Source organism: Manacus vitellinus, unplaced genomic scaffold (genome assembly GCF_001715985.3).
Source record: "Manacus vitellinus isolate BGI_N305 unplaced genomic scaffold, ASM171598v3 scaffold_30_pilon, whole genome shotgun sequence".
Lineage (NCBI taxonomy): Eukaryota > Metazoa > Chordata > Aves > Passeriformes > Pipridae > Manacus > Manacus vitellinus.
Window position 1 is genome coordinate 6,858,555 of NW_021940291.1, and position 564,435 is coordinate 7,422,989.

Sequence of the window (564,435 nt, forward strand, 5' to 3'; positions counted from 1 at the left end):
TAAGACAGCTTTCCCTGATTTGGAAGATTTTTATTCTTCATAAAATGAAAACTGATAAATTGAAGACCTTGCATGAAACCCAGTACACTGCTTAATTCTATAGCAGTGCAATTCTAGTTGCAGACAACACAGGAGACCATTGCTACCTTTATTCTTCTGAGTCAGTTCTGTTAAATACTGCAGCAGTGAATACAGAGAAATGTGATAGTTCTGTAATAATGGTGGAACTGAAGAAGGTTGTGTAATTCAAACACTTGTGAAATTAGCAGAATTATGGATTTCTTGCCAAGTCTTGCCTTCTGAGGCTGTGATTGTTTACAGGAATTCTAGCCCAGAAGCCCGTGAGGAAAGATGATATGAGGAGGCTGATGCTGCAGCCTTTTATTGAGATGAAGCAGGACTTGCTCCGAGCAATGAATATATTCATTTTCCCGAGGCAGCCTAATAATGAATTGCTAAAGCAGGAGGGAATCGAACTCTACACCTTAGTGTTCAAACTCTGTTTAAAAATCTGTATGCACAATGCTTTATTGCACTTGTGTTTGGTGTGGTTCTCAGTGGAAACCAGTCACACAGTATATACCACCCAGGGAAAAACACTAAGACAGGGGCCCTGGTACTTTTTACACAGACTTTGCTTAAAACAGGTAATGGATCAAGTGAGCAGAGGTAATGAGCCATGTAGAAATTTGTTGCCAAATCCTTTACAACCCTTAGCGTGATAGCTACAGCATTTATGTAGCTTTAAATATCAGTATTGTTTGCTTTATGTAAATACATAACTGAAAAGCTGTATTTTAAAAAATAACCCATAAAATGAGCATTCTTTTAACTCAAACTTTCTCTCCCTTTTTGTGAACCACTAGATATTGGTGTTCCCCATGTCCTACTTCCTTCAGCACTACATCAGCACGTCTGGTGGTCAGTGGGAGTTTTGCCAGAGTACACTCTAAAGCAGGTTTTGGCAACCCATGATTGCAGATTATAAAAGGCTGGCAGCAGAGTTAGCATGAGGTTAGGAGCCATAACACTGAGAGAGTTGGCTAGGAGAACCAATATCTCCTTCAGAACTCAGCAGAAGCCCTGGAGCTGGGCACTGCTGTCATAATGCTGCTGATTTTAAGATCACATGGTGAGCAGCATTTCATTTGTCAGAGTTGGAGGCATTTTTAAATTCTGATAAGTGTCAACACTGTCAGCTTCTTATTGGGAAGAAAAGAGTAGAGTGTAGCATAACACATTTGAAACATCTCTGCCCCCTGACCATTTGAGGTATCTTACTGTGAACATCTTACTGTGAACATCTACTTTTTAATCATATTTTGGGCATGAGTAATTCTAACCATTGCTTGATTAGTAAGTGCTACTTGGTACCTCAAGGTATGGCCTTTATTTGTTCATTTTTTTTTAAAGGCTACAGCATATGTAAGAATTAATTAATTCCCTGCAGGTTTTTGAATTCTGTTTAACTCTCAGTCTGATTTTCTGGACCTTTCTGCATGTTCATATGTATTCAGCAGCTAAGCAACTATGGTTAAAAAAAAAAAAAATCACTGAAAAATACCAAATTTCTATTTCCCTCCTCCAACCTTTCATAGGATACCCGCAACAGAGAGAGTTAGGAATTTTACTACCTGCTGATTTGAGACCCAGAAGAACAAATAGCTACGAAGCATTTTTGCCTGTGTAATCTTTGGTCATTTTTATTGATTGCAATGAAACTTAAAAGTATGTTTCTTCTGAAATCTTTTGAAAAATGGTGTCTGTCAATACGCATTTAAGGCTGAAACATCTAAAAGCAGCACTGTAAGGATGGTGAATTAGTTCTGTTGAAGTACCTGTGACACCTCTGAATGCTCCTCAGTGTGTCCAATGGTGAATCAGGGGCTACTTTCAAATTTTGGATACAGATGAAGGACAAGAATAACAAGTTCTGTGTGATGAGTCAATTTATGAGCAATGACTAAGCTCAAATGTGCAGGTTAAAAGCACCTTTTCTGAGAAAGCAGCAAAGAAAGAAGTATAACATTATGTACTAAATCTGACCCCAAAATACTCACCTTTACAAAAATTATTCACTGAGAAGATCTGTAGAACTCAGAGAGAGCTTTCCTGGGGAAAAATTATTAGTGTTCAAGTATAACTTCACTAGTTCCATAAGGTTGTGATCTGACTATTTTGTTCCTTGAAAGTTATTTAACTTCAAATACAATTGGCATTATATAATTGGATAATTACAAGTAATAGCAGAATCATCATGAAAGGTATATGATAAGCAAAAGAAAACGTATTAGGTCTGCAAACTATAGCATTTAAAAATAGGAAATGCCTCAGAATTTAAATTACCTGAGAGGAATTGTTTGATCTGAAAAGCAGGCAATATCAATAAGTGAGATCCAGAAAAAAAGGTTTCAACCCAATAATCAGAAGATTTCTGTTTATTGAAATTGGGTGAGTGCAATTGAAGAGATGACTCTGAGATACCCTCAGGACAGGTTACACACCTGCCAGACCATCCCTTGGGTCATGTGCAGGTGCTGCTCAAAGGCACATCACTGGCTGTACCCTGGACAAAGGAACTCTTGTGACAAATGGATAAAAGTAAAGGCAAAGTAATTTTCTTGCAAACCAGGACACATTTTCTAATTGCTCTTCTGTGTGTATTTGGAAGTGGTTACTAATTGGGAGGGGGGTCTAATACTGATGTCATTGCAGTTTTCAGAAGTAGTCAAGTTTTCAGAAACAGTCAAGATCATGGAAAGTTGAGGATTTTGAGTAGTTAAGGAAATTATCTCGATATTTTTGGAAATCAGCTCCTGCATATGAGCCTACTACACTTTAAAACCCAAATTTCACTCACCTCTGAAAGTTTTTGCCCTAATCTTAACAGATTGACCATAGCCTATAATGTCAAAAGAATATATTCTGATGATTGAAGAACTCATGTAGACAATGCTTTTTTTTTTGGTCAGTAGACATTGTGTTGTCAAAAGCAAATCTATTTTGTGCTTCCTTTATTTTATTTTCCTTTAAGGTGATATTTGACATCTGTCAAGTTGAAGGTCCTGCACAAGACCGAAAGATATTTTACCAAAAATAATTGATTTCCAAGTGTGTGGTCATGTTTATGAAGTCTTGACAAGAACATTTTCATTAATTTCTATTCTAGAAGCCAGCAGTGCATATTTAAATAAATTAAAATAAAACAAAAAACCCCATGTGTGAAGAATAAAGAAAGGTATGTCCTGATAATTCATACGGATTATTCTTACCAATTTGCTTATTATATTATGTACAGATAATTTGTGAAATCCCTTGAAGCAGAACAAAAGCTTTAAAGATACTCTTAAGATCTAATTGATTATATTCATAAACGTTATCATTGAGGAAGTAGAAAGCAATTTTACCTGAACTTTACCTCCGTGAATAGTTGTTGACAAAGGGCTCTTCAGAATGAAATGTCACATCTTCTTCCTGTGGCTTGTGATAAGCCATTCAATCAAAATGCGAGGGTGACTAATTTTTTGTTAGGAAAGAGTTTATTGTGTCTACATGTCCAAAGGTTTTTCAGCTCTCTGTGACTCTGATGGCACAATATGTAGTGGAAATAAAGGAAATCGAGGTAATATTTGTGCCTGCTAATACAAACACAGCTGTACCACCTCTTACTAGTTGGGTAAATGCTCCGTCTGCAAAGTTCAGATCTGGAAGTAAATAGCAAAGATGACCAATGTTAAATCAGTTGTTTAGATTAGGCCCAGTGTTTAGTTTGGTTCCTACCATAGTTCTCTGTGCTGACATAGACAATCCCCACTCACATAAAACCAACTTAAACAGATAGTTCTTTTGCCCCTACACCTCAATAAAATAAACTCAAAAAGCAATTTTCTTTTCTCAAATACGGTTATAACTTTATGGAGGGAATTGCTGCATAAAACTACTAAGTAGGGTAGTGATTTTCTTTTTGTCATCACTTTAGCCAGCCTTTCTAGGAGCCTTTACTTGTAGATCAGGCCCTATTTAGGATTTTTCAAAGATTGGATTAATTTATTACAGTACGTAAAATAAATGTAATTTTGACTCATCCTGTGTATAAATAGCTCCTCTAAGGTGGTAAGAGATTTTTCTCAATTACTCAGATTACTTATATGTTTCTTAGGTTATCAACACATTTTTTATATAAAGGAGAAGGAGGATTGATTCTGACATTTTCTCAGTTGAGTGCAATGACACTTTTGAAATTGTAACAGTCTCCTGCCAACTGCCTTATTGACTCAGGCATGAGATTTTCAGAAGACATGCTTACTTTAGAGACTGGTTTATCATGTTTCCATCTGTTGGATAAATATTTTTTTGACTAAGTGTAAAACCCCAGATACATGTCATCCCAGATGCTCAAGAAATTTTTCATCTGACTGCTGAAAGGCAACAAGATGAGATGCAAAATCCTTTCAAAACACCTGCCAAGCCAGACTGTACAATCCTGTCTCAGGCAACCAGAATAGTCACCTGGGATTTGGAACTTCAACTGTCCTGAGATTGAAAACAGCAATGTGTGAGATGGGGAGGACAAATCTCACTGCTGGAGAGCGTGTGATTCCCCAGCAGGTGGGAGATGTAAATCAGCAGCCTGGCCAGAATCAGGAGACAGGAGGATGGCAGAGGGTTGGATACTCAAGTGTGTGCCCTCTGCAGCCCAGTGCCAGGAAATCTGACCTCAGGTTATTTTGGATACTGGCAGATAAAAGCCAGTAAAGACATAAAGACAGTTTCCTTGCTGTCTGAGCACTGTGGCTGAAGAGATTTGCTTTCATACTTTTTGCATTTTATCCTACTGGCTTTACCAGAGAGGATTGGTGAGGGCAGGTGAGACTGAAATTCCATTTTGCAAGCTCTCTTGCTGGCATGCAGGGATTTCAGTCCCTCATATTTGTTGGATAGACCTTGGGAAGTGTTCCTTCAGGGTTCTAAAACAGTATGTTCATTTGTAAATACTCTTCTTTTTCCTTTACCCCATTCACTGAGATAAAATAATGCTCTGGTGGCGCATTCTTTGTAATCTTTTTGTGGCTTCACTGGAATAGATGTAGAGGGATCTGTTGCTCAAATAGAAGCCTCCTCTGCAATACCAATGTGCTTTCATTGATGCTGATTTTTATATCTGCAACACTGATGTACTTTCTTTGATGCTGATTTTTTGCTTTTCTAAAAATATTGTATCTATTGATGTATTTGCCTAGGAAAAAGCAAAAGCAGTTAAAGTAGAGAGTGAATATGACAGAAGAATCACTTTACGTTTTTAACTACTAAACAGTAGGTTTTATGAGAGCAGGTAAAGACAATTTTTTTTTAAATTGAGTTATGAGTTTTTACTTAATGTAGCCAATGGAAGACTTGGTGGCCCTGTGACCCATTTTATATGGTGTGATTTTAGCCATGCAGTTTTCCCTTTTTCTCTGTCAGGGTAACCTGAAAGGAAGTTTTCTTTTGTTTTGTATTTAAGTTTGATTCTGATTAAGGCAGTGAACAGCTGTGGTCTTGCTGTAGGTTGCTGCTGTTACTTTCCCAATAACTTTCCCAGTCTCTGCCTGCAGAGTAGCAATATGAGACTGGAAGTGACTCACTGGATCACAGAATCCACCTCTCTGCTGCAGCAGGCACCACATCTCATAAATCCCATTTAAAAACAACCAAACTCAGTCTTGAAACTACTTCATCACCCGCCTCACCTGCCCTGGGATTATCCTACACTGTTTAAAAAATGCTGTTTGTGAACTTGAAAGGCCCCAGCTCTGCTCACTGCTGCTGGAGAAACACTTGGAAATTTGATGTGGAGGTGTTTGTTTCTTCCCAGCTGCTCGTGCCAGATGCTGCTCTGGGACCCCACTGCTTAGAAACCTGAGTTCTGTGTTCAACCTTCCTGCCTAATTGGCCTGGCCTTGGAAGGTATTACCCAGCTTATGCTTGATTGTGTGGTTTCTTGGGTTGCCAGAACTCTTCTGGGGAGGTTTGTGTCAGATATGTCTAAGATTGCTCACTGAGGTGAGTTATGGGAATGCACAAATGGATTTTGTCGGTGTATATTCTGTAAAGAATGTAGGAAGAGGGTGGAAGAGCCAGGGTTGCTAAATGTTACTGTAGGAGGGGAAGAAATGCTTGGCTTTTCTGAATATGACAGCCTGAAACTGATTACAAAAGCTTTGTAAATAAAATATTTCAGGACATGCTTAAAGTCAGCATTGTAGAATTCTTCTCATCCATAGGGAGGATGGATATTAGAATGTATTGAAAAGTAGTGTCTCTATGATAGCTTTTCTAATTCAGTGAAAAAAAGTACTTCAAGAGTGAATTTATGATTTTGTGAAAGGAAATAACATGACCCAGGCCAGAAACAGGAAAGAGAAAAATCTCCTAAGAATTTCTCTTTTTCAGATTTTTTTTTCTGATTCAGAACTTCCATTGTATTCTGTAAGGAAATTCTAACTGTGTACATCCTCAGCCATGCCATTAAATTGTTCTTTGTTCCTCCAGTTCTGTATTATTTCTTGGACTGATACCATAACATCTGAATCGATTCCATAATTTATGACTGGTGTTATAACTAAAACTGGTAGCTTTATTTTTAATTTTTAAAATTAAAGTATAAGTAGATTCCACCTTCATCTGATATTCTAAGGATTTATTATCAGCCTCTGACAAGGGAAATCATATGGATATTTTTAGAAAAATGGAACATAAACCACATAGTTCCAGAAATGCCACTCTGGGAATATATTTTTTTTTTCATTCATGTGCTAGTAATCACAAAGTTGTTCAGGGAAGATTTTACTGATGAAGTAAGATGGGGCGCTTTTGTATATACCTTGGAGTTCTTTATTGATGCTTTCAGGTCATAGGTGCACAATTTCCTGCTTTTGGTAGGATTCTGGCAAAGACAGTTTGATCTGAGTGCATAGAAGGATGAAATTCAATCCTCTAAATGGGACCATGTACTTCCAAAATTTTAAAATGGCTGCTTAGGGCTTGGTAACTGAGGAAACCTCTTCTGTGTCAATCGTTCACCCACACCTTTATAACAGAAATGCAGATCATCTCAATAATCCTCTCTTGTTTCTTATATCCAGCACTGGACATTGTTTCTGTGTTCACAGAGCCTGTCGACAGTATTGAATATTTTTGGCTGCAAGGGCTGCTCCCCTGTAGAAGGAGGGGTTTTGTGTGGGAAAGTTACGAGCTCTGTTCATATATTATTCTACCACATGGTGTCCTCCTAAGCCAGGTTAGAATCATGGTATGCAGGCATCCCACCTTAAAACCATATAATTCTGTAGCATTTAGACATGTATTTATATAAAAGGTATCAATCTTGTTATAAACTAGTACTCAAATCAGAAATATCTCTCTAATTTGTTTCAGTTGCTGTGTATGAGTTGTGAACATTTCTGAGTCTGAGCATTATAAATACAGCCTCATAATCACCTGCATTGAAATCCAAAGCTTAAGAAACTTAAGCATTTTCAATTTATTCTGCTGTAATGAACATAGTCCAGCTTAGTGTTACTGGTACTGCTCACTTCTTTGTACAAATATTTTGTGCTAATTGTGTGGTTTTTGCACACAACAGAGCTACAAGTGAAACTTCACCTCTTCCTGCTCCTCTGAGCTTTTACTGTGGTAGATTTACATAGGGCATAAACTATTTACAGTAACACATGTTTTACAAGATGCCTGGATGGTAGCAAAAGGAAAATCTTCCAACACATATATCTCAGTTTTTGAAAGCTTGCTTACAAATATGGCTCTGTGTCCACTAAATTAGACACTGACACTTATGTCACACTGCAGGGCTTTCTTCTCATATGGAACTTAGGTTTGACCTAAACTTCAGCTTAGGATTTTTAAATGAACCTGTTCTTCAGTTAGAAAAGGAAGAAATTGATTACATAGAATATTATTAGGGAAATGAAAGGAACTGTCAGTGATTGGTCCATCCCTCTCCCCTACATACATCCAGTACTATTTAAAGTAATTATACTAATCATCACAGTGTTTAGGCACAGATAACATTCATGAAGAAAAACGAAAGTGCTGTTCTAGCACGCCAGTGAAATCTGCTTTGACAAGTTAATCCAGTATTTATTTAATTAAACAATGGTAATAAAATATTTAATTGCGCTTTAAGATTTCTATTTCTGTCATCCAACCAGGCAGAAAATTCAGAACTCAATGTATGTCAAGCAATGAAAATGGCTCAAGCACATCAAATATCACCCTGTTTTATAGATTAATGAAAGAAGCTGAGCTGCAGCGTGCACAGGTATGAACAGTTAAATATTTAACTCCCTTTCTGCTCCTTGAGTCTGAAGCAAAAGGAAACTAAACCTCTCCTCCCCCAACCCAGTCCTGGTTGTTTCTGAGGAATGTTAATCAGCTTCCTAGTGCCAGCAGGCTACAATCACCAACTACTAATTAGTTTTAGATAATGATATTGGTAATGAGCCTTTAGTTTCTCAGAGGCACCAGACTGAGCTTGACTCAGATTTATTCAGTTATTTATCAGGAATGTTATTGTGACAAGCAGTGCGAGAAGTTTGAGCATGTTTAATGCCACATATTTTTCTTTCATTTGATAGTATCAACACACCATTTTTAAACAGATTTTGCTGATTTTAAATTAACTTTCCATTAAACAATGATAGTATTTGTTTCCTTGTAATTCCAATTGTTTGATTACTCTCTTGGATATCTTTACTACTCAGGCAGTTATCTAATCACCTGAGGTTAGAACACTTAATTGGGGAAACTTTTTAAATGAACTTCCTGTCACATTGCCTCTCCAGGAGATCTGTGTCTGGTCTAATGCCAAAGGCTGTTATTTTTGTAAGGCATAAAATTCTCTGATAGATATTCCATGAGCCAAGTTGTAATTTGTTGGAGCTCCCAGCTGTGAGGGGGAAAGAGAACAGCTCAGTCTCCCCTCCATGGAGAGCTGTTGCTACGATTGTCAGGTGAGTGGTTAATTCGTACATTCCAAAAAGTTATCCTCAAAATACTTCTCAGCATTAAGGCAGAGAAAAAAATACCATTATCCAGCAGATGATAACAAATACTGTGGAATGATTTCATGCCCGGAGCTGTAGTAGGAAGGCATAAATGAGACATTTCAGCACCCACCTGAGGATCTCAGTTTGGTACCACCTTTCGACCTGGTAAGTTTACATGGGAGGAGAATTGTGTTTAGTGGGTGGACATGTGGGAAAGTGGCACACCTGCTTCCTTATGGCATTGTGTATTGGAAGTGAAACTACAGAAGGCAGAAATGTAACTTACTTACATGTTTCCTGACATCCTGTCTCTGCTTCTGCTAAACATTGTAGGACTTACTTGACCATTAATTCCTTAAAAACACCAACCTCCTGTCAGGAGATTAACAGTGGAAGACTGTGGCATATTGAAACATACTGGATTTTGTGCTCTTTTTGTCTTTCCATGGCTATATTCTGTTTATATATGTTTAGTATGTTAGAGCCTGAATATTATTCCTGCTCCCAAAAGCTTGCACATTTAAAGGCATAACTTCTGGCAAATCTACTTAAGTTGCAGTTCTGAAAATGGTTGCATGTGTAGTCAATTTTTTTTTTCTCTTGTCATTGAAAGTTCCCCAGTATGACCAAAAAGTTCTCAATTTTGACAAACTGAGCATTAGAAACCAATGGATTTGTTATTCTTCTGTGTAAGTATGTGGTGAGCAGGCTTCAAGGCATATATAATTGTATTTATGCCATCAAGAAAATATGTGATATTTTTATAGTCTAATCAATAGAGCATCTGTCTGAGAAGAGGAATATCTTGAGTTTTTGTTTTGGCTTCCAGTAAAGTTTCTATCACTAATAACAAATGTAAAAATCAGTAATGAGGTGCTGAGCTGCACTCTCATATGTGATCCTTCTACCTGTCCCAGGAAATCTCGAATTATTTTCCTCACAGCAGTGCAGCTTCAGCTGAATGTTTTAGAATAGTTTTCCTCTTGCTTGTTAATACATTCTCTGGGAAAATGGAAGACATGAATTTGAGCTCCCTCATTCTGAGGAGAAACCAAAGTTGAACTTTATGTGTCATAGATGATTGCTAGGCTCTTCCATGAACAGCAGCAACTGCCTTCCCTCGAATTGTGTTTTGCAGCTCTATTTCAAATAAAAAAATACATTCTGAATGTTTCAGCATCATAATCAGGCCTGCTGAAGACTAAGGATATCAGGATATATCAGTTGTAATGAAAATACAGCTTATGTAAGTGAGAACCGAGGTTCTGATAGGATTCAGGTTAGCTGTGTCCTCCTCTGCTCACCAGCTGTATTCCATGTGAAATTTGTTTTAAAATATGCTTTCCATGTATCAGGATCGTAGGGAGTATTAATTTTTTTCATTTAATGTAATGGGGGGAAAAACCTATTCAAATGATTATATTTTATAAACCCCAAAATTGTCTACAGTAGGAAAAATTGTATTTGAGGTTAATGGTGTTGGAGTGTGATAATTCCTGGGTGACTGTGCATAGCTGTGAACTTTGACAATTAGGAAGAAACCTTGAATCAGGAGCAGGTTACTTTGTACAATCAGGAATGGTTTCAAACTGAAAGAGGGAAGGTTTAGATTAGGTATTAGGAAGAAATTTTATACTGCAAGTGTGGTGAGACACTGGAACAGGTTTGCAGAGAAGCTGTGGATGCCCCATCCCTGGCAGTGTTGAAGGCCAGGTTGGATGGAGTCTGAACAACCTGGTCTAGTGAAAGGTGTCCCTGCCCATAGCAGGGGGTTGGAACTAGGAGATCTTTAAGGTCCATTCCAAACCAGGCCATTCTGTAATTCTATGTATCTTTTTATTTTGCATTTTCCCAAAGCTTACTTATCAAACATGGGATACATCCCAACTGTGAGATGTTGGAATCTGACTAGTGAGATCCTGAGATCACCAGATAACTTTCTCCCTAATTTTACCAGGCTCTGAAGTGAGACTGACAGGCCTGTAATTGCCAGGGTCTTCCTTACCCTTCCCAAGCACTAGGACAACATTTAACATTTGCCATTTTCAAATGAGCTGGAACTTCTCTGGACTCCCAAGAACTTCTGAAAAATAATGGAGAGGGGTACTGCAATATCATCAGCCAGCTCTTTCAGTAGCCTGGGGTGAATCCCATTGGGCCCCATAGGAGATGAGGATGAAAGAGAACAGTTTGGTTCTACTCCCAAGGGTCAGCTAACTTTCCCTTGTCTGCTTGGAAGCATATAATGCACATGGACATTTTTTCTATTTACGCCACACCAATTTTCTGCTTCCTTTTATCATGGAAATGTGGAATGATTGCAGCTTACCGAGGTGACAATAACTGTGAACTCGTTGAGTGCAAAGCTGCTGGTTTCTCATTTAGGCATGCCATGTTGTTGTGTGTCACACAACATCACCCACAAGAGGATTATGATGTGTTTAAATGACAAATCCATCACTGTGCCAAGCTCCTCATGACTTGAATTTCTACACTTGTTTGTCAGAAAAACCTTAATGATGGTGATTTAAATTTCAAGTCCTCTGTGGGCTTCTGTTCTCTTCAGCCTGTCTGCTGTGTGAGAAGTGCACATCGTCAGTTTGTCAAGCAGGCAAAGGCAATATTGTTTTACAGCCTTTTAACTCTTTGGAAAAAAACCCCTAAAACCAAACCAAAATTCTGTACAGACATATGGCCAGTGAACTTCTGAGGGTAAAGTTATCTTTGAAGTTGGAAGTATGACAGAGCAATGTAATAGCAAGTACTGCTACTTGGAGGAATTCTGCTGGCATTTATTCTAGAGAACCTATTTCAGTTGACTCGTAAACTTGCTTTAGTAGGAAATTAAAAAAAAAAAAAAATAGTGGAACCAGGAACGTATTTTATAAATATGAAAAGACAAAGGAATTAATAGATTGTTAGTCACATGAATTTTGATATCCAAAGAAATATTGTGTGACGTACAGAAAAGTAAGGTTTCCATTAGAATATTTGCTAATGATAAAAAGTGAAACTATTAAAGAGATTTTGAAACTGTTCATCTGAACCTTGCAAAAAACACAAATCAAAAAAAGGGGAAAGAATTTGAATTCCTTTAACGGAAAGTTACGAGTTAGTCTAGCAATGGGGTAAAGTTTGCACTAATACTCAAATTGCTGAAATGTCTTTGGTTACTTTAGCAATCTAAAATGGAGGGAGCACTTCAGTTTTGCAGACTGAAGATTTGAATTTTAATAACAGTTTTCTTCTACAGAGAATCTTGAGGCAGATGTCATACAACATGAGATGCTATACTTTTTTTAAAATGAGAAGTGCAAAATAAAAATGAATGCATTAATCCAAATTAAGACCAAGGGAATAGAACTCAGTGATTATCTGTGATTTGTTTTGGAATTATATCCTGAAGTTCTGTTATAGCCAGGTGACATGCTCGCAGTTAAAGGCAGTTTTGTGCAACCTCATATAAAACATTCTGAAATGTAATTTTAGAGTGGTTGAAATGGAGATGGATGAAGTTGATTTGCCAGTGCAGTCTGGAAGATATATAAATGTTCAAGCACCAGCTCAAGTGTAGCAGTAGTTGTGTCCAAGTTTATGCCATGTTCACAAACCAGTGTTGGTTTTATGGACCTGTGAAGGAAGCCAGTTTTTCAAAACATCCACTGTTCAACTCCTTCTGAGGCTTGTAAGGCAACTTTTAATGCTGCCTCTTCTCTTTCCCCTCTCTGTCCTTTGTAAATCTTATTAGTGTTCTCTTCCCTCAGTCATCATACCCTGGGAGTTGCAGATATTGGAACTGAGAGTTGTAAAGGAACGTTGTTTGACTACCCCTTAAATAAAACAAAACCACATCAAAAGCAAAGCAAAAAAAAAAAAAAAGTGTCTTCATCAGTTGACTAAGAGGCTAAATAAATTAGGACTTTGGCAAGTGTGGCTTCCTTCCTCCAGAAGATAAAATGTTTTGGGTTTTCTCTTTTTGCAGTAAAGCACTGTGCAAGCGCAGTGCAAATCTAAATCAAAGTGTAGTGCAGATATACACTTTCTACACCTGTTTTTCAGGAACTCCTGATGATTCAAGTTGTTTTCCTCTTTTATGTCATAGTAATATGAAATGTTTTGACCATTCTCCTGAAATTGGGTGGTCTAAGTCAGAATTTCAGCTTTTGATTAGACAATGGTGTGTGTATATATATATATGTATCTCCTATGGTATAGCTCTGTGCAAAGAATGCAGCTTAAAATAACAGTTATGCAGTTATGCTAAAACTCCATTCAATAAAAAAATACTCTGTACGTGTCTGTGTATAAATAGCAAATAATTAGTTATACTCAGAATAACTCATTAAATTTCCATTTAAAGCCATTAAGGTTAATCTGGGCATTTAAAAGGTCGTTATCAAGCAATTAGCTTACTTTCTGTTGAGTATTGGATTTTTTTTAATTGCATCTGAAAGGGGAAATTGCAGTGGAAGAAACTTGCAGACAAAGCAACAAAAATAAATAAAATTACTCACTGTCTGATGAAAGAACCCTCCAGAAATGAAGATATGAATTTCCAAAAGTAGGGCTTGCTTTCTGATAGCCTGTTCTTTCCCCTCCCCCCTTAACTCTGAAGAAAAATTATGTTTCTGTCCCTTTTCATTTCCACTGTGGTTATGTCACAGAAGACCAAATTATTTCCGGAGTGACGAGATGGGGGAAAAAGAATTTACTTGAAAGACAAAGTCCTTATTCAAGCACTAATTACCAAGTTTCAGCATTCTGTACTGGAATGAAAGATAATGTCTTAAGCTCCCTGTTACTCAGCATCATCAGGGAGGTGTCCCTGCCCTTTGCAGGGGGGGTTTGGGACGAGATGGTCTTTAAGGTCCTTCCCAACCCTTAACATTCTGTGATGTCTGTCCTGTAGAGTAATTTGTGTTCTGCAATGGCTGAACAGTAAAAGCATCCCAAGCAGTGACTGCTTTACCCAGCTTGACTTTTTGTGTAAAATAACCAGCAGAAGATCAATGATACCGATATTTTAGTTGTATAAACCTTCTGAATTATCATGGTAGTGAAATAACTGGGAGTGTACAAAGTCAAAGGGACAGACCTTTTGGGGTCATTGGAGGTTCAGTCCATGTATCACTTTTCAGCATACTGAACATGCTTGGGAATAATAAAAAACCCCCCCAAACTCAATGCTTTAATTCATGAGTACAATTTGATGGTAATTTGCATAACAATAAGATGTTATTAAGCAAATGTTATGAAGTGGTTTAGGTACTGAATGAAGTAAGACTGTTAAATACTGATAGGGCTTTAATCTCACCTTCCTATTTTGAAGATGGTTTTAATCCCGTACTGAGTTATTTTTTCTCTTTTTCCTCCAAATTTTGTTTATTGAAACACTTCAATTCTGTAAATGTTACTGCTTTGTACTCTAGAGTTACATACGAATGGGTCTGTAAAATAAAGCCTTTTCACTGGTCTGTTCACAGAATAGCATAGCAATATATTCTTTTAACATTTTTAGGAGTTTCAGTCTGAAGGAAATACTGGAAGTCCTTGTTGAGAGATAAAGAACATTCTACCTGACACTTGGACCAAATTCAACTAATAATTTGGGTTTTCAGTCTTATCACTTGTCATGAAATCATTGAGGCATCAGTTTCTGTTCCAGATATTTTACTCTTCTTTAATTAGTGCTGTTGTGCTGCCATGACTGATGTGAGAGAAGGCCCTTTTGATGATTCCTCATCATTTCTGGAGTCGGCAGAAGTGCAGCAGGACTTTGAGGACTGGCTGCCTGGCTCAGTGTTCTCTCTGGCAGGCTTTGGTCACTGACTGCATCTTTTGCTTTTATTCCAATTATTTTGCTGTCTTTAGTGTTTTTTTGTGGGGGATGAGATGAACTGGCAAGTTAGTTGGAATGGAATGGCAGACTTATATTTTTAATTCTAGGGAAAGGGAATTGCTGTAGCTGTGAAAGATGAAATCCTGTTCATAGCTTTTAATTGACATCTTGGCCACTGAGATCGAATAGATGGGTAGTACTTCCCCTGCTCTACCCTTCCCAAGGAGATAAGTTATGTCTCGGAGAACCTGTGTCTGGCAGCAGGGTGGTGTGGGCTGTTCCATGAGGGAGGAAGAGCAGGGAGCCACGAGTGGCACAGGCAGGACAGTGCCCTTGTTGCCCACAGTGCAGTCCTTGCAAGGTCCCTGGGCCCTCAGGCAGTGCTGGTGTGGCTGCAGCTCCCAGCTCAGACTGCTCAGGGCATTTAAGGACTGTTGGGGCACTCCAGGCCCTGATGGAAGGTTTGTAAAGAATAGGTGTCACTGGTGAGCTGGCAATTTTACACAAGTTTTTGTGCAGCTGGCCTCTGGCACAAATTGAAATAATTTTAAATGGCTTGAATTCTTCCTAAGATAAGGGAATTATTCTCACGTACAGATTAATGGAATGCACTATTGCCATTTCCTGATACAACATAATGTATATTCTCACTGGTGGATAGTGGCTGAGTTAATAGACTGAATATGAAGAATCTCTTTAACAATATTCTTCAGTATTACATGGTTTTGTTCTATTATGCACAGCACTGTGTTAATACAGTCAGAAGATTGAATTATGCATATTGTTTAGTCTTTGGAGCTTTTGGCATCAGATTCTTATGAATCACAAAAGTTTTGATTTTATCATGGACCTTCTTTTTAAAAATTTAGAACACTTTATGTACTAATTTCAGTGGTCAAATACCATACAGAATATTTTAGTTCCTTACCATGTAGGTTTCTCAAAATCTTGTAAGAAAAGAGTAATTAACATTTAGACTTTCAGCTGCTTTCCCTATGGTCTTCATTTCTGAATAGTTTTGGATCTAGATCTGATGTTCAGCCTTTGTTGTGCTCATGTATTTAATCCTGTTGTACAAATCCAAATTATTAGTATATGTGGTTAGTTAGCTTGATCTAAGAGGAACTGGATTTTGGCTTGGAAATAACTGGTCTTGGAGATACTGTAAACTGGCAGTTTAAGGGAAACCTAGACTGCAACAAGGCAAATATTAAAATACAGATGCCTCAAAAGATTAAGTACCAACTTAATTGGTACTTTCAATAGTTATGCTAGCAATTTTTGTCTACCTTACAGTGTTTTGTCCCATTCTCTTATTAGATCTCATGTTAATTGAGATTGTGTTTTGAGTAGTGATTAAGCATAGAACTTAAAAAATATTGTTTTCAGCATAATTAGGATGTTTTGCTGAAGAAGTCTGTTCTGTCATGTGTCTAGGCCAAAAAGTGAAACCTGTAACTTTTAAATGAAGTTCTGAAATCTTTTATGCTTTTGTGACATTTTTCACGAGTTACTTCCCACCCTATCAACCCCTCTTTGAATCAACTCTGCAGGGAACTGTTTCTGTTAGAATGTTTTGCTCTGCTTGTCTAATGGAGCTCTAAATTCTAATGATGCTTTTAGATGCTGCTGCAGTGCATATATAAAAGAACCCCAACAAAATACAATAAAACAACCCCCCCAAAAAAAATCAACAAAAAAGCCAAACAAAACCCAACCAACAACAAAAACCCCACAAACTAAACTAAAAACCTCCAGCCCAGTGTGCCAAAACTTCTTGACAGCCTTATGATCCTCACAGAATCCATTAACCTGGACTGCTAAAAGTAAGGCAAACACAGTGGCTCAAGGTTGTTACAGTGATTTGAATTCCTGTGCCTGTGCAATCTGCAGTGACTATTCCTGTGATGGTATTTTCCAGAGAGCCTCAGAGACACTCACTTTGACTGGCAGTGCTGTAGGACTGGGCACTTCTGGAGAATTTATGCCTGTTATAGCAACCACTCAATGTTGTTACTTAATGTGCAATGTTCTACCAGGGCTATAATTTACAGCAAATGGAACATATTTCCCAGTCCACTTAAAGACTGTCCCATTGTTAAAAGACTTGTGTCCATCTTTAGATTTGGTTGTTATTTTTGTGATGTTTTTTGAGTTTTGCCTGGTACCAGTGGCAGATTTATCTTGCTTCTTCTGTATTTAATTTTAGTTCCAGTGGAATTCTTGCTGTGAAAAAGCAAGTTTGACTTTCATTCCCTCTGAAGCTGTTTTGACAAGTAAAACACAATGACTTTCTGCTTAATGCTGTTCACAGTATTTCAGGACACATTCCTGACACAGAGAAAATAATTGAGAGAAATGATGGATACTTTTAGAAGTTCTCCTTCTTCCTGTTTTTGTGGTCGGTAGTTATAGTGTCCCTGTTCTAATGGAGCTCTAAATTCTAATGATGCTTTTAGATGCTGCTGCGTGAGGTACTGTGTCTGCATGAGGTACTGTGAAAACCTGGAGATACCTGAAAACCTTAGTGACTGCTTGACCCTCAAAGCTTCAGAAGTATGAGTAAGGATACCCAGAATTTCTTTTAGCAACAACATAAACCTGCCTTGAGAGTTACATCATATTTTGTGACTGTTTTTCTGTTTGGGGAATGAATCTTTGTACCCATTTTTCCTTTTTATATTGTCAGTGCGTGCTGGTAACTTCATGGAAATGCCTTCAGGGAGCCTCATTTGCTCTTTTTTACCAACTTTCCAGTACAGTTGTCTTATTTAATATAGAGTTCCTTCTTTTTGTTTGTCCCTGGGTGATGTACGTTTCTCTGTGAAATTAAATTCCCATCATCTTTTAATATCGAGTTCTTTAAACCTGGTTACACAACCCTTTCTTTTCTTCTAACTTGCTGCCCTCTATCCCATATAGTTACTCTTTGAATTCTTTGTCAGCTTTTACTGACAAATCACTGGGTGTATAAAAGCTCAGCCCAGGCTGATGAGATTTGGTGCAGACACAGTGATCTTTCCTCTTCTGCTCATTGCGGATTTTGGACCTGAGGGAACCTTTTAATTCTTCTATTAAGAGAGATTTTGGGACCAGAAACATCCCTTAGCCTTTCTGATCTGTTTATTCTGTTTTACTCAGGAGACTCTAGTCCCTGGGTTGTGCTGCCTGTGTAAGTCATTCCCAATGTCTTCACAGATTTCACAGAATATTCTGAGCTGGAAGGGTCTCACAAGGATCACCGAGACCCACACAGGGTCTTGTTGCTCTGTTCCTCTGTTTCATTCACAGAGTGACACATTCACTCTACTGACTTCTTAGGAATGGCTCTTGATTGAGTGTCCTGGGTTCAAGAGCTGGTTATCATTGTTTGTATCATTGTTTAATCTGATGTGACTCTTGGCTACTCAGGTGACATCAGCACCCTGTTTATGTAACTTTGTCAGTGTAGTTAAGGTGACACGGGAACAGCAGTTTTGTAATCAACTGCCTTTCTGTTGAAATGTGCCAAATTTGCATTTCAACTGATGCAGCTTTCACAGCTTTGTTGATTTAAATAGAATTATGTTGCTTTAAAGCAATGGAAGAACTGCCCTCTGTTTTTAATAAGTTTTTATGATTCTTAAACTGTACTTGCCATGTTGTAGCTACTTAAGTAGCCACACAGAAATGACTGGGACTATTTGTAGTGCCTGCAGTTTAGCATGTAGTCGATGTTTTCAGTACTAGGTTAATAATCTCATTTTACTTTTCTGTGACTATGTCTGGCTTTGAGAAGTAGGCCTGTTTTTTCACTTTCCAGGCTGCTTTTAATTATAGTGAGACAACTGTAGGCTTTTGACAAATTCTATCAAAAAGCAGACTATGCTTCTATCCTTAGAAAGAGTATTTCTTGAGCTGTTGCATAAATGTGCTAGATATTAAGGTTGATATATTTGCCACTGAAGTGAAGTCTCTCACTAAAATAAAAGTGTAACACAAAAAGAATAAATGCCTCTTCATGCAGCTCCAGCTGCAGGACTGAGTTATAAATGGATGGGAAAAAAAGAGACAATTTGCTTTCAAAGGATTCAGTAATCAAGGACTGTTTTTTTCCTCTACTGAGAAAAATTCCACTCATAATTATAGTGTATCCAGTACATCAGGGCATGCCTTTCTATTTTTATCTAAGTTGTCTCCCATGTTTCCTATCAAAATGTTCTAAGACTTATAATCATTCTCAATTATTATGGCCACTATTTCTGTCTCTAAAGAAAGATCTTTCTGATATTCACACTTCCAGTCATGTTCCTGGTTTAACCAGCTCCATCTACAATGCAATAATTAGAAGATCTATATGCTTTCTATTTGTTACAGAGGAATATTTCAGTATTCTGTTTCATGTTATTTCGTGTATATTTTAAAATACACTGTTATGCAATATTGCTTAGTTATGACAAGTGTTCCCACAGCTGGTTGCCCATTTAGTAATTAATATTATTACACAAAGTGTGTGTACTGATTAGACATGAGATTCTGTTTATGCAGATGTGCACCTCATCTGTTGTGGCTTTGAGAGGTTGGTCCTTTATGGCTGTAGAAAGCAGTTTTGTGGAGTGAAATTCTGCTTTTGGGTAGTGCTATTGATCATCTGGTTAGGCTTGCTTCACCACCCTACTGAGCTCCTACTCTAAGGATACTTTGAGTGAAAATAATTTTAGTATTTACTTATGGAAAGAGTATTGTATGGGGTGATGTATTCTGAATAATGAACACTCCCACAGACACACTTATGCTACAGTAGCTGGTACTATGCATAGTTATTGTTATAAAAAAAGAATTTCATTCAATAAAGGTATTATCAGTACACTAAGTCCCAGTTAGAATCTGTGAATGGAAAGCTAAGCACTGGAAAGGTGCCTTCACTAAAATAAGGCAGGTACTTGTTCTTGCTTTGATGTCTTTCCTATTTTGTCTAAGAATTTGAAATAATACTCAACACTAATTCTGTATCTTTTGATACATGACATTGGCTGTGGAATGCTAGAAATATAAATGTTATCTTTTCTTTATTACTGCTTATTTGGTTTGGAAGCCAGGAAGCATATTAGGAAAATTACTTGAAGATGTATCCAGGAAAAAGGTAATGCTTTTGAATATTGTAAAGATGACTACACCAAAAGAAGACTATTTCTGCCATACCTTATAAGTAACTATTATTAAACTTAAGAGTTAAATACTGTAATTTTTCTTGGAGAGGCAATATTGTATGTAGGGCAGTCCTGGTGAGCAAGTGGATAAGAGCTCCTGCCTGTGGATTTGAATTTGCCTGGTTATAACACCAGGTCTAACTATAGTGAGTATGGATTTACTTTGAAGCTGGGATTAGAACATACTTGGAAATTCTTTCAGGAGCTTGCAAGAAGCTTCATCCAATCACCATGTGATTAATTTGCCTATTTTGTCTTCTATCAGTGCCTATTGACAAGTGAGAGCCTTTATTTACAGGGCCAGAGAGACTTTCCAATGCCTACCAGACTTCTGCAGCACAGGCTGTCTGTTTAACAAAGAGATTTTGACTGATTTAAATGAGAGTTTGCAGAAGTAAGACCTGATATGGGAACAGCCATTAGCTGCAGGCATATGATGGAAAGCAAAAGCACTATTTTCACCCAATCCTTTCTCAAGCTGTGTTGAATCTAAGATCAAGCAAGGTGGGAGACAGACATAGTGAAAAGGGAGACAGAGTATTGGGAAGTTTTCTTCCAAGTCTGGTCAGGGAATAATGGAATGAGAACCAGTGTGTTGGAAACATTGGGGACACCTGAGAGAAGGGGGAGCATCCTGGATCTCCCTTCTTATGTGTATAGGAAAGAAAATAAGGTAAAGCATGCTGGTGACATGGAGCACATCTCCCTTTGTTTAAGTATTTGTATCTCTCACAGCTCACAAGTGCAGAGAAATGTACCTGGGACTCCAGAATGTATCTCCTTGTTTGTTTGTTTGTTTGTTTTTCTGATCAAGGAGAGTGTATATCCAAAGTGATGAATTGAGGAAACAGTCTTGTTCACATACAAGGAATTTGCTTCCATTTTGTACAAAAAAAATTCAGTTTGTCAGCCTTTACCTAGCTTGTTCACTGTTCAGCTCCATTTGATCAAAACATAGCAGCTTCCATTAGTATCTCTCTTAACTTGTAATATTAATTGCCATTAGGAAGTTGGATAGAGTATTACTAAAAATAGCTTACTTAGTTATTGATGACAATTGACCTGTGCAAATGTATTATCAGAAGCATGTTACTTTTTAAATGCAAAGTCTTCACTTGCTCACTGGTTTAACAGTGAAATCTACGGCAGAGAATTTGTTTTGGTGAAGCATTGATAAGAATTTTGTGTCTTAGGCCAGATGAATCAAGGTGTGACACTGTGGAAATCCAGTGCTATTTCTCACTCTTGCACATCTTTGCCTTCCCAGTGACATGTATAATACAAGTCAGACATGTCTTTCTGAATATTCATAACATAAATGGGTTATTGCAGGCTTTATCTGAGCTAAAGCTGTCTCCACAGTAGCATGAATGGAGACAATATAGACTATTTCCACTGGATGTCACTCTTAGCTTAGATCTGTGGTAGCTTAATACTAAGGCCTTGACTACATAAACTTGATACCTGGTCTGCTGGGATTTTTTTTCTTAATGTGAAGTTTTAAAGAGGTTTATTTAACCTCATGGCTTTAAGATTTTTTTTTTTAAAGGAGAAAAAGTGCTGAAAATGTTAATGATCTGTAGGGTTAGTTTTTGCTTGTGTGGTTCTAGGCTGTTTCTGAAGAGGGGATGAATTTGTAAAACTTAATAATGTAAGGAAGCATTGGGATAAGATTCTCAGGTATTAAGGAAGAATATATTAGTGAGTCTGTCACAAGCAATTCCCCTGTGCTTGGTAGACCTGATTCTCCACAGAAAATATCCTTTTTTTTTCCTTTGATATCTAACCTTTCCTTATATAGTCTCTGTGCTTAAAATGTTGGGGTTTGTTTGTTTGCTTGCTTTGTTTGGGTTTTAGCTTTTGTTCATTTGAAAATGTAGCTTTTCTACAGTCCCAAGATAGAAGTGACTTGCATGGAGAGGATAAAACTGCATGCCTTTCCATCACTTGCTGCCCATTTCATACACTCAGTATACAAGAAGGATTTGATGCCAGTAAAGACACTCCCAAAAGTCATTTTAGGTTATGCCAATGAGCTAAACTGCTCGTTAATTGATGTTCTGTAATGCTCCATTAGAACCAGCAATTTAAAATATATCACACAGGTTTTGTTTGCCTGTGTTCCATTAAGTTGTCACAGGATGCTTCTGGTTCTGTGGTGTTTTATTTTGTACTGCTCCTCAGGGTCACACAGAACAGCACAAAGCTGCCCCTCTGTAATTACATTTCAATGACACAACTCAGAAGTTTAGCTCTTTGTTTTGATGCTTACAATGTCAGCATATATTGGTCACAAATGAGATTTGAAATTAATGTTCCTCTAAGGTGATTTGTGAGGTTCAAGTCTTTGATACTGAAATGTCACATTACTTTGATTCAAAGTCAGAGCAGAAGGGACAAAATGGATGCAGAAATCCTCTCCCTTCCCTGTGACCACATATTATAGTAAACACTTCCGTGGGCTGAAAGTGAAGCACCAAGACTGAGTTTGGAAGTTCTGTACTTTGATGACTTTGTTCCCACAGAGGAAGTTTAAGCAGCTAATGCAAGTCTGAACAGCCAGAAACAATACAGAGATGAAGTATTTCAATCTGTTTTAACTTAGTTTTTCGGTTGTCAGTAGCATTTACTCCGTGTATATCTCCTAAATGCCAAATCGATGTGTTTGTATTCCAGTCCCATCTGTGAGTTATTGAACAAACATAAGGAGGCCTAAATTATTGCAGCTTATCCGTGGCCCTTGGCAGCCTTCCTTGCCTTGGCCTTTGACACACTGACAAGAAATCAGCCTTGCCAGTGCCTGAGAGGGAGGGATGGCAGTTTGTGCATGGTCACCTCACCCCACATACAGCCTCTGGAGTGGGGAACAGGTGAAAGGATAATCGAAGAGAAAATGGAGTGTAGAACCTGTGCCAGTAGAAGAAACATCTCACCCAGAGGGTAGCAACTTGAGTTATTTGTTGTGGTATCTGCTCTGCTAAATGCAGTGAGGAATCTGGCATCTTGTTCATGCCAAGTGAAGTGATTTGATGTTATTGTGCTTTGCTTTTGTGTTATTGCTATGCAGAGTTTTTGTTCCTGTTTGAAAGAATATACTTTTAATATTTATATTCAGTTTTCTTTGACATTTCTGTTGAAAATGTTGGCTGTGGTAATCATTAATGTATTTGATGATATCTGAGTGTTCAGGACCCAAAATCACACCTCTTGTCCTACAATCTGATTCATTTTTGGGAGGCTATTGGTAAATGTTGTGTCAGTGTTTTCATGCCCAGCCTCTTGCTAAAAGTTTTCCAGTTTAGAGGTAAAAGACAGTACAAGGTAGTTTAAACCAACCATTTTCATTTCCTCTCTTGTATCCATTGATTTTTTTAAAAAAAGTTATATTATCCTTTGCAAAAAACATTCATTTTGTAAAGATCGCATTCCCTAGAAGTTACAGGATGAGAGACTTCCCAATTCTAGTTCTGCTCTTAGTTTTTATTTTCTTGGAGGAACTTCTAGCAAAACAGTGGCTACCAGGAGTTGAGTCTTGAACTGGTTTGAATTCTGGGCACAGCATAGGATCTAAGTACAGATTATTTGTAAGAGAAGTTTAAGTTCTGCTCTATTTTCAAGAACTAAATAAACTTTTTATCTTGAAATAATTATATTCTGAGCAGCTTAAGCCTTCAGAGTTATGCTTTGACAGCATTTGGATCATTCAGTACAAATGAGAAGCTGGCATAGTCTGATCAAACAGGCATTTACTGGTGAGAAGAGACATTTTGAATATTTAAACCTTTATTTGCAGTTGGGAAAATTACCCCCCTCAGGTTTTTTTATCAAATATTTTATGTGTATAATAGTAAACCTAAACCCCTTTTCTCTGTGTCTGTCCATAATTGCCTAATTTTTAATAACATGTGGTTATTCCATCTTATCCTGAACATATGTTTGCATCAGGCATTGAAATGCAAATTGTTAATGGGTTTGCTTGTATGATTATCTCCTAATATCAGTCATCACAATTTTCCAGTTGAAAAGCAGAAGTTGGTAAGCATGATCTTCCCTCCTTTTCTCACCTTCCCTCTGGCAAAATAGAGAGACATGAATGCCATGGCACATTATAGCTGTACAGAGCAGTTCTGGTACCAGTTTTTATTAAAGAAAGCTCTCAAGGGTCTGTTTCCATTGTATTCACAATACTTGCTACACTCATTTCTGTGCTCATTAAGACTTTTTAAAAAGACCATTTCTTTACATTTCTGATACTGGAGACAAAATTGTGTACGACTGATGATAAAGAAATAATGGTGTGATTTGAGGATAATATCACAGACTGTGATTGGTATTTGCTTCTGTGCTGGAGTAGCAACCCTTAATGTGTGAATATTGTCTGAACCTTGCCTAGGGGAAGCCTGAGGACCTGCTGGAGTCATGCAGGCTTGGAGCTCAGCTGGAGATACCGTGATGCTTTCCAGTGTGATCGTGTAGATCAGTAGTTCCATTAAACACTACTCATTTGTTAAGTTCCATTATGCTTCAGTAACAAGGTATTCAGTATTTTGTTGAGACTGTAACTGATTTGCTACTGTTTTAAACTGGAGGAAGTGGCACTCTGTTTTCTGACATTTGGGAATATGTCTTGCAGTGGTTTTGAGTGTGAATTCAGATGTAATAGTAGCAACTAAAGTAGTGTCTAGATATTGAAAAAAAATTTAATATTTATCTGATAGAGCTTCTGAAGAGTAGCTGCTTCATCTAAAATAACCTGATAAGCAAAGGCCTGGAAGGGAGGGAGGGCTTAAATACAGGCTTAAAAATATTCACAAATACACTCTTTAAGGAAGGAAAGCCAATACATACAAAGGACTATGTCTTATCTCTCACCCTGGAAATTAATGGCAAGAATCTCCCTGAACAGCAATGGATATTATAATTCCCCCCCCCCCCTTGAATCATGCAACAATTAATAAAGAAATTCTGAAGTGGCATTTAGATGTTTTTTAGGGACTGGGAATGCATGAATTTTCCTCCCACAGGTAGGGATCCAAACATATGGATTGGTAGATCAGTGAATCTCTTGGCTAGGACAGGAATTTGTTGCTAAGAGTCACACTGGAAGGTATTGACCCAGAATACTGTCTCAGTTCCCTGTGGGAATCATTTTAAGCATGAAACATAACAGTCTATGAGAAATGATTTGGTTGATCTCAGAAGATGTTCATATGAGGAAGTGCAGCACAGTGTTGCTCACACATCTGTGCTTTTTACATCATATAAAGAAGAAAGGCTGCTGCAGTAGTAACTGAAGTTTCAGGTAATTACCTGAATTGTAGGTGGGAAGACATAGTTAAGCTGTGTTCATAGTACTGTCTATGGGGGCTCTAGGAAATGTGGAACAGCAGGGAGCAAGGAGTGTGTGTGTTTGACACCATATTTAGGGTATTTAGGCAGTGAATTTATTTGCAGACACATGTAATCCTGTTCTGACTAGCATTTTAAATGAATTCACAGATTAAACTATTAAAATTAAACTAGGTATAGATGTCAACTTAGAAATTCTCTCCAAGGGCCAGGATTAAGATACATGGGTTAAAGTAAATTGCTGCCATCGGGCAGGTGGCAATGGTATGATGAGATGGAGAAACTCCCTCTCCATGTTTGGCAAATCTAGTATAATTCACAGGAATTAATTTTGTATTTTCTTGAATTGAAATGGGAAATATAGCAATACAAATCAATATATTTCTGGTTTCATTGGAAATGTCTGTAGTATTAAATATAGGTAAGAGTCCAGGTACATGTTGCTGCTAAACAATGTGAGCCTTTAGGCAATTAAAGGCGGGCAAAAGTAAAGAAAAAAGAGTGACTCAGGCTCCAAGTTCTGCTTGGAGGTTCCTGAAGAAATGAAAGGATAGGACATTTTGCATAAAAAATGGTATCTAAAGCACCATTATGTGTTTTCCTTCTATATTTTAGTGTATGAGGTGCATTGGTCAGAGTCCATTTCATGTTAAGTACCTTAGAACCAGTCTGTCACTACTCTAATTTACCTTGATTCTCCTTTGGCTGTCTTGGCATTTAGGGCTTGTTACTGATCAGAGATACCATCTTTTCATTTGTTCATGTATTTAAACTTTACATTTTTATTCTTTTTTTTTTATTATTTCCTTTGCATGCATTCATTTAGAAACAATCTTGTTTGTTTTGTTCCAATAGGAACAGGGTTTTTTGGGGATTTTTTTGTTGTCCTTTTTATTTAACCATGACTTATTTGCTACAATTTTAGGTTATGATTTCTCTTAGAAATGTTCTAAATATAGAACTGGCTTATTTTTATATTTTTACATCATTATTTCACCTCTTAAGGTACATTCATTATCTTATTGGGAGTCTTGAAGGTTTTCTTCTGTAAGTTGTCATCATGAAAATAGCTGACAGGTTACTAATCACTTCATGCCACGGGGAAGTTGGCAGTGGAAAGAAGAGAAGAGGAAACAACTTCACTGTTTGGAAGTGGAAGACAGAACAAAAACCAACAACCCTTCTCTACCAACATTATTATTTTTTTCTGAAGATAAGGTCCCCCCCTTTAGGCCTTCAATAAGTGTGGAATTAAATGAACAGTGCAGTAAGAAAGGTGTGAAGGAGTGCTACTAAATCAAGCTTTGTAAAATCAATTTGCTCAGTTTTCTGTCTATGTTGCATTTCTATTGTTTTCTTCAAAAGGAACAGTAAACACTTTAGTCCTTGCTTTAATATGTCATTTTTCTTGTTGCTTTGTATCAAATGTTCTGCAGAAAGTACCTCAGCTCTTCTCTGGCTTTAGTCATTAAACACTGATAATCAAAGCAGTGTTGCAGAATTAGGATGTAATTTCAGAGCCTTTTGTGTTTGGTCTTTTAGAAATGCAGAAACACCAACTGACAAATTCAGAAGTTTGATTCCCTTTTGGCAAAGCTATCAACTTCTGAAATTTCTAGTCACTCTTTTTTTACAGCACAAAAAGAGATTGATCTCTTCTTCTTGCAACTCTCCTGTTGATTGTTCTTACAATGTTATTCTCAGAGAATTCCAGGGAAGGATAATCTTTGTCTGGCTCTACATTTTTTTCTTTTTCTAGTTGACTCAGTGCATAAAAAGAAATGGTCACTGTTCTGAGGCAAATGAGTCCAAAGTCTGTACCATCCATCCTGTCTTCATGGTAGAAGGATCTGTCAATTATCCAAACAACTTAGATATGACTTATCATTTTTTTTTTTTCTAGTTAGACACAGGTGAAAATCTTCATTACTGTCTTGTAACCTTTAAAAAAATATTTATATCCGTCTTCATATGTTTCTCAGACAGCTATTTTTCCATGGTGCACCATCCCCCCCCGAGTTTATCTACAGTTTTTAACAAAACCCTACCAAACTGGAGATTCCCTGGGGAAAAAAAATAATCACTGTTTGATATATGATGCACAGTGGAGGAGAATGTTTGGAAGTAAATAGTTTGGCATTTCTTTTACATTCTGGGGAGATGATTTACCACTGAGCTCTTCCTTTGTCCACCTTCAGCTCAAGTATTTCAGTTGTTTGGTTTGTAAAGTGACTTCCCACACATTTCCATCAGCACGGTGGAGGCAGGAGTGAGTGTGGTCAAAGTTGCTGCAGAGGGATGGGGAGACATTTTTAAGTGATGGAGAAGCCACAATCTACATCCTCACATATATACAGGCACAAAATTTCTTTTCATACACCAGGAAGCCCTTTTTTGACAGAAACTGTATTAGATGTGTGGAAAAATCTGTGGGGTTTTTCTGTGTTTCACCCCCCCCCAACATAATATTTTCTGCTGAAATTATTTTCTTGTTGAAAGTTTTCTAAGCGTTTCTAGTACCAGCCTTTCAAAAGAAAATGCATGTAGTGAAATTTAGGCTGCATTAATTGCTCATGGGCAGCAGGAACACTTTGAAGTTCCTACAGTGCTGCAGTCCTAATCTGTAACTTTGGTTATAGAGAGGAGCATTTGTCATGCTGTGGGGTAAATCCTTTGTCATTGCATGGGCCATGTTACTGGTTTTAGGGTTGACTTTTTCTCCAGTGATCACTTTACTTGGATTATGAGCCTGGCTGTCTGCAACAGGATGTCTGTGGAATGGACAGAACCTAATAGGATGTATAGAGGTCCCTATGTACAGGGAGGAGGATGTGTAATAACCTCCCTCTAGTGAAATAGCCTCCAGTCACTAGGCAAACTTCACACATGTTCTAGTGAACCTGTAAAACTGGGGTTGTTAAGAATAACAATCAAACCCTTAAAAAATTGGATCTTGTCTCTGAAGTGTGTTGGTTTTTGCGTCAATCAGAATGTTAAATAACCTAGAAGGTTTGCAGTAGCTACAAGGGAAACTTGCTGTCATGAAGGTTTTGTGGATATTCTTGTGCACAGTGATGCATGTCTGGATTATTGCTAATGCTGTAGGAAGTACAATTGAGTCAACTTAAATTTTCCTAGTTTGCTGAACCAGGGGACATAAGCCAAGCTGCTGACAATAGCATTATAAGCTCATTTTTCTAGTTAAGATTTAACAGTATTTGTGCTTTTCCTTGTTACTGTATTAATTAAACAACTGTGATGCTGCTCAAGCTGCAGATCAAGTCCAGCAAAGAGGAAAGGAAATGAATTATAACTAGGCTATTAACCCAAATGAGAGTCATAAGGCATTTTAAGCTTATATCCTATTTGAGTTCTGGACTTTGAAATACATGTTGAATCAGAACAAGACTGCACTGTAATCTATGGCCCATTTCAAGTAATTCTGATTCCAGTGTAGAAGGTCCTAAATCAATTAATGCCAACACAGGTAGCTAGAACAGCTAGCTTGGGTCATATTCTTACATTCTGGGACGTGACAAAAGCTGGAAAGTGAAGAACTGCTTGGGCCATAATGACTTGGAAATTGCTGGTGCTCAAGAAACTACTTGTGACATGAATGACCTCCTTTATCCCAAATGATCCCAGAAGGGGTTACAGGCAAATGTAGAACTCTGCACTGAGCTAATTAGCTTCCATGTCAGTGAAGTTTAATCAGGTTGAAAGAGTGAAAGCACAGCCAGGCCATTGTGGAAAGCTTCCTTAAATTGTGAGATTCATTAACTTCAATGCTAATGCTCCTAGTGGTACCACTGACAGGAATGACACTGCTGAGATCACTTAATTTACCTTTATAAGTGAACCCTTTATTGTGCAATTGCAGAGATATTAAAAGATCCCTGTCTCTTACTGGTTTGTAGTGTGCATAAGTGGGGGAAAAAAGCTAACCTCTTTTTTATATTGACTCATATGGGTGACCCTCATACTGCTCTAATGGTTGTGTATGTGAACAGAAATCCCAGAATTATCAGATTCCACATAGTTTCACCTGAAATACTTTTTCAAAAAATATTTGCAGGTGGTATCATCTCAGATACTAGGTATATTTGACAGAATGAGCTCCAAATTAAGATATTTTCTGATACTTTTATCCACAAGAATTTGTCTTTTTTTTTTTTTTTTTGTTCTGCTATCAGAGTTCTTCTCAGTCCTGTTTTCTCCATGCTGGCTTTGAAACCTGAATGGTCACTGTGTAGTAGCTCATTTTTCATTCAATCATGTGGTCTTGGTGTGATCAAGAAGTTAAAGAAATATTATGGAATGGGAGAATAGGTTCAACCACATTCAAATATACATGTTTTTAAGATAAGGGTTTGTTTTTTTTTAATGTGACAATTAAAACTAATTAACCTTTAGACTATATTTGAATCCAGTGTGATTTGATTTTGAAGATTCTTTAAAGAAACTGCTTTAACTTAAAGATGTGTTTTGTTAATTTAATGGTTTAATACATTTAAATTAACTAAGTAACTTGAAAGAAAATTACTTTGCAATCACTTTGAAACTTTCTTCCATTGACTTCTAATGGGACTTGAATTCCTTTCCAGATAAAATCTGTTTCAAGAGGGTGGCTTCATGTTGCAATAATCCTTCTCATTACATTTCAAGGACTTAACTCCTTTTTTCCTTAACTTTCTTGGCAACTAGTACATAGCACTTTCCTGTTTCAGTAGTATGCTGCTTTTCAAAAATAACACTGAAGCTCTATGAAGTTTGCTTAAGGGCACTTCTTGATGACTAAAGTGAGGATTGTCAAATACCTACAATGTTCCCAACATAGAAAAGGGATTTCAAAAAAATCCGGGTCTGTTTGCATTTCCTGGACCTAGAAAAAATGTCTAGGGGGATTGGAGGTCAAGGATGAGAAAATAACTTTGGATTTGTTTTCTTAGGGGCAGGTTTTGCACAAAGCCTTTACAAAAAGGTTGAGTGGGGCTGCAGCACAGCTCGCTTCTGTCAAGAAGTCTGTATTTAGTATTTCCAGACTGATGACTCAAAACCCTGCAGTACACCCTGGGAGAAGTCCTGATGGTTTCTTGCCATGTAAGAAGATTGTTTCCAGTGCCTGATGCTGGTCCATAAATGTCTGGTTTACAGTGTTTAAAATGGCTCCTACTCCTCAAACACAGTGGAGATGGTAGGCCTTAGTGCTTTTTATCTCTGAAGATAGTTACCATTTTTAGATTAACTTAGAGAGACATTTTCCAGTATACAAATTTTTATAAGTTGTTCTGTATTTTCCTCTATTAATTTAGGAGTTTGTTTTAACTTGTTCTTTCAGTTTTCCCTGGATTTCCTACTTTCCCACCCTCCTGCCCCTCAGTGTGGTTGAGGCCTTGAAGACCTCAATTTTTTTTAACTTCTTGCTGTTTAGCTCAGGTCCAGCTGATCAGTGAGTTATGACTAGGGGATCCTTGGGGGAGGCTGTGATGGCCTTGATAGCTTTGTGCTCTGATTAGAGGAGAAACAGATGCCTTTTGTGTCCTTTATTCTGGTGGTTCTTTAAAGATTGACCCTGTGTCAGAGCTTATTTGCGTGTCCTTGCTTAGGTAGCCTAAAATAGTTGGGTGCACACAAGATCCTGGCATATTCATTGGTTTGTATTCTCCTTTATTTTAAAAAAACCAAAACAAAACTCTACTGCTGATGTTGCTGCATTGCATGTGGTTTGAAAAGAGGCTGTAGGCCAATAGTAGTTGGAGTGATGGCAAGTGATGCTTTCTGAGCAAAGTGTGAAAATAACCTCTTTCAGATCCAAAGATATTTGCCCTATTAGTATCTAACAGTTCTACCAGCCTGTGGTGCAGAGGCTCACCCATGTATTTATGCAAGCTCCCTAAAACAAGATGCTCAGAAATGTAGAGGAAAATGTGAAAAAACTATGAATATGCACAGACAGCCACTGGCAGTTCTTTCTGCTTCAGAGAGTGAGAGGCAAAAGATGTTCTTACTAAAATCCTAGTCGGAACATGTTAAAATTGGCATTTATATACAGCCAAGAACCATATGTCAGGTATAACTGGGTGGTAGAACTCTAAATTGAGCCAATAGTTAAATTCAGTGCTGTGATGAATGTAACATATTGAATTAGTCATGTGCTGTTTCCATTGAGGCAAAATGTTAATCTTTAATCTGGATTAGTTCCGAGTATCTCAAATGCAGTTTTATACTACTTTGCAAATCATGCTGTGAAGACCTGGACTAGTCCTCATCCTGGCTCCAAGTGTGTTAGCTTCAGGATCTTTTTATAGATGGCATGCTCTTGGCAGCAAGTGATGGTATAACTCTCCTCTACTTGCAGTGCAAGAAATTCCAAACTTCTGATCACACGTATAATAAAATGTTTACTATATGGCACAAAGACTTGGTGTTGTTTTTTTTCTTTTTCATATGGGTATAGCTATAAGTCTAAGCTTTCATTTCAGACATGTAATGGTTCAAAACCACTGAAATCAAAAACCCAACATGAGTTGTTCTGAAGGGAGTTTTGAATTCTAAATCCATGTGAATGCATTTTGCTGTCCTTAGTGGTTTTGCTGTTGTTTTATTTTGGGTAATAATCTTTTTAAGACCCCTGTTCATCTGGTAACTCAGGCACCAGGTAAAAGCAGCATATTTTAGCTAGTTTCTGTATTTGTAGCTGGATTCAGTGATGTTGGAATAATTGCCACAAAAGTGTTTAGCTCACTGAGAGCATCAGGATTCGTAAGACAGTACTCTCTTAAAGTGATACTGTTATGAGGCAGTGGGTAACACCCTTGCTGTCACAGCAGTACTGACATGCTTGACCTGTCTAGTGGGGTGTTCCCTTGCTTGTCAGGGAAAGTACTCCTTTCCTCTTGTGCATCCTAACTAATGGGAGTTGGTTTGGGCTGTGTGGCATGGCCAGAACAATTGGGCTTTGGTTTATTGTCCTGATTTAGACTGAGATGTTTGAAGCAATGCTTCCTAGCAAGCACCCCAAGGCAACATTGTTTTCATACCTTATTATCCCCTTCCCCATTTCCTGGCCCTCCTTTTTTCCTGCTGTTGTACTTGCCTTTCTCCACCCCAGTCTTTCCCCTTCCCTGCCTCCCCTTGCTTTTTCCCTGTTGGTCCCAGTTTTGCTGCATCTATACCCAGATTTGACATCTCTGATACCATTACTTAGCTAATCCCAGTCTTGAGTGGTGCTACTGGTGCAGTCACCTAAGTGCTGCTGGCCTCTGTTCTCCAGAAGATCCCCAGCACTCTCCTTCAGCTATCTATGGAATTCATCTGTTTTTCATATAACTTCCACATTACCACCTGTGAAGTCCAGTTGTTCTTGATGATACTCTCTGTACCTCTTGTCAGCTTCTCATGTGTGGCATTTTTTCCCATGCCGTGTTCAGCAGCTCTCCACGTCCTTTGCAGCTGCCTTAAGCTCATGCCTGGGCCTACTCAGTGTCCTGGTCCCTTCTGTGCAGCCCTAACAGGCATATAGGACAAACTCTGTCCTTCTGCTGTGCCTTTTCCCAAGTGACAGGGCTTCTCTGGGCAAGAGCAGATTTTTTTGATTGTTCTAAATATCTACAAAAGGTTTTCTGCTTGCCCAGCAACCCAGAGAAGTGAAACAAAACTGCCGTGGAGTGTCACTGAGCACTGAAACTCTGTGCAAACATCCAATTTGATCTGTTCTACTGGAACTCAGTAGGAGTAGTGTATCAGTCCATTCTTTTGAACCTGCTGGGCATTTTTATGGGAAAATCTGCATGAGTATTTGTGTCATACTGTTTCACGCTGCTTTTCTTACTTCTCCTTAGAAAAAAAAAGAAGCAGGATCTCTGAGCACCTTTTCTTTTAGGAATACATAGGGTTGACATTACCAAACCTGAGCAGCCCACATTTGAAAAAGTTATAATAACTTATATGCATTTTCTTAATGTCATTTTCTTAATATCAGCAGTGACCTGTAACTGAGACGACTAAGTACAAAATCTGACTCTTTATTTATAAATGTTCCACAGATGGCTAAAACAGGCTGAAAGATACTCTAGTGTTTTTTCACTGCAGTTTATTTATTTCAAGGTAAATCTAAAAGATTTTGTAGCTCATGGGCCTGCTGTTGTTTCAAAAGTCATGCTGTCATTTCTACAGAGACAGTGATTCCTGTTGAAAGGTAGCATCAATGTTCCAAAGGTTTCACAGGTTAACACAGCAATTCTGTTTGGTATCCATCAAGATCAGAAGAGGACTTTCACAAAAGTAGGCAAGAGAAGGATCAGTCAAATTACTGATCAGATGATCTGGTAGAATAAAGATACATTATTATTCACAAGAGTAGAAAATTGGTATTTAAAATAATAGTAATAATTTTACTCAGATGGTACATTTTCCAGCAACTTCAAAGGGAGCAAGATGAGTTTTCTTTAAATTATCTCACTTTTACAATTTTTCTCCTTGGGGACAGCCTATCAGGGAATAATGCATAGGGGATGTAATATTAGCCTGCTAAAACATAAAATGGAATTTGAAAGTAGTTTGTATATTGAAATTTTGCAACTGCTTGACTGCAGCATTGGGAGACGTTATAATAGTAACATCAATTTCAATAGACAGATTATTATATATTTTTTGGGGAAAAAAAATTGTAGCTAACTAATGCTACTAAAAAGAAAGACATTCATTCTCACATCTCTCAAGGCATAGTCAATACAAAAATTAATGTATTTGTGTTTCTCACAATTATCACCCAACACTTACATTAATGATGAATTATCCAGGTCTTTATTATGCAGACTGATGTTCCTCTTGATCCCTGTATGAATTATAGAACCATAGAGTCACGTAGTTTGAGACCTTTAAGATCAAGTTCAACCATAAATCCAGCACTGCCAAGTCCTTCACTAAACCATGTCCCAAAGTACCACTTCTATGTGGCTTTTAAATACCTCCAGGGATGGTGACTCAGTCACTGCCCTGGGCAGCCTGTTCCAGTGACAACCCTTTTGGTGAAGACATTTTTCCTAATATCCAATCTAAAGTTCCTCTGGCCACAACTTCAGGCTGTCTACCCTACATTACTGTTGTGTTTGTCAGCACTGTCTGACTACAGGATTGCACATTGAATAGCCTCAAATCTTTCCTTGATGCTTGCAGACAGGTGTCTTACTGCTGCAATCTCTCCAACTAGAGTTGAAGTTTCTGGTGTAAGTTTGTGATCAAATTTTCCCAAAGAAAATTTAGGAAGCTGGTAAATGAGGAAAAGTACTAAACAGCGAAGAAACCAAAAAGCAGCCACACTGTCTCTGGAAGCTACTATTTTTCCTGTTTAATCTGTTTAATAGACCTAAGAAATTGCTTAAAGACTCATTGAGAGGAATGATGGAGTGTGGAACAGATAACTAATAGAAGCACTAACATGAAAACTCCCCTTACCTGGCTTTGGCAGGCTCTGGGAAACGCTGCTCCTAGTTCCTTCCAGTGTTAGACTCCAAGGACAGGGGTAGAGGGTGACTCATATCTTCTTAGGTTGATGGAAAATATCCATTTACAAGAACTTTACAGAAATATTTCTGGTTACTCCTTATCTTTCAAATAGCTCCATTGTTTTTCCTGCTTCCTAAAATGATTTTCCTATGAGTTGACATGTAAAATAAGAGATTAATTTATGATTTTGATTAAGGCCTGTTAGTTCTAGGAAAAGTACTGGGGTTTTTCCTCTGGAATGTCACATTTTCTGTCTTGGGAATATTGCCAGGCTCTTATTTGAATGGCAGAGAGGTGACTTTTCAACCTGTTGGAATGTACATCTGGATATATATTTCCTAATTAGCTTTTAGTTATTTTTGGGGGAGCTCTGGAAGTTTGCTGCCTAGATAGATAAAGAAAACATGACTTCCAATGTATTCTGTTAGCATGCAGAGCCAGGATCTTCTCTGTGTGGCATTATGCATCTGGACTAATTATGAGACCATCTCTGAAGTGTAACAGAACAGTTGAATACAACAGATTCTTTTTGCACAGATGGAGAGAGCAGGGTCATGGGGGAACTCGGGGGCAAAACTAGTTATTGTACTCATATTTTTACTTCTTTTTCCATCAGAAGACTCTTCTACTTTAATTCATTTTAGACAAATGTATGTTTTAATTGAGTGCAGAAGTCAGAGTTCTGTGACTATCATTCTGGGTTTTATTTTAATCTCATGGGATTTCTTTTTTTCTCTCAGAATTTACTACAGTAAAAGTATTTCCTTTGGTTTTTTTTAATGGTCTCTGAACCCAATTTCTAAGAAGAGCTACATAAAATAACTCAAATTATGAATGGTTTCACAGTCATTAATAATGGATTTGTGCACTGCTAGATCACTTAACCACAAATTTGATCTGGATCAGGTGTGAGTAGAGAGCATCACATTTATGTTTAATTATTCAGAGCAGAAGACAGCCTATCTATGCCCACAGAAGTCTTTGGCATCTTATTTTACCTCCTGAAATGCATATGTCCTTTTCCCTTTTCTCTCCAGTGTGTGTTATGGTATGCTTTTCCTGTTTTCCCAGGAGGATATTTTTGAGGTTATTCTTGGGAGAAAGGTCCTGGTGACCTTAACACCATTAACATGAATGGTTTCATGCTGGAGCTAAAACTCAGAAATTCGAATTGGTTAGGCAAAAATTGTGAAAAACATTAAAATTGTGTAGCAGATTAGAAGATGAAAGAGAACTATGTCAGGAAACAGAAGCAGAATTGATAGATACTGGAGCAGGAGTGGAAAGGACTGGAATATGTCTATTCCATTGATCCTGAAAGAGTACAGAAAAACCCTTATCTTCACTCCTGCCATGACCTTATGTATGTATGAAACTGGATTAAATAAGTTTTTTTTTACTTCAAGCATTAATGAATTTTGGATATGTCTCTCAAAAAACACACTCCACAGAATTCTCATTACCAGGTAGTATGCTCCTCTTGGGTGAGATTGGTATTCAGAGGTGTGGTGAGGTAAGACTTGTTAATCCTGTTAAAGCTGTCTCTCTGTGCAGTAAAAAGGGCAGGATTGCATGGGCTAAAGAGGGAAGGATGCCTGAACCCATATCCCAGTGATGAAAGCATTTACCTGGAAGAGAGCAGGCCTGGTTTCTAGTCCTTTCTCCAAAACTTTCTCATGTATTTTACACTAAATAGTCACTGGGTAAAATGCTTAGATATGGTCATCAGTTTGTGTTTCTGATGGTTAGGAGAGATCAAACAGACTTCAGAGGAAAGGTTCAGAGCCTGAGGAGGAAGAGGAGGTTGCTCTTAGTTGACACATGTCTAGAATATTGGACAGTTTGGGTACTTCACTGAAAAGGTCTGTAAAAAAAAAAAAGACATTTTCAGTAGACATAAAGGGTTTAAAAAGCTTGTAATTCTGCTTCCAGTGAGAATTATTAGGGATATTTTACTTTAGATAGATTCTCAGGTTGTAATAAGGATTTATATTTTGAAATGGGAACAATTAGCTACCTATGTATAATGACTTTGAGATAGCTTTTCAAAGGCATATAAATGCCTTTCTTGTAATAGCTAATATCGTATTAAGCCAATGTCATATTAAGGACACAACGTTAACATCCATTACAATAAACAGAATCTTTCAACTGCAGAGCTCAAGGCTGCTTGAAGTGCGAAGCAGCTGCTGTAGTAGATGTGATGTGCAACCCTGCTGGGCACTGCTGAGCCCCAGTGAGAACTGGATTTCATTTGTGAGGGTATTCCTAGGAAAGCACTTCTTTTTCTCTCAGGCTGCTGAGTTTATACACACGTTTTCACACAGTAAGTAATTTTTGAAATAAAATCTGAGAGACATGTGGGAGAGCACTCAAATCTCTCCCTCATGATGCTGCATAACTTCCAAGCACATCCTAAATGCTAGAAAGATTGGCTCCTAGGTCTGCAGTTGATGGCTTGGATTACTGCACGTCATAGTGTGCAGTGTGCCTGCCTCTGTGTAATCAAATTGGGACAGAAACAGACCCAAAGTTCAGTACACTTGTGGGTGAGGAGAATCTTCCTGAAGAAGGACCTTTTATGATATATTTCTTAAAATACTCTAACTTCAGACCTTCAGTCAGTTTAACACTAATGCAAAAGGCATGCTTGAGGTAATCATACCTCTTTTTCAGGGTGATGAAAGTTTGCTTGTGTTCAAGTCTGTCATGAAACTGGATTTATTATTGAAGAGTTTTTCGGTAGGGGATTGTAGAATCAAATACAAAATCAATGGACCCGTTCATACAACAGTTAGCACAGAGAAAGCTTGTGCTCTGTAAGCTTTTGGGGGTTGGGGGAGGACTTAAGAACATGGTTATTTTCTGGAAATTGGTTTGGCAAACAACTTAGAGTGTGTTCCTGTGCAATTCTTTTCACTCGGCCTATTGCCACGCTTTAGTTTGGTTTTTATAACCTGTGTGTAAACATTGACTTGGCAGAAGTCCTGCCTGCAAGCTCTCAGACTGCCAAAAATGCTCCTTGTGCTTAAAAACTGCAGTTCTATCAACTGGCTTGTTTCCAAGAGTTCTTGTATTGAAATGGAATACTTGCAGGTTTAGGATTCCACTTGGAATCATCTTTATGCCTGTTATACTCTTCTTACAGAAGAAGAAAGATAACAGGGCATAAAAGACTCAAACCTTCTCCCTGACCTCCTTGAGAACTGTCAGAAAAGATAATGCCTCTGTCCAGGTTTTTCCTGCACTCACTGATGTTTTGTGCCATTGAAGGCATTGGGTCATGGAGAAAAAATTGCACAACAGGTCTGTACCTACATTCCTTCCCTAAAGCCTTCATGGTGGTTTTCTTAGGGACAGATTTCATAAACGGCCCCATTGTCTTGACCTTAGGAGTCTTGGTGCAGGCAGATGACTTGGAATGTTCCTGTGTATTCCTGGAGGTGATCCAGGCACCCTGTCCTCAGATTCACTCACTCTCTTTCAGTTATTATATGCTACCAGGAAAAGTGAAGTGGACTGTGCTCCTGTGTCCTTGCATGCCATAATTCTGTTATTTCAAGTACATCCTAATTGCTAAAAACTGTGGTGTAGGCAGGGCTTCCACCTCTCTCTGATGGACTGATCTGGCTGCTCCATCACCACAGACTACTGGGACAGTTATCCCTGATAGTGCTGGGAAATGTCAAGTGACAGTGTTAGGAACTTTTCTGTGTGTTGGCATCTGCCTGAAAAATGAAACAAACATTTTACATGGATTAAACCTGGCTTCAAGCTGAGTACCATCAATGACTTGTGACTACCTGGCCGAGAGAAAACATACTTGATTTGATTTAGAATTCTCAAATAATTTTTCTAGGAACTGTGTTTTGCTTTACCAAAAGTTGCATTGTATAGATGGGCAGTACTTTTAAAGCTAAAGGTTCAGAAGCTTGAATTTCAGAGGTGTATTGGGAAGAATGTGTTTATGCTGTGAAAAGGGAGACTTAAGCCAGCCAGTTTTCTAGAAAAGTGATGCAGAGAGGCTTAGTCACTTTGTGCTGTTGAGATATTCATCTAATTGAAGCCTTACTCTCTTTTGGCTTCCTATGTTCTCCCTTGTGTTCACGTGACATTTTAATTTTGTAGTGATGGTTAGATATTGGGCTTTTGTCCTTGTTTGCTTTTTTGGTGTAAACTGAAACCATGATAAGAGCAAAGTGCTGCAGCAGCCCAAACACTAATTAGAGAAATGGGGTGAGAAAAGTCATATTGTGTTGAGATCTAGCATTGTTTGACTGTGACTGACTTGTGGATTCATTTTCAAGTAAAAACTACCTGATAGTAAGGTATGTTAACATCTGTGTCTCAAAGATACATGATTGCTGTATTGTCTTCACCTTCCATCCCTGGCTACTGAAAAATGCATTTAACTACTCCTCCAAATTTAAAGTTATGTTGTATAACATCCCAGGTGGCTGTTGTGGATACCTGTATGCTTTGGGATATACAAACTAATATTGGGACTTCAATTTTTTGGTCTTTGTAATAACTTGAGAAGTCCTTGATGTTGGATTTTTGGATTGCTGCCCTATGAGGCACTAGCAGTAAAGCTGTAAGCCACATCTTGATTTGGATGCTCTTATTACCCAGGAGTGTATTTCTTGAAAGGTGTTGTTGCTGCCAGTCGCAAACATTCACGTGATGATAGTTTACAGCAGAACTTTGCACTGAAGTAATGCAAAAAACCAACTCTGGCTGAAGGATTTTAGCAGTTCAAGATCCATAGTGAAAGTAGTCTTGTGAAAGAGAACATCCCTGTTCTGTCAGGTGCCCGTGGGAGAAATCCCAAATACAACAGTAAATTTCCTGTAGGTGTTATGACCCAATAAAACACAGCTGAGCAATGTAGAGCTGTGTGACATGGTGTGATTGCTTACAGATAGTAGTGAGGTGAGGGCAGAGGGGCTGCTGTGACTGACAGAAAAGGTGGCCTGGAGATTCAGACCCCAGTCAAGGAAACAGAGCAAAATCCCCCCCCCTCAAAGTTCATTCAACAGCTGTCCTTCCTTAGACTTGTGCTGGCTGATTTTTGAGAGAGCAGATGGGATGAAGTGTCTCCTCTTGTGTCTTTTTTGGGAAGATTGTCACTACAGCTCTGGACTTTTTTCTATTCTAATGGTTAGAAAGGATGAAACTAGGAGTAATACTCCCTGTGTCTTGGTACAGATTTGGTCTGAAATTGTGCCTTTTTCTAGGAATCTAAGCATCAGAATCTATGTATGCTTTGTGGTGTAGCAACTTGATCTGTGTTCAGATATATGTAAATAGTAAATAGCATTACTCCTTTGTGTGCTGTAACATTAGATCTACTGTCTTGTTTGTCATCAGTAGAATCCAACTGCTTGAACAAAATAATTGAGAGGAGCTGCCCTGAAGAATGAAAATGTTTGCATACAGCCTATTCCAAAATAATAAACAGGTTTGAATTTCTTCTTTTAAGACATTACTTCATCTTTTATTGGATTTTTAATCTTGCTCTACTTTCTTCTTACATATACGACATGTAAGGGAAAGAATAAGTGAATTTATCTCTTGGGAGTAGGAGCACAATGTGTGATACAGTGTCACTCATCACAATTGCTTTCATACATTGATGTGTAGCTGGGCACAAGTAAAACATTTTTCTTCAGTTGATAAGCAAGTGAAATTGCGAATTACATGTGTTTATTATCCTCACCTAGAAAAAAAAGAAGTTATCTTCATATATTCAAGTAATTTAATTTCTTTTTTTCCTTTTTTTACGTATTCTGGGAATTGCTTTTTGTTCTTTGTATTTCCTATTTATTTTGAGCCAAAATATCATAATGGGGAAATTTGTCTCTTTATTTCTGTCTTGAAAGACCAATATAACTCTGTACACACTTTTAAAACTACCTAATCTAGTAGGAAGCCATTTCTTTGTGACTGTCAAGGTAGAGAAAGACAACACAGGAGTCTGTAGCAGACTGTACAATGAGCTATAAAATTAAACAAAGAGTGGATTTGCTTCTAGAACAACATGTTTCTGAGGACATTGCCATTAGTAGGCATAAAATTTTCCTGCTACACTATGTGTCCCTCAGTGGTTATTGCAGCAGTTGCCATCTTATTCCCTAAGTCTAAACTAGTATAGAAAAACAATTTAAAAACCCTGATTGATAATACAGCAAATTGAAGGGGAGCATGTCTGCTCTCCTAATATTTCTGTCTTCTGATTTGATTTCTGTAAGAACTTTCTCCACTAGTGACAGGTAAATCCCCAAACTAATTTACTTACTTTGTCTTCAGCTACATCATTGAAAACTAATCTTGTTTGGGTTTCATTTTTGTTTGGTTGGGGGTTTTTTTTGCCTTTTTTTTTTTTCCCTAAAGCAACCTGTGCTCAAGTAAATATTACACCGGTGGCTTCAGTCTTGACCCATTGTAATATTATGCAAGAGAATGATTTCTTAACAACAACCAAAAAAAATTACTTAGGGGATTTCAACAAGCAAAATATATTCATTTTACACATTGACAATTCAGATCTTAAGGAAGTATGTGTTTTAATTGTGCTTTGGCTTTTTAACTAAACCAGTTTATAGTCTCCACCTGCATCCTACTGCTGAAAGGAAAAGAAATATGCAAAAGCTTATATGAAAGGCTCTAATTTCTGATTTTATTCAAACTCCAGAGAAGGATATAGAAATGAAGTCTTGAGTATTTTAGGAAGTTTGCTTAACTGATGGGTGTGTTCTAAAGTTAAGATGGCTCTTTCCCTTTTATTTCTGGGCAACTGTTCTTCCATAAAGGAAGAAGTTACCTAATGTTCAGTAGGCTTTTATGGTAAGTGTTTGTTTGACTTCTCTGGACAAGGAGGCACTGGATAGAATTTGGCTCAGCATCTGAACTTATAGCTGCTTTATTTGGACATGGCTTAAGACTTGTGAAAATCACATACTCATTCACAAATGCTTCTCTCTGAAGTCCCAGCTGTCAGTCCAATCCATATCCTTATCTTTATTTATGCACTAGAACTATTTGTGCACAAAGAATCCATGGGCATGAGATGTCTATAATCATGTAATTACACTGAGATATAATGTTATGTACATGTTTCAAGTTAAATACTGAGAGCTAGCAAAAGAACAGAAAATTTCCTTCACATCAAATCTCTATGTATAGACCCACTTAATATTCTAAAAGCTTTTCTGAGGAAATTTAGACATTTCTCGAGTAGATTTTTAGATTGCCTTTTCTTCTACAGATGCATAAATAAAAGGATGTGCAGAGGCAAAGTACTGCTGGCATTTTAGGACTGTAATCAATTTAGAACAACTATTAGTTCTGTGCTCTCTTCTAAAGTTATTCCATGCATGTGTATAGATCTTCTATGTATTTGTCCATTAATCTCCATCTCTGGACTTGATAACACTTAGCTAAACCACAGAATTTTAATTACTTGTGGGAAAAGAAACAAACACTTGTGTACCAGTTATCACAGTTTCAGCAGTGGAATCTTACCGGGATGCAAAATTTGCATCAGGGTCATCTGTGTCAGAATTCAGAAAGGATGGCAATATATCACAATGCTATGCACAGAGAAACAGGATAAGGGAGTAAAAACTATCCATGTGTCTAGGAACATCAATAAATTAGTTACTTCTCCATGAAGCAGTTTTTGAATGGAAAATATCTCCCCCTGCTCTTGTTTCTATTAACCTGAAGGTTACTGAGTGACTTAACTTGCCTTTGGAGCACTTTGCATGTGACTCTAGCTCAGCTCTTGGCATTAGCATTTCCAGCTGGTTCTTGAGAAAATAGGTGACTTAAGCAGCAACTAGACTGGAAGTCTGATAGCAGTTCAGTCTCAGCTGAGCTGCAAGACCTGGGAGCAGTATTAGATATTAAGGGGGAAATTATTCTGTACTGAAGGCATATGTGTCAGTGCACAGGTTTGTACACTGTGTGAAGCATTGTATTTTAAAATGCAAATGTAAACTTTGGACAAGAGATGAATTGTTTAAAACAACATGTTTAAGATGGGAGGTTGGGAGGACATGACTGAACAGACATAAACAGAAATAGGAGCAGTTCTGACTGCCTATAAAGTTCACCACAAGGAAAGCCAAGCTTTGAAACAGGCTGCCTACAGAGGCAGTGCCATCTCCATCACTGGAGTGGCTCAGTGCCTGAGTGGATAAAGCCCTGAGCAAGCTGGTGTGATCCTACAGCTGACCCTGCTGGAGGCTGGGCTATGAGGCCTACTGAGGTCCCTGGCACTCCAAATTGTTCTGTGGTTCTGTCAGTGCCCCACAGAGCACACACAGCCCGACTCACTGCATCAACATGCAGTTCTTCACTTGGAAATTCTGCAGTGTTTTTGGCATGTGTCTAATTCTACTTGGGAGATACTCTTGCCTTTAATGCCTCATTACCATGACTGTGTGTGCATAAACTTCAGGGAAATCAGCCCAGTCTCTGGGGAAACGGAGAGTTCCAAGCTGAGGGTGTGAATTTTAGACGGTCGATAGGTGAGTCTTTCTGGCCTTCAGCCTGGCTATGAATTTCACATCAAAGGCTGCACAAACACTGGAACAGACCTGTCTCTGAGTTTCTCAGTCCCCCCCACTGATTTGACAAAACCTGTAGATGGATTGCTGGAAGTCTTTAAGTGCTTGTTGGACTCCAGGTGGAGCTTTGCCAGAGACTTGCTTTGTCTGTCTTCCAACCTATACTCTAAATTTTGAATTTAAACCATTAAAGAATGTAAATTTGAATTAAGTTAGTTTTTTGCCCCTGATGTTAGTAAAATTTTTACCTTTGAGAAGTTCCTCAGTCTTTTGCAGGGGGTATATGCTTGTCTGTGATGATTTTACAATTTCCCTCTTCAATTCTCTTTTCATTACATGGTATGACTTTAATTTTGTCAGTATTATTTTATCAGTACTAAGTGTCTGTGCCAGTGTATTTCAGATAAATATATCACAACCCATAATCGTACCTCTGAGAGTTTCCAGAATATGTCAAGGATTGATATGAGCAAGCTTTCAAATTCCACAGTCACTTAGAGCTTGATCTCTCAAAGTACTCCTGAGCATATTTATATTTCTGCATGCAGGTGTATTTGAAAAAAAGAAGCATGGAAATGCAATGAAAAGCCTGTGGGAATGACATGATTAAGTGAAAATACTTAACAGGTGGTAACTTTTACTTAAGATTATTCCCAAGTTGTAGATCTAGAGAACTAAAACATCTCAGGAATTTGGAAATGCAACTTCCATTTCTGTACTCCCAATCCTTCCCAGAACATCCTGTTTAAGAATATTATGTGAAGAAAGGGCTTCTGTGTTAGAAACTAATATCTAAGTTACTACATATGGAGGAACTTTACATTAAAATGGACCTTATGTCATGTTAGATACCTTTCTTAGTCATTATAGGCAGCCATGTAATGTACACACGTTCATGTGTGTATTTTTGAAAGTGCTTCATATAAAGTCAATGTGTCTCCCTGGAACAAAGGCTGGGCAGTCATCTTTTGCTTGATTTTTTATTATTTTTTAATAGTATCCTTTTTCATCTACTCCTGTATAAGAAAGATCATACTGCTGCTTAGTGCTATCACACTATCACACACTTAAAAACCAGCCCCTCTCTTTGGTACTTGTGGGTAGTGGAATTACTTTGTTTGCCTCTTTTAATTTGGAAACCTCAGGTGCTCAGGTGTAACCCTTGAAAGAACCCCCGATTAGATCATAATTCTGTGTGTCAGAGGAAGTCACTGCTGGTAGGCTCTGTGTTAATCTTTTGTAGAAAAAGGATAAAAGCAATGGAAAGATCAGACAACAGATTAATTTGAAAGTTTCAGTTCTTCATTTTGTCAGTTTTAATTTTTTTTTTTTCTTTTTTTTTTTTTTTTGTGAAGTGAAATTCTGGCTTCCAAGAAAAATTAATTTAAAAGTTTGGTAGGTCATCCATTCACTCCAAATCAGGTATCAGTCTTCCTCTGACTCCATAATGATTCAGAAAATTTACAGTAATTTCTTTTGAATTTTTTGTGATCTTGCTGGTAGTGCTGCCAAAATTTAAAAGGCTATGCTTTGGATACAGGAAACCTTTTCATAGAGCTCATCACACTAGTTTGATTATGGGAAAGAGGTACTAATTGGAAATAGATTCCATTAGGGAAAGTGGGATCAATGCTTACACCCTTTATGCAAGTTCTGATACTCTTCTGCCTAATGCGAGGAATCCATTGTGTGCTGCTTTGTTGTGCTTCTCTTAATTCTCTTATTTTGTGGAGTTCTTATCCTGTCTCAGGAAAATGTCATGATGTCTGCTGCTGGCTGCTGCATTTCTGCTTGTGTACGTACCCTTGGGACCTTTGTAGCTCAAAACTAGATTCCTTTTGCTCCCACTTGTATGCAATGGATTTCCACTTGTATATTTTTCTGTTGTAGCCTATAATATTTTCAACGTGCAGTGTGGGAAAGCTAAACAGTAAAGACCACCCAAACCAAGTAGTTACATTCTGTTCCTCTAGGTATGTCTTATAGTTTCCAAGGTAACTTAAAAATGCTGCCTAATAGGAGAACTGTACTTAAATGTCACATACTTTCTTATCAAGGCTCGGAGAGGGCATCAGTGCTTTCAGCTTAAGGGTGTTCAAAAGACTCCATATACCAAAGCTGTTATTTAGTTGCATGGCCATAGAAATTACATAAGATAATCTCAGATCATCCTTTCCTTCCTAGATGCTCCATGGACAGCAATACAATGATTTTTACTTTGGATCAGGTTATGCACAGGCTATTTAGCCCTCACTAACTGTTGTGAATTTATCTGATGGGTTTGTAGTTTTGTAATTAAATGCTGCATTTACTGTAGCTTTTTTTTGTGCAGCCCTTGGTGCACTGAAGTGCCTCCAAATCCCCTTTAAGGTGTGCAGGTAGCAAACAAGCAGAGCAGAAGTGTGCAGGTTCTGCCTGTGGCACATCAGGAGCTTATACGACAGTTACATGTTAAAGAGCCTTTAGTGTCTGTTTTCCACGGGCATTTAAACAATGGAGCAGGATATCCTAGAGCCTGCCTGCTGCTTTAAAGATGGCATTTTGGGTACATTATATGGTGGAATAAGTTCTTATCTATATATATAATAATATTTAATTAGTAAATGATATGTAATAACTATATCTCCATATCAAAGGTCATTGTAACTCTCCTTTTATCTTCTGATCTCTTTGTACTTGCCATCTGGAGAGAGCAATACCGTTTTCTTGTCCATCAGATGTGAAAAATAGAATTCTTGCTATACAACGTGCAGCACAATATGGAAAGATTCTGCAGTTAGGGAGCTGGAAGCCTCAGCTATTGCTATGCAGGAGATCTCCTCCTAACCTCTTTCACCTTTGCTTCATTGAAATAATTATTTTATTATTATGATTGGATACCGTTGTCAAATTAATCTGTGTTATAGAATAAGTGATGTATCAGATTTCCTTTGGGGGACAAAACAGGATACTCCATTTTGATGTGAGAAATAGACACTAACTTTGCCTCTGCAGTTATGGATCAGCAAAGGTCTCTAGTGGTTGAGTTTCCTTGGGATTGATGAAGGGCTGTGAAGAAATGTCTTGACTGTGATCATATTTCTATAGCCTTTCCCAGCCATGGCTATAGAAAAAGACCTGGTAATTTCCTTTATCACTCAAGTTCCTTGAGAGAGGAAAGTGGCTGTAAGTCTGGCTGTGTGGCTTTGGGGGGTGGCAGTTTAGAAATAAGTCAGGACAGGCTTGGAGTGGCATAACATGTTTTTCTCAGAATATGGATGACAGTGTCCAAAACTTAAACAAGATTTCAGAAAAAAGTGTCTACTTATTTTCAAACTCTGTTAGAAGGTGACAGATTGAGTGTAATGGGATGAAGCTGAGGAGGAGAGATTATATTAAATGTCAGAAATAAACCTCTGTACTATTTTGGAGTAGTTTCCCAAGGGATGTGTGGGATGCTTCATATCTTTGAAGTTGTGTTTAAAATGAGGCAGGGCTAGAAAACATGGTACAGTACAGTAAATGAGTAATGCATCCTGCCCTAGGCAAGAGAATGGGCCTGCTTGGTGCTTTCCAGACCTGATTTCTCACACTTCATAAAATGAATTAAACAGTTTTTCAGGAATGAAAATGCTTTATGTGAAAACGTATTCTGTGTCTGTTCACAGAGTGTATTTTGAAGTTCTCTTCTTGGCGCTTGTAATTAGTCTAATCAGCCATTCCGTAAAATCCAAATGTCATTAAATGTTGCTGTAATGTCACCTGGGAGATTATCCAGCAAACAAGATTGTACCTGTGACAAATCTGTTTTTTAGTTTTCAGAAGATATGGAAAAAATTTTCCTCAGACATTCCTCTTCTTCATAGTCCCAGCTGAGGGAATAAGTGTTGGCAGTTGCTGCCAGTGGGATGTTGGCTCACATGGTAAATCGTCTTTGCCTGTTTGAGAGCCCTGGGCCCTGACTTTGCTCTTGTCTTTGTGGTTGTGTTTTTGCACTTACAGAAACCCTTGACTACTTTAGTGTAGCTTTGTGACTGCCCACCCACCTCTTACAGCTTTGGGTAGGATTGGAGTTTCTGGAATTGCTGCATTGCTTAAAAAACTTAAAATTCCAGTTTAAATATGAGGAGTATATCTTCTTCAGTGGTGTAAACTTAGCTTGCTGCATCAGGCAGAGCAGGTTAGACTTGACTCACTGGAGTCCTTTCTGTTTTGTCCAGACTTTGAACACACCATGCTACTTCACAGCACTTGATAGAGTCTTCCTTTTTTATGCCTTGAGATGTCTACTGACTTCCTGTTTACTTTTTTTGTCCTTCACCACAAGGGCAGTTGTATTTCAAAGCATATTGAACTTGTAAAGATCTACATGCAAATGCAAAATGTTAGTTGTGCTTCATTCTCACTCTTATTAGACTCCCTAATTACATGAGGCAATCAAAAGCAGTGCAGGCAGAGGCTTTAATCGATACCCAGCTTGGTAATAAAAATGTATTGCATCAGACCTATTAAAAATAAATAGTAAAGGTTAGCTGGCTGAATTCAGCATCAATAAAATTAACTTAATCTAACCCAAGAATGCAATCAGTAGATAAATAGCACTTCACAAAAAATGTGAATTGGGCAGCAGAATTAAAACCAAGCATAATTTGGCACCTGATTAAGATGGACTTCCTATTATGTTCCTGGCTTTTACTTTAGCCTTATTTTCATTGTCTGTATCCAGAACTTTTGGTGTTTGTTTTGCTAGGTGAATGCAGTTTTGGCTCTGTGTGTTTTCTCAAAGATTCAATGAAATAAACTTTTTCCTCAGTTGTTATCTGCTTTTCAAATGTCCAGAATAGAACAGCTGTATGACTATGCCATGCTTTTGTGGTGATGTGTGTTGGAAGCTTTTTTCTGACACCTCCTGCTGACATAGAACAACAGATGCTTTCAAGGTTCTTAGAACTTAGGTGGCAAACACTCCAGCACAGTGTGTTTCTGGACTAACAGAAAGGCCAGTTCCTCTGGGAGAAAATGATGGTGGATGTTCCGTCCTATATTTGACTAAAAAATCCCAAACAACACCTTTTTCTGATGTGTGGCCTCTTCATCTGCCACCCTCTCTTTTGGAGAGTCTGACTCTCACAGCCTCACATTTCACACCCCGACATGTCACACCCCACTCTTCACAACACATCAGGACACCTGACCCTGATGATGGTGCAGAGAACAGCTGCAGAAAATGAATTGAGAGCTGAGGTGCCAGCCTGGCAAATGTGCATCTTGCTGTAATATTACCTTGCTTATAGCTGTGGTAGCCTGTGATACAAACGGCAGTAAAAAAAAATCTGTTTGCAAGGTAGTATCTTTTGTCAGATTAAATGACACACATTGAGATGTTCATCTTTCACTCAGAAAAACAGTAGTCATTCTTAGTGTGAAGGACTGAGGGTTTTATAAATGTATTGGCCTTTGTTATATGATATACATATACTTTGTGGTGTGCTAATGATATCTGGTTTTGTATCACTGAAGAGAAAAAGGATGTCTTAATATAATAAATGTGCAAAATACCATTTCAAACCATTGCACGTATTATGGCTCATGCTCAGTAGGTAAACTTATATACACTGTACAAAACATCAGCAAGCATATTTAAAACTTCTAATCAGAATTAATTCAAGATCTTGAATGTTGTGTTCAGTTTTGGGCCCCTCACTACAAGAAAGATATTGAGGGGCTGGAGCGAGTCCAGAGAAGGGCAGTGGAGCTGGTGAAGGGTCTGGAGCACAAGTCCTGTGAGGAATGGCTGAGGGAGCTGGGGTTGTTCAGCCTGGAGAAAAGGAGGAATCCCTACAACTCTCCACAACTACCTGAAAGGAGTTACAGCCAGGTGGGAGTCATGCTCTTCTCACAGGTAAAAAGTGATGGGATGAGAGTAAACAGCTTCACGTTGTGCCAGGGGAGGTTTATATTGGATATTAGGAAATGTTTCTTCACTGAAAAGCTTGCCAAGCACTGGAACAGGCTGCCCAGGGCAGTGGTTGGGTCACCATCCCTGGAGGTGTTTGAAACAGGTGTAGATGTGGCATTTGGGGGTATGGTTTAGTGGTGGACATGGCAGTGGTCTGTTCACAGCTGAACTCAATGATCTTAAAGGTCTTTTCCAAACCTTTAGTTTTGTATCTTTGCCTTGGGTCATAGAGGTTTGGAACATACTATTTTGTAAATAAAAAACATTCAGTATCTGCTTTAATACATATGAAAATTACCATGCATATCTGAAAATACGATTAAATGTCTTCAAAAGAGGAATTTAATCTTCTGAGCCCCTGACATTTTAAATTCTTGATGTTCTTTGAGTGAGCAGATGCAGATATTTTTCTTGGATTGTCAACTAAAGATTTTTTTTTTCCTCCAACAGTTCTTTTCTTTGTATGAGGACCATACTGTCAGACATTATTCAGGCAAAAGATGAGCTAGACAAAGTCCTCTGAACTTAATAGTATTAGAATTAGATACGTCTCTGGGATATTGTCTTTCATGCTATCTTTTTGAAGGCTCAGACATTCTAATCTATTTTTCTGAAGTCTGTCCTGTTTCTTTATGAACCCATGCTGTGATAATTGATGGAAGACTCGTTAATTTGTTTCAGTAAAGAAAATAATTAAAGAAATTAGAACTAAACTAAGTGAAAGAAATTGAAATTGAAGAAATTAATGAAATTTTTTAAGGTATATTTCATTACAGAACACACTGCATAAAATCCTTCTTTTTATAGATAGAATGGAAGCAGTGGGGGTTAATTCTGCAAACCCATAGCTTAATGTAGAATTTTCTATTAAATTTTATTTGATGTTCTGTTTCAATATGGTTTTCTGTGACCTTCCAGGAAAAAATTTCCTGGCAGGAATATTTGGACCAAGCTGGAGCTGGCCAAATAATAACATGCTTGTCCAACACTGGTTTCTTGTTCAGAAACTAATTAATGACCTCTTTTGGCAAGGTTTTGGTGAGCTAAACAGGAGATTATGTGGGGCTGGTACAAGGGCTTGCTATGAGCTACAGGCATCTTTACTTCTAGTCCAGGACGGGGGTGTGGGACAGTTTGTCACGAATTCTGAGTAGCATTTGTTAAATTAATTATTTCCTCAGTGCAAGTTCTACTGAGCCAATAATGATGCTATTTGCAATATAATTAACTGTGATGAGAAATGGAAATCTTTTTAGCTGTGAATTATGATGGAAATGCCCTTAGAAATACAGCTGATAATAATCTAGGGAAGACCTTTGGTAAGTTTTTGATAAATTTGAGAATATCTTGAATCTCTTATTTGCTTACCTATCAAGTGTCAGAAATGGGTTCTATATCCTGCTTCAATTCTGTCACTAAATTTGCACTTTCAGAAACTGGTCTGAATGAAGTTGCCCTCTTTTGTATCACTGTGGCTCTGTATGGAACATGGACCATTAAATTTGATGGGAACATTAGTGACACGTAAGGGTTAAAGATAAATATCCGTTGTTACTGGAGGTCTTTTGAGAGAAAAAATGTTGCATAAATGCTGAACACTCTGCTGTCAAACTGAAGATGCTTACCAATTGTGCTAAAATTGATTCTTAACCATCATGGTTATCTGTCATGTTTTCAAGTGGAAAGCTATTATGGAACACGGAACTTGGGCAGAATTACAAAAAAAATGGATTACAGAGTAAGCACTGATGTGTTCACTCTGCTGTTTTATATTAAGGATAATCATTGTCAGAATAAACCATAGAATAGCCCCAGAGCTGTTACAAAATAAGGGCTGGGGCTATACAGACATAATCAAAACTGGGGAAAAAAATCATAGGAACTAAATAAAGACTAAAGTTGCTATTTTTTTTTAATTAAAATTGAATATTACATTGAGTATTTTGTGAGAATGAAGTGAGATAAAATATCTCACTTCTGAAGGTACTTTGGCAGAAAAAAAAATGTTATGTCCAAGTTGTCTTTACACAAAAAGGAACAATTTGGGGTAACATTTTCTGACATTTTTTGCTAACATAGTGACCGATCCTGAGATAAAGACTTTATCCCTGTAGTTGAGGTCAGTTTGAACTGTGGGAGCTCATAAGGTATTATAAGCCAGCCTGGGCTGCATGTTTGAAAAGCAGTGCCAATATTAGGCCTTAATGGGCTAATTAGTAGGCTGTTTGTATGGTAGGTATGTCAGAAGGGAACAGAATTTTATTAAATTTATGTACTAGCAAGTCATTCCCTGTGAGAGTCACATAATTTGATTACAGAGCACATAAACATTAAGAAAATTTCTTAAAATTATTTGAAGGCAAAAAGCAACCTCCTGTTGCTTTAGCACAGCTGTACCCACAGGTTTCATCTACTATAGTTCATATTTACTGCTTATTATTGAACTTGATCATTGAGCAACTGATGGAAATTGTAGGGGAAATTTTCTGAAGCAATGAACCGGTCATTGTGAACACTTCTGACAACATTAAGGCCGTGAATAAATGATCTATATCCAGTGTACCTGTCAGCTGGTTCTCATGTCTTTATATGGCTGAACCATTTTTCAAATGGTTTCTGCTCGTGGGGGCAGGGTGGAGTAGTTAAAAAAAATCATTTGAGTGTTATCATTTACTTTGGTTACTGCCCTGATGGTCCAGGCAGAGCTCAGACTTCAGGGAGCTCAATCTGCTTGTGTGAATTTGTGTCTCAAATCTTTTAAATGATCGGCCTTGGTTCTATAAACAGTTCCACAGGGAAAGAGCTTGAGATCTGTGCTGCTGATGTGCTGCAGCCAGTGGATATCAGCACACATGGAAGGAGGTGAGTAGTGCAGAGCTGGCTGTGGGGTGGCTACTGCTACTGTAAACCAAACCACAGTCAACACAACTAGTGAGTGGGTAGAGCAAAGGCAAAACAGATGGGCCTTTAGGAGTGACAGGATTATTCAGTTACTAGGTAGCTTGATGATGGATTTAAGGGATGAGAAGATATTTGTACATTTGCATAAATAGAAGCATTAGATGGCAGTGGAAATGAAAAACCACTGTAATGAAGTCAGCAAGTGGCAAGCTGATTTGGTTACAAAAATGATTTAGTTCTTGGGAGGGGTAAGGGGATTACACCAACCCATTTTGGATCAATCTGAGAAGGACCATGAAGTCTTGTTACACTCATGCAAACTAGCACGCTGTTTTAGAAACAATTGTTTGTGGCAGTTGTGACACAAAATAACAGGAGCTCAGCGTTTGTTATATTATCAGAAGGTGTGTCAGAGAAACAACAGCTTCTGCTGACTTTTAAACTGGGAATAATCTTCATGCTCTTGTGCAGTTTTCTGTAATGGTTACATCTGTGTCTTTAAACATGCACAGGATGGGGGACACTTGCATTATAATTCATCTTCTTGTCCTGCTATCTTTACCTCATGGTCTTTGAAATAAAGCTTTCACTAGACCTTGTGATCAGGATGTCTATCTCTTTTGGTGGTCTCATTTGTGTCTGAATTCCCTAAGTCTTTCAAGTTTAAGGAAGTAATGACTTTGGGTTTACTTTCCATTTAACTTGAACAAATGCAGTCTCTTGATCCAAGAAGAAATATTTATTCGATAGAGTAATATTTTGCTCTCATGTTTTATTGACTCTTGCAGAGTTGGTTATGTCAAGTGATGGTTACTAATGCTGTGAGAATAGCCAAAAACACTGCATGATTTCTCTGTAGGCTAATAATTATGTTAAAAAATGCATAATAAACTTCACAACCACATAGTTTGCTGAATCTGAGTAGGCTTCAAGCACAGAAAGAGGAAGCATTTGTGGTTTGCTTGTAAAGTAAATCTCAGGTAAATAGCACTGACAAAATAATGATTTCCCTTCCCTCACAATAGGACATAGTACTATGTGCTGGAGTTTAATAAATATATTGATTAAATCCAGCCTGCACATTTCAATCCTAGTCCTTCTACGTAACTATCCTTGCATTTTTTCATACTCACAGCTTTAATAGTGGAGTTCAAAATGTAGTACAGTTTTTTGAAGGAAAGGAGTACTTATGTCTTGCCCTTGCAAGAAATTAATTTGGGAAATTATTTCCCAGTAGGGCTCATATAATGTTATCCGACCTGAAAAAATGGATATTTGTGGATATACAAATAGGTAAAGTACAAATGGACAACTGTTTTAAGTTAGAGTATCTCAAGTGAAGGGAAAGGTGATTGAGAAGAGGGGAATAAATGTTTAAGACCTGACTGTCTGTTCAGTGGTGAGATGGGAGTTTATGTATAGCACTGACCAAAGCTGGGTCTGAAGCAGGCAATATGACATCTCCTGGAGACACTTACAGACTGAATTTCCTACTCCCTTCCCTACTGTGTGACTGAAAGATGTCCCACAGGTGACCACGTGGAGGATGACTGCCCTGTGGATGGGTGACCTTGCTGACCTGGTCAGAGACCAAGGGGGCCTCAAGGAAAAAAGCCCAAAGGAGGCTGACTAAGAGATTTAGCATTCCAAGAGGCTGCAACTGGCCCCTAGTGCGTAGTTGTGATGCCTTTTGTACAAAGTAAATGCAATCTTGAAAGCTATGGGTTCCACTGTATAAATGAGAGATTCCTCTGCCAGGAATTAGATGACAAATAGGGGGAATTATACAGCCCTACATTAGCAAAATAATAATTGTATTGAAAAGTTAAAGATAGATTTCTGTAAAGCATACCATTGTTTAGCTCAGAGATGCAAAAGTAAAAGTTAGGTGTGTGGTTTGTCATGAGAATAAAGACTAGTTAACCAACAAGTCTGACATCTTATTTCTAAGAGAAGGTATTGTCAGTAGGAGGCATGAAACCACAGTAACAGTGAATTATGTAATCCTGGACCATGAAAGACTTCTGTCTGTTTGGAATCTATTCCCTGCTGCCTGGCAGTTTTCTAATCCTGTATTGAAAAAAGACTGTGGAACTCAATGATAGCTAGAGTGTTGCAGACTCCTTTTAACTCGATGAAAAATCTGAAATCTAAAGTCTGGGTAATATATCTAGATAAATGGGCTGTTCTAGTCAGGTAGAAGGCAATACTTCTTAGAATTTGTAAGAATAGACTGTCTCAAGGATAATGAAATTAGAAATTAAGAAGAATTTATAGATCCAGTGCAATACACTGTTACAATCTTAAGAATTATAATTCTGATAGCTGCATTAAGCCTGATGAACTTTAATGGTCTGCCAGAATAGACAAGATAGAGCATATGTAAAGGAATAAAATATGGTTGTTGGGCTTTTTTTATTAAGCAGTGATCAATCTACTACTATCTGGTTGATTAACCTGCTTGTCTGCTTCATTTTAAGAGAAACAATTGAGCTTCTACTGCTTCAGAGATTTCCCCCCCCCCCCAGATCTTTATACCCAGTCAGATCCTGAATATATTCCACAGAAAAAGTTGGTTTTGTTTTTGTTGTTTGTGGTTTTTTTTAAAATATATTTAATTAAAGGGTACTCATTAGAAAGTGAAAAACTCAGAATTTGGGCTATTGCATATTGGCCTGTATACTAATCAGGGGAAACAGAGGGAGCACTAAATAATTCAATTAAAAGTAATGTAAAGCATACAATAGGTACCTATTGTATGCTTAAAATTTGCTGTGATGACTGATTATTTGTTTTCTCTTGATACTTTGAGATGTTTACATTTGAAGAAGAAATTAAATTATTGATTATGGAAACAGAATAGTGAAACTGAGTGCACATAAAGTGTACAAAAAGTACAAGGATGTATATTCTAGGGAAAGAGTCAAAGCAGGGAGCATATATTTTATTGATTTTAGTGGTGATATTGCTAAGACATACCAGTTGTTCATGTTATAGTATTTTGTAATGCAGATGACCATTGCAAACACCCTTGATAATGCTACATTTAGCTCTCAATTTTTTGTCTGCTCCTCACAAACTCATAAAAACACATTGGCACCTCAGGTATTTCTAGTGGGTTATCTGATAATCAGCCTCAGCTGCCCTCCATTCCAAGTGCAGGTAACTCTTCTAGCACCCATCTCAGTTTGACACTTTATGCAGTCTGTAACAAGTTAATCTGTTTGTGTAGAATTTTAATGCAATGTTGTCTTTTGTCTAGTGTGAATAATGTTTTCAGAGAGGCAGATAAGTCTTGAGCAGAAGGAGCTCTCAAAGGAGGAAGGTGAAGATAAGGTGAGGAAATCCAACAGACATTGATATGTAAGGAGGAGTAGAGATAGTGGAGACAAAAGAAAGAACACCCAAACTTAAGGGTAATATTGAAAATCCTTTAGAATATGCACATTTATCTTCTTAACTCGTATGAATATTCAATAGATCTTCCCCAAGAGAGGAAGACAGCTCCATTTCCTACTAGCATTCAGAATAGCTAGTAGTTAAACCCTTAAAAACCAAGTTCAGCATGGAATGATATTCATTCCAGGGCATTGCTGTCTCCTGCTCATCGTGCTGAAGGTGGACTTAAACTACTTTAAGCTGCTGAAGTCTAAGCCAAGGGCAAGTCACAGGTTCACCATTGGATTCTGTCACATTAGATCATCAGGGCTTTATTGACTTGGCAACATTTAAACCACTCTAAAACTTGCCTACAGAAGAGTAGCAGTCAGAACTGCAGCAGTTACAGAGAAATGAAAGACTGAGCAAACAGAATTCTTTAGCTGAAGTTAATAAGTAGCTGGTGGAGTGCAGTGCATGTCTCTCACTGGGCATCTGCTCTGGCGTGACCAATTACTATAGAACACGACCCATTATTATAAAATAGTTAGAAATGTTAGTTTAATTCCAGTAGCATCTCATCTCTGAAATAATCTCATCATAATTAAACACACTCCTTTCCAGCTTTTGGGCTGGGGGGCTCACAATAAAAAATAATGCATGACCTTGTTTTAGAAATTCTGGAAAAAATGGATTCAGGATTTTGCATATATTGTGGGAAAGCTTAGTGACAGGTATACTGAAAGATATCATATTGTACCAGGTTTAGAGTTCGAGGTAAGTAATAGAAGAGAAATGCTCTTTCATAACAGAAATCACAGTGATTAAACAGGGCCAGGTTTTCTCATAATTAAATGGACTTGACGTCTCCTGGTGATCATAAGTCATTTACATCTTTTCCATATAGTGATGTAAATTGGGAAGTTGGTGATCAGAGGAGCTAAAATACTGCAGTATTACCAAACTATTTGCAGATGCATTTTAGCCTTGCAAATTCAGAAAAATAAGTGTGTTGGAATATCTGTTGGGTAAGATATTGACACAGTTACCTGTAAGAGCTACTGCCACCTTTTTCCTAGTCAGATTGGTTGCTTTATAGTAGAGTTAGGAAAACATTAATTACATGTTCCTACATTCAATAGTGAAACTCCAGTTCTCAATCACTAGCAGATAGGTTGAATCCCCCAGACTTTTTGTATGGCTTTTACTTTGTTAAACCAAATTTCGCTTTGTAATTCATAATATCTAAAGGTCAGAGTTGGAGACTGAAGTTGGGAGCATTTGATTAATCTATAGCTGTCCTGTGCTAGATGCTGTGTAACTTTTACTATAGTATAATGGTAATGCTTGAACCATTTCTATGCTATTTTCTATTTTAGCTATGTAAGCAATTTTAATACTATATAGATCTGTCTTTCAATACATATAAAAATGTTTCCTCTTTGTTTATTGGTGGATAGTAGATAATTTGTAATACATTCTGAAGTTCTAAGGTAAATTTTTCCTACTCTGAGATATTTTTTTTATATGAGCAATTTTAAGTTTTCACTTCAAGATTCTTGATAATGAAGAGTGAATTGGTCCCTGTTTGCATATGGGAGAAGAAAGGATAAAGGAATACACAGAGAACACTCTATGATTTCACTATTTCCATGTGAAGGGTTCGTCTGTCAAGTAAAATACTCTGGATAAGGACTTTGTAGCTGCTGGGACTATATACCAAATACCATAGGAACAAGAACAAATAAAAGGAATATATTGTATCAAGTCATCTATTGCTTTCTGGACAAGTAATTTTATCTGGAAATTGGAGTAGTGGTTACTAATATCTATGGAGAATACCAGGAAGCTGTAATATGGGTACAATGACACAACTGTCCCCCCCACTTTTGCTGTGCTATGCCACTGTGGTGAACAGTGCAGGCTGAGGCTGCTCTGCATTTGTTCAGCAAGTTGTTACTCTAAGTTTCAACTTCTCCTTCACTTTTCTAGCACAAACAGCACGTGTGAACCTGTTAAGTCACTCATGCCTAGATTTAATTTTGTTGAGCTAAGGATCTGAGTGTTTAGGAGACTCTTACAAGACTCTTATTTTCATTTTAGGTATCAGAATAGTTTAAAAATACCATCCTTTGTGCTACTGCTTTCCCATTTACCATTTCTGCGTGTCACAAAGCTAGTGAGGGTATATTAATTTCAGGCTTGTGAGGCACTTGGATACTATGACTAAACAAACAAACAAAACCAACTGAAAAACACCCACAAAAAATCACAAAACCCCACAACCCACCAACTAAAAAAGAAAAACAACAAACAAAAAAACAGAGCTTGGTGCCATCCTCTTGATGACCTCTTCGTGTGCGTGTCTGACGTTGAGATGATTTGAACTGTTTGATTTAATCAGCAAGGTTATTTTGTTGAGCACAGTGCTTGTGGCAGCAGGAAAAGGAAATAGTTCAAGTACCTGAATTTGAACATTTTTGCCACGCTCTGTGTGATCCTAGTGGAAGGATAAAGGTCACACGTGGAAAGAAATCAGTATGAGCTGGGAGAATGCTGATCTTTCTATACTACTTAAAATGAAAACACAAATGAGAGAGCAGGTTTGGTGGTGGGAAACAGTTTTCCCCCTGAAGTTATAAAATGGTAAAACCCCAGGAGGTGGTGACCCTTGAAGTTTTGAGGTTTTACCCAATGAGTGCTTCTGCAAAATATAAACATATCACAAACAGAATGGAAGAGAAGGTAGTTGTGGTAGTTGTTGTTGAAGAGGTAGCCATGTTGTGAAAGCCATGAGGAAGGGGCTCGGAGCCCCTTGGGGCCTCTGGCCCCCCAGCCCCGGCTGGGGGTGCTGCAGGGACTTGGAACAGTGTTAGACTGGGCTAAGTGCCTGTAGCTAGAGAGCTGAAAGAGTTTCCTCCACCATGAGTGAGCAGAGACAGAGCAGCAGCAGTGTCCAGAGACTGTGGCTAAGAGCCAAGAGATAACTGAAGAAGCAGCAACAAACATGCAGCCAAGGAAGACACAGAGCTGTCTGAGAGAAAGAGAGCCAGCAGCAGAGAGAGCAGACCTAAGCTCTACAGACAGAGTTTTTGGGGTAAGAACTGAAACCAAAAACCCCCCAAAATCCTTTTGAGACCCCTCCTAGGAGGAGGGAGATGGACTCCGGCTTGAGAGGAGTCGTAGAGTGCAGCTTGCACCAAAGAGAGGAGCTGAGAAGCTCAGGAGTCCTGGAAAACTGAACCAGGACAACCAGATGGAATGTGGAGGGGGTGACCTTGGCCCCTCCCCTTGCTGCTGCCAGGCTGGCAGTTTTGAGACAGAGCACAGGAGCTCTGGTAGAACTCTTGAGGCAAAGGCCTTCAACTGAAAGCTGCCCGAGATCTTCTGACTCAGGGGTGAATCCCCTGAGGAAGGGACCTTCATGGGGTCTTACACCCCATGATATGACCGTGGTGAAGCGAGTTTTGTCCCTGCTATGCAGTCCACGGAAGAGGAGAAGACTCTTGCTTGAAGACGACGGGCCAAGGGGCTTGGATACCCCTTGTGTGTACTGGCAGAGATCCAGATCCAGATGCTGCATGAAAGGAAGAGAACCTGCTGCCTTAGAGTCTGCTGCTCTGAAAGTGGAAAAGATAATTTCCTTCTTCCCTCCTAAACTTTTATTTGGAGGGGAGAAGAGATTTGATCCATTGTAAATACTATTCTGTCATGGTAGAAATAGGTGAGATTGTATATAATGTATTGTAGTATTTATTTGTACAGTCATTGTAATATATTCCCTTTCCCCCATTTTGAGTCTCATGTGGTGTCTGGAAAACCCATCTCACATTGGGTTGAGATGTGGGAGGAGGCTTGGACTAGGGAATTAGATTTTGGAGCTCTCAAACCATGACAGCAGCCAACACCAGTGTTGATCCAAATAGTTTTTCAGAAATGGCTTGAAACTGTGACAAACACATCAGGTGAGCATTAGAGAGCTTGCAAATAAGCTGTTCTAGTGCCATTTTTTGTTTGTTGTTTCTAAAGTTCATATTGCAGTGATGATTTGCTGACTGAACGTTGCTCCCGAGTGTGCTGCCCACCTCTCTGGCCATGGTTTGTGTTCCTCTGAATAGGCTATGAGAAATAAAACTCTCTGCTATAAAGGTGTAAGATGGGTCCTTTAGCACTGATTTACTTAAACTCTGACAAGTTAATAGGGTACAAATAATTGTAAACCATTAGGTAAATGCGTGTATGTGTACTAATCCAGTGTTCAGTAGACTTCTGGGTGTAGTTGGTGAGGTCTCAACCTTTTTTCTGGGGAAAAACCATGTTCAAATCCTAATTTGAAACTGGATCAAATAGATGAGACTTGAGTGTTTATGTTTAAAATATCTAAGTACTGGGCTATTTTGTCTACAGACTTCTGTGCTTGGTATCTTCAGATTTCTGACTTTCAGGACCACAGAGTATGTTTAAAGAACATTGCGGTCTGTAGAAATATTAAGGATCCTTTGGGAAGAAGATGTAGATGATCCTGGAAATGCAGGATTTTTTCCATCTTCTTTACCTTTGATTTCAAGTTTAAAATATCATAGCCTAGCCTCAGCTGAAAATGGCAAGGAGGAGCATGTTTTCAAATCTGTTGAAGATGTCATAAATAATCTGTAGGCTGAAGCACTGGCACCATTACTGCTCAGTTTCTGTAAAAACTGAACATTTGTCACACATTTTTCAGTGTGCCTAGTTGGTGTGTGGATAGACTTGTTCCATTTGTGCCCAGTGACATTACAAGGGGTGATGGGCACAAACTGAAACACAGGAGGCTCTATCAGAACATGAGGAAAAAATTCCTTACTGTGAAGGGTGCAGATGACTTCCAGAGGTCCCTTCCAACCTCAGTCATTCTGTGATCAGCTGTTTTATACTTTCTAATTCATTCAAATGTAATTGCACTTTCACTATTTCTGTGTTTGGTTGAAATCAACTTTAGTGAAATATGTCTTCTGAGAGAAACATTTTTTTTTTTATACCTCTGCAGAACTGCAGGAACAAAATAATATTTTATTCTCTCTAGTGTAACAACTCAGAATATCAAAGTTTAGCCATGTACACATAAATTTTTTTTAAAGACTTTCTTACTGTTATTCAATAATGAAACCTCTCCCTGGAGCATGACATATCTTGAGATAATAAAGGGAAGGGGTAGGGACTTATGTAGGCAAAGCTTTTTTGGTTATTTAAAACCTTTCTGAACTTGAATGCAATATAAGATGGTGAGGTAGTGGCTAAAGGAAAAACGTCTGAAGAGATCTGACACACTGATCTGCCACAGGATTTTAAATTCTTAAAATATATAAACACTTTTATTAACTAAAAGCATCAAATAGAAGTGATGACAACGTGTCATCTCGAAAGAAGTGCAAGGATAAGTCTGATTAAACTGGAGCAATGGAATCATTAAAGCAAAAATAAGGCAGCTTGAGCATGAAGGAAACTATTGAAATACTATTTTGCTATGAGACAAAGGCAGAAAATACACTATTAGTTCAAGCTGAGGCTCAAAACAGGGTCAGTCTTTTTGGTCTTTCTTTTTTTCCCTTTCTGAGAAGACTAAACAGAGAGGGGAGAGCTGTGGGGGTAAATGTAGCATGCAAATACTTCTCAGTTGAGGAATGTCAGTTTTTAGTGGAGGAACATCTACCATTTTATCCAGGAATTTAAACAGATGTATTCTTGCCTCAGACACATTATTTGCCAGAATCAAAATGTCCCTCTCACACTCAGGAACAGCAGGAAAGTCCCTTGGATAACATCCAAATACCTGAGTACCTTTCCATTTTGGGGTGGTGACAGGTTGCTTTTGACAGGTACTTAAATGAAGGATGAGTAAGCTGTCCAGCTTCAATAAAGTTCGATTAAATACCACAGGTAGAGATGGGGTTTGATTTGTGATTTAAAGTATGTGGATTCTTTTTATACTGTGCACCAAAAATCATTATTAACCGATGTCAGTGCCCTACAGCACTTAACACATACTATATTTCTATAATCCTCACCTTTGTGGGGTAGAGCACTGAAAAATATTAAAAATGGGTGTTACTACTAGTTGAAATAAGAGTGGATTTTGAAAGTTGGAGCATTTTCCATGTATCAGTTGAAGGAGAACTCATGGAACTGCAGCTTAGTACCACTCTGGAATGTTGCTTTAGTACTCACAGGCTTTGAACTGCAACCAGTCCTTTTGCAATACTTTGGCTGTTCTGTGCTTTTGCTTGTTTGGGTGGTAAGGGAAGGCAGCTGTTTCTCTGTGGTGAGATTTGAGATCAGGTTAGCCTTTTGTGTGTTGCCTGACAGGTGAACAAAAAGCTTTTAGTCAGTGATGAAAGCATTTTTCAGTGATCTGTTAATAGCCTTTTTTCTCCAAAGACAAAGCTTGAGTTTTATTTATGGTCCATGATCTTTTCTACCGCTGCACTTTGTTACCTAGTAAACGAAATCGGAAAGCCATCATTGACAGCAGCACAAAAATAATCTACTGGTCATTCACTAAAAATATTTGTATGTTTTTATGACTGCAAATTACAGATTGTTTTTAAAGTCCTCAATACTCTTCAAAAACCATAGGTTTTGTTGAGAAACCCATTTTCTCTAACAAATAATGCTTGTTTCTAATGGCTGAACTGACCATATTGTGAGTACACCATTAGAGGTTGGGAAAACAACAGCATAAGGACAGCAGTAATCTTACAAGGCAAGTTCATCAGTATGAAATCTGATGTATGAAGATGCAAGTATTGGGGGCATAGGAGAGGCTAAGGAACTAATTTAAAGAAATACATTAGAAGAAAGTAAATTTTTTTTAAAGTCCTTCCACTCTGGTTATAGAAATGTGGTATAGATGGTTTCCCCTTTGATCAATAACATTTGCCAGATTGGAAATGGAGTGGACTGATAGTGGTCTAGAGATGCAATAATAATAATTAATTAGTTAGAAATCATCAAAGTTTTTAAAATGGTATGAAGACTGATAGAAATTTAATGGATTTTTAAGGGATGTAGTAAGCAACAGAAGTCAATTGTCAATTGAAGGCTATTGACACACTGACCAAAAGTATATTTTAAGTTCTATTTATTTATTTTTAATTTTTTTGTTTGTTTTTTTGTCTGAAAGCTAAAAAAAAATAATCAGAATGGTGACAAGCTGGCAAGACAGTACCCTGTGATGTACTAGAGACATAGAATTTGACACTGGCTAATCTGGGTATCACACTAAATGCAAAAAAATCTCCCTCAAACCCCCAAATATCATGTGTGCCCCATCCCCTCAGCCCTGTCCCTCTTCTCCTAAATCACTTTATGGTTTGTATGGTGAGACTACAGAGTCTTGAGTAACAATATCTGTAATAATCAATTACATTTGAAATTATTAGTATCCATGGTAGGACTATAAGCATGTGGAATTTTGAATCTTTTCAGACAGTGGCCTCAATAGGTCCTAGAGGTAAGTAGATATTTTGATCTGCAGGAAAACTTAGTTGTTCAGTGGGTAGACTTTCTTGACCTGTACTCAAAGTATGACTGTTTAGATTTAACAAGTATAAGTGACAACATAGATTCATCTTATTCAGAACCTTCCTAAAATCCGATTGCTGCATTTACTAAAGGTAGTTTCATATGTCATAAATACATGTTAAACCTTGAAAAGACTATGTAATAAAAATGGTGTTTCTTTCATATTTTGAAGACAAGTATATAAAGTGATCTTGATTTAATGTTGATAGAAAAGTATTGCAAAACATGAACTACATTGAACTAATGAAATAGCAGCAATGCCTTGGAAGACAAGTCTGGGCTTCAACTGGACATTTTATCCCATGAATAATTCCTTGTTGTGTGCCAGGAATGGATACAAATGGATGCAAAATCATATGAATTATAATTTGCATGATTGGGTCATTGTTTCATGTTCTGAAGAGAAAATTAACAATTATGGAAGAAGCTACTTTGGCAAACAGCCCACGCTGAAGTACATTTCTATGTATCCTATAAATATTTTCTGTCCTGTTTTACATATTTATTTTTTGTCACCGAGGCACAGCCAAGATAATTAACTCCTGCTGTTGAGAGAGCAGAAGTTGATCTTTGGTACTTGAAATTCTTGCTGAGTAAGCCTGTTCAGTGGGCTGCCTCAGATGGCTGATTGTAAAACATTTGTTGCAAAGGCAAACAGTAACAAATCAGAGGGAATCTTTCCTATCAGCAGCCAGGGATTACTAGCTCATCTTTGGAGAAGAAAACATTGGAAAAGGGTTTCTGATTTGAAAGATACACAATTCATTGTGGTATTTTCTGGTTCACAAAGCAAGACTTGTTGTAATTTACAGAATCAGTGTATTTCTCTGCAGTTTCCTAGACTGCTATGCTTGCTACTTCATAAAAAGTGTGTTCATGAGATGAATAGTTTTACACTTTCTGCACCTAGAAAGAAATCAGATGAATAAGCATTGATTTTCATCCTCAGTGACTGAGGAAAAAGGCAGCCTGAGTGTCACTCCCAGCTTCATTTGCATGCTCAGTCACATTTTTTCTTTCTTTCTTTTTTTTTTTCCTTCAAAGTTCTTCATGGCTATGTTGAAGGGCCTAGATACATGTGTGTATCTGTTTGTACTGGTGTACCATTTAATATTTTGAGTGCAAAAAGACTAAATCCTGTGCAAACATGTTTGGTCTTTACACACCAAATCATGCGACATGCAACTCCCTGTGGGAATTCCAGGGTGGATTCTAGATTGACTTATTTCTGTGTGTTTGCTGTAACTACACTGTTATATCTTTCCTTCAAACAGATCCTCCATACACGGTGGGAGTTTTTGTTTATTTTCATATAGAAAGGATTTTAAAATGCTTAATGAAATCCTTGAAGTATTCCAGACCTGAATAAATTGGGCTTGAAAATGTTCTCTATGTGTTCTTATTAGGAATGAGCTGCCTGAAAGAATTATAAGATTTTTTTTTTAACACAATGAAATAAAAAAAACTTCAAAAATAATCATTGACTCTGATCACTAGTACTTTGTTGAATACAAATAAACAATCTACTGGGAACTTTTTGACATATAGAAACAGTGTAATCATTTGTTTCACAGAAGGTATGTGTGCTCATTTTGGCTGGGGTAGAGTTAATTTTCTTCCCAGTGGCTGTTCTGGGGCTATATTTTGGATTTGTGCTGAACACAGAGCTGATAATGTAGAGATGTTTTTGTTGTTGATGAGCTGTGCTTGCACAGAGCCAAGGCCTCTTCTGCTTTTTGTGCTGCCCTGCTGGTGAGGAGGCTGTGGAGGTGCAGGGGAGGTTGGGAGGAGACACATCCAGGACAGGTGACCCAAACTGACCAAAGGATATCCCAGACCATATGACATCATGCTCAGCATATAAAGTAGGGGGAAGAAAGGAGGAAGAGGGGGATGTTTGCAGTGACACTTTGTCTTCCCAAGTCACTGTTAGATGTGATGTGTCCCTACTCTCCTGGGGAGGGCTGAACACCTGCCTGCCCATGGGAAGTGGTGAATTCATTCCTTGTTTGGCTTTGCTTTGCTTGTGAGCACAGCTTTTGCTTCCCCTATTAAACTGTCTTTGTCTCATCCCACGAGTTCTGTAGCTTTTACCCTTCCCATTCTCTCCCCACTCCTGCTGGTGGGGGAGTGAGGGAGGGGCTGTGTGGGGCACTGTTGCCAGCTGGTGTGAAACCACAACAGTAGGAGAAACTTTGATAACTACATGGCCAGTGCTATTTGCTTTAATGTAAAAGCACTTAAATGTTTATAACTTACCACAAAGTTCCAGCACAATGGTTGGAAGCAGTTAGGCTGACTCCCAAATCCGTTAGTTGAGTTAGTTACTAAATAAATTACAATGGGGTGAAATCAAGATACAGACTAAAATAAACATTTGCTGTGAGAATTGATAACTTAGGTGCAGCTAATTGAAATTATTTGTTTGGTTAAAAAAAAAAATTCCCTGCTCTGAGGAGCCAAATCTTGAAATGTTTGTCAAAGATGAAATATTATGTGCCAATCAGTTTGTGCTGATGGTGCAGTTTGAGACGATGACAAATTCCTGAAATTGTTGTAAATGTTAATTTGAACAGTCTTAACCCATTGTATGCTTTTATTATGGAAGGACTTGTAAATATAGTGGTATGAATAGGTCTTAATTTTCCGTGCCTCAGAGTGATTGCTGTGCTGGTGTTCTAGTGGAAGGAGTTTTGGAGACTTGCATTCTCTGGCAAAGATAAACTGTTGTTTTGCCAGCCTTGATGATGATCAATACTGTCAGTGTGGTTCCTGAGCTGGTGGTTGTATGTTTATTGAGATAGCAGTGCTGCTGTCAGTCAGACTGGTCACTTTTCTCATGACAGTCTGTTTTAAGCCAACCTTTTAAACATATTCACCAGTGGACAGAATAGGATATAATTAATTTTCTGGGTAAACTTAGCTTAGTTCCCCAACCACATCATGTGTTTCATCCTCAAAAATGCATGGCAAATTCTATCAGAAAGATTTACTTCCTTTGAGCCATTACTCTGTTTACAGACATTCCTAATATAATTAATTCAGATTCATAATGCCTGTCACAAATGACAAAAGTAATTAATTCTGAAATTTGGATTATGGGGCTTTATGTGGAGTACTTACCTTCAGGGGATTAAGTCTCAAAAACATTTTGGGTCTTCATTTATCGTGTCTGAGTCTAATAGCATGCCAGGTTTTCTAAGGTTTCAATTATGGTGCTTGAATAATGTAGGAAAGAAAGAAAAAGTAATGGTTCCCTGTTTATGGTATTAATTTCAGTCAACAGAGAAGGAACACTTTGCACTGGGGGCTACAAACATTCTAACTGCAATATTCCCTGAAGCATGCACACAAAAATAGGTTTTGTTTTCAAAACTGGGCAAAAGTTGCCCATGCAAATAGGCAATTAAAGAAACCAATATGACTTGCATGCTGAAATACAATAAGTGCACAACAACAAGTTGGGTTTTTTTTCCCCCCTCTAATTTTGTCAGAATGTTTCTAAGAGCTTTTTACATATGCAGCATGTGTGCTTTTCAGGTACTAAGTTTACAGTAATGCTTGAAAATGTGACCAAAAAGATGAAGTCTTTCATAAGCAAAAATATGAAGCTATAATTTAAACTACTTGCTTCAGACACCTTCAATCTGCTGCCATTCACATGTCAGACCAAAACAAAAAGCTATGCTGGTGTTCAGTAATTTTCCCTCTCACACTTAAGTTTCCCAGTCTTGGAAGCAGAGCTGGTGTTTTCTCCCTGTTTGTGCTTTTATCTGGTGTTCAATTCACCTTGTTTGGTGATAGTGCATCCACTCCAAGGGTGATAACATCACATGGACTGGCTTAGCACACTTCATTCTTTTAATTGGGAACTCCAACTGTTGTTCAGGTGTGCTGCAAAATGACTGCAGCCTTCATCTGCTGTGCAAAGAGTGGCAGATGCTCCATCTCCTTCCTCAAGTCTAGCTTCAGAAGCAGCCCCATACTTTAATCTTTTCTAAGCAAATTTTCTTAGAGGCAACTCTAAGGTGTATATTTTCAAGCACCAAAGTGGTAAACTATGTGTGTGTGTTGGTTTGGTGTGGTTTTTTTTTCTTTTTTCTTCTAGAAGGTTTTTTAATAAAGGCTGTCTGTATTTGCTGTCTATATAATATGTGATATTTGAGATCTGGATCCACAAACTCTTAAGAGATTGTAAGATTCTTGTAGCTCTAAGAACTATGCTACTAGAATGGCAGAAAACGTCTCAAAAACCCAGAGACAGTATCTCTGGATTTAAGGCAAAGATTTTTATCTTGTAAGCTAGGAAAGCTTAGTGTTATATGATGAACTCACAGTCTAACTGTAGGTTTGAATAATTCAGTGCCATTTGTTTTTCTTATGCTTTTCCTTTCCTTTTTACTCTAGAGCTTCTGCACGTTACCAATTTATGTGTTTTTTATTTATTAATAAGAGTTGGTTTCAAATTCTGATGGATTGTAAAACTTGATTTATGTGTTTATGCAACAACCATTTAATATATGGACATTCAAAAGTTACATTGAATCAAAGATGGTTGCATAAGGGTGGAAACTTTGTGTTCTACTGCCTGAATAGGCAACATTAACCTGCTAATGACACTTTTTTTATTTTTACCATTTCTTGTACTATTATTATTAATAGTTGTCATCACTATACTGGATTAATTGCTGACTGTAGGTGAATAAGAAACTGTAGTTTTCAGTTTATGAACCAGTGATCACTTGTGAAGTAAATTGTCAGTGTGCAGCTTCTAAATCTTTCAAAGAAGCCAAATTTGAAAATGCCTGGCTTTGGGTACTGCCTTTAGAGTTTTAAATCTTGCATGTCTGGAACGTTTGGTGTTTAGGGAAACATTTTTTAATGAAGATGACAGGAAAACTCCAAACTAATATTTTGGAAATGGTTATGTGAATTTATTCAGTGATACACTTGAGTAAGTCTGTGATTGCTCATCCTTCTGAACAGAATGTGCCAAAGTCTCATTTGTTGTATCAAACTGCAGCACAGTTTATGCACTCCAGATCACAAATACTCTCATGTGACAAACAGAGTATTGAAGTCAGAATGTACTTTACAACCAGAAAAGAAAGGAACTTTATTTACATTATTTTAAAGATAACATAGTAAATGAAGGGAAAGTTTGCAGACACAAGGGAATGGTTTTCAGGTCTGCAGTAAATTAAGTGGACAAAGGGGAATTTATCATGAGTGGATATGATGAGATACTGTCTCTCTGGAGTATTGAAAAAGAGAAAAAAATCAATGAAAGCACATTAGAGACCATGAGCAACCATCCTACTGTCCAGGGATATGAGGTATATGGCCCAGAAGGCCCTTTCTTTTCCTGAAATGTATGATTCTGTCCTTCAGTAAATAAACTCCTTTTTCTTATGTTTCTCTAACTTTGCTCTTGTGTTTCCTTTTCTGGCGCAGGAGTTTCACAACTGTTTTGGTTAAAAGGAAGCGGAGTTAGTGCGAGAAAAATTAACGCTTTATTTATTTATTTTTAAATGGTCAGATGAGACTTTTTGTGTGAGTTCTGCAGTAAATGCTCAGTCTAAAAGCCAAAAAAGTTGTGAACAATGAAACCTCACTCTGGAGTTTACTTTAGAGTTAAACCCAGATGGCTTCATGTGCAGGAACCCACAGAATAATTATATGCTGCTGATCACTAAGAGAATTTGCGTTGGTTAAATGCTTTCCTTCAGGCAAAAACTTGCTCCAGGCAGACCTACCTTTTTCTGAAGAACAGTTATGCCCAGGGTACATATGTCAAGATGAGTAACTTTGGTCTGGGCAATTCCAAGATGAGAAATTTAGGGTCTAAAACAGAAATCTGACAAAGCGAGGACAAACACCAAAGCTGAGGCTTTTGCAAGGGATTGCCCACGTGCTGCTTCTAAGTCTTTCTGTACAGGGGAAATAAAAACACAGTGCTAGAAAATATTCTGACTCTGTATCACTGTTTTCTTTCCAGTGAACGAGTGGACTGATGCAAGGCCCTGCACCACAGTGAAGGTGCATCACCAGCCATCACCATCCTCAGCAGTTAGGAGCTGATACAAAAGGCACAAGAGGATTGTGAATCTATGCCTAAAGGCAAGTATCAAGTCACTTATACTTTGGAGTATGTGAGAACATACCTGAGTATTAATTAGGTATTTTATCTTTCTTGGGGGTGTATAAATTGATTGTGGCCTTGTAAGTTGGATTTTCTCTTTTGCTTTGGCCCAGCCAATGTGCCTATAGCAACTGATTCTCTTCTTTTAGGAATTCTAATGCTGTTCTAACAGGCTGCCATTTGAATGGAGGGTTGCTTTCTAATGGAGTGAGGGTAAAAGCAAAAATTGCAATGCCATTCCCTTTCCTACTGTATATATACTTGCCTGTGCTGAGCAAAGCACAGCCTATCCCATGGAGTCATGGGGTAAAGTGAAAAATGACAGGCAGAAATCACTACTTTGACAGCCCCGCAGTGAGTGTAGGGAACATGTGACTCACTGCAGCTCTTTGAGTTCAGTCAGTCAAATCCAGGAGCAGATGGCCTTTTTGTTTAGCTCTACGGGTGAAATGGAGGAACAGTCCATTTATGCTCTGGAGACTGCCTGGTGTGTTGATAGGAAAAAATATCTGGCATGTGTGCCTCTATAGGACTTCTTCTTCTTTTAAACAATGTAGAAGGAAAAGCAATAGAAACAAGTGAATGGAATTTATATTTTTTATCTCCCTCCACCCCCACTTTGTGTTTTAGGGTATCTAGAACTCTTTCTTTCTGTTAATGTGCCAATAATTTTTGGTTGCCCTACTTTATCTATAGCTCAAGTGATGGAGGCTATTAGCGTTTGACAGCGAGCAGCAGAGGATACACAAGGGGGCAGCTGCAGGCAGTTTACAACAGAAAGCTTTTGGAATCTTTCCTGGGCAGCCACCATTTCTTCATTATCTACAGTGGTGGTATTTCTAAGCAGTCTGTGATGCAGGTAAAATCCTGACTGTGAAATGGGTTGTGTACTTGTCTGCCTTTTCCTGCCTGGAGAAGCTGCCACTTGATCCGTGTGTGCTGGAGTCCTCTGTCATTCCTGCCTGCAACACTTTTGGGGGGGAGATTAAGGGGATGAGAGCCCTTAATCTTCATTTGTTAAAGTATTCTTTGACCTTCTTTCAAGTGCCAAAACAGATTTTCTGCTGTTTGGTTTTAAACAAAAAATAGAAACCTTGTAAGTGCTGTTGATTGTTGTTGGAACTTGCTGTTTACCTGAGTTAGGCCATTGCAGCCAATTAGCAACAAGCAAAATACTCTGAGATACTACCTGTGAATTTGCATTCCAGGATAGAATGGCTTAGTTCTGAATAAGGAAGCCCATTTTAGGTTTTACTCATTCTGAACTGGAAACTTGCTAAGACATGTTGGTGGGATACTCCACCATATGTTATTTTTGTCCTAAAATGCAGATGACAACCTTTATGTCAAGGAATTCTCTAGTTAAGAAACTATTTCATGTGTTTGACTTTTTATGTTCATGTGAGTACAGATATTTGCAAACCAGATTAAAATCATGGCTGTGGAAACTTGAATTTTGTCCAAAATCCAGATATTTTTAAATGTTGTAGAGAAAAAATTAAACTGTAGTGACTGCAAGGAAAGGAAGTAAGAATATGAATGAATTAATGTCTCTCTATTCCTGTGCTGCTAAAATGTATGTATCTTGGATCCTGCATGCATCCCAATGCTGCAGCAACACGTATGAGATTGTCACCAGTAGGATGCTCAGAAAAGTTGAGCTTTTGGAGTTTCTGACCCTGATTCAGACTGTTTGCAAACAAGACCATACTCCTGAATACACTTAGAACTAACACAAGTGACAAGACTCATCCATTTGGAAGCAAGACTAGTTTTGTAGGGTGGAAGTAAGGGTTATTGGACATGACTAGAGTCAGCTTGAATTGTAGACAAATCTCCATTGGGACTGAGAGAATGATGTGACCTTAAAGGGTTTCCGTGGTCAGATCAGGGTTAACTCTCCCCTAAGGGCACTTGGTGTGCTGCAGCCTCTCACACTGACAGATGCATCCACCCTTTGCATGGAGGTTTAGGAGTTAAGGCATCATAAGACGTCTGTTCTTAATGTAAAATCCTGCAGAGATGTGAACTGAAGAATTCCTCAGCAAAAATACTGTATCCTAACTGGGCAGGCTTCTGCACTTGCCTCTGATGGAGCTGGCCAGATCTGCTGTCAGAGACAGGATGTAGAGCAGATCATGTGCACACCTGTTTCAGTGTGGTGGTTGCTGCAAAAGGACACCAGGATGTAGTGGCAAGTTCTCTGCTGCTTTCCTTCCTGTATGTTGTAAAACTTCTTCAGGACAAATATAAAACGAAGATGATGATGCATCATGTGCCATGTCGTTCCATTTTACTTTTGGTAGCTGTTTGAAAAGGAGTAAATGACTTAATAGAATTAGGTTCAGGGACAAAAGCATCAGAGATCTTGTCACTCTATTCCTTTCCTTTCACTGGAGTTACAAAAAGTGGTATTCAAATGTGATCTAATTATCCTCATCTATTGTTTGATAAGTTCTGCTGTCTAATTTTTGACAATCTTGTCTCTGCAAGAATGCTTACTTAATAAAAAAGCAAATCAGAGATGGAGAAGGCTGTTAACAGTGCTGTTCACACCTTCAGGGTAAGGGGCTGAGATGTTTATGCCAGTTAATTCTTCACTGTGTGTTCAACAGGATGTGAAATAGGCATAAAGTGCAGTCATCTAAAAGGAAATTATTTTCTCCATTTACTATTCTGAAAGGAAATGAGTTGGTTTTTCAGTGAATGAGGGATTCATCTGAATTTACATGCAGGACCCTTTTTACATAAAGCAAGTAGAATCTTGAATTATTCATGGTTTTCTCTTTTTTTTATTTTTTCCAGTGGTTGGTTAACCTGGAAGGAAGGAAACTGGAATTTATTCTACAGGCACTCTCTCTTTATTGCTGTAATGGGAACATTGAGCTGATAATTATAGTTTTACTAATTATACTTACTCATTTGCTTAATCCTCATAAGAAGAACATTATTTAAGTCTGATTTGCTATTTGACACTGTAGCTAAGTTATGAATTGTAAGCAGTAAAGAGGTCAATTCTGTTTGTGTGATCTTGTCCCTGATTTTCTATCAGGTTCCTGGGAGGTTCCTACTGAAAGGAGGCTCAGTCAATTTTGAATAACTCAGACTACAGACCTTGTGCTTGTACAGTGCAGATATGCACCTTACAGGAAAAAAATGTAGAAACATTTTTAGGCCTACTACTGCTTGAATATTGCTAATCTACAGTTGTCTTGTTTTATTGCTTTGTTAGGAAAATCATTAATGTCTTTCTGTCAAGTTAATTCTCAGTGGTAAATGTAGAGGACTGCTCCATTTTGTTCTGCTTTTTTAATGCATGTAGGAAAATCTGACATAATATTATTGCAAGTCCACTCAAATATTCCATACTATCTCCCATACAATCCAAAACTTGTCATTAACAGACCTAGGCACATTCCCACACAAGGACATAACATGTCATGTTCTAGGAATAATACCGCTAACCGAACTAAAACCTAAAACCGCCAGTTTTCGCATAAAATCCCCCTCAATACGAGGAACGTCACAGAACCTAGAATCCATGGTCCATGGACCACTCACCACTTAACCTTGCTCTATGTACCAACCAAGAAGTGCTGGGTTATTTATTAGTCGTACTCCTCACGAGAAACCAGCAACCCGGCGTTAGTAATGTTTATCATGTCCAGCTTCAGGTGTATTCTTTCCCTCTCCACCAATAACCCACTCTCATAACTTGCTCTTTGTCGCCTCTGGTTCCTCGGTCAGGGCCATAACTTGCTTAATTTTCCTAAACTTGCGCTCCGTTACTAATGGTTGGGGATGCTCGGCCAATTTGGACCTCGTGATCGCGGCATTTTCCCTCTTCTAAACTTTTGGTTTTTTTTTTTTGGGTAGATCTCAATAAGCCCTTCAGAGTGCTCCGCCAGGGGGCTCCCATATATGGTTGACATGTACCCCTTATGGTCGGCGAGCGGTTTTCTCACTTTCGCGTGAAAATTAATGATATGGTTTCCAAGTGTGCTATTCGGTCTCATAATTGATGTACTGATGCACCGTCACGTGCTGTTGGCTTGGTTTTTCCATTACGTCTCTCATCAAGTTGCAGTTTAATTAGCAGCATTTTCTTTTTTAAATTAAGATATGGGCTTTTTCATTCTACACAGAGAATATAGAGCCAGACCTAAAATGCTTCTAAAGGAAGAAGACAATCTCTTATTGGTTTAAACAGACCTTGATCATGCTGTTTGCTCTCAAACCTCAGAATCTGAATACATTAGCAAAGTACTAATCCCAGTTCTAGGTTGTCATTGGATTCCTGTTCTTGTGCTAGTTGAGTTAACTAGTTTTACTCACAAAGGACTGAAAGTTGAACAAAAAAAGGACTGAAAGTTGAACAAAATCCCTTTAATTGCTTGAAGTTTATGCATACACTTGTGGTTTATTTGAATGTTTTAATGTGTGCAAGATCAGAATGTCTGTCAGGGGGTAAGGCAAAGGGCAACTAATTGTACAATGTCATGACTAATTGTGTAAAGTTCAGTGAATATTAATGATTCTTAAACATGCAAAACTAAAATGCCCAACAAAGAATTTATGTTCCATAAAAATCACCATTTAGTAGATATTTAAAGACAGGAAGGGTTCCATTCATTTGACACCATCCATAGAAATCAGGCAGCTGTTATTATGTACTGCCAATGTTATAGTATGAAGTCTTTCATTAGTTGTGACCAGAATTGATGGTGAGTGTGCAATCAATTAACTCCTGAATGTCCTTTAAGCATAAGAAGTTTCAAAGATGGTAACCACACATCAATTTCTGTGATAAATTTTTAACTCTAAAAGCTTCATTTTGCCTTTGAAAGCAGCCAAAACTTTTTAAAGGCCAGTTCTTTTAACTGGAGTTCACCTGACCTCCTGACATCACAGGCTGGATCATTTAGAGCAGTGAACTGGCAGGATTGTTGAAATTCGTACGAGTGTGCTGAAACTTTTCCTCTGGGACTGCAAGGCCTGAGCTTCTTCAGAATGAGCTTCCTGTGACACTGTCATTACTCTGTTTACTCCCTGTGGAAAAAGTGCTTTATTAGTAAAGGCAATTCTGAAAATAAATATAGTAATCCATGTCTCTGGATTGCTCTGGGTGGACAGTATTAGTTGATGAACATCAGTCTGCTCATCTGATGAAAGAAGACAAGTGCATGCTTCATTATTTAATAAAGCATGTGGTATTTGTCAGTAACTTTGAGGCTATTTCTCAAGAATCTTGAATTCATCTATTGATTTGTATCATACTAGGTAGGCAGACTTCTATTTTCTCACCGAGAAATTTCCCTCCTAAGAAAACTAGCTGAATAACCACTGAGTTGCTTGCTTTCTACCAGTCATAATTCACATCTTCCCACTTCCTTGGGTATGGCAGTTGTCTAATTGTCTGTTTTAAAATGGATTGTATTTATTATGCTTCACATATTAATTGAAACACTTCTTGCATTCACACTTGGGAACATTATCGCTTCACTTTTTTCATAAATGATTTATCAACTCTGTTCATACTTGCATATTCTTTATCATGTTTCCCAAAAGATTTTTTCCAGAATCCTCTTTTGAGAAGAACCACAGGAAGAAAATGAATGAAGCTTAATATTTGACCAGGAATTTACTCTAAGTCTTTTAAGAAATATTTTGTAGCCACTGGCACATCCTTAGTAGTTCCAGAGGGAAAACAAAGAAGGTAGCTATCTAAGTCAGTATCTTGTAATATGCACTGAAAAGTAGAGACTCAGGAAACCAGCCCAATTCTTTTCCTGGGGAATCTTCAGAATATGTGACAGCAGTGCTTAGACTTGACAGGACTTTTCTCAACTTTGAGACTTGCATGACCCTCAGAAGCTTTTACCTCTTCCTGGCTTATGTGTCTTTGGGTCCTGATTTGTTACAACTGCTAGTGTAATCCTCCTGGAAGTTTATCCTGCTTTATCCTCTACATGGTTGTTGTAAAGTTTTTGCTGCTACAAGAAAATAGTCCAGTGATGTCCATGGGTCCTTCTGCATACAGAAAGACTTCTGAAGTGTGTGACATAATACAGAACTAAGAAGAAAGTTGTCATTTTCTGAAGATGTATCTTCGGAATTAATGTCATTACTCTAGCATGTACTTTCTACTGGCTTGTATTCCTTCTTGTGGAATAATTTCTCACTTTTTACCAGGAGAAAGCCAAAGCAGACATTTGTTAAACCTCATAGAAGGGATTGGTGTCAGAGCAATACTCAAAATTTTGGATGACTTGTCACTCAGACTGACATGTGCCACCTCTCTTCACAGAAATCAGGCTGAGAGTTGTGCTGGGCATGCTGTCAAAATGGCACAGCCTCTGCCTTTTTGATGGCACTGTCCATGGGAGTGGACAGTGGGAGAAGAACTGCAGGTCACTGGGGGAGTGATGTGAGCTCAAAGAGTTCTTTTGGGTATGAATTTGCATTGTGCCTGCACAAGACTTGCTGTATGCACTGAAGTGTAGTGTGTTTTCCTTCCTGCTGGAGGTGTGAGCCTGGGATGGGCAAGTGGCATGAACTTCATTGTGGGCAAAGGTACAGAGTGGACATGGGGTCCTGGAACCATAATGGAGTGAAGGACATCAACCCCCCAGCCCTCCTTTGCATCTCACTGCTTGATAGTGTAAATACACCCAATGTCCTGGAATTTCTAAAGGGTGGTGATTTCAGAATATAGAATCACATTAAGGTTGGAAAAGACCTCCAAAATCAAGTCCGAGTCCAACCTGTGTGAACAAAAGCATCTTCTTAAAATGAATTGTAATGGAAACTTTGCTGCATTTAAATTATATGAATACTTCATTTCTGTTTTTCATATTGCAACTGAATTACTTTAGGACTTGGAATGCTGCAAGTGTACATATTTTCTTCCAAGAGCCCGAAGTGGAAGAAACTGGGACTGAGTTTTGAAATAGCTTTGATCCAACAGCACAGTAATATTCTGTGGGACAAATTAGAACAAAAAAAATCCCTTAGCTTTTCAACACTGTGGTGACAGTACTAATCAATAGGAAAGGGTATTGAGACACCCCATAGGACAAGCTTTGCTTTTCTATGTTAATGCGTATAGAGCTTTATTCCTTAGGTAGGTCAGTGCATGTACATCAAGTCCCAGACCACAGGACACAGATATGCATCTTTCCTCCATTAATTTTGATTAAAATACCCTTACAACAAATAGCCAATGCAAGGAAATATTTTTTAGTTTTGTCCTGTGTTTTTATATTCCAGTTTCTCCCTGTTTTGTTTTGGGGTTTGTTTTTTTCTTTCCCCAGTTGTCTTCAGTATTTTCCACAATCCTGCTGCCTTATGTTCCATTTTGTTGTTCTCACCACCTGTTCTCAGCTCATCTCCTTTCAAGTCATCATTTATTATTGCATGCTCCCTCCTCCCCTGTACTCTTCTCATTTCTTCTGTGGTTTTTCTTTTTCTGTCTCTACTTCTAGTTTAAGTAGAGAGAAATTCATACTTCCTGGATGTGGCTCAGTATGAATTTTAAGTTGATAGGATCCTTTTGAACACCATTCCAGATCTAGATGTGCCAGCTTTTTCTCTTGCAGTAGGGATTGTCAGTGCTGCAGAAGCTTTAACAGAAAGTTCACACTCGAGCATTATTAAAATAACTCACCTGATGGATCACCTCTCAGGAGAGATGATACTAAAAGTAATGCAGGCAACTAATCTGTGCAAGAAAGGTAAAAGATCCAAGAGAATTAAATTAATAGCGTCATTAAAAAAATAAAATTCTGCTTCAGTGCCTTTAATTTGTAAAGAAAGCAGGTTAATGATAATGTAGGCAAAGGGTTAGATATAATTGGTTTCTCTTTTAATTAAAACCCTTGCAATGAGTACAAAGCCACAGAAGTATACCAGATCAGAAAAGCTCAAAATATTCATGCTTTGCTTATCCACAGAACAGGAACATCAAGACAGAGAATCTGTTTCTTATTACCTTGGTGCTCCTTGACACAAGGCTTCTTTCCTCAGTTTGCCCATGAACAAATTCTACCTTTGAAAGGAGAAGCATAATTTCTGAGATACTCTTTAGAGGCCTAATTCTTACACAACTCTGGATTGCTGCCTTTTCATGGCATCCTATTCCGTGGCTTCACTTCTGGTGAATTCACTTTATATCTTACCACCAATCAGAGCTGGTTAGCAAAAGTAAACATAGGAAAACCTGATGATGGTTCATCTTTAAGCCTCTCTTTATGAATATGCATGATTTGGGAATTGCTGTGTTAATGTATGGTTTATTTTATATTTTCAGGTTTTAAACTCTGCCTTGAATTTTTATAGCACCCTTGAATAACAGCGCATACTTTGATGTGTCAGATTTGGGATCTTCTCAGAGCAACCATTTCATAAGATGTGGGCTTAAACTCTTAAAATAATTAAAAAAAGGTATTTGTGTACAAGGGACAGAACTTGTGTTTTTCTTGTTACCCTATTCTAGCATTTTAGAGAGCTCCTGTAGCTTTGCTCGTCTCCTGAGCTACACCCAGGAAAGAGAAACAAACAGGTAGCCTGGGATTATATGAACAAATATCAGAAGAAGGAAAGATTAAGTCTGCTTCTAATCTTTTATGTTGATTATGCTTTCTCTCAAAGCTGTTGTAAGAGGAAGCTCCTGATGATATTGGTTTGGTTATCAGGTTGTTTATGGTTCTCTGAGAGGCATCTGTAGCTACAGCAAGCTTGATGGACAAAGAGGCCTTTAAAAAAACATAAATGTTTGGGTCTGTGTGCAGGCACACGGATGTATGTATGGGAAAAATTATCTAGTAATACTGGATTACCAAATAAGTTTTTTATCCACAAGACAGAAACCAAAACTTGTGAATAACTCTCCTGTAAATCTCTCCTTTTAGAAATGGACATTGAGACACAGAGAATAAGGTTAAATGCATAAAGTGGTACCCTGTTAAATCAAAGCATCTGCTGTATGTGAAAAACAAGTTACTCTAAAATTGAATAACATTCTAAAAAAAAAAAATCTGTCAAATATTTATACTCTAGTACATGTAACAATCCCTGCAGGAAGGTTCCTATTATTGTTTTCAGTATTTCAAAGGGGCTTTTAGGCATCTAGATGTGTATCTTCTGCTTTTAGTCGTATTTAGGAATTGGTGGAAAGAAATGTGTGTTTGTACTGTTTGGTGGCACCAAGGAACTGGGATTTCACATATGAGTGCTTGACTGAATCAAATCTTTTAAAGTAGTTTATGCTTTCTAAAATGTTAGCAAATGCTAGCTTTGTGCTGATGGAAGCTAGATCTTTAATTAACAACTTCTTAAGAACATAAACTATTAATGCTTTTCTTAAGGTATAAAGTCAGTATTAACATGTTATAACTGCAGCACAAGAGCAGAGATTAAATTTTTTATTGACACATTTTTTTTTTAGGTATTTGGAAGATGATCTGTCTCCATTCAATAAAACTGGCTACTACTGTGGAGGAAAAATAAACATCCCCAAGTATTTAGACAGGTATGAGTAAGATTGCTTACAGGTTGTAAGTGTGGAGCAGCTGGTCCAAGTGTCCTCTTGCACTTCACCTGCCCTGAAAACAGCTTTTCCCATTCTCACAGTGCATCAGCAGCTCCAATATCCAGTTCATGCTCTCCATATTTTCTGCTTCTTTTTCTGAGCATTTGAGTACATTAAGTATGAGTAGCTTAACTTCACATTTTTTTCTGACTGCTAGGAGGCAGACCTGGGAGTTGGAACTTCTATACAAACATCTATTCATAAACTCTTGGGAAATTAGTCTATTATAAAAGCTTTTGTTACTGATGTGACATGGTTTAATGTTGCTTTTGAATATTTTAAGAAGTATTTCTGCATTAGAGATGCATTGGAGTAACACTGGCAATGTAGTCAATCAATTGACAACATATGTAGTCAATCAGCTATAGAATATGTTCTAATTCTTATCAAATACTCAGATTTTATTGCAGAATAAAAATGTCTTAATGATGTAGTTTGTCTATACCTACTGTGTCTGTGACAAAATTTACAAATCTTTAGAAGTTGTTTAGATGAGAATATTCTTCTGAGATGTAAGGGAACTGCCTATACTGAAAGCTAAGCAGATTCCTATTGTTTGAAATATCTTTTTTTCTACTGTGCAGAAGTTCAAAGGTGTTTGTACTGACAGAGCAGTTATTTGGAATGAGCCTGTCTCCTGAAAGTTTTGGTATCTTTCCCTTTCCTGCAGAAATGGAAGTTTTCTTCCCTTTCACATTACCCCTACCAGCCTGCAGGCATGTGGTCTCTACGTGACTTGTTTCTCAAGCAGTGTAGTCAATGTTGTCTGTCCCAAAGGGTGTGTGAGGAGAGGGCAGTGAGGGCAATCTAAAACTTGTGCAGTCAGGAAAAACAGTGTAACAATTCCTATAGATCCCTTCCCCTCCATTTTCCCTTCCCCTGCCTCTCCAATGCACACTGGGACACTTCACCACTAAGAAATGTTGGCTGTTCACAGCTGTGTTTCCTGGTACACCGGGGCTGTTTTCTTTTTCCAAAACCACACAGTTTTAGGAACTTGCTCTGCTTTTCAGGCAGGCAGAGAGGACTCAATGGATGGTGGCATTCAGGCTTTTTAGTGCCCTGCCCTATAAAGGTACCAGGTTAGCTCAGAGCTGTCCTTTATGCTTGTAGCAGTCATGGTCTCAGTATTTGAACAAACAACTCTTAAGAGAAGCTTCCTTTGGCTGTCATGGTTGTTGGCTCTTCTGCTTCCAAAATCTGGACTAGTATTTTGGAGAGATACCAGAGAATTTGGGGACTTTGACAGCTGGGTTTGAGTGATTTAGTAGGAGCAATTAGGAGTTCTGCTGTCACCCTTATGTATTCCAGTCCTTGCCAGAAGTTCCTGCCCCACAGAGGGGCTGTGTGCCAGCACTTCTGCTGCTCTCATTCCCAGAGTAGCATTGCAGCTCAAGTTAAGTTGGTGTGAATGTGCAGGGAACTGTTGTGGTCTTGTGGGTCAATAAGGAATAAGAGAGAGAAAGTGAAGTGAAAGAAAAAAGGATGGAGCAGGACAGAAAATGGAATGCTGATAAGCACAAATGTTGATGTTGGCAAAGAGGTGATGTAATTGCATTTTAATAAGTGACATTTATGGGTTATGAAATAGCTGCAGAAAATCTCAGAGAAATAATTGAAGCAGACATTTTTCAGTTCTGGTGATCTATAAACATAAGATCCAATACTCCATGGTTTATGCAAAAATAAATTAGTGCTTCTTTGTATAATACAGATCTAATGATGAGCTGACTTTCATAGTATACAACATGTACTTTTGATACATAGTTGTACAGACTGAGAGATTTTTATTCTCAATTTAAAACTCTTGGTAGCTTTAGATTTCTTCCCGTGCTTGTCCCTGTCTAATTCATGTTGTTTCTTTGCCCCGTAGAGACCAATTCCTCATTAAAGATGATACAACTCTGCAAATATTCACGTATGACTAGCTCCTCAGAGATGATGAAATAAGAAGAAGGTAAATGAAAAAAAATTCTTTATCCAGCTAAGTAACAGCCAGACTTAACTTAAGAATTGGAAATGATTTTTTGGGAACTTGCTGCTCTGAGCTGTTGACAGTCTGGATGCACCAGCTCCTTGCTCACTGCCAGTAATGGCAGCAGAAATTTAAGAATAATTGACATGAAATGAAGAAAGTTCCCAACCATTCGCAAGAAAAAAAAAGCAAAATCACATATACCTTTTCCATCTGAATTATTTCAGACTCATTTATTTTCCATTTTATTTCATGGTAACATGAATTCTCCTTGCTTCCTCTCCTTACAATTTATAGTGTATCCTAAATTGTATCCTTTTTTCAATGCCTCTGGACAGATCTTATAGATTTGGATGAGAAACAAATACAATGATTGTTGAATCAGTCTGTGGGAGCAGATGATATTTTATAATACATGCTTAATTGATGACACAAACTTGACTTTTTTTCAGTGCTAATTCAGCTGACCACAGCTAGATGGTCAGAATGAGCATTGTCTCTCACCATTTTCAAGAACTGGGATCTATTCCTTATTTTCTAAGCGATGAAGACTGTAACAGAGCAATAGATCTGGAATTCTGTCCTATGTGCATTAAATTTGTTCAAGGGAAATATAGAGCTATGGCAAAGCTTTTATGTAAACCCTGAATTTAGTTTGTGTTCAGCCATTCCAAGTTTCTGGGATACACTTAAAACCAGTATATGTCTTCACCTTTCTGTTGTTTTAAGAAATACTTCTGTCCAATTGTCTATACATAACAAGGAAAGAATGCATTTCCCTCACAGTCACAGCAGCAGGGAGTCATTTAATGGCTCTTCCTGCTAGGGTGTGCAGTATTATTTTGGAAATGTAAAAGAGTCATTTGATTTTGTGCTATTTTGTTGATACTGAAGGAAAATGCTCTTTCTGAGACAGATTATACCTTCTTTGTGTACCCCTGTTAATGTCCCCTCAGTCTTCCTTTGGTGTACTTTCACTGTATTACTCTAATCTGGAATTTTTCATCTTGCTCCTGGCACTGCTGAGAAATGAAAATATTCAAAATTCATGTGGCAGCTTAGTTACCTGCATGTTGTTTGGATATCAGGATATATCCCATAGGCCTGTCTGAACACTGAGGATAATATAGGAAAGAAAATGTAGGTGTGTGGAGTGCACATCTGGGGAATTCTGGAGTAGTAAGTAATGCTATTTGCCACTGCTTGCTGTAACTCATCACAGTAATACCATTCAAAGAGACGTTATTTATGTTTAAACCTTGCTAATAATATAAATTTTACCCAAGAAAAAAATGCAGTTTATTCATAACTGTTCTGAAGCTTTTCTTCTTTGCAAACTGAAATTCTTAATAATTCTAAAATATTTTTTTATGCTTTTCCCTAAGCTCTTTAAAATTCATCCATTCCTACTCTATGGTCAGATTCATAGAATGGTGTGTAACTGAAACTGTAGCTGGGTGTTCAGAACCAAACCAGTTTACACCTTTTGAAAAAATATAGATATTTACCATCTTTTGTTGGCTTGTGAATCATTGCTCCTGGTACACTTCTGAGAAACTTAACATGAGCTTCTTATTTCATACATATATCACTGTAAATCAGTCTGTGTTTATCTGTAGACAAAACCATAGGTTTAGTTATGTTTTCAGATTTTTTCAGTTAATATGTTAAAGGTATGTAGGGCTGAGCAAATAGGCTCTGTTTTCACATACATTAAGAGTTTACCAATGTGAGGAAAAATGAAGTACAAAGGCAGTACAAAAATTTTGTGAAATGAAATGTAACAATGGAAAAGATAATTTATCTGAATGTCACCAGAGAGCAAGATAAAAAACAAAGTGAAAGCAAGGACTTGTATTTCATTATCTAATGATTTCACCAAGGTCAGAATGGTAGAGGAACAATAAAGATTTAGGTAAATCATATAATTTATTTATTTATGTTCTTGGCACATATTGCAAAATATACCTCCTGTCCTGTCCAATTGATGTGGCAGATCTGCACTGGAAACTTGTGCTCCTGTTGAGCAGAAAGTGAGCTCATGCAGAGGTTGCAGGGCAGAGGTACAGCAAAATAGCTTAGATGCTGTTCCTGCTGATAATTTACTTAAAAAATGATGTAGAAGAAAGCAACTGTCTTATCAAAGCCAGTGGAGAACTATGTGGTTTTAAAGAACTCTAAACAGAAATTTAAAAAAATTAGTATTCTGTAGTTTGAGTGGCTGTTCTGTGGTTCTTTGGCTCACATGCCCTTATGCTGCTTACTGAAACTGTAAATGAGAAGAACAGGGAATGACCAGCAGCTGAAGTTAAGAACTAACAAAAGGTCACAGTAATAACATTTACTGCCATCTCTAAGAGATTCTGGTTCCCCTTTCTTGTGGCAGAGAGAGAAACTAATGTAGGGTGTGCCTTTTCTTGCTCTCATTTGTTTGACATGAGCATCACAAGTTTATTTTGTGCTCACCATCTTAACATGTACTATTGACAGCTCTTTTCTTTAAAAGAAAAAATTCATCTGTCTGTCCTTCAAACTACTAAACTGCTAAGTAAAGGCAAGTCAGACATGGGAAACTGCTTAGATTTAAATATATTCCTGAAGGAAAAGCTGAAGAAATCCAGGACTAGGAAGCTGACTAAAGGAGAATAGCACTTAGTTGAGTACTCATATGGTTCCCACAGATGATTAAAAAGCAGATGGCTTTGTGAGCTAACAGCCTGGGTCCTCTGGGTGTGTGCTATTAAGCAAAAGTGTCCTGGGAAAGGAAAAGGAAACTGCAGGCTCTTTTCCCTGGACTGCAAGTGCCTGCCACTGAGCCAAGTTTGATTTTATTCAATCTGAGTATTGGCTTGAATTTCTGAAAAGAAGTTTTGGAAGCCTGCCTCGTTCATCAAAAATAATGTATGGTGCCACCACAGAGGCAAGAGGGATTCTCATTATTGTTTCTTGCATTTTATGATGTTGGCACTCTTCCTGAAATAATTTAAGAATTGCAGACAATAATATTTTGGATTTTATAAAAATAGATCTCATCAATGAAATCTATATTTTATCTAGGTTTTGGTAATGTGCTTCTTCTTCAGTAAATACATCTTTTTCTGGAAACTAAATCCTTTCTCTGGACAAGCATCACTATGTCAAGCAATTCTGTACAAAACTGAAGTATAGCAATTAGGAAGAAATTAATAAAATAATGTGAATGCTCTTATAAACTTCTGTGGATTACTGCAGATAAGGTCCTCCCTCAGCCTCCCTTTCTCCAGGCTAAACACTCCCAGCTCCCTCAGCTGCTCCTCATCAAACCCTTCACCAACTGCACTGCCCTTCTCTGGACTCGCTCCAGCACCTCAGCGTCTTTCTCAGAGTGAGGGACCCAAAACTGGACACAGGATTTGAGGTGTGGCCTCACCAGTGCCTGGTACAGAGGGACAATCACTGCCCTGGTCCTGTGGCCACACTATTGCTGATCCAAGCCAGGATGTCACTGGCCTTCTTGGCCACCTGGGCACACACTGGCTCATGTTCAGCTGCTGGCGACCCGCACCCCCAGGGCCTTTTCCAGCATGTAGCTTCATCCTTAGATACATGGCTGCTTAGAGGAGAGGGAGCCTGACAAATGCAGCTTTACAAGTGTTTCCATTTCTGGTTCTACAAATATGTCTCATACTAAGAGATTGAGAAAGAAGAAAACCCTCTACATACTTTGAACCTGCAAATAGTCTGAGAGTAAAACTATTTAGCCTAATCACAACAGGCGTATGCTAGTTACAAATGGTCACCAGCTGAAAACAAACCATGGAAAACAGCAATAAGGCAAGCTTTAAATGCTTTAAACTTAAGTAGTAAAATTCTTTAGAATCTCTTATACCCTCACTGAGAGTGTCAGATTTTTAAAAATTGAACTGAAGCTGGAATTTTGGGAGATCAGGGAGTAGACTGCTGAAGATTACTGAATCAGGGATTCAGTGATGGTTCCTGAGGTGATGAAAGGGAGAAATGTTTTCATTCTGTGTCATTTAAGAAAATATGAATGTTGTGCCAGACTGCAAGTTCATGGACATGTGCATCTGTGACCAAAATTGAAGGCTGTAAGAATAAGCAGAGACTGTAGTAAAACCTTCTCTGATTCCTCTCCCAGCCTTCAGTGATTTGCATGATTTATATAATTTCAGTAATTTTCAGTGGCTTTCCATTTAATGATTGTGTTCAATCTCATGTAAACCTTGTTCTGGACCTTTAATATGCAACATGATTGCTAAAATTAACAGCCTGCTAAGTAGCAACTTGTTAATGGCTCAGGCATTGTCTGAGGCTGGTGGTGTAAGTGAAAGATTACACTGACATTTGGTACTGTGCCCACTTATTTCAACAGAGAACTTTCTTTGTTCTTAAAAAGATTCAGTAGAAACAAGGATCACTCAAAATACTTATTTTGAGATGAGGAGACCACTTCTGGCATGAAAATTATATGATCTCTCCATAAATCAGACAATACAGACCTTGTATGTTGAAAAGTCTGATGGATTTGCTTTCATGATTAACAGTAGAGAATGTAAAACCAAATAAACTTAATAAATTCCTCGAAGAGAAATTAAAAAAAGTAATGGAATTGCTGCAAACATTTTTTTTGGTTTTTTTTTTTTTTAGACCCATGGAGTTGTAGTCTATTTTTAAGTACTGCTTTTATTGAGAATGCCAATATGTTTTAAGTAACTCCCTGGAAGTCCTCAGTTCATCTATCACTAACAGTGGTCCTGGTTTCCTTTCTGAGTGAGGCAGTTTGCCATTCTGACATCTGTAATAGTGCCAGAGACAAGGTGGTGCTCTGAAAGTATTTGTCTCTCTTGAACTAAATAATGGTAAGGACAATTTGGAATTTCTCAACAGCAGTATTATTTAGTGTATAATGTTACCAAGAAGGAAGCCTGGGCAGGCATTTGTGGGTTCCTTCAGTTCAGGGATTTATCATTCAGCCTCTGCCTCACCCTGTGTGTGTTATGAGCACAACACTCCACTGCCTTTTCCTTGTTATTGTTAATGTTAGAGAACAGACTCCTGGAAAGAGAAGCTAGAAACAACTAAGTCTTGTTAAAAAATAGCTCTTTGGGCAATCAGACCACAAAATTAAAGGAAAGAAGAAAGGAGGGAAAAAGTAGCAAAGACACATTCAGGGCCAATAATGTGATCAGTGTGTGAAATGGAAATGAAAGCTGGAATTGTAACTGAAGTTCTATTTTTGTTTTCTGTTTTCCTGCCTACAGTTTTCATCTTTGTCATCAAAACATCAAACATACTCCACTTCAGTCACTCTGTAACTGTGGTAGCCAAGGAAGGATGTGTTTTTAACAAAAAATAGCAAACATTGTTTTTGATATGTTACTGGAGCTGGAATAATTCATTAAAGAGTGGACCTGTTGGCCTCAAACTGTAAGTACTATGTGTGATTTGGTGACCCTTTTATTCTGTACCCCATGAAGGTCAACAGTAATGAATCATTTATCTCTGAAAACATATAAAGGACACAGACTTCAGAATATAGGTGATAGTACAAGCAGAGTGCATAATCATAGCATAGAAAACCCCATAATAAACAGGTTCTAACAGATTGTAACATAGCTGATGAAATATCAATAGTTACTTGCAAGAAAACTTTTAGTACCTAGGTTTACTCAGTATTCAGAACCTTATTGATTGTAGAAGTTAGGTCAGTTGTAGTAGCTGCAAATTCTTGTGAATTTTAGATTTTGGATTAGATTTTATCGTAAATGGACTAGGAGTAATTATTTTCTACTGCAGTTGAGTAAATTCATGTCTTCTCCAGTCCAGTAATTCAAAATGGCATGATCTCTCCACCATCATTCCCGAGTTAGTTTTGCAAGCTGAATTATTCTAATGTAGTAGAAGATAACTCCCCTGGACTGATGAAATACACTGGAGTGTGAGAATGTCCCTATCAATTTATGAATTTACTGTGCAGGGTTATAATCTGTATTTTGGATTTTCAGGATTTTTCTGTTCTCTGTAGTGCTTTCTCCCGGGAGTTCCCTTCATCAGGAATTCCATTTTTTTCATGTTCAGAGCAATAATAAATGTTTCAGTAGGACTAGAAAAGCTGGAGGGATTTGTCTGGAGCCAGATTTGATGGCAAAACTCTAGATAACACAGTTTTCATCATTTTTTTTCTTTGCTAAGACATTTAAGTAAATAGATTAAAACAGATTTTCTGGACTTCTTCATAAGAAAAGCTAGATAAAATCAAGAAGTTGGAATTCTGAGGATGCTTTGTATTTTCTTCTCTACCACTTTCAAGATGTTGATGTCAAATTTTCTTAACTGTCTACAGCAAAATTCTGTGTTAATTTTAAAATTTTTTTAGGAGTGTATGCAAATACATTATGAACACTGTGGCTGTCAGATGTTACGTAAAAACATGGAAGTAACTTAGTTTAAATCTCATTTTCTGAAATGACCTTGGCAATGACCTTACAAAGCCGTCTGTGATAGCGTCTCACTTTCATAAAGTCCAGAACAGTCAACACTGTGGTGTGGAGCTCTGTTAAATCCCCTTCTCGGTGTCTCTGCCAGTGGAGTGGGTCAAGGAGTGACAGAAGGAAGTATTCTGCATATATTCAGGATGTAAAAGTCTTGGTGTGCAGTTGTCTCTGGTATTCACCTCACAGTGCACTGCAGGGAAAAATCCTATTCTACATATGGTTCAGCAGTTGGAGTAGGGAGCAGAGGACACTTGCCCATGGTGCTGGGATTTAGATGAAATTCTGCCATGTGGAAACAAATCTTCACAGGAAACACCTGATGCTCCTGAAACATATTTAGAACAACGTTTGTGCCAACTAAAGTCAGCTGCCATTTTGAGTTCACACTGGGCAAGATTGTTTATCCTAACAGAAACCATTGGACTGATTGATCTCACAAATCCTTTTACTGTTTCTTTGCATTTAATTTTGTTTCTTTGCCACTCCTGAACAGTTATAGGTTTCCCTGCCTATGAAATTCCAATATTAATTTTAATGAAATGAGCATAAAGCATAATATTACTTTTAATAGGGGGATCCCAAAAATTACCTACCTAGCTATTTTTAACTGACATTTGTGCTTTTCAAATTAACTTATTTAGATTTCTAAGTAAGATGGCAAATTCTAATCAGTAGTCAGTTTTATTCTGTTTGACTCCTGAGGAAGGGACTTCGCTGTGTAAAAACTTCTATGAGCTGTTATACAAACAAGCTGCATGACATGGTTACAACATGCCATTATTGCCCAGTAACTTCTTGTATTTCATATTTGTCAAGATTCCTACCTTCATATTCGCTTGGCAGTCTGTGTTACCATTGCAATGCTTAAAGAAAACTCTTCCTTTTCTACCCAAGAGCCTTAATTATATTTAGGTCTTGAGCCAGAGATAAGCCTGTGCTAGCAAAGTGTTTGTGTGTATCTTGGAAACATAATCAGAATGGTGTTAACTTGGTTCATGTATTACATGTGATGCAGGCAAACCCAGCAACTTTCTTCCCCAGAGCAAGTGATTATCTTTATCTCCAAAGAATAGCCAGATCCAAGAGCTATTTGATAACCAGTGAAAGGGATTTTTAAGTTACAAATCCAAGTTTCCAATCCAACAGAAGATGTTTAATGTGTATAACTAAAATCAATGGGACAATTCCATCATTGCAAACAGGTGTTTGCTGGACTGAGGCTCAAAACCTTAACATAAGTATTTTGGAAGGTGTGGATTTTCTCCTGACTTGTATGAATTACATGGGAAAAAAGAATAATATCTAAATTTTAGCAGCCATATTACCTTGGTCATCATGTGCAGATATACTTGCATATTTTGATTGTTCTTGATGGCAGCATAGCAATGTATTAGTACGTAATTTGTAAAAAAAGGGAAATTTCATTGCTTAAGCTTTCACTTTGTTGGGAAAAAATACTTCAGTGTCTGTGGAGGTTGTAGGGAATTACACTATGGTTACAAATGTCACTTACAGAGAGCTTCTTCTCGAGCACCTATAGCAAGGGCGAGACTGTATATGGACAATTCTTGCCAAATGGTGCTTTTCCATCTAGGCTGGAATAAGACTGATGGATGGGCATAATAAAGTGAAGAGAATGCTCTTTTCTCCTGTGCACTCACCAAGTTTTCTGTCCATCAGATCAGACAGAGCAAAAAGGTTCAGATTAATGTTGTCTCACCATCACTGAATGTAAGGTGGCACGTGAGGGAAAAAGATGGACTGCAATCATAAAACCTGGTCTTGTTTTTGGATGTTAAATGGTGGGGAGATGGGAGAGGGAGAAGAATGGAAGACAGAGGAATTTTGGTTTCATTTTACCAAAAATAGAAAAACTGTAGGCTTCTTGGTCTGAACCATTTTCCATCAATGTAGATGGAAGGCACAGGGCTGGATGTGTGTCACAGCCTTCAGCCAGGAATGATGTGAAGTATCTGTTTGCATATTAACTAAATCTTGTAGAGTAAGAGAAGCCTGGTGATCTAACTTAACTACACATGTAAGTGTTTGGAAATTATGTGGGTTTTCCCTTTTTCTGTTTCCTAACTAATGTGATGATTGTGATGTGTTCTTAAAATTTTCAAATAAATTTTTTTGTTTGCTTTTAGCTTGCCCAGATGGGTGTTAAGAGTGATTTCAGAACAACCAGTTGGCCCTGAAGTGTTCCATTCTGTGGAGCAGTGATGTCAAATGTGGTATGACTGCATTTTCTTGAGATGACTGGCCTTCATTTTTCTCTTCCTTGGGACAACCAGAAGGTAAGAAAAGCTGTCTCCACACAGCTGCCCAACTGACACATGAAACTGAGAGTTGAGGGGTTGATAAAGAGGAAAATATCTTTCACTGTGTGCCAGGAAAGCTTTTTGTGCCTCTGAAGATATATGTGGAAGTACCAGGTGAGACTCAGGGTTGTAAAATAATGTTTAATATAGGGTGTTCACTGAACCCAGAGAACATTCCTCCAATGTGCCTTACAAGATGGTTTTTGTATTTCCTCCTCCCTCTGAAGGGCTTTTCAAGGAAAAGAAGTAATTTGACACAAAGGAAAGCTGTGATGAGAGAATTACTAGAGGAAAAAGGATGGATTCAGTAATGTTTTGATTAAAATCATAAAATTAATTCCTAATGTATTTTCCAGTACTTAATTTTAAACCCAGTTCCGATTTTTCTGGCAGAACAGCAGTTCCTTGGAAAAAAATGTTGATTTTACAGACAGGCATTTTATGTCACTCCATCAATATTTGAATGGAGACTGGACAGGTGAGCCAGCTGGCATGAAACAAGGACATCAAGCTGGTTTGCTGGGAGGCTCCATGGTTATCCAGAAGTCATTCCCTAGCTAGCAGCTGTGCAGGCTGTCCAGGGCTGCAAGTTGTCTTGTGTGATGGCTGCCTGGCTGGCAGGGGCTCTGTGGCTGCCCAGGTGCACAGCAATGAGACTTACCAAGGGGTAATTTTTGTACCTCAGATTTCCTTTTGTCTGAAGGATTGTTTTGATTGTGAAACCAGCACAGGTGCATGCTTAAAATGCAGTAAAATTAAATGTTTTTTTAAAAGCTGATAGGTTAAAGCCAAGTAAAGGTATACGAATAGCATAAAAAAATAACTAGTTGCTTAATTTAGAAATAACTTCAGTGGGTATGGTGAATTTTGCTTATTCTGACAGTGTGCTTTTCTGGTGTCATTAGACTTTTTGTGGCGAAGACCACAATATATTTCAAGGAACTGGAGTTACTAAAAAAGACATTACACAAATTATATGACTAGCACCACTGAAACCAATAAGCTGAGTCATAATCCTACAACAGCTGTATATATATGTGTATATATATATATATACACATATATATACACTAATGCTTCCTTGTGTTAGATTCATGGAGTTCAAATTATATGACAGGTGTAAGTGACACAGGAAAAAAGAATATCCTAAGCCTTTTAATCATATAGGATGCACAGGCAATTCTTTGACAAAGAAACACAATATTTATGCTGCTCTTTTGATTGTTTCATTTCATTTCATCTAACTAAAGAAATTCACATGGTTTGTAGTGAACATTTTTAAAAGATAAAAGTAGAATTCTTTCAATACTGGCTAAAATTTCCTAATGTTGCAGAAAAAATATGTGTTAAAATTGATTCTGCTTTTCTCTGCTTTGTTAAGTCTTTGAAATTGAATATATATGCATGTCTCCATCTTCAAGTGGAGATATATGTGTAGATGTATATATGCTTTGTCTGCTGGAATAGCTTTCAAAAAAAATTGTGCCTGTTCTTGTTTAAATATACAAATTGAATTCTCTTTCCTTTTAATTTGAAGGAATTAGTGCTGCTCCAGTAGTCATAGAAACTGCAAATAAGAACTGTGTGTTCTACCATCGGTAGAAATTTTGAATATTGAATACAGTTTTCTTGAGTTTCTGCCTACAGAGGAAGCTAAAAAACCTTTCAGAAGGAACTTAGCAAGCAATCTATCAAATACAGCAGCAGCAATTTGATTGCTACTTAAGGCTTAATGGGAGCAATTGTTAGGACTTAAGTAAAAGGCTACTCTGCATTTGTTGTCCACCCTCTCTCAAACAAAGGCTGAAATATTCTGTCTGACCTTAATAAAAATCCCTCTGATGTGTAACACTACCATTTATGCCTTACACACCACAGGAAGATAAAAGTTGCAGGTATTCTACAGTTAGATGAAAACTTTTGTTATGAACATATGGCCTTATCTTAATATCTGAAGTATAAAAAGCTCCACATTAAGTATCTGCACAGACTCCAAAAATGTACTAGCTGTCTGTAAAATATGTAAACAGGAATATTATCAGATCTGTACTTCTCAATAATGCAGCTACCAACACTGATGAAGTAATTGGATATGAAATTAGTAATCAGATGATTGTGTGGAATTATCTGATCTGATTTGCATGCTTGACTGAGAAGAATTATGCATGTGAATCAAGCTTGGTAAATAATTCATACCTTACCCTATAGCTCACTAATTTAACATCATTTTTCTTTGCCTGCACTTGGTAGGAGTGCAGTATTCTCCTGAAATCAGCAGTCTTTCAATAATAATTACCAATATTTAGGATTAAATTCTGGTTTGCAAACTTTTTGGTGTATAGTAACTATTACTCATTCAATATCTGAAAAGCATTGGTTAATTCTAATTGGTCAAACAAACCTCCTTCTTTGCCTGTTTTTCTCACCTGGTTAAACTAATGCTTGATTGGGGAGTACTGGTGCTTTAAATCCAGGTTTTATGCATATATTTAATATGCTCCCCTTGTCTCTAAATCACAGCCTTTGATGTCCTGGAGTCAAAATAATTGTTAGTGAGGAGGGGAACTAAAGATCAGCAGCTTGGTTATTTGCCATAACAAATACCTACAGTGAAAATTAGCACTGGAAAAAGGTTTTCATGGGTTTAACAGTAGAATTTGGCTTCAGGTAAATAATTAGATACCAGTGGGGTTCACAGTATTTTAGGGCACCTATGGCTGTAGATTGGGCAATTACTGGCATCTAATGATATTGCAGAAACCACAGTGAATTTATTAATAGGGTACAGGTTTGACTACTGGGGCTTACCAATGAAAGAGAGATCTGAATGAGACAGTTCACTTGCAAAGTGAAGGAAAGTTTGTGAAAGACCCTTCCGTGTTTATTTGCTATTCCCTTCAGAATCTTGGGGCAGAACTAAAACAATGCTAAATATTGTGAAGGATTATATTTCTGTTCCTCAAGGCTTGAAATGTAAAACTCAGACAGCCTTTTGAGAGCCTCTGTGCAGTATGGAGTCCTTAAACTTTTGAAAGCAGTTACAGGAATTTGGATTACTATCAGGAACACTGGCAACACTTAATAACCAGAAAGTGTCAGAAGAGAATTTGGTGGTAGGTGAGTAGCATGACTTTAGTTTCTCCCTTATTTTGATAGTCCATGAAAGGAACACTGTATAATCTTTCCATCTTGTAATTCTGTATTTATTTATTTCAGAGGCTGTTTAACTAGAGGAAATGTGTTCCTGACAGTATTTCTAAACAGTAATTTTTTTAATGGACTCAACTCTCCTCATGGATTAAATCTCTTACTATCACAAACCAGGCTAATTCTGTACCAACAAGGTACTGTGTCAAACATACTTGAATTTCCCAGTGTAAATGCAGCCAGGAGTCAGCTGCTTCTCATGGCCTGCAATTTGTCAACATGGTTAAATTGGGGGTTGACTCCTGTTTATGCTGGTCTGGGGGTAGAGTTCAGTCTGTGTAGCTGGAAGTATGAAAAATGCCAAACTTTTTTTGACAAAAGCCATCTCTAGTACTGAGGTATCTGCATTCCTGCCTGCCTGGCAGCACAGAGCTCGGTGTCCTTAAGAGGGCTCAAATGGGATGAATATTTAGTACTTTGAGTCCAGAATAGGTTGGGGTATGCCAGAAAGGATATGTATCTCCACAAGCTATAGGATTTTTAAGGAGAGCTGATATAGTGGAAATAATTTTCCTAATTCACAATGGAAAAGAAAAACGTTAAATGTTATTAACATAGAATTTCTCTGGCAAGAGGGGGCTGCTGTCTCCAGTGGGAGAGATATTTCGAGGGAAATCAACGTTCAAACAAAATCAACATTCTCTTAGTAAAATGCTTTATAGAGGAATAAGCAAAAATTCTTAAAAAAATGAGAATAAAATATTAGCAAGTTTTGAAATAACTTTCTGATCTCAAAGAAGAGGGGAAGAAATTATCCCATTAAAATCTTCAGTTTTGCTGTTGCAGTTCAAAGAGTGAAGAGACCAAAGAGCTCTTTACTGTGTATCAAAGGATTGACAGCCTAGTGTTCAAACAGAGCTTTAAGTTCTGATCTAAGATTAATAAACATGCAAATACTCAGTCTTAAAAGGAAAACTTGTAAGAATCCAATCTTTATCTTATGTAATTGAATTACTTATTTGAAGTGACTGATGTATTTCAACTCAGGAAGTTGTCACATTGTAAAAGTTGTCAAATTTGGACAAATACAGGCTGTTGTAACTGGAAGATATTTCAGCAAACTCCAAGTCACAAACACATGCTCTTTTTGAGACAGCGAACCATGCTGACTACCAGGTGAAAAAAAGTGGGTCATAAAGATGCAAAGTGCCAGTTATAATTATTTATGGTATACAAAATTTTTGAAACAGTGGGTGCCCACAGCTGTGGCCTCACATATTTCTCTTCTCAAGTTCTGCAGGTCACTAGTTCATGTTCTGTACGAGGAAAAAAATGGGACTTAGCATTTGCTGGTGCTCTAGAACTGCAAATGGCTTTCCATATGCTGCACTAAGTCACACCAGTTCTTTGTGATGTGAAATATGTGTTCATTATGATCTCATTTTTTTGCAGGTAGGAAGGTTCAGTCACTTTCCAGAGAGAAAAAGGGAGAATGACTTGGCCAAAATCACAGTGAGGGCTAGATTAGTGGGCAGTAGCACAGAGAACCACTTTTCAACACACTCTCTCTAGGATGATGCTCAGAGCTATGTGAAATTGGGATGTCTTTTACACTATGAAAATCTTATGTGTAATAACATAGGAATTTAATTTGCATTTTACATTTACTTCAGAATAAAGTATCTGGTGCAAGTCATCCAGAACTAAATGTTTTTTTTTTCTTTCACTTTTGAGTACAAATAGTTCTATTTGTGAAGAATATGTCATGTATATTGAAAATATCTCCAAGCATTTTGTTGTCATAGCTGTTTAGCTTAAAAATAGGCATTTCCATAACAGATTTTATCAACTCTCCAGGCTGCAGTCAGGAGGTTCAGCAGAATGCAACTGACAGTTACAGGTATTTTTTTCTTGAGGGAATGTATTTGACCTGTGGGCTTCATTTCAAGGTGCCATTCCAGAAATTTCTTTCGACTGTTTGAGTCCTGATTTTCTCTGAGATTGCACTCTTTCCTATAGCATAGGGGCAGGATGAAGTGTTTAGAGTATGGAGCATTCATTGAGCAAGAAGATTTGTAAAAATATTACAGTGTTAACAATATAGCAGCAAAATGTTTGGTTGTTTGGGATTCCCGGAGAACAACAGATCTAACTCCTTCTGTTATTTTATGAGGGAGGAAATACTTTCAATCTTCTCAGGTTTTCCAGTATAGCAGAGTGGGATCTTTTTCAAGATTCAGAGAGTTTTTATTTGAAATTTTATGGAACCCCCCAGTGCTTCTGTGAGTTCTTAATGTAAATTTTATCATTAATACACATTTATGGGGATTTTTTATGTTTTTTGTTTATGTTGCCTTTTTGTAAAGCCACTTGAGGAACAATATATACACAAGCCAGACCTTCACTGATAGTATGTATATTTGAATTTGTATCTTGGGAGGGCAAAGGCTGAAAAATCAATTTGTGGACCTTTTCACTAAAGAAATACTGCAGAGAAATTATTCCACTGCAGTCTACTGCTCATAAAGGGAAGCAGCTTAGAGAAATCTCTAAGCAAGGGAATCTTAAACCCAGTGAAGCAGGAGGCTATGAAACCATCCCTAGGTTAGAAAGAGAGCTTTCTAAAATTGGAATTTTAGTTAAACAAGTTTTCTGTAAGTTAGCAGTTGAATAATTTTTCCAGGTTTATGCATTTTGGATGAAGAATATAAAAATTCTGCCTTCCCACTGACAAAAATGCTGATATTGTAGACTCAGGTTTTTTCCTGTGTTCCCATTTTTCATTTATATAATCCCACTGAGACCTGCTGCTCTTGCTCATCAACACCCAAAACATCTGGGTAATATCAGTTCTGCTGTAAGAGATTTGCAGAACTCTAGCATGTTTTATGCCTAAAATGTGTGACATTACCTAAAGCCAGAGGTATGAAAATGGCATTAATATCCAAAGAATACTAGAAGTGGGGTGGGCTGGAGCTGGATCAATGCTTGCTGTGGAGATGTGTTGTAGTTGTGTCAGGCCAGATCAGGCCTTTCAGAACAGAGAAGTGATGATCAGCTGAATTAGTTCTTCTCCCTCTGTTTTGCAGAAAGGCACAGTGCTGGAAGGGAACTGTAACAGAAATGGGAGATGCAGAAATATTCTGGCTCTGAATTGTCCAGTTCAAATTTACACAGGTAACACTTCCAGATAAAGCTTGAAGTTCCCTCTCCTACTTTTTCTTCCCCTTCCACTACCATTACAGCTACAAAGCCCTTCCAGACCTTTTCCAAGCACAAACCAGGTCATGTTTAATCTGGGCCATTTCAATCATCTGATTCACAGTGTGGCTGCGGAACAGTGGCCTCGCTGCAGCAAAGAGAAGGGATCTGAAGTACAGTGGGAGGAAGGAGAGCACTGGCAAAGGGACAGCAGGAGCTTCTTAACCTGAGCTCTAGACATCAGCCTCAGTGTCTCAGGACAGCACAGCTGCCATGGTTTGTAAGTCTCTTGATGTGGCAGTAAATCTGTACTGCTTAACACATGGAGGTGAGGTGGGGTGGGGATCATGACCCATATCCTGCAGACAGTAATCTCCTTAGAGAAGGGCTTGCTTGCACTGTGTGCTTAGAACAAATGGGGAACTTGGTCTTCCCTGGACCCTGTGTGAGAACATTTATCTAGGATGATAAATATTTGGAAAACTTTAAGCATAATTTTAATGAACCTGCTTATATGAATATGATGTGGTAGCTTTGCAATGCTGGTCTGTTTCTTTTTCTTTTTTTTTTTTTTTCCACATGAAGGAAACCTTTCTCTAAACTTCAGTTTTGTGGGAAAATCTCTCGTAGCTGTCTAATCACACTTCCCAGCTGATTTCTAAACCATTTTCAACTTCTGTTGTTGTCACACCTATTCTTCGAAAATAACACGATTAAATATAAGCTTGTTTCAAGAAATACTGTTTTTGTTGACATCTTTATGCCTTTTTTGGTTTTGCAAAAACACACGCAGATGTTTTAGGAAATATTAAGTTCCTTGTTATAAAATATTCGCTCCAGAAATGTATATAAGAAAATCAACACAGTGCTCCATAGAGAGATCATTTGAGTTTTGATAGTTTGGGCATAATTTGTTAGAAACAAGGCTGCCTTTCTGCTTGTCTTTCCTTGATCTCTGAGGAGAAAATGATGTATGCAGAGAAGCATTTCCAATTATAAATTATTTCAGGTTTTCAACAGACTGGTTTTTGGCTTGATATTCTGTCATGATTCAAAGATGAGAGGATTAGGTTAAACAACCCTTTCTTTTAACATCAGGTAAGCAGATAAGCAGTACAGTAAAGTAAGATTATTGCAACTTAAGTGTGATTTTGGATGTGGTGAAATAATTTTTAACAGTTACTCTGAACTTGAGGTGCAGATCAGAGAAAGAGGGGAAAAATATTAAGATTTTTCTGTTTACTCTATTGTCAGTGGAGAAACTAACCATTCTTTGCCAAAGTTATAAAAAAATTTTTTCCTCCACAAACTTGAGCATTTGAAATTGAACACAAATTTTGAATGAATAAACGTGCAAATACCTTATCTTAAACAGAAAACTTATGAAAATACAATCCTTAGCTTATGTAATTGGAAATTTGTTTGAAATGATTAGTGTATTCCAACCTGCAAGAGGAGTTTTGCTGCGTTAAATTAAACAAGGGATGAAATAATGCAGGACCACTGGCAAATGAAAGCAGAGTGAAATAGCAGTGTGACCAGTATGGTTATTTTTCAGTATTTGCTTATAGTCCCATGGCTTTCCATAGATAGAGCTGATTACAAGTTTGTCACTTACTATTTTGGACTATGATGAATGTAAGCATTCAGTGTGCTGACCTAAATGACAACATAAGAACTGAAATATTCTCTATAGCTGTGGGGATAAGAGACCCCCTCACAGTCTTCTGTTAGTTTGCAGAATTTCTAGAGGCTGTAGGATAAAGCCAGACCTCCATGGATGAGGAGTCTCTTCATGGAGACTGTCTGTTAAGAGACTAAACCTATCAGATGAGACTGTTTCCAATATGGTAAAGGAAATGAGAGATTAAGGAGGACTCAAGTGGTGGAAATGACTCCATAACCATGAAAAAATAAGGAAGCAAAATCTGATTGAATCAATGGCAACTCTCACCCCTTGAAAGGTTCTTGCTGTAGAACATTAGTGTACTGCCTGGAGAAGAGATGCCTCTCAGGCTGAAAATGAACTTGGACCTGAGTTGTAAAGACAGTGATTCCTTGGCTTGCTCTAGAAGGGATCAGAATGTTTCCTGTGACCTTTTTGCTTGTTTTGCCTGTGGCCTTTTAATGAAAAATGTTAATATTTAACATTTAAACCACTTTCTTTTTCTAATGTAATATTAATTGAAGTTTCATATTCATATTACCCTAACAGTCAGGGACATGCTATGATTCAATGACAACCAAATCTTTCTTTAATGCAATTTCTGACTTTAAAGTAATAATGGAGGACAAAATTATGATATCTATTTTTCTATAAAAACAAAATAATTTGATTACAGGTGGAAATGATTTGGAACATGTGTTTTTCTGAAAATTGTTTCTTTTGAAAAGAAACCTTTCTTGCTCATTCACACAAAGCAATGTCAACAATGCTGCCATTAAGAAAGATTCCACTGCATTAAGGAAGACTCTTTCATTTTAATTTGAAAAGACAGGGGGTGACTGAGAACTGGCACAGGTTTGCCAGAGAGGTTGTGGAGTCTTTGGAGATACTAAAAGGCTGTGTGGACGTGGTGCTGGACAACCTCTTCTAGGTCACCCTTCTTGGTGAAGCAGGTGACAACATGACTTCTAGAGGTCACTTCTCTACCTCAGCCAGTCTGTGATTGTGTGAAAAGACATTATTAGCATTATTTCAGAGCACTCAAAGCACCAATGCTTAAGTACATGCTGAGAGTATAGTACAGTTCTCTCTGCTTTTCACAGACCTCTTAGAGGTTTTGTTTATTCCCCTTCTTCCATTTGTCTCTTTTTGTCTCTATTTTTTCTAGGTACCCATCATTTTCATTTCCTTTCTTTACAATTCTTCTCTTTTAATTTTTTCTTTCCTACTTTTTCATTTGTTTGGTTTTTATTGAAATATATTTGCTATCTTGTTCTGAATTAAGTCAGCCTTGTGGCTCTCCTCTGATAAAGAATTTAAAAACTTCCTGCTGAGAGAAAATAGTCCCATCCCTGAAAATTTCATTATTGACTGTGAAGAGCTTCAGGGTTTGTTGCTTTGGGAATTAAGGTTCAGTCCTAAGCTCATTGAAAATTAGTGACAAAGTTTAATGACTTTAAACATAGGATCAATCCATCTCAACAGACAGAAAGAGAGTGATACAGCATAGCTATACCACTCCAAGAACCAAAATATATTTAGTGTAAATTCCTTTATTATTTCTTCCATGATTTTTTTTTTTTTTTTAATTCCAGGACATCCTTAAAATTAGAAAAAAGAAAGACACAGTGGTTAGCCTTCCAGAAAGCCTAATGAAGCTTGCTATTGAATAATTAATGAAAATTACTGGTATCAAAGCTTGTCAAAATTACAGTCTCCATTCTAGGCTTGGTATACCTTCAAATAATTGAAAATGATCTCTGAATTCCCACCTATAGTTTAATTATGCTATTTATATTACCATAACTTTATTGCTTTATCTGGATAGACTCGCTGGTCTTAGAAGAAAAAATAATTTGTTTATATTTTCTGTCCGAATCTATTTGATTCGATAAATTGAAAAATGTGAGCTTAATCAGCCATCAGGCATTCAGCTCAACTGCATTTAATTTCTTCAGCAGAGCAAGCACCCTTTGATATCTGATGGACCAAAATAGACATTTTATTAGTTTACATTCTGAATGCACACAGGATAAATGATTATAAATTCATTACAGTGTGAAATGTCTAATAAAAAGTGTAGTTTCCCAAAAGATATTGGAAGAGGCAGTATAATATCTTTGCAAATTTATTCCAAGAACTGGATTTTGTTTTGTGTACTGTAAAAGGATGATGTAAGAAGGGAAAGCTGTTAGAATTGCTCCGTATTTACTTCCCTTTTCTTCTACATGACTAATGAAAACAGAACATGTTCAGTTTGAAAGAATACGTCTTGACAATTATATAAATGCAACCAAGATAAAGCAAAATGTATCTTTAAGAAACAAGCTTCTGTTTGTTTTCCTCAAACTGCTTGGCATACTGGCACAACACAATGTTAAAGATTATTTGTTCTAGAAAAGTTATATAAGAGTTTCTGCAATGAAATCTATGCAAAACATATTATTTTAAGATAAATATATCAGATAATTTAGTCTACTGGTCTTTATAGCTTTTAACCATTTTATAACCATCTGCCTATTCTAACTCCTAGAAATTTACTGTGGACTGTTATGAAATTTAGGTATCTGATGATCACAATATCATCCTGTGCTGTTTTTAATAAAGAATTCTTTCAGTATTCCAATTTCCTTATTTTATGCTATTTTAAATTCTTTACTGACTCATTGTAAACCTGAATCAACTTTATGCTGTCCAGCAGTAGACCCACTTAGGTCACTAAGCAGCCAGTAGATCTGTCAGTGAGTACTTATGAAAGCAAAACTTTGCAAATGAGGGCCCGGATTCTGCTGTAACTCTTTGTTCTTGTGCCTTGCAACTCTAAGAAGTTTTAAACAGCAGCAACCCTTTAGCAATCTGCAGTCTGCAAGTTGGGCAAAGAAAAACAGGAGAGGTTGAAGTTTGTTTCATTCAGTTTTGCTGTGGCAGGACTGGATTCTTGAGAGTATTTTGCTGATCCTGTGTTACCTTTGAAGAGAAGTCAACTTCCCTTTCCTTGTGAGCCACTCCTTTTCTACACAGCTACCATCTCTACATATGGGCAGTGCTGGATAAAGAGTAGATACTCTGGCTTTGAGACTGGTAGGAAATGGGTTGATATGAGCTTTCTTTAGGTTTGTCCATCTGGATTAAAGCCCTGTGTACATGAGTGCACCTGACTTTTCAGTACAATAGCTACATATGTGCTGTGCCAATTAGCCCATGGTAACTCTGGGTAGCTGTGTGTACTCTGACCTCTGGGTGAATGCAGTGGCACTGTGATTGATCTGCCTCGTGTTTTCTATGGAGCTGGAATACAGACTGCTCCTGTCAGGTGATTGATGTGCTGTCAGTTGACATCCTAGCTTTTCCTAGGGGCTCAAGGGCAATGCCTGTTTGGAACCCGTGTCTCTGCTGATACTGGGTTAAAAGCTCTTGAGAGCTACTTTAACTTGGACTGAGGCTGGACTATGTACCATCAGTGACCTACTGTCAAAGATTTTCTGGTCTCAGCTGGTGCTGGGTAGCACTTGGCTACAGGAGAGAGTCTCTCTGATCTCAACTTCAAGTCTTTATAATGCTTTTACTGCATCTAGAGGCCTGTGCATTTATATTCATGTTATATTTGCTTAACTCCTTGATGTGAAGTGCGACTGGATCCTGGGTTTCTTGTAAATCAAACTGTTGATATATTGCTAGTGAGATCCTGGATGAATGTCCTCTGTGGCATCTGTGTAGACTTCTGTGCTAATGACACCCTTATAGTTGGATAATGAGAACTTATGATTGACTGTTGGAGTCACATTTTGCTGCTGAGGATGACAAAGCTCTGGAAAATGTCTGTCTTATCATTACTGCTTTGTAGATGCTGGAAGGCCATAGCTGGGTGAGCACAGCTGCATCTCACATCTATTTTGTTGTACTTTGCACCAGAATTCTGTGGTTCTTGGCTGTCATTCTGGTTGAAGAAGATGGGACATAAAATGATAACTTCATATTAAGCATAGCTCTGAGATTGCAGGTAAGGAAAAAAGCTGTACACTCTTCTGAGATATTCACCAAACATATACCAAACAGATGGAGGAATGGCATGCATGGATATGAAGACATCTCTTTACTTTTCTGCTTTTTGCTTCAAAAACTGTGTGCATTCTACTTTAGAAGGATGAAGACCTTTAAACTTAAAACCTGGTTTGGGGGAGAAAATGCTATTATAAGGAAGAGTAAATAAAACTTCCCACAGGATTTCTTGATGTAAATGGTGTGAAATAAGATCTTGAAATATTCTTGAAATATTCTGTCCGAAGGAGAGCGATGACACTAACGTAGCACAAAAGTAATGATAATACTCCTTGGCTAAGATCAGTGCTTTACTTAACTCTGGTTTGCAAATACTTGCTTCGTGACTGTTTTTTTTAGCTTGCTGTTTCTCTTAGCTACCCATACCATTTGGCACTCCTGGCTAAGTACTATAAGTATCCAGTGGGAAAACAATTTTTAGTCTTATGAAGTCAAACCCATTTTTTTCTGAATGTTTGAAGGCACTCTTCTTCTGAAACAGTAGTCTTCAGACCCAATTTCTGCTTTCCAATTCTCTGTCATTTTACATTCACAGTAATCTGAAGTCATAGCCATTATTGATTTGTTAAAAAAATACCCTTTTTAGTCCTAAATGCTCAAATTTACTAAATAAATTCACTGATGAAAGTATACATTTCTTAATTCAGTGCTTCTAAGAAATATACTGAATAATTTTTAAGCAATATGTGACAAAGGCTCAAGATAAAAAGTACTAGTACATACCCAAGCTTTCAATCTTACCATAAAAGCTGCTGCATTCTGTGCATACTAGCTGAAGGATATGTAATCCTGCAAGTCATTATGCACATATACAACTTTATACATTTAAGTAATTGTATTTACTGCAGTAGGACTATTACACGAGTCAGACTATTTGGCTTCTGTAAAAGGACCTCTGTCCAGGATTTTGATCAGACCTCAATGAAGTCTTTATAATGTTGTTCTTATTGAAATTAGTGGGCACTTTACTTTCAGCATAGATGAAAAAAATGTTGGGATGAAATACCTTACCCTGGAGTCTGCACTGGAGCAGAAATGATATTTTATTTGCTCTGACATAGAGTTCTGAACAGTGAGGAGACTGCAAAAACCTAAATTGCATCTAGAGTGTTGAAGGAGGTAGAAGTCCTCTATTGGGTAGTACTGATTCCAATCAATACACTTGGTGCTGTCTTTAGTACTTAAGCCCTGGGGCTACACTGAACTCCTAAACTCACTTGGTAAAGAAACCCCTTTTCAAAATGAAGATGATGAAGAATAGCTAGAAGTGTTTCTAATTTTTGAGGATCTAAGCAGAGACTAGATTTTGGTCTGGGTAGTTTTCTTGTTTTACAGTTGCTTAAATCAAAAGAGAATAATGTTTACTGCATGGGGACATTGCCTTGACAGCACATGCTGTATTTCCCATGTTAAGAATGCTGTAGCTTATGTCTCAGAGGTTAAAGGGAGTGATCATGTCCATTAAAGGGGGACTCAAAGTGGAGAGTTAAGTAATTTATTCAATACTTTGGATAGTTTATTATAACATAAGTGCCAGTCCTGTCCCAGGCCCTACATTGGCAGAATCTGTCAGACCCTGGCCGATGAAAATTCTGCAGAAGGGTAGTAAAAGATGGTAGGATTCCCTGTGTGGTCTTAGGTGAAATATGTCTGGAAAAGACATCAAGAAAACACATAACTTATTCCTTTTCTCTAGGACAAGATGAGCTACTCTTACAGATTTTTTGACAGAAATCTATCTTGCCTGCTCTGCAGAAACCTCTGGCTGTAGAAAGCCCAGTGCATTATAGGCTTTCCATGTGTCATTCACTGCCTCCTCTTAGGATTTCAGTGCTCACATCCATTTGTATTTTTTGAAGTCTGGCTTTCCAAATGAGACACTTTACTGTGAGCAGCTGGGTGGATTTAGCTGGCTTTGTTTAGTGTTATAATAAAGACCAGCTTAAAATTATCTGTAGTGGGGTGTATATTCCATAACTGGGGCAATGATTAGTTAAGGAAATTTGACTGAAGTGGCTGTATCCTTTAGTGGATTCTCTTCCACATTTTACAGTATATTATTGCTTCTACTGTTTTGAATTTTTCATTTAAAAATAAATAAAATGTGAATATTTTATTTTAGATACTTTGTTCAAATGCTGAGTTTTTAACTCAACATATTGCTTTTATTTATGTGTAAAAGTGCCTATTGATGTGATACTCTGAACGTTATAAACTCCTTGTTCTTTGTCTTAAAAAGCAAATCCCTTTTTGGTTCGTTTTAATCTCTTGTAATCTCACATCTTTCTTCCCAAATAGATGGAAGCATTTTTACTGTGTGATGTCTCCCTAGCCAGAGTATTTGATATTAAAGATTGATTTGATAGGTCTTCCCAATGTGTCAGAGGCAGTGTGCCTCCATTTAGCTTGCACACTTGTTTCATTAGTTCTTGTCGGAATGTATTTGCTTTTCCCCAGGTTTAAGCTTAGCAAGCAAGTATGTGAGATTACCTGGGGAAACAAAATGCAAATGTGCTGAAGTTTTTAACAAATAACCATACATCAAAGCAGGTAAAGCCCCTCCTTCCCCTCTAAATCTTTATGAAAGCTTGCAGATTGATATCTCTGAAAAAATTAGGACAGCTCTAAAGTGAGCACTTCTGTATAGTTCTCACAACATGCATAAACAATGAAACTGAGTGTTCAGGTGTCTGGGAACTTCAGGAGATTGTCACAGAATGTGAAACCATTTTCTGCAGTGTGATAATTTAGAGTATATCTGTACATTCAGTCATGATGGCACTGCTGTAATAGAGACATTTTTATTATTTTTTTACTTGGACAAAATTACTAATAGAATCTATAAACCACACTGTGCCATAACAGGAGCCAAGAGCACTGTGTCAGAAATGAGCTCAGCCTGTTGTGTCCGTGTGTCTGTTGGCACTGCACTCTGAAGGATGTTCAGAGAGGTTTTCCCAGGACCTAACTACAATACAGGTCTTTACTCTTAAAACAAACCAGTGGGAAAGAAATAAAATGCCCTCCACGTTCAGCACCCAGCAGGTCAGTGTGTTTTGTTTTGGTGTTGTTTTTAACTGTTTCAAAATAAGCCAGGCAGTTGGTCTAATGCTTTCACCTCTGAACACTTTGCTACTTCCAAAGGAAACTTCTTTTCAAGTCAGACTATGAAAAACAACCTTCACATGGAGGGGACAGTTGTTTTTGTGATGCACAGCATTGCCAAAATTGCAGGTTTTTGGATGGCAGAAATTACATTTTCTTCTCTCTTTGATTTTTAATCTTTGTTTCAGTAACCCTGGAATTAATGGAAAATTGGAAATATTAACATGTTGGAACAAGCTGGATGAGAGCAGTATATGTTTCACTCCTTGCCTGTGTTATTCTTCAGTTTCCTTTGATTCTTCAGCAAATACTGATGGGGGTGTCAAATGGTTCTAAAATTTATGTGGATCACAGAACTAACACAAGGGGTATCCACTAGATAATGCAGATAAATGGTCTTATTTATCTTGATTGATTACACATTGTGCTCTAGTGTCAAAGAAAAACTATTCTAAAGAGGTATTTAATATTACTAAACTACATTTTATATCATAAACTTTAACTTGTGATTTCAATCAAAAAATAAATTCAGTTAAAGCAGTAATTAATCACTGTATAATTAGACACATAAACTGTTATGACTGATTTTTGACCTATTTGGTTTTGGATTTGTGGGTTTGGTTTTTCTTAAAATAGCTAATCCCACAAAATAGAGTTACTTATGGATATTTCTGCTTATACAGTTGTTTATCCCTTCTGTTAATTTTCAAGAGTCAAGACCTTACTGATCCACAGAAAGAATAGACTTAAAAGAATAGTAAATTTTTTCCAGCAGAGACTTAATTTTTTTGTTAATCCACATCTCTAGGTAGCTAAAAGCACCTTCCATTTAGAAGCATAGATACATTCAGAGAGAAAAGCAGCAGCCCAGTTTTACTAAGGTAACATGTAGTTTCTGGCCTACTTCAGAAATGGATAATATGAGGCAACTCCTGCTGAGATCTCTCAGATGAGGGACGCTGTAGAAGCAGAGCCTATTGGATCTAATGGAGTGAAATTTATCTGTTGGATTTGGTAGCACTGATAGAAGCAGTAATTTCTAAATATAAAACCTTCATGAGTGCTTAAAAAACCCCAGATGGCTATACATTTTGTTTTGCATGTCTGTGTTGACCTCTGTTAACCTCTTAAATTTCAATGGCCATTGTGGTAAATGCCCCATGCGGTGCTGCAGGTCGGGGGCAGAGTGGCTGGAAAGCTGTCCTGTGGAAAAGGACCTGGGGGTGCTGTTTGATGGTAGCAGAACATGAGCCAGCAGTGTGCCCAGGTGGCCAGGAAGGCCAGTGGTATCCTGGCTTGTATAAAAAATAGTGTGGCCAGCAGGACCTGGGCAGTGATTGTCCCCCTGTACTTGGCACTGGTGAGGCCACACCTCGAGTCCTGTGTTCAGTTCTGGGCCCCTCACTGCAAGAAAGACACTGAGGTTCTGGAGCGAGTCCAGAGAAGAGCGACAGAGCTGGGGAAGGCCCTAGAGGGTAAGTCCAATGAGGAGCAGCTGAGGGAACTTGGGGGGCTCAGCCTGGAGGAGAGGAGGCTCTCTACAATTACCTGAAAGGAGGTTGTAGCCAGATGGGGGTCGGCCTCTTCTCCCAAGTAGCAAGCAATAGTGCAAGAGGAATTGGCCTCAAGCTGTGCCAAAGGATGTTCAGGTTGGACATCAGGAAGAATTTCTTCACTGAAAAAGTGGTTAAGCATTGGAATGGGCCACCCAGGGAAGTGGTGGGTCACTGTCCCTGGAGGTGTTCAAGAAACAATTGGACGTGGCACTTCATGCTGTGGTTAGTTGACATGATGGTGTTTGGTCAAAGGTTGGACCTGATGATCTTGGAGGTCTTTTCCAACCTAAATGATTCTATGATTCTATTCTCTGATTCTAAGTATCATATTGAGTTTTCCTGACAAATGCTTTCTGGTATTTTAATTTTAACTGGATGTCTCAGAACTCAGGTAGGCCAGGGGTCTGCATGGGTATGCACTAGGCAAGTATAAGGCAGAGTTTTTGGTCTTCCATAGATGAGAGTCTAAAGAACTAGACAGAGCAGATAAATAAAACCAACAGATGGAAGGAAGTGTAGGAAGAGAACAAGTAGCAGAAATAGCTGCATATTTTGACATAATCAGATTGCATTCACTGTTCTTGACATATCACTATCTATGACTACAACAGTACTAGATGTTCAGTGTAGGTAGTTCACATCTCTTCAGCCACTAAAACAAAGCTCACATGACATCTTTTGCTGGGTAATATCCTCCAGTTTTATATTTTAAAATGTTACTTTGTCCTTTGTGCTGACACAAATTGCTGACTTTTGAAAAAGTAATGATTGTAGAATTTTTTATCACTAGCTTTTGATTTACTTGAAGAATGTCAGCTTGTGTTCAAGGAAGGGAGACTGAGTGACTGTTTTCAGCTGAATTTGCAGTTCTGCTTTCAGGATAGTCTGATACTCTCACAGGATACTGGATTGATGCCAAAGTTAAAGGTTTCTGAAATAAAAATCAGAAAAATAAAAAGACCTGAACCACAGACAGTAATTTGTTATTGAATGCATTATTTTTTAAGATGACCAAAGATCTGTACATTTTGTCTGACAAGTAGAAACCCAATGGAATGGTAGCTATTTCATTGTGGAGCCAATGCATTGTAACAACATGCAATAAACCAACTTAGGAGGTGATTGCATCCAAGAAATTCTTCTGGAATATAGATTGCTGTTCTAATGGAAGAAAGTCTGTGTTATAAGCAAGCCATGCATATATATAGAAGTTAGGTTTTATGTATATATAGTCTTATATTATGAATATTTAATTAGGCACAATAATAGCAAAGAAAACTGGCATTAGACTTGCTCTGGAAGCATCTTTCTTTTCTCAGTCTTGACTGAAGAGTGAGATCTCTTTCCCTAAGGCTAGATGTCTACATTGTAGGTGTCAGAAGATGGGTAGAAAGAACCACTCACTTAAACTTTATAGTTAAAATGTAAGGACATCGGGAATTATCTTCAACTGAACTCATAAATTAAGTTTAAGTTTAGTGAAGCAAAAGGTGCCAAATCTTTAGGTATACTGTGACTGCTTTATCTATATACTTGATCTAAAGCAAAATCTGAGTAAGTAGTCCAAGGAGTTCTGGTCTATTAGGCTTGTCTTTGAAACTGTGAACCGTATAAACCTACCTAGGAAGGAGATATTCCTAAGTTCTTACTTTCAAGAGCAGTTTTTGTTGGGTTGGTTGGGTTTGCAGCTTTTGAACTGGCAGATAGGATTCCAAGGATATTGGTCTTCTGTTATCCTGGTTACAAGTCTTGCCTGTTGAGTCAATAGGATTGTATACATTTTCTAAGCTTAGTTCTTAATATATTTTTGTTCCATGTCCCTTTGGAACTTGTCTATAACCTATCACCCTTGTACCCTGTTTATAAAAATCCTTACATTTCTTCCTGTAAGTTTTCATAAGTGTCCATCTCACATATATAAAGGAAAATAATTGGGTTTCTTGGTCTGAACCTTTGCCTTAGTTTCCTTTCCAAGTTGTTATGAATAATTGTTCTTTCTTGGTGTTTAAACTAATCTGCTGGTTGATGATGATATTTTTGGTTGTTGATTGATTAGTAACCTGTTTAATATCTCTTCATCCTGCCAACAACTGCACACTTTGTCTGAAGTCATACATTGCTCCTTACTTTCCTGGAGCCTGCAGAGTATTCTCAGACTGCTAAAGCAGGCAGCTCATCAGCAAGAATTGCTCAATCTGCTTGATTCACCCTGTTCTGGAAATAAAATAATGAAGGCATTACTTTTTCCACAGTCATGTTAAAGAGTATCAAGGATAGAGAATTTCTCCTCATTATTTTCATTTTGGTATTAAATGAGACAAATTTTTACTTTCTCACACAACAATTTTTATAAACAAACAGTTGTGCTGTCTTAATAGATAATAATGATTCTTTAATATTCTGCCATGATATAGGGACTATTTCAGAAGTTATTAGTTTTGTTGGTTGGTTGGTTTGTTTGGGTTTTTTGTTTTGTTTGGTTTTGTTTTGTGTTTTTTTCCTCTCTGGAAAAACTGTACATTCTGACATTTTCCTTTCCTTCTTTGATCATGAATTTAAAACATTTTTTTTCAACACTGGACTAATATTTTTCTCTGTTTTTACTGCATTCTCTATTTATTCAGTTAGAATTTTAAAAGCTGCTGTAAGGAGAGGGTGCCTCTGTAGATTTATATTAATTGGGCCTGATTTCTGAAGTGTAGGGTGCCAGAAATAATTTGTAGGGTTTTTTACCTATTACTACTCATTATTACTATGTATTATTTCTCCTTATTATTGCTTTTAATAATTCAGTGGAAACACTGTCAACAGTGGATGCTTTTATTATTTCTAATCATTCTAGCATCTCATTGGAGCTGCATTTCCTGTAGATAATTAATTGAAAAACAGCTATTTGTTCTTGCCCTGTAGAAATTTCAGCACTGAAGAACTCATTAAAGTACTAGATTGAGCATGTAGGGGTGTGTTTTTTGAAACTAAATTCCCCCCCCATCTCTATCAGTCTTCCATTCAGTCATTTCCTTCACATATTTGTACCTTATATAATTATTTACAGTATTTTCCTTCTGTTACACTTAATTTTTTCCAACAAATCATGAAAATTCTGGATTACTATGGGATTTTTTGGATACCAGTTTATGCTTGTGAATTTTTTGATCAGAGATTATATTCTACACAAGTCTGACTTAAGCTATAGTAAAACTAATCGACCGTGTTTTCTTTAAGTACTTCATGAAAGACCATATACCCTAAAGCTCATTTCCACAAACAAACATTTATTATTTTCAGTGTAGTCACTTGGAGTAATTCTAATGATGTACCCTGGGCACATTCACTACATTGATTCAAGTTTTCTAGAACAGATTATATTGTATGGAGAATATGTCATCTCTTGTTTCTTCCCTGTAAACATACTGATGTCATCCCACACAATAGCACAATATTCTTTGCTATAGAGCTTATCCCTCTAGTCATTCCTCCCTGATGTAAATATCCCAGTTGCCATATCTTCTCTTTTCTGAGGCCTGCTTGAACATTTTTAAGGTTTGCTTTTCATAATGTAGAATCGCAGAATGGTCTGGGTTGGAAGGGACCTTAAACACCATCTAGCTCCAACTCCAATGCCATGGGCAGGGACACCTTCCACTAGACCAGATTCCTCAGCGTTGCCCAGGACTGGGACATCCACAACTTCTCTGGGCAACCTGTTCCAGTGCCTCACCACCCTCACAGTAATTTTTTCCTAATATCTGGTCTAAACCTACTCTCTTTCAGTTTGAAGCCATTTCCCCTTGTCCTGTCACTACATGCCCTTGCAAAAAGTCCCTCTTCCATCTGTCTTGTAGGCTCCCTTCAGCTACTGGAAGGTCACAGCTAGGTCATCCCAAAGCCTTCTCTTTTCCAGGCTGAACAATCCCTATTCTCACAACCTTTCCTCATAAAAGAGTTGCTCCAACCCTCTAATCATAACCAGTCTCAATTCCTAGAGTAGTAGAGAGAGTAGATTTCTCTGTACTCTTTCCTGTGTTGTTTCATCTGTGAAAGAGGAAAATATATATACCTCTTTTAAGGTAGGAGAGAAAAACCCCACCATGTCCCATGTGTCAAGTTCATGCAGTTTCTTGAGAGTTCTTTTGTAAAACACTGAGTGTATGCCAGTTTTCATGCTTACAACATCAGGATTATACTCAAGAACTGAGATGAAATGTAATTTCAGGGCTTCCAGAAGCTCATATACTTTTAATTAGGACCCAGACAAAAATGTAGAAATATTGCCAGAGAAGTTAAATTCAGGACAGGGTAGTAAAGCCTCATTTTCTGCAGTTATTTCTTCACACAGAGATCCTTGTGCCTGTGCTGAGATTCATGGAGGTCATTGATATTCAATGTGTATTGAACAGCAGCAGTCTCAAGCTCTAGAGACTTCTTTGATTCAGATGTTCACAGTAAAATTATGTATGTGTGCATTTCATGTTCGTTTGTTAGAAGACTAAACACAAAGCCAATTCTTGCTAATTCAGATTCAAATCAAGCAATGCAAACTCAGTTGAATGAATTTTCCGTATAATTAGCTTTATCTATGAGACTATAGTGTAACACAACTTTTTGTTATACTTAATACTAAAATGTGTCTACTTTATACCCAGGAGTAGTTATGTGGTTTCAAAATGAATAGAGATAACCTAATTTTCCAGAAATCATGCTGTATTAGTTCTGTTTTATGCAAGATGGCAAATGGTAATGTTAATTAAAATGCATCAATGTCAAATCATATTTCTGTTAAATTTAATGGGAATAATTTCCTTAAATGTATTTGTAACTGAGATGTATGCGAGTGAACAACTATGGTTTCCAAACTCTTTTTTCTTCTGAAAGGAAGGTAAACCTCACCAGGAGGTTCTAAGTTTTGTTCAAGTCATTGGTGCTAAGCCAGAGAATAACATCCAGCTCAGGCATCTTTGAGAGGTGCAGGCTTGTAACATTACTTGTATGTAAAAAACACAGTGACTGACTGGAAGTGCCACTTTCTGACTGGTTAGAACTGGTTACACACACTGAGTAATGATTGTTGACTTCAGTGGCACAGTCTGCATGCTTCAAATGGGACACAAACCTGCTGTACCACAGGAAGACTGATTTAACAGCTAAACATGCACAGCCCTGGGTTGCTCTTTTCTAGGTAAGATAAATATATATATATATGAGATACATTGTTCCTCTTAAACCTTACCAGTGACTTTTTACCATAAGTACATTATTTGAGGCTCACCTTTTTTACCTTTGCCTGTGGAAAGGGGGTTGGAACGAGATGATCTTTAAGATCCTTTCCAACTCAAACCATTTGATGGTTCTATGATTTGCTTTAGTCCCGATTTGCTACATAAAAAACCTGTCTTGTCTATCTGTATCCTTTCTTGCTGCAGGAGTATTGAGACTGATGGACCCACTCCCTGCATGTGTTTGGCTTTGCTGGAAGCTTCCTGCTTTTTCAGACACATTTTTTCCCCCTAAATGTTGTCTCTTTTTATTGTTGTTTTTACTTTACTGTAATATATTTTCTATGGCAACTTCTCATATGGATTTCTACAGCAGGACACTTGGTTTGAGTCAAATTATACATAAGCATGCAGTAGGCTTCTGATTTTCTTGAACAGCTCAAAGATGATTATGCTAAACAATAAAATCATGAAGTTGTGAATAATTTCAATTTTCTGCAGTTGTTAGAGACAGTGATTATTTTAATCAGTGAAGTGTAAAAACCATTTGACTGAATTGACCTAGAAACACATTAAATGTCTTCTAGAAGGATGTAGGGACATGTCTCAAGATTTCCTTTTGGTAGCTTTTTTTTTAAGATGCCAGTAAGAAGTGGTCATATTTTTCATCAACATTTCAGTTATTTTTCTAGACAAGAAAATAAAAAAAATGTCGATTATTAAAGTGTTCAGCATCCAAAATGGCAAAAAAAATATAATAGATGGACACTTTAAAAAGTATGTACACTAGATAAGGGGAGTGGGTTGCTTAAAGTGAGTGAACTATTTACCATGAGGGCACTGAACACTTGCTTTTATGTAGTGGTAAATGCAGTTACAATACTGTTTGTGTAACAATGAAAGAATTTAACCTCAGGAGTCATACACGTATTCTAAACTAAGAATATCAACTGTGTTACCAAGCCCTCAGAATTCTACTGCAAAAAGGGCAAGAGTCAAAATATGCAAAACCAAATACCAGTCCTGATGCACTTTGGCACTAGATCCTGAGCAGAAGAATGGTATGGTGAGTAGAGCACAAGCTTAGGACTCAAGATGTTTGAGGTTAAACTGTTTCTGATGATAGCCAGGAGTCAACAATGCTTTTCTAAGTGGCCTGGTGAAAGGACAGATAGTGAAAAGGCAAATCTGAGAAAGGATGTGTCTGAAAATCTGATTTCTTTTTCCCAGCAGTTATCAATTAGTATAAGAAAAGATGCTGTCTCTTGCCTAACTATGTAGGTATCCTAAACAGCAAAAAAATTGAACACCACCTTTATTGGTGAACTTGTTATGAAAAAAGAAATATTGCTTGCCCAAGGATAGTTTGCAATGCCAGCAACATGAATCATGTTGAAAAAAGAGTGATAAGTCAGCATATTATCTCTTTCCATAGTGGTGATTTCATGCTGATGCATTGGCAATATTGTAACAATAGACTCATCAGTTATTGGAGCACATTATGAGGTGGATCAGAAATAAACACCTATGACCGTGTTTCTCTTCTGTGATGGGAAAGAAAAGCCTGGCTCTTCAGCATTATCAGAATTGATCATAAAATGAGGCTGCTCATAGGCTCAGGTTGGAAAGATCTCAGGATGCCTCTGCCTCCAAACTGCTTAATAGTTTGAACGTGGAGTTCCCATTGTGTTGCTTAGGACTTTCTTCAGTCAAGCCTTGAAGACCTCCAAGAATAGAGGGTGGGCCCCTCTTCCAGGGCATGACTGTCCTCTTGTCTTAGCTAATCCCTTCTGCCTGGAGTCTCTGCTCTAGGTAGATTTCACATCTTTTGGATTTCACAGATCCCTCCAGCTCTACAAAATCACAGAATGGTTTAGGTTGGAAGGAACCTTTAAAGATCATCTAGTCCACCCCTCCCCACCCCAATAAGCAGGTTCACCTAGAGCAGGCTGTACAGGGTTGTGCACATGAAGACTTTTTAGTATCTCCAGAAAAGGAGAGTCCGCAGCCTCTCTGGGCAGCCTGTTCCAGTTCTCTGTCACCTTCAAAGGAATGAAGTTTTCCCTCATAGTCAGATGTTTCAGACTGTGTTTTGGTCTATGTTAATTGGCCTTTGAAGAAAAGAAACTGACCCCATCCTCTTGAGATCTGCCCTTAAGATATTTATATATACTGATAAGATCTCCTCTCTGTTGTCCCTTTTCCAGGCTAAATGAGCCCAGCTTTCTCAGCCTTTTCTTTATGAGAGAGATGATCCAGACCTCTACTCATCCTTATAGCCCATCACTGGACCCTCTCCAGGAGTTCCTTGTCTTTCTTGAACTGGGAAGCCCAGATAGGGCCTCACCAGGGCGGAGTAGACGGGCAGGATCACCTTCCTCAACCTGCTGGCAGTGCTTTTCCTAAGGCACTCCAGGACACCATTCACCTTCTTGGCCACAAGGGCACAGTTCTGGCTCATGGACAGCTTGTCCAGCTGGTAGGAGTGGGATGAATTGAAGTTCCCTTCCCCCCAGAAGCTTTAGTTTAAAGCCTGGTTCACCAACTTGGCAAGTCTATGGTGAAAGATGCTCTGCCCAGGCTTCTCAAAGTGAGTCTGATGGTCTAAGTAGCCCAATCCCTGGCTGTGGCACCAGTCCTGTAACCATCTGTCAGTTCTCCAGGTTTGACTGGCCCTTTTAAATCCCTTTCCTTTGGGTGGAGTATTGATGAAAAAACTACCTGGGCTCCTGAGTCCCTTGATGTAGCTTCCAGGGCTCTGTAATCCTTCTGGATGCTGGTCAGGCTATTCCTGGATGGATCACTGGTTGCCACATGAAGACAGCAGCAGACAATAGCAGTGAACTGGACGAGGCTGGGCAGCCTCTTGGTGACACCCCATATGAGCCCCGAGTAAGCAGCACTCCTCTCTCAGAAGAGAGCAGGTTACTGCTATCACCCATTGCCTTCTCTTAGTTGCCCTGGTTGTTATCCTGGGAGCAGATTAGGCTGCCTTACTCAACTCCAGCATCACTCCTGATGTAATGGGTCTTTCCTCTCAATCTGAAGAGCGGTGAAGTGGTTCTGCAAGGGCATCTCAGGCTTTGGGGGAAGTGTCTTCTTCCTGTCATTGTGAGCTTTTGTTCCTTTGCGTTATTGCAGATTCCCTTCTGTGTGTTCTGGCGGGGTGGTGGGGGGGGATTGACTGTTTGGCTGCAGACTGTGGGTCCATCACAGGCTGCAGTTGGAACCAGCTCTCTAAACCCTTCTTGGCCTCCCTGAAGGCAGCCTTGTCACAGTCCCTGCAGCTCAACCACCAGCTGCTGTAGGTCCTTCATCTGGACACACCTTTTGTAGGCAAATCTGCTGCCTGTCCCTGCTCCAGGAGAAAGGTCCAGGAACTTCCTGCACTCTGACATCTGCACTCCAGCCTCTTCCCTCAGCAGCTCTGCCTGGGTGGAGGCATCAGCCACTGCTGGGGTAGATGGTGCAGGGCCCCAGCCAGAACTGCAGCCTTTGCTCTCAGAGAAGGGCCCACATTCTTCCTTGAGGGTCAGGTAAGATGAATGCTCTTCATTTGTACAGATGGTCATAAAACAGTGCCTGGTTGCTGGGTTATGTGAACTTCAAACCTCTTCCCCTTTGCAACTTCATTCCATTTCCTTCTGTCACAGATGACCAGGGAGAGGAGATCAGCACATCCTCCACTGTCCACCTTGAGGAGGGGGCAGACTGCAATAAGGTCCCCCTCAACCTTCTCTTCTCTGAGCTGAACAAACCAAGTGACCTCAACTGTTCCTTGTTATTTTTGAAGTTTTACCCTTGAGGTCTTTCACCATTTTGGTCACCCTCCTTTGGACACTCTCTAATAGCTCTACACCCTTCTTACATTGAGGCACCCGAAACTGCACACGGGACTTGAGGTGAGGCTGCCCCAGTGCAGAGCAGAGCAGGACAATCCCCTCCCTCGACTGGCTGCCAATGCTTTGCCTGATACCCCCCCCGGACATGACTGGCCCTCTGGCTACCAAGGCGCTGCTGACTCATCTTCAACTTGCTGTCAACTCAACGCCCCAGGTCTCTTTTTACAGGGCTGCTCTCCAGCCTCTTGCCTCCCAGTTTTTGTGTATAACCAGGATTACAACCTCCCCGGTGCAGAATCTGGCACTTGCTCTTGTTAAATTTCATGTGGTTGGCTCTTCCAGTGTGTGTTTGGCTGCCCTTATGTGCAGTCTCCAGCTGAGCTTGGAAAGGTGTGCTCAGTCCCTCTGGTACATCCAATTAAGTTAATAAGAGAAATAAGTATTAGAAATGGGCCCAAGTTGCAATGATTCAAATTCTAGTGTGAGTTGGTGGGTTTAGATGTTGAGTACATGAGGACTTGAGAGGTTGGTACAAACCTGTTGTGGAGAAAGCATGCAGAAGGCATGTTATACTGGGTTTAGAGATGTGAATGTTGGCTAAACCCAGACTCTGGAAATCTAGTTCATAGTTTGTTACTATGAGGTATTATTCCAACACAAGAACCATCCTGCAGGGATAAGAAAACACAAGGATTTTTCAGGCCTTATGAAAGCAGGGGACACTCCAGTTTGCCTAGCAGCTTCTGTCAGCTTTACAGAAGCAATTGGGCAATTTCTGCTTTTGAAACCTGTCCCTGCTGTTCCATGTGTCTCCAGAGATATACCCAGAAGAAACAATTCCAATTACTCTGGTATTTCTACTCTGGTATTTTGTTTTGTTTCCTTTGTTTTCCTTTTTTTTTTTTAATTCCAGAGGAAAGTTAATTACACCCCAGTGTATTGTCATATAAAATGACCCAGACTGAGTGCAACTACTATTGGGGAAAAAATAATCCAGCCATAACTCTGCTCTTGAGCAAAACAAGGGGGATTTTTCTCACCTGCATGTTGAAATTTAAAGTGTCCCCAGAACCCACCTTATCCTGAAGCAGAGAGTACTAGCTGAGAAATGGATAGTGAAATGGGGTGATCCTCCCTGGGAGTGTCAAAGCTAGAGAAATGAGCTTACAATCGTCAGAGAAGGAGTACAGATAGTGCTATGTCTTCTGGTGTTCCATAAGAGAGGCTTGATATTAAGATGTTAATGCTTCTGCAAACAGAACATAAAGGCAGAGTAAAATTACAGCTTATATAGCTGTGAGGAGCTGGCCTTCAGTCAAGCTCTGTCTTGTCGAGGTTTTGCTCTACCCTGGTGTTACCTTTATGCACTTCAGCCTCCTGGGTGCAGCCTTCACCTTCCTTCTCAACCTTGGATCAGAGAGGTCAGCATGAAGATCAGCAGACTTGTCTTTGCCCCCTGGGAAATGGGAGCTGGGATGCACGTAAATAGAAAGTGTCCTGAAGAGCAAGGTGACCACAGTTGCGTGGGAGGTGCATGTGCTGAAGGCTTTCAGCCAGCCAGCAGCAGAGCTGATCCTCAGGGCAGCAGTGAGGATGTAGGTTTAGGAGATGAGGACAACGCTGCTGCTCGGGGTGCTGAGCACGAAGGGTGGGGTGAAAAGCACAGCTTGCTGCTGCCTGTGCCTAAACAGGCACGGAATGTCACTGCAGGGATACCACAGAAGTGATGGATCAAGGTGGTGGAGTGCCCCCCAGCACCTCATTCCCCTGAACGCAGGACTTCTCTGGAGCACAGAACGTGGGAGTCCCGTGCCCTGGGTGTGATCAGCAATCCCTGTGGTGGCAGAGTGCAAGCCAGAGTTTGAGTTCACATGGAAGGGCATCCAGTACACCCGGGAACACATTCTTACAAAGCAAACAAGCCTCACGAGGTTACAAAGTAATTACTGGGGATCTCAGTCAGACTGTTTTAATATAAAGGTCTCAATTGCAAATGAAGAAGAACAACCAGAGCAGTTCTTAAAGCAAAGAGATATGGTAAATTAGAGCAAAGAGGCTCGGTAAGTGGAAAACACTCCAACAGCAGAAGGAAGATGTATCCACGAGCTGCTCTGCCATACTCATGCCAGCAGAGAGCAGTGGCAGAATGGCAAAGCATCCTGCCTGGATGCATGGATGTGCCAGCACATCTCGTTCAACGTGCTGACTGATTCAACACTGCTGTTTCCACGTCTCATATTGTGCATGGAGGTCTGTGGAAAGGTCCTGGCTTTTCAGCTCCTTTCATTGTATTGTTCCTCTGTAGGTCAAAGTCTCATGAGGTTGGTGTTTAGCCACTTGGAAAATGACAGAAAAAGTATTCTCAGGTACATTTCTTGAACCAAATCTGAAGCATCACTTTAACAATGTAGGAGCTTTTTTGTGACAGATGACACTTTTTTATGATGTAGTTCCTATTCAGGTGATCGTATTTCATGGTGTTACAATTTTGAAGCCAGATTTTGATTTTATATCTTGTTGCTTTACCCAGAATGTTTAATTTGAAAGGATATGGACTTTTAAAAGGCACCAGCTGTTCCTCAACAGATAAACCTGCCCAAAAGTATAAAACTTTCAGAATGGCAGCATAACAATATACCATATGCTTTGAAACCCAATCGATGACACTGGCACTGTGTGCTTGTTACTGTCAGCTCTGAGGAGCTGGACACCCCGAGTAATTTCTGAATCATCACTGTTGTTGAAAAAGAATGTTCCAACAGAGAACTTACTGTTCCCCTTGATACATACAGCAAGAATTTAATCTAAATTTGGTCAAGTACTTTTCATTCCTTCATTTTGCATATGTGTTAGTTATTCCATTCTCTCGATATGCAATCTTCATCTCTACTTATCTCCATTATCACAAACATGGAGAATGTCTGTTGAAAGAGTTGCTGTTTCTTGCTTTGTGAGTTTTACTGTTCATTCCTACCTGTGAGCACATAGCATCCTCACATAATCTGTAACTAATTGTGCTTCGCTTTCTTTTATTCTTGTTTGTCAATTAGTATGCACAAATTGCATTGTTCATAGGAATAAAAGACTTTTCTAGTGAGGCAAAGGTATTTATTACTCCTGCAAGAAAAATGGTCTTACTAAAAATCAATATGCATATATGGAAATAACAAATATTATTTGTTATTTTGTGGAGCAGCGTAACATGTAAGGTACGTTTTTACTTCTGTCCCTTTTAATATAGAAAAGTTGTTTTTTGTGCTAAGATTTGTCTTGTATCACACGTGTATCTCTATATGGCAGTGAAAGGCCACTAGTTTGTAAGTGTAACAGGTTTGCTTCTGGCACAGAAAGCTGTTCCATGGAAGGGGTTTAGTAATCACTGGCTGCTCATGTAAATTCAGGTTGTCAGTCTAGCGGTGAGAGACAGCTGTGCAGAGCAGAGGCTGCTACCAAGGCTGGCAGGCAGCATCTGGCCCTTTGCTTGAGAACCTGTCATTCAGGCATATTAAATAGAAAAAACAGAAATGTTATTACTTGCACTATGCTTAAGCTAAAACCTTGGGTATTCAGAACAGTCGCACTCATAACTTGTGGTCACCGAATTATCCCTTAAAAAAAAAGGTGGATATTACTTCGAAATGTGCTCACAGAATTAATATTATAATTATACAATTTCATATTTACCATTACATTTAGGGTTCAGTGACAATGACAAAATTATAGCAGAAGTTTATAAGGTGAGAACCAAACAAATCCATGTGCTTTGAGTTATTCTGATTTTTGCAGAGATCAAATGATGGTTTTTTTCCTGACCCATAAAAAATAAAAAGCCTCAGACAAAATTAAACTCCAGGTACAACAAACTTAAACAATGTCATGTATCTTATTAGAACAGTTATTTACTGTAATACTTTTATACTTTTCTTATGCAGCTGTAACAGCTTACAGAATAGAACAGAGGTTGTTGCAAATGGTTTTTCCATGTTTTTTGTTTGACAGGCTGGTGTGCAGAGCGAGAACATGTTGGGAAACCCACACTGTACACTACATGTACTAGTGTAGTGTACAGTATGCCATTGCCATTGCATTTTTAAGTGGGTATATAACCCAAACTGGGGTTATATATATATGATATTCAGTAATCAACACGTATCCAGAACAAGTCTACTGGAGTTAATTTTGACTAAAATCACTATTTGGCCCATAAACCTGGCATGACAGTTGAGTAGGGGTATTTGATTTCACTTTCAGTAATTTTTTATTTTGAACCTAAGAGGCAGTTTTGGTACATATGTAAAATTTAAGTGCTATATCCTTGACAGCTGTTGATGGTTAAAATTATAAGAGTGATCTGTTGTCAGCTCAAGTGTTTAAACCAGTAGCATTCAATACTGGTATTACAGTATGCCAGAAATGGCCTCTGCATGGCTGCCCTTGCCTTCAGGCAGAGAGGTGGTCTAGATGTCTTCTGGACATCAATTCCAGATCATTTATTCATGTTCCACTGCCTTCTTGTCCTCCTTGCAATGGCAGAAATGTGTATTTGCTGCTACTTCTTAACAGGAATACAGGTGTTTTTCAAGAAGTTCTGATCTGGTGTTCTGTGCAATGGAAAGAGTAGAACTAGAGATACCTGTAACAGGAGTGATAATGTCCCTGACTATTCTGTCTTTGCTTACAGATGTGGGATGGCCTCAAGTAATATAAACTTCCCATCACTGCATTCCAAAACTGGTACTTTAAGTATTGAGTAATGTGATCTCAGTATTAATCCCTGGATGTGAAAACCATGCCCTTTTCAGGTACCACAGGCTGGACACCCAGAAAATTACTGAATAATTTTGTGTCACAGGTAAATTGATGTGTTTTGAAATGCATGCTATTTTTTAAAACTGATTTAGAACTAAAGTGAGGAAAAAGTGAGTTAATGTTTTGATGAACTCCAAAGCAGTTTTTGCCCTAATATGTACTGTGGCTGAGGATGATGATACATGGATTGACTGTGATATGTCTGAAATTTTTGGTTTGCCTTAGGCAGAAGACTAGTGTATGTAAGAGTTCTGTTGGGCATGGTACAATTTAAAATCCAGTGTGTTCTCAGTTGTTGACCAGTGAACCTTGTAAGACTATTTCATCAGGGTTTCTGCACGTGATGTGCTCTAATGTAAGCTCCTCGCTGTTGTGGCTGAGAAGAGTGATGAGCAGGTGGAAGAAGTGGTACATGAGCCTTAGAGCCACTCTCTTTTGAGATCTTGGTTTTCAGCTTTGCCCGAGCTCCTGGGCAGTTTCAGGGGAAAGCAGTAGGGGTGTTGAGGCAGGCTTTGGATACTGAGGCAGGGTATAATTTTGGTGTGGCTCATGTACAGTTAGCATTATGTATGGAACACTTTGGGAAGCTCTCCGCTGCAGCAACCAGTGTCAGATTTTCAAAGGCTGTGTTAACCAGTCCATCTTTCACAATCTGTTCTTACAATGTGCTCAGAGTCTTGACAGTGAATTTGTGTGGTGATCTGCCTGCTTTCACTTTGTTAGTTCAAGAGGACCTGAGCTTTACTGAAATTCCAGGTCCTGGATATAAACATCTTTCCGAAGGTCCTCATTTGAGCTCTAAGTGTAATACCAAGGATATCTCTTATTATTCTGGGGTTTAAAAAACTTAAAGTGAACAGGCAGAGGAAATAACTGGAGACAACAGTGAATTAATATACGTATCCAAATATAAAGATAAAGGTTACTTAAAGAAATAACTAGTGGTAGACTAACATTTGTAGCACAAATGTTAATAACACAAAACCTGATTTTTTCTTTTTTAAAATTTTCTGGTAGAAGGTAAAGAATATCTGATAGGTACTTGTGTGTTCATACAAATATATACATATATATATATGCAAAATGCACCCTCTCTATTTTTTGCAAGTGATTTAGAATGTCAACTAAGTCAGCAAAGACAGAAAGAATATGATTAATATACCACAGCAATATGTACCCTGTAGATAAGATAATCTTCCTAATGCACTAAACTCTTACAGAATTCCTTACAAAATCCCAAATTCATACGTGTTGGCCCAAAAACTAGTTAGAAGGAAGGACAAAGTGTCCCCCCTCCCCTCCTCAATGAACCTGTGGTAATTTATTTATATTTTGTTCCCATAACTGAGGCATGTTTGTGTTCACTTTTGAAGAAACCAGACATCCTGCAGAATTTTTGAGAGAATTTGTGAGTAATCCGACTTAGTACCTCTGTTTTCAATGTGGAGCCAGCAGATACTGTAATGATTCTATGTATTCCAGAGGGGTTTTTTTTGGAAGGAGAGTTTACATGAAGTCTACACCTGTCCAGCAACCAGTGCTCAGACATGGTGTGCACTCGGGGGTGTAGCAGCCAACCTGCATCTTTGATAGTTAAGATGCAACATGGACACTTTGTCCTGAAGTTGTGATAGATTGCAGCAAAATAAACTCTGATCCTTCTTGAATACCTCACTCAGTTATGTGGATGCACCCTGTGTGATATTTGAGTCCCTTGATGGCCATTACTGGTTGCTCTAAAACACTCCATGGCTGATAAAAGAGGCATTAATGCAGCAGAGTCCAAGATTAGGGGAGGATAAGCAGCATAAACAAGTAGTTGTTTTCTAAATATTATCCCAATAAGCTTTTGAATTTAGTCCAAGAAGCCTGCTAATGAAGACAGTGGCTTGCAGCACTTTAGAATTAAGCAATATTAAAAATCAAATTGAATCAATTAAAAGCCTTCAGTAAACACAATAACCTACTGTAGAGTTAATATATTTTTTAGGAAAGTGACTGCATTCAACATACCTAAAATGTAATGCTGAAGAAAGTTTCAGTTCTTTTCAAAGTTTCAGGTATGGTCAGAGCTAGTTGTTTAGGTATTTAGCAGGAGATAGAAGAGGTCTCTCCTCTGTTATTTTGAGTGATGCTTTGTGTAATGGATTTGTCAAAGATGAAATGGTAATTACAGGATGAGGCAAAGACAAAAGGAGCAGGAGAACCAATCTGTGCCAATACCACAAGGAAACACATAAAAACCTGGTAACTGTACAACATGGCTGTTGTGACTGTATGCTCTGCTAAAATATGGTAGTAATTAGTCTTCTTGTTCCTAGAAGACTGTATCAGGGTTATTTTTAGTACCATTTACTTGTTTAAAAGAAGAAATTCTGATGACGGTAACTGAAAATGCACAATAAAAGCTCACATTTACTGCAAAATGTTTCTACTGATTCCTTTTCACTATCCCTCTGAGGGAAGTAAGATTCCTTAGCTCTAATAGTTTGAGATAAATGACATGCAAAGTCTTGTACACCCTCAAAAACTTTACTCCCATCACACTCACCACAGATACTATAAAGGCTCTTTTCCCCAGCGGTGTTACTTCCACTCAGGGAAGAGAACAAACCCTTTAAAAAAAAAAAAAAGAAGAAAATAAAAGTCAGTGGATCTAGGCAAACATTAGGGAGTTTGCCACTCCAGACCTGCTGATAATAACTGTCTGTGTATGGCTGCACAACCACTCTTTCCTGTAACACTCGATATTCACAGCAGCACTTAAACCTCTGCGTCCTTCTCCAGTGATCTGTTATAACCCCCTTCTTTCTTTTTTTCTGTTTTTGGCTTTTTATTTTCCATGTAATGTGTTCTTAGGATTTCAGTAGCATTCAAAGCAGAACTTTTTGGCAGAACTTTTGGCATCTCTGCGTTGTGGTATCCTGGGACAGGTCTGCGAACCTCACTGTGTGTTTGTCCATTAATTATGTTGCGATCTGTCACTCTTATCAAAAGGAACAGGATGAGAGCATGCCTGTTAACCAAACAAAAGAACACTATCAAACAAAACAGTTCTCTGAGAAGAAATGCATTTGGCAATCCAAAGGAAAACATGGAATTCATAGTAAACAGAGCACACGTTTCTCAGCAATAAATTAGCCTAAACGTATGTAGGCTATTCGCATTCCACTTTGTGTTATTATAGCTGTGCAAACTATTATGCAGAAAAAGACAACAGAATCTTGCTGCAGACTGAACCAAATAAATCATTTACTTTGGCTGCTTGTGGATAAACGTTGCTAGTTTTTTCCAATGCATTTTCAGAGTTTATATCTAAAAGGTAGACTTTTGTTGTTTTTTTTCTTCATTTGTTATTACTGGAGTTGGAATTGGTAGTTTATTGTCACAGAAAAATACCTTAGGCACCTCGTAGTCCAGGGGCCACAGTGATGAATGAGAATCTAGGAGTCTTAGGATCTTTTTGATCATACATCTGCTGTTTGGCTTCAGTAAGTCTCTTCTATTTTCTGCACTGTGCCTGGTTTTGCTAATTAAGGAGAGTGAGGCTGTCTTCTGTGAGGTGTTAATGTACTACATGGCTTCTGCAGGGCAATGCTCATCTTGGTTGTGACCTTAGTGCAGTAAAAAACCCCACTACTCAATTAAACAGTCCATTTACTAGTTCAGTAAAGTAGAGGATGACCAGCTAATGCTGTTTTTTCTAGTCATTATCGTACTGTAAAACTTGGCAGACCATTGTTCTGATTAGTTAGATGCTTAAGGTAAGGCTTATAAGACTGAAGTCTAAGTTGTAATTTTGACTTGCAGATTCTTGGACCATCCTGACTTCTGTTGTTTAGAAGTTTATCATTCTAGTGACTTATGACATATATAAGGTAAATATTTGAATGTATCTCCACCTTAAAAAAAAGCATGCAGGGAAGGAAAATGGGGAATCAGACAGGAGAACATCATTTTACAATTTGTGACTTGAGACAGAAAGCCCACAGACCCTAGCTAGTGTAATAATTGCGTAAAAATGTTGAGAAAATAGTCTTATATTGTGTCTTTTCATGCTGCGTCTCTGTAAACATATCATCATTATTACAGTAATCATAAAAATAAATGCAGTGTTGCCACTGTTTAGTAAACTTCACTATCTGCAAGACCTAGGCAATACCACAAATTTCATCTGAGGTAGCATTTTTTGCACAGTGAATACAAGCAATTCCATTAAGGCTGAAGATGAGCTACTGTGAACTCCATTTTAAAGTATAGATTACAGTTTATGCTAAATCCTTCTGGTTTTGCACTTTATTGTTTTCCATTTGTCAGAATCTGATGGACGCAGAAAACCCTATGAAACTTCCTGCTTCAAGAATTCCTGATGGAATTGTTCCAGTTCTGCCTGTGCAGTTCAAATACATTTATTTTCTAGCTGATTATAAGACCAGACCACAAAGAGCTGAGCCAAGCTTAGCAGAAAGCAAACTTAGGGCTTTGTCCTACCTGGCCAGTGACTGGGTATCAAATTGTGCAAAAGGAAGAGAGACATACTTTCTTACAGACTTAGGTCAGAGTTCTAATGTATTTGTTAGTGTGTGATTTCTGCATTGGGTAGACTCTGCAAAGATACATTAGGATCTAGGGGTGTCCTTGGAACATGCACAGCAGCTTGCCAGGGGAGCTGATTGGTATAAGTGACCCCAGTTTGAATCCATCGAGGACTAGCTCCATGAAGAGATTTAAATGACTGACGTGGAGTTCAAGGTACACATATCCCAAACTATGGAAGGCATTGAGAGCACACTGGCAGTAAAACTGCCATTTTTTCCCCTTCATAGAATGGTAGAGGCTGGAAATAAGGACATTTAATAACAAAGCAATTTTTAGATGCCAGAGATCTACTCGATGCCTGAGTTTTAACTATTGATGCTGCGTGTCCTGTGCAGCCAGTGCTGGTTGGTGTGTGATGTGAAGCTCTTTAGGAAGCTACTGCCTCCCACCATTTTCAGCTTAGGAAACTTTCTGGATCCTTTCCAGGATACAACTCAGCTATATGTTCAAGTAAGTGTTGGAGCTTCCATCTGTTTTCTGATTCCATTATAGTACCATACTCTTAATTTTTCAGTGATCTAGGAAATTGCTTGTGATACCTGGATCTGCAATACATTCTGAATTCATTTGGATGTTAAAATACAGCAGATAAAATTGTGGTGACAAAGCAAACAAGTTAAAAGTTTATTTTGGCATGAAGTGGTATCTTTGATGGACTAGGTGAAAGCAAGCCTAGACCTAAGCTTCATGATCATGAAGGATCTCACCTTCTTCTGTGGAAAAGTGGTAATTCTAGTTTAGACAACTAGAACAACTATTTCTAGTTGAAGAGAAGTGAATGCAATGAAAAAATGATCCCCCTGCTGTCTGTTTGGGGCAATATGATAAAGCACAGTTGGTCTGATATGCCCTCCAACACTCTCAGGTGCCTTTTCACAACCTCCTTTGGAGGGGTTTATGCCTGACTGAACATCTGTAAAACAGATGAAGGTGAGTCTCGGCTCTTACTCTTTTTTTCCTGCTGTGAGGCAAAATTTGTAGTTTTCATGCAGCCAAAATTGACTTCCACTTTCAAATTTTTTTTTCCATATGTGCAAAGACTGTGATTCTGGATAGAACAGTGAAAAATTATTCCCTTCTCCCTGTTCCCCTCCTTCCCTTATAAATGGCAAGTGATATTTCACATGTGTCTATTAACCACTGTCTCTTTCTGAACCGCAGGTTGGCATGAGAGACCAGAGATTATTGGAACTGTGAATTGCACACAGTTATCATCTTTTTTTATCTTTCAAAATATCACAACCAGGAAACTTTAAGGATTCTCATGTACTTCCTCAGTACTGATGCACTTTGAATTGTTACAACCCATTTTGAATCATCTCCGTGGAAGGTGAGAAGGAGGCAGATAAAGCCCTTTACTGCAGAAGGCAGTTTGCTGGAGCATCTTTATGGATATAATTTTCAGAGGTGAGCATGCTCCATTTCTTCCTTTATTCTTTGTTCTTGAACTGCAATGGATTCACCACGTTTCTAGAGAAGACTCAGCTGAGTTTCTCTTTGATGTTCAGCCAGACAACCTTTATCTGTGAGTTTTAAAAACTGGCAAAACAGAGCTGATGCTCCAGATGCTGCTCAGGGCCTTTTGTTTTATCTCCTTACCTTTTTATTATCTTCCTGTACTGGAGAGCCAGGAAGAGCAAGAACCCCATCTTGATACCAATTATGCTGACTCTTAGCAAAGCAAAGGAAAAAACCACAGAACTTCAAATGAAGCAAAATGTTCTCTAGCTGAAGAATGAGTGGGCAGTCTTAGTCGCTCAGAACATGTGAGCTATGCTCTTACAGCTTCTCTGTGCCTCTGTTTCTGTGATGGTTTTAATTGGCAGGTACTAATACTTTCCTGCCCACAGGAGGAATATGAAGATTATTCAGTGTTTCTGAAAAGCTTTGAAGATGAGCAAAGATGCCCCTGCAGAGCTGTCTGTGATTTCATCAGGGCTGAAAAACCTACTGGTTTATTTTGCTGGCAGTTATTGTTGTTTCTCACTGGAGAAAAAAGTTGTTTTTCCTCACTATTGGATGGGCTGGATTGTCCTGTGAGGCTGGTATGTGATGCAGGTGGTGTGTGATGCACAAGTTGGGCTACACAACGAGTCTGCCAGAAAAAGTGTGTTCTCTGAAGAACTGTTCCAGGCATGACCCATTCATTCCTGGCCTGTAGCATCAGCAGCTTAGGACATTTCTGTACAAATTTCTGTGATGGGAAGACTGAGGGCAAATTTCTGGTGAACATTTTGTGCTCATAGCTACCAATAGGCAACAGCGAAGTGCTGGTGTTAGAGACAGCATGAGAAACCTTTTTCAATGTCAGTGGCTTGGTTTGTCCAAGAGAGAGGGTTTGGTGAAAAATGAAGCCACAGACCTGTTCAGGAGGTGGATGTCACTATGCATCTGGCAAAAGTGTTATGCCAATTGTACCTGTATGGACAATTTTGTGTTTCTTGGTTAGGCCCAGCTGCCTCCACTGTGGACTAATGTACTTGGTGCTAAAGGATCTACAGTGACAGTGGTGATCATTCCATCTATTTTGAGCCTTTTTGTGTGATAGAAAAACTAAATTCTTGTTGCACGTTCTTATGTTTCTACATCAATTACAGCATACATCTTAATTTAGAAACTCAATATTGAACAGACATTGGCTTTTAACACAACTCCCTGCAGAACTGCAATGCTGCAATGAAACAGTGGGTAGCATTTATTGTACACTACAGTGTTTCTACTCAGCAAAGTGTCAGAATATCCTTGTTAAGGGTAATGTCATGTTTAGGAGTTTGAGTAATGTTCCCACATAAAAACATGCATTAATAATCAGTTGTCTTACAAGTGGAGAATAAAGTAGATATCCATTAGTATATTAACTCCTTGGCGGTAATAACAAATAATTATTCATTATTGAAGTGTCTTCTTGACATTTCTGCTGCTGGAATTTTTAGGACTACAAAATGTTCTCAGATGTATTAGAAATCTATTGATGGATGTTTGGTTAGTATCAAGCTTTTAGAGCAAGCTGCTCTTCTGGATTGCTGCCTAGTTAATCGGTGATTAATGAATGCTTCCATTTTGTATATGAATTTGGAAGCCTGTGTTCTTGGCATTGTTGAAGTATGTAAATGTCTTTCTGAGATAAAACATGACAGACAACACCTAAAATACAAGTGCTTTGTTCTGCTACCTGTCAGATCAAGGGAAAGGTCTGGATTCTCAAAGCTGTGAATTTAACTGGGAGAGGAGATGAGCTGGCGAATGCTCTGTACTCAGTTCTTTTTGTGACATCCTCTCAAGTCATTTTGCATACTGAAGGGCAAAACCAGCAGATGAAATATATGGATGTCCTTAAATATAATGTATTTGTAAATAAAGGCCTGCAATCTATTTAAACTAAACAATTTTAAAGAGCAAATGCAACTTTTTTTTTTTTAAAAAAAAAGGCAAATGACCTTATCAGGTGTCTGGCAGCAGGTTTGGCTGGATGTCTGAAACTTCAGAAGAAAGTATTGGTTTAAAAAATCCAATTACCATGACTGGGTGAAATCCTGAGTGGTGATAAATCCTGGAAAGGTCCTTTGAAATTAATGGGAATTGTGGGAACTTAACAATTCCTAGAATTTGACCAAGCATCCATAGGAATGGCCTCTTTTAACTGTTGGTAATTAAAAGGTTATTCTTGTAATGGAACAGCAAGCTGTGCTATCTGTACTGCTGCAATCATTACCTTGCAATTAATTCTTCTTTAGGGCTTTCAGAAGTAGCTCTGGAAGCTGACAGCTGCAGCCTACAACATATCAAGTGCTTTAGGTAGCTGCTTTAATGAAAACTCAGATGAGTGTAAGGTCAGCCTCTCCACAGTCCGTTCTGATTAGATTTCCACTTTCCTTTAGAAACAGATCACATCTGGCCCAAAGACAGAAGCCCATTGTGCCAGCCGTGTAATAGAATAGGTGTTGTTTTGTACTTCTCATCTCTGAAAGATAATGACAGGGAAAATTCATTCTCTACTGCTCTTTAGTAATCTCCCATCTGTTATTGTGTTTGTGTGTGCAACTGGATGCAAAAACTAATCACAGACCTCTGCTTTTAAAAGACTTTTTTTGTTAGCTCCTGTGTCAACATTAGCTGACGCAGACAAGGTTGTTGAAGCAGAAACGTTGCAAAGCGGTGTGGAACGTCGCTCAGCTGTATGTGCCAGACTGGGTTATTAACATCACAACTTCCGTGGAAAGCAGTGGCTACAAACTTCCAGGACAGTTTCATAGTTTTTTGTCCACTTTATTATGCTCTAGGTGAGGCCTCTAGTTTCTTGGAAGGCTGTCTTTACACCTGGAGCAGAGTGACAATGTTTCTGTCATGCAGAGTTTAATCTGAGCTCAAGGAAGAATTTGGCCCGGTGGATTTCTAATATTCCTTTCTGAGATGAGCAATTTAGAAACAGCATTTTTGTTGCTTGTGGACTAGCGCGTGTTCTAACCCACAAAAGAACAAAACCTACTTTCCTAATTTTGAAGCAGAGGGTAGAAGCGTGGAAGTATTTTTGGAGGTAGTAGCACTGCTGGTGGATCCTGGCAAACCAGGGCAAAAATCAAGTGTGCACCAGACTTTTCACTTAGTAACATACTCATGGCCAGACATCAATATTTGAGGCGAAGGGAACAAACCTGTGTAAAGTCTTGACTCCTTTAAAGTGCCCAGAATTTCAGAAGGACAGAATTTCACTGTAATATTTTCAAAGAGATGGTAATTGCTGCAAGGGGAAATGACAGCTGTGAGGAAACAGCCAATGCTTGTGTTCTGTTTTGTGAAAAATGTACCTGATGCTGTTACTCATTTACTTTTGCGTTGTATCTCAACAGGACCTCTTGAGCTGTTGGTCAGAAAGGCAAATCTAAGTGAACTTCCAAGAATCATCTTAAAATGAGCAGTGTCACCATGAAGGTACAACAGCCACACCATGAGGGGATATTTGCTGGTACGCAGTGAAGAACGTAAGAAATCTCTACAAGAGCAGCCTGAAGTGCAGCGCTGAGTTGATGGACAAGCACATGGAGAGAATAAATCACAAACTGTTCTTCAGGAGAAGAAAAGTTAATGTAACTCTTTGCTTGTCTCTTCTGACCTAGGGACCTTAAGGTACTGTATGCTGAGCAGTTAATAAATGTTGTCTTTTCTGTCCTATGTTGCTGTAAAATGTCTCCTGTTGGATGTGAATCATGAGAAGGCTAATGCTCAGTGGAGATCCACCCCCCAAGGGAAAAAAACCAAAGTGAGAAACAGGATGTATGGAAGGAATCCAGTCAGAATGGACAAAAAAACTTTTGCAAAAAATAAAAGGAGTGATGGTAGGTTGCTTTAAGCTGAGGGGGGTCAGATTGCTGCGTTGTAGTGCTCTTTGAGGCAGCCAGTTATGGAAGCTGTAACAACAAAATACTAGTTTAAAGAGTTTTGTGAACAACTGATGCTTTGGAAGGCAGCGATTCTTTTCTTTTTTCTCCCTTTTATTTTGGGTAAACGTACTCCAGGAAGCCTAATTGAAGCATGTGAATATTTCCATTGAAAGTAATAAGATTAATCATGCTGAGACCCAACAACTTTGTTAAGTATCTTCCTAAACAATGACTCCAGAATCTCAAACATTTTCTTGGGCTTCCTTAGGGCCCTTTTGTTTTGCTGTAGTACCTCCAATGGAAAAATTATGCACAGTAAATTACTGAGCTGATAAATCCTGTTTCTTTCCATGAATGCTGTCCATAAGTCCCCTAAACATCAAAACTTTGTTAGCCTTTTCAATTTTATTCTTCAGTACAACCATCTCCTCTATTATTTCATCCATATTTTTAAATAGATTTCAAAGCTTATAAGAGTGTTTTATAGCTAAATCAGTAGACATTTATAGGTAACAGTAAAAAACAGTGTAAAATATAAATGCATATCGGAATACAGAAGATATAAGTAAATTAAATATGCTCCTATCTGATAGGTGGGAAGGTGAGTAAAACCTTTACTCATGTGATACAAAGTTTTATTTTGTGTCTCTTTCATCCTAGAATATATGGGAATGTAATTTAAGGTATCAGCATGGATAGTTTGTATCCTTTGGTGGAAGACACTTCCTACCTTTTTTCATCCATGACCTATGTGCATAATTGAGAAGATTGTTCATTCTGCAAAGAATCTTTGGAGAAATGGCACAAAATCAGTTGTGTTGATGTGAAACACATGTATTCCAGATGCAGGTAACAGAAAAAGCCATCAGGCTTTGTGGGAGCTGGTTAGTTTGCTTGTAGCCATCCTATTTCAAATCTCAGTTTTGTTTTTGTGAGCATATTCAGGGCATCTTTATTCTAACTTTGTCCCATGTGCTTTGATATGTTTCCTGATCTTAAATTCATGTTCTTTTCATTTGTGCTGTACTGGCCATTTAATCAAGGGAACACTGTATGTGCACATAAAGAATTCAGAGTTCAGGGCCTTGGTTTTTAAACACTGAAGTCCTTGGAGTGTGTGGTCTCCTTTGTATGGACACCTTCCTATTAGCCATAATGGCAATGGTGTCCATGAATACTGTATCTCCATTAGATTTTAGGTAGACATAAAGCACAGCTTTTGGTCCTTGCATATCTGCTGGATTATCAAAAGCAAATATACACATGCTAAAATGAAAGTCCCAGGTTTTAGAGGACCAGTGAAGTGCATCAGCTTAACCCTGTCTTCATAGTGACACGGTGAGGTGTGAACATTTCTAGGCAGCATTCCTGACCTGGTGACTTGTGGGTCCAAAATGGGGGTAAGAAAAGGGCATAAGGTGCCACATGTGAAAAGATGTCCCTCTGTTTCTGCCAACTTTTATACACAGATATTAAAGAGATAGACTTTTAAACAGATAGTTGACCTGAAAACCGTGCAAACTGTGCCTGGGATGTACAGTGTATATGCTTTTTAGATTAAATTTGGTTTTAAGTGAAAGAAAAGCCAGTAGCCAGTTTGGAATTTGCATTTTTGGCAGCTTTACACAAGAGTTCCAGTTTGTGGTCTGGGCTGAGCTCTCCAGAGGAGACAGCTGAAGACAGAGTCACAGTCTGTGATTCATTTCATTTCATGACATTCTTTTAGACACATGAAAAATTTTCTGATGGCTGTTGTGCTTCGGTGTTTATGAATCTCACAGTGAGCAGCATAAATAAGGAAGCAACTGCCCATATTAAGCACAGGATCTAAGTGGCTCACAAGCAATGGATGAGCAATTAATTTTGAGTCAGAAATGGTTATGGTATAGGAGAGAAAGAATGCAATTTGCAGCAAAGGTTTTAATGCAATCCTGAGAATATTAAATAGAAGTTTTGTTTTATTTGGCACTTTCAGAGGTCTCCCAGTGGAAGACTAATGTTCATAATTCAGCAAGGTTGTTGATCACAAGTGAGAACAGCCAGTGGAATAATTAAAGCGTAGGAAAAATGTTATTAAAGAGGAAGAGTTCCAGGAGCTCAATCTACTTAATCTATCGAATTTAAGGTGAAAGGATGGTTTCGGCAGTCGTTATATGAGAAATATAATTTATATGTTCTCATAATATATGACAAATATAATTTTCCTATGGAGGGCTTTCTGAAATCTGTTAGATGAAAATAAAGTGAGTTCTGATGTTTGAAATTGATAAATTAAGAGCCAGAGGATTCAATACTTTTGTTAACAATTGGACCTCCATTTGCCAGGGAAGCCATGGATTATGTCTCACTGGACACAAATCAAGAATAGATATTGCTTCATAAAATGTGAATTTCTGGAATGAGTTGTGCCTTTAACTCTCTCTCTCCTTACTCTTTCAGTTTTGTGTTACTCTTGACAAGCAAGTATGTGTTACAGGTTGGTTACAATGGTTTTACATGTGGACTAATGACCTTTAATGCATGCTTGTTTTTCCCTTATGACCTACTAAGATAGGTCCTACTAAAAGTGTATGTATGGAAAAAAAAATCTAAAACGTTCCCTTTCCCTGCTTAGGAGCCAAAACACAATTGCACCCAGTTATCTGTATTCATGGAAGGTTATGTGCCAGGTCTGACAATGTTAATTTAAAGTGGGTTAAACTTTTGCACGTTGTTTACAAATTGGGTTCTATAAAACATCCTGACTACCTGGAAATGACAGTGATTGATGGGAAGTAACACACGCACAATTAATACTGACTGAATTGCTAATTACAGGATTGACATCTCATTTGCAGTGAGATGCTGCAGGTCTTTTGCAAAAAGAACTGACAGTGTTGTCATGTTACTTCTCCATTTCCTTCAGCTTGTAGTCTGATGCCCTGTAGTTAAAGTTCAACTAAAGATTCATTCTTGTCTTGTAAAATTCTCCTGCAATGTGAGAAAGGCCTTAGGAGGAAAAGTGAAGTGGCCACCACTCCCCAAGAATTAACTCTCTCCTGAGACTTTTTCCTATCAAAGAAGATAAATTGTGCTACACTTTTCCTACTTGTTTTATTAGTTACACCAGCTTTCTTACCCTTTCTGCTTTGTTTCCCTGGCATGCAGAAAAAAGTAAATAGTGCTGATGCAGAGGAAGACTGTGCAAGACTCCGGCTTGAAAAGAAGGTACACTTGAAATGGTACATATTATTAAGGAAACCCTTGTATCTGCAAAAAGTAATTTCAGAAGCTATGTTATGGAGTTGCCCTTAAAACAGTAGTTACATGTACTGAATGCTGAGGTTTGTGGAAATGGGCTGGCCAGGTGCAATTGCACAGATTTAGCACAGCCCAGCATCTGCTGTCTTGGCCTGGCCACGTGGATACAAAGATCAGTGCAGATACTTGATGACCACAGCAAGATTATCTGTTACAAGGTAAGATTTGAAAGGATTTTAAAATAAATGCTGTGATCTGGCATGTGCTGATGGGTGGTGGAGGTTGAGAAAAGGGAACCCTAAGGAAGCAGAGGCAGAGAGTGGCAGCACCAACACTGACAATGGAACCAGAAGCTGCAGGGTATAAAAGAGTTGGCTCTATGGGGTGTTCCCAATGCTGCAGAATTGCCACTACTTCTTCACCACCTTAAAGAATAGGGAAGCCAGTGGGATGTATCCTCAGCAGTCCTGTGGGTTTTGCCTCAGGCTTTCTCAGAAACAGAGACCCTATTTTGTGTAAGAAAAGAGTCTTGTGGCTCAGGTGATTTCAGAGGGACAGTGCACACTCTTTGATATGATTCCACCCTTCATCTGTTAGCATAATTAATTTACAGGAGTGATGTATGAAATGTGCTCCCTATGGCCTATGGAGAGGATTAAAAAGGGGCTCAGTCAAATCCAGCAGAGTCCAGAAATATCCACAAGTCTGAAATATGAGGAGACTCAAGTAGTAGTGCAGAGGAGGCTGAGCTATGCATGGACATCCTGGGGCAGAAATATTTCTTTACCTCTGGGAAGAACACATGTGCAGAGAAAACCTCTGCATTCCCCCAAGCATTCTGCACATCTGCCTTGCTTGCAAGGAAGAAGATTCAAGGATGGCTTTTGACCACAAGACCTGCAAAATGAAAACAGTAATTTTTTTTTCTAGAGACAAAAAGAAGCAGCTGCGTTATTTGCATGGCTTATCTGAGACATTTAGTTTCAATGAGAGCTGCACATACACACAACCCAGTGGAAGAGACTTAAAGATATGCTTTCTTTTGGCATTTTTTGGGGGGTGGTTGTAGCATTGCAGATAATCCCGCAGGAAGATAGTCTTGGCTTGGGCTGCATCCTCCACATGGCTCATTAGTGAGGTGGGATGAATGAGTGGGCTCACAAGTAGGTAAAAAACTCCAGCTCTTTAATCTTGAGGTTTTATAATTGCAGGAATAGAGTCAGAAGTTGTTTGCAAGTTTTCTTCTGCCTTACTGAGGACTGGTGAGAACAGTGGGGGACAGAAATGTTGTCTTGTAAGTAATTATTCAAACAGTGGGTGATGTGCTTACAGCTTATCACCCTATCTGCACTATTTGCTTACAAAATCAATCCCAAATGGAACTGTGTTTTATACAGGAAGCACATATGGTGTCAGACTCCCACAGCATATAACCTCTTCCCTTTCAAGTTCAGTGGTGACAGGAATGGAAAAGAAGAATTTTGGTTTCTTAGAAGCTGTTTCATGACTTCCTCTGAAAGAATTTTAGGAACTCCAAAGTCTTTAGAGATAGAAAAGTAACTGATGATATTTTTAAGTTTTGAAATAAGAACAGTGTCTAACAGTTGTTATTCTTTACTGGTCTTCCTAACAAAATATGATATGACAGGAATGCTAAGTGCCTTCACCTTAGCAAAAGGACTTCTAATTCATTCTTCAAAAGTCTCTGTTTTACTCATTTTGACACCTAAAATGTGAAAATAGCTAGTAGGATACATATCCATATCATTAAAAGAATTACTGTCCTTAATATCCAGGATCTACCAGAAGGAGAATATGCCCTGTATCCATCAGTTTTTTTACTGTTCTTATTTATAGCATAAGGAATAGAAATACCATGGTGTTCAGTCAATTTTCTAGATTAAAATTTGCTTACATATCTGACACAAATAATAGGGATTTACTAATGATAGAGGAAGAAATACAACACACAGAGACTCAGAAGGGGTTTTGATTAATTTTATGCTTACTCAACCTCCTGTCCAGTCTTTCCCCAGATGAAGTCCAATGGAATATGGTTTTAAGATCAGAGACAGGAGGATAAGGTACTTATGTTTGCTGACTAAGGCCATAGATAATTTTAATGGGATAGACTGACATGTTCTAGCCACAGCAGAGCACAGAACCTCTACTTTCCAGGCATTAATGTGGCTGAACTCACAAAAGCCACCCAGGCCTGTCAGAGATATCAGCACTTTTCTAGTTCACACTTACACAACCAGCAGCATGTCATTCTTTTAATCCCTTTAGGGGGATGAATATTTTATGGCAGATTAGCTAACATGACATACCTAATAAGTTACTAGAAAATGAAGTGTGTGGTTAACATTATTTATGCTAAGCATAGTATGGGTTTATGATAACAAAAGTGCCTGATGGGGTTGTTCCACTGCAAGGAAAGTTACTGTAAGGCCAGAATTGGTGGATGGAGGTGCAAGAGTTGATGTGTAACTGACTGTTTGACCTGAAAACAAGCACATTTCCATCCTGTAGAAGTGAAATGTTTTTCTACTATGGCCAGCAAACACAGAATGATAAAGTTTTCCTGGCACAGGCAGTTTATTATGGTGATAAAAGGAACATGAGACTAACAGTAATAACAAAAAACCCAAATTTCTCATGGAAAATTGTAGGTGACTTGCAAGTAGCAAATGTGTGAGTGATCTTTCTTCTGGTTATTTTTGCAAAGTACTTATGTGCATTACATGTATGCATTAGATTATTAATCTATGCATTACACATTGTCTTTATAGGCTTGATTTTCCCAAGAGTCATGTGAAAACACCTGTGATTTTTAATTGATTTAATTAATGGGTAAACTGGATGAAGCTGAATGTAAGTTTGTGTTTGGAAGAGGAGAAGAAGTGCTGAAGCAAGAGAACCAGTAGTTTTCTCTACTGGGAGAAGGGAAGAGCCTGTTTCCTGCTACAAAGCTCATGTTTGAGGAGAACAGAGGACACAAGTAGTTTTTACCCGAAAATGTGCTGATATGTGAGTATATGCAGGTGGACAGAAACCTCATATTTTCATTCAGGTGAGCTTAATAAACCACTATGCCACTGATGTCAGTTGAGTAGTGGTAGTAACGAGCTTGTCTTGAAATTAGATTGATAACTCCAGAGAACTTGGTGATTATTTTGTACACTAATATTTGAAATATGCAGTATATTGAATTTATATTCAGTATAGAGTACAATTGTAATGTGCTGATGTGTAGAGATTGTATCCCAACAAAAGGTGGACTTGAGTCTTCATTTATTAATTATTAATTAATAAATCAACTCACTCTTCAATCCTGACTCACTTTTCTGGTGAAGCAGGCATTCCAAGTCATCCAATTTAAATGGGATTAATACTGGAATTAGAGTTCAGATCTTTCAGTGCTATCCTGTCTCTAAGTTGCCTCCTTGTAATTTTTCTTGTGAGTATAGAAGATCTAATTTAGGTCTGTGTACCTAATTACTGGCACTGTGCACTTTGGGATGCAGAGCCATAAAAGGTGACAAGGCACCTCGTGCACACATCTCATGGAACATGTCATATGTGCTCACAGAAAGACAGGACATGTAAAGCAGGGGTGATGTACAGGGAACCAGGATGTGATAGAACTTTGCTGTTTGGCATTGTGTTGGATCACAAAGCTGCTTGAAATACATGCTGTTCTTCACTTTTTTTATTAGGAAGAATTGCCTCTGAGAATCACACTCCTTCTTTCTTTGCTCATTCAATTTAAGACCTAATTGTGAAGAAAGGCTATGAGCTGGGTTATCAAATCAAATCTGTTCACATCCATGAAGGAACCTACATATTTTATGGAAATTAAAAATATTTTATGAAATGTAAATTATTACATTATTCAAAATTAGTGAATAGAGCACATAATTACTTATTACTAATATTGAAATATAGTTACAATATTAATGATTTGGTCACATACAGCTTCTAAAATGATACTTCTGATTAGATTCAGGAAAAAGCAGACTTTCCTGTACCTCAGAGAACATACAGAAGTTTCCAAATCTTTAGAAGTTACTGAACAAATAACTGGTAGGATGACAAAGGGGGCTGCTGTGTACCATCTCCAGTACATTCCTCTCTGGAATCAGGATTAGGGGCCAGGATACAAGAATGATAGGGAAACAGTTCCTATGACTTGCAGGTAAATAAAGCCTTAGGTTCCAGCTTCAAAATTCTGTGCATAAAACTAACTTTCTTCACATCAGAAGGATGGAGTGTTGAGATCAATATGCCAAAGAAAAATGAACACACTGGTGAACAGATTCATTCCTGAAAATAATTTCTTTATTCGTACCATGTAGTAGAAGAAAAATGAGAGACACCACACTTTGTCAAGCAGTATTAAAATATGTATTCATCTAGCTGAGAGTTTTAGGGATGCAATTTTTAAATAGTTATTTCAGTATTTTATCATTTTACCACTGGCTGCTTTGATTTGCCTAACAGGTTTGTGCTTTATATGGTTCTCTTTTAACAGGTTTTCACTGTATAGCTTTGATCTGAAATAACTGGGACAGAGGAGAGTTTTTAGCAGTTCCTTTCTTACATGGTAAATGGCATTTCTTTACAGATATCACATTCATAGATATATTAAGAAACCACTTTTATTTGGTCTAGTCACATAACAGATGTGGAAGTTCAAGTATTCAAACTCTATAAATTATGTAGATACGAGGACCAAAGGTTTTTTTCTGTTTCCTGAGAATGTCTGTTTTGGATAAGAATGGCAAATGAGCCAAGGCAGCTTACAGGAAAATGTACTTAGCTGTGTGCTGTGCGTGGTTAAGTATATCCAGCCCTATAGTACTTCAGGCCTCTGCTTGATTCCCATTGTCCTCAGTGAGCCAAAAATACATTATTCAGTGTTTTGCTGAACTGGGCCCAGCTTCAATGAAGTGCTTTGACTCCAAGTGTCTGTGTAGTTTATAACTTAGTGTTGATCCCCCAAGAAGTAGGAGGCTAGATATGTTTTGAATCTAAGCTGTAATACATTTGATTATGAAAGCGTTTCAGAGACCTCTTTCTAGTAAAGTCAAAAGGAACATGAGATATTCCCAGTAAAATGAAAGTAGGTCTTAAAGAACCCAGTACCATTTCTTGTTTATAAACAGAAGACTGAGAACATTTCAAAGTTTGAAAACTAATTCTAAGGGCAGAAAGTAAGTATTTCCATTTTCTCTTTCCTAAAGCGGTCGTTCATCTATAGAGCAAAATTGCTGTGGGAGCAGAAAGAAACACTGGTTGTGTATAAAAGCAAATACCTTTGCAACCCTGTAAACAGATTTTTTAGAAATGGAGAAGCAGGCAGAGCATACTTTCTCTAACAATTCCCAGTTTGATGCTTAGCTAGGCCATTTCACTCTATTTAAAGAGTCATGATTAAAATAATATCTAGAAAGGACTGAAGAGTAGAATCTTTCCTGAGGGAAATGCAATTTCAACATTGCTTTCAGCCCAAACTAATGAAAAAGTCCAAATATCAAAATGTTTTGCTGAATTGAAAGGCTCAGAAACATCTCAAATTCACAGTAAAGGAATAAAAACCTCTAATTTGAAATTTTTTTACTCTCTAAGTTGGTATCTGCATAGGCCTGAATGGGAACTTCAGTTTTGAGTGTTAAGACTCTTTACTTCTAGAGTTTCACCTCGCCTGGGGGGTTACTTTGAGGGAGCCAGGTCAGGGAGCCAACATGCCCAGAGCAGAATGGATGACCTGGGACACAGTGAGAACGGATAGGGAATGGGATTAGCACAGGCACGTCCTCAGCTGGTGCTGAGAGTGGGCACACAGGTCCACATGGAGAGCAGGTACAAAGGATTTCCTGTTAACAAACCTTTAAAACCCCCATAGTCTGTCACCTCTGCTTTGTGCTGCCTCCTGCCTGCCCTCAATTACTGGGAGCTGGAGGTAGGCTGTGGTTCCAAATACATTTGCTGCAAAAAGCCATAATCCTAAAATCTTCTTTGGTGTGACAGGAAGAGATGTCTGTGAGAGTCCCCAGAGGGGGTGGCAGCATTCCCTCCCTGGGCCCTGGGGCCAGCAGCCCACTCTGCTGTGAGCTGTGCCTTCTGCAGCCAGCCTGGGTCGGAAGAGTTACACTCTGTACCCTCCAGCCCCACCTCATGTTTTGTTTCAAAAAGGCCAATTCCTTTGATAATCACCACCCTTTTTTAAAGACATCTTTATATAGCAAAGGCTACTAATCAGCCTGCATTCCTCTTTTGCAGCATACCTTGTGGCTGTAATTGCATGTATGTGGTAGATTGGTTACTCATCGATTTATTGTGATTAATGCTATTGGAACTACATATACGAAATACAGAAATTCTGCTTGGTTCTGTATGTGGAGCTATGGTAATGTCTTTGTGGAGTGACATACTGGTGTCCTGGATGTAACCTGCTGCCGTGCTGGGGCTCAGGCTCAAGGTGTGAGCATTCAGAATGGTCTGCACTTGAATAGTCTCTGAAGAGAAGGGGCAGATTGAAGCCAAGATGTCTCTAGAAATGTCTGTGACAGTGAGAAAAGAGAGGACTTTTTTTTATTATTATTAGCAAAGAACTAGAGCAGTAACTCATTTTTCTGTAACTATTGCAGGATTGTCCTCTACAGAGTTGCTGAAAATACGATTTCTATTCTGGAATAAATATATGATTTTAACCTCAAGTTTGAAATGTTGTTTGAAGCTGTATCAGTTTTGTCTGCAGTGTTAAAGCAGAATAAAGATAGCAGAATTGTGTTTTGCCAAAGCTGTGCACGGTGACAGTCTCCCTGCAGAGAGAAATCTTCCTCTCTAACAATGGTAGTTCCTTTTGACCTGCTTACCAAAGGATGATGAAAAGCTGCAGAAACAATTGTGTTTACAGCTTCTTGGTTGCATAATGATTTATTGCTTGCTAGGGATTTTATGGACATCGGGAAAAAGGTTGATGATGAAAACAGGAGATGCTGGAGGGTTGTGCTTTTCACTCCTTTGCAAAGAAAAATGTGTATTTTGTAGCATTTCATGTTGTATTGCTTGTTTCTCTAGTCAGTTTGTTTTTGTAGCAATGCAAAGTGTTCAGTTGTTACCTGCCTAGCTGTAAAATGTGTTGTTTCACATGGTTCTGTAAAGGAAATTGTAAGGTTTATAGGTACAACCTCTAACAATTCACTGTCCACTGTAATGGAAATAAACCTATAGTTTAGTGTATTTATGTACCTCCACCCTTCTCCCAGCCTGTAAACTGAGGTTGAGTTAGTGCTGGCATTCTGCAGCACTTTGTTTTTTCACTACATCAGAAACGGGGAAGAGGCTTCTTACAGAGAGGTTGGAAGCTGGAAGCTCTTACGCCGACAGCGTGGCTTCAGGAAGTAGGCAGGAGTTCACTGCAGTAAGGCATTCTGATCACAAGTCAGGCTACTGCTTTTGCTGTTGCTTTGGCATTCAAATGCTTTCAAGTGGTAGCCCAGAGAGATGCCCAGTGATGCAGACTTGAGGCAAAGGCACAAGTGAAGCTGGAGCCCTGTTGAACTCAGCAGGGATTTCTGTCATGGGTTTTGTAGAAGGCTCTCACAGCGAGCCTGAGCCCTGCTGTACTGTCTTGGGGTTATTTCTTCTTCAGCAGTGACACCAGTTTTGGAGGAAAATAACTATTTTTATTGGGATTTTTATTAAAAGGCAAATAGTTGCTTTCTGTATATTTATGTTTCTAGGCCTTGGGTTGACCTTTCTTTAGCCTGCATCAAACAACACTTTGATGCAATCACATACAAGCATTCCTGCACAGAGTCACTCTGCTGTTTTTTTCTCTGGTTCTCAAGTTACCTTAATGCTGGTTGCTGACAAGTGACTTTTCTAGCTTGATTTAAAGGTCTATTCATATGTCTTCAAAGGTGCTGTGGGTCTCTGATGATGTCAGCCTCAATCCACATATGCAGATCAGCTATCTATCTCCTTTTATGTGAACTAGTATATGTCTATATTGAGGCACAGTTTAGTCACTAGAATTTAGTCTGCATTTCTCCTCTTTATGGTGCTGTACAATCAGTTCTAAAATGTTTGATCTGCTCCCTTAAGCAGGTCACTGCAGAAATAAATAGGGGTCACTGTGGTGTTTACACAGTTTGCTAACACAGTGTGTGCAAGAACACGTGTGCTTTTTGACTGACTCAACTCTGACTGTTGAATCTGTTGTTCATACACCCCTTCCCTCAGAGCAGATAGAGGTTCATTACAGTAATGTGCTCATGCATCCAGAGCTACAGTGGCTTTTGAGAAGTTTGTTTTAATTAAGAGCTTTTGTTTCCGAAATATGTGGTAAGTTATTAGCATATAAACTAGACCTCATGAATAAAATGCAGTATGGATTTTCTAGGTGTTCCCTGGTAATTTCCTACATGCCTGGCTTCACCTCATAGTTAATGTGATGTTTCTTACCATGAAACAGCAGCTTATCTGTAAATAACCAGCTGAGGTGCTGTACATTCAGATACTTGCTCAGCTGGTGATAACTTTTTCCAGGTGATTGTATCCTTACTGAATTATGCAATTGTGGCCATACTGAATCTAATCTAATCCATTCATTTATTTGAATTATTTAATTTTTATTCTAGTTCTTCTTGGTATGTGCTTTGTAGTAATGAGTGCATTTAAGAAAACAAGCACTTTTTTTGAAAAATTTGGAGCTGAAATATTCTCTTTCAAGACCATTCTATAATGCCCCAAGACCAGCTGTGCTACTTCTGGGTAATCTGTTTAGTTCTGTAGAAGGTTCTTTCTGTATTACAGTAGGTTCTGCAGATTCTACTCAAACATTGTTTTCATATAATTGGATTCAACAAAAATGTTTGTGATGGACAGTGTATATTTTTCAGCACAAATAACTACTGAAAAGAAGCCATTTATAAAAAGCAAAACCCAAACAAACCCCCCCAAGCCTATCAGATCTTAGCATTGAGTAGTTAATACTTAGAATGTGTAAGAAAATGTCACATCAGTGTTACAAATTTGAGACTCATATCTCAGTTGAATTTGTCTTAGTTTCAGTTATTGATTGATATATTTTTCTTTGATTTTTTTTTTTTTAATTAAGAGCCAAAACATCTCCTCCTCAAGGCACTGTAACGAATGAATTCAGAGCAGGTTGCTCAGGGCTTTTTTCAGTCTGGATCTGAAAACCTCAAAGGGAAGATATTCCACAGGCTCTCTGGGCAATGTGTTCCAGTGTTTGACTCTCTGCTAGCTAAATGTTTTTCCATGTGTCAGGTCATGACCATTTTCTCTCACCTTCCTGCCAGGAACCTCAGTAAAACCTGCTTCTGTCTTCTTGATCACCTACTCTTAGGTATTGGAATAGGGCAAACTACTTGAGTAGGGAATACAGTCATCAGTAACAAGCTCAGTAGTGATGAAATCCCATTTTGTTTTGCTGCAGCAGGAATGACTCGAACGAAAATATGTTAAAGAACCCCAGGATACAGATTTGGAACGCTGGTGGGTCAAAAATGCTAGCATTTACCTGGTGTTGTGTCAACAGGGAACTGTCCTAGAGACCCAGACAAGAATCTCAGGAGCAGCTGCTGTATGCTGACTGTGCAGGAGTCCCCCAGAGACATGTAACACAGCTTAGTTCAGTTCAGCTGGGTCAGTTCCCATTAATGATCACTCTGGAGCAATCTGCCTGTGTTGTTCTGCTCAGAGCTCTACTCTGCTGTAGTTAATTGTGCCTTTTTTGGGATTCTGTCCACCCAGCTGGATATTTTTGTGTAGATCTGAGTGGTAAAGAGCCCTCAAACATTCTATCTATATGGGGCTTGAGTATTACAAGATGCCAGTGATTTCTGACTCATGATGTTAACCAGTCTGCTGTAGTGCAACAGGAATAGACAAAATCTGCTGTGAAAAATATGAAAGAGCTCAGCTGAAGGATAATATTGTCAAGTGCAATTTTCCCAACACTACTTCTTCCACAATGGCAAAAGACTAAAAAAAGGATTAAAAAGGAAGCCTTTTTAAAGGAAGGTTTTAATTTTGTAATCAATATGTTATAAATTGGTCTGTTTATTATATTGATGCTACTCACAGTTTCTTCCACATTCTTGCATAGATATTTTACATGATTATTTGAAGTCTCATACAAAATTCAGCACATATAAAGATATAATGTAACTGATAAATTTCTAAGAGAAATTCCTGTCAATCTGAATGGAACTCTTTCTGGAAAAACATGAATCATTAAAGTATCACTGGTATTTTGAAAAAGTGTGTTGTAAACATAAGAAAATAAGCATTATAATATAAATGAATCTTTATCATGCAATTCATAAAGAAATTATGATGTCTAAGACAAGAGCCAGTAATAAGAAGACTTTATATATAGACCACCATATGGGTTTTCTTAGTATTTAATAAAAGCTGCTTATGATAATATCATAAAGCTTTGATAATTCAAGGACTGCAGTGCTTTTGAATGGAACAAACAGGGTTCTGAGAGCACTTTATAAAGGGACAAATGCATTTTTTAAAAATAGGAAGACAAGAAAATTCTCACTCCCAAATTATCTTTGGCAAGGTCTGGTCAAATGTTCTTACAGAGATACTTGAGTACTGCTCTGCTGAAGTGGGGGCTCCATCACGGACAACACTCAGCCTTTCATCTGAAAGGGGCACTCCAAAATTCTGGCTCTTAAGCAGAAGAACATAGCAGCCCATATAGGTTTTAAGAGGATGGGCAGCTGCTTCTGTTGACGCAGGGAAAAAGTTCCTCAAGCCACTCCATTTGCTCTTGGCAGATCTCCAGTTAGTGCTGTGTGACAGGACTATAAGGCCATACTAGGGATGTTTATTTTTAAAATTCCAGGTTGCTGCCAGGTAGAATAATGAATGAGTCTGCAGTAAAGTAAGCACATGACTTTCATCTGATGATGTATGATGGGGAGAGTGCTGTATCTGTGATGTTAAAGAATTTCTGTGCTACTTTGTCTCATTTTATCTCAGCTATGCAGCAAATGGAAAAATTAATAAAATGAAAGATGTGGTTCCATGTTTAGACACCCATCAGTCTTAGCTTCAGCTTGTGAATATCACACATTCTGGATTTTTTTTTCTCCCTCTTTTATGGAATGGTTTTGTTTCCAAAAAAAAAAAAAAGCATTACTCTTTTGCAGAGTAGGCATATTGGTGTTTCACTTGAAATAGTAGTACTTCCTGACCATGATTCTGTGACTCCAGATGATAATATAAGCAGTGAAAATTGAACTGTTTTGGTCTGACTCCTTTGGTTTTAGTTTAATTGCCTTCCCTGTGTACTGTGAAGAGAGCAGGAGCTGAAGGGAGCTGGTGCTGATTCATCAAACGTGTTTGCTCCTTTCCCAAGGGAACTCAACAGCTGATGCTGTACAGTTCCATCTCAGCAGTGCATTTCAGAACCTGGCAGGAGAGGTAGGGCAGAGTAGGGACTGATATTGTTCAGTACAAATACACAAGTGTCAGGCACCTTGCTGTTGTCCCTTTGTCAGAGCCCCAAAAGCTGATTCATGGATGGTTAAAGTGCTGTCACAGTTACTGAGTTGAAAGAAAGTGGTCCTGGAGTGGGGAAATCATGTTATTGGAAGAAGTTCATCATGCAGTATGTCAGGGTTAGTGTATACCTGTGCTACTGACTTGTTTAGCAGTTAGTTAACAAACATAAATTTTTGAAATTACATCAAAAAATACACCTGGAAATTTAGTTTTATTATAACTTCTGTTCACCAGAAGATGGTACTAATGTAACTGGAGTTACAGTAATACTAACCTCCCCACTTTCGTTCCCTCCAACCAAGCAGATACATTTGTGCAAGGATACCCATCCATGCTGCAAGTTAGTGCTAGTGCTCTACAGCAGTCAGAATTTCTTGGCCTGGGGAGTGAAATGTTTGGTATAAAGCATATTTTATACCTGCATAATTGTGGCTATTCCTGGATTTTGGAGTAATGTATTAGTGAAACAGCAGTTTCAGGACTGGAGAATTCATACCAGTCCCAGTTTGTACCTGCAGACTGATATGCTTACAAAAGAACTGCCCCTACTGCTTCTGTTACAATTTCCATTTAATGTTGCTCAGATAGAAAGTGTGTAATGTAAGGATCTCACTTTCCTTATATCTGATGCATGTCTTATTTATGTGTTGAAAATATGAGATTACAGTTTGTCTTCTGAGAATTACTGATCATTCCTTTAGCTGAGGAAATGAGTTGTACTGCTCTGCTCCCTTGCATTATGTATTTATGTGTTGCTTCAGGTAGGTTTGTCTGTATCACTCTATTATTGTAATAACTTTTAACACTTTTTAAAAAATCTTTTTGGTTCAATATTTCATTATTCAGAAAAATTTTGAAATATCAGAATATATTCCTCTTTAGATGAAGAGCCCAGGCAGATATAAAACATGACAATTGCATTTTGTAGTGTTGTGATATTAATGCTCTGAATGCCTTAATATGTGGATCGTTGGTAGGGTGCTAGCTTTACTACTTCTGTCATCCATTACCTAAAATTGAGAATCATTCTTTTATTTTTATGGCAAAGCTATTATGAGCTTATATAATACTGCATTTTTAACCAGCAATGCTTCAGGTAGTACTCCAGCTCGGAGGTAAAGGGCTTGTTTTGGCTTAACTGATATTTTCCCAAAGCTTTTATTAATGCATCTACTTAAAGTTATGGTCACACTAAGAGGCATAATTACAGACAGCATGGAGACTCTTGATAGGAAAAAAAGGAAAGAAAATACATCAGGAAGATCAAAGAAGCATCTGAAGTTAATTATAAATTAGCACTGAAGTGTAGCCATCAAACAACATTATTATTACTGGAGGTTTAAAAACCCCAGTATGACCTTGCACATTGGTTAACTTTACACCAGAGTCCTTTCATTGTGTCCACTTATACCTAAGATAACTGAGGGATGAGTGACTTCTAGTCTAAAACACAGACACTAGAGATGTCATTTCCACAGGAAAAGTTCCACATTTTTAGATATTCTTCACATCACAGCACCATCTGCAATGAGAGCAATTAGAGAAACCCCATTAAAATAAGCTGTATGATTGACAAGTAAAACTGAATTTCACTGTTAAGATATTTTTTTCCGTGCTGAGATCAGGCAGAAACCTAAAACCTTATCACTGATTTTGTTTCAAAGCTGAAACCTATCAGAACACAAGTCATAGTGATACCTAGTGATAGTCAGGCTCTGGTGAAGGTCAGAGACCTAAATCATAAGAGAGGCCTTACTCAAGAGCTGGCATTTGCTAGTGATGCCACAGTACCTTCACTAAAGGAATTTGGACAGCTCACAGGCTAATAAGAACTGAAAGCTGTTACTTTGAGTTTTGATTTTTAAAGAGACTCATTCTTTATCCATAAGTGATCCTGTTATCCACAAAGACCCAGTAGAAAGTTGACTGAATCCAAGAATTCTGCTTTAGAATCCATCTGGTCAAGAAATAAGTATTTATTTGATAACTTTTAATCATCTACCTACATTTTCTAAAATATGTTTTCTGTCTATTTAAAAAGTGGAGTTTTATAGTCATACTAAATGAATTATTCACAGGGAATAATTTATCTGATTCATATGGGCTTATTCTCTTGCTTATGAATCAGCAGGGAGGTTTTAATTAGAACCAGCTGAAAAATTTTAAAGGTATCAAAAGGTCATTTACTCTACCACTGGTGGTCCATAAGATTTCAGTGTAACTATTACAGTATAAAGAGGTACAATCTTGCACATTCATTACACATTAAAAAGAAAATAAATAGGGAAGAAAGGGTGCATAATAAATGATTGTATAACAAACATCTGAAATCTGAACTTAATTTCGACAAAAGATATTTTGTCCATTTTCCGAAAAACAGTTTGTCAAATACCTTACAGTCACATTGATTTAGAAAAAAACTCAACAACATTGACTTTATCCAGCTGAATTGGTGTCATTCCACACAGAAGTTTATCACCTAGACAGAGTTTGCAGGAACTATAGAGCAGTGCTTCTTTAGTCTTGCCATTTTCTGCAGGAAATATAGAGCAGTGCTTCTTCAGCCTTACCATTACAGATTTTTTCTCAGGATCCCCATATCAATCTCTGTAGGACTGTAGAAATTTTAGCACTTTTGTTTTTGTCATATCACTGTGTAGATGGAAAACAATTTATTTTTTTGCAGCAGTTTGTTATATATTTGAAGATTGTTATCACAAATTCTCTAAATGTGTTTTCTGTAGGCCAAATGATGCTAGAGCTTTCAGGTTTTCTTCACAGAATGTGGTCTGTAAAAGTCCATTCTTCATGCCACTGTCTGTTTTACCCCCTATGGATCTACCTGAAAAATATTATTAACAAAGAAAAAATTATGGACTTAGATGCTTGAAAAATGAAAGGAATTTGAAAGCTAGACAATTTTCACATCTTTATGCCTCACAACAATTATTTCCTGTGTTTTTTTGGAAAAGCTTAATAAAGGGTATGTCCCTTATAAAGAAATTTTCATGTGAAAGGGGAAATAGACTCCCAAATTATATGTTTGCAGCAAAGTTGGGGCCCATCTTTTTTAGTATGGAATCAAGCTTTATAATGTGTAATAATAGAGGAGAACTGTAAATAAATGTAGAGTATGCAATGGAAATCAGAAACACGAATATATATATATATATATATATATAAATGGTTGTACCAGAACGTGCTTACTTTTGTGTAATCCTTGATCTCTTTGGCAACTTTTTTATCAGCCCTATACTATCTAAAGATCCTGTTTACTACCATGGAAAAACCAGTGGTGGAAGCACCAGGATGCCACTTGGTATATCCTGATGAAAGGGACAAGCTTGGCCAGCGTGACAGCTCATTGATCTTCAGCTGCAAGATGCGAGTTACTGCTGGAGGGTTTGTAGGAGGTTTGTAAGTGTCTCTATAAACAACACACTGAAATAGGTCGTATAATAAACAATGTTCCCATGTATCATTGTTAGGAAGCTACTTCCAAATGTATGTATGCAAAGTAAAGCTGGTAACACAGCATGTTTTAGGAGGTGACTAGATAGTCTAAAATGTGTTATTTTGGGGGCTAATACTTCTGAGCTTCTGACTCCCCACTGTCTCTTCAAGTCCTGATCTCATATTTACAACTCAAGCAGCTCCAATAGTATTGAACAATGTCATTACATTGTCCCATAATACTCAGAGCATCCAACTGAGTCTGATGCCTGGAGTCAGGCATCAGATTGAGCCATATTGTAATAAACATTCAACAATAGATGATGATATTACTGCTGTTATTATTATTGTTGTTATTGTTATTAACTTATTATAATTAAATTCTAATAGCCAAGCCCAACACTGGTCCTACATGCACGCAATCCTTTGACCAATATTGCTCATAGAAGAAAATATATTTTCATTTATTTCTGTGGAACTAGTTATATGCATTTTTAAAAGTGTGATAACTTTGTTTCTTGCCCCTTGCTTTGATTTTTTTTTTCTGGCTGTTGCTTGCAACAGCAGTGAATATAAATCTGCCAAGTGCCCACCTACTGGCTTTGTGGATAATTTTCAAAGTTGTCACTAGCAGGTATCACACTGGTCAACTGCAAAAGTGCTGATAGGAAAAGGCTGGCTACTGCAAAAGAAACTGGGTTTGATTACAGTAGATGTGAAAACTGATAGTTCCTAAAGTGTATGAAACTGAGTTATCTCTCATTTACACCACTTTAAAATAGAGTAACTCCATCAAAGTCAGTGGTGGTAGCCCAGAGTCACATCGAAATGAATGCCATGAGAATCCCTCAGTGATGCATTCTCCCCTTCTTAAATCCATGGTGGCCATCCTGAACAAAACTTACAATGGAAGCGAAGTTCATTAATATTTCAAGTAGAAAATGTACTGGCATCTGCCAGACTTTGCATCCCAGACTAAGGTTCATTTGGCTGCAAGTCAATCGCTTCACAATAAATGCTCCAGTTTGTGCATTCTTGCATTTGAAAGCTAAGGAAAAAAGTATCTGGAGGAATGTTTTTTAATCTTCTCAATGTGCCTCTGAATTTCTCACCGTATTTGATATCCTCAGGCAATACTTGTGTCAGTGCTTTCTTTCTGAGGTTTTAGTCTGCATGACTAAGTGCCTTATGATTATCTTGGCAATACAGGTGTGGCCATCAAATTTTACTGTAAAGATTTTAAAATAAGAGGTTTCTGAGGCACAAGATTAGCTGCTTATAGCATAAAAAAGACTACTGTATCAAGCTCTTGCTGGCTACTCTTTCTGTTCTCTCTATTCCTAAGTCCTGTAAATTTTCCAATTCTAAGTAGTGTTTATTGGAGAGATTATTTAGTCAGATCCTTATGCATATTTCTCTGCCCAGTGGCAAGCTTTGTGTGCCAGATGCATTGGCTTAGTTCTCAATATGTTCCAAGTCTTTTTGTCTGCTTTTCAGGATGATTTGGCAGATGAATTTTTTGTGCTTCTGTGATTAATACTGGAATTTGTTAGTGTTTTTTTTTTCTTCTTATATTATTATATTTAATTATTTCTATGGTCATTTTTTTCTTCGGCTTTTTGAAACCTATCTATAAACATATTAGGGGGAGCAAATTTTAATTCACCTGCATTAAGAACCCTGGACATGGCTTCAAGTACATCCCATTTGAAATAATAAATCCACTTTTTAATTTCCTTCCCAATATTAATGATGGATGCATAGAGAAAGTAATTGTTTAGAATTTAAATTACTCTCTCATTAATTTTTTTTTCAGTTTGGACAGATTTTTTTCATTTAAGAAAGAATTTACTGTTTTATAAAAAAAAACCCCGAAAAACCAACAAATCTTTAATCTTAGTATTCCAGGCTTGAACTAAATACGATTCAGTTTTAAAGTTTTAAGTAGCATGGCATAGTTAGTTATGCTTCTCTTAGGCAGTTTTCAGCTTTTAGCAGTAGCATGTTATTTGTTATTTGTATGCTATGTTAGCAATGTAGCATACATGGTATGACATAAAAAGCATGTTGCAACTGTTGGAAGAACTTGAAAGACCCTTACTGACAGACAGTTTGAACTTAAACTGCCAAATGCCATGTATCTGCAATATCTGCTCCCAAAATGAGCTGCTGCCTGGTTTTCTGGTAATTCCATGCACCCCTCATAATTAGACAGCTAAATTTAATTCTTCTTTTGCTGTACTGTTCATGTGCTGAAAGCTGATGAGCAAAAATCAATAGCACTTCCTTTAGCATAAATGCTTTTAAGGTAATTGCTCGGGAATCTTAAGCAGGTTCGGGGTATGTTTTTTTTCTTTTTTGAAGCATGATCTTTCATAGGAAGATGATTTAAAAGAAGCTGTAGAGTGTGTAAGTGACGTTTTAATAGGAGGTTTGGTGGTGTTTGAGGCATGCTCAGGATGTAATGAGTTCTCAGAAAGAATTGACTTGTGTGAATCATAAGGACAAATGCATTTCTTCAAAATAGGCAACTTTTCTTTTACTATCCCAGCCCTGTTACTTCAGGGACCAGAGCATCCAGTCGTGTAATGGATGCCATTTACAAAGAGAAATAGTTTCAGTGAGTCAGAGAAAATCCAGGATCTAGGAGAAACTGAGAAACCCCAAGATGATACTTTTGCAGGCTACTTATGCATTTACAAGTACACAGTGTCTTGTAAAAAAAGAGAATGCCATTATATTTGGCTGCATTATTTTTTTACCAGACACTAAACCACTGTCAGAGTTATGTTATCAGAACACTTGCTTGTCACACAGTTTCACAGATGACATTTGGTCCTTGTGGTCCTTTGAGAGGGTGCCCTTCCGTGGTGACCCTGGTACCCACAGTTCGTAGTGATTTCCAAAGTGATTATGACATGGATGAAGTCCAGGCCTAGGGTATAACTGCAGAGCTGAACAGTATTCATTCCTTACACATGGCTTTACCATTGCACCTGGAGACTCTCAGGTCAATCTTTCTGCTGGACTTCATCATGCATCCTGGCCCAGGTTCAGATTGCTTTTTTGACTGCCTTAAGGTGGTGTGAGTTTCTGAGGGATGGTGACAGTGGGGGTAAATCCTGGTTGAAGAAGGCTGAAATCTGAAAATAGATCATTAGTTTTTAGAGCAATAAGAGTCACACAGTTAAAATGACTTTTGTGCAGCTGACTAGCAGATAAGCAGTAAGGCAAAAGATGGAATCGCAGTCTCTTGGCACCGTGACTTGCATAAACTCCTTGATCAGATTGTTTCAAAGCAGATTAATCAAATAGGTATGAACCACATTTGTATGCAGGCCATTGTATAAATGGTACGTGAGAAACTGCCAGCAGGACTCCAGACTGGACCCTTCTGTTTGCAGGAATTGAGTCAGGCAACTTTTGATTTGAAAGCAGAGAGCAGGCTGAGGTGGCTTCCTCCACTTCCATAGTAATTTAACAGACTATCTCCTTTCTATTTCTCCTTCCACTTCTCCATTTCTCCAGCCTGACACCCTGTCAGAGTTTGGTTAAGTGGACAGATGAAATGGCACCGTGGTGTTGATCCACTTTGCACCACTCGACTGAAGGGTGGTGCATGTGCTGTCCTCTATTTCAGAGTGCTACCCACATTGTACTGCACCTGGGCCTCTTGCTACTAAATTAATGAGATTTTAATTCTAAATATGTTTCTTTTGTACAAAAGCCTACTAGATATTAATTATAAAAACGTCTAATTTTTTTTTTTTGCCTGAAAATGGATGACATTGGCTTTTGCTTTCCTATAAAATATAGAGTATATCATGGTTTCCAGGGTTGTATTTTGCCATTTATTTTTTAAGCAGAGGTTTACCTTAGAAATGAAGTTCAAACACAGCCCATTTCTGATTTTTTTTGTTTGTTTCTTTCTTTTCAGCATGTTTTCTACCTCATATTCAGTTATGCTAAGGCCTGTTCAAAGTGACAGTCAATTATTAGACTGTACTGGAAACCAATTTGCTATTTGTCCAGGACTCTTGCACCACTCTCCAGGGATAAGAATTATCAGTTTATAAACACTGTGCCCTTTGAGGTTCATTTCAGAGTACATTTAGGCTTCTACAGCACTCCATGCTCTCTCTCACTGAACAATAAAGTAGGTGATGCTGAGTTTTGCAGTGAGGTGAATGACTGACTGTAATGTGCTGGACAGATGAGATCACAGCTCCTCCTCTGATGAGGAGGAACTAATCCAGAGACTTTACAAACTCCTAAAGTAAGTAACAGAGTGTGTTGTTAGAAGTGAAAATTTAGGAAATGGAGAAAGCCTGCGATAATGCCTGGTCTCTGTCTGCCCTTGTCTTGTAAAGTTGTGTGTCAGATGTAGGGTGCATTACTAGAGTGAGTGTTTTACATGAGTTTTGCATCCCCTGGAGAGGATTTCAAGTCATAATTGGAGGCAGCCTGAATAACTATGAATCAGTAATGAGAAACATCAGACCAGAATCCATTTAGATTAATCCACTTCCCAAAAGAAAGTGTGTGAGAAGCACTGTGCAGAACACCAGTAGGGGCACTTGCTCCTCCCTTTGTGACTGCTGGTGCTTGTTTCATCCACAAAACCTGTGGTTAGCAGTGTGGGCAATGAGAATACAGTTGGAGCTCAAGCTCCAACTCTGTTATTGATGTCAGAACTGAATTATTTTGTTCATGGTTCTAACATTTAATTTATCTCACCCCAGACAAAATTTTACCCAGTGAAACAAAGATTTAAGCTTTTCCTACTGTTCTCTCATAATCAAAATTCTAGTCTAAATGATCTTTTAAGCATTAGAGTGGTGCTCATTTTTTTAATAGAGGCATGAGAATCCCAGCATGTCTGTTAGGTTTCAGTTGTTCTGCAGCTGCAGTGAAGTGCATGAGTAACAATTCTTTATTGGAATCATAGTCCATGATTTTAAGAACACCGGTCCTACATGCACACAATTCATCCACTTCCCTTTAATCCCATTTAAAACAGTAAAGAACTTTTTTTTTTTTTATCCCAAAACCCCTTTCCGGGTTTGGGGGAAAAGATTTACTATGAGGTTGATTCCTTAAATACTTGAAAAATCATGTTCAGTTTTCACCTGTAGACTTGGCTCTAAGAAAGGTGCCCGTAGAGATTTTCATACTGGGGCCTAATGGTTTTAAAATATTTTTAAGTCCCTGTTTTCTATGTTTTGTTAAGTTACTTTACATTTTCCTATAGAAATCATAGGTAGTGATGTCCAGGTCAGTAGAATCCCAAAGATTTTGCTATGACTTTACTCAAATTGGTTTATAACATTGTACCTACTGGACTGCTACCTGTGAAATTCTTGTCAGGTTCATTCCAAACTGTATAAACAAACATCACTGCTGAAATAATTTTAAAATTTATATGCTTTGTCTGCTTCTTTCTTGGATACAGAAAACTGCTAGCTTTCCATAGTCTGATTAGTTCCTAAAGCATAAATAATAGGACGGATTAACCTTGCCTGGTTTATAGTGGTTCAGTCAGACCTTAATGCTCAGCACAGTGCCATAGAAATTAGCCTTTGAAGAATAATGTTTACAGCTGCTACTGGGATAGATAAAGAATTTCCAAGTTTACCTGAGATTATTTGAATTTCCCTATAGCTGGTGTAAATGAGATTCAGTGAGCATATAAAACGAGATTTTTTTTTTGATTTTGGATTTAAGTCAGGTCGAGGTTGGTTCGTGGGCTGTGGCTCAGCACATCCTACCTGATCCAATTATAAGATCAAATAGACAGAGATAGGCTCTACTTCTGCTCTGAATACACAAATGTTGCTGCCATTGAGGAGAACAAATCCCTGAATTGCTTTTAAGTACTTCAGAAAGCAAAAGCTGCTTACTTCAGTTGACTACTTTGCACAATTAGTGGATCCTCATCTTAAGCTAATGGCACTTACCTGCCAGTGCAAAGCCAATTAACCAGCTCTCAAGATGTCACAAGATAGCAGTAATTTCTGTCACCACAGGAATATTAGTATACTTCAGAATTGGAAGGGACCTGAATGAATGTGGTTGTAAGTAAGTGCTTACATTTTTATGCATTCAAAATCAGTTTTATGTGCATTGATGTCACTGTAATACTCTAGATATACATTAATAATGAGTAGGATGTGCCATTTTTTGAAGGCAGTGCACACCCAGGAAGATTACACTAAGGCAATGAAAGAACCCACCAATGACTGAGGTTTATGGGGACTTGATTTTGAAGCATTTAAATGAAGAGGTGGTACTTGATTCACAGCCTCTAGGCAGCTGGAAGATATATTAATGTCACCATAGTGGGATTACCAAACAAAGACAGTGAGAGAGCAGGGTAATTGTGATGCAGGGAGCTGGAGAAAGGACTCAGCTTCTTCATTTCCCCATAGATGAAGAATTTAGTAACTTGTTATAGGAGGGCCAAAGAAAATGATTTAGAAGAGAGAATCTTGGAGGACAGTGTCAAGGTCAGTAAAGACATTGCTGATAATAGTGATGTCTAGTTTGGGAGAGGGAAGTGGCACCTGAACTGAAGTAAGGGCTAAACACTCTGTAATCTGGGTAAAAACTGTGAAAGTTCAAAGTCCTGCACCTGGGCCTGCTTTCAGCTAAGTGACAGAGCTCACAGGCCAGCCCCTGTCTCCTCTTCTGAGCAAGGAACTTGCTTGAGGCAGAAATAGTTGCTTCAAAACAGATGTGCAGAAGTGAGGGACAAGAGTGGAAATTTCTTTAGGAACTACTGTGAAATCTTAATCCCCTTGCACGAGAATTTTAGCTCTCCCATGAGATAGCTGCAAGCAACAGGACACAAAACAGAAAAAAAGAATAGTTTTCAATGTCATGGGGATCAATGGCCTGGTAATTTGTTTCCTCTTTTTTCCTTCTGGATGTATGAAGTGTCCTTTCCGGCACTGTGAAAAAGTAACAATGTGTTCTGGTGCTTTCTGAATCACATTAGGAGGTTTCTGACTAAGATGCAGCTGGTTGCATATATGTGGTCTGAGTCTGAAACAGCTTATTGTATATGCATGTGTGGGAACAGAAAGAAGAGTAGGATATAACAAGGTTTTGCTGGCTTCAAAGGGCATGCATGTTTACATTAATAAAAAAAAAACCAACCACCTACCCTTTTATTTTTCTCAGGTGCCATCTTTGCTTTGACACAACAAATCAATCCTAATTAGGAGCCTGATTGAACAGTCCAAGGAGTAATCCGTATTAAGCCAAATGTTCTTAAAGGTGATCTGTCAGTTTTCTTTTGAGGAAGCTGCCAAAGTCATATCTTTGATTGCTTCCTTTAAATTGATTTCTACAAAGATCCATCAGCTGGATTTCAAATCAACACCTAATGGAGTATCTGTGTCCTCCAGGAATTAGTAGCCTTATTAGTAATTCAAAACCCAAAATGACTAGGGTGACATCTAGTAAATAAATGAAAACTGCTAGGTAGAAAACTATTATTTAAATATTTTAAAAAAACCCAAGCCTCTCAGATAAATCACAGACTCTCTCTGGGACACATTTCAGCAGGTCTGTATCAGCTGATTTATTACAGCTAAGGATCTCATGCTTAGAAGTAGGAGTCAAATTATCAGTTTTCCTTTTCTGTTGTAAATAATTTACATCAGCATGTGAATAAAAGATAGTATGACAAATACTGTAGCCATCAAGAATTGAAAGAATGATAATGGAAAACTCAACAGCAGTGTCAGCAAATAATCAATATAAAACCCCAGTGCATTGCCAAGAGAAACCTTTTATTTTTAAGGAAATTAAAAGGAAAATTCCATAAGAATTTTTAGTTTTTCCTATGATAATTTAAATTTAAAAGTTGTTTTGTAGGATTGTGGTTTTTTTTTTAATGAGCGTTCAGCTTAATGTTTTTGTCTTAATTTCTTTGAAGCCAAATGTTTGGCAGATCCTGATATTTCTGTTATAGAGGGAAATAATGAACTGATTTGTTGTGAAGCAAAGAAACAGCAGCAACACTCTCTTTTGCCTTAACTCTAAAAGCAAGTTCTAAACTTTGGAAACATTTGTATTTGGAACCAGTAACAGAATTGCAGTCAATACCTGCATGCTACGTTTGCTACAGCACTTCTAATTAAGTATTTTTGGCATTAAAAATATGTCTTTAAACCTAAAAACCTCTTTATTCAATGGGCAATCATAATATTTAAATGATAAAATTTTAAAAAGTTACAATGATTTGTTACTTTCTCACATCGAATATTATAGGAAGTGGTTGAGTGACAAATGGGATTGAAATACAACAATCATCATGTAGTGTCCTTTCATGGAACTGGAGCACCATGCTCTTCCAAAGCTGCCATTTTCAACTTGCTGTTAGATCTGTGAGCCTTGCCTTGCTGCAGGCACAGTTCAAGTATATCAGAGGGGTTCTAGTTACTCACCTCTGTGTCTGTTTGAATCATAAGCCTTTGCAGTTTTCAATGTTGTAAGAGAAGATTTTTTTTCTTATACTGCCAAGATCTTGTCCCTGTCTCTTACATGAATTCCCATAAATCAAGTAAATATTTAATCAAGTAAATCAAAGTAATATTTGAAAGAACAGGTGTCATTCAAAAAAAAAGGCAATGAAGTATTAATTAAATGCAATTAAGCTTTTAATTATGTAGGACCCTGCCGTTAGTAACTGTAGCTTACAGACTAAATCCTTCTGCCAATTTTAAATCTACAACTTAAACCAGTTCCCTTCATTCACTAAGATTCTTTTGAGGTGAGGAGAGAGCATGTTCATAACAGCTGTTATTCCCAAAATGTCCTAAAGGTGATCTTGAGATGACCCAGAAGATGCTGCTCTTGTCCAAAGCAGGCTTGAGATAACAATGATCTTTCACTGAGCTTTCTTTGCTACAGTGAGGGATTTTATTAAGGTGATATTTCTGTTCCGTTAAAACCATGAAAGAAACCTGTTTCTTACTGGATTTGTTTGTAGTGTGAGTTTACCTAAAGGATTATATGTGAGGAGTCACACAGGTATGTTCTTTGGGACCTTAGCTAATAAAATTTTTAAACTTTGCAAAAATACAGTGAGTTTTATGGAATGAATTATTAAATATGAAGTCTAAGAACACATCCAAAACCAAACAGGATTTTTTAAAAATAAAGTCCTTCCTCAAGGGACAGGGAGGATGACAGTCTGCAAAAGCTTTCCTTATGTTTAGAGAAAATGGAAAAAAAAGATTATTTAATTCACATATGGTGAAAGTAATGGAGATACGCTTGACATCTGGAAAGAAAGAATGGCAAGTGCTCAGAATTCTGCTGCTACATCAAGCAAAACCTCTGTGCAGGGAAAATAGAAGATGAATTGGTCTCCAATGGAAAAATGTAGGTTTTATAGTAGAAGTAATTTGGAAAATACCTTTAAATTAATTTAATAGCCCTGTAGCTTATGTGCATAAACTGTGTACAGCAGTAATATTTGGGAAAACTATAACTATTCACCTATATACTGTAAGATTTGCTCAGTTTTGGTTTGTTTCTAAATACTTGTACAGTGCCCTGGACACTCTAGGTAAGTATTCTGATATAAACATGTTTGGAAATGTGTGTTAGATTTATGGTCAGCTGGGACAGAATAGATGAAGGACCTGGAGCTTTGCATCTTGTCAGAATGAGAAATAAGCAGCAGCAGAGGTCATGCATTTTGACTGCATGGTGGATATTGATGAATTTGTTTGGGTAATTTTCTCAAAAACAGGTAAAAATAGAGGATTTAGATTTTCAAGGAAACTACATATTTCATACCACTTCACAGCTCATATCATGCAGGTGACCTTGTCAGGTGGCCAAATAGTGGATTGCAACATCTGCCTACCTTCCTGTGCTTGTGAATATTGAATTCTGAAGTTCCTGACTTCATAAAGATTCCCACTGTCAGGCCCAGAAGACCAACATCTTAAGACACTCTAAATATAGGTTATGGGGGATGGAAACTTGCATGAAAAGGTACAAATTTTGTTATAAAAAAAGAGTGTAGAAAGGATTTTTTTCTTTATAAAATCTTGATCCTGTGTTTCAGGGTTTGAGAATTGGGGTGAATTTATATGTCATTTGCCCTGACTGAAGTAGAACAAATGCATTATGAATCAGGGTTTTGACCAGGTACATTTGTAATTTGTCAGACTGTGACCACAAAGCATGAGCAGCAGAAGCTACAGGTGCCAGTCTTTTTGTCATCTTTCTCCCCTTTTCACTTTTTAAGAGTAACATGTCTCATACTATCAGAATCTGACCCTGTTTTCCACCTTTGAAACTTGATGAGTGTCAGATTTTTTTTTTTTCAAGTGAAGAAGAAGGCAAGACAAGGATACTCATCTGAGAAATAAGTGATGGGTTTTTTTCCTAGGTTTAACACACTGTATACATTTCTGAATGTGGAAAAGAATTTTAGAGCCCCAGAGTGCTAACTCAGCTGCTCAGTGTCAGTAAAGGTAAAAGTTATGTACAGATAAAAAACTTTGCTCTACTTTATTTTTCTTGTCTCTTTGAAGGACAGGTGGCTCATGGGGACAGTAACTGGTGGTATCTCAACACTGGCTTTCAAGGTTTTGGGCAGCTAATTCAGCAGGAGAGTGGTACTAAGCATTGTGTCCAAAGGTAACAAGCTTTGTATACTGCTGAAATCTTGCCTGCAGAAGTAATTTATTTTCTGAGAGGCACACACGTTCAATAAAATACGCCTCCAGTTATGCCTTACAGCTGGAAACCTTTAAAGCATTTGGTATCAGGTAACCACTCACTTTCAGTCTTACCCCACATATGCCTCATATTCCTGTGATTTGTTTATTGCTTATTCTAATGTGTTACCCTAACTGCAAGTATACATCTTGATTTGTCAAGTGTCTTGGCAGCTAATATGCTGCTATGCCTATGAGAGACATTTTCATAAACAAATATTTACAGAAAATCTTATATTCTCCTATATCATGATGTAAAAATTCTTACTTTATTAGTTTAAATTCTGTTCAGAATACATCCACTGAGACAGCAGTTGAGATTAAAGAAATGCATCTGGGGAAATAAAGACCTAAAACATACAAAGCTGAAAATGGTAAACACCTAATAGCTATTGCAGTCTTGACAGCAGACAGTAAAGTCACTAAGCAAGAGAAATTGTGAGCCTTTCACTGTTCATTTGTCTTACTACAGTGTGTGCAGCTATGAACCTATGGTTCTCTGCTTTCACTTTGGCTTTTTAGAGCCCTTCTGATGTGTGAAAGCAAACTCATTTTGTGGTAACAGTTCTTGTAGCCTGGTATAATCCAGAACTCTTATGGAGTAGTCTTTCTTCATGATTTTCTTCGTGAAACTCATTGTTTTAGCATGTGTTTGTTCTTCACATGTGGAAAAAGAGAAATGTTTAGAATCAGGGACCAGTGTCAGTTAATGCCTGATCACCAAAAAGACATACTGGACTTGCCCTTTTTCCAAGATGCAGATCCAAGCTTATCCACAGTATTTCAGAACTTTTACAGGCCGCACACCCACCCATTGATGCTTGTTAAATTTCTCCTCACCTTTTTCTGTCTTCTGACCCAAGAGATATCCCACCATCACAGCGGGAAAAACCACAGTTTTCTTGGTGTGAATTGATTTCCCTTCAAACTATCTCAGTTAATTTTGTGACTAAATTATATCTATCTTAGGCAATATTCCTCGGTCATTTCTACTGTAAACTCTGAGACACGCACAGCATATATCTACTCTTGCCACAGTGGCCTTCAAAGGGATGAATTTTGTGCTAAAGGACCATCTTGGGAACAGGTTCCTAGAGGAGATCTTCTCACTGTAGAAACTCAGGCTGCAAAAAGGTATGAGGGTGAGGCACTAGCTGTAAAGAGCAGCTGACTGAATATCCCAAGGGGGAAATAGAGCTGGCCTTTCATCTCCAGCCAGTAGGAGAGGGGCCAGAGGAACTGCAGTGCTGACTTTTTCTCCATGTCATGGATGCTCTGGAGACCTTTTATTTTAAGGTATTTTTTGCATTTATTTCTTCTCTGCATTAACAGAGCGAAGCAAGTGGTTGTCTGTCATCTCCCTTTTTAATATGTTTCTTATGCACACCTATGCTAGCTTCAGTGAGATAATTTTGAAAAAGCTTTGTCTTACAAAGCAAGCCTTTTCAAGCATAAATTGAAATTGGATAAACTCAGGTAACAGTCACAGATATTCAAGAGATGGCACTTTTTCAAAGGGATCAAGGCAGCTTTTAACCATCAGTGAAGGGGAGGGAGTTTTTTAATGAATCCTGAGTAGTGAAAGCTGATGTATCTTTTGAAAACTAAGTGACGGAAATAAATTGTGCTTCTGTGAAGTGATCTATGAGTTTTCAGTACTTTTATATTAACAACAAAACCAAAAAACCACAAACAGCAAAAAAAACCCCAACCCCCCTCAAAGATTATCCCAAAGGATATCCCATCCCCAACTCCCCACTTTTTCTCTATCACTTGGTATTTCACTAAAGAAACATTGCTTGAATGAAATTTGAATGACAGCTCACCAGCAAATAAATATATTAGGTATGTCAATTATTGATCTTCAACAACCTGTGATTTACAGTTCTTTTATTTACTTATGATGAAATTGAGTATTTATTTAATGTGAAGGATTTGTGTGTCTGAAATCTTTTTTCCGTCTGTATTAGCTGGCTTAATGAAAGACACTGTTTTTCCACATCCATCACTCCTTTCTCAAGTTGTTTGTTTAATTCATTTAACTGAGAGGTTTCTAGAGAGAATACTCAGTCCTAGCCTCAGAAAAGTCTGAGTCCATGGGGTGGATTACCCTCTCAACTTACCTGTCACTTCTCACTGACTGTAGAGGAGGTGGTTATGGGTGACTGTGACCCCTGAAGGTGGGGGATAGGAATCCCCCCAGAAGTGCTTTGTAAGTGAATCCTCTCTACAGAGTGGTCATTTGCTAGGGAGAACAGAAACAAATTTTAAACAGTATGTTTTTAAGAAATTTTTTTTTCAGAAATGACTGATATTTCTAGGGTGTGATTGTTTGTACTAAAAAGCACGTCAGAGCTGTGATTCCTATTAGAAAGCGTTAAGCACCTACCTTTGGAAATCAAACCCTCTTAAAGGTATTTCAAATTACTCATCCAGTCATTAACTGTTGCTGACAAGGACACACTACATTACCATGTTTCATTTCAGCTATGCTGCACGCATGCATTTAAATCCCAGATATCCCAACATGTACCCAGGGGCTGCTCTTAGTAGTGTCTATTTCCACATGGGAGAAAGAGGGGGGAGAAGTTCTTTTTAACTAGAAATACCCAGAACTCGTATAAATAAAAGAAATGTGAATATTAGATTGGAGTATTTCATGAACTCTAGATTTTCAGAGCGGGCATTCAGTTACTTGCTACATAGTTCTAAGAGCTTCTGAATTATCAGCAATTTAACTTTTGGCACATTTCTTTTGGTGTCACTACACTGTCTTCATGTGCTCCAGCATTTTTAGACTTTGACTTACTGATCCTAAGTATAGAATTGTATTAAACTGCAATGTGTTTGAAGTACAGCTGACATAGAATTAATTGAGAATCCTCCCTGCCACTTGTTATCAAATTTCAATGATTGAGTTTAACTTTAATTAGTTAAATAGGTTAAATGATCCAGGCCCTAAATAAAATTAAAATATTGATTAATTCCTAATATTTTCCAATGTAAATCAATATGACTCTTGAAGGAGCCATATTTATTATCTGAGAAGTATCTTAGCAATTGCTCATAGGTTTATACCACTGCAGAAACAAGGTTACTTTTCATAATTCAGAGGAACGTTAGTGGAATATGATGTCAAATAGAATCTCATTCCTTATTTAAAGTATCTAAACTTTTAAATACATCCATATGCAGAGCTGAAGGCAACATATATTGCATGAAAGACTTCTGCAGACAGTTCTGTGTCAGCATTATACAAAGCTTTCTAACTGAGGTCTGAACACCACAGCATTCATACCTTATGTTACTGGATTAATAACAGTATTCACTTTAAAAGTTAATTTTCTCTAACACTTTTTTATTATTAAATAGAGTTTGTTTAAAATCAGCCTGTGGGAATGATACTGTGTGTGTATTTCTCTCATACCTTATTTGCATAGTAATAAAAGATGAGACAGAATTAACCACTTGTTGCATATCTTCAGTATGGTGGTTGGTGCTACAGCTGAAGAGAGGAAATTGCCAGTCTGTTGTATTGCTACGTGCTTTATGCTTTCTAAACGTTGATTTTCATTCTTGAAATCTATCCAAATAAATAGGAAAAGGAGCTAGATGGGCAAAATCCTGAAAGTAGTTACACAGATAATCAGGAAAGGATATACAGCTTGTTATTAGGGGAACATTTTTCACAGATATCAGAGCTCAGCCCTCCTATTTCTTAAATCTAACCCTTAGTTTTCAGGGGAGGTCTACAAAGGGCTTTTAAAGTCTAGGAAGTAAAATCTGTAAGTGTTGCTTATTAGAAATCCAGAACAGCAATAGGAGCATTTGTGCTATAGCCCACTATAATCCACCGATCCCTCTCTGTTGCAAAGGTGCTGTTAATTCAGATCTTTTGTTTCATGGGCCTGTCACATCTTCCCTTTCTGACACAAAGTACTGATTTGAGTGCTACCTGTGCTCTTGCTTGCCTGGTCTTTTTGATTAACCCTAAGCTGTCAGCACAAATCTGCCTATTAATAATACCAGTTCAACTAACAGCTCATTCGTATGAAGAGGGAAGGGTTTTTTCATTCTTGGTGTATTTCCCCCCCCCCTTTTTCCCTATTTACACTTCATGCACTATTTACCTTCTGTTGGCTCTGGAGTTCAGGGACCCATTTTGGATAGGTATAACTCACAACTGCTGATGTGGCTTTATTCATGACATAGAGAGAAAAGTAGTAGAGAGTTAAAAAAAAATAACAGTTTCCTGCCACTTTAGTGAATTTAGTTCATGCATTGTTAAGGATTCTGGAAGCACAAGAGACAGGTTAGTGAGGGGAAGTGGCCCATCAGTGAGGCAGAGGAGTTGAAATGTGGGAGGAGATGGAGGAATAAGTGGAAACCTTGCTCATTTTATTACATCTATTTATGAAATCAAACTACCTCAAACTATAATTTTAGTGTAGTTGCAAATCTGATTGGATAACAATTCATTGGAGTTTAACTTATTTTTGTCAGCTCTGACAAAGGGGTTCTGTTGTATGTGCTGGACATGCTTTTAAAAAAGAAACTGGATGTTTCTTTTAGAAATGTCTTTTGATATTTGCATTGCCTGATGTTTTATGTTATGTAGGATGGTATTTCTTCATACAGATTACTTTGGCTATATGAGGTTTATTGCTTTATAGGAAAACATTGACTTTGGTTAAAGAAAAGTCTAATGTTTAACAGTTTCTAATGTTTTCTATTAAGTATCTATTTATAAACAAAGTTTATATTTATTCAGCAAAAGATTGGAAAGATGATGTCCTGTCAGTTCTTCCCATCGAACATGATTTAGCTGGTTTTGTGTTTTAACATTCAGAGGTCCATTTCATTTTCAAAAGAGGTTAGACCTTGATTGTTAATGCACACTTATGAAATTGAAATAATACAGTCATATTTCTGCCAGTCTGAACAGTAAGAGTGAAAGCAAACAATAAAAATCCATCATATATACTTTTGTTATGTGTGCATAAGTACAACCAATTTCATGTTGGGTCTTGCATATCACACACCTTTATGGAATCCACCCACTATCCAGCTCAGAAACTTGGTCAACATCTAGGGAAGAACTTATTACAATTTGTCTTGCGCATCTTCCATTGTTGTTTATCTCTTGGATATTTCATTACCTTTTCATGACCCTAATTTTTTTTTCTTCTTTTTACACAAGAAATCTAGCTGGGTTGTCTTTTATTCTATATAAGAAAGGAACTGTGCACAATGAAATTCTAGTTCTGTCAGTCGTCTTAGGGCTACCAAAATGACAATTATTTGTTACTAAAGAGAATGAAGAATTTTCCCCAGGAATATCTTCAATATAGAACTTTCAAAGTTTCCTTTGGAAGTATACATCTTGTAAGCCCTGATTGTGTATGACAAAAACCTAATTCTGCTTATCTTTTAGAGTGTTGCATGCTGAGGAATATGTTATTAAATAACTGTTCTCTATTTTTCCTGTGACAATGGGCTAAAATACAGCACACTTTTCCAAGTCGTTTTAGTCAGTTATGGCTGGATCCCGAGGTATAGATAACATGTGTCAGCTTTCTGTTGTCAAAGACACAACCCACCAAAACAAAGGGGAATTGTGGGCTGTATTCAAAGTTAGAAAGACTCATTGTCAGTCTATTGCTGCACTGGAATTAGAACAAATATTTGGTATTCCATTTATTAGTGAGTTTAGCAGGTGAAAACTGTTGAAAGTTCCTCAAGAGATAATAACTTCAAAAAGGGAAAAAACTGCATGGGCAGTGGGGAGTTGAGGAGTTGTCCAAGCTTTTACAAGTATTTTTCAGTTGAAATGCTATTTTAGCAATTCTTTCCTAATTTTCTTATTAAAAAAAAATAATTAAAACAATGGTTGAGCTAGTGATCTTTTCCTTCGGATATGTCACACAAACTTTCCTTCATTTAATTTTTATGTTCCTTGTCACAGACCAAGGTAGCTTATCACAGTTTGTAATTTATGTAGTGGAATTGGTAAGAATGTACATTGTGTTCTAATGCTGGGTGCTGCTCAGCAGCGTGCTCTGGGTATTATGTTAAGCAGGACAACAAAAGTGCTGAGAAGATCTCCTGTATCCACTTGGATCTTGAGATGTACTTTAGGTATTTTGTTAGTTTATAGGGGAAATTTGAAATACAACATTCTGATTGCATCCCATTTTCTGGAGCAGTTGCATATTCTGAGTCAAAACAGAAAAGGCTTGGAATGAAGGTACAGGACTTGGAACATGCAGAGGAACTCCCAAGATTGAGCACCATAGTCATAATACAGCCAAATACAAAGGTTGCTAAAGGAATGTGCATTTAAGGTGAGATCACATTAAAATTTGAGAAAAAACACCTTTCAAAATACTTAGTAATGCTGGACCCTCAGTTCTTTTCCTGCAAAATCAGTATTCTTCCTTTCTGGGAGATGAACCTAATAGAATCAGGAAACAGGGAGTTGTATATTCTCAGAAAAATAGACCTCAAGCAAATTATTAAAATAAAGCACTTTGTTTTGCTGTTAGAGAGTACTCCTTGCTGAGGAAACATCACACTTCTTTCACCCATGTTCACCATTTCCTTTGAAAGGCTTCCAACATTTCTGTGTCTGTTTTTCAATATTTTTTATTACCTTTTGAAAGGCAAACAAATTCCATTTCTTTGTGTGCAAGTAACCTGCAGTGTGATGATCTGGACACTGGGTGAACCCCTGAGTTTCCCTAATGCATGTCCTCTTTATCATGGCATATTATTTCTACAGAACTTTGATCTTTTTAGCTGCTTAACAGACTGTGCAGGAACACATTTTTTTTACCATTGAGAAACATGAACCTGCCTAAGATATTACACCATTGTCTGTAACGTCAGTTCCAGGGAAATTGAAATCCCATATAATCAATGATACAGGCTCTTTAAAAGCCTCTGTTAGCTGTGTGAACAGCTGTATAAACATTGGCAGATGCTTTTTTTTCATTGTGCCCCAGAGGTCTACAGCCACTTCCATTATCTTTTTTTTTTTTCACCATTCCATCTGTAACCTTAATCCAAATTCTGTGAAGTTGCTAATTTTCATGTGTCCTTTTTTTTCTTAATTAATGTATTTTTTTTCCCTTCACTTATACAGCCACTTTCCATTCCTCAACAAGCCTGAGTTTTAGCTAACGTGTTGAAACTGCAGTATCCTACTCAGCTTTCCTGCTATGTATTTGACTACATAATCGATTCTCAAAGAATACTTTTATTTTCACTGCAGCTAGTGTCATAATGAGCCACTCACCACCATTGAATCCCTATATCTATATCTAAGATAAATGATTTTATTCTTCTTTTTTGTTCTACAAATATTTAGTCTCAGGTATTGTAAATATATTAATGTAGTTAATTTGTTTTCTGAGTGTTACTGCATTGTCTTTGCTGGCAACCCTGCAATGTTCTTACTGTACTATACTTTGAGAAAACAAAACTCAACTCTTTTGGGGAACAAAATAACTTTTAATAACTTGGGAGGAGGGAAGGCAACACAGAATGAGGTGACAATTCTTGGAGCTATTTGTATTTCCATTCTTAGTTTGTATAACTGTTGGGCTTGGATTTGTGGACTTTGTTCTTAGAGAATGAGCCCAGAACCAGGTTTTGTGGAAAAAATGGTAAGTCATAAGTGCTAGTCGGTGAAGCATCCTGATGGCAACTGAAGGGCTTTCTCCAGTGGAAACCAGTTTCTGCAAAGTAGCTCCAGGTTTCAAGGAGGATTTTTCCAATTCTGGAGTCTGCTCTTGTTTATACAAGGAAAGAGGTGAGAAGGGCTGTGCTGTAGCTGCAAGCTGACGAGAAAGATGTGACGTGCTAATGAACTACCACACTGAAGAGGATGGGCTACCTCACATATAAACTGTCAAGGTAAATTTTTTGAATACAAGATCATTTTGGAGTTAAAATTATTTCCCAGAGTTAATTGTTAAGCACTCATTAATTTCTGAGATATTACCCAAAATAATCATCTGATTTATAGCAGTCTTTCACTTTGAAATCAGCTATGCCTGAACAGACTGCAGAGAATACCAGAAAAGAGGTGGAAAGATTCCAGAGGAATAAGAAAAGTTCATTCCAGATATAGGAAAACAGGGAAAAATACAACTAAAACATTTTCTGTTCCACTCTATGATTTTATGACTGTTTTTATGTCTTTTCTATTCACATGTCTATTTTTAAAGTGTATTAATGTTTAGGGAAAAAAGGCAGTACTTCACCAAAACTGGTGATATATTTGGACACTTCTGATTACTACTGCTTTTATCTCCCCATAAAACAAACAAAAAAACCCCATAGCAAATAAATAGTCATTTCAAGTGCTAGTAAAATGTCAAAACTACAAGAAAAACTATGGAAATTGGTGATCAGTGAAGCTGCAGTCACATTTTGTTTCTGATTCCTATCCACATCTCAAAAAAAGAAAACACCAGAAAAAAACCCAAATCAAAACAACAAACCCAAACAACACCTACATGAAAAAGCCTTCTTTCTATGTTCTTTTCTAATACAGGGGAATGTTCTCTCCCAGAGTAATCTTTTGAGTGTATTCAGTGGATTTGCAATGCATAAAATGCTTGCATTTCTTAAAATGCTTTTAATGATGCCAAAGAGAATAATGAAATAAGTTGAGTCAATCTATTCACCTTGCTGAATAAGGAAAAAGCTGATAAGGAAAAGCAGGAGTACTGAAATACTCTCAGTACACCAGGGGCTGAACTTGGGCTCTGGACTCACAGTTTCATCTCGAGATGCCATTCTGTGCCACACTCCACCTGGAATCAGTGTTGCATTCTTTACATGGTTTTAACATGCAGGAAGGATGTTGCTCAAACCGATGAATTTAAGGCTGAGTTTGTTTCTGTGCAGAGATGCCGTGCAAGCAGCAAAAAGATATCTATGCTGTCTTCCATGGGCACAAGAGAACAGTCTTTTAGAAAAACAGACTTTCAGCTCTGCACAGTTGTCCCCCAGCTGTGAGCCAAATGTTTTATTATTTTCTACCCATCCTAAATCTGTGGCTCGAAGAAGACAGGATACTACTGTCTTCTGTTTAGTTCATAAGAATGAGGTTGGCATTGTCCTTTGACAGATTCTTGTTTTGTTGTCATTAATTCTTATATTGCTGTTAACCTTAACTGCTGGGCTGAGGTGGAAGTCTTACAGCTAAGATTTTTGGGGAACTGTTGAAGTGAATAAAGTACCCAGGGGAATGTGGTGTTAGGGGTCAAAGGTGGACAAGAGAGAAGGAGCACCAAGGACACAAGAACAGAGAAAATTGGGACAGGAATAGAGCAGAACCTCATGGAAGAGTGCAACTCTATGCACTTGCTGCCCTTAAAGTCTCAACATTTAAACCTTTAAAAAAGAACTGAGCTCAAACCATGGCTGCAGACCCTCAAATCAAATTCTTGTCAAGTTCAGTTCCACATTTGAGTTTGTATCTGTCAGATGTGTTTATCTCTATAAAAAGATCAAAATGAAGCCTAGAATCGAATGTCCAGAATGTCTGTAAGGCCTCATCCATATCAAATTCTGAGGTTTTTTTTTATTCTCTTATAAATCATAAGAGATTCCTTCACCATTTATTTTACCTAGAATTTCCCAAGAGAAGGAGAAATTTTTATTTCTAATAGGCAGATCATTTTTTCCTTTAAAAGATTTATTCAGTAGAATGTAAGCAAAATTCAAAAATTAAGTGCATTCTTAAGCCCCTGAAATGAAGCCTGTATTTACATACTATACTGAGAAAAAATGCTTTTCTAATAAAGAAATAAATTCATAATTAAGGCACAAGTAGTGATCTGGGATTGGACTTTGTTGACTGAAGAACATTGCTACTACTGTTAATAGTAGCAATAACACCAGTAATTATTGAATAATATAGTGTTTTGGATGGTATGAATACTCTAATTCCACTATTTAGATTTTTCTATGCAAATGTAGTTAGTCTTTTTTTTGTTATTTTTTTTCCTTTCTTCCTCTCCTTTCCACTCCTCCACAGCCCAGTCCCCTGGTATATTGATGTTTATATCATTTTCTGTGACAGAATGCTATTCCTTTTCTGAGAATTACATAATTTTATCTAATAAATGACTGTGGGAAATATGTGGTTTCTATTATAGGTTTTATTTTTCTAGCATTTTGGTAAGATACAGATTACAGAGCACAGTGTCAGCTACTCATACAGACTTGAAGAAGCTTTCCAATGCTGTTTCAATTGGTTTAGGATTTTAAATAGTTAGTATTTTAGAGTACTTTTATTCTGAATATGAAAGCTATTACCAAAATTTAATAGAAAATCCAGATTCACAGAGAAGGGCAATATGCTTTAAAAGGTTATTATGAAGCAGGAATACAAGGTTCCATTTTAGATTCTGTGGGGTTTGGTTTGATATGACCTGATCATTTACTGCATCAAATGAAATCTTCTGTGTGGATCTTCCTTGCTCTATGTTGAAGGAGAAGTCAGCCACTGACAAGATATTTGGTCTGTATTTGTGCTTTTTTGTACGGTTTTGCTGCTGCTGAGAATCCTTTTGGGTTTTGTGTAGTTTGTAAGTACACTGTAGCTGTTGAGACCAATTTGCTTATTATATCAAGTGATGATTATTACAATACAGAGACAGGCGAATGGGGGTAGTTATGTAAATGATACTATTACCTCTTTGTAAGCTAGCTAGTGGCAGTTTTAAATTGTACATAATTTTTATGTGATAGGACAGTGAAATATCGTGCTATGAGAAGTGTACAAGTAAGGCAGACTTATGGCTCTGAATGCAGTTTCCCAATAATAGTGTCTTTTAATTTGAGAGTTCAGTCATGTGACTTAAATGTTCTCTGAAGATATTTTTGTATGGTATATATGCTTTTGTATTATATACAATAGGTAGAGTAGGACCTTCCACCGTGTTCCAGGTTTGCTTTTGATAACTCATTATCTGTGATTATATTTGATTCAATAAGGCTGTGAAAATCTTTGTATTTTTTTACTTTATTGTATTTTATTATATTACATAAAATGCTATTTTATACTTTTCACGTTAGGTTTTCTAGTTTCTTCCATTTCGTCACGTAAAAAGGAGTTCTTGTGTTATAAACTGATAAATTTTCCTGAAAGGGATACAGGAAGCATACAAACTAAAAAAATAAATAAAAAAAAAAAGGTTGGAAACCATTCTCTATTTGTCAGAAGTTAGTTATGGATGGAGAAGCAGACTGGAAGAAAACTAAGTAAGTAAATGAGGTAAGGGCAGGTTGCTAAGATTAAAAGTAAATTTAGGATTGACACCCAAACTACTAAAATATTAATTTAAAATTCTTTTCATTTGTGATTAACATGAGAATAATCCTCTCTACTGAGTTGTAATGTAGTGCACTGTGCATGTGAATTGCTAAAATTAATGACATTTGCAGTCTCAAGGACCTATCAGAAGTCATGAGATGTTTACTTTTTAATAACCAAGAACACTTTTTTTCAGATTATTTCACCTGAAAGGTAAGAAAAACCAAAAGCCTACAAATTTCTTCCAGTTACTTTTGAACCACTCCCAAAGTGGTTTTTTAATCACAGTTTTCAGTATAAAGGGTAGCCGGACGGAAATATCCTTGGAAATGGAATGCTTTGTAAATCTGGGAGGTCATGATTCTGTTTGTCACTAACCAGGACAGCAGGTTATTTAACCTTACTACCATTACCAACCACTGGCATGACAGTGAGTTTCAATAAATACTCATCTGTTTTGTTTGCTGAGTGACCAGTACACCGTGGTCTGTGTGGCTGCAGAAGCCCATTTAGAACTTTTTGGCACAAATAATTGTGGCTTCCTCAGTTGTATGTCAGGACAGAGCATTTTGACCATGTTTGGTAACTATCTTGCCAACAGTTTAACAGTAAATCTCCAGTCATTTTTAAGTTGGAAAAAACAATAAAAAGCAATGTATTTTTCAGTAACTAACCAGTTGAGGTCCGTATTCCCTTAGGTGGTTCCAAATGTCTCAGTGGTTCCATACAGAAGTTGGCAGCTCTTTGATCTGATTTTCTTGGACTGACAGCCCTTACTTCTGTTGGAGTAGTTGGCAGTTGCAGTATTGACTTATTTACTTCAAGTGGAGTAAACAAGTAGAGAGATAAACAGGATGAGCATGAGGATTAGTTTAGACCCTGAAGAACACACACAAAATCCTTAAAGGTTGAAAAGTCATGATATTTAACCAATTAACAGCCTTATAAATTAAACACTTTACTGTTAAATCTACAGCAAGTCTCTTCATTGAAAGCACTGAATAGCAGGCATTTAATTTAACTGAAACTATCTTTCTGCAAGATCTGGGAACAGATGTCTGGAGTGTTTAAAGTGGTTTTATCTTTTTGTGAAAAAACTGGCAGTGACCTTTTTATTACGTATTTGCTTTACTCACACTTGAAAACAGTAGGATCAAAATCAATCTATATCAGTGACTGCACAGAAATTTGATACACAGACAGTCTTTACCCAGAAGAGGTTGTTGTGTAAATATACAAGACAAACTGAAATTGAGAAAGAGGAAGAATCGGTATTTCTATTTTAGAAAAGAAACACAAGTGGGAAAATAATCAGCACTTTACTTAGGCTATTAGGGCTCAGTAGTGTCAGTAAAACTTGGTAGGTGAGTTGCTTGTGATGAGTGTTAAGAGTGAATTGTCTTGTTCAGTAGACTTTTCAGAGTTACTCTGGACACCTGGACAGCCTGGAGTGTTACTGGGATCTGTTATGTACTGCAGTGCTTCTCTGAATGGTGAAATCCCCCAGGTGTCCATAAGGCAGTGCACATCATGGAGTTGTTCAGGGCCCCAGTTCCATGAAAAGCCAGTAAGGAATTGCTGTGACGAAGAGGGTAGCTGATCAGCTTCAGTAGGAAATGTCCAGCTTCTGTGACTTTACAATAAAATGCTCACAGAAAGGTGAAAAGGAAGTCAAGGTCTGTTGTTTCAGAAAGGGAAAAGAAACCTCTGACTATGTGATTTCTTTCCCCAGAAGTGTGTTCAAATTTGGGGTTTAAATTGGAGCAAATTAAAGGAAGAATGTAATGACGGATGTAGTTTTGTACTTAAGTGCTTTTTTGAGAAATTTTTGCATTTGATGTTTTTAATCAGCTGTACAAGGAACAATAAACTGAACTAAATTAAAAGATACATGGAACAAATTTTTAATTTGATTAACCAAGATAACTGTGTGATTAACTATTGTTCCTTTTTCTCATACTCACCATCGATCTCCCTTAGGTACTTTCTGTGTTGCATAGTACACCCTCTACTATAGCAAAATGTATTGGTTGGTTCAAAAGTGCCTTAATATGTGGGGCACATTATTTTGAACTGGTTGCTAATGCAGTAGGAATACTAATATTTTCTGTGATCTGTCATTTGAGCTTCTCATTTATTACTCCACATATAAGTTATAAGCTGACATGTGAATGCTAAAAAAGTATTCAGAGCTTTTTCGCCACTAAATAAGTAAAATATCAACACTAAATCACAAATATTTGCAAATGTTTCAAGGAATTGATACATCAAAAAAACTGAAGTTCAGCTTACAAGATCCAGTGCTGATAAACAGCTGGTTCTTCAAAGCTGGTACTTGCATAATGAACATTTGCAGTCTGCATTGCAGGCTTTTGAGGAGGTGATTGGAACCTGACAGTGATAGTCACATACTGCAATTTGCATTTCAATATATGAATAATTGATTTTAAATATCTGCAAAAAATCTTCTCTCCTAAAAATTTGAACAGTGCCTTTTCTGGTGGTGGACAACAGCAGCATTTTAACTAGGTTGGTCTCACTAGCTCTGAGACCTGTTAATTTCTGTGGAGTTCCATGATGGTGGATTTGTCTTACTACCTTCTTGAGTAGCCATGTGTTGCTATATCCAAATGACAAGCTACTTAAGTAAATTCTTCTGGTCAATTAAAAACATGGACAAACTAATTTTAAAATTGCTTATGTTCAGCAAATGAAGTAATATGCTAACATCTATGCAGTAAAATGGCACAGTTTTCTTAGTAGAAGACAAAGTCTTGAACCAATACCTCTGAAAATTACAGACATTCTGAAAAGATTTAAATTGAAAATTGTGCTGCTTCTTAGCACATCTTGGACATCTCCCTGAAAGTCTTGCAAGAGCATTGAGCAGAGTGGTCATATGAGGAATAACAATGTGAAAAAAACCTCCAGACCTGCAAACTGCAGACTTATTTATTTTCCACTGAACCACCTAGTGCCCTCCAATGAATCTCTCACTGACACACTGCATTTCCACTTGAGAAGGAGCAATGAATGGCACTATGGTCAGTTTATATCTGTTGTTCAAAACAGTGTAATTTTTACTCCTAATTCACTTACCCATAGTTGTAATTTTAAATATATGTTTAAATGTCTGTAAAAGCTTTAAAGAGAACTTGGAGTCCTGTTTATTTTGCAATCCCATCAAAGGCAATATGGTTCCTAATGACTCTGAGACTCATTTATTTCCTAGGACTCATAGTGTCTCACTATTCCAGACTGCTTAAAGGAAGAAAGGAGATATTTAACAATGGCAGAAAGGGGTCCTGCTCTCCAGTCTGATATGCTGTGGGAGCTTCTATTTTGTAGATTTGAGTTCTATGTTTATTTTTTTGTCTCAGTGTGATGGTTTTAACCCAGCCAGCAGCTAAGCACGACACTTCCCCACACAGTGAAGAAACTTGTGTGTTGAGATAAACAGTTTAATAAGCAGAGAGGGAGAAAAACCCCCACAAACTGATGATGTGAAGCCCATCACTAACCACCTTCCACAAGCAGACTAGTAGGCCTCACTAGAGTCCAAGCAATGTCTTCCTCAAAATCCCTTTGATGCAGATCATGATGTTGTTGTAGAGCATGGAATATCCCTTTGTTCAGTCTGGGACAGCTGCCTAGGTTGTGTCCCTGCTCAAATTCTTGCTCGCCTCCAGGGGCAAGGAAAAGAGAAAGCCCAAACACTGCAAGTACTGCTCAGCAGTACAGCAATCCCAGCCAGACCCAGTGCATTCAGCTTCAAATAATGTTCAAATTCATACATATTCAGAAAACATGCACAGCCAGTCATCAGCAATGGAGTGGTAGGTGATGGAATGAAGCATGTGTTCTGCAAGTCAAGGCATTTTTGGGACTTGCCCCACATCTGTTCTTCCTGGCATTCTCGTCAAGTGGATAATGTAGTATCGATATTTTCACTATTAAGCTGGTTGTTTTCTAGTAGAAAACAAAGAGAAAGAAAACTTCTGTGTCCCTTGTTAGTAATTTCATTCTATTGAACAAGAGTGTTTAAGGGAAAAAAGTCATGAGCTGTGGCTCATTGTATGAAATCACCGATGCCAGCAGTTTCCAAACCATTGCTCTGGTTGTTGTTTATTTAAATATGTATGTTATTCATCTGCATGTGGAAGGAAGCATTGTAGGGCAAGATAGCAACCTAAGTAATTACAATTATTATCTCCAGAGCCTTTTTGTATTTTGTTGCTATAATTAAATCACTAGAGCATATTACTGGGAATATATTGCTAATAGACCAGTAGTGTATGCATCCTTTATTATTTAAAGGAGATATATATATACATAGTTTTTGGAAATCATATTGGACACATTCATGGGAGATCACACCACTCTCACCCCTATCAGACTTCAACATAGATGGAACATATTCATGAAGCTGTAAGAGGAAAGTGTACAGAGATACAAGAGTCTGTATGCAGGTACAGTGTGAACAGATGAAGGTGTGGTAGAATTAGTAAAGTTTCACATTTGCTGTAACTAAGTATATCTGCTCTGCAAAGGTCATAGTTTGTGTTTCTTAAGTACCTGAGTTGTGGCATTCACAGGTGATAAAACCTTTCAGATAGGTAATTCAGTCAAATGGATCTTGGCATTCTCTGATATTAGCTCTTTTCTTGTTTGGGGGTTGCTTCAAGAAGTGGTTTCTCTTGAATCTGTGCTTAGTTGGTTGTTGCTTGAGTCAGGATGTGTGTCTAAGATTTGCTGCAAAGCTCCTTTGGCTCTCTGCAAGATACTGCAGTTTAATTCCATGAACACTGAGTTAGGCCCATTTAGTGTCTGAGACAAAAATGTAAGTACAGATAATGTTGACTCACCTTTGACCTGCTGGAACAACTCTCACTGCCTTGAAACTAGCTCTTACCACTATATCTGTTTCTGTTGCTGCAAATGTGAATGGTACCTGTCTTGTAAAGCATTCCTAGATCTACTGTTGTATTACTGTTTTTTATTATTATCTCTGAATTGTCCCCAGTAAATTTTCATGAAGTCTTCCACAAACTTTGGTCCCCACAGAGTGCCAGTGGGAATGTTCTGGAGGATCTTCCTTCTGTTCACACAGTCCTGACATCAGTCAGTCCAACACTCTCGGTGCAATCAAATATCCATTGCCTTTCCTCAGGAATGGACTGAGGGATCTTGGATCAGAAATGGACAAAGGTATTGTTGATGCAGTCAGTTGCTGTTACAGAGCAGTAAGTTCACTGAACTATTATTTGTGTTGTATTCATATAGCAATGATTAAAGTCTTACACTTGGCTGAGACATCAAATCTGGCATAGGTTAATTTTAAAAGTTTCTGTTGCAAAGATCCACAGATGTTCATTTGTTTACCTGTTCCAAATAATAGGAAGCTTTTATTATTCTAGCCTGGGAATAAAACAAAAGGGTTCAGAATAAAACAATAGATCTTCAAATATAGTTAGCGAATGTGTTTTTAATTTGTACTATTTAGGCTCAGGTTATCCTCCAAAAAGGGTTTAAGCTGAATTAACCTTCTCTAACAACAGTAACTCAAGCAATTTGAGTAATTACATAGATAATTTTCACAATCATCTATTACAAGATGAAAAGGTTCACTCCTCTATGTATGATTTCTGTATCAGCCATCTGATGCAGAAATGAGCCTCTCTGAGTCACACAGTATCACTCTGAGTTTGCTGCCCTTGAAGGAAATGGGAGTTTTTCAATCAGAGCAGACATCTCTACAAAATTGAGAAAAACCCCATAAACTCTGTGTGTGTTGGAACTGCTGAGTAGAGAAGGTGAGTGTTCAGTGGAAGGTACTGCTGAGGCAAAGGTTCTTCTCTTCGTTGCTACTACTGACCTCTTGTATGGGACCTTCTCCCTGTGAATTACATCAATTAGCCAGTTTGAAAATCTGAATGGCAGCCTTTGAACTCCAGTTCTGTCTCTGTTTAGATAATCCTGCCAGGCAGAAGAGCAGAAATCTATGTTTGTTCTTACTTCCCTTTCTAATTTTGTCTCCTAAAATGCCTTTTGTATGGTGTTAATTAGGACATTACAGACTATCCTGCAAACTGTAACGTGCAGAGAGAATGGAAGTTACTAATTTCAAAATAAAATCCTTTCTCTCTTTCTTTTAAAAAAGCCAGCATGGTGGAAAGAAGTAGATTTCATGGCTGACTGTAGTGGATTGAAATTATGATGAGTATTGAATGAGCTGCCAAACTCTGTATATCCCTGAAGATTTGTCTTCGGTAGCCAGTTGGCTGGCAAACCAACCCTGTTATGTTATTATCCTGAAAGGTATATGACTTGTTGCTTCACTAAACTGTGATATTGTAAAAGGTTCAGGGATATCGTTGGAATAGGCTTGAATGCTCTATTTAAATGCATGTAAAATGTACATGGATTTGGTTTGGAATTCAAAGCCATAGTTTCTGGCTAACCTGTTTGTAAAGGGTTGGTCACAGAGAATTTTGAGAAAAATGAAACTGTGGACTTGTTTTGCACTTGCTCTGAAGATCTCTTGTTTTTGCTTCCTTACACTGGCAGTGTTTTTGTGTTCTATTTGGATGCTTGCAGAGGCAGCACAGCCCTCTCTGTATTTTGTTTTGCAAGCTGTTCTTACTGAAGACTTCTTTTTTTCATTTTCTAAATCATCTAAGTCATTAGGCTTATCTTTATGTGTCAATGGATGTGCATAGTGATGATGAGGCAGAGTAATCTAGTACTTGTACTTGACATTTGTCGTGTCAGGCACTTCTCAGCATTTCACATGTAAATACAATGAGATTTTGCAAAAGCAGTCTCCATTTGCCTGAGTTTGTACTCTTTTAAAGCAATTAAATGTAAAATTCTCCCCACACTATATAGGCCTCTATATTGTATATATTTCTTCATAAAATTTTGTATCTTAAAATTATATCCAAGAAACTTGGCATGTTTTTGTATACAAAAGAGTATACCTGTAAAAGATTATGAAGAAATAAAATATGTTTCTTTGCCATACTCTACAATTTTTTTTTTGTTAAATGGTAAGCTTTTTTTAAAAGAAAACCCTATTTCCTGAATATTTTTTTGGTTTCTTTTTGCCATGCTTATCCCACTGAAATCTCATGCTGTGAAAGATACCCTTTAATTATCTTGCTGTGTGGAAGTTGTTTCTTGGAAATGGATGGTGCAATATGTTGTAATATTTAATTTCTTATGATCTGAGTTGAGATCTTGACTTGGGTAAAAACTAATGGGAAGTTTGTAGAGAAGGGAGAACCATCTCTTTGAAGAGGCTACTAAAGTGATAATAGATAGGTGATAATTTAGCAAAACGGGTGTATTCACTTTTTCTGATTGAAGTAAGCAGAGACTTGCTCACAACTGCTTTTCCACTTTTCTATTATTTTATTTACCATAAATTCAAACTTCACTTCTACAGCAAACCACATTTGCCAGCAAGGAAACATAGTGATGTTGTTTAAGGTTTACAGGTTGTTCATGGGTTACACGGCTACATTTGCTACCTGTTAAAGACTTCCTGTAAGAAAAAGGCAACTGCTTTGTTCCTTCTCTCAGATTATTCCACTTGTAAAGGAGGATAACAACACACCATTTGTTGATGTGGCAAACTTTGAATAAAAAGGGAGTCATTTACAGTAAATTTCTACACTTTTTTTCCTAAGGCAGATCTTCCACCAATTGGAAGAAGATATGATAGAATGGTGGATGCATCTATTTAAACAGCAATCTGCATTCAGAGAGAAGAACTCTACCTGTGAGTTACTAAAATAACTAAAGAGAAAAAGGACACGGTGCGCTTGAAGTTAACTGACTCAGAATCAGAATGTTCTCTGTAAAAAATGGGATTTTAACAAACCAAACCAAATTTTTTTTTCCCTACTGGTAAATTTGAATACTACATTTCGTAAAAATAGTCTGAAATGTTTCATTTCAAATCCACTAAATAACAGATGAAACAGAATTTCCACGTTGGTGAATGTCCCTGTTAGGCTTATTATCAACCAGGAAATGGCCAGATTCTCAGAACTTCTACTTATGAAGAATTATTATGGAAGAATTAAGCTAAGACCACATCAGAATTGAGAAGAGACAAGTAATTGACTGAAAACATCCAGATAATTCATGAAGTAGAGAGCATTCTCAGGAACCTGATGTCTCAGCATCATCCCTAAGTCAAAAATGAGCGCCGAAATCTGGGGTTTCCTAGGATTCAGTGACTCTAGGAGTTGAGGATTCCATGGCTTTATGACCCTAGGACTCGAGGACTGTATCCAAGGCAACAAGAGGAGGTTGGTGTTCAAGGGAGCTGCCGCACTGCTGAGAGGCACCTGCTGGGAGGTGACCTTCCACCGTCCCCTCAGGTTCGGTCAAGGTCTCTCCAACTTCTGTCTGCATGGAGTAGAGGAAGAGTTTGACTTAAACTCTCTCTTTTGAGATTGAAAACATATTGGAATAAGCCAGAGTGTGTAAGGGCCGTATCAGCAGTTTCTGCACAGCACTTTGTAGCTCCTTTCCTGTGAGCAGAAGGGCCTGCTGTCCCCACATGGTCCGGTCAGAGCAGGTCCTTGGGAAGGAGGGAGGGCTGATGCACTCCCTGGCCAATGAGGCCAAGGGAAGGGCTTTGGGAGAGCCAGGAGGCCTTGATGGAACCTTGAGAACCTTGATGGAACCCTTCAATGACCCAGCTGCCAGGCTGGGCTCAGCCCACACCAAGCAGGATTTCGTCAGGCTTTGTCTCAAGACTGTTGGAAGTTTCAAAGTGGTGAGAGCGGCTGGAAACCTGGGCGGTGCTTTCCTGCTCCCCAGCCCATTTGTGCTCAGCTGGACAACATCTCCCTTGTTTGCCTGCAACCAGATTGTCGGGCCCCTCCTTTCCTCCTCCTTTTTGGGGGACTCCGCTTTGTTTCCCCTGTCATCTAACAAGCTGAGCTTCTCCTCAAACAGGGTTGTTTATCTTTTGCTGCTCTGGGTTTCACATCTTCCTCACCTGCATCCTCACCATCTGCTGATCGAGTCTCTTTGGGCAGCAGGGTTTTGAGCTTGCAGCAACAGGGGTGCACTTAGGAGCACTTATGGACTTCAGCATTTTTGTCAGGGCTAGAAAGAATGCCAAAACTTGTCTTGCAGTGGGGAGCTTTTTCCTTTCCCCTCCATGAGGGAATATAATCTGCGTCTTGGGTCATTGCACCTTTCTTTGTCTTTCAAGGAGGGATATGCCATGGCTGCTCTAATCCTCCAGATGTATGTCATGCTAATGGCAGTTGTCAGCGTCAACGAGCCTTTTCTCTCTGATAAGAATGGAGTTGTTGCTGAGAACGGGGAAGAAATCCTCCAGAGAATGAAGGAACGGGAAACGAGCCTTCGGCTGCACCAGTTGCACATAGAGCAGGAAATTGCAGACCTGGAAGCTGAACAGAAGGCTCTAGAAATGCGTGAATTGGAACTGGGGAGAAAAATCCAGCAGCATATGTTCAGTGTCCTTTCCTTGGTCATCTTGACACTGATCAGCCTCTGGCAGCAGAATTAGCAGGAAGTAACATCAACTCAGTGGAGAAGAAGAGACTGACATGATGGTCCTGGGGAAAACATGGGAAAAAGTGGCCTTCCCTGACAAGGTCTTTTGTGCTATTCAGGGACATTTACAACCTCTGAGGGGGATTTAAACAGCTGCGGGGAGTGTGAGCAACCAGGAGTGTGGCAAACGGGGCGGGCAACAGGACATGGCACATCAGAAGTTTGTGGTGCTTTAGTTTGGGGGGCATTTCACGCAGGCAGGGCAAGTGGGAATGGCTCTGAGTCACTGCAGCATAGCCAGTGAGCTAATTTGCTGGTCTTTACACTCACCGAGAGAGCTCAGATATGGTGTCTGCTCAGCACAGAGCCAAGTTGTCTAAGCTCACCAAAAACTACGCAGCAACCCAGACAGAGCTCTCAAAACCCCATGCAAAACATGGAGAAAAACATACATCTGTCCAGCCTTCAGGCTATAGGGAATGTGTGACCCTCTCAAGGGATTGTAGCAGTGATGGCAGTTGCATCAGATGTTTCCAAGTGGACGACCTGCTCAGCCTGGTTATGAGTTATGAGATGAAGTAGAAAGGCTGAGAAACATTAAAGAATCTGAGTGGGAGATAAACTGGTAGGACCATGCTCTGGCCTCCCTAAGACAGGAGCATTCACCAGAAATATTTTAAGATCAAGGGGATCCTCTATCCATCCCCCAGCAAGGAACAGGTACCAGTTTTGAAGAAAGAAGCAAATGGAGGGCAGTCCATACTTGGACATGCAAGTGAAATCTTTCTTCACCCACAGCACTCCCCCAGGTACCTCTGCAGAATAGGTAGGAGGCTTTGTATGTGGAAGACTGTAAGCTTTGTGCTTTATTTCCTATGAGAAAGAGAAAAGCAAGATTTTTCTCTGTTTTGGCCCATCTTATCTATGCAGATGTGAAGGGAGGCCATGCCTCCATTTTGAAGGTGTTGAACATAAGAAAGCCAGTCTGTAATATCAGCTGAAGATTTAAACACAAATAAACCAGGTTCAGTAATTACAACCAACAAGAAAAGTCTACAGCATATCTGCATTTCAAACCTCCTTTCAAAACAAAGACTACACTATCCCTTTCTCCATCAGGCTTTGCTCATGATGACAGTGTGTTTTGTGATAAAACATTTCAGGCAAAATCATTTTCATAAAACAGTCCAGCATTTCTCATCTGAAAATGGGAATTCTGAGCCACCTCACTCTAAAACATATTTCTCTGGAATAACTGCAATGGAATAGCCATAGGGTTCAGGGTGATAACCATGGATACCTGAGGATTGTAACAGAAGCAATAAATGTGAACCATCCATTTAAAATGTGATAAGGAAATGTAGTATGTTCCATTAGTCCTTAAATAGAAAGTCAATTCCACCTCTGGCTTCAGTGGGCTGTGTGGCACTCATGGTTCTTTAGAGGAGGCTTAGAATATATTTGGCCAAGGGAAAGAATCGAGGATCAAGAATTTGAAGGACTGAATAAGAACAGTCCACATCAGAATTGAGAAGAGACAAGCAATTGACTGAAACACTCAAGACAATTCATGGAGTGGAGAACAGTCTCAGGAAGCTGATGTCATCTCAAAGTCAAAAATCAGCACCAGACTCTGTGGTTTCCTAGGATTCCAGGATTCCATGACTCTAGGATTCCGTGGCTGTAGGAGTCGAGGATTCCATGGCTTTATGACCCGAGGACTCGAGGACTGTATCCAAGGCAACAAGAGGAGGTTGGTGTTCGAGGGAGCTGCCGCAGTGCAGGTGTATCCACCGCTGAGAGGCACCTGCTGGGAAGTGACCTTCCACCGTCCCCTCAGGTTCAGTCGAGGTCTCTCCGACATCTGTCTGCATGGAGTAGAGGGAGAGTTTGACTTAAACTCTCTCTTTTGAGATTGAAAACGTATTGGAATAAGCCAGAGTGTGTAAGGGCCGTAGCAGCAGTTCCCACACAGCACTTTGTAGCTCCTTTCCTGTGAGCAGAAGGGCCGGCCTACTGTCCCTAAGCAGGCCTGAGCCACCCTGGGGCCAGGCAGTGCGGGTCCTGAGGGCCAACATACAAACCCTCACATCCAAGAGTGCAGATCCAGCCCTTTGGGCTTTGGGATGTCTTGCTCCTGTGCTGGGCACCCTGTGCTGCTGCTGCTGGCAGTGTGGTGGCACTGGCCAAGCAGAGGCACCAGCAGCCCTGCAGGCTGTGAGGCACTGGGAGGTCAAGGCAGAGCCTATGTGCCATAATGAAATAAGACAGACTAATCCAATGTAATCAACTTTTCTGATTTGTGACAGGAACAACTTTGCAGACACCGAAGTCAGTGCAGAAGGAGGAGGGGAGGTGCTCCATGCTCAGGGCAGAGATTCTCCTACAGCCCACGGTGCAGGCCATGGTGAGGCAGCTGTCCCCCTGCAGGTCATACAGGAGACCCAAGTTAAGTTTGTTTTGCCTGTGATGATAATTGGTGAGGAATCCCTGTCCTTATCTCAACCCATGAGACTTCCATTGTATTTTCTCTCCCCTGTCCAGTTGCAGAAGGGTGGGATAGAGTATCTTTGATGGGTGCCTTGCATCCAGCCAGGGCCAACCTACTGCAGAAAACTACTTGACTCTAAAGATCCATTTCATGTTCAAGGCCATGCATAACTTAAGAAGTGAATTAACATATAGATTAAGGTTTAGATCAGTAAGGATTCATCATTCTCTGGCATTTAAGGGTTTTGAGGCAGAATTGCTACTGAACATAAAATGATAGCTTTTCTTGAAACATCTTAGGTGGGATGACCTAGAGGAGTTACAGTCCAGTGTCTCAGTATTTCACACCCCTAGTTGTTTAGTTATGTTTTGGTTCTTGTGCTGCTTAAGGAGCCAACAACCATTACATTGTCTGAAATATTTTTAACTTGCATTCTAAATGCTGGTATTGTATGAAGAGAATACAGCTGGGCTTTTCAGGGCTTTACTTGTAGGAAAGGAAAACCAGCTATCACTGTAGCTCTGCAGCCCCAAATGCAACTCCCTAAACATGCAATTCACAGTGCCTGTTCTTATTTACCCTGGTGAAAAATGTAAATATGAATTCCTTTCTACTGTTTTCTCTGTCAGTGTTCCTACACAGAAGGCAAACTTGGCAGCTGTATGACCCAGATACCAAGTTCTGGAATATTTTCCACTTGTAGAATCTGCATGTTGGTTGCTCATTTAAACAATAACATTTTCTGTTACCTAAATTTTAATTGAGCTGTTCTGTTCAGGTTTATAATTATGATCATCTAGTGTTTTTCTTTAGCAGTAGGTGCAGCCATAAATTATTATACTAAGTGTAGAATTTCCTAATGCCTCAAGGAACTTCTCAGTAAACAGGTTGTATTACAGACAGATGCTATGCAAGAAGTTCTGCAGGATGCTCCTTTAGTTTCAGTCAAAATGCATAAAGGAATATGATGTTGCCATGCTACCTAATTTAAATGGCACCTTGAACAGTTTCTGGCATCACTAATGAAGGTTGTACTGAGCAATGCACTGGAACTGAGTCAAGTCATCAGATGATCTGCAGTACTCATAAACCAGATCTGATGGCACTCTTGAATTCCTAAATTTTAAACTATGTGTGGATAGTGAACTGAGTCTTGTTTCTTGTTTAAATCTATACCTTTAAATCTATATGGAGCACATTTCTTGCTGCCTACCTTCATACCAGGAAGGATTTCCCCCTCAGTACATATATGAACAAGTAATGGGAAGGTCAGTGTTTTCACAAATTATTTGCTGTGGCAAGCAAAGTGATTTAAAGCTGTGTGATGTTTTTACTGGCAGGGTTCTTGCATTATTAAGGAGAAAAGAAAAGGGAGGAAAAAGAGTGCCTGAATAAGTATAGATTGATGCCTAGCAGATACATGCTGCTGGCACTGCTGATGTTAAAAGGCAGTAAGCATGTAACATTTCATGTAGATAAAGCAGGTTATTACATAGTGAAATGTTTATGCATTTAGTTAATATACTTAATTGAAGAGATAGTGTTTAATTTTAGATAAAGTGCCCATCTTTTTTCTAAAAATTTTCATATGTTACCTAATTGTTGCTGGTGGGGAGTGGGAGATCTAGCTGTTCATAAACTCAGGGCACTTCTCATTCAGCCCAAATTACTATCTGTGTTTAAACAAACAAAACATGGGACCATGTCATTAAGATCATAACTGTCTTGTACCTCTACAGCATTACTGAGATGCTTTGTGTTTACTTTGATGTAAAAGATCCCTTATTTGTTAGTAATTCTGTTGATGTAACAGTTCTTGTGGTTCAGGTGAATCCCCTGAGATGACACAGGAAAGTGCAGTTTATGAGAAGCAGAGTAAATCTTGCTGAGAAGTAGGTCAGGTAAGAGCAAGGTGGAATTGGTGCAGAGTAAAAGGAAATTGGAGAACAATGTCTATCTCAAAATAAAGCAGGGCTTCATATCAGAGGCCTACTTGACGTGCTTAGACCTAGAGGTTAATTTAGATTTAAATATAGTAATAAAAGAAAATGTTGGTTGTGGATACATTGTGGTCAATGCTTTGTCTTTTTTTCAGTACTTTTTTAGTTAAAATACTTCTTTATTCTTAGAATAAAAGTGAGAGATGTTCTAGGTCTGGTCTGTAATTTAAAACAGGCAGGGAAAGCAAACATTATTTATGTGGACTTCATTAATAAATGACAACAGTAGTATCTGATCTGTAACAAACAGTGAAATAAATCAGTGCATCAAGTCTGTAGCTCTAGAACTGAGCATTCAAAAATTAAAGTGTAGGTATCTGTGAGAACTGTTAGCTTGGTAATTGATAGTGGCGGACAGAGAAATGTTGATAGAATCCCTTCTGGCAAGAAACCTCTACATTTTCTGAAATTAAAACAGGTGAGAGTAAGGATGAATGTGTGTGACTCAGGTCCACCTTTAACAGAAAATCTCTAATCTTGATAATGAACTGAAAACTGTTTTAAGAATGCCGAGACAGGACAAAATTGTTGCACTAGTTCTGAGTGCAGAAAATGCCAAAGCTAACCACGTTAAAAATATTGTGTGGGCTGTTACATATCAAGACTCAATGGCTCTTAAACCTGTAAATTCATTACCTTTGTCCCTGCAATTTGGATCCAGACATTTTAGAAATGTGTGCTCTGTGCAGTGACAGAAATACTCAAAGTAGACTTAGAGCAGTTCTGTTCTGCTCTTTCTGTAACTGGTGAGAGAGATTAATAGACAAATTAGAGGTGAAAAACACCCTGCTAGGTCATACATTCAGCTCTCTCAAGACAAAAAATACAAGAAAATTTATTACCCATGTAAAACTGTTTTGACTTTGTAGCAGAACTTGTCATCACAGCAGCTGTAAACAGTTAACATTGTTTCTGGGGCTCCCATTTGCAACAGGTGACTGCAATTTAAAACACATACTAGTAGGAGGAGAGCATGGTAGAGCATCATATGTGAGTTTGGTGGCAGAATGGAGACTCTGTAGGAACAGTTTCAACATACTTTTTTTGCATTGTCCTGTTTTTCCAAGTGGCGCCTTCCAGGGGGAGAGCTTCATCACACAGTATGGTTACGTGGCACCTGAGGCATAATAAAGCCATTGATCCTTATTCCTTTGGAAATGTATACAAATGATACATTTCAGGCTGGGTGGCTTGCAAAGAGTAACTTGATTTCAATTTTCTGCCTGCAATTTACTGACTATTGCTAATTTGTTACTAGATTTATGTATGTCAACACACAGCTAGCTCTTGAAGAATACCAGTCGTCGGTGCTATTTGGAAATGCAGTTCTTTCCTTAATAAATTGCAAGCAGAGAGAAATAAATCGATTTGTCTGTCTGAAAATGGTACTGAATTGGTCCTTGTGAGACCCCACCTGGAGTACCGTGTCTAGGGCAGTCAGCACAAGCAAGATGCAAACGTGGAGTGTGTCCAGAGGAGGGTTATGAAGATGCTCAGAGAGTTGGAGCACCTCTCCTATGGAGACTGTTTGAGAGAGCTGAAGTTATTCAGCCTAGAGAAGAGAAGGCACTAGGGAGACCTTCTAGCACCTTCTAGTACCTAAAGGGGCTACAAGAGAGCTGGGGAGGGATTTTTTACAAAGGCATGTGGTGATAGCACAAGAGGGAGTGACTGAAAGAGGACAGGTTTAGATTACATGTTAGGAGGAAATTCTGGGGGTGGTGAGCCACTGGAACACCTTGCCCAGAGGAATAGTGGGTGCCCCATCCCTGGAAGTGTTCAAGGGCACATTGGAAGGGGCTTTGAGCAACCTGGTCAAGGAAGATGTCTCTGCCCATGGCAGAGGGGATGAAAAGGTCCCTTTTGACCCTAACCATTCTATGATTTTATGATAATCTGTATTTTTGGCTGTTTAGCATTAAATGGCATATTAATTTCTTTTAATTAAGTGGAGAGACTGCTCAAATGTTTTTCTAATGTTTGCAATGTAATTTCAAAGTGGTAACACAGTTTGTTTAAATGTTCAGTGAGGCAAAACCAGCCCTGAACCATCCTTTCTCTAGAGATAGTTGTCTTCTGTAGCTTGGCATCTTCTCTAGGACCAAAGACTCAATTAAATATGCTTTATCACCAGTGTACCCTTCTCTGGCAAAAACAAAATTTGAAGGAAATACCAAAAGATCTCAGTTTCTAGGGTGGATTGTACTAAAGGGTTTTGATTTGGTTTTTTTTCAGAATAAAGCTGGGTTTTCACTCTACCTTTCTAATCCCTCCTTCTGTTTCATTCTACCTCTCTTCCCCTCACCAGGAAGGAAAGGAAATAATACAACAGTGTTACCAAGCAAACTATTTTCCAACCATCTTAGTACCACCCTGTGCTACACTCTAATAGTCACATATCATTATAAACTGGCTGCACTGATGAAAGGGTAATTTTACTTTGCTAAGTCTGTCATTTATCATGCTCCTTCAAGTGTTAATTTTTATAGCACTGAGAAATGTGCTAGATACTTTACAGATATGTATAGAATTAAATGGTAATGTAGATAGGCTGAAACATTTAGGTATAAACAATTATGCTATATATGCACAAAGTTCACAAGAACAGTTTCTATGATTAGGAGAAAATGAGAAAAATAAAATGTTTTATTTTGCAGTTTTTAATTTTGGGCAATTTGTAAAGTTCAGATTATTTTTTCTGGGGAAAGTAGCTGAAATTGATGATTTCTTTTTGCTAAAAACCTGGGATATTTCATATTTTCTGCTTATTACTCATTGCAGTAACAAATTGACTTGAATTTAACAAAAAATAATGAGTCTATGCTATTAAATACAGAAGTGTAAAAATGCAGTAAAATAAAAGCTGTTGTTTTTCAGAGGCAACATAATAGACTAGATAGGATGTTGGGGGATGAGTCTTTTATACCCTTTAAAAATGTAAGGTTTGGGTCAAGTCTCTGAGAATCATGGACTAATGTAAGGATGAGAAGTGCAGCATGATCTTTATAGCAGGATTCATGATTTTCTTGCTTATAGATCATATATTACTCATGGAGATGTGGTGCTTACTGATACGCATCTCTAAGCCTGAAAGTCAAGATGGGACATCAGAAAAAGATTCTTGCATTAATTGTGCTGAGACCTCTACTTGAAAGACAGAAAAACAAGACCCAGGCTCCTTTTATTTTTGTTTAGGCGGTATGTAAAAGCTATTCTTGGAAAAATATAGACTTTATAATAAAAAATGGTTGCTTTATACAGAACTAATTCCATTAAGAATTATGAGACCATCCTTATACTTCCTTTTTTCCCCTCTCCTAAGTGGGTCAATAGCCATTTAATTCCTTTGCTGGAAAAAACAATGTGATTTTAAATACCCCTCAGGCAGAGTTAGACACCAAGACCAGATTTCCTCTTTGTCTGTACATTTTTTAGCCACTGAAATAATGAATAAAAAGGGACATACCATCAAAACTTTCCAAAATAAAGTTTGTCCTAGAATATTAGGAAGAGCATGATTTATTGCACCAAAATCTCTTCTCAGCTTTTCTTCAACCTGGTAGCTTTAGTGACCTAGTAGATGACACTCTATTCTGTTCTCTGATATGCATGAAAATCAGGAGTACCTCTGGAATGTTACAATTCCTACCACTAGCAAGAACCACACCAAAGAACAAGGTCCTGTGATGCCTCTTATCTCCCTTGAAGACACCTGTCTAACTTAAATTCTGACTTCCATAGACAGAAATTTTAAAAGCACCTGTGAAATTGTGTCTGGATACCTTGAGAAAGAGATTGTTCATTAGTTCTGATAAACAGAGGTTTGCTAAGCAGAATTAAGGATTTAAATGCACTTGGTTTTCCCTGTGTTTCTTTATTCCACACAGGAACAAAGCTATGGCTGCTCATTTCTGATTGAGCTGATGCCACTGTGGTTCAACCAGTATATATTTTGTTTCTTTTGTTAGAAGTTAAGTACTAGGCAGGATTTGTCTCTGTTATGCTGCGTAAGTTCAGAGTTGCTTAAACCTGACAAGATAATTTTGTCCTCAATTCAGTGCACTCTTGCTTTGTTTCCATATTAAAGATATCTAATTTTGTTTTCTAGGGACAGTAGTGTGCCTTTTGCTATTAAAAAGGTTATAGTGCTTGGCATCATTAATTGAGCTGCATCACTGCTAGTAACAGGGTATCATTCAAATATCTGAGCTAATATATTATTAGTAGGACCCATTAATTAAGTGTGCCAAATTGTCTATAAATAACAGAAGAAAGTTATGAGATTATAAAAACCATTACAGTAGCTGATATAAACACTTTTGGCAATGATAGCAATACCAAGTGTAAGCACTTCCAAGAAGTATTACTGATATTTACACAATAATGATCACTATTCATGTTTGACAACACTATGTAGATGTGGCAATTATTAGTTTTATGCTCTTTTAAGTCTACTTTAAATATCAACGTGCAAGCAGAAAACCATTCTGAGGCTCTAAAACTTAGTGTCACAAAATATGCATGTTGCATAATAAAGAAAACCTGAAATCTCACCACACTCAAATTGAAGAAAAACACTTGGATTTATTGTGCCTGTGCACTTTCTGACACCATTGTGCACTTAAAGTGGGGGATTGTGCTTGTGAAATGAATGCTGAGAACAAGAAAAATATATCTTGGTTCAAAAAGCATGAAAAATGGTTCTTGCATTTGAAGGTTGTATAGGTTGGGGCTTTTTATAAATTGCTCATTAGCATTAGAATTTCTGTTTTATCTCTAAGCTGGCAAGACAGGGATCTTTCATTATGCACCTGCAAAAAAGCAGTCATTTCAGAAAAGAGAATTACTGCTGCTTTGTCTATGTCTTAGCTATGCTAGAAATACGATTTCCCCTCCTTAATCACAAATTACTAATAACTTAGGCTTGTTACATCACCTCAAGAATTTTAAGCTACTCCTTGCCTTGTCACGATTAGTACTTTTATTGTCTTTTGCAAATACCACTATCTAGTTGATGATTTAAACTTTAGCTCACAATTATGATAACTGTTCAATATTAATGTAAAATAATTATTAAAGAGAATAATGATTGATAACTAAATTGTCCCGAATGCTAGAAATACTGTAACTGAGAGGAAAAATAACTGGGATATAAAGTAGCAAGATGTCTCTTCTTTTGGTCTTCACAGATGGGAAACATCATGATGTAGCAATACAAAGATGAATGTGGATTTACTGCAGTCTTGAATTACATTTGGTTACTGGTACCTAGTTTGCAGACAGGTCACAGGGTTTTTGTTTCCATACCCATAAATTTGTCCTGAATTTCTCAAGTATGTAAATGATGGTAATCCTACTGATTTTGAAGGAATCGTTTAATAATCAGCAGTTTTGAATGTCAAGTTTTTTGAACCTGGAAAGAAGCACAGGAAAGACTGAAGTTTTTGGTGGGCACTGTGGGTTTTTCATTGTTGCAAACCAAAACAGGCAGTGTTGGACATAGTTTTTACACAAAATCTTTTGGGGAAAAAAAATCCTCCAGTGAATCAGCACTAAATAGAGAGCATATGTCTGAGTTTTGAGAACGTGTTTTTATTTCTATAATTGCGTGGATAAGACAAATTATGCTTGTTATACAGAGACAAATATGCTGTCTATCCAAATGCAACTTCAGTGCTTCAGCTTCTAGTTTGGAATTCTGCTCACAAAAAATGAGAAAAGTAAATTCAAAGGCTTGCCCAAAAATATGTCAACAATTAAACCTGCTCCTCTCAAGGTTAGGTAATACCTCTTTCTCTCTCTGCTACATGTAGAGGCAGTGAGGAAAAAGGGTATATTCTCAGTGTTTCTAATACAGACTAATTTGGCTGTGACATTTTTTTCTGGATTATAAAATGAAACCCGTGTGGTGTTCACTGCCTGGAAAAGGAGAAGTGGTTCTTCGATGCACAGTAGTGACTGTGCTTAAAAGCAAAAAAAAAAAAGTCATTGCACATTTTCCCATTACCTAACAGTAATAATATCAATTTCTTAAGGGGATTCCTTGAAGAGCACAGCAAGGCAGGAAAATGGTGAAAGGAAAAAAGTGTGTATGCATGAGAGAAACTCAAGTACAAATGCATTGAGCTGTTGTGAATTGGATAAACAAACTATGTAAATGACCAACTTAGATTTAAATGATTTTTATTTCCTCATTTATTCCATAGTTAGAGGAGATTATTACCAGTTGTCCAGTTGACAAAGTCAGAATCAGTGTTTTAGATGACCTCAGAAAGAAGTATTTGCTTTGCTTTTGGCCATTGTTCAGGCTGTCTTCTTTTGCTGCAGGAAAAGAAAGCTCTCAAAGACAAAATAAAGGAAAATTCTCATGTCAGAAGACACTTCTCATCTGCTTTGCCAGAGTGACTGTGCAATCTTAACCTAGGATGTAGGGACTCAGTTGAAGAATCAGAGTTCACTTCACTGAAAAAGAAGTGTTTGATTAAACTACAGTGGATCACAGAGGTGAGGTGTCTCTGTTCCCAGACCTGGGAATACCTGGACTGTAAAGCTTCACAGACACGTGGCAAGAAATCTGGAACAGAACTGTCCTGCACCTCACTTAGACCAAGGAACTCTTTGATGCAGATGTTTATATGCTTAATATCCCCATAGATATCAGTTTTCTTACTCAGAACTCTGTTAAGGAATGTGGCTGCTGTTGGATGTCCCCAGCTGAAGTTTTAGTCTATCAAGGCATTCAGAAGCTGACTACACTCAGTTTTTCTTGGAACCCAGTCACACACTTTGTAGGCATGTGCTCCTGATGGAGCAGAGGACAGGTTTTTTCCATCTGTCTTCAGCACTTTCCTTTACCTGAGAGGATTTTCTGATATAATTTTCCAGCCTTTTTTGCAGTGATTCAGCAGTTCACAACCTGAAATCTAAGGATGTAACACACATCATCTTCCAGGCTTGTCCCTTAAATAACAACTTGAGGGTACACTGCCTTTATGATCAGAACATCCTGTTGTGACAGTATGTGACAGCTTTGTCCCTGTTTAGATCTTTGCTGTGTAGAAAAGGCAACAGGCAGAAAGAGAAAGTGATTTTATTCTCTGGAGTGCAATTAGTGAATAGACTGAGATCAAAGACCTTCCACAGCTGCACAAAAGGCTTAAAAAGAAATTTCATTGTGCATCCTCAATCCAATAACCTGTACAGAGGACATTTTCAATATTATGCTTTCAACAAGTGTCACACCATCCTGCAGTGTCCCTCAATATTCTCAGACTAAATCTGTTAGAAGCAAAATTCTGTGCCCTTTCTTCTTCTGAATGTCAGTTAAAAGGAAAGGAGATTTATTACCATTAAGGTGCATTCTGGAACCACTGTGCATCTGTGTGAAAAACAATGTGAGGTCTCACACTGCCTCTTCTCCAGATGTCTGATAGTTAGATTTTGTTTGCTTCTGTTTCTGAAGTAAGAAATTTCACCACATGCTTAGAATTTCTGCTCTCTTTCTCTGGTATCCTATTGCTATTCCAGGGATTGCGTGTTGATGTGACAAACTGTCCTCTAGTTCTTAAGCAAAAAGGTCAATCAATCTACAACTAAAAACACACATAGCATCATGATAGACAATGGCAAGGATTTAATTTAGTTCAGTATATAAATTCTGAGATATTATAAAATTTAGTATTCATCTACAAGTAATGCACAGCATCACATATAGAGATAAGTGGCTAAGCAGGTTATTTCAAGGTCTGAAAGCTCAAGTCACTTCTCATCTTTGGAGCTGATTGTCATTGCTGCTATCTTTAAGCAAAGCCTAATGTCTGACATCATTTATCATTATAAATAAACAAATCATGATGCAAATTCAAGGGGGAACATTAATATTAGAGTCATAGAGAAGCTGAATATATACTGAAGCAGTAATGGTTGATTCTTATTTACATCACACTGCCAGTGGGGATAAGCAACCTGTGAATATAACTGTATGTGCATAACAGGTACAGATATTTTATTGCTGCAGTCACAGGGTATTGATATACAAGCACTGAAAAAGCTTCTGTCAGTGAAAATCAAATGACTCAACTAGTTGGCACCGACTTCACGTTGACAAACTGGTACTGAATTAACTTCATAGTGAAGTTTTGTAAGTAGGGTTATAGAATCTTAGAACCACAGAATCATTTCGATTGAAAAAGACCTCTAAGATCAGCGAGTCCAATCATCAACCCAGCTCTGACAAGCTAACCGCTAAACCCTGTCCCTAAGTGCCACATCTGTATGACTTTTAAATACCTTCAGGGATGCTGACAAACACTTCCTTGGACAGCCCATTCCAGTGCTTGACAACCCTTTAGTGAATAATTTTTTTGTAAAAGCCAGTCTAAACCTCCCCTGGTGTAACTTGTGACCATTTCCTCCCATCCTATCAGTTGTTACTTGGGAGACCAACCCCACCTGGCTACAATCTTCTCTTGGGTAGTTGTAGAGAGCCATTAAACACCTAAGTCTGCTTTGCTTCCTCAGCCAAGTTCTTCTAACTTAGAATCCTAAACCCACAGTCTTGGAAACATATCCTTGACACCAATTGCTTTAGAAAACCTCCGTGCCTGTTAGTGGGATAACCTTGTAATAAATAAATCAACTTTATAACTAGCCCTTTACCACCCAGACTTAAAATTGCATGCTATAGAGATAGAAGGTTAAAGTTGGGTTAAATGACTTGTAAAGAGACATTCCTTTCAATCTCTGCATCTCTCTAAGTAGTCTGTGACCAAACTCTGCGATGTACAAGGTGTATTTTACATAATCTTTTTAAGAAATGGTATGAGGGAAGACAAATTCAGTTGCAATGTGAACATGGGTTAGTTGAGAAGGTTTTTTGTGCATAGGATGGTGAACAAAATCCCATAGAAGTTTGGTTTCGTAGGTCAAGGTGACTACTTAGCTAGCTATTAACAAATTATGAATACATTGTTTCCTGAGTATGTTTCATATAGAAGTAAAATAATTTTCTTTTAAAGATGCAGTCAGAGAAGCATTAACTAGCATTAAAATTTCAGTTACACAGTTACAAATGTGCAAAACTAGACACCTAGATATTGGAGAAAAACACCCTGATTTTGAAACAGGATAAAATACTTAAAAAATGTACCATCAACAAAAACAAAATTATGCCTGTGGTTATTATTCTACAAATAACAGAATGCTGAGGAGTCCAATTAATTTGAGAGTAAAATTAACTACACAGGGTATCAGGCAGCTACCATTAACATTCAGGTTTGAAATAGTAATGCTTTTAGTACTGTGCCATAAATTGCTTATACAAATGCTATTTTTCTTAACATAGCACAGTCTTAACTTCAGTTTCATAGATTTGTAATGGCATAATAGCCACTTCCCAAATTTACTGAAAGGGGAATGAAATTAAAGCACTAATACACTGTCATCTCTATATTGTTCACATAATGAAATATTTTTAAAAAACCCAACCAAACCTAATTATGAAAGTCAAGGGACTGACACCACAGTATTTGCAACACATCCAGTTAAGTTATGTTTCCAGTTCTGTATCAGATTTTAACAAACCAAACCAGTAGCAGGTCCTGTGTATACCTGAATGTAAACCAGCAACTGTGCTTAAGTTTCTTTTGCTTCAGTCCCCTGAAATTCTCAGACTAGAACCCAGCATCAGGCTCTTCACAGGCTGTTGTGTTTTTTGCTTTTTTCTGTTTTAAAAGAATTTTCCAGATGGGACCAATGCCCAACTTGTTAGAATCTTTGCCTAACATGTATAACATCTTGTGCTTGGTCCCAGTGAATGTTCTTCCTTACCTATTGTTAATGTTGACTGTGCTTGTTGTGAGCAAACCAAAAGGGGAAAAAAATCACTCCAAATTAAAGTTGTTCCACACTTGAGAAAAAGTAGTGCTCTTAGTGTAAATGAATTAAAAAACAGAAAAACATTCCAACTAAAATATATCTAGACTCTAAGCATTTAAGCAAGCCACTCTACTGCTTTGTATGACATCTTGGAAACCCATATAAACACTGAAAGGGATTTAACTTGTCAGAACATACAAGAAAAACATTACATCATGGAAACAAAATGTCAAAACACCATGAAGTGTTAAGATTTTCTGAATCTTTATCATAGCCGGAAAATGCTAGTGATACTGAATTTATTGCCAAAATTGTCATCGTATTCCCCACCCCTAGTTCTTCCTGCTTCCATCATTCCTGATGGTGCACTCAGTCTTGAAAGGAAATATTATGAAACAGCAGAGGCTTGATAATTTTCTATCAGAACAAAACTTGTCTGAACTAGAATTTACTACAGTCAAAATGGAGATAAGCAAGCTGTGGGATGTTTTTTTGCTTGTGGACAACTTTATTTCATGGAAAATGACCTGAGGAAGAAAATAGTTCATTGTAAACATCTTGTTACAAGAGGAAAGAAACAACACATACATAAAGATCTAAATACACTATCTAAACATCTTCCCTAAAGCCAGCAACAGTGTCTAACAAGTCTGTGTAACAGCTCATGTGATCATTCTGAGATATTTAAAAAGCAGGATAAACTAAAAAAAGTGAAAAGGACGTGCAGTCAGCATTCTTAGAAAGCAAGTACTGCCAACTTGCAACTTTCTGCCAACAAACATGATAAAGAACTATTAGGTAGCAAACTTAGTGCTTGGATAATTTCACTAGTATCAACAGAATTTTATTTGCTTGTAACTGAGTTGTTTTGGGCCCTCTAGTATGTAATATACACAGATTAACTGCAAATGGAGAATTTGCTGCTGCATTCCACAAAAAAGATAAAGTGATTCAGGAGCTTATATTCAGCAAAAGAATCCATAGTGAGTAGTGAGTCTCTTCAGCTTCTACAATGAAGTTGTGCTATATCAACATGTTCAGCATCCTCTTAATTTCTTCTGAACAGGTTAGTCACAAAAAAAGTATTGAATGGGCTGTTGTGGTTTTTTTGCATTTACAAAAAAATGTTACGTCAATTAGAAGCAACCTGGCAGGGGGACTGACACGTCTTTCACACAGATGTAACGAACACTTCTTACAAAGGACAGAAACATTTCCCCGCAATATTGGAAGACCACAAATACAGAATAGTAAAAAAAAAAATAAACTGAGCTATAGGTTTTGCTTTTCAGTACTATCTATCACTCTTACTCGGGGAGTCTTACAGTTTAACAGTGGTGGTTGACACACTCTTGTACCCTCTCAATGAACATTTATATTCTACTAACATTGGTTTTCAAGGTAATGTTTTGTGCACTCTAGAATGCACATTCCCTCTTGGACTTGATCTCAGAAATATATGCACATAAACTTAGTGCAAGCACAACTGAAGAGGTTATATAGAGCTTTCATCCCCCACATTAATTTATTGTCATTTCATCAAAATGAATAATGAGAAAACTTTTCATTCATGAAGGTATGTCATTAGTGCTGAGCATATCTCCTCAGAATTATGGTGTGAATAGTTTTAGCAGTTAATCTCTGTATTCCCTTATTTTTACTTATTTCTCAAAGTTTCGCTTCAACTGAGATTAAAATATACATGTTCATCTTATGAACTCCTTGAGATTCTGATAAAAGCAGATGACAGATACAGAATGTTTTCATCTTGAGAATCATTGCTCAGACTTATGGTGACAAACAGCACGTGTCCATCTAAATGCTGTTACACATTAATCTTGCCTTAACCTTACATCCCACGGAATCTTTGTGGACCTGCACGCTGAATTCACACCAATAGATCATGATTTGGTCATTTTGTCAGCCAAAAAGGGCTTTGTCTCTTACTCCCTTGTCAGCCTGAGAGTTAATCACACAATTGCAGTGTGCTGACACATTTTTTTGTACTTGAGTCTTTTAAAAGTTTAGAGGCAAAAGCAAAGGCAGCGGTTTCCATTCCAAAAAAAAAGGAGAGACTTCATGCATTTAACAAGACTTAAGTCAACTTAAGTTGTGTGGGAGTCCTGACATGGGTGACACTGGTAACCAATGCAGGTACTTGAACAAATACCTGCAGTGGAATGGGCTGACCCTGGCTGGACACAAGAGCTGCTCTATCACTCCCCTCATCAGCTGGACAGGGGAGAGAAAATACAATGAAAGGCTTGTGGGTTGAGAGAAGGACAGGGGGAGATCACTCACCAACTACCATCATGGGCAAAACAGACTCAACTTGAGAGTTATTTTAATGTATTACCAATCAAATCAGAGTAGAATAATGAGAAGTTAACCCAAATCTTAAAAACACTTTCCTCCCACCGCTCCCTTTTTCTGGACTCAGCTTCACTCCCCGTTTCTCTCCCTGCTGCCCCCAGCAGGGCAGAGGGATAGGGAATGGGGTTTGTGTTCAGTTCATCACAGGTTGTCTCTGCTGCTCCTTTCTCCTCACACTCTTCCCCTGCTGTAGCATGGGGTCCCTCCCCTGGGAGGTAGTTCTTCACGAGCTGCTCCAATGTGAGCCCCTTCCATGGGGTGCAGTCCTTCAAGAACAGGCTGCTCCAGCGAGGGTCCCCCATGGGGTCACAGGTCCTGTCAGGAGCCTGCTCCAGTGTGGGCTTCCCATGGGGTTACAGCTTCCTTCAGGCATCCTGCTGCTCCAGAGTGAGTAATTTCCCAGGAAAATCATCATATATAGATAGACAAACAAAAAATGCTCTGTTTAGTAGTATTTCATAGTCAGTTTTGCCATCATCTTTGGACTGCAGACCTAAATTAAAATTATTTTCAAATAAACCTAGAGATTTCAGTGTTACGTGATTTTTAAAAGGGTTTCAGGGAAAGCAATAGTAATTCACTTGAAGAGCCCATATAATTCCATCCACATACAATACATTCTTACTTTACATCCCCTTGCAGCTTTAGACTCTAATGAGTCTGTCCTTCATACTTATAGTTTTTCCTTTCAGTAAAGTCTAGCAAAAGTGAACATAAATCACCGATGTGTTTCTTTACTGACCTACTCATTTAAATTCAGAAATTGTGAGACTTAAATGCAGTGAGCTCTTTGTTAGAGCAAATATTAAAAAAAAAAATAAAATTCAGTCCTCTGTCTCTCCAAAGAAAGAGCTTTGTAAGGTACCTCACACTGCTGTGTCTGGAAAAAGGAAACTTTGCCCTATGTGCCACTACTGTTAGAGTGAAACAATTCAGGTCAACAACACAAATTGCAAACTGCAGAGGCCTCCAAAAGCAAGTTATGAAGACGAGGTGGGGCAGGGGAGGGTGGAGGAGGAGAGCTGAGAGCGTGCCAGGTGTAGGGAGTTGGATGGGATGGCACTCTGCTGTGACTGCAGGCTTGGCTGCAGGAGCCAGGGCACTGCCCGGGGGCTGGAGAGCAGAGCTGGTGTGGTGCTCAGTTCTGCTCCTAGACTGAGGTGTTGGTTATGGCTGTGTGTACTCTTCTGCTACTTCTTATAGGAATTTTGTTTCTTGCTCTCCTTGGTCTGGGGTTTCCATTAAGTACTAAGTGATGACCCTTTTGTTTTTAGGTGCTGTTGGTTGCACTGGGGTTTTTTTCCCATTCTTGCAAGTTGAGACCCTGCAAAGTTACTGGAAGGCATCACTTTGTGAGGATATTGGAGAGTGATAATAAGGTTAGTGACTTTGATCAATATGTTTTTTGCCTACGTTTGAGTGTGTTTTTCAGGCATTGCCTTTATAATTCTGGGAGTTTCAGAGCACACAATGACTGGGGTTTGTTTCTTAAGTAATGTCACAACTGATATTATTTAAAAATATAATGAGGTAGTTTAGAAAACTTGTGAGTAGTGGATAAGGTAGCCATTATATCAAACTTTAAAAAGCTTTTCTATTATGTGCACAAAAAGGAAAAAATATTACCACAAGTTTCCACTTTTTATTTTTTTTTAGATTCTCATTCATTTACACCAGGTAAACTTCTAAAACCCTAATATACTGAATTACTACCCCAACACCAAGCTGTACAGAGCTGTGCTGATGATCTTAATAGGGCTATGACCCCTCTATTTGTGCTTCTAGTTGTCTCATCCTAGGAAAGAAAAAGAGATGCTGGCCCACAGCCATTTGGACTTTTTTCGAGTTTCTGATGAGTACAGAAGTGCAAGATGAATTTAAGTCTTTAAGTACTTGAAGATAAGTACACACATCCAATTTGCTACCCTATTGTGAGAGAGAACCTTATCTTTTCCAGCTTTTTTTTTTTTCCCAGAAGGCTTTCTTTCTCTTTTTCTTTTTTAAGCTCTCTGAAGTCATTGTATTTGTCTTCAAGGTCTGTGATTATGACTGCTTCCAAGGAAAAGTCTCAAGGAGGGTTGAGATTCTTTAATCCTTGCAGATATTCAGCTTCTTGTCAGTAGTGGGTTTGTGGTGTTGATATTGTTATTTTGTACTTGTCATGAAAGCTTAGTTTAGTATCTATGACTTCCTGGTTGGACAATTAATTTAGAAGTAATGATATATGGCTGCAGTAGAAGATAGTTTTATACATATATTAAAAGTTTATACAGCTTAAAACTATGTCAGAATTCTTTACTGGTGCTTCTGCATTGGTGCTTTTATGATATAATAAATTGTGAAATCAGAGCCATTATTCCAGTGAAATAAAAAAGTTAGGAACCTATTTTGGAGATAGTGACTTAATACTGCTACTGCATGTTAGATTAATCATTTATTAACTTGCCCAAGGGTATCTGCTTCAGCTTTTCAAGTGCCAAAAAGGGTGGAGACTATCTCAACCTGTGGGGTGTTTTTTATGGCCACGTACATACCTTAATCTGCTGAATCAAAGTGTAGAAGAGAGAAGTTAAACATGTCATTGTTTAAACCCCTGTTTTGGGGTTTTTAACCTAATTCACATAACATCCAGTAGTGATGTACTCTAACTCCTTTATTCTACATCATATTTTGGCTAAATAACAGTTGTGTACATGGCCATGACAGCATGTGCGAAGGAACATTTTTAGGCTGCTCTGGAGATGGATTAAGAAATCACAGTAACAGATTTCCCTGAAACAGATTAAACCCCCCCACACTTACTAACCTGACTTTTAGCCCAATGACAGAAGCCTAAAACATTAGTCTTTTTTCAGTTCATGGTAATTAGGATATGGGAACTACGCTCAGTTACTTGTTTGAAATTTACATTTTTGTGAAAGCCAAGATGTATTAGAAAGAGAATGTCCCTTTGAAATAATCCACACCAGCATCTGGACAAAAAAAGTGTAGAAAATTTCTGAAACTCCTGGTCACAGTAAATCTGTTGGTGTTCCAGTGTGGTGGAATGGGTCTGATGCAGAGATACCAGTGAAATGCTTTGGTCTCAGTTGTTCATGAAGCTATTCCTTGGCTTGTCATTGACTCTGATCATAGATAAAGGTTCAGGTTTCAGTAGTTTTTATTTTTTTCTGATCAGACAGTCAGTGTTTTCTGGAGACAGAGGCTATGAACTCAGCAGCCTCTCTATGTAGTTTTTAGCAGGTGTGTGATTCACTGTTTATTGGTGCTTTTAGCATGTGCCTTCTTTCTACTTATTTCTCTCCTTTCATAGGCTTCTCTTGTCTTTTCTACACTAAACTATATATGCTTTTCTATATTTTCTGGGTAATATAAAGTATTTAGGTGATGAAATGAATAATACTGAATTGTATGAGACTTTTAATATCATTCTTGAGTACCTGTTTCGCATGAACCTGTTTTGCATGAAACTAAAAGGTTACTTGCTGAAATTATTAGAAGATGAAGTTACAGTAAAACATCCTGGATGCTGAGTTAGTCTTTTAATTTTTTGTGTATCAGAGTTAAATAATGTAAAAACGTTTTTCTTGGCACCTAGGTTTCCTCAAAACAGAGTTAAGGTATCGAATAATAAATTGTAGTAACAAATTCACGCACCAGTCAACAATTCAGGGATAATTTGAGGAATACTGTGAGGTTCATAAAGGCTAAGTCCCCTAATAGCTTCTTATGTTCTGCAGTTCTCATATGAGAGCTGCTTATATTTGACAGATGCCAGCTAAGGGAGAAGGTGATAAAGAACCTGGAGAACTGGCCTGCACAGCCATGGCCACATGTATGGTCTGACCTGTGAAACTAAGGAGTTTGGGGTCCTGTGAGAGCAAATCTAATACATGCATACAGCAGTATTGTTGTACAGGGCGTGATATCTTTCTGATTTCTGACCCTTGAATGTTTTGCATCCTAAACTGTCATTTTATGTAACTTTGGCAGAGGAAAATGTCTTTTTTCACATAGAAAAGTTAAGACACATGAATTGTGTGAGGTGAAATGGCTCATGAAAGGACAGCAGTATTCCACGCTGAGTAGTACAGAAATTCTGTGAGAGATGTCCTGATGTTATTTAAGGCACAAATCCATTTTTTTTTGATAATTTCTTATAATGCTGAACAGCTGTGAGACACAGTCACTTGTCTACCAGTTTCTGGGGAGACATTTTGCCTGACCAACTAATGCAGGACTTGGCCTAGAATTGCTGCCCAATTAGTGTGTAGAAAGAATAGATGTAAAATTCCACACTCGATGGTTTTACACTATCTTCTCAGATTTTGTAAACCTCAAGGACAAAATTAATTAATATAAAATATTGCATTTTTCTATCGCCTCTTGTTTTGGGTTTTTGCATGTAAACTTGTTAAATGTACTCATTGTCATTCTAGAAGCTGGGCAACAAGGAAAACTAGTGTGGAAAACTACTTAGTCACTCCATGTGTTTTTCCATTTTTCTCAACCAGAAACTATATTATGTTGTGACAGAGAATGTGTTTGGTCTTTTAAAAAAAAGAAAACTTCATGTGGAATGGTAACACTTTAAAACAAACTCTGAGAATTAAATGATTAAATGAATCAACATAAGAACCATGAGCACTCTTCCAGATTCACAAATCTTTTAGGTTTATTTAAAACAACCGCACTCTTCCAATGTCAGATGATACTGGTGTCCTTTTTAATTCATCATTATCTCAGTAAAGTCTTCTTGAGATGGGCACCATATGGATCTTGCTTCAAGTCTGAAAGAATGGGATTAATTTCTGGGCTGAAAACTTTGTAATTTTCCTTGTGAACTCAAAACATTTCTACTAAACCTGGAATGCATTTTCTAAAACAAAAAATGTGGCTAATCACTGGGGCAGCTCTTGCTGCTGGAAGTGTTATTGCTCATGCAGTACTTAAAAGATATTGCAAAACTCACTTTATTGAATATAAGTTATAGTTACACATGTAATTGTTAGAAAACTTCAATAATTAGATCTTATGTGACTTCAGTTCTCCTTCCCTGGATAATGATATCTGGGGCATTCACCAGGGACTTCCTTTAGGGAATTTCTCACTATCCCTGTGTGTGCAAGGAAGTAGTTATATCATTTGCAGACCAGAGTTCAAGCAGAGTGCTGGGAAATATATGCTGACTCAGTTTCTTTTAAATTCTTGATTTGTCTTTTATGTGCCTGGAAAAATAATTTGGATGCAATGTCTGCTTCCCTTGTGGGATGTGTTTTTTGCTGGGTTTTCAAGTGAAGTGGGTAAATGCAGTAGAAAAATGCTGTTTTCTGGAAGACATGTTTTTATTTGCCCAAAATGTATGGATTGGATATGAGAGTCATTTGAAGAAACTCTACATCCTGTTTGGGAGAACAGCTACTTAAACACTTTCTGGCATTAAAGTCTGAATTTTTTTTGCTGTGAAGAGGATTAAATCTTTTAATGGGGAACAAAATCTCAGAAGTAATATTGATATGTCAATTTAAAATACCTTCTAGATATTTCTTTAGAAGTTCTATATAGCAGAGCATAAAGAACATCATTAGCAGTGGCATGTAACTGCAAATGGAAATAATTTTGCAGTAGCACAGTAATAGAGAAGTAAGAGGAATTAATGTGGATGAGGAAATGATTTTAGTCCTCCTAGAAAAATAAGGAAAAGCATATGGATCCATTCAAAGCTATGAAGGGACTATGGGAAAAGTACTTTGTTTCACCTGTTATTGTATTCCTGGAGAAAAGGTTTCTCCAAAGAAGTGTATTTTTGACATGACTTGTTAGACCTCTGACTCATGGATTTGAGGCACCTCCATTCTCGTGTAGCTCTGCAAATCTCTTTGTATATGCAAGTTCAAAGCCATGAAATAGCTGCATAAAATGTGCCTCTTAATATCAGCAAGTGGTAATGAAAGAGCAACCCAAGAAGAAAGTATATCTTTTAGCTGATTTAAGCTCTGGATTTAAATTTGGAGAATGGCCTGCTTGTTTCAGTGGACAAATGAACATCCAGAGCCAAAATTGCTTGAACTTCAGGGAAGTTCAGATATTTCTCTCCTTTAAGTCATGCAGTTGTAAAATTCTATGAGTAATAACATAGGTGAATAGTATAAGAGTATGGAGTCTACAAGAATGATATATTATTCTTGCCTCTTAGAGTCTGCAATCCAAATTAAACTGACACAATTCGTGGATAATAATTCCAGTCTAGATTTGGACACAGAAGTGGTTGGTGGAGATGCGTGTGTTTGTTGGTTTGGGGCTTTATTTGATTTGGATTTGTTTGTGGGTTTTATTGTGGTTTTTTTGCTTGCTTGGTTGGTCTTGTTGTTTTGTTTTGGGGGTTTTTTTTTGTTTTGGTTTTTGTTGTTGTTTTGCTTTTTTTTGTTTGCTTGTTTGGTTTTTGTTTGGGGTTTTTTTGTTTTTGGTTTTTTTTTTGTTTTGTTGGGTTTTTTTTTAGTGATTTTTATTTGTGCATGTGAGTTTTGCTTTTACAGAGCTGAGGGAGAAGTGAAGGTAAAAAGGATGGTGGGAAAAACACTGTAGACTAATCAATTTAACAAGTGGTTCAGATAATAAGCCCAGCTCTTCCATGACTTCCATGTACTTCCCCTTCTATCTAATGCTCGTGTTGCAAAGATGCTGCATTTCAATGATGTAGATGCCACCATACACCTAAACCCCCCCACCTGTCAGTGCTAGTGACTTGTTAGCTTTGAGTGGAAAGACTGGAATATCTTTAGCAGCTATTCCTTCAGCTACTCCTCCTTCCAGTCTGATACATTTCTAAGCTGAAGTTCTGTATTGGTGAACAAATTTGATGCCTGTTGTCCTGCTGAAATCACAGAGCTCTCTATAACATCTGTAAGGAACAAACCTAATCTCACACTTTCATATAAACTCTATGGTGCATTTGAAAGAAGAAATACAACTGTGCATCCTTGTAATGGTCCTCCAGTGGTTGTAGAAGGCACAGCCAATTGTCACCTTACTTTCCTGGGTTTTAGTAAGGCAGAGCCTGCACCTTCCATGAATTTTGTTCCCTGTGTTCCAGCTAGCAAGTAAAAAACTCCAATGGCCTGTATTTCTGGGTTGTGGAGGACACAAATTCTTCTTTTGGGGACCTTTGAACTAAGAACTCAATATTTCCTCTCTCCCTTGTTTATTTTTTGATGGGAGGGGCAGAGGGTGGGGGTGACAATCTGTGATCTTTCGAGGAATGAAAAAAGTAAGGAGCAGAACTATTAGAAAAAAGAAGGTGGATGGATTACCACAGGGTACAAGATAACTGCTCTGGAAACAGTTAAACTGAAGTACAGATGTTATAGTTTCATTAGAAAAATGGACTTCTTTATAAAAAGGGAGTGAAAACAAGTGAATCTGACTTCTATGCATCTTTTTTGTTCAGCTCTGTCTAGCATTCATTTTGATTTAGAATACTTGTACTCTTTGGAGGGGTGCTGTAAGATGGACTTGGAGTTTAAATCTTAGGTGGACTATTTTCAGTGCCAAAATCAATAAATGACTGTTAGCAGTCCTCTTGTTCTGTTCAGAACTGCAGCAGGTTACTTAGGAAATTTTCTATTTAGGAAATACATAAAATGTCTGAGAATAATCTTAATTGTTACTATGCAATGAAGACAGATAGACCAACAAAGCTGGAGTCAGTAAGAAGAGACTGGTTGCTCTCTTAGATTTTTTTTTTCCCCTATTTTGAGATAGTGCTGACTTTAAATCAAATATGTCTACAAAGTGGCATGCATTTGCCTAGAATGCTTAAAAGCTCAATTGAGTATCAAAAGTGACATGGCTACAGTAATGATGAAAAGAATTATAGCTCTGAACAGCCAGCCAAATAAATGAAACCTAGTGAAAAGTATAAGAAAAAGTGGTTGATCTATGGTTAAAAACTAGAGTTGTCTAGTAGAAATGTTTGGAAAGCACTCTATTTCTATACATTTTCTGCTTACAAAATTTGACATCTATATAACTCTTTTCTCATGTATGCCCTTGTGTTTTTTATTGCTAGGGAATCTGTGTAAAAGGAAGACCTGCACTTCTGAATCAATACTTTCCCTTTTCCTTCGAAATCTTTGTTCTTTTGCTAGAGAGTATCTTGAAGTGATTAAAAATTCTTTTAGATAGTAATGTAACTACTCAGTGACTAAGCTACTATGACTCAATGGTATCCCTTTCTTTGAATTCAGTGAGTCACACTCTTCAACCTGCAGAACAGCATCTCAGGTGATTTGTGAAAGAACACTTGTAGGCCACTGTTCAGAGAGTAGCTTAAAATGTTTTAGTTCTTGTGTGCAGATACCACACAAAGCCTTATACAGACAAGACATACTGCTTTAATTTTGTGCTCATATTCTTGTTTTAAAGACTACTGAGGAGCTTGTATTTTCCTTTTAATTTAATTTTATATTAGAAGCTTTTAGAGCTGAAATGGTGGCAGGAGTCTAAATTTCTCTTTGCTGCTTTGTAAACACTAACTTTCATGATTTAAATGTGTTTAGTAATGGTCAAATAGATCTTTCTCAGGTAATTTAGTTGTCAAAATGAGTCTTAACTATTGAAGAGTGTTGATAGTCTGATAGACTCTTCAATAGTCAACAGTAATGCTTGTGTTTAGTTGCATAGTGAAGCTAAAATAATCCTGGAAGCAATCACATTATATTTCTTTATGCAACTATTTCATTGCTTAGGTGCTTTAGATTCATTGGTTTCAGTTTTGTTTGTCACTGCTTTTAGTAACAGTAGTACCTCATATCTGAGTTTTCTTCAGCATCAGACTGGACAACTATTTTGTGATGAGTTCTACAGTCAGCAGGAAAGTGTGTTGGTTTTGTTTGTTTGTTTTTTTTCCCCCACATGAATGATTCAACAGAGAGGAGTCAGATGAGAGAAATCAGATAACTGCATTTTTCCATCTGATAGGTATCAAGTAGTACCACTGACTTGTTTTATCAGTCTGTCTTATTAATGTCTAGAGAACACTGTGCTTTGTACTTTTCATTCACAGAAAATAAGCAATGTATTTTTAGTCTGAAAAACTTTGTTTGGAATAAGGAGTACAAATATGAAATGAAATAAGAAATAATATATTTGGGTCCTATGAGAGAAGTTGGTGACTCTGGCAGGAAATTTGAAATCAACTCTTCAACTGGTGAACCCTATTGCTGGTAAAAGGATGGACTTATAATCCTAAAATTACAGCTCAGACTACATACTTAGAATTCTATATATCACAAATCAGATCAAAATTCTTAAATGTGCTGCATTTTAGGGTGTTTTTTGATGCTCCCGTCTAAAGGTTTGTTTTGCACAAGACGTTATGAAAACACCCCTCTCCTGTTGTTCTTAGAGGCTTAATTAAACAAGAAGATGCATTCAATCCCTTCATCTTTCCAATGCCATCTTTCACTGAGGACTGGGATTTAAGGAGCACAGCATGTTCTTCAGACTTCTTTTTAAAAAAAGAACACTCTGCTTTTCTGAGCTTTACTAGTCCTGTGTTTCAGCTTCTGTGTCGCAGATCTGAGGATTGTGAGGCCTTTAGTGTAAGCCAGCCAAGTTTAACCCCTTGTGAGAATGTGCAAGGAGTAATTAAACATAAGGAGGAAGAGATGTTAAGGGAATCATCTTTCTTTTCAGTTTGACTGACAGTGTAGGTGCTGGGACCTGACTTTGCTCAGTTTCCCATTGAGAGATCATCAGAAAACTCTGAAAGAGCAACAAGAGCAGAATTTTTGCTCCAAGCAGTTAGGAGATGGTTTCGTCTGATGTGAGAATATAAAAAGGAATGGGGAGGGGGAAAAAGTAGCTTCATCTCTCCCCAGTCTCTTTTTCACAAGTTTCTAAGAAGTGCTAAGTAGTCTTTTAGTTACTTAAAGGTGCAGCCTGAATTATGCTGCAGGTGAATGGGTCCAGAGCTCCAGCTAAAGACTGACTTAGTCTTTAGATTTTAGTGCTGCCACGGGAGTTTTATTTTTATGTTGGCTACAGCCAGTTCTACTGGTTTGTTGCTGTTCTGAATTGGACAGTATTTTCAGTGGAGCAAATGATGGTCCCGCTGTCACCAGCTACAGTGTTGTTTTTTTTTAAGTGAGTAAAACCAAAATCTGCTCAAGACAATGTTAGACTTGAGGCTCCTTGTCGCCTGTTTCAGCAATGCTCTGAACCTACCTAACAAATCTAAATTGCTAAGGAAGGCTCAGAAGAGGTAGGTTTTTTCTTTTAGTGAGAGCTTCTAGAAACATTAAGCTTCTTCTTGAAGTAATTTTGTTTGAGTGGGAGGCTAGAAAAAATGTTCTTGAATGCCTTTGAGCAGCTGTAGATAGACCCTTGTAAACTACTTATCCCTGAATCCTAAAGCCCTGACTAGAAAGAGCTGATCTGTTGAATCTGCAGCTCTCCTGACAAACAGAAAAAAAAAAGAAAATAAATATTTTACAGCAATTACTGTTATTTTACTGTTGTCAAGAAGATAACGGGAAAATAGTAATTGCAAATACCCTATAACACCTCTTAAACTACACATCTTTGAGAATGTGGGTATCAGTTTTCTTGGCTACTTTTTGAGTTCAGTTAAGTGTATTTGCAAAGACAGCATAAATTCTTCTCACTTCATGTCTTTGCAGTGTCATGCACTTATATAAAATCCAGTTAAGTCATGATCTTTCAGGGATGCCGGCAAGAGATGTGAAGGCATCAAACGCTGCTGTTTACACGGCTGGTGCTTTGGATCCAATTTGAAGGGTTAGAAGAAAGGGGAAGGAAGTGGATTCTCAAGGACAAGAACTCTGACTCCAGTTTTTCTTGTAAAAATGAAACCTACACTTGCCTTTTACCTCAGAGTTTTCTGTTTACTATTTAACTTGAAGGAGTTAAATTTTCTTGCACTTGTAAACTCTGCATGCAGTCCGACTCACTTGCTGACACATTTGTTGTAGCTAGGAATGAAAAAGCTAAAAGAGATGAATCTGCAGCAGACTAAAGCTTTTTAATAACATAAGGCCTGCCCTGATAAGGGGAAAAGTATTTTGTAATTTCTTTACACACAAACAGTCTGAATTAGCATTTTATGGCTGGAGCATTCCTAAATTTTTTATTCTTGATTTGGAATATTATTCTTGCTTTAACAGTGTTGTCAGTGTTTTTTTGCTGGTTGTGTTAATTATTAGGTAGGATGTTTTTGGTCCAATTCAGTGTATGTAGTCAAAGACAGTAGAACCTAATGTGGAATGAGCTCTGACAAAAAGAGATGCTCAGCCTGCAGGTTAAAAAAAAAAAAAAAAGGCTTGTTTTGTGAGTTGTTTTGTTTCTTGGGGGTTTTTTTAGGTTTTTTTTAAATGCAAGAGATTCAGAATGTGTGAGAAGCGCAACTAAGACCAAAAGCCTTTACATTTTCTCTCCCTCTTAATGCTCATTTAAAAGAATGACAAGATTATATCATGCAGTTGTATTGTGCTTAATAAAAGTAGCACCTGTTATCAACATAGCAGGATAGCAGGCCAGACCAAGGAAAGGAAATATATAAAGAGGTGGGGCAAAACCAGCTGGATCAATTAGCTTGTTAAAGTCCTTTCCCTCCCTCCCAGACATGACACGAAGGTTTTTCTGATCCATTTCTATTTTAGGATCAGCAGTGGCATGTAACTGGGTGTAAATTATTGATAGCTATAAAGAGAGAGATTGTTGCTTGGTGCATTTAAAAAGCACAGATGCGATCTATCTCCTCTCTTAATTTCATACTTTGTAAGTCTAGCAAGAAAACTTAATTAAATATGCATTATGATGCCAACCAGAGGTAAGAAAAAGGAATTGTAAATACTATGATAAGAGTGTGGGGTCTTTTTAAAAAAAAGAAAATTGAATCACAGAATTGATGTGGTCCAATAAGATGTAAAAGTCAGAATGAGAAGACAGTAGTTCTAGGGAAGGAACAATTTGGACAGTGTGACAGGAGCTAAGAGTTAATATACTCCATATGTCAGATGTGTTCAGGTCCTTGGTGTAAAACTAAGGAGAATATGCAAAGATGTGCAGTCTAAGGAGCTGTGCTGTTTTCTCTACTACGTGTTACACCATCAGTGTGATGGCTCTCTCAGTCCCTGGCACAAGCATAGTTGTTACCTCTGTGAAATGTTTTTAGATGTCTTTTGGAAAGTCTTAAAATAAGTGCTAAATATTATTAATATTTTAGTTTTCTTATGGTAGTACCCTAGGCTGGTATTTCCCAAGCCGATCGGTATCTTTTCTCTGACTACTCTGCACAGCATTTCTGAGCACATTACTATTCTGCATATTTAAAAGCAACCAAAAAATACTGCAATGACTTTACTGTACTTAAATAAATGGAAATAAGCCACTGCTATATAGCACTTGGAATATTCTGCTGGAGCATTTGATACCCATAGTGAGAAGCTTCATTGGAAGTAATATGCACTTAAAATCAAACGTAGTGGGAATTGAAATGAATAAAGGCAACAGTTGAAAATTATATGTAGCTCAATGTGAGCATATTCTTTAACTTGGAAGAGTTTTAAAAGAAATAATAGGAGAGGAAAACCCTCTGTTGGATGTGGCATATGTTTCTATTAAGATTGTCAGGACTGTGAAACAGTGTAGTTCACTACATACGTGTAATAGTGCGTGTAAATATAATGTAAGTTCAGTTCGTGATTGGCTTGGTGGAAATCTTCACCCTCTGTACAGTACAGAGAAGAACATACCCACGTGCAGTGGGAACATCTTTTTGTTGATGAGACCTTTATCTCCAGTGGGAAGTAGCTGACTGGACAGAGGGAATAGAGGGGTAAGGGTTTGCATTTAGGTCAGAGTGCTCTGGGGTACAGAACTGCAGTTCACTGAAGGGAAGCAGGGTCAGCTGGACACAAGCCCAGAGGGGGCAAAGAAAATGCTGTTGCTGTGTAGACAGCTGTTTAAAGTGTCCTGAGTTTGGAGGATCTCAGCATTTTTGTACTTAACAAATAGATGAAAATGAACAAACCAACCAACCAACCAACCAAAACAAAATCCCAACAAAACACCCCAGCAAAAACACTCCTAAAATGTTACGTTATTTCAAATACATTTTTGAGTTGTGGCAGCCAACTTCAGGCTAGTTCTACTGATATCTGCATTGAGGATTGAGTTATCCTTTCTTTAGGTTGGCACAAGACTTCTTTTTCTTTTCCAATGGTGTCTTTTGCCCCAGAACGCCTTACCTAGAACTGCAAAGTTGTTAGATCCAGCTGTCAGAGTGATGGATCAGTATGTGGAACTGATTTCTCAGAACCCTTGTCTGTTCAGTTTATATGGGAAATTGGTTTAATTAGTGATACATCAGCACTGAAGAACTGAGGGCTTGTATAAGGCACTGACAAGAGACATCTGTGCATGTGCTCAGCATGTCCTGGGAACCAACTTAATTTGTGAAGTCTCAGTTTACGTAGGGGAGATTACTCTTATGGTTTTGGGGTGATGGTACTTATTTGGGACATGTCAACTTATGCTGATCTGAATAGCTCTCTTGAGTGTGATTGAGACTAATTTTGTTTTGGTTTATGTTTCCAAAAGGATGGCGAGTATCCTTGCAAAGTCAAAAACCTGCCCCAGACGTGATTTAGGAGGTTTATTAAATTATAATTTCCTCATACTGAAAGAGAGAAAAATGAAACTGTCAATGAAACAGATCTATTACTTGTTTATGTTTTAGAGTGAAACCCCTGACAGATCATACTGTTGTCTTTTATATCTGGCCTTGTGCTATGTGGAGTTAATAAAGGAAAATCTATTTTTTAGGTATGAGCTACTGCCATGGTAGCAAGGAATGGTGTTCACTGGTTCACCTATAGTCACATAACTAGTTTACTTGACTCTCCTTCTGTATCTGCTTCTCTCTATTGACTGGAAAGGGTAATTCAGTTCACTCTGAGGTGTACTTATAAAATATAGCAGATGAGTTCCCCTCTGGAAGTGCAAGCAGAAAGCTAAATGCAATGATTAATGTCCTGTTTATAAATTGTTAAAATGCACAGTTTTCACCCTGGCCAGTGAACATTTCTTCTTGTTAAACTGTCAATTGCCATGTTTTGTTCTTCACTGGAAGCTTTATCAGCTCAATGAAAGTAAGTGTCCAGATCTCAGCTGCTTTTAGTGGATTTTGGTTCAAATCCTATCTGAGATGAGTAGCAAATCATTTAGATTCCCTAAAGATATGCAGGAATATCCACTGAGAGTATTTGATCTTGGCATGTTCACACTGTTATTCCTGCATCTAATCCTCTGCTGTGATTGAGTTTGGTGCTTAATGTATTACTAAGGAAGTGATCAACAGTGGACAAATTGGAAGTAACATTCTTCCTGAAGTCATCAATGGCCTATTTTGGCAATGAATCTGTGAAATTCAGGCGCTTCTAGGGATTTCATTTATGGATGTTTTTCTTATTCATGTTCAAATAAATAACAAATTTTAGCACTCTCATGGGCAGATATTTTTAGCATGGCAGCATGCAGAGATGCAGCAGTTTGATTTATTAAGCTAATTAGTTAGCAAGTTGGGGGCCTGCTTTATTTGACTCTTGCAATAAGCCTGTAGGTAACAATTCCTGAAGCACTAAAAAGCCCCCAACCCACCCAATCAACCAAAACAACACGCTTTTGTTGGAAGATATCAGTATTCCAAGCTACCTCAGAAGGACATTGCAGGTTTCCTTCTGTGATCTTGATGGTATGAGGCACATCCAGCGGCCGAAGCACCGTAGGCGTCTCCTGAAATCCCCAGCTGTGTGATGCTGAGTTCTGCTGGGGATGGCAAAGATTAAACAAGTTGTGTGAGTTGTCATGTTCCAGTAGAACACAGCTTCCTGCCAAGCTGGCTTTCAATTACAGTTTGGGAAAACAGCTTGGTGCCCGTTCTATTTTTACAGCCTTGAAACTCTGCCTTGGTTTGCATGGCAGTTTACACTCAGTGGGTTTTAGTTTTTTAATTTTATTTAAAAAAAAAAAGTCACGATGAGGCATTAGAAAATATTCTGGATATACTTTTGACTCCCTATATTAATGTAAACTATAGTTTTAATATGACAAATCACTGTTTAGATATCCTGTGACAATATGTGTAGAACAGTGTCATTGCCTAAATACTTCAAAAAGGAAGACAGAAAAAAGCTCTGGTGGGAACTATCAGAGGAGAATTGTAGCTTGAATATATGGCAAAGGGCTGGGTTTTTTCTGAAGCATAGGATCAATTTCAGTAAATGCACTAAAACAGGGTTTACACCTTGATGTGGAAAAAGTGATATCCTATCTCTTGATAACTTAACAGAATACAGGAAATTGGTTTTATAAACCATGAACCTTGTATCTTGGGTTTCTTGAACCAGATATTCCTCTACATTCCCACATCCATACCGATGGTGACTATCTAGACATTTTGGAAAAAACTGTATTTTATGAGTACTGGTGAGTTTTCTGAGCAGGTTGCTTTTAAGCAACCCTAGAGTTTGAGTCCAGAGATTTCCAATCAAGTGAACAGTTTGGTTTATATTAAAATATTTTTATTTATTACTTTTAACAGAGTAATAGATTTCATATGCAACAAAGCTAAAAATGAGGTCAAAGAACAAAAAATATTGAGCTAGGTACAAACTTGGCACAGATATTTTCAGATTACAGTTTGTGGATTCTGCAGTCTGACTTCAGATGGTATATATACCTTGGCATTGCAAATTTCCTTTATTTCTCTTTTATCACTACACACTTTAAGCCAAAATTCATGCCTTGATCTATGTACTGGGTCTAATGTGCTCTTTCAACATTCTAATATTAACTTATTTCTCTTGGGAAAGTGTCCCACTTCATTGCAGTAAGAAATGGCTTTTACTTCTTTTCTCTGGATCAACTGCTCAGTTTTGTATTGCTCTGCTTTTTCAACTATTTAGGCTCGTGAGTTACCTTATTTCTCTTTTCTCAGACATCTGAGTTGTGCTTTCTCAAGAGGCTTAGGTAGTTTAATGGATGGAAGCCATACAACTACAACTCCTCGTTTTAATGCACAACTCAAAGAAAACACCTAACCAAATTGGGAGAATATTGTGTCAATATTTCTTTTTACTGATTTAAAACTATTTAGAATTAGCTGCTAGCATGAAGCTTCAGTGAAGCAAGTAACATTTGCAAGAAGTTTGGGTAGATGTGTGGTAATTCCATTGTGGATCCTTTTCTTAAGGTCATATTTGCAGACAATGTTAACGACCGAGCATTAGTACATCAGGTCAGCCTAAAGGCCACGTTCTAGTGCAATGTGTATCCTTCCAGTCCAATGTAGTGTATACTTCTTTGGGTGTGAGAAAGAAATCTCACTTTCTGTGGAGCATCTCTATGAAGGAAATGAGATACTGAAGTGGATGATGTATTGACTTACTCTCCTGTAGCACACCAGTAATGAATTTCAATTTTTTCTAACTGGAACAACTCCAAGCAGTTAAGACTAGTAGCATTGTAACGACTGAACCTTGACTGAAGATTTTGACAAGCCTATCATCTGTAAGAGGAAAATGGACACTTACTGGTTTCAGCTGGGATAGTTACTTCTCTTCACAGTAGCTGGCACAGGGCTGCGTTTTTGGATGTGACAAAAACGGCGTTGATAACACAGGGATGTTCCCTTTACTGCTGAGCAGGGCTCACACATCATCAGGGCTTTTTTCTGCCTCTCGCCCCACCCCAGGACACTGGAGGTGCACAAGTGGCTGGGAGGAGGCACAGCTAGAAGAGCTGAACACAACTGACCCAAGGGACATCCCATACCATGTGGCGTTGTGCTCTGTAAAGCTGGGGGAAGAAGAAGGAAGCGGGGCGTGTTCAGAATGATGGTGTCTGTCTTACCAAATCACTGCTATGTGTGATGGAGTCCTGCTTTCCTGGAGATGGCTGCCCAGGGGAAGTAGGGAATTAATTCCTTGTTTTGCTTTGCTTGAATGCACTGTTTTTCTTCCCCTATTAAACTGTCTTTCTTGTTTTTAATTCTCTCTCCCATCCTGCTGTGGGGGAGTGAGGGAACAGCTGTGTGGCGCTTGATTGCCAGCTGGGGTTAAACCAGGAAAACACACTTTAAATTCTGACAGTGTAATAAAACTGCCAACTTAGGTAATGAGGAGGATCATGCCTTGCCATTATTGTAATATTGCTCATACTCTGGCAGTCAGATCAATGGCTATGGTAGTTTAGGTACTGTTTTCTTATGGAGCTATGGATTTTTTCTTTTAATTTTATGACACTTAAACAGAAAATGAGGCAGGTAAGAAGGCCTTTCTGTATGAAAGAAGTGGAGATGGACTTATCTTGATTTTTCTTGGGCCAGTGCCTACTCTTCCAAAAGCTGCACTGAGGTAAAGAGCACAAAACATCTGTAACCTACTTATCCCCTTGTACATATAGATGGGAAAGAAATGGTCTTCCCATTTCAGGAGAGAAAAATGAATTTTTTATTTTTTTTTTTTTAACATGTGCACACAGACCCCACCCCTCCCCTCTTTAGAGTGACAAAATGCTGGAAGCTTGAAAATTCACAGCTCAGATCCACAGTATTCCTCCTCAGAATTGAAAGGCTTTTTTGTTAATACTTTGTTGGACACTAAAAACTGTAACAGAGCTCAGCAGCAACAGACAGAAGCAACTACAGTTCACGTCTGTTTTGTACTTCCTTATCTCTGAATGCATGTAGAATAACTAAGCAGTTTCTTGTTAAAACTGGGCTTTTTGTACTACTGTTGTTCGGCAAAGGGCAACCACAAAAGGCTGTCCATTTTTGGTCTTTGAGACAAGGGTATCCAGAGTTGAGGCCTCTAATTGGGGAAAGTTTTAGAAAAAGAGAAATCTCCCTCAGCCTCTTGCCTCTGAAATGTATTTAATTCTATAGTTTCTCGTTTTCTTCAATTAAGGAACATTCAGTATTATAAAACAATAAAAAAAAAAATCCCTGGAGGCTTACAGAGTGCCCAGTTTCCATCATGTGCAATGCAGAGGGTCATGCTGTGAGGTCATAATGGCTGCATTTGTCTGTACACTTTGTACTCCTTCTGTGTTCTATATATTCTGGTTTTGACTGCAGCATTGACTGCCATCTGATCAAAGCCTCAGTCACACTGTTAGTCAACCCAATGACCACTGAAACAGTAAATTAAATAGAAAATCTGCCAACTGCTTACAAAAGCCCTTTACTACTCTTCTTAAGAAGTGCACCAAAATGTGCAGGTGAATTTCTCTATTTATTAGTGTGTATTGAATTTTCTTATACCACTTTGCTACATACTCTCAGTCTATTGAAAGATGAGGAATATTTTCCCCAACTGGGTGTGAGGATGTGTTTTAGTTTAGTCTTTGCGGAGTGTGATTATGTCTTTTTGCAAGAAGCCTGTCACGAAAATTTCGGTGATGGGATGTATTTGATTTTTATCTGTTTCTGAGATTAACATAGAATAATCTTCAGTGAATTGCCCTGAGTATAACGTTGCTCTCTACACTTGTCTGAAGGGTCTGATGAAAGACGAAAATGGGAAGGAGGAAAGAGTACCTGGCATGGCTGATCAAAGTGTATCAATTCATAAATAAGGAATGCAGCAGGTTCTAAAGATCTGAGCTTGTAGCTCAAGCCCCTGGGAAGATTGTGCTGCGATGACTGGCACATCTCAGATAATAACCTGACATGGTAAAGGCCCTGTTTTACAACAAATTAAATACTCTATACTACTTTGCAGCAGAATTAAGTTCTCTATCTTGGGAACTTAATTTCAAAAGATATATTAGCTGTCATTTGCCTCTGCCTATCAACCTTCTGCCATACATTCAAGTTCTCGGTGTTTTCTCCTCTTCTAATACGGAAAGGCAGATTTGGAAGAAAACTCTGTACTGCTAATCACTGTCAGTGATTAGCTGTGGGCTTGTGTGTGTAGGTATTTTTTGTTTTGTTAATACAAGAGCAGAGATATTATGTCAAGCTGTTAAGTCTTTTGGGCAGCTACTAATACTCTCCCTGAAAGCTCCTGACTGTTGGAAAAATTTGCTTTCCTATCTTTCAGTGTGTGCACATGTCATTTAAATCTCCTGCCTCATTATGGGAGCAAGGACACTGCATTAAAAAGCAGTAGTTATGAAATTGTCTGTTCTGATGTCCCTGTGTTGTTTTTAAAGACCTGTCACCCCAGCTTGTTTTTATTTGCTGTGTTTAGAAGTTCTTTTTTTCAAAGTGGTCTGATGGGATTAAAGAGAGAAAGCTTGCAACAAGAGCATTATAAATTATCTCAGTAAGTGTGGATTTTTAAAAACCCTATTCTCAGCATTTATCCAGAAGAGTCTATTATTTGCTTAAAGATACACAGCAACAGAAAAGGAAATAGTGGTGAACAGTTATGCAAGTAAGGCTCTTAAACATTCTTTACATGTAATGCCTTCTTTGAGCTTTAGAGTATTGCAGTAATTTATTTCATTTATACAAAGCATTTCAGTGCTGCCATGAGACATAGAAACAGAGCAACATGCCACAGCTTCAAAAATAAGCCAAACTTGGTTTGTTATGTCCTTATAGAGCTAAACTTGCGTGGCTGTGCTGTACACTGTTCCTTTTAATGCAGCTCGCAATAAGTCATTTTACCCTTTATCCTACTTCTTACTTAAGCCATATTTTGTGTTAAAATTCTATCCTTGTCACCAGAATATGTTCATAGTTTTCCATGAGTCATTTGGCTTGGAGATTCAGAAGTAGGGTGGTTTGGTTTGGGTTGAGTTGTTGAGGTTTTCTGGGTGGGCGGTTGTTTGTTTGTTTTTATTTTCTTGGTATTAATGACTGGGGTTTTGTTCTTTAAAATAAAATACGAGCAGTGTTATTACTTTTAGGGGTTTTATGCCTGAGAACAAAGTGGTTGCTCTTCTCTGAATACTGCAAGAGTCCTAAATTACAAAGATGCTGAATAGGGAAAGTGAGAGATTTGATATAATAGTGGTTCAACTAGCGTATTTCCAGGAGTTCAGGAGGTGAGAGGGAAGGGTGAAGAGAAGGGTTGCATCTATTAACATTACAGGAAATTGTAATTGAGTGCCCTAAATGGGTCACTTATTTATTTAAAAGCTATGGCTAAAATTTTCAGTAGTCACTAATGACTTCAGATTTTCTCTTGAAAATGGGTCGCTTTGATTTCCGGGTTTGGGGTAGGTCAAAAATGCTGGAATTTTAGGGAGAGGACTACTACTTGATTGAGAGTGATGGAAGCTTGAAAAGGTAGTCTATGACTGCCTTCATTTTTCTCAAAACCAGGATAGTTGTTGGTGGTTTAGACTTACTAATATTTCTCTTATTTTTGTAGTTCTTAAAAAGAAGCAGTTTCAGAGCCTTGACTTCACTTACACCAAGAGAGAGGTACTGAAGAGAAGGTTTCCTCAACTTGTGGTTTCTTTGTGTGAATTTTGGAGCTATTTAAAATGGTGATAACCCCACCCAGCAGCACTCTGTAAATATCAATTAGTGCTTGCTGAAGTGGCACAGATTTCTCCAGGGCTCTTCAAAAGTCAGTATTAATTTAGAGCATAGAATCATCCTCAATAGTAACTTTCCATTAAGATGAGTTTTCTTCTAATTTCTATATAAAGTTCCAAAGTTCAAACTATTCTTTTCTCATTTCTTAAAGACTATGCATGACTGACTTCAGCTACAGGATTTTGCAGTTCATCAGAAAGAACAGCTGAATTCCTTTCAGCTGAAGATCAAACAAAAAAATCTGCTTGAAAGATTATGAGGATTTTTCCTTTATACTTTAGTATTCTGTACCAAGTTCTTTTCTTCTATATTCAGCACTGGTGATATTTGAGTGCCCTGGTACTGATCTCATCTGTGTGTGCTTTTCAGAATCTTTATTATTTTCTGTATAAATTATTTTTACAAGTTTTTATGTAGAAGTATGACTGTTCATACACTGGCAAATGTAAACATTAATAAGACAGGCTGGCCTGTAGCATATAGAGTATCTTGATTATTATATAACAAGGAAAACTGTTAATCAACAGATTTCCTTGAATACTATTATGAAGCTTTGCTTAGGGATTATGCAGACACTGGTATGAAATCAGTCTGAGGATAACAGACTCTCTTAAGGTGCTAAGAATAAAAGATATTTTAACATAAATTGTATATTTTAATATATTCATATTAATTCAGGTGATGAATTGCATAGGAAATCCATCACAAAAAATTAGTTTTATGTGGCAGTAACAAAAATATTCCTGTAAGACACAGGTTTTCTAAAACATGTTTCTGTATTGTATTTATGTATAAAACATGTATTCTGTATACAGTAACTTTGTATTCTTTACACTTAATAGGCTGATGCATAGTACAAACTGCAATTATCAACCAAAAGTCTTAAAACTCCAAATACTTTCTAGAATCTGTGTTTAGTAGATGGGTGGGACAAAAAAGATTTCTGATTTTTTTTTTTTTTTTTTTTACTTCCTGTATTTGTTTATTCAGAGCTGGAAGAGTTTGGCTGCTGTGCTATGCATCTGTATCGCCACTTAGACAGATATAGAATTGATTAGGAGCTCACAAAAAGGTGTTGAATGTTTTAATTTGCTATCCAAGCAATCTGCAGCACTGAAGAGAGAAAAATTACTTGTTGCATTCCAAAACAGATGGGGAAAGCAAAAGGTTTTCCTTTGTATTCAAAGGTATTTCTAAATCTGAACTCTAAAATTTGTGCCTTGAGTGATTTTCATTGACTATATTGAACAACCTGGAATTGTTCAGTTCAGTCATTCATGGCACCCATCTGTGCCATGGTGCCAACAGCAGCAGTAGCCTAACAGGCAGATTGTGTATCTTCTGAACTAACCAACATTCAGGAGGAAAGGAAGTTTTGTGTCTGTCTGGAGTTTAGCCTGAGTCTGATGCTACTATTATCTCTGACAGACTTGGTGAGTGACCTTCGACAAGTTATTTCCCCAATCTGTGGGTTTTTTGGTGGTTTCTTTTGTTTGTTTGTTTGTTTGTTTGTGGCATTTTTGTGGGGGTTGATTTCTAGGTTGGTTCATAATTTTCAGCCTGACATGTATATTGGAGATTAGGCCATTGTAGAGGAAAGGGAAATCTTCCATGGAAAGGCCCCACAGGAGCACAGAACTAGGTTCTCAAATTAAATGCTGCAGAACAGGGGTCCTGGGTTATCATGCTCATTACCTGAGGGTGTTTTGCTGAGGGCCTGGTACTCAGAGCAGTACACAGAGTACAATAAGTAATTTTTTCCAAAGGGGGAGTTGTGAGCTGTTATCTTCTCAGCTTCCTCGAAGGTGCTTCTCACTCCTGTCTTTCATAAGCTGTCAAAAAGAAAATTAAACTACTAGCCTGAAGAAACAGAAATGCTAAAGAAAAGCAATGTGTGTACTCTGCATATCAAACTGTTTCTTATCACAGGTAGGCTCAGTGCTGTCTGTGCAACCCTCTGTACCCACCAGAAGTCAAGTTCTTTTGCAGCAAACGCTGGCAGATATCAAATTGCCAAAGGCTCCGTAGCTGAAAGAGGAAGGAGGAACTGGTGCTTTGCAGCTGTTCAAGGGGGCATGAGATTCTCAAGACCTGTAATTTAGAAGTCATGGTCGTTGTACAGTTCTCATTATTGCTATTAAATTGTCTCTTGAGTATAATATAATGCATTTCCCTTGATGACTTTCCAGTGCATTTATTTGTTTAGCTTTTGTGCTCCTTGGATGAAGAAAACTTTTCCCACAGAGTTGTTTTTTTTCTTCTTTCCTTTTTTTTCTTCCTTTTATACATGTACAGTCCACTCATGTGGCTTATAATTAATTTATAGAAAAGAACTTTTAAATTCTTTTGTGGCAACTGTACATTTCTTAAATACTTTAAGAACACTTTTTGAAATAAATTGTGAATATACATATCAGGAACACAAGGGAAGAAAGCTGATGCCTTCATAACTTAGTGTTGTACAGAGGGTGTCTGTCTTCTAGGACATTTTTTCTTCCTTTTTGTATTTCTGTCAGCCTCCCTTCTGAATGTTTCTGACGATAGTAAAGTTGTATTTACATCTTGCTTTAATACCAAAGTAATTAAAAGCCTACATTTCTAGCCTGCCTTGTTCAGATCCTATTAATTTAAAGAATGAGTTGAATAGGAAATCCATCACAAACTTTCAGGTATGAGCACAGTGGTTAAAAAAAGGAGGTGGGGACACTAGTTATTAAAAGAGTAAATTGGAGGGGAACGGGTTATTTGTTTTGTTCCATGTCTCAGGTGAAAATAATTGGCTCATTAATCACAATATCAGCGTGGTCATTTTAGGAAGGTCAGGCTGAAGAATGAATAGAAACAAGGCACATAATAATTTAAATAATTTAAAAAGCAAACATTAAGAATGTTAGTGAAAGAAACTTCAGTAAAAAGCCCTTGACATCTTGTTACTTTATATAAGCAAACTTTTAGGATTGAATGTATTTCGTATGTGTTCCCTTCTCCCTGTTCATTATACAGTGAAAAACATATAAGTGTACGTATATGTACACATATTCATTCATACAATAGCATGAAAATGAATATTGATTGAGTTCCTTCAGATTTGTCTGTATGCATGTTTTTTTGGCTTTACTACTTTTACATGTATCCACTTCTTTCCCAAGCCGTCTTCTATTGCCTTTGAATGCAAGCAGCTATTGCTAAGGCATGAAGGCAGAACAGAAATCCAGACATCTTTCCACTCTGTAGGTTCCCTTCATGTTTCAGATGTCATAATTTCCTCTGGTAAGAAAGGTTTTGCTTTAATCTCACCTCTCAAATAGCAAACTTTTATAAGGTTATTCCCTTATTTGTTAATTTTTTATTCAATTATAAATATAAAATATCAAGTATTTTGGAAAATCTCATCTGAATATATGGAAGCCAGAGAAGCTGTACCAGTGAATAGCTTTTCAGATCACATTTAAAGAATATGCTGTGCTGTAGATGGCTTTTGGATGGGGATGGCATTATCATCTGTCTGTCTCTTCTTTACTGGGTATAGTCTTTTTGTTCTTTCTGCCATGAATATACACCACGGTATTTTTCTCTGATGTGATCTCCAGAGCAATATAAACCCCAGAAATGCAGCACCACAGATTTCTAACTACAACATATTTCCTGATTGCTTGTTTTTGCTCACTGTTTTTTTGGGTAAGCTCAGTACCTTTCTACTCAGTAGCATTTATTTTCAAAGGATGACCGTAGACATGCACAGTATGCTAATGTGCACTAAAGCCAGTACAGGGGAGGTCAGAATGATATCCTAGTTCTGCAGGAGCCAGTAGGCTTTTTGGTGGACAGAATTTTCCAGTATGCAGTGGAAGAGGTTTTTGTCTTCTCTGTTAACCTAGATAGTCTGGAGACACTTGTGCCACAACCAAATATTGTCTTGAAGTATAGACAGAAAAGGGTGTTTTTTCTTAAATTACTACATGTGTGCAATCATCTGCCATGAGAATAGATACATACAATTAAAACCCTACAATTCTGACATTCATTGGGTTGTGACTATTTCTGAAATCTTCTGGAACCAGCTCAGTTAAATCATCACTTGTTTCTTCTTAAGCTGTGTGTAACTTCATGCCTGAAGTCCTAACCCTGACTGATATTGGCATAAAAGTTTGTTAACTAAGGTTTTACTGGTAGGTGATGCTTGGACCCACATGGATGCTTAAATACACCATGTAACTTCCAGTGAGGTGCACCAGAGTATAAGCTTAAGTCCTATGCATACTATATATTCATGACTTTTCACTTGGTTGGGAATGAGCACTGCCTAAACTGGTTATTTTTTGACAGAGATTCACAGAAAGAAAGAGATTTCAAAGATGAAGAGATGACTTGTATTCTGTCTATGGAGCAGCAGTTCCTATACGCTGCTGTGAAAACACTGTTCCTTTAGATTCCCCTAGAAAAATCTAAGTGGAATCTGAGGCTGTCCTATTTGATATATTCCTTTTGAATTTATAAGGGGGGAAAAAAACTACATAAAAAGCTATTTATGCCCTATATGAAATAGTGTTGTTATTGATGAATTCTGTCAGACTAATTTATTACAGTATACAGGCTATTCTTTATCTGAAAAACTAAAGAGAAAACAATTGATAACCTGATTTTATTACATATCTGTACAGAATAATTGTTTAATCTGTATTTAAAATTAGTAAGTCTGGCCATGGATGAAAGTGGCTGAGTGATGCCACATTTATGCTCACTGACCTTCCTGCCTTCCTGTGATTATTCCATTGATTTTTTTTTTTTAATTTTTTTTTTTTACTCTCATTAGTCCAGCTGCAGGGTTTTGAGCCCTGACCATGATGCTGATGTGCGAAAGGTCCACTTCTGTATTAAGGGCACAGAACGTCAGGGTGTGAATCAGAGTCCTTGTATTCTTAGGCCTCAAAGAGCTTTACAGGTGAGCCATGTTTTGCAAAGTATAAAAGGCAGGTTTTGTATCTGATTTATAGGTGAATCAAGAGAGAATTGTGGAGGTAGATGAAAAGAAGAGGTGTGGGAACTTTGGGAACAATAGTGAGGATGATGTTAGAATTCCTGAGTAACATGGAAGATAACTTACAGAGCCCTTGATGAAAAGCTCTGCTAAATGGCAAGTGAAATATGTTCACACTTGATACTCTCTTTCTCTTGGGGAAGATGGGAAATGCCTAAAGTAGGACACATGACAGGAATTACCCTCTGCACGTGTACGTACTGAGTTCCTTTTTTTGGAAAAGGACAAGAAATGGGCTAATCCAGTGTCAGCAGCAGCAAGCAGCTCTGGCAATGAGCTGACTTCTCTGCTGGGTCTGTTTCTGATGTGAGAATTGCTCTTCACTGGTTGGAATGTCTGACTTCAGTTCTTCTCTCTGAACGAACCAAGCTTAATGTGTGATAGGGCAAATCAGCTGCTAATGGGTTTTTCTATGCCTGCAAGGGCTATAAGTTGTTTTATTTACTCCTCTTTTGACTTTCTTATTGTCTCTCCTTTAAAATACATCTCAAACATACCGGATTAGGGACTTGGATGCCTGAAAGTTCATCCATTCTTGCCTGTGGTATCTTTTAGTCAAGAAAACCTTACCTGTTCCTTAATAACCTTGCTTGAAATAAGACTCACAGACAAAAAACTTTATCTAATGCAACCTTTACCCGGAAAAACAAACCAAAAAGCAGGCAGGAGATGAGAGCCAAAAAGTCAGGGCAATTTACCTTTCACTTGAGAAAGGAATGTTAGAAGCCTGATTTTGAAATTACTGAGTACCTAATTGCCTGTCACCTGCCAATGACTAGGGCTTTAAAAGCTGCCTGGACTTTCTGCTATGAAGGAAGATTTTTTTTTTTCAATGTAAGTGTGAATTTCACCTCTAATGAAATCTTCCAGGCTTGATGATTGCTCTGGAAGTCATTGCAGTGGCTTTCCAACCTTGTGGAAAAGAGGAATATGTGGCCCCCTCAAGTAAAACAGATGTGAAATCAACATCAATTCTCTTAAGCTGAGCTTGTAAGAGGATTTTCCAGCTCAGTTATGACAAGGCTGGTAATATTTGGGTCAGATCAAAGCTTATATGATGTTCTTAATTCTTAGTGGGTTGGCTTGTTTGTTTGTTTTTAACACTCCTCTCTCTTACCCTGTAACTTACGACAATTCTAGTTCTGGTCTTTAATTTAGAACCTACATAAAGACAAAACCTTGCATGATAGAAAAGCTACTGGTTTTGTTTTCCTCTTCTCTTTTTAAAAACAACTTGTATGTCTGGAAATTTGAGATATTCAGAGCACATGAGTGAATGCCAGGGAGTTTTGACAACTCGCTTTGCAGGTCCCCTATCAACAAATTATGTTTGACAAATGACTCCAAAATGCAAGGATGTGCTTTTTATTTCATCTTCAGGTTCACCACTGTACTGTAAATCTAAACTGAAGAATTCTTTTTGAGAATTAGATCTTAGACATGTAAATAATAAATTGCTGCAATTTACTTTGAAACCTTCCCTATCACATTCCTGTTGTCTGGATGGAATACAAGCCAATTGAAAATACTGAAAAATATCTATGTCTTGAATAAGCTCAGTATAGTAAAGACTCAATTCTTTATCAATAATGACTGTTACTTCTGGTGAAGGAAATCCTGTCTAATGACAGGAAACCTCATATTAACCAGCTGGTTCCTCCTTTCTGATTTTCATTCAAGAAGACTGTAGAGGACAGGGCTGTATTTAGCGTGAGATGTTTATGTACATAAATCATTCAAACAAACATCTGGAAATTTTAAGATCAAAGTGTTCCAGCAACTGTTTAGCCAGTTTCCATGAAAACATTATAGTAGTGCATTTTGCTGTGGGTTCTTATGATGAAATGAAGAGGAAAGTATTAGAAAAATACTTAATTGTTTTACATTAACTCTGAATTGTTTGGTTTTTTTACTGATTGACTGAGCATTCTAAATTGGGTCCTCAAGACCAATTTCCAAGTTGCTTTTCTGAGCCTCTAATTTGACAAACTTAATCTAACCATTTCTTTGGTGACAGTCATGAGAATACACAGCTGATTCTGATTGTGCACCTAATTTCTCAGGCACAAAAGCTTAAGCATTTAGAAAACTTAATGCCAAGAGGACTTACATCAAGTTCTTTGGCAACTTGGCAATTTCTCAGTAACATGGCTGACAATATATGGGTTCTCCTTGAAACCACAAAGTTAGTGTTGTTTGACTGAGATTTTGAAAAGCTTTTGATTTTGTCAGATATTCAGACAGCAGCCCCGGCTTTTGCATTACCTGGCCGTGCTCAGACTGCCTTTTTTGTATTTAAAAATTTGATGACAAGTAGTAGCTCATCTGCAGCAGAGTGTGTCCTGTTGCCAACAATTTCCTTAACACAGGCAGCTAAGGTAATCTAGAATATTTTCTCCCCAGACCAAGTTGCTATTGGTTTATAATGAGGTTTGTTTCTCATTTAGGCATTTCCATTGATTAGGTTTGTATTGTCCCACTTTTTATGAATTTTCTTGTTAGCAAAATTACCCAAATAGTACATATTAACATGAAAGCTATTTCTGAAGTGGAATTAGGAAGTTCTTTCTTTCATGTTACAGAGCTGTATTACCATCAGCGCATCTCAAAGGGAAAAGAAATGTGCTTATTTTCCTCAATAAATGTAATAGCCTTCAAAGAACTGTTAATGTTGATGAGTTCATCAAGCATTTATTATGCCCAAATCATCAAATAATTCCTCTCTAAAACTTTGCTTAAAGAAAAAAAAAACAGTCACTGGTATCTGTCTTAAAAAAAACAGATAAAATTGCTGCTGGAGATTATACTCCAAGTGCACAGCTATAAATGGAGAAACTGTCTTTGAAGAATGATGCTCTGTACTTCAAGTAGTGTTTTATGAGCTGCTTACAGTGAGAAGCCCAGAACTGGCACTTTCATCCCATCCCTCAGTTTCCTCCGCTCTAGAATATTCAAATGACTGCTTGTGAACTCTGAAATCGCATATGGAGTTCTACAGCATTTCTATCCCCAGCATTTATGAAGAGAGAGGCTTTCTCCAGAGGGAGAAAATAAGATGAATCCTAGGGAAAAGAGTAATGAAAACCTGCATTTTCAAAGATCTGTCCCTAGCTGGTAATGTAAGCAAGGCTGGCAAGGGAGCCAATACAGATCCAGCATGTGCATCCCAAGCTTTTGTGCGGAGACAAATAATCCTGTAGCCATCAGTCAGGTGAATCCAGCTCCCCTTCTCTCTTGATTACATCTGAGATTCCAGAGATGTTCCTTGGCTATAGTGTGCCAGATTTCCCTGTATATAGTAAATAAATAAATTCTCAGAGGAAATATCTTGCTAGAACCCTTAGCAGGCTCAGGCACCATAAAACTGACAGCCTTCCAAATGTTTTATATTGCAAGTACACATTTCACTGAAGTGAAATGAAACACAAAGTTCATTAATGTGCCATTTTTTGTAGTTCGTTGTCTAAAGCAGAGTATTTCCATGGATTTCAGTAGGTTTCATTCATATACAGAAGCAGAGTGAATTTTTTGAATCAACCCTCACTCCTCAACATGTATAAATCTCTCTGTAGCATGGCATAGATGATGTACCGAACAGGTATTTTAAGACTAGTAATTTTCTGGGGTTTAAGTGCTCCATTTCTCAACCTTTTTTTTTTTAAATGGAACATTAAATCAGGTGACCTTGGTTTATATCCTCAAAAGATCTGACCGCAAATATGAAAGTCCTGCTAAGATGACAATAGATGACCTTCACTTTTAAGATTTTGGTTTGTATGTGTGTTCTGGGGTTTTATTTTGGAAAAAAATTGTAATTTGTCAGGTCCAGGCAAGCTTTGTTATCCGGAGTCATATGCATTGCCCATATAATACACTGTATTTCAGAGATGTTTGTCTTTGATCCCTTTTAGTGAGGGAGTTTGATGGCTAGTGTACTTTCCAACTAGTAGATATACAAGAGACAATATTTAAGTAAAACTTACGTTCCACTTTCAAGTGTGTGTTTGTCTAAATACACTGGGTTTATTTTATTTAGAGCTATAGTTCTACTATGTTACTGTAGATTCCGTTCTGTCTCTTCATCCCTTACCTTTCCTAAGCAAAATAACAGCTGTCTAATGCAAATTTATTCATTATACAAAAGTTGAGAGGGGAAGCTTTCTCTCCCACCTTGGTTTGCTTAATCTGGAACTCCTTTTGGCCAAACTGTGTTAGAGCAACAATTCTGTTAAGTAGCATGATCCAACTTGCTGAGTGAGCTTCTGTTCTGGCATCACTGTGGATTCCTGATAAAGAACTCCAGGGAGATGTTTATGAACAGTTTTACATTAAAACAAGACAATTCCCACATCTGTAAGTCATGCACAGTGTTTTCTTGGAGGTTTGTAATGCTTTACAGGTTTGTGTTAAGTCTGTGTTGATAATGCTTGTCCTAGTTAGGACTGCATTGAGTGACAAAACTAGAATTCTTCAGGGGAGGAAAAAACATTTGACTTATCTGCTTAGTCCAGGGAGCTGTGAAAAACTGCAGTTCAGAGATCAATAGCTCTAATTATGAATGAGAGTCCCATTTCCCTCCACAGTGGAGGGCAGCAAGAGTAAATAATTTCTTTGCAAAAAGTTCCTTGTAAATCCAGACAGGCCAAGCCAGGTTTGAATAGACTGAGTTGGACTGACAAGTGCTGATAAAAATGATTCTTTGAAGGCTTCAGATTTTACAGATAGAGGGGAATGTGTATTTCTACCCATAAAAAGAACACTTGAAGAAGCCAGTAGTGGTGCTAACTGGAAGATCACACTACTTAGGAGATGGCACACACAGCAGAAAAAAGAATTAATTCCACAGGGAGATTGTCATCATCCCATAACAATGAATTAAAAAAAATCAGTGTACATTCACTGTCAGTTTTTCTGTCCCTGCCTTATAGGTGTTCCTCTGCAGTTACTATTTGGAATAGAGCATAAGAACTTCAGTTTGTACTGATATATGGAATTTGGTCATGGACTGTGGATCTGTTAAAGATTCTAGTAATAGAAAATATTCCTGAGTTCAGTCTGAATGTAAAGTTACATTCTGTTCTGAAAGTCCCCTGTTTAATCCCTGTAGATGTTCAAAATGTGGTGGTCAGTCATCCACTAACCCTATGCAAATTGTAACAAACTATTTTTCAAACACCATGAGAGAAGTCTTTTAAATCTCCCTTTTTTGAAATGTGGGAACTGGGGGTAAGATAAACTGTGGACCATTATTGAGGTCACATATAGTCTTTGGCAGAAATTTTGGTGAGGTATTTTCTCCTGCTCCTGGCAGAAGATAGCATTTGTACCACTACTGTAGCAATAAGGCACACTCTAGGGTTTAGTTATGGTTGGGCATAAACAATAAAATATTTTGGCAAAAGTCTGTTAGTGTTCTTGCCTATATTAAACCAGGCTAGGAAATGACTGAATTTTCTGTTTACTGCTCCATGCTCTCCCATCCCTCTTCTAATGGTACCCATTTCTGATCCAGAGGGCTTGGCAGACCTTTCCAAAAGGAAAGGCAAAGGCCATTTTCTGACAGTACGATTTTAACGTGGAATTCCTATCTTGTAGCTATTTTGTGACTGTGCAGAACAGCATAACAAATGAGAGAGTGTGATACTTGTAAACTCTGCTTCTCTGGCTTCCTGGGGTAGGCAACAACAGAAAACATGAGAAAGAATATTGAAACCCATTTAAGCTTTGTATTTTCTAATTATTAGTGCTGGGATTTAACATTTAGCTTATGGGAATTAAACTGCATGAAACTGGTTTTTATTACAGAGTTCAGATTATGCACCCCACTCAGTGTTATTTGTAACACCTTAGGGAAACAAAATCCATCAGAAAAAAAAAGTCACTGTGTTTTTACTAATTCTCATTGGACTCCTATTTATATCGTATGATTTAAGGAAAACTGTAGTAGTATGTTTTTGTGTCAGCAGACATTGTATTATGCCATGCTATATTTATGTGTCAGAACATACTGTTTCTTAGTTGTACCTGCATGTTTTATTATTCAGGATAATAACAAGCAATTGCTTTCATGGCACAGTAAAGTAGAACACTTAAAATTGTAGACCAGTGGGCTTTCAAGGTCTGTATGTTTGTTTTTTTTAATAGTGACTTATTAAGAAACTATATATGGGAAAATAAGGGATGGGTGGACCATGGCACTCTAGTTATGCTTTTGATTTATGTTTTGTGGTTTTCTTTTCCCTTCAGTCCTATCATATCTTTTGCTTGGGAAACACAAAGTTATATATGCTAACTCTTAGAACTGTATAAAGTAGATTTTAAACTACTTTTTTTTGTTAATTATTTTCTTATGAACATTGTTTAGAATGCTCCCTGTAGCCAGGACAGCCATTTTCTCCCTCAGAACCTTGTTCTTTTCTCACAGGTCAACACCCTTAGCTTTTCTTTCACAGGTTTCTGCATCCAATCCCTCACCTTGTCCTTTTGTCTATCTTGTTCTTTGGGACAAGCAACACGTGTTCCTGTAGCTGCTTCAAGCTTTACTTTCCCTTTACTCACATCCAGCTCCTCTCCATTTGCTTTGTATTTTTCCCATTAATGTTGTGCATTCTTGGCCAGCATTCTTCACATCAGGTGTTTTATTTGTCAGCTGATTTGTGAGGCAAGTACATGAATTGAGGCCAGAAACACAGAATTGGGATAGTCTTGGAGCATGTTTGGAGTTTTTAAACATAAAGGAACTTGAAGGCATGATTTAACAAAAGGGAATTCAGAATATTTTTAGAACCAGAGACATCTTGTCAGTTATTAATCTTTTAAACAAAACTAACCCCACAAAACCACTAATCAACAAAAAAAGCAGTCTGGAACTAAGGAGTTTTCTCTCTCTGCCTTTCAGCTTTTTATTCTCCTTTCTCCTGTGCCCCTAGAAACCAGAGAACTTTAATCTAAGTTCCCTTTCACTTCATCCTGTGGCCTGTCATCCTATTTCAGCAGATACAAATAACCTTTTCTTCAAAAGGCCTTCTCTGAGAAATATAATTTTCTCTTGATCATGCTGGTGCCTGAATTGCTCATCCTGGTAGTGTCTTTGTATTTCAGCCTAAGTTTCTCAGAATAAAGACCTTGTGCATTACAAATGCTTCTAGACTGTGCCAGGCCTGTACTGTCAGCTTTATCTCTGCTGGTCATGTTTGCATTCAGTAGAACCACTACTGTTTCCTTTTTTGGTGCAGATCTTGGCAGGCTACTACAGTTATAATTTGCTTTCTTTTGAAACTGTAACGTCTTCCCAAAGGTTCATTTTTTGCTACCATCTTGGCTGGCTATACTCTTCTGTTTTTATTTCATTTCCCAAGTGATAAAATTTATTTAGAAATGTAAGTGCAGGGATGATTTGTGCCTGTGTGTGTGTGTGTGTGTACGCCTGCCTGCATGCAAAGAGCACCTGAGACCAGCCAGAGCCCTTCCTTCTTTGTGCATGTGTTATTCTTTCCCTCTGCTTTTACTTGTCTTTCAAATTGAGAATTCCTCAGAGCAAGGATGATGACTCCTCATGTATTTGTAGAGCAGTGGGCGTTCCGTAAGTGCTATTGCAATAATGTTTATTAGAAGCATTTCTCCTCAGGCTGAATGCCCTGAGAGGGCACAATTCAATGAGTAATGCACTGCTGTCATCCCTGGAAGGTACCAGAACTCTCCAGTTGTGGATTTCTTACGTAAATACCACTTTCCCAACAGGGCTTTGCAGTCAGTTGCCTCTTGACAAACCAGCACTGGCTTTACAGTGCCCTGAGTGCACTAAGTAAGAGCTTCCCAGAACTTGAGCTGCCTGCAGTGCAAATCCAGTACAAGCTTTCATGCACTTCTTATGTCATTGTAAATCTTTAATCTATGGTGAGAAAAAATGAAAGGGTTATATATAAAAAACCCCACTATATAACGATGTAACTTCATATCTTTCTTTTTTTCTGCCCACAAGCCCCCCCCCCAAAAAAAAAAAAAAAGTAAAATTGCAACTCCTCCTTGTGGGACAGGGGTGAGAAACCATTTGGTTTTTTCCCTTGGGTTAATTTTCAAGGACACTTACAGGCTTAGGGTGTATATGACTATGTTCTCAAGGAGAAACTTGCCAAATTTTAGTGCTATATTCCTGTCTGATTCTAATTCCCATTAGTAGTGAAGTATGAAATCATTCTGTACTGCCTCACTTTTTCCCAACAAAATGTATTTGGATAAGCTTCTCTGTCTCCTATCCTAGCAAGGTGTAATTTTACTTATGTTTCTATCAGCATCCCATAGTATGCATGTATTTTGGGAGTCAGAGAGGTTGTGTGACAAATTTTTTCTTAAAATTCTAGTTTACTGCTTGTAGATGAAACTCAACACCAGTTGTCTGAAGGGAATATTAAAATACTAGGGTAGGGCCTTTATGGTGATGTAAAGTGAACATACACTTCAAAAATCATGGTCTATTCATTTCTTACTCTGGATTAGTTCATAGATTTCTGAATCACCTGGACAAAGTACTTATCTACTTCATGCTTCATTTTAACTTGTTGTACAGTAGAGATAAATTAGTTACCTATTTCATGGGGATGTTATAAAGACTAATAAATTATTTAGGCAGCAATTTAAAGCACTGGTATAAGTAGGTGATGAGTATTAATGATGAAGATACTCATTTGCACAAATGGCATTTAGACACTTAACTGTCTCTGAAAATTTTTCCCTGGCTGTTGGTGGCAGTGATTTGTTTTAGCATGTGACCTGGGGGAAGCTACTTAACTTCTCTGCCAAATGGGAAGAGTAAGGATGTACCTAAAGGCATTTAATCTGCAAAGAGCTTTGAAGTCCTTCCACAAGAGGGGCACTATCAGTGAGCTTATTCCAGTTGTTGTAAGTCATCTGACAGTTTTTGAAAATCTTTCCACCTCTTGTTGCATGATAAAGTTGCAGAATGCTTTAATTCAAATACCAATTGTATTAATTTATTAAGATATCCTTTCTTATACTCTGAAGTTAGTTGGCAGAGAACTGGACATGTGTTTAAGATATGATCCACACTTGCCTTAAAAGTGACATTGATTTATTCTTCACAGTTTTTTTCTAGTGTGACAGCTACCCTCTGAATGGTAAAAAACCAGCAAAGTCAACCATTTTGGTACTATTGTTTCAAGATGTTCAGATAGAAAACCAAACCAAATGTCTTATTGGAATGGGAGACAAAAAGAACTTGATAAACACTCATTTTTCAGGCATCCTACAGCATAGTAGCCACTCCAATACTGACTGGCTGCCAATGATGAGTAAAGTTAAACACAAGGACTGACAAACACTGTGAGGTCAGTTGTTTAAAATGCCTTAGAAGATGTCCAGGCAATCACAAATGAAAACAGTCAGTCAGTAGAAAGGTTCCAAATTAGCCACAGTGTAACTAAGAGCAGAATTTACCTAAGCAAGGATTTTTGTTTTTCTAGGCAAAATCTGACTTTGTAAAAAGACCATCAAAGAACTTTCCACACCTCCAGCACAGCACTCCACCTGCCAGCTCCACAGGATTCATTATCTAGCCGTGTTGTTCACAGAATATCAGTAATGTTGATGAACAGATATTTGGGCATGGTAACAACGGGAACATGCTTCTGGTGTGCTTGAAGTAGGTCCCCTGAAACCTTTGACTCATGATAAAGTGCTGCACCAAGCTTCTGTGGGTTAGCAGAGATGGTGGCAACAGTAGCTGCAGTTTTTCTTCCTGAAGTATGTATGGTTCCACTGCAATAACTGAGAAACACTGTGATAAAATGCACTGAAGAGAGGAAATCCCTTGCCCGACTACTTTAAAAAGGCATTGTTAGGAAAGTCACTCCTCTGAAAGTTGGGGGAAATGGGCTTTTATTGCTCTGGAAAGAAGGCTATTTAATGCAACTACCACTTCAGTGTGAATCCTGTTAACTGCTGACAGAAAGGAAAACAAGTACACCTTCTCCTCCAGCTGTTTTTGAGTAGAGACTATACCTATATGAGGGTTCAGAGAAGATAACCAGTCACATCTTTAGAAATTGCATCCCACAGTTCTGTACCTAACAATTTTTTGGTGAAGCTGAAGCTTGAAAAAGGAGCCAGGTGCAGTGGAGACATTTTTCTTTCTGCAAAGATGAGCATGTGTTAAGTGAAACCTGGGTCATGGCAGCATTCAGTGTTCAATCAACTAATCCCTGAAATTAAGCACTTAATTTCTTCAGAACCAGTCCAAAATTTTCTTTTCCTAATGTATAACCATAATTTTTACTGCCTTTTTCCTTATAAATTTCTTTGGAAGTCCTCGTAGACTGAGTTTCCATATACTAACATCTGCAAATGTTACTAAGTTTGTTTTCACAGAAAGCCTTCAAAGCAATGTTGGCCAATAGACAGCAGTGTTTAAAAACTCGAAGAGAAAATATTTCACTTAGGCTTGAGCACCTGTCAAGGTCTGAGAAGGAATTCAAACAATGAAGCTCAATATTCTGATATATCTTTATTTACTTATTTCCTTTAAACTGTGAGACCTAATTAGTATTTCTCCAGAAATACTTTAAACCATATAATGTCATACAATACTGCTGTTTTATAAACAGTCTGACATTTGGAAAAGAAAGATAAAAAGCTTTTCTTCTTCCTTTTTCTTCCCCTCCTCTCTCAACTAATTATATCTAATCCCTTGCTTCCAGGGTTGAAACATTGACATGTGTCCTTTTTGTTGTTTAATCTATGGTAAATGTAAATAGTTCATTATAATAATATAAAATTAACTTCAGTATTTCTGTAAAATTGCTGCTGTACCAAAATGGTCAGCAATTACAAGGTATCAGTTCTGAAAAGGTAAATGACTGCCACGTTCAAATAGCTATAATGCTTCATCTTATAATTATATAACATCATTAGAGACATAATGATGTAATTTTGTTAGATATTGAACCCTCATGCCCATCCTGGGTTTTTGCCCAGTCTGTCTTTAGGAAAACTCTGAACGAATGTTTGTGTGTCGCTCATTTGTGAAAACGTGGCGTTCTGATTCAAGAGCAAAGAGCTGGAAATAGGTGTATTGACTTCACTGCTCTGAATGCATCACTACAGAGGAGTACTTAGAAGCAGATAATTTTGGATGATCAGTAGATACAGCTCACAGAAGTGCATTTATGAAGTGCTCTTGATGTAGAAGGCAGTAGCACAAGCAATCTGGACTGTGAGTGCACCTTGGACGGCATCCAGGCTAAATGCAGACAAGCTGAGGAACCTTTTGTTGGATATCACTGTCTGTTATGTTGGCTGCTGGGAACAGGGGTTTGCAGAAAACAATAGCTCAAGCATGTTGTATTGCTGTCTCTTCAAACACGTTTGCAAATGCTTCCCTGAATACAGCAGTTGCTTTATGTAAATATGTATAGGGATAAGAAATAATATATCCCGTGCAACAATTCCTCGGGGTGAATTGTTGGGGAATTTTTCCCAGAGGAAGTCATACTTAAATGTATAGGCTGTGTTAAATTACCAGTTTCAGAATCCATTGAAAAACTAAAATGGTGTTTGCTTCTGTTGCGTGAGAATAGACAGCACTGCTGCAAAGCTGTCCGAGCACCTGCGGGACTGGGGGGAACAGGACTGGCCCGTAATTCCCAAGCTGTCAGAATGGATATTTGCAGAACTGTGACATTATCTACTTCCAGTAACAGCTGTAACAACCAACTGGATCCCCACTGTGCATAGCCAGTGGCTACGGTGCTTGCAGTTTCCAGGGGACATGGAATTACTCATTTTCTAAGGTGCTACGAGTAGACAAGAGTGCAGCACTAAAAATATCTGCAAGATAATTACAGATATTTGTATTTGGGACTTTAAACAAAATAATTAATAACTAGAAGGCTGTGTTAGTTTGTTTTCTCATTGACCACCTATTAAACATGTTTTGTTCTTTCAAGACTGCAAAAATCTGTGTGCAGTCCCTCTCTCCACCACACAAACCCACATACTGGAAATTTTTCAGTCACCTTGGACTTCATATCTTATGCTCTTTGTATGCACTGCTTACACCAAACACCCTCAGCACCCTGTCTTGTGTGGCACAGCTCTCCTAGGCAAGAGGTAAGGCTGAACAATTGGAGAGAGTCCCTCCTACCATTAAGAACTGTGAATTGTTTGCTGATCTATGAATCTGTCACTTCATGTTTCTCCTGCAAGACACTGCACTTCGAAGGACAGATTTGTTACCCTTTGCCAACAAACCTTCTTCTCTTCTCTGCTCTCTGATCCTTTCCAAGTAGGAGGAGCAAGAACCTGCAGCCATAATTGCACATGGCTCTCCCTTCCTGCTCTGTAGCAGCTGTTTCAGGCAAACCAGATGCTGTGGCAGCATTCCATGTTTGTGTAAGACTGGATGGGGAACAACTGAATCTCTGAAAAGTGCAGTCTTCAAAAATGACAAGCATGAAGCAAAATTCAGCCCCTGCCCCCTTTTTTTTGTGTGGTGAGCAAAGAGATAAAGGAAAATATTTTGATCTCCGTAGTCAGCCTTGTGCTGTTACTGATCACTGGAACTTATGTAGAAGACAAACATGGACTCACACTACCTCTGAAGTACAAGTGATGTTTTCCTGCTAACAAGCTGATAGATGTTATCTCTATTTCAGTAATTTTGTTGAAAAATTGAGTTTTGTGTGTATATGTGGGCTGGAAGTTGGAGAAGCATATACCAGGACCTAAGGTATTAATTAGAATTGTTATTTTTCTGAACAGTAAAAGGGACTCCCTTTTATTCTTGCAGATCTAAAGTACACGCTCAAGGGCAACAGCTTTAAAAGAATTCAGCTCTTTACATAGGTCTACTTAGCAATAATGAACATATTGTTAGTCTGTTGACAAAAAAGAAATTGTATTCCTTACTACTATTCCAGTTAAAAGCAGTTGTTATGGCAACTACTGCAGTATCTTTATTGGTATTTCTACTGTACTGTTTGAGAGAGGCAAAAATCTCTTTTGCTCTGCTGCATGTGACTGACAGAATGGGAGACAGAGATGCCCTGTTGCCAAGTAGCAAGATGAGGATTCTAGTAATGTTTTAAGTTAACCTCACCCTTCCCTAGGGGATAGGGAAGCAAGGGCTGCCCACAAATGCAGACAGATTGCCCAGACAGACAGATGATCAGAACTCTCTTTCCAAAGCTCTCAGTACCCGAAGGCCTGGCTGCAAGTACAGCCAGCTGCTTTCACATGTCAGTCTTGGTAGTCAAATCTCCATGTGCTGCTCCCAGGGAAGTGTGATGTGTGTGGCTTATTGAGTGTCTAGGCATCCCATCCAAATACCTGACAAGAGTCAGACAGAAACTATTGCCTGTGTGCTTAATGGATAGTACAAGAATACTCTGCAGCAAAGTTTGCATTACCTCTGTGGGTAGTTCCTCAAGTACAATACCTTCCAGTTGTGAAACAAGGTTTATACGCAGTTTGCCTGCAGACTTGTGTGGGCTTGTTTGGCTTCAAGCCAAACCTAGGCAGATTTTTTTCCCCAATGTTTTTGTTTCAGATGGTTGTTTCCTTTTATCGTTTTCAGCTTTTTTTTGTTTCTTTTTTCTGTTTGTTTGGTTTTTTTTGTTTTGTTTTTTGTTTTACCCTGTTTTTGCGGTGTTTATTACTGTAACAGTAAAGCACCTGAAGAGGTCAGAAAGATGTTGTATAAACCATTGTTGTTTCACAGGCAATTGTTGGCACGTATCACACCAGAGGGGTTTCTGCTCATTTTTTAAAAGCAAGGGTAATACAGGTGTTATTTCTGAGTTAAACAGCGGACATCTGTAAGGTGCAATGTAGAAGAACAACTAGGGTCAGCATCTGCATTGTGAAGGATTTCTTGGTTTAGAATCAGGAGTTCAGCATTTGGAGAATGGAGGAAGGATTGAAGATGCATAAAATGCAAAATATCAGCAGCTTTATGAATATCAGCACATGCCATGAAATCAGATTGCCTACCTTTAGGGTACTCTAAGCTGTCTGATCCATCTTTCATATTGTTTTTCTGCACCTTCATTTTCTTTGGATGACTGCCTCCCTACTAGGGTAAATATTAAGTCATCAGTGTCTACAGTTGTGCTTTGTTTCTTCAGCCTTGAGCAACAAGGGACATTTGTGACAGCAGAAAAGAGTTCTGGTTTGCTCTCTGACTTCCAAGTCTTATATTCTGTCTTTACTTGGACAAAAAGTTCTAGATCACTTCAAAGAGACATCCATCATGTAGTACTACTTTTATAAAGATGATAGAACATTGACTATGTGTTTTATCATATCCTAATCAAACTTTTGTGTACTAATCAAACTTTTCTGGTGAATCCAAGAAAGTGGTCTCTGATTATCCACATGACTTTAGGAGCCAAATGCAAAGTTTCACACAAATTGACCCTCATTAAATCCATTTTCTTGAATGTTGTAGAAGGCAAAAGTAAGCTCTGGGTTGCAAGTAAACCTCCTTGTTCATTTCATGGTAAGAACATCTCTTGAATGAATAAGTGAGAAGCTATTTCCAGTTATACAGAACTCAAAAATTATGTCATGAACAAACCACAGAACTTAAAACACTCATTCATGTACACGATGACTTCTTGACCATAGTGGGGAAGAAAGTAAAGTGCATTCTGAGCTCTAAAATTTGGCTTTCAGTGGGCTATAATTTTGAACAGACTTTAATCTTCTTGTTCTTCAGTGTTTTAATAAAAGTAACTGTTAAGCACAAACTGATGTTCTTTTAGCACAAGAGGTGGGACACAATTAATTAATTAAGGCTGATGTGCTTCTACTTTGATCTGGGACGATCAATTGATAAAGAAAATTGGTGAGCAAAATGTGCAGCATTATGTAATCACTTAAGGAGGAAACTGTAGTTGTATCCAAGAATTCCCAGTAGTTGCACTGTGGACCAGTCTGAGTCTGTGTCCCCACACCCTGTCCTATTCCCTCTTCATGCAGTCAAAGCCATGCCTGGATACAGAGGGAATTGCTGGCAGATTAAACTCCTGCAGCTTCCTTACAGGAGCTTCACTATCAAAAGGGCAAATTAGCAGCCATGACTTTAAGAAACTACTGAACTCTGACCCAGCTGATAATTTTTAAAATCTTCAGTGAGGGATACATATCAGGGAGTGCACAGAGGGGAAGAGTGAGGTGTGACTTCTCAGAAAAATCTGCTGGAAAACTCAATTTTACTGTACCTCTGACTCATGTAGTAATCTTTAATAGTCTGTTGATTCTACAGGGCCCTTATCAGTGCCAGGCATTATATTGAGTGACAATAGAACGGGATGGATCAATAGGCCATAATTCAATTAATAATCAAGAGTCAGGTTTTAATAACCGTGTTCCTCCTGGAAAGTGTGTCACTCTTCGAGTGGTTCCACAGAAATTGATATACAAGAGAAGATGATGGCTCTCAAGCTAATTTGATTATCAGCTAATATTCATCTTTCAGGAAAGGGCATGGAAGTGTTTAACATAAAGTAAGTGATCACTTCTACAGACAACCTAAAGATTAAGTGAATAGACAGACTTCTGAAACTACACCAGTAAAACTTGATTTGTCTGAGTTTAAATATGATATAAAATGTTCTTTTCAGATCTTTTCAGTTGATGAAATCTTCATGTGATTCAGTATCTCCCAGGAAACCTCAGTCAAGGATTTGATACCTGAAAGCATCTCTTTTTAAGAGGAAGAGTTGTTTAAATTGACCCTCCTTGACAGGAGTTATTGATTGTAAGACCAATAGATGAAGTCACGCTGTAGAACAACAAAGTGGTTTAAATATGAACTGGTTTAAGTCTGAAGTGACATTTTGAATATTTTTCTCTGTCTGCTATCAAATTTGGGGGTAAGAGAGGCTTTAACTTTTTTGACTGCTGAATACACAGAAATCTAACATTAAGATGCTTAGGCACAATATACACAGGTTGGAAAAATGTAGGTGGCATGCATTGCATTCAGCTGCAGGCAGAAGAATTAGGTATCTAATACATAGTCAGCCAATGTGGCTTCAAAGCAATTCAGTTGAAATTTGGACTATACTTTTTAAGAATAGGAAAGTAAGACAGATTAGAAAAGTGATACCTGTGAGAAATTTAAAGTGGCTATTGATACTGGTTTTGTGGTTTGGTGCTGATTTATTTTTTCTTGTGTGATATGTACCCAGACAGACTGTGCTTGATAAAAAAGCATGTGAGGAACCTTGATAAAAATACATTGCAGTGTTTTCATGCTAGTGTTTGGCTCTGGATTTGAGTAAGAACTGCTCAGTGACCTTCAGACTGTGGGAAGTGGCAGGATTTCAGTTTGTGATTTGTCACTGATTATTCAAGATGGTCTGTAGACGTGTTTGGGATGTATTTTTGGTATCTCCTCTTTAACTGTGAGCATGTCCAGAGCATTTGGAACTATATATAATAGCAATAAAATATGTACTTTTTGCTACGTAGCTGAACAAAATCTAGGAGAATATAGAAAATTATAAAATAATGGTAAAAAAAAAATATGCACAGAAACACCTTATTAACAGAGGCTGAAGATAAGAGTTTAGCCTTTGGTGGGTTGTTTTGAATTTTCTGACCTAGCTGAGAGGTGGCAAACCTCTGCAGCCAGGTTGCTCTGTGCTGTACTTGAGGTTTGGGGACTAGATTCACTCTGCTACAGATTTACCAAGTTGTTGTCTTTGGCCAGAGAGATAAATTTTTATGGCCCCCAAACTGATGCATGAATAGCTCCTGGATTTAACTGGACAATGTGACTCCCCTTTTGTGGATAAGGAGTGAGCAAGAGATTGCTGGATGGCTGTGGATTATGGTTATTGCATGCTTAAATTTAGCTGTCAGAAGAGGAATAATTTTTGCAGTTTTCTAGGAGTAAGAAAGAGTCAGTATTTTAACTGTGCATTATTGGTTATAAAAAACTCCGACCACCTACACAGACTACTGACCAAGGATGTCAGCAGTGTTTAAAGGATCGACTTAACCTTCTAATACTTTCTTTTAGATCTGAGCAGTCATCACCTTCTGTGCTGTGATTCAGTTTCCTTAGAATATTCAGTTTCTTTCTTTTTAAAAGCTTAATGAAAATTGCATTTCCCTCTGGCCTTTTGCAACTTATATATATTTGTTGCTTTCATATTGTAAGATAAAAATATATTCTTGTAATTGGAAAATTCTGTCCTATCATATGAGGCTACTTCACTGGATATAATATATTATGGTGAAAAGTATATTTCTGAGGTGTTTTCAAGTGGTTTGTCATGAAGATCCCATTCTGAAACTATGCTTAACAGGACAATTCAAGTAAAATAGTTGCTTCTGCCTGACAATGCAAAGCTCATGCTAGTCAGTAAACAAAAATATATGGCTTTGCTGTTTTAGGATACAGCTGTGAATGACAGTCCTGAGAATCATGTTCTGCACTTTTAAACATTTTCAAAGCAAGGTGTGTAGCAGGGGAGAAATTTAAGCAATACTACTGCAAATCAGTAGAGAACACATTTAGATAAAAGCCTTACTAATTGCCTCCTGAGCCTCTGTATTAGCACAGCTATTTTGTGTTCTGGTTTTGAGAAGTTATTGTGGAAAACTTTTAACATTTACTTGAACAAATGTTGCACTAGGATGGTGTTATGTTCTGCTTTTTTTTTGTCAGTGTTAAAAACAGATGTGGTGCTGAAGGTGTTCTGGGTAGCACAGTGATATAACTGTGATACAAACCTTTCATTTTGGTGTCTTGCCTGCGTGTCTTTAAGACCATGGTTGGATGAAGTGCACTTTAAAGTGATTTTCCTTTTTTTGTTGTCGTTGGCCAGTAAACAGTTTGAGTGTGTACATGCATACTTACGTTTCTTGTATAAGTTCATATATATTTGGAGGTGTAAAGGTATATATACACACAAATATACATAATTTAGGTCTGTAAGCAAAACTGTGGTACATTCTATTGATGTATGATCTTGAAACCTCAGTGTTTCCCTTTGTCTATATCTCCAGCTGAGTATTCAGTGCTACCCAGTATAGAATGACATGTGACAGCTAATGGCTTAATTATCACTTTTGCAACTGCCTCTTGATCAACATACACAAAAAGACTCAGTGGTGGGTGTTAACTGATTAACTTCTTTTTAGAAAAGGCCCAGAATGTAGTACAACTGAGGCCTGATGTTGGAGGATTAAATTTTGGTCTTTCAGAAAGATGAAACCAAAAAAAGCCGCCTCTTCCACAGCAAAAGAATGCTAAGCCCTATTCTGCACAGCCACTTCCAACAGATATTAGCAAGCCTGGAAAGTCCAGGCAGGTCAGGGCAGTCCTGAATTCTCCTGTCAGAGTTCTAGCTGGGAATAAATGGGTATGGTCTTGGTACTTTTGTTGAGTTGCCAGGATACAATTATCAGCTAGTAGATACACGATTGTTACTTGTCAAGAAAATCTGATCAAAAGATACTGGGAGTAGTTCTCAGGTAGTAGGAGGGAAGCAAGAGCTGACTGGATCTTTCTGGTCATCTTCATCTCTGACCATACTCACCTGAGGATGTATATGACTTCTGGAATGGTGTTCTTTTTTTGCCCTTAAGCGCTAGCTTTTCTTTAAAAACAACTAAAAAAATACAGAAAGTGAAGATGAGTTTTATTTTTCACTTTATATTTTTGATTATTTGTGTTTTTACAGTGCGAGGCAGTGCTCCTAGACCTACGTCATTGCTGTGTAGCTGAAAAGGAAAGTGGTGATAAGGCAGTTCATGACTAAGATTGTCTAGTGAAATGTGGCCATGTCCTTCAGTTCTGCTTGTGCTGTTCTGTTTTTGCCTCTCTAACAGGCATGTCAAAGGAAGTCTGTTCAGAGACCTTAGGTCTCAGAAAGGGCACAAGGATGGTGCTGTTAGGTACACTCATAATTTCTACTGTACCATTTTAGTAGGCTTACCCACAGGTTTAAACCCCTTTACCTTCTTCTATGAGTGATCACATAAAGCTGTTTGCTCCATGATACCAAACAAAGGGAAAAGCATATTATAATGCATGTATTTTACATATAGCTGAATTGCTGTAGTATAATGTAATGTTTCAAGTCCAGATTTATGACTTCTCCCCTTCCCTCCAGCCCCCACTATCCCCCACATGTTTATTTTGGTAATTCTTCTGTAGTTACTAGAATTGCAGTGTGATCGAATTTAAACCCATAGTTACCACTGAGGGATTCCCTGTAATATTGTTGAAAAAAAGTGTTCCTCAGTGCAGGCCCCTTGGGAATCAAGGGGAGCAGCAGCCTTGGAGCTGCGTGTATAGTGGGGACCTATGGCTGGATAGCACCAAACATGGGTGCTAGGGCAAAGAACAATGGATAAAATTGGGAAAGAAGGGAAATTTAGGTTAGATATATGGAAGAGATTCTTTACTGTGAGGGTGGTGAGGCACTGGAACAGGATACCCAGAGAAGTTGAGGATGCCCCATCCCTGGCAATGTTCAAGACCAGGTTGGATGAGGATTGAGAAGCCTGGTCTGGTGGAAGAGGGTTGGAACCAGATGATCTTTAAGGTCCCTTCCAACCCAAACCATTCTAAGATTCCCTAGTTTGGAGAGGTGACATGGCTCACTTAAATGGGGTTTTCTTTTTCACTTAGCACTGAACATCAGCATGCTGCTGCAGTGTGATCAGGAATAACAACAATCTTCTCTGGGCAAATGCTAGACACAGGATAGTCATTTAGGTTATGAAATAAAGCAGTTCAGAGTTCAGCACCTTCCTTTTACTTTTGTTAAGTCTTTGCCAGGTATCTCCCTCTAGTGCTCACAAACAAAATCATCAAACTAGAAAGTGAGGGCTCAGTGCAGTAGGCCTGTAGGACTCTGGAGGAGACTGGTTTGATCCATGCTACTTGTTTTTTATCTTTTGGCTGCATGTCTGTGCACTGAAGCCTTGGTATCTCTGCTGAAAAGAAGGTTAGCTTATCTCACGCTGCTCTGTATGGGTTCTGCACTTTTTCTCTGTCTGAACATGTATTTCCCTCCTCACTCATCTGGAATGGCTATGAAAAATAAGCCAAATTGGCCAGTGGTGGAATTTGGGACTGCTCAAAATGGCTCTGCATCCACGTGGACTGAGCACTCTCCGATGAGAACAGTTCACACGCACCCGCAGGCAGGAAGCTTGGCTCACTTGTGTAGCGCTCTCTTCTTTTCTCTACAGAGTGAAATTAAAGCTGCTTTACCTTTTCATGCTACCCTACCCTGACAGGCAGGTTATTGATGCCCTTTCAGGGTTCTAATTTTAATGAGAGGTTTTTCACTCAAACAGGCCTGAGGGGCCTCCGAAGCCGGTCAAAGTGCAGGTGTTCAGCCCATCGCTGTCGGCTGTGACTCCTCTGTTGTTGGCTCAGTGTTTTCTTCTCTGAGAAGCAGATGAATGCTATATACAGCACAAGCTTGAACACCTAAAATTAACGGGCCACATGCCTTATTAAGCAGTCATAAGAAACAATATTGCTCATCCTGAACGTGAAGCCAGTTTGTAAAAGACAGTTTGGAGCATAACCAACTCCAGAAGAGGTTAGGACTCTTTCTTAAGGTAACAAAAAAAACAGAATAAAAAGAACAAAGAGAGTACTAAAAGAGAAGGAATTTACATACAAATAAAAGCAGCTGGAAATAGATGCCAGTAATCCCACTGTTCTGGTTTACCCCATCAAACTGTTTCTTTTTCTCCTCACCCCAGTCTTAGAGAGAGATGAAGTGATAGGGCATTGCATTCACACCTCCTTCAAGGCAGGGAGAGGGGCAGAGTGAATTCATACCTTTTGCACTTGTATGGAGCCATTTTTATCCAAGTCTGCAGTAGTCAGGGAACAAAAAAAAGGAGTTGTAAGAACAATGAAGAATTGGAAAGAAAGTGCAGTCATTGAAATGGAGGCCAATCCACTGAGACATGTCAGGGTTTATTTTTTATTTTTCTTCTAGTAACTGCTGCTTTTCTAGCATAGCTTTTCCCCCTTCTTTTTAATGAATTCTCTTCTCTGTGTCACTTGAGCCCTGGGGTTCTCTCTGGGGTTTTATTTAGTGGTACAGGAGAGAAAATGTACATGGGTGCATTATACACTTCCACGCACCACACCTCCCTCCCTATATTTGCACACTAGTAGATACAGTGGCCTAGACAAATCTCCAGGGAGGGAAAATGGAGAAAATCCTCCCTCCTTGTAGCTACTAGTGTGCAGGTAGGACTTTTTATCACAAGTCTGTAGAATACTGTTGCTCTGCAACAACTTGTGGAAATCAGGCTTGGGTTAATGAAAACAATGAAACCAGCACTTAACTTCCAAATGATTTCCATGGAGACAGCTAGACAGCAGTAGTGTTTGGACTTTTTTATTCAATAAAAGTTTGAGTTATAAATATTCTCCATTTGTTTCCTATTTACAGTTGTAAAATATTTTAGGATAGCCTACCCGTCACCTGTCATTCAACGTCTCTATAAATGCCGTGAAAACATCATTGTGAAATAAAAACGTCTTATTTTCAACCCACAAACCCAATTCCCACACACTCACCAAATAAAATCAAAGAGACAAAAAAGAGGAGAGGAGGAACTGGGGGGATGGGGAGCAAGAGGAATACAGTACAGCAGGTGACAATGCAATATTTGCTACACAGTAGCAAAAGAAATGGGTACAAAATTTAGTCTGCTATGATGACAAGCTTCTCAGGACATTTGTTATAGACCAGCGCTGTCCAGTGCATTTCTGAAGGACCAGTTGAAATCCAAATTCATTTTCATTGTTTTCCTGCAATTCCAGGCAGCGCTTGGATTTTCGGTTCTGGATAGGGCCTCCCTTTAAGGATGGGGGGAAAAAAAAAAGAAGTGTTTGGATTAAACATTGTGAACTTATTGCATTGCTACTCCATGTGGTAATATAAATTATAGAACATCCCAGTGTCCATCTACGAAAGTCCACTGCTACTGTGAAAAATGCTTCAGTCAGAAACAAGGTAACCACTAGGTCAGATTTGGAATGAAGGTTCTTTTGTCACAGGCTGGTTCAATCTCTGATGCAGTTTGGAATAGCCTCAATTGCCTGGTTTCCATTTCAGCAAATGGGATTTCTGGAATTGAGCTGTGTTTCTAGCCATGCATTTTAACCACGAGCCAAAGCTTTTCTCTTTGCTTCAGTTCCCTGACTTTGTGGCTCTGCTGCACTTCTGAACACCAAAAAAAGGCAAACGATGCCAGGGGCGTCCTGTATAAAGGACAAAATGCAAAAAACTGTTTACTGTTTGAATACTGAAATGTCTTTTATAATCTTATGTTGCTAATCCTCAGTATTGAGTCTGTTCAATTCTCAGCTTAATACTGCAATATTAAAGCCCAGCCTTCACTGCTGAGTTGGATGAAGTCTTAAATCACTGGGGCTATCAGCAGTTAACTACAGACCTCAATTACAATTAAATTGCCATGCAGGTGACATAAATTACATTTTCCCTCCCTTTAAATCCGTTTTTAGTTGGTTCTCTCATCCTCTCCCCTGTCTAATAAAGGTAATAGATAACTTGTAAGCATTATTATCTTGGAAGTTTCTTCCAAGATACACAGAGTAGAGTAATTGTACAGAAGTCTGAAAGTGGCTTTCCCTAGAGTGTCTTGAACCTGTGTAGTCAAGAATTACTGGCTTAATCTGCAAATCAAAGAATGGAGCGTTTGTCAGTACAGATTAGTGCATTTGAAAAGTGCACATGGAAAGAGAAGCTGCATTTAAATTACTTATTTGTACGACGGAAAAAAAATAGTTGCTATAAAAAACCCCGGCCCCATACAAAAAAACACCACCTCATAGTTTTCTCCAAGTCTGCATTATAGCTTGCATTATAAATTCGTAACTGGGAAAGATTTCTGTTATAATCACAAGTCTGTTGGCATAAATATATCGGCTGTGTGCTGTTTTAGAGCTGCTGCTTCCTCAAACAAGGGCTGCTTGTGCCATTCAGTACAGGTTCTGCTTCATTCAGAAAGGAGACTGAGGGTCTCCTCGTATCCTACCAGTAATGCTTAGTAAGTGCTTTCTCCAACAAGTGGCTTCTAAAATAATTTTTTGGGCCTGGCTAATGCAATACAGAATCAGTTTTGAAAGCTCCACATATAGCTTTGGGAAAGTGAGGCCATTTCTAGAATAATCCACAAAAATTCAAAACATGAGGCTCCTGTAAATCCTCACGGTAGGCCTATGTGCAGTCTTGATACAATTTTCACTGATTACTTTACTAGACAGACAGGCATACAGAGGTATTTTAATATACCTCCATAACAAAATGCTGAGTGAACTGTATTTTCCTACCGCTGTATAACCATTATTGACATCCGTATTAATAAGAGTAGTTAAGTTTGGGTGCCTGGTGGGAGCATAAACTCTAAGCTATCCAAAAGCAATAAAACTGCAAGACATGCAAGAAATTTCAAGAAACTAGGATGAAAAATTAGTCAAAGCTTTATTATGTGCTATTTGTTCTCTTATCCTAGACATGCACCCTACACCCCCCTCCTCAGCCCCCCAGCCTCCCTGGTTAATTTGGCCTTCTAAAATTCATTGTACTGAGATTGATTTTTCCCCCCATCCAGCCCCCCCATTAATGAGATCTGAACTAGATTCTTCACATATAACACTCTAAGGTAATAGATATTTTTCTCATTGCAAAAATCAACAGTTGTTCTGTTTTCTTCTAGCAAAACATAATGTTTCTGTCATTAGTGAAAGCTGTTGAGTATAGTTTTTTCACCGCACAGACTCAGTGTTGCATGGCACCCAGGGTCAGCTATCTGAGTTTAAAGTGGGAATTGGGAATTACAGTTTACAAGTGTTTCTGCCAAAACCCAAACCCAAGATTAACTTCCTCGTGGTTTCAGCTGATGCTGGAGGTGCTTGTGTTGCTGTTGGTTATGTTAACTAGTTTCGAGTCTTTCATTTATGACTTGTCCCTCATCCTGGTTTCAGTTCTGAGACATCCTCAGCTCAGATCTTGCACTGGAAGCTGAAGAAAGTTGTCCCACTTTTTGTCCTGTCAGAAGACTAACCCATTATGGGACACTAGTTCAGGTCTATTACTTGCCTGACTTTTGAACTTGGGATGTGACTTTTGAACTTGGGATGTGAATCTGTGTATGGTACTTTTAGGCTTTGCCTGTCATTTCTAAATGTCATTTCTCTGTGGTGTCCACTTTGAGAACAGTTTTTATGCTTATGAACAGGAACGAGCTGGGATGCTCAAGTCTAACTTCAGCAGCTGGGCTGGAGCAAACACCTCATTTCTTGGCTGCACTTTGTGAATCCCATTCTGTGGTGCCTATTTTTTCTCCCCAAGGACAGTACGTGGGGTCTAGGTCACTTACAACTCTGTTAGGTAGAGGAAGGTGCAGCACTAAGGCATAAATACTGCCATGCTGAGTGGGAATTTTCCTGCCTAATTCCCATTTGTTTCAGTGGTGAAGGGTTCTTTCACTTGAATGGGCCCAAATGCCTTGCGGATTTGGGGTTAGAGGAAGGAGGAGGTCACAGAAGAGACAGTGTTTTTCCTTTTTTCTAAGTCTTGTAGAGCAGACTGAGGTGTTTACACTAAATGTATTCATGTGAAACACTTTAATACAGGCAGCTACATAAACAAAGTGTAAACCCCTCCTAAGGAAAACCAAAACAAGCAAGCAACCGAAAAACCACACAAAAAGCTCCTCTCACACCTCTTCACTTTTTCTGATGCGTCCTCCTGTGAAATCTGCCTTCTATTTAACAGAAACAAGTGACTCAGAAGATAAAAAACCAAGGAAGCTCTTTTTGATGTGGAAAGCACTCTGCAGTGGCTACTGAAAATCACCCTGCTGAGTACCTTGGAGCTGCAGAATGGAATGTAAAACAGACACCAAAGTTAAGTAGCAGCTAATATGTGGGAATTGAGTGTTGTACAGAGCACGGATGCTTTTAGCAGAGCGTGTTTTTTTTTTTTCCCACTAAAGACAAATGTAGAGACTCAAGCCCTTTTAGAAACAGAACAACTTAGCTCCTAAGAGATGTGAGGCCTGTGCAGAGCCATGGCTTCGTCCCTCGGAGAGGATGCAGTCTACACAGCTTTGATTCCTTTCAGTAGGCATATAAATGAAAGAATTGCTCTGAGGTACAGGGAGTAAAGTTTGTATAGCATTTACTTAAAATTTCCTGTCATTAGTCCACTGTGTTCAGGTCCCCTTCATATGCCTCATGCAAGCCTGGGACAGTGGTATTGGTCTGTTACCTCTGGATTGATGACAGCACACCTAGCACATGTCACAAGGCCTGACTTACTGAGCTGTGCAAGGATTAAAGTGCATGAACTGAATAATTCCACTGAGAAAAGAGAGCAGGCAGGACCAATGCACCAAAAAACTGATGGTGCATTTGCTACTCTGACCAGCTTGGCCTCCAAATTACAGTATTCCTGAACAGTTTCTGCAGTCTGTCAGCATCCTTAGCATTTGGAACCCTAAAGGCAAATGCAGGCAAAGTTCAAAGTTGTCCTTTAAGTTTGGGTTTGTTTTGGTTTGGTTTGGTTTTTTTTAAATAATCATTTAGCAAAACTTACATAAAACTCTCATAGTCAGGTTTACCGTGTTTGGTAAAATGGTTTATTGTATTATTACAATCCAGGCCAAGTGAAAGGTGAGCTGCCTAACTGGTTTCTTTTCCCCATTCTAGGTAAGACTTCTACTTTCCAATTTAAAGGCAAAAAATTGATAGCCTGGGGTAATGCCTTTAATCATGAGACATAAAATGTAATTCTGTAAACTGAAAAAAGTTCAAGAGGAATTCTGCCCAGTTGAACAGAGTTAGGATTAAGATTATTGATGATGAGAGGTAGCTCAATGGCAGTAGATGTCTCAAGAGGATAAATAAATATCCAGGTCAACTGTTTTCTAAAAAATAGACTGAATGTGTCAGCACTAACAAGTTTGACTGAAAACTTGCTTCGATTTGCTTTGCAAAGATCATCAGTTTCTATGAGAAGCACAAATGCTCTCAACTCTTGCTGGTGGCCTCAGACACATAGAAAACTGCAGTGTAAACTGCTGGGTTTTTTCTGGTTGTATTTAATAGAAATTTCCCATTACATTTACTCTCTAATTTTCTTCAGTAAGAATTCTCTTCAGGAAGAACCAAGTAGTTTGCTGTTTTCTGTTACTCTGAAGTTAGATTGCCAAGTTTGTGTTTTGATGTATGAACTAAAAAGCACTTTCAAGAAAATAACAGAGATGCTACTTAACATAGTTTAGGTATTTTAGAGGAAGGATTTGAATGTGGCTATGTGGCACCACTAAAGCTGAAAAATAATTCTCAAAATAGACCTGACTTGGTCAATTTAGTCATTGTTTTACTTGGCACATCTGCTAGATGTAATCTGTGATATTCCAGTCATTTAGGTAGGTGTGATGGGGCCTGTGAGCTGCATGTTGTTGTGCTGGGATTCCAAATTTCCCAGAAAAAGCAACACAGGAAGGGAAAACAGGGAGTTAGGCTTGTTGCTTTAGACTGAACCAGAGCCTCATAAGCATGAAAGTTAAGACAGGATTTGTTCACTTGTAAAACTGAGGGATGTTGAATGAATGTATCACTGAAAATCAGACTGATAGCTATTTTTCACAAGTTACTTTAAAGCATGTGCTTTTCCTAACAGAGTTTAAACCTATTTTTTGCTCATCACATTAAAGCTCGTGTTATTCTACCTAAAAGAGGAAAAAAAAGTGCTTTTACCAGCTTGCCTAACCATGGATGATATTTCAGGAAAAGGTCTTAAAAGGTTAATGAGTGTATCCAGTCTCATATCACATATACTATATAGATCATTGCATTCACTAGTCTATTAATTTTGTATTTGGACCTCAATCAGTGACCTCAAATATTTACATGTTCGCTCTGCCTTTGAGGCAGAAAGTCTAATCTTCACTGTTGCTCTGATACATTTGAATAGAAGAATTATGGTGAGGTATATGAGACATAGATAATCTCCACTCTAAAGAGAACACTTGATCTTCCCATGCATTTCCCTGGAATATTGGGGTAAATTTTCAGTGACTGTTACTGCACCAAACTTAATCCTAAAGAAAATTGCTTGAATTTTACAAGGCATTTTTTCCTCTGTGTGATCAATTCTGTACAGATGTTGATGCAGTGAGGAAGTGTTCATAGGAAAAAGGGAATAATTCATCCCATACAGTAATTAATGTCTCTTCAGTATTGCCAATTGCTTGGAAATACTGGATGATGTTATTGGGTTTAGAATTTCTACTTTAAAGTTGTAAAAAGGATATAGGTATATATAATATAGAGGTAACTTCTCAAATCTAAAGCAGTATGATAAACTTCACAACTCTGTCAAACGGGTTTGCTGTAAGTAAAACAGACTCTATAGCATACCCCTTGTTGTTCAAACCCTTCATCAATTTATTTTAACTATTTAAATTGAAATATTTCTCAGTGAAGTACATTGTTAACTGTTGCTCTTCTTCAAAGGCACTTACTTCCTAATATATTTGAGGACTGCTGTGAAAATAAGGTGCATTTAACTGCTATCATGTGTATGAAGTATTATATAGAGCAGGGTGATATATTTAAAAGGTGTTGTCTGTCAGCTATTTAGATACCTATTTACAGGTAGATAGGCCTACCAGACACACTTAAAATGTGAATTTCTTTCTTCAGTACCAACCAAAACTAATTGCTATGTATAATGTAAACTTAAGTGGTGTGATAATTGGGATCAACCAAACAATTTTTTAAGGAAAAAGTTATTTTTTTTCCCTCTTCCTACACTCGGAATCTGTTGTCAAGCCACTCAAGCCTTGGTCTTAGAGCCACTTGCTTGTAACCAATGCATAAATACTATGAAACATCCTCTGACAGTGGAATTAGACACATCATTCAACAGTTAAACCCTGATGTAGACATTAAACTGTTGTATCTCATTCCATTACCAACATGTCTGAGTGAGTGTTCAGGTTTTAGATAATCATAAATGCTGGATTTTTATATTGCTGCAACAAATTTTTTTATTCTGCAGCTGTGACAAATCAAATGATGCAGCCTCAACTGTATGTCCAGACTGGGTTTTAGAAGCTAGTGGTTTGTGCAATCATTTTCTGTTTTGTTTAATCTAGATTGGCTACATGGATGTAGAAGAGCCCAGGTTCTGAGCACAGCCCTTTAAAGGTGTAATAGTTAAATTTTCAGGATGTAAAGAATACTTCAATTTTCAGAATTAAAGTATTAAAACAAAGGCAACTAAAGCTGGCAAAAGGAAATGCAGTTTCATACAGAGAATGTAACTGCAATAGAAAAAACTTACAGACATACAGCATTAAAATCAGAAATGGAATGTATGGATTTATAACTATCACTATCATCTCTCCACATATATATAAAATTTTATCACAGATTTATAACAGACTGTGAATAACAAGATTAAGAAAATAATACCTTGAAAAGAAATAAATTTAAGCCTTAACTGAAATACCAAGAAACTCTTCAGGATATGATAGCTGAAAATGCATTTTTCCTTTATAAAATGGGGATAAAACTAAGAAAATGGAAGGAAGTTTTATAGTAGAATACATTAGCCAGACTACAAAGATCGTTAGACATTTTTCAGAAACTAAACATGAATTTTTACTTTATCAGCAGTGGCCAGGAAATTTTCCTGACATACTAGAAAAACATCTGCAGAAACAAATATTTTAGCTATACAATATGATTTTTAAAATTAATTGTTGAACCCTATTCCCAGGGATGTGTGTGTGGGTGTGGTACAGTGGGAAGCAGATTAAAAAGAGAATCCTTTCTCCATACATAGCCCTGATAATTATGGCTAAATGCAGGATTTACAGCTGAACATATTGTTTGGTTTTGTTTTGGCAGCAAATCCAGATGATGGTGTATTATGTTGATCTTCTGATAGCTAGGATTACCTAGTAAGTCCTTTGCAGAAATGCAAAAACTGGCTTTATGTTGTGCAGTTGATAATGACGGGGCTTTTCTGACCACAGCTGCTGTCCTGAGTAACCAGCAAACTGGACAAGCCACTTAGAAAACAATTACACGCCTTTTTGAGAACTAACACTCATAAAAGAGTGAGCTCCAGCAATGCATGTTGGTGAGAGATGATTCACAGATTGATATTTCTGTTTTGTTTTTTTTTTCCTCGCTACTAGATGGGATGCTGTTCCCAAGTGTCTCTCCTGCATCCTCCTTTGCCTGCTGTCCTGCCTGGTAGCATTCAGAGAACTGTAAATGCAGAAACCTCTATACTAAGTAGTCACTGACTACTTAGTGCTCGAACTTTGAAGCTCTAAAGTTCTAAATTTAAATTTAAGATATGTTTCTAAACTATATAAGGTCACTACAATAAGAACTGCTACATTTTGTACCTCTGGTACCAGCAGGAGTGTTGGATATCAGTAAATCCTGTGTTCCTAAACGTTTCTGGAGTCTTGAGTGAGACCTGGCCTATAGAAAAGTATCCAAAGTTATTGCTTTTTTTCTGCAGAATAATTTTGCTCTAACTAAAAATACAATTTTTTTTTTCTTATATAGTTTATTTTCACAGATTGTGCCATGCAGTAGCTGCCTGCATAATGAAACAATATTTTGATACAACTAGGAAAAAGATGGGAGTGCTGGAGACATTGGCTTTATTTGCATATTTTAAAAATACCTTTTGTGAAAAGCTCAGAAAAGTTACCTTTTTCTCTTTCATTCTGAGATTACATATAAATGACTTCTGCAAACAACTCAGGCTTGGTTTATCTGCCTTGATTTAGGCTTGCTTCAAGATGTCTAAAGTGGAAGATGGAGAAAGGCAACAAAGATACTTTGAAGTGTGATGGAATATTCAGATGGTGGGGAGTTACAAAATATACAAACACGAAATAGAAACAGGACTTGGCTTAGGATGTGAATGAAAATTACTGGGACCTGACTTTAGTGATCAAAAGTATGAATACCAGTGAGAAACTGTCAAACAAACTTTCTCAGGAAAAAAGGATTGTTAGTTTAGAAATTTGCAAAATTGCTGTGATTTATTAGGATATAGGAAACCTGTTGAATTCATTGTCACAGGCATCAGTGTTCAGTGACTGACTAGACGTTTTTGATGGGCTGAGTTAATTTTAAGAGTGCTGATAAAACAACACTTTGTAGGCATGCTGAGATGATCATTCAGACAAATCAATTCTCAATCTTCTCAAAAAGAGCACATCAGGGGTCAAAAAAGTAATCCTCCTTCTGGTCCTACAGTGAACTGCTGGCTCAGACGAGAGCTCATTTCTGTGAAACAGCAAGCACTGACCACTGCCTGAGGCAGTCTTCTAGATGAGGTAATTAATCCAGTTAATTAATTTTCTGATCTGTAATGCAGCAAATTGTGTATTCCTAGTTTTTGCCTCTTTGTTTGGTTTTGAAGTAATCATCATTTTGGTATATAGGATCACAAAATTGTTTAGGGTGAAAAAGACCTTTTAGATTATCGAGTCCAACTGTTAATTCAGCACTGCCAAGTCCACAACCAAACCATGTCCCCAGATGGCACATCTACACATCTTTTAAATACCTCCAGGGACACTGACTCTACCACTTCTGTGGGTAGCCTGTTTCAGTGCTTGATAACCCTTTTAGTGAAGAAATTTTTCCTGATAGTCTCTTTTCTCAGTGACAGGATGAGAGGAAACGGCCTCAAGTTGTGCCAGAGAAGGTTTAGATTGGCTAATATCCACCTTGCTACAACCTCCTTTCAGGTAGAGTGATAAGGTGCCCCCTCAGCCTCCTTTCCTCCAGACTAAACCCCCCCAGCTCCCTCAGCTGTCCCTCAACAGACTTGTGCTCCAGACCCTTCACCAGCCCCGTTGTCCTTCTCTGGAGATGCTGCAGCACCTCAAAGTCTTGCTGGTAGTGAGGGGCATAAAACTATACATATTGACATCATGCACCTGAAGCTCATGCCTAAGAGCACCTTACTGCTTTATTCTCTTTTTCTCCTTATGGAGGAAAATATTTTTCTAACGTAGCATATAGAGAAAACTGATGTAAAGACAGCTTCCCATTGTTATTTACCAGTCTAGCATAGGTGATGCCTAGTTATTCATCTTCAGCCAGACAAAGAAGAAACTCCTTTCAGCACAATCAGGAAATGTAAGATTTTTATATTTTCCCACAGATATAATAACAGATTCCCAAAGATTTTTGAGTTTTAGATGAGAGCAATGCCTATTTGTTTGTGAGACATAACTCCTTTGGAAAACAAAAATACTGAATGACAATTTTATTTCTTTTGTGTGTGTGTGTTGTATTCAATTAATCCAGGTTTTCTAATATGAATGCTCAATATGAAGGAGGTTTAGCTCATTTTAACCCAGAAACCAAACTACTTCCATTGTCATTATATGCTTATGATTAAACCAGTCTCTAGAGAGCAAGAAATAAATTGAGTGCCAAGTCAAGAAAATTAGGAAACGAATCTGCACTAGTATTTCAATTGATCTGCATATTCTAACATGGGAATTTAGGTTGGGCTCTTTGGGACTCTGATCACAGTGTCTAGATAATGAAAATGGCTTTTCCCTAGTAACCACAAAAAGCTGATTATCATTGATATTGGAAAAGGAATGTCCTTGCTGCTGCAGCACAAACCTCTCACAGTTTACTCAGACAATAATGGAAATCATGTATTTTTCTGTCTGTTATACCAAGAGTCATTGCTGTTGGGTTCAAGATACCAGACTTAGTGGCCTGGTCATTTCACTGAATAACAAACCCTCTTTTCTTGCCAGAGACATCATTGTTTCATCCTTATTTATTTGACTTTCAAGGGAACATTTTTCTCATCTTTGCATCTTGGACTGCAGGGGGTTATTTAGTAGCCAAACCTTACATACATAGATACTGGTTTTGTCTCCATTGGAATTAAAGATGCAATTTTTATTGACTTGATCAGGACAGAGTTTTGTTTTCATCTGGGAAGTTACAAATAATAAAAGATGTATGCTGAAGGCAAAAATCCTTCCATCCATCTCACAGCTGAGGAATGCAGAACCCAAGAAGTGATTGGTGCAGTAATGCAAAGAGGGGACTGGGAACAGAGCTCAGATCTCCCAAAACTCAGCTGCTTCATTTGGTAAGTGCTGGTTATCAGAAAACTTGTAGGAAATAATCTGGATTTGGCCATTCTTTTACATGCCTGATGTTAGAATGCCATGCAGTACCTCTTCAGCAGCAGCTGTAATTGTGATTTTCAGATGGAGCCTATCTGGACATCTGAAATTAGGAAAAATCATGCAGAACTAGAACAAATAATTTCTTTGTAAAATAAATGTGGCGTTTAAAAATTATATGCTAAAATATGCAAATAGGGTATCTGTTTTGAAGGAAAAACATGGGTATGTGTTAACTTCCTTCTAAATTAATTCAGCACAAGTGTCTTAGGATTTTAAATGTAGTCCTCAGGAGAGTAAATACTGCATAATGTGATATGCTAGAAAAGACTTGAAATGCACCCACTAAAAGCTCATTTTATTGCTGTATTCACACACAAACTTTCTAGCTGGCAAGTTCTTCACCTAATTTTCAAAGATTAAAACTTGCTACTAGAAAATTACTCCAAATAGAAGACTAAACTGCTACAATGGAATTTTGATCACCAATAGCTACAGCAATAATTGCCAAGCAAATTTAACATTAGTTGTTAAAACACAATACTATATAGTAATATTTGTATTCCTTATTTTTTGTACATGGTTTTTGCTTATACATTTTCATATTTAAGTGGAAGTCAAGTATTTGAAATGGAGAAAGACAGAATGCTTTCAGATTTTTGTACTTCTCAACAATTCCATTCTGCTTAAATGGGACTAAAGAGTTTGCAGGCTTATAGTAAGACAAGGTTCAAGGAGAATAAAAAAGAAATTCTTTAACATACCTGTTTCTTTAAATTCATATTGTCATATTAAAATACAACAAGAATATTAAGTTGCACATGAATTAGGGACAAATTTAGAGCAAAATGAAAATTAAAACATTAACTATTACTTTCTCATGTCTAAGCAGAACAATGGTTCAAATTCCTTTTCCTTCAGCTGTAACACATTGTGTGGTTATCCAGTTAGTTAAAATATAAGGTACAGGCAAGTTAGGGTAACGTTTGATCGAAAATGGGCAAAGAATATCTAAATATAGAAGAAAGTGCTGCTGTACCCATACACCACCATTTCACTGGGGCTCCTGGGGCTTGTGGATATGCTCTTTTGGGTCTGAAGTTCAAAACTTCACACTTGGCAACACTGATTATTTAAAAATCAGATAGCCTCACTAAAAGTACAGGGTTTAACCTAGTCTGTTGGTTCATTTAATTGAATAATTAGGTTCTATTTTTCCTTTGTATTTCTCCTGCAGGATCAAAGTCTGTATTTCTTTTAACAGGATCACAACCTCTTTCTGTTCTGAGCTGCCAGGCAAACAGCACTGCCTAATTATATAGCTGTATAGCAGTACAGCATGTCTTATACCACAAATACATACTGAGAGTATTTGCACCCTTTGGGATTAGAAATACAGCATAAATCCAAATTCTTGATAAATTAATGATGCTGTTTTTCTATCCTGTGGCTCTCATAATGGAAGAATCTGATGAAGTTGATGGAGACCACTGTTCCCTTAGACACACACAGCTCTTCTGAAATGAATCCCATACACTGATGTCCTTGGCTAATGTATGGGCTGAAAACTAGAGTGGACATTAGAAGGAATTGGGCTCTGCATCTGCACTGTGTGCTCAGCAAGGGGGCATATGAAATTGGTAAATTGGTACACAGACTCTTTCCTTGCTTCATAGGCCACCAGTTTAATCCTGCTATGCAGCCTGCATTCCTGTGCTTTTCTGGGATGTGGTTGTGGGTAATGGTGCTAGCTAGCAGTAGTATTGCATTATCTATTATCTAATATCTATTTAAATGAGATCTAAATCATCATACTGATCTGTGGAATACTGTAACAACTCAGTAGTTAATTTGCTTGTCTGTCTTCCCTTTTCTTTCCAAAGCAATTCCTACTATGATATTTAGGAAATGATACCACAGCTGTCAGCAACAAATTTTGTTTGCAGTGTCTCAGGATAGCACAAACCGCCCCCTCCAAACATTTCTGAACTGGAAGATCTCCTGTGGAAACCTGCAGCACTGACTATAATCACAATTCTCCACAACATGCAAAGCTATGTTATCAGTGGGTATGGGAAGAGGACAGAGCTGAGATGTAGGCCCTGCACATCCTCTCCCTCCCATGAAGGCTGTGCTGAGTGTCTGTCCCCACAGATGCATTTTTCCCACCTTTCTATGGCAACCACCCTGGAAGGTGAATTACTTTATGCCGTAGCAAAAGGAATTCAACATGGAGCAGCCTTAAAAGGATTAGTCTCAGGGTTTTAGGTCAGCCTTGTGTTCTCTCTTATACCTCTTTTTATACAGAGCCCTCACCTATCAAGTTTCTCAGGACAGCAAATAGTGACAGCATAGGTAGTCTGATTAGCATAAGGGAGTCACAACCCTATCCAACTAAGTAGAAACATGAAGATACTTCAAGATAAAGAGTAGTTACAGAAAAACCCTCCTTTTGTCTTTCTTATGCCTCTGGAGGACTCCTGACATGATGTAAGTGTACTTTCTCGCTGACCTGCTGCCACCCAGGTGAGGTATGTAGAGACGAATTTCACTTGTAAGGCAAACGTCTGACCTGCCATCAGCAATAAACCTGAGAAATCAGACTGGAGACTTCTTAAAACCCCAAGCCAATCCACTCCCTCCAGAAAAACTGATTGCAGCGTTTAGAACGTGCTATTTCTTTAGCACATGAACAAACTTAATCATCAGAGAGTCAGTTCAGAAGAGCATGGTTCTGGCCATCAGCAGCTTCTACTGAAAGATGTCCTGCGGTGTGCTGGCCCACATCCTCCATCTTGTGGCCCCTTCTCTGTCACCACTCAGACCATGTCACACAGTCACTGCAGCAGTGCCAGCAGCTTTGCTGAGCAGTGACTGTCATACCCGAGTGCTGCTGACCTGACGCTCGGTTCCAGCCCTCAGTTCCTCAGGGAGCACGGTGCTGCTGCCAGCACGCTGTGTCTGCACCTGCTCCTTGACGAAAAGAACTCACAGGGTGTGAGCAGGATTAATTGTTTACTACTAAATAATGCACAGCTGAGGTTAGTTTTTGCTTTCCTTGTGGTTCATAATGCCAGAGACGCTTCCTTGCTTAAAGTAATATTTTGGTAAAATGCTGGTTGTTTTACTACTACATAATTCTTGTCTCTATCCTCTCTGCCTTGGCTTATTTCTGATCACTTACCATTTTTTTGATATAAGGTCTAATTTTGTTCTGATTAAATGAAAAAGCGGTGAGACAGACTGAACTAAGTGAACTGTCAAACACCTAGGAGACTTACCAGCACAGAAGTATTTCCAAAATAAACATTTCCCTAAGAGAAGACTTGACAAACAGCCTGAACAATAGGATTCTTGAACCCTACCCAGTTGATGTAAATCTTTTCAGGGCTAATTTACATAATTTGACATAATTACAGTTATAAGGACTTGAAGAAGCTTTGGAAGAAAGAATGTCACTGAAGCCTACATTTTATTGGGTCTTATTGCATTTGGCAGCCATACAAAACTGTGGAGCATGGAAATGTGCTCAGATAGATCCTGATTATACAAACACATAATACGAGCTTTGAATGCTCAATGCAGGTTTGCCCTGTGCAGAAAGATGCCAGTGGTATTTTCCCTCCATTTGACTGTCCACCAAACCACCATTTTGTCCCCAAGGTAGCAGTGGACATCTGGCTGCCTGACTCCAGCTGCCTGCAACTGAAGGTAGCTGGGGAATTTCAAACTTTAAAACCAATGTAAAAGATAAATTTTTAAAAAATAAATCAATTTATATATATATATATATATATTTAATATATATATTATATATATATACATACACATATTTATATGTATGTGTATACACATATGCTTCTAATCATTCAAAGATGCAAATTAATAATTAAATAATACTGGACTAGATCTATGGAGGCAAGGAGTCTCCTAGCTCAGGACGACTCCATATTCTACTTTTGTCATACAGAACTCACTCATCATTACACTTCAACAGGGCAAAGGAGGAGGAAAATGTTATCTGAAGAATAATTTTTTCAAAAATCTGTGCAGTCTTCTACCAACCACATCCATGTCCTACCACAGACTATTGTGCTGTCTCTCAGGTTATAGTGTGATACAGTGAGACTGTTTCTTCCTTCAAATTAATTCAACATAAATGGAATGCAGGAAAAAATACTGATTTTTGTGCTGGTCAGGGAAGTCTAGGTCAATGGGTTTATCCTCCTTTAGGTGGTCAGTTTGTTTTCCCATTCCCTTTCTGTGACAATTCACCACTTGCACTGCTGTATTTTTAATTATCTGTAGCATCAGACAGTCTTGTTGAATGGCTCAAGAAAAGTCCAAGCACACTCGCAGCCAAAGGAAGGTGCTATAGAAAGCTACAACCAAAATCTACATTTTAACTAATAATTCACAAATTTCAAGACTACATAAGCATCCTGCTTACTTGCAGGAGTTCTGCTCACTGCACAGTATGGAAAAGAACCACCAGAGCTTTAAAAAAGTAATAAAAAAAGACTCTTTTCAGAGAGACAGCTTCCAGCATATTCACATAAACACATCTTTTCACCAGACTAAATGGGAGCATTTCAAAGGGAGCTGATCAGTTGATCTTGGCAAGCCTTGATTACATTCATTAGCTTTCTTGTAGCTTACAGAACATACCCAGGGCTGTGTATCCGGCTGTATGTTGAGCAATAATGACATTTCAATTGCATTGGGTATTAACGAAATCCTTTTTGAACAGAAAGCTTTTAATTATTTCATTTGTCTCTTAATTTATCCTAAAGAAACAACTAATTAGCTTTCACTTCTCCTGGGCAGAAGTTCCTTTGTAGAAGGAACATAGAGTCCATAGAGTCTAGTTTAACAGCACTGCAACTTCATTGAGAGACTGTGTTTGGAATGTGGAATCAAAACAAACCTAATGCAGTTAAATACCATTTTTGAAGCTTTTAATGGCTAAATTATCAAGGCATTCTACTGCTGCCCCTCAAATGAGACCTAAGATAATCAGATCTAAGATAGTAGCAGTATCCTGGAGTAGAAACCATTAAATATCACCAAAGGGTTGGGGTGATACAGAGCAATCACTGAATAGGTGAACAATACTAAAATGTTAGTGAAATGCTCTTTAAAGAAATATGTTAATTATACTTTTTAGAAATTATAAAAAAATCAAGTGCAGAGATGGATACAGTGAGGTCCTCCTCATGGCAAGACTAGTGTTAAAATTTGTTAGAAGGCATAATTAAAACTTTGCCCTTGAGGGGGACTGAAAGCGAAAGCTGGGATGTCTCTCCAGTTTAGGGATTTAAGGTCTACTGCTTGAGAGTTACTGTTGAAAGACAAATATCTGGATTACTTTCAAGTAAAAAGACAAATTATGTTAATAGTATACTTTGGTGATTAGTGTCCAGATGCTCTCTGCACCAAGACTGACGTTAAACTGTATTAACAAGGTCCTAAAATATGCAGATAATGGCTGTTATAGAAAAATAAACTAATGAGTTGACAGAAAAGATATCTGCAAACTCACATGGATGTTACAGAAAAAAATAAATGCAGGAATAAAATTACTTCAGTGATAAGCTTCAGCCTGTGGGCTGGAGTACACAAATAGATTTGTAGACTCAAAACTGCAGAGGAGTAACTGTGAGATCAGGCAAGCTCACACTTGGGATGACATTTTCCCCAGAAGCTAAGTCATGCACTTGTTTTAGAAAGTAATGTAATTTCATTTTATTGATCCAAAACAACCAACCTGTCAGTACCTGACATGGTAATCTTCCATGGTCTTAAACTTACCTTAGGAAAATCTCATCTTCCTTTGAAAGACCAAATTTGACTATCTTTAGCTTTCAGCCACCGGAACCTGTTTTGCCCTCAGGATAACCTGTGTCCCTCTGTGGAAACACTGATATGCTGTGAGTGACCTTGCCACTTCCTCTTAGCTAAACCAAACAGTGATTTCCATAAGCATTACATTGCAGAGCATGGTTTTCAGCCCCTGACTTTTTATGGCTTCCTTATAGTTCTTCTGCATGTTTCTAAATAAGTTAAGAGGTGTGGACACCAGGCTTGGGCTAGGTATCCTATCAGGATTCTCATCACTGCAAACTCACTTCTCAGCCTTTACTTGCACCTCTTTCTTTATCTGTCTCACACTCCCACACACACATACACAAAAACATTAGCCTTTTTAAGAAAGGAACTGCAAAAGTAGCTCATTATGAGGCTGTTATCACTAATGATCCGCTACTGCCTTTTCTGAGTTGCTACTTCTAAACAAGCAAAAAGATTTCTGTTTCTTGTTCCTGGTTTTTTGGGATTTTTTTTGGATTGAGATAATTCCAAAACAGTAAACAAATTATTTATGGTGAACTTAGAAAATATAATACAAGTTTTGTACCCTCCTTTGGTAGCTGACATTGGGAGCAAATCTAAACAGCTTCCTGGCTCTGTGCAAAGAAAGCAAGGATAAATCTCTTTCTGTTCTGTTAGTGAACAGATTACTCACACTTCAGATAAAGAAACAGCTTTTAAACTTTCCGAAATGTCTGCCGAGTAAGAATTACCTGAGTAAATTGCCAGTAAAGCTTCATTCTCTTGGCTTTGGCATAATTGCATTCGATGAGCCTAGGCCTGCTGTTCACATCCACCAGGCATCTGTTGTCATCATCGTCGATAGTGGGACTCAGAACACCCACGTGGAGCTGCTGACTGCTTGTGTAATAAACATTCTGCAACAGGAAGCACAAACAAGATTTGTGGCCTCTACACAGAAGCAGCACTTTTACCCAAAAGCCAATGGCAAAGATAAATATGCTGAATAGCAGTAGGCTGACCCCATAGTGGCTTTTTAATGATTTTCTTTCATGCAGGAAGCGTTTTAAAAGTTGTTCTAAATTAGCAATTAACTGTTCATTGTTATCAACGAGTAAATGCTGGTTAAGTATTTAAGAGGAAATATGCAAACACAACTGATTGTTATCTCATTCTGTCCCTTTTTATTGCTGTTTCCTGCGTTTGTGAACCTGGGTCTTCAAAGAGCAAGAGATATACCCTCATATGAGTGACCTCATAGGCTTCAGTGATTACACTTAGGACCAAAGGCATGAAATTATTATATTATACAAATTCTTTCTACTCTGTTTGACTACAAAGATATATGGGAGGTTTCTCTAGAAGAAAGAAAAAAAAGGGGAAGGAAGGTGAGCTTGTTAGATGGAGATAGTATGTCCTCTTGAAGATTAACAGGTTACATACAAGCCCAGGAACATAACACAGGACTATTCCATGATTCCCTGTTTGCTATTCACAAATAGAATTAATTTTGCTAAAATCAGACCTTTTTCTTGGAAGAACAATGAGAAAGATGAAATGGAAACATCATGCTTTAGGTGTCTTTGATAACTCAGTGGTATCAACAGATGAGAGTAGACAGAAGCACCAAATTAATGCCTCTGTCATAACATTAATGCCTTTGTTTATAACAAAAGGGAAGCTGGAAATTATGCTGTGTGTATTTGGGAATCTTTTTTGTTCCCAGAAGCTGCTGATACTATCTGCTGCTATCTGTTCATTGTTGATGTTGCAACTTGTTTTATATGTGTGTGTTCCTATGTGTGTGAAAACTCTGACAAAATAGGAGCGAAAGAAGAAAAACAGAACAAACCAGGACTGAGGAGATATGCAGGAGCTTCATGTAAAAAAAAAAAATATTTGAATGCTGAAAGCAGTCAATGCAGGGGTTGAATATAATGAAAACAAATGGTGGTGTTTCTGGGCAAGACTAAATCCCCTATTTACCCTCCTGTAACACTGCCAGGGCAGATCTGCAGCAGATGTAAACTGACAGAGTTGTATAAAAGTTAATGAAGTTGCCATTAATGGTTTAGACCAATCCAAGGTTTTGCCCCCCTTAATGAAGTTTTGTTTTTTTCACCCCACAGAAATGATAACAAGTCTGAGCTGGCTGAAGTGAGGTGAGTCTAGGTTTTAAGAGGCTGAACAGAGAAAAGTTGAATAGTTCAGTCATGCCTTACAGGAGAAGAGCAGGGTAATAAAAGGACCTAGCAGAGCACATTTCCAGATTGTTGGTTGTGAGGGATTGAAGTAAACTGTAAGAACTATGGAAAGACTAACAAGGTCACACCCCAACAAACTCCATGCACAGGTCAGGGTATTAACATTCCTGCAAACAAAACTGATGCCTTAGAAGAGCAATAAACATTTAGAAAACACCTTCTAGACAGACAAACAGCAACTACTTTAGACACATTTACGATCCATTCAGATGTGCTTTTATTTTTAGAAAGACTGAGGTAGTCATATAGCAAGATGATCTTTAAAGGGGATTGCTAGGAAACACTAACTCTACAGATGAACATGTTGTTGCAGCTCGTTTATCTCTTACCTGGAATTACTACTAGAAAACAGAGAGGGAAATAGTCATTTATTTTCATTTTTAACTGATAGGAAGGAATTTGTTATTTTAGCACATTGTCACCACAGAAAACACAGTAGAAGAAAATAAAGGAAGTTTTCATTTTTTTTTCTGAATGATAAGCATCTGTCACTGGAAACAAATGAGCAGGCTTGGCTGTAACTCTAAGAAGTGCATGCTATAGCTCAAGGTTGCTCGTGCAAAAGGAGTGTGCCTGCAAACCCTCGGGGCTGAGCTGTTTTTATTAGCTCAGTCCCCTCACCCTTTTCTCAGAAGCCTGAGGGCTGCAGGTAATCACAGTAAACCTCCACCAGCTTTTTTTTTTTTTTTTGTCAAAGCAGTGATGGTTCAGTCTGAGCATCTTTCTGGGCAGAAGCAGAATGATGGCTCTGGCTGGGGGAATTACTCAATTCAGTTTGTTGGCAAAACTGTACAGAAGTAGAAGAATCAAATGCAATTATACCTAATAGATTTAATTAGCAGGTTCCTCCTTATTTTCAGAGAACTCAGCCTATCTGCTAATATCACTTCATTTTTCATTGTGGACCAGTTAAAAAAAGAGGTGTGAAATCTTGAATGCTCACCTAGTATTGAGAAAGGCACTTTGCAGCTCATAGGTGGTATGTAAAAATAGGGTCACACTGGAACAGACTGTGGTAGGGTGGCAGTCTGTCCAATAAGACTCGATTTTAAGATGTTGCTTTGCTTATCCAGTAATATAGATAATATTGAATTATTCTCTATATTATTATAAACATTTTAGTATTTTATATAATAATATCTTATTTCATTTCAGAATTCAAAACACTGGACAACCTTGCAATGTTGGTAACTTGACTGCTGTGTTTTTCTAATGGATGAATCACATCAAAAGCACATACACTCTACAAATTCAACTGGAGCAGCATAACAGCAAGCAGCAAGGTACTGTTTTGTGTTGCACTTGGCCAGAAAACTTTTCTTGAAAGCTACAGACAATCCATGGCTCGTTTCACCCACCCTGAGAATGAAACAGACCCTGCACTGAGAGTACATAATACTATGTTAGGATGAAGAAGGACACCCATTTGGTAAAACAGAATTAACTACTGACACTACTGAGTAACATTCTTCTGGTCTGAAACCTAAAGCTATTAAACATGAAACCATGGTAAAGTGTCCCTGTAAATAATTTCATATATTAAAAATATTTTAATTGCTTTCATGCTATATCTTCCTGTTTCTTTCTTTATTTTTTTTGTGGCTTGTTTGTTTGTTTAAAGATGGTACACAAATTACTTGTTTGGAGTGGGCTGTAGGAGATTTAACCACCTGAGTTACGTGAACTGAATTACCATCTCATAACTTACGTGCCAGGTATGCACATTATGACTTTTTATTGAGCATATTTTAAATTGACCTTTAGGTAAAATATGATCGTGCTTTAACATCTCACGTGTAGCCCTGTAAAGACCAGTTTGCACTCGTGATTTAAATAAGTTGTTTAATAGATTAATGGTCACAGCAGTACTTCTCCAAGAGTATGCTTTTAACAAGCATCAACAAGCACACTAGCTGTTTTGCAGTCCACTTCAGCACAAAATGGACAGCTGAGGCACTTTTGTTTAAAACACTTCAAAAGATACTGGCAAAATGCATTTTACCAGCACATTTGTTTCTACTGAATTAGAATATCACCATCAACTAACACAACAGGATAGAAATTCTGCAGTAATTCCGGAAAGTGTTTTTTAACAACCAGTCCAGTTCTGCCTTGGAAGTCCAAATGACTGAATACTGAATATGAACTAGTAAGAGCGCTAGGGTAACTCTGAAAATTTTACTCAGAACTTGGACCTTTAGCTTCTGCTACAGCAGCAAATGTCACAGCAGTTCTTGTTCAAGGGACTAGAGATTCGACAGACAAAAATTTGTTTAGTTCTACTGCAGTCAAGGCACTTGCTAGATGCTGACTTACAGCATTCTTTCAAAGTTCCTTTGCACTTTGAGGATGCTGCCTTAGCAAAACAAGCACACGTTTTCACATCACCATCATATACATGCTCCCCGAGGAGCTACTGAATTTCCACAGAAAGAATCTTGCTTGGATATTGGTACCAAAGCACACGGTGACAACTCCCTTATTCTGTAACAAAATAAGCCTCCTTACATTTCATTAGTCTGTCCTAGCCCACAGCACTTTACCATCTGTTTTTTCCACCGTAACAGCATTGATGTACAACTATGTCTCCTGGGCATGTGGAAGGGAGCACCTTTGTTCAGGAAATCAGTTAGGTTTGACAAAAGGCACTTACCTTCTCAAAAAGTGAAGCTACAAGGATTCAGCAATAATGTCAGTGAGAAACTGTTAAAACACGGGCAGAATTTGTGATCCGCAAAGTGTCAGAGTCAACGTGGGCCCTGAGCCTTCAGTGCTGCCACATCTCCTTCATCTGCACTCCCACCAGGTGATTTTCAAGGGTGGGGGAGTGCCATCCTTGCACTGACCCACTGGCTCAGGAGGCTGCCACGTGCTGCCCGCTTTCCCTGCCCTCCCTGCAGGTCCAGCCACATTCAGTGACCTCAGGAAGCTTCCTCTGGAAGCCTGGGGCTCACAGCACATTAAAGTGATGGAAAAGAAATCGTTCAAAACCAAACAGGGTGTTATTAATCAAAAGATCTGCAGCAAGCAAATGATCAAATGAACAAAAGCTTCCTCCCTGGCTCAGAAGAGAAGCATTTTGGTTGTCTTCAAAGCATGACATGGGTCTCTGCCACAAGGCTTCTGTTTCAGTCTCTCTTCTGTTCTCAAAGACCAGCCTCATAATGAATCTCTTTATAACTAATCTTCCTCCAGACTGTGGGGATTTTTGTAAATTGCTTCATAGTTGGTTTTTTTTTATATATCTGCTGAGAAACTTGGACTGCAAATTGCTTTATGCCTGTAAACCAGCATCTTCCAACTAAAGGACCAATTATTCTGTACCTTTCTGGAATTTATTTTCATAGATGTGTCCTGTCTAAGGCCATTGCTTCACTTCTGTTTGCTCCACCTAATTATCTCTCTAACAATTCACATTAAGGCAAAATACAAGACAAGCAAACTGAGATTAGTATCACACAATTATGACTAATAAAATGAGTCTCAAAATCTTCATAAAGTGAAAGCATGAGGTCAAGTCAAGGCATACTTTTAATTTTTTTAAAACATTTTTTTTCTTTTTTTTAAGAACAACATTTATTTGTCCTAAAAAGACAGCTAAAACATGAAAACACAAATGAGTGCTAGGGAGCCTCATAATGACTAGGAACCATCAGAGAAAATGTGGTGTTTGAAATGTTCTCCTCAGCTACATTTCAGGTGAACTACTCGGGTGAATGTTACTTTTTTTTTTCTATTTAGTATTCTAAGCTTAACTTTTTCTGAAAATTTGCTTGAATATCAGGAAAACTTTAAATATTGCAATGAAAAAAAAAGCTGTGTGTCAGTACTGCTACTCAGACCAACTCTGGAATAAAGGAGAAGCAGCTTCACCCTTTATTTGCCATTGGACCATGCCATAATGTCTTAGTTTTGATTTGGCTTCCCACCAAGTCCCCAAGACCCAGCAAAAAACCTCCGGCAAAGAGCGAGAGAGAAAAAAACTATGAAAACTTAATATAGCAGAACTATATTAAAATATATATATATTTATGTATAGTACAGTTATATACAGTTAAAATACTATGTATATATTAAAAAAAAGAAGCCCAAACAACACCAAAGGGGAAAGGGAAAGGGGAAAAAGGGACAAAAAAGAAAACTAAAACAAATATGCACAATCGAAACGCGGGAACAATCAATTAAAAAAAAAAAAAAACTAGTAAAATGAGATCTCAATACTTCCCTTGAGAAAGCAGGATCTCATCAGATACCACCAGCACCCTCCACCTCCCACATGGCAAACAACGAGCCTGACCAGGCCTCAACTCCCAGATGAGCGAGACCAACCGCAGGGATCTGCTGTCTCCCGACCTCGCCAGAAGAGAGAAGAGGCAGAGCCTTCTCTCTCTTTCTTATTTATACCTCTGGTTACGTAAAGGGATAGAGTGGAATACTTTATGGGTTACCAGGAAGAAAGGCCTAAGACTCAAAACCATTACACACACCCTTGCTCATTTTTTGGGACTGCTGGGTCTCCCCCTTCCTCCTGATGCAGTGTCATGTAGCAAACCAGCATGGAATAGAAAAAGGAGAGTTTATGCCTGGAGTCATAGTCTCCTCTAAATCTCAGTTGTTACACTCAGAACAAAGGGTCCTTTTGCCCTTCTATTCCACCTATCTTCTCTGAGACAAATTCTGCTTTCAGCTGTAATCTTGAAATATCACTTGCACAGCCATCTCACTGCCAAAGAGTTCATCCTCTGCTCAGTTTATGCTCCCTGGGAAAAACACTGCACAGCACACACACATGCCAGAGGCATGGAGTGAATGTAACACTGAGCAGAGCTGTGCAGGAATGCTCAGAATGGGAAAATAGAAGCTTGTGGTTTATAAAAGGTTAGAGCTGAGATAATGTATATGGATTCTAGCATATGCATGTAGCAAAGACTTCTTTGCTTATGTTAGAGATCATCTGACAAGCTTTGGCTGCCTTTGTTTTACACAGGGGGGATGATGCCACGCACAATTCACAAAATCCCCTTTAGAAACTCAGCTCGTCCATGCCGACAGTGAGGCCCAGCTTAGCCAGATGGAGCAGACCAAAAAACTGAGACAGACCTCACTGGTATAGATCATCCAATCAGTCAGGGCCTGGAAAACTGCTGTCCTTTCTAAAAATTACCAACTTGACTGCCATGGCAGGTTTCCTGGAGGGCGGGAATGATAAAAATTTTGGTGCATTACTCACATCTTATGTGCTGTGTTGTAGTGGTTGATCAGTACAGAACACACCCTAAATCTGCCATGAGAGCAATGAAAGCCCAGGTAATTCAGCCAACTTTTTTGGTCAGTGAAAATATAAAACCTGCACAAACCCCCACCATGCTGTAGAATACACAGGAAGGTAGATGAGCTCTGCTAACACGGACACAAATGCACAGCTTTGGCCTCTCAGTGATTTGATGTAGCATTTCTATTCAAGACAAGTTTGCCCCAAAAGGTCAAATTGTGATTCCTGTTGCAATTAACACTGAAATTCCACTGACTTTAAGTGCAATGAGATTTTTGGCTCCAAGTTTATTATTAAACTTTGAAAAGCCACCAGACTTGATAAAGACTTCAGAGCTGAAGCGGGTTGCCAGTTGCAGTAAATTATTCATAGGAGCTGGTTTATCATGTAGCAAAAAGTTACACTAAGATGTTCAACTTAACACAAGATGATTATCTGAAGGATAAATTGCCAACTCCCCACTGGAAGTTTAAAGCAATACATACCAATTTTCAGGCTGAAAGCCATTTGTAATCCTTATGGCAATGTTCCCAGATGAAATCATGCTAGAGACTGGTACATGACTCTGCATTTATAATGAGCAAACGTAATGCTCACCACCAGCAGTATTTATTTGCTACCCTGCTTTCGGCATAATAACTACAAGGGATAAGAAGCTTGATTCACCACTACTTTATTCCATCTTTGAACCATATTTTTCTCCAAATGAATCCATGAAGTCATTTATTTTCAGGAGTAGTGTATTAACACGTTAGGTCCAAAGTCTCACAGCAGATTCATACTGACTACAGCTCCAGCTAGAGAGCAGTCTAGTGGATTCCAGTAAATACAGAATTAGCTAACACTGCCATTTATGTTGTCCCTGACTTTTATTCTGGCATTTCTTGTTACATAAACACATCTGAAAGAAAGAACTTTCCAACCCTGATAAGAATCCAAGTTCATTTGAACAGCACAAACACATACATCACCAAGATAAAAATCAGGTGTTTTCCCATTTACTATTCATGTAGGAAGTGACAGAAGAGGGATGCTGTCCTGTAGCCACAGCAACAGCATCTCTATGTCTGGTGCTGCCCTAAAACACCTACTGCTGAGGAAGTAAATGTGTAAGAACACAGGCTGAGAATTACAGAAAGTTACCCCTAAACCATAGGTCAACCCTTAGAAGATTCCTGTTATTAATCTGAGGCAGGTTTTCAGCCTGATGATACAACCTTAAAATCATTATAATCATATTTTATCCGTGTTGAGAATCTATTCACTATGAAACTTGTCTGACAAACAGCTAGTATACCAAGTGTAGCACCATAATTTAGACTTTAATTGTAAAGTGTGTAAAAAAGACTCAATATTTCGCTTCAGTGTTCAGATTTGTATCTCCTGAATTAAGGCAGCAGCATACTGATTATCTGACCTACTTGCTCTTCTTCATGCCCATGCACTAATTAAGACCTGAACTCTGAGCAACAATATTTGATAGTAGTAAAACCAAGGTGCTCAAAACTTTAAATAATACAGTGTGGTACTATAAACACAGGCTTAAAGACACAAAAACGTTAACATTTTAATAGAAAATAGACAGGTACTAAATGCCAGACCTTTTCCTTTTAATATAAATTCTTGAACCTATATTGCAGTGGAATACCTAATTCTGGTGCTGCCTACTTTGGTATTCTGCTTTGGTTTTATTTAAAACAAGCAAACAAAAATCCTATTACTTAAGCTCCACTTTTTAAATTGAATAGAACTGTCAATCATTGGTTTTATATATGCTTTCAGTATTTACTGCCATAGTTCTCCTTATGCTGGTAACTACAGAAATAAGAAGAGCTGGATAAATCAAAATTTTACTTGATTTACTTCCTAAAGCTTGTCTTGCTTTTGCTCTTATCTCTGCACAAGATCCCTACAACTCTTCCACAGGAAAAAAAATAAAAGGCAGTAAAAAATCAGAACCATTCTGGCATAGACAACTGTGTCCTGTTTCTTTAAAAGCATGTTGTCTTACGGCTCCTGTGACTTGGTCTTATGTGCATGTTCCTTGATCCACCCCCACCAATCCCTCTTTACCTACTGTTCACAGTTTTCCTTGTGGATTCCTACAGAATCCCATGTCTTTCTTATCCTGTTTTCTTCTTCAACACACACTCACCAGGAAGCAAACAGCCTTTGTTCCCATATGCTGATGCACTGGTCCATCCTTTACACCAGAGTTGATTCCTTCTGGCCAAATTAAAATCTGAACTATTTCACTGCCATCTGTGTATAGCTCAGCATCAATAACTTTAAAAGCAGATCTTTTTACCATTTCATAGCTAGACTCAAGTGCTTCAGATAACTGTGGGCACAGACACATTCAGGTAATCATGCTTTTATATAATACACATCTTCACCTTGAACCTCCTCCAAAGTTATCAAATCTTGCTATACAGCCTTTTTTCCCTGCAATAAAATACAGCTTTTCTACTGAAGTTGACCCTTGCTGGCTTCTTCACTGATGTCAACACTCATGCCCTTTTCAAATCTTGAATGCCTCTGAAAACCTTGTTTTCAGGTTGCCATTCAGGAAGGCAATATCATATCATTCCTGTGCTGTTTTCCATGCTGCATAAACTGCTCATCTTCATTTTCATAGCCCTTCTCAACCCCTTCTCTTGCTATTTATCAGCCTGGCAAGGATCAGTAGGTTATCCTCCAGCTCATAATTGCTGGTCTTCATTGGTCACATTTTTCAAGCAATTACTCCTGGAAGCTAAGAGACGTAAAGCTGGAATCTTCCAAGGAACTTATCTTCCTCTGCCTGTTCCACAGAATTTTTCTTTTACCCAGATGTCAAAAAAAATATAAAAATATATCTAATAAATAAAAATAAATTTGGGAAAAAAATCAATAATGTGTGTATCCAAAACATTACCCAAATGCTATCTCCTAGCATTCCCTTCTCCTCTCTCCCACATTCTCCTGTTTCTAATATTCTGTTTGTAGACTTTAGCTCTTCAAGTCAAGGGCATACATTTTAATCTCAGATTGTAGAGCACTTCATACAATAGACACTTGGGTCACTATTGGAATGCCTAGAACCACAATAATAAGCATAACAATAAAAAAGATGTAGTGCCAGGGATGAGTCAGGTAGCTCACCACTTCTCAGAAAGTGGTTCTTCTAGTGGTATAACCTTCTGAATGTTTGCTAAAATAAATTGTGTTATTCTACCATTACTACCTTTTCTAAACTGAATTTGATAAAATTTGTTGTCTACAAGTCAGGCAAATTACAAGCAAGTGCCACACCTTCTTAAGATGCTTTACGGTAAAACCCTTGATCTCAAGGGTTTTGTGGTTCTTTTTTTCATCTCTTTTGGAGTTTTTTGTTCGTTCATTTTGTTTTACTTTTTAATCCAATCCTTGTCATCTTCAATGCTGTATGGTAGTGACTATGGATACAGAGGTTCCTTTAACTCCTCCTGTGTTCCACAAGTGCTGTAATTTTTTATCATTTTGTGAGGGTAACAAAGTAAGGTAGTTACATGTACAACTTTGGGAAGAATTCCTGGCTCCCTACAGACATTACTTACAGATATCCCCTGTGCCCACTGGCTCTCCTGCCTTCACTGAAAGCAATCATGAATCTGCTTCTAATTTCAGATGAGCCAGATCTCACCCACTCTTCTTTGAATCACGCATGCATTTGATTTAAGGTTTCCAGAGGTACCAAATTCAAGAAAAAAATTGTTTAAAATGTAGCCATTTTGGTGCTGACTGAATAAAATACAGACACAGAAACATCTATGTGGAAGTGAGGCATTATGTACAGAAAAGGAAAACAAAAAGACAGGCAACAAATTTCAACCTAAGGTGGTTAGTGACAGTCTGATTGTCTTTTGTTTGGTTGGTTGTTTAGACTACTAGCAAGGACATATTTATTTTCCCCCACAAAATAAAAGAAAAAAAAAACAAAACCCCACTCAAAAGAGTTCATCAGCCAAAGTTTAGTTTATAAAGTGACCTTCTTTCAAGCACCTTTGAGAGAAGGACAAATTGAAATGCCAAACCAACTACAACTAAAGAACTTGTTTAGAGACTTAAGTTAAAATGGATTGAAATATGCCAAAATTAATGTGCAAATTAAAGTTGAAGTAATAGCTTAGGTCATCCCTGAGTGTCACGGCACTTTGATGAAAGGGAAGCTCTGAAGGTTTCTCCTAGTCCTATTTAGCAATGTTTCCTTCAGCAGCAGTTTTAACCTCCCACTTGACCTCCTAACCTCTCTGTGCTTGGTGTTAAATAATTATAGTCTGTAAGTCTTATTATGAGCATTATTAAACTCATGAATTAGTTAGGAACACAATACATGCAGCAACCCACGAGATGAGAAGCACCAGCTGCCTGGAGCACTACCAGTGTTCTCAGTGACTGGGGACAAAACCCTCTGCAGTGCAGCAGAGGGCCTCAAACACCAAAACAAGGAAAAGAATTTCACTGTGTTTAAACACAGAAGCGGGAGAGAAACTCAGCACAGATGCAGAGCACTCACATCGACAATTTCCTTCATTGTTTTGTCTCTCACATGGCTTTAGGAACTGTCTTACAGCTGAGATATTGCCATCTGGGAACACCATCTTAAAGGCTTATTACTTGCAGGTACATTGTGCATTTCCATATATAGAACATTCAGTGCTGCAATTTCAGTGATAAGCAGCAGTTCTCTCACCAAGCTCTGCCACTTGAGCTGCTCAGTGGATACTTCTGCAGTCTTTTCCCAGGTTAGAGTTAAGTCACTCTTCAGAGTAAAACCCTGACACTGTTTGCCTCAGGTTTTCATGTCATACACAGTCTATAATTAGACAAGACAAACGCTATATATAGCCTAGTTTCATGCTCAGTGGGATTATTTTTAATAAACCATAACGAATGAAATCTCTGCCAGGTTTAGCAGCCTGATTTGGTGCTTTGTCATAATATGAGTAAAATTTCAGACATCTGATGTCTATGCTGTGATGCCTTTTTCTTTAAATGACTTATGTGACTTAACAGCTCAACTCCAGAACAGTGCATGGATGGAGGATGGGTTCATTAGAACACTAATGATGCAGACAAGACTGATAACCACCAAAATAAGGGAAGAGCACCTTTACTGTTTTTTGTTGGTTATCTCTGTCATCAACAGTTAAATTTTTCTTTTTTTTACAGAAGATCAAAGGTCATTTACATTTCAATTTGAGTTTGGACTAATTGCTTCAACGGATGAGGACCTGTGGTGTGGTTATTTGGTGGGCAGGGGTGAGAGGTGCAGCTTGGTACAGCTCTCTGTCCTGTGGAGAACAAAGGACAGTTCCTCAGTGCTCCCACCCAGGCACACAAAGTAGTACTTTACCTCTTAAACCAAGTCCATTAAGCTGAAGAAAAGAATTCCTGATATTTTAAATGGACAGCAACAAAATCAAAGCAAATCCTTAATTACAGTAGCTTACAAAAAGTAATTCCTTAGCTATAGAGGATGTATTTCAAGTGACAAAGTCTATTACTTTAACTGATTTGTTTCAATCTTTATTGTTGCTCTCTCTCTGTAGAGACTGACAGAAGCTTATGAAGTTTTATCGAACTGTATCCTAATAGAAAATTTCTTCCCTGAAGCATTTTTAAGCCTTGCAAGGCAAGTGGAAAAATATATGTACCTTAATATAATAGGCCTGCCCACCAAACATCTTGAAGTGGTGGCTCCACTGTTTGCAGGGTGACTGCAAATGGCACTCAGAGAAAGAACTCAGCATCTAGAATGCAAATGAAGAGCCTGTATCCTATGACCTGATGTAGAAACTGGAGCTTCGATCCTGCCTGTGTTCATGAATAAATTGCAAAGTTCACAAGGCTCTGCAAGTAAAATCGAAATGTGTCTCAGGCTGGAATACTGTGCTCACATCTCAGAGATTCCTCTTTTCTTCTGCTTTTCTGGGTCCCAAGAGAAGGGCAAAGAAATCATCACCTGGTGCATTTCCATCACTGAATGTACTTTTAGTACTAATGACATTTTCAAAAGGAAAGATGGAAATGACAGATGACAATAAATGCAACTATACACCACGATTTCTTACCATGAGTACTCAAGTCTTAAAAGACTTTCTAGGTTAGGAACAAATAAATAAATAAAGCTGTTTAAAAAGCAGAAAATTACTTTGATATCAAGCAGGACATTAATGCCAATTCAACTGCCCTAGCTGTGAGGGAAGCCTTACTGTGCTTGGCTGAGTGAGCATCACTTCTCTTATGACTAAGAACACCACCAACTTCGTGTTGTGCCCCTCACACAGATCAGGCCGTAAACCTTAGCAAGAAATGAAACTGTAAATACCATGATATGCTTAATTGTGCAAATACTGCAATACCTCCCCCGTCACTGCCCCATTTTCGTTCATTTAATTTATATCATTTCTAGGCCATTCAGTCATTGTGAAGGCTCACATATGAGGCCTTACAGGCCTCACATGTCAGGCCTTACAGGTACTGACAGGCCAAGCAGAAGAGGCTCAGATTTCTGAGTAACAGCTTGTCAGATGGATGAGGCAGCAAAGTAAAATCAACACCTCTAAACCCAGGTTGTTTAAATGACCTTCAGGTGCAACAGTGAATAGCTAAAACAGCTCCACTAAGCTCCAGGCTGCCGAGGTACCGCTGGGCTGTGACGCTAAGCTGCCTTCATCACCAAAGGCAGATTATGTCACAGATTTCCCCCCGCATTTTCTGCCTGTCTTAGCAGCCTTTATTTTAATATCTGAAGCAGATTATCCTGTAATGGTATCTGCAGGACACAGACCCAAAGCAAAGAGAAAGCTCGCTGTCTTGCTGCTCAGAATTAATACAAAAACCAGGCACATCAGTCACTCATATTTAAAAGTGACTGAATATTTGCAACATAAATAATGGTTCTTTCAGGACTCTTTTAAGTAAATTAATTTTTCAATATCCTTTTGATTGTTCTAAACCAACAACAATTACTACTGTTAGCAGCTTCTTAATTTGCATATGAATAAAAACACTAATAAGGATTATTACAATTGTCTATTGTACAATAAACTATTTAGTGATTTGTACTATTTTGTGCAACTGATTGTCCCTAAAGCACAAATCTGTGTTCCTACGCGGGCCCTCTAGGCCCAGATCCTCCCTAGGAGGGCAGGGGTGGGCACCAGAGAAATAGTGGCTTGGGAATTAACTGCTGCCTTCCTGCTCCTTCCCTCCTTCCCAGGGGACATTGACCTGTGCCCATAACAGAGGGAATTCTATGCTAGGACACTGCCAAGAGGAGACACCACTGCAGTCCTGACCCATGTATCCACAGCAAAATGTAAGGAGGGAGGGGAGTGACCCTCTCAATTCCTAGAGACTCAGCTCCCAGGCCCAGACAGCCTGTGCAGAAGCTCAGGACAGGAAAGAGATAATTCATACCCTCATACCCTGTCCTTGCCACAACTTGGCTGTTGTGACCACAAAGCCAGTGCAATCCACTGAACCACAGCTACATCCTGGATTTTGTGGGTACCCCGATGGAGCAGGTGACTGCACACCATGGGGTCCACAGTGTCCTGCTGTGGGTTTTGGGAACCCTACCATTCTGTGGTAGATATGTGCTGTCCTCACACTGCCTCAAAGCTCTGGAATTTCTCAGCCAAAGGGAGATTTCCCCTGCAATGAATGTCTGCTTACATAAGATTACTTCATGGGAATATCAATTTCCCTGAGTGGGTTTCTCTCTATTTGTGTTGGTCTGTGACATGAATTAAGTGTGGGAAAACCACGAAAGAGCAGAGCTAAGTTTAACTCACAGACACATTAATTGCACTTAGCTGTTCCCCCAGAACAAAACCAGTCAGGAAAAAAGCATCAGACTTTCAGTCAACAAACTGCTGGTCCAGATCCCTCCTTTGTACACATCTGGAGGACAGAACCACAGCCAACTACAGGTTACTTCCTTTGGCATGCTCCTTCAAAAAACTCTTTTATTATCCTCATAAGCAGAATCACGGGGGAGCAATTTGTCAGAGTCTCCAGCACAACTCACTCTTACAAATGACATCTGATTTAAACTTGTCAGATTCCCAGCAGGAAGAAACTTGTAATTAAAAATCACGCTATCCACAGTCTGGATAATTCCAGAGGAAATCTCATGCTCTGCTTCAAGCCAACAAAGTCCTGTGAACTAAATTGCATCAGCCCTAAAAGCAGGTACCTGAAAATTTTGTTCTTGCAACATTCAAAGAACAATTTGGGAGATGAATGGGAAGCTGAGGTGACAGGCTACATCAACATCCAAGATGCTGAATCACACTACTGTACCAGATCCTGATATAGTGTTGAGCACTCTCTTAATAAAAACAACTTTACATTCTCTGCAGCACATAGGGTATCAGATTTATTCTCCTGTTGCACAAAGAATCTCTCTGACTTGTTTGAAGTTGCTCTGCATTTAAAGCCTGATTCACATTTCATGGGTGTTAGCCAGGGAGCATTTTATCAGGCATTGACTGAAATCCTTGGGCCAGCCTTACTGAAATTAGAGCTTTAGTCACTGTCCTGTTAGCCTGAAGTAACCAAAGTTTATCCTTCACTATCAGCTGGGAAACTCCATCCCAACTGTTATATACACTATTGAATCACAGCTGCTACTGAAGATGAAACAATTTCATGGGTTACTCTATTTGGTTATAGTCACTTTATATCCTTAATGCTTGGCTTGCTCGCTTTAAAGAAGAGGTGTCAGAAATATTAGAGTTTCTTTTATATCTATCTCGAATCTTGGAGAACTTTTAGCCTTTTGGGACAGTGATGGTTACCTGAGGTCACTTTTTTTTCCTCACAGGAACTTTTCTTCCCCCCTGTCCAGACACAATATTTGGCTTGGAATCACCAAATCAGGAAAGAGAGAGAATTATTTCGATGTCACTAATTTGCCCATACAGGGGACTCTTGCTCAAGATAAACTGGGTCTCATCTCCTTTGTATGCACAGAATAGGAAAATAAAGTACCATGAGATATTTTCCTTGGCAACTTGGTCTAGCTGATCCTGCTTGAGCAGGGGTTCTGGACTAGATGATCTCCAGTGGGCTCTTCCCACCTCAACCATTCTGTGACTGAGAGAAAAAGTCCCCCATAAGCACGAGTCTGAAAACAGTTGGGGAGTAACAAAGTTGGAGGGACAAGAAGAATCCTAAGAGGTAATGTTTGTCTGATTAACAAAAAAGTTAATCAGCGTTGATTTTTAGAAGTTTGAACAGTTCCAAGGAAGTTGAAGAGAAATAAATATCAAATCTGCCACAGTTCTTTTTTGCGTCTTCTTAGTGATTTAACTACAGTATTATCTCAGAGAGCAATTATCAAATTACAGTATTCCTTCAAGTTATTTATGTGCAGCGAATAGAGTCTACACTGGGCAGTTTAACTGATTTGAAAACACACCACGTAGGGTATTAAAAATACATTGGGAAGTCAGAAATAGGCATTCCGCAGCAAATAGTTAATTCAGAATTATTCAGCATGGCTTCTTTTGAAAGTGGGAAATTAGGTTCTTCAAAGTATTAACCATGTATGTCACACATCTGGCAGAATGACATGCAGCTCACTTGACAGCTCATATTTCAATGTGCCTTGAGTGCTCAAGAAGGTCCCAATTCTCCCAGTCTTATCATTATGCAAACACTCACAATTACTCCTGTTACTTAAGTTGAATTAAAAAATGCAACATGGGGAAAAAGCAACCTGATAGCTCCAGAAATTCTTTAAACCCCCAAATTCATAGTTGCTAACAAGAAAGAGGTTAAACTTGATGAGATGTTTAAATCAATCAATCCAACAGGTAAAGGACTTAGTGTCATGACTGCATTGGACACAAAAAATAAAAGCATGATTAGTCAGTCCATGTCATAATTTGATCCAGCAACACTAAATGATTATCTGATGCTTATATAATGCTGACATCACACCCAGTTTCGAAGTCAATTGGTACTCATTATTTGCCCCATATGGTGAAAACACTGTGCAGGCACATTATAACAAAGGAAACCTTTTTATTATGTTGTATTACACTAATGCAGTGGTATTTGAACCAGTATATTTGAATGCAGTATAATTTGAACAATGGAAGATTTCCTCATATGAACATATTTGAGAACAAATAAAAAATTTAAGGATTTGGTTCCGTGTTAATACGAAATCGAAGATCAAATTAAAACTCAAACCCAACCTGAAATTCACAGCTCTGATTTACCTTGATCTACTTCTTACATACTGAGTCCTGTCCCTGCCCTTTGGTCACAGACCTCCACATCAAATGCAAATCAGCAAAATTTATAAAAGCTCCAGGTTTAATGTGGTAACCTATCTCAGTTTTCTCCAGGTTTATTTTATTTTATTTTATTTAAGCTTCATCTTATTTTAATAAAACATGTGAGTTCATAAACTGTGTAGCTATTTTTAACTTCCCAAACTGATGCCATTAGCGAGTCAGTCAATGCAGACCTCACAGCTTTAAGGCTAATTTCAGAGTTTGAAAGCACTAAAAATAAATGCTGAGATGGAATAGGCGTGCTGCATAAATCACTACATCTTTAACACAGCAAGAGCAACAAAGTTCCAATGTTCCCAATCAGGGCAGTTCCCTGCTAAACAAATACAAATTTAATACTGTTGTAACATCAGAACGACTTAAATGCATTCCTCAGCTTTTCCACTTGATTGCTCTAAGCCTTTATGGACAGCCAACTGAGTGGAAAGGCTTGGCATAACAGAGCTATCCCTGTGTAATTTGTGTAATCACACTTTAAGAGAAAAGAAAAGAGGGAAAATTATTCAAGAAATTTAACAACTATTTTTAAAGTTATGCAGAAATACATTAACTCCCTCCCCCCCCCCACACACAATTTCTTTAAAGGCACAGCATTATTCATCTGCTGTAACAGTGTTATTTCTGAACACTCTAAATTGAATCCAAATTCAAAGAAGTCCTAGCTGTGATTGCCACTTAGTTGACATGTGGGTAGATTCAAGAGCCAAAGAGGACCAGCAGTTTTTTGTCTCTGCTTTTCCATATGCCACGGGCTCTATACTTCCACCTGCTCACCTCTAATGACTTGCATCACATTAATTTATAGTTTCCAGAATTGTGTCAGCTTAGATGACTTCAACAGTTACTGTCATTGTTTTCTATGATGGTCTCTCATTTGCTCTGATAGGAATTTGCACCTTATTACTAATGGGTGTCCAACTGGCTTTAATTTCTAACCATTGGCTCTTGAAATCATGCTAAATTAAAGTCTCTAGTATCCCATATTTTCCTTTGGGGAAAATACCACTACTCTGTAAATATATTCAGGTTTAGATTGAACTCAACTCTGGCTAAGAGCTAGTTTGATTGCTGATTTCAAATAAATTATCTGACAAACATAGCTCTTTCCTTGGCGTACAAATCAATGCAGGGTTTTTTTTCAGTTACTCATAAATATTCAATCAACATTTTATGTGAACAAATAATTTCTGACATTCTCTCTGCTTCCTGATTGGACAAATGATAGTTAATGAGCAGGAGAAAAAAAAAAATTCCCTGTTCACAGAATCACACTGTGGATACAATCATTCCATAAACATTTCTGCAAATAACTGTACTCTGCAAGTGGTGAACAATACCAGGGAGAAACTAAGCTGAAGCTGAATTGCTGATCAGAATTTGAATGAATACTCTGGAAGTAGTATGGCTCATGTAATTACAGAGGGAGTTAAATATGCTTTCATGGGGACTGAACTTGGTCCATGAATTCTAAATGAGCCAGTGGATGACTTCAATTAATGGAATGACATAGTAAAATTATCAATAAAACTAAAGAAACTATAAAGTGAATCTTCCATCTACTGTATTAACTACCTTCTCTAACAGTTAATCACATACTCTTAAGAATTTGAGAAAAAAAAATCTGACCTTCAGAACTTCAACTCTGATGAAGTAACAAAAGAGACAGTACAATATCCATCAAAAGAATGTTTAAATTGGCAACCCTCTAACAATTACTACATCATCAATCTCCAAGTGCTATACATGTGCTCCAATAACTAGGTTGGTTTTATGCTGAATTTATATTGTAAGCGACAATTGGTTTTAAAAACTGCTGATTGAACTGCCAATTTGCAATGAGAACAGACATCTTTAAAATATGGATAACTCTAGTAATAGCTACATAATATGCAACTCTGATCTATTTCAAATTAATGCACTTACAAAATGTGAGTCGCTCAAATAGTATTAGATTATGAGACACTGCAGGTATCCAGCACAGCTGCTCTGTTTCTCCAAACGCATTAAATAAAATCATTTTCAACTTAGCAAAGGAAAGCCCTGCCCTTCTCTTTTGATTGTCCTATATCACCCCGTGCAAGTAGTGCTCATTTGCAAAGTGCAAATGCTCCAAGATCAGGGCGTTAGCCAAGCCCTGCACAAAGAAAGCAGCAGCAGCTTCAAAACCACGACAGCCTGTGTGTTTTGGGGGTGCTGGCTCCAAGGCCCTTCGGCAGCAGCTCGCTGGGTGGATGTAAGAGCCCACTGTAAGCCTGGGCTCCTGAACCAAACCAAAGATGAAAGGCAGCATCACCTTTAATCGGCTTAAGTGTTCAACAGGAAACACACGGAACCCAAATCCAAAATCTATGTGCCAGGCTCATCATCTAGAAGCCCAGCAATATTTCACCTTCCTGTTTTCAAATGTTTTGACATTTTAACCTGCTGAAATCTTTTTGTCCAAAGCTATCCATACAAAAAAAAAAATCACTTACTATAACGCAAGAAAAAAAATTGCCTGGACATGTTATGTGGCATTTTTATTTGCTAAATGAGAACAGTTCTGACCTATTGTATAATATTCAGTCTGACAGCTCTAATCTCTTCTAAATTAAAACAGTACATGAGAGCTTGAAATGCTCTGATAATTCTAAATTCTTAAGCACTGCGGTTGCTCCCAACAGTTTGTTTCAATTATATTTTCAGTGTGGGTTTTTTTACTACAGATATTCTGGGCAAATTGTCCTGAAAATGTAAACTGGGGTAGAAAGTTCTAACAGTGACAATGAGAAGCTCAGAAACCACGATTTGAATCTTATAAAATTCAAAAAACAATCAAAAGAAGACATTAAATAGCCTGAAAATCAATTCCTTTGATATTCCATTTTCCCCTCTTCCTGCATCAGTCTCATCTATTTAACAAAGTGCACAACAGATTGCTTCTAGTCAAACCACAGAGACAGCAGATATATGTTCCTCTCCACCCATATCAATAGAAGGCATATCAACAGTGGACAAGATAACCAGAAAAGATGATAATGATGCTAACGTAGGATTTAGTCATATAGAAAGGCCACAGAATTCTAGACGAAGAGGATAACCCAAAGACTGAGAGGCAAAAAATCCAACATCTAAAGCAATACAAAAAACATGCAAGGTAATGATAACATGATGCACAAAACATGAAGTGAAAATACTTCACAAATTATTTTTAAAAAATCTGTGAAGAACCTTCTGTAATATACAGCAATATGAGTTAACAAGTTATTCTTAAAAACAACAAAGAAAATTCCACCCCGAAAAAATCACAAACTGAGAAAGCCCCCAGCCTGTCAACCTTGGGGTCCAACAGAGGAGAGCAGAGGTGTTAATGGATTAATCCCACTGTCTCTACACAGGAGCATCCTCTGTGGCCCCAGTGTGCTGCTCTGAGCACTCCACAAGCTCACTTACTATTACTTTTTGCTGACATGATGCATTATTCTTTTCTGCAGTAATGTGATAAAAGCTGAGTTTATCAAGTCTAGGTAAATTACATCAGATTTTTTTGCCCATTGAAGTTTCTATTATCTCTGTGGAAATCCTGCTTTACTAGGCAAAAGCTGAGAAACTGAATATCTTTGATAGCACTTTCTCAGTACCTTTCTGACATTACTTCTGATCAGCATTTGCAATCTTTCCTTCCATTAAAGGTTAACTTACGCTTCTCTATCTTTTCAGCACATCTTCTAATAGATGTAAAATTGCATCAGCACCTCTACTATAAAATATTAAATAGTACTGCTATCATGAAAGAGCTCTTATCCATTCTCTGAGATGAGCATTTCCCTTTTATTTGGAAGAATGGATGACTGAACAGATATGGCATGTTACAGACAACTGCTTTTATTCCTGTTATATTTTGTGGTTAGGGGTTTTATTTACTTTTTCAAACATGTGTCTTCTCTGGCACTGGCCAAGTTACCTTTGACTCTTCTGCTGCACCTACCTGCATAAATGAGCAGTCATTTCTTAGTTAGAAAGTGCTTAGCAATCAGCCAGTATTAATTAAAAAGACCTTTTTCTTAGAGCCTTCTTGGCTCTAAGTTTTCAAGTAATTCAAGTTCTTAATGTTCTTCCTCATAGCACTCAAAAGAACTGACTGACTTTTTGAATTCCTTCTTTTGAACTCCAACTCAGGTTCTGGAACCTGCATGTCAAGACTAGTAATTTAGCCAGATCATTAGTTTCAGCTTATAGTAGTATTTTCCTTTTTCATTATTCATGCTCACCTTCAGCAGTGATCCTGTGCACTAGGGAAGAATATAGATCTCAGAAGCATCTAAGGTATTTTTAAGTTTTTTCATTCTAGACCATCCTATTTAAACAAAGAAAAAATTTCTTCCAAACAAAACCATTTCTCCAAGACTACAAAAATTCTATATGCTTCCAAATGAGAAAATCAATGTTACTCTTAGGAATAAAAGGATTATTTTTCAACTCTTTCATTTCACCATGGTTGGAATTTCAATTCCAAGTGATCAGTTCTCTCAATTCTCACAGGCATACACAACATTTTTACACTACATGATTTTAAACACAAAAATAAATAAGCAGAAATATCCATTCCATTATTTCCAAATTGAGAGATGTAAAAGATATTTCCTCTGATTTAGAAGAAGGCAGTTCTACAGTTTTTCCTCTGTCTATAGCCAGTGAAGCATAACATACAAAAGACCTATCCTAGGTCTGAAACCTGAAGAAGGACCTCTTGTGCTTATTCTTTTGAATTCAAATTCCTCTTACTCTCTGAACAGAGAATGACATTCAGTGTGTCTGATCCTTTCATAAAATGAAGAGAAAGCTTAGACTCTGTCCTACTATTTAAAGACCTGTGGTCATTTGCAAAACACAGTATAAAAATCGTTCACCAGTTGGCCTAGTGATCAGATCCACACTCACAAGCTGAAAATTCACCACTACTGACCTTCACTTGCCAAAGAACATCTCTCTTTAGTTAAGGGAATTTGTCCCACCAGGCAATGGATGTTGGATTTGAATGAGGTAGCCAACACAGAAGACTGGGTAACAGTCTTGTTATCTGTGTCAACAGAAAGGCTCTTAGAATCACAGAATTGTTCAGGTTGGAAAAGACTTTTAAGATCATTGAGTCCAACAGCAAACCTTAACACTGCCACAGCAAGTACAGAAATAATTCACTCATGGCAAACGGCTCAGTAAAAACCCCACTCCAGAAATCAGATTAAAAGGTTCTCTGAAACTTTGTACTGCAGTAAATAATGAGAATTTGGCCAGAATCAAATTTAAGGAAAAAATATTAAAATAATAAAACAATATGCAGGGTGAAATGTCTTCAATCACAACACATCTCCAAGAAGAAAGTGGTGTACTTCCTGTGTTAAGCCAAGAAGGACTGGTTGGTTTTAGAAGCCTTTGAAACATCTCTGTAGCTTCCTGATGCACCTGTTATATATTCTGAAGAGACTGCAGCTTTGAAAAAGTGTTGCTGGATTTAGCTTCTCAGCCATACATAGAAAAACTCAACTTTGAAAAGGACTGCAAAAAACTAACTCCAGATTTTGCTTCCCTTGCAAACAAGGTCACAATTTCTATTAACTTTACTGTGATCAAAATCAGGATTTATGCACTGCAAGAAATTAGCAGAAATATAAATAGCCTTAATAAACTACCCAGCAGGAATGTCCTATATAAGACATTAATTGCCACAGCAATTTACAGAATATGTTTAAAATAAAAATTATAATTTATTAATGCTTATAAACCATCCTTGCTAGGCAGTTTCACTGGCTCTCTAAATTATCTTCTATTGCTTGGGCCTCTACAGAACTGAGCAACCTAGATTAAAAAAAAAAAAATTATTCTGGTTCTAGTTCTAGAAAGAAATGGTACTGCACAGAGCAGATCTCAGATCAGGCTGCCTCGTACACAGGCACTGAACGTGTCTAACATTTACCTTGAAGAGAAATGTGAACACCAACCCTGAGTTTTCAAATAACTGAGAGCTGTTAAACACCTGCTCTGCTGCCTTTCATTGCTTAAAAAAAAGACTGCCTGAAAATGTTTACTGTAGACATCTCATCTTCAGGGCAGTGATTTTTCGACTCTGAAGGGTCAATCACTGATCCATCAGCAGGTTTTGTTCTGTCCCTCCTTATTCCCTGATAACCATGGGAAAGTGCTAGAATCAGCAACTGCTACATGTGGGCCCTTCTGTTATACTGTCTTCTTGCACAGAGTCCTCAGTTTGCAATGCTTATGTGTTTTACACACACACTTCAGAACAATACTTGTAAATAACAGAAGACCTTTTCTGAAACGTATATATCTCACTATAGTGTCTTAGAACACTGGTCTAGATTACAATATTACTATAAGTTTAATTTTCAGGTGTAGGAGAAAGAGAACACATATTCATCCATAAGGCAGCTCAGAATTTGAGTCATCACAGCTAAATGCTATTGTTAAGCTTCAGGAGCTCCTTTATCCAAAACTTTTCAGGACAGCAGTATCGTGGGACTCTGTCAGTGTTAAAACTGTCAAGGAAAAGCAGCTGCACTATTCACTGACTTCTTTTTTTTAAAGCAAACGAAAAGGTATTATGGAAAGTCTACCTGTAGTAAATTGTATACATCACATTTTGTCTACTAATTTCTCTTCATAAAATGGTATGCAATGCTTGTTGGTCATCATACTTCACAGACACAGAAAGCCAGTCTCAAGAGGGGTACTGTTTCTGCTTCCTAATTCCCTCAACACTCGTTCTGACAAAGCGTGGGGTGGTTCTCCCAGCTTTTCTGACATGGATGATTGTCCAATACAATGTGAATTTCATTAGGCACAGGAATCTAAAGAAAAAAATTCTACATAGCAACAGACTTACTAAAATTAAGGCTCTATTAAAACTCAATTTTGAAATGTTTATCTTTGTAATGTCTCAATAACTTGAAGATCATACTAACTTTAGAGATGTCTAAATTATTCATGTAAAATAAGCTGACAAATTTATTCTTCTCTCCCCCAAATAATTTCCAAAGCAATTTTAATTATTTTGATAATTATTTGTGGAACATCTATGAATCTTCCCTCTCCTGGGTTTTACAGATTGGACTAATAACTATACAGTGTTTGTGACTGACTCTGTAATTTTTTAGTGGAATATAAATGCCCTCAATGATAGCCATTTTTAGTCATACATATGTTCTAATGTTACAAATTAACAAATTTCTGTGTATGAACAAACACCATGCTAAGAGGTTTGATTGAAGAAAATATAGCATTTATAAAAATATATCTGAAAAACGTTTTAAAAGGAACAGTCATGAATCACACAAATAGTTTTTAGAAGGTTAGAAGTTACTGGGAGTTTTTGTAACAGATGTTTCAAGTACTTCCCACACTGTGCTTAGAATACAACATCATTTTTTCAGGTCAGAGTCTTGTACAGTGTGAACTGGCACAACTCTATGTGTTGGCATGACTTCCTTTCACTGCCTTCAGTGGAGATGCAATAATTTGTACCAGACAGGGCTGGAGTCACAGGTGTCCAAGTGTCAGTTCTTAAATCTCTTGTGAAATGATATCATACAAATTATATAAATGGCTGTCCCTTCTCACCTGCATTTCTTTCCTAGTGATTCTCCCAGTCTAGTCTTCTGACTCTGGTCCTCAACTTGAATTCCCAAAAATCTGACTGGTTTGTATTGACTTTCATATCACTAAATGAGCTTTGGGGTTTAACTGCTTATAAATTGAGAATTATATGAGCCAGAAACTATGGAACAGGAGAACAAAACTGCCCATTATCCCCTCAATCACATGCACTTTTCAAAGTAAGTTTGTACTTAAAATATCACTTCATTGATTGATGGTATTCGTTTATTATACAATAAAGTCTCTAATAATGTGGTGTTTCATTCTCACCAAAAAATCTAAATTATCACTCCGGAGTAGTTTTAATGCAAGTGACACTGTCTACAGTGTGCCTTCACAATTACAGGCCTGGTTAAACAGCAGTCTTAACAACAAACATCCAGGCTCAGGAGGTTCTCAGAATTAGGAAGAGAATGCAGTCAGGCCTGAGGCATGTGCTTGCTGCAAGTACAAGCAAACCCTCTCCTCCATGCAAAATAGGGGCGCTGCTGGAAACAGATCTTCTAAGGCCTAAACGTATGACTGAGTTGTTGCTTTACTTCAACATGGTGAAGAATTAAAACAGTACCTTTATCCTTTTCTGCATGAACCACTTTGAAGAAACAAACAGCAAAACCCCCACAACCTCACACAAACTTTATGTTTTACGTACTGTTTGCCACTGCTGCTCTTCTGCCTTCCCTTCTTTCCTTTACATTTATCTCCTCTCACTCTCTCCCTTAATGCCAAGTCCACCTCGTCTCCCAGTTTTTCTAATTCCCTCTCTCATCACACTGATGGGGGGCAGCTGTGCTTTGCCTCTGAGCTGTCCTCATGTAATTAAAGCAACGTGATTTCTACCACCACTAAACAGTGTAGCAGGAACCTGTTTGACCTACTTTTGTTAACTATTTTACTGTGTTGCATTTACTGCATTAGCTGTTTTAATAGTTGCAGAAGCCAGTTTTGCTCAGCTGTGCTAAGCAGAAGCAGCACTGCACAGCAGGAGAGGCTTGTTATGACAGGCTGAGACAGACACTAAAAGCCCCTTACAAATGGTTGACCATCAACACACTAAAGGTACAAAACCCACTTTATGGCCTTGGTTCATGCACATCTAAAAGCTGCCCAGCACTTGGTGGCTGCAAGAAGCCATAGCAGATGCTCAGCTGTGATGGCTGTGTTCTTGCTAATGAGTATGGGGAGTTATGCCATATGCCACACCACTGTATCTTGCTGTACAGATGGGAGTAGTAATGACAGTTCTGTTTTGGGTAGAGAGTGACCAAAGGCAGAAATGGAAGGACGTGATGCTTAGGGAGCAAACCCCTGTGGCAGCAGAATCAAGGGAGGGTGAGCAACTTAAACAGTTATGCTGTTCAGATGCTACCACCAAGACGAGGAAGCTCTCAGCAGAATCTATAATCATCTGGGCAGCATGTTGTAATGAAATAATTCTTACTAAAGATAAAGGAATAGCAAATCTTCCCTTAAATACACATGAATGCATTGCAGCATCATCACTCATTTTGTTTTTTCCACTGGTTGAACACGCACAGGGCTCTACAGTGGATGCTATCGTAACTCCTGAAGTGTTCAGGCTCCTGGGGCCCAGGACAAAATACAGCTACCCTGGAAAGCACTCTCTGAAGATGGAAGGAGGGTAGAAAACATACCTAATCACAGATTCTGGTTTTTCAAGTGCTCTCTGTCTTTTCAGGCCAAGCCAAATACCCTGCTGGGAGAAATTCTTTCTCATTAGTAGTATCAGAGGGCTAAGGAAATGGACAGATTATGTTCTGATTTTCCATTCCATCCTGCTATTTATCCTTACAGAAGATTTGCATCGGTTTCTATACTTGCAGAAGGGAAGTACAAAACAAACACAGTTATAAAGCATTCCAAGATAAAGGATTGAAGGAATGAACTATGAATATGCTACTCTTAGTTACATAGACATATGGAGTGGACTGCTGAAAGGTTGGGAAATCTAAGTCACAGAATTCTTACCATCTCTAACTCTGATTCTATTTAAAATGGAACTGAAACACCACAGGGAAAATTATTTCTGATAATTTCATTGCCATATTTGAGGATATTTCCTTGCCATTTTCTACTGCTTTTAATTATGAAGCTACGCATGATGTTTTTGATACTGCTGGCAAAAACGGAGCACAGAATTTTAATGTCAGGTACTCAGTTCCCTTTCTGTTTACTTCAATGATTTCTTCCCTCTGTAATACATATTAAAAGGAAACAGTAGCTATGCCTACAATTCTAAAACTATTCCTTGATGTCACCTCATCTAAGCCATTTCCTATGCAAAAATCTGAAAATCCAAAAACATTTGAAAGAGGTTATTGGGGAAAAATAAAAGGAAGCTATCCAGTTTGGAAGAGGGGCTATAGCAGTAACTAAGAACAGCAACTTAAGCTGCATATGTGGGAATGGTTCCTGACAGTCAGATATATTATTGCACATCTAGATGCAACTGTGCAAAGTTCTCCATGGTGGCAGCAATGAAATTGTAAATGGAACAGCAACAGCAGCAAAACTTTGCACCAGAGCTAAGAAGGCCATCACCCAAACACTCATACAGGCAGTCCTGAATCAGGGCACTGATCTATTTTGAGAAGGACTGCCAGCTGGGCAAAATATCCCCTTTCATATAGCATTTCACCACGACTAGAATAAAATTAGAATCTCACCCATATCTTTTGTGGTTACTGGCAAGTTCACTAAGATTAAAAAGAATATTTATAGAAATATTTCCAACATGCTAGAGAAAAAGTAAATGGCTGCAGCTCTGCTTAAGCAAGAGGTGCAACATGTGCAATGGAAATCTTGCAGAAGTATGCTGAAACCATGTTGATACCATAATCCCTAACACAGAGAAAGTCTAATTCCCTCTTAAAAAAGTTCTCCCTCATCACTGGGACCTTACCCATATATGGGCCTTTTTGGATGTTGTTTTTAACATTAGTTACAAAATTAAATACATAGTAATGGGGAGGAGACATAACACTGTGATTATGAAGGAGTAGGATCTCATCAAGAAAAGTTTCCCTTGCCTCCTTTCCCTCTGTCATTTATTTGCTGCTATCTCATTTGTACAGAACTTGAGAAGACATTCAAAGGTAGTTCTTTATCTGGTGAGTACTAAACTGTGCTAATTGAAGACACTTTTTTTTGTTGTTGTTTGTCTCTCAACTCTAATTAAAATTTCTAATTGGAATTTACAACCATGCCTGCAGTGTGTTGTTCTCACGGATGATATGCCACGAGAGTCACGGCGTCCTCCCAGAGGATGAAGAATAATGTCTCTGGCTCATGGGTGATTTGCACAGTTCTTTCACAAACACTGTCTTCAAAACCTCCTGGAGGCAAACAGTGGTTCCCACATAATTATGTGACAAATAAGCCACAGCCCACGCAGTGAACGAGTCTGATGGATGGGATTCTCAGGTATTTCTGCCTTCATCATTCATAATTTACTAGAGCATGATGCCACTAGTAATCAATATTAAAGGCCCTCAGCCAAGAAAGCCAGCACAGAACACAGTTGCAGTGTGTGTAACCTGGCAAGGAAGCACTGAATCATACCTGCACCTCACCAAGCTCATGTTTCCAGCTCACTGTGAGATCCAGGTACAGGGGACAAGACTACCCTGTTGCTCTGTGTTTATTTCTGAGATGTTACAAGGATTCATTTGCTGTACAGTCAAATCAGGTAACTGACAATTCCAGTGCAAAACCACATTCCATAACCTCATAAGGTGGGGCATAATAGGGTCCTTTTGAGAAAGTCAATATAAAAGGTAGTCAGATAAAAAAAACTATTGAAACTGGAGGGAATTTTCAGTTTCTCCAACCACTCCCACAAGTATGTCCATTTCCTTTATGTAATTTTTGCATATGTTACTTTTAAAGTTAAATAATCTGCACATCTGTCTTTGACAAGCATGTTCTAGGCCATGTAATGTTACTTTTCCTGTCAAGATTTGTCTAGAAACACTTTCACTTATTTGGGGAGACACATGTCTTAACCTTCTTGTTTGCCAAGTTAATAAATCCAGCTGTTGTGTAAGAAAATGGAAAGGTTTTGGTAATTTGAGTCTTTGGCACATACTAGAGTAACAGGACAACAGCAGAGAAAGAAAAAAAAGTAGCTTTAGAAGAGGAGTTTCCACAAGGACATAGTTTGGAATTTGACACAGCTGTATGGTGTGAAGAGGGTGTCTGTACATTTCAGATTTGTGGAAATAAGACAGTAAATATATAAAGTAAAAAAAAAAAGATGTTGCTTCAGATAATGTATAAATAAACTGTGAGTATACCTATACATATGTATGTAAAATATCTTAAAATGCATTGTTTAATTCATATGACATGCACAGTTAAAGATCAGAAATGAAAGCTTTTATCAACAAATCTGGGAAAGTTCTGACTCTCATATTCCTTAAATTCTTTCAAAATTAATAAATAAACTTCCTTGTCAAAGCATTAATGTACAAGGGATTCTCAATTTACAGCAGAAATAATGTTCTATCTTTCTAAAAAAGAGCTACCAAACAGCTTACCGAGGTACTGTTGCAGGAAAACAATGACAGGTACAAGATGGTTCCTCCTACACAATCTGCAAAGAGCAGCAGCAATATCAGAGATCATCAGACAAACTAACCTGTGGTGTCATTCCATGGCAGATATACATGATTGGGATATTCTCTGTGTCTGGCCCTTGATCAAGGCACAAATCACTTTTCAGGGAATTCTGCAGCTAAAATAAACAGAAAGAAAAAGAAATCAAGCAAATTTTACATGAGAAAAAGGGGATGTGATTACTCTTCTTAAAAAAAAAATAAATCACATGTAGTTGAGCAAGAGAATATACAAAATTAAAAATATGTTGCAGTGAAGATTTTGAAGAGAAAGCACCTGGACTACATTCTTCTTTGCTGATCATCTAACACTACTGATTTCCATAATGTTGCACAAAGTTTCAGGCAGGGGACATTTCAGAAAGCCCTCAGAGATAGCGATAATTTTTTTTATGTACATTTAAAAACATTAAGTCTGATGAGCCTCTGGTACACACTATATACAGAACCTGAATGTTTTAGCAGTGTGACTGGCTGAGCAGTATAGATGAGGTACTAAACAGCTTTTCAGAATCCCTCAAGAGAGTCTTCTGATTTCTGGAAATAATTCAAAAAACTCCTTTCTGCTGACACCTGGAGACTTCTGGCCAATTGTTATGCATTAGCTCCCCTTTGCATTATTCCAGGCTAACCCCCACACAGCAATGAACAGACTGCAAAGTACTTGGCCCTGGTCATCACAAAGCCCTGTCTATTATTACCTGTGCAATGCTGAGGCAGAGTTTTCTGAAAGTGAAGTGCTAAATTAATGAGCACAGATAGCTGGAAGGCCTTTTTAAGTGTGGGGCCAAAGATGTGGATTGCATACCCATGGACATGTATAAGGGTGTTCAGTGGAATAAGGTCAGTTCAGGGAAGAGGAGAGGGCTGTGTGATGGAGGGAGTGAAGAGGTGATGTGGTTTGCAGCCACCTGTGATTAACTGAGCAGTCCTGTCAGCTGTGCACAGGAGCCTCCTTTGAGGAAAACAAATCCATATGCTTAGAAAGGAAGTCCAGAACTGCACTATCATGTAAGAAGTGTGGACAAGCCAGAGACCAGAGCCAGACAGTGAATAAAATCAAAACCACCAACTCATCTCTGCAAGACTTCCAACTCCAAACCGAACTCTAAATTCAGTAACAGACAAGACAGATCTCAATGTTAAAGAGAAAATATGCATTAGGTATCAATACTGGTATTATTCTCAAGAATTAAAGCACTGAGAATAAAACAAAGTCTCCTCTTTCTAGGCTTCCTAGCTCTCATCCATAAATGTTACCATAACCACAACTCTAATCATGGTCAGATGTCGAGGCACCACTCTCTATCCAAAGCAATGATAAATATCAGATTTATTAATTCGTGCCTGGATCCATCCCTACCTTTGTGTTTTCAAAACCTCTTCCATAAACTCCAGTTCTAATGCTTGTCTTAGACCTAAGGCTATAATCTTTTCCACAATAATCCCCACAATAAAGGAAGCAAAAAAATCTGCCTTGACCAACATCAGCATGTGACTTAGCTGAGAGGGCTGACCCAGCAGTAAAACAGACACAGAGACTTCAGAGTCCCAAGCTTCGAAAAGAAACATGACCTTAACCTAACAGCAGCTGCCTGGTGATCAGGTACTACAGAAAAAGAGACAGGACACCATATTCCTTTGGACACCAATCCTCTTATGAACCTTGAAAATAAAAAAAGAAAATGAGCTCTTCAGATTTAATATATCAATCTCTTATCCCAGCTGCAACTCTACAATTTACTTAGAATATCTAAAGAGATATTCACCTCTACTCAGATATCTTGTTAAATTAACTCAGTATTTTTTTAAATTGATGATAATGCTATTGAAGCAATATCTATATTTTATACAAAAAATGAAGGCAGTTGATGAATGGAGGCATTTAAAGAATAAGAAAGCAGCTGACATGCTTTGAAACATCACACCTTTCTCCACTGTAAAACAAGCAAGTAAACAGGAAAGCAGACATGAAAGAAGATTAGGTATCCAAGCAATTCTTGTACTAAAAAGATTGGGGCACTTTGTCTTTTAGTGTTATACAACAGTATTTCATAAATCAGTAAGTTCTGTAAGCTTAAAACACTCCCCCTTTGCCTGTTGTCATAGTTGTCCACTACTTCCTTTGTGATAGAATAAATAAGGCCTGTTTCTCACATCTCTCTTAGCTGATGAGGCTACTCACATACTGCAGACTACAGACTGCATCATGTGCATTACTGTGCAGTCCCTAAATCACAGAATCATAGAATAGTTTGGGTTGGAAGGGATGTTAAAGATTGTCTACTTCCAACACCCCTGCCATGGGTAGGGACATCTTCCACTAGACCGATTACTCAAAGCCCATGAAGCCTGGACCTGAACACCTCCAGGGATGAGAAGTCCACAGTTTCTCTGGGCAACCTGTTCCAGTGCCTCACCATCCCTATAGGAAAGAATTTCTTCCTGGCATCTAATCTAAACCTGCCCTCCCTCAGCTTAAGGCCATTCCCCCTTTTCCTATCACTACATGTCCTTGTGAAAAGTCCCTCTCCAGCTTTCTTGTAGCCCCTGTAGGTACAGGAAGATGCCCCAAGGTCTCCTTGCAGGCTTCTCTTCTCCAGACTGACCACTGAGTTCAGCATTTCTGTAAAAAACTCTTCTTATTCTTTTTGGTTTGTGTGTTGCCCAAAGGCTGATGAAAAACTCTCAGCAGAATATAAAATCATAGGGTGTCTGCTGCTGATTTTCATTTTGACTTGCACAATGTGGAGTTAACCCTGAGACAAATACCTTTGCTCTCCACTGGACTTCCTTTCTTTATATTGTATCATTTCCACCTGCAATCAGAGATTTTTTAGCCAGAGCTACCTACAAGAGAACTATGCACTTGTTAGCTGCTATGCCTCCTTCTCCTCAGGGAACTCCACACCTGATTAGATCGTGGAATTGCTGAGGGCAATTCTACAGTCTATGGAAGAGGCTCCTTGCACACAGGTGCGATTTTGGTATTGTTCTGAACTCCTTTGGAAGGTAACCATTATCTCATGCATTTAGCAACAACCCAAACCTTTGTTGGAAGTGCTTTTCTTCTCTTGTTTGATTGTACGAAAAGCCAGCGTTATTATTTTAGTTGATCATCAAAGGGGTCATGGAATATTGTAGGATGTGCAATCCTTTCATTTGTCAAAAACAGAGCTGCTGCTCTATGGCACCCTCGAGGCTCTTGCAGAGCCATACTGGTAAACCACACAGGTCAGACTTCTTCTTGAGAAATGTCTCAAGCCAAACCTTTCACTTGTAAGGTCTGCTCTTATTAGTCACGTTTCCCAAATGGGACTTGCATGCAAAAAGGCAAATTTAATTCATAGGAATCAATTTTTTTTAATATACCACCGGATGAGAATGTGAAAAAGATGTCCAAGGCCTACTACCTTATTAGGGGCTCATATTAACTTACTATGCTCATCTTCCATGTCGTGCATACCTGCCCTCTCTGTTTGTATTCCCAGGTTTTCAGGGTCAAGAATTGCCTTTGCTTTAATTAGCACAGTACAACTCAAGTGTGATTTCAACACAGACAAGGGCACTACTGTCACACAAGTGATGATGATCCCAAAATGCATGGATGTAGCTGCAGTTTCTGTTGAATGCAACATAATCCTAGAACCTCTTTAGTGGTACTTTACACACAGGTTAGCTATGTGAGATTTGCTTAGTTTGGAATGTCAGTCTTTGATAACTTCTTCTAGCAAATGTCTTCTGTGATATCTGTTCTAGGGTGGATCAGGATTGCTGTTAAATGGCTGAAAGTTTAATAGGGGAAGGCATCAACCTTTAACAGTTGAATTTGATTATCTTAAATGTCTTTCCTATTCTAAATGACTCTGCAATTTTAAATTAAGATCTGGCTACAATCTTAAGAAGGTTGCAGTTGAAATAGAGTTTATTTTGTGAAATTACCTGTTGCCACAAACATTCCAACTGTCAGCGACAATGTATCTAAAAAATCACACCTTGAGTATTTCTGTGTGGAACGCAATCCACGAAGCAAACAAACAAAAAATCAGGGAAGAAGATAACGTCCAGAATACCTCAACATGAATGACAGCAGAGCAGCTGTCTCAGTCAAGTAACCAGTAACAAATTATTTAACTGGTGACTTGAAGTTTATCTGATTCTTCTACTTAGAGCCAGGCATTTCCTTCATGAATTACTTCCACTATTACACCTTTTTAGAATGGGAAATGTAAACAAGATCCTTACCACCCCATAGGCGACTGTATCTGAATACATTCTCATTTCTGGATACACGCTGACGAGATACCACCTAAAGGTCTTGCACTGGAGCTTTTTCCTTAGGGCCTTCCTCTCAGAAATATCACCAATATCAATTCCAGAGTCCTGCACATGAAACAAAGGACAGAAAAAGCAGAAAAGACATCAGCAAATACACTTCCGTATAAACTAAACATCCAGAGTCCGCCCCATTGCTCCCAGCTCTTGGCTGTGAAGTGAATCTGCTGCCCACACACACTCCATAAGTGTCTCAGCTGAATTATGACACAGGTCACCACGGTGGGGTCTCTGTCACAGGCTGCTTTGCTGAATGGAACCACTGCTGTTGACTTCAGTGGGGTTTCGATACAGCTTCCAATAAGTATTACTGCTCTCTAATTTCCTGGCACTGTCCAAATCCAAAAGGAATTGGCAGGAAGCAGAAAGTTCCCCTAGAAACAACCTTATTGCTGCTGTTCCACTGTGGCCTAATCATTAGTAGATGACACTTTCTGGCCATTTCTGAAGTCTGGGTCACTGTTCCACTGCAAAGAGCGGAAGCTCTGCTCACCTCTCTGAAATAGCACTTATTAAATTTCTCCTATAATGTAAAAAGAGAAGTTGCTATTTTTGTTAAAAGCATTTGCAGAATATTCTCTCCCCCAGTTTTTATTCGCCTTTACATTTCTGGTTAACCTACTTCTCACTTATCATTAGAGCAGATCACAAAGCACGAGTTTCATAAAGTCCCTGTATATAAAAATAAATAATTTATCACATTAAAATCATGCAGTAGAAATTTTTAGAGAGGGATCTAAGTGCAAATCCATGGCTGCTCTTTGACAGGAAGTAAAATGAGACATTTTACTCCACACTGCGTTCTACCACTCCTGCCTCAGAGCAAAACACAGGATAAATAAATTTTCATGGGGAAATCTTATAATCTATCTACTTATACAACAGCTTTTACTGAGCCATAAACACCCCAAAGACTTTGTCAGGCACAAGACAGGATTAAAAAATAACATTGAAAGCATTGAATTTTCTTAGTTACACATCAAAAAGTTATCTGTATAAGTAGGCTTCTGAACTGCTAAAGCAACAAATGCATCCCAAAGCGCTGAATTAATGCTAATCTAGAACAAGTATATTTTATTATGGAAGCATTTCCTAACTGAAGTAAAACTGACTTCCACATCAGCAAAGCATACTAATAAGTAGGAAACTGAGATCTGGCATACACAGGCATAACTCATCCTTAAAAATGGTGACTCTCCTCCCCTCAAACCCTACATCATTCATAAAACTTCATGTGGAGCTACTCCTCAAGTGGCCATTTTTTCCTGACTTTTGTGGCAAATGACTAGACAGAGGAAGAGGCTGTAGGGTGCTGTAAGAAAACCAACTGATCTCATGAACAAATCCTGCTCATGCACTTGCTGGACTATCTGTTACTTGTGTGAGGAAAAGGAGGATGCCAGCTCACAGACATTTGACTTCCATCACTAACAAGACTTCCTGGGATAAGGTTCTAAATTGTTCCAGTGCACCCCAACTCCTTTTTCTTGCAACCCTGCAGGCACCAACGCTTTTTTCCTCACAGTTTATTGTGTAAGGTAAGAAAGAGCATCAAGGGCCTCAGTAATCATATCCTCCCATGCAGTTGGAGAAGAAAAATAGCTCACATATAGCACATGGGCTTTATCATCAGCAATAAGTCAGTGTGTTCCCAAAGCTGAGAATATGATGGGAGAAAAAAACCCAACAAACAAAACCAGAAGCAGAGGCAGAACGCATAGAAAGCACAGTTCTTGCTTCTGGGACTTGATGAATTTTTCCTTTGGGTTTTAAGTGCTTTTCTGAATCTATTTATCTAAGTGATTGTGATGCAGAAATCACCATGGCATCTGAGATCCCTATTTGAAGCACTCAGTACGTCAGAGAGAAGCCCCCAGAGATCCCAGGAGGGTGGTCACAACACACTGCCAAATGAGTCTGACTCCTTTTTAGTATTCCTGTTATTAGCTCTCAAAGACTAAAACCTTTGGAAACATCTGACTTCTCAGAGATCCGTGAATTTTTCCATGGAAAAATCAGGTCCTGTGGTTAACATTTTGGAATAACATATTTCATGGAAAGTCCTGACTATTATAACTGAATGCACTTTTATTACCTACAGAGTCCATTACCAGTGCACTGTTTCATCAGCTTCCAGACAGAGAATTACTCCTGTAGTTACCCACTTGTGTAACAGTATTTGGCAACGCTATCTCTCTGTCCTCTCTGCATGTCTCTCAAAATTAGGTCTTGACATCTTTTTCCTTTATCTGAAGCTAGGTTTGGCTTGAAAATTGCCCCTTTTTGGTATTTCACCATCCCTAGTTTTTCTCATCCACTGTCTCTTTGTCTCATGACTACTGGAAGTCTGTATTACAAGTGTCCCACAAGCTTTAAGTTATTTTTTAGTTTGCTTCTTTACACTGAATTCTCCCCCTTTCTCCTGATGTTTCTGTACCAACCAGAGCCTGAGTTGCTCCTGACCTTTAGATGTCTCAAAGAGGACTCCCACTAATGATGTATATGATTTTCTTTATGTTGACTGATTCAGTTACAGCGCTTGGGAGTGTAATTTTGTACTGGACTCTCCTGCTTTCCTTAAACATGTACTTGCTTCCTACTGTTCCAGATTCAGCTCAGTACTCACAAGGTTTAGCATGGGAAAGTAAGAGGAATTCCCTGGTCTCCAGAACTTTTCCCCTGATTCTTGGCACCAGGCCTTGCACAATGAACACAAAAATGCTATAGAACACCTTCAAAATTCTACAACTGATCTGGGATACTCGAGCACATGTCGTGCTGTCAGAACCAAACAGAACCCCAACACTCTTCATAGAATCATAGAATGGCTTAGGCTGGAAGGGACCTTAAAGATCACCTAGTTCCAAACCCCCCATCGTGGGCAGGGTAATCCTCCACTAGACCAGGTTGCTCAGAACTCCATTCAACCTGGCCTTGAACACTTCCTGGGATGGGGCACCCACAACTTCTCTGGGCAACCTGTTCCAGTGCCTCACCATCCTCACAGTAAAGAACATCTTCCTAATATCTAATCTAAACTTACTCTCTTTCAGGTTAAATCCATCCCCCCTTCTCCTGTCAGTACATGCCCTTATCAAAAGTCCCTCTCCATCTCCCTTGTAGGCTCTCTTCAGGTACTGGAAGACCACAATTAGGTCACCCAAAAGCCTTCCCTTTTCCAGACTGAACAATTCCAGTTCTCTCAGTCTTTCCTCATAGGAGAGGTGCTCCATCCCTCTAATCATCTTGGTGGCCTCCTCTGGACTCACTCCAACAGGTCCATGTCCTTCCTGTGCTGAGGACCTCAGAGCTGGACACAGCACTCATGGTGGGGCCTCATGAAAGTGGAGCAGAGGGACTCTTCCAAGTCCTTCCCTCTTTTCCACACAGTAAAATATGAAAGGTAGGTGAACACTTGAATGCACCCAGCTGTAAGTCACAGTCTTTCTGCCAGGAAAATTTTCTGATGGCCACCAAGGTTCCACACTGTCTTAGAACATCCTGCAGCAACTACCAGACAATGAGCAGATTCAGGCTTTATAGGCCTGCTAGAACCGTGAAAACTAAGCTGTTCCCCAGGGCATTTTTAATAAGTACATGGACATGTTTGTGTTTATTTGGTTTTCTACAGTGGTGAGAAAAACTAAGGAAGGTTCTTTGTGCTGCAGGTTCTGCACATGCACATAGTAACAGATTTCTCCCTGTAACAGAGGCATCTCAGCACATTACAGAAGAGACTACCACTGTTAAAAGCTGATTCAGAATTTGCCATTTCCAGTTTTTAAGTCTCCTCTACGGCTTGACAGCAGTGGCCTTTGTGGAAATATAAGAGAATGTAAGTTCAGTGCAATGATGATTGCTACATGTGTGGTGGGAAAATGACTGGAGATTCAAGTAGTTAAAAAACTTGTTATTCCTCTTTAAAAATATAAACAAAATCAGTGTTGGCAGTACAAGACCTACTATGAAAACATCTTGATGAATTTTGTGATGTGAAGAAATCAGTTAAGTTCACACACTGCATCTACTTTTCCTTTGGTTAATAATTTTTGCTTTAGTTAATAAATTAATTTTAAAATGTATTATAGCAGACTTATTTTTTTCTGCTCTATCAGCCCAGTTAAGACTTATTATTACTTGTTAAATGGGAATTTAATAACATTAACAACAATTTATCTTTGCCTTCTTTATGAATTTGATTTCAAATTGCATTCAAATCTCAAATTTGCACAAGCTTAAGCACCACCACAATCATATCTGGATGAATATTATGCAACTATGTGTATAATACAGTATAACCTGGTTATCAAAAGGAATTTCTAAATTTTGTGCTGTTTTTGCAAGTCAAAAAATTAAAACTTAATCAATTTGAATCAATTAATCAATTGAAGATCAACCAATCTTCAAGAAAATAACTAACAATAAAAAGTAGAATCTGAAATTTAAATCTATCAGGTTAATCACAAATAAATTTCATTTGAAATTGTTTTGACAAAAAAATAAGTAACCCTATCCAGTCCAGAAATATCTTATTATTGTATGAACTGCTGTGGGACTACACAAAATAGGGACACTTAAAGGGCAACTTGGATACCATGAACATGGGACTAACTTTTAACAAAGTCCTTTACCTATACCAGATTGCAGCGGACCTTTTTTTCCTGGTACTTTCATGGCAAATTTTGTGGCTAAGGTTGCAACCTGAAAATAGGACAGTGACTTCCCCATACTGCCAAAATTATCTAGTTTTAATCACGAGAGATGAAAGATGCCATTGAAAGCAGCTGAATCAACATTAGCATTCATATATCTAGCTGGTTTTTTTGATTCTAATCTCTTTTACTTATTAATCTACAGGAGAGGTACAGCATTTTATCTCTTGAAACAGAAATTGCAGCAAAACCAGTTTCTCAGAACAGTTGTGAAATCACTCAGAGAGATTTTACAGAAATTTTATTAAAGTAAAATGAAATTGTCCTTTAATTTATTAAGCCTAGACTATTTGCTTTTGCAGTAATGTCATACACCCCACATTTGCATCAACAGATGTCAGCATCCCTTCTTCCTTGGCAGAACTCTCTTCCCAAATCTGGAGGAATTATAGCTCTCAGTGATGGTAAATAGGAGAGTCAAATTCAAAATAAGATGTGTAATGTAGATTTGATGCTTTTTTTCCCCCCATGTTTCTCCAGCTACTACATTAAAATGTCCATGAAGAGTCATCAGTGAGGATGATGAACTTGAAAAGAAATTAATTTTTAAGGGACTTAAAGAAGACAAAGAAATTATTCTACAATAAGACACAATTACATACATATATATGTTTATATGTAAGTGTGTATGTATAGGTCCATCTTACGTGACACATAAATAGATACATACATGTATACAAATAGAATCCCACCAGGAAAATCAAAATTCAGGGTAGGAACCAAACTCAAAAGGATCTAAAGCCAAAGCTTGCAAACCCTGGTCTTTGTGACTCACCTCCTGGGGTATGTTCCACGCCATGTAGACATGGCTCTTAAATTCATCCATCCAGACTTCGGCCACCCTCAGTGCGTTCCTCCGGACGTGAGCAGTCAGATCTTCTGTGTATGGTTTATGTGCTCTTTCAATGTGGGCAATCCTGGAGCAAGGCAGAACCTCAACACTTCCTCCACACTGCCATACCTAGGAGGGAAAAAAAGACACACTGCTGACTGAGAGCTCCCTGCACCACTGTGGGCATCTAGCAAAGACATTGAAATTGTTTTATTTCTACGCTTGTCGTTGTTGCAAAGGAGAATAAGTTCTCAAGACTTGTTTGAGAGGATTTTTTTTGACAGTTGTGAGAGGAGAGAGTTATTACCTTGCCCTACCATGAGTTTCTACTACTACTTAATCTTAGTGCAGAACTTCTGCATTACTAGTGGCCTCTCATCACAATCTTCCTGGATCAATTTATCTGTTCTCAAGATTATAAAAAATTATTTACAGGGCATTCAAAACAATAACAAAAACAACTGGTTCAAGGAGTGCCCTACAGGCATTTCTCTAAGGTTTTGCACAGTCCACCTCAACACATACCCACACTCCTCACAACCTAGAACTAGGCAGCCTGTCATAACAGGGAAATTAAGCCAATCAACACTAAAGTTTCAGGTTTTAGGAAGATGAAGAATATAAATGCACCTTATGCTTTGCTTTAAACATAGTTCAGAAAGGAGTGACAAAGACCAAGACTGCCTAATGACAGTGTTGTGTGAACAATTTCATCAGTCACTACTCTTACAATACATTTACAATGCAGGTTACTGTACCTGACTGTTTCAGTTTTGCCCACTCCCACAACTCAGGTAATGTCCATAACATTAATCATACATATTGCATTAATTTCTGGTTTTCTCTTCCTGCTTTCAACAAAAGAGAAAAACACTTTGGCAGAGTTAAGAGTCAGTGAAGTACATGTATTATTTTACATGGAAGCACTTTTTCTGTGTATCTTGTATTATGTAAAGTTCCTAACAAGATCAAGGCAGCCCATTCATAATGGTTGAGTGGATGCTGCTCAGGTGAAACCGCAGATGTACTCCAACTGTTTGATCCTGCTGAACAAGTACCTCAGCATCCCAGAGGCAGCTGTACTCACTGAGAAGTGACAGAGTTTGCCTTATGATACTGCCAGCAGAGATTCCTGAGACTTGGTACCTCATCCTGAGAGAGCAAAAATGAGAACAAGGGTGCTTCTTCCTCATACAGCTTATCCAGGAGAGTATATTCTGGTCTCCCTCCTAGTGGCCAGGGATGTGGGTTGGCAGAACATCCTGTTCTGGAGCTGATCTCAGACCCCTCAGGTCTGTCCATCCTATAGGCATATGCTCAACTAAGGAGGCACTTTGTTTCAGTCATTCATTTTATATATTTAGACATCTGGCTTGAATACAGCATTTAGGCATTTGGCAGCTCCCGAGACCAGAAAATGGGGCATGAATTCAGAATGTTTACAAAGCTTTTTCTGAACTGGTGCCTAATTGCATTCAGCATATGTTGGGAGAAGAGACAGAGCCTTGGTTTTCAGAGCTCTATGGAAAACGAGCTATCCCATGAACCTGCTGTACAGTCAGGAAGGAAGCTGAAAAGACTTCAGCATGTCTCTGTGTCCAGAACTTGGAAAACTATAAGAGTAAATAAACATAACCATTATCAACATCAGGGTAAAACTGAGATGATCATAAATATTTAAAAATAAATGTGAAATTGATCTGGCACAAGAATAAATAATCTGGAAACAACATTTGTGTCCCATCTTTTTAAATGTCATATTAAGTGGGCAATACAGCTTAACGATCTAACAAAATGAATAGTTTGTCAAATGTTTAATTATAAATGGTCAGCTACATCTCCTAATAAAGATTAAATGTGAAGTATCATCAGGTTGTGTTCACACAATGCCTGCTTTCAGTCCAAGCCACTTCTCAGTACAGCACTGACATCCAGCTATAAATATATTCAGAGTTACTCACTGTACACTGCTTAAATTGGTATCATAAAAGACATGGAAGATGCAGAGATGGTCATAACTTAGCCTAGGACAAAGCACTTCACACACCACATGCACTGCCTACTCTGCCCAGCCTTTGCTCATTTTAACTAGGGGTGGCCTTGATCCAAGTCTAACATGTGAACACCAAATCTTTTGTGGGATTTTCAGAGTTAGGTCTGAATGCCATCTTGACAGCAAGTTGAGCCAAAAATTCACAGTCTGTAGTAAGTTGCATTTCCAAGTAAATTTCTAGGAACCGAAAATCTGAAGAGCAGACTCACCTATAATTTTAGTATTGATTCAGTAATCAGTGAAATCTGATTTGACTTTATAATGAAGTTGTATGTTTTCAAAAAACATCCTGAGATGACCAAACCCGTACTATAGTTTGTAAATAACAATTATTTACCTGAATAAACATCAATCAATCAAATCCAATGGCCACTCCTTCCTCCCAGACCTTGTTGGTCTTTGTTCTATTTGCAAAGACTAGTTAATTACCATCAATTAATTAACTATCAGTACAGATGCTGACAGAACCAGAGGGTTGTATTAAACAGTTTGGAAACCATATTCTGTTAGTTCTGAGCAAACATCTCCAAAAATCCATGAAAGGGTGATTAACATGCAGCAAAACTGGATTAGAGGTGTACACTAATAGCTTCCATATATCAAGATGAATAAAAGGCCTTTAATTAATGAATTTTTAAAGAAGACACAAGAAGCACACGGGCTCTGAAGATATGTAAGTTACAGCTGTGCAGAGCTTACAGTGAGAGCACTCAGAGCCCTTGCAGAGTGAAGGCAGAGACAGTGCTTTAGGAGGGCAGAAAGCACAATCCTGACATGCTCAGCTGGTCACACCTGGGACAAGCCATAGTCCCTTTCTCTCCCAGAAGCTTTCATTGCCAGCACATAGATGAAACTCTTTTATCTGAACATTTCATTACACTGAGGGAGTGGTCAGTTGTAAAATACCAAAACGTATGCATTAAAATAGGACTTTCAAAGGACATGAAACTCTCCTGCAACCTCATGGAATTCTGGATTACCAGCTCCCTAAAATGAGCAAACCCTCCAGCCAAGGAATGAAGGGCTTTGCTATTCATACAATAAATATTAACCACTGCTTTGGACCCATTGTGGATAACTGGATGCTTTTCAAGATATCTTGAGAAGGTATAAATCTCATATCAAAACTGCACAGAAGAGACTAATGAAGTACTCTGAATCAATACCTTTTAGTCAAATATAATTTTTAGGGGTTTTTTAATTAATATTTTAATACTAAGAAATGTATTTTCTTAAAGACTCTACTCAGAGGGAAATTGCAAAGCCTTTTAGAGTGATCTGCTCTTCGTCTAATAAAATTACTGTAGACAAGGGATTGTCTTTATAGCTAAGAAATAGGAATAGCAACGGAGGGGTCAGTTCCTCACAACTTCACCCATCTCCCCTGTGAATTTTACAGGGTTTTCTTTATTGTCATTAGCATTCTTTATTCATGCTTCATCCATACTGAATAGCTCTCTAGTTCTCCACAACTGTTATTTTATGTGATGGCTATAAATATACACAAAAGTTTAAAATCAGTGAAGCACTTGCAAATTATCACCCATGACTTTAGCAGCAAGTCTAAAGATAAAAGAGCTTCAAAGACTTTTTTTTAATCATATGAAAGGGTTTGAAGAAAAATGTTATATCTCTGAGCATACTATGGCTGCAATCAGTAATAATGACTAACCTGCTTGTACAAATTGCAAGGAAGAAACGTGATTAATTTCCTCAGCCATGGTTAAAAGGAAATTCAGCACCTTTTCCTGTTGCCTATGAAGATGTTTTATGTATCATAGGCAAGAGGTGAAAATTGCCAGCAATAATCTCAATTTCCTGACGAATCTCTAAATATACACAAGCACTTGTAAAAAATAACATGTGCTTTCATCACTGTGACACAATAAATAGCAATGCACATTTCATGCTGTAAAAGCACCAATTTCAAAACTGTGCCAACAGATCTCAGACTTTGCCTTCAAGGTAAAGACATCAGAAAGTTTTGAAGTGTGAGGGACTGTATATCTTTGGGAGCACTTCACATGATTCTGGAGCTCCAGAAAGGCAGTAAGTTTGCTTTGCTTTGGGGGAATTTCTTGAGGTTCTGGTCCTGATGGTTCAATTTGAACAGTCTTTCAGAAAAAGAACTCACAAACTGGAGTTTCCCTTCCAAAGAGCTCTCAGAGTCCACTTCACTGTGTTTTCAGTGCTCTCTTCCAAGAGGGCCTTAGAAAGGGCTCTTTATTTTTGAATTTCCTGAGGAGGTTCATATATTTGGTATAGCCCCAAGAAGGGCTTAGATGGATTCCTCCTCTTGAAAGGGTTCTTTGTTCCTTCATCACTAGCAAAAGGTAGTGAAATTCCATAAAAAAAATTTCAAGGTCTAAAGGGACAGTAGCCGTGCCAAGGCGAAGACTTACAAAGCTGAAAGACTGAAAGCCTATGATCTAAACTAAGCAAAGCAAGTGAGAGATGATAGGAACATTAATTTTATACAGAGAATCTACTAGGGATTGGGGGGGGGGAAGAGGGGAATTTCCCTTTTAAATCTTCAGTTGTTATGTCTTACCAGGAGAATTTATCCAAGCTCTAAGCACTTGATACTGTTAATTTACCAAAGGTACATTTACACATTGTTATAATTTTGGCCCTGCATCTGTGTGAATTTATGTTCACTAAGTTTAGGGTAACACCACAGAGCAAACAGAAAACATGATCTTCACATTGGGAGAGCCAGAAAGGCAGTGGACACATAAAACCACGGAGAGGACACAGGTGGTGGCACACAGCCTTACAGATGTCTAAACCCATCTGGTCACAGGTTTTTTAAAGCAAATTCCATTCACATCTGGAAAATCTGTTTCACTAGGCAAAGGTCTTCCCTTCTATTTAGCTTTATTTTTAAATCCACATCCTTTAGTAAATCCTTTCCAATTTCATTTAAACATATTTGAATTTGCATATTTAATCAAAACAATTACAGTTCTGAAGCTGATCCCTCTCTTGAATATTTAATTTATACTTCATTATAAAATGATATAACACTTCTTCATTAGAAGTGTTTCTTTTTATCTCTTTAATCACTGAATGTTCTTTTCATGTTATAGAACGTAAATCTAGTAAAAAAATTAACCCTACATGATGCTGAGCAGTTTATTAGCATGTACTGCATTCATTAAATTTGTACAGATTGTGTAGTTTCTCCCAGAGCTGATGTGACCTTGTTTGAAATCATCCTTTCCTTTGGACTGTAAACAAAACCTTTTAATAATTAAGTGATTTCTCAAAAAGCTGAAGTAATTTCTAGCTTCTGTGGAGTTTACAAATGACAAAATTAGAAGAACTCATTAAAGATGCCCTCAAGACAAAAAAAAAATAGTCAGTGTGAATTAATTACTACTGTGGATACAAACTAATAGTTACCAATATCTTTAAAATTTATTTTGGGGAACAATTTAATGTAAAAACTATTTGTAAATCTTGTTAACCTTTGTCATTACCACTCATTGCTTACTGATAACCAGTAATGAGCTTGATACATGTGAGTATGAATAAATTATTTTTATTCAAGACCATGATCATTTTGAGTCTGTATTTTTACTTTGGTATCTTGAGAGGTGACTGCAGAAAGGACAGAGAGAATGGTCAGACACAGAGATCACAGAAATCAATGTTCACATCTCCAGTTGCAATTGGTGGGTTTATAATCACACCTTGGAAGTTTTTCAATTGTCATGTGCATTTGGGTATCTGTCTCTGTAGACCTAGAAACTACACTCACTGGATGAAATATGTAAATCTTTATTTAGTCATACCTTCACTGAAGTCAGACAGTCTTCATTAAATAATTGGAGTACTGACAATAAGTATTGATGGATTTGGCTAATTTTCCCCAGAGTTCAGCAAAAAGATATGCACAGTTTTGCTTATTCCACTGGTCTCACATAGCTTCCTCTCACTAAAAGAAATCTGCCTAAACAGTAGGACTAAACACAGGGGCCTGGCCTGAAGCACAGAAACTCATGATTAGAAAAATGAGAATATAGGTGGACAGGAAGAGGAAGAAAATGCACAGCTTATTGAAGCTATGGTTCTGGTTTACTACTCCCTGCTTCCAGATATGGAATGACCTAGAAAAGAGAATCGTGTCATTGTTGTGTACCACAGCAGAGTGAAAGTCAGGGATGTAACTGAGCTTCAAGAGGTGACTGCCTATAGTGACAGCTCAGAACAGTGTGCTGAAAGAAATCAGAGACTGGAGAGACAGATGTTTAAAATTACTTCATCTGTTTTACTGAAGCTCTGTGAGGTTCTTGAAGACTAGTCTACTTATCATCACACAAGCCTATCATACTTTCAGGTAAACCTTTCTGTTTGTATGTGAAAACAGCTTTTTTCCATAACCAAGCTGATATCTTAATGTGAAACTGTAAGCAACCTACAAAAACACACATCCACGATCTAAAAGATTTTTCAAAAGGAAAATAAAATACTTTTACATAACTAGAGCTGCTCTTCACTCTTAAAATGTAAATTATCCCTTAAATCTAACTTTTGAAGTCATCATTAATTGCCTCATAGGCCTCATTTTACATTAATTGTGCCTCTCATTGAAAAAGTAATACATGTAAAGATTCTTCTCATATTAAATTGCCATTACTTTCCTTCTTCTTTTAGTTAATTGCTCATTATGTACTTCTTAAATTGTTTTGTTCTGCAGGGATTAATTCTGAATGTATCTTCATGAGGTGTGAAACTTTTATGGTATGTTGTTAAACCATGTATGGTGTGTTGCTGGTTTACAATTGCAGGAACTATTCCCTGCCTGTGTCACTTGGAGATAACATGCTTCAAGGGTCACTGAAGGCATATGGCTTCATTCAGTTCTCTTTCAAATGTGTCTATCTCGTTGCCAGGCACATCAGTCAAGTTTAAGTCATGAATAGGAAATAAAAGAAATCACTTTTTAATCTTAAAAGACACAAAAGCAGGAAAGTGAACAGGATCGCCACTGGTTTAGTATCCATGAAGCAAGGTACTCTGCTGCCTGTTTTGGTTTTTTACCTTTCTCCCCTTTACCACAGCTCTACTTAACTTGATCAGTCTTGTTAATCTTGCACTGTTCCTAGGCTTGATCACAGAACAGAACAGAACAGAAGAGAATATCCTGAGCTGGAAGGGACCCATCAGGATCATCAAGTCCAACTCCTTGCCCAGCATAGGACCATCCCCAAGAGTCACACTGTGTTCCTGAGAGCACTGTCCAAACTCTTCTTGAACTGTCAGGTTGTGATCACTTCCCTGGGGATCCTGTTCTAGTACCCAACCGCTCTCTGGGTGAAAACCTCTTCCTGATATTCAGCCTGAACCTTTCCTGATGCAGCTTCCTGCTGTTCCCCTCAGGTCCAGAGAGAGGGGTCACCAGAGACAAGAGATCAGTGCCTGCCTCTCCTCCTCCTCTCGTGAGGAAGCTGTAGACAACTACGAGGTGTCTCCTCAGTCTCCTCTTCTCCAGCTGAACAGACCAAGTGCTCTCAGCCACTGCTCATACAGCTTCCCCTCAAGGTCCTTCATCACCTTCATTGGCCTCCTTTGGATGCTCTCTAATATGAGTGTTTACAGTTTTATGTCTTTCCTATATTGTGGTTCCCAAAACTGCCACAATACTGCAGGTGAGGCCGCCCCAGGTCAGAGCAGAGCAGGACAATCCCCTCCCTAGACCAGCTGACGATGCTTTGCCTGATGCCCCCCAGGACAGGGTTGGCCCTCCTGGCTGCCAGGGCACTGCTGATTCATCTCCAACTTGCCATCAACCAGGACCCCCCCGGTCCCTTTCTGCAGGGCTGTAGCCCAAGTCCTATCAGTCTTTAATTAAAGACTGAGGCAAAAAACATGTTGAATGCTGCTGCTTTTTCTTCATCCCTATTAGCCAGGTGACCATGTTCAAAATCTAATATTTTCCTTAGATCTCCTCTTATTATTAACATACTTTAAAAATCCCTTATTGTCTGATACAAAACTGGCCAGTTTCAACTCTAACTGAGCTTCAGCATTTACGTCTTCTCCCTGCATATAGGAAACACAGCTCCATAACCTTCCTGTGCAGCCTGACCTTTCTTCCAGAGATCAAACAATTTCTTTTTCCTCTTGAGCTCCATAAGGATTCCTTGTTCAGCCAAGCCAGTCCTCCACCCTACTTGCTTGACTTAGAACACAACGTGCTGTCACACATGTAAAACTTATTTGGCCTTCACACCTTTGGCCCAAACATGCTGGATCCATGCTGCTGAATCCATCTCAGTCATCTACTCACCTTTGTTATACCACAATATTCCCTTGCTCTCCCACTGTGATCTTCCTCTAATGTTTGTTAGATTACTAAGTCAGTCTTGCAATACTAAAAACACTCAAGGAAATTAAATTCCAGAGAGTTCTCACCTCAGTGTCACGTTCTGCTGGTGTTGGCTGGGACAGAGTTAGTTTTCTTCACAGTAGTTGGCAGGGGCTGTGTTGAGCGGTGCTTTTATGCTCTGATTTTATGCTCTCACTTTTATGCTTCTGATTCTCTCCCCCACCCCACCCCAGGGAAGTGAGTGAGAGGCTGCATGGGTTGGCAGCTGGGGTTAAATCATGACACATGTTAAAACAAATATGGAATCTTCACAGCCATGAAGAATTGTAATACCACGAGGTACAATGGTACTGCCACTATGCCACGACTTGAAAGTGCAGAAAGGTATCAAACATGAGGTTAATAATGCACCAATTAATTTACATCTCACCTGGGTCCACTGATTTTTAAGTGTATATTGACTTAAACTGTTTTAATTCTTTCCATACCACCAAAACCAACAATTTCCTCTCATAAAACATTAAGATATCTACATTACTTCCAAGTTGGTAATGTGCAACCACACAGGCACAGCTGGTGAAAAAACATTTGTGAGAAATCTCAGAGTCTCTCATTGTCCTTCCTTGTAGGGTGTAGTGATACCATATGTTAGCTGGTGCTGTAAAAATTTCCTTTCCTGTGGGAGCAGCTAATAAAATGTTCTCTCCCCAGAAATGGCAAAAGCACAAAAATGATTCACTGTTAATGTTGTCTGTATGTATAATTACACATACTGTAGCTGCAGGTTACCTGCTGAGGCATTCATGGGCAAAATAAGGGGAAAAAACAATTATTCCAATGTAGCAGTGACTGAAACCAGAACAAGCCACAAAAAGCCAGTTTCTGCTGATGTCACAACTGGCAGAATTTGCAGAAATGACAATTTCTTATTCTATTCTCAAAAGAGCTTTTTTTTAACCTGTACTTTCAATTCGTTGGAATTATAACCCCGTAAATAGAGAATTTTAGTCTGTGTCATCTTGGAATTCAGATTGTTAACACAGCGAGGTACTTTGCAAACCAAAATTAACCTTAGGAATAAATCTGTGTGCGCTGATAAGCCACTGCTGGTTACAGAGGGTGCTGGGTAAGTGTTTATGCCATACTTGCACTGCTAAGGGATTATTTTTATCTCGGTGAAAGTTTGAGCTACGAAATGCATTGGCTACATCTTGTAAGAAGTAACATTTGGCCAGCCTTTTCAATTTTTTTCTTGCAGAGTTCAGTCTAGAAATGGTCTCTTCTTAATTCACAAAAAGGATAAAAGCAAAATAGATTTCTCTCTATTTAAAGCTTTAATGCAACGCTAAAGAGAAATCATCTTAAAAAGCAGTATTTAAATGTTATATAAAAACAACATCTAAGAAGTCTTGTACTTCTCAGCCCTTTGCCTTCGCACATCATCAACATAATACTGTTGAACAGCACCTGTGATCATATACTAAGGATGTTTTCTGTACACCAAATCATTCCCTGCTGGCAAAGGATATTGGCCTACTTATTAAAATCAAGTTAAAAAGCTTTAAGACTGCAGCAAGTGATGGTAGCTGTAAGTGCAAGAATGGGGGACATCCTGATTCATTTTCCTGAAGGCTGTTTAGGAAAGATCTCCACTGCTCAGTGGAGTGCTGTGAAAGGGGACCCAGCAGCAAGGACAGAAAGGGACACCGTGCACACGTGACACATCCCAGTTGGGCAAACAGTTCCACAACTCAGCAGCTCAGTGGAAAATCCTCTCACTTCCTTTGTTCAGTCCCAGTCATTTCGACCTCTTGGCACACCAGCCTGTCAATTTTCCTAACACGAGAGTTTCTGAGGCAGCACAGTAAATCATAAACTGATGAACACTGAAATTAACCCTGCAGTTTAAAAAAAAAAAAAAGAAAAGGTGCAATGTAAAGGTTTACTGAACTGGAGGTGCTCAGGGACAGTGGGTATGGGGAGCCTTTCAGACCACTGTGCTGGCAGGGCCAAAGCACTGGTGTGCTGCAAGAGTGTGAAAAAGAGCATGGCAAGGAGAAGGAGAAACTATAAACCAGCGTAGGTGTTTACGCCTCTGTGCTGCAAAACTAAACCCTACTCTGAACACTTGTTGTGGTTTAACCCAGCAATTAAACACCACTTGCTCCCTCCCCCTGCCCTGCCCCCAGCGGGATGAGGGAGAGAATTGGAAAAAAAGTAAAATTCATGGGTTGAGATAATTTAATATGACAGAAAAGTAATGGAAAATAACAACAATAATGATAAAAGAATCAGAATATACAAAAGAAATTATGCACAATGCAATTGCTCACCACTTGCAACTGATGCCCAGCCAGTTCTCAAGCAGCAGCACCCCCTGGTCAGCATTCCCCATTGTTTATATACTGGGCATGACATAATATGGTATTGAATATCCCTCTGGCCAGGCTGTATCAGCTGTCCTGGCTGTGGTCCCTCCCAGCTTCTTGTGCCCCCAGCCTACTCACTGGGGGGGGGTAGCGTGAGAAGCTGAAAAGTCCTTGACTTAATGCAAATTTAGCAACAACAGAAACATCAATGTGTTATCAATTGTCATCCTAAATCCAAAACACAGCACTACACCAGCTACTAGGGAGGAAATTAACTCCACCCCAGCCAAAACCAGGACAACTATGCGAAGGTTATCCTTAATAAAATCAGATAACTATTTGCAAGTAATATATTCACAGGTTCATGTAATTTATGGCCTGTGTTAGAAACACTGAAAGGAAAAAATTGCTGGAAACTTCTAGGGAAAGAGGAAAAAGTCCAAAGTGTTTTCAGACAAATATGGAGATTTGGGGGCAAATGTAAATATCTTCACTCGTTTGTGATTATCAAAGAGAACACTATTGCAAAGGCAAATTATGAGAAAGGTATCTCAGGCAAGAAACAATCAGGATACCCCCACACTGTGGATTGGAAATGGCTGGACATGTAAGCAGCAATAGGTTCCTATGCACAATATGGGAAAGACTAAGTTAACTAGTAAGCAGTGAAGAATCATGATCCCAGAAGAAGGTGGTGAGAAGTTTTTCTTTTTGAAGAAAAAAAAGATTGTTAAGAGACAAAACCACATTAAAAAAAATCATCCCCCAAAGACCCTACCGCACAAACAAATACTGAAAACCACCTCTGGAATTTGAGAAAATAATAGACCAGAGAGAGGCATGATGGACTTCACAGCTGTTTGTTCTGCCACAGAGGGACCCTATTAGGTAGAAAATACCCCAAAGAACACTGTTCAAATAACTCATTTCTTCATCTCTATTCCTAAACTGCATTCCTCTAGTTCTCCACTAACAGCAAGAGCATCAGCCTCACCTAAGGTCAACAGACAAACCACCAGACTAACAAGAAATGAAGCAACAAATTTCACTATGGCAATATACTATATAAAAGTGACATGCCATACTCAGTCTAACTATAAATGCAATTTTCCTCCTGGGTCAGTTGATGTAAAGTCCTGATATATCATTTGGTGGGAGCAAGATCCATTCCTTTTCCCTTAAAGAGCTATTAACTTCTAACAAAATTTCCTCTTACCCATTTAACAGGGCCATTATACCCTTGTGAGCACAAATTCATCTGCAAGCACAAAGTCCTTGTGACACACAGAATTACTCTAAGTCAAAGCCTGCACTTATATTCCCTTGACTCCAGTGATAACTTAGTCTGTGACCTGAGGCAGATCACTGAATATTTGATCAGGCAACCCTGAAAGTGGTCCAAATAACTATGTTGTAACAGATATTTGGGGCCTTTATCAAGCACGTAGGCTGCTTTAAAAGACAAAAGGATTTCTACAGGCTTGATTTTGATAGAAAATCTTCTGCTGACTTCAGTAGGAATTGGAAGAGGCCTTTAAGAAGTCTATGGAAAACTAGGCTTGAACTATCCAAAGTAGGATCTGATTGATTGCATCCAGTTGATTGCAATAGATTTGTAGGGTCTTCTGTAACTACAAGTACTGCTTGTGCAAGCAAAACCCAGAAGCAGAATCCAAATAACAGTAAGAAACGCCAGCCCTAAACTCACATTCTGTTTCCACTATAAGGCAATTGCCAACAGCTCCTGCTTGGTCACATGGATAAGCAATATGATTCCAGTTTTCTCTCCAAATGCAATCTGGTCCCTTAAAAGCCCACTTAGGTCCATTCAATTGGGAATGATTGAACATAAACCAAAAAGAAGCATTACGTATCCTATCGTGAATTTACAAATATGACTCTGCGTCACAGTAAATGAATCTTTCAAAAATCCCAGTTAAAGTGATTGAGCTGCTCAAAAGGGATGCTGTCAAGCCTTGCATCAACCAGCCTGCCTTTATTTTTTATGGAGCAAATAAATAGCTTTGCAAGAAAACATTTGCTTGAGGAGAAAATAAAGTGTTGCTTCTAAGAATCAAAATGCATTTGTATTTTCAACTCATCTGTCAGCTTCTAGCTCAAGGCAACAGATCTCTATTAGTATTTATTTAATATTACATGTTTAATATTTTACAAATGTTATTACAAAACCACAGACAAGGGTAATAATCTTAGAAGTTAAAATAATACACCAAATCAGAGACGAATAGAGCTGAGCAGTGAAACAAATTCATCAGAGTCAAGAGAATAATCCACCAAAGACCTGTTTTCTGTGGCTTGTTACAGTTTATCAACAACGGATACTTCAAATACAGTTTCCAATACTTGGGGATTTTCTTGCACTCATGTAACACAAATAACCAGATATTTGTGCAGACGATGAGGTGACAAAAAAGCCTCCTGGGTGAGGACAGGGGGATAAGTCTCCATTTTGTCAGAGTCTAATTCCTCACAGAAGTTTGGCTCACAGTAGTGTTACATCCTTTGGAACAAAATCAGAAACATAAGGAGACAGGAGCATGTTCTACTTAGCATGTTTAAGATAAGCAGGTAGCTCAAATGATCCTAACGCCTGCTGCTATTTCTGCAGTCAAAAGTAAACTCTCCTGTTTCTGGAGATGTTTGCTCTCACATGCTTATGCATAAAATTTCCCTATCCAGACCCACAGTGTCTGCTTCTCCATTATCCTGCATGATAATGCTTATCACACAGAATACTAGATGAATACTAGATGAATCAAGATACTTCTTAAAAAAAAAAAGGAAAGTGGCAATGAAAGATGAAGCACCGTGGGCAATATGTAGTCATGGATTGGAGAGCACTCTTTTAAAATGGAAACATTATTTATTTCACTAATACTGTAATTATAATGTAGTTTTTGTAGAGCAATTACTATTTTTATTAAGTGATTCATCATAGGCCTTGCAGCTGAAAGCAACACAAGTAATCTAGAGATGACTGGTCCTGCAGAGACGAAACTGTAACTCAGCAGCAGAGCCAGACCATCCAGCCTGAAATCACCTGCTGACTACAGGTTTTCCATGTAGCCCAACTACAGGAAATGGCAGGCAGCCCCTGGGATCTGCACCTCTGGGGAAAAGCACTTAGGATGCACCTGAATGCCACGGCTCCCCACCATAATATGAGAACACATTTGAAGCAGCCACCTGTATCTCGCAGTGTGTGGCCCCAGCTGTGCACCAGAAGCAGGTGGCTGAGGGAGGGACCTTGCTTTCCAAGCTTAACATCTGTAGAAATAATACTGTGCTTCCCAAAAGCTTGAATATTGCACTGCACGTTCATCATAGGATTACAGACCTTCACAGAGTTGGAAGGGAGCCATCAGAATCATTGAGTCCAGCTCTTGGCCCTATACAGGACACCCTAAGAGTCACACCACAGGCTTGAGAGTATCGTCCAAAGGTTTCCTGAACTCAGACAGGTTTGATGTTGTGACCACTTCCCTGGGGAGCCTGTTCCAGTCCCCAACCACCCTCTGAGTGAAAAACCTTTTCCTGATATCCAGTCTAAACCCCCTCTGACTCAACTTCATGCTGTTTCCTTGAGTCCTGTCACTGGTCACGAGGGTGAAGAGATACCTGTCCCTCTGCTTCCCCTCATGAGGATGTTGAAGACAGCAACGAGGTCTCCTTCCAGCCTTATCCTGATATTATCTGAGAACTGTGAGAAGGGCTGGTAATAAACTGCTAAAAAAATCTATACATTACAGCTCAGTAATGTGTTTTCATATAGCCAGATCCAAGCCACGATAAAGTCAGATAAGGCAGCATATATTATGCTACCTTGCACACTACAATCTGCTACAGATGTAAGTATTTTATGTAGGTCAGGCACTGCTTCCCTGGAGACAGACGAAAAGCCATAAGGAAATCAGAGCAGTGTCAGGCCTTATTCCAGTGATCCAGTCTACTCCAAAGTTTCAATTATGCAGACAGTTGTGTCTCTCTGGTCTTGTCTATCAACATACTCTTCCCAATCAGCTCCTGCAAGGCTAAGTACAGCAGACCAGAGAACATCACCTCATGATGCAAACCGAGAGAAAACTCCTTGCACTCATGAGGAGGTAACAGCTTTGTCAGTTGAAAAAAAAGAACAGAAAAATCATCACAACACGGAGCTGCAAAACAAGGTTTTGAGAACAGAAGGCAGCTCTCTGGCCCTCACAGCGAGGAGAATGGTGTTGTTAAAAGAAGCAGTCTTCCATTTCACTCTCCCTTTCCTCAAAAAAGTGCTCCAGTGTAACTGAAAGGGGATCTGTGCTTCACTCTTGCTGAAATAACACTTTATCCCTGACAGGCAGAAGAAAAAGAATTTCAAGAAACCAGAAGTAAGAATGAGGTTTTTTTGTTATATCTTGCAGTCTCAGCAGAGAATTCTATATTCGTAAAATAAGTTCCTTTTTTTGCTATTGTACGAGAGTATGCTTTTATTCTGGCAACTAAAAGGCCCAAAATACAATGTTAGCTTCCACTAATGTTTCATAGCAGGATATAGAATTTAGTTTTATAACACACACCGCACCATTTTTCATTACCACCTATCTATCTAAGAATTTCTCTTGTATAAAAAACCTGAGAGATTCTCAAACAGAACAGCACCGTATTTTTAGAATGGTATTTAGCTGGGAAGAGATAAAGAGAAAACACACAAATCACACACAATACTGCAAAGGGTAAACACGTGAAGAGCATATGATGGAAAAAGAAAATATGTGCACTTATGCACTTTATGAATATCTTAATTCCCTTCCCTCTGGAAGGCAGCATAAATGCCTCTATATTCTACTTTGCTCCACAGTGATTTTCCTAATTTAAATAAACCAAGTAATCTAGAAAGGCTTTTCCCATCACGCCTGTGAGAAACTATCCTCCTTACAGAGTGTGGGATCATAGGTAAGTAGGGAGTTTTAGGTATCATCTCTGCAAAATTCTAGCCTTGTTACGTGAATGAAAGAATAATCCTAAATTCTGTATTTCTACCTTTGTCCCTGATTAAGTTCTTTAAAAAGATATAGGAGCTTTTTCTCTTTTTCCCCCTCCTTCCTCCTCAAAAACTAAATTCATCTGCCTGCAGATCTGTGGATCTCCTTTGCATGCCATCATCCCTACATTTTTGACTATTTTCCCCCCTGCAATAAGAAACAAGCTGTATTTTAAACATAAGAAACCAGTGTTGGCTGTGTTCCTTACCCTGATTCCCAGTTCCACATTCTCTCCTCCATATACTTCCATGCCTTCATCCAGTAGTCCAATCTCTTGGAAGTATTCTCTGTCTACTATGAAGCATCCAATCAATGCAGGACTTCTGGAAGAACAAGCCAGCAGCAACCAAAATCAGCAGATAGATTATGAACAATTTTATTATTCAGGTATAGATGATATTTATAATTGCTGGGTAAAACAGTGCATCAAAACAGGTTCTTAGGGAGGTATTTCTCGAACAGATTTATTCAGCCTTGTCTCCTAATATTCTTCATTCTAAAGTGAAACAAGTGCCACTGAAGGAAAATAGACTCCAAATTATTGCATATACATATTCACCAGAACAGACAGGATTTCAGTGCTGACAGTACTAGATCCAGGAATCCCAGCTTTGTTTCTGAGGCACCAGCCATTCCAGTCTCTGCCCCTACTAAGTCCTCAAGTTCCTTGTCTGTGATCATTTCAAAGGATACCTACTGATGAGCAGTTCTGTGTGTTTAGCTAGAAGCCAGGTTCATCTAGAGTTAAGAAAACTTGTGTCTGTAAGTTCATAAAAAAAAAAAAAAGATACTATTTCTTGAACAGGATCATCCAGATAAGGTTTTCTAATACAGAATCAAGAAATTTCTGCCCTTAGCAGCATACTGCAACATTAGTTCATTGTCTTGGGCCAAACTTAAATACATCACATATCTTTACTGAATCAGTAAGCTCTATTTATGTCATGATCTGAACCAACCAATTTTCACTACACAGAGCCAATCTTAATAAGGTAAGAGTTCAAGCACAGAGACTACAATTTCACCTTTATGAGATGCAGTGGAGAAGAACACAAAGTCATTTAGCCTCTTCATTTTTCTCATATCTTATAATTCGCAACAGCAAGAAATAAAAAGGTCTTTTCTGATTATTATGCTGGTATCAGACACTCTGGTAACAACAGGATATTAATTAACAGGATAGGGGAAATAATCCTGCTTTTATTGGGAACACTCAAGCTACAGTAAGTGTAGACATCTGCTTTCAAACAGATTATAGGATGTCTTAATCACAAATTGTACTATTCTACAGAAATCTATATATTTATGCTTTTAAGGGCTACAATAAACACTTTATAACAATAAATTACTGTCTTTGATGTATTTATTAATGAAGAAAAAGCAGTTAGCATCACTTCAAAAGTTATTTTTCCTTTATGACAAGGTACTCTTGCTTTTAGTGCTCTATTTTGAAGTATTTCTCAGAGTATTTGCTTCCCTTTGTTATAATTCTAGAAGCATATTGGAGGTATGATAGCAGCCATCAATCAGTACACATGGTTGTGTTTGTTGGTTTGTTTTAATTATCCAACACACACATGCAGCATATTGCACTGAATAAAAGGTGCCAGGGAAAGGGCTAGGGAACAAACCTAAACATCCAATATTCATAAAGGAAATTCACTCCCCAGTCCTCATAAAGAACAGAGTTTGGGGGTAAAATGGAAAAGTAGATTTCCTCTTTATTCTGTGCTTGAATACTTTTAATTTTAAAAGTCACCATACTAAAAAATCTATATAACTAATCATAGAATTGCTTGGACAGGAAGGGACCATAAAGTTCATCTAGTTCCAACACCCTGCCATGGGCAGGGACACCTTCAACTAGACCAGGTTGCTCAGAGCCCCATCCAACCTGGCCTTGAACACTCCCAGGGATGGGGCAGCCACAGCTTCTCTGGGCAACCTGTTCCAGTGCCTCACCACCCTCACAGTAAAGAACATCTTCCTGATATCTGATCTGCCCTCTTTCTGTTTTTTAGCCATTCCCTCTGTTTCTATCACTACCTGCTTTTGTCAAAAGTCCCTTACCAGCTCTCTTGGAACCATCTTTTAGGTACTGGAAAGTGCCATAAATCTCCCTGAAGAATTTTCTTCTCCAGGCTGAACAAACCCAGTTCTCTCAGCCTGTCTTCATAGGAATATTTTTATACCATTAACAGAGTTCATTAACACTGATAATAATTTCTAATGCTGTGGAAATTATCACCTCTTTTTACATATGTCTGTGGCAAACCTGATAATTTTTATCTTCTACTTTCCAGTTCTAGGTCCTGTTCTAAAGCCCAGCACATGGGTCAGCGCAGTGTTTAAGCCAACAGCTCCTGAAAAAAGTGCCTGCCAGAAAGGACAGAATGACTGGATGAAAAATACCCCTTACACTAACTCCATGTAAACTGGTTGGTAGTGATGATCCCCTTGTGCTGCCACTGCTATTTGAGATTCTGCTTTGCAGATGGTGAAAACAGGTTTCACACTTACTTTCTGCAGTGAGCCAGAGTACAGGTACCAGTGGCCTCCTTGGGTATGAATGCATATATGAATACAATATATGAATGCATATGTGAATACAACTTTGCCAGGAAACCTTTTAAAAGATTACTGAAACCCAGAGTTTTTCATGAAGACTGTGTAGAGTTACAAGGACAAAAGCTGAAGAGGACAGCTCAAGGACATGTAAATAATTCAACATTACAGTCAGTAAAACCTGTGACATAGCTCAGACCCCTCACCAGCTGTGAGCACTGTCAGTGACACACTAATCTAGGCCACAGTTACCTTATTGGAGCAGTTGTGTTCTCCAGTTTCCACCACGACTTAGGAGGGTTCAGATATCGGCACCACAGCTCCCAGTCAAACCCCTGTGCTGAGAGGGGATACTCCTCTATTTCAAAATTATCATACTTAATGTTATCAAATGATGGAGAAATTACTCTTTTTCTGTTTTCTTTTATCCTAGTGAGCACTGGTTCAGCCCTAGGGAAAAACAAAGGTAAAGTGTTAAGATTAAATGAGCAAAAGCATAACACTTACAGAAATCATAGAATAGTTTGGGTTGGAAGGGGCCTTTAAAGATCATCTAGTCCACCCACCAAATAAATAGCAGCTTCTGCCCTATAGTTCAGAAAGGGCAAAGCCTAAAGCTGTTACCCATTTAGAGCTCCCTTTGCTTTGAGATGGAGTTTTAACAGAGCAGGGTCTAGCCCAAAATAACACACTGCAATATTTTCTCTAGGATGCCCTATTGTTAACCTTGATGTTAGCTGGTGGATGGAAGAAATGAGTATCTGCATATCATAGAGCATTTATACCCTCACTACCAAATGACAATAACTTCAGGCTCTCAATATTATCAAGGACATCAGGATCAGCGTTAATAATAGATCTATCCTAGGGACAGAAACTCCTGCCTTTTTACCAGTATTTTTACTTAAGAAGCAAGGGAGATATTAAATCCAGACTGAGCAAATATAAAATACATTATTTTAGTTATGTCTGCTTTAGCAGAGTGGCAACCTCAGTGTCAAAATAACACTTTGTTTACACTGTAGAACATAAAGGAATCATAATATTTTTAATGAAAAGAAGATAAATTTGCCCTCAGGGGCAATGGGCTACATTATTAGGGGAGGTTTTTAACGTGCAGTTGTCCAATATCATTTTAATACACTGTCATTAGATGAGCAGATAACTCAAACCATAAAAATGGACCTAGATCAGGTTACACAGCACAAACACATTTTTCATGCTCGTGTCCATGACTGTGTCTGAATCTCCATTAAAAAGATCAGAACGCTAACTCACTCTCTATATGCAAGAGAAATGTCATTCAGTAACTTATAATCAGTGCTTGGAAAAAGTGCCTTGGTCAGAGAAATTCAAGCAGATACATACCATCCCACATTGAATTCCACATGGGCATCAAAGAGAGCGACTACTGGTGCTGTGGCTGCTCTCCATCCACTCACTCGGGACCGGATCAGCCCCTCCTGCTTGGTGTGTCGAACAACCTTGATGAAGCCAGGCTTGTGGGCATTCACTTCATCAACATACTTCTGCAGTTTCTCTTTGAGTTCTTCTGTAGAAAGGAAAGAATTTGGTGTTAACATGAAGTATCAGCTCGACAAGATGCAAAACCCTGTTATTTCAGTAAAACAGGAGCAGTTTTCATACAACTACTGAGAATTCTCAAATAGTATAAAGGGGAGGCAAACAAAAAGTAGAAGGACCATAAATTATATAGTAATAAAAAAATTTCAGATGTAACTATTTAGCCTATTTGACTGGCATCAGAATCTTGACACTGTTTAACACTAGCACACCACAAAATAGAGTGCCATAGCTACATAAGTGCATAGTATATTACTGTAACAACAAACAAGATAACTATCTTATGTTTCCAGAAAAAAAATATGCCCAAATTGTCCATGAACTTTATCTAGTGATATTTCAAGAAAAAAAAAAGAATAAAATTAATTATTTTTCCTCTTTCCATTTTTCTTCTTGAACTTTGACAACCCTTTTCTGTCTCTACTAAAAAGTTCCATGACTTATGCTCTTCTCAGCAGAACAAAGACTAGTAAAATTAATAAATTAATAAAAATTTATTAATTTAGATATAATAACTTTTAAACCAACAGCTATTTTATCTCTGGTTTAAAGACCACTGCCTGAGAAAATACAATATGTGCAGCTGAAATATGCTATTCACTGTTATTATTAACTGAAAACATTCTTCACTACTATTCTTTATTAGCATTGCTATGTTCTATTCATGTTATGGTACCACTCAGAACTCCCTTCATGCCATTAAGTTCCCTTTCTTCCAAATCTCTCCACAAATCAAGGAATGTCTTTGCTGTGATGCAGAATAATGCTGCTGCGGCCACAACGCTAAACTGGGTATCATCAAATCTGCATTAAAAGTTCAGTGCTGTCTAGTCCTTTCTGTGAAATATTGAGCAAGCCACTTAACTTCTCCATAATCAATTCCCCATCTGCAAAATGGGATCACCACACTTACTTCTTCATTTTCAGTCTATTTAGGCTTGAAGCCCTATAGAACAGCAGTTTTACTTTTTTTCTGCATTTGGCCTAAAGCCCGGGGGCACTGAGCAGAGGGGAGGCTGTATCAGACAAGGGATGGCATCAGAGTCCAGCCGAGGAAGGAGCAGCATCCCTGTAGTCAGTGGTGTGCAGTGGGGAAGTACAACTGCTGTCATGTTGGCTGGCCCAAATTGCTTCCCAATAAAATACAACCCAGTTTTTCTTTTAAACCTAAGAAATGAGACTTTCTCTTCTGTTTATTGTGCATTTGCAGTGCAATTTGCTCTTAGCTACACACCAGGGGACATCTCTGCATTAATCCCAGGTAGCTTCTCAAAGGATCAGCCAACCACTCTGGGAACTGGCCACCTCAGACAGATCTGGACAACGTGCACACTAGAATGGTTAATGCAACAAAAAATTAAAAGCAAGCACACTTTCTTAGGCACGTTAAATGTTCATTCTTGGAAAGAAGGTGGACGTGTCCTCTTTAAGTCAACAAATATTAACAGAGCTGTTTCAAAAGGGGTCATCTAACCTAAGACTGTTACAACCCATATGAACTTAGTGACCTACTTCTCTAGGACATGGAGGAAATGACAAGATGCTCAAGTACAAAAACTCCTTAAATTGATCCCTCTTTGCAGACAATCTCAGGCAGCCTCCAGGTGTGATGCCTGTGCAGCTGGTTCCACAGGCATTGCAGGACTGTGCATGCCACATACCTTTGTGTAAATGAACTCTGCATGGAAGTGAGAGAATACCAAAGGAAAGTGCTGATATTTACAGGTTTTCATAAAAACAAGAATTAAAAAAGATAGTCTGCTGACCATATCCATCACAGTACTTTAAAATGAGGTTATATTTTAGGAATTTATTGGATATATTCCTGGAATTTCACAGGTTATACTGCCAACATCTATTTAATTTGTTTGTCTATGACTGCATTGCTTGGAATAAACAACATGAGCCACACACACATAGCATGGAACACTATTCTACTTTGTATTAGATTTGCTGCTTATTGATCAATACACTTTTTCTCCTTTATAAAGTCAGGAAAACATACTCATTTCTATCATACTTGTGCCGAGCCACATGTTCCTATTGTTCATTCCCTAACATACAGAGATTTGTAGCAAGCACAAAACTATCAAACCAACCACTAGCTAACAGCACTTTAAATTCAAAAGAAGACATTTATGTTACTGAAATTGTGCCCACCTAAAAATAGAGCAAAACAGTTCTCTATTCCCAAAATGTAACATTGTGGAGGGTGAATATCAAAACGTGAAGATCAAAGCTTTGTTCTTGGTGTGAGTGGCTGTACATAGCTTTGCAATACCAGGAAGCTTTATTTGCCACAACAATGCAGCAGCACCACTGAGTATAAGATGTATGAAAGGAAAGCAGGTTCTAATCAAGGACTTGAAAATCAGTAGCCTTGATAGAGTCATTGTTCTCTCAATCACTTTGTTTCAGTAAGTGGGTTATTCTTACTCCTGGTCACATACTTTTCCTAATGTGGACTGACTTAATAAGCTTGAGTAAACACAAAATAATTTTCATAGCTAGGCGTAGTATGGAAACAGGTGGAAATGGAACAGAAACCAAATCTTGGCTTGCCACCAGCATGACTTCAGTGCACATTACAGCTGTGACATTTACTGGGCAGTACGCACTTCCAATTTTCTGGTTATACTGCAGCTTTTTGCAAACTAAGTGAATGGCCTGAGCAGATCTCAGGGGAACCTTGCATGTTTACCCATGGTCAGTCAGTATGGAGGAATCTTCTCCTGGACTTCAGTATCAGCCTCAGGGGGTGGAGGAAAGTGCTGCATTTTACCTAATTTTCAACCCCGGTCCACAAGCAGTGCCTTATTCTGTAGCATGTCCACAGGAGACAGAGCAGTATTTTGCAGTCAGGCACTTTCTGGCCTTTGTTATTTAAAACAGATCAGCCTTGCTTTGCAAAGGCAGAGTGCTGAGCAGAGCATTATGTGCACCCTTTGTCTTACAACACCCACTGGGCACACTCTCCCAGAAGAAAAGATACGGCTACTAAAAAAAAATGTATCATTTTCACTCAGCCATAGGACAGAGCAGACATGTAAATGAAGCTTAAAAAGTCACTATTTTGGGAAGAACTTTAAAGATGGCCTAGCAAAATACTTGAGTCAGGTTTTTTCATGCATTCCACATCTTCCTGACTTTTACATGAGAAATCTGAGTTCAACTGTTTGACAGCTTTAGAGCACCCTGCCCAACTGGCCTGAATGATGGGACTTTCCCCTCAGAAGTAATCATGCACTTTGTGATGGCACTGATGGTCATCAGCAACATCATTTTAACACACGTTCTGCTTTTTTCCACTTCAAGATTGTTTGCCTGAATAATAAACAGTCTTTTTTATTAATTATTGTGCTTCACTGCTTTATGCCACCATGGGGAGAAGAAAGAGAATAAGCAAATGTGTCATCTTCAATACACTGTTGATTCAGTGTCTAATTATAGAAACAAACAGGCTTATAAAGATAGATGCATTTGCCTTTCAGCACAGAATCTCTCATATAAGGACTCAATTTGACTATGCTGAATGAGAATCTGCAATTGGAGTGAGAGAGCAGCCATATATGGAATGGGAAAATGGAGCCAATCTGGCACTCGGAAATGTTGCACTCTACCACCTGTCTCTATGTGGTACAGATGTCTGGAGAGCACAGCACAATTCTCCTCACAAATGTAGAAAACATAATTAACGTGCCATAATTATGTTTAATATTAACATAATTAAGTTCAAACACTCTAAGAGGTTGTTTGTTTGCTTTTCACAAATCCACAAAGATTTTGTTTGTCGAGTTTCCCTACTAAGTATGACAAAGCAGAGCTAAAGACTTCGTGCAACTTTGCCTTCTCAGGAAGCACAGAAGCAGAGCAGGATACAGCAAGAAGTATAAGGAGTCAGAAGGCTTCAGACATCCCACAGCTACAGAGATTGTACATGAAGGGATCATTTAGCTGATGCAATCCCTTCACAAACCATCTTCCTTTCAGGATATGGTCTGAGGAAATGGTAGCTTGAGAGATGCCCTGGCAATGCAACTGCTCTCCTTGCAACACTGCAGCTTCCTTGGCCTGTGTGGCCAGACCCAGCTCAGAGAGGTGACCTGGACCACAGACCTGCCTCCTCTTTGAATGCTGGAGGTTTTGCAGCAGGGTATATGATATGCAAAAGATTTCTCAGATATGCCCCAGGGAGCTCCTCGAGAGGAAAACCATCTGTCGATGGTATGTAGGTGAGGATCATGATCTTCATCCAGCCTCAGCCCAAAGTGCCTATTTTTTGTAAGCTTCTATTCTCCCTAAATTGAGAAGTTATCAGGTTTGATGTTCAGTGATATAAGGTGTCTTAGCCCCTTTCACCAGTGTCCTACAGCAGCTGTGGATTTGTCCTCAGACTTCAAACTTTACAGTTATTGATACAGTGTTGTCACAAATAACAAATTACTGCCTCACAGTCATAGAGGAGCTTAGAGAACAACCAACTAAGTCTCACTTTCGGTAACTTTCATGCTGTAATGTACTCCCACACTGAGTTCTTAAATGAGTCCTCACATTTCTCAGAACAATCACATTTATGAAGCCCCACACTCATGCTTTGCTGAGACAGATGCATTTTACTGAGTTTTTAAAACTCTTCTTAGCTGTAAGTTTGCCAACAGAGCTAAAATAACAAATAAATAAATAAATAAAAGCTCTCTCATAACAATGTATTTCCTAAAGCTTGAAAGTCCCTGCTGACGTTGGCACAGCAGAATGTATGTTGGATGTTACTGCCATCTCTGCAAACCTTGTGCTTTTACCTTTAGGGAAAAAATTATTTTCATGTCAAAGGCCCAGGAATTACCATGTCTCTCTTTAACCTTAGCACTTGGCACAAACATGGCTTCTTTTACTGCGCAGGGAATTACTTTTCAATACAGAATGGGGTTTAACTTAACAATTAGCCTCCCTTGTGCCAGAAATTGTGGATTGACACATTATATGAAAGGGACAAAATCCTGCCAATTCATTATATTTATGCTTTAGCTCTGCGTGTTCACTGAGCTGCCTAGAAGACACACTCTGGTCCCCAGGTAAAGAAAAGTGCTGGATATTTTCTTAAATCATAAAGGGCACTTTTAAAGGCAAATCATTACAGCAGCTGCAAGAACACAGTGGAGCTAATTCCTGGTTTTGGAGCCAAGAGACCACTGGTCAGCTTGCTTCTGGCAAGGTTCCCAGAGCCTTCCTGAACACCCTGAGCAGCAGGTCAGAACAGGATCTCCTGCCCTGCACAAAGGCAAAGCGGCCACCTGGCAGAGCACGAGAAGTCAGTTCACCATGAGGGCTGCTGCTGCCACACTGGGAACATCTGTCTCATCAGGTACATCTTGCTTCTGCATGAAAGACCAGGAAACTGGCAAAAGGACAAAATTCACACAAGCCAATTAATTAATTTTAAACCGAGATTTTTCCATCTTCTTTATCTGAATTTTTTTGTGGCTCAAAGTCTTTGGAGCAGAAAAAAGCTGCTTTTCCATTCTTCCAGTAACAATTTTACAGCCTTTAGAAAAACAGAATGTATTAACATAGCCCACTTACTTTCTGGCAAAGAAAGCCTGTTATAACAGGTTTGCTGCAAAACCTCTCCTCTCTTCCCTCTCAGTTCCTCTGTAGGCAACCAACCTGAATTCATGTACTAACTTGAATTCATGGCAGCAGCTAGGCATGTAAGAGAACCTGCGTGCTGCACTTTATCTAATAGGGTTCTACACTGGATTATGTCACTTATTTCATATGCAGCTCAGTGCTTCATCGTTTTTATTTTCCTTACCTCTGGTCCCTTATCTTTCATGCTCAAGTGATCACCTCTCATCTCTGTAGCAGGAGCAGATAATTCCAAATGGAAAATATTTATAACCAGATAGAGGCATGTCATTTGTAATGCACATGTGTATAGAGAGTGTTTGCAACAGAGGGTAACAATGCACAAGCAGATAAGGAGAGCTTGCTGTGCACACGTATTTAATAACCTCATGTTATCTGGTAATAGATAAACCACCCAAGGGAAATTACTAACGTGATGCAAGGGATTGATCTGGACAGACCTCAAAAACAGAAAAGCAGTATAGCCCTTCTCCTCCATTACCATACCTAACTTGTACTGTTGACAGAGATGCATAATCTAATCTCAGAAGTTCAGACTCTCCACATGTAAAGCCAGCAAAAGTAATGAACTTTCACAGTCACAACCTTTGCATTCAGCAAACCAAAATCTCAGCTGCTGTCAAACCTCCTCAGGTCTATTTAGATAAATGAGGCCTACAACAATTCATTCCAGCTCACATCTTGGACTACAAGCCAAGGATTTCTCTACTTGAGCACATGAACTGCACCCTTCTCCTACAATAAAGGCAAGAAAGAAAAAAAATACATTTCCCCTCTCAGCCCTACACATGCACACGCTCTTTCAAATGCCCAAAAGAATCTAGTACAGAAAAGTGGGAAGCACACACGTTGCTTTCAAAGGGGTTGATGGGGCAGCTTTGGTCCATTCTCTGGTCCTTCACAAACATCATGTCTATGCATAAAGAGCTTAGGTGGACATTTCACTGAATCCTCTTGTAAGGTCCTGGAATCTAAGGCACAGAAACAACATACCAGCAAATAATTCCACTTCAACAGCAATCAGTAAACTCACACAGCTCCCTACACAAAATAAGCTTTACATAAGATACATAAGTGATCTGTGCTGGCAACTATTCCTTGAACCATCTAACAGACATGTTCACTACTTGGGTTCATTCTGTTTTTTTTTCTAAATGATGCATAGTTCCAATCCCAGCCATGCAAATAGGATTCCACCCTCCAGATCATTAGGTCCTACCTAGAAATATTGCTGCATCTTAATAAATTCCAACAGTATGGAAACTCTGATAGTCTGGCAGGTGAACACTATGTTATGGAGGAGGGGGATACTGAAGAAAGAAATATTACATGTTATTCTTTGTTAATAACTGTTCTCTTGAAGTAATGTCTTTATTATCAGGGCTGTAAATCTCTTTTATTTCATTTCTATTATTTATTGAGTACTGTTCAAAGACAGTACTCAATTCCTGTTCTAAGCACATTGCATGGTAAGTATCTCCAAGCCCAGGTGCTAGCAGCTGAGTCTCACAACACTTTGCAAGACAGAGAGATAAACTGAGATGCCAGATGAATCTGCAAGGTCACACCAGAAGTTACAAAAGGGGAGTCAAAACCCTGGATCTCCCAAATCCCGGGGCTGCACATTAACACTGCACCATTTCCCTAAGGCTGTGGTTCTGCAGCTGGAGCCACAGCCCGTATGGAGCCCTGAGAACTCTGTGCAGATGCAAGAGCTCATCCACATCACTGTGTCGGGATTAAGAGGCAGCAGATATCCAGAGATCTTGCTAATGTCAACAGAAATGCATAGCAACAGAGGAATTGAACACTGCCTTTCCATTCCACTAACAGCAGGAGAGACTCACATGCTTATCTCTCAGTACAGAGTAGAGCTTACTAAAGGTAAGTGTTAACATTAAGAGAGGAAAAGAAAACAAATTTGCTCTTAGGTGAACATTCCTTCCAGCTCTTTAATGCAGCAAGGCAGGACTAATAAAAAAAGAAAAAAAGGCACAAAATGTCTTTTCTTAGATTGCCAGGTAGGTGTGTACATGTTTATACCAGTGAACATGCAAACATGAGATAAATGTGGAACAGGCACTTTCCAAACACTGCCAACAGTTGCCAACAGCCACGCAAGCAGCAGAGGTACAGAAGCTGCTACGTATTTCTTCATGGCAATCCTAATCCTGCCAACAGAAGGGTGTTTAAATTTCAAAATATCTTTAAACACAGACCTGTAATTATATAAATTTAATTATTCTCCTCAATGTACAGACTGTTGGATGCTTGAATTAATCTCAGCAGGAACACTATTCCACTCCAGTTTATATTGTGTGACTGCTTCCCGTTTAGGGACTGTTATTGGATAGATCATGGCTACAATAATGTGATCACAACAAAGTTTAAATCTGGTCAGAAACAAGCACTATCACTGAAATCAGATATTCATATCACAGCTGATGCAAGAACAACTTCTAATGTTTATCTGGATACAATAGTTTTAGAAGGGGGCCATGAAGTGAGAAGCATACAAGCACTAAGACTGTGCATTAGAGCTGACACAGTGATAGAATACACTGCTGAAATAACCTTGGCCAAAATTCTGAGTCCATAATTTCATTTCTTTGTGTTCCTGAATTCGTCTGTAAAACGACCTTTAAATGTTAAAGAGGAGTGCCTGAGAAATGCGTTCTAGTCCCAGTTGGATAGCAGCTGTTTCCAGTAATCCAAGAGGCACCTTTTTTTTTTTTTTAATGTACAGTATTTACTTCTAATTTATTTCTTGGACATGTACGGAACAGAAAAATCACTATTCAGAAAAAGAAACCAAATGCCTGAACAGAGCCAGATCAGACTGTATAAATCAAGAAAAACACAATCTAAAGAGCACATTAGAAATCTCTGCATTTCTATAACCATAAGATGCAGCAAGCTGCTCACTGTACTGTAAACTTGATAAATAATCATGACTCCAAGAAACAGTGTGGCAGTTCATGGTATGATAACAGATTCATACAGGAAAAGAAACTACCAATTAAATCACAATAGTCCAAGTGTAACTACTTTATTTCTGGAGTGGATTCAGAGGAAATTAGTCACATAAGTTACATAAAAAATGGAATATGCAAATATGCAGTTAGAACTGTATGAAACAGAGCTGCTAATATTCCTCATTGAATCAAACCTCTCTCTAACAGCTGAGAACAGGACTATAAAAGGAAGAGGAAACAGAAAGCAACCACAGAATATTGTTTTGAGAGGGACCTCTGCAATCCAATCCTTGACTCAAAGCAGGTCCAAGTAAACAATATGATATAATATTCACTATTAAATAGTTATTTAAAAGAATGACAGAGAGCATTAAAAGCCAGGTTTTGGTTTCAATAAGTAGGACTTAGCCTTGCATGCCACATTAATTTTTATTAAAATCTTACTTTATATCAGAAATTATAATCTAACATTGTATTTGCTGCACAGAATTACTTCTTTGGGAGTAAACCAATATCTAGCACGCACAAAATCTGATACTATGAAAGTCTCCTCAAGAGTCAGGACAGCAATAACAGTATTTCATGATGCTTTTTCTTTTGTTTTGTTTTTGTGGTTGTTTTTTTGGTTGTTTTTTGTTTTTTTTTTTAACCTTGTCCAAATGTAGAGTTACCAGCTATTTTGAATGAATGACTCTTACTCTACCTGACAATTCTTACACATCAGACACAAAATTTTCCATCTGTATTCCAGGTCAGAAAGATTGATTTCTTGACTAGCTGTGATGATGATGTTGTGTGTGTCCCGTGATCTTGTCCTTTCAAAGGTGGGTTGCCCCTCACAAAAGAATTCAATTCACCACAGCAATAGCAATACAGCACCCAGGACACCAAGGAGAAATACAGCTTGCCTGGGCAGGAGGGTTCTTCTCAACAGATGGGATTAGTTCACAAAAAGGACTTTTTTTTATTATCAGCAGTGCCGCAGTCACACAAGATGTTTCTCAGAAGAAAAATAAAAGCAAATTATACCAATATGAGCAATTTTTTGTTCATTATTCTAATGGCTAACAGATCGCTGGCAGTGCAAAGAAGAGTAGATCAGTTAATAGCCCTTGCAAATAAAAATTTTACATGGTGAAATAATGTTATCACTGAAGTCAATGAGAACTTTTCAGTAAACGCTGTTACATGTGCACTTCCACTACAACCCTGTGAGGAATGTCACCTCACTGACCACTGCCAAGTTCATTTGGGAGGAGCTGGTAGGTATCTACTGTGCTATTTAAGTCATGGGGTTTCACATCATTTGAATAACTTTGAAGTTACAACTCATCATTTTTGAAACTGCTAAAAGTATGGACAAAATCCAAATAGTTTTTACTCCTGTAAAGCCCTCATTCAAATCAGAAATTATTTGGCCTGAATACCATAAGAGCTGCAGGATTTGTTTCCATCTAAAGATAGAAACTGCTTTTTTGGAAGAATCAACTATGAACATTTTCAAATTAAAGCAACAAATTCTGGCTTGCTTCTTTCCCAGAATATTTGCTTACTCCTTAGGAGTAACACAGTATTGGGACTGTGCCATTTGGTAGCTGTGGAAAATCTCTAAATCCAGCACACACAATCTCCAAGTAAACTGCTTATTAGAGTGCTCTATCATCCACTGCTTCCTAAAAATCCCTAACTCCAAGTCTTAAGAGAACACAACACCATGGAATTTGTATCCTTAGATTAAATATATCAGCATACAACTAGCAATTCCAAGCCTTTCATCAGCTATTATAGAAAATTTCTCTGCAGGTATCTCATCACAATCAATCCATTAGTTTTAAAGAAATGTTTGGGAGTTTTAAAGAAATGTTTGGGAGTTAATTGTTATATTACAATTGCTGTTCATGCCCTTCAGGAAAAAAAACAACCAAAGGTGAGGGATCAAAAATAACCCAGGCAGTAACTTGAAACTAAAATTCATCATACCTTTTCAATTCACAATACAGGAACAGTACTGCTTCTAGCCTCCTATTGCAGTCTGGAAGAGATTTGGTCAAATCCTGCTTAATTAGGAGTATGTTATTTTAAAACTAAAGTATGTTAATGTGGCTATTAGCATGCATCCCAGCAGGGTGGAAACCTTGTTTGCATAAAACATGAACACAGAAGAACATACACCAGCCTTGCCTTTCCTGCTCCCTAGAAACAACTGGCAATAGTGTCAATATTTTTTTTTACAATATAAGCAGAGCTGGTTGGGGCCGGCTGAGAAACCCAGAAGGAAACACGCAGCAGTTCCTGACCTGCTGCCGGGGATTCCTCAGGTAGCAGCTCCTCTCTCTGAGTCTGTCCTGCACCAACGCCCGGCACTGCTGAGGGCAGCAGTTCCCGAGATGCTGAGGGCAAGGGGCACAGAAAATGGACTGAACTCAAAAACACAACCTGGGCGCTGAAATGTCTGACATCTCGGGAGATTTCCCTAAAGAAAAATTCCACAGGTGAAGACAATGCCTAAACTTAACAAAAACCATTTATTTTTTTTTTTTCATTGAGTAGTAAGCAAACAACAGTCCAGAACAATATTCTTGAATTACAGTTTCTCATACCAATATTTAGGTATATTACACCAGCTTTGATTGACATTTTTGTTTTGGTAGAATTTACAATAATTTCAGTTTGTTTCCTTTCTTGTTATTTTTTTGTCATTTAATTTTAGCTCTTTACTTCAAGATTTACATTGTGAAACAACACTTTAACACCTGTGGTCAAAGCAGAGAGACTCTTGGGATCCATCAGTCACTGCCAATTAAGGGCAACTCAGGATCTGTCAAACTGATTGTTCATGTGGAAAACTACACACATGGGCACTTGTATCCAGGTCTTTCCCTACCACATTTTTCATATTAGCTTCATTTTCTCAATAAATGCAGCAAATTTAAATGACTTCATTAAGAGCTCCCAGTATAATTTTTACTGATGTTATTATTTTCATACACATTATACTTCTGAATCCTGACACTTACGGAAAATACTGCCTGGGAATTTTAAGGTCTTTTACAGGATTAAGTACTGTCTGTATCTCATTTAGCTAGCCATGATGCAGTCTGTGGTACTGCTAACCTACTAGACTCCATTTATTACAGAGATTCAAAGGCTTGAAATTACTACCTCCTATCCAATTCTTCCAGTATCCCGTTTGACCTTTCAATGAACAATGATTTTGCACAGATATAGGCTAATTTCCTTGGACTAGATTTTCATTTGCAATAATTTGCAATTTGATTTGCAGTATATCCACATTTTTCAGAATAGTTACTGCCTGACTTCTCAGATTTAAACCTTTTAGCATCTTCAAAAGATGTGCTTCCTGCACAGCTAAATTTGTAATGAAATTCCATGATTAAATTCTCTCCTTCTATGAGCATTAAATTTCTACCTTTCCTGCATACTGCAATATATATGGCATTGAAGACCACTTGACAACTTCAGACTGCGTAATGATCTCATTTTCCTGTATGGAATTCATCTTGGCTAACCTTTGAGGGTTTATACAGTTATATTCTTATTATTATGCCGCAGCAGGAGATATCTGCAGAAGGTAGTACACTCAGGGTTATAATTAATATCCAAACCTTTAAAATCCCGAGCAGCATTTATTCCATAGTAATTTTGGTGATCTTTCCAAAGCTCAAAAAGCCTCATACATGGGTGTCTCAGAAAGCTGAATAGCAAGAAGCTACTTGAGACGTGTGACTCTTTCATCTCCAAGGTCCTCACCTCACCCACTTTCTAAATCTGCCCTGATATAAGTTACAAGTGAGTAAATTGTACTCCACATAGCAAACATGGCTGTCCTACATATGTTAAGTGGCCTAAACAGACTGCAAGTGAACATGAAGCTTCTGTGGTGTTTTGTGAGTCAGCCTAAGAAATGTATATGAAGGTCACACAGCCAGCCAGCCTCGTGTATTTTCCGAAATTCTTGCTCCCTGTCACTAACACTGTAGATGTCAATTAGAGGCACCATGCCACGCTGAAAGAAGGCAAGACAGATCAAAACACCATGGACATTTTTGGTCCTGAGACTGCCACCTCAGCCATGATATGAACCAGCAGGTTACACATTTCATTTGACCAAACAAAGAAGATGCTGCCTTGATGTTCGTTGCCCTACTACCACTGGCTAAATGCTGCTTCAATTTATAAAGCACCGAAAAAGTCCATATAACAATATACATACTTACTAAAATTAGGGTATAATTACGCCTCATTTATCACCATACAAATCTTTGCCTTTGGATAGCAAAGTGTCCCAGCTTTATACAGTCCTTGACCACCTGTATTCTGCACATTTCCTCCTAAGAGGTGTATACACTTGTCAGAAGAGCTACTTGCAAAGTCATTCTCAAAGGATCTGGCAGGGTTTGCTACCAGGCCTACAGCAGCAGCTCACGTGAAGAACTTGAAGCACATGCTGCAATTCCAATTAGGGAACTCAAATGAGGAAAATAAAACTCCAGCAAATGCCATAAACATAGGAAGACAAAATACCTGAAAAGGCAAACAAAAAGTGGTCACAGTTCAAATACTACCAATTGGACACTACTCAGTGTTCCTGTCCACAGACAAATCAGGGTGATTAAAACACAGAGCGACAGTAGGTTTCATAACATCTCTTTGAAAATCATGGCACGTGTTTTGTGTTTATTTTTTATTACCATCCAGAGGAATAAACCTCCCAAACCTACAGCAAAAGCAAATAACTTTTTGAAAAGCAAAAAGACCACAAACTCCTAGCAAGAAGTTACTCTCAGTTTTTTTGCTAAGTTGCACTTGAAAGCTTATGTCAGAGTTCCTTTTCTTATTTGCTGCGTGAGTGAAGCTTCTCTGTAGCTAAAAAGTAAACACTGTGGGTGTTAATTGGAAGCATTTGTGAAAACTAATTAAAATCACTGCGCTGAAATCGTGCTTCAGAAAAGGTTTTTTGTATCAAATCCTAGTAAAGATTTGTTCTTCTTGTACATGCTTTGTTTAATCCCTTCAGGTAGATAAACAACATATCAGTCGTATCTTAGCAGAGAGGGAGTAAATCTTAAGACATTAATTAGGGACCTTGGCACAAGTTATGACTGGATAAAACTCAAAGGGATGTGCATCCTTCCAATTCTAAACCATAGCACCACTGCTTCCATGTGACCATTCCCTAATGAACTAGTCTCCTCCATCCTTCTGCTCTCATCAGGACTACCCTTCCCTAATGATGTGAAATGGACCTGATATTTGATATGCACTAGCACTCACAAATCCCTCTGAAACCAGCTGGCAACAAATGCATGTAAAATTTATGAGAAGTTGGATGAGCTGTCTTCATTTCCTCTTGTCAGTATCCATATATAACATCTACATTTATTAAACGATGCCTTATTTTTCTCCACCCATCTGCTGCTTTGATTCTGAAACTTATTTTGTCCCATCGGTTTGATTTGCACTGTAATGAAGAAAATCAGCAGGAGTACCAGGGCATACCACTGAAAGGCTCTTCACTAAAATCCTGTCATTCTCTTCGCTAAAATCCAGTCATTTCTTTCTCTTCATAAACACTTTGTATTTCACTACTACATGGCCCATCACCATTAAAACCTCTCTGTTTGAAAGCCTAAAATATCCACTACATAGTGTAATCAAGTACATATGGCTGGGATTTACCATTCAGCAAATAAAGACTCATCCTGTAAGGACAGGTGGCATCTCAGGACACATCTGAGCTCACAGCACATGGAGCTGTGGGGATGTACCACCTCCAGGTCTGGGAACAGCTCAGTTCATTTATCTGTGAGACTGAGCCTACAGTACAGGATTGGGATGAAAGTTTGTAGATATTTAATCTTTAAGGTGTCAGTGACACAGAAATGGTCTTTCCAGTATAAGTCCATCCTGCAGGTTTTCACTGCATATCCCTTGGAAGACTGTACTCCATCAAGGTATGTTTTAGAGCTCTAGCAGAGAGCCCTGTAATACCAGAGGAAAGCACCTGTCAGCTATGTTCTTCTGCCTGAAATGGTGAACAAATATTTAGCTATCCTGGACCTAGGCCATGCAGCAAACCTTACAGATAAAGGCTGAGGACTTGGATCTACTTCAAATTGTTAAAAAAACCACAAGCAGAGATGGGACGGGATGCTGCATACAGGGTACCACAGCTCTGTGGCTGAACAAACACACTGCCATGCTCTGGACCAGTGGCAGCTCCCTGAGCCACCACCCCACCTGCCACACACTGGTTGGGCACACTCTTCAGCTTGACTTCACCTACCCAGGCCCTGGGACACGGTATAAAACCATCTGAGTTGGCTCATGCACAGTTATCTGAGGTCTGGTGTCTTGCAAGTGCAGTAAAACTTTTAATTTTCCACACCAATATGGCACTCTTAAAATACTACTAACTATTCTCTTTGAATCTGTATTTTTAATAACCACGATGTTTTAGTCATATGAGACACTGCTCTGGAGCTCTATCCTTTTAATTGTTGAAGAGAAGGTACTTTTACAACTCCTTAACATCTGGCCATCAGAAATACTTCTATGAATTAAGATGACAAGAACAGCTTTAGTGAGAACTATTCAGCATCTGAATTAAACAAATACAGTCAGTGAGGCTCAGCTGGGCACATAAATCAAAAGCCATTATGTCCACATGCAAAAATGCAGCCCAATTTTATTTATGCTTTAACTTTATATTTCTGGCTTAAATTTCCAGTCATTTTAAATCTTTTTTATTAGCGTAACAAAGCTATTACTGACGTTGGAGAATTTGAAACCTAACTGGGCATAGTCTTGGGCAACTTTTTCCAGCTGACCCAGCTTTGAGCAGGAGGGTGGGACTAGAAGGTCTTCAGAGGTCACTTCTTTCCTTGGCTGCGCTGTGACTCTGTGGTAGAGCTCACATCTGCCTCAGAGAGGATGCATTAATTTCTTTTGGTGCACACCTATCTCGTGATAAAATAAACAAGCAGACACAGAACAAATTGCAACGCTGAATAGAAGGTCTGAGAGCCACACAGGAACTGGGATGTATGTGATTCAGCCCTTGAAGGCTTCTGTGAGCTTGGAACATCCAGTCCTAATGTTACCAAATCTGGTTTTAATAATAATAATTTTTCAATTTCATAGATAAAATAAAGCCCCGCCAAGAAACGAAGCATAATGTTTCTGACACTGTAGGGTCACGGCTTTTGAAATAGGTGTCTGAAGCTTGACTCCTAAGCCCTTGCTTAGGTCACTGAATAGAAGTTTTCTGATTTTTACAGGTCTGCAGAGACTAGACACTACAACATTCAGCTGAATGAACAGGGTCACCAGTAGTGAGATAACAGGACTGAGACTGTGGCACTAATGTTTATGAAACTCTGTGCATCAGTGACTAAGTAAAATTACAAAACCCTTCTACTTTAAAGCTATCTACATCAGTTAATAAATACCAATCAAGCTGAAGTTGTTCCGTGTCACAAGTCTTCCAAGAGCAACAATTTGCTTAAGAAATTGAGCTTTGCAATTACTTGCTTGCAGATGGTAAATGGGAAAGTATTAATGTGAAGGAATATGGTGATCTTACGCACCATAGGCTGTTACGCAAAGAACAAGCTGTGAAGCTTTCTCTGTGTATTCTCCATACATAATTCAAACGGATTGCAGAGCCTGACTGACTGGTTTTCTTTCAGAGATATCTATGTAAAAGGCTCAAAAAAAATTTAATAATGTGGATGCAGTCAATGGTTACCAACTACTGTGAATATTACATCACAAGAGATACTAAAGATATCTCTAGTGCTGCTTATTGGCACAGGAACATTCACAGGACTTTTAAGGGCTTTCAGAAGATCTACTTTTTCCATATTTGTCTAAGTCTCACAAAATGTTGAGGTCAGAAATTATTTACAGTAGAATAAAAATAAACCCACCACATACAGAGAGAACTTTCTGCTCCCGGTTGCAACTCTTCCAGCTTCCCTTCAACAGGAAGAAGAGTTCCTGAAATATTTTTATCATGAGTCAGACACTATCACGAGTTTCTTTGAATATGAAATCCCTGCCCTAAAAATCCACATGCTGACTAATCAATGAGTGTTTATGAATTTCACCTTAGTGCTCTTCTGTTAAAAGACCAAAAATAGTTTGAAAGTAGATTATCAAAGACTGCTGCATTGAGTGGACTTCAAGAGATCTTCTGGTCCTTCTTCTTGTCCCAACACAGAGAGAACTATGTTCCAGTTAATCCTGACAGAAGCTCATCTTGTATCTTTTTAGGTTCACTCAGCAAATATCCAACACTCTTTATAGATGCAAATGAAGCACACATTGAAGACAAATATATTAACAGTACACCTAAGTCTGTATCTTGGCACAGTTAAAAAGCACAACACCTCACATTAAGTGTAGATATGTGCATTTGAAACCATAAAAATAACTTGCTTCAGACTTACTACTTACAAGAACCACAAGCCATAAAATAAAAGAACGGACATAAAAAATCTAAAACTCTTTCTGCAACTCTCCAATGACAAGAATATTTTTATCTCATAACTCTGAAGACTGAGATGTACCCTTGAGTAACAAGCCCCTTTGAACATTCATTCATAAATACTAACATATTTATGATGGAAAATTCATTGTAGCAACTTTGCTTTTAGAGTTGGTATTTCAGGATCACCCATGGACAGGGAAAATGGAATGACAGATAGCACTATCTCCCATCACCAAGCTGGAAGTGTATCCTCCCACGAGCAATACTGAATAGTCACACCAGCAGCCTGGGGGGGGATGATAGCTTGAACAATTTGGCAAGAGGGACGGCTGGCTCTAAACCCTACACAGTCATCAGTAACATTTAAAAAACAGCTTTTATACAGAACACGGAAAAACTGTCCAAATTTGCTCACTGCCAAATCACTTGAACACAACTAAAAAAAAAAGGCAAAGAACTAGTTGGAGAAAAATCACTTCAAATGCTAAATTGCAGCAGGAATACAGGGAAGGTGTTAAGATATGAAGGTATCAATTTCAATAAAAGATGGGAAAAATCATTTAAGACTTAAAAGCTAAACCAGAAAAACATCAAATACATCAAATCTCACCAAGGACATAAATGATTCGGGGAAAGCTATTTTACAGCCCATTTGAAAAGAAAATCAAAATCTACTAAAATCAGCTGATTAAGAACAAAACTGATCTACCATCTCAGACAAAACCTCTACAGCTGGTTTGTGATTTGCACTATTTCCCTTTCAGATAAAAATTAATTTGTTTATTTCACTTATTCTCAATTACGTTAAAATGATTAAGATGATAAGAATTTGTAGCTTGTCTAATAAATATTCCAAGCAGTTGGCACAGTATTTACAGTTCCTTGGGTTTTATAATTTTTTGTGTGTGTGTGTGTATATCAAATCTGTGATAAAGTAGTACTCTGTTTATGGAAGTCAAGAGATTGAAGTCATTGTTCATGACTTATGGTACCACAGGATAAAAATAATTTCATTGAATGTAATGGCATCAAGGAGGATGGGATCCATTATGAGTCTAACTGTTAAATAGCACCTTAACCAAGAAGTACCTCACTGTTTCCATGTGATAGCTCACAAAATAATATAAATCACACAACTAAATCAGGCTTACAATGTGTTATAAATATACACAACTGGCTGTGAGCAATTAGGCTTCCTGATTAGGGTGAAACGGTGTTCAGTCCATAATGCACAAAACAGGACGGTTAAAAGGGTTAGACACTTTTCAAGAGAGGACTAACTTTTAAGTGAGATTGTCTCGAGCAATTTTTTTCCCATTTTTGCATTTGTGCCAGTAACAGCACAGTAGCAAAAGAGTTTAGTGACAGAAGTGCCAAAGAAACACACTGAAGAGGCTGGAATCTGACGCCAGAGGCAGACCTGAGCGAGCAGTGTAATTCCTCAAGTCTTCTTCAGTGGAATTGCAATTTGGCACACATTGGAGAGGCATTTATTTCCTAGGGAGAAAGGCAGAAATATCCTGCGTGGCCACAACACCAATCTCTTGGCACTGCTGCCTGTCCTGGGAAGGCTCCCTTATCCCAAGCACTCCTGATCCTCCTGCCCTGGAGGCAGGTCCTGCATACTCCTCTGCACTCACTTCTCTCACTAACTAGGCAGAGGCAGTTCAGAAACAAGGCAAAGTTTTGTCTCCTGGGGAAGACAAAACAGTTGGAATCAGATGTATTAAAGTCCATGTTGCAGTATATTTACAGAGCAATCTGACTAAATTGTTCCAGAAGAACACCAGACAGAGCATTGGTGCTGCCTCATACCACCAAAGAGACACAGAACTATTAGGCAGCTATGCAGGCACTCTCAGGATTAAGGTACAGTACCTGTAGTGACAGACCAAGGATCTGTTCAAAACTCCCCTCAAAACTGGCTATTTATTCTCTATAGTTCATGTATTTCTCAGCTGTCACTAGTCAAGCCCCTTTTGGGATGCTACTGAGCATTTGGGCTGAAGCTTATGTCAACAAAGGTTCTGCTGGTAATAGGATAACGCAGGCAAAGTTTACCCCACAATTTCAACAATATCTTTAGGAAATTATCCAAAACTCCCAGAGAATGACCCTCCATTTCTAAAAGAATCCATGAAAAAAGAAGAACATGCTTATTTTATACTTACTGATGGTTTTATAGGTCTTTTTCAGTCAGGAAACCACTGAACAGGTAACTGATTACACAGTACGATACTGAAAGTGTTATCAACCTTTAAAAATACAGTAAAAAAGCAGAAAAAACCACGTTTCCCCTACCACAGCCAGTTATATAAATCACAGGAATTTCTACTGTAATGGGTATTTATGGCACAGACAGAAATGCAGTTTTCACACTGATAGGAACCTTTAAAAATTGCCAGAATCAGAAACCCCCTTATTTCAACAGGAGATGGGTAGGTAGGGGAAGTTAACCCAGCAGAAAACTTAGTTCTGATAACCAAAGTAACCTGCTGCAATTAGAAGTTTCTGAGAGTGGACCGAAACTTTATTGAAATAAAATCCACCTCCAGCATACAGATTTGCTAAGTCAGGTTATATCTGGTCTACATTAAGTGATCATTGTTCTGGATTAATTGAATCCCCCCCCCGCTACTGCTCTAATAATAAGAGGAAAGACAGTCAGAGTAGCAGTGGAGAGTCCATCCAGAGAGCTTTGCATTTTTCAAGAAAATAGTCTATATGAACTCTAAAGCACAGGGTGTACACAACACTGGGCAACACCATACAAATTCATGCAATTTTTGAAATATGTTTTGTCACATGTCAGGGCTAAGTCTTGGTACATAAGATCCTGAGAGAGATAAATCACCCGCTGCTGTTTTTCATGTTACTTTGATAACTTTGATAATCCAGTCCCAGGAAGTCAAATGAACTACTGAACACACATCTTCTTTTACAGTTCTACTAGATAATTCCTCTACTGTCATTCTTCCTGACCTGAAGTTGATTGAGCTATTGTGCAGTAATCCACAGCTGATTAAATTCAGTTAGATATATTCTGAAGCAACAGGCATATTTTTCTAGGGCAGTTTCCATTATAAAGAAAACTGATTAGAACCCTTTTTTTTCCCATTTTACTGCAACTACATAATTTCTCTCAGTGTTCCAAGTTTCGGGCCATAAAATGAAGGTTAGTTTAACAGACCATTTTATTAACTCACCTTCCTGAGGTCTTTCTTTTTAGATATTTTAAAAGACCCCTGACTTCTTAATTTTTTTGCCTTATTAAAAGAGTGCTAAAAAGAACAAATATTGGACATGGCTAACCTAGACTGAGCATGCAGTCAGAATTACAGATCCCTGAAAGTGAGTGAGGCTTAGTTTAGAACTCCTCTTCCTGGTAGAGTCCATAGGCCAATCCCTCAGATGGGTGCTCCGAGGAGCTGAAACTTCTGGTTTCAGAGAACTGACAGGATCATAGAGGCTCCAGTTACATCCACCTGGGCAGAAGACTCTTTCTTTCAATGATGAACCATTTCTAATTCGAGGAGATGGGATGTGTGAGCTGACCCAGCACCACTGAAGGATTGGATTTCCTTCATTTAATGGTAACACTCTCTGAACTAATTATATAACTTTATGGATAATATTTTTTTATGTAACAAGATAGAACCTACATCACACTGTAGAACACAACCTATTAGTCAAAAATAAAGTCCTGGGAGTAAGCACCTTTCAAGATTGACCCTTAAATTAGAAATGAAACCTAAAAGCTTCAGACATGTGGTAAAGATGGAGTGCAAAGGGTAAAAAAACTCTTCCAATAGGAAAAAAAAAAAGGAAAACAAACTCTAAAACTTTTAAAGTGGGTGAATATTCTCTTTTTTCCCTTCCATCTTTTACAATAATTTTCAACCAAGAGCTTTCATGTATTTAATCTTATTCTTTAGATTTGGTATCATGCACAGTTTAACCACAGCATTCTTTTGATAAAGGCAGCACACCAACACCAAAAGCTGTTTGTGAGCACTAAAATTATTGTACAATTCTCACCTCAGAGACTATGAATGTAGATCTGAAAAACCAACAGAAAATCCCTATTCCACAGCCAGCAGCAAAACAGTGATTTTGACTGCTTTAAACTGGGTTTACTGATCTGTCTCCTGCAGAAGTGCTCATGCCTGCATGATTCCTGAAGCTTTGCAGAGCATTCCAGGTTGTTGTAGGACCATCTAAGAGAGAAACACGGAGTATTTCACATGCTCAATGTGTTTTTAAGGATATTTCCTGCCACCAAATTCTTTCCAGAGCTCTTACTGGGGCATACAATAATAGAGCCACTTATTCAGATTTCAAGAGAAGAGCAGACCAGTAAAAGTTTAGTTAGAATTGCATAAAATACTGCTCAGGGTCAACTGAGTGTCAGGCAACCTGTAAAGTACTGCTATATCATTGTATAACAACTGATCTTTTCAGGCTGGTAGGGTAAAACTAAAGTACAAATTCTCTTATTTCATCTGACACATTTCTCTTCCTATGATCCATGTGATCATTCTGTATCCACGTGTGATGATGTTCTTTTCAACAAGCCGTTGAGGTTTCCTGTAACTTCATTATTTTCTGATGTTCCTCTCTTCTGGGAGACATAATTGCTGAAGTAAAGAGACAGGCTAAATGAAAATTTCAAAAGTCAGGCACTGCTTACTTCAGATGGCTCTAGCAATGTGCAGATCTAGACAAAAAAAAAAAAAAAAAAAAAAAGAAAAGAAGGCAAAATAACCTTGACAGTGTTTTTATTGTCCTTACATAGTCTTTGGGATCCCCAGGAGAAAGGAAGTCTGGATAAAGTCTTCCTTTTTCAGTCATAAAATCTCCCTTTCTTTTACACAGCCTACCTTTTTTCTTGGCTATACCATAGGTGAACTATCTCCCTTTGATACCAAAGCATATTGCACTGCTACTGCCATCTTTCTTGTCTCTCCCAGTCTCTCCAGTTTGCTAGAGATGTTCATAAGCAATAACTAGGAATTCCTAACCTCACTGCCCAATTTCTGGTAAAAGAGCTTTCCTCAAATCTTTTTTTCTAATATTGGACTAATGCTCTAAGCTGAGTTGCCATTAGATTTATTCCTAGCTGAACAGGATCTTTCAGTGACTAGCAGGTCTCCATCTTGGACACAAAGTATTCCAGAGGCTGTCAGGGCACATCCTCATTCAGTTCTTGCCCTTCTATACAACACTGTGCAGCACAAATAACATTAATAAAAATCAATGCTGTTTGAGGAATACATTTTGTCTTCATGAGGTATAAACCATACCCACAGTCACACAATTTTTGCCACAGCATTCCTTAAGCTGTATCTATTTGTGTGGAGGGGGAAACTGGTAAAGAGAAAAAAAACATTCCTTTGGAAACAGAAATATCTGATGAGAGAACACAAAACCAGACCCAGTGTTACACAGTTTCACTTGCATGTTCCAAACTGATTGTCAAAAAATATGAACTACCAACAAAGAAGTTTCAAGGGCACAAATATTACTAAAATGTAATCCTTGACATTTCATATAAGAAGCAGGCTATAGGGAAATATTTTAAAGTTGTTGCCCATACAGCAATAACAATGCTACAAGGCAGGGAATCATAGTCACTTATTTGACATGGGAATGTAAATACATTTTTCAAGTACTGACACTGCAGTTGTTCACGGTAATAAAAAACAGAAATCATTCTTTATTCACTGGCAAAGAAGTTGTCAACTTGTTTATTTGCTGGCAAATGAGTTGCAACTTGTTTCTCATTTTAGAAGACCTTGTTGTTCTCTTTCCACTTCGTGTACATGAGCAAAGCTTGAGATTAGGATCAATAGGTCAGGAGGAATAATAATTCCAAAGTATGTAAAACTGACAGACCATGTATTTAGCCATAGAAATAGCTTTAAGCTTCCTAAATTTCACCACAGTTTGAATAGCTACATGGTATTTTTTGTCAACTTCACAAAACTTTAATGCTGCTTACATTCCATTTTCTTATTTATGTTTTACTTTGTTTTTTCCAATTATTTCTACTGTATGCAAATCTGCTGGCATTTGTACTGCTTGAAAAGATTGCTTCAAATAGAAGGTGGCAGCTTTTGAAACATTAAACAATGATTAGACAGGCATTGGGCCAAAGAGTGTGTCAGTAAGGAGCAAAGGAACAATGTGCAGCTGACACTAAGCTATCTGGAGAGAACTGAGAGCACTTAGCAATTCCATCAAGATTTTCTTTGCTGCCAAATGAAAGCAACAATGATTCATGCTGCCATATTATTTAGCATTCATCATGATTCTGAATCATTTATTGGAGAGTTTACACTGCAGTGCAGACAAACCCTGTTAAAGTTAATGAAGGGCAAATTGTCCTTGGAGTTGGTATCAAAAATATCTGTGAGAAAGCTTTGGAGCATCTACCATTCCTCTCAGATTATGTTTGAAAGGAAACTAATATTAAAAAAAATATATATATAATAAAAATCATCAGTTTATTCACAAGGCCCATTGCAAAATGCCATAGAGTTGTGGCAGGAGGCTGATGGGGAATTCAGTTCCAGGCAGGTCCCCAGTCAGAAGTTGTCACCTATCAAACTACCAGAAGAGCAAGATTTGCCCTGTCCTGTAGAAAATAGGTTGCAGAACTTACTCAGAAACCTAACAGACTTCTAGACACTTGTGAAAATCACAAAGAATATGAAGGATATTTATATTTTAGTATATAAACTGTATCTCTGCCCATATGGACTCACATATACCCAGATTCCCACAGCAGACTTTCAGTAAGTGTTGTTAACAATGACTTCTGGTTATGAAGGCCCAAGAAAAACAAAACACCTTTTCCAAACAAACAGTGTGAGGAAAAACAAGAAGGAATTTTCACTCTCTCACAGCTTAACCTCTAAATCCTCATTTTTTCCTTGTTAATTGCACCATCATAAATGAAAGTTTTAGGTTTTGTGTCTAGTTTCATCACATTTTCTTTAAAGTTTTAAATCAAGCTTCCCCAAAGCTTCCCAGGCTGCTACTTGAAAGATATTATTTTAAATAGGTTACTTTTCCACTGTGAAAGGAAAGAACACCATTTCAATAACAGCCTCAGAAAAATAATAGCAATGAACAAGTGAAGTCAAGTAATTTAAAATTTGGCCATCCAACATACTTTAAGAGCACTTTCAAAAACTCTGTGCCAAGCATATCTCCAGAAAAGCATGCCAAAAGAAAAGCCAACATGAATTGATTTTTTTATTCACAACAAGAATTCAAATACCCTTTGATAAAAGGTTCTGTACTTGAACTTTAGAACTTCCTTTAATAGTTTAAAACATCTAGCAATGCCTATAAATATGCCTGTGTTTATGCCTTTTGGGTGACCGTGGAACAATCTGGAATTTATTCAAATATTTTGCTAAATGATTTTCATCATTTGGTGATACATGTGAACATTCTTAAATACTTCCTTAGGCAAATCTCTTATTATGTCTTAGGCCCTTCAACACATAAAGAATTTTCAGGTTCTATCACAAAGAAGTTGAAGTGTTTGAATTATCAGCTCTGGCAGGAAACTTTATCACCAGTCAAAGTTAAGAAGTCAGCATTAGTTTTATGAAAATTATCTTTTTATTATTTTTTCTTTTTAAGAAATATATGCTTGGGTTGGGAAGAAAAGATAAATTCTAATAAAGTTCATTTAAAAGGCAATTTATATTTCTTAACTTTCTATAGGGCACAATCTTTTAATTCCTTTGCCTTTTCCTCACACCCTGTCAAACTCTTTCAATTATAAGTACAATTCTCTTGATAAGGAAAGAGAAAAAAACCTTTAAGAAGTCACTCAGGCTCATAACAGCTTACATTACTGGAATATTTCAAATACAGTTTCTATCAAATGCTTCATGGGAAAAGATGTCAAAAGGAAATAACCTGATCAAACCAGAGATTCCTTCTGACATCAACAGATATTGGCACTTTGCTCACAAATTCTGCATGACTGTTTGTCACTGCATCAAATCTATACATGTGGCTGCAACTTAAATTTAGTGACATGTTTGAGAACATTATCAACAGAAACCGTTCAAGCACTTTTGAAGACAAAATAATCCCACAGATGTGAGAAAGGCAAAAACTGGGGGATAAAAAAAAGAGGTTTTTCAATCAAGGAATTTCTCAGAGATCTCTAGTGATTAATTTCAAGACTAAAAGTACAGTGATGGTACTGAGAAGTGGACCAGGGCTCTGTTTATACACTGGCATTGTCACAGTCAGGATGCCACCAGCCCACAGGACTTTGAAAGCACATAGGGTGAATTCCTCATTGCTACCAGAGTAGCTGAAAACAAGCCTGTTCTTACTGAATGTGATGGCACTCTTTAAGTGTGGGCCACATATGGTTTCTGAATCACACCTGTCACAGGTGATGCTATTTTCTATAAGGTGACCCAAATCACCCTTCCAAAATATCCCAACTTGAAGCTATTTGTCATCACCCAGAAACTTCAGCTGTGCTGGGCTTTGCTGTGACATGAGATCACATGTGAGTGTGCTCATACCAAGGACAGTGTCATTAGAGGATGGCAAAACAGACATGAGGCTGCAGAACACAAACAGACTGGCTGTGCACTGCATTATTTGTTATTTAGAGTACACAGCCTGTGCAAAATAGAAACACAGTATGAGTTGGTGCACTTGGATTCAAGCTAATACAAAATCACAATTTAAAAAAGCCAGTCCTCTTGGACTTGCAGCACTGAATCTGACAGAGAAAAAGGGGGTATTTATCAGACTGCAATTCTGCAAGTTTATTAGCCCTGAACGAGTTAAAATGTGTCACAGATGGAATCATAGAATATGCTGAGTTGGAAGGGACACACTAGGATCCTCGAGTCCAACTCCTGGCCCTGCACAGGACCATCCCCAAGAGAATAAAAGATAAGATGACCATCCATTAACTTTAAACCACTCCTGGCTAGGGAATATTCAGTTCACAGTATTATCTGAATGCTTGAATCAGAAAGTCTGGTGTCAGGAGACTGAAGTAAGAGCTCTGTTCCCACAGGTGCCCCCTGATGTGGACAGAGGTTATACTATCAGCTTGCACACACATTGAAACGTTTCTTTTCCAGCCATACAAACAGACTGAACTATGCTATACTGCAGAAGATTAAAATAACTGCTCCTTTGAAAGGCCACTTTGTCTCTGCCAACACCTTCTGAGCACATACTTCCACAAAGGCAAATGGTGCAACAGATGTGTGATTTCTCTGGGATGAACTGGAAGAGCCACACTCAGCTTCAGTGTGCCTGCAGTCCCACCTCACTCTCACAGCACTAACTGTCCAGAACTTTCCTAACTGCCCAGAACTTTCCTAACTGCCCAGAAAATGAAGGCTAAGGACCTTCCACAGGAGTTATACAGAATGGAGAACGTGATAGTTCCCATTATAAAACTGCATGCTGGTTATCAAGCAGCTTTCTTACAACTATAATTACAACGCTACAAAAATCAGAGCCTCGCCTCCAGCAAGGGATGCTACCCCTGCCCCACATGTGATGGAATGAGAGTCAGCACTGCAGTCTGATGGATTACGGAGTTCAGACTTGGGAGAGTCAGAAAAGGTGGTTGAAAAGTGTACTACATAATAATTCCTAAATGAAAGCAAAAAGTAAAGGAAAAACATGTCCGAAAAGGAGGCATCAGAGAGAAAAAGGCAGAAAATGGGAGAATGATAAAAATATGCCACAAGGGAAAAAACAAAATACTACTGAGGTGTGGAGGAGGGAGGCGTGGAGGGATGAGTCAGGCAGCAGTTTAATTACTGTGGCTAAAAGCAAGGGGAAGCTGAATGATGAAATGGATAAAACAAAGAAAGGTAGTTTGTGAAAAAGTACAACAAATATTGGGATGGAGAAAATGATAATAGGAACAGGTACATTGGAATTTGAGAACATGTGAAATGGAGACCCCAACTGAAGGACACAATCTCACATAAAGGATGAGGTGTATGGAATGGGAGTGAGGAAGTGAACATTTGAAAAGGGCAGACTGCCAGGTTGGAATGAGGAAAGGGAAAGTGGACTGAGAGAATAAAGACCAAGGAGCTAGACCATGCATGGATGAGAAAAATAAGAAGGAAAAAAGACAGGAGGAGACAAAGATGTGAAGAGTGATAAATCAAAACAGAAGAGAGGCAAGAGTAATTGGGACAGATGGCCTTCTTCATCAGCGGTGTCCTTCTCTTTTCTGCTCTGTTGCTCACTTCATTTTGATATCCCACTCCACAACCTCTCCCCTTTAAAGCAGGAATCTAATACACTGCCACAAGGACTGACGAGAGGAGAGAACAGCCTGCAGTCCCTCTAGGATGTCATCTTCAGGATGCAGTGTCCTCATAAAAATCCCACGGTCTGTTTACATTAGTGGTTCATATTTTTTTTCGTGACAGTTTTGAACTGCAAGGCCAGGCCGCTCTCTCCCACCTCAGAACAAGACCAGCACTCCTCACTCTGCTAACTCCTGCTGACGGCTGGAACAGATGGCCAGCGGACGACGTTTTGCCTGTGGTTATTTTCTCCTTATGTATTTCCAGTAGCTGGCACACCTCACTGCAGTCCCAGCAGCAGCCCAGAACGTGCAGCAGCAAACATATGCTCAAAGAGTTGTCTTCATTAATTCAAGTCGCAGTCCTAAATGTTACTACGCAAGTAAAATGCACGGTTTGTTACAACAGCTAACGTTGTTCTCAGATCTACAGTGAAGACAGATTTCCTGGTCTATACATAAATATGTGCTTTTTAGCATCTGATTCCTAACCAGAATTGCACAGCCCTCTTTTCTTGTCAGTCCCTGCCCACACTATTGAAAACCTGCTTGTGTAAAGGCTGTGCAATAACGATTTCAGCATGAAGACCTTTAACTAATGGGGAGAATGAATCCAGGCAGATAAAGTAAAGCCTTCACAGCATATAAACCATGGTCCAAAAGTGAATGTAGGCTTAAATAAAGTTTGGTTATTTCCTTGTTTTCAAATGTTTTTACTTGTCTTGGAATTTTTCTGGCATTCAGGTAATGGAAGAACAAGAAGTCAAACAGAAAGACAGAAAGACCTAAAGTTTTCCCTAGGAGATGGTTTTTCATAGTTCTCTGGTCTGCAAGTAAGCCACCTTCAAATTATGCTGTGATATGAAATCTAGAGTGCATTTGAACAGTATTTTTGAGGTTTATTCATCACTGTTTTTGTAAAGAAAAAAAAAACATAAATCAGACAATCTTCTATTCCCAAATATCCCTTAAAAATTACCAAAGAAGAAATATGGCTTTTTAATGAAAAGCTCTGGATGCTTTTTGAAAAGTTTCTTTTTATTCAGTGTTTTGAGGACACTGTTGCAAATCTCTCAGGTGATAATAGTTTCATCTGACCCACTTTCCACCACTCTGATCCAATTCTCTCCAACACTGCCAGTCATAAAAGTAGTATCCTGTGATATCCAGCATTATTACTGCATTTCAATAGCTCTATTCGTGGAAATCTCAGGACTAAATGAGAATTGTTGCATTTAAAATGCTAGAATATTTCATTCCTAAGTAATTTTAAAAAAAAAGGACGAAACCTTGCAAAATCTGAGCCTCTACTGCAACATTATTAACTCTAATATGAAAAAAAAAAAGTCAGAGAGGATGATAATTATTGCACTAGTGTAAAATTCTGCAAGGCATATTCTGGACACGTTAATGCCTATTGCCTTACCATGAAGCTGAACCCATCACGGCTCACAATGAGCTCTTTCAGAGAGATTTCAAAACCATCTTAAAATACCTTCAAGAGGTGCTTCATAACGCAGCAGGGCTCAATGCCAGCAAAAAAAGCCCAGACAGGACTCCAATGGCACAGAAGGTCACCACCCTGTCCCCAGAGGGCAGGATGCAAGAAGCCAGGGAGCAAATAAACCACTATGCCAGTAGTCTGCAGCTCAGGCAATGCTTCTCCTAAACATGCTTCTGAGGTCTAATTATTTTATTGGCAAATCATAAACTTAGGAGTACATTATCACTAAAAAGCAAACAGTGCTCCTGAGGAGAATGGGAAAGATTCTGACCCGACAGACAGCACTTAAAACTACAGTAAAACAGCTGAAATCTGTGAGTTGCTTAGTCATCAACGCGACTAAGACCCAAATGAGACAAACAAAAAACACTGATACTTGGTTCATTTTTTTAAGAAAATTTGTTCTCACAGTCCACACTGAAATGTACCTTTTTTATCCCTCAGTTAAATGAAATTTTAATGTTATTGTACCTAACAACATATATGAAACAATTCACTGTAATGCTTATCAGTATTGCACCAGAAAACGTGGTATGGTGAAATGCATGCATTAAGCCATGCAAATGGCTCTATTAAGTAAAGGATAAATATTTTAGGACCTGCAAAATCTATTTTCTACCTTTAAATGGTACTCACTGTAATCTTCACCATTTCCTAACTTCAAAAATTAAATTTAAAAAAGGCAAACTTCACAAAGAGATTAATTGTGGTCTCCTGAAACATAACTGGGAACTTGAAAAAGTGCAGTGAGGTTTCGGGAAAGTCATAGATAATTTGCTTGACATACCTTGAAGTACATGAAATAAAATACTCTAGCATGTATTTTTCAAGACAAAGATATGGACTCTGGCTGCACACTTGAATTTATGGTTTCTGAAATCAGCCTTCTGGAATTTTAAAAAACAAGTTCTCCCACTGCTCTTTTCCAAAACACAGGTATACAGAAATTAGGGATGAATCCAGGTGTTCACTGCTAGATTCAGAATTTGGCCCACAGCAAGAACTTATACCATTGTACCAGTATGTCACATCCCCTCACAATTCTGGTGCTCTCCTCCAGTGCCAATCACTGTGTCTGCTTTTATTTTAAACCACTCTGCTGTGTGAATCCAACCAGCAGCACAAGAGACTCAAAATTAAAGCGTGCTCGTTTCCACTCTGCCTGGTCTCTGGTCTCACTTTTTCCTTCCAGTCACTTCCCACAGTGTGATGTTTCCTGCCTGTGAAATCCATGGCTGTGGCAGCACAGCAAGAAATCTTACACAGAGTTATAGAAGTTGCCATCCCTGGCAAAAGCCTGAAAGTAAACATACCACTTGTAATTAGGATTCTGACAGGCCCCTGCAAGAGGCAGGGGTTGGAGGCAGCTGCAAGCACAAAGCAAGTATTTGCCCCCTCAGGTAACATCCCAGGGAAACGCAGAGTAACCCACTTGTCCTACGAGCAGCAACACTTGCAAGCTAAAGAGCTGCTAACAAAAACATAGAATGACACTAAATATAAAGGATTCGTTTCAGCAATGCTTGGAGGGAGAAAAAAAAATAGAATACTGTAAAAGCAGAAAGGAAATTGTGAAATAAATATTTCAAGATTTAAACTAATAATAGAAAAGCCCATAAATCACCTTTGCAATCGCTCCCAATCCTACCAAAGATCCATTTGCTCTGAATGGATGCCTATTACCAGGTCTTCAGCATACATTATGGGATAAAGATGACTGTAAGAAATCTAATTTACTACTACAGGGAAGAGATGCCAGAGAAAGGGTTAGAGGAGTAGCACAAAATCCTGGAGAGACTTGAATTTTTCAAGGAGACTAACTATGACTCTGCACAGTGTGATTTTGTATAAAATTACATGTAAAACCAAGCCTAGACAGCCAAAGGAAAGGCTACCTTCCTCTCAATTTCTGTTTCCCTGGCTTGGGGCCAGGAACCTAAGGATTTAAGGCACTGGAGGGTAAGAAAGGCAAGCTGGAATAAAAGTATGATATTCTACAGTACCAATACTGGTACTAACTAAACATGTGGTTGAACAAGTTTTCCTGGAAGATTAAGTACTTCCTGTGATTTCTTACCTATTTGAGGTAAAAAATAATGAAAAAGAATAATTTTGACAAGTCCATAGAGTGCAGTGCAAAGTGTATTTGTTAGTGAGCTCATCACAGTGATGACAGGCTCTCAGAAACACTGAGGTTTGTGATATAGCTCCACAATGTGCCCACTGGAATAGCTGCCTGTAAATTATAGAAAACCAGACTCAAACTCTAGAAACCACTTTTTTCCAATCAGATGGTTTTTCTTCTTCTACATCTGCCTTATGGTCAGTTCCTCTGTCTACAGTGACCTCAGGCCCTGCAGCACCAACAGCCATTCAGATTCAGCCACTGAGTTCCTGTTTGAAAGATGCAGGAATGAATTTCCACAAGCAAATTAGACAGTCTGCATCCACCAGTCAAAGTTGTATTTCAATACTGTGTTCTTTCCTATCAAACTGCCTTGTATTTGCATAAGAGAGAGGACAAAAGTTAAGGCTGCCAAGAGTGCAGCAGTAAAATGACATGTCAAGTGACTGAACTACATGCTGTAGAAAATCACAATTCTACCTTAGTTCATGGTTTCTGAATCACTGTGCATGCACATGCATGTGGATTTTTTTTTTATTGTTTCATGTGATTTTTCATTTACTTCATCACATTGTTAGATCATAAATTGTGTCATAAAGAACAGCAGCTCAAATTCTGCGTGCCAGGTTACCCACAGTGTTGTATGAGCAGGTGTCTCACGAAAAGCTCAGTCAGCCTTAGGTAACTCTAAACATAGTATTGTTCACTGGGACTGATGTTCACTGGAATTAGATTTGGCATAAGTCTACACAAAGTTGTGGAGTTTTGTGTGCACTTTAAAGAGGCAGGATTATACTTTTTCCTTCACTGATAGTCAGCAGAAGAGGAGATGATGATGTGCATAGCCTGGGGCGGGGAATTTATTTAACTTTTTCCCAATAAGTTTCTTTGTACAAATCTGAGATACATTTATATCAGCAGCAAGTCACAGGATCTAGCTACAGGGATATAGCTAGATAGCAGCAGTAATGATGGCAAGGATAAGAGAAGCCCTTTGTTCAGCATTTTCATTCAAAGGGATAAATTCAGATTCTCCTTGTGTTTTAGCAGTTTAAAATTAACCTCCCAGCACAGCAGAATTTTTCTTTAAGTTCAGCATCCTGTGCTTATTAAAATTTCATCACTAAAGTTGCCAGAAAATAAGACTAGTAAACAGTGCCCAGCATGGTCTCACTGACAAGCAAGTACCAAACCATCAGACATGGGCACTGCAATCCTTCAGATCATGGACAGTAAAACCTCAGTACAGACAGTAGAAAAGCAGCAAGGTAAATGCTGCTAATGAGGAAAAAAGAACTGAAAATCTAAAGGAGATGTCTAAGAAACACAGGAAGATGTTTTATACAAAAAAGAAAGTGAGTACACACATGAAATCATATAACAGAAACAGGAAAAGCACAGAAACCAGATGATCTTGAGGACACTGAAGCACTAGGAGTAAAACTGCTCAGGTCTTGGGTCTCTAATCTACTGTTACATTCAAAATTCTGCCTACCAGACACCATAAGCATTTAGTTACTTTATCTTTGTACACACTTTTTAACATGCCACTCGAGCATATCTGAAGACAGCCCAGCAAGACTGTGGGATGAAGGAGGGAGAAAATACACTGATAACAACTGAAATGCCAGTGGGTTATCCATTGTATGATCCAACACTGGGGTGGGGAGGGAGAAGAAGCAAAACCTCTTACCGTTATTACTGTTATCATCAACTAAAATGATCTCCTTGAGCAGGTGAGCAGGGGTCCGGTCAATGGCTGAGTGGATGGAGCGCAGGATCACTGAGAGAGCTTCATTAACAAATATGAACACAATGCTGACCTCAGGAAGACTGTCAGGAAATGTAAGGTTTCTGCACCTGAAGAAAAAGGTTAAAGAAAAGATGTAAACTGCTGGAAGTCACCACGCAAACACAGACTGTTTCAGAGGAATCCATCCCCTGTCATAAGAACACTAAGAGAGCTTTTGAAGGCATGGATCACAGGGCCCTCGTGTTTGTTCAGAGCACATACAGGCAAGATCCAGAGGAATCACTATGTAAAAGAAGGAAACCCTGGAAACAATCTCCTGAATCTGTCTGAGCAAACCAAGGCCTTGTGTGAGCTCATCTTTCCACCCAAGGCCCACAGCGCTGGGCCTTGCTTACAATGTCTTTCTGGACAGTGCAGACAGGAACAAACAAAGTTAGCCCCTCACTTTAAAAAGGATCTTTGTAATAGCCACATCAATTATGTTTGCTACAAAATCTACCATCTATCTCAGTCAAAATCAGAAGATACTTTCTCAATTAAGCAATAAAATGTTGCCCAGAGAAGCTGCGGATGCCCCACCCCTGGAAGTGTTCAAGGCCAGGCTGGATGGGGTTCTGAGCAACCTGGTCCAGTGGAAGGTGTCCCTGCACACGGCAGAGGGGTTGAACTAGATGATCTTTAAGGTCCCTTCCAAGCCAGGCCATTCTATGAATAACATATAAAAGATACAGCTCCAAAGAACATCCTGCTACAAAAGCTAAGATTGATGGTATAACCAGAAAAATAGGTACAACAATGGAAAACTTATCTATAAGCTCAGTCAAGGAGTTTAATCAGGAAGAGAAATACTCTCATAACCCGGTAGATTTTTCTCTCCTTTTTCAAAAAAATAGATATTTCAGCCACATTCCAACTTGCTTATGCAAACAGCAGTATGGATGTGCTGCCAACAAATTTAAAGTTCCTTAGTGTTTTACTGTTTGGTTTTTCCCCCACCTTCTCCACTTCAAAAAGGATTCAAATTTTGTAATTTTATGAATAGGAAGACCTTTTACCACTTTGCCTTTTTGAACTGTCAGCAAAATATTTGCTTTTTTAACAAAGTCACAAGTTAATTATGTAAAAGCAATTAGCTACTTTTCTCTGAAACTTTTAGTAGTTTAATGCAATGTTTCTGAACAACAATTAATTCCACCTTTTTTGCAGACCTGAAACAATTTACTAGGATGAAATTAGGCCACAGACTGACACAGGTAGCATTTCAGATAGACCATAGATGAAAATGATTGATGTTAATGCTCTTCTTTGTATCCCCACAGCACTGAAGTGGTTATTTTCTCTCAAGATGTCAGGGTTTACTACATCCAGGAAATCCTATAAGCTGTTGAAAGCATTACTGCAGGCCAGTGTTTAGCATACAAAAAGCATGGATGGACTTAGAATTTTTTACATCATGCTGGAATATGATTTCTCGCCTAAATTTGTTCTTCAGTTCCAAGAGAAACCATAGAATTTTTTTACTTTTTATTTTAATTTGTACAGCCAATAAATACAGAAAAGAACCACATAAGCATTCCTCTCCATGGGTTGGATGGTGCACAAAACTTAAGTTCAATCAAGATAACAAATTCACATGCATGCTTTTAAAGGTTCTGAAAAAAGTCAGTGCATAGGACACGTGGCAGCCAAACCCACTGAGATACACATAATGTTCAAAATTCAGCTGCTCCACCAATTTTCTCATTTCAGTCATTAGTGTGAAATTGATGGGAATCACATTAAAGAAGCTATTTAATATTTTAGGTACTTTTCTCTCTGTCACCATGTGAAAGAATTATACAGACATGTAAAACAAAAATCACAGCTCTGAGAAAGAAACAACAGTTACTTAACAGGTGTACACTCTATTTTTTAATAACCTGGTTCATACATCTTTCAGAAACAAATATGAAATCTCTTCACAGAGATTCACAGCTTTTTGTTCCATGGCATCAGTACAAGAGAGAAACAATTAAAATGGTGTGTGGATTTACTGATTCCCACTTGTGGCTTGATCCTTATGGCAGCATAATAAATCAAAACTTTCTTTCCAAAATGAGTTTGTATTTCTACTAGTGTGTTAATCCTCTATTCACCAGTAAGAGAACTCTCAGCTTTAAGCATTAGACTGAAAAGGTTTTTATAAAGCTTTCAGGAGAGCTGACAACATGTTACTTTTGGTTTCTTTTTTTCTTTGTTTTGATTTGATTGCCACTGGACAGTAGATCAAATGTATCAACAGCTTGTGGAAGTGTCATTGTATCATTTATAATCAATTACCACCAGGACCACCCTTTTTTTTTTTCTTTAAAGTGAGCACTAATTCATTAAAGATGACTTGTCATAAAATTTCACTACTTTTGTAAATCAGATTCTCATAAAGGCTTACATTTGGATATCTTCTATACCTGACCTTTAAAAGCAGATGCTGTCATTACTTACTGGTTTTGGTGAGTTTTGCTGGCAATCAAAATTTTCTAAGAAGGACATATCAATAGAACTCACAAAGGAAACCTAAATAAAAATCTAAATATTGCAATTTTCAGCAGAGTGATACGTAACCTGTGAAGCACAGAGCTGCTCAGAAGCAGGAAAGACAAGGAAGGAGAAGCTTTCTCCATGAAACTCTGTGGGCCCTCTGAATTAATCAGAGGCACGGGTACTTTCCAAGAGAAAAGAACCTGAGTTCTTATTTTTTTATAAAAAATTTTCATTTTTTATGAAAATATAGCACTGCAAGAGGCAGAGGGAGCTGCCTTTTCCTCCAGAAGACAATTAGTGCAAGGCAGCACTGGTTTTCTCTTTTAGACAGTAGTTCAGGAGTTAAAACCTTCAACCAGGACAGAAGGAACATGAAATAAATCTTCTCTGATCTCCCCAGAGAACTAACTACTTGCCAGCTTGGTGTGATTATTTTCAGTCTCCCTTTTCAGGGTCATTCCACTTTCTGTGGAGCAATTAAATGTACAGCAAGTTGGAGTGAGACCAAGTAAATTGTGTTTGGGGCAAATCCCTTGTGGAAGGACCTGTATTGCAGCACCTGTTCCAAATGGATGGTCATACATTTTAAACCCTAAACTTCACTCTTTATGGCTATGTCCAATCTTCTAGATTATAATGCCATAGAAACTCTTCTGATCACTTTTCTCTTTCTTTTGCAAGCTAATATTTATTGTTTCCTTTTTAAAAGTGCCCCTTTGGCTGAAGGAATAAAGGCACCCTCACAGAGCCTGCAAGTCAGGTGTCAGGGCAATTTATTGGGAAATAATAATCACAGGATGGGTGAGGTTGGAAAGAACCTCTGTCCATCCTGTCCAACCCCCTGCTCAAGCAAAGTCAAGGGTCAAACTGTCTGGGAGGTCCCTGTACTTATGATTACATTACAATTCTTAAACACTGACATTTTTCCAAAAGATGTTAAGACCACTACAGACCCAGGTCCTTGAAGAACACACCTGTTCATGGCACATGGACTAAGTGCATTGACAGAAAGAGTACCAAACTGGGTACTACAACTTAGTGGATGCATCACTTACATGGAAATTAGGTGTACAAATTTGCATGGATACAATGAAAAATCACTAACAGAATTCTAGTCTCCTGCACACCTTTGTAAAGCTAATGCAGTTTTGTTTGATGTCATAATTGAAATTTCCTCCAAGTTTTGAAAATTGGGCTTCAAACAGACTATGAACTAGTTAACAGGTTTAAATATGCTGAGATAATTTTCAGTATTACCCTGTGAAGAACCAACAAAGCCTGTTATTTTAGTGATTTGCTTGCAGCCAAAATGCAGATATGAAATGGTCCAGCAAACAAAGTTACAGCCAATCTATCTTTTAGCTGTCTAGCTTAGGCACAGCAATATTTGTTACCCTCAGCCATAACAGTGTACATAGAAGATAAGAATGAAGCTTTAGCAAATATGGTAAGATATGGCACCTATTAGATATAGAGCAACAGAGTGATTTTGGAAAATATATTGAGTGGCAATGAAAATTCACTGAAAATAGGTCAAAGAAGTTGTTTCCTTAAATACTGGTGGGTTTTTTTTCTTCATCATCAATTAATATAAGGTTGAGATACATGTAAAATACACTATTCAAGAAATTAGTGACAAATTATATTCCAAAAATGTTCCAGATGACAAAACCAGCCCTCAATACACTGCTCCATGCTATAAATCCATGCATAAACTGAAATGTTCAAACAAAATTTCTGCTTCTGATGTGTCCTCCATCCATTTAAAGGAAATTATTTCTATTGGTTATCCTACCTGCTTTCATTTACATCTTACATATTTTCAATTTATACCACACTGGACAAGATTTTCCATTGCTGGCAACTTGTGCAGACAAGAGCAAAGCTGCAAATGTCATTTGACTCCCTTTTGGCACCACCATACTTTAAAAGATAACTGCATATGACACAAGAGAATAGAATTAGGCTCCTGTTGTGTGTAATTTCTTTAGTCTTTTCAAATGGGTTCATTTTCAAGGAGGGTACATACCTAAATTGAGTTCATGTTTCCTTTTTTTCCCATTCAGACTCATTCATCATCTTTACTTCCAGCTCAAATTCACTTATTTTCCAATATGTGTGTAGTTTTTCAAAAACGCATTTTCCTGTCTACATTGGTTTTTGTATCAAATTATGACAATAAAAATTACCTTCTCTTTTTTTATTTAAACAAATCAGAATTAACCTCACCCCAGATCACTCACAGAATGCAGAGCACTTGTGCATTTTCACAAGCACATCTGTCATCTTCTTTATGTCAAGTTTTACGAGGAATAAAATTCCGTAATTATAGGAATGAACAAAAGAACAGCTACAGATAAAGGGTGTATGTATATGTGTATAAAATATGCTGAAGGGGGGGAAAAGAGAGGAAATTGTACAGATCAAAATCTGAGATCCATTAGGCTCTGAGAACTGAACTGTTGCGTGGCAACCAGCGCCGTACGAGTTTCAGTGACAGCTCTGCCCCGGACTCATCCAGGGGCCTCAGACCAGACCCCTTCCCTGCCCCTCCACACAGGGAGGCTCTCACCAAACAAATCCAAACAAGGCATAGAGTGTATTTCAGTATTATGGTTGATTTTAAAACGTTAATTCCAAGTGCTATTTGGAAGGACAATAACGAGTATCAGTCCGACGCAGCGAAAAAATTACCGCTAGCAACCCACGCCGCTCAATCACATTAGGCTAATAACAGTAAAGTAGCAGTTGTCATGGTTACCAGGAATTTAGAGAAACTCCTGGCATTCTATTTCAAGCACAACTCTGGTAAATGGAGGACAGCACACATTACAAATCTTCTTTCAAACATTTGTCCACAAGACAATTATATCCCTCTAGAACACGTGCGTTGTGATAGGACAATTTAGCCAGTCATGCTCAAATTAGTTTAGCATGGCTATGCAGTAAGAACAACAAAACAAGAATTATTTCCTGTACTAATAACTTGTCTCTGAGACCTTCTAAAAATAGGTATGTAAATTATGAACAAGAATTTTTTTCTGCAACTTTTGAGAACCTTCCACCAAGAGTTACATGGGTATGACAGCCAACAATGGCAAAAGAACATGTTTTTTGTTTTAATAACTAAATTATAGCTTATATTCCACTTTTTAAAAAAAAGCACAAGATGCAATAAGCATATTACCAAAACATTTGGGTTTAAAGTCTTGTTTTAAGAACATATGCAGGAAGGACCTTTAGTTCCAACAGAATAAGAATTTCTCAGAAGCACAAGTAGAAACAGAATTGTACTTTCTTCAAGAACTGTTAACATTTTGTCAACAGCCAAAATGTCAAATGGAAGTTCAACGTGTAGGGGAGGAAAAAAAAAACCATTCTGGCATAAATGAAATAAACAACACTAAAACTCTTGCAAAAGAACTGAGTCTTGTAAGAACTGCAGCTCAACTATTTATGTATTTATGTTTATAATTTAATTTTGTGATCATATTTCATTTTTCTTTTGCTATTATCAATATTTTAAGTGTTAACTGAGCTATGCTAAGAAGGCTGGCATTGAAGAACATATAAAAAGGGCTTTTTTTCCTGTAAAAGTGTATGTCGTTATTAACTTAGGCTATTACTCCAGCAGATTTGGTGTCACTGGCAATGATATTAAAGAATTTTAGAGCAGCCATTTGAGGAGATACATCCAGACAGGACAAACTGAAGCTCAAATCAAAATCCCAGGGGGCTGGTCAGGCAGTACACACTACTGCTGTGAGACAGTGTGAAGGCAGGCAAAGGTGAGACAAGAAAAAGAAGAATCAGAGGTGAAGAGTAAGTAAAAGAAAGCAGGAAATATAACAGAATTAAACACTAGGTATTTAACAAGAATGCTGAACACTTTTGTAATTTTAGGATTTCTGTGCAAAACGATACAACAGGTAATGTAACGGGGGTTTGTACTCTTTTTAAGCAACTCCTTTAAAACATCAAATACAAGACACACTATTTATGCTCTCTTTCTCCAGTAGCATTTGGTCAGAAATGAATGTGGATTCATATCCATCACTAACATAAGCCCAGCAAAACAGAACTATTTCACAGGGACACGTGGAAGCAAACATTTATGGAACACAAGTATGTAGGGGCTGGTTTATAGGGAGAAGCAGAGCTAACATGCAAATGCGAAGCCTGAACCTTACAATTTGAAACCACATGTTTTTCTTATATCAGTTTTAATAAAGGAAAAACTTTATAGGAGTCTGGTGTCTTGCATGCTACATCCTAGATTGCATATACCACCTGATGGCCATTTTGGACAGCTTTTGTCCTAAACCACATCACTCTCTTCAACCAGTCAGTGCTTGATTTTTCTCCCTTGTAGTCACATCTGCATTCAAGGGACCTCTTGCCTGCTCTGCTTGTGTCCACCTTATCAGAAACCTACTTTTTACCATGGTCCCTTGCCAAATTGAACCTCTAAGTAATACAATCTGGGACTAGTGAACTGTTTGAAACAAGAAGTACTTATAAAATAGCAAAAGCCTTTCTCTGCACATAAAATAGGACCTCTCCTCTGAACTTGTCTAGGAGCCAAACAGCACTGACTCCACCAGCAAAAGGGCAAACCCGCGGCAAGCCACATGCTATACCATAGTATTTGACAATCTCCAAAGAAAAAACAACTGAGCTTTAGGAGTTGCTTTTCCCCTCCACCCTTCCTGCCTTTGCTTCTTTCTTTTGCTTCTTTGCTTTCTTTCAGTCAGTGACACTGGTCAGGTTCCTTCGTATCATACAGTCTATGCAGGACCAAAACTCTTTGAAACAGTTCCTCTGCTGGGGTCCTGCTGCACACCTCCTTTTCTGCTACCCCTCCCTCCCTCGCTCATCACAGAAGCAAAGAAGAATGTTATCTCTCTCTCCCATGTGTGCTTTGGCACGCTAGATCAGCCAAAAATTTACAAGCCAACAGAGTAGAATCCTAAGTGCATCCACTCAAAAGGAGTTCAGTAGACAGTTTTAGGATCCCTAAACAACCTAACTTTTAATAATGGAGTTCTGTGTGAGCTGATTTCATTCACATTTCACTCACGACAGGCTTTGTGGGTAGTGCCTGCCCTACTTAAAGTAATGAGCACAACAGAATTACAGCTAACACAGAAATATTAGCCTGTTCCTGCACACAGCAAGGGCAACGTTGCCTTCCTCAATGCTTCCAAGCTCATTAGAGCCAGAAGTTATTTGTTAGTCTGTGATGTAGATATGTTACGGGCTAACAGATACAAATAAGGGTGGTAAACAACAGAGCACCCAATTTCAGAAGCACACAATGAATGGAGGCCCTGGAAGAGGCACTACAAGCAATACTCCATGATAACACTTGCACTACCTATTAGGTACCACAAAAATGAAGCTCACTTCAGGATGTGACAATTACTTCAGGAGGCTGAGGCATCCAGGGGAGTTATTTACTACAGTTAGTATTACAAGAGATTACTGTGGACTGTGCTGGGGACTCCCCTGTGCCAGCACAAATACTGACGGTGAAAAGTAATCAAATTCAGAACTGGACACAAGGCTCATGGCTGTACCCAGGGTCAGACACCACTCTGCAGTACCTAAAACATGAGAAAGCCCCACTGCAAGGTGTGAAAGCTGCCACAGCCTGACCCAATTGCAATCTGCTGGATGTTTCCATCTGACTGATGATTGCCTTTTTCCAGAGAAGCCAGAGTTCAGAGGCTTGGGCAGAGTGCACTGCCCTAACTACTAAATGTGGTCTCCTAGCTCTGCATGCCATCCACATTGAAGGACTGGGCAAGGCTGAACTTTTGCCCTCTACTCCATATGTGTTGTGGCTCAGCAATCTCTAACCCTTCTCTGGTTTTGTCATGGCATTAAATGTTAATAATATTAGCCCCAGAAAATACTCTGTGCTAAAATATGGGGTCATTACATACGTGGAGTGGCCTTTCTCACTGCAGAACCTTGTAAAGAAATGCTGAACTCCCGTGCTAAGATATGTTGATGTGAATTCTCAGAGCAATGCAGGCAGAAAGAAGGTCAAGGCTGAGTCATACCACAATGATATAAAAGGGGCTATTAACACCACACACTTCTGGCAGATCACTTAATTCTCCTAGTCTCAACTGGGCCTAAGCATGTATGAATTACATTAGATTTCAGTTACACATATATTTCTGTTGTCTTTCCAAATTCCTATACTTCATACAATAGGTTATGAATACAGACGAGAGACCACAGTTGAGCCCAGACACAACAACGTGAACTTCACTCCTTTAGCTACCCCCCCACAAGCCTTTGCCAGGATTCCAATGTCACGCTGATTCTTGCAGAACCACTGCTAAATCCAGGCTAATGAGCTTGGTTAGGCCAAGGCTAAGTGCGTACAGAGCTACTGTGGTGCCTCTGTCATATCTGTGCTTTCCTGCATTCCTAGTCACAACAGGAATACCACAACTGACCAAGGTCCAGCAGACTTGATTAACTCAGTCTCCACACCACTTGCTGTGTGTTCCCTTCACACCAAGCTGTCCTTGGCTTTCATGCTGTGCTGCTTGAGCCTGGTATCTGCCCATGGATGATTTAAATACATCTATACAGACTCGGGAAGCGAGTGCAATTGGCTTAAAAACAGGTGCTACAAATCCTAAAAATTGATTACTACAATGGAAACCATACTCTCAGAGTAGGGATTTTTTCCCCTCCCAACAGTCATGCATGGGCTCTCACAAAAATGAGAATTTGCCTATCAGCAGCGAGGATTCTTTTTTCAGCAACATGACTTTCAGAACACCCTGTAGCTCTGTACTCCACAGGGTGCTGTAGATACAGCAAATAGTTTGCATACTCCCTGACAACACACTTCATTTCCCTCAGTATCAGAATTTACTACGTTTCAGTGTCAGCTATTATTTTGTATGTATGTGTCCATAAACATATTGTGATGTCTAACATGTTTCTGGCAGACAGTCAACTAAGAACCAAATATTTCACAGAAATTAAGATCATGATTCATTTCTAACTGGAGATTTTTTGAAAATCCCAACCTTAATTTATTTCTTTCAGTTACAGTACCATTCATTTTCCCTGTCTTTTTAATTTTTAAAACCCCTAGCTATAAAAAATTCAATTTAAATCGTTCAGAAGAGTAATTTCAAAAGAGATATAGGAACAGAAACATTTCTATCACTGATGTCTTATTAGTGACAGAAGATTTCTTTTCCCTCTAGTTTATGATTAAAAAAGAGATTGTCACTACAGACAATCAAATTTAACCAAATTTAACCAAAACACAGATATAATTGCATGGACTTCAATTTCCTAAAGTCAGTATTTCTGCAAATCTGCAACAGAAATATTTCTAAAAGGCAGTATATAATAATATATAGTGTAGATACTGCTGAAGTGCTGCATGGGATGGTGCTCATATATTTTCGTTATAATCAAACAACTTAATGTACAGCAACACACACTGCTCACTGCTTTAGTAATTAAAATATTTGGTTAAAATAAGTGAATAAGATCACATGTTTGATTTGGTAAGTACCCAGCGTGTTTATTTTAATGATTTATTTTTTTAATGAGCTGCAAAAAACCAGTTTTCCCTCCACTCATTTCTCCATCTCCAGAGCTGCTGTTTATTCAAAGGATCAGATGTATCACCAAGGCTTAAAATAAGTTGAGTATTAACTGTCTCTGTTAATGGTCTTACCAGAACAAACCTCAAATGCACTGAAGGGAAGGTTTTTCACTCTACTGGTCCCACCCATCTCACCAAGCCACTGTGGAATAACAGTGGATGCACTCACTCTGCCTGACACACCTGCTTCCTAGCAGAGAACTTCCCAGAGAAGGAGCCTCAATGGGCTCTCAGCTGGCCCAAGCTGCTTGACTGAAGTGTGTATTTCACCACGAGAGCTCAATAGTTTCACCTGCCTACTGGTCTTAATCAGGCAGTTCTGGGCTTTCAAAGAAAACAGTTCTTATTTTCTTCCTACGTCAGTCAGATTTTCTGATAAAACTGAAATTTAACATTAAAAGGTCTTTCTTTTAGCAATAAAACACTTGTTATCTAATGTAAATTGTAGGTGAGATTAAGGTTCCAAAGGATCTTGAAGAAATTTCAATGAATACTTAGTGGGATTTTAGCAGGACTTACTTTGGGCACTCTGGTGTTCTAGAAGACATTTTAAACTTACAGCCTTCATATATCTGATAGAAATTACTCATTCTGACCATCTTACAGAACCTGCCTACTATGTGACTGCACACCATAACACTTCCAGGTGAAACCTCTATCCCTGGAGGTTTTTAAAATGAGAGTGGATATGGCACTTAGTGCCATGGTCTGGTAACCACGGCAGTAGTGGATCAGGGGTTGGACTTGATGATCTCTGAGGTCCCTTCCAACCCAGCTGATTCTATGATTCTATAAAACAGACTCCACAACTGAGCACCCACAGTGGCAGGGTGGAGTCAGGCACTCACCCGTTGGGCCGGAGGTCAGGCAGGGCCCTGTCCAGGGGCAGGCGGTCGCTCAGGTACGCGTTGTATCCGTAGTACTGGAACTGCTTCAGTGCGATACGTCTGTTCTCGGGACTGAGATCCTGGCCCCAGTGAGCAAAGAGAGAGGAGTCGGTGAACGGCTCAGCAGGATTGTCTTCCAGTTTTGGTGGAGCTTCTACGAGAGACAAGGACAAAACGAAACAATTTCAGATTTTTATTCCGCAGGCTCTAGGGCACGTTATTTTAAAAAGCATAACTTCAGAGAGAGCACCAGACAGCACTTGCTGCCAGCTTACAGCAGCCTGTAAGTCTTCCCCTTACATGCCCTCACATACCTCTTGTGGTGGTGTAACTATTAGTACCTAAGGCTAGAAATTTAATATTCAAAATAAAGTTATGCAGAGACAATTCTTTTTCATCACGATCTGACTAAAGGCCAGGAGTGATAAATCTAAGTGAATTAAATTTCAGAAGGATTCTTATCAAACAAGAATGTTATTTTGCTTTTATAGACAAAGATTTAAATTATTTTTTAATTTAAACTATTTCATTTCTGTCTGTATTACCTAGAAAAAGCTGAAAGTTTTGAAAGGGAAAAACAAAGACAGAGAAGAGTCTGTACAGAATGCACAAAATGGCTGCCCAAGTCCAAAGTGTAAAATAAGTTCTTTGAAACTACAGATTTAACAGATTGAAAAAATCTGTTTTAAATTTGGCATCCATATTTAAATATCAAACCATTTTCAGTCATTCAGTAACTTTATGGACCAGTTTACCAATCCAACTTATTTGAACTTTCAGTCCATATTTAGGTGCATGCGACATCGCTACTGGGATCATCACTTTGGGATATCTGTGTCACAATAAAAGTTTTTCATTCCACAAGACCACATCTCTGGCTGCTACGACAAACAGAGGAGAGGGGAGAAAATATACCTAGAGGTTAATTTAAGAAGAGCTCCAGTACAATGAAATCACAGCATTCATTCTCAATGTTTAAGTGCTCAGAAATCTGTTCAAGGTGACTTGTGAGGCTCTCTGTGACAGCACCATCCCACCCTCCAACCAGCCCTTTGGTCTTCACACAGCTGACCACACAACCTAACCCAGAGAACCCCTTGTCTCTGTGAACACTTTACACTACACCACTAAAGAAAGACCAACTGCCTTACTTGACCCCTATTTGTCAACAAAAATTAGAGCCTCACAAAGGAAAACCACCTTCATTTTCTGGAAATTTTAACTCTTTATCAACTGGCACCATAGCTATTAACTAACCAACCAAATAAAAAACTCTCTGAAGAGCCGTACTCACAAACAATAAATGTTTGATGGCACGGAGATTTATGAAAATAAAAGTGAATCTTTGCAAAGTCTTTCAATTTGTCCAACAGGGAGAAACTTCAGCTGTGTCCAAAGTCCTCCTCACTGTCCAGAGTCACCTACAGGCCTGATAGCTGGCTCAAGCTTCATGGAAACACCTAAAGACAAGCTTATGTACTAGTAGCATATGACATCAGAATCCTGACTCCCAAAGAACGTCAGGAAGCGTCCTTTGATCTCTCACTAAAAAGAACCCAAAACTCAGAAACATAAATTGAGAAGATTAAGCTGTTTGATTCGCTCAAGATGTTCTCCTTTTTCCCCTGACAATACTGACAGGAGACTAATGACACCTTCTTCCCGGCGTTACGTTCCAACCTCTGTAAGCACGTAATGTTTCTTTACTTGTCAAAGTACTGTCTCCCAGCCTGAATCCAGGAACTGGCTACAGTTCTTCGAAGATAAAAGACATGCTAAACCCTCAGCCAAAGAAGGAAACTATTCTGACAGGCCCTGCTACCACACAGATAAATGGAGGAGTGGAGTTCGTGCGTTCACATACAACTCTGCAATGGAAATTATGAAGTTTGATAAATTCAGATTGTTTTAGAGGGTCATAACTCAAGAAAGGCAGAACAGCCTTTAAATATCAGTCCAAAAATCACAGCAACATGGGAAGTCTCAGGTGTCTCTTAGTTGTAGTTGTTCGGTAACTACGTGAGCTCCACAAATCCAACTTGAATTTGCATGAAGAATTTCACAAACTCTTTTCACATTGTAAGAGATATTCAGATCAGGTGTGTTCCTGACCCTGGCCAGTAGAAATTAATGTAGCTCAGCACTTTTCAAGAATATGTACATTTGTGCTGATCAAGAAAACTATACAAGTATTTGTTCAACCTGTTGTGTGTTACAGTAATCTGCATTTCTTTAAATCAAGTACACTTTACCTGATGGTTTTAACTTCTATATTTATTACTACTCTTATGGCACAAGGCTATAGGATCCCCTCACATGCAGACAGCACACCAATGCATTAAGACATGTGAGTAAAAATAAGACTCACGATAAGAATAGTGCATGCATATGCATTTTTAACTACAGGCAGTGCCAAAGATAATTTTCCATGGATGAAGAACCATCTCAGAAACAACCACCTTCACAGAATCACACTCACACAGGTTTCTACTGAATTTTATCTAATGATTTTTTGGGCAAGAGTGTTTCCTAAAGTGATCTATCAGTCTCTTCTTGTTTTCTGATTGAAAAAGTGGTCAGTAATCCAGTTTGTATCTGCAAGGGTAAGATTTTCCAGCAACAGATATCTGTGAAGTTAGTTTACAAGCTCTACTCAACCACTTGCCAAATGCAGTTCTTTTTTGTATGCTAAGCAGACATGTTATTTCAATACATTATTCTACAGGAAAAAAGCATTAGCAAGAATTTTCAATTACAATTCCAATCAATGAAATTAAGCACACATCTCTGATGACAAAGTCTCTCTTCCCTCTATTTGGCTGAAAACCCTTGGGTGAAGCAACTTTATTCAGCCAGTCTCTCAGAGGAAATAAAAATAATTATTATCAGACCATCAGCTGCCTTTTGACTGGTCAACAAGTGTACTTGATGCCTTAGTCTCTGTAAGAAGATCTTGGCCTGAAGTCTCACAGCCAGTTCTTACCACTTGCTTCTACAATTGCTGAATGATCAGGGGAGGCAAAGGCTCAAAGGTGACCCATGAGTAGTACTGCCTGAAGCAATACAAAGGTAGGCACATTCATATGCTCTAAAAAGGAAAGATCAGTTCCATTTTTCCTGTGGGAAGGAATCTTGCTATCTGCAGCACATTACTGCAAATGTTATCATGAGGTTTTCCCCACATTAACTTTACCCACCAGGTGAAGCACCGTACACAGACACGAGCTTGGTGTTAACTCTTGGCAGATTGACATCTTGCCATTAAATTGATTAGTGCCAGAAATATATTACACAGGAGTCAGCTGGCTGTACACCTGGGCTGAAGAAGTCTCCTTTCAGAAGTGTGTCTGTTCATGGCCTCAGCATAGAGGTGGTCATACATTTACCTGAGTCAAAAGACCTCATAATTTGTATTCCAAAAGCATCTGGGTGTCATTGGTTCATACTTTCTAGATCATGTTTTCTAGTTATGCAATTAATCTTAATATAAATCCATTGCTTCATCTGATCTCACTGACCAGTCTCCAAGACAGAAATCCTCTTTCTATCCCTCATTATACAAAATTAGTCAAAGACACCAAATCACAAGATGCTACTAAAATAATAAGAGATGGGCATTTTGTTGTCTGTTTGATTATTGCTTGATTGTACAACTTCTGAAGAAAGTATTTGATTTATTACCAACTAACACAATAATTTAATTAAGAATTTGGGTTTAATCTCCAAAAAGCCTCTGAAGCTCATTAAGAAATATATTTTTTTTAGCTTCATTCAGATTTTGACTTTTCTTCCTAAGGAAGGTTACCATGAACAGGTTTGCCACTAAAAGAAAGGATCAAGTCAGAAAAGGGCTGCAAAAATAGTTGTAGAGACAGAATCAGATATGCTGTTTGTTCTTACTGGTCTGCAAGTTTAATTTTGGTTCTAGCCCCTCTTTGACTGCAGCTCTATTCACAAAAGCAGTAGTGTTTCATATCAAAGCTTTACCACTGTGAAAACGCCTTCCATGGAAACAGAACTGCTTTACAAAATCCGCAGTGTAACCTTATCTGCTGATTTCATTACGTGCCAGTAACAAGAAGGCATGGACAGAAAGTCAGCAAAGATATCCTATCTGCAAAAATGCCCCTATGTCAGCTAAAGACATGCAGAAGGCATCAATAACTGTGCTAAACTATACACACTCAGCTGTAATAGGTTGCTCACAAAAAGAGAAATGAGTTGGAAATGATGCCAGGATGTAGGCAGAAAGGCTTTGATCTTTGCCCTTCTGAGTTCTCCAGTGCTTTTCTCAGCCCAGAAAGGAAGGAGCACACCATGATTAGAGGTGATGCAGTAACCCTGCCTTACCCTACAAGGTGGACTAATGATGTGCACCTAAGTAGACTATCATTAAAGACAAAACAAACCTCAGCTCTCCGAGGGAGACTGGCTCCCAGCACTCAAAAAATCTATATTCTGCTTCCTGCAGGCAATAGCCTTTCAGCTTTCCATGGAAGGAAGGATCCTTTTATCCTTTTCCCCTATAGGTGCCCTTCATCTGTTAGGCAATCCATACCCCCTATACCCTCTTGCCAGAGGCTATTCTGTGTGACAGGTAAAAATCCCAGACTTGCATTGGGTCACAGTTTTTAGAAGTGTGAAAATTTACCTAAACTTTGTCTCACAACAAAACACACACAAGAAGATCCCACTTTCAAAATCTATTGTAAATCATGCCAAGACCTTATCAGAGTCCTTAAAAATTGCAGTTTGATGGTTCCTGTCTTGGAAGGCTGCTCCCATCCAGGACACTGTTATAAATCCTGTATCAGATGAATCAACCTCTGAAATGAAAACATCACCTCCTGTTATGTACAGTGTGATGAAACACCGACAAGCAACAGGAGAAACAGCTCACCAAGTTGCACCACTGCATCAGCCATAGAGAAAAGTATACTCAGAAGGCAAAAATTGAAAGTTACAGTAACAGTGGCAGACCTTCTCTCAGAAAAGTGATTTTACATATTCTCTCACCTCCCAAAAAATCACAACACTGCTGATGAGGTATCAACATTAATATTGTTTTGTGCTGTAAACGGAACTTCACTGTTCTGAATATTCAAGTTAATTCCCCATGTCAGTCTAGTTTTGTTCCTGAAAAAATGACTTTAGCAGAAGTGCACCTAAGAAAAAAATGAAATATCTAAGTGGGTTAAATTCTCCTAGTACTGCTTACTTACAGCTCAGTAAGTCATACTGAAGTTGCCAGGGTTCCTCAGGGAGACTTGAAAGAGCCTGTCAGACTCTGTCTGTACAGATGACAAAGACTAGCAAAAAAGCAATAAATCTGATCAAACTACATACAGAACATGCAGCTACCCTGAGAAGATTAAACTCAATATCCAGACTTTGCATATCCCATCACGCTCTGTAGTTAGTGTAAACACTGGACACATCAGACAGACAGGGAATGGGGAAAAACAACAACAACAACAAAAAAAGGTGATCCCCTCCTGACAAGCTGTCAGGAATTCATGATAACACTATGAATAGCAAACAATCAGATGATACTTTAAAGATTAAACTGCATATGACACCACATATAGAAGGAAATGCCAAAAACTCTCTCAACAAATTTTTGACATCTTTTAGAACTTGAAAAACAATTTGTATAATATGAATCGATATGTTATCTCTATGGCCTTTTAAAGCAGCCAATACACATGAACATTGGTAAGCTACTAGCATGCCATTAACATTTATTTTCTTTTGTTTATTAAAAAAAACCACACCAGAGTCTCTTGGAAAAATCTGATTTTTTTGTTGTTGTTTTTCTGATAAATAATCCCATGCTTATTTTGCATAATAGGGTGGAAACTCAGTCTGGTTCTGCTGCTTAGCAGAAGCCCTTTCTTTCCCTGAAGTCTCATGCAAGTTGTAGAAACAGAAACATCAGACTGTATTTTCCCTGTATGAATGAAACAAGTAAATATAAACCAATAGCCAGAGAGAGGCATTTGGAATCTTTACCCAGATTTACTCCCACACTAAAGTGCTCTGTGGGATTTTTTTCTCCTATATTTTTGGCCAAATGGGTTGTCCCAGCACCCTGTGCCCTGAGACAAATCTGTCTGGGTATTCCCTTAGCGACACTCACACCAAGCACACGCAAACGCTACACAGGGAGCCAAAACAGCTCCCCAGGGCAGAGGTGCTCCATGTCTCCATGGAATTCTTGCCTACACTCATATTACCTAGATTTTCCTATTAACTCTCCACTAGACAAGACCATGGGGAGTCAATCATTTGTCAAATACACACTCATAAAGGAATCAAGTCCATTGCATCCCACATTCTCCTTAATGCGCTGATTTGTCGTTTCCTTTCCAGGACTTCTGATCAGAAATATCAGATGTTTGGTGATAGAAAGATCCATGAGATCTTTGATTTCGAATTAAGAAGTTCTTATTATCAAGTCTTCTCAGATCTGAAATAATGGAATGAGGTAATATATTGCAAGAGACTGAAAAGGGGATGCTAACATGTACGTACTGAAAGCCAAGGACCACAACTCAGGTTCCTGCACAGCAGATGGACAGCCTGGCTATGGTTACTTGAATTTCAAGTAATGCAGGCAGAGCAGCAATAGAATGTGAGACTTGCAGTGACAATCCAACTCATGAAAAAGTCAGAGGGCAGTTCATTTGTGCTGAAGAGTCACCTAAGACTTGGCTTCACTTTGCTCAGGATCAGGGCACTTGCAACTGGAAGGGATCCAGATGCTCCTCCCAAGGAGAGCATCTGGTCCCAGATGCTGCAGGTCACTGGTACAGAATACTGCAAGACCTTCTGCTTACCTGAGTCATGTGTCCTGAACCTCACTTCATTTGACTGTTGATTGGGGAAGATGTCAGTCTGCAAACAAAGGCAGCTTTGGGGTTTTGACAACTGGATGTTTGTCTGACTTGGACAAAACTCTGCCTATTCTACATAATATATATGTGAGCATGGTCACCCAACAAGGACAGACATTCATGTAGAGAAGATGGATGTTTCCTGCCCTGGCAGACTTTGATAACCTAACAGTTCCCAGAAAGTCGTGGCACAGAAGTTACTTTACACTGAAGAAAGAGTTTTGAGGGTGACTCTCAAACTGTGCTCAGCACTAGAGGGCAGCATAAGAAACAGGAAAATTTGGTTCTTAAGAGAAACCTGAGGGTTTTGAGACTGCTTAAGAACTTTGTTAAAGGGCTCTCAGAACGACAAGCACTGCTAATTAACCAGCAAATTCTATTACAGTGGTTATTTCCTAAGGGTAAGAAAATGTATAGGAGAAAAATGAAATTCTTATTATGTCATCAAGCCAACACTAAATCATATTATGTGGGTGTAGGCAAACAACACTTTATAGGAAGAAGGTCTTGGTAAGGGCTCTACATTTCTTCTGTACACACTCGAACTAGCCTATTCTTATCCGAAAACACTATAAATCCTGGCCACTGTTGTTTCTACTAGATATGTTCTCACTACCAGGCTATTAAATTCCCCTCTAGCCATAACTGTGTCATGGATATGAATCAGGCTAGACAGGTCCCTGCATCATTCTGGTAAAGTTAACACAAAGTTACTACAAGACTGGATAACCCGAAATTGGGGTAAAAGCTTCTAACTTAGTGGAATGAGATTATCCAAGGAAATATATATTTCCCAGTAGAATCAATTCCCCCTCAGATGAAGACATAGAGCTCTCTGACAGGTACCACTATTTCACTTTTAAGGCTTTCTGTATTCATTGACATCAATATTTTGACAGAGACCAATCTTGTCTTCTCAAATGGGTAAAAGGCTGGCTTTCAAAAAACACACTATAAGGATATTGAAGACTAAGGAGTAACAAATTCCAAATCTTCAGACTTTCTAAAACATGTTTTTAAGCTTGTCCAAAGCAATACCCTTCTGCATTCCTCTTGGAAACCAGATTTTAAGAAAGCATAGATTCATTTGAAGCAATACTAAATTGCTTAACTGCAGACCTTCAAGATAAAGGGTGGTCAGAATGATTATTTATTGACTATAACCTAAAGGATTAAGGTTGTCTTCATCACAGGAAATACATTTTAAACTGCAAAATTATTTTCTCATTTCAAATAATTCTGTACTTAAGGCACTAACTTAAACTTGACCTGCAGGCAAACATGAAAAAATTTTTGGAATAACAGTCTAATAACACAGTAATAATCTGCCAAAAACTGCCTGAAAATAAATTTGGTGACTTTATTTCAGTTGTGACACATAAACTGCAGTGGAAGTGCCATGAAATAGTAGTGGTACCCACAATGGAAAGAGAGGAAGGAGGTGGACACAATTACCTCCCTAATTTTTCAGATAAGCAGCATGACAGCCTGGTCCCAGGTCATGGTTCTGGTTAGTACAAACAACCTCCCCCCTGCAGTGTTGATTAGATCAAATAGTCAAGGAAAGTGCTAAACCAATTTAAACTCATCATTTCTGATCTCTGCAGTTTTCTGAGAATTATGGCACTGACATGTTTCCTGTCTTGGATGAAAAAGACAGCATGTTATCACATGTAACAGCCACTTTTTAAATTATTTGTGACAATATTTTCAAAATTCCCGTGAAATTTCATTACAGTGAGCACTGTACAAACAAAAAGAAGAATGCACAAATTAAACCCCTATTTTGCAGAACAGCCAAGTGTTCAGTAACTTCACACAGAAACTCCACTGACTTTTGGTGACTTCATAAGACCTTGAACAATTGACTTACATGTGTATAACCTCCTACTTGGCCATTAGGTAAATTGGTTACACTGAGTATTTATTCCAGGTAAGAAAGAAAGGCAACAGAAATTCACAGATGAGAGACCAGTTTGCATTCAGCAAAGAGAGGTGCCAGAAATTGAGACTCCTTCTACTTGATGCTCAGTAACAAAGTTGAATTTCTAACAATGATTTTCCTCACTTCCTTATTACTGTGAAAGAAATAAGTGGAAACATGAGAGACCACTTACAGAAGGTCTGGTATTATGCAATCACATTACTGCATTTACAAGCATTTTTTATTTATAAAATGATGTAAAACAAAAATCTGAAACTGGGGGGGGTGTGTTGTTTTCTTTTTTTAATGCAGAGATTTGCTTCAGTTTTAACTAGAGTCAGATACCTTGGTTTAAACTGGAGTCAGATATGATGAATCAAACCTTCTTGGGTAAGGCCACATTGAAATACTGATCACTGGATTACAGGTATAGAGATTTCTGCTTGAAATTCACACCATTTTTGCCTCTGGATGGAAGAGGATCTCTCACACAAGCAATAAAGCAATAAACTGCGTGGAGACTTTGTTAGTTTTTTTGGCTTTTGTTTTGGGAGCAGGAGGGCTGTGGTGTGTATTTTTCATTTGTTTTGGTTGGTTTTGGTTGGGTTTCTTTTTTTTTTTTTTTTTTTTTGGCTCTGTTTGGTTTTGGGTGATTTTTCCCCCCCCATGTTTTTAATTACCATGGTTTAGGCTCAGCTTAAATAATAATTGTTCCTGCCTGAGACTCTCCTCCAGCTTCCTGACCAGATCCCATACTGCCCCTTTCTTCTCCCCCTCCCTTCCCAGAGAGCTGAAAGGGTGAGCAGAGGTTCTTCAAGAGACAGGAGAAGAGTGGATTTTAAAGACGAGAAGCAGCAGTAGCAAGCCCATGGATCCTCCAGCTGGACTCCCAGGACTAGACCAGCAGGGAGACAGGGAAAGAAGCCATTCCAGGCTGACTTCCAGCCTCCTCCTGTCTCCTCTTCCCAGCTGGCACTCAACTAATTCCTTCTAGCAGAGTTACTAAAATAATGAAAATACTTGTTCATTACATTCTCCTGTCATCAGAGTTGGATGAATACTGGAATATACAAGGCACTAGCATTCCTCAGTACCTAACAAGTATGGAAAGGTTTGCAAGGCAAGCTTGAAGGGTACAGATGTACAGTTGATAAAATCTGCATATAAAGAGCACTCTGCAAAGAGAACAGAATAAATCAAGCTCCACATCTGGGCTTAGGGTCAGAGACCTGTCCACGACACAGCACAGTGAGTTACCATGCAAGAAAGAAGATATAAAGATTCAGAATGTTGCACCTACTGTAACTGCACGTGTTCCTAAATTTAGGCATCTGTTAATGGGCTTACTAAAAAAGGAAACTCATCTGCATTTAATGAATGTCAGACCACATTTTCGTTTGGGATTAATAGAGTCTGCATCTGTGCAGTTGAGAGGATTTAAAAGCTCAGTGTGTTTTATATCATAAACCCAAATCTATGTCACCTGAAGTAAACACAAAAAGCACTTAACTATTTTGAAAACAATTTTGCCAGGAGCTGTCAGGCTGTCATGCTAATTAGTCCTGTACATACGGTTTTTCCTTTTACACCAAACTGAGCAGTCACACCAAAAGTGAGGTTCACATGAGGAAACAGAAACAAGCTCTCTTCTACAGTCACCCAACTCAAAGCACCAAAAATAGGCTTCCTATTTCAGTAATCATACAAAATGAGATTTTCTCTGCTTACCTGGCTGTACTGAGTTCCCTCAGATTAGTTCTACTTCAGAAATTTCCATTCAGTCCTCTGAGGAATTTTGTTTGGGCCACTTCTTTACAAACACAAAAATTTTAGAGAGTAGCAGCTCCCTCACTCAAGACAGCCTTTCTACTTTTCACAAGTGCTTCCAACATCACGATAAACACTGTGAGCTCTGTCACCCCTTCCACCAATCTGTGTCACCGGCACCGCAGTGTGCAGACACTTCGATAAGTGGGCCTGTGATTGACAGTGCTCCTATTTAAAGAGTACTTTTCAAACACTTGCAGATGCAATTGTACATGTTTGGAGCTTGTTCACACTTCCAAGAATTTTCCTAAGTTACCCCAAGAGACAGAGATGAGCTTCAGTTTTAAACGAAACCTGAAGAAATGCGAAGAGAAGCAGGGCTGTTTTGAAGAAGAGTTGGTGTGTGCTTCTGCAAAAGCATCTTCCATCCCCATGTACCACTGCTCTTTTCATGCTTAAAGCACAGGACACAGACACATGGAGGAGTAAGTACATTTCAAAGGTTTGCAAACTACACTGCACTAAAAAAAGAAAACTAAGCATAACATAACTTCTCCTCTTTGGAGAAAAACATGAATGACAAAATAAAAGCACTGTCCCATCTTTGATAGCAAGTTGAAGATTTGTGCTAATGCTAATTTCAATAATAAGCTGAGGCTATCAAGATATCAAGAATTCTCCTTGAATGAGTGAGAAAAAAAAATTAAAGAAAATGCAATCAAATTAAGTCCGAGTGTTTAATACATATTTAGGTAAGTGCTGTAAGACAATACTTTTAACAATTTTGGAAATAGGATAGTCAAAAACATGCTGAAAGAAGAAAACAGATGATAAAGACAACTAGCAGCCTGCATAAACAGAAGGCAAAGAGGAAATTCTAGATTACACCCAGTAAACACTTTGGTTTGTTACTGTTCTCAGCTGTATGCACTCTCTCTCCTACAACTAGGAACTCTGAGAAATATCTATTACCTGAAAATTTTCCTCTTCTAGCTTAACTTAGAAACTGCAGATAAAACGTCTTTAAACTTACAACATTCTGCAATTCCTTCGCAACTTTAAAAAGCAGAATAATTTAATTTTTTTTTTAATCTGCATTAATTTGACTGTTCCTCTGCTTCAGTTGTGTGAAGAACGGAGGCATATGAACAACACCAGCTCTGTGGGGTTCTGCTCCACTAGAAAAACGAATTTTTGCTGAGTTTACACAAATATTTCAATAATTCGATAAATATATTAAAAGAAGTCCACTACAGAGGAGAGTATCATGGACAAAGAACAAGAATAGAAAACTCTATAAGCATTGTTATTCCTCAAGACAAAAGAAAAAAGATGGACTCAGTTCTCACCACAACACATGATTGCCCATGGACTTTGATGACAGTTACATGAGGCAAGAACTGGACATCGAGGGTCACTCACTGCAAAGAATAATTATTTAATATTTATTAAGCAGCCTGAAGAGACAAAATCATATTTGGTTTATACTGCTCTTTACAACACACCAGCTTGACTCCTCAGAAGATATTTTTGTCAGTTCTATGGACAGAAGAGTTGTGAAGCCATAAATTATCATCATGGGGCTGGAAAAGGTGCAGTGGCACGATTATTACTGTTAAGAGAGATCTAAAAGCTTAGAACATCTGAGGAGCTTCCAAAACAGGTGCTGGTGGCTACAAAGGATAGACACATTCCACTATCATTCACATTAGAAAGTAAAGACATACAGAGGCAGCTGGTTATTTCTGCTTTGGGTTTTTTGGGTCTTGTTTTTTTAAAGTCATCACAGCCCTGCCAGAATTTTAACAAAAACAAACAAACAAAGAAAAACCAACAAAACAAACAAACAAAAAAAATCCACATGAAAGTACAGCTAGACTGGAGAATGAATCAAACTTACAGACAGAAATTCAGTTTTAAACAGAAACAGAAAGCAAGAAGGAAAAGATGAGGAAGCCAAGAAAAACTGGAATTGCTGCCAAAATAGGAAAATAAAGGAAAATTCAATTTATTATGCAAGATACAGAGGGCAATTTAGTTAGTAATTTCTCATCATAGGACTACAGATTTCCCTGCAGATCTGTGTGACTTTAGTTTGAGGAGCACTATTTGAAAAAGTCTGAAATTCACAAATCAACCTCTTGTAAACGTGCTAAATCAACACAGAACAGAAGTAGAAACATCTTCTACAGTTTTTAATTTATTACATTTCTTGCAACATAAACCAAAGTTATACTCTGCTAAAATTCAGCCATGTCTGTTTTCTTCCTGTCCTCAGGTCACATCTGATTATCAGCTTCTAGTAAACCCACAAATTAAAAAATATGAGGGGAAAAAGCCCCATCCCTTGAGTGGGTGTGTATTTTGAGACTGTAAACAAATTCTCTACTTTTCTACTTTTTTCCTAATAACACTGTGTATCACATATCCTGAAGGGAAATACAGTTGTTGATTAAAGATTAACGGTTGTTCTCTTTGTGTAAGATAAAATCAAGACTCTTTCTTAAGGGCAGTTTCAGTCCTTTCAACAGTGCTCACCAGCACTGCACCCCAATTTAATCCAGGGCAAAGGACTATTGTATCTGCTACACTGCACCTTCAAAAACATCATCATGTCACTGAGTTACCAAGAAATACTCTTATTTATTGAGTTAGCCACAGTACTTCTGCAGACAGCGTGTTCTTCAAATTATGCTTATCACCAGTATGGTCCAAACCTACTCACTGTAGGAACACAGGAAAAAATGACAGTTGGATGTGTAATTGAAGAAATGCTCCATTTTATGATTTCCGTAACATAAATTATATATATATAAATATATATATATTCAAAATAATAAATTATATATACTATACTCGCAGCATGCTTTATACAGGAGAAGACTGAACCTAGCAACAAAGGCATTTTTAACTTCATGTTGTTGCTTCTCTGGGAAGTCTTTCGAAAGTTTTAATAAACATCATTACATTTCACATCCTCTTGTGTTTTCCAGCAAAAAAATCCTATACAAAAGAAAAGAGTCTGGAATTGATTGTAAAATAGTTTAACAACTGGGCAGACAATGATCTTACCACACTCACACCCTTCAGTTGGGATGCTGACAGTCAGATGTCAGCATGTCCATTATGGAGCCACTCAGGCAGGCAAGAGAAAATGCAAAGGGCATAGAGCCTTGTCTTGAATTCTGTCTCCCTCAGTGATTCACTATTCCTGCTAGGAAGCACCTCCTTTCACTTGTGAGTCACAGCTCCGAATGCTTCCTTGGATTTATGTGTCCACACGTTCTCTCTAAAATGGTCCTCTAGGCCTGACCCTCCTCTCTAAGCTGTTTGGAAAAAGGTCTTCCTTTTTACCCAGGGTTAGGCAGTAAGAGCAGGATACAAACCATTCCAATTTCCTTCTCTCTCCTGTGTAGAGTGGTATGAGCTTACCTCAAGGCTGTACTGTGGGATCCGTGACAAAGCTGCTTAGATGAATGGGATCATAAGTACTGCTACTGATTTCTACCAGATAAAGACCTAGAAGAGCATTTTGAATAGTCTGTTATAGGATAAATTCTCATCTCAGCTATATCAAAATGGACAAAAGTTCAAAAAGCTGCCAAAAGATACCACAGTTACATTTCATGTAGCTGCACAGAAGTATTTTCTACCAATTCTTCTGTTCCACTGGGAAAGAGAGTAGAACCAGACCTGGATCCTACAGTCTGTGCATTATGAAGAGTGCATTTAGTAGATATCTCATCTACACATAATCCCAGACAGGTGGTTACTAATCCTGGCTGTTTGAAGTAGAAACAGAATTATCCAGGAGTGTTAGCAAACTGCAACAAAATGCCTTAAAAAAAATGAATAATTAAAACTGACTTTCACCAACTTTGTAGAATACCTTTAATAATAGACTTTATTATTTATATAATAGACTTTATTATTTATAATAAGGGACTTTATTATTTATTATCATTATTTCAGTAGAGACTATTTAGGCTAGACACCAGAAGAACATACTCTGATAAAACACCAGAGAATTGTGAGGCATTCAGTTCTGAATTTCCATAATGCTTTTAGGAATTGCTGAGCATGATAACAGATTTCATTAATCCTGAGGTTATGTCCAAAATGAACAGTGCTTTTTTCATTTGCTCCACCTGCCCAGCAGGTGTTTAAAATCCACAGGGCTTGTGAATTAATTACCGATGAGTCACTAGGGTGGGATGGGCTAATTAAACTCTATTTGAAAAAGAAAAGAATGAAGAAATCATTTTACCAAAAGAGTTAGGATATTAGCTGCAGAGTAGTAGTGAAGGAAGAAGTTCTAGACACAGTCAGCTCTGAATAGAAGACTTGAGAGGAGCTGATGTCCCTTTGGAATAACTGTTCATCAATGAATCCAAGGATTTTCTACATTTGCTGTGGAAGTAATTTTCTCTAACAGCAAATGAAGTTTCTTAACAGTTTGTTTCCAATTAATCTTTACTCCTGGAGAAAAGCTGCCCTTTAATACTACAAACTTAAACACAGTTGGCATAGATTGACAAAAATCAGTAAAGATTCCAGGAATTTTGTCAAAAATCCTAACTCAAGGCAATGGCAGAGAACTAAATTTCTTACTCAGAAAATGGAATCTGGGATATTTTCATCCAACAAAAATAAATAATTATAAGATAAATTGAAGCAAATTAGAAAGCAGAAGGTAATTTCCCTGGCAGGAGAACTAAAGCTCATTGCCTTAGTCTTAATCAACAGCTCCAAACCTCAGCTGGAAAAATTTCCTAAGGAAGCCCCACAGAGTATTTCTTTGTGTCACTAGGGAAGAGGATTTGGCAAGCCTGCTGAGAAGGCATGGCTTCCTCCATGAGCAGAGCCACAATTTGGCTGCAACATTGTAATGAATCTGCTTCTCTGTCCCTCTGACTAAAATGCACACATGAGCTTTCTCTCCACATTTAGTCAATGGTCATTGTGTGAAAGAGATCAGCAGGTTCATAATAGTGTTGAAAATTTAACTCTAAGTTCACTTTTGCATGTCAAGGTCATTTACCAGGAAAATACATCATCTTTTTAAGAGTTTACTGCTCCCAGATAGCAAGTTTTTGGTGTGCTACCCATGCTGGTAAGCTTGCCAATGCTTACCCAAACACTGCTGAAAGAAATAGAGACCAACAGCAAGAAAACTCCTATGTTAGTTTGACTCCATCCTAATTTTGGAATAGCATCCTATTAAAAGGTTCAGCAGAGGAGTGTTTCTGACTGTAATTAGAGTCTCTCTGCAGCTGCACCTATGCCAGTGCAGGAGTTTAAAAATACATGCATGGAAATGCTGATGAGACCTTGCTCATCTCATATAATTTACATGAGAGTAGGTTAATCAGAATCAGAGTACTGAGCAGAATCTTGTATGGTTTCTTCTCCAATGAATGTTGTTACAGAAGGTTCTGTCCCTTCAGACATTTGCTCTGATAACTCTTCTTTGTTTATGTACTTTCCTGCCAAAGACCTAGCAAGCTGTGGAGGAACAGACATCTGTTTTTCCATGATGAGTTTTCTGGCTCATTTACCACCAGGTTTTCCAGTTCTGAAGTGCTCTAAGAAATCCAACCAGAGATACCAGATTTCTATTTATTCAGGTCCTCAGCTTCACCTACAGTCAGTAGATTTGCCCATTGGTATTTTCCTGTAAACTCTCCAGTCTAATTTACCACAATCTTCATAATCAGAACTTTCTATGCCTGTTCATGATACATTCTCAGTATTTTCTTTTTGTCTGTTCCTCCTGACATCTCTAATTCCTGACTTTGGCCTGCTTTCATAACAACTATGGGGCACCGGGGATGTGCACAGTTACAGTTCTGTAACACTGGGAAAGTTACTTAGACACCAAAACATCTCCACCCTAAAAAAGTGCCTAGCCTTCAATGCAAAGAGCTATTCCCAAGATAGCCTGTTGCCTCAGATAAGGAGAAAAAGGAGAAAATGCTGAAATTTAGGAGCCAAACTCTACACAACCACATGCACATCCTTTGGCCTCCTGTGGAGGATGATGGTTGCACTGGGAACTTAAGACTAAGGGTATTTTTCTCCTGTTGCTGCTCATAGTATCCTTCAAAAGTGGTAAAGGAAAAAGAGGATTTAGTTTTCTGCCTAAAATAATTCCTTGATTATCTTTGCACAACTGAGCACTGGCAGAAAAGCCAGAATGTTTTCCCCGTGGATCTCATTTTGCCATTGTAAAACAGGAATAGCACTTCTTCCCCTGCCTTGGAGGAGTATTAAAACAAAGCTACAATTCAGAGCTGCTCAGTACCAGCCACCACTGAAATGCCTATAAAACCAATAAAAATCCTCTTTCCTCTCATTAGCAAAGATGTTGAGATCATCCATTTTTCACAGATTCCTCTGCATCAGCAGCCAGTCTGCATCACCAGCTATCTTCAATTACTCATTGCCCTGTCCCCCAAGAAACCAATACTGATGATTTTGGTGTCAAAGTTTCCAAGTCACCAGCCTCCAATATCTTCTGTATCACAAGGAGCAGATGTCTACCACTATTCCATCTCCTTAACTAGTAACAGAGGATTTGTTTTGTGCATAACTAGATTTTTCCAACCTCTTCGGGGTTTGGTTTGTGAGGAATATTTGATATTCCAGAAGTACTGTCATGTGACAAATAGTCACATGAACTCAGATATTCGTTGTTTTACAGCCTGGTAAAAATTTGATTATGTGAGCAATTGTTATCAAGAGGGTATCCATTCCCAACTGACCTAATCATACAGTATAAAAAGAAGTAAAAATGCTAATTTTCAAGTTAGAATATACTGCACTCAAATAATTTTGCTCAGGCAAAATCCTTTCTTTAAATTATCCCTTTTAGCTCTAACACCATGTGCACTTTGCTTAATTACACAGCCAGCTTTACCCCTCTCTTTTCCCATTCTCCTTTTTTGTTTTTCCTTGCTCAGAGGTATGCAAACCATCTGTGCAGAGAACATGGTCTAATAACTATCTGCAAATCTGTTCCCTGCAAGTGGCAGCACCAAAGCTGTGAGGCCAAACAGTACCAGCTGCTTGCAGGAGCCCAGGTTTGCACGAGGGCTCTTGGACTTGCTCACTCCCTGTCCTTTTCTGTGGACAATACATGAAAATACCTGAAGATTTCAAGGGTCTCATATTTCTGTTGGGGTCAAACGTACCTGCACATTGTTTGATTTTATAACACCAGAATGCAGTGTTTGAATTTAAATGCCAGTGTTTCAAAGAGCCGAGTTTTGTATCTGTTGTTTCTTTGAGAGACAATGTCCAGCAGACATCAGAGCCATACTGAGAGAACTTCTGAGCTAAAGTTTTCCCCAATTACTTGAATAAAATCTATTTTAAATAGAAATACTGACATTTATTCTCAACATACTGTCCAATACATATATTTTCCATATATACAGAACTTGGTTACCCACAGAATAGTTTGAGTTGAAAAAGGCCTTTAAGATCATCGAGTCCAAGTCTTAAACCAGCAGTGCCAAGTCCACCACTAAAGAATATTAGATTTTTTTCTTTTACTATTTATGTCTATTGACAAAGGGAAAAACCTTCATCACAGAAAGGCTAGTAAGTGTTATGATTTGTTCTAGACCACTAAAAACTATTCTGAAGTGCTACTGAAAAGATACTCAAATTTTATTCTCACAGCATTCGCATAATGTAGAAACATATGCTTATTTTTATCACTTTTTTTTTGTAAGATTTAAATGTTTGGGATAAGTGAAGAAACTCCAGGGAATGGAGTTTCATGCCCCACATCTGAAGAGGAAGATTTCAGGGTTAAAAGATACATACCTGGTCCACAAAAAACCAAAGCATATTTATACAGCCTTTGAAAGCGTCTGCCTTTAAATTTTGAAATTGCTTTCTCTTAGATTATATTTTGAAAATCTGGTTTAGAGATTTACATGAAATGCTTTATGTTATTTTTTTTCAACTAATTTAGTAAATGTGAAAATTATAGACCTAAAGTGAGATGCTACTCATACAATCATATCACCAGCCAGCACTTACTTTTTAGTAAACATCACTGTTTATGTTACAGGATAAACACTGACACAATCTTACTCTGAATACTGCTGGTGTAAAGAAGAGATGCAGCTTTTCAACAAAAAGTGTTGCAACTTGAGCAAAGACATACTTTCAACCAAAGCTAAAACCTCTCTCAAAAGAGTCCTTTTTTCCATCTCTGAAAAAAAAAAAAAAAAAAACAAACTAATTTAAATACACTCAACAGACTCAGAGGAGCTTCTTATTAAAGGTATTTTTCTCTGGTAGCACTCACACATTGATGCTCAACAGCTTCCAACCCTTAAGAAAAACCATGTTCTATAAACCATTATGGTAACTTCTTTTAAACTTGCATTTCCTATAAATAACATTATTCTTAGCATAACCCTAAGTATTAGCATATTTCTTGATATATTTCTTAAAATATATTACTGCCAAGGTAGGGAATGGTAAAAGCAGAGAACAGTTAAGAGCAAGAAAAGGAAGCACTTTCATTCCCTCCAACACATCAAAAAGCAAAGCAGAGCTACTGTGTGGAAATTAGTAAATTATGCAGGGGGGAAAAAAGTCAATATAAATCTGTTTTGTTTTGGAGTAAAAGGACATTCTACATGTCAGTGTTGTTCCTCCTTGTGTTTTCAGCAATGACTACTCAGATCTTCCTACTGGGGACTAACTCAGCCCTTGCTAATTTTTAATTTTAAAAAGTGCTAAATTCTAAACCACACCTTTGAAGCAAACAGTCCTTAATGGAGCAGATAAAACATAAAGGGATATTGAAACAGTAATTCAAACATTATTTTAACATTTAAGGGAAAGGAATTATTCTCTCCTGAGTATCAGTTAAACGAACAGCTTTATATAAGATATATTCAAACTACAAGCCTTACCAAATGATATAACATATCTTCCCAAATGGTAACAAGACATACTGACAGAAGAAAATAGTGCTGGAAACTAAGGTAGGACCCAAAACTTTGTTTCACTTGTTGGATGATTGCACCTTCCTGATTCTTCACTGGATTTCTGAGGTCTACCTTTTAACATGATCAGCTGTTTATCTTCTACCCATACTTGGCAAACAAAATTAGGTGGCTTGGATTTATGCAAGCTTCTTCACAGAATTTCCATTTATAAACATAGAATTTAATTTTTTAATTAAATATTTCCCATTAGAAAAGAACAGGAGAAAGAGGAACGAGATTTTGTCATATTTGTCACATAATTCCATTTGATGTCATTCCTCTTCCAGTGATTTCTATCTGCATAATTTAATAGTTCATTATCATATTACAGCCACTGAATCTCAAGCAGCTGCTAATGATCATATTTCAGAACCTGTTAGCATCCACTTGTTATGATCTTGTTCTTCCCACCTTCCTTCTGAGCCACTTTCAGCTGGTCAGTAGGAGGAAAAGTGTTATTAGAATTAAAATAGCAGGGTAGAAAACTTGCACTGTAACAACCAACATCCTAAATGTTCCGGTACATGTCTTCAACCATCATAAATAGGTTTCTGTGTAGCTTTTAATAATACTTTATATTAGACTCTATGTGCATTATTTAAAAAACAACCATATAAGTTAAGTTGTTGGAGCTTTTTCTTCTTGTCTTTTCAAACATTTAAAAGAATGCCTTTCCCTGTAAGGGAAATAGTTCTATATTTGGACCTAAAATCATTAGTATTTCTTTTATGTCAGATGCTGGCCAAATCATACTCTAACTATTAAATAAAAACAGTCTTTAGATAAAGTCAAGAGTATAAGTGCAGTTAATTGAGCATGAAAACACATATAGATTCCTCAGCCAGACAACCGAGCTGGATTTTCTGCCCCCCATCTCATTTCCCCCCCTCTTCTTCCTCAGAGCAGCTTCCAAACAAGTCACTGCAATAAGCTGTAATATTTATCCTATGGGACTTTGTGAAAAACGAGCTCTGGAGGAATGAAGGCCCCACAAGGGCATTTGCAATTTCATCGTAATTGCTGTTGATTCTCCTCTCCATGATAAATCCAGGCAAAGTCAGGACTGTTTCCAAGGTCAGAGAGGCCACTCTGCATTATTATTAAGACTAATGCCTATTTACACAAAGTTGTATCTCAGAATTTATTCCCTCAGATCAAGAAAGCTAATAATTCTGTAGCTGATTAAAAAGAACCCCAAATCTGTGTGTAATTTCTCTGTTAACCCAAAGAACAACCTGACCCTCAATCTTCAGCTTAACAGCAAAAGCAAAATCACCAGGGCCACGTGGATCTCTAGCTTCCATTCAAACAAATAAGTTTGATACCCAAACTTATCCTTTTCTTAGCTTATTTTAGATTCAGTATTTAATCCAGAATTGACTGGGATATGTTTTCCTATTGTTTTCCTGCAATATTTTTTTTTTGGTACAATATGTTTCACAGAATCATAGAGTATCTTGTCTCAAGTTGGAAGAGATCCATAAGGATCATGAAGTCCAACTCCCTGCTCCTAGCAGGACTACCCAAAACTAAATCATATATGACTAAAAGCATCATCCAGATGCTCCTTGAACTCTGCCAGGCTTGGTGCCATTGGCACTTCCCTGGGAAGCTTGTTGGAGTGCCCATCCATACCTATATTTACCTTAGAGGAAGTGACTTTGAAAAAATGCACCTTGTAATTCTGCATGTCTGGGTCTGTAATATGTAGAAAAATGTGACTATCTGGTTGTCTTTGCTACATGCTACAGACTGCCATGGCCTGATGAGTCTTATTTTCTTGGTGACTTATGTCTCCCTCAACATTGAACAACAGTTAATTCTGAACATGTAAAAAAAAAAAAAAGGGAACATCAGGCAGAAATGTACCAGAGAGTTTGTTCTAAGCAAAAAAAATGACTGTAACCAAAGACACTGCAGAAAAAAACAAACCTTTGGATGAGATCCACAAGAAAATCCTGGTGTTTATTACTAAAAAAAAAAAAAAAAAAATCTCAATTTTTAAGGGTACATGTATTGCAGGCCTATTATATATACCAATTTAAATACATATTAATTTATGCTTGACTGATTAGGTATATCATAATCTATTATGGTATTCAAATATTTAAGAATGTTTTGCTATTTACATTTTAAAAACATGTTTTGGAATAGTTAAGGGTAGGAGTAAGTGGAACATTCCTACAATTTCTGCAATGAAAACATTTTTTTAATCAGTTAAAATTCACTGAAGCAAATATATTCATGCAAGCGTTTAGCTTAATTTTAGATGGGATTAATTACTTGGATGAAAATTCAAAAACTTTTAGAAAGATCATTACTCTTTCTGTGAAATTAAATACCAAACTGTTCTCTTAATAAATGGAAGTCTTCATGAAAAGCCAAGGAGAAACTATTGAATGAGAATTTAGATTAGCTTTGAGAATTCCGTCTTCAAGTTAGGAAAGCCGTTTGCATTCCTATCAGCCACCAGCACTATCAAGCTCATTACTTAACGAGGGCAATCCAGCCTGTAAAACCAACTGGCAACTCAGAAGAAACAGCTTTTAAGTCAAGAATGCTCTCTGGTGACACACTACTGATAATGATTCCTATGTCAATGGCTATGAGAGATGCAAAACATGCAAAAGCCAGAGATTTTATCTGCAAGGTTGGACTATCACATGTACATAGTACTCCCCAGAATACAAAGGAAAAGATTACCTGATTTTAGTAGTTACTGAGTGCAATTACGTATTCTGCACCTTGCAAAAATTAAAGTGATCCACTAAAAAAAAAAAAAATATTAAAAGCATTTTCCATGAGTTTGATTATTCTATTTATGCTTCCCTTTAAGAGCCCATAAAGCAGCCTGGGAAACTACAGTCCCCCATACTGAGAAACTTGGTGATGATGCTGACACATCAGCTTACTGATTAGCACATACTCTCCACTTGCAATTATGCTTTGCTGCTTTTTAAAGTCTTTGTCAATAGAAATCTCTCTACAGCTCTGTGATGTTCCTGATGTGCCATTAAAACTTTTATCATATTTATTACCTATCCTGAAGACAATTCATGGCAACAGTCTTTCCAAAGAGTATTGCTGTTAATTTATATTACTCAAGCCCAACTCTGACTTGAAAATTTTACTTGATGGACATTCATTTTGGAAAGTTGATACCTACTGTGGAAAGGTTTCATACAGTTTTAAAGGTCTGACATAGTAACAAGTAAGCTAAGCTCCCTTAAACAACAAGGTACATTGCTACTTTCTTGCAGAATTTGAAAAAAAATTTCCTTCTCAAGAGCAGAAAAGCTGCCTTTATTGTCCTTTGAAAAGTTCCCCCTCTTTGTCCACAGCTCTGAATGTGTTACTAGGATGCCTACACTTCTGAATGTACTATAAAAACATCATCCCACTGCTACTCTTCAGTTTGTAGATATGATTTACAGTCACAATATTTGTTTATGAATTTCCTTATCCTCCCACCTGAACTTCTGCCCTCCACCTGAAGCTCATCTCTTCACAAATACTGCTCTGCAATAGTCCTCTCTGGGGCACACACCACCATTTAGGCTGGCTGTCTCATGGTGCTTTTCTTTGATTCTCTCGTCAGATTTCCTTTGGAATGATGCCTGTTCTTCCCTAAAAAGCTCAGGACCTTTTTTTGGTACCTGTACTTGCTTTGTACACCATTCAAAAACATAGTGGCTGTAACTTATCTGGAAAGGGTCAGAGGAGATTTCACCAAACCAATGCAGGAAGATGATAAATCCTTTGCTCCCAGCACAAAGGGACCCTCAGACTACTCCATCTTAAGAGACCATTTTAGGTCAAAGAGAAGACAAGACTCGGTGTGTAAATTAAGGGAGAGAGACACACTGGCTTCTTTTTCCCTTCAGGCTCTGTCTCCTGCAACTGTTTTATCCCCCAGTGGAACCACCAGAGAAAACAGCTCTGGAGGGGTTTTTTTCAGCCCCCGTGCAGACTCCTGCCACCTGCACTTCCTCTTTCCAGGAACAAGAGTGCCTTAATTCCCACTGTACCATGTGGACAAGGACAGGTGCAATGTGATGCCAGGATACCAGTTCTGTCCAATTTGCCAGAACATCTTGTCTTCACACATGGACAGAACTTTCAGGGTACCATTCTGAAAACAGTGCAGCTTGTTAAAATACTCTGCCAAATCCCACAAGACACGCTGAACAAGACCTAGCATTGAGTAAAAAGTAGTGTTAGGAGCACTGGGATGGATTTTATAGGACTAGATATCGATTGTGCTTACTTGCAAAAATTTTTTTAAATGTATTACTTGTACTGATTCAGAAGATGAGAAATGATCCATATTTTATTATTTGCTTACATTTTTGCAAAGCCATCACTATGGCTAGCAAACAAACCTGCAACAAACAGCTTTCAAGAAGGTACTGGCCAACTGACAACCTGAGAAATAGTGACAGCAGAATGAAGTTATCTGCCACAAGATACACCTGGCTTGAGAAGCTGTGCCACAAATACATGTCAATTTGGCAGATGGGGGAAGAAGCAGCTGATGCAGACAGATAACCTTTTATCTCTTTTAAAGCATCTTGAAGGTCAACCAAACACCCACGGTGATTTTGAGGTGTTTTGATAGCTAGGTAATCCTCATACAGGGAGCAACAGCAGCGAGCCCAGCAGTATGATGTCCTGGCACAAGCATTTAACAAGCAGCCTTGTTTTCAGAGGAAAACACTAATTGACACGAATGCAACTTGTTTAAGTCAAATTTGCTGAGTTGTATTCAGTTTTAATCCTTTCAACCATAATAATAAATACAAGTTCAGTGCTCTAACAAAACATTTCCACTTCCACACACCAAGCTGAATTCACTCATTAGCTGTAGCATTATTAAATCCTCACTGTTCAGTGACTTGGTTAGGAATGCATTTTGGCAACTGCTCTAAGGAACAACAGATTCCACTGCTCCCTTACAGTCTCAAGTATCAGGACAGATGTTCTTAGCTTCTCTTCATCAAACATACATGCTAGCTACCTCTGTACAGCTCAGTTGTACTTGTGCTCCTAATGACACCCACTGGGAGCTGGAAACACACAGCCTCATCCAGTATTCCCTACAGCAAAACAAAGACATTGATTTTCTAGTTCAAGCAATAGCAGCAGGTCGCCTCATTTTCTTGCCCAGTTTCATCTTCAGCAAAACATTTGCATCTTTACAGTTATTAACCTCATCACTCCATGGTATTAAACAATATTCTATTTTTCAATTTTAATAGAAAGCTCTGTCATTCTCTAATATTTAGCTTGTGATTCTTTGGTGGTAAAAATATCATCTATCAGGCACTCAGCTAAGAAAAAAGCTCTTTTTTTCTGTTCAAGATCTGTTTTGTAAAACTACAGGTAAGTTTGGCATGTGAGTCCCACAATGTAAGTGATCAAAACACAAAAATGTCATCAGCCTCAAGCAGCAGACAAAGCCTTCCAAAAATGAAGCCTGCAGTTGCTGCTGAACTGGTTAATAATTAGCACATGGCATTGACATTAAGACAATAATTTTAAACCCTTTAAATAGATCATGTCTTTCATATGGTGTAGAATACGTATTTTTTTTAAATTTAGCTTTTTCCTGCTTCTGTTATTTGTGTTGAAAAACTAGCCTGGGACCAGAAATAGAGAAGAAATGCTGAAAGAGAGTAAATGAGATACAGCAACTGAAATGAAAGACCCTCGAGCATAACACAGTGGTACCCACCTAGCCAGTTCTCTTCTCAACCTGTTGGACTCTGCAAGGCTGTCAAAGCAAAACTTAACATCTCTTAAGAAAAATCCAAGAGTACCCACCATACTTGATAATCAAATTTTTAGCTGAGACAATGTGTATTTATACATGTTTTGTAAATGCTAGGTTTGTTTAAAGCACTGGCAGCTGCAGTTTTCAGAAGATCAAATAGAATAACAAAAAAACCTCAAGAAAGATTACCATTGTCCCAGAGAGTTTACAAAATGAAAAGTGAGTTGTGAGGAGAGGAGAGCATAAATTTTACAGTGTTTTTTGATTTCACACACTGGAGAATAACCTCAATCAGATTCCTTACCTGCAAGGAACAGAATCTGTCTCTGCTTCTTGACAGCCACAGACTGTGATGGGCAGCCTCCTCCCAGCAAGCCTTTCTACAAATGGATTCCTCTAATATTGACCATAACCCAGCCATGGCATCTGTCAGCTCCATCCTGTCCCAAATTCCCCCACCTCAACCAGCAAATCCATACTTGTTCAGCCTCACAGAGACAACATGGTGGTGGTTCAACAGACCAAAGTGGGACTCCAGTTCTACTCACAGCACAACTGTGTACTCCCACCCTCACTTCTTAAAATACCTTCCTAGTTACTACATCTGCACTTTTTCAAGCTTCTCAGTACCTAAAGCCTAATGTTTAAATAACTGCCCATCCCCAGGAGAACAGGCAGGATTTTCTGCCATGCTCTTTTCAGACTATATCATGGGAGTAGGGCTTTGAGTGCATTTCAAACAAGACAGTTTTGCTTAATAAAGGCCACATAATATAAATAGCCTTGTATTCTGCTCCAGCTGTGCAGAAACACCTGTGAAACACAACAGATTTAAGATATGTCCCATCCCAAACCAGTACATTGCCAAAACAGATCAACACTCCACAGTAACTGAGATAGGACTAAGCTTGCAGAAACACCTCTGAAAGCTGAGCAGCTCAGAAGGTGCTTCCATTCTCTGCTCACCTATCTTTTGGGTTTTGTCTTTTTGGTTTTTAATAACAATTCACAACTCTAGACAGGTTGATAACTTATTGAAAAGGGTTTTTCTTCAGGTAGGTTCTCATCATGCACAGTGTAGCACCTTTATTACACCGGTGCTGACATTTAACGCTCAATAAATCTGCAGTCCTTCAGTGAAGCTCAGCCTTACAGTTAAACCCACATTTCTACTTTTCCTCTGATATTTGAGATTTTCCAGGGGCCAGGAGTTGGTTCCATATCTTGCATTTAATTGTCACTGGCAAGATGAATCAAAAAGAAAGGGTAGAAAAAAAAAATTTCCTAAGCGTCTTTCACGAAATTTCACAGCTGCTTTTCTCTCAACACACAAAATCAAACTGTGTCATTCCATTGAGCTGTAAGCTTGTAACCTCTCCAACAACAGCCACTGCAAAGTGAGTGAGGACTGACAGCTCTCCCAGCTAAATCTTCTGGCAGAAGCTCTTTTGAGACTCGATGGGGAAGGGTCAGGGGACACTGCAGATTGATGGTTCTCTCAAAATCAGGTGACGTAATAACTTCTCAGAGGAGAATTGCTCACAGGAGCAACCCTGTGAAGTAGGGAAGGCAAAGCACCAACACATAATGGCTAGGAGGGTTTTGAGAGAGAGGACTTCTACACTCCAGCTCGGAATCCTTTTACTCCAGGGGAAATGTTCAGATTATTTTCAACTGGCAGCAGAACTCCCTCAAGTAGAGCACTTCACAGGGGTTTGTAGAAGGGTTCAGTGCAAAGCACTTTGAATTCACTGAAGTATAACAAAGGAGAATTTACTTAACTCACTTGAAGTGGAAGCACAAAAATTATTCCAGAAGACTTTTTATTTAACACCTAATTATGATATTGGTAACTGTCAACAGAATTAAGCCACAGAGGTTATTCATTTCAATGTTCGTCTTTTTTTCTTTTCTTCTAGATGTCAAAAATTAATTACAACCACTTAATTTGATCTACAGCAGATTTCCAGACAAGCCAGAGAGAACAGGTGCCTGAAACAGAGGGTCTGGCCCATTCAAAGGGCTGTCAAACCACCCCATCTCAACAGATGACCCTTTGTTAACAAGGGCATACCAAAGTTACAAAGTGGACAACCACACTTCCAGATTCTCAGCTGTTGGAAACTGGCCCTGCTCCAGCACCAGAAACAGCCCAATTCCTGATAAATCTACAGATAATGTGACCCCCTTCATACAGCAGATGACAGTGAATGAAGAGTGAAATGTGACAGCTGATGTGTTCCTTGGGGTCAGCTTCCATTCCAAGTTGGAAATGAAGCATATGTAGGGCTTCACATGCATGCAATGTATGATACATACATAGGAAAACCCATTCCTGTCATTTTATTGCGAGCATTCTGTTCCTTAGTAATGTTCCTTTTAGCCACGAACACTTACATTAATGACAACTCCAGCTTTTCTTAGGAAAATGAAATTTTTATGACTCTGACCGCAGAGTAAATCTGCAAGTCCTAAAATGAGTAACAGAGAGGGGTCGCAAATTGAAATGCATCACAAAAACTCAATATTTTAAAATCATAACTTTTTTGGTCAATCTTGTGATTCAGATATTTTACCTAGAAATCAAGTTCAGCCTTCATAATGCTGTACCTAGTAATCACAATATTTCATTTTGGCATAGAACAGGCTTACACTTTAAGACCAAATTTGGCTCTAGGTAGTAAAGAAAATAAATTTAACTGTGCTCCTTCCAGAAGCCATTTTGAGCTTTTAGTACAGTACACAATCAACATTAATGTGACATTACCGGGATGTGAAGCAGTACCTTTCTTCCCCTGAGAGACCCCATAAGTAATCTTCTGAAATAAGAGCATGAATGTAACAAAGAAATTCTGTATAGTGATATGTTGTCTTTTTGACTGTTTATTCATTTGCCCATGCCAGATTTCCATCACGTAAAGGTTGCCAATTTTATTACATCTCCATAACTGCATCATTCTTCCCTGCTCCCACTGCAGCAGGGCCTCGCTGTCCCTGCTCTCACCCAGCCTCCCTTTGGCCATATCTCTCACCTCAGGAGAAGCACCGAGGCCATCCTGGGCCAAGATCAAGACTATTGCAGTCTTTTTGTTCTCTCTGCCAGTCCCCATCTCATTTTTGTCAATACCTGTGTGTGCTGTTCACAAAACATTAGACAAGAACACACTGATTTTCTGCCTGGTTCTTTGTCATTTATGGTGCAGTAGAAAAAGCAGTTCTTCACACACAGCTAAAGCCAGGTCAAAACATCCCCAGAAGAGGGCTCATAACCTAAGCCCAGCCCAGCAATTGTGGGAAGGTGTCCCAGGGACCTGAGTATTTACTCATATGACAAGCTTTCCACCTGTCTCAGCTTACCCTCCTCCACAGCAAGCACTCAGCACTGTTTACATTCAAAATTATATTTTCCTGAACAGGTCCAGAGGCAGTTCTTTGTGTGGCTTCTTCAAACAAGTTCTTCCATTTCATTCTATTCAATTTTGTAACCTTCTTACAAACACAATTTTGTTATCACTGCATTTAGCAATAGCTAAAATATAGAGATCACCTGACTAATATATAAGGAATATCATTATGATTTACACAACTCTGTAAAAGGGAAAAAATGCCATTATATAAGCAAACTCGTTGTCAAGCCACAAGCACCAGCAAATTCATTAGATAAACCCTTTTCAAATTTTCAGCCATAAAAAGCACTTTATAAAACAAATGCTGAGAAAGTTGCAGGGCCTCTTTGTAGTATTTCTGTCCTGTGCTTATAATTACATTCTCTTACACTATTTGTAACCATCATCTGTAGCACACAACAGAGTATAAATGAGGTACCTGCCTGGCTCTGTACCCCTCCTTTCCAGTGCTATAGACAGCAAAATTGATCTCAAGGTGTACCACAGGAGATTCAGGCTGGATTTAGGAAAAGTTTCTTCACTAAAAGAGTGGTTAAGCACTGGAACAGGGTCCCCAGAGTAGTGGTTGAGTCACCATCCCCAGAATTGTTCAAGAAAGGAGCAGAACTGGCACTCGGCGATAGGATTTAGTGGGCGTGGTGGTATTCTGTCAAAGGTTGGACTTGGTGATCTTGGAGGTCTGTTCCAACCTTAATGATTCTATGACTCACAAATTCAAATGGCTCCAACAAAATAGCAGGCTGTGTCACAGCATTCCAATCTGAACAATTTGAGCAAGTAAGCACCCGGCCCAAGATGCAGAATGCAGCATTAAAGGCTACCTAAGCCCTTAATAAAGGATTTTTGCATGCAAGATATTCCACTAGGGACACAGAGTCTGTAGGCAAGACAACATTTCACCTTGCACTTCTGTTATTCATATCCATGTATGTACTCAGCAGCTTAAGATTTTTCTCTAGAGTTCTACACATTATGCTTTTTTTTTTGTGGAATAGATACATCGGGAAAAAAAAGAGTGGCCATTGCATAATTCATTCAGAATCATCTACCATTACACAACTTCAAACACACAGCACAAGATACAATAAAATGCCTGCACTTTGTTCATTTTCAAAGACAGAACTGACCCTAAAACACAAGAGAAGATACTAAACCACTATGATCGCATACTATTAATAAAGTGAAGTATTCATTTTAATTACCTTTCATTTCACCTTATAAAAGAAATAATAAGCAGATGTATCTTTCAGTAACACAAAATGACTTTTAATTAAAAAATCTTCCATGGATTATTTTTTTCCCAGTACACATAACAAGTCATTGTGCTAGATTTATACTTTGAAGCATGCTAATCATAGAGATAAAATGTACAAATGTATGCTTATTGACATGTATTCCTCATGGACAATAACATTACTTATTTTACTGATTCATCTTGCTGTCATTCAAACAGATTTTTTTAATGCTGAACCCGAACATTGTATCAAAAGAGTAAGATACTGGGTGTATTCAATTAATCAAAAAGTTTCCCTATAAAAGTCTAGCACTAGAGTTTCAACTACATACCTAGGCAGTTCAGATTTCAGTTTAATTCAGTTTTGATGCTCTTACAGGATCATAGTCTAGTGCTGAATTTCATATTGCACACACAGTTTTCTGGGGCAGACTCCATGGGGAAACGCAGAATTCCTCTCTTCCTTAATTTTATAAATTGTTACAGACTATACAGTTTGGATTGATTTTTCTGATTTGACTATCCCCAAGGACTACAGAAATGAAATAAACCTTAAGGCTACATATATGTTGCTACCATTTTCCTTTTCTAGATGCCAAGTCTCTGATTAATTTGATTTTATCCAAAATGTGAACATGAAACACAAAGACTGTTAAATCCACTAAAAAAAAAAAATTTTAAAAAAAGTAATCCATTAATATTCCTGAAGTGAAAGCCACATCTGTGGAGTTTCTTTTTTCATGAAATATTTAAAGCAGTCTAACAAATACATAAGCTGCTATTCTACCTGTATCTATAGCCTATCAGAAAACTTTCAATTATTGTAAGACAATAATGAGTCACCAGAAAGAACTAAAACTTTTGCTGAAATATATTCAGTCACGACACTCCATCAAGAATGAGTCCCAAGCTCTGGAAGTTAAATTTTCAACAGTGCCAAAAAAAGATATTTAAACCCTCAACTGAAAGAACTGAAAAAGAAAGATGAGAGATTCAAAGTCACATCCTGTATGAACACCATGACTATTGATTGGTTGCTAGTGGAAGAATCAACCTATTCTCAAGTCCCTTTTTAATGATAAATGGCAAAAACTCTTTGGAAGTCATGAAATGAAAAACTGATAATGCTTCTGATAATGACAAAATTAACTTCTGCATAGCTCTGCTCACACAGTTAACCATATTAAGAGGGACATGTGTTAGCAGATGCCTCTATATCCATTTAAAATAATGTTTAACTCAGTGAAATAAATCTCTTTTTAATCAGCGATGCTTTAAAAGCTAAATTACAGCTAGAGTATGTAATGAAGAGATAAACTCTCAGAATAAAAATCAAAATTAATATAAAGAAATTAAGTTATAATTGCTTGAGGAGAGGGAACTATCTAACTTTATGAGATAGTTACAAAAGGCAAATCACAGCAGTTTCACAGAACTTGTTCGGAGCCTGCTTTTCTTCTAATCTCAAGTTTTCTGAGGACTCAAAGCAGAATTTCTGTAAATTTCAGGACAACACATAAAACCTGATCCCCCCAAGATCAGATTTGATAGAATTTCTAAAGTTTGAAATGACTGCCTACTTTTAAAAGCATTGAAAACACTGTTACAGAGTACTCATGAAGAGCATAAATCAATTTAGTAAGTCTGTTAAATAGCAGCATCTTTCCTATTATCCAGGAGAAGCAGCAAGGTTCTGTACTTTAACGCACATTATTTTAAAGATCCAATTTACCTGTTTTACAGAATTTTCAAGGTAAATGAAGCTCAAAGAAAAATCATCCTTTTTATTAACTGAACACATCAGCTTTTCATAAATGCAACCAACTGCTAAAGAAATAAATGGAACAAGATATGGAAAATGGATATGATTCTTGAGATTAGGATGTTATATATCTCTCTGTTACCAAGACAGCACTATGCCACATCCTCTAGTTCAAATTAAATCACGAACTTTCACACATAAGACCAGTAATGGAAAAGCAATTTGCAAATTTTCAGCTTATTACTGGGTGGCAGGCCAGCACCTGCCAATTGGTGTTAGCATCAGACTCTGTGTACTCTATACAAAATGTATTAATTACATAATGTGAGATATGCTGCTTGAATGGTACACAAACGTTCAGCTAAGGATACCACTAAGGTTAATTTTCTGTGTAATACAGCTCTAGAGATTATGTATTTCCATGGATGACTGTTCATCATTTGTACTGGATTTGTACTGCTTTAGTCCTTTGGGTTACTAAAAGTTTTCAAAGGTCAAAAAGTCCCTGATCTGAACATCATTGAATCATAGAGAATGACTGGATCCAAATCCCACTGACAGCTACAGAAAAATCCCTAGGTGGTGTTGAGTTCTGAGAGCAACGTGAGGTGTGAATGCATGAGTTCTCTGAAAATAAAACACCACCAGGTAGCATCTTTGGATGCTCTGAATTACCAGCTAACGCCTTGCTGACACTTCAAGGCAGAATTTATCATCACAGTCATGCCCTACAAAGCTCGGCTCCCCAGGCAAATTTTGAGTTGCACCTTGCAGTCCAACTGGGAACCAGCACCCTGAAATTAAAATTCCATTCAATGTTGGCTTTATTTCAGCTTGAGAAACACATTGCTATTCAGGCAGCCTGACTGCTGCCTTTGCAGCTTAATATAGCAGCTCTTCTTCTGCTCTATGAACATACACAGTCTTTTTCTTCCATCAGCTTCACAGTTGTATGATCAAAGAAATTAATCTAGACCATGCTGCCATTATTCAGAGGCACAACTAACACAGTCTTTCTCACAATAGGGCAAATGAAATGTTTTTCAATCTTGCAGCTGTAACCATGATCACAATAGATCCCCTCCCACCTCATACACTGTTTTGCCAAAGCAAAACTCGATTGCACCGGGTTACAAACCAAACCCATCGTCTGCAGTCTGATAGAACACCTCCAGACAGAGCCAAAATTAAACTCCCAGAGAACAGTAGCTGGGAAAGAACTGATGGAACTTCACTCTCATTGCAGAAACTTATACAGACTGTGCTGTATCACAGGAACTAGTTGGATCTTAAATCCCAGCTAGAAAGATGGGATAAAAGGAAGAAATTTATAGTGATTATTGAAATTAATCAAGTGCCTGCATTGAGGAGTTCTGATATTTGACAGTTTTGCTTCAAAGGAATTGGTAATCCCAGGGAATCAGAATAGAAAGTAGTTCTTAAAATCTTTCAGACAGAAATAAAAAAATCTGATTTTCTTTCAGTCAATATGAACAGTACCGATACATTCATATGAATTAACCTGAAGGTACCTATAGAACAAGAAGAGGGGAACAGATTCACAAAACACTGCTCCTGCAATGAAGTAGCTATTTCTGGAGAGAGGTATTTTCACAAGTTACTTTCTTTTCTGTAGCTTTTGTTTCTCAGTAAAAACACATATTTCTTTCATTAGTATTTTTTTCTTTTATCATATAGAATCTTTTCTCTTCTTCTTCTACCAGAATGTCTAGGCTAGAGCTTTCAAAGCAAAAAGAGAGAGCATTCTCTACCATCTGAGAAAGAAGACAATACTGGAATAAACCTCTAACAACATGAATTAAACTTATAGATTTTCTTTGACACATTTCCAGATAAAACGTTAAAAGGTATAAGAAAAGTATCTCTGGGCTGAAATGAAAGGGAAAACACTAGAACTAAAATAAAATGAAAACATGACAACTTCATTTTCATTTCCCATAATCTCAGCAGATAATTGATATTAGCAATTTAAAAGCTTAAACTTGTACATTTTCCTTTGTTTATTACTGCAGTAATCCCATTGAAGGAGTCTGCCTAATTTTAAATGAAACACACGAAGTCTTGCCTTGGTTTTTTTTCTGCAAGGAATAGGGAATATCTACTTAAGTAGCCTAAGGTGTCTGTAAAGCTCTTTCTTTGTGACTCTGTCCACTCACCTGGAATGACAGGCCAGTGAGACATCAGTAGTGTTGAGATTACAGGTCAGAAACTGCCATTTAAGGTCATGACTACCAAAGTTAAAGCCTAATTTTAAAGCCAGTGCTCTTCAATTTTTTTATAAATGATCTGAACACAGGAATTAGAGGTACATTAAGTAAGTTTGATGATGATACTGAACTAGAAAGAACTGCAGACTCCTTCAAGGGTAGAGAGGCCTTGCACAGAGACCTGGATAGACCAGAGAGCTGGGCAATCACCAACCACATGAAATTTAACAAGAGCAAGTGCTGGATTCTGCACCTAGGAGGGGGTAATTCATACAAAAAGAGCAAATATGTACAAATTGGGGAACAAGAGGCTGGAGAGCACCCCTGCAGAAAGGGACCTGGGGGTCCTGGTCGATGACAAGTTGAAGATGAGTCAGCAATGCCCTGGCAGCCAGGAGGGCCAACCCTGTCCTGGGGGACATCAGGCAAAGCATCACCAGCCGGTCGAGGGAGGGGATTGTCCTGCTCTGCTCTGCACTGGGGCGGCCTCACCTGGAATATTGTGGCAGTTTTGGGTGCCTCATTATAAGAAGGATATAGAGCTACTAGAGAGTGTCCAGAGAAGGGCAACCAAGATGGTGAAGGGCCTCGAGGGCAAGACTTAAGAAGAGCAGCTGAGGTGACTTGGTTCATTCAGCTCAACTCAGAGAAGGCTGAGGGGAGACTTCATTGCAGTCTACAGCTTTCTCAAGGGGGGAAGTGGACAGAGAGGTGCTGATCTCTCCCTGGTGAGCAGCAATAGGACATGAGGAAATGGAAGCTGCATCAGGGGTACTTCAGATTGTATGTTACAAAAAGGTTCTTCGCTGAGAGGTTGTTTGGTCACCACAACAGGTTCTCCAGAGAAGTGTTCATGGCACCAAGCCTGCCAGAGTTCAAGGAGCATTTGGACAATGCCCTTAGTCATGTGATTCTGTTTTACATAGCCCTGCAAGGGAATTGATGAACCTTATGGGTCCCATCCAACTTAAGACATTCTATGATTCTTATAAACAGAAGAAAAACTGATTTCACAATACTTATTTATCAAACTTAATGGTGAAATCTATATTTTTTTCTCTTCTATGTGATATTCCTTTTCACATAAGTATATTTCTCCATGTCACATAAAAATACACTTATCAGTACTTGGTGGAGCCTACAGTAAAGCTTATTTATTTGTATTTTAAAACTAAAGCTCAAAATTCAAGTAAAAGTGAGAAATCTTTTAAGTTTTTTTCCTTTTTTCTCTGTAATTTGGAAGAAATTAACTGGCACAAGCTCAAGATTCTGTGTGATGCTGATTAAAATATTCCATGTGATATAAAGCACACAACGAAATCATGCTATGATAACACTGCCCTGTGAGGTCATTCTATAAAGAAACAGGTGTCTCTGCTTTACCTATTTATTGCCACTTTAGTGTCCACTGAACTGCATCAGTACCAGGAAAGCATAACCTAAGTCCTACAGCTCATCATCATAGGCTGGTTTAGACAAACAGTACCCATGAATTCACAAGCAGAAGAGACTCTCAGGTTCACTGAGTGGTTATTTTCACTGTGTGTGGTAACCAGCTCCAGAATTCCCTGAAGTACTAATTGCTGAAAGCCAGAAGAATATTTCAGGGAAACTGCTGCTTCGCACATTTTTTTCTTTCCTCCATATGCATTGGCTGCTGCCAGCAACAGGCCAACAGGCTAGAAAAACCTTCCCAGGACTAGCTTTATATTCCTTATGTAATGCATACATTCCACCATGCATTATGCACTATACAGTGCAGTGCTCATTACACAACACATATTTTATATAACACACTGGCAACTGCAGAAGCAGGTAACTATGCGATGTAACTTATTAACCCAAATCCACGCTGCAAATTCTGATCCTGTGAAATAAATGCAATTAAAAACCTTTTTTTTAAAAAACAAACAAACAAACAACATTCTTAAAAAATAAGAAAATCAGGAACAGAAGCCTGATCTGCTTCTGCTCAGTAATCAACACCTTTTTGACTTCAAGAGTCAGATATGCAAAAGCTGCAGCCGAAGTCCCAGATCTATATTTTCATCAGGAGAGGGTCTGGCCAGAGAAACACAAGCCTCTTTGTTTCTTGTGCAATGCTGGTCATGCACAAACTAAATGCATAGAATGCCTCAGTTGTACGTATTTATAGGACTTAATTCAGAAAAGTAACATTCCAGTTTTGTGCACTGGCCTGAAAGAGGCTAAATAAAAATGCATATGCTTTCATCACTTTATCTTAAGTGGGAGAGCTATTAGTGTGGTTTGTTAGAGTAATGAGTTACTACACTGAACTACAATGTAGTAGTATCTCTGTTACTTTGCACTTTATTGAGAGGAAAGGATTAACTATTCATAATAGTGAGATATTTACTGATGAAAGCCTTTGTAACAAAGCAAAATCAGCAGAGTACTACATGACCTGTTTCCAGTTTTGCACAAGATATTATTTTGAATCTCTTTCTTAGTGAGCCTCTGCCAAAAGGTGAAAGCATGACAGGTATTAAAGAGGGTTAATTAATACAAAGGTTGGTTTTGCCTTACATTCTTTATAAGGTAAAATGTAAGGGCATGTCAGGAAACGAGGTCAGCTGTAATCAGTGAGCGAGGAACTAATCCACAGTATGTGCTGTGGTGTTTCAGATCAACCCAGATTACATTAATCTGTGTGACCTGCCTGCAGTGAGTCCCAGCACGTGACACCGAAAACAGTCACAGCACAGGAGTCACAAGAAGCCATCGTCACGTTCCTGCAGACTAATGCTTTCACAGGAGGCAGGGGGAGAAGCACTCAGCACAACTCACCACCTCATCAGGAGTGGAACTGACAGCATAAATAAGATGGATTTCCAAGCCAAGTACATCTTACTGACTTTATATGTCACTTTGGTATGTTTGCGTTCAACACAAGCCAACAGCGACTTGCTTTTATGCCTTTCTGTGTACAACATTCCGTGGTTCCAAAGATAAGTTTAGTAACAACCTCTTAAGAATGCAAATGTAAAATACCACTTGTTTTCCAAGGGAACTTTCACCTCCTTCCAGTCCTTCAAAGCCCACTGAAGGACTTCCATGAATAAATCTCATTGTGGAAGCCCCAAGCCCATTGCTGAATGAACAGCAAGCACCTTTCAGAGGTGGCATGTCAGTGAACCCTTCCTTCCCTCCGTTAAATAAGAACTGCACACAGTCAACAAGCTGCAAGGAAGGGCAGTCACACACACAAATGTGCTGCTTGATTTGTATAAATAGCTTTCCATTAAGTGCCATTAAACACAGTCATAAACCCCAGTTTATATTCCTGCAGTATGCTTCAATTTCCAGTTTAGACTTGGTTTGTACATAAAAGGTATTTTTGCTCTTAGGCAAACAGAGATGACTTTTGGTTCCTTCATGGAACTCCACATGCCAAACTCTTTATGACCCAGGGACTTTATTACACACTTCGCCATGCCAGAACATGAAATTATGGATCTGAGCTTTCATTTTTTCTGCACTCACCAGCCTCCATCTGAAATAAATCCAACTACACAATGCTCTTCTATATTCAGTTTTCTCTAGGATCCAAGTTCCTTGGATCCCATGTTCCAGCTGGGATTTATTTTTAGTCCAGATGACATTTGTTCTAAGAGTCACAATATGCAAAGAGACCTGGATCTCATGTTTACTATGGTTGGCATTCATTTCTCAGTAGAGTTTACAGTTCAGAAATACAACTTGGTACAGGAGCATTTCTGTGGACAATGTAGGATTGCTTAAGAAACAGAGGCATGGCATTTATCAGCCAACAACAAATCTGGGCCTCTTCACTGTATTCAGCCTTTCCAGTTTTTTCAGGAAACTACATATTGATAATACAGTAATTATATTAATTGATGAGACACATGATGAACTACTGGGGCTAAAAGGGCTGGAATTCATGCTTATTCCATTCAGGTTCGAACCATCAATTTCCACAATTCCCAGCAAAATAGCATAGTGCAATCTTTCCTGCTAGCCTAGTTTCCTGTTATTATATTTTTCAAAACTTATTCTTTATCTCTCGCTGCAGAGACAACCAGAAAGGGGTTTTTTTCTGTGAAAGATGACCATGAATTTTCCTCTTCAAAATATAAAGGGTCTGTAAAACAGAAGATGTAAACTGATAGAACTGCCAACTTCAAAAGACAGATGAATCCTATATTGCCCCAAGAAAGACTATTTGGGGCCAAAACTCAGGTGATTTCCCTTTAAAATACTCTTATATCTGAAAGAGTCTTTGAAAACATTTTGATAAGCAGAGCAGGGCAAGAGTACAACAGATAGATTTCCTCTCCTGGGTTATGAGGTGGTGTCTTGCCTGCTGACATCTCAAAGAAAGAACTTTTCAGACCTAATTTGAACCATTACAGAGCAAAGTAGCTCAGGTGAGCCCAGGGCAAGCCTGCCTGACTGCCTCTAAGGCACAGAAAATTGCACTGAAAATTGCCAAAACCACCTTTGCCCCGGCGTTGCCACAGAGGCTGCAAAACATTTGTAAGATATACCCATAATTCAGAGGAAGGCATCAAGGTCTGGAACACCACAAGAATGTATTCAATAAACTGGATTACTTGACAGCTTCTTATATTCCTTGTACACTTTCTGAGACAATGTTTCTCCACAAGCATAGTGGGAGACCAGATCAACTTCCCTCAGTGCTCTCAGAGGCTGGGATTCCTCGGGAGAAAACCCTTCTCTTGGGATGGTGTGAGTGCCACACCAGTACGTGTCTAGATTCTTAAAGCAGAATCATTCCACCTCATTCTGCAGAACAACAGAGCCTGGTGAGAACCTACTCTGTCTAAGTAAGTAGCAAATAATTTACAGTGTAGTAAAAGGGTTTATATGTATTTATTCAAAGTAAGCTTTATAACTGGCTTTTCATAAATTCACAAAGTGAGTGGCACACCCATCAAAAATACGTACCCGTTCCCATATTTTTGAGAAATATTTATCCTGTACACAAAAATCTACGTGATACTAGCAAGATACACTGGCTAAAATGAACTAGACACAATATCAGTTGATTAGTTTTCTATCTTTATCTATGCCAGTTAAGGATTTTTATATCATCCATTTTACTACAGACATCTGGATTTAACAAAGTCATTGTCAGAAATACCTTTAACAGAAACCACACTCACGGATGGAAAGAGTACACGTGGAATAAAGCCTTTTGCATCCATAAAATTGTCCTGTGGCCACCTGTTCAGAACACTGGTTTAGAAAAAAAATAGCCAATAAACTCGTATCTTTTTCAACCCAAGCCTCTTTTCATTCTTCCCCTTAAAGAGCACTAAGAAACCAGTGTGAACATTTTCTGTCTTAACTGATAGGTCAGAATAGTGGTTGGTCTCCAACTAAATGGCAAAGGAAATGATGCATAAAGAAGAAAAATGTAATGCAGCTATGGATCACTTTTGACACTTTCAATTAAAGTTTTGTTTAGTTAAGCACTTACAAATTTAAATGAGCAGTTTTGCAAAAAATTAATTAAAAGATTTCCAGTTTTCTTAAGTTGTCTGACTTCTCCAAAAAAAACCCAACCTGCATTGTATTTGTATTTTATTGTTTTCATATATTTTACTTTCAGATAACTGCACTCCTCAGCAATACCAAATCCTGATGCTGAATTCTTTGCAAACTAAGTGCTCTACTTAGAGTTTGCTACTCTTTTTATTAGGAACATTTGCATGTCAAGATTCTTAAATTTGCATTATTAACCTAGTCATTTTTTAATAATTCTATTTCATGAAGGGAGGATTATTCTATCTACATGAATATATCTAGTAAGAATTAAAAATCAACTTTAAAACTGAAAATCTCTCCATAATTAGAGCAGAACCTAAGTAAATGCCTAGTGTGAACTTTAGCATATTCATTTCATCTGATAATGGTCTCCTTCCTGGTATTTACTGAGAATTCACTATGATATAGGAAAAATCTATATGGTATTTGCTCATACTCTTTTTATAGCAGTATTTGTAAAAAAACTACATCTCTGAATGTGCTCCTTTGAAAATTTCTGTCTTTCCTTCCACAATAACTTTCATTTCTGCTACACTTGAATTTATCAATTACCTCCCCAATGAAACACCAACTGTTGGAGGGAGTGGAGAGATAAAGCACATTTTTATTTTTATTTATTCTCAGATGCATCAGACAGGTAGAATTCTTTCCCAATCAAAGACTGCTTTGATGGCTTATAATGAGATCCTCCAGGAATGAAAATCAGCACAAAATACAGGGCTTGAGACAACTTTGCTTCAGAAAAGGAAAACAAAACAAACCAAAAAAACCTCCTACCAACAGCAGGCCTGACAATCCAATTCACACTGCAGCATCTCACTGCAGTTCCTCATTTTGAAACCCACACAGGAGAATCCAGAGGGATCCACACTTCACAGACCACATTAAAACTACAACTTCTGAGACAACAGACATGTATAAAAACACATACTTTCTTATTACAGTAGTAGCCCATGATCTCTTGAAGATACACACACCTCATAACTAAACCTCTCTAAAATACTGAAGGCACCATAATGCAGTAAAATACTCTGTGACACTATGCAGAGACTCTCTCTCCAGCAGCATAAAATCCCTTTGAGCTTTACCTAGACCCCAATTTAAGTGCTCAAAATTAAAGGAGTTACAAGCCTCAAATTAATTAATATGTTCCAAAAACTCATTCTCGTGGTATGGAAGTCACTACATTGACAAATTAAGGCCTCAGTAATACAATGTCATTAACAATATGTAGATACAATATCAAAAATTCAACTCTTATGATCAGCTTTAAGTGCCTCGGATACCCAAATAACAAAGGCTCATCTCAACAGTTTTCACACCTTGCTCTAAGTCCTCAGCACCATGTGTTGGAATTTAAATCTGCCTGAGGAGACTGAATTATATGCACTACACCCATTAGAAAGTATTTGCAATATTAGCTAAAACACAGGAAAACCTCTGTAATTAAAAACATGCAACTAATGTATCTCAATGGCATTTTTTTACTTGAGAGAAAACAACACAATTTGCAGACAACCACTCCTAGGGAATTTCACAGTTTCAACATTTACAAACATCATTTCTTTCAACGAAGCTTAATGTCCTTCTTGAAGTTGTTCAGGAAATTTGCCCAGGTTTCATTGACCGAAAACATGGGGGATTTGAGTCATAGTATAAATATTCCAACAGTTTTGCATTTCCTATTAAACAGCAACACATTTCTACACCATCTAAAACAAGAGTAATGGAGTACCTATTCTCACAAAAATGGAGTAAGCTCTTAAAAACAATGACTTTGTTTTTACTAATTTCAGTATAAACTTTAAAGTAGTTTAAATAAATAGTAACCTACATAGTCACACTCGCAAATTTAACTTTTTCTCAGTATTTCTCGAACACAATCTGAAGAATGTGCTTGTTGAAAAATCAGGAATGTGCAAGTTGTGGGTTACATCTCATTGATAAATCTCAGTCATAGAGGAATGCTAGATGAGTTTGCAAAATCAGAGATGTTGTTATCTGCAGGGCAGTTAATTTGATTTTCCAAGAAGCACATTCCCTGACTGAATTCATGCGCATGCATCTGTGGCATGCCAGACATCAACCTGATCTACCCTCTAAATCAGAATTAAATACAATAGCTAAGATCCAAGGAAAAAAGTCCTCTCCCTCTTTAAATATCTTGATGCTGTTAGTGGCATGGTAGCTACTACAGATTCAATAGGGTGATTCATATTTCAGAATCTCTGTGTACTTTTAGGGGAAGAGAGACAGTGATTCAAATCAGGAACCAAAAACAAATAAACAAGGAAAAAACAAAAACAAATGAAAAGCTACAAGCTACTCATAGCTTTCCTTTGGGAAAATAAGAAGTTTTCACAGGACAAAGATCAGGACCACTTTCTCTAGTTGCTATTTTCATTCTTAGGAGCACTAATACACTATACAAATTCCACCCATAACTTTAAGCTTCCTGCTTCCAGCAAGGTTGATTCCAAAAAGACATTTTTGCTTGCTTGGAAAGCAGTCGGACACAGTAAAAAAGAACTTCTACTGTTTGGTGCTCTGTCTACAAAGGAACCTTCCAAATACACCATCAATATATTATCTTTGTGCTGTAAGAGAATGATTTAACCTCTGTAATAATGCCTTCACTTGGCTTCGAAAGATCATTAATGAAGGCAGTTATTGCAGCATCAACCCTCAGAAATACCATTAAAACATATCAATACGTTTATTCGTGCATAAGGTTGGCCTTGCAACCCTTATTACCACAGTGTGCTGCTTTGCTAGTCAAAATTTTTTAGAAGTGTTTAAAAACTTAGTTGCTTAACAGCTGCCTATAGAAAGAGTCCGTGTTTACTCTTTATTCACTTCTCATTGGAGTCCAAAATTCTAACTGCTTGGTATCATTTTGTGTACTTTTTCATCTGTTTAAGATAGGTTTGTGGACTTAAATATCATAGCTTTTTTTCTATTTCTGGGATGTATGTTTAAAATAGCTTATTCACTAGCAGTGCCAACATGCTGACATACCACAATGTTTTTCTGCATGAAAAACAGTGCCTTATCCCTTGTGTTCATGCAACTAAGCAAGTTTTTCCGTTAAGCGGAATGTTTGTTCCTTCTCGTTTCTCACAGAAATCTATTATAAAAGTTACCCAGCACAGCAGTTCTGTTTTAGTTGATGCTACTCAGAGGCCAGCAGGCTAAGCAATGCCAGCCTTCGGGCAGCTAACACTGGCAGTGCAGGCTGAATCCCTTGTAAACTGATTAATATATTGCTTTCTAAAAACCTTACCTGCCACACCCTAATTATATCCACTCTGTTAAAATATAACTCCAATTACCTCTATTATCATAACTGCTTCTTCTATTCATTTCTGCTTGCTGAAATCCCCACAACCTTCAAGTACCCAGTAAATCCACAGTGACATCCAGCTATACTTCGACCGAGCTGGACTGCTGTTCACATTTGAAGAGTGTTACTGGGTAGGCATCTGAGGTCAGTTTTCTTTGAAATGGTCACTGGGGTAAGGCATATGAGCCACAGCTTCAAAGTCAGCTGAGCCCATCTCCCAGTTATCCCCGGGTTGTGTGTCATGGTTCACTTTTTGATTGGGATTCAGCTACGCTTCTTTCCTTAATCCTGAGCCACAGTAATTGCATTACTGAGATGGCAGTGCCTAATTAGTTCTGGAAATGGTAAAGAACTCCAGGAAGAGTATCTTGGCTTGTAACATCCAAGACAGAGTTCATCAGAAATAACTATTCTCTGTGTATAAGCCAGCTCACTGAACTAAGGGGCTCAAAACAGTCTGTGGTCTGACACTCTTAAGCTGTTTTCAGATTTGCAATAGCTGCTCCATAACAGCTGAATTACCATCCTGGAATTCCTCAGCTGCAAGTGATCTCAGTAGTCCCCATCCCACAAAAATTTGGTAGGTATTTGAATCTTACTGTCAAACAAGTAAGGACAAGTGAGGTTCTGCATCTGACCAGCTGCTGGAAACAGGAGTCTCATCTGTCCCATTCTTCACCCTCTTGGAGAAGCATAGGCATTTGCTTTGGAAGATGAACAGTCTACAGAAGTCATCCACACAGCTCACATACTCAGTGTCTACCTCTTTTGTAGCACTTTTTTTTTCCTTTTTTCTCACAAAAGTGACAAGAACCTCACCTAGAGGAAAAAATTCAGAAACTAAAATAGAAGCCTGTTATTGCAAAAATATTAAGAGAAAGTTAGTCTGCTCCACCAACACTAAGTTACATAAGGGTTCTGGGCTGATATAAATGACAGATGGCAAATAGCTGCCATTTGTTAATGACCTAAATCATCACAGTAAGCTGACACTGCTGTCACACAAGTGTCAAGATTATTATTCAACTTTATAAATAAAGTCTATAGGAGTTACCATATCAGACAAGAATTTTGTCTATCAGCTCCAGCGTGCTGCCTCCAGCAACAGCAGAGACACTTATGCTTAGGAAGAAAACCAACCTCTGTCTTCAATGTCACTAAATGGCCTCCAGTTGAATTGCCACTACTTTTTGTGCTGACTTCTTTCCACAAACAGACTGTCAGTCCACTTGGAAAACTCTGCAATTGCAATATTTTGGAAAAGGACTACAGTGCAGGAACATACAGTAGTTCTTCAGACCAGAGACTGTGGTCCTTCTGCAGACTGTGGATGGGGGAGATTAACTCCAAAGTAAAAGGAATGTGGCCAATGAAATTGTTATTGCTAAGAAGCTAAAGTGCATTCAAATAAACAGTATTTAGAGCAAGGATCATCAATCAGCTGTTTTCAGAGAAAACTTTCATACCTAGTTTAATTCAGCTCAGCAAATACTGTCTGACACATGAAGCAAAGGAAGCATTGCCAAATAATGAGGAAAACTCTCAGTGCCCTCACTAACTATGGAAAATGAGGTATGACTTTTGTAAAATAATTTATTTTCTTTTTGAATAAGGAAGCAATTAAACAACAAACAGTTTTATTTTAACTTGACAAACAGTTTTATTAAAACCATTCACTAGCTTTCTCTGAAACACAGACTTGGGCAAAACTATTTTCCCATTATTTTCCCATTTATTAAACCAACCAAGTTTTTACTTGTTAGGTGCATTAGATTATGACTAAACACCTCTTTTGATTTACATGGCTCAGGATGTCTTGGAGATCTACCCTCTGGAACACAGTTTTCTATGCTACTGTAAGATAAGCACATAACAATCCACAGCTTTACTCTGAGGCTGATGTAATGTGGGATTGTGACCAGCAATGCCCTTTGATTCCAACAAGATTCTCACTACCCAGTGCACAGGGCAGCATAAGCTGAGTGGCTGAACTAATCAGCAGATGATTTCACTTCATCAGCTTCAGCTGGCCCAGGAAATGGCAAACACCACCACAGCTCTGCCTGCACCGCCCACAGCAAGCTCCAACACCGGGCCCTGGCAGCAACTCCTCCATTTAACAGAGCTGGAAAGCCTTCCTTGACACGGGCAATATAGCAAACACCCGGAGAGATCTAGGGCACACATATATTCCCAAAAATATTTTGTTCCAGTAGCTTTTTGATTAAGCAATAATGCAAAAATACACCCATCAAAGATGAATTAAGGCCTGCTGCAATTAAGAGGGTGATCTATTTAGGCAGCAATTTGTGATTTCGCTTTTCTAGCTATGCCCCTGACAGACGTGGCTGGCTGTACCTCACAGAGCTGAATTAGGTGGTTCATCTAAAAAACAGGAAATTAAACTTGGCCAGCAGGGTAGCTTCTGATGATTCCACCTCAATTAGACATAATTATTTCAGGTCCTAGCACCATTGTCTGAAGACACAGATCTCCACCAAGTGATTCCCAACAACTCACCAGTTTCCTTTGCTCTTATGTTTTACGAGGCGTGCACAGTTCATGCACGGATGTTTGGCGTCTTAAGGAAAGTTTCTCTTGCAACGTGCTGCCTGCAGGAAGCTGGCTCCTTACCCATGGATGGCAGATGGCATCATCAAAGCAGCACAGCTGTACTGTAAGTAACTCCTACACTAAATGAATTACTGCCTCTGCTAATGGGATCCACTGTCTCAGATATGAAAACACCAGAATCCAAAGGAATGAAAAGGCAACTGGGCAGCAGGGTGGGGACTGGAGTGCCTTATCCTCTCTGTTGCACATCCCTGGTAAATCTGCCAAGTGGCAGGTGTCCCCTGGACTGAGAAGGCTCTCACATGAACAGCTGGAGGAGTCAGAGTGTTCAGGACACTTTCTGAGTTTGTGGACTAGAAGTCCTAAGCCATCTAGCACTGCTGTATTTTTCTAGCAATAGAGATGGCACAGAGAAAACCACGATGTCACTGCTAGTATAGGATGGGATCCTGGTTCTCCCGTTCTATTAGCACAATACCTATGAAGAACTTCCTTAATCACTGCTCAAAACACTGTTCTGCTGCTGGTCTGCTCTACAGAGGGTCAGTCTGGTCACTACAGTGGCCATCTCAGTGGTGTTCAATGTGCTCTGCCAGCTACATCCCTCACAACCTGATCTACATCCTACCTCCTGATCCACCTTCCAGGCAGAACAGCCAGTGTTGACACATGAGTCTCTCTGATGGCAGGTTTAAACAGGCTCTGATGCTTTGACTACATGACAAAGAACCTTCTGCACGTGAGCACCAAAATCCAGTTTGTGCTCCATGGAAGACACATTTATCAGCAATGCCATACTACCCATGGACAGCACTTTGTAGGAACAAAACAGGTAGCCTATTTATACAGAGAAGACTCTCCCAAGTCACCTATTCCAATGACATACATGGAAATTTCTGCATGCTTTTGCCTATAAAATGACAATGATGCTGTTAGGTGTATGAGATACACCTGGACAAAACTGGTAAAATACAAATAAAAAGGAAAAGGCTAAAAGCAATTTACTAGCACAACAGAAAAAAATGTAAGTTTTTTTTGGTATATAAGGGAGGCAAAACTGTATCAGTACATTTTCAGAAATTATTAGGTCTGCTCTTTTCATGATAAGTATTATTTAGCATTGCAAATATCACTCTGTTATTAAGTGGTTCACAGACTGTGAACAGGTTGAGTTTTGTTGTGATTGTGAAGCCACAGACAACTCCTGGAACAATCTGGAAGCTAAACCACTATGCAAATACCAGCTTTTGAAAATGAAAATAAGCAAAACCAAAGGGGAAAAAAAGAAAAAAAGAAAAAAAAAAAAACAACAACCTTGCTTAAAGGCCATCTTTTGCCAGATCAAGGCTGAATGTGATGCATTATTTTTACAGAACATCAGATAGGAAGCCAGCAGGCAAATCTCCTTATTCTGTCCACTGAGAAGACAGCTGGACTGTGGAACAAACAGAACCATTAAACTAAGGTTTTTGCACAGCTGCAGAAGCTACTAAAGCTTTGGTGATGTGTGGGGAAATAATCAATGTTATCAGAGGATTCTGATTGACTTCCACACTTTTTCAAAGGAAGTCAGTCAGTGTGAGAAGCTGGGGGTAGATACACAGACAAGTGCAGACACAGATTCTCAGCATGCTACATCAGGCCAAAAAACCTCCACATTGCTGTATTGTCTGCACACCAAATTAATAAGCATTTACTCTGTTTAATCCATACCAGCAAAATAGATTGTCTTAAGTTTTCAAGTAATGTGGCTTTAAATGTGACTCCTGACTGGAGAGAAAACGCCATGTTAAGTGGTTCACAGGCTTTATGTTTATAATTTTCTATTTGTTTACATAAAATCTATTTTTGGCATGGAAAGAATAGGAGTTGTCCTTTGTCAGGAGTAAGTAGAACTTAAAATTTTATGTCCATACATGATTCTAAATGCCATCTGAAAAATGGTTACAGTGATAGTTAATGACTCTGTATGTAATATTATGACTGACCAAATCTGATCAAAAAAGGCTGCTAATTTAAAGATTTTTCTTTTAATCTTTGCTTCTCATCAACCCTTGTGTAAGACAACAAACACTTATGGTCCTCTCCCTGCAGATACAAGAGACTGCTTCACAGTCTGTGTCTTGATGAGACAGAGTAAATCCCCCAAGGCCAACTGCCACACAGTCAGCAAATATCCTTGAAATCTTACTACTTTGCTTTTTCCTACTCCCCTCTTAATTCACACTATGCTCTTATGTGGCTTTCCACTTCTTTTTGTCAAAAACCATTAAACTCATTAAGCACTTAATAATGTTGAAACAAGAGCAAGAACAGATAAGAACTAGCTGCAGTAATTGGAAAGTCTTTCATCTCTCATCAGTGGATCAGCACACGGCCTCAGCACAGCACTGCTGGACACACCACACTATTCAGAGGTACAAAGTGCAGACTTAAAAGAAAGGTGGTACATCAGCCCTGTGCACATCTCCCCAGGACAAAAAGCTGGACTCAGACTGCAGAAAAGTCAGCATAGCAAAACTTAAGTTTGCCCATGAGATATGAGGGAGTCATGACATATTATAAAAAATGCAATAACGAACAAAAGGACTACGTCAAGGTGCTAATTCCTTTTACTTTGCTTCCCAACACCAATGGCTCAGGCAAGAAAGCCCACTGCAAGCCTGTTATTATCCTGAAAAACAGAACAGGCCTAGAAACAGAGAATTGGCTGAAGAGCTTTAGTACACAGATTGCTACTCAGTGACCACTTGTATCTCCTTGTGCCTCTCACAGGAAGCTGGTGTCTCATGAGGCACTCAATGGCTGTCCTGTATCCATGTTATTTCAGTAATGGATTTGCATACATCTTTCTACATTTAATTTTCCAGCTTCACAGAGAATGGAAATGCCTTAAAATTAAAAGTTTAAAGTTAGTAATCCTTCTAATCCAATTTATATGTGTGCATGAAGCTAATTAATACACTAACTTCTTCCTTGGGTTTCACCTCTAAGTCTGAAGACCTCTTTCTCTCATGGACTAAGGAATGATCTAGGGAGATGCATATACAGAGAAACATTCTTATAGAACACTCATGTAAATATTACAGCAGTCAACACATAAATGGGTGAGTGGTTTGTGGAGTGAGGCCAAACCTCTACACTAACCTCTAAAGTCTATCAGCCATTCCTGTTTCTTATTATAATATCCACGGCTCTCTGTAGCAAACTGAATTTGCTGCTATAAGGAACATAAAGCATATGCTAATAGCACACAAAGCAAGGTAAGATGCAGGTCATGAGAAAGCAAAAACTGGAATAAAGTCAGAACGTACAAGCTCTTTTTGGTCTTATGTTCCATAATCAGTCATTTCTGGGAGTGCAGCGTATGGGATATTGCTATCTACATCATGCAATTCCCCTGGAGCATCCCAACCACAGTAGGGAACAATTAAACCCTTAAAAGTTGTGTCCTGAAAGTCTTCTAAGAGCAACACATCTGTTTGCTTAGAGACACTTAAGCACAACTAATTTATTTGCTCCCCCTCACCACCCTCAACTTCTTAGACTAAATAACAGCTCTGTGAAAAATCAAGGGTAGCCATGACTCTGGACATCATTAAGCTGTTTGAGATTGACAGATAAGCACAGAAGCAGCACCCAGACAGATCTGGCTCACTTATGCTGTCAGCCCAGAGAAATTAGGATCCATGATCAAAAAAGATTCTCAGTGCCAGCTGAGGTGACAGGACAACTTCGGAATACTTCAGCTGGTGAATGTTCATTCTTGGCACCCCATCTTCCAGAGACACTTAACCTGTCAGTTGTCTGGATAATCCTCTACCAAAAAGAGAGGAAATATATGATTCTACTTGAGCAAGTGAGACTCACAGGAAGAGAGCTGAGAGAACCCTGAGTGCATGGGGAAGAGGAAAAGTGGCATGGAACAACAATGGGAAAACACAAGAAGAGAAATGAGACATAAATCATATTGCAGAAAGGAAAAGTGAGGGCACACAGGAGAAAAAGATTGTGGAGACCTCAGGGACTGACCTGAGGACCATCTTTTGCAACTTTAGCTCACTGCACCCAATTCTGTAAAATAGGATGTGCTACCTTTGTCACCTTAAGTCACTACCTGCAGTGAGGACAAAGCCAGTAACAATTCTGGTGCCTTCAAGAATGACAAGAGTGGGGCCCTTCAGCTAATGCAACTACAAGCAGAGAATAGCTTTTGCTTAACCTTTTTTTTAAAAAAGATGAAGAGGAGAAGGAAAGAGTCTGTGAGGACACCCTCGTCCCCTCCTCCAAACATTCTGCCAACAGTAGCACTATGAACACCATCACCACCACTACATTCCCAGCAGTGCTCCAGGGGGTGAGGGTAAGGGGATCGCAGCAAGGAATTTCCAGTTTAAAAATCTGAACTTCCACTGTCCATGATAAGGAAGGTCTTGTTGCACAGTCAGCCCTTCCTTGTCTCCTCATAAAAGAGTTTGGGTTAATGGATGTTTACCCACAGCTCTTTCACCCTTGTATAACACTGGGGCTTCCAGCATTTCACAAATTAAGAGAGATCACAAATTAAGAGATGTAACTTCACTTACAGACTGGGAAACTGGAGAAGACAGTGGGACAGAAAGAGGCAGTGACCTATGCACAGTCACACAAAGAATGGCTGGTTCCCATTTCTCCACTCCAAAAGCCTGAAAAATCTGCCTCTATTTCCTCAGTTGTCTTTTATGCTTTAGAATTATTTTTTTATATATATACACCACCAAAAAGACTCATTCAATTCTTCTCAGGCAAAACGATCTGGAACCAGAAAATAGTGCTTCAGATGTGTTATCAAGAGCTGCTGCTGCTCTGACTGGACAAACACTCATTAACGATTTGCTGGATTGCAGGAGGAAAAAATATTGCAGAAATAACTAACAGACTATTTTAATTTTGTTGGATTAAAAAAAAAAAGGTATACCTGAATGCAAAGGCATGCCTCTCAAAAAGCCATTAGGTCTTCTGTAATTTCCTTTAAGGCTTTTGCTTTTATAAACTATTTAGTTTTCCAGGCTATTATGATCAACAAAAGTAACTGCACTGGAGCCATCAGTAATGGCTAGGCAGACATTAAATTCACCACAAGTAAATTTAATCTTTCACCTTGTTCAAGGAAAGACAATGAAAGCAGTGCCTTTAATTTATGATATTGTTTTAACATTTAGCTCATTCGGTACAATATAACGGATGACCTTATACTGACCCAAAAAACCCTATAGCTGTGACACATTATCCTTCAATTGCATGCACAAAGGAGTTTTTCAGGAGTTGTTCATATTTACAGGTTAAGGCCAGGAAGCCTCACTGCTCATGACGTTCCAGCTCCCATACAGGAGCTCTCTAACCTCACCCAGGTTTGCACTGACCCCAGAAACTTGGAGCTTACACAAGTTTTTCCTAAGTTTAATACTGTAAATTCTGCACCAAACTCAACATTTCAACTGTGTCAGTCTTTACTTAAGAACAATAAGCACTAAGGACTAAATTTAAATTAAAAAAAATTCTTCTATCATTTACTTTGATCATTAAAAATCAGTCTCCAATATGAATTCGCTTAGTCTAAGATTCAAACCATTGCATCTTGCTATGCTTTATATCTAATGAACATACAATTACTTCTCACTCATTTAAATACTCTGGGAAAGGATGCTAAGATTAGCCTTTAACTTTTTTTTTTTCAATTAAAAATTAGACTTCAAGTCTCTGACTTCAAGAGACACTGCTAGTCATGGTGTCTAGGCCCTTGGTAATCTGTGGCATTGACACAGCAAACAAAAACACTTGACAAAAATCAACCTTGATATCATAGCTTCACCCTGAAGGAAAAAGCTTCACAAACAATACCTTGCATAGCAAATATGTGGCTGTTTGTATGCCACAGGCCTGACAGCGTGTATTAAGAGAAAACAAGATTAGATGAAAAGTCTGACTTTGATTTATTCTTCCCTGCTAGCATTCCAAAGCCAGTGCCAGTGTTGGAAAGAGAAAATAAACTGAATTCTCTACTGACCAATATTTCTTCAATAAAACTGTTAACTAGATTTTGATCACCGAGCACTTACGCTGGGGTACACGCAAGCCAGAAATAAAGAACCACCTCTCTTGGCAAATCAGAGTGTTGGCCTTTGCCAATAGCCACTTGTAAATTTTAGTCAAAGACATCAGTGTTAACAACTGATGATTTCTCTTCCTACAAGAGACAATTTGCATCACATGCAAAGATATTAACTCAGTACCTGTTTTAAAGTGACAAATGCAATGATGCAGAACCAGCCTGAGCAAAAAATTTTAAAAAAGCAACCCAATACCACTAGGTTGCTCTTCAGTTTGCACGAATATGGATATTCCCACTGCACAGCTAACACTGGCAATGAGACACACCAAAATCTCTTCCTAACAATTCAGAAATATTCCACTTTTCTTGCAGCATTTCCCATTCTAAGTATGAGAAAATTAAAATCAAAACCCAGGGACGAAGGGTAAAAAAATGTTCATTTGCAGTTGGAATTGTTGGAAACAATCTGTTTCTGCTCCTGAGGTTTGACATTGCATACCTCTTATTTTACCATAGTTTCCCTACTAACATTTTTTCCTCCTCTTTAGGGAGCAACCAAATAGTGACAAGCTTTTCTACAGCATCTGATGTTTTCCAAGTGCCATGTTTATAAATATAACTGCAGATACAAACTATTCTTGCCACCTGTCCCTTAAAATGCAAGGCTGCCCTTTAAATGTTTATTTTACCTGAAGTTCATCCATGTTCTGGAAGTTAATGAGCCTCCTGAAACTGCTTGATAAATATCTTCCTTTCTGCAGCACTTCTTTTCTATAGAAAGTGTCTGGGGAACCTCTGTAAAGATCATTCATATGTAGTAAGAGCCATAACCTTTTACCAATTTGTGCATCTTAAAAACAGAGAAAAATTCTTGGTAGCAGCTGCATACAAGGTGAGCTAGCATGCAGACTAATTGAGGAGTGACATTTCTCTCCCATATTCAAAATACAAACAATTATAGAAATGTAGAAGGGCATTACATTTACTTCCAGGCTGTCTGACTGTTGGCAGGAGCTCAGGCTTGTACTATATTGGCCTACTGAAAGCATATGTTCAAAAGCAACTTAGCAATGCCCCTGCTCCCAGCCAGATCTCAGGAACAAAGAAACAAAAACAACAACAAAAAAAAAACAAACCACAAAGTGGAAATCTTACTAATTGTTCTCAGTGGGAACAACTCGGGGATGTTTGTTTCACATTTGTTGTCAAACATTCTTTTAACATAGAAAGACCTAAATTTTTAATGTTTACCTTCTCTACAGGCCGTGTTCACCAGTACAAAGGAGAATAGCCCTGCAAACCACGCACCAATGCAAACAGCTGGAAAGGACCCAGGCACAGCTCAGGTCTGGGCTAGATCTACGCATGTCTCTCTCTCCTGGAAGGAGGAAGATGTTCTTTGTGAACTGTCACACCGTCAAAAGGAGTCAAAGTTATTAATGCTTACAGTGGGATGCAATTTGGAAGGCTGCCCACCTCACTGCCTTCATCTTCGGCTTTTAGCTACTGAGCACGGGGGTGCAGGGGCAAAGAACAGCCCTCAGGGCTCTCTTGAGCACACCTTAAGAATTCCAGCCTGCTCATTAGTTGTGGCTGTAAATGAATCAGGTTTCAGAACTGTTTTGTAACAGGAAAGAAGAAGAGCATAAAAAAACAGATTAAGACTTTGTTTAAACCCTCTTCAATTCAACTAAATTGCCCTCACTTTCCTCAGTTCTGGACTGAAAACATGGAGATAGATTTCACTTTTAAGTTTTATCTGTACATTCATATTCCCTTCAGTGGTATCACATGGGAATAATTACACTGTGATTTGGTTCAGTGCAGAGGAATCTCGAGATTTATTTTTTTTCCTCTGAAGAGCTGTCAAGGGAAACTAATTGTAAAGAACTCTTTTGATGACATGCTTTTAATGGCAATAAAGATATGATTTTAGCCTTTTTTTTTTCTTTTTTTTTTGCATTCCAACCCTGCCAGAAATCTTTCCAGACTGTAGGCTGCTTGTGAATGTGGATAAAAAGCTCATCATGTGAGCAACCCCACTGGCATCAGAAACCCCCATGACAAGCACAGGACTAAGCTGCTGAGAGGAGGGCTCATTATCAACACACCTTTTGGAAAGCGAGGTGAGAAGAGGGATACCAGTTAAAGAAAAGCTCTGACAATTTGGCATAAGTTCAGAAATAAATATGAGCATCACTTTAAGGGTCATTACACTCCTCACAGTTAGACTGCATATCAAAAAAATTATGGTGCACCTTCCCCTACACATACCCAGTTGTCTTACAGTGAAGTTGGTTTTCTATTAAAGCCCTCACTCTTAGAGCACTGGTGGGACTGTACCTGTAACCCCAAGCACCAAACTGGATGTCTCAGCCACTGAGATGACAACAGTTTACAGAGAAAGCAAAACAAAGCCATTTGCAGTCCCTGTATGAATTCTGTAATACACAGAAAACAAAAGAGAATGTGTGCATTTATGTGAGCCTGTGTAAAATAGGGGAAATAAATGCAGATGGCTTCACCTGTGAGATGTGATCACAGTCTATGTTTAAGAGCATTTATGGAAGGGCAACTGAGGCTTCAATATTAAATGATTAAACCTAGCTATGCACACAAAATTCATCAGCCCTGCTTGTACAGTGGTAACTCTTGTTCAGCTCAACTTAGATCTAAAACTCTTTATAATTTATTAAATTGAATGAACCACAGAAAAAACCAAGCCAAAACAAAACTGAGGAGACTTTCTGAAGAACAGTTTATTAAAATCTTTACTAATACAATCTCAAGCTCTTTGCCCTCTATAAACTCCTACCTGCATTTTACTCTCCAGCTCTATTCTCTCTCTAGACTGCTGTGGTGCTGCTAGTGAAGGGTAGTTAAGAGAAAGGCCTCCTTGTTTCATGCTAAGAGCCAAAAATAAAACACACACATATGAGACATAACAGGTTTAATCCATATGCCAAATCTAAGGCATCAGTTCCCTCTCTTCACTGAAAAACTGGGCACATTTAACAAAATTCAACTTGGTCTCAGTAATTCAGAAAATGAATCAAATAAAGGGCAAAACTATATCTCTGTCCTCTGCTTACATATTAAGCAGTTATTCTTGAAATGGGAAACCTTAATGCACTTAGTAATTGAATTTGAAGACATGCAAAAAAAGCTAAAGGCTAAGTAGATGTCTTGTCTTCTCTCCCACATCGCCTACCAGCTACATCACTAACATTTGCCATTTCCCTAGTGCATAGAATTGGCTAACAAAGGGATAAAAAGGTGTTGAGATGAAGGTGAGAACAAGTCGAAAAAAACACCTCACAAGCTTGTCATTTAGAGTTAAACCTGCAGAAAATAATGAGCCGTTCTGCAGAGAGATCCTATTCATAGTCAGACACCTTAAAAGTTGCAGCACATTGTCTGGGTTTTGCTGGCTCTCATTTCCAGGCTTCTCACCACTGGCAACGCACCCAGTGAACACTGCAAAAACAACTGCTGGAAATGCAAGACTGTCAACTGCAAATGTAGCAGACACTGCAAAACACTACAAGCTCCAGAACATTTAGCCTTCCAGTCACAGAGTATGTAGCCCACATATTTTATCACGCCTCAGACTACATTCTGTCAAGCAAACAGAAAAGAATATCTGCAGTCAGAGAACCAGATCAAATCAGCTTTCTGCAAAGAAAAAAAAACAACAAAGGAAAACAAATGCTAAAAGCATAAAGATATAGTTTCTGTAACTGAGGACACACAATGTGTTCACTTGCAACGAGTTTACAGTCTCATACTATGTTTTTTAGTATTTCTAGTGTTCAGCAACCCATTCTGTACATGGGAGTGATAGGAAATGCCTTTTGATCTTCCAAATTAGCAACAAAAGTATGGCCATAACATTAATGCTGCATTATTATTTTATGCTTCCAAGAAGGGCAAAAGCTCTTTAAAAAATATCAAGGACATGGACTGGTGTGTGTCCACATCAGAAGGCACAGTATTATCCTAACAGCTGTATCACTGCCTGATACCTCTCTGCCTCTAAGAGCCTGCAAGTCACACAGAAAGGAGCAGGACTCCATACCACATATCTGTAAAAGCTGCCCCTGGAATCACTGCAGTGCCTCAGAGACAACCAGTTCCTCCACTGAAAAGGTGACTCCTTAACAGCTTTGAAGCCAAAGCTTAATGCAGCAAGAGAAAGACTTTTTAGCCCAGAAACAATTTCTATTGCATCAAACCCCCCGTAGAGTTTGGCACATGGCAACATTTAGAAGCCAAAGAAAGATCAATCCTCAAATAGATCTAATATAAATAAGGTACTAACCCTTCTCAGAGAGCACTTAAGCACAGACAAAGAGAGGAAAAGCAAGATTTAACCCACCATTACTCAGCCTTTGCTTTCACTAACATGTATTTATTCAAACATAGTTTTCATTGCAAATGGTTTAATGACCCCCACTCTATCAGATCGATATCGAGTTCAGTGCAAGTTCCCAAGGCAACCTTCAGAAGCTGCTTTACCAGAAGGCCCTTACAACTGTGTTTATAAAAATTATTCTCAAGTATTACACAAGTGGGGGTTTTAAAAATCAACTTATGAGTAAGAGTAATAAGCAGCAAGAAACCTCAATCAGTTGGAGGATTGGTTAAAATATTAGTTTTATCCTCACACTCTAGGAGGTTGACTAATTGCCTCTGCAAATATCTCAATCCAAGCAAGTCTGGTATGGCTGCCTGATTAAATTCAGAAGGGTATTGTTTCTACTACCAGAGCTGCTCTGGGGAAACCATAAAAGAAACCTACACAGAACACCCAAATTCCTTTTTTTATACTATCAGTGCACTAATTTAAATATTCCCACATACTGCTACAATTGCATTAGTAGTCTGACTTACCGTGCCACTGCAAAATCATCGTTTGATTCTGAATTTCACCTATTTATCTTTGGTATCTGTGCCACAGACCACCATGAGATATCATTCCAAAATTGCAGGTCTAACTGACCAATTTTGTTAAGAAGGGTACCTTCATGCAGGGGTGCACCAGTAACTGCTAATCACAGCAGAGCACCTCCCAAACCTGCAACATATCCAGGGAACTGCAAGTGAATTCCTACCTCGAAGATGTCTCATTACTGAGTACTTACTTTAAAAGTTTTCCTGCTTAAGACCACACTGTGCTGCTGTTATAAGTGGAAGAAGAGATTCCCCACTGCTCACACCCCCTCCAATTTATTGGAGTCTCCTCCCAGCAATCAGTGATGCTTTAAAGGATACAGGTGTCTACAATCAACTTATTAGCTTTTAAATCATTACTAACTGGTCACCTGAGGTTACCTGAGTGCCATCCTTAGGAGTGAATGCATTTTCTATATTCATAAGAGATGCTGAAAGCGTAGAAAACAGTAGGAAACTTGGTTAACAGATGCTTTTCAGCTTTGATGCTTTTGCTCCCTAAACATTTCCAAACCTTGTTGTACTTCCATAAATCTCTTCTTTTGCCTTTTCTCATGTTTTCTTCTACATTCAGAGCAGGCACTTAGTACTTGTCCAAAAATTACCCTTCTCCCCTGTATCTCCCTAGCACCATTTTTTCATAAATCCTTCTCAGGGTGCTGACATCCAGTACTCATCTGGTCTGGTCTCAGCCTGCCCAACATATTGTTCCTATCTTTGTTGGCCTTATCCTATCTTACAGCAACACTAAGAGACTGCAGTAAGGATTGGGGTCCTTTTTATGCTGTCTTCATTTCTTCCAGTACATCTCATGTAAACTTCTGCAGGAACATACCTATTAACACTCCCAGTGAATGGCAATCAACACTATGTCACCTAACAAAAGGCATAGAAGCTCAAAACCAGACTGCTCCAACAGAGCATTCTTTTAATTGTAAATGCTTGACATTTCAGAAAAACAAGGAGAAAAAGTGTACATTCAAGCTACAAAAAGTTCACTTCCTCATAACACTTCAGCTAACTTTTTCTTCGTCCTTCAGATTAGTTTAATCCTTATTTTACTCTAGACAGAAACAGTTAAGCACTAACAGAGAAAAGATGCACTCTGCTTTTATAAGCTAAAAATGAGTTATACTGTAAAAGGCTTCATAAATAAATCCTGAAGACCCTCTTAATCCCCCACTCAAGTACATTTTCTAGTACCTTAATAAGAAACATTCTAGTCCATCAGCCTCCACTGTGAATAACAACACTTGAGTATTCCACCTTCTATAGTTTATGAGCAGGTTACAGAGGTCATCCTCCCCAGGACATCCTTCTCACATACCTCAGATCACTGCCTTGTGATCTGTCCACTCTGGTTTTCTGTCTGCATTCCATGTAATACATTAAACTAGAACAGTAACAAAAATTTTGAGTATATTAAAAAAAATAATAATAAAAAAAGGTATTTGACTGGTATTTCATGTTACAAGCTGCTTTTGCTTAGTGACAATTACTCTAAGCTGTTTTTTCCACTTCTAACATTGCTCCCAAATCACTGACAAGAAGTCGCAGGAAAGGATAACTAAACATGGAAAAAGAAAGACATATGTTGAAATCATATCAGATCTTATGTTATTTCTTTTGACTTTACAGATTGAAGAAAGGTTTAAACAACACAAAGTTGTTCTAATAATTCTGCATTATTAAAACAAGCCAATATTAAAGTAACAGATCATATTGTGCACACTGATACAATTCGTATTGTTTGGAAAGTTTGTTCCTCTTTAAAATGCAGGGGGGAAAGGCATAAGGCTAATTAGCAAGGCCAAAGAGTAGCAGTAACTCAGCTAGATGCCATTTTTTAATTGTCTTCCAAGCTTAAGTCAAAAAAATCTCTTCAGTAGCAGGCTCATTCCATAGCTCCTCAAACACTTAAAGTCAGCAAAAGCACTCGGCTCTATCTCAAAATGGAAATCATTAAATATTTTACTAGATTAATGCAGGCCTAGATCAAAGGTAATTATTCAAATTCCCTTATTTCAATCATCTATAACAAGTTACTTTCTGCAGCATTGCTGCTGTAGGTTACACAGACCATCCCAGAATAAGAGTTGAGAAGCTTGTTTGAAGGTGTTCAGTATAAGGGTTTGTACATTTTCTAATGTTACATGTTTTTGATGTTACATTTCATTTATCTCATCTGAGATATCCTATGACAGGCATTGGGGTGTCACAGTAAAGTTTGGGTTTTTTCAAAAAGCTGTGACATCCTTTCCTCTCAGGCTAACAAATCTACAGACCAACAGTCAGCAATGTCTCCCTTCATGGGTTTCCTGCTTAATGAAAACAGATCCCCAATACACAGGATCAGAGCAAAAATGGCATTGCAACACAAGCAGTGAGACACCATCTCTGAATGCAAAGCCTGCACTGCAGCCTGTGAGCTCCAGAATTATACATTCAGTGCTTCCAGGCTTCCACGTTTTTTCCAGGAATGAAGGGCAGCACGTTATTAATAACAGCCTAAGGCAAATGGGATGACATCACCAGCATTCTCCCACAGACATCCCTGACTTCTCAATCACACTACTTGTTACTTTTTTTTTTTTTTTTTGCTATCTCTTGTAAAATTTAATGGACATTTAGATGAAATATGTACAAGAGCATTACACAGCAAAATCTCAAGCAGGCTGTGCCTCCTGTGCAAGCATTCATCTACCCTACAGGAAACATTTTAGGTGCATGGAGCCTTATCTCCTCATCTCTAGTGAAATTTCACAAAAAAGAGAAAAAGAATCAAATACTTCTGTTAGTTTGCTGGCTGAGCTTCTTTTTAGCAATAATATTTTCATCCTTTGTGGCACAGTGCACGTTATTTGAAAACAGTATGTGCAGAAATGCAATTTTGAGAAACAAAGAATAATAAAAACCAAAACCATAAAAAAGCCATTTGAAATAAAAGTCTAAAAACACCAAGGAGAGGCTGTAACTTAACTTCATTTACTCCTCACTCCTAAGCTTTAGAAACATCTGAGACACATAGTTCTGACAGAGATTCAGAGTACCTAGTGTGTACTCAAGAGTCACTGAGATAAGAATATAATCTTTATGTAAAATAAAGCATCGTCAAGAGAGCCACACTGAAGAGTGAGTCACTCTTTTGCATGCCATTCTTAGCTGCCAATGCTAGCATTAGTTATATAAAAAGAGATGTAATATTAAAAAATTCAATTAAATTAGTGTCTCTCTGAGCAAAATGTGAATAGGTATAGGTCAGAGTTACATGACACAGGGATGGAACAGTGACCAAAAAAGCCCAAATAAAATTGTTACTACCTTAGATATTTTCACAAGTTAATGTGAACAAGATCAGTGATGTGCATTTTTATTTTCTGTTAGCCAGGCTACCCAATCTGTGGAAAACGTCAACAATTCCAAAAACAAACAAACAACAAAAGAAAGACCTGGCAAAAGGAATGTTAGGCTGCTGCTTAGTTTTGGAGGTGATTGTCCAGTGTGGTTAAGGAGCAGAAGATTAAAACACATGGAAAGGGATGTTGAACAAGTTCAAGGCATGGGAAACCACAGGTAGCTATTAAACACAGAAACCACAGTTTTCTCAGTAGATCTATGGGCTGAAAATGGTTGAAGCCTTAGAAGGAAATGGAAGGCATTGTCATGCAGGCTTTCCCTTTTCTTGTTGTTTATGGATGCTGCTCAAGGCAGGACATCTTTTGTCTGATGCAGTACTATTAGGTAATAAAAACTGGTGAAACAGAAAAACAGACTGGATAGAAAGACTACAAAGAGCACTAGATCACTGCCTACAACAGATACAATCCAGGTGGAAGTAAAAAATTTCACAGAATCTGTTACCAAACAACATTTGATTCAAATTCACTTTCACATCTAATGAAAGTTGGTGGCAACAGGACAAACCTCAACCAGCCTCAGTCTGTCACCACCTGAAGAGGCAGATAAGGTAGGACTCTGTGGGATAAGGAATTCTGCACACAGTCAGATCAATAATAAAGTACCCTGTAATCTTATCTGCATTCTTTTCTGTCCTCTTGCCCCTTCACTTGCTCGTTTCATTTGCATACTGTGATTGGCTTATTGCAGTGTAAATTGTCCAGGGCAGGAACTGTCACCGACATTTGCAGAGGGCTCCACACAGCAGGTACCATTCGGTGGAAATGGCAGGAAATCAGACAGTAGAGTAGCTGAGGGTAATGGCATGTTAGTAATCTTAATTCTCTAAAAGCAGCACCAGACCTAAAGTGAGCAGCAGAAAGACCAGCAATGCCCAAGGAATTTTACCTCTGACACGTGGCTACATGACTCACGTTTTAGCCCTTTCTTAAAACTCACTTTTTCTAAAAGGTAATTTCTTCATGCACCACGGCTTCACTTATTCCATATTAACAAAAATCAGCTGCATAATAAAGTCCAAGTTTAGTTTTTCACGTTAACCAAATGCTCATCATCTCCAGCAACATCCCAATTTTTCTCCTTCTTCTCCAGCTTCTCTCTTCCATGTCTCTTATTGCTCCATTAACTGAATACAGTAAATCCATCAAAAGAGCTCTACTATTTCTGTTTGTAAGGAAAACTTAACACCTGAGCCGCTGCTGATTCACCTTAAATCATGTTAATGCACAGAAGGCAATGGGATTGGCACAATTATGGGCCATCACTGCAGCACAGGGGGAGCTTTGCTGCCACCGATTTCAAATGAAGATTCATTTTCTTTTGGTAGCCTTGTGTTCACAGCATTTCTAACTTTGATATTCTACAGTTTTCTTCACTGCTCACAGGAAAGTCCAGGTTTAGTGTTTCCTCAGATCTCACTTTGGTTTAGCGTCCTTAGATCTCAAGAAACAGGTACAAAAATTAGCTAGGGAGCAGCATTGTTTTGTCTCTGATCAGAATGTTAAAAGACAATTTACAGAAGAAAATCATCTCTCCTAAAAGCACGTCACAGAAAAAACCTCTATTTTCAGTGGTTAAGGAAAAAAATTCTTCCTTCTTCATGTCTTGGTTTCCATCATAATATACTAAAAAATTCAAAATAACACAATTCTAAATTTAGCTACTTTGATGACACTGTTGATGCCACATCTCTACTTGTTCTGGTGATATTCTTAGAGATGTTGCCAACTTCCCTAAATTCTTATCTACCAGGGCAAAAATTAAGGACTCATTTAATCTCATCTGTCTTTGTGAAGTTACACCAATTCACATCAGCTCTAACTTTGACTTACAACTCAACACTGCTCTCTCATATAGCTCTCAGATTTCTGAACAGATTTTCTTATTAGTATTTTCAAAATTTTATGACGTTTCTGGGCCTTATGATTCTTCAAATCCCATCTGCGCCATATCGCTTGCATATTATCAAATAAAATTACATTCCAACAGCTTTATATTAATGTAACACCACAAAATGTTCCTGAAATTGGTGTTACTGACCCTACTCTCCAGGTAAAATCAGACAGGAGTTGCAAGGCAGAGGGGAATTAAGCTCTCAATCCCCATTCGACACAAAATAAATCATATTCCCCCCTGCCTTTCTAAATCCTGAGATGTGTGTACAAGTAATCTTTTGGAACAGGTCCCTCACAAAATTATTCTCAAAACCTCTAGCATCCAGGGTCTGAAAATAATGTGGCTAAAGAGAACTTGTCTGATTTGTCTCTCAAGTGCAAGGTGCTGTTGTTTTTCTTCAGTCCCACTCTAGTTTCATACTGAAGTTTTTCTTTGCAGTGGCACAAAAGTGCAATTTCTTCTGTCATATGTGGCATTTTCAGCATACTTTTAAATAATTAAGTGAGCAGAAAGGGGAATATTACATGGCCTTCTCGTTATTACCAGTTTTTAACTCTCTTCCTATTTCGAAGATCATCCAGTTACCTGTCTGAAATAAGTGCAAGCAACCACAGAAGGAAAAAAGTTGGTTCCACTTCAGATCTCAAGTCTACTCTCTGCTATACAGTCTTTTTGTGACACTTTAAAGGAAAAAAAATATTTAGAAAAATAAAAGGAGATATTGTCTACCTTTGGAAAGCAAGAGGAAACCACACAGTCAAACTAAGCAATATTAGTTTATGAACAACTAACTGGCTAATAAAACCAGAAGACTTGGTTTCCACATGAAGAAAATGACAAAAATAAAGCTTTCAAGTCAGTTTTTTTAAAGCTGTAGAACGAATACTTCATACAATCAGACGGTAAATGGAGAAGTTTAAAAACAAAAGAGATGTGTGGATTATAGATAACACTGACAACTTGAAGGCTATCAGTATTTCCAAAAGAAAATGCCTCATCTCGCTTCGTTTAGTGCCACCCATGACCAAAAGCAGCAAATAAATAAGCCAAACTGCACCAAGCTTTCATCCTTCCTCCCTCATCTTCCCCTCTTACAAGTGCAGAGCTCTGGCTCCTTCCCCAGGCTCGCCCAACTGGTAACTGAAGTTGATTTCTGAGGCCTCAGGCAAAACATCCACGTGGATTTGTTTCCTCGTGGTGGCAGAAACTTGGGCTGGATGCCCTGAGTGAGCACAGAGTGCCAGCCCGGTGAACAGCCGTGGAATTTGCCCCTCTGTGTCACGGTGCAGCTGAGCTGGCAACAGAGCTGGCCTCGTCTGCCGGCAGTGGGAACAATAAGGCACCATCTGTCCCGTCTCACTCAGCAGCACAAGCAGCTGAAATGAAGGATCCAGCCAGAGCACCAGCAAGAGACTGCAGCAGGGAGCTGAATCCATCATGGTTCAGCTCATTCAGGTACTTACTCTGGGCCTGAGCCGAGACAGAGTCTCTATTTCAGCCCTGTGGTTTCTGCTGTCCTCACACCACTGACATTTAATGACAAAGCTCAGAATTATAAAGCACTGCTTGTCAAACACCATATGGTTGCTCTGTCACCAGTCACAGGAACCCAGTGATCAAAAGGTCATAGTCTCGACAAAAAAAATATATACAGAGAAACAGAAAACCTTCTGGCATTTAAACATCATTTAAGTAACACAAAGCACTTTTATAAGCAGGAATTGTGCCCATTCGATGGAGCTGCAGACTTACAAGCAGAATCCATTTGCCTTATGGGTGTATACATCAGGAAAAGTGTATTTTACTTAGCCCTTGTTATAGTACAGAAGTCAAGAATGAAGACAGAACATTATAAAGCCACAAAAAAAATTCAAAGATCACACTAGTTGCACTTGTTTGCTCCAGCTGCTGCCAGGCTCCTCAGCTTAAAATTAAAAATTATTCTAAAACTCAGGAAGGAAAATTTTTATGGTTTAAGGTAACTTTATGTTATTAGGGCAATTTTAAGACTCGTCTGTCGCTTTCAGCATCTTTTTAAGCAATAGGATTCGACATATTTCGTAATTTGAACATATTGGAAGATAATAACTTTCCTTAGCCTCCCATTTCATCATCAGCATCTCCTACTGTAGTTCAGATATTTGCGTTGCAGCTTCTCTAAAAGGCAAAACAGCTCCTATGGCCAAAGTACATGGATTTAACTATACCTCAGCTACCAATGTTTCTGTCCCCAGCTGACTGATGCTAAGGAATGAAACATCAGACCTTACAATGAGAACTCAAAAGATATTTTCAAACTCAGGGCTTTGCAAAACTCTGCAAGGTTTTTTCATCCCCACAGCAAGTGTTTTGTATTATCTGCATGTGGGCATTCAATGTCCTTACTGAGATGAAGCAATTAGGACATATTCATCCAACCAATGGAGGTAATTTTTTGTAATAGAAGGAGGGAAGTAAGAGGTGAGGAAAGAAGTGAATACTGATCATGTCAGAACTGGGTTTTTTCCCCCCAAAGCAATGAAGGAAACATTTTTTCAGAGAAATAGGGGGTTGAGCCAACAAATATAGCGTTTGCATAATAAGTCCCAGCAGGCTACACACTACAGAGTAAATTACTATAGGGAAATACTCCATATAGATGATAATTTTGCTGAATACTCTCTACAGAACAACTAAAGTGTCAAGATACATAAAAGACGTCTTTATTCATAGAAATCATGTATATATATCCATAGATGAAAAGATATGTGAGAAAACACATGACAAAACTTATATAATATTGAAAAATACATTATATGTCTATATGAATACTATAATATACTGTTATTATCCATATAATATAATATATATGCAATACAGTATATGTATTATGAATATATGCATACATTTATATGAATGAATATTTATAGATACACAATATATATGTGTATTATATATTAAATATAAATAAAATCTGTGTGTAACATGAAGAAATTTGATACAAAATTGCAGTGCAACAAGCAGTCATTTTCTAGGCAAAAAGCCCAGCAGGTAGAAGACATTAAGCCCCAAGAAGTCTTAAAGAAAAGTTCTAGTATATTTTTTCACACCATCACATTAGATTAACAGTGTGAACGACTGCAAGTAGAGAAAAGGTTGAATACGGAAATCAATAATCTTCTTCAAAACAATATGGAGAGACTATCAGGCTTATGGAATACAGTTGCAGCTTTGTATATTAACAGATTTCTGCTGTCAGTGTCCAGCAACACTTAAAACAAGGGTTGACTTGCTTTCCTCAGCACTGTCAAAGACTGGTTGTATTTTACCTAACACCACTGTAAACGTTTGAGAAATATGCTTACAGCCCTTCTTTTAGTAACTCAAAATCTGTGACAGTCAGCTTTTCAGCAAGCCAAAAGGATCACAGAACAATTCATCAGAATATTTAATAAATACCATGTAAAAAAAAAATTAAAAATAAAATCACACATCCCTCCTATAAGGCTGTAATGTGAATTGACAAATATTTTTTCTAAAAACATCATCAGCCTCAACCTCAAAGTACAGATTCAGTTACCACATGATAAACCTATTCAAGACTCCAGATGGAGTTTTCTGTTTCATTTTGTTCATAAGCAGTATCATGACAGTAGGTGCTGTCTAGTACAGCCAGTTTAACTCTCATGAGCGTCTCATTTAACTCCACAGACCTCTTAATAACTTCTGAGAAAATCTTTTATGCATGCAGATCTCAAGAATCAATTTGAACACAGGTAAAAATTTAAACTCACTGTACCTGGAAAGATTGTCATCTCTGAAAGTATGTTTTGTTTAGAAGCACGGGTGTAATTATGGCTTCCAGTCAGCCTGGTTGCACATTCACTCCTTAATACACCTTTGATAAAGTTACAGAAGAGCACATAAATTTCCAGCACTGTGCCTATGCCACTGCTCCATTATTTTTCACCACCATTTTTCAAACACCACAACAGTGAAAGAATGTAATTGTAGGAAGCTAAAGAGAGCAAAGGACTCCTAAGTCTGTCAATGATCTGTCACTCAGTGAAAGGTGAGACTCCTCCATCCTTCCTCACAGGGTGCCACCCTGAAAGCAGCCCCCCTGTGTTGAGAGAATGCTTTCAGATAGAAGCATATCAGAGCAGACTGTGCTTTTCCATGTCAGCTTAGCTCTACCCAAGCAGAGTTTCCAAAAACAGAGTAACAACCAAGTTGTTTCAGCAGTGAACCACGCTCCTTCGGCCTCCTCGCCGCATCCTAAACTGTCACACTTGGAAATGACTGTGCATCCGAGTACAACTGAGCCTTTTCTCCTTCTTTTCCAGGTAACATTGCCACAGGGAAATTACCATAAAGCAGGGCAAAACCAAGCTGAAAAAGCAGACTGAACAATCCCAAACTTAGTGCATTAGGCCACACATTTCGGAGTGCAGCAAAACACAGGAGCCATCCATGCTCACTGTTCTGGATCGGGCTGCAAGGCTTAGCCAGGAATTGGGTTGGAGTTACATAAACCCTAATTCAGAAAGGATTTCAGCTCATTGTCTGGTTCAGCTCACACAATTACAGAAGCAGCTTTGTCAATACACTGAAAAGATTTATTCTTTGCAAATGTTCCTGTTGCATTTACAGTCAGAAGCAAACTGGGACAGAGACAAACGATGCCCACTGTGTAGGCAAAGTTTCCAATGCGAAAGAGTTTGGGCTCGTGCTGACACACCACGAATGACAAGGAAGGGAACCCTCCTAGGTTACGAGGGGGAAAAGAAAAAACACATGCTGCTTCCCCAAGAGCTGTCAGCAATTACTCTGCTGAGCAAAACAGAAGGGTTATTAAATACAACTTTTTAAAGTTTTTAGTTAAAGCTGCTATAAAGTTCTAGAATAACTGGCCATTCACCTTAAACCACAGAAGTGTTTCAAGCAAACTAATTGATTGATTAAAAAAGCATGAAGACCAAAAAAAAGCTATTGTCACCTTGCATTGGTTTGAATGCCTCAGGAGGTGTGCAACTAAGCAAAAGGCATCAAAGGAAAAGCTCTAGGCTATCTTTGAGGTAATGATCTGCTAGCCAGCACACCTTCTTTAACACACAGGTATCTACTGCCCCACAGAAAACCCCTCTAAACCCTACTGAGTAAGGAAAGGATCAGTCTCAACTGCAGCACATGTTACTGGACTTAATATGCCTAATCTAAATATCTCTTAAGTTCTCCATCTTTCACTTGTTCAAAGTGCTGTTTATTCCAGAAGCTGGACTCTGCCTGTCTTGGGTTACACAGACAAAAAAAAACAGCAAGAGATTTGGATAAACCTTTTGGAATTACATAAGATATAATACCAAGCCAAATGACTTTGTGATTCAATGTATATTAATATTCAAATCCATAATGCTGTTCTCTCACACATATTGTTTAAGAGCTATTTTGACTTGGTACTATTTTATGGAAACATAAAATTGACTTATATATTCAAGGTCTGCTTGATGTAAGAGAATTCTGGAGCACCACCTGTGGAAAAAAAACCCAAACCTCTACTTGTAAAAAAATCGTGTCCATCAATCCCAGCTACAGGGCCTGAATCAGAATTCAAATATCTCCAATCTTTGGCATATCTGAAACACACAGCCTTGCTATTGCAAGTGATACTTCCAAGTGCTACTGATGATCTACACATTTTCACACTTCTGTGGAAAACTATTATTAACTAACACAGAGTGTTAGTAAGGACAGAGAAACTGCTCCACAGCAGTTTGCCTTCAGGTTTCCTGTCTGTTACATTCAAATAATTGACAGGCATGCAAAATGGCCTGGCATGACTTGCATTTGGGGCCAAGGATGTGCTGCAGGGACACACTCACTCTTACAAAATGCATTGGCACATTCATTATGGGTCTCTTGCCTATTCATCCTGAGAATGTAAAAGACACCTATTTTTTTGTCAAATGGGAATCAATATTCACATATGAGACTCTTATAATTATACATTAACACTCTTTCTCTCCAGTACTGGTCATAGCACAGCTCTTGGTGACCACAAAGAGATTCACCCCTAGCATGCAGCAAAATCCTGTTTACTCATTACATCATTACTAATCTTTTCCAAGCAGAACCGTATTTAACAGACTTCTGATCAGTCAGAAGATGTGAGGGGTGTGAGTGGCAGAGTGAATACACAGAACTGAGATGAGCCAGCAGCTAAGCACAGTAAGGGCACACCAGTCAGTCCATTAGGATATCATATGAGAATTTAGCAATCTCTCACGAAAACAAGAGAGAATTTTACAGGTGGGGATTTCAGGCAGAGAGATCAAGGACTTTAAAAGTCTATGGCAGGCTTTAAAAGTCTGTGGCAGAACACAGATGCAAACCTGAACACAGCCTTTCTGTCATCTCTTGAACCAATCTTTGGTGTTCTGGTTTTGGATCTTTGAAATTCTTTTGAGAAAAGAAAAAAAAAAAAGGAAATTGTCTGGATACCTTGGAAAAACAGAATGACATGTAAGGCAGTTGTGGGAGCATTAGCAAATCCTGAGAGTAAAGATAAAACAAGAAAAAGTACACATTACTTTAAACCTTAGAAAAGTCTGGATTTAACTCAAAGGGAAGAAGGCTGAGGGTTCCCAATCACTCTAATGAAATGCTACAATTACTGAACTATGAAACCATAAAACTTGGTTTCTGTCCCATCAAATCACACTAAACCTGCATTTCACCACGATATGAAGTTCAGCTGCTTAATCTACAAAGCAATGCCATTTTTTGCCAGTATGTATGTATATTGTCTCCTTAATTTTAACACATTTTCACCACCTTGAAAGCTAGCAGGAAAGGAGAGCATCACCTTGAAAAACTCATGTGCTCAAAACACTATGAGTAAAATTATATTCTGAGATGAACAAAGCTTTTACTGCATTTTAATTTCAATATGCTTCTATTTGTTTTCACAAATCCAGTTATTTTTCTATAGTGTGACTTTCTATGACCCGTAGTTTCACCCACATAGACATGTTCCAGCTATTAGATGCAGCTAATTAGTAGCAAATTACCCCAACACTAAAAAGGAAAATAAAGGAGATCCATTAACAGTAAGTAACCATGAGAGAAAAACTGGTAGGAAAAAAAACCTAAATCTTCAGAATAAAAAGATAAAAAAGTAAACTTTTCTTTCAGAAATGAGAAAAGATGTTTCCTAGAACCCCATAATGTGAATGGAAGTCGCAGGGTACCAGGATTCCTGTGGAAGAAGCCTTACAAATAAGTGTGAGACGATCATTGAACTGTGGATGGAACCTCAGCTAAAGCAGATGTCAAACTGGGGCATGTCAGCCATTTAGGAAGCTAACAGATCTCCAGAAGTCAAGTTTTCCCTTGATATACTGCAGCCTTTGGGATCGAGCTATTTCAATTTACTCTCAGAAATTTTAGCCTGAGTGCTTCCTGGTGTCACAGCTCTTTTGAAATGGGGATCAGCACTGCACAGAGATAACACCACTGCAGCATAAACACCTGCCAGCTAAACTGACAGCGCTTCAAAGATGCCTCTGGACACCAATCCCAAAAGAGCTAATAGCAGCTGAGTTAAGCTGGAGGTTCACAAATAGACCACATGAAGAGCTACCTCTCTCAGTCTGAAGTTTCACTGTCAACAAGGTTCAGGAAAGTAAATTATATATGATCAAATTCCTGCCGTTTGAAAATAATTTTTCATATAAACTCAGTAAGAATTTACAAATCATATTCTAAATTTAACTAATGCATGCATCTTGTCAGTCATACCAATATACAAACACCAGTCAAGCCTACATGCAACACAATATTATTGCTACATGAGCAGCCTCAAAAATCACCATGGCTTTCCTAAGCTGAGACACAAATGTAATGTGGTATCACTTGGTTGATACCAGTGGTGTAACATTACAGCCAAGCTGAGCAATGACAAGTATGCATTTCCTGTATTGATCTCAAAATATATCAGATTATGAATCTGAAGAAAAGTGCATAACCAAAACAAATAGTACCTTCCAGTTAGATTCTCAGGAACTTCGTGCTAAACAGTCACATTCCCGTGCAGTGAATCCAGCTGTTCTGAACTTTTCATTAGCATTTTTAACTAAATAAATAATCATAGAATCAACCAAGTTGGAAAAGACCTCCGAGATCATCAAGTCCAACCCTTGATCCAACAGTGCTGTGGTTCCCAGACCATGACATAAGTGCCACATCCAGTGTCATCTTAAAAACCTCCAGGGACAGTGAATCCACCACCTCCCTGGGCAGCCCATTCCAGTGTCTGATTACCTCTCTCTGTAAAATATTTCTTCTTAATATAATTTCTTCCTATAATAATGACATCAAATTAAACTAAAAAAAAAAAAAAAAATCAATTTGAGCTAAATTAGCAAGTCCTTCACATAACCAAAACAGGGAAGTGACAGGATTAGGGCAGCACTCCCTATCTGCTCATCCTCTTTGTAAATCAGTTACTTCGCCACTTGTAAAATGAGGCCTCACTTCTTCAATCAGTTCTTTTCTGAAAGACTACTCTCTACTCAAATATTTTTGCCAGGCTATTATATTTTACAATGGTAAAAGGGTGAGAGTGCAGTAGAGAAGTGGACTGCAAGACTCTTTGGAGCAACATTCTGATATTTCTGTTATTACTAGCCAAATAAGATGAACACAGGAAAAAATAATTTCTTTAAGCCAAATAAATACCATTTGGTGTATCTTTTAAAGCATATAGAGCCTTTAAATTACATATTGCCTTTTCTGTTTCTTTATTATTCCCTCATATCATAGAATCATTTAGGTTGGAAAAGATCTTTAAGATCATTGAGTCTAACCTAACACTGCCAAGTCCACCACTAAACCATGTCTGTATCGATACAAGGAGATGTAAATCCAGTCAGAGCAGTGATACTGCACATGGGATAATGTAAAGTGGTGTAAGACGGAAACAAAGGATTTCACAGTCTGGAAACAGGCAAGAGACAATGCAGAGCAGATACAGAATTTCTCAGGAAATATGTTTACAAAACAAAATAGTTTTCTCGGGTTCCTGCATGATGCAGACATTTAAATACAGAAAAATGAATGTTAATATAATTTGGGAGCAAAAGTTAATAAAAAGAGAGGCTGAGCAGCCTGACACTGAAGGCTCACCAGGCAGGCCAAAGAACTTTTCTTCATCAAAACAACAGCACACCCAACTCGTTCATTTGTGAACAAGAAGCTACTCAGGAGCAGCAGTTTTTTGTTACTCTGCTTATGCAGCCAAGTGCAATCTTGTTGCTCACTTTTATTTAATCTGGCAACACAGCAAAGCATTCCACAGGAGTGGAAAAGTCCAGAGCCTTACTTGTTATTGCTGCCCACCCATAATGACTGCTGCAGCAAATGACCTGGAACACCACCCTAAATAACACTGAACAGGGCTGCCTTGGGAGGGAATGGACAATTACCTCATGTAACCAAATCAGAAACTGAATATTTAGGCTCACTCCAATATCTTGACGTACTTTAGCACAGGTACAGTGGTGCACAACCACCCGCTAATGAAAATGAATGCTGAAGCATGTTTTTTTTCTGTGGGAGACCAGAGAGGAGCTCATCCAGCTATTTGAATGCACCTGTGTGATGGTTAACCTCCTTTTGCTTTATCATCTTCTGCTCTGCAAGTTTGATCCTTCTGGTATATCAGGACTCAAAAGAAATGCTGAATAATGTGGGAAACATATGTAACTATTTTACAATTTAATGTTTGAGAAACTTGATGTAATTTCATTAATAACTGTTTACATTTATTTATAAAAATATATATGCAAAACAAAGTCCTAAATAAACAAACTAATGTTGCTGTGCTATTACTAGCTATTTTTTATGGCTCAGTTACAGGAGTCAAAAATCTCCACTGTAAGGATGCAACAACATCAACAACAAAAACTCTTTATAGCAAAAACATTCTGTGTTTTTAATAGGTTGCTATGGAAATATTTTTCCCTTTATAATATCAAAGCAGCTTCACACACCCAAGCAGAAGATTGGTTGCTCAGTCCTTAATTTGAGAGGCTTTTCCCATTTACAGATGGTAACAAGATAAAACCCTTATTTTTAAAAAATCCCCCAAATCCCCTGTTATAAGTCAGTATAAACAAATAAAAAAACCTAAATTGACACCTCAGAAGATAAAGCATGTAAATACATGTTACATCCCAGAAAAAATGGAATTTCATCAGGCAGACAAGTTCTGCAGTTTGGTAGAAATCTATGAAGTTCACAAAGAGAATTTCTCAGCTCAGTGCAAAACGTGCATTTCAAGGAAAAATGGGATATCAGATAACACACGTTGGGATGAATAATTTCTTTGCCTGTGAGTACTTCGGCAGTGCTCAGGTACACGCAGAAGATTTTGAAAGCAATTGAAAAACAAACCTACTTCAGCACTATTACATTTCACAACAACACAAGATAGCTCAAAGGTGAGGAGATGTGACAGCAATTAAATGTATCAACCCCAGAGTCCAGAGACTGGGATTCAATTTGCACCACCTTTATAGACACCCTCGGGCACAGAACATCTACACCCATTCTCTGCTCCCTGTGAGAAAAGTGGCAATGAACAGCACCTTCCTATTGCAGGAGGAAGGGTGTGGGGATAAATACATGACACATGTGAGGCATTCAGGCACCATAATGGTGGGAGTAAAGACAACTCTAATGCAGGGAGAAGACTTAGTGCTGTGCTTGTACATACACAGCGCCCTTGCCTTCTGATAGCTTCAGGCAGACAGGCATGTTTCAGAGAGACACTGTCTCCCTAAAAATAGGGCACAATTCCACACTGCCCAAGTTTCCAACATCACCTGAATTCATCTGGGCAGTTTCACTACAGAGGGATATAACCCAAACCCAGACAATGACTGCAGAGGCAGCTGAAGCAGTCAGGGAACCAGCTGCTTTCCACATTCCTCTGACAGCATTTGCTACTCACACAGAGCCTGTGGTTTCTCAGGACTGGATCCATCTTCTCTTCCACCATCCCTGTTGAAAGCATAGTGACTTCCACAACAATCAAGGACCATTATTGCTTCAGTTATCACATCCAAATCTGCCCTTCAAAAATCCAGCCCTGTCTTCCTTGGGCTAACCTGAACATGATGCAGCAAGCACAGCTGCCCTTACTGCTGACAGATGCCAGGAAAACTTGTCACCCAGAAGTGATATGGATCTTCCTGTATTGTCCCTTCAGTCAATCTGCAAGCTTGTGGGAGTGCATATTTAATACCTATTAAAACCTTGTAGGAGTTACCCAAGAGGAACAAGGGCAAATACCTTTGTAAGGATCCTGTCTTACCTGCTAGGGAAAGATGTTTTGCTTTGACGATTCCTTTCCACCCCAAATTTACTTTCACTGAGGGTGTGAAATGATATATAAAGATTTAAAGGGGAAAAAAAACCAAACAGAAAAAAACTCTATTGATATATTTATGGAACTTATGGACATTTTCAGAAGCCAGACTCACAGATATCTGATGATATAGCTCCCATGAAGTCTATTACATTAAACACCTTTTTCACCTGCCTTTTTTAATTAGAAATTGAAAATCTATGCTAAGAGAACCACTGCATCAAATTTGAACAGAGATTGGACAAATAATACTTTTGGAAAAGGCAAATATTCACTTTATTTTTCAAATTACTGCAGACAAGTACAAGATTTGAAGAGGCATTTCAATAGATATCAGAGGCAATATATTGATGATTGCCTAATATTAGCACATTTCAAATCAAAACACTAGAAAAATACATACTTGATGTTCTAATGACACAGAGCAGTCACACCATTAGCCAATGAACCATAAGGACATTGGCAAATGAAAGTGCAAATAGGTGCAGGAGGGCAGAAGGGAGATCAAACAGCAGTTTTAGCTCAGTGCTCATGTAGTGCATCACAACACCCCTACCAACAGGGCTGCTCTGCCCCAGTTCTTACCCTCCTGTGAGCATTTAATTCAGGCAAGTGCTTGCAAAAGTTTGAATGGGACTATCTGAGGAGTTGCCCATCAGCATGAATGTCAGTGCTGCAATCAAGCATCTCCAAAAGTCAGAAACTCAATTTGCCTTAAAGCACTCTATAACTAAACCACAAGAACATCTGCTTCACCACAGGAATAACTGCAGATGGCTTTACAGATTTTGATTTGTAACCGGTATTGTTCCACTTTCTTTTTTTTTTAATTATCATTTTTCTCCAAAGTACTTACAATTTTTTTTTTCTAATAACTAGCAAACCCAGAAGTCAGCAGCAGAAGTGACATGTCTAATATCTGGTTCAGCCCTGGCTGAACTATATAGAAGAAATTTTTTCATTCTGTCAGTACACTTTGAATTATACCAATGGGTGTGAGATAACAAGACAACCACTAGAACTGAACATGCTACTAGTAATACAAGGAACATGCTTTTAGATAGACCTCCTAGGGAAATAAAATTGGAGATACATGATCAGGTTACCAGTCTTATTCCAGAGCCCTAAAACAGTATTTTCAAAAGGGTCCAAAATCATCAAATCCACCAAATCCCCCAGCTGTCCCATGATGACTAAACCAAAGGCAGAATAACCCCTCTCTGCTTTTTCAGGCACAACACAGCAACAAATAGAGCTGAAGTGATTTTCCCACTAGAGATTGACACAGATTGCAAGAAAAGTCTAAGTGGCAATAGCTACTAATCTTACCTCTATCCACTCTGACTGACAGCAGAAAAGTGCAGAGCACACTGTACACAACATAATCTTCCAATAAGCCTCTTCTATCCCTCAAATTCCACGTTTACGTACATTTCACTGAGTCACCTCTGTGCAAACTACTGATAAACTAGTTAAAAGCAAGGGGTTTTAATACACTGTTTTATTAATATTGCTATCACCATCTGAGGTAGTTTTTCTTTGCTATTAACTATTTGACTTCTCCACAAATGTTGTAGCTGTGCTGTTTCTTAGTGTTCTTCCTTTAGCCTTGATCAAGTTTCTACTTCCAATACTATTTTGTTTATTATAGCATTTAATGTTTCATTTAAACTGTATATATTTGTATTTTCAATACTACAGATTTTGTTTTGGTTCCTCAAAGTCACGCCCAGCAAATAAGACACTTCGACAGTGTGGAATAAAAAATCTTGATGTAAGTGAAAATGTAAGTGAAAAACTTTTAAAAGGAAATTTGAGCACAATACAGAGATCATGCAGCAGAAAAACCTGCATATTGAGACTATGCAGTGGTTTCAAAGATCATTTCTCTTTTTAAAGCTCAGATGTGTTCATTTGCAAGGAGTAGAGACCTTGGTGATTTAATGGGCACTATGCCCTCCAAAGAAGGTACATCTCTACCAGAGCTGGCTGAAAAAATGAAAAACCTTAAATGAATTCCAATTACATAAAATGAACCACTAGGTCTTCTCAACCTTATTTTTTATTTTCCCTTATGATGTGTGCCTAATATCTCAGTAAATTCAAAGAGAGGCCTGAAAAAATGGTACAGTACACATTTTTGACAAATAACACTGAATTAACATGTTCTTTAGCCATATGAAGCTGTGAAATTGGTTGCTGGTTGATTACAAACTAAATACATCTTCCTAGCAAACTTCAATACACACTCTCTGTAATTACCCAAGACCAGATAAAGGGACCACCTTTCATCCAAGCCAAGACTGTTTTAAAATTTTGTTCCAGGTTTCTGTGCTAATTCCTACAGAAGATTTTTTCATGAAGTTTTCCATAGCTCTCACAGACAAAACCTGAAGTTTGTTAGTATGACCAACCAGAAGAAACCAAGTCCCAAATTCCAGAATCTTGCAGGTTAGATTTCTTCCAAACATTCATCAGCTTTCTCATCTAAGCTCTCTTTTTCTACCTTTCATATAATGGGGTTGGTACCAATAACTATATATGGTTCATAGACTAACTGTTTATACTGTAAACAGTGTTCATATTCAGAAAATTAACTGAAGACCTTGGTACTATACAATGCATTTGATAAAACTACAGATACTAGTCTCCTGGTATCTTCCTGTTATGCAAGAAATAATTGATTTATGAGATTTGTTTTCACCCCATTGTAAGGCTGAAATGGTATTTTTCACTGACTAAAAAATTCAAATAAATTTGAATGAAGAACCACTACAGAAGTTTATCTAGTCCTTATTAAGAAAATATTATTTTGGCCAAATTAAGGGAACTTTCAAAACAAAATACTGTTTCATATAAAAAAAATCTAGAGTGCCCATGCAGTAAGAGCAATGTGCTATGCTTCTGTTCGCTGTAGGTTTTTTTACAAATTACCCTTCCAGTTCTGTCCCCTAACATCAGGAGGATGCTCCACTTTCCAGTATCTTTTGCTGAGTTTCAGAGTTTACTTTTGATATAGTAAGATTTGAAGCTGGACTGCAGCTGAGAAAAATCTCTCACGGAGAGCTGGATTAGCCTTGCAGGTTGGCATCACGACCACCTGAAGCCCTGAGCAGGAGGCACAGCCTTCACACTCTCCACTCCAGAGCTGCACTGGGGACAGACTGGCACATCACAGACCCCTTTTCCCACCAGGATGGGCTGCTTCCAGAAAGTCCCATCTGATGCCATCAGAGCAGTGTGGAAGGAGTCACTTCCCCCTACTCCATCCTAACCTCCTACCTCACAATGCTGGTCAGCCCAGAGTGCAGCCCTCACTCATATACCTGCCAATCTGGACATCAAATTAATAATATTAAAATATGTGGATGCCTACATGTCAACGTGTTTTGAATAAGAAGTTTCAGCACCACACAGTAAAATTTAGAACAATTCCATGGACTAATGTTGTACAACATCGACAACTTAGTTTTTTAATTTCCCCCCTTCAATTTACTCTGCATTTCCCAGATGAAACAAAATTATTTCCCAAGCATTTAAATTTAAGAGAATTTCACTCAATTGGCTGTAGAGTAGGGTTATGTGAAAATACTAATTTTATGTGGTGATGACCAAAAATAAGAGGATATACAAGGAGACTGAGAGGAAGCTGAACGTAGTGATACATTCAGAAGTATAGATTTAAATTTAGGGAATTCCAAACAGAAGATCTATTGTACAGTTCTCTTTTTCTCCCCATTAATTATTCAGAGATGCCAGACAGGACAGTATATAATGTCAGCATTAATTTCCATGTGACTGAATATGGCCTTATGGTCCCAAAGTCAACGTATGCATACGATAGGAACGGATCCTTTACTCAAAACAGTACAAAGGAACAGACAGACACATCATTCTAACCCAAATCTACCAATACACCACTCTGAAATACTTATGTTGACCAGCTCTAGAATACCATCACCCTTTCATAGCTGTTAAAAGCACAATGCAAACAATTTTCACTTTTGTTACACCTTCAGCAAAAGGTATTACCATCCCTTGTGTTTCTATCCATAATATTGTGGTAGGCCCACACAAAGAGTTTAGGAAATCTAATGTCAAATTCAAACAATTTCTAAAGGGAAATTCTGACTGATGGAAACAGATGTTACAAAAAACATTCTACCTAAATTTTACTGGGTTCATAACTAATTCTCCAGTTATCTCTTATTGGCACTGTCTTCCAAGAGAACCACTCTGTCATCAGTGGCTAGTGGGCAGAACAGTTTCCCTGATAATCTCAAGAAGCTTGTTAAAACTTTTGACATTACGATAAGAAGATACTAACAATCTTCAAATTTTTGTTTCCCTGATAATCTCAAGAAGCTTGCTAAATCTTTTGACATTATAATAAGAAGATACTAACATCTTCAAATTTTATACTGGCTTGAATTTCTTTCTTCTTCTATTTTACAATTCAAATCACTTTCCCTACATTTAATCTGAAATCATTTTTTTAATTGTTCACTGTTTAATAAAAATCAAGATCATTCTGGTTTGAATGTTCATAAATAAAATGTTCCTATATTCTATACAACAGGAAGCATTTGTCAGATTTAGTGTCGTACCATGTGCCAGCTATGCAAGAAGGTCTTTATATTTATATGCAATTTTCTTTTACTTTATGAAAAGAGACTGCTTCAAAACTACTAACTGTAAGATCAGTCTTTGGGGACAGTGATACCTTAATTGCAAGACCAATCTCTAAGAAGATCATGTACAAAGACAGGAAAATGCAGGCTTCAAAGAAAACTATCTTTGTGAAGCCCTCACTCTTATTAAACTAAGAGCCTGGGGTCTTAGGCAGTAATTTAGAGGTTGCAGCATGTAGAGATTTAACTGATTTGCACTCTAGAAATACCAAAAATTGGCAGACATTAACTGGGGACATTTGTTTGATTACAAGCAAGATTAGAACCCAGGTTTTATTTTTGTGCAGACAGTCTTAGCTGCCAGGAGGACAGTGCCAGTTCTGTTATTAATAACGGTGACATTTTGCAAACAACCTAAACTTCCTTTAAAAAAACCCAAAATATACAGTCATACTTTTTTTTCCCCCTTGACTTCATTAATAATAAACACCACAAAAATACTCACATCTCAGGCTTTGAATTATTTCCTTAGAGAAGCCACTTCCTTCCTGAGCCCATTGTGCCAATGGGAAGGATTTGATTTTTCATTCTGCCAAAACTGCAGCAATCAAAATAAAATGAATTTTCTTAAAGAATTCATACTTTCTAGCAGGTGCAAGCACGTTGCTTGTTCAGTTAAGCCAAGGGTCTGGAAATAGCAGGTACTTGAATATATCACTGCCCAATTACCCAACCTAAAGCTGCAGAAGTGAGGGGACCATCAGCAGTCAGGAGGAAACACAAGAAAACCCTACATCAACCACAGCAGTTCGCTTTTTTTTTCTTTGTCTATAGGGGCATCCATTATATTGAACAACAATTTGACAATCAGAATTTATACTTAGTTTTCAGGTGCTGCTGGAACAAAAAACCTCAAGGGCTTCTCATCCATGAATATCTCCAGGCACTGACAGTGAGCCAGCAGGACTTACCGGAAGGATGGAGAACAAAAGCAGGAGAAAAAGTGCAGAAGGCATTAATTTACAGAAAATCCCATGAGACAAGGTCAGTACATCGGTCACTGTCTGTCTGAGGTGAGAAATTCAATAAAGTTAGAGCCCAGTAAATCTCCTGATGGATCTTGGTAACATCTTTCATTTCAGTAACAACTCCTATGGCTGGCACAAGGTAAAATACTTTGTGATAAGCAGCTCTTGGAAAGCCTGAGACAACTGCAGCTGCCAGCCTCAAACTAACCTGAGATAGCTCATTGCCTTGAAATGTCTACCAAAAATTGAAAATTTCACAAGATTTTCATAGGAAAGCCCCAACTGTGTGGAATTAATTTCCTAAAACAAACTATTTGTGTCACAATACTCTCAGGAGTCCCCATCACATCTGGGGACAGTTTTATTCTGACATCTATGGCTATATAAGTGAAGAGGAGCTATTCTTCCTTAAGGTCATATGAAAAGGGCATAATCTTTTCCTGGTAGTAAAACCTTTTACTACCACTTTCTTCTACACAGAGCTCAGAAAGAGCCTATGCTACTTCAGCCCCATCAAACCAAAAAATTCAAACAATGTTCCTTATCAGAAGCAGAATTTAAAAAATATAGTTCATTCCTAATCATTGTGATTGCTAAAACAGTATCTTGCTCTGTGTTCCAGGAACAGGCATCCAAGGGTGATCTAAAGTCCAAATGCACATTTAGTGCTCAGACAAACTTTTCTCCCCTTCCTATTTCCAACTGGTGGGGCAGGAAGCCTCATTTAGGAAACACATAAAAGGACAGAATTTAATATTTAATAATAATCTGATCTAATCAACAAAACTTTTGAAACTAAATGAAGCCATGGTATGACATTTGCCTTTGAAAAACAGGCTATTTGTTTTCTGTGAAACTGGTTACCTATTCCTTGGTCTCAATTTCACACCAGCAAACATCATGACATACTTTTTCTCCACTGATGGATCTAATGGCATTAAGAGTTTGGAACACTATGAACTGAACTAATTCTGTACTGAAGAAGTCCTGAGGGGAAAAAAAAAAAATCAAAATCTGCACACTCACAAAAATTTTAGATTAAAGTTTTGATGGCAATTGCTGGACAATCACCTGTGCTGTGGTCACATAATAAAAAGCTCACAGAAGAGTCTTAATTTGAATTAATTCATTCTGTGATTTCCATAAATTAAATATTCTTACTAAATAATGAATGAATCCTATGACCAGAAAAAACTCCTTTACGAGTTAACATACCATGTGTTGTTTCCCCCATAGTTTAAGCATACTAATTAGTATCTTATATATAACAAGCAGCAACTGCTTAACTCTTTGTATCAAACCACAGTTAAGTAAATGGAACCAACCAGCTTTAATTGGCCTGATGCCTCAAATTATGTGTCCATTTAACTTCAAGGTGCACGACATGCAAGAATTTTATTTCTGTCTGTCTGTTTGCTTTCTTTTTTTTTCCCTTGAATCTTCCCATTTCATGTGGAACCATTCTAGAAGTAAATATATTAAATAAAATTAATTTGACATGGAAAAACTTTAAAAGGTTTCTTTAGGGAAATTTTAAAAATATGAAAGATAAATATTAAATAAAAAGGCACTGAGGTGAGACCTGCATGACCTGCAGACTCTCTCCTGTCATAAACACATCAAACCCTGTAATCTGACATCACCAAGGCAGGTAACATCTTGTGACAACCAGCTGGCAACTATGCATAATGTTATGCTATTCTGAAGCACTGGGCTATTTATATTCACCTTGTCATTACCCAGTCCAGCTCATTACATTGTTTTGTCTGCAGATGGAAAACACATATGCCCGTGGAATTTCATTAAATCCAGGCTTTCTAAATTGCAGAGTAGCACTGTCACGACTGGGACCACTCTTCTTGGATTGCATTGATTTTAAAGGAGTATTTAAACCCCCCCACAGAGAAGCCTGAACTGGCTGTGAACAGGCTGTTCTGCTGGTACAGCACAGGGCAAGGCTGGGTGTCCAGAGGCAGGGATGACCCTGGCAGGGGAGCAGCCTGCCAAGGAGTAAGTCTGCTTAGTCCAGGCACACAGCAGCACAACACAGCCACTGTCCTTTGCTATCAGCCCAAGGATCCCATCACTGCTGCATTCCACACCAAAATTCTCTGGGATCAAGTACTTACAGTATGATTTCTGAATGCATAGAACAATGAGGCTTGACCCAGTGAAGGCTTCCATTCACCATCACTGAGATGACTGTAGGATAAAATCCTGATAATTAAAAGAGGCAGACTGATACACAGTGAACATAATGTGTTAGCTTCGTAGACTACAATTTATTTTTCACTTGATCTCAAGAGAGTTGGAGACTACTTAAAGAATTTTAAAACATATTATCAGAGCATAGCAGCTGCTTCTGGTCCATCTTAGTTTTGTGGGTAAAAACCAATATGCACATTCAAATGCCAGCATATGGTATTGGCTTGAAGAACAGATGCCCTTTTGGATCTCCAATGGGTAAAGGATGACACACTACATATTAAAGCAACCTTAAGAGAGGTTCAGGTTACCTATGAAACACTTCATTCTTCAACATTTTTTGACACATTTTCTACTTTAGATAAAGCCTTTAAAAATTAAAAAAAATTCCATAATCTTTACATTACATGGAAGTATCTGAAAGCATTCTTTTCCCTTCCATTTTTATTATTTTCCCCTACTTTCATTTTTTAATGGAATGAATAAATCATGTTGTGTTTGTGAAAGGCATCAGATCAGTAGCCCAAGAGACTCATGTCTAATTAAGTTGTTCTCAGAGTGTGTGACTTCTTTTTTCCATTATATAAACAGAGGATGGCAACCGCCCAAATTACACTGAGGGTACCCACAACAGCCAACATCTACCTGCCACTGAAGTCAGGGGTCTCCATGCCTCGTGCTTTCCATTCTCACTTTTCCCATGTTATCAGAGAAGGTACCTTCACACAGACACCTTCACCAGCAGGAATCATCACCTCGGTAAGGGAAGTGCCCTTCAGCTCTAAGCCACAACCAACCTCTGTCCCTGGTGTCCCACAGGGAAAAACCCTCCTATGCTTGTAGCTTCCACAATAAAGATCAAAAAACCAAATCCCTCCTGTTCATGACTATTTCTTTATAATACTGGGAATCTTTTTTTAAGCTAAGCTGTAACCCAACTGCAAGTTTGTAACAGAATACGCTGAGGTGACCCTGACACTACTGTGATACTCCTAATACTGCTAACACACCTCTGGGCTCCTTTCCATCTCACCTCTTGCATCAAGTTGGGAGCCATCAAACTGCTGCTATTTTACCTAAAAACTCTTCATATTTCAAAGGATAATACCCACAACAAAGCTCTAAAGCTCTATGCATATAGATATGCACACATACATACGTATATCTGTAGCATGCCAATAGCATAAAAACAGCTTTAGTGTAAAGAAGAAAAAAAAGAAAACTTGTGCCTTGTGCATAATATGCCATCTCTGTGATGCTGCACTGAAATGTGAACAGAAAAAAAGAACCCATTCTGATATTCCCACTACCCAGTGGAACCAGTAGCCTAAAGGAAAAGCTAGAACTGAAGCATTACTATTGGTTTTTAGTGTTCATAATGGGTTGTCGCTCAAAATTCCCAGTTGGCAACAGAACTCATTTCCTGAGATCGTATATAACATAAATTAATATTTCCAATCTGCACAGAAATATTTTGTTTGCCTCCTGTCTTAGGTATTATTTTCTGGTTCAGCTTCTGCAGCGTTGCTACAACTGTTCATAATACAGCCCAAGTCTACTTTGTAAGAGGGTTTTATTTAATGAGCCTTAGTATCCCAAGTAAAAGGCTCAGTACAAGGAAGACTTAACTACCAGTGAAATAGGGGATTATTATTATTATAGATGCAACTAGAACAAAGAGTCAGTATGTCAATGATTTATATATACATTCACAAATACAAAAGACAATGATATTCATGCTAAAACACCGAGATAAACTATGACTGTATTTATTTTAGCAGTACATCTTATTTTTTGCTGATCCAGCCAACCTAAAAGGGCTACACCACCTCATAAGCAGAGCTAATGTCTAACATGACACACAACAAAACATCTGTTAGCACACACAGAGAAGGAAAAACAAGCTTCATTTGCTCGCTAGAAGACACAGCTTAAAACTGGCCAACCTCACTCACGTAATTGGCTCTATTGATTTCAGGAGATTTAGACTGACAAACCTTTAAAATGGGGTTGATCTCATCTAACTGTAAACACAAAGTGGATATCTACACGTGGGTTAGGCAGCTTAAGCTCCTTTTACAGCAGGCACCCACATGTGGGTTATTAAACTTCTGTCTGCCTTACCGTCTGTGGAGAGAAGCAGGTGCTTTTATGGAGAATTCCAGAGGCTTCCACGTTGGGTTGAGTTGAGCCCCTTCCCTTACAGGGAGTCTTGATACTTTCCATCAGCTAAGTCCTTCTCCCACTCTCTGGAATGCTCATATAAGGGAAAGGAAGTAAAAAAAAGAGCCCTGCTGTTCAGGGCTTAAGGCAAAACAATTAATACAGTGCAGAGTCTTTTCTCTTTTCTGTTATGAACAAAGACAACTCTGAGTAGGAAGAAAGATAAGCTGAGCTCACACTAGACCTGTGAATGTGTTTTTTAAAAGTATCCACCTTGGGCATGGTTCTGCTCCTTCCTATTCTGCAGAAAAAAAGACTGTTGCTGCTTCAGAAAAGGTCCCATGAAGCACTGATTTTAAATGAACAATTTTAAAATTATCATGCAAGATAATCAGTTACCCAAGTGAAACAAAATACTTAAGTGTTAGTGAGTCACAAAGTCACCCAAACTGCCAACCAAAATGATACTAGAATTAATTTGAAGTACTTAAGTTTAAGAATACACTTCCTTAAAAAAAAAAAAAAAACTCTTGGATTTTCTTTTTTGTTTGTTTTTTTTTTTAATTTGAAAACAATAAATGATTTTCATCATTTCCATGATTTTTTCCCCATCTTCTATGCTTCCATGCAAAAACCAACCACTTAGGGTAGCATTCAGGAGACTTGGGCAAGGAATTAACAGAAGACCCAAGTACATTTAATTGTCACTGGCATTTTACTACAAAAATTTGCACTAAGGCAGGTTACAGTCTCACAGAGACTTTCAGGAAGAAATGCAAGAGACTACAGAGGAACAAAGACCCCCTGCAACACTGGGACTTCCTTGTCTTCCTCTTTCCTCTTACTGGACAACACCACATGATGTGGAAATGGAGAGAAATACTCAGTCTGCCTACTGATGATCTTAATTCAACACTTGCCTAGAACAGCAAATCATGATGAACCTGATACATACAAACAATAAAGGGAGAAATGTTAAATGCACATCATGCCCAAAAAACTACTCAATATACTGTTCCTAAGCTATAAACAATGGTTCTACCACATGTATTCAAGACAGAAAAAATTCAAGTCAACTCCAGGCTAAGCATACCTTTCAAGATAAATCCTGGCCCTTCACTGAGTCAAAGAAAGGGACAGACTCTTGACCAAGTTTGTGGATTTGGAGAGGGTTTACTTTTTCCCTTAAGCTGTGATCAACTAAAAAACCTCAGGCAAAATTCTAAAAGTTATCACAGTAAAATTATTGATTTGAGTCAGTAAATGTACTAGGAAGAAAGCCAGCTCCTAGGACTTGTTTCTCTCCATTCTGTTGTAGAAATACATTTGCATGTGGGTTTTGTTTCCCCCTTCTTCCTCTCAGCTGCAAAAGAAAATAAAGATACAGAAAAGCTGCACTGGAACTCTCTCTCAAGATGGTTATTTCATAAAAATGTTTTTCAAAGACTGCCTTAGAGTTTTTGCAAGGGAATAAACGCATTTTTCCCGAGGTGAATAACTAACATTTGCCCTCTTCATCTTAACTGGTCCACAGAGACAAGCAGAACTCATCAATTCGACTGCCATAATAAATTTTAATGTTCTGCACACATATTTTGTTATTCTTACATGACTGAGGGAAAAAAACCCCACAAATTTGTAAGAACGAGGAAAATGCTACACGTTCATAACAATCTAGAATATACAGAATAAACCAGCCGGGTTTTTCTGGATTCATAAAAACTCAACAGTAACTGCTCCAGCCATAGCTTTCAAAAATGACTCAAAGAACAGGCTACAGATTGGTCTGGATAAACAACAGGGTCAGAGTGGAATTAATTTCTATTAAAATGCATAGTGAAGCAGATTATACTAATGTCACTCAAGCTGACTACTGCTTTACTGACCCAGTCAGTAGGATTGCAGGAGTTATTAGGATTAAAGAAAGAGTACAGTACCACGTAATTCAGAAAATAAAATATTTTGTCTGGAAAACTTCCAGGTCTAATACAAGAAAAAAAAAAAAAGTAACTTTTAGCAGGGAATTGTGTGTGGTGGGAGGTTAATCTAATGCAGCATGCATTCTCAGGATCAGAAAAATCAAACATGCAAATCTCGGATGCTTCTGTTCTGGAGAGTCATTATGGGAAAATCTATGTGTGGAAGAAGAAATGCATTCGCAGAGCGAGCATTTCCATTAATTACATTTCCTTCTCAGTAAAGCCCATTTATTAAACTGAGAATCTATAATTCAGCAAAACTCGAGGGTAGGCAACTTAACTTGGAATACTTTTTTCTGAACTGCACAGAAGCACCCACGGAGTAAATCTGCAGAACAAAGAGCTGACACCCCTGACTTTGTCTGTAGCTTAAGGCATACAATAAGCTCAGCTGAAGAATCAATAGCTTGAAACATTCCATTCGAAGGAAAGCGTTCAAGGCACTGAGGCCGTTAGCACAAGCTTAATGAAATTAAGATATTAACAGAGTAAATGACAACCCAGCTCTTCTAAAACTGCAGTTCTGAGTAAAGAGCATCTTACTCAGGCAAAGGCATAAGGGCCAGTGTTTCAGGGCTTTCAGAGGCAGTGAGAGGAAGGAAAGAGTTTTTGGTTTTAAGCACACTTGAGAAACTGGTGATTCCTGGAGAGAGATGTATTAATAATTAAACAGGGATTCCGGGTTGAAAAACCAATCGATAATATGCATTAAAATCAGACATCCCGAAAAAAATTGGCAAACGTGGGTTTCAGAGGTTATGTATTCACACAAAGGACTTTCTATTTACATCCCTCATATCTGTCATTACTATAGCAAATAAATGCTATACTCAAGAATTTTTAAACTGCTGTTCCTCACAGTGTTATGTTTAAAGCTTGTAGTCATTTACAAGATATTCCTTGTAACTTACCAGAATTTTCTTTCTGTTCTTCTAACAAAAGATTTAAGTGTTTGTATTGGTTTGGGTTTTTTAGGGGGAGGAGGGTTGGAGTTTTGTTTTTTTTCTTTGTTTGTTTGTTTGGTTTTTTTGGTGGTTTGTTTTGTGTTTGGTTTTCTTTTTTTGTGATCTATGTGTAAAGAATTTAATGAAAATGAAATTTTAAAAGAAAAACAATTGCCTTCTGTCATTAAGTTGCTAGGCAGTTCTTCCTAAGGCATGAATTAAAATGGATTTTACTGTGGAAGTATCAGCTCACCATAATGAACACGAATTCTTGTTCACTTATAGTACTGCTACAATTCTTAATAGCTTTGTTGCTTTTACAATGATTTTTCAGATTTGAGAAAGTTCTCCTAACAAGGTAGAAAACATTTCCTACAGCATTAAATCAAATTACATAAAAACATAGAAAATATATGCTTTACAAAGCAACCAGACTGTATTGAGCAAATGAAATAAGATTTTTTTAGAAGTTTCAGACACTGTCAAGACAATTCATAACTCTACAAAAGCCTGCTAGCTGAAATTTTGCCAAGGTAATACAAAGTAGCAGAGTTGACAGTACCAGAAACTGATAGACTATCAAGAGCTTCTCTTGCTAGGCCAAACTGCACAATTTTATTTCTTTTTTCCTGAACAGGACATGGTAACCCTGCAAATGTGTCTGCTTTGCCACCTTGAAATAGCACACAATTTCAAACAGGTCGACTGAAACTGCCTCTGTACCATAAAAAGTTGTTCTGCAGAAGAAACACAGCACCTTCCTTGCACATCTTTATTTCTTATTTACTAATTTAAAGGTATAAGGTGGTATTCCTTGTGGAAAATAAAGCAAGAAAAGAACATCCAAACTGGTGACAGAAATGAACATCACAAGGGCCCCAGTCTAACGTGCCCACGGGTCACAAGGTCAACTGGTATTTTACCAAAGCAATTAACAGATAATTTGAGCACAAACAAGAGGAGATAAGTATGTCCTCTGACAAACAAGGTTTCTAACAAAAATAGCAAAAGAATTTCCACTATGGAAGTAAAAAAATGCACTTATTAAAAATGTGACAGCACTTATCTTCCTCCTGCAAACATTCTTTCAACAATTCTGTTCATTGCAGAAGGTCCCAAAGTGTGTCGAGTTTCTGTGCTTTGTTTCAGAAAAAAAATATTCATACACAAGCTGATTACAATAGATCCCAAACACAATTTGCCATGTAAATATAATGACTGATTGAATTTGACAAGCCTCCTTCTAGAACAGTAAACACTGAAGCCTTTGTTTAGGGATATTAATCAGCTCGGTGAGTTCAACGTGTCACCTGTGCCAGAATGGAAGAAAAATCATCCCCACCTGCTGGTAGAACAGCCACCAGTCATATCAAAAGGAGGCAGGACCATTAATTGAAAGAATTACTCTAAATCCCAGTTATTCAAAGTGGCAGGCTTTCACCAGAAGCCCATCTTTCCTGTAACTTATCACTCCATCAGCAGTTAGCTCATGGTCCTGCAATAATGATCCTGCTCTGATGGCTGTGGAGGCCCAAACAGAAATCTGGAAGAGCTTTCTGCAAACTGAGAACTGCAAATCCAGGTAGATGTTAAAGTTGCCCTCTAGACTGGCTCAGGAGCCTGCATATGCTCCTCAATATAAAGACAATGTTGACTACACTGAAAATATTTTTATGTCCTGTAAAGCTGACTTTGAATTAAAAAGAATTAGAAAACATAGATGGCAGAGAATTGTACACCAAAATCCTTAACTGCAGCTTGACCTTAAGTTAATCTTACTGACATTCTTACTTTCCTCTGCTCAGTGGCAAAGAACATTACTGAAATTTGTTTTCAAGTTGAGGTTTCTGTAGAACAGCAAATGATTATGTAAAAATCAAATGGCTAACTTAAGTGGTGAAGTCAGTGCTCTGAAGGATGCCAAAATGGCATCCTCAGCTATCAAATGCTAACTTCTCATAGGAGGGTATCATACACGCTGAGCAAATAGGAAAAATCTTCAGATGGTGAAAGAAATTATCCTCTGTGAATTCAAACATTGAAAATTTTATCTATCATGCCCACCTAGGACCACAACGTGAAGCTTTGCAAGACACAAAAAAAATAAGGTACCTAATTATTGTAGTAGCTGTTCTACCTTCTAAAGTGATACATCTACACATTCCTACAGCAATAAAGAATTTTGCACTGAACAAAGATTTTTTTCCAAAGTCTTTTGAAGTTTGCTATCTGTTAGATGTATGTTTTTACACAGCTATTACATATAGACATATACTCACACATATAAACATTCACGAGGGCTTCACAACAGCTTCTGCATAAAATTATTCATTCTACCAGCCTAATATTTCGCTGCCTCACTCCCAGAGGTGCTCAATTCTAACCTCCACTGCACTTCCCAGTCACAACTTTTGAAAGATCATATGATCCCTTCAAGCTGAGCAAAATGGACAGTCAGCTCCGAGGATGTTCTGCACAATATATGAAAATAACACAGGACACTGCCTGGTTCATTTATTAATACTGCTGCTAATTTTGCTGTGTCCCAGTTTTTTGGCCATCTGCAATCAGAATTCAGCTCAGCTGATGAAAAAAGCAAAGATGCTGCACTACAGAGCAGGACACTGCAGTCATATGAGGAGAATGAATAGTCCCATTTCTGCCCAGGAATTCTTCCCAAGAGCTTAGGAAGTGCCTAGGACATGATTAAATAAATGAGATCCCGGAGCACAAGAGCAGATAATGCCAGTTTTCCTCTGGACTTATTTCTGGGATTACATGAGCTCTTTTGAAGATTTTGCAATGTTTAGGAAATTATTGGGAGTAGGTGAGTGTTCTTTTCCATGTACATTCTCTGATGGCAAATATTAATAAATGCAGGTTTTCAATTTGCACAAGGAGAGCACCTAGAGTGTCTCCCTCTATTACCTGTGGGAGACTCATATGGATATAGTTATTTCCAAGATTTTAAACCTCTGATTACATCAATTTGACTACTAGATTTCAAAGTTACAAGAAAGGTAGACTGAGTGCTTTCTCACTAATTCAGATCCAGAAGTAAAAAAATGGAAAGTTCATGTCATAACCCAGTATGTATTTGATTCCTCCTTTTAATGCCAACATTACTGGTAATAATTTTAAGCTATTACATACTAAGCAAAAATCTATTGTGTGAATTCCTCAGAATTTGTGTTAGCTGGTCTTTTACCTCCAATTCTCATAATAGGAATAGCTACATAGCATGGCAATACAGTACATTTCATAGCATGGCAATACATACAACTTTCAAATTCAAGATAAAATTATTATATTTGAAGTCAATGAATAAGGAAACACTGAATGTGAACTGGCCATGGGAAGACACACCTCCACTAACACAATGGACTTTTAACACACTGTTGACACAAGCTCTGAATTTGTCCTAGAAAGCAACAATATTTAGTGCAATTGTCAGCCCTTGCGCTCTGGAGAAAAACCACAATTATGTAGATTCAATCACTACTGAGACACAGTTCAAGCAGTGGTTGAGGCAGAAGGACAAGTACAGAGTTGGGCTAACTGTGTGCCATCTACTGATAGCCACCAACTTCATAAACTACATGCCCATCTTCTGGGACAAGGAAACCACTCCTCTCCTTTTGGAGTGACACCTCTGATCCTGAATGATTTAGTCTAAGACAAACTGAATATCTGCCTGTAAACAGAAAGTTCATTATTGCATTTCTAAATAATAGAAAAGCACTGCAATCTAGTATTCCATGACATCACAGGTGCCCAAGGAAGCGTCAACATCCTTCAAGTAAGTTTTAATTTTTCTTTTTAATTTTAAAATATATTATGGACTATCTATCAGTATATTCACATACACGTGCCTAGGATAGGGAAGAATAGCACTGCAAATGGTGTAACTATCAGTGTCTCACTCATCTGAATTGTACCACCAGTAACACAGGTGGGAAAACTCTGAGGTATTGCCTTAAGCAATTTAAGAGAACTTCTTTTTGCCCTCAGAAAGGTAACACACATTAAAAGATGTTAAGTGGTTGAGGCTTCACAGTCCCTCCCTTGCCAAAAAAAATTTCAAAACATATCGAAGAGACCTACAGAAATGGGAATTACAAGGGTTTTTTTAAAATCATACTGAAAGCCTGTTTCTCTGACAGCCATGCATTTTGTCATCATTTCTAATTGGTAGGTTTTTACTCCCACTGTCTACTGATTTGACTGCACTTTTTGTGTCAGGTAAAAGGCAGTGCCTAAAACATGTCAAGACAATCAAGAGCCAATTTAAAATGTACATATAAACAAACAAATTCATTCAAGAAGTTGCATAGACTGATCAACTGGGAAAACAGCCTGCATTCAGACCTCGGAGCCTTTGTTACAAGAGGTCTATATGGGGCTTCAAGACCAAGGCATTCAAAGAATGGCATTCTTCAGGAAGTAGAAAGGAAGCATGTTGGACAAACAGGATGCTTCTAGACTTTAGGAAAATGAGTTATAACAAGAACATAAGGAGACTAACCTCACCTTCTGGGGATTTTTTAGTAAAGTGGATCAAGTTGATGGAGAAAAATGAAATTTCATTCCCACTTAGGCTATTTTGCATTATAAGCACTCTATGAAATTTGGCTAATTACCTAGTTTAGCATACTCTTTTAGCAGTCATTTAGTCGATTTTCAAAAATCTCTTTCAAAGAGGCAGGCAGCATGGGAACTCCTATACATTTGTAACAGACACCCCATGACTGAACTTATCTTTTCCTAACCACTTTTATCTGTAAGTTCCCAAAGTCCACCAGCTGAAAACTCCTAACTTATTATGAGACAGGTTCACATGTTTATATAGTAAGGTTAATATAGGGGTAAAAAAAACCACTCTTAGAAAACAAAGTAAGATATTAGCTGAGTTTGGTAAAATGGAAAAAAAAAGAAGAAAAAAAGAAAAAGGAAGTCATGCTCTTCACTGGGCCATAAGCACATCCTGCCACATGGCACTGCTGCAGTATTTTAAACTATTAAATTGTCAACCAAGCTCTAATTGTTTGACGGCAACCTTGTCTGTATCACTACCCATTTTAGTTTATGTTTTGGGTTTGGAGCTGCTAAGGCGAGTTAAAACAAAAACACTGTTCGATATGAGACATCTTAAAAACACACATCCTGCTCAGTGCTGGGAAAAGGAATGTGGCCAAAACACAGCTGCCAATTATCCTACAGGTAACTATTGCAACTGATACTTATTTTATCCACTTAAGAGGTATGTAAGGCTTCCCCATAAGGGTGTGCAGTCCAGCCAGAAGAAACTCCCTACAAAGAAGAAGCATTTGGGCTTCTTTTATCTTCCTCCCTAAGAAACAACTAAAAATTACAGTTTATCATATTCAAATTTTAGTCTTGAGAAAATTATTGAGCTCCCTACACTTCATGTATGGAAAAGAAGGGCATGAGTATGACTTCAGAAAGTTGCCTTTTCATTATTTTTTTTTTAATCTAAAAGACACAGCTACTCATTCTGATGAAATAAACAGGGCTTCTTGAGTTTGTTTTAGTATCAGTGAAGAGGGTATCTTTTCCCCACTTTGTGATGAATTGGCCCTTCTAGGTAAATTGCTCAAATAAACCCTGCTTGTTGGATGATAATTGAATGAGCTTGGGGAATTTTGACAGTTCCAGGTGTCGAGAAGTTGGGAGAAAACAACATCTGTTCTCATCAAGTAGCAGAAAGGCAAATTCAAAGTCACTCTTAATAAATTTATAGCGTGAATATTAAACAGAGAGCAAAAGAGATACGTTAAAAATTAATTTTTTAAAGTCAAATTATACTTTTTTATTAGCTGAATGTAGCAAAGCTAAACTGCTACATCCGACATTGTTGTTTTATCTTTTTTTTTTTTCTGTCATACCTTGCACTGTCACAATTTGTCACTGGGGCTAAAACACTCACATTCTCTGCACCACATTCACTGTATAAACAGCCAGACCATTACGTGGTGCACACTGACATGCAAGAACAGCCTGGCTGGCTGGGTGCTAGCTCAGCACAAGTTTTAAAAATAGACAGGCAACAGAGAACACACTGTTAAGTATTTGCCATTGCCTGTAATTTGTCACGGTATTTTACATAACTCCTGTAATAATTACATTATCTTTTATACTTGTGAATAGTTTAATTCTTCCTTTCCTTCCCCATCCTTGTGCTTCAGACCCAGTTGCTGACATGGGGAAGGGAAAAAAGTAACTCCACCGATGTGAGGTGAGGAAGAGCCACCCTTCCCAACCCCGACCTGGCCTGGGGGAATCCAGGGCAGAATTCTGGGGCAGCAGAGGGGACAGAGAAAAGGCATTACTGCTTTTTATACTGTTCTGCACAGATCATTCCTCTCCCTTCCAAGCCCCACAATACCTCAGATGTACAAACTACTGCAGCATGGTAATGACAGCAATTTATGGGAGTCCAGCAGAGAGAAGATTTTAGAGCAAGAACTTTGAGTACGTTCATGCTGACTGAGAACTCCATCCAAGGCCCTTCTATTATATTTTTTCTGTGGGAAGAACGTAGTCTAAAAAAAAATAAATAATAATTTAATACCTCTCAATATCTTAAGGTTTTTAATGTAAGGAAAAATCTCAAGACAGAACAGCCACTACCAGGATTTCCATGTTCTCACTTTCAAATAGAGACCTCACACTTTTATTTTAGTAGCAGACAGAGTGTAAATGCACAGTGCCTGTATAGATGACTTAACTACTTAAGGTTTGTCTTAACTGGACAGTTAAAATGATAATCCAGTTGCTGGAGAAGCAAATATCCAGAATTACCTTCCACTGAATCTGTACCAACACACATAGTATCAAGCAACCCTTTTCTGTTCCATCTTTCCCTAGGGCAGCTAATTGACTCTTTTAAGGAAGTGACACAGCATTCTCACCTGGCAAAACCAGCCACAAAAGCCAGGCTAAATGTAAAAGTTTTTGTCTTAACCCGTCAAGAAACTTATTCCCTGTGGTTGACCCAACACTTGCAAACATACTGAGAGTTCTTATTCCTGTTATCAGCTTCAGCACAGCCACTGACACCCCAAAAGCTGCTCACACAAAGGTCTTTGTGTTAAAGTGTAGTCAGAAAGTCACTGGTGAGTATAAGGCATAATTAAAAAAATATCACTCTTCATGCTCACACCAGTTTCACATTTACCACCTCATGATATTGGCAAAACTTGGGGCTTGGGGATTACTCTGTAACCTGCACTTAAATCCACTCAGTCAGTGACTGTGGTCAGTGTAATTCACTGCTGACAGCCACACAGAGGGGACTTTGGGCTGAATGGCTGCTTATCCATCAATCCCTGTAAAAGGGATACAGGTGGTAAACTCACAGCCACGTGGGACTGTGTTTGTAGTGATACTTTTACACTACATCATCTGGTACCTCTGCTGTTTTGCCATAGTCAACATCTTTCTCTCTCCATAATGTGAAAATAATTTTGGTATTTCACCAAATATTGCAACCTTTTGCCACACTATAAGAGAAGCTTTTCTCTTCCTCTTTGTCTCAGAACACAAATAGAAACAGTCTTTGAAATACATTCAGACTAAACTTTTTTTTTAATGTTAATTTTCAGAAATGTTGCCAATCCATTTTTAGCAGACGGTTTGCTATTTAATATCTCTAGGCAAGGCAGAAAAGCTTTAATCAATAGAATCAAAAGCAATGTTGAGAAATTACGTACAATTTCACAAAATCAAAGGCATTTCCTACACACTGTCAAGCAGACAAAAACATATTGACATGTTGTTACTGCAAGGAGATTAGGAATGTTTCCCACATTACAACACTGAATTTCCTTTTATGTGTTTGTCTCCAGGTTTCCCCATAACAAGGAATTTTACTCCATCAAAAATTTAGAAATTCTCCAACAGTAGCTAAATTATGAAGAAAGAGAAACCAGGGCTGAGAGGTTAAAAATCTACCCTGAAGAACCAGGAGGTACAACATAAAAAGCTTTACCTTTTGCTTACTTCTTCAAATGAGAAATCAATAGTGTGGCTCCCAACCCTTTCCGTGGCCCAGCATTCCACCTGCTCCTGCAGCAGTCAATCATCTGGAAAACAGTCTCCACTAAAAGTGACAAAATGTGCAGGGTTCACTCTGGCCATCAGCTATTACTCAATTACCACAGAGAGCACTAACGACTGTCTGAAAGCCTGATTCTAACACACTTCAGGCAATACTTCTGTCCTTTGCATTTCCAGGCTGCAGGAGCCTGTTCCTGGTGCCACCACACTGAGATGTTATGCAAACACACTCACACTTGCTCTAATCAAACTCTTGCTTCAACACTTGCATTATCATTTACAAATTCTTCCGTGTCAGTCCACATCAGGGAATGGTGAAGCCCCTTCCCACCTTCAAGACAAGACATAGAGATCCTTAGTTTAACCATTAAAAGCATGTACATCAATTTATAGAGTGATATAGAGAGAATATTTTTTATATATTAAATATTTGTATATATATTTACATATTCTTTTTCTTGCAAAATTTTTCTCGCAAAATTTTTCTCAGCATTTAAATGAGAGTAGCAGAAGATGCTTTTAAATTATTTTTATGTATTTTTATGTAAGAAAGACAGAAGCTATGTGGAAAACTCACGTGTGTTTATAGAATTGCATTTATATTAAGTACAGCAATAAATCAATGAGATTAAATAGTTTCTGTACCAAAAGCATTCCTGTTACAATGCCTGGGTTTGGAGAAATGAAAGCTTCAAGTGGGAACAATGTATTCAAACATAAGTCTTTTGTTGTCACTTTGCTACTTCTTTTCCTGCTCTTGCTACTTTCAGTGTCTAAATTCACCAGTCTTCTTGGTGTCATGTACAGCTTTATACAACTCTTTGGAACTTGAGGGAGATTTTTTTTATTGTTGGTTTGTTTGTTTTATATCTAACAGTTTCAAATTAATTTTAAATTCACACAGCTTTACAACCATGTGAAAATATTAGCTAAACACAAGCTTGAAATATCTAATTCAGTTACATCTAAGTTTAATGATGTCATAATCCTTTATGGCTGACATCATGTTGTAAAGTCAAACAGTACTAATTCTACTGCCTCTGGAAAAACAGGATCAAAATAAGAACACACAATAATATTGGAGACCAATGCCAATACAATTTTGGTTCCGGGACCAGTATCTTGCTTGTGATATTCTGATTGTATGCAAGCAAAATATTTCTTACTTCATTAAAAACACCACACATGTTTTAGAAGATCCATATAAACTAAGTCAAATAGATTTAAGTCTTCAATTTCTGAATACTTGAGTTGGTTTTAATTAGCAAGCAAATATTTGTAGTAATTTACTAGATGTTAAACTGGATTTGAGAGTGACAAGAAAGCAAAAAAGGCTTTCAGAAGAGAATCAAAAATGGTGCATTGCTTTTTTCCACTCCATGGAAATTCAATAGCACCAGTTTGGAGTTTCCACTAGTGTAATTGATAGTTTCCACTCAATAACTGCAGTTTCATATTAACTAAGAAAGGATAAAACATTCAGGTATTCTTGGGCAGCCTGTAGCTTTTCCTATACTTTTCTCCTTTCTGACCCTCCTCGTCCTCCAAACTGTTACACATGAAGTGAGCACGTCTTCTAATCAGAAATTCCATAGAAATTACAACATACTACTCCCACACCCTTTGCTTGAGCAGCTTAAAATATTCCTGTTAGCACGAGGAGCAGAGGCAAAGGCTGGCATCACGTAATCATTCAACATACAGCTGGTAAAATTACAAATACCTCAGAGAAAGGCAAATATATAGAACAAAGTTATTTTAAAACCTATTCTGTGCTCTGTTCTGCAAGCCCTATTTATTCTGTGCACAGAGAAATCCCAAAAGGCGTTTTCTCCAACCATAACTTCATCGCAATGATAATCCTGTAATGGATGAGTACAGACTCACTGAGTCTGCTGAGCTTGAAAAGTTTATGTGAGTTTTTCTTTTACCTACAGCATGCCAAACCTTCTTGCAAAGCCTCTGGCAAGTCATAGCTTGATGCAGAAAGGAAAGCTTCAAAGGAATTTGAATCTACCATGAAAGCAGGGACAGGTAATTCTCTGCATTAGTTGGATGATTCATGAAAGATATCTTTAGCTAGATCCAGATTACATATGGGCAAGTAACACAGTCTAAAAATCTATATTATCTCCCTAAAATGAAGACTGGAATGATCATTTATCTATGAAGAAAAAAAAAACCAGAAATACTATCTTTTTCTTATACTCTTCAGAAAGCTGCTTATAGAAATCCTATTTTCTCAGAGATCACCTCTGACAGCTTTAATAAAAGGAAAATTCAAACATTCACATTTAAAATACATTTAAAATTGATTTAGGAGATAGGAAATGTCAAAACCAAAACTACTATAGGATTTCCATACCACCACCGACTCGATTCTCCTGACACAAGGTCACTGAGCTTACGAATTTTCAAGGCACAAGCAGAGAATTGGGCAATTATGTGGTATTCAAGATGTGCCAGTTACAACATGCATGTTGGGAGAGGTATCTGATCTGTTCCTTCAGGGCTCGTGTCAGTCTCAGATTTGTGTCAGTGGGGTCTGACAAGATCTACGGTAGGAGAGCAGATGTGGCTACTGCACCACCCTGCAACATTTGGCTGCTGCGGGATTCACACGCTCTCTGGGCTGTTACTAACAGGAGGAAAGACCTTCTGTCTGATTCATCTGAGCAGCTCCAGCAGTGAGTCAAACCTGCCACCAACAGTCTGTATAAATTTGGCCATATCAGTTCTCTATATCCCTCTCCTCTGCCCAGCTCCCGCAGACCTTATTCATAAAAGAGCTCCGAGCCAAGGGTTCCACTACACATTTGTATGGCACTGGTCACAAGACAGCTGGGATTTCTGCTACCTGCCACGGTGGTGTTGTCAGAGAAATACTGAATTTTAAAAATCATCCAGTTTAAGTAGTGAATATAAGTAAGAATCCATCACAGACTTGAGAAGACACATTCTGGCATTTTAAAGGCAGAGCACTTCAAGGTAGCAACTTGGACCCTCCATCTTCATGTTCTAAAAAAAGAAATTAGAATATCCTCATTTGCTAATTTTCAAAGCCAAGTAAAGGAGATGCTGGAGAGCTGTAATAATTACCATCAGGGCTTCAGCTCCTAAACTTCTCTGCCTTTCCCTCAGGAAACTCAGGATAACATGTTAAAATAGTGCCTTGGTTACAAAACACCAGGTGAGCAGAGAAACTTTGCTGAGAAAACAGAAACGATGTTGTTGCACAGAGAACACGTGCACTGCACAACTGTAGTAAGGATAGATTTAGGCAGAGGTAACAGCAGCATGAAGTCAGAGCATTAAGGTTCAGGTACCTGAGAATTTCAGCGTCTATTTAGTGTATCTGTCCACACTGTCCCACCAAACAGCCTCTTACTGAGCTATTCATTACGTTCCTAAAATTAAGGAGCCCAGAACTTTCTAAAGAGGCTAGACTGGAAGGTCAAGGGCTGCACAGAAAGATACCTCCACAGATGATGGGAGTGCCATTGGACTTTGACCATCATATGGCTTGTAGAACAAAATAAGGAAGATTAGAAGACATTTTTAAATTAAAAAAAAAAAAAAGAAAAAGAAAAAAAAAGAAGAATTAAGAGGAAAATAACACGGCAGACAAATGAAAAAGGATTCATCTCAGAGGAGGTACAACACAATATATGGTTAGATTTCACTTTCACATTAGACAGACATTTTATATCATTAACTGTGGAGCACTAAATTCCTTCAGTAATTGTCAGTCACACAGTATCTGCTCTGGACTCAAGAACAATCCCAGGACTCCACAGCACACTGTACTGAGCCCAGTCTCTGATCTCCAGGCCAGGCATGGCTAATGACAGTCTTATGGCTGTAAAAATGGGGACAGCCATTAACCAGCTAAAGAGGATTCATGTCCCATTGTGTCCCTTGCCACATTCCACACATCAACAGCTCATGAGCAGGTTCCTGGGTTGTTCTAATGACAACCAAGGATTCCCCATCATCCTCAGGAGGCAGCTAAGCCATTTTCTTAACTGCCACTGCCAAATATTTGCTTTGTTAAATCACTGTAGATTTTCTTTACACGTAACACCTCTAACATTCAGGTGGATAATATCATCTTATCCCATCATACCTCAGCTTATGCATGCATCCACAGCATAATGCTGATGAGACCTTTCTATTGAACACAGAATCAGAGTCAACTGCTTCAGGAGCTTGTCACAGGCAAGGGAGCAATGTTTGGGAGAGACAGGAGACAACTTCAACCTTTCAGCTCTGGAGACAACGGAGAAACGACAGAGCCCATGCTAGGTTCAGTGGTAAACAAGTGGTTGCAGTCTCTTTCTACAATATAGCAGAAAGTCTGAACTTGCAGGTCTAGTTTTGCATTTTAGGCCCTGAGAGAAGTCACACCTGCTGCTCTCCCTGCCTGCCCTTGCATGCACAACAGTTAATTGTCAGATCACAATCAACCCCAGGCCATGCTACGCCCAAGTCAAAGATTTGACTCCTGAGGCTGATATTGCCATCAGAGAGCATGACACCAGGACCAGGCTGATCTCACACATTATACACAATTCCCACCAGCTAGGCACAGGGCTTGCTTTGTGTTATTTTTCACATGTATTTATCCATATTTTGGTCATGTAGATAAAATCACTTGTTAGTACTAAAATGGGCATACCAAGGTAGCAGAAAGTCACAAGAGCTCAGCTGGAATCTCTGCACGGCTTCAGGCTCCTTGTGCCAACCTGAGCAACGTTCTCCAAAGTGACACCCAGGCCAGCACAAATGAAGTACTGAGCTGAGTTCAGAACCTTAAGCAGAGCAGCACTGCCCATCCCTGCACAGCCTCTACTTCACCTGCTCACAGACTACAGTACACACCCTTTCCACTGAAGCTGTGCCATTATGCAGAGATAACAAACATCAACAGAAATGAACTTTTCCAGAGAAAAGGCAAAATTTTCTAGCTTAGCAATAAGAGAACTTGTGGAGGACACGGAAGTCTAAGCTTCCAGCCTCTGCCCCTGATTAATTTTTTAAATTTGGGTTGAAGACTTTCATGTGAACTACAAAAAAATGTCTTGATTGAAGGAAACAGAACACAGGTCAATCCCCTTCCTAACTATAAAGCTATTCACTGTGACTTTTTAGCCAAATAAAACTTTTCCTGTTCCTGTCAAAAGAAAAGAACTCAAATAAACCTGTCACGCCATTCCCATTGCATACACCTGAGGAATTAATAGAGCAATCTAGCTGACAATCAGGAAAAAACAACAACAACAACTCATTCTGAAAAAAACCCAACTTTAATCACTAAAAGAATCATTCAATATCCAGTAACAAAATACCATAATATGGCCAAACTACCACTCCTCAGTTTTGGCCACTGCATCCTAACCCTAGTAACATAAATCCTCAGTGAAAGAACCATCAAAAAGGTAATTAGAAGAGAACTAAAGATATTAAAAACACATAAAAGTTAACTTTCATAATGGTAATAATACATTATCAAGTTGTAGTCAACATAATCAACAACATTAAGTTTTCAGTAGATGGTCCTTGAAATACCTGTACCTCCAGCACTGCTTGAAAATTTACAGCAGAAATAACTATATTAAGGGGTTTTTTTTGCGCATCCATTCCTAAGCATGGAAGAACATGAAAGTTAAATTCAAATTAATCTGCATCGACATGCAGCAATCTAGAATGACTTGAGAAGTCACAGCCTAAAGAGAAAAAATAATGGGATTAATCCTGAATGTCTTACATAGGCAAGTAGTTGCTTCTCTTGCAATTAGTTACATTGGGACAGCAGGTCTCTCTGCTTGTACAGAGATGGGGAATACAGAACCCTCTGTTGTGGAGCAAGAGCTGTGTGTTCTCAGGGCTCCTGTCTTGTGCTCCTTCGTTTCTCAGCAGAATAAATACACTGCAGCAAGTGATAAACATTCCTAATTGCTTTTGAGTTTGAGGGAAATAAACTGGGGGGGTTTAACAATTAATTATTCCCAAAAGGAAAGTACCACAAGAGCAAGAGTCATTGTGGAGTGGCCATTTCAGTCCTGGTGAGCTGACTTTATGGAACCCAGCACAAGTGAGGCACAGCAAGAGACATTCTTCTTTGTGTTTGAGATCAAGAACTAAAAGGTAAGTAACAAATACAGAATTTACTTACCCAAACCTTTACATGGCTAAATTTTTAAACCTAGAATTTACATTGCTATATTTTTAAAATCTTTCCATGGCTAAAATTAAGAATGTGGATTGACTTAGATCCCAAACCCAAAATATGCAATTGCTGAAAAGAAATCATTTCACCCTAACACCTGTCCAAGATGTAGGGAATGAATGAATCACACACTGGAGGTCTCTCCCTCCCCCAGTTGACCAGAGGGTGATCAGATATCCAACTGTGGGATACCTAATATTAGCTCAAGTAAATCCACAGAGTAAATCATCCTAAGCAGCAGGTTGAGAAATAACACATACTACTGCTTTCTCACAAATTTTCCCAAATAAGTCCACACAGTGCCTGATATTTCATTGATGAAAACAGCTGCAGCAGCTCACAAAGATGAAGGACCAAAGTCCTAGTACAACACAGATATCTTTGTAACCATCCATTGATCTTAAATAAGAATTCAGCTGGTCCAAAAATGAACTGTGTGTTACAACTTTAACTTAGATCTACTCCTGTCTCAACTGCATGTAATTTAATAATTCTGTTAGGTCCAAAGAAGGTGGGGGTGAGGGGGTGAATAAGAATGGGGAGGGCAAAGAAGCAAATTCACTTCGCAGACTTCCCAGTCCACAATCTTTCAAAATAATGTCGAAATCGAAACATCATCTGATTAAAACTAGGGAGGCTGAAAAACACCGCAATGACATTGCATAACAAGACAGACAGGAGGGGGGTGAATGAGGTGTTTTAAGTGATAACAGCTTAACTGCAGCTTAGCTTCTCAAGGAAAAAGCTCAACTCGCCACCTATGATGGCCTAAAGCGAGGCTGCAGAAAACAGCAAGTTTCTCCCTTCTTGCAAGTGTTTGTCACTTCCTTGCTGTTACAAACCAAGTGTCAGATTAAGGGCAGCCTGCTCCCTCATCTGAGTTCCAACTGCCCATACGACTTAGGGCAAGTTTTTGGTGACAGAGCCAATGCATGATGCATTATGAAGATGAACGATGTGTTGTGATCTGTTTGAAGCACTCTTGTACTGATTTTAAAAACATGAGAGTGTTTGGGGTTTTTTGAACCAGTATGTGAACTCAACAGAACATAGTTTTTTCAAACAAAATTGAGAAAAACTGATTTCAAATCCTAGGTGTGAACCACAGATATTTAATTTAACACTCATTAACCTTAAAGTATACTTTCTGGAAATAAAGCTCAATGGTACTAGATACCACACACCTTTGTTAGGCCTGAAAAGGACTGCATTTTGCATAAAGCTATCCATCTGGTCTTTCACTCAGTTTCTTTCACACACAAAAACACACACACAATTAATCTCAAAAAATACACCATCTTGTTTGCAAACTCAAAAGCAAGTGGAAACCAAAAGTTTCTGTCAGTGGGCTGCCTGCTAGCATAAAGCATATGCTTCCTACTGAAGATTTGGGGCAAGAGGGAGGAGAATCTTCTTCACATTCTCTGGGGAGCACTCAGATGTAATTAACACCACAATCACCACAACACAGTGCCAGAGAAAAGCATGCAGGTCATCATCACTGTAAAAAGGTAAAGTCACTTGACCAAAACCATCTTGTGAGCCGTGTCCTGCCAAGAGCCAAAAATTCATGATTCCCAGGCTTCAGCTGAAGGTCCAGCATCATGCTCCAGCTCCACAAGATACTTCTTTCTGTGGTCCATCCTGCTCAGCTAGACTGCAGTGCTGCCAATCCCTCCCCAAGCTGCCTACCCCAGGAGTCAGTATATGGGTGCACGACCCTGGAAATTTCTTTTCAGTCTGACACTTTTCTTGCCATGAAAATGGTTTTCTGTAAAAATACATACTTTTAGAAAGCGTTTTAAACGAAGGCATGTCTTACTCCTTTCTCCTCTCAGGACACTTGATGAAACATTTAAAGACTGCAATTTATATGCTAAAGGAATTCCCAGATGGCATCTAATCAAACAATTCAATCAGAAAACAAATTAAAATGAAATATTAGCGTAACCCCATGTGTAAAATGCAGCAGTTAAATCTCTCTGGTATTTTCAGGATATCCTATGGAATGTAATTCCATTACCCGTGCTAATTTCATGCCTGTTCAGCATTGCAGAACATCTGAGCTATTGAGACCTCTCTCCAACAGAAAAAAAAGAAGTAGTCCAAGGAAAAGTTTAATAGCAAACTACAGATAACCCTTATAACCTTGCCAAGAACCATTGCAGCAGTTTGTTCACCCAATTTATGGCACCAAATCTCCAACTTATAACTTCTTAAAGCTGACCTTCAAGCTCATCCTAAACCCGGTCAAACCTAGGATATTTCTTCCAATAATTTCAGTGAGTTTTGCACAATGATCCAGAATTCACAGCATCTCATACTGCTAAGCAAAATCTGATTAAAATAACATCCTGTTCTGCGGTATCTGCCGCAGGAATTCCTTGAGAACTCCAGTTGTCATGATTTCTCAAATAAAGGAGAGAAAATCCAGTCCGGGATACTGATCCGTGATTTTTATTTTATTTATTTATCTTAAAGAGTGATTTCAATAAGTTAGGAGAAGTTTGTAAAGTTTATTTTTACCCCTAATATTTTGGTATCTATTACCAAACTGTTCACTTAATTAATTTAAAGACCCTCTTCAAGTTTCAAAGAAACATTATTTAAGGAAAATACCTTCTGGCTTAATTCATGCTATATTCTCCCCTCATTTAAGTATACCTTTTCCCTATTACTCTGAGAAGAACTATTGACCAAAGGCCAATATGGACATTGCTAGTTTCCTTGAAAATAAATAAGGATATTTGAGTTTCACGTCAACAAACCTGAAGGAGTTAGTTATGCTCCAGCCTCATAATGAAAGTCAACTAATGTTGTATATCTAACCAGAGCCTTTTGAAAAATCCCTGCCTTCATACATGCTTCCACAGTGCACTCCACTGGCACACAGACAAGAATATATTTCCTTTTAAAAATCCATTTCAGGAATCGAGAAAAACTTAAGGTCTGCATGAGAGAGCTTTAAACTTGCAGGAGCTGCTATAACCCGTTCTCCAGAAGAAATTTACTCATTTAAGCAACATGACAAGACTATCTGAGGAATGAAGGCATATACAAAAGTAATGGTGATATGTCATATTTAAAAATACATTACTACAAGTCACAGAAAAGTAGCTGGGCTTTAATGGTGCTACAAAGTGTATATTGACAAGTGGGGAAGTCCAATTCTTATGGGAATTGCCACTCTGCTTGCTCCACCTTATTCCCAGAAGACCAGTTGGCCAAAGCTGCTGGAAGCGAGCGAGATTTTTTGCCCTGGTGACAGATATCCTTCACCACATGGTCTGCTCTCCCTTTTCAGATTTAGGAGAGACTACAATTGGGATTTGAACATTCACTGGAGGTTATGCAGAAGCAGAGAAAGATAGTCCCTCCAGATTTTGCAAGGGCCCTCACCTATCCACACCTTCAGCCTCCTTCCTATCCAACCCACTTAGCAGGCTGAGAGAATGATTCCATGCAGATGATGAAAACATAAAGGAAGGCACTAAGGATAACCCAGTAAAGCTAAAGTCATATAAAATCCCAAACTCCTAGGAAACAGTCATATTCTCCCCCTCTCCTTGCCCACTCAGCCCTTCTCCCAGAGCACCCATTAAAAGGAGACCAAATTAAAAGGCATTACACAATGAGAGATTGCCCCAGTTATAATCCCAAGAGGCTCCCAGTACTACACCAGCGCTGAGGGAAAACCTTCATCACACCCAGACGCACACAGACTCAACACGGATTAGCAGAGTCAGGCTTAAAGGGGGAGGAGAACAAGAATTCCAGTAGCAGCAACCCATTTTTAAAAAGCAAAATAACGAATAAAAAAAATAAAATTACGATAACAGCAAGATGGGAAGTGGGTCTTGGGCACTTCGACCCCCTACTTTAGCAAGACACAGGCAGGCAGGGAGCCGAGGTTTATTCCAGCGCCAGGCCGAGCCCAGTGCCCGGGGCCGAGCCCCCGCAGCCCCTCTCGCCCCGGCAGGAGGGAGGGGAGTGGGGCAGGTCCCCCCCGGCCCCGCCGCTCCTCCGGCCGGGTTCCGCCGGGGATCCCACACGCTCCGCAGGCTCCGGCTCTTCCGGGCTGGGGATGGCTCTGCCGATCGCGACAGGGATGTCACACGCACACACAGCGAACGCGGCGGGAGGGGATGGAGCCCGCACTCGGCAAGCGAGGGGAGGGAGGGAGAGCAAGCGGGGGTAAGGTGGTACCTTGGATGTGCTGCTTGATGACATTTTCCAAATGGTCCAGCCTTTCTATAATCCTTAAAGTGTCCCCTTTGTCTTCCTCTAACTTTTTTTCTGAGATCGGCTCCTGCACTTTCACATAAACACTGGCAATGTAGTTGGTGACCCAGCCCACGTACAGCAGGCAGACGATGTTAGTCATTCCACTCAAAATCACGCAAGTGGACACTAAAGTTTTGGTTTTCCTGGTGCACACCATCCTGAGATCCCTCCATATAGCTCCAAAAAATCCTGTGATCCAGAAAAGAAAAATAAACTGCGATGAAAATAAATCCTTTTCCCCCCCTCTCCCCGAAACGGAGACCACTCAAAAGTCAGTAAATTTCCATGCAAGAAAAGTTCTCCGATCCACAGAATAAAAAATACTTGTCGCCTACCGAGAAGGAGAGGTGGGGGCGGGGAGGGCTGACAATTAGAATCCCGGGTTTGAGTACATTAGAATAGCTGAAACTTTGCGATGGCAGTGCCGACAGCAGACAGCGAGGCGTGCCAGCCGCCCGGCTGCCCGCTGCCTTCAGGCACCGCCTCCCGCCCCGGGCATCACGGACGCCGGCAGCCCAGTGCCCGAGCGCGGAAAACTTTGTTCCCTCCGACGCCGCTTCCCATCGCAACCGGCCGCGGCTCCAGACTCAGCCCTCGGGAGCAGCCGGGGGAGCGGGGCTCGCTCGGCCGCCGACTGGCAGCTCCCCGCTCCAATGGGGAGCGGCTCTGGCGCGGGGGATGCGGGGCGGGCGCCGGGGCGGGGATGCGGCGGGACCCCACCTGCTCCTCGGCACACACACGGAGGGGCGGCGGGGCCCCTCCTTCCCTCCTGCCGTTCCTGCGCGAAGAATTCCCGGCGTAGAGAGGCAGAAGCAGCAGCCGCCGCTCGCTGCAGGCGGCGCTGGGCGGCTCGGCCCGGAGAGCCGCGGCGCGGTGCCATGGCTGGGATGGAATGGATGCACGGTCACGCCGAGAGTCGTCCATTTGCCTCGGGGGTGAAACCGGAGACGCGCCCTGGGCTCACCGGAGCTCGCGGTTCCCGGCGACCACCCACCACCGCGATGTGTTCGTCGTTCACCCCTTTGCGAGCCCGCTCCCCGGGGAGGTTGGATCGGTAACACCTAATTGTTGCTCTCACCCACACCAGCGAGCCCCAGCGTACACCCACCCACCGCCGCCCCCGCCCTGTACACTATCAGAGTACATCCAGAATTAGCTTCAGTATCAGGGGCAGTATCAGTAACTCACATTTTAGTTCAGCATATCCATGCTGCTTTCCTCTCTTTACCTTTTACATCACTTTTGGACACACGCTAAAAAGGCAAATTACTCTCCGTATGAAATCCCACGGATTTGAGAGAGGCATAGATGAATCTCTTCCATCCCTAAAAAACAACAACAACAACAACAACAACAACAACAACAACAAAAAAGAGGGGGGACTTTTGTACTAAATGACATCGTTTTCTTTCAATAGTCCCAAGACACAAACGTAAACAGCATGACCAGTATTAGAAACAACAAAGCACCTGCTAATTAACATACTAACATGATTTTAAATACTTACCCACTGAAAGCACGAGTATCACATGCTGTGGATCACACTGCGCAGCCACCCTCCCACAACTGATCACACTGCCAGGGTTACCCCGTGTGCAGAAAGCACAGCAGGTACCAGGAATTACTACTCTGAAGCATAAATGTGAGCATTCAAACCCTGCAATACATTGCAGGGTACAACGTACATTGCAATATCTTCAGAGAAGTGAAAGTAGACTGTTTGTCTTAGTGTTTCGGGTTGCTATTTTTAAATTAATTACAAGCAAAACCCCGTATTCAAGAGAGAAGGCAGGCAACTATCCTGCCAAAAGCAGGATGGCTTCTTCCTTTCCATCAGTTGGTACTTCATAGAAACAGTAAAAACTATGAACACTCAGACACATACAAACCAGCAGCAGTAGAAGCTGCAGTAAACTCTGCCAACAAAGCTGAAAAAACAAACTGCCTTCTCAGTCTTCCGAGCCTCTCTGAAAACTAGCAGAAATTTTGGCCAATTTAAAAGTACTCCTCCAGTGGCAAGACCGAAGAAGGTGAGCCCAAGAGAACTCCCCTGGAAATTCAACTATATAACACAAGGTATTTGAATGGGAAAAACATTTACAATTTAAGAAAACATATTTTCAGTAATACAGGGAAGTTTGCTAGAAAAACCAGTCAATGAACAAGTACAAGCTTTGTTTAAGACAAAACAGTGACAGAATATACTAGTACAGCTCCATCACATGTCAGTTATCCCACTTGGCCTGCAATGAATGTTTGTCTACAGCATCATTTATTTCCCTATTTCCTATCTTTGTGCTTCAGTGTTACAGCTTTGCATCTGATAGCAACCAACAGCAGGAAGTGCTATTGCTGGTGCCTTTAATAACAGTGCGACCTAGACTTGCTTTAATCTTTGTAGACCCTGCCTGCAGCCACAAAATACAAATTCTTCAGCCCTGGCAATTCAGGCAGAACCCAGTACTTAGCCTTGGATTTCTCAATTTAAAGGAAAACTTACCTGAAATCAATCCAGGTAAGGGATGAGTAAGAAACATTAAGTCATATTTTGCATGGAAGTTTATAAAACACTAACAGACAACTAACTGCTTTTACAAGCAAATATGAACAGTACTTGTAACTAATGATTGTCAGCACATCCATAAGTGACATAAGGGTTTGGAAAAAGATGGATAATGTGTCTCATAGGCCTAATGGGTTGCTTATAACAGCACATAATTGATTAACCTTTTATCACAGTAATATTACAGTAACTATTAATAGTTCATTAGCCCTTTCTTCCCATTTTCTGATCATGTTTAAAATATATTTTCATTTATAACCATATTCTCCTACCACCAAATCTGCACTCCATAAAGGCAGAACAGCAATTCCCTGTCTCCTCACTTGAGCCTTGATTTTACTGAAGTAAGTGCTAAAACTGTTTGACTTCATAGCAAAACCTCCACATCCTTTGATACACAAAAAAATACGCTTGCTTTCATGTCTCCCGTAATATTCTGGACAGGTCTCTTTAGAAGTCTTCTTTTATGAGTTTATAGAAAGTTGGAGGTATCCAAGTGTGTGCCTTTTAGAAATTGGTTGGTCTTGTCATTTTGATTTATTGTATAGTACTACAATGCAGATGAGACCCCTCTGTGCAAGGTATTATACAAACATAAGCAGTCCAGTTTTATAATTTAAAGGGAACAAAAACAGGAGAAGGAACAATAGGAAAATAGAAATGCTACCAGCCTCACGTTGTAGTCAGGGAGAAAACTGGGTGATAAAACCCCTAACTGGTTCTCTTTTGAACATTTAAATTATAGGGGAGCACAAGGTCTATGAAATTTGTTCTCTTAAATCACAGTGGTGTTTTTGAGAGTTCTACTTCAGGTGTTTAAGCTTGAGGCAGTACAATCTACTGTGCAGGTCATTAAACTGGGTGTCTTGATTTTATCCTTGTCCTGATACTGCTCTGCTGTCATGCTACACAAATTATTTCACTTCTGTTTCACAGAGTTATTTCACATTTCTTAAAGTGTGTATGTATAACAGGGTTAAATACACCCACAATTACACTGAAGACATCATTTCAAACAGTGCTGGGTAAATATTAACCTCATAACCTAGTAAATAATGCAAGATAAGTGGTGGCTGTAAAGTGTTCTATAAGCAATTCAATTAATATTTCTTACCTATCATTACAGTGCAGGGAAGAGAAACATTTAAGAACTATATTTTTATTGGTGAATTTTGATGCAGGTTAAAACCTGTAAGAGGGTCCTTGAAGAAAACTATAGTGAAACATCAGAATCAACAATACTTACATCCCATTTTACAGGTTTCTTACACCTTGTTAGAAATCAATGGGAAAGCTTAACTTTTTAACTTTATTTTTATCACCTTCTATTCAGATTCTTAGCTGAAATCCTATTAGTTTGTGGAGATATCTTCATTATTATCTAGTCTGAGGAGATTTTCTTCTATTATTCCTTCTCTCCCACACATGGTTATCATGTCTTTTGTTTGGAAAGATGATAAAAAATTCCAAAGGCACTCACTAAGCAACACAGCATTTTACATTGTGGAGAGAGATGACCACATAAATTTAGCAAAGCCTGAATTACTCTGAGTAGGTAATTCTTTTGAGGCTCAGATGTCTGAGCCTGCACACACAAATCAAGACCTGTCCATCTCAGGCAGAGATTACCCCTTCTGCAGATGAGCTCTTCCAAACAGTCCAAGTTATAAAATTAGTGGTTTAGCTCCCCAAAAGAGGCAGTTTTCTGTATTTTGAAGATAAAAGTCATGAGTCCAGGCCCCAGGGAAGTTATCTGATTGTCTTTGGCATCTATTGTCCCTAGTCACCACTCTCACTAAACTTCAAACAGTCTTAACACTTTTATTAAATCATAAAAAGACATATGTGGGTATTGTAGAGATGCCTTTGCATATTTTTGAGCTGGGCTTTGGAGAAAGGGATTTGTTAAGTGGATGTTGTAAGATAATGAACATGAACTCAATGTAAAAAAAATAGGAAGGAAAATAGGAGAAAAGCTGAATGGATGAAAAGTGGGTAAAAGAAGAAAAGAGAAAAATAAAAAACTGCTTTTTCCTGTTGTGCTGGGACACATTATCATCATCTTTATTCCTCTGCCATTTTCTCTCTTCCATGCTACTCTTACTCTCTCTCTTGCCTTCTTTGGGTCTGCTCTGTTCCTTAGCTATTATTCCCTGTCATCTTTTCCATCACTCATTTAAAAATCACCACTTTTAAGTTTACACACGTTCTGTAACACATCTCCCTTTGTGACATTTTTATGAATCACCAGTTCATTCAGGTTACTTAGGACTCCTCATTTTTCACTGCTTGGCAGAGACTGCTCAGCAAAGCACCAACTACAGGGAAAGTCAGCCCCTTATTGTCACACAGCAGCCTCCCAGGGAGGAAAGACAATGTGGTGTCTAACACTCAGACATGCAGTGGCATTTGTATGACTAACATCTATGAGTCACAGAATCCTTTAGGTTGGAAAAGATCTCTAAGACCATTGGGTCCAACCTTTGATCATCACCGTGTCAACTAGACCAAACACTAAGGGCCACCTCCAGGGACGGTGGGCAGCCTATTCCAACACTTAACAACCCTTTCCATGAAGAAATTGCTCCCAATGCCCAGCCTGAACCTCCCCTGCTGCAGCATGAGGCTGTGTCCTCTCGTACTGCTGCTGTTACTTGGGAGAAGAGGCTACCATCTGGCTACCATCTCCTTTCAGGGAGTTGTAGAGAGTGATAAGGTCACTGCTGAGCCTCCTCTTCTCCAGGCCAAACACCCCCAGCTCCCTCAGCCTCTCCTCACAGGACTTGTGCTCCAGACCCTCCACCAGCTTTGTTGTCCTTCTCTGGACCCACTCCAGCACCTCAATGTCCTTCTTGTAATGAGGAGCCCAGAGCTGGACACAGGATTCGAGGTGTGGCCTTACCAGTGCAGAGCTGGGGATGGCAATCCCTGCCCTGGTGCTGTTGACCACTGTATTCCTTATCCAAGCCAGGATGTCATTGGCCTTCTTGGCCACCTGGGCACCACTGAATCATGTTCAGCTGCTGTCAACCTGCACCCCCAGGGCCTGCCTTTACCTCTGGGCCACTTTCCAGCCACTCTTCCCCCAGCCTGTAGCATGCCTGGGGATGCAGAACCCAGCACCTGGCCTTGGGGAACCTCATCCCATTGGCCTCAGCCCATTGATCCAGCCTGTCCAGATCCCCCTGCAGAGCTTCCTACCCTCCAGCAGATCAACATTCCCACCCAACCAAGTGTCATCCACAAACTTACTGAGGACGTCCTCAATCCCCTCATCCAGCTGATCAATAAAGATATTGAACAGGATTGGCCCCAGCACTGAGCCCTGGGGAACATCACTGCTGTCTGGCCCCAGCTGGATATAACTCCATTCCACCATCACACTGTGGGCCCAGCTGTCCAGTCAGTTTTTAACCTGTCCAAGCCATGGGCTGCATCATTTCAAAGCCATTCACCTGGCACTGAAAGGAAGAAATCAGCCAACATAGGAAATACAAAAACAAGAGAGTGCAGGCACTGTTTCAAGGTGAAAACTGAACTGTATCTTGTCTTCTGGACTGAGGAATGAAGCAATGAGCAAACACCTCATGCAAAAGGAACACAACAGAGCCAGCAAGAACATTAAAACACCTAATGGAAACTTATACACAAAAGCCACCTGCAAGAGCAAGGGGCACACTGGTGCATGTTGTCCTCTCCTTCATCACCAGATTCATGCCTTAGACGACATTTGCTACCGCCCTTACACAGTTGCTACAAAATTTATGTCTGTATTTTCCATTTCCAGATTGCATTTTCTATTCTCAGGCTTATCTATTCTATTGCCAGGCTTATCTTGTCCATTTGTCTTTCCAAAATGTTTTTCTATCCGAAACATCAAAAATCACTTTATACTTTAATTGATCTCCAGGATGAGGTTTTATTAGTTACTTTTATGCACTTGCCTGATTTATTTTTTTTCTGGCAGCATTACACTGCACCATTTTTTTGCCACAAAACTCTCAGTTAATCCATCTCAAGTGAATCATGCATGACCAGCAAATCACCAGGATGAGTAAAAGATGCAACATATGGTCCTTTGCAAGTGGCATGTCTACGGTTACTCAGAAAAGCATTATGTTCTGTTCTTTTAAAAGCTGTCATGTGTCTACACCCCACACCTCCAGTGACAACCTTGTCCCTAAGCAACTTCAAGTGTCTTAATTTTTGGGTGTTAAACCTTGGATACATTTGAAACAGACTTCCAGGGATTGTGGCCCACTCAACCCCTAAATCTTTTTATATTCAGATGCAAAAAAAAGCAGTAAACGCAAAATCTTTTGTGACATTTAGAAATCTTGGCTTTCTCAACCCATCCTTTAGTGCTGTTTTTTCTATCTTTAACTATAATAGAAATCATTGTTGTACATCAGACAAAAACTGAGGTAGCCAAATATCCTACTTCCAAATACTGTCAGGCTCTGAACACTGAGGAACAAGAATAGTCCTTTTGCCAGACTTTGCCTGGAAAAGCTTCAACACATTTAATGACTTATAGGCTGTGTCAGAGGTTGCGACCAAGTGATTGCTTGCACTGGCTATGTAAGCAATTACAAATTAACAAAGTTTTGAACTTGTACTGTCTCATACTGCAAAGAAACATGAACAGATTGTATAGACCTACCACACACCTCCTTCTTAGAGGGCTTAGATTGGCCAACGTGAGTCTCACATACGGGCCCCTTCTCACATGACAGGAACTCCATATTTCAATTTCTTCTGGTCCTTTTCTATTTTCACCTTTTTTTTTCTTTTCTTTGTGAGATGGAATGACACGGCAGCCCGGATGATGTCTCATTCCATACATCATCTTGCTCTCAGATCCTTCCTTTATAAACCCTACCACTGTTAGCTTTCTCAACTGCCACCAAGCCTCAAGTTAACTTCAGCAACCTAGTCACAAAATTCTCCTCCTCAGTTATATAATTCCCAGTAATGAACCAGATGTAGTTTTGTAGGTCTCTCTAGGTATAGGCTACCTCATGTTTTGCTGTTTCATCAGCTTGTCATTTGGGGTCATGGCTTCTCCAACCTTTAGAAATGTAGAAATTACTGAGACTTTGGTATCCTCACTATTTACATGCTTGTCTGATCACGTCTACATATGCTGGAAAACACAGATCCCAACCTCCCCTACTTATGACTGTCTTCTTTTTGAAAACTGATCCTTTCTTCCTATTCTTTGTTCTCACTGCCTTAATCAGTTTTTAATGCATGAATGGAGCGTCTCCTTATGCATAATGGGTATCAGGAGCCTTTGGAGAGCAAACCCCTAGGAAGGCTTTGCAGCCTAAGTACCAAGTCCAGCATCAACTATCTCCATTATCCACATTCTCTAATGTCTCAAAAAAACCAAAACAAAACAAAAAAAACCAAACCCAAAACAAAACAAAAAACCCAACAAAAAAAACAAACCAAACCAAAAAAACCCAAATCAAAACAAAAAATCCCCAGACAACAAAAAAACCTCAACAACAAATAGGTGGAAAGTGACTTCCTTCAATTGTTCTATTTACCTAGATAGGATTTGGAAGAAATAATCACCCTCTCTCTCACAGGAATAGGAGGAAAAGGAATATTGCAGAAGTTTAGGCTTCCTGTGAGGAGTTTTTTCCTTTCTGTAGGCCCTGGATCTTCATATTATTTCAGAGAAATTGGCACTGAAGAATTCAAGAGCATTATTTCAGAGTAAAGATGGGTAATAAAACCGCTACTGAGGGCTAGAGGGATAGAACCTAAGAAGTGACTGTAAACTTAACACAGAGATCAAAGAGAATGGAATATTAAAATAACTGTCCTTTTTAATCTGAATTGATGGTTAGAAAAAAAATGAATTATTTTTGTATGTTTGGCTTATTGTCCAATCAGAAATTATAAAGAATTTGCATAATTCTGCTTTGCTGGTTTAATTTCAGGTAGGATGGACACTCCTGAAGGACAGTGCAGGTGAAATCAGTTGGTTTAAAGTTCTTACATCTCCCAAACAACATAATCCCAGTCTTTTTAAAGGTGAGATTTGGCCAGTTGTCTGTCCTTCAGCCACTGGTTAGAGTAAATGCACAAAAGCCTCTGCTGATGCCCTTTTGCCAAATTCACATTCTAGTAAGTAATTCAGCTGAAACACGGATTCTACAATTTGAGAATGATGAAACAATTTTCTAGATGACACCTTCTTTCATCAGGTCTTGCAGCCACAGCTCAAACTAACCAAAAATTTACATTAAAATACTTAGAGTATGTTAGCAATAATTTTCTTTTTGAGGTAGATGAAAAATGTTTTCAGCTTTGGGTGCGTTTTGGTTTGTTTGGTTTTTAAAGGATCTGGTGATGCCCAGGAGTTATCTTTTCTCTGATCCATTCACTGCATAAAAAACAACAACAACCAGCCCAAAACAAACAAATAAAGCCCTTGTGCCACTTTTAAACAAAACTGACTCTGCAACATGAAAGCTTTCAGTCCAGTTTGGAATTATAACAGCTCTCACTGTATGAGAGGGAACTGAAGTTTTTATTTGGTTAGGCCTGGAATATCACACTGGTCTGTGCACCAAGAATGTCTAACAAAAGTAAGCAACATATTAACACTTCCAAAAGACTTTTCTTTTTTTTTTAAAAAAAAGAGACACTCACAGAAGTTATCTAAGTAATAAAAAAGGAAGCCTGCAGAGGAAGCAGTGGATTAGAGCCAAGAGTTATTTCAACAGCCAGTGCAGTACCAGCAGTACCAGATCACCCAGTGTAGGATTCAGAAATTTATATGTATGTCTTTAGTCCTTCATTTAGCACTTCTGATTTTAGAACTGCTGAAAAGAACATTTCAAAGAATAAGTTTCAGACAACTTATAACTCTCTTTTAAAAATAAAGGTGCACTTTCAAAAACAAAAAATTTAAGAATCTCACATGCAGTTCCAACCAGACTCTGTCCTTACTAAATAACAATATTCCAGATAGTGTATATTTGTCACATGCACATATTTCTTCTGATGTGCAACAATCACAGTGCTTGCATTTCGTTCAGTGGGCTGCACCTGCTCTATGGTTTTCAGCATAATAAATCAAGCTCATCCCCTCCATCACAGAACAGTTCAAAGGTATGAAGTGTTGAGTTGCAGCACAGCAGTGAAGTTCATCGTGAATGCAGCCCCTTATCTCGACCCATCATCCTGGGGTGGGCTTGTATCAGTTGGATCTTCCAAAAGAAGATGAAAAAGGGATTTATGATCAGATTACAGGCACAGTAGGCTTCCACATAACCACTGGCTTCCATATGATTCCATCAGTTAGAGACAAAAGTTCCCAGTTAACTTTTTTTTTAGAATTTGTGGCTCTAAAAAGCACTTAAAATATCATTTAATTGAAACTTGCATTCCTCCAGGGACAAACAGCAAATATTTCTTCTGTCACACCTTCATGAAGCCACAAATTGAAATATCTCAGTGTTTGACACAGACAGGCATTAAGAAGTTCGACAGGTTATGAACATCCTTCAACATGTTGAGATGAAACACAAGTAAGTTCACATTTAAAACATGAAAACCAATCATGAACACCTCATGAAAGGCTTAACAGAATCTCTGCATGGTCAAAATCAACAAATTCTCAGTTACAGAGATAATCAAAACCAATTGGGCACCAGGAAAGGGATTTAACAAATCAAAGCAACCTCAAAGCATAAAGCAGCATTAATTCTAGAGACCTACCATGTCCCTAAGCCTGAAGAATTATAAGTTGGTCAAAACAAAAAAAGCTAAGGAAAATAATTTGGTTTTTGTAACGAGGAAATGGAACACCAGTTTCACTGAGATTTTGCTTAGATTGGAAGGACTGGGCCACTCAAGACATTAGTATGAAAAGCTGGAGTGAAAAGAAACAACACAGGGATTTTAGAGGGAAAAGTTATCAAGCACCTGGAAGCGTTGTCATAATTGTGCAAAAAATCTGGATGCCAGCTTAAGGTGAATGTGAGTTATTTGAAGCAAGGAAGAACATTGCTTCCTTGTACCCCTGTGGGTTGATGGCACAACAGGTAGGAACAAAGTGCTGTTACATAATTTGGAAGATTTCCAGTCTAGAAGCTGGCTTCACATCCAGGCAATTCTAGGCTACAGTTGCAACATTATTTACAGCTTAATTTACAGCTTGAATTTTTATCAGCACAATGCACACACGAACACAAACCCCCAGCCTCTTTAGGCCAAATAAAAGCTACAAAATGCATTTTGTAACAGGCACCCAGCAGTTCACTACCCACAGCTTTTGCTCTAATGATCACATGACAGGATTACAAAAACACCCAGGCTTTTTTTTGACAGGAGGACTGCAAGTGAGAACTTTTTCTTTTTTGTTTGTTTTTTTTGTTTCACGTGCTCAAGTGGTTTCACCCTTCCTTGTATTGTCTTTTCTAGTCAGTCCAGAACAAAACAGGACTCACATGGTCATTATGGCTCTACCGGTTTGTTCGTTGCCAAGTTCACATCGGATGTCAGAAAAATACCAAAGTATTTATTCCTTTGTTGGCCTTAAATATCCTGCACACTAAGAAATATGATTATTTTTTATAAAATCACCTTGTTTCATAAAGCTCAAGACAGGAAAGGGCAGGAATTGCTGTTTGCCTCTGCTAATGTCCAGTCACAGAATGAGTTACCACCAGCCAGCAATACTACAAGACTCAAAGAAACAAGCAGATGAATTTCCCTGTGCAGACATCCCAGTTTACCTTCCTGGTCATTATAGTTTTTACTTCATACATGCTGGAATAGTCCCTTCTGCCCTACAGAGAACTTCCCTAAAAAAATCAGTGGCTCCTGGGGTCGAGAACAGAAACTGTGAGGTCAAGCAACTATTGGAATCCTTCCTGTTATTGAAACACTAAACACCACATGTTTAAATAATAGAATCAATGGAATAAGGTCTTTACTATGGAAATTGCATGAGTAAAAGATATCCAGAAGTCCAATTTCATGCAGTAGATTTGTAGTACTAGAAGATGGGATCAGAAAACATCAGTCCACACCAGAAAGGGGTACGAGTTTCAGAGATTTTTTCAAAACAGTTTAAAAAAAAAATACTAATTTAAAACTTTTTTTTTTTAGTTACCTCAAAACAATCTCCATAAGAGACATTGGTTCAGTTCTTTAGGTTGCTACAGCCTTAATGAATAAAATAGCAGGTTTTGAAATCCTCCAACCTGGCCAACTATTTATTATGAAGTCTTGGAGGATATGTAAGTAATTATTTTTCAGCCACTAACATGGCATCCAGACTCTATGAAGGCTGATGTTGCTTGTGTTTGCAAACCTATACAGTTCAAAAAAGTTACAGGATAATATGGGTTTAAGAGTAAGGTGTAATCCCCTTAAATCATATCAGAACATCTTAGTTGTGTGTTTTCAACTACCCGCTTTTATGGCACTGGTTTTGTTAGACAATTTCCTGTATAAGATTACATTCCACTGGCTTCTTGCCAAAAACATTCAGACTGGAAGAGATGAAATCTTCAACCATCAGCCAGAACAGTACAGCTGACATATATCTTCAGGCAACTGCAGTTTTACATCTATGGACAGCACTGTGCTAAACAAAAATTTCACTGAACATCACTTCACATGGAGACTTAGGTATCATATCAGCAATGAACACAGGCCAGCACCACTGTGTTTAATGCCATCTTCACAGCAAGATCTCAGGTTAACCTCAACCATAAAACAGTGCTAACCACAACAGCTTTTTCCCCAAAATGGGCAGAAGGGCAAAGAACTTCAGTGGAAATAAAACAGCATAGGTTTGTTGAAACCATAAAAGCACGTGAGTCTCTATCAGCTAATAAGTCTTAGTTTATTTAATGTACTGTTCATTAAAAGATCTTCTAATTTGTTGTAGATATTGTTATAGGATGCAATTTGTTGCTTTGTGATTTAGACAAGTCCCTAGTGAGTGCAAGGTGGCCAAGCTGGCTGAGTTTTCAGCTGGCAAGGCAGCTCGGAGATACTCCAAACCCAGTTGTACTGCAATCGAAGAAAACAATTCCCAGTTTAGAGTCAAAAGTGTTCCATCCACTACTGAAGAAAACAGGGCAAAACTGAATCCTGCTGTCAGCCTTTTAGGTAGTGGTAACTACTGAACAGACTAGAAAACCTGATGAGGACAATTTGCTGAAGTTAAACAGCTTGGATACTGTTTTCATCTAGTCGATAAAAAAGGGCAATATAGACCCCCTGCAAAATGTGAAAATCACAGCATACTCTGCATGTCTGTAGATTGGAAACAATACAGTTATTTTAGCAACAAAGTCTGCCCAAGGCTCACTTGTTATTTACAACAACCTCACACTTGCCCCCACAGGATCTGCCTCAGGAAGTTTCTGTTTCTTTCACCAGGGTGTTACTAAGGTTCCACTGCAAATGCTTCAGAAATGAAGTTTTTAACTCTGAGAACTAATGGCAGTTTCTGGTGGGTCTTGGTGGGTCATAATTGCCATGGAAAGGAAGTGTAAAGTGTCACTATCTCTAACTTCCTGACAACAGCACTCCCTCCTCCTGAATCTGGACTTCTCAACAGAAGCCTCTTAGGAACAAGACTGTAGAGAAACAAGATTCACACACTGATTTGCACGGTAAGCAACCCATGCAAACAACATTCTAACTTCTTGCAGTGGCAATTAAAGAGCAAAGGGTAGACTGAAGGTGGAGAATTATGGGAAAAGAAAGAACAACAACTCGACCTATAAGCAAAGAGGAAAAACAAGGTGCAATAAAAACTACACATTTAGTATTAAGCGTTCACCTGTGACACAAGATACAACTCTATGCTTTGGTTTTTTGTCTCAAGGTAAGGACCCCTGGAAGGACTAAAGAGAATTATTATCTAATTTGCTCTTTGTTTTCTGGTGATATTATTTTACTTATTGCTCTAAAAGACTCAGGGAAAACAAACAACAAACCAAAACCATGTTTCGATCTAATTTTTCCCCCAGCTCAAGCAACTTGCACCAGTTTTAACTTAGATTTACCTATGGCATGCCAAGCATTATTCCATTACAATGCTGTGTTCTGAGGATGACTCATCAGCCAAATAATATTTCTGTGAAATATCTGCAGAACTCAGCGATGCCAGGCTGCAGAACACACTGCTAGCTGTTAAGAGCAGTAGTAATTCTGGTTGTCATTTTTGATTACAGGAAAAACAGGTAGGCATAATTTGTGGGAGTTATTATCATTGGGGTTTTTGTTAAACAGGACCTTCCGTTTGCTACGCAGACTCTGAACACAAGCTCATCATTCCACATTTCTCTCAGGAGAAGTTTTTATGCTTGTAACTGCATTCTGACCCATTCTGATAATAAAAGTGCATTTAAAACACTGAGCATATAAAAATAAGGTGACTTTGGTGTTCTGTAATAGGACATCTGTTTGGGAACACGTTTTAAGGGCAGTTTGCAGTGAAGAGAAGATCTTGTGAATCAGGCAATACTTCTTCTACAGTGCTAGCAACTTACATTTGCTGTATTTCCCAGAAAAGTCAAACTGATATTATCTACCATCTTGAAAGTTCAATTGCAAGGTCCTTTTTATAAGGCCTGAACAGAGAGATTAAATGCCCTTAAATCTTCAAGGGCAATATAAATGCCAACTCCCTCTGAAAATTTTTGGAAAAAGTAAGCCAGTCCTGGACTCACTTTTATAATTTTGTTTTTGGTTTTTTGTTTGTTTGTTTGTTTTATTTTTTCTTATTAAGAGTTGTAGGAAGTAACTTTCCTCTTTTTTTTGTTGCTTTGTTGTTGTTGTTGTTTTGTTGTTTCCTTCCACAGAATAACATAATGACCGTGACAAACACAAAAGGAGGAGTAAAAGTAAAGTGCCACAAACTTCCTTCATTAAAGCATGTTTTCCACTTCACTGTGCCTGGTAAAAGAGCACAGGAATCTCTCTACAATGCCAACATTGCTTCATTACTTTTCCTTTGTTTAAATGAGACAACATACATCAATCCAGAAGCAAGCAAGAAAGAATCCTCTTTCTCCTCTGATGTCTGGGTATATGCAATGAAACACATTTTGGCTAACTGATCCAAATTTTATCACTAGCACTGTCATAGTGAGACAAAACATCACTTTGCTGATCAAAGGCTAGAGAACATTATTACTTTGTACAATAGGGAGCAGAAAAATATTTCAAACTAACTCATGTCTACCAAAAAGAAGATATTAATTTATACAAAGTGTTTAAAAAAATGTAGAGACCTAAATATGATTAAAATAACTACATTATTTCCTTAAAATCCCTTACCTTTAGGCAACATCAGCACAAATACAATTAATAACTCATTGATAAATAATAATTTCTTCCTTTTCAATAAAGATGAAAAGCATTAGTCACAAATTTGACTTTAAAGCCTTTGCCCAAAAACTAGGTGTGTTTCCCTCCTCCACACCCCCACCCTCCCAAAATATTCCACAAAAAGCATTCTTTTTTTTTTTTTGGAAAAGGCATTTTGATTTAAAGAAAAAAAATCAATGTATTATTTGATTGCCATGCTAATTTACGATTCTTTCCAATTAAGTGGTACTTTTAATGCTGTATTACTTCTAAACTGCTTAATATTGTCATGATGAAATAAAAAGAAACCAGTCAAGATATACTTGTTTGCAATAAAGAGGAAAGAATCTGTGGACTACTGTAGAAAAAAATTAATCCAAGAGTAGGTTCTCAACCCTGTAGGCCATTAATAAGTGTTTCTGAAACTGTAGTAAGTGTATCATGCTTTTAAAAACAAAATCCAAACAACACTACCAGAAAGGGGGGAAAAAATCCCACTCCTTTCCTGTTGCTCAAAACCTAAGCTTTTATGAAATAGCTTAAAGGTTGAAAATAAATGTTTCAGTTATCTCTAATAGATGTCCTAAAGCAAGACATAAGATGTCACATGATTCATATCCATGAATATATCCATATCATGATTCATGAACTAAAAATAGAGTGTCTTTCATATTAGACAGAATAAAAAGTTCTTGCACTCTTGGAGGATGTGACAAAATTGAATACATCTTTTATTTCCTTGATTTTTTTATTGGCCAAGGAGCTGAATTATGAATGCTCTCATAGCAATAAGCCACTCTCAATCCACAGAAGGGGCACCTGAGACAGTGGGTGTTCCTCCATAAGGTAAGAAAAAGGAAAGAAAACAGGGCAAAGCTTCTCCAGGTTTTAATCAAGAATATAGGGAACACTGAGGTTTGATGGTACAGTAGGAAAATACACAAACCCCTTGTTAAACAGTACTATCAAGAAGTGCTCAGGAAAAGGAATGTTCCCTACAACAGAGAAAACAGAGTTTACTGAAGTCTCCAGGCAACAGTAAAACCACCCAAAATATTTATAGAGGTATAAAGAGTGCTCATGGGAAGAGATCAGCAATTCCTAGAGCAAGATCTCATTAAAGAAAGGAAGGAAAACATTTTTCTTAAGTCACTTTTTTTAATAAACAAGAGAGTACTTAAGAAGCAGCAACTACAACAATAGGGAGAGAGATGTGGCATCAAGATCAGAGAAAAGAAAAGATCCTTTTATGGACTGTGCAAGTGCACATTGTGCCAAGATTCAATCCAGACTGGAATATTCAGAGAAACAAAGCACTGAAGGTTGCTTAAAATATGCTTGAACCCTCCAATGAGCATAACTATTTGAATAGAGCCAGAAGGATTTTGCCTTTGACTATATTGGGTGGGGGAAGAGAAGGGCAGAGGAGGTAGAGAGCACACTGTGTTATGACAGCAACCGTGGCATATTGGAAAAACCCTAGTAACTCAACTGCTATTGCTCCTGGTAAATCCATCAGATTGCCACAAATGGAACCTTTTATGTGTTATTTACTGTTGTCCATCAATGTCACCAGGTGGATAGTTTTCAAAACATTGTGGAACAGCAGAGAGAGAGGGTCAAACTCTTAAGCAACAGCTCTTAGGGCTGACACAGCCATGTTAACCTGGATGGACCATATTTAAGCCAGGAGACATGTTCCCTCTCTGTGAGCTTCCATGGAGGGTGGGAAGGAACACCAGCTGAAACATCCCAAATTGCAGAGATCATAGAAAGTATTTCAGACCAGTTACACCACCCAGTGTTCTGCCATATTCTGCTCCCCACTCTGAGAGCAGTCACGAAGAACAGGGATGAGTGGCCCCAGCTCCTGATCGAGCCTCAGCCATCACTTACACAGAAACACTATGTTACCAAAAGGGGCACAATTTTGGGGAAGGGAGGGGGAGGTGGTGTTAGAATATATTTTATTTTATACTTTTTTTAGTTCTAATGAAGGCTTTATAGCCTCATGTATATAAGACACCATGAACTTGACTGTTTCCTATTACATAAATAAACATGACTTTAATCCACTTATTATAGTAATGATACTCCAAACAAGATTAATATATGGTATAGTATTATTGTTAAATATTAGGTAATTATAAAGCAAAGAGGTCTGACACCTAAAATCTTACCTGAAGTTTTAGACTTGGGGGGAAAAAATGGTGCTTAGAATTTCTGCTTTCAGTTTCTCTTCAAGAAGAGGATTTCCCTTAAAATCCTTGATCGAACCCTCTTGTTCCCTTTGTCCACTTTCTCCACCACCACCATTTTGAATTCCCCCAGTGTTTTGGAAGTTTTAATGAGTTCCAGTTAGGCAGTCAAATCAGGTAAAACCTAACTATAGCAAATACTATGCCAAGTGAAGACAAATAATATAAAAAACAGGAAAACCTCTCAAACTCTGCAACTGCAATTATCTGTTTTCATTCCTTAAATGTGAGAACCACTGAAGTTGCTATGAATGCCACCTTCTATCTTGTGTCACTGGCAGGAGAAATCTAGAACCCCTACTGAAATCTTGCTAGATGCCACTGCAAAAAGCTTTTTTTTTTTTTCCTTCCTGCTAGTTAAATATCAAGCAGAGCTGAAAGAGAATACAGATGGAGGATAAAGGAGGCTTAACACCACTAATTCATGCATCACTGCTGCTGGGCTTTGCTGAGCATTTCACTAGACTGCTTTCTTTCCAGCAGGCTAACACAACGAATCTGCATTCAGACCAACCATTTCATTAACTGGTCAAAGCTGGTTGGGTTGGAACATGACAGATTTGGCAAAACTGTAGATTAGAGGGTGTACATATACACATTTTTCTCCAAGTGAAGCAGAGTTCATTCATAAAGAAACATAATGGGCAGTAAATTTTAAATTAAAAAAATAATTCAGACATACTTAGCTGACAGCTCAAGTATGAAGATGGGGATTCTTCAATCATTAAGCTGCAAAAGTACTATTCGGGAATTTAAGGGTTTGTCCTCCACTGGTTACAAGAAAAGTCTTCATCTTTTAGCAGTATGTTTCCCAGAGGGCAGTCTCCTCTAACACATGTAAACATGAAATCCATGGACACTGGCTGTAAACATTGCTGGTTTTCTCTCCTAGTTGCAAGCTGGAAATAGGAAGTTTCCTTATTTCAGACTAATCAGATTGTCTGACAGTTAGAGAACTGCAATATTGTTAAACCTGAGATTGCTCAGAAACACCAAGAACCTGTTTTTTGTAATGAAATGCCCTTTCAGATCAAGCCTTTAACATCATAGATTGAAACTGTGACTCTCTTACCTTTTTAGGTACTATCTTTCTTTTGTGACACTAGTGCACCTATTCCACAGCTATTACTCCCCCTCCAATGAAAAAAAAAATTACAAAGCTTTAAAACTTTAACACTAAAGTTACTTACAAAATGAAAAGGAGCTTCTCCTATCTGTTATTGTATTTGGCATTCTACAGGTTCAGGCAGCAATGCACTCATTTTTACTTTTGTCTGCCACAAAGAACACTTGTGCTTTGGGCATCCAAGTACACTGTAGAACAGGTCCAAAGGATACAGAGCATCCAGCTCTTCATTCCTTGAACTAGTTTTATGCACACAGTAAGGACTGACCCGAGCTGACAAACCTGCATAGCTCAACTTAGTTTTCTTTACTTGCAATAGAATCTTTACCTTTCTTATTTAAAAGAAATAGGAAGATGAGCATGTCACTCAGATTAGATTTCACTGAAATTACATTTCTCTCAATATTGAATTTAAGATTCCTCACTCCCCTTCCCTCTACAGTTCATTTTTGACAGGCATCACAGGCAAAACAACCCAGAGGAATGTTAATAAGGATCTCAGGTTCACAGAAAAGAAAAAATACGAGACTGTCTTTTTTTCCACATTGTGAAACCACCATGATACAGAGATGACCTGTAACAACACAGGCAAAAACTGCAAAAGGACTTTTCTCTGAGAGAATGTTTCCCACAGCGCAGGGGAACACTTCAGTAGCTCCAGTTAACACATGTGTGCTCATCACAGACCCCCAGCAGGGGCTCCTGTGACTTGTGTGCACACACACGGATTCCCACACATTTTGGTTGTTCCATGTTCTGCAGCCAGAGCTGACCCACTGCTGGGTGCTGGTCCTGTCTTGGAGAGAGACAGGCTGCTTTATGTTTTCAGCCTACAACAAAGTAAGTATTTTCAGGTATCAAGCTAAACTGTGCTAAACTTGGCACATTTTAATCTAAGTTGCTGAAAGCCACCCTTTCTTCCAGGATTTTTATTGACTTTGCAGATGTTGTCTTTTCACCGTCGCGTACGCAGTTCTAGACAGAAAAAGAACAAACCAAAACTAGCCACAAAGTTCACTTGAATACTGAGGAGCTGATGAAGCATGAGCCAATATCAAAGTTCCAAACAGTTGGCAAGAACTGTTTATATTATCTAATAACATTTTTTCAAATAAAACTTTATAGTCAATGGCATATACTACGTTTCAAAGTTTTCCCAACAGACTCATTCGCTTTTAATGTATCTAAGCCTGTCCTCAGTATTATGTTTTAAAAAAAAACACTCCCTCATCAGGAAAGTCCAAGTGCTTTCCAGGAAAAAAGGTGGCCTGAAAGTCTTGTGTTCTGGGCCTCCTAACAGCTTGAAGCTTATAGCCATGTTTGCAGTTGGATCCAGCATCAGTAGAAGCACTCTACTAGTCTTGTGAATGACTTGTAAAGACACTGATCACCACGTGGAACATTTGTTCATGGTCTCATTAAAATAATTTCAGGATTTGACTGGTGAGTGCTGTCATCTTATTAGGATTTTAGAAAAAAATTACTTTTCTTCCATACATTTTAATAGGAAAAGTCTTTGAAATACCTTCCTTGCACACAGTAATGGAACAGAACAGCATGACTTCTCTGCCTTCTGGAATCTGATTTTGTATTTATATACCTAAGGGGATCTGATCCTACCCATCAAGACTTAGTTTTCATTTCTGAAGTTGCCAAAGAAAATACATCAAATTTATCCTCTGAAATAAAATTTAAAAAAAAAAATCCCAAACAAGCAATCAACCCAAACTGAACACGCAGTTAATCGCAGGATGGCACTGACCATGTAATTATACTATGGGTAGCACAGCAGGCTTGTAAAGCAAGAGCATGTGCCCACCACTTAGAGGCTGATGAGTCTTGTTATCATCAGTTCCTGTCTGCTTCTGTTACCACGTTAAGTCAAGTGCAGACCTGTTGCACATCTGTTCAGTCCCAGGGGAACCATGGCAGCACAGTGGGATTCAACACTCAAATGTTGCCCCATCAATACATCCCTCACAGTTGTTCCCAACCCACATTCAGAGTCCAGATCAATGCATATGCCTGCCTTTTGTTGCTAAAAGGACATCACCACACTTAGAAAAGGAAGAGATAGGACATGCCCCTGCTTTCCCAAAGGCTTCCATCCCCAAGAACCACCTCTGCCATGTTGAGCTGTTGTTTCACAAAGGAGGTTCCAGGCAAGTTGAATCCTTTGCAAGAAAGCCATAGCTGACAATTAGAAAATCAGCAGGGGCTGCTCCCTCATCCTTCCCTCACACTCCAAATTAATCAGCTGGAATACCTAGGTTCTGACATTATGATATGGCAATGACTGAGGTCTAGGCACATACCTTAATTCATCACCAGGCAACACACAATTAATTCACTGTGGTGAACCTATGCAAAGATTTCCTATGCATAGGGTAGGTTGAAGGTAGGCAGGATAGGTTCACCTAAGCATAGCATGTACATCTGTGGTTGAAGACAGTGAAACAGCTTCACTTCCTCCAGTCTGGGAAGGTTTTGTGAAAAGATTTTTGCCTTTGAAACCAGTAAATGGGAAAAAATTACTACTTAGCAGCCAATAATTAAAAGACAATTACACATTGACAAGCAAGATGATAGCATTTCATTGACAGTTTTATATAAAAATGAAGACAGAAACCCAAAGAATTTCTCCACTATTATTTTAGTGCAAGATTCAGTACCCTCCTATTAACAGACATTTTCTTCAGCAGATATTAAATGTGATAAATGTCATGTTCTCAAGTTACTGAGGGCTGCTTTTCCATCACTTTTAGATTAAGTTCAACTGATTGTTGGGCAGATGGTGAGAAAGAAGGTGCATAATGTGTTCTCAATCTCAGTGACACAGATTGTAGTCTTCAAGCAGTGATTGGAGCACTTTGATATACCATTTTCTCATCCAGGGCCATCAGACAAGGAAGTTTCTTTAGTTACACTGATGCTGCCTCCATAGTAAACTGTGTTTCAATTATTATGCAAGTCACTGAAGTCTATTTTAAGATTCTTTGCTTTTATTGCAGCGCATATGGAGGAGGTTTTCTCCTGACACTTAAATAATCTGTCTTCACCTAGCAGGTGTGTTTTCCTTTCAGGATTTTTTTTAATAACCTCCTGAAAAATAATCAGGAGAATTGAAAGCGAATGCACCAGAATTATGCTGACAGGCATATGGGCTATGTTTAACAGCACCCAAGAACAGTGCCACACTAAAAAAAGCATTAAACCCACACTTATGGCAGAGTAAGCAAATCAAGTGAGAACATCCACGCATTTCATTTTCAGGTCAGCACACAGCTCCCACACTCTGCTCCTGCTTGGGCTAATGGTAAAAGTCCAAGAGTTGAAGGCACCTTGGTGTCACCCACCACTCCAGCTAGAACCCAGGTCCTGGCTGCAGAGATCTTTTTAAGCCTGAGTAACGCAGGTGCGAGACATCACTGCTCGGAGGAGCACAGTTATCATCAGACAGATGTTCCTCCTTCAGACATGCAGTGAAATAAACCCTTTCACATACACTTAATGTGCATTCTCCAAGATCTTAAAAGCATCTGGCAGTTTTTTCTGGCAAGCATCTCAGCAGCCAGTGAACAGGTTGCAGCTGAAGAAACATTTCAAGAAACGAGCCACAGATTTTGCCCCTACCCTGACAGAGCAGGCTTGACTGTTACCACGTCCTTGTGAGGCTCCTTGTTCAAAATGCAACTCACTGAGTAGTCCTTCTGCATGTCTTCTACCACTGGATGGTTCAGATTGACAAAAACTGAAAGTAGAAAAGAGAAAGAAAGCCCTGTAGAAAGATGAGCTTAGCTGGGTAAGTGAATATACCACAGTCTTATATGAATCTAAGCCAACTCGATAAGATTCATTTAAAATACTATCACATTCAGCTTTAGGACCCCCTGTGACCTCCAGGCCTTGCATCAGTAGGCGGTTCAAGCAGGCTGAATAAGTAGAAAAATCCATAAATGATTTGATTTTTCTAGCTCAGATCTTTGGCCGTGTGCCCAGTGAGCTCTCAATTATTTTAAGTCATTCAGCTACAGCAATGAAAATATCTCCTCATTAATAAGATAAGAACTAGATGTTTAAGTGCCAGTTTAGAGTGTTAGGAAGGACAGAATAGCTCCAATTTGCTGACAGAAGAAAAACTGGAGATTGACCTCTGCTCCTTCTCTGAGCATGATCAGGATGATCTCATCAATACCCAAAACCACGAGAGTGAGACTTCCTTCAAGACATGGACACTCATTGTCAGCAGCACTAACACAGGTGGTGGTCAGTTTACTAAGAGCTTGGGCAAAAGCAGGAACCTCTCTCAGGAAATCCTGGAATTTTGTTCATGCCTGGCATTGGGTGGTTAAAAATCTGCTGATAACTTGCACACAGCTCAGTTGGTTAGAGCATAGTGCTAATAATGCCAAGGTGGAGGGTTTGATCCCCACATGGGCCATAAACTTAAGAGCTGGACTTGATGATCTATGTGAGTCCCTTCAAACTCAGAATATTTTGTGATTCTGTAATACTGTAGACCTTCCCACTTCCCTCAAATTTGCACTTTTCTGTAATCTGTGCCTCTCTATCTTGTGCCAGATTTTAAGCGACTGAAATGTGTGCTTCTATCCCTGTGCCCCATATATCTATTTAATGCCAGTGGCAACATGGAATTCCTTCTCTCCAAGTCTGGGCACAACTTATTTGGTAACTGATTGTGTAGCATCGTGGAATAGTTAAGGTTGAAAAAGACCTCAGAGATCATCAGGTCCAACTGTTAACCCAGAACTGCCATGTTCACCAGTAAACCACATGCCCAGCTGCACATCACATGTTTTTTAACACTTTCAAGGATGGTGATTCCACCACTTCCCTAGGCAGTCTGTTCCAATGCCTGACAACCCTTTCATTGAAGAAATTTTTCCTAGGATTCAATCTAAACTTTATCTGGCACAATTTGAGGCCATTTCCTCGTATCCTGTCACTTGTTATCTGGGAGGAGAAAATGACCCCCTAGCTATATCCTCCTGTAGAGGGTGATAAGGTCTCCCCTGAGCCTCCTTTTCTCCAGGCTAAACAACCCCAGCTCACTCCGCTGTTGCTCTGAATTGTAGCAGCAGGATACCAAAATTAGCCTCCTTCCAGAGAGGATCTCAGGCTACTCCTAAATGCAGTGTTTGACACACGTGCCTATGACTTGATCCATGTGCCTATGACTTGATCCATGTGCCTATTGTCTTCTATTTCACAGGAATGTGCAATCATGTAATCATAAAAGCATCCACATTTTCTAAGGGGATGAAGCCAACACAGAAAAAACAGGTCACAAAACTTGCAGATTTCAGTGCTCAAGGAAAGGCAAAACCAGATAACAATTTAGGCAAGAATAAAGTAACTCCAAGTTCTGAAGATTTACAAAGTTCTGTGGTATGGCTTAGCTAAAACTTAGAACTAAGGGCCTGGACACTCGCTGCATTTTCATTGTTATAGGATATTGTTAGCTGAAACAGATGAGAAAAAAACAGTGGGTGCACTCTTTATAAGGAGTCATTAGCTGACACGAAGGTAGAAACACAACTGCAGCTGAAACTGTCATTTGAAGAGACAGCACTGGTTACATAAAACACGTAGGCACCTGTGGGGGGGTGTGTCTATTTTAAGAATTCTTGCTTTAAGAGTGAAGATTTCTAGCCATGATGTTCTCCATGCTTTCAGACAACTGCAGTTTCCCTTAATGAAGAAAAGCTTCCCTTCATCTCCCAGTAAAAAGATCCCCAAAGATATGATAATTTTTCTTTAATGTATTATCTTCCCTATCACCGCAGCTGCCTTATCTGCCTTTTTCTCAAGGACTGATGCAATTGCAAATACTTTTCTACATCCCATGATAGATTTTATTAATGACATCAAACACTGTTTCATGCTCTGCCTTGTTATTGAGTTCTGTGGTGGTAGCAGATATTGCATTCCTTTGTGTAAGTTTTGTAATTTTTCTGAGTTTTGATAAGGTCATTAATCACAACATGACTATGCTAATCCACACCATACGGGTGTCCAAGACAATGCTAACAATAATCACTCTTTAATAACCATTCTTCTTTGCCTAATACTCTCCAGTACAGATTTTTTTCTGCTTAAGTAATAACAAATATTGAGGAAGATGAGGATTAAGAACTTGATTGTGTTTCAGTAAAACAACAACTTCTTCAAAGAGTCAGGATAGGGCTGACCTTACAAGCTCAAGGTCTCATTGTGTTGGAATTGACCCCACATCCTTGTGACTTCACTGGTAGTTGAAAATATTCAACATCTGTCAATACTTGGACTTAAATGATGCAAAGCACTTGAAAATTCATAACTGAAAAGGAACATAAATAGCAGTGAATGCTTTGCTCCTCTGTGTAGTAGCCTGACACTGAAAATCTTCTGCTGACTGCAAGTATTAAGTATCCTTGCATTTACTAACCAAAATGCTGGCTTCTTTCAAAATAGCTGCTGAAAGGTCAACATCTACAGAAATCACCTTGCCAAAGAGCACAATGGAGCAGCATTTGACAGGCCGCTCTCCTCATTTCATCTTCCGCTCTTCACTGATCTCTCAAATTTTTCAGTTTTTGCACCATTCCTTTTGAGTACTGAGCAGTATTGATATATACTCTTCAAAATTATGTTTTATGTGACCCACAGAGGTCACCCATGTGCCTGTGTGCACATCCATATACAAAGAACAGGCACTGTGTTACATATGAACCTCACAAAAATTAGGAATGTAGTATTGAGGGGAAAAAAGCACAGACTGAATCCTTTTCTTCCCATAGCCAAGGTTTGTTTCCTTTGCAGAACCCACAGCCACCTACTATATTTTAGATGTCTGAAATGCAGAGGTTACCTATCTCTAGATAAAGCACACTCAGCACTCCAGAGGGTTAAAACCCAGCAGGTGTTAACCCAGCAAGGTACAAAAGGAGTCCCTTGCATTATACCTGCACATAGCCAGCCTTCCACAGGACATTGTCTCCAAGCAGGGCAGTAGAATTCCTAGGAGTCTGACTCCTTTCCTGAGCCCAACAGGTGTTAAACACACTGTATCTGAACAACAGAGGTCTGAACAAGTCTTTGTTTGACTTAGTACATGTCCTCTGCAGCAGCCAACAACAAATCACCCGAAGAGAGAGCATACATAGTGCACAACAGAGGGGTTTTTTTCTCCAAAATATTTTTCCAGCCTCCAGAAACTTACTGTAGGCAGAGCACCTGAGTCAAAAATGGTGCTCTGGTGTCCTACAGCCCTAAGTGAATCTCCCAGAAACACAGGGAACTATTGAAGTAACCTGGAATGTAGCAAAGCCCCAGACCTTGACAAATAAACCAGTGAACATGTACAGAGTAGCTTTCCTCCTTAGTTCTGCCTCTTTCTGCCAACCTTCCACCGCCTGATGCCTCCGTCTGTATTAGAGGACAGTCAGCAAGTGTCCTTGATCAACCACCTCAGTCACCCCTCTTCCATTTTAGTCTGATTATCCCTTGTTCAGAGGGAAGGCTTACGGTGGATGCACATCTGAATGCAGGAACTACCCCAGGCTATGCATGTCAGCTCTTTTTCTAGAACTGGCACCTGTCTAACCCAACAAGGTGTGAGCTCAGGGGGATTTCTGGCAGACAGTTCAGCCCTCTGGGTTGGCCAGGCACTGGAGCCATTGCACGAGAGAGGGTGAGACTGTGGAGGTGATGATGAGCACCAACAAAAGCCCCAACAGTAGAAAGCTCAGCTTCTGTGGAACTGTGCAGACGTGGCTGCTCTGTAACCCAGCTTCTTCATATAATAGGCATCAGGAAAACAAGCTCCCCACACCAGTGGGTGGGTATAAATCACTGAGACGGCAATCTCAGGCACTACCTTACAAATAAAGCTGATGGTTGACCTTTTCAGGTGTGAAAAGGTCTGCTTTTGCAGATAGGGAGTCAGCTATGGGTTTACAGCACGACAAGAAGTGCGCTCATAATGTACATTCATCACATAAGCCTGTAACAGTCAAGTGATTTTAGTGCTCTCTTATGGAGTATTACAGCTTACTGTGCTTGAAAACAGGCAATATAATTTCCCAAGTTTCAATAAATTCTATTAGTTACCCCACATTTAATTTTTCTTCGAGAAGCTCCCCAATACCAACTCATTTTAGAAGTCTCCAGGTATCCAGCTTTGGTTTTGTGGAGGGGAGGAAGAAAACATGTTTGTTTTGCTTCATTGTACAACAAAGTTTACTCTTAAATTGCTTTTTAACTATTAACTGTACTATTAAATGCACCCAGCATTTAATAGTACAGCAGCTAAAACACAGATCCTTCTCTGGCCCTCTCACGGCCGTGATTCAGTTCCCAGGCAGCCCAAAGTACATTAACTGTGTGAATGGGAACAGGATTAGGTGTTCTGCCCGTAAAAGTATAAAAGCATGTCCTTCATGCAGCATTTCATGAAGCTATCTCTCTGGTAAAGCACAGACAATATTATGATAGACTTAAGTTACACTAAGAGTTGGTGATCTGAAAAACAGGGACAGAAGTCACCTGGCGTCAAAGAACTGGGTGTAACTTGGTGAACTTCTTGGGGGCTTCCGTCTGTGCTAACACACGCCTCGTGACAACAGCAGCAACAGCTTTCACTTTTTTGGAAACCATTGCTGGCTTTAGTTTAGTTGCTGGGAGGTGGGGGAAGCTCACCTGAGAGAGCTGGGAGGTGGCTGTGCCCCTCCTGCTTGCCCAGCCTGGGCGAACTGCCTCGGTCACTGCCGTGCCGCGTCCCAGTTCCCCCGCTCCTGTTCCCGCAGGCAGGGCCACAGGTGCTCCCGGCAGCCGCTTAAATCCCTGGTGGATGGGCGGGGTTCCGCCCCCCACTCAGCTGAGTCGCCTCCCGGGACACCTCCCGCCATTTGGGGGACTCCGTTCTCCCACAGCGGCCTGAGGTTGCCTGCATTGTGTACATGTAGCATTCCTACACAAGAGAGAGCAGAAGAAATTCATTGCATCGTGATCCTCCGTGGTTGTTACAATAAATAAGACACTGTTCTGGTGTCACCTTTGGGAGGTTCGCACCTTGAGGTGCCTCCGCCGGGCAGACCCGGGGCTGGTTGGGGGGAAAACCCGGACTGGATTTCTCCGGAGTATTGGAAAACCCGGACTGGATTTTTGCAAAGTACGGAATGGATTGGAAAACCCGGACTGGATTTTTGCAAAGTACGGAATGGATTGGAAAACCCGGACTGGATTTTTGCAAAGTACGGAATGGATTGGAAAACCCGGACTGGATTTTAGCAAAGTACGGAATGGATTGGAAAACTCGGACTGGATTTCTCCAGAGTACGGAATGGATTGGAAAACCCGGACTGGATTTTGACAAAGTACGGAATGGATTGAAAAACCTGGACTGGATTTTTCCAGAACACGGAACGGAGTGGAAAACCCGGACTGGATTTTAGCAAAGTACGGAATGGATTGAAAAACCCGGACTGGATTTTTCCAGAGCACGGAATGGAGTGGAAAACACGTACTGGATTTTTCCAGATCACGGAATGGAGTGGAAAACCCGGACTGGATTTTTCCAGAGTACGGAATGGAGTGGGAAAACCCGGACTGGATTTTTTCCAGAGTACGGAATGGAGAGGAAAACCCAGACTGGATTTTTCCACAGTATGGAATGGGGGGAAAACACAGAGTGGATTTTTCCGGAGACAGGATTTAAAAAAAAAAATAAAAAAAAAAAAAATGAAGCGTTGGACTTGATGATCTCAGAGGTCCTTTCCAACACAGCTGATTCTATGATTCTATGATCACAGAGACTAAAATGGAATTCAGTATTTTATGGAAAAAAATCAATTCAACAAACTATATAAGAAATTAAGCCTCCTTCTCTTAATGCTACTAAAAACGTCTAATTATGTTGTTGACTACCTTGAATTGAAAAATCTCTTAATTTAACTTTGCTGTGCTTTTTCTTCACTGGTACTTTTTGACAATGATAGTAAGGATCTTCTATAGGAAAAAATGATAATTTCCCTCTGCTTTCTTAGATTGTATGTAAACTGCATTTGCAACATCTGATACTCTGGTCACCAGAGGAAACAACCCTTCTTTCTGCCATACAGCACTGAAGTGGAGATTTAAAGTAACAAATGCAGATGTAAGACAGGATTTTTGTCTGACTGAAGTGGTGGAGGGCTTACCCAGCAAGGGAAGACCCAATCTGCTGCCCAGACCGGTAACTGCAAGGTTAGTTTGACAAAGGAGCAAATTGCTGTCTTGATACCACACCAGCAATGTGCTCTAACTGCAGTGTTATTCCAAACACTGGCAACCTGGAGACCTTGCCAAGAAGGCTGAAATCTCTTCTCACCTTAGAGAGCATTATCTACACTCAGTAATTCACACACAGTCCAGCGGAGGCCTGAATTGACAGGTTATGTACATTAAACCCACGGAGGCTGCACCTGAAGGATCAGAGCCCCTGTCCAGTAACATATGGCACAAGGAGTCCTGGAACTCACCAGTGGGCAATGACTCCAAGAGGCAGCTGGGGTGACTTACCGAGAGGAAAGCATGGACTGTATCAGCCTTAATGGAGGTTAGTGGTTTGTCCTTACTGACCACAACAATCTGTTTTCTTCTTTTGTGTTTCACTGTAGAGATAGATTTGTAATAGTCAGTATTTCTTAATAGCTTTTTCAGCAGTCATCAAGGCTAACATTAAAGTCAGGTCACAATTTCCATAACAAACACTGATTTCTAGAATCTTATTACCCTTGAATAAAGATGTCCTGCAAGCAGAAATAAAACTCCATGGAAAAAAAAAAATCAAAAGAACTAGAAGAAAATTAAAGAACTAAAACAAAAGGACAGTACTGCACCTACTATCACTGGTTTTATGAACATATTTCCATGTTTCACCAATCAGTAATCTGGTAATCTGACCCTTTAAAAAATCATATTTTCTCTGTGCAAAGCAAAGAAAAGCACACATGTGCAGATGACATCCAAGCACCTGTCAGAATGGACTGGCAGCTGCAACCAAAGTCTCATGGCCACTGTTGTGCAGCGGGGACAGGACAGTTTGTACTGCTTAAACAAACACGCTAATGAAAGTTTGTTTTAGAAAAAATGAGAGACATTTGAGCACCCTGAACATTAAATCCTCATTTAATGATGGGAAGCGTTGTGTGTCCTTCCAACACCCAGGCACAATGCCACGACTTCAACAAGCTGCTTAATTTTCTCTCTAATGCCTAAGCCTATGTGATGGATATATGGTGCCATATCACCCTCAGCTGGGAATTGCCTTAACTTTATTGTTTTCTGTCACAGCCTGTATGCTCTTCCAATGTTTTAGTGATTGTGAAAGATCAGTGAGGAAAGACTGCTCTGAAACTCTTTGAAAAGGAAAAAATCCACGAGGGAACTTCAAATAACAGTAAACCTGAGACCTATTGTACAGCACAAAACATCTCATGAGGAGCAGAAGCAGCCTTTCAGCCATGACAAATAATGAGAGATGTCACTGCAGGACCACTGCTGGAAGACATTTAAGAAAGAATCAGAAGAGTAAGTACTTCACTTTTAAGCAACATTTTGTTCCCAGGGTCCCATCCTTGTGGATCAATACAGTACTTATTGTCAGCAGTGATTATGAGTTACTGTTGCTGTTACATGGACATTTCAAAGGCATTTTCATCAGTCTTTCCTTCTAAACTAAAATTGATGTGCAAAGACTGTGGTCCAAATTCAACAGGAATGTAAGCAGCACAGTATTTCACATTTCCAACACATTAATGATGAACAGGGATCCGTGAGGCACAATTCCATCACATCCATGAGGCCAGTGCTGGCCTGAGGGGCAATACCACTCTGCCTACTAGACATTTCCATCCCTCCCTGGTTCTAGTATCAACATTTGTCAACTGGCCTGGCAGTAACTTTTTATTTGGTCAAGTTTCACCACAGTGCAGTACAAATGGTAGAAGTAGCTTACAGGAGGAGAACACAAACTAGGCCCCAGCTCTCAGCAGCAGCACAGAAGCCAGTTGTGAAATTGCGCTTTCTCATGGCTAGAAAATAGCAAGCAACATTTGTCAAGGCAGGTGACACCTTTTATTAGATGGCCTAATGCAGCTGGGAAAAAAAAATAAATTAGAAGTTTCAAACACTCAAGCCTGTCTTCAAGAAACACATCTGATGAGGAATGGATTTGCTGGTCAGTTTAACACTGAGAAAGGCAATTACCTGTCAAAACCAACCAAACATAAAGTTTGTTAAGTCCTTGGGCCAGAAAGTGAAAATGACCCCACATCTTGATAGCTGAATGTGTTGTTTGTAAGATCAAGTGCGGTTCCTGTTGCAATCAGTATTAAGTTATTTTATACATAGTAAATGTATTTCAACTGGAGAACACAGATAACTTGAAGCAGATTATTCTTGATCCTACTTGCTAACATACTTTCCTGAGAGACTCAGATTCTGTCTTCAAATGGGATGGACAAGAGAATTTTTCTTCTGCTAAGTTTGAGAAAGAAGCTTGTGCTGCTCAGTGTGTATTTGGTGTGGCCACCTCCTATGTGTTTCCAGGAGGGCTGTGCAAGCAGGAAAGACAGGAAAATATGTAACTTGTAAAATTTGCATCAGCTTTGATTTGATAAAAATGCCATGATGTTTAAGCTACAAGCAGTTTTTCACATGAACAATGACTGAAACTCTAGTGGATCCTGACCTTGACTGGGTTAGGTGGCAGCTACGGTCTCATAGGAGAAAACTCTCATGAACAGCCTCTAAGTGCGTGAACCTGTTCTCTCAGCTGCTAAATTTCTTCCTTTTATCTCTTGCTTGTCCTCAAGGTTATTCAGTTCCTCTTTATCACACTGCAATTCTTTTGCACAGTAACAATGTTTCCCAGCTGTACGCCAACAGCAGGTTTCATTAGCAAACTCTTCGTTATTGCACAGAGGTCATTAATGAAAGCATCACATGTTTGGCCCCAGGCAAATTCCTTGAAGATCTCTAGTAGCAACCCCCCTCTAGTTTCCTAACTCCTCCTAAGGAGGTGCCAGCCTCACCTTGCATCCTTAAATCCCAAAGCTTTCTTATAATACCCAGTGTGTGAGTTATCTTAATCTGCTAAGTACTGAATTAATAATGCACTGTAATGCTATAGTGAGCCACACTTGCAGAAAGGTGTAGATTTTTTAAAATGCAGCATGTCTATCCTAATGCAAGCAGGAAAAAGCCTAGGACAATAACAATTTACTAGAGGGCTAAAAGGAAGAACATTTGTATTATATCAGAATGAGACAAAACAATATGAACTGACCAGAAATATAGTGACCTGAGCAGAAGCCACATGTAGAATCTGATTCCAGCAAGATCAAAGAGGTAGCAAAATACTTGTTATTAATTTATCAATTTATCAGAAAATCATAAAGAAAGAAAATGCTTGGATTTTTTCAAGAAGTATCACACACTCATTAAAACACAACAGTGGATGTGGATTAATTAACTAGTAATCTGCATTAATAAAAGAGAAAGTTTTATTATTGTCCAAAATAAAACAAAAAGCCTCTTTAGACCTGTGTTGCATGTCAAGTGGTTAGCACAGCCACCCATCAATTTGGCCAGGTGAAGAAGGGAATAGTCACCAGCCACCAATGGGGGGAACCTTTTTGGTCCAGTCACCAATTGGTTCTTGGAGGTGTGCCAAGGATTTCTTGTAGCAAGAGTGAATTACTGATCTGGCTTACCTGGAGCCCCTAAAATGAGCAAGGTATCACAACACTTACTGTGTGACAATTATCAAAAGGATAAGATACACCAACCTTATTTAACAGGTACTGCAAGTAAGCAGGGAGACTGAGTTCTTGTGTTGCTTTCTGATGCTGTTAGAAAAGGATCACCTCCTCCACTTTCTCCTTCATTCTCTCACAATTATTTACTCCTGCGAGGTTGCCAATTACAATGCAGAATATGTTTCCTCTCTCCAGACAAGAATCCTCTCATATCCCCCATGGCATCAAGTCTTACCTCTTGCTCCTTGTGCCATATTACCTGTTCCCTTTCTCTGCTTTGTTTCATTCCTGACAGATTTTTAAACTCTTCTATTACACTCAATAGCAGGTTAGCTTAATAAAACATGGTTGCTTTGTAGTCACAGGATTAGGTCTTCTTTCTAGTCTGTTGTCTAAAAGGTATCTGGCAAGTTTATTTGGGGCATAAGATCCTGAAAAGCACTGTTTAATTGGGCAAAATAATAAGCAACCCAAGCCAAACACAGCTTTATGCAAAAACTCCACTGGAAGCTTTATTTGATTTGTTATTCCATACATTATAAACATACATATGCACCTGAGTACAAGAAAAAACACGCAAATTACCATTCAAAAATGGAAAAAAAAGTTAAAACATTATTAAAAACACAGTATCATTAAGGTAGGATTTCTTAAATATGTTTATATATTGCTTATAAAAATAACTTCCAAGGACACGAAAAGTATAGCCAAGAATTAATGAATTAAGAAATACCAGGATTAAAACTGTACATGTTCATTATGATATACATCTTTACTAAGTGCACATGTACTATTTCCTCTACGTGAGCCATGCCTTGTTCAGAATTAAGACAGATTTATTGCTCTCTTATTGAACTGCTATCCACTATTTGATATTGTTCTTATTTTTTCACTGGGCAAAAGGCAGTGCTGTACTCAGCACACACTCTTTCATTAATGCTTTGAAGGAGCAATATTGGACTTCAGTGGGTATGAATCTTCCTCCTTCCCCTCTCCCATACAAATGATTTCACAGCAGAGAGCGCACGTCTGTACCACGCAACGGAGCAGAGTTAATTCCAGTAATTCTGCAGCAAACACAGCTCGTGCTGTCCACATCAGAGGATGGAGTAATTTGGGTACCAAAAGCAGGTTAGATCAGCACCATGCCCACGCTAAAGCACTTGACTCCCAGCACAGCTAATCAGAGCTGACACCCTGTCCTGCCTGCAGCGCCGGCCGAGGCTGAGAAACATCTTCTGGGTTGCACTGACACAGACGGGGCTGACGGGCTCTTGGCCCCAGGCCTGGTTATTACAAGGAGTACAAAATCTTCTGGAAGTTTTATCCCTTGAACTCTGGGACCACGCATCAACTTTGATGCTGTTGACACTGAGCATTATTTAAGGAGGAGATCAAAATTAGCATGCTTTAATTAAAGTGGTTTCATGCAGGAGCATTTCTGGTGGAAGCGGTGAGACTTTCCAGAAGAGAAACTCTAGAACTAGACTGTTTTATTGGTCTAAATGACATTAAAAGTTACTGGATAGACACTAGACAGTAGATAAGGCCCTGTCTGAATCAGGTCTTGAGTGACTAGCCCCAGATGCCCTTGACCAACCTTACTGATATCATAGCCTGTGATATAATACCAGTTCTACTGGTAAATCTAAGAGATCCTCTCATTCATGCAGTTTCCTAAAACAGGAACTTTTTACTTCTAAATAAACAAATGTGCTTAAATGTCTGAAAGCCAATAGAAAATGACAATCTTTGGTGACTTCTGATGGAAGACTCAAATTAGGCTTTTCTTATCCCATTCATTGTCACATGTATCTCTGGTTACAAACCAGGATTTTTAACTCAGTAAGACATGGAAAATAACTAAGACATTCAACCACGTCTGCATTGGCAAATGTCTTTATTTCACATAAGTGAGCATACTAATTTCTAAAAAATGTTTGAGTTTGCTTTAAGTAATAATAAAAAGAGTAGTGTTCGGAATGCTGTGTTCATGGTAAAGATATTTGTAAGGCCCTAAATAAAATTTAGTATTTTTCTAGGTGTTATGCACTCCATTATCTTAATAAAGGTAATTCTAATTTATAGTATATTGTTTGAAAATAGGTACTGTTTGAACAGAAGGTTGTACTGATTAGATCTCTGTATAAGCTAAGAGAACTGAAGGTCAGCCTGTAGCATCCAGAAAATCCTGTTTATTAATTCATGCAGTGTTTCACAGATGTGCTATAAGGACACAACAGCAGTATTTTCACTTCTTCGTATTCAGCAGTGGTAGAAAGCTTATTGGATTTACCCTCAGTTGCCTGTCATGCCCTAGGGGTTTCTAGATCATTAATGATCAATAGATCCATTTAGATAAGAATGATAATTCAGACAATTGAAAAACATACATGCTTCCTTGGTGGGTCTGTGGTCTTAGTCACAAGTGAATTTGCTGTTTAACCCTCCCCTGAGGGTTAACTGTGCTATTTGAAGAGCCCATTTTAGAATACCAGAGATACTAGCTTTGATGATTCCCTAATAACTGCAGTGTAATATTTGGTTTATTTGTCCAAACACTGTGCAATTATGCTGCCTTTAAATTTATCTTCTTTACTGAGATTCTGAGCTCCATTTAGACCTTATGACCTCACTGTATATTTAGTTACCACAGCAGCCTCTGCAGCTACAAATGTAAAAATGTTCTCTCTTAAAGAGCATCTCAGTGTTGAGAAAGGTTATTTCCAAGTCCAAAGCAGGCAAACCCCAAGATCTAAGAAAACAGAGTTCTTACTGTTCATACATTAGAAGCCACCTTCCCTCTCTGCTTTATGTTCACCATCCCTTTTGCCCATCATCTGTGCTTCCTCTATGGATTCAATAGCAACAGACAAAAATCTAGAGCTAAAACATCTGGGAAGGAAGCAGGCATGGGTCTGCACCTGAGAGCCAAGGAAGTCAACTGTGTGTTGGCAGGACAGTCACAACAACCCTGCACTGAAAATACCCACTCAAGGAATTGTTTTCCTTCTTATATTACACACACTCCTTGCTCCTGCACGTGCCACAGATATTTCACACACTCATGGCTCTGTCTCCATCCACCCTTACAGCTGCTCTGCTGCCTCCTATGTATGGGATACATCCAATAAAATTCCTTTACCCTCTGTGTCTATGACCACCCAGTCCTTCCTCACCACCACCACACACACTCCATGTCTTTACAGATGCCCTGCTATTCATTCCCTTCTTATTTGACCTTCTCCCTAGAGAAACATTGTAATTTGTTTCCCTACGGACTCCTGAAAATACAGATTTTTTTTCTTGCTTTAGATTAACAAAAGCAAGACAGACAAAAGTCATCATGGGTGAGACTGCAAGTGACCACAGGCACCTTGGGCCAACTCAGAAAGGGTGGCTGCAAAACCCAGATTTCTCTTATTTCTCATGTTTCACCAGTTATGGTGGAGATCTTTTTTTCCCAACAGTTTCTCTACCTGTTCAGTAACCTTAATCTTCATTACCAAGTTTATCATCTTTTGAAGGATGGCAGTCAGACTCATGGTTTATCATTTCAAGCATCCTTTCTAGAGCCATTTCTGTGGACAGGACAAACTTCTGCTTTTCTCATACCAAAATAACTTCTTTTTTTTTTTAATTGTTTTTTCCCTCATCCTATCCAAGGTGCTCCTAAAACTCTCTCTTAATCTTCTTAATTTCCTGGTTACATTTGATCTGCCATAAGGAATTTCCAGCTCTATTCTGGAGGACAAAATTTCTGTTACAGATGCCAGTCCTTCCTACATGAAAATCACCCTAGTTTGCTATTTAGTCCTGTAGGTTTTTTGCTGGACGCTGATTTCTATTCAAATTTCAGCAGAGTTTGTCTTGAATGCTAATACAGTATTTCTGAAAAGTGGCTAGGCTACCTCTAGGCTTCTTGCTTTTTAGCCTGCTCCTCCCTTGATCCTTTCTCTTCCCTTTAAACACTTCCCTTATTAGTATGCAGTTCCCTTTCTTTAAATTGAACACTTGTGTCCTGGATTTATTTTGCTTAGTCTCTCCTGCTGCAGTGTTAAACCAAATCATATTGCAACTGCTATTACAGATCAGCTCTCCCACATACTTCTTGAGCTGGTCCTGCTCACCATTCAGGACCAAAGCAAGCAGGAACAGATCTTTTCTGGGACTGCAGACTAGTTGTTCTGGAAAGCAGCTCCAAAAAATATATTTCTATATCCTGTCATACATGATGAGGCATTAATTCTGTTGGTAGCTGAAACATCCCAGTATAACTACCTGTCCTGAATTTGCAGGTTCTCTAAACTCTTTCCTTTTTCTGCATCCTGAGGGTGGGGATAATCATACAATGCTAACATTATAATTTTATTATTACAGTGTAGTACTTCCAACCACAGGGATTTCATACTGTTCTTTTCTTTTTCAACAATAGTTTCATTTTGTTACACTTCATTTTAGACTCCAAAAACAATGCTCTCTGCATGCACATTCTATTCTGTCAATTTTTGTGAAGTTGATAGGCTTGGAACACGACATCCAGTGATTCCTCTCTTTCTGCAAAGTCTCTGAGCTGCCTCTCTCCCAGGCCCATCATACAAAACCAAGCATCCCAGTTCTCCCATCTCATTTTCCAGGCTTCTAGCACTGGCAAGTTTTGCCTTTGGTCTGCTGCCAACTGTTTTGGACACATTGTCAACTGACATAGGAAGGAGCCTGATTTGCCCTCCCTACTCATTGCACTTGTGCTGCTTTCTTTGCAGCCTTTTCTGACATGCACTGAACATTAGTTCAGTGGGCATTTTGGGGGATCACAGCCATCTGACATCTGTGCTCCTCTACATCAGTCAGCTTCCTCACATTTTATAGCATTTTTTTATGCTTTCAGGGCCATCAGCCTGGCTTTTTTCTAACCAGGGTTTCAACCCTTCCTTCCTGTTCCTTGCCTTCTGAAATGTTCCCAGGTTCCCAATGTATGTAAATCTCTTATCCCAGTATCTAATCAAAATAATTTCTATCTGAATATTATGTTAATTTCTATTCATGAACAACAACGGATCATCATAATTTTTAAAACTTCCCATCTATTACAGACTAGTCTGCTACTAGAGCAGAGAATTTCTAAAATGTTTTAATTTTACGAAACGTTATTACCAGGCAGTTGCCAGATTATTAGCAGGCAGCTCAAGCATCCTATTTATCCAGACAATAACAGTATCAACACTGTAATGCAAGATTCTGCCATACAACTCTATTAATTTATTTCCATCATGCCCAGGAGAAATTCCAACAGGGAAAAGGGATTGTAATGAGTTTCGTGAAGCCTTATTCATGCCAAGCTGTTACAGATAATGATTCAGAGAGGGAGAAAAGGATATGGGTCAGCATCCAGAAGCTGGGGAGTAATAGGGTGTTAAACACTAGTGCCTGTTTGCAAATTCAGATAAATAGTAAGCAAAAAATATATCCACTGGTACTTCAGCTTCACCTTACAGGGTGCCAACCACACTCCAGCACATGTGTAGAAGGATAAGTTCAGGTTAGTTGGCTAATATTTAAAAAAAATTACAAAAAAGAAAAAAAAAGAAAGAAAAGGAAGAAAAAGAAAGAAGAGAGAGGGAAAGAAAAAATATTACCCCATGGCAGAAATGGTTCCTTAAGAGCAGAGCAGATACTATTTTAAACTACTGCACATCTGCATTTTCATTTGGACCCTAAATTTTGAGATCACAGGCACTTTCAGCAGAGGGAGGACTGTTAGAGGTACAGCACCCATACAAAGGCATACCACAAGCAGTAATGACTTGCAGCCAACAGCAGTTCAACTTGAAAACAAAGTCCCACCTCTGCACCACTCTCATGACTAGAATAGCCAAGTTATTTTGCTTTGTTTCATTTTGTCTCTTTATTTTGACTTGTGGAGTTATTCATCAAACTGTACACAGCTACATATTTACAATGTGAAAGGTGGGTGGTAAAAACCATCCTATTCAACAGGAAGGTACCATTTGAAAGTGTCCAGTCACTTCCCAGAGCTGCTCAGTCACATGGTGACTTTCATGGGCTAGATGAAGACAAGGAATGAATAAATTCATGATCCAGATCTGTACAATCTGTGGTTTAGAGTATGTGCTGCAACATAAAAAGGATTTCCATAGCAGTCAGACACAATAAGTGAAAACAGGTAAGTCAGAGCTGCAGGAAGTGTTCTGAGACAGGTGAGAGAGAGCGGTCTCAACTTCATGTCAGAGAAATGTCAAAAAGCCTCCATCACTCCTCGAGCTGGCATTGATACAAACTGAGAATCAAAGTGAGGAAAGGGTAAACAAAACATTAATTGTACTGTCTGGCATGACAAGCACATTACTCCTCGTAGGATTATGCCACAGATTCCGTGACAGCAATAAGAACTAAGATATTTATAACTTTGAAAACAACCCTCTGTCTTAATGCCACAGTCTGCATTTGTGGGCCAAGGATAGTTTTAAAAAGTTTTACAAGAGAGTTCTTTGGGTGTTTAAGGGATTATGTGTGCTTTAATCCACGTATGAGCTGCAATCTGACAAAGTATGTGAAAAGTGGCTTTTTCCAGGGTGGTAACTGCCAGCAGTGCTGGGTGTGTTAAGCAATAGGGAATATGAAGCCTGCAGTGCAGGAAGACTGACTGGTTTTGAAGTGCTTGTTGTGCAACAGGGAAACATACTTACTGATCCATAAAAATTAAAATAATCATAATGTGGGCCCCTTCCCCTCAGGCACCACACATTTAATAAAACAAGTGGCTTGGTGAGTCTGTCATCTCTTCCCTCTGTATGGCCTGCAGACAGCATGTGTGCTTTGACTTTAACATCACACCCATACATCATAAAGGAAGAATTTTCTGGGAGATATATATATATTGATTCAAAGAATGAAATTAATGTCTTAGACTTTAATAAGCTGAAAGTTTTGGTGAAGCTTTCAGTCCTTCTGCAATATCCATTTTATCCTCAATAAGCAACTCTTGCTCTCTCAAAATTAAGTCTGTCTATCCAGACTCCGAGCTCTTGCATATCCCTCAAAATCCAAGCATGGTTTGCATCCTCTCTGTCCCAAAACTCTGAGTGACACAAAGAAGCATTGATATTCAGTATGCTGGGCAGTTTCACATATTTCTTCCCAGTATCTTTCTTTGCCCAGACAAACATCATATTTTTCCTGTCACCAAGACACAATTTCCACAAGCAAGATCCCATCAAGGCCTTTTGCCTTGAGCTCAGCCACTCGATCCTATCACCTTCTCTGTGTAATCTCCAGTATTCACAAGCCTGGGAGGTGAGCTCAAGCCAAATGAACATCCAAATTTCTCAACTTATTTTTCAAATTGCTAATTACTTTGCACAGCTGCTATGGAAAGCACAAAAGCTCAGGCCAGCACAAACACAGCAGTAGAAATGAAGTAGTCAAGCCTAAATTCTTTCAGCCCTGGAGGTTACATGAAAGAGGTGGGTCACCAGTGCCTAAATATTTCATCAGAGCAAATAATATATAAATTGAGGACTTGTTATTGGACAGTGTTAAGTTCCTACTGTATCTCTGGTAATGTCAGGAAAGTAAAAGATTTTAACTGCAGAATAGATGTCAAAAGATGCAGCTCATACAGGTCTTCACACACCATGGTCTGCTGACAGTTTTTCACTGGTGATGTCCTTGATGTGGTTGCAAATGCACATGAGAACCTGGCAGATTTTTTAAAAAAATAGTAGAATAGGGTTTCTTATGTTTGATATTCAGTGAAAAGGAACAATTATATAATTCACAGTGCACAGAGAATCAGTTTAGGACAGACAGTAACAGAGCAGCTGAGTGAAGGAGGCAGAACACAAGGGGGTTTAAAAACAACTCTCTCTAAAGATGCATTTTGATGTAGTGAAATGAGAGACATTCAGAATTCATAATCATTGAATTGTAGAATAGTCTGGGTTGGAAGGGACCTTTAAAGCTCAGCTAGTCCAAGCCTCCTGAAATGAGCAGGAATGTCTTCAACTAGACCAGGTTGCTCAGAGCCCTGCCCAACCTGGCCTTGAGTGTTTACAGGGAAGGGGCATCCACCACCTCTCTAGGTAACCTGTGCCAGTGTTTCCCCACCCTCACTGTTCAAAATTTCCCTCATCATGTTGCTATAGGCCCTAGTGAAAAGTCTGTCCCTATTGTTCTTATGAGCACCCTGTAAGTACTGAAAGCTGTAAAAAGGTTTACCAAGAAACTTCTCTGCTCCAGGCTGAACAAGCCCAGTTCTCTCAGCCTTTCCACATAGGAGACATGCTCCAGTCCTTGTGGCCTTCCTCTGGACCTACTCCATGTCTTTCCTGTGCTGAAGATCTTGTCCAGGTCCCTCCAAATGGCATCCCATCCCTCAGGCAGTTCAACTGCACCACTCAGCTCGGTGTAGTCTACAAACTTGCTGAGGGTGCACTTGATCCCACTGTCTGTGTCACTGATGAAGATATTTAACAGCACTGGTTCCAGCACAGACACCTCTTGTCACTGACCTCCACTGATCTGGACATTGAATCACTGACCACTCCCCTCTGGATGCATTCAACCAACCAACTCCTCACCCAACATAACAGTCCACCCATCAAATCCATATCTCTCCAATTTAGAGAAAAGGATATCATGGAGGGACTGTGCCAAAGCCCTTACAGAAGTCCACACAGATGACACCCATAGCTCTTCCTGAGCTTTAGAATAATACTTCAGAATATTATGACACAGTACAGGCTCTTAGATTGCTCATAGCTGGCTATTCTAACTTAGACAACTTTTATTTATGCTCCTGATTTTCAAAAGTGCCAAGAATCTCACTGCCATCTCTGAAAGTTTTTCTGTAAACAAGGACTGCAAGACCAAATTGGATCTGAAAGTCAAGCAAGGCTTGTTAACAAGCATAGGAGTACAAAACATCGCTTTATTGCACCCAGACTTGAATTTTCCTTTATGAGGGTTTTTTTCTTCTCTTCAGTCTTGTCTCATCCATCAGTGTGGACATACAGAATACATCTTGAACAAGCTAAATTTTGTTAGAATCTACTTTTATAATACAAAGAACAAACAGGCACCATCCCAATGTTTTGAATGGCTGCCTAGACAAGGACACTGCAGTCACTGCTCCAAGCAGTCTCACGTGCTTTATAACCTACAATACTGGCACAACCCAACCTACCAGGAGACCAGGAGATGTTCCTGCTTGCCCTCTGCAATATCCTAATTGCACTGCTGAAAACAGCACTTACCTGAAGATGCAGATTTGTCCAATGCAGAACACCAGGAGAATGGCACAGGAAAACATTAGAGAAGACAATCATATGTCAAATGCAAATAAAAGACCAACAATGAAGTTTCTCACTGCAATCACAGGAAAATAATTATGCACATCACATCCATTTGTCCCCTTCAGTGTTACTGCAGAAGTTATGCAAAAGTTCTTACTAATTTTATTTAAACCTTGTGTAGGCATGAAAGGATTCATCCTGACATTATGATAAATGATGAAAAATAACATTAGCACAAACTTATTTATATGAGGAATCTTGTTGACGGAGTACATGCTTCTTCATTTTGTGTTTTTACATTCATTCTTTTCAAGACACTCAGCCAGGTCTCCCATCAATTACACCCATGCAAAAGAAGAATAACTTCAATAAAGCTTGTATAAATTCATCATCCTATCTAAGAGGAAATATGTATTAGTAAGCTGATTTTGACAAAACTACTAGCTCAGAATAATAAAATTCAACCCCAAAGCTATCTATATTGTCTAAAGAAAAGACTACAAGCCTTAGCACAGTGTATATGATTCTTTCTACTTAACTATGCAAAATTATTTGTGTTAAAGAAGGGATCTGACTGTGTTTACTCAGTTTAAGATAAGAAGAAGGAACCTTTCCTTTGTTGTATCTGTACTGTCCACTGCTAGAAAACAAGCTCCAACAAGAACTTTGCTTTCCCACAGACACTCTTCTGCACTCCTCAGATACTGGCACTGTTGCTCTGCAACTCATAACTAGAAGATGGAACTCTCCTGCACAGTACAGTGAACTCTACCTACTGGATTCAGGTAACCTCACTACTATGTGGCTTAAGAAAAAAAAAAAAGTCTACCACTACTTAAACCAATGGTTATATAGTAAAGCAACTTATGCACCAATTCTAAAAAGATTTGCCTTCACACTTTTGTTTCAGAAGTAAGCATACACTCAAAGAAAGACATAAAAATCACAGAGGAGGTGGCTGGACAATTTAAACACTGGCAAAAAATACTCTGTGTAGCTCTCCAAAATATTTGGTCTGATTTCCCCCCTTCTGGTAATTAGAATTTTAAAAGCCTAATGTGGTCCTTTTTTAAATGATGCCTTTTACCTCTTGAACTATAGTGCAGCTATCTTGCTAAACAGCAATGTAAAAACAAATCAAGTTTAATACTGGATTGGCAGATGACAGCTCTTCAAAAATATTCTCACTGAAGTTACTCAGAGCACCAGAAACAGGTTTTATGCTTCAAAAATTAAGTTACATGGAAAGCTTCCTCTCTCTTACCATATCCTTGAGGAGCTGTGAATACTGTTGTGGGTGGCAGTATGTTGGCAAAGCAAATGTCAGCAAACTGCCTCCCCTCACACAAGTGATTGATTTATCAGTTTAATAGAGCTATAAATTGAGAAAAATGTTCCTCAAGCCTGAACAGTGAACTACAAGCAAATAATAGGCAACAAGCTCTGATGCAGAATTGGAAATATAAGGACTTGTGAAATACAGCATATGTTACATTTTCCTGTCACCAGCCCACTGTAGCAGCCCACAGGAAATCTGACCACTAGGATTTCTAGCTACAGTGACACAGTCCTTGAATTCTGGTGACAGAGCCTTATAACATCACTGTTGGATGCTGTTGCTTTCATTTGGAGGGAGCACCCATGTGTTTTTTATTACATTTTGGTCAATTTAAAACAGAAAGAAGCCAGTGTAAAGGAGATAAAACAGCACTAAAATGCACTAAAACAAGAAAGGAACCTCCAGCCATGAAGCAAAACCAAAATTCTTTGCAATCATTTAGTGCTTCTTATTGACAGAATTCAGAAATTTCCTAATGCCTATAATTGTTTGTACAAAATGTAAAGTGCTGGTAATGTGTACAATTCCCAACAGATTCATTGAGTACTTTTCTCACTCCTTCTAAATTCCTAAGTGTCACTACCTGCCTTTTTTGATTTGTAAGACTGTTACTGGCATATCATGCTATTTCTGTCTAGAGTTTCTCCTTCCTTCTTCCCATTCTTGCAAATTTAACAGGACATTTGCTAGTTAACTCTTGCCTACTGTGAAATGGAGAAAGCAAGCTGCTTGGAAAAGGATAGATGTCACCCAGCAGCCTGCCAGCTGCACACAGCCCTAAGCCTGGAAACATCTGTAAGATAGTAAAGGTTCCCTAATTATAAATCCATTTCTCACTCATGATTAATCATATTTTTGTAACACCAGAACCAGTTTATAAGAAAAAGCTCAAAACTTCAGCCATGATCTAAGCATTTGAGATTCTATTTTTAAGAGTTATTAAAATTGGACAACTGAAAGCATTTTGAAGATAGAAGCTGATGTGGAGAGAGTTCAATTTTAGACAAACATTCTGTTCCAATTACCTGAAAACATTAATCTTGGGTTTGATGCCTTTTTTTTCCCTCCAGGTTTGCTTCAACACTGAGACAAATACAGGTTTTTTATTGCAAATAATAGTAGGTTTTCACTCAAGATGGTAGGGGGTGGATTTCAACAGAAACATTGTTAAAAATAAGAATTTCTTTTCTGTGGTTGAAACTAATTCTGTTGTGTAAAATGTTTAGTCTTTAATTGAAAAGAAAAACCATTTAGTTGAAAAATCTCAAACCATTTCTACATCTGACACAACTGGAACAGCAGACTTCTAGTCCATCTTTCACTAAATACTGGCAAATTCAGCAAGCAAAAGGTCAAATACTCATAGAGATTCAGCAATATCTCTGTAGGCCTTCGAATCCTTCCCCAGGAGCTGTGGCTTTAGAAACAAGTCAGGCACATCTTCTGCAACCTTGTCTGCTACCCAGGGGAAATAAAAAGACACCAATCACATGGGATTGGCCTCCTAACATTGGTCTTTTGTTCTGGTGGTTGCTTTTGTTCCAAAAGCAGTGATTGTTCTGGCTGTGTCTGCTGAGAGTGTCAAGAACTCACCACAGCACGGCCTTTGCCCCATCTCCTGCTGCAAGGCAGGAGCAAGGGGACAAAACAAAAAAAGCAGGGAAGAGTTGTGAGGGAGAAGTGGCTTCACCCTGCCAGCACATCACATCCAACAGCACGCTCAAATTCTTCACTGCCTTTTCCATCCTGACCTTCATTAGCTTTGGCATGTCCCCTGACCTCTTGGAGGTCATTAATATGCTCAGCTGTGTCCAGTGGGGTCTTTCCACTGGTGTCAACTCTCTGTCCCTCCTACCACGATCTGTAGATATTTTTCAGACAAGATTTAACTAGAAGTCTGAGCTCTGTACTCACCAGAAATACAAGTCAAATAATACTGATCCGCTTCACAAGAACTTGTTTTTACTACTGAACAAAACCCCAACATTCCCCAAATGCAAGAGCTTCCCAAGTCCCTATTATGTCCATGAGAGTCAGCAGTCTTCTGTATTTGAAAGTAATTCAATGTATTTCAGCAGTGCTAAAACACCTCTTTCTTTCTTCTACTGATAGTTTAGGAGCATATCCACGTGCAATGTCTGTCTATTGGATTAAATGTTTAACATGCATTAAATATTACTGAAGGAGCAAACACTGAACTCTGGCACTTGCTGACTTTGCCTCAGTATTTTTCTTGCCCTGCCTTTCTTCGTTGGAATTCGATAAGCAGGCTGTACCCTCAGCCTTTCTTTTCTATAAAATAATCAGCCTAAAATTAGTTTTTACATAGCGGAGGTAAATAGGATCAACTTCAGTGAGAAGACTACATCCCATGAAATTAAACTTATTTACTTGCTTCAGTCTTTTAAAGTATTGTAGTAGCAAATTTTGAAGTATTGGTACAGCAACTGATCCACCAAGCAAGAGAGCCCAGACAAAAGTGCTACAGCACTGCAGTCTGTGTCTGCTGCTGACTCACAGGGCCATGTGCTGCTTGGAAGCACCATCTCAGTGTAACTAATATTAAATTCTCTTCTTTCTCAGATTTTTGTCTCAGGAGCACGTTTAAAAGTAATTAGTTAATGAACTTAAAAGGAAAGAGAAACTCAGATCATTCTAGAATCCTATTTACCATTAAATTTAGAAGTTTTTGAGAAAAATGTAATTTTCCTGAATCGATTTACACCCTGGTTAGATCATTACAAACTTGGAATCTCATTTTAGCTCGAAAAACCAGACTTACTGAGCCAAGTCAATAAATAATGCTGTTCAGTATGGTCAATAAATAACCAATTTAGCTCCTTTCCAAATCCATTTACAAGTAATACCGGAGACATTAAGCAGTTTTATAACTGATATCTAATGGCCACATAATAATACATTTATTAGAGTTAATAATTGCTGTTATGCTAGTAAAGGGACAAGCATGGTTCATCACCATCCCTAACAGTCTCTTTATGAACTAACGGGGAGACTGTCAGGGAGGGATAGGTACCCCATGAAAAAAGGTTCTTTAATGCACTCTCTCATTTCTGGAGAATAATGCTCAAATACAGATGTCACAGGCCTGTCATGTCACAGGCCTGACATGTCACATTACGACAGATTCATTCTCCCAAGTTTTGTCTGAAGACTGCAGCAACTGCAGCAGAGTGGAACACAGAGAAAACTAGAAGTCTTTTAAAAAAGCACAAAAGTAATGTATTTATGCATCCATATTATCCATCTTGAAAACCCTTTATGCCACTAGAAATCTGCAAAATTAATTTTCATCTGTCAATAAAAGCAATTTGTTTTGCAGTTAAAATTGGATAAGAAATTTTTTGTATTCCAAATGAGGTGCTCAGGACAAAAACCAAAGAGGAGAAAAGTGATTCTGAAACCCCCTTTGTGTTCCTCAGGCTGTGGGTGAGGCTGTGCTTCCTCCTAAACACTGGTACAGGCTTAGTTAGCCCCAGCTCATAGTTTTGCTTCTCAGAACCCCTTTCCAGGCCCTGGGAAACAGCAGTAGCTCCAGCTACATCCTCATCTCAGCCTTAGACTATTACTCTTCTTACACAGCCATATGTTCCTCATGTCAGGGCTAGAATTAGGGCTGGTGTGAGCCATTACATGAGATAATGATAAAACAGCCAAGGGCAAGGATATATCTTAAGCTGTTTCCTCTCTCTAAGGTCCCTTTCAATTGCTAGAGCTGGGGATTTTGCATACGAGTCCTTTCTATTTAATTTCCAGAGAATATTCCTTGGCATTGATTGTGTGAAGATCCCATTTTTCCCCTAATACTTGATTAAACTTTTTAAAAAATGCTTAAAAGCCTTGTTTAAGCTTGTCTTCATATACAACAAAGGAGGAAAAAGAGCATTTTCAAAACAAAATCCACAAGCTTGTGGTCGTTTAACTAATACACTGAATTTAAAGAATGTAGATGGGAAGAGTGATTTTTGCCTGCTATTCCCTATTGTTTCAGCTATGTACATCCCAAGCAGAAGCCTGTAACAGCCCTTCATGTCATCAGTGCAGAACATCAGCAATACCCTGGTCCTGGGCTTGTTGAGCCACGAGTGCCCACTCTGCTGTGAGCAAGAGAAGTGACTCACCACCCTCCAGTGCCTCAGAGAACCACCTCTGTGAAAGGAATTATCACAGTTTTTACTGACAAGGTATATAGAAGATATGAGAAAGAAACAATACTGCATCAGTGTCAATAGCAATAGAAATGACTTGCTTAATCTGCCAGTAGCCTGAGGTAGAGAATGTCACTGAAAGCTCACCTTAATAATATTGCATTTGCAGGCAAAGCCCTGTCAGTCGACAATCTCATTTATGGTTTCATATCTCTAATCTAGCACTGAAGAAAAGCTTTATTAAAAGCAACTGACAATATCATTCCCTTCCTTGTCACCATCTTAGCCCGAATCCCTGCCTGTTATGAATACACTGAAATCATCTCTCTTGGGATAGCATTTGCTAAGGAAAAAAAGCTGTACCAATGCTGCCCACACCTCTCCCTCTCCTGCCTCACGCAGCTGTCTCTGAGTAACCTTTCATAAGAACAACAGCATTAAGCCAAAATGTGGAATTTAAGGCCTGTTCATCCTGAAAAACCCCTGATGAGGGGCTATAGCGTGGGGGGTCAGCACAGGCTTGTACCCCCACCATGTTCCAAGCCATGCTCAGAACAGGGAATGCTGCTCTCGGTCAGCAGGATGAGGATGGCCAACAGGACTGGCTGGCAGCAAACAAGCAAACAGTCTGGGCCCCCTGGCAATTGCCCAGATGGATTTTGGTATGGAGCTCACCTATCTCCTCCCGTCCTCATTCGCTCGGGGCACAAATCTAAGGAATTCAGTGGAAAGAGAGGTCCTCCATGTCCCTTTCTGCCTCAGCAAGACAAGTAGGAGGAAAGGTTCCCTGTCCTTTTTTTTTTTTTTTCCCCATCTAAAACACAAAAGGATTTTGGCTTCATAATCTTTGCCAGTCAATGTCATTATAGATTAGTAAAGCAGCTTTCCTAGGGCAGGGCACAGCTTAAAGTAACCTGATTTTGAGCTGAGCACTGCAAAACTGAACCTATTTTGGTGGACGATCTGCCCAAGTGAAGAATGCTGCCTAAGCTAAAGTTGAATGAGGACTTGTTTTATGCATTCAGTTTATTTCAAGCTACCTTTTAATTAACGGTGATTAAAATATCAGAAGCTTTTAAATAAAAAAATACTATTATATTAGCAAAGCACTAATACACTGAAATAGAAGACAGATGAACAAGGAAGAGTATGAGTTACTTGACAGACAAGGACCTCTCCACATCCAAAATTTCTGTGATGAGATAGTAAGATGATGGCTTGTGATTAGCATGTATTTTAAATAAGAGATTTCCCTTTTTGTTTAAAAGAATAATGCTTCTTAAAGATGATTTCAGAGTCCCTCACCAGAAATGTTTCTTATGAGCTGAATTAATTTTTGCTGACCTTAACAAATAGTCATCAGTCACCCAAAACATGTCCCCTAGAGAATCAAACAGCCAGCAAAACTTCATATAACTATAGAATTTATGTGTTTAAAGTATGCATTAAGTATTTCAAACAATTTCTAGGATGTTTTAGATCATAAAGTCTGCTTTCAACTATCATAGATCATTGGCTCTGCTTTACAAGAAACATTGTTTTACAGGTTTATAACTCAGCTATAAAAATGTGCTTCAGGCTAAAGCTCAGTATAAAAAGGTCTCAGCTAAAGGGTAAATTTTTTCATTACAATTTTTTTTCTACTTTGTTTAGCTATTTAAGATTAGAGCTGCCTTAAAAAAAATCCCCTTTCACTTCAGGATTATTACCAATACCAGGGGTTGTTTTATACTCTAAAATGCAGGGAAGAGAAAGATAATACAGATTTAGAAAACAGAAAACACAAACCAAAGCAAACATTGAATAAAATCCACCCCACAAAGCTGGAACTGTGAAGTTTTACATGGTCAAGGTTTTAGATTTTTAAGATAAAGTATTGGAACACATTTTTAAATAGCTCTAACTTAGTGTGCACTTGAGACAGCACAAAAAGATGTATTACTGTTGTATGACTGTTACAGAGGGGGAGATCTGAGTGCTCCATAAATACACCTCTGCATATTGTCAGTTTGGAGTTCCCCAAGGCCTGGAAAACAACCAGCTAAAGTTGCTCAGTCTGTTTGTTTCATCCAATGGAAATTTTAGAGGTCATTTGATCTTAATATACAAACACATACCCAGGGTTCATGGGCTAAGCCTAAGAGCCTGGTTCAAAGAGGTGTGCCAAGCACCAAGAGATGTTCAGGGACAAGGCTCAGCTCACTTAGACTGCAGATAAAATGCAAAGTTAACTGACTACTGAAACAACTTGCTCGTGATTTTCCTGCAAGTCAAGATTTCCTTCTTACACAGGTGACCCAAAGCTTTTACAGAAGTTTAATACCCTCCAGAGAATAGAATATTTCCAGATCTCTGAAAGAAGATCTAGAATGCATAAATGGAGAGAAACAAATTTGAGAAAAGTTCTTCCTTAAAAAACCTGTATTCAGAATGAAACCATACAGTACTTCACTCAAATCAGAAACTAAACCCTCGAGATTCAATCTAATACTGTGTGTAAAGCCTCACCTCTGCAAATAGACATGATTTTTTTCCAGCTCATGGGTAACCAGTTTAGATCCATGTTCCTAACTAGAATAAGGAAGAAGAGAAGAAACTCTGACTGACTTATCTGTGACCATCCCAGTGAGCATCGCTTGGGCAAGCTCAGAACTAATTTAACATTCCTGGAAGCAGAAAACATTCAGCTCAATGATAATCACTGAAGTCAGATTTAAGGTAAGCACAGTCCAGCAACTTGAGCTGAGTTTTATGTTCAATTATTTGGCTCATAAAAGCTAAATAGGTGTTAATGCCCATAGGGAACTGCTAGAGTTATTAATATCAAGTTATATGAAACTACCATAAAAAGACAGCATTTGGGTTTGATGAGTTTCTTCTTAAAAACTGCAAAAGGGATACTGTTGGTAGAAGTAGACATGCTTTTTCTCCAGTCTTCAACAGAGTGAGTGAAATTACTGTATTTTTGCCATTTCTGGAGAAGCTGAAGCTATACTGTTATTTAAGGGTACTACACACTAAGTACACTCAGGGGAGAACATCTGCCTCAGAGATCCTGTACAACCACAGCACATATTCTAGTTATAAAACCATGTCCATATCCATTTACATGAGAAATCTTTTGGGCTTACTGTTCATTTACTGCACTGTTGTTTTAAGTACACAACGTAGAGTTACAGTTCCTAGAAACATCAGAACTATTGCTTCTACATTTAAGACAACCCAGAGAAAACAAACCTAATTCTAATGGTTATATGAATACTTCAAATACTGATCAGCTTCCTGCCCCGTAAACTTCACAAGAATATTTTATGCATCTTTCAGATTTGTATGGTCATAGGTGCTACAGGAAAACCCACTCACAATCTGCTATTCACATCCTCTACAGCAGCATTTCCCTGATGTTTACCACAAGCCCCAAATACATGTATATTTGGTGTGTGGCAGCCCACCACACACCATCACCATGAGTTGGGGTTGCTCAGCCTGGAGAACAGAAGGCTCCAGGGAAACCTTGTAGCACCTTCCAGTACCTAAAGGGGCTGCTAGAGTGTTGGAGAGGGCTTTTGACAAGGGCAGGTAGTGATAGGACAAGAGGGGATGGCTTTAAACTGAAAGAGGGCAGCACTGGATTAGATATTGTGAAGAAATGCTTTGCTGTGAGGGTGGTGAGGCACTGGAACAGATTACCCAGAGAAGCTGTGGATGCCCCATCCCTGGAAGTGTTCAAGACCAGGTTGGACGGGGCACTGAACAACCTGGTATCAGGGAAGGTATCCCTGCATATGGTAGGAGGGTTGGAACCAGATGATATTTAAGGTCCCTTCCAACCCAAACCACTCTATGAAACAATTCTATGATCATCTAAGTATTACCTAAAAATACAGAACAGCAATATGTTTCCATGCATCAACAACAGAGCATGCTTCTGCCTTGTTAGACCAGCAATATTATGAAGACCATTGTGTACATCTAATTTTGCCCAGTATAGTCCAAAACCCCACAAACAAATCAGAATATACCACAAAATCCTGTGGGTGGTGTGCAAAGGAAATTATTTCTTTTTCAAAAATTCTTTGCAGGTTAATATCCCATGGATTTGCAGAACATATGATGACCCTTTTACTTCTTATAGAATCACCAAGTTTTAAATTAATAATTATTAAAATTAACTTATCAACTAAACCAATACATTTATTATCTATTAGTTGCTATCCACACACGAGTGACAAAAGTGATGATTTTACAAGCAGCACGTGCCACACCAGATACTACATCAGGATTTACAGGAAGAGGTAAACTTTGTCTTTTGGTGTTTAATAATTGTAGAAACCATATTAAAAGTTGAAATCTACTGAAGTAGAAAAAAAAGTCAGGATTTTCAGTGGCAATCTAACTTCATTTATAAGAGTGAAATGTACTGATGATTAGAACTGGAGAGGAGAAAAGCCATTATGGAGCCTCCTCGGTTTCAGCCTTTAAACTCCATCACTCTGGTAGCAGCTAGCTCTTATCACTCCTGCTCAGAGCAGTAAGCCCATCATTTTTAAAAACTTCTCACAGACAACACATGTCCCAGGTGATAACTGTGGCTCAAATGCCTTTGGTTAGAGTGCTCACATCTACACGCTCAGTGAAGACACTGGTTGTACAAGTGTCACAGATGGGGGTGGGACTGTTCCCACAAACAGCAGTGTGGGATGGTACTGGGTAGAGACTTCCCCACCGTGATTAAAGAAACTTAACTAAAAAGAAAAGACAAGTAGGAATTACCCCTCATCCATTTTCTTTACCATTCCTGTTCTTTCTGTACATTGTATCTGGACAATGTTTTAAAACCCCCTGTTATTAAGCCTTTTTCTGCTTAGTGAGGGGGACATAATTTTAATCACTGGGTTGAAGTTACAGTTAAGCTAAAACAGCTCAGCCCCACTGTGATAAGAAGCACTTGGGCTGTCAGAGAGAGTTCTGAAAAACCACTCGTCCCCCAGCAACAGGGCTAAGATGATGAAGGTGCCCAGCCTGAAATACACTCTTTCTGCCTAATTCACTTTCTAAATCTCATCAGGAACAGGATATAAGTACAAGCTCTATTTGTAGTAATGTGAACAGAAACGCACACAAAAAGAAATGACTCATAGGAGAGACTCAAGGACCTCGGAGAGATTGTAAAACTGTATCTAATTTTGGAAACACTTCATGATTTGTATCCTCTTTCAATGCCAATGGAAATAATGAAAGTTAATACCAGGTGCACCAATGAGTCCTGGCAGTTTTGACCTTTAGAGGAACGAACTTGGATTTACAGATGACAAGATTCATTGCGAGCACATCACACAGCACTAAGCTGCTGACTTTCAGGCTCACTATGATTTACTGGAATGCCCCAGCCCATCCACCAATATTTCAATACCCTCAGGAAGGGAAGTTCTACCAACAAACATCCCCGTCTGCAATTTCTACCAGTAATTCCCGAGACCTATTTCTGCCTTCTAAATCATGTTAACCAACACGATGTAAACTTATAATATTTTTTTCCTCATAGGACTTATTAGCATTACACACTGCAAATCTAATACATTGCACACAAACACAGTACAAACACGACCATGAAGCAAACATGGACCACCTATTTAATAAAGTGCAGATGACTTCTGGATGACTTCAGATAATGAAGTGCAATAACTTCTGGAAAGCAAAATTAACCTAAGCACTAGCACCAAGAATTTGCTTTTCTTCTGTTTCCTTTTGAAGGCACTTACCTAGCTCCCCTGAGTTACAGCTGTAGGTATTCGTGCACAAATGTATTGTGTTTTGGAGATATATGTTCTGCTAACTCACACTGCAGTAAAACTTCTCCCATGTGGAAGGCCTACAGGTTCACACTAGTTATGCCCCAATTCTTCAAGTCCTTAACCTACTGCTGAGCATTTACATTGCAGGAACAGCCAAACAACTTTTCCAGCAGCTACACACTTTGAAGTATAACTTCAAAGGGGCCTACCTGAGAATCATAGAATGGCTGGGGTTGGAAGGGACCTTTAAACCTCATCTAGTCCAACACCCCTGCAATGAACAGGGAAATGTTCAACTAGACCAGGTTGTTCAGAACGCCATCCCAACCTGATCTTGACTGTTTCCAGGGATGGGGCACCCACCACGTACCTGGGAGACCTGTTTCAGTGTTTCACCACCTTTTTTGTAAAAAAAATATTTAATTCTTTCATGTATCTAGTATGAATCTACCCTCTTTTCATGTAAAACTATTGCCCCTCATCCTACCTCAACAGGCCCTACTCAAAAGTCTGTCCCCAGCTCTTGTAATTCTCCTGTAATAATAGAGGTTAAAAATAAATACTGGAGACTTCCCATTTGTAAATTGGGACATCAGCCATCACCATACACCTAAAGTGTATTTGTACACCTGCAGGTGTACATAGAAAATCAAGCCTTCATTTAGAAATTAGTTATTACAGGTACACAGACATACAGGACACTGATTGACTTCTACAATCAATATGAACAGTAAATTAGGTCTGGGCTGGATAAGCAATACAGGACATTGAACCAGACTTCTCAGAGGCAGTTTAAGAACTTTATCTCTCCCCATCTTATTTTAACAGCTGCTGTTCTAGTTCTCCTAACTTCATGTCTGGCCTTTCTGAGACCTGGAGACAGAGAGGCTTCAATTTCTGGGTTTTTTTTTCCCTAATAAATCCACTGAATATGGTGTTTTTCCTAGATATGTATGGCCATGATGGAAAGAAGATAGATTACAAAAGAGAAATTTCCCCTTTCTGCCTGTCCTTAAAATCCCATTCTTGGTTTCCAAAGACAAAACAGCTGAACAATTAGAATTAACCCAACAAATTGTAGTACTGTTCCTCTTTCTGTCCTTCCTCAAAGCTTACCTTGTCTTGGATGCAGCAAATCCTGGGCATTTGGCTCCTGACATCCAGAGGTTAACTGAGAAGCCTTCCTTGCTTGGGCTTGTACCCAGAATGCTTTTCCAGCACTTCATATCCCAGAGAACCATTCACTGACTGTACTCCGTGATCCAACAGAAGGTTCTTCACACGTTTCCTTTGACTAGGGAAAAACCCATTTTAGTAAGAACAAAAGATTACTTAACTTTCAGTAGTGAGGTGCCATGGCAATAAGTTTTTCTGCCTTCATAATGTATCACTGCAATCTTTTACTTACAACAGAATTTGTTCCAGAGATCAGTGACTAAAACATGCTGCAGGCTAAATTTTCAGATCTCACCCAATGAGTTTTAAGATGCTAAGTACATTAAATTTTTAATTAAAAAGTAACTCAACTGCAATGTCATAACTTGAACAGTTCAGAAACCTTATGAAGTCCAGCTTGCATTCAGTTACACCGAAAACAGAGCACTACATATTTCTATATATGTCTGAATTTGCCTCCAGTTACTCTCAAAGTTCTCTTTTCTTTCAGTAAATAAACACATTCTCACATTCAAACCTGAAAGAAGTCCCAGAACAGCATGGAGCCTCTGAACTCCCAAGGCCAGAAGGCTTCCCACTGCCTTTAATACACCTGGAATCAGGTCCTGTAAGAGACTGTGTTAGCACCTAACTTCTTTTATTGGCCCTAGAGTGGCCCATAGGCCTCTAGAACCAAAGTGCTATCAAACAAACAAAAAAACCCCCACAACTTGATTTTCACATTTATAAGGGATATAATCACCTATATATTAAAGCATTTTAAAAATAATTAACAAATATTTTTTAAAATGGGATTGATCTGACCTTGAATACTGAGTGAAAATACATGTAACAATGTAAAAACTTTATGCTTTGGACTGTTGTGGTCAATTTATATCCAGTTATCAACAGCAAAGGAAAAATATTTTCAAGACAGCATCTTCCTGTCTCAATGACTTGCACAGGAGTTTTCTTGGTCTCACTTCAGAAAGGCAGGGAAGCTGGCAGTAACACTGTGTTCAGAATCAAATATGTATTTAAGCATTTTTCCAAAAAGGTAGGTCCTGTTGATATTTCTAGAAGTTATCTGGATGTCCTGGACACACAGCACTCTAAAAGAGACAAACCTCCCCTTTATTTTCATTTTAGCCTGTCTCTCTCTGCTGATGTCACCATTAGCATCAGTGACAGTGTCATAAACTTATCTTAGTGTCAAAGATTTTCTGGACATGGCAGTGTCCTTCTGTACCATTTTCTGACTCTCTCAGAACACCTGATACTGGTTCAGCAGGAATAGTTCATACTGGTACTAGACACATCAACAGAAATCTTGGTAGCAAGAGTATTTAGGTTACCTTAAGAACTGAAGAATACACTGGCTTCTAATCAGCAAAATACTTAATAAGCAGAGTCTTAACTCTGGCACAGAAGCCTGAAAATGTTTTATTGAATCAAAACTAGACTTAATCTGAGCCAAACTTTATTCAAGGATTTACAATAATGACAGCACCTATGAACAATCTTCGGGCACATAAGAAGCAGGAAAAAAAAGTGTTTAAACCTTTTATTGCTATTTGCCTATTTTTGCACTGTAAAAATATTCTCACAATGTTGCAACCCCTCAGCTCTAGAATAGTGAGGAAACATTCCTGTAACAATGCTTCCAGAGTGGAACAAATAACATTCACTGTTTAATAACTTCCACCATTTAATAAATAATGGACAGTACTTAATCCTGATTCGACTGTGTGGCAGAAAAATCTCATGGGAGCCCCAGTTCGACCCTATTCATTAAGGAACAGAATCTGCTCTCCTTAGAGATAAGGGGAAGTGTTTATTCCCTGATATGTCTCTCTGACTACAGGTAGCCAGAAATACCACCTGTACTAAAACTGTACTGTGCTTTTTGCACTCAGATACAAAACCAACACCCTCAGTGTTGGTAGCTCATTTATATTTCACCCAAAATCAGGCCCATGAAAACTAAAGAATGCTGTTCTCACAATCTCCTTCACCTTCTGCCACATGATGCACAGATCCACCTGCCTTCCCCTTGTTCCATGAGATCAATTGGCAAGTAGAGATTGCTGCAAGTGTGGCCACAGCACAACCTTACTCTGCTCCCCTCCACAGTAACTTCAAAAAACAAAGAGCTGTAGCCCACAGAGATATTATTAATTTCCTTTATCGATTGAAGCACGAGATACAAGGTGCCCAGCAGGCCCTGAGCCACACAACAAAACGGATGCAAGGACCAGCAATGAAAAACACCAAGTAATGAAACAAAAGATATAAATTATGAAAAGTAAAGCTCAAAAAATCAATCTGCTGGTTTTCTGAACGACTGTGCTCAGTTTTAAAAACAGAGGCGTTCGTGCTGAATGTTTAATTAGCTATAGATTAGCTAAAGAAGGATTTCAGACCATCTGGAGTCTATTCTGTAACTTGATCTGGAAACCTCCAGCTCAAAATAGTCCCTGGGGGAAGGCACAAACATACATACCAAAACCTCATCAGCAAGTTTCTGGAATATATTTTAGATAAAAATATGCCATCTTTATCTGCTGGGAAATATGAGATGAAAAATAAAAAAAACCAACCCCACAGTGAAACACCAAAATACTAGAAACAATTGGAGAAGCAAGGTATCATTTCTTAGGGGAACAATAACAGGAGGTTTACACCAAAAAGCCTGATGAGCAGCTTTAGCTTCTAAACATTAAAAGGTGCAATCATTCAACAATGTCTGATAATCACCCAAATGACAAAGATGCATCTTCTGAGTTTTGACAGGAGGCTTAAAATAAGACTTACAATAGCAGAGGAACAGAAGCCCCCATTGCACTGCAGGAGGGGGGGACAGAAATTAGAGCATCACACAGAAACCAAACAAAAGTTGTCCTAAAATAGAACTTGGAATGATGCCATAGTTAATAGCTATAAATACAGAACACGTTGATGTATTGAACATGTTTTTTTAAATACAGTTTTAAGCAGAATGGAAATGAAAGGCAAGTCTTGAAAAAAATTTTGGTCACCATCAGCAGTACAAAGAACACTGAAATAATTCTAGATAGTGACTAGTGAAAGATTTTTATTTTTTTGCAAATCAGGTTGGATCAGACTCAAAGGCTTCTCCTCTGCTTCCATACTAAGAATGGAAGAATTAGCAGGTGTGTCTTAGAATGAAAAACACAATTTATGTACAATACCTGAATTACAGTCATGTGGTGCATATCTCCAGGGGTGACCATGTTCTGGAGATGGTATTGGTATGGTCCTTATTAAGCAGTTGCCTGTGTAAGAGATCGCTTCCCCTGAGAATCAGAGCAGACCTTTCCAGAGTATATTTTCTGTTTTTTAATAAAGATGATATCATAGGAATCTAAAGAATGGGACTGAAAGCATAATTTTGTTCATTTTGACACTGGAAAGAGTTTCCAGAGAGAAAGTAAATGAAAAAAAAGCTATAAAATACAAACTGCCTATTTAGAAAATAAGATGCAGCCTGGAAGTCAGACATGAAGTTGTATCTCTAACCTGGCCCAAGACTGAGCAATACAATCAGGCAGAGCCTCACCAGAGGGTGTTATAGGCAAACTTTCCATCCCATTTCTTTCCCATCAAGTGAAGCTTGTGCTCACATTATAAGATGCAGACACGGGTACATATTTTCCCATTCAGACTGGGACTGCATCTGGCTCTGCACATGGTGAAAAAGAGTATGTCAAGCATGAAATACATTTCCCTATAACCCTAGGTATGTTGTGAAGTACAAACATGGTATTTGGAGCTGTTCAAATCCTGGGAGAACTGTTTTTAGTGAAATCTTTTAAAAAACTCCCATCTTCACAAAAAATATTGACAACATAAATTGATAAATCAGGATTCTTATCAAGACTCAATGCTTAACACAAATTCCAAATATCCCTCTACAACAGCAATTCACCTGCATCTAAATGACCTGATTTAAATGGGATGAAAATGATCTTTAAGGGGTTAGTACAGATGAACAGAAGGATGGAGATGTACAAAGCAGAAAGTGAGGAGGGCGGATTCAAGTGGTTTCTCCTTTAAGAACCCAGAGACTGTTCATTCATGTAGGTAAATTTCTTTCAAGATTTTTAATATACAGAGATTTTTGCACTTCCTTCTATAGTTTTCCTTACAGTAACTAAGATTAAATATCAGTCATCGACACCTCTGGAGATTATTTTAGCTTCATTTTACACATTACTATGTCTAAATATGATGCAACAGACCCTACAGGCAAGTTTCTCCCTGCTTTATTGATTTGCAAGGATGACATACACTACAACTAATTTATAAAACATTTTTTTCCCCAAAACAATTTTGTACTAATTCCATTTCCTTGGAGAAGTTCAGGGGAGGCATTACAAGGGTCATGCCATAGGGACCCTTTGTCTCCACAGTGCTCTGTGCCTCATGTCACTAAGGATTCTCCATTTTACTCACTCTTTAATTTCTCCTGTATGGTCACTGCTTTCAACTTCTAAACTCAGAGAATTCAGGGAACAAAAAAATTCACAGTATTCCAGTCAGTTACTTACACTACACTTAACTCATAGTGGAGGATGATGAGGGAAAGCTCTACTAAAATCCAAGAGGCACAGTCACAAGCTATCTCAGAACTTGTATCAGTCTGAGCATTGCTTTGTACAGCACAGTACCTCAAGCAGCAAAGCCCCAGCTCTCAGCAGCCCAGTCTCTTTAAGAACTCAGACTGAGCTTCCTTGAGAGAGCAGTTCTTCATGATTCTTGTTCTGATGCTCAAAAAAAAGTTTTTGATCTCCGGCACCAATTTGCAGCCTTTCTGTTTTATCTGACATGACTGGGAACTGTGATCTCTGCACTACCTCACTTTTACACAAGGGCTGCAAAAATTTGATCTCCCAACTGTTGCAGCTCCCAAACCGATATTTTAATAAATAATATCATCAGGGGTGCTCAAACTTAATTATTCAGGCTAGGAATGGCAGCAGGCCAGAAGCCCACACATGGTCTGCCAGCCACCTGAGCTGCACAGGCTGCTGGCAACTTCTGCTGAGGAGCTGGGACAAATAACCATTCAAAACATCTACAGCAGCAGTGACCAGAGCTCCTGAGTGAGCATGCCAACAATTTGTGAAGCATTTCAGGTGCCTTGGGAACACTCACAAGCAAAACACATCCTCAGGGCTAAGCAGTGCTCAGTGTGGAGTCTGCAGATAACCATGCTCAACAGAGGTGCACGAAGTGACAGGCAGATATCCAAGTGACCACACCAAGGTACACTGACTGTGCTGGGGAGTCATAGTGATTTTTGTTTCGATTTTTCTCATTTCTGAACTATCTTCTGCAGGAACTGCAATTGCATGCTTCGGCTTTCCAGACACCAGTTGGAAAGTTTTCATGGTTGAAAAGATTTTTGAGAAACAGAAAGCTTCATTTCACACATAAAACTTGCCTTTTACCTTAAAAGCTTACCTTGTTCCATCCCACAGATCTGAGCACAAGGGCCAGCAGAACTCACCAAGAGCCTTGTTAGTTCATATTAGCAATGCAGACACAAATGTGGTGCAAAGGAAGGAAGCATTGCTCTTTTATTTCCTAGTATAGTGCTGTCATTAAAAAATCCCCCTGGAACAGAAAGCTTAAATATTGGCCCTAGACTCATGTTACAGGGGCCCATGTCACTGGTATTGTGAGATACCTGCATTGAAACCAAGTCTGACTATAAATTTTTCTGCATTCCCTGTTTCCCTTCCTTTAGTACATTACAGAATATGTTAATTCAGTAAGATCAAAAAAAGCAATAAAAATATTACACATATAGTATTTACTTGAGGTTTTGTTGTTTCAGAAGGAATTAAAGTGATTCAGCTTTTTTAAAAACCAGCTACAAAAAGACAATGACTATATAAATAATTTCAGGGGGAAAAAACTACAGAAAAAAAAGAAGTCATTGACTTCTTGACTCACTTTTGAATCTTGGGAGAAATGGTTTGATGATTTTAGAATGTATTTATCTATCTACACATATTACTATTTCAGTAAGCTAAAGTCAAATCGATAAAATCATATGGCTTAAAGCTAAAGTGACACTGGCAAAAATTGCTAAGACAGTAAAACAGAAAAGCCCTAAACATTCATCTCAGGGTAAGCCCAGATATTTTCTCCAGCCATATCACTTTTTTTTCCTAAAACATTTTTAATAGATTTCCTATGCTTACGATGGATCTACTTTCGAAAAACACGAGCCCCTGCAAATACATGTTCTGTTCCAAAAGACAGAAAAGCAGAGACTAAAAGTCATCACCCAAGAAATGTAAAATGTAGATGCAAAAGTGTGAGATAAACAATACTATTTAACCTATTTACCCACATCTTTCTAGTTTTTCTCATTGTACAAATCACAAATAAGCAAAGACACTATGACAAATCCAGCAAATGGGAACAATTCACAGCAAATGCTCCATGCTCAGGAACACTCCAATCAGTTGACAGAGGTCAGGCATAGGATATTTATTTTTTATTCCTACCAGATAAAACTGAGCTTCTACCTAAAACTGTGTCTGTGCTCAGAAAGCTGGAGTGAAAGATCCCTCCCTTATAATGGTGGATTGAAATTTACTGTGGCCACTTGTGAATTTAAACATTTGAAATCATCCATTAAGGCACAGTTGAGCATAATAAAATGTCCACTGCCTTCATTAGGTTCTATTAAATCTTACCTATTTACAAATGCATCTCTGTGGCTTCTGCAGCAGTGACATGCACTGGAAGGAACAGCAACATTCCCACGAACTAGGCTCACACTCTTTCTGGAATAAAAACAATAGACAAGCAGCCACATAACACAGAGATATCATTCTGCCTAAGGTTCTAGTGACACAAACCACAAGGACAAAGCTCTGGGAGCATCATTACAGTTATGAGTATCTCCATACTTCTGTGATAAACTCCGAGGCACAGTTCAGCAATGCTAAACTGCAAAGGGGCTCCAGCTTCTTCTACAGGACAGGGCAGATGTAACTTCTTACACACAACAGGAGAACCTCAAATAAATCAGATCATTTGGAGCTGAGTGTTAAAAAAGAACATACAGATATTTCAAAGACATGGGTCTGGGGGGATGGAGAAGCTGTATACGTACATATATAAGTCCTGCAAAATAAGGTGCTTTTTAAAAAAATGAAATGACAGTTGTTCTGTGCAATTATGTCCATACATACTCCTCAGCAGATGGTCATGGCATCTGTACTGGTTTAAACTTGTTTCAAAGTTCTAACAGGTTCACTTGATGGATCTGCATTCTTCCCTCTCCTTTGGCACACTAATTTCATCACTCCCAGTAATGGTTTTACTCAGCACTTATAGACGTGCCACAGCTTGACAGCTATACAATTTACTCTCACTAACAGCAAAACAAAATGCACTTATGTCCCATTATACTTACCAGAGTCTGACTTGGCCTAAGATTATAGGAGCATTACAATTTCTATTTTGCTGCAAAAGAGCAAACTCAAAATTGACTATTTTTCCTTCTTTCAAAAGGATCTTTTTTTCTGGTGCTTGATTTAAGGCCCACTTTTCTTTTTTTGCAAGGCAGCTGATGCAGACTAGCATTAGTGACTGTTTGGTACAGTGCCTTTCATCACAGTCATCTCATCACTGGTTTTCTGCAGTAGGTGTAACAAATAGCCCAAGTCCCAAGAGGGACCTTTACAACTAAACAGCAAAAAAACCCCAAAAAACCAGACCAAGTTCTTTGGAGAATGTGATGATATAGCTCACAGGTGTCAGTGGAGCAGCATGCATTTTCATCAGCAGAAAATGTCATCCTGTGTTTTTAACCAGAGGAGAACTACAGGATTGTATGTTCAATGGACTAAATAATTCCAAAAGTACTTCTGGTTCATTCTGTACTGAAAAGGACATTCTTGAAGGAGACATCTTCCCAAATCTACTACACACCTGGATCCCTGGGGCAAACATGCACCTCCATTTGGTTTATAAGAGCAGGTAAAGAATAATCTCACTCTTAACTCACTAAGGTCACTGTATTCTGAAATAAATCAAAATAGAACCACGAGAGATAGTCTATCAGTCTCATAAACTGTTTCAATGATAGATATATGAGAAGTGCACGTATACTGGGAGAACTTTTACTTCCTCATTTCATCTTAGCACTCTCTCAACACAATTTTTTTCCTTCAGATATGATCCAAACTAAACTTAACAGGGAGGTTTCCATTGACCTCAGCAAGCTTAGAATCAGACCTGTAAATTAGATTCTGACCCTTTTCACAGGATTTATGGTCCTTACAGCCTATCCCTGCAAAAGTAGGACATTGTGAACTCAGTGTTTTATGCATCTTAAAATAACTGTCGACAGATAGTGCAAACTGTGTTGTTCATTTAAGCATATCCCTGAACCCTGGTTATTTGTCTATCTAATTCCACTGTAACTGACCCCTTGCCCCTGATTATGCTGCCTTCTCCACAGTAGTTCTAGGCCACCTGTCTTGTTGTCAGGATAGGAAGCTCAGGAGAGAGGAAGAGTAACTGTTTGGCCATCTAATGTCATATTAATAATTTAAAACATAGTTTTAGCAATTTTTTAAATTATATTATATGAAAGGAAGCAAAAAAAATGAATGGATAGCAGTAGTCATCCTTGACTATTGTAATATGGAACACTAGTTAATATTTAAAGAATATACACATTCATATGCAGAGAGAATTTTTCCCTAACTCTCCACAGTTCAGCCACAACCTCAGTTTATATCAACTTCCATACTTGCTTCAAACTGAAGTGACTAGTCAAACTACATGACAGACTAGTCCCTCAGCTTTATCATTCAGATATTGATTTAAGCAAATACTCCAAAAAGCAATAATTTTTGCAGACTTAAAGTTCTTGCTTTATTATCAGTTTTCAAAGAACAGAAGTCTAATGGAAAGAGACAAATTGTTAGCCTGGAACTTCAAACTATCACAATAACAATGATGTAATCCCAGGCTAGGTCCACCCTGAGCAGGAGCAGCTGCTTCAGTGCTCTACACCTAGAACCCCAGACTGTCCTGACTTGGAACAGACCCACTAGAATCATCAAAGTCCAACTCCTGGCCCTGCACAAGTGACAAGAATCACACCTTGTGCCTGAGAGCATGATCCAAATGCTTCTTGAATTCTGCCAGACTTGGTGCTGTGATCACTTCCCTGGGGAGCCTGTTCCAACACCCAACCACCCTCTGGGTGAAGAATCTTTTTCTAATATCCAACTTAAACTTCCCATGACACAATTTCAGACCATTCCCTTGGGTCCTGTCACTGGTCACCAGAGGGAAGAAATCAGTGCCTGCCCCTCCTCTTCCCCTCATAAGGTCTTCCCTCAGTCTCCTCTTCTCCAGGCTGAAGAGACCAAGTGCCCTCAGCCCCTCCTCACATGACTTCCCCTCAAGGCCCCTCACCATCTTCATTGCCCTCCTTTGGACACTCTCTAACAGTTTAACATCTTTCTTATATTGTGGTGACCAAAACTGCCACAATATTCAAGGTGAGGCCTCACCACTGCAGAGCAGAGCGGGACAATCCCCTCCCTCAGCTCTCTAGTGATGCTTTGCCTGATGCCCCCCCCAGACAGGGTATAGCACAAGGTACAGCCCTGTACCCTCACACGATGATGGCAGCCCTTTGGGGAAGACAAACAAAACCAAAACAACTCCCCTGTGAATCACCTAGCTCAGCCTTTTTCTGCTTTGGAGTTTCCTTTGGCAATAAGCAAATTCCTCCTCCACCTGCACATCTCAGCTATAGCATTCAATGCCAGGAGACAAGGTGTGTGATGGAAAAAAACATCATGTCCTTTTTACAGCCACACAGGAGAACGACTGGAATGGAGCACAGCCTTGCAGGGGACACCCAGTCAGTGCCAGATGTCTGACTTCATCCTGTAAAAAGAAGAGGTAATGTTAAACCACCTGCCAGTACCTCACAGGCAACTCCACAGTGGAATATCCTTACTGAAAAGGATTACAGCCCACCATCACACCTCTAAAGACCCTCGCAAAGAGGTGTTCTGATTTAGCAGCATTTTAAACACACTGTTTGGAGGCCTAAGTGAGTCCACAAACAGTGAGGCAGGGAGAAGTCAAGGGTAGCAAATTCATATCAGCATTTCTACAGTTATGGGGAGACTGGTGCTTTAGCAGGAAGCCTTTATGGCACCCATACTCAGTGCTCAGACAGTTTTGCAGCACTCTCATTCAACCAAATTTTTTATCGTTAATATGATGTCATACTTGGGGGAAAACGTAGACAGAACTGAAAATCTTCAGAAGTCAGCTATTAAAAGAGAAAAATAGCAGTTAAGTATTTCTTGTTTGAGAAGATGTTTGACTATTTAATCAACAAATTTATGGGATAAATTTCTGTTTGGAAAATAAAACACTTTCCCTGACCCCAGCTGGCACAACTGGAGAATTCAGGTTTTATTTATAGCTACTTTAAACTACTGACCTGTCAGGGTGACTTTGCTGTCCTTTGATACTCTGCTTTGCCATAACTGCAGAGATTTTCATTGTTTTGAGCTTCAGTGTTTCCAGAGGTTTGCAGTTAGTTTCTGTATTGAAGGCTCCCTTTTGGTGCCTCTAGGTTTTCCACAATGTTTTCTAACAAATAGATCTGATTTTAATTAAGGAAGGTAAAGAAATAGATCAGATGCCCTATAGTTATACACACCCCTGGTCAAACCTTCTGTCAGGAGAAACCCAGTGGCAACAAAACATCTCCACAGCAGAACACAACCAGGCTTATACAGAGAGGCTGAAACACTCTTGGTTCACAGAGATTTGTGATGCATTCTGATTCTCCTCTACCTCCTTCAGGTAAAAATACTAATTTACTACAACTCCAGTGATTCAATGGATGAATCTTTCAAACATGATTTTTTATGCCTACTCTTTTGAAAGGCACAAGTTAAGAAAGCCAAAATTGACCTAGAAACTGAACAATACATGCACCTATTTAGCATCTGAATAACTTTTAGTTAATTTTAAGTATATATGACTAATACAAGCATTGTGATAAACTGATGTGTTGTTGGAATTTACACAAAAAATAATTACCTGGAGCTTTTGTAGAAGTAGAACAAGAGCAGAATTATCACATTGAAAATAAATGTAGCAAAGTTTTCTAGGTAACCTTGACAGCTGTCTACTGGTGGGAATTTACTGCTGTGCATGTATGGAATTAATCCATAATTTAACATCCATGCTTGATTACATTTCTTTAAAAGTCTTTTTTCCTACTTGATTGACTGATATGACCCTTCCCTCACATCAGCCAGGGATACAATTATTTATGTGATAACAACCTCAATTTGCAAATTACTTAAATCTAATGGGGCTTTATTTCATTACCATACTGGCTGTAATTCCAAGTCAACATTCATTACTCACATCGTCCCATTTTCATGCAAAGAAACTATGCATTGCTGAGAAGTTATTTATAATATCCTAAATATTTGACTGTGGAAGAAACATGCACTTTTGCCTAGAAAAAAGTAAGAGAAACCCCAACACCATTCTATATTATGTAAACAAATAGAAATCTCAATTCAGGACTTCCTTGTCCTACAGTCATATAGGACATACAATTAAAGAACCATCTCTCCAGACAACGTTCTATACAGCAAGGATGTATTATTTCATTTATGTATCTGCTTCCTCACCATAGCAAGTGCCTATCTAGCCACAAACTGCTGTTTTCTTCCCACTTTCAAGCCCTAAAGAATCAATTACTGCAGTGTGTTGTTAATTCATTTCCAACCTGGGCCATACAAACATTTCAGTCAGAACTCATTTTTTTTCCACACTGCCAAGCAGTGACCAGGCAAAGGGGGCACAGTACATCCTTCCATGGATCTGCCTCAAATTCAGCACTTCTCCAAGTCCAAGTGACACATAACATCCTGTGTAATGAGCAGAGTAACACGTTAATTATTCTTGCATCGGTAAGGACGGTAAAAAATCCACCAACAATAAACCAAAACTAAACAGCTCTAGGAAGTTCACTACTATTTGCAACTCCACTGCATTTACAGGCTGGATATCCAGCCAGTCTGCATAGCTGGCTCCAGGGATAACTTCCATATTTCTCTTAGGGATTAAAGTTCGTATGTTAACCCAGAATCTGGGTGTGACCAGCTGCTTTCCAAATTAGATTTTTGTTCTGTCAGCCTGCTTCCAGTCCTAGAACAGATGAACATTATAGTTCATTGCTTCCATTTTTTTTCCTTGTATGGACAGCTCCTGTTTCCTACCTTTAATTGTGGATTAATGCCCTTCAGCTCAGATCCTGGTTTCTCTCTCCAACAACAGAAGCTCGAACCTTATCTGGTTAGTCTGTCCCACCCAAAGCAGTTAACTGACAGCAAGAAGGCAGCAAATATAAACATACAGTGTGCCTAATAATCTGTTTCTAACAAAACCAGGTCCCTTTCCAAAAATTATTTAGGTAAGTAAAGTCAGTGAAGCACTCATGATTTCTTCAGAAGTTTTTCTTATATGGGTCACTGCCCATGAACTATTAGAAAGTAACCCATCCATTTACTTTGAATGAGCCCTGGCAAACAGTCAGGAACACTCAAAAATCTCATGAAATGCCAGGGGCTCTTTTCCATTTCCTGTATTTGGTACATTTCACACCTTCCAGAGGATGCTTATTTAGGCATAGGAAACCACCTCAAACTGCTTTATCAGGAGCCAACCATTCCGAGACTGAAACTTTAGTCCCAGAATTCTGCAACCAACAAATTATAAACCAGGAATTCTGAACTAAAGAATTCACTTGGTAACAGTGTTAACTTTAGCAAATGCACAGAACCTCCAGAATCCAGGGAGGAATTGTTTGCAACTCACCATGGCAACAGTGCACCAAGGCCAGCTATCAAAACTCACCCCTCCCCACTAAACGACTTCTCTTGCAGGAATAGACAGAATATCAACAACCCTCTCCCCAGCCTCCTTTTAAATACTAATACAGATTTCAGTACCACACTTTGCAAATAACATGTAGGTTGTTTGTGGTGTTTTGTCATTGTTTGTTTCTCTTATTTTTTAAAAAAATTGTCTTTCTGCACTTAAAGGAAACGCTGAAGAGCTCTTTGTGCAGCCCCTCTCCAGCTCAGGAACAGGCCGAGCCCGCTCCCATTAATGTCAACAGAAGCCTCACAATTGACTTCAAGGGGGAAGAGAATCAAGCCTTGTAGAGTGCAGGAGTACACTGTTAAGTACAATAATATTTGTTTCACCTTCACCCATCTTAACCTCTTAAAAGGCTTAAATTTACAGGCAACAGCGTCTGCTCCTCTCAAAAGGGTTTTGCAAATGCGTAGCATTAATCTGTCACTTGATTTTCCACTTGAGCTGGTGCACACAATGAGGCAAAGAGCAGCAGAAAGGTATGTTGGTAATGACTCCCACTGATAAATCCATACATATTTTACATTGGAGTGTGACCCTTACACAGATTAGGCTCTTATTTTCCCACAAAAGGTGATTTGCATCTAGTTGGCTTCCTTCCAGATGGTGACCAGAAAGTGCACCAGGGAGGCTTGCACCAGACACCCTCAACATTCTAATAGCCTCAATATGGCTTTTGGATTTATGGCTAAATCATCCCATTAGTACACAGCTCTATTACAATACAACTGTAAATGTAATCATGTGAGATAAAGGCTATCCTTCAGCAAGGACAGCTGCATAGCACTAACAGTTTAGTCTTACCTGATTTAGCATATGCTTTTTAACTCATATATTTTGAAATAGGAAACAAGAAACATGTCTGTGTCACACCACAGTGAACACTACACATCTGCAAAGCATTTTTTCTGATGAGTCTTCTTGCTCTGAGTCCTCACTTATCTTCTGCCTTTATCTTATTCTTTTGATGTACTCGTTTATTACAAAAAATATTTCTATGGTATCCCATTTCTTTCTAATGTAACATCATCAAAGATAAAAGTAATATACAAGTTCAAGAACTGCATCCTTTTCTGCATCTATACAGAGAATCTATACTTGCTGCAAGCTGTATGCCCAAAATGTATTGCAGTGATTTTGTTCAAATATGTTTAAAGTAATGCACCTATTCATTCTCAGGTGTGGCTTTTTGGTAGATAAGTCAAATAAAACAACTTCTCTGCTTTGCCAGGGAAATGGTTGAGAGATATTTGACTCTGTCCTGCCCCTAATCCATCTCTTCTGACGAGACTGAAGAAAGCAAGTTCTGTCTCCCTGCGCTCTCTCTCAGGTGGGCTCCACACTCCCAGGCAGTGGGGCTGCAGTGCTGCTTTGCCCTTCCCTCTGCTGTCTGTGCCCTGGCATGAGACCCATGGATTTGGTCCTAAACATCTGCCAGTGCAGGTGTTAGTTGATGCAACTGCTTCTCATATAAATGGGCTCTTTCCTTCCGGCTGCTCATCAATTCCTCAGGTCCTGAGTATTCCTAGTTCCCTTCTTTCCTGCTGGCACTCACCAACGGATCTGGCTCACCTAATAGATGAGTGATGCAATAGTTTTCTCTTAGCAAATATATTATTGCTCTGAAGCCTCCTGTGTACATATATTTTAAGTGAAGATGGTCCCTCTGGGCCACTTCCCTGCTAGCCAGTGACGGGTAGTTATCTTCACACTAGATCATTCTGCAATCACTCACAGTTATAGCTCCCTCCTTACATCTGACAGTTCTTTACAGAGGAGCTTGCTAATTCTCAGATTCCAGGCACCCCTGTCAGCAGAAATTACTCTGTGACTTAATTACAGAGAAATTAATTATACCTGATCTGCAACATAGGTTTGTACTGCTCGTTTTGTCCTGTCTCCTCAGGCTGGAAACACATCCCTGTTCATTGCTTTCAGCAAAAAAGTCACTAAAGACCCCTATTTACTAAGCAGCAGGCTCATATTTGCTGATGATCACCTGAGCCTCATTCTCTCATTTAACTTTTGGAACCAAGACATTTTTAGTGATGCAGCACAGGTTCTCCTCAGGTTCCAGGTCCCACACAGTGGCTGCAGGAAACCAGAGCGGAGCTGGGATTTCATGTCACACACAAATAAATCCACCCTTGTAGCCTGTTCAGAGCTGCAAGGAGAGGTGGTCTCTCCTATTTACTATCTAAGCACACTCCCTGAATGAATACAGCTGCACCTTAGAAGTTTAACAGATCATACCATTTATGACTGTTATAAAGAGAATTAATGCAAAGTATAAAAATAAAAATAGAATTGCTGAAAGGAGAGCACAAAAAATCATTGCATTCCCCCATGTCTGAGTAAAGTACACTATTCCTGAATGTAGCAACACTGGCAGAGCTGGTATTGACCTATCATAGTGTTCTACAACCTCCTATCCAACACCCTAATATCACCTTGCACCTCAAAAATTAACTCTGTACAGACAGAAACCATTAAACTAATATGACTTTAGGCCATTCATCAATAGTCACACAAAACTCTGTTTTAACTGATGAGCCATTCTTATCAATTATGTAATGTTCATTGTCTTTAATGTTCAAACATCTCAATAGCAGCATATTCCAAAAATAATTAATATTCAATTAGCTCAAAGCCTTCACATTTGCATATTAATATTTGCTTTATAAGTCCCACAGAAAGGTATTTGAAAGGCTAGGAGTGCTGTGAAAAAGTAAAAATGTTAGGATTATTAGATTTTGAACACCTTTCAGGCAATGCTTCTCGAGTCACAGATCCTCATGCATTTTTTCCCTGAACTCTAGATCTTCCACTGAGAAATCAGACTTTAAACAGTTTGATTCTATTACTGGTGCAGTCACATAAACCAGATTGAGGATGTACAACCTACAGTATTGCATAGCAAAGAAATAGTCTAAAATGAAGGATTTTTCAAAGCAAAATTCCAAATACATTCAGGGCTAAAGCACAATATTGATTTTGCTGCTTCCGTGAATGTATCAGAGACATTTCCTAGCAGAACAGAGGTGTAAATGATGGGAGGGACTACCTTGATCACCCTGAAGTCCTAAACATATTTAGTAGATGTTAGATTAAAATGTAAAATCAACACCCATTCTGCCCATACATACACACAGCAGTTGAAAAACTCTCGCAGCCTGTAACGTATATCTTTAGTATAAGAGATAAAAAACCCCTTCAGACATCACACAGAAATAATGAGAAAGTATATTTAGCAGCACTGAAGGTCTTGCACTTCCAGGGAGCCACAGTGAAGCAGCTGAACTAAGCCCAGGAAGTGAACTTTGCTCCATAAACCAGAAGAGCATAAAAAAATAAAGATCCCAACAGCCTGTGCCAGTGTAAACAAGGATGAGAGGGTGGGGGAGAAGAGAATTCCTTACTCCCCTCAAATCTGGCAACTGCATGCCAGATGGCAGTCCCAAGCATGGGTGGAAAACATAAACAGGATCATTAAGATTTCCTATAGGAATGGCAGTATAGCATGTTCAGACTCTCATCTTTAATTCCTGGTAAAGAAAAATAAAAAAAAACCCCAACAAATGTAATGATGAAAAAATCTGAATGTATGAGGGGGAAAGAATTCTTCCTCGATCCTTCAGGTACTTAGTGGCAATCCTCAACTAATATAATTGATTAAAACCAAAAAGACACTCAGTTTAACAACTCTTTCTAATCCATTTAAAATATTCAAGAACATCCTAGCCCTGAATATAACTCTTTCCTTGAATTTGTCAGGATCCATTTTCAAATGCCGTGTTCTTTAGCCTTTTACTCTACTTTGAAGTTATAAAATTAACTTCAGTTCTCTTGTTTACAAACTCAGTAGTGGTGCTGAACTAGCCATAAAAGCATTGCATGGAGCACAGAATCACAGCTCTTTCATCCTTACTAATGGATTAATTTAAGAACATTCAGTAGCACAGAATAGTGGAAATTTATAAACTGTATTATCATTGTTTTCTAAAGTAACAAGAGGCATTTAATTACTATCAAAATTTCACACGTGGCTTCCAAACACAAGGTGCCAAGGAGTATAAATGTTATCTGGAAAAGTGCTTTAAAAAAGGACCTCAGAAAGTGCAAGATGTTACGTAGAAAATATGTGTAAGAGTTAAAAAAAATTCCCCCCTCCCCCTCAAGAACCTCACTGGTTGCCATTTTCAGACATCAGTCCAATCCAAATAACCTCAAACTTTCCTCTTATGTCTTCCCCACCAAGCCAACCAGATGCATCTATCAGCCTCATTTCTCCCTCTAAAGAGGTCAGTTTTATCTTAGCTTTTTCGTCCTCATTGTTTTATGCTAGCTTTATCCTCAGCTGTAATGCTGCTTCCCATTTCCTGTTCCCTAAATAAACAGAAAATTAGGTTTTCAGTGCAGATACCAAGTCCTATCTTCTTTCTTCCCTGCCAAAAATAACTTGTTTCAGTGAGCTTGCTGGAATCATCACAGTGCTCAGATTTAGAAAGGCTGTTTTTATAGCCTGTTTAAACAATATATTGCAGCTGGTCTGAACCAAACCAGAAATACTCACACAATCTTTGTTAAGCTACTGTCTCCACAGTTAGGAACCTAAACTCTATGCAATCCACATGGCATTTCCTTTAAAGCCCCTTCAGTGATCACTTCAAATGCTTAACAAATACCATCCTACTCAACTACAGTTAGAAGACAAGATTTGCCACGAAGGCAAAATGTAATCTGCAAAGTCGTTATTCTTCTTGAAACAAATTTGAAAGAACTAAGTTTATTTTTGGTCCCACCACTTCATTTCTGGTTAATTAGAAGGTGTATTTCCTCACCTGCAAAAAAACAAAGCAGAACAACTTAATTCAATGCCACTGAGCAGCACATTTCAGAGCTGAACAGAGTAACATGGAAAACACATGGAAACTATCTCCAGAAACACTACATGACTAAAAAACTCCACTTTGTACACAGTATAAATATCAAGTGACTTATATCAGGACCCCGCGAGTGAATCTTAACTCACTATGTCAGTATTAAGACATAATTTCAGGTTATTATATGCAAATAGCATAGCAAAAGGCATTGGAGATTTCCTCCAGCAATCTCTGAGCAATCTCTGTACCATACATACCTTTCACCACTACATTTTACTCATTCAAGAGAAGTCATAACTGTGCTCCAGCCCTCTTATACCAATTAATTTCTTAGCACGGGATTAGCACGTTACAGAGATTGTTACAAACCTACATTGTATCAGGCACCTACTGCTCCTGAGCAATGTCTTTCAAAAATGTAAAGTCAATTTGCAAATGAGAGGCACTTGCTTACCCTGGGCTATTATATTGGGACTTATTTTGGATACTGCACGGTTTGGGGAGTTTTTAGCTTTCAGAAAGTGACAATTAAAGGCTTTAGGCTCACAGTAGGTGTCAGTGCTTGTTTTTACAATACAGTCAAAGCTTCTGTTCCTCAGTTGATTATTCTTCCAACCTTACTTCAAATATTCTCCACAAAACCTGCTGCCTGCTAACTTTTGTTGTTGGCAGTGCCAGTATCAAGGTCACCCATCAATATACATCAGTTGTACACGGCTTTCTTTCTTCCCCCTCTGAGGCTGGAATTACAAAAGCTCTTCCTGCCTATGTAGCTCAGCTCTGTGTCTTGCAGAGGACATTTGCAGAGCCTACACCTTGTTTTAGTTTCAATAACTTTCAATAACATCTGACCACTTAAGCTTCCTATTGATAATGGTGGAGACTAACACAGTCACCCCTATTTAGTGCAGGACACAAACATCCTTTTCTCTTCTTACTGCAACTTTTGCTGCAAACACTCCAGCTCAGTTCTACTTTTCAGCTTTTATTCTTGCACAGGGATTTGAGAAAGAAACAAAGAAACAACTGCCCCTGGAACACTGCAGTCCACATTCTTTTTTAGCCTACTTATCCTTAACTGTCAGGTGTTTTATCTCAATTTTGGTACCTATGAGAAAATTCATTGCAAGTATCTTTCACTGACAGGTATATTTATAGTCTTGGATTTCTGCAGCAGCCCAGCCACAAACAATCAGACCATTGCATTCAAATGTACAACTGCTATTCCTGCTCCAAATCCACTGAGAACCCTCCTGCAATTCCTTACTATGTATTTTCCACATAGGCCTGCATGCAAATGAAGCAAAATAATCTGCTCTTTGCTGGGACTGTATGGAGGTCTAAACAGCCTGATTGGATTATGAGATGTTAAGACTTCTCTCAGTTAAGTTTACATTTTAAAGACTGAAAGATTCCTAAATTTCTAATCACCTAATCCCATGTATTCTGTCCACTCTTTCCATTACTCATGCTTCATTCAGACACTTCTGTCTTCAACCTGCCTTCCTCCTAGATTCATTTTCATCTGCAAACTCCTTCATGACTATTAATTTACCTTCCTTTTTATTCTAAAGCCCTCCAGCTTCTTCTCCAGTATCTCTCAATTTACTGTTATTCAGTAATTTGGTTTTCCTTCTCTTTTATACATCTTCTTCAACCACGCAACTGAATGCATGCACCTACATCTTTCACCTGTCAAGTGTGATGGACTCTAAATAAATATTTAATATACAGTTTTAGGACACATAATTTTAATAAATTTTTAAAATTATCTAAAATATATCACTTATAACCTTAAAATTATGTCTGTTTTTACAGCTCTGATACAGCAAGGCACGTATGTAAAAAAAGTTAGTCTGTTAGGAAGGCTGAATGCTGCTGTATCAAATAACAGCTCACACTTCCTGGAAAGCTCTTCCACAGCCTACAAACCTCTGTTTTGCTTAATTTGTCATGAATTATTCCTGAATAAGCACCCCAAAGATCCGAGGACTTACAAGCAGAATTAACTTACACGTTCTTCTACATTAACAGTCTAGCATTTTACCTTTATACCACTGCTTTTAGGCTTTATTTAATTCTCCCCAACCTTCAAATGGTAGAATATTACCAAATTTCTTAGCAATACTGAGTAAAGCATAAAAATTATTTATTGTGCTACTTTCCAGAGAAGCCAATATAACAGACAATGCTTAGGATTAGGTAATAAGCGTTGTAGTTACCCCATACATTACCCCTTAAAAATTTATATACACCAAATGGAACAGACACTAATCCCAAATATGCCAGTATAAAATCCTTGCAAGCAATAGCTTGTGTTTTTCTGCTATTTTTCTGCTTTAAGTTTATTCCACATCTGTCGTAGCAGAAAGAAAGTGGAACCTGGCCCAAAGGCTACTTCTAATTAATCCTTTCCTTTATTAGTAGAAACATTGTTATTCACAATGCAACATATGTTCTTCTAATTACGTTTTTGAGCAAAAGTATTAATGTCATTTTGACCATATGTCTACTTATCCTTTTCAGAGCAAGTTTTCTTTTGACACATTTGCATTATATAAAGTTCAGCAACTTATAATTAAAAAATAAATAATTATTAATTAAAAGTTTGGGATCTCAATGCCTCTTATTTGCAGTAAAATAGAAGCCAAATGCAGACCCATCCAATGATTTTGAGCTGCACTCAGCTACTGAAAAGCATTTTTATGAATATTCCAACATAATGCATCCTCTTGAATAACTTACTTTCTAATGGTGCACCTTCATCAGGATATGAACCAAGCAAAATTTAAATGTTCAGCCCTTCTTACCTTTGTAATACCAATGTAAATCCTTAAAGTATGGAGAAGTAAAATGGGATGGGAATTTGAAACGGAACATTTCAGTGTTTCTGAGTGAGAATTAAATTTTGTAATCTGGTCACATTCAACAGTATCTTTGCAAGTTCTTTCATGATTGAAGTGAGGCATTGAAAAAGGAGATGCTCCCAATTATTTGTATGTTATACTGATAATTTTTAGTCATTCAACATGGCTTTCAAGAGTAGCAAACAAATACCAAGATATTCTATGAAAATTGCTCATATGGATCCTAATACAAACTTGGATTAGTATTATTCTAGAAGTGAAAACAAATAGACCACACTAAAAACTAGTATAAAATCAAAATTCAGCATTTCCTTAAACCATCTGAAACCTGTATTGTCCTCATTACCTGCTTTTCTATTATGTTCTCTGAATGCTCACAGGGAAGAACATTATTCTTTCTGTTTGTGCTTTGTATTAAGCATGTGTGAAAAGTACTGACTTTCAACTCCTCAGAATGAAATCTTCTATTTCTTTTTAAGTCAGGTGGGCACAAATGCTTATAGAATTAACACATGTGAAAAAGCTACATCATGGAAGTTTTGGGTTTGTCTTACAAGTGCCACTATAAAGTTTAAAAGTACCTCATTCTCCCATTTATTTCAAATGTGCTTCTAAATAGCCCTGAAAAACACGGTAAAAGCCAAACACATTCTAAATGCTTTCTAAAAAAAATAAATTGACTTAAACATTAGCATCAGTACTTCTAAATTAAAGGACCACAAATATGATCATTGCTGATTAAACCAGTGAGACCCACTTAGAACAAGAATTCTCATCTGCTAGGAAGAGGGGATATTTGTTTCATATTGTATACTAAAAGAATACCTTCTGACTTTTAACAGTGTGGGTTGGATTTGAATGTGATCAATAGTGCATTTCATCACCAACAACCTTCATTATTTAGTTTCCTTAAACAATCTCTCTTAATTTTCTGCCACAGGCTTGCCCTTGAATTATCTCCCTCTCTAAAGCAGAATGCCTTTCAATTCCCTTTGAATGCCAGACTTGTCCTACTGCCAGGAGGAGTGAGTGAGGAGGCTCCTGGAGACTCTCACAGGCTTCGTGTGAGCAGGAGGTTACAGTCCCAATCCCTCTCTTTTTGAACCAAAGAGAGCTGGAATGATGGAGGTGTGCTGACCTGCAGGAGCCAAAACATCCTCCAGTGTTTGAACTTACCTTTTTGAAGCTCTCACACGCTGCTGTCCATGTGTCCCAGTTCAATTCTTCCAACAACCCAGAATACACATTAAAGTGGAGACAGTAGCCTCTGCAAATGAAGATACCATCAGGAAACATTTCTTTTGTTTACTTAGCATCTATGCTGGAGTAGGAGGAAAAGAGCAGAATTCAGTATTTTTTTATCACACATGGACCTGACTTCATTCTCCTGATATCATTTATATCCATGGTTTTTTTCCTTCAGTAATTTTAGAAAACGTGTTCAAAGCCACAAACATAAATAATGCTAATGGTAAGTTTTGTGTTTGGGAGGTCATGCTGTGAATTGCTGAAGATGAGAACTGCACCAATAAAAATCTCCAGGTACGTTAAAGAAGACATTAAATACTGAATGCATACGTTCCAAGCTTAAATATATGAATTTTGAGATCTCTGAATGTTAAGTCAGATGCCTTGGGCTGTCAGTAGAAAGTTAAACTTGCAGACTAAACCTGCCTTAGTCCTAAAAGTGCAAACAAAGTGACTATATGCAGACTAAACCTGCCTTAGTCCTAAAAGTGCAAAGTGACATCTTAAGCATTTTGAATTTTGAGAAATTAAAAGAAAAGCAAGCTAAGTTGTTTGGGTTTTTTTTCCTGCTCAGCCTAAGAATCTCCAAGAAAATGAAAATACAAGACTTTAAATCTTTTCTTGTTAAAGTATTATAGCACACCAGCCAATATTTCCTTGAAATAATACTCAGCACAGCAAAGTACATGTCTTTCAGTACTATAAGTATAAAAAAGACATATCTCCAGGCAATCATGGAAAATGCTTTCCCAATTTAAAAATGAAAATGGTCTTGTTAGCATTTTTGCCAAGTGAAATATCTGAAGAGAGTTCTAAAACAACCATAGGAATTAGAAAATATTATTCTTCATCTCACAAGTCATGCTTTTGATTTTAAATCAAAATCACAGGCAAAATGATAATTAAAAGTAAAAAATATACATCTACATTTTTGGGAAGTTGGACCTCATCCAAGACAGCACAGTGAGGTTTCCTGTATTTCCAAGCTTTTTATTCCTTATGGGTAAGGCCTAATTGTTAGATCCATTTTTAGAATCAGAAATAAACTCGTATAATTCCTTTAGAAGTCAATCAGTGCTGCCCTGAAGTCAAATAAAGGTAATGCCCAGAGGTAACTCAAGGTTGATGCTTCTAATGGTTCAAACAGCAGCTCTTTCATTATTCCTGATTATGTATATATGGAACAAAATACAAAAATAAATAAAAATCTGCTTTATTCACATTTCTTATTAGCTGTTCCTATCCCCTCACAGGACTTACTCTAAAATTCTAACTCAGCCATTGACTTCAGAGAGAGTTGGATCAAGACCCAAAAGAATAAAAGCACTTGTACTTTTTTTTTACCCATGTAAGAATCTGAAATTAAAATTCCTGTAAGATATTCCTGCTTAGTGCATTTGAAACAATCAAATTTTGCAGCTGAAATCTCAGAAATGCAACTGCATTATTAACTAGAGTCACTGTAATAATGACAAAGAACGAACACGATACAGTTTCAACACAATTCCCAAAACTCATTAGAGCAACTTATTTTCATTGCAAAGCCAGCAAACACAGCAGCAAACAAACGAAGCTCATCCTGGCCCGTGAACTGATGTTGATATGTAAATTCAGATAACACAAATGAGCACACCTGTCAGAGTTTCTCTCACAGACTGGATAAAACAGAAACATTAAAAGCAGCCTTATTCCCTGAAGCAATGCTGCCATCTTGCGAGGGAGAAGATGAAGTCAAGGCTTTCATTTAATAGAGATATCCCAAGTGCTGGGGAGATCTAGGAGACACGGGGGTAAGGAATCACCAGGGATGGGAGCTGGACATTTGCTCCCCCTCCACGGACACAGGTCTTTGCAAACAGAGTGGAAATGAAAAGCAATACTGTCCAGGAACGTGCTGCCTTGAGTAGCAAGCAGAACACTCAGTGTTGCAGTGCTTAATTCCAAACTAAGTGAACTGGCATTTCAGGTGAAAATGCAAGCAAAGGAACCACAGGGAGCCCGTGCTTGCAGCTGGTGAATCCCACTCCCTTTCTTTTAACTTCCACTATGCAGCTGGTATTTTGTATTGCTGGATTGGAAAACCCAAGCAATTTAAAAAACAAAAACAAAAAAACCAAAACATTTTGCGTGGCCAGATCCATCCATCCATCCATCTTTGATATTATGGATACAGGGACAGAATGCAGGTTGCTGACAAAAAAAACCAGGCCATTGTTATTCTTGCTATAATTCAAATATTTTATATCTTTCTAATTCTCTACATTCTAACTCTCTACATCCTCATTCTAATGCACACACACCCGATTTCAAGACAAGAATTACAACCACTTATAGCTGGATTGAATTTAATAGCATGGGATGCTATTAAATGCAGACTTAAATTTTCCAACAATGCTTTTACAGCTGAAAATGTCACTTCAAGTGCTGCACATCCTCAGCAGGAATCTGTTTTGAAAAACAAGTAAAGTAGCTTTAATATGATCAAAATACACCCACTTCACCTTTGTGAATGGAATATTTCAGTCTTCTATTTCTATTTTTATAATGTCTAATGCAGAAAATAAAATTTTATCATGTTTCACTTTGTGAAAGTAACAAGAAAATTTATAGTATTCTAGTGACCAAATGCCATAGAGTCTGCATACACATTCAGCTTTCACCTGGGAATACTGAAAAAGCTCCTAACATCAATCTATTGGCACACCTAAAGATTTCCTGTGGTTAGAAAAAGAAAAATCACCTGCTCTTCCTGGCTGCAAAATTCATGTCTTCCTGCAAAGCCCTCACAGCAGAAACAGCTTCAGGCTATTTGGGTTTAGAGCTGTAGCTACAGACAGTGACACCTCTGCTCTCCCAACATGCAAATTTGTTATATTATCAGGAGTTCTTAGAAATAATTCCTTGCTGGTGTTTCTAAAATGAATCTGTTACTTTGCAGCTGAAGCAACTGCTGAGTAGACTGAGGATTACTGGTGTCCATCATTGCTGCATAGTGTTAGATTTTATTCTTGCTCAGTCTGTTACTGCTCTGAGTCTTCACTTATTCCTTGGGAAAATAGTGTAAACCACCATTGTGCTCTGTGTATGAGAGTGACACAGCTGTTTACATAAATGTAACATGTTTTGGTATCTCTCAAGGAAAGGACTACAGCCTCAGCTATCAGACATTTTGGCACTTACTAGCTGAAAACTATGTGTATTTATTAGATTGCATCACTACCCCAGCAGGCACGGTGTGAGCCAAGAACATCTTTTCCTACTCCTCTGCTCCTGCAGAAGGACAAGCAGAGGAGGGGAGAATTCTACCCCCTAGGCTTCCCAAAGAAGAGTTTTTCACTGGGAAACTGTAAACCAGAAAATCTGACCCTATATAATTAGAAAATGCTTTTGTTGCTTGAATTACCAGCAAGATCTGCTCTTAGTAATTACTTGGAGGTACAATGAATCAAGAGATATTCTGCCTGCTTCTCTGTAAAACACATTGCCTTCTATTCACTACAACAGTGGCCCCAAATTTTTAATTCAATATACTTAAGGGTCTGGAGTCTCTAAACTAAGTACTTGGTTATTTATTTAATCTGAAACCACTGCCTAAAACAAACTGTTTAAGGAGAGATGAGATGATGTTGTATTTCTCCTCCATCTGCAAAGCTGTCATGGATTTGGGGGTAACAGCCTCTGAATCCTTTGATGCTTCACATCACCAGGTTAACTCCTGTAAATACGCTTCAAAATGCTTCAAAAATCTGAAAATCCTTATGGCCTAAGAAAAGAACAGGTAAGGGAGGGAGAAGGAATGATGTGACCCACATTCACAAACAAAACCTGCTCATTATATTTCCTGGTACCCAGTTGACAAATTAAGATTTTTCTTCTTTGCTGGAGTTTGAGAACTCTTAAAAAAATTGACTCAGGAGATGTATGTATTTCACTTGGAAAGCAATCTTACATTACCAGCATTGAAATGACCCTGTAAAGTTATGGGGCTTTGATTTTAATGTGTTTTACCTCTATATCTCCCCTCAGAATGTTAGTCTGCCCTCACATATTTTGCCCCTCCTACACACCTGAGTTTACTTTGCTGTCTTGAACCTATTAAAAAAATCAGATGCACTAAAACTGTTTAATACAGAGGACACATTTGCAAGGGTGAGATTTTTTATGAGGTGTAAGATTTCTGTTCCACTACACAAATTCATAGAGTTGAGCAGATCAATTAGCCTTCTGCTGTGAATTCCTTCTTTAGAAGTGGTCAGGGTCTGCAGAAGCCCTTCAAAGGAAGAGATAGTTGCAGTAAGAACTTCGTAATAGAGCCTATTAAATGAGGAGGAGCTTAAAAATAAATTCAAAGCTAATGATTTAACACATAGGATTTGTCTTTTCTGATTTTTTAGCAGATTTTCTGCTGATACAGAAGGACACACTAAAAAAAAAAAAAAAAAAATACCTCTTATGGTATAGTCCAAACCAGCAATGTCAGCTTTACTACCTTTAGATCAGTTTTATGACAGCCCAAATTGTGGCTCCTGGTACATATACACTGCTCTTCCTTCAAAATATGAAAAGAACATCTCCAAAGTCAGAAAAATGCCCAGTGGAGGACTCAGTGACAACAGTCTGGGGGTCACTGTGCCCCCACCCTGCCCCTGCAGCCCTGGGTTCCCTGCCAGCCCCACACAGCAGCCTCCTAGAAGGGCCAGGAACAGCTCTGACAACAGGGACAGCCCAAACTCTGCTCCAAACAACCCCAGAAGTTTGGGAACAAGAACTAAGAGGTCAGAATCCCTGAGCTCCTCTGAGCTGATCTGAGCTTTCTACAAGAATTCTCATGTCAGAACCATCTTTTCTTGGCAAGCAGTGAACAATCACAACTCTATTTGAAGTGCAAAGGGGCTGAAAATAAAGCTACTTCCAGTGTTACAAAATTCTATTTTTTTTTTTCAAAGCCTTTTTCTCCTTCTTCTTTTGAAGGAGTGTCAGTCATGGCTATATGTTCATGGGGGAGATCTACAAAAGTATCCACAGGCTGAGTTCAGCCAAGTATCCAATGAACCTGCAGTGAGACAACTATCACCGGTACCTACACCCACGATGAATATTCAGATTTTAACTGGATGGGTTTTATTCTAACTGGACTTCTTTACTCAAAACCTCTATCAGCAAATAAAAGATCACTTTCTGAAACCAGAGGAATTCTTACCACAAAACTGTTTAGCGAGATAATGTTTCTAACCATTTTTTAGTAACGTAATTCAGCAATTTAAAATATCCATATAACTTGAGATACAGCTCCCTGCTCAGCCAAACCCATGACTAAATATGACACATCTTGTTCCAACAGATTCACAGAGCACATCATGAGAATACTGTAGCAGCAACTTTCTATACATCTATTATCTGATGTATTATACATGTTGAAACTATTTTTAGTTGTTTATATGAGTATCATAAGGAATGCAGAATTCTAAGAAGAATCTCCGTGACAGTTTCTGAAAAGAAACTATTTCCTGAATTAACAGTTAAAGATTCTGACCTATTCAGGGTACAGTTGGTCCTCCCTTAAAAAATTACTCAGTGCCTCACCATGCAGGTATAATTTAACATATTGCAAACATCAAGTAAAGAATGACTACTTACCTAAAGTAAGGTTTTAAGAGATATTTTCCTTGATAATGTCCACAATTGTCAATGCCATACACAACAAGTATCACTGCTTAAAAGAATATTATCTGCCCAAAAAGAGATTTAAGAAAAACAACATACATTAAGGAAAATAATAAAAGAAGAAGTTAGAAAAAGACAATTTTTTTTGACCACTAGGTTGCTCAAAAACATTAATTACTAGAATAAATGACCTTCACTTGAACTACTCTCCATACTTTCCTAATTGTTTATAATGATCTAGTTCAGTCCCACCAGAATTAGGTGAAAGCAGCTCAGTGTCTACATGCTGAAGTCCTTAGTGTTAAACTGAGATCTTATCCTTCTGACTGTTCACTTCAAAGTGCTACCAAATTAATTGCAAAGGCTTTATAAAAAAATAAGGCATAAATAAGGCAGCTCTTTCCATAAGGCTGGAGCATCTATCAGGCTTTTGAGGAACAGCTTAACATCTGCTTACAAAAATAGAGGAATAAACTCTCAAAGTTATTAAACTTACTACAGGAATACCTAAACATCCACATTTCAGTATGTTAATTGAAAAAAGGAAGAATTTCGACTCTGAGAATGTTACTACACAAGCAACAAAATACTATTTCTATGTAAGAACTCTATGAAAGGCAGACCAAAATTAGCAAGCAGATAAGCTGGCATAGTGGAAGGGAGCAGAAGTGCAGAAATGTAAGAATGACAGCCCATTTTCTGCATTGTGATAGTAACTTCCCCAAATTAAAAAAAAAAATCTCTTGCCTTCTCTATTTCCTGCATGTTAGCTTCACCTTGCCTGTTTAATTAGGAATGCTTCTGCCATCAGTACTTAACCAAATCTGTTTATGCCCATCTGCTTAACAAATTCCACTTTCACTGTTGTTCAATGAAGGAAGTCAACCCCAATCAGGCACACAAAATCTGATAGAGATCACAAAAGCAGAGCAATGAAGCTGCACTCCTCATTGATCCTTTCTCTGGATCCCTCTGATAGGAATACAATGTCTTCCCATCTCTTCCCAACCCGTGAGAAAACACGTGGCTTTCCTTTCACCGGCAACACTGAACCTGACATCTACAGAAACTGGGATCTGAAATGACTGTATTTTACACACTGAACAAAGTGCATTTAATCTCTTATCCTTCCTTGAATATTTATTTGCACTTTCAAACCCAGTAGAAGTCAGTCTAGAAAACACAAATACCTCATTATCTGAATAACGAGGTCTTCAGACAGTGAAAAGTAAAGCAGCTGGAGTATTTCACCAAGACCTAGAAAAGAGAGGGCAAAGTTAAGAGAAGAGCAGCTTTCCACTGTTCTGTTGGGAGCTATGCCTTAAAATATTTAAGAAGGTTACATCTGAAAGTTTAAAAAAGAATATACGGGTTCTTGCTAGATGAAGGAAAAGGATCGTTTTCCCTGCATATAAATGAAATACTGAATTTCAAAGTAATATAGAGCTCTGTAGAAAATATGCAAGCACAACTAAATAAGAGCCTTATTTAAATAGCTGCATTGTTTAAATCAAAATCAAGCAGGAATTCTTTTGAAGGAAAATAAACTAATTTGCCATAAAAATAAGATATTAACAAGACAAGTAAAATACTTTCATAATATTTTTATTATTTTTGGACTAGTGTTGATTTTATTTTTTTAATAGCAAGAACACACAACATTTCTTTGTCATACTTTAAACTCCTTTAAATTTGCTAGACCAAAATCCAACAAAGTTTCATTCATTTCAACTTTCTGCTCTCTTATTCCCCTTTCCCAAAACCAAAGTCAAAACACTACTAACTACACAGAAACACAGACTTGCTAGGCAGTCCTTGAAAATAAATACATTTTAAGAACAGTCTAAATATAACCTGCTCTAAGTTACTGAAGGGCTTCAATGATACCCATGATGCCCACATCATGGTACCAAGGACACTTCCTAAAATGTCATAAAAGAACAGCATAAAGGTTCTTCTATGATGCTGAACAAATCCTTCCCTCTTTAACTGACCTTTCTTTCCAGTTACAGAACATTAACATTGAAACACGGTCACCAAACTTCAGCTATTCAGCTAAGAACCTAATTAAACTATTCCCATTTTAGAAATTACAAAAAGCTATAATCTTACAACACATCTTAACTGGCTGATGTTGTAGAATGGAGGAGAGAGGCCCCTGGGCACCATTGTACAGAAGGCTCAGGGAGAATACAGACCTCAGTAAGGTAAATCAGGTATTCTTTATCTCTGCCAGAGGTGTAATAATTTCAGTATAAGAGCACACTTCTTTAGAACCCACTCACTGCATTCTACTATACTGAAATAAATCAGCCTTAACAACTACCACTGAATCCATGCACATTCCTTTTAGTTTGCTCAGCAATGGAACAACAAAGATGTTTCAGTCTTATTAAATTCCTGGTGGGTTTTCTTTTTTTCCCACCCTCTTTTCTGGCACTGGATTCATGTCTGATGTTCTGGAAAATTCAGCATCTGAATCACCTTTCACTGTATAGAAACAGGATTAATTAAGCAGTATCTGAGCACAGTTTACATCTCATTAAGTATCTGTGACTTGGTGAAATCACGATTTTCCCTTTCCTGTGAAAATACTACACCTGCAGGAAGATGTTTAGTGGACTCAAATGTTTACATATGCTTAGAAAATATGTGAAAATGTCACCAGTACCTTCTAGTGAGGAAAGCACTCGTTATCACTTGTTTTAGTTCTGCAAGGCAATCTGAGGTCTAGTCACTGAGTCAGTCTGCAGACACTTCCCTACTTAAAGAAGAGGTGGCTAAGGCTGAAGAGCTGAGAAAAGTCTCTGTTTGCATTGCACACTCTCATGTTGAGGATTTTCTCTTTCCCATCTCACTGTCACGCCGCAAGGAGAAACCCCAAATCTCTTCACCACAGGTTTCTCTGTTCCAAGACCCCTGAGAAAACTGTAAAACACCTCTCCAGCACAGGGGAAGAGAGGTGGGAGGTGGGGAAACAGCTTCAACTTCTATGTTTGTCTGTTAAAGTTTTGTTTACCGAGGATTACTGGCAAAAACAACTTCTGGATTTAAAAAGCTCTTGCCTATGATCAAAACTACCGAAAACCAAAGCAACGTGCAAACTTGTGTGACAAGCTCCCTTATCCCATAGGCTTCCTCTGCTGAATGCAAGGCCTGAGCTTTAGGTTTTCATTCCCAGTCCTGCTGGCCTGGGTGACAAAAGAGACACTGTGCTGCTGTACAGCTGTTTATTCCAGCAGCACTGGCGACTGGTAAACAAGGAACAGAGACGTCCTTATGCCATTTCCTGCTCTCCTCAAACCTCGCCCCAATTCCACCACCAAAACAGCTCCCAGCAGAGTCCCAGACCTCCTGTTTGCAAGGTGTCTCACACCTACAGCTGCCTCTGGGATTCGCTACGTTACGTTCAGTTTTCTCAGCAACAAGGCTTTTGTGATAAAGAAAGGAGGCAGAGATGGGTTTGTGCACTTGATATTAAAGTTTTAGTGTTTTTATAATAGTATTATCAATGTCTACTGCAGTATCAGGAAGTAGCTTTACTGCTTTTGCCTTCTGTCCTATAAAGGCACATGGGGAAATGTTTTGGTTCTTCCCACAATGTTGCTGGATACAGAAATAAAACAAAAAAAACCAGCTGGACAGTATCACGCTTATTATTTATGATGTTTATTCCTTTTATGATCAGCATCATGGCTATCCATGCATCCCCCCATGCACATGGAGTCTCTTTCATTTTGTAGAGATTAGATTTAATTTTCTCTACTTTTCCCTTTGTCTCCCATTATTTTCCAGACCTTTTGGATTTACCTTTCACTTTGTTACGTCCTTTTCTGGGCAGTTCTTTAACATCATGCCAACCTTCAAATTTACATAAATTAAGCAAGTTTATTTCCTTCTTTCAGGTTTAATTTGAAGAGCTGAGGAAAAGAGAGAAGTCTTGAAATTAATGTGAAAAAAATCCAGTATATGTAGTAACATGCAAAATTTGAAATGTCATGAATTGCATCGTGCATGGTAAAGTCTAATGTTCCCATGCACTCATGTCATGCTGTTCCCACACTTGAAATTTCCATGTTCTTTTCACGTGCTTTCTGATGACATAACCATCCCTAAGCACAAGGAAACATTGCTAATACACTGTTAGAGCACACTATTAAAATAAAAATAGTATCTCTGCAGACCCAAAGAGATGTTAAGCTGCTCACATCAACCCTCTTAGCACAGTGATAGAGGATGGTGCTCTCAAGAAAATGTCATTTAAAAAAACCCAGCAACTTAAGGTTAAGACATGCTAAAAATCCAAAGAAGAAAGGACATAGAGCTGCAGTTAACAATTCACAAAAGGATTCTAACATCTAACTACTTCTAATGTACAGACACATCCAGGTTACAGCAGAAGAGATTGCCTGTGCTACTCTCAGGTTTGAAAACCAGAAATTTCCTTCTCTGCATTCAAAATACCTGCACTTATCAATACTCTATCTCAAGATTGGCATATTTGATACAAAACTCTAAGTTCTGCTATTTCAGCTGTGACAGACTATGTTTGCTAAGTAGAAATAGGTAATGCTAATAAGTAAAGCTACTTCTCTCTTAAAAATGTAAGAAAATGCAAAATAGCTAATGAAATGTAAGTGGATAGTTCAAAATCATAAATCCCAGCTACCTCCAAGATTCAAGGCTGCAGCAACACTCAGATACCCTGAACATCTCATGTATTTAAACATTAAGTTACAGAATTCTGAAATGTACTGAAGCAAATAGTCATGAGAACAGGACCAAACATAACTATGTATTCAAAATCAAACTTCTCATACCTCCAGACTTTTTATAGAGATGAAGTGAGCACTGAGAAGGAAGTGCCTTGCTTTTTTACTTCGTATCTGGCTCTTTAGTCCTGCCTGTGAATGTCCCCCAGGTATTACGGTTTTAACATGATTTCTTCATACTGTATATTAGTACCAAACTAACTCTGTAGCTGAAACAACATCTTACCTAATTACTGTTTTACAACACAACATTGCCCAGAAAAAAGTCATTAAGCAATCCAAGTGCACCGAGTGGCATCATTCTCAGTCACATGATGGATTTTAAATAGCCAGCGCAGCACTAGTAGCCAGTAATTACTCTGAAATTTCCATAAATAATCACTTCCATTGGAGCTTTTAAAAAAATTGCATGTCCACTTTAATTCTTACTACATTCATTTTTTCCCCTTTGTCAACTAAAAAGAAAAAAAACACAGCTAGTTACTTCATCCTAAGGTAAAGCTATGGTTTAAGTAGCCAAAGGGCCAGAATCAAACTAGCAGTGAGGCTCTGAGAATTGTTTCTTATACCACGGATTTATTTCCAAAAATTAAATCACAAAAACATCTTCAAAACACCTTTTCATGAACGTAATTTTTATTAATTTTACATAGGAATTCTTGGTTTTGTTACCTGTTTACTAAAAGCTGCCCTTTCAATTTTCAGAAGAGGTGCTATAAAATTGCTCTTTCTGCTGAGGAACACACAAAAGGATCCCCCTAAAGATCCTGTTAAATCTAGTTTGGTTGTACAGAAATATGGCAATCAAAGAGGATAATAGTTCTTGTACATGACTGCAGGCAATAACTCCCATCCCCAAGGCTGCCAAGAACATGACTGGTATTATGAGGCAGTTAAAGCTTCATTAACCTCTTCATGCCTGAAACACATACATCACATTAGTGCTATCCTGAATAAATTCAAAGACATGAAAATAAATTACATGGGAATACAAAAAGCAGATTAACAAAAGACAGGGCACTATAATTTCAGCCTGTGTCTGAAGGGGTAGCCATAAGGGAGAACAGACTAAAGAATGGTCACTGTATTAGCAAAAAAAATTGCATTTAGAAGAGTATGTTATAGTCAGGCTTTTATTTTTCCTCAAATTCAGAGGTCAGAACAGATAAAAAAATCTAAAAGACAAATATGACCGAGTTGATGATCTTCATTTATAATTCCTTGGGCAGTACTGACAATAACCCCCTGATGATCTGAGCCTTCCACTTTCCCCATTTCAGAAACCCTCCTAGAGTTAAAAAAAGAAATCTACCATATAACCCAGATCTGGGATGCAGAGCAGGATGGGGGCTTTATTGTATATGCAAGTTTTATTGTATGTGGAAGCAAACCTAGAATATCAAAAAAAGTTTCTGGATATTTTTGGTTGACTCTACAGCATTCCCATCAGCAAGTCTGGAATTTGGTTTCCAGTAAGTACTTCCATTGCTGGTGCCATCAAAAGCACAGCTCTATATGCCTGTTAGTATTTAAAATTGTCTTGGGCTGCTTAATGTAAATCTTTTGTTACCATAAGGAACACAAACCCAGCATATATGCAAAGGCACAGGGCATGAAAGGCACACATTTCCAGCACAAGGAAGGGCACAGATTAAATCTATATGTAAAACACTGTGGTGGATATTGCAGTACCCAGCCTATCATTACATCTATGAGCTTGGCAGTGAGACCCTTCTGATTCACACACCCCTGCATTCCATGGATGCACCCCACATTACTAACCAGCCAAACAAAAAACCCCAATGAGCCCTTCTTTAACACCAGCATGTAAAAGAACCCTCTGCTGAAGAGTTAAAGCATCATGAAAGGGTTTGGATTCAGTTGAAATGATCTTGAATTCATCTCTACCTATGTGGACACCTCTGGTAGACCTGCTTACATCTAACAGGCCCAATTCACAAGCCTGGTTTAAATCACAGGTGAGAGGCAAATGGGTACTCATCTAACTTATAACAGCTGGTACAACTCATTGCAAAAAAGCAACAGTATAAAAAGAAATTTACTTCCCACACTTGACAGCAAATAGAAGATTCAAATTAGCACAAATGTCTTCAGCCAAGCCTTCCAGTAAAAATACTGAGGAAACACAACAGCTCTCCAGACACATTTATTCACAAAGGCAATGACGACAAGCAAGGACAGCAGTTACAATTTTTTTTTATTATTTTTCCCATATTAATTCAGTTCAATCAACAGATAAGTTCCAAACATTTAAAAGAAAAAATCCACTAAAAAAATTAAAATTGAGATATACGTGTGACCAAAATTACTGACTTTAGAAACTACATTCTTTCTTAAGACTCTCACCACCAGTGCTTTGCCTTCCTCTTTCACCCAGGAGAGACTCCCAGTCCTACAGGACTACTTTATCTGTGGAGACCCCACACACTGACAACTACTTACAGTCAGGTCTGAATACAAACCACAACAGTCAGAAGCCAGCAGCATTTCCTTAAATATGACCCAAGCAAGACAGGAGACAACTTGCTGGGAGATTTCAAAGGGCATTTTACCAACGTCAGGATACTCTGTACACAAGTCCCTGCCCTGCCTGACTCACGCTGTGTCCACACTGCCATTCCCTGCATTTGTCCTGTGACAGCATTCCCACTGCCAGAGCTCCAGTGCTGGCAGCTGCTCCAGACCGGCAGCTGACATTTTAAATGCTATGTAAGACCTCTGGCAGCTCCCTTGGCTGCTGCCAAAGGTAAAGCTACATTAATTAATGTAAGAAAGAGCTCAGCAAGCCCCACAGCAGAGTAGCCCTTAAAGCCTGGGAAGGCTGCATATGATCAGGAGACAGCCTGTTGCAAAAGGAGGACAAGGTTGAGCTCGGAGAGCTACGGGGCCACAGCAGGTTTTAGACCAAGCCTCCCACCAGCTCTGCACAAACAGCCTAAAAGCTGCTTTAGAAAGGTCTCACCACAGGCCACCCTGAGCCCCTACCAATGTGGGGGCACAGACCAGGAGCAGGGAGCTGCAGCACTGCAGACACGTGGCTCTCCTGGGATTGACGGGAGAGAGCCCTGGCACGAGAAATGACTGCAGATGAAGAGAAACTCCCGTTCCCCTCAGCGACCCTAAACCAGTTATAAAATAACCAGGTCTGCCCCAATACTCCTCAAAATACAGAGTTCCTCCCATCGTCAGTGGAAGAAATTTATTAGTGAAAGCACAGAGCAAAGCAGAGAGAGTGGTGTCAGGCACTGTCAGTGAGCTCCATTCATGGAGGAACGGGAAGATGGGTGACAGCCCCCTCCTGCTCTCCACCCCTGCCCAGTAGAGAAGGCTGGCAGGTCTCCACTGCTGGGCAGTGCAGAGGCCAAGGGCAGACCACACCATGGGGCAGCCCAGGGCACAGATCCTGCTGCAGGTACTGCCCTGGTACTCCACACCATGAGTCTTGAGACATTTAAAAAATGCCAACTGCTGCCCTTTCTTCCCTCCCCTCAGGGAGGAGATGGGGTGGGGCCCAGGCAGCTGTGAGCTGCCTCTTTACGCTGATAATCATGACACCTTACAAAGAAAAGGTAAAGAAAACATATTTCATCCAGGGGAAGGCCACCTAGGAACTTAAATCTGGGAGGATGGAATGTTCTCTATGTGCTAGGGCATGCTGAGGATGGGAAACCACTTCCTGCTTGTCCAAAGAGCTGTAAGCAGTATAATTAGCACATGCTTGTAATATTAAACGTCACCAGATTTAATCTGAAGGGTCACTGGGAACCCCTCACGCAAACCTGAACTATTTAACTCCCCAGGACCCAAGGGCAGCTATAAATACCTCGACTGTCCATGCCGAGAGCTCCTGAATACTGAGAGCACATTGAATTTAAGCCACTCTGTTACTTTTGCACATTACATAGTCTTATTTAGTGCTGCCTTTGCACTCCTAGGGCCACCCTCCAACAGCAATTCCTCATGTGCAGTAAGTGTTAATTCAATGTTTTGAAATCCACTGGCTATGTGACTGTGAGCTTTTTTTGAACCTCTAAAGTAACTGAACCATGTTGGTGACTGACATTGCCACACCACGGTTGCACTGAAGGCAACACTCCTTTCTTCCTGCTTTCCCATAGGAAAGCCTTTGCTGTGTTGCTGTGCACAGAGATTCCTTCCCCCCACCGCCCCCCAGACTTGGAGGAGGGGGTTAGATAACACCCAAGCCCATATTCCAGGAAGGATGCCTGCACTCCACCAGTCTGCACGTTTCCAAGCTGCTGCACACATTTTGCATGGACCAGTCACAGTCTGGCCACGAGGCTAAGCCAGCAAACTCCACGTGAGATCTGCTTGGATGCCACAAACGCTACGTGATACCAGCCCACATCTGCTTCCAAACTCTCAGCACACAAAGTGGAAGTTGGCCTGCTGCTGCATGTTTCACTCCCAGCTACACCAGGAAGGTTTTTGACAAGTGCATCAAGAGGTCAAACACCCTGGAACTGTGCTTTGTTTAGGCTGCTAATGCCAGAAACTGCTCTGTAGTTATAAGTACACAATGCTGAAAATTGTAAGTCAAGCTGGTAAAAGAATTCAGTGCTAATAAAGGAATCCATGGTCCTGCAAAACTCTCTGCAGTATTTTTATTTCTCTTTACAACTAATTTCAGCTCCAAACTCTTTTGGGAATTCACACATAAGATTAATGTTATCATGGAAAGGAAAACTAGCTTCCTAAGCTAATATCTGAACACTCAGTATCTTGAAACCAAAGTAATAAGACAATCTTTAACAAAAACGTTAATGAAGCTTGGCTGCCGATTTACAATTAATTGAAATAATCCCCTACTGGTTTCTATGAAAAAGATCTTGGCATGAAATACCATGTCAGAGGAGAGAAAAGCACTTCTATGTTCATAAAGATTATGGCAGAAAACACTTAGGAACAGCAGAACACAATGTTTAGCACTGAACATAAAGGAGTTTTTTCCTTAATCTCATGAAGTTTAACTTCAGAGGGCTGCTTACCTATCTACTACACCTACAAGACCTGCTACAACGGTGCTTCTAAAGCAAAAGAATACCTTTTCCATAGTAAATCTTCCACTTAACATTTTAATTTCCCACAGCATTCTCAACTCTTAGAAATGGATTTTTTTATTTCCTAAAATTCTGCATACACTTCTGCAGACGTGGAAGTCTATAATCCCTGGGGAGTTTTAAGGTACAGATCATAGAAAAATCATTTAATAATTCCTTATCTTTAAATTAATACCTTGATTCCTTGAGTGCTTAACACATTCAAGAAACAATCTAAAATGTCAAAATATAAAAGCCTCCTAACTGGTACAGAATAATTGAAAATAATCAATGTTCTTTTTTTTAAGTATCTTAATTTGCTCTTTAGCCTTTTACTGGTCTGTCTCATACTCAGGGAGCTACGATCAAATAAATTAATACCTAGTAAAAAGCACATTTAAAGATGCAGAACTATATCATTTTCTCTTCTTTACCTTTTACTAATTCTATTTGTTCTGCCTAATAATTCTCCCTTCCTTTTCCATCCATCCACATAAGGGCCAAATTTACTGATTTTTTTTTCCCTTTTCCTTATTGAAAGGACTGGATGTGCAGTTGGTTGCAGATTTTCAGAGAAATGCTTCAAAATTTGCTGTGGAACTGGGGAAAAGTTACTTGCTCAAACAGCAAAGTAACCAGCAGTGCAATGAACTGCTGGACTGTGCTATCCTGAACTTTCACACATCTCTGTTTCTGTCAGTAGATGTGGACTTGCCAAAGATTGAAAAGGGGAGAGGCCTTGAGCTGGTTTTTCTTAAAGTGCTGACAGTGCACACGAGCTCTAAAAGAACCCTGCATCAGCACTGGCTACATTTCTGCTGCTGGCAAACACAGAAGTGCTTTGCCATTTTGATAATTTGTCAACAGCTTGCTAAGGGCTGCAAACTTCAACTTTGGGAGTTTTTATTGAGGGTTCTGTTTTGTTTGGTTTGGTTGCTTTTTGGTGGTTTTGGTTGGTTGGTTGTTTTTGACAGAACAACACAGAAAAAACCAAGAACTGCAGTGTTGGCTCTGCCTCTGAAACAGGACGTGGATCTCCCACCTACAGCCTACTTGAAAAATAAAAACCAAGTGTTTCAGAGAGGCCATCCCAAATGAATGGTATTAGTCTACACAATCCTCTTTATAAAGGCTTTCCATTTCAAACAGGTGGGATAATAACTTGGGAAAGACATCAGCCTGCAGCACCTAAACTGCATATATGAAAGAACTAGATGACAGCACTCCATTTAGTTTTTAAAACGTTTTTCAAATTTTTTCTTTAGTTATCAAACCTGAGATATGGACACTGGGACAGGATTCAGTGATTATTTTTTTTTTTTTTACAGAGAAGGCAAAATGATTAAAGAATAAACTTTAAAAAGGCTGCAGAGGAGGGGAGGTATCCCATTCCCACAGACTAATTTATAAGTTCATCAACTTTTATAATGGAGGCCTGCTATTTACTTTAGCACACCAACATTTCCATTAATTTGATGCATACATTAGTGTGACAAGTGCTGCATTGGCTGAAAATTGACACACTTCAGCACTTGTGACTCTCATCAATGCATCTCTGAGCAAGAGTTTGTCAGTCAACAGCCCAAAAATTCTACCTGTGCCTGCAAATCCAGCATCAAGTTTAGTCTGAGATATCAATTCTTCTTCACACTGACAAGTTAAACCTCTAGTATATTAAATCAGTCTTTACATAAGGTTAAGATTCCTTTCATGAAATTCAAATGCTGAATACTCCTCTTTAAGAAGTCTCACTTAAAGAGATTAAATACTGTAGCATCCTCAAATTACAAAAGCCCTCAGAGATTTAATTATTAACTAGAGATTATTACTCCATTAAGGATGTTTCATGCACACATGCTACACTGGATGTTTGCACAGTTTTAAAGGTTGGCAGGAGGATCTAAAAGAGTATTTCTTTAAAAAACAAACTCCTGATTCTTATCTAGTAGGCACATATTTGTGGTAGCTACCTCTTTATCCTGATAGAACAATATATTTCAATTAAGTCATTGAGTCCTGCAGCTTTTTCTTTTGTTAAGCTCAAATGACAGCAAAAAAAAATCCCCAAAACCAAAACCATAAGAACATAACAGTTCAGAGAGTCAAAAGAACTTTCTAAAGTAACAATTCTGAAAGCTTCTTATCCTTACATTCTGAATTCCTTATAAAACTGAGGAAGAATCCCCCAATTTTGAGAGGTTTTGGGAAGTGTGCCCCCAAACTGGGAGGAGGGGGAGAAGTAACACCAGGCCAGTCAGTCACATAACAAAGTTGGAGGCTCCCAAACAGTGCTCTGATGATTGTATCAGCTTGGCTCTGTTCTGGCTCTTCAGCTCAAGGACTTGCACACTGACCTCATGGAGTTTTAGACACCACTGGACAATAGGAAATCACATGTCAGCTCTGCTCCTTCAAACTATCTACAATTGATGATATAATTTTTCATTTCTTCTGCAATTACACCTTTTCTCACACCAAGATACTTATGGAAGTCCCCCTCAAAAGAAACCCCAAACAAAAACAAAAAATCACCCCCCCAACTAAATCCCCAAAATTTTAACCAGATGACACAGCTGATAAGCATTAATAAAACATCTCTTTGGGAAAAGTCATGGGTTTATTAATTACATAACCTTTTTCCCATTAAAAAAACAAATTATTTTTTTTCCTTTTGTAGAGGGGTAGCTCTGTGCAACCCCTTGCTTAACATAAAGTAACATTAACAAGGGACTCCCATGTTCCTGCCTTGATGCTTAATTGCATCATATTAGAGCTCAAGGGTCTAAGGCTTTCAGGTGCAACATATTTTAAAGCTAGAGGACAAGAACTCTTGTCTTAAAGAACCTCCTAACCTTTACTATATAAATAACTTGAGCCCATTAAGTTATAGAATGAAAACCAGGTTAGAAACATCCCTAAAAACTGCTCTAAGTTTTTCAATGAGAAGATTTCTCTGCTTAGTTCAAGGAGCAGAAATAAATAAAACAAAACAGCAACAAAAAAGCCAGGAACATAGCATTTACCACAGCATACTTGAAAGACGAAAATAAAACCACTGATATTATTCACAGAAATGACCATTTGGAAGCCTTTTTCTTTTTTAAGTGCTAAAATACTATACTGATACAAATACTAATAACATAACCTGTCTCCAAAGGGTTCCACGTATCTCTGAGAAAGCAGGGTGATGGACAGGGACCTGAGAAGTTACATACTTTGAATGTGACAAGGGAGAAGAGACAGCTTAATTTTATTAAATCTTCACAACACCAATAACCTCCAGTACAGTGGGTTTCAAAAATTACCCCAAAACACGAAGTTTCTTTGACATAAAACCAAAAACTACCCTCAGTACTGCATTTTTCCACAAGAGGACACCAAAATAATAAGAAAAATAAGTTGTACAGAAACGTATAACTACCATATACCATTCTTCTTCGTCAACCAAGTAGAATACTTTTCACTTACTATTTTGCAGCGAAGTAGGCAATAATTACTTTTCTACTAACGCGCATTTTAGTCATTCTAGTGATTCTTACTTGGCTTTTAGCGTGTCTCAGGCGGCACGAAAAACAGATATAGTGAAGCTTGTCACAGACAAAAATCTACCCTTTCGAGCCCCGTGCCGCACCCGGGGCAGCGACATGGGCGCGCTGCCTCCCCGTTCGCCTCCTGCTACTCCATTTTCA

At 38.6% G+C, this 564,435-nt stretch overlaps 1 protein-coding gene and 3 long non-coding RNA genes across 7 annotated transcripts; 1 reads left to right on the plus strand and 3 right to left on the minus strand.

Annotated features, from left to right (window-relative positions):
* Positions 1–243,996: 243,996 nt before the first annotated feature.
* On the minus strand, positions 243,997–469,925 carry GALNT18 (polypeptide N-acetylgalactosaminyltransferase 18). Of its 2 annotated transcripts, none has more exons than XM_018076080.2 (12): positions 469,702–469,925; positions 469,289–469,555; positions 364,544–364,736; positions 353,465–353,631; positions 320,458–320,641; positions 319,342–319,539; positions 316,733–316,847; positions 300,670–300,855; positions 295,096–295,230; positions 290,871–290,966; positions 261,437–261,601; positions 243,997–244,476 (listed from the first exon to the last, which is right to left on the minus strand). In XM_018076080.2, the coding sequence occupies exons 2-12, from the start codon at positions 469,521–469,523 to the stop codon at positions 244,330–244,332; spliced, it is 1,821 nt and encodes a 606-aa protein (XP_017931569.1). In that variant the 5' UTR covers positions 469,524–469,555; positions 469,702–469,925; the 3' UTR covers positions 243,997–244,329. The 2 variants fall into 2 exon arrangements, with proteins under 2 accessions (XP_017931569.1, XP_017931568.1); XM_018076079.2 differs by having other exon boundaries at positions 295,093–295,230; positions 469,702–469,924.
* LOC108640293 lies at positions 248,782–264,378 on the plus strand. Of its 2 annotated transcripts, XR_001921073.1 has the most exons (5): positions 248,782–251,621; positions 252,946–253,025; positions 254,722–254,818; positions 262,814–262,846; positions 264,104–264,378. It is a non-coding gene; the product is annotated as an uncharacterized LOC108640293 (long non-coding RNA). The 2 variants fall into 2 exon arrangements; XR_001921074.1 differs by lacking the exon at positions 262,814–262,846.
* Positions 469,926–523,208: 53,283 nt separating the features above from the next.
* On the minus strand, positions 523,209–535,343 carry LOC108640296. Of its 2 annotated transcripts, none has more exons than XR_001921077.3 (3): positions 533,767–535,342; positions 532,986–533,198; positions 523,209–523,380 (listed from the first exon to the last, which is right to left on the minus strand). It is a non-coding gene; the product is annotated as an uncharacterized LOC108640296 (long non-coding RNA). The 2 variants fall into 2 exon arrangements; XR_001921076.1 differs by lacking the exon at positions 523,209–523,380 and having other exon boundaries at positions 532,797–533,198; positions 533,767–533,918; positions 535,078–535,343.
* Positions 535,344–550,872: 15,529 nt separating this feature from the next.
* On the minus strand, positions 550,873–558,613 carry LOC108640297. Its single transcript, XR_001921078.2, has 4 exons — positions 558,149–558,613; positions 554,704–554,813; positions 552,084–552,150; positions 550,873–550,958 (listed from the first exon to the last, which is right to left on the minus strand). It is a non-coding gene; the product is annotated as an uncharacterized LOC108640297 (long non-coding RNA).
* Between the last annotated feature and the right edge of the window lie 5,822 nt (positions 558,614–564,435).

Excerpts from the sequence above, each read along its gene's own strand:
- GALNT18 (XM_018076079.2), bottom strand. The coding sequence starts at position 469,523 with ATGGTGTGCACCAGGAAAACCAAAACTTTAGTGTCCACTTGCGTGATT. Across the intron at positions 320,642-353,464 it reads TGATGATAACAGTAATAACG|AAGAACTCAAAGAGAAACTG; the intron begins GTAAGAGGTTTT and ends TCCTTTCTACAG. Across the intron at positions 319,540-320,457 it reads GTGGAATTCAATGTGGGATG|GGCTGAACCAGTGCTCACTA; the intron begins GTATGTATCTGC and ends GTTTTTCCCTAG.